This window comes from Chionomys nivalis, chromosome X, assembly GCF_950005125.1.
Source record: "Chionomys nivalis chromosome X, mChiNiv1.1, whole genome shotgun sequence".
NCBI classification, from domain to species: Eukaryota; Metazoa; Chordata; class Mammalia; order Rodentia; family Cricetidae; genus Chionomys; species Chionomys nivalis.
In genome coordinates, this window is record NC_080112.1 from 71580504 (window position 1) to 72157219 (window position 576716).

General features: G+C 42.5%; 4 protein-coding genes and 2 pseudogenes across 10 annotated transcripts; 2 read left to right on the forward strand and 4 right to left on the reverse strand.

Moving 5' to 3' along the window:
• Positions 1-72464: 72464 nt before the first annotated feature.
• On the reverse strand, positions 72465-250462 carry LOC130868466 (doublesex- and mab-3-related transcription factor C1-like). The gene is made up of 7 exons (XM_057760682.1): positions 250219-250462; positions 76173-76330; positions 75701-75759; positions 75256-75395; positions 73896-73956; positions 73566-73713; positions 72465-72574 (listed from the first exon to the last, which is right to left on the reverse strand). The coding sequence occupies exons 2-7, from the start codon at positions 76246-76248 to the stop codon at positions 72465-72467; spliced, it is 594 nt and encodes a 197-aa protein (XP_057616665.1). The 5' UTR covers positions 76249-76330; positions 250219-250462.
• LOC130867536 (doublesex- and mab-3-related transcription factor C1-like) lies at positions 220567-405664 on the reverse strand. Of its 7 annotated transcripts, none has more exons than XM_057759583.1 (12): positions 404948-405664; positions 398975-399012; positions 394361-394440; positions 306696-306966; positions 306167-306338; positions 302666-302827; positions 224164-224315; positions 223818-223873; positions 223384-223520; positions 222369-222429; positions 222064-222193; positions 220567-221097 (listed from the first exon to the last, which is right to left on the reverse strand). In XM_057759583.1, exons 7-12 carry the CDS (start codon positions 224231-224233, stop codon positions 220985-220987), a joined length of 567 nt encoding a protein of 188 aa, XP_057615566.1. In that variant the 5' UTR covers positions 224234-224315; positions 302666-302827; positions 306167-306338; positions 306696-306966; positions 394361-394440; positions 398975-399012; positions 404948-405664; the 3' UTR covers positions 220567-220984. The 7 variants fall into 7 exon arrangements, with proteins under 7 accessions (XP_057615566.1, XP_057615563.1, XP_057615565.1 ...); XM_057759580.1 differs by having other exon boundaries at positions 222363-222429; XM_057759582.1 differs by lacking the exon at positions 404948-405664 and adding an exon at positions 400196-400233 and having other exon boundaries at positions 222363-222429.
• Positions 344072-376926, forward strand: LOC130868468 (nicotinamide phosphoribosyltransferase-like; annotated as a pseudogene).
• A 465-nt stretch (positions 405665-406129) lies between the features above and the next one.
• Positions 406130-409079, forward strand: LOC130867649 (polyadenylate-binding protein 1-like 2). The gene has a single exon (XM_057759743.1). It carries the CDS (start codon positions 406753-406755, stop codon positions 407440-407442), a length of 690 nt encoding a protein of 229 aa, XP_057615726.1. The 5' UTR covers positions 406130-406752; the 3' UTR covers positions 407443-409079.
• A 101632-nt stretch (positions 409080-510711) lies between these two features.
• LOC130867732 (polyadenylate-binding protein 1-like 2) lies at positions 510712-513580 on the reverse strand. Its single transcript, XM_057759877.1, has one exon. It carries the CDS (start codon positions 512969-512971, stop codon positions 512282-512284), a length of 690 nt encoding a protein of 229 aa, XP_057615860.1. The 5' UTR covers positions 512972-513580; the 3' UTR covers positions 510712-512281.
• Positions 513581-542763: 29183 nt separating this feature from the next.
• LOC130868469 (nicotinamide phosphoribosyltransferase-like) lies at positions 542764-567816 on the reverse strand (annotated as a pseudogene).
• Between the last annotated feature and the right edge of the window lie 8900 nt (positions 567817-576716).

Genomic DNA, 576716 nt, shown 5'->3' on the forward strand with positions numbered 1-576716 from the left:
AAAAATGTTTATGGGAGATTTGTTGAAGGAGCTGTGGTCTGCATTCCAGCCACCTGGCTCCCGGCCACCTGGCTAGCTTATGCCCTGAAATAACAACACACAAACTGTATTCATTTAAACACTGCCTGGCTCATTATATCTAGCCTCTTCTTGGCTTACTCTCATATCTTCCTTAACTTATATTTAGTAATCTGTGTAGCACCACGAGGTGGTGTCTTACCAGGAAAGATTCAGCATGTCTGACCTGAGTCCATCTTGGGCTGGAGCTTCATCGCATCTGCCCCAGAGAGGAGAGGCATGGCGTCTGGATCACTTTCTTTCTTCCCAGCATTTTGTTCTGTCCACTCCACCTACCTAATTTTCTGACCTATCAGGCCAAGCAGTTTTCTTTATTGATTAACCAATGAAGCAACGGATTGGCAAATGACCTTCCCACATCAGAGATTTTTCTTTTTTTTTTCGTCTCAAGGTGGGCCTTTGATACATCTCTTTCTGTCTTTTATTGTGTTGTTTTTTTGTACACCAATCTTGCCATCTCTGTTCCTCAAAGATGCGGATAGGTTCAGACTAACTGGGTTAATGATAGAGCTTTTTGTTTCAAGGAGATGATTGCTTTCAATTGCAGGGGTGTGTAATAATTAGTTTTGGCCTTTCAGTGTGCCCTGTGTGTATGTGTGAGTATATTCATCTGGGTGCATGTGTGTACTGAGGAAACATTTAGTTGAGGTGGCTCACTTACACTTCAGAGCTTCAGTCCATTAGCATCATGGCAGGGTGCATGGCAGCATTTAGGCAGACATGTTGCTGGAGCTGAGACTGCTTACATCTTGACTCAGAGACACTAGGAAGTCAACTGTGTGTCACACTGAGTATGCTACACCAAAGGAGACCTCAAGCCCACCCCCCACAGTGACATGTTTCCTCCAACAAGACCATAGTTCCTAATAGTGCCACTTCCTTTGGGGGCCATTTTCTTTCAAACCACAACAAGTTCAGCAGTCATTTTTCTGTGGGCCCTGAATGTCCAGTTCATACAGCATAACATCAAGAAGTCCATGCAAGAGAAGTTTCATGCACAAATGTGTAGCAAACTTCATAAGAAGACTCTTCGATGCCCCTCTTCCTCTTGAAGTACATTGGTGCTTCCAGGAACAGATGTGTCTCATTGTCATGAGAAGCCCTAAGTTCTTAAATCATTCTGTAGTCTTTGCAAGATCTGAAGAATATCTATACATCTGAAATACATCTGTATATCTAGAAATTAAATGACTACAAGCTTGACTAATATAAATGATTATCAATTAGCCTTTATTTCTTAATTGTCCATTATATTTTCATTTATATTTTAAAGATTTATTTATTTATTATGTATACAGTATTCTGTCTACATGTATTCTATAAGCCAGTAGAGAGCACCAGATCTCATTAGAGATGGTTTTGAGCCACCATGTGGTTGCTAGGAATTGACCTCAGGACCTTTGGAAGAGCAGTCAGTGCTCTTACCCTCTGAGCCATCTCTCCAACCCCCATTATATTTTTAAACGAGCTTCACAAACACAATACCTTAATCAAGAGGAGAAATATATACATATATATATACAACAAAATTGATCATAATTTTTTGTCAATAAAACAAAATCCATACCAATGCAAAGTATTGCTCTCCATATTATGCCCTGTAAATGTACGCAAACATTTATAAACAACATTTGGGAGGTTGGGTGCTGTTCTCCTCAAACTCCTTCCTTTCTTTATTGGACAAAGAAACATTAGGGGGTGTTCACAGCGATGTTTTGAGGGGGTCTTTGTCCATCAAACTACATTAGTCTAAAAGGAATCCACATGTTTTCATCTTCTGTGGAAACAAAAGGAGAACCTCTTTTCCAAGTCAAAGAATCCTTAGATCCAAATTTTGAAGTCAAGATACTTGTAAAATATATATGGTGGTTTAGCTTAGCAGCCCGTACAATGAAATGTCTCTCTGTACTTGTTTCACAGTGAAAAATTCAAAGTATGCACAATAATATACATAATCCAGACTCTGTGTATTTTCCATCTTTATGTGGCTTATGTTTCTGTACTCCATTGATCCATGAGTGACTGTGTTCTGTCTGTTTAAAGATTTTGTTTTATTTTTTGAAACCATTTACTTCCCTTTATAACTCTCTATATACTTTTTCCTCTCTTTTTCAAACCAAAGTTATTTTTAAAATATGCTGTATCTCATTTAGAGGTCGTTTATGTCTGAAACTGTCCTGTTGTGCATGTGTAATTCTTTTCTGACCAGGACCGCTTCTTAAAATGCTAAGTGGTTTGGCTGGGACTAAGGTTGCTTTGCCTTTTGGCTCTGCCCAGTCTAACATGGATGGTAGGGGACTGTTTACTGCCTCTGAGACTGTTGGGTGGGAGCTGTCCTCACCACCTCAACTCTGGTAACCAGTTGGCCCATGCTGCCATCATGTGACTTGGAACATGCTGCCTACAAACCCCATTCAAGTGTTCGACCTCCTGAAAGAGCAAGAGTTCTCACTGGCAGCAGGAAGCAGGAAGCTGCCATACAGCTTTTTTTTGCTGCTCCTGCTGTTGCTGCTGCTGCTAAATCAGGAAGACCTATCTTAAAGGAGCCTCAGTGCATTACCTCGCTATCAGCAATCAGAATCCATTGCCAATTTGCCGTTGATGTTGGCTCATTCCTTCCTGGCTCCCTAGATTTGAAATAACCACACACAATCTATGTTAATTAAATCACTGCTTGGACTATTAGCTCCAGCTTCTTATTGTCTAGCTCTTACTTCTTAAATTAACCCATTCCCATTATTATGTGTATCGCCACATGGCTGTCCCTTGCCAGCAAGGTTCCGGTGTATCTGTCTGTGGGCAGCAGCTCCATGGCTTCTCTCTGACTCTGTCTTCTTTCTCTCAGCATTCAGTTTACTTTTCCTGCCTAGATCTATTCTTCCCTGTCATATGCCCTTTTGCCAGTTTCTTTATTCATTAAGTAATAAAAGCAACACATGTATAGAAGGACTTCCCACAGCATTTAGGCAAAAAAAAAAAAAATCAAAAATGGTGGGAAATGTCAATGCGGGGAACAGTATGGACAGGCACGGTTCTAAGATTTTGGTGCCCATGCAACAACAAGCAAGTAATATCTGATGCCCAGTCCTCAAATTTCTCATCAGTAAATAGAGATGTAATAATATCTCACTCCAGAAATTAACTAACACATTTTTTAGGACCTGCGTGATGTCAGGTACAATGACATAGTGTTAGAATACTCATGGGGTCTTATCCATTGTTGGCTCATCCCCCAAAAGTAACTCGTGTCTAGACCGTGGGGTCTATGAGGGCATATGGCCAGTATTGCATCCCCACTGCCTTAGCCTCCTGCCACACACAATAGAGGAGCTTAAAGTGACTGACTGATGAACTGCAGCACAGTTCCCAAAAATTGAAGCTGCCCATGAGTAGCAGAGATGTTTGGGTTCAGTCCTTTAGAGTCTGTGGAAGTTAGTGTAGGGGAAAGAATCATCATGGCAGTGTCCCCCAGGACGGAAATACACTAAAATGCTGGGCAAGCATGGATCAGACAAAAATTCCTGGTGTATAGAAAATAATCGGCCATAGCTGTTGGATTTTATTGCATTTTTAAAAATTCTTGGCCAGGAAAACAAAGCTCAGTTCAGATGAGACTTCTGGGGATGGAAGGGGACTTGAGAAGGAGGTGTGTGCTGCTAAGTCATGCAGTTGCTTGCTCTCGAGTGCAAACAGCAGTGTGTGTGAAATTTAGAATATGCCAAGCATATGCTATCCCTGGTGGTACACACTTCTTTTCAATTAAAAGTAAGCTTAGCCTTAGCTAGCAATATCGGGAAGTATCTATAAATGCCATATGCTGTGTTCACAAAAAAGCAAGTAGAGTCACAAGTGCTTCCATGCAGACACAGTGCATTTGTGGTTTATGTAACAGATCTTTGACAACTGCACGAGGGATGTTTATTAATCTTTTAAAGAAACGGGCAAGGAAAAAGCAAGAAAGGAAGGAATGAACGAGTGTAGGGAGCAGAGAAGAGAGGAAGACGGGCAGGAAAGGAAGAAGGTAGACTGGGAGGGTGCGCGGATGAAGAGAGGCTTTGAAAGTGACTACAGAAAGGGAGAGCTGGAAAAAAGTATTTTCATCTGAAAATGTTGGTGACATTTTACTAACAGCGGCAACAACTCAAACAAGGCCCTCCATCCCCATCCTTAATCCTTATTAGACTGCCCTCTGTGGAGCCACGCTAACCCTGAAAACAGCAAGAACAAGAGCCACAAAACAGAGCTGGTTTTAATTGAGCGAGATGCACAGAAAAGACTCAGAGCCTGTGCGCGCGCGCGTGTGTGTGTGTGTGTGTTGTAATATTATGGATTTTATGTAGTGGCTGACTTTTGGAACAGTGCACCATTTAGAATGGTCCAGTGTATGACTGTCAGTTAAAATCAAGTGATGTTTTTCTGCCAAGCAGATATCAGACAGGAGAGTGACGCTACTCTAAAGTGTTCTGGGATAAGAATGACACAAGGTGTACCAGATAGAATGTGCAAAAGAGGAAACTAAAACATAAAGTGGAGCATACAAAATATGACAGAACCACAGGGAGAGGCGTCCTGACCTGATGACGAGGAAGGCCAGGTATTCTGTGGATAACCTGCTCCCTCTAAATTTGTCCGCAGAATCAAAGGAAATGTGGTCTGAAGTCTTCGCAGCCGAGAGTGTACTGGGGAACTGGCATAGGAGACTCACATACAAGTGGAAGAATAAAAGAAAGGGAAGAGGAAAGTTACATTTGGGTCTGTGGAACAAGAATTGGGAATGTTGGGGCTGGAGAGATGGCTCAGAGGTTAAGAACATTGTCTGCTCTTCCAAAGGTCCTGAGTTCAATTCCCAGCAACCACATGGTGGCTTACAACCATCTGTAATGGGGTCTGGTGCCCTTTTCTGGCCTGCAGACAGACACACAGACAGAATATCGTATATATAATAAATAAATAAATAAATAAATATTTAAAAAAAAAAGAAAATTAGGAATGTTTCCTAGCAGACATCATGTCCTGCAATGGACTGACAAACAGACAAAGGAACAAGTAGACAAACAAGCAAAAAACTTGTGTCACTGGTCATTAATATCACTTAATATCAATGGACTCAACTCACCTATAAAGAGGCACAGGCTAAGAGATTGGATACGAAAACAGGATCCAACATTCTGCTGCTTACAAGAAACACACCTCAACCACAAAGACAGACATCTACTCAGAGTAAAGGGCTGGGAAAAGGTTTATCAAGCAAACGGACCTAAGAAACAAGCAAGTGTGGCCATACTAATTTCTAACAAAGTTGACTTCAAACTAAAATCAATCAGAAGAGATGGAGAGGGACATTTTTTACTCATAACAGGAACAATTCATCAGAATGAAGTCTCAATCCTGAATATCTATGCCCCTAATATAAAAGCACCCACTTATGTAAAAGAAACATTACTAAAACTCAAGGCACTCATCAAACCACACACACTAATAGTAGGAGATTTCGACACTCCTCTCTTACCAATGGACAGGTCAATCAGACAGAAACCTAACAGAGAAATAAGAGGATTAAGGGAGGTAATGAACCAAATGGACTTAAAGACATCTATAGAACATTCCACCCAAATAGGAAAGAATATACCTTCTTCTCTGCAGCTCATGGAACCTTCTCAAAAATAGACCACATACTCGGTAACAAAGCAAACTTACACAGTTACAAAAAAATATCGGAAACCACCTATGTCTTAACAGATCTCCATGGATTAAAGTTAGAAATCAACAACAATGCTATCCCCAGAAAGCCTACGAACTCATGGAAACTGGACAGTCAACTACTGAACCACACCTGGAACAAGGAAGAAATAAAGAAAGAAATTAAAGTCTTTCTTGAATTCAATGTAAACAAAGACTCAACATACCCAAACCTATGGGACACTATGAAAGCAGTGCTAAGAGGAAAGTTCATAGCATTAAGTGCCCACTTAAAGAAAATGGAGAAAGTACACATTGGAGACTTAATAGCCCACCTGAAAGCTCTAGATAAAAAAGAAGCAGACTCACCTAGGAGAAGTAGAAGACTGGAAATAATCAAACTGAGGGCTGAAATCAACAAAATAGAAACACAGAAAACAATCCAAAGAATCAATGAAACAAAAAGCTGGTTCTTGGAGAAAATCAATAAGATTGATAAACCCCTATCCAAACTAATCAAATGGTGGAGAGAGAATACGCAAATTAACAAGATCAGAAACGAAAAGGGAGACATAACCACAGACACAGGGGAAATTCAGAGAATCATTAGATCTTACTACAAAAGCCTGTATGCCACAAAATTGGAAAATGTAAAAGAAATGGACACTTTTTTAGATAAGTACCATATACCAAAGTTAAACCAGGACCAGGTGAACAATCTAAATAGACCTGTTAGTCGCGAAGAATTAGAAGTTGTTATAAAAAAACCTCCCTACCAAAAAAAGCCCAGGTCCAGATGGCTTCAATGCAGAATTCTACAAGAACTTCCAAGAAGACCTAATACCTATACTCCTTAATGTATTTCACAATATAGAAATAGAGAAGTCATTGCCAAATTCCTTTTATGAAGCTGCAGTTACTCTGATACCAAAACCACACAAAGACACAAGCAAGAAAGAGAACTACAGGCCAATCTCACTCATGAACATGGATGCGAAAATCCTCAATAAAATACTGGCAAACTGAATCCAAGAACACATTAGAAAAATTATCCATTATGATCAAGTAGGCTTCATCCCAGAGATGCAGGGCTGGTTTAACATATGAAAATCTATCAATGTAATCCATCATATAAATAATCTGAAAGAAAAAAACCATATGATCATTTCAATAGATGCTGAAAAAGCATTTGACAAAATTCAACATCCCTTTATGATAAAGGTCTTAGAGAGATTAGGGATACAAGGGTCGTACCTAAGTATAATAAAAGCTATTTATAGCAAGCCGACAGCTAACATCAAATAAAATGGAGAGAAACTCAAAGCTATTCCACTAAAATCAGGAACACAACAAGGCTGTCCACTATCTCCATACCTCTTTAATATAGTGCTTGAAATTCTAGCGATAGCAATAAGACAACATAAGGGGATCAAAGGGATTCAAATTGGAAAGGAAGAAGTTAAACTTTCATTATTTGCAGACGATATGATAGTGTACATAAGCGACCCCAAAAACTCCAGCAAAGAACTCCTACAACTGATAAACACCTTTAGTAGCGTGGCAGGATACAAGATCAACTCCAAAAAATCAGTTGCCCTCCTATACACAAAGGATAAGGAAGCAGAGATGGAAATCAGAGAAGCATCACCCTTCATGACAGCCACAAATAGCATAAAATATCTTGGGGTAACTCTAACCAAGGAAGTGAAGGATCTATTTGACAAGAACTTTAAGTCTTTGAAGAAAGAAATTGAGGAGGATACCAGAAAATGGAAGGATCTCCCTTGCTCTTGGATTGGGAGGATCAACATAGTAAAAATGGCAATTCTACCAACGGCAATTTATAGATTCAATGCAATTCCCATTAAAATCCCATCAAAATTCTTCACAGATCTTGAGAAGACATTAATCAACTTTATATGGAAAAACAAAAAACCCAGGATACCCAAAACAATCTTATACAATAAAGAAATTTCTGGAGGCATTACCATCCCTGACTTCAAACTCTATTACAGAGCTTCAGTATTGAAAACAGCTTGGTATTGGCATAAAAACAGAGAAGTCAATCAATGGAACCGAGTAGAAGACCCTGATTTTAACCCACAAACATATGAACACCTGATTTTTGATAAAGGAGCTAAAAGTATTCAATTGAAAAAAAGAGAGCATCTTCAGCAAATGGTGCTGGCAGAACTGGTTGTCAACCTGTAGAAGAATGAAAATAGATCCATATCTATCGCCATGCACAAAAGTCAAGTCCAAATGGATTAGAGACCTCAATATCAGTCTTAACACACTGAACCTGATAGAAGAAAAAGTGGGAAGTACTCTACAACATATGGGTACAGGAGATCACTTCCTACGTATATCCCCAGCAGCACAGACATTAAGGACAACATTGAATAAATGGGACCTCCTGAAACTGAGAAGCTTCTGTAAAGCAAAGGACACTGTCACTAAGACAAAAAGGCAACCCACTGACTGGGAGAAGATCTTCACCAACCCTGTAACAGACAAAGGTCTGATCTCCAAAATATATAAAGAACTCAAGAAACTAGACTTTAAAATGCTAATTAACCCAATTAAAAAATGGGACACTGAACTGAACAGAGAATTCTCAACAGAAGAAATTCAAATGGCCAAAAGACACTTAAGGTCATGCTCAACCTCCTTAGCGATAAGGGAAATGCAAATTAAAACAACTTTGAGTAACCATCTCACACCTGTCAGAATGGCTAAAATCAAAAACACCAATTAGCCTTTGCTGGAGAGGTTGTGGAGTAAGGGGCACATTCATCCATTGCTGGTGGGAATGCAAACTTGTGCAACCACTTTGGAAATCAGTGTGGTGATTTCTCAGGAAATTTGGGATCAACCTACCCCAAGATCCAGTAATACCACTCTTGGGAATATACCCAAGAGATGTCCTATCATACGACAAAAGTATCTGTTCAACTATGTTCATAGCAGCATTGTTTGTAATAGCCAGAACCTGGAAACAACCTAGATGCCCTTCAATGGAGGAATGGATGAAGAAAGTGTGGAATATATACATATTAGAGTACTACTCAGCGGTAAAAAACAATGACTTCTCGAATTTTGCATGCAAATGGATAGAAATAGAATACACTATCCTGAGTGAAGTATCCCAGACCCAAAAAGAGGAACATGGGACGTACTCACTCATAATTGGTTTCTAGCCATAAATAAAGGACATTGAGCATATAATTTGTGATCCTAGAGAAGCTAAATAAGAAAGTGAACCCAAAGAAAATCATACAGTCATCCGCCTGGATAGGAGAAGTAGACAAGATTGTTGGGCAAAAACTGTGAACTTGCGAGTGAGGTGGCATGGGACTAAGGAGAAATGGGGTGAGAAAAGCGAGAAGGGGAGGATGGAAGGAGCTTGGGGGATTGGGATGGTTGGGATATAGGAAGGGTGGATACGGGAGCAGCGAAGTACATATCCTAACTAAGGGAGCCATCTTAGGGTTGGCAAGAGACTTGACTCTGGAGGGGTTCACAGGTGTCCAGGGAGATGTCCCCAGCTGGCACCTTGGGCAACTAGGAGAGGGAACCTGAAATGACCCTATCCTATACTGATGAATATCTCACATATCACCTTAGAACCTTCATCTGGCAATGGATCGTGATAGAGACAGAGACTCAATTTGGAGCAAAGGTCTGAGCTCTTAAGGTCCAAATGAGGAGCAGAAGGAGGGAGAACATGAGCAAGGAAGTCAGGACCACGAGGGGTGCACCCATCCACTGTGACAGTGGAACTGATCTATTGGGAGCCCACCAAGGCCAGCTGAACTGGGACTGAAAAAGCATGGGTTGAAACTGGACTCCCTGAACATGGCAGACAATGAAGGCTGATGAGAAGCCAAGGACAATGGCACTAGGTTTCGATCCTAATACATGAACTGGCTTTGTGGGAGCTTAGCCTGTTTGGACGCTCACCTTCCTGGACCTAGATAGAAGTGGGAGGAACTTGGTCTTCCCGCAGGGCAGGGAATTAGGACTGCTCTTCAGTATAGAGAGGGAGGGGGAATGGAGTGGGGGGAGGAGAAGAGGAGTGGGGATGGGGGTGTAGTGGGGGGAGGGGGCAATATGTGGGAGGAGGGGGAGGGAAATGGAAAACGGGGAGCAGGTGGAAATTTAATTAAAAAAGAATAAAAATAAATAAATAATAATAAAAAATAAAATATTTTAATTAAGAATTTTTAAAAAATGTGCTGGGGATGATGTCTTGGTGATGGGAGTGGGATGTCTTGGAGGGGAGAGCAAGTGTCTTTCTGAGTTCTCTAAGGACATCAGGTCCCCCTCTGAGGCAATGACACTTGCTCCCGTCTTTGAAGCAAAGCAGTCTCACTCAAAACTGTTTCTTTCTCACAGCTGGCACCTCTGACCCCCATATTCCATACACCCAGGAGGAGCAGCTTGCAGGCCTCTCCCCTTGTAGTCTATGCAGACTTCATAGCTGACAAGTCTGGAGCAGAGACTATGGGGGAGGGACGCATACACAAAGAATATGTGGAGCCCCTAAAAGGGCTTTAGATTTGTGCTCAAAACACCACCCAAGCGCCCACAGCTCCTCGAGATAAGACAGGGGCCAAAAAACAGCCTTGTTTGTCTCTACTACGCAAGGGCACTCTCCACGTTATGAGGGTTTCTTGTCTTCCTAGGGCGACCCTGAAACGTACTGAAACATTTATCCCAGGGCAAGGCTGCATTGAGGATAAAACACAACTCATCTTTACCCTTAGGCAGTTTTACTGACCTATACAATGTATTTTCACTACAGGAAGACTTAAATAGGACACAGAAAACACAAATACCCCTTCCCTTTCAAATGACAGTCTCCTGTATGCTTCAAACTAATGGAGTAAAAAAAAATGCTTGACCAGGACCAGTTGTGAGAAACCATTGTCCTTCCTTGCTGAGAAGGGGTGAGTCCTTCCTTGCTGAGAGAAGGAAGGGCTTCTCAGAGGCCAGAAAGTGTACTGGGAGACAACAGAATTTCAAGCCTCAAGCCCTTCTTCTCTACTTCTGTAGGACAGCCACTGTGAGACCCACACATAGAGAATAGTTGGAGTTTGTATTGGTTATGTTTTTCATTGCTTTCAAAAATAGCTCACAGAAAGAATATATTTTAGCTCACAGATTAAAAGGGTCTAATCTAGGCTGGAGGATAATGTGGAAGATTTCACATTGGCAGGAGCAGGCAGCTGAGACGCCACAACTGGGAAAAAACAGAATGCATGGAGGAGGGGACACTGGAAATTGCTTTTTCATTTTTATTCAAACCTGGAACCCAGTCCATATAACAATGCAGTCCACACTCCCAGACAGTCATTCTCTCCACAGATAAATGTTTCTGGGAACATCCTCCCAGACATCCCTGGAGATGTGTCTCCCAGTTGTTTCCAAATCCAGTCCAATCGACATCACCGAATCACCATCACCAAGTAGCTAATCCCAGTGTGATCAATGACTTAGAAGTGATCTTTCTGTGGCAGGTCTGATGGACTGAGCATCATCTCTCCCCACAAGTCCTCTGTCTACTGACTTTGTTCCTGTGATATTGGTTTCTATTAACCCCATAGACTTAAAGCAAGCTGGGGAGAAGGGGTTTGTTTCAACACACGTCTTAGGTTCCTAGAATTGATTGAAGACAGACAGAAACTCAAGGCGGGAACTGAAGCAGAGGCCATAGAAAAGGCTGCTTGCTGCCGAGCTTTTATGGTTTTCTCGGGCTACTTTCTTTACTCTGCTTACATAGCACAGGATCCCTTGCCCATGGATGGCACAGCCCCAGATGACTGGGTCCTCTGCCAGCAAGTGTTCATCAAGGAGACCTGCACGCCAGTCTGATGGAAGGATTTCCTCCACTGCGGTTCCCTCTTCTCAGATGACCCCCATTCGTGTCAAGTAGATCCAAACTCAGCTGAGAATGTGAGCTCTGTGTCACAACTTCTCCAGTCCTAGCCGAACCTCAGGAACAGGCTCGGCCCTTCCAACCCAAAAGAGAATTAGAAGTCTACCTTCCAAGAGAAAGAAAGTCTGCCCAGAGGTTATGCCTTCTGAGTTTGTCAACCTCTCCATGTCCATGTGTGTGAGTGAGAAGGGGGAGTGAGAAGGGAGTGGAGAAGAAAGGGAGAAGAGATAGAAATGAAACAAAGAATGTCTATTGGAATAATTGGTGAAATTTGGTTCCTCTCAGTAGCTGAGCTAGAACCCAGAAGCAGAGGTAGGTAAAGGCAGCTGGACAGATGCATAAGAAGCCTTCACATCTGTCCCTCCTACCAGACACAGATCCATCCTGCCCAACACCTCCCAAGCTGACTAATCGTGACCACAGAACTAGCTGTCCACTGCTGACACAGGGCTCACTGGGATATTCAGCACTACATTTTGTTCTCCAAATGATGTACCTCTGCTGCTGACCTCAGCTCTTGCCACAATCACCTAGCATGTTTCTTTTAGGTCAGCAGTCCTCAACCTGTGCGTCTCAACCCCTTGGAGGTTGCATAGCAAATATGCTACATACCGCTTATTACATTATGATTCATAATAGTAGCAAACTTGGAGTTATGAAGTAGAGAATAATTTTATGGTTGGGGTCACCACCAGGTGACGAACTGTACTAAGGGATTACAATATAAGGACGGTTGAGACAGTTCTAGGCTTTGGTGGCCCTGTGTCCTGTCTCCCACTCTACAGAACTACAGAGTTCAGACTTCCCAGGAGAAGATACTTGCCACTGCCAACCCCAGTCACAAGTGACTCTCTGTACTCTCTCCAAGAGCTCTCTCGTCTCCTAGCCTGTGAACTAAGGCATGGCCAGTGCAAGTGTTGCTACTTCTAAGGGCTCAGCGCTTGTGGAGTTTGAGCCCTGGGTTCTCGCAGCTGTGTCTATGTGTCCCCCTTAGCTTTCTCAAAAATAAAAAATCTAAAAATAAAAATTGTCTGCATGTAGGGTTTCCAAGTGTGTAAACCATTGTGACATCACCATCAAGCTAAATCCCATCAGTCACCCTCCAGAGTCACCATTATTCTTCTGTGGAGAAAGCATTTACGATCTTCCACCATGCACATTTCCCGTACACAGTGAAGTCGTAAACACATAGATGTTGAACATACCTGTTTGATATATACCTAAATTTATAATTTTGTTAAATAAAGGAAGCAAAAGTAAAAAGTGTTGAAATGGTAAAATAAATTTTATAGAGCTAGCCCAGACTATTTATTATGCACTCAGTGATCATATTTACAACCTTCAAAGTAGGATACCAAGGTATAGTATACATTATATACTTAAAATAAAAAATAAGTTTGTGCACATAAGCTGTCATTTATACCACTATACTCACATTGTAATCTCTATGCCACATTCAGGTCACTGGCAACCACTATTGTATGCTTTCCTTCTCTTGTGTCCTAATGAAATGGGTCCAACCCAAAGACATGCTTGTAACCTACAGCATTTGGAGACTATAGTAGTAAGTCATTCCTGCCCGAGGGCAGGCTGTTACAAGACTAAGCCTCCCCTAACAGGCAAACTTCCTCCCTCCAGTACTAACTGCACATGTCCCTGTGGAGATGAACAGCTTACAATGAGTGGGTGGCAGTCATACATCTATCAGACAGAAACAGGCTAAGGCCCTCATGCTGCAGCCCATTAGCAACTGGATCCTGTCAACACCTGGCTCACCTTCAGTCCACCTATGAGATCACAGTCCGTGGGCATCTGACAATTTCATTATAAGTAGGTGTCATTCTATTTAAATTGTTCACTTGGTCTTAATTTAATTTTGGTAAATGGTATTTATCTAAAAATAAGTACATTTCTTTTACATTTTCCAACTTTGTGGTATATAAGCTTTCGTAGTAAGATCTAATGATTCTCTGAATTTCTTCAGTGTCTGTTGTTATGTTCCCCTTTTCTTTTCTAATCTTGTTAATTTGTGTTCTCTCTCTGCCTTTTGATTGGTTTGGATGAAGGTTTGTCAATCTTGTTGATTTCTCAAAGAACCAGCTCTCTGTTTAACTTATACTTTGGATTGTTTTCTGTGTTTCTATTTTATTGATTTCAGCCCTCAGTTTGATTATTTCCAGTCTTCTACTCCTCCTGGGTGAGTCTTCTTCTTTTTTTTTTCCCTAGAACTTTCACCTGTGCTGTTAAGTCTCTGATGTGAGCTTTCTCCATTTTTTTTTAATGTGGGCACTTAGTGCTATGAACTCCCCTCTTAGCACTGCTTTCATAGTGTCCCATAGGTTTGGATATGTTGTGTCTTTATTTTTGTTGAATGCTTTCTTTCGTTTAATTTCTTTCTTTATTTCTACTCTGACCCAGGGGTGATTCAGTAGTTGACTGTACAGTTTCCATGAGTTTGTAGGTTTTCTAGGTGTAGAATTATTGTTAAATTCTAACTTTATTCCATACTGATCAGATAAGACACTAATATTTTTTTGTATCTGTGGAAGTTTGCTGTGTTACCGAGTATGTGATTATTTTTGTGCCTGAACTGTCCTTGCAAAACTATCACACTGATGATTATCTCTAATATCACCATAGAATCTACGTCTGGCGATGGAGATAGAGACAGAGACCCTCATCAGAGCAACGGACTGAGCTCCCATGGTCTAGGAGGTGTGGAGCAGAATTACTGATGGGGAACAGTCTGTCATGGCCCCAGGTATTTGTATAGCATTAGGGCCGGCATACAGACATTGACAACCTGTTAGATTCTGGAGGGAAAATCCCTGAAGCCTCATGGATACTTTATTTCCAGCAGAACATCCAGGTAAATCTTGCCAGCCTTGTGTGGTTATTATGAGCATGAAGAAACTGCCACTATGCCAGTAAATTTGAAATCATCCAAAGAATCAGAGGAATTGGATAGCAAACAGAAGAATAAGCCTGAGAGCAACACAGTCTTCATTTCACCCATGCAGAAGAAACACATTGGAGCACACTGAGAACTCTGATGGTAAAAGTAGAAAAAATGAACAAACAAATGAACAAAAAGGAATAAGCTACAATGGAAGAGAACAACTCTGATTTGAGAATGGAAGATATCGAAATGAAATGGCCATCTCAAAAGGAATAAGAGTACTGTGTCACGAGTCAGAATGGAAACAGAATAGAAAAATGAGCTGCCTGTATCCTGTTGTAAACTGGGAGACACTACAAACTGTAAGAATTCCAGCTGGTAACATACACTGCAGGCAGGTACTAGTTCCGATGCTCTTGGAAACAGCAGCCAGCAAGGATACCTCTATTTTGAAATGTTTGCACATGGTGCACCTTCAAATTCTTTCTCCTCCTACTGCAGATCAGAACCATACATTACATTGGTTGTGTTGGTGTATGTGTCTATCCTCAGCATAGGGAGGCTGAGACAGAAGGATTTTGAGATCAAGGTCATCCTGGGTTAGATAGGGTAGTACTCTTCACAAGAGTTACAGCCAAACAACGAGCTGCTTCTGACAGGCATCATTGTTCTGGATCTGAGATGTCCTGGTCTCAAGGCCAATCATGTTCTAAGGAGCTCTTCTCCAGCTCTGCTACATGCTAGGCCAGAGCATCCTCAAGATCAGGACCATGGAGAGATCCTCAGCATGCTGCCCTTTTTCAATACTCAACAGCTAGATCTCTTCTACCAGGTGTGGTTAGTGAAGATTTTCCTCCATTCTGCATGATGTCTCTTCAGTGGATTAACTGCTCCCTTTGCTGCTGGCCTCATTTGCTAAACAAGCACAGGTCTTTTCAGGAAATCCTTGTCTGTGATGCTAGCTGCCTCTAGCATTATCAGGGTTTCAGGTCTTACAGTAAACCTAGTCATTCTAGTCATTCACTTGCCATGGGTTTCTCCACAGAGAAGTGGGATCTAGCCTTATTCTTCTGCATTTGAAGGGTAGCATTTTAAGTTAAGTAAGTCAGACAGATAAATTTTACATGTTTTCTCGCATTTGGGAATCCTAACCTATATATATTTATGTATGTATGTATGTATACATATATATACATATACATACATACATAAAATCATGGATGTCTAAATAACATCAAAGAAGAAGTGAAACAGATTAGAAGAAATTGAGGCGCTTGCCATAAATTGGAGGAGAACAGGAGGAAGAGTAGGGGTTGTGGAGGCAAGCTTCCTCCTATACTTGAATGACACTGTCGGAATAAAACTCAGTTCTATGTACAACCAATAAACACCAGTTACTAAACAAAAGGTATGACAGCATGTTGAGTACATGAAAGAGAAAAAGATTTTCAGCTCCAGGCTTCAGGGTAGTGTGAGACACTTCCTGCCACTTTGCTTCCCTCTGTAGCCTTTTGGCTGCCACCAATTCATGGAAGGGAAACCTGGAGTCTGATTACAGATCCTTGGTGGGCCTTGGGCTTTAGTCATGGAGAGCTTATGGGCCATTTAAGATACAGGAAGAGTCTCCCTATCTGTTTGCTGAAATTGTCAACATGTGGATGGAGCTGGAAACTAGAAAGACGTGAGTGACAAGTGACTGTGTTTTTCTTTTGGTAAATGTGATGTTAACAATCCCTTCTGCCAAGTCTTAAGCCTTAGATAATCATTGCTAGAGGATTCTAAATGGTAGGGAAAACCACTTTCAATAAGTCGTTTCACCATTGGACTTGGTGTAGTATGATTGATTAGAATGGACTTGGGGGAGAAAGGAGGACAGGACGAGAAACAGATAGACAAGTCAGTGAGGCATCCCAAGGTCCAAAGGAGTGAGGAAAATGTATCAAGTGCAAGGCCAGAATGTACTTATCTGCAGAAGGGGTGGTGGGACATTGGGACAGGGACACAGGGATGGAATTCACAGAGAGGACTGGATCTCAGTCTTCACCAACACAACAGGTCAAGGGGATTGCACACCTCTGACACTAACCCTTTCCTATACCAAATGCACAGCACACTTCTGGAATAATCTGAATGTCTCTACCTGCTGTGGCTGAGACAGGACCTTCCTGTATGAGGGAAACTGTGGCTTTCTGGAGATGTTCCCCTGCAGGGAAAAGGCTGGAGTCCTAGCTTGACAGCGAAGGTGGCTGGATCGCACTTTCTTCCCCATGATAAGCAAACTCAAAAACTCAGAGTACACAGGGTGTGCACACCTCTCAGTCAGACTCAGGGTCAAGTCCCAGGTTTGGTATGAGTCATCTCTGTGAGTCATGTGACGCTCTAGACTGGGTCACTTCTTCCATGAACTTGATTGACACCACCTGGCAAAACCGGTAGAAATCCACACAATTGAACTATCTAAGGATGTATTTGGTATCTTCTTGACATGAACCCAAAATTTTGCATCATGCCGTGGTTTCCATATGAGCTGGGAACTCTGTCCTTTTTTGAGGCCAGGCTGGTGAATGGATTAAGTACTATCAATGGCATGACTATATGACTCCTTCAGGCTCCACCAGGCCACAAAGGATATGATATGTGCACTGCCACTTGGGCAGCCACTCAGGTGTGCATTGATTTAACCTTTCTGTCATGATGGTTCATTAAGAAAGCCCAAAATCTACATGGCTGGATATATTCCTCACTAGCCTGTGGAGGCTTCTCTTCCATCAGGCATTTCCAAATTAAAGGATTCTATAAGAGACTTTACCTCTCACTCCACACACCATCAATCTATCCTTGGGAATCTACACAAGGGTCTCTAGTTCGCCTTCAGTGGACACAGAGATCCTCCAATTCTCCTCGCCCTGGGGTCTTTGTCACTAACAGTTCCCTCTAGACCCACCCTTTCCCTACAAGGACTTTCATTGGCTTTCTGGGTCTGCAATGCTCACAATTAGCAGCAGGCTAATCTTCCCAGCCCATAGAACAAAAGCAATTGTTCTCTGGACAGGGAACAGATCAGAGTGGATACATTTGAAAACAATTCTGGGTGGTTGGAGGAGCCTTATCAAAAGCAGAATGAGGCCATGATGCTGATGCAGAGAGCAAATGTTTCTCTATCTCCCCCTGGAAGCCTGTCTTCTGCCCTCCCTTTCCATTCCTGTCTGTTTTCCTATTCCTTCCCAATTCCCCTCCCACCCCCTTCTTTTTTTCCCACAGCACTCCAGATATGTGGACGTTTACTGCTTCTGCTCTGCTTGTGAGTGCATGCAGGAGTGCACACGCCCAATCACACATAACGTACTCTTTGTACAGCCATAGCTGTTGCACACTGATGTGTGGCTTCTGTTAGGGACACTGCTGTAATTGCCTTATTCAGACTCCACTCTAGGGAAGAGCTTTGTCTTGCTGATTTGGGAACAAGCAGCCCCTGTCTTAGGGCACCTTGTACTAACCAAATGAGGTGGTAATTATGTATCCGCTAAATTGTGAGGCTCCTAGATTCTGCTCTGAAACATTAACACATACTCTCCCATTTGCTGCCCCCAACTGGAAACCCAGACACCCACAGAGTAGATGTTGGAGACTGGTTGTGCAGGTGGAGAGCCAATTTCTATACGGATTTTGGGCCCAAGAGATGAGGTTCTGAGGCTTCCTGCTCCTTTGAGCCCTCAGAACACTGCAGGAAAGAAGACCTCTAAAGGGAGGGGGCCAACCCCTACCCATAACATGGCTAAGGAGGAGGTGTCACCGGACAAAGCAAAATCCCAGTAGGCAGCAATGGTCTTAATGCAGTGGGGCTTCATAATAAGCAGCTCTCTTCACTTTATCCCTGCCCAGCACACAGAAAGAGTTCCAGAATCCCCACTCCCCATTCCCCAGAGCCATATGTCCCACCTATACCAGCTCAGTCCTGGCTGACTTGACAGAAAGCCATTGATTTTGGTGCCATACCTACCTAAAAACACCCTCCTGCTCTCTCCTTTTCATGAGGGACCTTTCACAGTCCCTTGGTTTCTGGACCCTGTGAGTTGCTAGGAGGCATGATTCATGTGTCACCACTAGTCACACTCATAGTGTTCTCATTTGACTCTCTTGCCTGTGATACCATATCTCTCTGTGACCTTGAACAAGGTGGTACAGTTTCCAGAGCTGACATTCAGAATCACATTACAGTGAAATCTTTCATTGAGAGCTCTCTGAAATCCTGAACACCTGCACATTCTCTGATCCCAAAGCTTAGGGGACTCGGACACTGCAGCCCAACTGCAAGGTTCCTAAGATTATTGCTCTCATGAAGGTCTGTCTCTGATGATCCCTACTCCGTAAGTCCATATGCTAAGATACTATTTAACTTCCTGACCTGCTCCTCCCATCATATCCAAGATGGTCAATATTCAAATCTCAGAGCTACAGTGTGGGTGGTCTTTAGAAATCATCACCCCTGAAGTCACAAGGCAGACCTCACAGATTCCAGACCATTCCTGATATGCCCTGCAAGTATCTCAAGGGCTGAACAATGGGTCAGTCCAATTGTTGATCAAGCACTATCATTTTGAGCATCCATAGTCCCAGAGTCTGTATGAGACATGAAGATGTACCCTGCTGCCTCCTGGTAGCCCTGTTTAAATCCTGCAAACATACCATGGAGGAAAAGGCAGCTGCCTGTCTTCAGGGTCAAACTCACTGCACCTGCCTGGTCTTGTCCCTCCAGAGCTGTTCTTCCTCCTCCCTCCACACTGAAGCCAAATCTTCACACATACCAGAGAGCTACTCCTCTAGAAAATATCCCTCACTCAATGACAAACTCCAAGCCTAAAGAGTTTCCTGATAGCCAGCAACCCCATGGTACCTGATCTTCTTCCATTCCTGTCTGCTGTCCTTGTGAGTGCAGCTTTTTCCCTGCTGTGGCTGAATTAGGAAAATCTCTCTCAAAGGAGCTGCCAGCAAACACATGGAAGGTGAGTTAAACTCTAGGGTTTTTTTTCTAGAATTTTTTCAAGCCCTCTCAGGTTTTACATGGATTTAGTCGGATACATGGGTATCAATTTGTTGCAGGGAGGCTGCTTGTCCATCCCAGTTGCCCAGAACCGAAATAATCACACAGAAACTATATTAATTAAAACACTGCTTGGACATTAGCTCTAACTTCTTATTGGCTAACTCTTATATCTTAATTCAACCCATTTCTATTAATTGGCATATCACCACATAGCAGTGGCATACCAGCAAAGTTTTGGCATGTCTCACTTTGGCGTTTCCATGGTGTCTCTCTGACTTCACCCTTCTTCCTCTCAGCATACAGCTTAGCTTTCCCTGCCTACCTACAATCTGCCTTGCTATAGCTCCAAAGAAGTCTCTTTATTAATTAATGGTGATCACAGCACACAGAGGGGAATCCCATATCACCCCAGCTGCTCCTTGATCCAGAATGTCTCATCTTTCCCTCTCTAAGCCCTGCCCTTTCAGAGAATTTACAACAAAGAAAAACCACCAAAACCCAGTTCCACATTCTTGTAGGATTCATTGGTTCTTCTGCTGATGTTACCAGCTGTCCAATCCCCTCCTAATTCATTATACTCTGGCATAAACTCAGCTTGTGGCAGACACATCATCACCCCTTGACTACAGGATACATAAGTGTCAAGCTTTATTTGGCCATGTGATTTCTCCTGCCCCTTCTCCTGCCTTGATCTCTGGGGGCCTGGAGAGCTCACCAGAGAGTTGTTTTGCTCAAAAGAAACCTGGTCTTTTACTTATTTTAATACAGATTCATCTGGCCTACTGCATTGATAAAGAAACCTATTATTGGGTACAGAAAACTTATTAGGTTCCTGGCCAGAGTTAACATGAAATGTCGTTTCTGCGCCAGCATGGGCTGGAACAAAGAATCTCGGCAGAGGGTGTCCATGTTGAATGAATACACAGAGCACGAGGTTGAGGTGGAACAGCTTCCTTTATTGTCTTGCTGGGCTGGCTTTATACCATGGCACCAAATGAGGACGGTGCGTGAAGTGACTGTAACCTGACCCAGGCAGGGATCAAGGAACGGTCACCATGCACTCAAAATTCCTTCCTTCCCCGTTCCAGTAATCTCTGACAGTCATGGAGGGTCCACAAATGGGAGCAATCCAGCTGCAGCCTTTGAGGCTGAAGCCCAGTGGATTGGATTTGAAAGCCCAGATAGGAATAGGGGGGCTGCATCTGCACCTTCTCTGGGGCCAAAATGAACCCATGTCCCTCCAGAAGGGTCTGTAACTCTGCAAATATTAATAAACTTTCCTCTTTTGTTGGTGCTCCCTGAAGTATGTCATCCATATAAAGGACTCTATGGAAGGAGGAAAACTTAAGCCGAAGTGGATCCAAACAAGTCACAACATACTCTTTGACAAATTGAAGGACTGGTAGCCCTGTCCTGGATTGTTAGGGTCACGAATTTTTATAACAGGGGCAATCACTGGGCAGCACTTAACTCCTCTACGGGGAGCCTCCTCCGAGTGGAGCCTCCTCAGAGCCCAACCAAGGTGGGAGGGGCCGGAGAGGTCCTGAACTGGTCAGAAAGAGTATAGGGAGGGGGCTTGTCCTGCTCCCCAGAGGTCCCCTTTGTCTTTTCTTTTAAATGGGCCCTGCGTAATTCCCGCTGCAGCGCTGCGATTTCTCCCTCCAAAACTTCTTCTTCTGAACCTGTTGATTCCCCCAAGCTCTCCTCAAAATCAGACAAAGAAGGGTAGAGGCGTGTTTGCACCAAAGAATTTTGTTTGGGACGAGCCCCTAAGCTCTGAGAGGAAACTCCGACCGAGGATTCATTTTCCACCCCCCTGTCTGGAGGTTTTCACTTCCTTTTAATATTTCTCTCCTCTTCCTTACTGGGCCTCCCCTTAGCAGGCTGAGAGAGCGGTTCGGCCTCCATGTCAGAGGCAATATCAGAACAAAGGGAAGCCTTAGTCTAACTCTCTTCAATCTCAGATAACACCTCTTTTGTTGCTTCCAAAGCCTGCTTAACCCGGACTTTCTCTGTTAGCAAAGCATCCCTGATCAGTCTCCAAAGGGAGAACGTGGCCCTTGGCAGGACCTCAGGCCCCTCCTTTCTCAACGATTTCTGAAGATCCCCGCGGACCTGTTCCCATTGGTAGGACTTCAGGCCCCTCCTTTCTCAACGTTTTCTGAAGATCCCCGTGGACCTGTTCCCATTCAGAAATATTGAGGGCTCCACTGGTGACGAACCAGGGACTCCACGTCTCTATAGTTTTAAGAAAATCTTCTAAAGTCTTAGTTTTTACAGCTGTTCCCTGCTCTTTCAATAATCTCTTTAACTGAAACTTTAACTCCGATTTACTTGTAATATTTCCCATATTTCTTAATTAATTTTCTTTTTATGTAACTCCCCAATGCGTCCTGCCAGCCCACGGGACGACCCGTTCCACTGTACCTCAGTTTCCGATATCGGCTGGGACCTCCAGATGCCGTGCCAGCGCAGACTGGAAACAAGAATCTCGGCGGAGGGTGTCCACGTTGAATGAATACACAGAGCACGAGGTTGAGGTGGAACAGCTTCCTTTATTGTCTTGCTGGGCTGGTTTTATACCATGGCACCAAATGAGGAGGGGCTGCGAAGGGACTGTAGCCTGACCCTGGCAGGGATCAAGGACCGGTCACCACGCACTCAAAATTCCTTCCTACCCCGCTCCAGAAGCAGAGGGAATTTATTATGTTTTCCTTGCAGATAAGCACCTCAAATGGGGGCAGAGATGTCAACTCGGGGATGCAGTTCCCAAGGGCATATGCATGTCCTCTGTCTGGGCTGCCATATGAGGCCATGATGATATCTGGGCAGTTGCTGTGGGTCATGTCTTTGTCTGTTGCCCTGTTGCAACTCAGATCCGTGTTGATATCCATGGTTCTTGTTACCTCTGAAGGCCACTCAGATATCCATGGTCTGCACTGCAGCCTGACCACGTTGATTTCCATGGTCCATGTGGTTTCCAGGGGCCACACTGTGGTGTGTGGCCTGAGCTGAAACTAAGGCCATAGCAGGGAAAAGATCACGGCTGTCGCTGGGGTCATGTCTAGGTCTGTGGTCCTACTGTAGCTGGGATCTCTGGTGATGTTTTAGAGAGGAAGGAGAGGGGGAGCAGAAACTTGTAGAGAGAATGCCAGCCTGAGACCAACAACAAACAACTAGAGAAGCAAGGAGGGAGGTTGGAGAGGGGGAGCAGGAGCATAGCAGCCAGAAACCTTGGGCCTATTGGGGCTTGTTTATTTTGTGGCGGGAAAATATATTTTAGGCCTTAAGGTACATAAGGTGTCAGATATCCCCAACTGAAAAAGATTTTGTACAAAGCAGCACAAGGGCATTTGGAGATCAGGAATAAAATTGTTAACGTTCCTTTTCTAAGTCCATCCCTAGACTTGGGTCTCTATGTTTAGTAAAATGAATACACCGTGATATATTTGGGGAACTAAAAATAGATGGGTGTGAGAAATTCCTTAACAGGATATCTCATGATAAAGGAACCCCAGAAAGACAAGGGAGGCCCTTGTCCCCTGGAATAAGGCAGGTCCTTGTCCTGGTCAGATTAAGACCCAGGCAAGGCTGCATTTTAGTAGGACAGCCAGAATTATATGATTCCCTGGACCTCTAAAGGCAATGACTTGGAACTCAGAACTTACCCAGACAAAGCCAATCTTAGCCTGGCAGGTGTGGAGGGAGGGTATTAACACAACATGTGACCCTGGGTGGGTGAAAAAAGCAAACCCGTAAGTGGGACATCCAGATGTATAGATTTGGCAGCCCAACTAATCTCATCACCAACACAAAAATCGAAATCAAACAAACAAACAAACAAAAAATTAATTAGAAAAAATCCAGGTTTAATGGATAGCAAAGGTCCCAGAGAGTTAGAAGAAGGAAGACCAGAAAACCACTTGTTTGTTCTGGATTACTGTTTCAATACCATGTGGGAGTGGTTTTGACCATCTCTGAGGAAGGTTTACCATTTGGTAGGCTTTTTTGGAAATGGAGTCAGGACGGAGGCGACGCCCAAGGGAGGGGATTGAAAATGAAATTTTGCTTAAACATTTCAGATTCTTTCAATATATTGATGTCAGGGGCTGGATTGAAGCCTTAACCCAAAGAATCCAGAGGGATCCAAGGCAAAAGTGTATGCTACAGCCCTGCTTAGTAAGGTGTAAGGGTCTCTATTTGGTGTGGTACAGCTTTTAAAGACATTAACAGGCATGCCGAGTGGTTACGCTTCGAACAAGTGGTAGGGTCAGAGTCCCAGAAGAGAGACCATTGGGGAAGGTGTAGCCAGTTTCAGTGAAGACCTGAGTAGTGCTTCTCAACAATGTTTGATTATTTATACATATACACAGGCCTAGACACAAACTGAAACATCTCTTGTATCTACAATGCAGATATTAAGTACAAGAGCTCCCAGGCACATACACAATCACAAAACAAATGCAAACCAAACCACGCAGAAACCCACCAATGGATGGGCCGTATTATCATATTATCTACAGAACATACACTAAAAAGTGCTAGCCTCCAAAGGAACAAGGGATGAAGGTACAAAAACATACTATGTAAGCCAAGATTCTACATTTTGAAGAGTCTGAAAGCTTATGAAATGCCTGAAGGTTTACAAAGCACATTTAAGCATTTCAGACAGGTATCATGTAATTTATCAACTACTCAGTCCTTGAACAAACCTGCACTCCCTCCTCTGGGCCCTTAAGCTCAAGAGAGTGGTGCAGTGCAGATGCTCAGTAGGAAGCAAGAGGTCGCCTGCCTTGGATCCCAGTCACAAGCATGGGCTGGGAGGTTTCACTGCTCCACTCATGCAAGACCTGAAGAGAGAAAGGTTGGGATGAGGACCACCTAAGGATCACAAATCCCCAAATCCCTTTCCTGACTCACACCCTTTCTTCTTTGTCTCCCACAATTGAAGATTTGTCACTGACACAAGTGGACAGACATATTCTTGCCTGGATTCCCACCTCCAGCCTCACATTTCCTGATTCCTCCATCACAGGCCACCAAACTACTCCAGTCAAGCCCATGGCCTCTAAATATAACCTTCCTGATGTGAGGAAAACTCTTTGGATTTCCATTACCTAGTCCTCCTGGCCTAGATGTGCATGCACAGACTTGTAAGTGTGTGTGTGTGTGTGTGTGTGTGTGTATGTGTGTGTTTGTGTGTGTAAGACAGTGAGACGAGGAGAGAAAGAGACAGAGAAGAGGAGGGGGAACACACACTGGTGTTTCTTAGTAAGTGCTGGTATGGAAAAGTCAGAGGATGGCCTTCCTGTTTAAAAGTTGCTTTGAGACCTGTTTGAGGGCTCTAATGGAAACATGGTGTTTTAAATGAGGCAAACAGTAGTCTCTAAATATTTTCCTTCTGTGGTTCCTCACCATGTTTTAGGATGCTTGACTTTAAAACCGCTGTTTGGGGTGCTGACTTGAAGCCTGTGACAAACTGTCAGATGAGCTTTAGCTTGGGATTAGGGCGGTACTCCTGACACTTGAGAAGAGGCCCTAGACATACTTCTGCCATTTTTTCACTCAGATCTTTGTGAAGCAGCATCCTCGGCTGTGACGATTATAAATTAAAAGTACCAATCCACTCTGAAAAATGTGGAAAATACTTTGTGCCCCACAGTGTCCAATTTTGGGTTAAGATTTAACTCTTTGGGCAAAATTAAACAAGCACGTCCACTTCCTTGGCATTCACATTTATCTTTAGTAAATGGGAAATTACATGTACACCGAGGATTAGTATTGAATTAAATTTCTTTATAGTTTATTGTCTGTGAATGTTTGTTTGTATGTCTATCCTTCGTGCCTATATACGTGGGTCCAGTAGACATGTCTTCAGTTGGAAAGGGGTTTCCAGACAGGAGGCTTCAAGAAGCCCTGGCCTAGGATTCCTCCCCTACCCTTGTCAGGGCCTTGTGATCAGCCAGCCACCTCTCCAGCTTCATCCTGACCCTTCCATTCCAGCAGGGCTGTCCAGGGTGGCTTCCTCCTACACTCCCTAGGCCCCATTTGCCTCTGTGCTCGACAGTGTCCAGCCTTGCTTTCCAGAGACACTACAGGTTTAGTTGGCTCCTCGGCTGATGAGGCCCTTGCCCTCTGGGTGGGCTGTTTGAGATTTGGTGGCAAAATACACCTTGAGCAGGAACCCAGGCTGCACATCTGGACTGAGATTCCCCCTGAGACCAGAGACTATATCTCCTTCCATGTATGTCTTCTACAGACCACTACGGTGTGCAGTAGAATGGGGACATGGGGCCTGAGTGAGGAAGCAGGATCCTGGCTCATTCTATTTCTTCCATGTCACATGCGGCCTGCCCTGGGTCTAGTGCCTGCAACCCTCAAGAGCCTCTGTCTCCTTCTCTCTCTGGACATCAGGACACCAGCCGCTTGCTGCTGAGCACAAAACTAGAGGAGCTGAGCGTTCTCTGAGCAATCATCAAGTGCCCTCTCTGAAGTCTGCTCCAGAAGTCTGGGGTACCCAGCCCCAAAGTCATTCAAACTACCAACATACCCCCATATGCCCAGCTATGACCAAATGCCACAGAGCCTCCCATCTCCCACCCATCTCCACCCCATGGTCCTGTTTAAGAAGCCAGCTACCTGGTTAGCTGTGGGTCTGGCGCCAGGACCAAGAAGAGTTCTTCAGAGTCATCAGGGCCGCGGCAGCCTCCAGTATCTCCTCACACTGGAAGGTGGCAGAAACCGAGGCCTGGTCGGAGGTAACGGGCCCCTGTAAAGAAACGGATGTGAGGAGAACAGGAGCTGGGCACCCACCACCTCTTCTCAGAAGTACAAATGCCCTTCCAGTGGCCAGCTGCTCCCAACCCCAAGGCGGTCTCCTCGACACATCCATTTAGCTCCTCCTGCCCAACATTCTGGAGCCCAAACTTCTCTGCAGGGACCTGTGTCTCTGGTGGATGATACTCCATGGAGGAACACGGCAGGGAGGTCTGATCCATGCATCTGGAAAGAAGAGGGGAGGGGATTAAACACTTGGATGGGTGGGCAGCACCGATCCATTGAGACTGACAAGGTTTCTGCAGTACCAGAAGGTAGGAGTTCGAAGGACTGTGGAGAACATAGAACCCATGGCTTGGGCACGTCCTTTGTCCTGCACAGCCTATTTTCCTTTCCACGCCCCGTCTGACACGTTTTTCCTGAGACATTAATTGTCACCAGCCCCTTTTAATTCCCAGATACACATTGAGGAAGACATCAGGGATCCACCAGTTTTTGCATTATAATCTACAAAGTCCCTGCAGAGAAATGCTGGCCTCCTGTTTTCAGGGACTGGTTCTTGCCAGCATTTTGCCCAGCCACCACAGCACTTCCAGGAGGCTTACTTGATGGCCTCTGGACTTTCTCCCGGCCCTCTGTGGCCCTCGCCACCATGACCCTAGTTTTCACCAGGACCTTCTGTCTCACCCATCTGTAGCCATGCGGAGAAACAGTGCCCACGTGTTGAAGGCCCACTGTGTGGCAGGCCTTGTGCTGGTGATTTCTTCAGTGCCAGAGGTATAGGGTGCTTTTGACAAAATGCCCACTAGGAAACGGATGCTTGGAAAATAAAGCCACTTGTAACAAGTCTCTGGTGTAGGAGCTGTCAAATCAGGAGAGGACCCTGTCCTTGCCCCCACGGCCTGACCCCCAGCCTTCTCCTTCCCACTATCATCCCCTCCCTGCTTCTCCTACTGCAGCAATCCCGAGGCTGGACAGACACACACTGACAGGAGACACAGCCGGCTCCATGGTCCCTCTCTACTCACGGGTTAGACAAGGCAAAAGACTCAGGGAGCACCATGGAAGGCAAAGCAATCAATTGCTGGCCCAAGGTCGTTGTCACGTTGGGTGCAGGTGAAAATGCTGGGGGCCAGCAGAGGGATGGAGGCGCTGGGGAGCTCTCCTGCAGAGACAAGGACCACAGGGATTGGGTTCCAGGCCAGCCAGGAAAAAAAGGGCTGGGAAAATTTTAGGCTGAGGGCAGGAACCCAGAATGTCAGGGGTCTGAAGAGCCTGCAGAACCCCCCTCCAATCTCAGCATGGTCTACTAGCCCTGAGGAGACTGAGGCCCAAGGGGAAGTGCCCTTTCCCAGGGTCACACACAAGGCTGTGTGCTGACCAAGTGGTAGAGGTGGAAGCCCTGACTTTAAGACACAGCTGAAAGGGACTTGACAGTGAAAGGCAGGAGCCGCCCACTCTAGCAACAGATTCTCCTTACCTCCTGGGGGCTTGTGAGGGGCAAGACTTCAGGCTGGCATGCAGTGTTCTCATTGTCAGCTGTAAAAAGACCACCAGTTCCTACCTGCTGGCTGCCCGCCAGCCTCTCCTGCAGATACTCACCCCCATTCTGAGAACTCCTCACAATGACCTGCTCAAAGAGCCCACCCCAAATCTCTGCTTCCTGTAAACTAGTGCTGTTATCATTGACACCATGTCTTCTACCTGGGGCACTGAGGTCCAGGATGCACTCGCTCAGGGTCACACTGCAGTTCTCAGACAGACAGGGCTGGCTACAGAGTTGCTCATGCTGTACTTCCCTCCAATCAAACCCAGGCTCCCTCCCCAGCCGAGGACACTCACCGTGACCTCTCGCTTTGGCAGAGGACTTCTTGCCCTGACAGAGGGGTTTGCCGGCCACAGCCTCTGTCGTCCTTAGTAGTCGAGTCTCTCTTCTCTTTAGCAGTGCACCATGCATCCTTTTCTCAGAACCCAGAGCAGGCAGGGCCTCGCTGTGTTCCCTACAGTAGGGGTATGGAGGACTCCTGTTAGTTTTCTGCAAAGGTGGCCTGACCGCCTCCCCAACTCACACAGGATACCCAAAAAGAGGCAGCACATCTGAGACACTCAAAGACCTGAGAGTGTGAGGGGTGGAATTCTCACCTGGCTTCCGTCCTGGTGGCATGACCGTGGCCTCTGCCTCTGCCAGGGCGGCTTGCATGTCCTCTGAGGCCAGGTTCAATTCCCAGTGGGGCTCCAGTCTCATTCCCCGTTTTACATTCCATGTTGGAGGGCCAGAAGCAGACATTCACTTGGTTGCTTTGATCCATGGTTCTGGGGTGAAGAGCAGAAATGCCACTGTACTCCCACGGCCACTGCATCTCCATGAGTATCTCCCCAAGACGCTGTATACCCGTGGGCAGAGAGAGCCTGACCCTCTCCCCAGTCTAGACACCATACTCACGAGGAGGCAGGTTACTCACCTGGCCTGGGTCCTGGTGGCACATCTGTGGCCTCTGCCACGGTGGTTTGCAGGCCCCCTGAGACCAGGTCCGACAACCATTGGAGCTCCAGTCTTGTTCTCCATGCTACACTCTGAGTTGCGGGGCCAGAAGCAGACACCCACTTTGTCTTTTTGTTCCAAGGGTCTGGGGTGGAGAGCCGAAAAGCCATTGTACCACCATGGCCACTGTATTGCCCTGTGTATTCCCCAGACCAGAGTATCTCCACTTGCAAAGCATCTGTACCCCCTCCCCTACTTAGACACCATACTTACAGGAAGGTAAGATTCTCACCTGGCCTGGGTTCTGGTGGTACAACTGCGGCCTCTGCCACGGCGGCTGGCACGTCCTCTGAGGCCAGGACCAACGACCAGTGGGGCTCCAGTCTCGTTCCCCATGTTACATTCCGAGTCGGAGGGACCACAGGCCACGTCCACTTTGTCTTGCTGCTCCATGGTTCTGGGGTGGAGAGCAGAAATACCACTGTATCCCCAGGCCTGAGAGTAATTGCTTCTTCCAATGAAAACGGTAGCATTATGATGTTAGGGAGAAACCTGGTGCCAGGAAACCTTCCAGGAATCCACAAGGATCACCCTAGATAAGACTCCTAGCAATAGTGGAGAGGGTGCCTGAAATGGCCTCCCCTCTTAACCAGATTGATAGCCGCCCTAATTGCCATCATAAACCTTCATCCAGTAACTGATGGAAGCAGATGCAGAGATCCGCAGCCAAGCACTGGGCTGAGCTGTGGGAGTCCAGCTGATGAGAGGAGGAGGGGATTATATGAGCAAGGAGTGTGTGAGGGGTCAAGATCATGATGGGAAAACCCACAGAGACTGTGACCCTAGCTTGTGGGAGCCCACAGACACCAGACCAACTGACCTAGACCCTCTGCATGTGGGAGACAGTTGTGTAATTTGGTCTGTACGTAGGGCCCGTAACCATGGGACCAGGATCTGTCACGGGCACGTAAGCTGGCTCTTGGGAAACTGTTCCCTATAATGGACTACCTCACTCAGCCTTGATGCAAGGGGGAGGGACTTGGTCCTGCCTCAATTTGTTGAGCCACGTTTTGTTGACTCCCATGGGAGGATTTACACTTTCTGAGGAGTGGATTGGGGTGGGTAGAACGCAGGTGATGGTAGGGCTTGGGAGGAGAGGAGGAAGGGGACACTATGGTTGGTATGTAAAATAAATTTTAAAATGTAATAAAAATCTTGGAAAGAAAAAGAGTTAGTGCTCTTATCTTAGCAAAAAGAAAATAAGACGAAACAAAGCAAGCAAGCAAACAAACAAACAAAAATAACCCCTCTCTGGTGGCTAGAATATTCTCTAACAGGCCCTCCAGTACTACTACTACTACTATCAATTTGTCCTGCCACGGTTTCCCTTGGCCCTTGTCTCCCTTTTGTGCCTACAGAGTCTCCACCCTCACCGGGTTGTCCACTCCCCCAGCACCTGCCCTCACCATCACCCCCAAGAATTTCTTGGCATTGGCTCCTTTACAGGGTCGATCGCCTCAGACTCACAACACCTTCACACACAGGAAGCCCCAGGCCTCCCTCGACGTTCACACCAAAGCCCAGAAGCTGAAGGCTGTCTTCCCAGGTGCCCTCCATCCCTTCCCTCCACACATGGGAAAATATTCACCAATCACTCAGTAGTCTCATGGGTGCCCAGTGTTCAATTTCCTTTCATTCTCCCTTCGAGTTTCCTTCACAACACACTTTAATCTTTATCACCACCTTGCTCTCCCTTTCAAAAGATTATCCTTTTGTCCCGCAGACCACTCCCACACCTGCTCATGAAATCACTCTGCCTTTCTGAAGGCAGGGGACACGGGAGTCATACCTACCCATCAACCTGGGGTAGCGGGCATCACGACTGAGGGCAACTCGAGCTAACTAGTGACATGCTGGGTTTCAAACAAACAGTAGTCTCGCGAATTCCACCCAGATCTCTCTCGGTTACATTCTTTTACCCTTTCTTCCTTCCCAGCATTCTACAGGGGACAGATGTTTTCTGAAGCCCATGCAGAGTACCGGTCCCTGACCTAGCCCAAAGACAAAGTATCCGGCAGACTCAGCTTTCTGTCGGCTCGACACAGGCCCTCTTCTTTCGCCAAACCCACATTCTCTCCCCAGTTGTACACCAGTCTTGCAGACGCGCCTCAACACTTCGAAGGTTGGGACCCTGTTATAGCTGCTTCTCTTCCCTCACACCCTCTCCCCGCCTCGATGGCCATTGCCAGACCGCCAGGCGACCCGGAGATAGGTGCTCTCTGAAGGGGTCGCGCCAGGGCCTGTGGGGCCTGGGCATAGCCTGTGTGGGTAGAGGGGCCGGGCTCCGGTGAGGCGCGGTCGTCCGCGTTGTCGCCCATCTCCAGCAGGCTTCGCCTAAAGAGGCCTAAAGCTGAGGGAAATTGGCACCTTAGCATGAGGAAGAGAAGAAGAAAAAGACACAGAAGAATACGCAGGTCATACTTAGAGAAACTCTGCCGGTCCTTCAGAAAAAGGGGCTTGAGCCCTCCAGAGAAACCTCAGCTCTGGTCCTCGAGCCTCTCTCCTCAGTCCTCATTGGCGACTGGGCGGTATTTGGCTCCACCTACTGCCTTGCCACAGAGGCCAATGAGCTAACAGCACATTCCTTGAATCCCGCCCCCGGGTGGTGGCTCTGAGACCCACTTCCTCCTACAGGGCAGGTGGGACATGTAGGCTCTAGTGGTTAGGGGTGCTCACTTAACTGATCCCGCCTTTAGCCTGGGAGGAACAAATTAAGGTTTGCACTCTCTAGTGGTGGTTGCGAAAATCGCTTCCATTTGGCGATGGGTGTCTCTGCATGTGCCTGCCTGAGGTGTGCATGCAGTTTGAGTCGTAGGTCTCCTTGCTAAACTGTAATTTGCCCTTTCAAAGATCGGCGTGTTTGCTTGTCGTGGACGTCCATCTGTCCTCACATTATGTTTTCTCTTTCAGCGGTAGCCATCTTAAATCCCTCAGAGAACACTTGCATGTCTGGGAACGCTGTTCCCTCCGCCTTGTTTGAGACTGTCTCTGAGCTCTCTTTCCTGTGCCAGAGATAAATCCCACGGTTTCTCTGCTAATTCCACACTGACACAAGTTTTTTGCTTGTTTGTTTGCTTGTTCCTTTGTCTGTTTGTCAGTCCATTGCAGGACACGATGTCTGCTAGGAAACATTCCTATTTCTTGTTCCACAGACCCAAATGTAACTTTCCTCTTCCCTTTCTTTTATTCTTCCACTTGTATGTGAGTCTCCTATGCCAGTTCCCCAGTACACTCTCGGCTGCGAAGACTTCAGACCACATTTCCTTTGATTCTGTGGACAAATTTAGAGGGAGCAGGTTATCCACAGAATACCTGGCCTTCCTCGTCATCAGGTCAGGACGCCTCTCCCTGTGGTTCTGTCATATTTTGTATGCTCCACTTTATGTTTTAGTTTCCTCTTTTGCACATTCTATCTGGTACACCTTGTGTCATTCTTATCCCAGAACACTTTAGAGTAGCGTCACTCTCCTGTCTGATATCTGCTTGGCAGAAAAACATCACTTGATTTTAACTGACAGTCATACACTGGACCATTCTAAATGGTGCACTGTTCCAAAAGTCAGCCACTACATAAAATCCATAATATTACAACACACACACACACACACACACACACACGCGCGTGCACAGGCTCTGAGTCTTTTCTGTGCATCTCGCTCAATTAAAACCAGTTCTGTTTTGTGGCTCTTGTTCTTGCTGTTTTCAGGGTTAGCGTGGCTCCACAGAGGGCAGTCTAATAAGGATTAAGGATGGGGATGGAGGGCCTTGTTTGAGTTGTTGCCGCTGTTAGTAAAATGTCACCAACATTTTCAGATGAAAATACTTTTTTCCAGCTCTCCCTTTCTGTAGTCACTTTCAAAGCCTCTCTTCATCCGCGCACCCTCCCAGTCTACCTTCTTCCTTTCCTGCCCGTCTTCCTCTCTTCTCTGCTCCCTACACTCGTTCATTCCTTCCTTTCTTGCTTTTTCCTTGCCCGTTTCTTTAAAAGATTAATAAACATCCCTCGTGCAGTTGTCAAAGATCTGTTACATAAACCACAAATGCACTGTGTCTGCATGGAAGCACTTGTGACTCTACTTGCTTTTTTGTGAACACAGCATATGGCATTTATAGATACTTCCCGATATTGCTAGCTAAGGCTAAGCTTACTTTTAATTGAAAAGAAGTGTGTACCACCAGGGATAGCATATGCTTGGCATATTCTAAATTTCACACACACTGTTGTTTGCACTCGAGAGCAAGCAACTGCATGACTTAGCAGCACACACCTCCTTCTCAAGTCCCCTTCCATCCCCAGAAGTCTCATCTGAACTGAGCTTTGTTTTCCTGGCCAAGAATTTTTAAAAATGCAATAAAATCCAACAGCTATGGCCGATTATTTTCTATACACCAGGAATTTTTGTCTGATCCATGCTTGCCCAGCATTTTAGTGTATTTCCGTCCTGGGGGACACTGCCATGATGATTCTTTCCCCTACACTAACTTCCACAGACTCTAAAGGACTGAACCCAAACATCTCTGCTACTCATGGGCAGCTTCAATTTTTGGGAACTGTGCTGCAGTTCATCAGTCAGTCACTTTAAGCTCCTCTATTGTGTGTGGCAGGAGGCTAAGGCAGTGGGGATGCAATACTGGCCATATGCCCTCATAGACCCCACGGTCTAGACACGAGTTACTTTTGGGGGATGAGCCAACAATGGATAAGACCCCATGAGTATTCTAACACTATGTCATTGTACCTGACATCACGCAGGTCCTAAAAAATGTGTTAGTTAATTTCTGGAGTGAGATATTATTACATCTCTATTTACTGATGAGAAATTTGAGGACTGGGCGTCAGATATTACTTGCTTGTTGTTGCATGGGCACCAAAATCTTAGAACCGTGCCTGTCCATATTGTTCCCCGCATTGACATTTCCCACCATTTTTGATATTTTTTTTTTGCCTAAATGCTGTGGGAAGTCCTTCTATACATGTGTTGCTTTTATTACTTAATGAATAAAGAAACTGGCAAAAGGGCATATGACAGGGAAGAATAGATCTAGGCAGGAAAAGTAAACTGAATGCTGAGAGAAAGAAGACAGAGTCAGAGAGAAGCCATGGAGCTGCTGCCCACAGACAGATACACCGGAACCTTGCTGGCAAGGGACAGCCATGTGGCGATACACATAATAATGGGAATGGGTTAATTTAAGAAGTAAGAGCTAGACAATAAGAAGCTGGAGCTAATAGTCCAAGCAGTGATTTAATTAACATAGATTGTGTGTGGTTATTTCAAATCTAGGGAGCCAGGAAGGAATGAGCCAACATCAACGGCAAATTGGCAATGGATTCTGATTGCTGATAGCGAGGTAATGCACTGAGGCTCCTTTAAGATAGGTCTTCCTGATTTAGCAGCAGCAGCAACAGCAGGAGCAGCAAAAAAAAGCTGTATGGCAGCTTCCTGCTTCCTGCTGCCAGTGAGAACTCTTGCTCTTTCAGGAGGTCGAACACTTGAATGGGGTTTGTAGGCAGCATGTTCCAAGTCACATGATGGCAGCATGGGCCAACTGGTTACCAGAGTTGAGGTGGTGAGGACAGCTCCCACCCAACAGTCTCAGAGGCAGTAAACAGTCCCCTACCATCCATGTTAGACTGGGCAGAGCCAAAAGGCAAAGCAACCTTAGTCCCAGCCAAACCACTTAGCATTTTAAGAAGCGGTCCTGGTCAGAAAAGAATTACACATGCACAACAGGACAGTTTCAGACATAAACGACCTCTAAATGAGATACAGCATATTTTAAAAATAACTTTGGTTTGAAAAAGAGAGGAAAAAGTATATAGAGAGTTATAAAGGGAAGTAAATGGTTTCAAAAAATAAAACAAAATCTTTAAACAGACAGAACACAGTCACTCATGGATCAATGGAGTACAGAAACATAAGCCACATAAAGATGGAAAATACACAGAGTCTGGATTATGTATATTATTGTGCATACTTTGAATTTTTCACTGTGAAACAAGTACAGAGAGACATTTCATTGTACGGGCTGCTAAGCTAAACCACCATATATATTTTACAAGTATCTTGACTTCAAAATTTGGATCTAAGGATTCTTTGACTTGGAAAAGAGGTTCTCCTTTTGTTTCCACAGAAGATGAAAACATGTGGATTCCTTTTAGACTAATGTAGTTTGATGGACAAAGACCCCCTCAAAACATCGCTGTGAACACCCCCTAATGTTTCTTTGTCCAATAAAGAAAGGAAGGAGTTTGAGGAGAACAGCACCCAACCTCCCAAATGTTGTTTATAAATGTTTGCGTACATTTACAGGGCATAATATGGAGAGCAATACTTTGCATTGGTATGGATTTTGTTTTATTGACAAAAAATTATGATCAATTTTGTTGTATATATATATGTATATATTTCTCCTCTTGATTAAGGTATTGTGTTTGTGAAGCTCGTTTAAAAATATAATGGGGGTTGGAGAGATGGCTCAGAGGGTAAGAGCACTGACTGCTCTTCCAAAGGTCCTGAGGTCAATTCCTAGCAACCACATGGTGGCTCAAAACCATCTCTAATGAGATCTGGTGCTCTCTACTGGCTTATAGAATACATGTAGACAGAATACTGTATACATAATAAATAAATAAATCTTTAAAATATAAATGAAAATATAATGGACAATTAAGAAATAAAGGCTAATTGATAATCATTTATATTAGTCAAGCTTGTAGTCATTTAATTTCTAGATATACAGATGTATTTCAGATGTATAGATATTCTTCAGATCTTGCAAAGACTACAGAATGATTTAAGAACTTAGGGCTTCTCATGACAATGAGACACATCTGTTCCTGGAAGCACCAATGTACTTCAAGAGGAAGAGGGGCATCGAAGAGTCTTCTTATGAAGTTTGCTACACATTTGTGCATGAAACTTCTCTTGCATGGACTTCTTGATGTTATGCTGTATGAACTGGACATTCAGGGCCCACAGAAAAATGACTGCTGAACTTGTTGTGGTTTGAAAGAAAATGGCCCCCAAAGGAAGTGGCACTATTAGGAACTATGGTCTTGTTGGAGGAAACATGTCACTGTGGAGGGTGGGCTTGAGGTCTCCTTTGGTGTAGCATACTCAGTGTGACACACAGTTGACTTCCTAGTGTCTCTGAGTCAAGATGTAAGCAGTCTCAGCTCCAGCAACATGTCTGCCTAAATGCTGCCATGCACCCTGCCATGATGCTAATGGACTGAAGCTCTGAAGTGTAAGTGAGCCACCTCAACTAAATGTTTCCTCAGTACACACATGCACCCAGATGAATATACTCACACATACACACAGGGCACACTGAAAGGCCAAAACTAATTATTACACACCCCTGCAATTGAAAGCAATCATCTCCTTGAAACAAAAAGCTCTATCATTAACCCAGTTAGTCTGAACCTATCCGCATCTTTGAGGAACAGAGATGGCAAGATTGGTGTACAAAAAAACAACACAATAAAAGACAGAAAGAGATGTATCAAAGGCCCACCTTGAGACGAAAAAAAAAAGAAAAATCTCTGATGTGGGAAGGTCATTTGCCAATCCGTTGCTTCATTGGTTAATCAATAAAGAAAACTGCTTGGCCTGATAGGTCAGAAAATTAGGTAGGTGGAGTGGACAGAACAAAATGCTGGGAAGAAAGAAAGTGATCCAGACGCCATGCCTCTCCTCTCTGGGGCAGATGCGATGAAGCTCCAGCCCAAGATGGACTCAGGTCAGACATGCTGAATCTTTCCTGGTAAGACACCACCTCGTGGTGCTACACAGATTACTAAATATAAGTTAAGGAAGATATGAGAGTAAGCCAAGAAGAGGCTAGATATAATGAGCCAGGCAGTGTTTAAATGAATACAGTTTGTGTGTTGTTATTTCAGGGCATAAGCTAGCCAGGTGGCCGGGAGCCAGGTGGCTGGAATGCAGACCACAGCTCCTTCAACAAATCTCCCATAAACATTTTTTAAAGACTTCCAAAGTGGTGTCTTGTTGGGAAGTGTAGATCTTAAAGTAATAGTCAACAAAAACAACAAAAGCAGCCATGCCCACAGCGAGGCAAGATGGCCATGCCCTATTTCTTCAATTCCATCCCTAAGAAGCCTGAGTTAAAGGGATTACCACAAGTTTGAAGTCACCACGGACTATTTTGTGAGCTGTATGGTGAGCTCCGGAATGAGATGTATGAAACAAACAAGCACATGCCCTCAGTATGATTCCAGATCACAGGATGGAACACATTATTGAAGGGACATAAACCCACTAAGACAGGGGGCTCTGGCAGGCCATACCCTTCTCCCCAATTGGATTATATTACCTGAAGCTGGCTGGCCCTTAAGGTCCACTCCCTTATCTGGCCAAACCGCCTTCCCGAGGCTGACTCCCAAGATCCAGCAATCAAAGTATTGAAATCTGGCAATCAAAAGCCCCATTCGGTCCACCTAATTAACATGCCCAATTAAAATTTAAAACTTCATTGTAATGCAGAATTTTCCCTTTTATCTTTATTACCTGCCTATGTGCCACATCTGCCCCACTTCTCTATCCAGAGACAGTCTTTTGTCACTCTGGGACAAATATCTCTTCCAACTTTCCCTGGTACCCTTCCCATTCTCTTTCTTCCTCTATCTCCTGCCTTTGTCCCTTATCCCTTACATCCCTCTGTCCCGCTGGAGCAAATAAATCTCCTTTGGGTTGAGAACTTGATGTTGGGGTTATGGTGCTGATACTTTTCCTTGTCATTATAAATACCTTTCCTTTGATCATAAAAAGTGTAGATGACTAGGCATCAGCTGCTTGATTTTATTCATTTTTGATTATCCATGATAGTTTTTAAATTCCTTTCTTTTATTGCAAATAGATTCATTTTTATACAATATGGGTTTGGTTTCGTTTCTACCGGTCTACTCCTCCCAGTTCCTTCTCACCTGCCCTCCTCTCTGGATCCATTCCCCTTTTCTCTCATAAGAAATTAAAAGGCTTCTAAGACATAGCACCCAAACATGACAGAACAAAATTCACACTGAGATGAAACAAAAACTATCATATCAAAACTGTACATGGCAAACCAAAAGGAGGAGAAGATCCCCAAGAGCACGCACAAGAGTCAGAGACCAACTCGTTCTCAGGATTAAGAGTCCCATAAAAACACTAAACTGTTCTTGCACATTATTTTAAGATGAGGTACATTTCTTTATCTTGTGGAGCATTTGTTTAATTTTGCAAAGACGTGTTGAATTTTTTTATGGCATCTTTAGTTAACACTCCATGAACCTGTGTTACTTTGTTTGTCTAAAACTCTTGATGATTAAATAAAGAGCTGAATGGCCAACAGAAAGGCAGGAACAATGATAGGGAGGGCTGGCAGGCAGAGAGAACAAACAGGAGGGGAAATCTGGGAGGAAGGACAAGGAGCTAGATAACAAAGAGAGGACTCTAAGGGCCAGTCACACAGCCAGACACAGAATAATGAGAAAAAAATAAATGCAGAAATAGAGAAAGATTAAAGCCCACAGGCAAAAGCTACATGGGAAAATTTAAGTTGAGAAAAGCTGGCTATGAAATGAGCCAGCTAAGGCCAAGCATTTATAAGAAATAACACACCTTCATTTCTCTGATTTATTTGGGATCTGGGCAGCAGGCCCCCAAAAGATGAAAGAGCAAAGACTAAAATTACAACAAATAACATTTGGGTGCCCAATGTGGGAGTAGAGTAAAAGAAAAGCTAAAAATATTTTTGTGCCCAACATTGGGACAAATTTCCATGTAGGGACAAAGTACACAGGAACAAAAAAAATAAAAGAAAGAAAGACAGACAGACAGACAGACAGACAGAAAGAAAGAAAGAAAGAGAAAAAGGACGTCTTTTCTAAGAGGCACTGCTTTTAGGCCAGCAGCAGTAAACAAAAAAGAGAAGCAGCAAGCTAACTAAACACTGCTTGTGCCAACTTAGGTACCAGCAGGCATACTTAGAATGGGATAATGCAGTTCTTGTTCACAAACCTCTGACCAGGCTGTGAGCTTTGCACTTGACTTTCCAGACCTGAGAAGTAGCCTGAGCAAGCCACCAATGCTGCACAGATGTTCTAGCCTCACAGCTTGGCAGTTTTTTGCTCATGTGGAAAAATAAAGCCCAAAAGGTATGCAGTGAAAGAGATCCGGAAGGAAAAACCTTTAAACAGGTTCCAGTGTGTTTTAAAATGTGTGTAGGCAAAAGAAAGAAAAGCAAATGGGTACAGACAGTCACAGAAAGAAATAAGTAGTTAAAATATAAAGTCTTTAGAGACAGCAAAATTATTATGAAAGAAAAAGTCACTAAATTTGGGAAGTACACAGGGATTCTGGATCCTGTATAGTACTGTCTTGATTTTGAATATTTGGTTGTTGATGGGCAAGATACAGGTGCTAGGAGACATGGGATTGTGAGCAGGATTGCAGGGTTGAGACTACTTAGATACGATAGAGCCATCTTAAGCTAACAAGAAGTTAATAAATGTTAAATGGAAGTAAAATATGCTTTGGAGTTTTGTTCCCACAGGAGTAGGGAGGCTATGGATTCCTTCAGGAATGATATGGATAAGGTTTGATTCTGAAAACCTCCTGAAACATAACAGGTGATATATATCAAGAGAAGTTAGAGATGGTCTTTCTAGGACTTGACCTTTATCTTAGATTTTCTCAAGGACCTTTAAAATGCCTTTGCTCACAGAGATCAGGACGAAATCTAGAAAAAATATGATGCCCACATTCCCAAGAAAGAGTAGGTTTGTGTGGGTTGATTTTGGTTATTTGGTGGGTTATGCATATTTGTTATAATTTAGGAGAACATAGTCATATAGTATAGGATGAAAAGACAATTATTAACATCAGATATTTTTATTGGCATGAATTTTAGTATAGTGATACAAATTTACAGTTAATTTTGTTACACTGTATGTATCTATTTCTCCTCTTGTTGGGGTATTGTGATTATGTCATTCATTTCAAAATGGAATGCATTATTAAGAAATGATGTTAGCTGTTAATGTATAACACGTAAACTTCAAGTCACATTAGGTAGGTTTTCAAGGTTAAATGGGTATATTTTTAGCTAGCTAAATGGACTTCAATCACATCAAAGACCTATAGAATATGGCTTTAAAATATTTTGCTAACTTAGGGCTTTTCATGACAATCAGACACATCTGCTCCTGGCAGGACAAGATACTTTAGAGAAAATGATGGGCATCAAATAAACTCAACAGTAGTTTGTTTTCATTGTGGCACGGCTAGCCATTTGGTCGAGAGACTGCTTTTGCCTCGACTGCTTGACTGTGTGCTGTATAAAGAGGACATGCAGGACCCACAGGAAAGTGACTGCTGAACTCTGCTAAATTAAGGTGGGACTGTCCTTCAGGGTTCAGGCTCCACAGAAGAGTCCCCCAGACCTTGTTCAGGACACAGAGGGAATCAACTGATGAACTTTGCCTTACTATTTCCAGCTTCGCTGCAAAGTCTGCCAGATACTCTAGACCTGTGGCTGAAGATGGATGCCCCAACATTGCAGAGGAACTTTGGATGACTGTCCAGGCTCATGTCTCTGTTGTCAGGTAATAATAATTCCTTCTGGAGTCTTTGATGGAGCTAAAAGAATAAACAATTGAAATTTAAGTGTTTTGTAGTTATGATAGGAAGTAAATTAGGTATAAAACTTTGGAAACACTAAGATGGGACGGATGGTGGAGTTTTTTCTTTGAATTTGCTAAATACAAATGGATTGAATATTGTAAATATACTTCTTACTTGAGAATTGTATCGGTTGTGTATAGCTGACTATGCCAAAGTTAAAAATCTTTCTTTTTCATGTAGACAAAAGGAGAAAGTATTGTAGAACATTATATTATGATGTGTTAAATGTGTTCCAAGTGATATTTCATTTGTATTTTAATAAATGAGGGTTGCTTGAAGATCAGATAGTAAAACAGCTGCCCTGGTCAGCCTTACAGAACAGGCAGTGGTTACACCCACTTTTAACAACAGTAGACACTCCAGTTTGCCCAAGAAACCAGAAAGTAGTGGTGCACACTTTTAATCCCAGCCCTAGAGAGGAATATAAGATGGGAAGAGACAGCTCTCAGACACAGTCTCATTATGAGGATTCCTGGAGACGGGATCACAATTTCAGACTGAGGTAGAGAGGCTGGTTATTTTGCTTTTCTGACCTTCAGGTTGAACCCCAAAATCTGTCTCTGGGTTGTTATTAATTGTGCTACATTCCTTTATGCTGCAGAACATTTGTTCAGTGACACGAAGATGTGTTGCCTTCTTTTATGTTGCATTTGTTTTATTCTGTAAAGCTGTGTTACTTTGCCTGTCTGAAACTCCTTATGGTCTAATAGAGAAATAAACAGCCAATATCAAGGCAGGAGAAAGGATAGGCAGGGCTAGCAGGCAGAGAGAATAAAGAGGAGGAGACATCGGGAAGGAAGAAGGAACAAGATAATAAGGAGAAGATGCTAGGGGCCAACCACCCAGCCACACAGCCAGACACAGAATAAGAAGGAAAGAAAAGTTATGCAGAAATAGAGAAAGGCAAAAAGCCCAGAGGCAAAGAGACATGGAATATTTTAAGAAAAGCTGACTAGCTGTGCAGTGGTGATACGTGCCATTAAATCCATCCATCAGAAGCCAGAAGCAGTCAGATCTCTGTGACTTCAAGGCCAGCCTAGTCTCTAAAATCTACTTCCAAGATAAGCTCTAAAGTTATAGAGAAATCCTGTCTTGAAAACCCCCAAAATGAAAGGAAGAAAGGAAGGAAGGAAGGAAGGAAGGAAGGAAGGAAGGAAGGAAGGAAGGAAGGAAGAAAGGAAGGGTAGTAATAGGAGCAGCGGGGCTGCGTCCCCGGTGCCCGGCCGCCCACAAGGCAAGCTTTACCCGGAATAATTACACGGAAACTGTATTCTTTTAAACACTGCTTGGCCCATTAGCTCCAGCCTCTTATTGGCTAGCTCTTACATATTGATCTAACCCATTTCTAATATTCTGTATAGCAGCACGAGCTGGCTTACCAGGAAAGATCTTAACCTGCTTCTGTCTGGAGTGAGAGAATCATGGCAACTCCCTGAATCTGCTTCTTTCTCCCAGTATTCTGTTCTGCTTACTTCACCCACCTACGGATTGGCCTATCAAATGGGCCAAAGCAGTTTCTTTAATAATTAACCATTGAAAGCAACAGATAGAAAGATGACCCTCTTCCATCATTTCCCCTTTTTCTATTTAAACAAAAAAGAAGGCTTTCATTTTAACATAATAAAATTACATATAACAAAACAGTTATCAAGCAGGAATTACAGTTACAATATTTATATATATTTTTTATCATAACTAAGGAAAAGTATAATTATCTATTTATTCTTCAACTCCATCAAAGACTCCAGAAGGATATAATATTACCTAAGCAAACAAGAAATCCAAAATTCTAGAAATGATAGAGACATCTCGCTGCCTGGACAGTCACCCAAAGTTCCTCTGTACCGTTGGGGCATTCATCTTCTGCCTACAGGCCCATAGTTTCCAGCAGACATTTCTATGAAGCAGGAAATTCCAAAGACAGTTCAGTCACTTTCTGCTGTGTCCTGCAGAATGTCTCTTAGACTCTTTCATGAGTCAGGAACCCCAAAAGACCATCTCACCTTTAGGCAAGTTCAGCAGTCCTCTCTCTGCGGGTTCTTTGTGTCCAGTTTATGCAACAGTCCAGGCAAGAGCAGTTTCTTGCCCAAATGGCTAACCAACTCCCTAAGGAGCCTCTTCGATGCCCATCTTCCTCTTGAAGTAGATTGGGGCTGCCAGGATCAGACATGTCTCATTGTCATGAAAAACCTTAAGTTATTAAAACACTTAAAATGCCATATTTTATAATCTTTGAAAGATATGAAGAATGCCTATTTAATTGAAATATATCTATATATCCAGAAAATCTAACAGACATGACTACAAGCTTGTCTATTATTGATGATTATCCAATAACAACCTATATTTCCTAATTATACATTACATTTTTAAATGAACTACACAATCACAATATGTTAATCAAAATCAGAAATACATATACATACAACAAAATTGACCTTAAAATCCCTACCAATGCAAATTATTCATATGTATATCATATCCCCCTTTAAATGTAAAAGAACATTTATAAACCATATTTGGGAACATTTGGGTGCAGTTTTTTCTCTCCAAACTGCTTCCTGCTGAATGGGGGCGTCATTAATTAGGTCTTTCATGGTATAACCTGTCTGCTAGAATCATCTCAGTCTCAGTCAGCAATTGAGTGAAGTAATTTTTGAAGGTGTTCACAGCAACCTTTCAGGAGGGCGTGGTCTATCATACCATATTGGGATAGAAGAAATCCACAGGGTCTCATCCTCTGTGAAAACAAAAGAACACCCTCTTCAAAGCATCATATTCTTAGATCCAAATCCTGAAGTCATAATACCCTTATATCCATTCTGGTTCTGCTTGGCAGCCCATATAATGACATGTCTCTCTGCACTTAGCTCCTTTACAGTCAAAAATTTTAAAGAAAACACAATGTACATAATCCAGACTCTCTGTGAATTTTCCATTTTTACGTGGCTTATTTTTCTTTATTTCTCTTACTGTAATTTTTTACTATCCAGGAGCACTTTATTTTGAGCATTTAAATCGTTAGGGGCTTAAGAATCTAAGCTGTGACTCTCCTAGGTCAAAATCAGGTACTGCCAGCTTGCCCCAGCCGGTCCAACATGGTGGAGCCGCTAGTGCCTCTGATCCTTGCACATTGCACCAGTAGCGTGGTGGAGCTGATTGTGCCTCTGAACCGCAGCACAAAATGACTTCTTTTAGGCACATAGTGAGTCTAGTTGCCTTCAGACAAATCGTAGCACTTTACTCCAAATGCTCCATTCAAAAGCTCTGTCTCCCGCAGGAGCCAGACAGAGATCACAATGGCGGCACAGCCCAGAAAGCCGGCATTTTAAAACAGCCAGTTTTTTCCTGCTGCTGAGTCAGGACAATTTCTTTGCGGCAAGCAACCCACAAACAGCAAAAAGCTGTCTTGAATTCTCTCTCTCTCCTTTTTAAGCCCTCTCAGTTTTTATGTGGAGTTCATTAGCACGTTGGGTACCACTCTGTAGTAATAGGAGCAGCGAGGCCTGCTGCCCACACGGCTAGCTTTACCCGGAATAATTACACGGAAACTGTATTATTTTAAACACTGCTTGGCCCATTAGTTCTAGCCTCTTATTGGCTAGCTCTTACATATTGATCTAACCCATTTCTAATATTCTATGTAGCAGCACGAGCTGCCTTACCAGGAAAGATCTTAACCTGCGTCTGTCTGGAGTGAGAAAATCATGGCGACTCACTGACTCCGCTACTTTCTCCCAGCATTCTGTTCTGTTTACTCCACCCACCTAAGGGTTGGCCTATCAAAAGGGCCAAAGCAGTTTCTTTATTAATTAACCAATGAAAGCAACAGATAGAAAGATAACCCTCCTCCATCAAGGAAGGAAGGAAGGAAGGAAGAAAGGAAGGAAGGAAGGAAGGAAGGAAGGAAGGAAGGAAGGAAGGAAGGAAGGAAGGAAGGAAGGAAGGAAGGAAGGAAAGGAAGGAAAATCTGGCTCATAGTAGGGTTCTGCTGGCAGCTCATGTCTTTCCCCTCTGACAGCTCCATGAGGTCTCTCTGACTCTGCCTTTCTCCCAGCGTCCAGTTTATTTTTCTCTGCCTTGCTCTACTCTACCCTATCACAGGTCCAGTCAGATTCTTATTCATTAACCAACAGAGGCAACACATATACAGAAGGACCTCTTACACCATCCGTGTGTGTGATTTATTTGTGATCTGGATGGTGGGTACCCAAAAGAAAAAAGAGAAAAGATTAAAAAAAATACATTTTGGCACAGAACGTGGAGCTAGAATATACGAAAAGCCAACAATCATAAGCTATAAGCTACAATATACATTCCAGAGAACCCGGTGCTGATGCATGCTGGCCCCCTGCTTGCTGCTTCAGTCTCTGTGTCCTCAGATGCAAGGGACTCAGTTGATGCAGAAGGCCTCATCTTTCAGATATCCTCCATCCCTTCCTGCTGACTCCTCTTCAGTGGGATTCTCTGAGCTCTGAGGGGAAGGACATGATGGAGACCTCCCATTTAGACTCTATCCCCCCATGTAATGTCTGGCTGTGGGTCTCTGCATCTGCTCCCGTCTACTGCTTGAGAAAGCCTCTCTGATGATAAGGCACTGGTCTATGAGTACAGCAGAATATCTTTAAGAATCATTTTACTCATACACTTTATAGACCGTAGTGTTATGTTTACCCTCAGAGGTTAATTGGGCTAGTGACCCTGGATCAAATTCCTGTAGGTTTACATTTACAAAAGTCCTTTAAAACACTGGTAGATTTCAAAGAGTCCTTACAATTTAAGTATGCTTAGATGTTCAAGTAAGCTGTTCTGTACAATTAAGACAGGTCAGTTGGATATCTCAGAAAGTATGTTAGTGGTGTACTTAATGTAGAGGGATGCATACTCCAGGTTCTACAACTTACTTTTTAGTGTATGTAACATGAGGGCCTGTTTGTTGGGCCTTCAGTCCTGTTCAGTTCCCACAACTTGTAAATCCCAAAGAAAGTCACACAGAGAGTCTACATTAGATATAAACTGATTGGCCCATTAGCTCAGGCTTTGTATTAGCTCTTATAACTTAGAGTAACCCATTGGTCTATCCATGTTAGCTACATGGCTCAGAACCTTTTACAGCGGGCAGGTCACATCCTACTTTTTCAGTTTCTGGACAGGGATGCAGAGGAGTGGGTTTCTCCTTCCCAGAATTCTCCTATTCTCCTTGCCCGAACTCTAGCTCCTATCTGGTTGTCCCACCTACATGTCCTTCCTGGTTACTGGCCGATCCGCGTTTATTTAAAACTTAATTGACAGAATACAGAATTGTTCAACGCCAGGTGTAGACATGAGGAAAACATATGTGTCCACCGTCTCTTTCTGAAATGCCCAAATCCAATTTGGCAAGATCCATATCTTCAATGTTGCAACCAAAACAAAATATTTCCCAATAAATTTAAACCCACCTGAGACTTTGTCTAGAACTTGACTATTCCCTTGACAAATTCCTCACTGGACAGTCTCCTAATAAGTGAAGGCCTTTATGTCTTGAAACAAGCTTTCCTCATTTCTCTGGGTTTCAAAGCAATATCATCCCAAATACCAAAGACATATTTTCCTTGACAACACGTAAATTGACTTAGAGATGGCTCTTAAAATTCAGTGGATCCCATCATCTCTGGAGAAGGGACTCTGTAGTTTAAGGGTTTGACACACTAGCAGAAGGATATAAGTGTGAACCTAGAGCCCATGGGCCAAAGCAGGGTATGGCGGCACCTGCTTCTAACAGTAGAACTACTAGTCCATAATCCCCTTTTGCTGGTTTTACTTTTGTTACTTTATGTTTGGGAAGTTAATTCATGTTTAGGAAACTTTCCTAGAAGCTAGACAGTGAAGTTCCGGCTCCTTCCTGTGCACAAATGTACAAACAGTTCATCAAATGTGTAGTGGTACCTCTGTAACTTCATATATCCACACATGTAAATTACTCTGAGGTAAACTGTATCTGCACAGAACATGTACAGATGTTTGGCACATATGACTTTCACAATCATCTAACTCTTTTTAATACTGCATGTTCACTGTTACATTTATCCCACTAGCAGAGAGGTGGATAAATGTCAGCCTATTCTGTGCAAGGTATTCAATCATCTGTTGATCTTGATGCTCACAGGGCATCTTGGAGCAAAACCTATGAGATACCAAGGGAGAAACGTAGAATCTATTGACATTCATAGTGGCTTCTTCTGCTGGGAATGGTTTGGGAAGCTGCAAGGGACCTAGGAGTGTCCTATTTCTTGGTGTGTGAGAATCAGTCCACTTTTGACTAATTTTTATAGAGGTAAGTTAAGCATTTTTTTTAATTTCGGAGAGATTCTCTTCGGAATGATTCAGGAGCTCTGGGTGGAGCTATGAAAGACGGAATAGGTTATCAGTTATACTGCTGGACAACATGCAAGAACCAGCACTGAGAGGCGTTTGTGTGATTACAAAGTCTACTGGTGGACCTCAGGCACTGTGCAGCTTCTGAGAATGAGACTTGGCCACCAGCCTCTGGTTAGTAGGCTGAAATTAGGCTTATATTGGTCCTTGTGTCCCTGTGACAGAAGCAAATGTCTATAAAAAGAGACTGAAATGGTGAGGTTACAGGGAGGTCATGAGTAGCTGGCAGATGGGAGAGGTAAGAAGGAAACACATCTACTAAAATAGAATTTGTTCAAAATGCCATAATGATACCTAATATCTTGTATGCTAACTTTAATTCTAAAAAAAATGTGCTACAAATCGTATGAGATTCAAAACTAAAGGGAAAGAGAGAGAGAGAGAGACAGAGACAGAGACAGAGACAGAGAGAGACAGAGAGAAGGTGAGTGTTTGAGGGAGGGAGCAAGCCTGAGGAGGGAGTTTGACTTACATAAATGAGAAAATGAGTTCATTCGCCAGACCCCATGTTAAAAACAACACATGATAATGTGCACTTGTAATCCCGGAGCTGGGAGACAGAGAGGTGAATCCCTGGTATTCCCAGACTTACCAGCCTGGTCGACTTGGACAGTTCATGGCCAGTGAGTGGGCCATGTCACAGAGACATAGTCTGCCACTGAATGCAGTCTGAGGAGTGACAACCAGTTGTGTCTGTCATCCTTCATATGTGCACACACACACACTGAGATGATATAAGAGAGAGAGATACATAAACAGAGACAGAAAGAGACAGAGAGCAAGTGAGTGCGAGAGAGAGAGAGAGAGAGAGAGAGAGAGAGAGAGAGAGAAAGACAGACTGAGACTTGTACCTCAATCCAGTCCATATAAGCCAGACCATCCCTGAATATCCCTGAAAATAAAGCCAGTACAAAACCGCTTTCCTGTTTGCTTCAAATCCGTAGCACTACATTAATTTTACAAAGAAAAGAATGACAAAATTATTTCTAAATAGGCCAAATTTTCCTCATGTTATAGAACTGATGTGTGGTACATTCCTGGTGTCTGGTTCCAGGAAAGCCTTCAGTGGACCCTCCCAAGGTTTTCTCCTTTCCTGGGTTCTTCTAGGAGTATCCCACAGAGTCCCACCTTCTGCAAGCTCTGGAAGGTTTTCAACAGCCACCAGCCTCTCAATAGGTTCTGATTATCAGTGACCCTCAAAGAAATTTCCCAGCTTTCAGAAGCAGATAGGAGCACCTGGTTGAACAGATGCTAAGTTCCAGGCAAGCTAATAAATCCATTTTGTCACACACACACCCACACACAAACAGAAACACACAAATAAAAGTTCTAGTTCTTTACCTCCTGAAAACCCACCCTAATATTTTTGAGATGTTGAAGTTCTCTTTGTATGCCCATTGGTCATTGCTATAACATACATAAACATATTCACATGCAGGTATACATACATACATACACACCACACATATATGCAGGGCATTTTCAACTTTCACTTTGGGTTTATTTATTGTTACGGTGTTTTCTTAGTTACATGTACATACATTGATATTATCTCTTATAGTCTGCACGGTATAGATAGATTCCCTTCTAGTCTACACGGTGTGGATATTTCCTTCTATTCTACATGGTATGGATAGATTCCCTTCTAGTCTACACGGTGTGGATATTTCCTTCTAGTCTACATGGTGTGGATAGATTCCCTTCTAGTCTACACGGTATAGACAGATTTCCTTCTAGTCTACATGGTGTGAAAAGATTCCCTTCTACTCAAGACATTTTCAGGACACCTGGTTGGTTGTTCCTTTACTCACAGTGGTATGGGGCTTGCAGGTACAAACGAAAACTACCCAGGCCTCTAACCATCAATAGCATCCAAAGACACCCCTGTGTTTTCAAATATTGTTAAGAAATCAATGTCACCTGTCAGTTACTATGCATGTACGTATTGTGAGAATGCCTGAAATGGGTCATTTGTGAACTAAAGCCATTTATTCGGGGTTATGTACTGGAGCCTGTGAATACAGAGCTTGGATGGCGGCCTCTAGTGGCGGCTGGTGCTGCTTTCAGCACAGTTAAGGTTGCAAGCATAAGTGGGTACAGGCAGAACACACAAAGCCACACTTCACAGCAAACCCACTCCTGATACACTTCCCGATTTCTTTCTTTCTCCTCCACCAGGGCGATAATACAAGAGGCTCAGAGCCTCAGAAACAAAAAGAAAAGCAAGATTTGATGCCATCGCTCTGAACCACAAGAGCCAAAACACAAGAGGCAGGCAGTAGGAGTGAAAGAACCTCAGCTCAGGAGCATCCCGGCGACCTTGCGTTCTGCATGGAGGGCACCACTGGCTCTGCATTTCTTCAGAATGTCAGAAAATGACTGAAGAACGCACGAGGTAAGAATCTGATTGGTGCTCACTGACTTCTCTCCAGGGTCGTAAGTGCATCCTTGCATGTACCAGGGCCTGTCATCTCAGGGAAGCATCTCAGGACATACTGCTGCCAGGCACACTGACCGAAGGCATTCCCCCACAGCACTCACACCTCCCCACCCGCATCCTGATGGCTGGTTCACCCTCCTTCCTTACGGCCACTGTGCCAGGAGTTTGGAATTGGTGCCTCTGGCAGTTGATACCACATGATTATTTGGACCACAGTTCATGACAAACCCAGTGTATCAGACAAATTCCTGTAGCCTGCACAAGATGTGGAGCTCACGGCTCCTTGTCTAGCACCATGACCTCATGCATCTTGCCATGTCCTGTCATGATGATAATAGACTGAACCTCTGAACTATAAGGGATCAACCACAAATATATGTTTTCCTTTATAGGACTTGTTATAGTCATTGTATCTCTTCAGAGCAATAGAAACCATAACTAAGACAGAGGTTGGTGCCAGGCCTGCGGTCTTGGTGTGATAGACTGAACCATGTTTTGTCTAGAATAATGTGAATTTGGGGAATTTGAGGTGGGGATTCAGATTTAAGCACTGCTTAAGGGGCCATCCAAGTAGAAACATGGAAGACAGTGTTGCTAAGAGTGATCTGATATGTTGGGGCATGTCTCCAGAAATTTCAGAGACAAATATTTATATGAGGCCTATGTATTGTTTTTGTGAGATGTTGGTGAAGATTGTGGCTACCTTTTGCCCTTTTCCAGAGAGGTTGCCAGAGGCTAAAGTCTTGGATTTATTCCTTTGTCATAATAAATCTCTAAACAGTCTCATAAAGACTCTGCCAAGGAGTTAGTAGTGGTAACTCTAGTTGTAGTGATATTTATTTGCATTTTAATAAATAAAACTTGCCTGAAGACCAAAACACAAAACAGACTCACTTTTCAGCCATGTAGGCCAGGAGTGGTATGGCACACACCCTTAATCTGAGCAGCCATACTAGGTAGCCGTAGATGCCAGGTGGTGGTGGCAAACACCTTTAATCCTAGCACTAGAGAAGAAAATAAGTTGGAATGGGGCAGGAGCTTACCCCCTTTTAGACTGAAGATTTCCTAGTGGTAAGAGTTCTCTAATGACTTGTCTGCTTTGCTTTTCTGATTTTCAGGTTGATCCCCAGTATTTGCCTCAGGGTTTTACCTATTCATCTTAAATTAGGCACCCAATGTTTGCAATACAAATTCATGAAAAAGTCATGTCCCTTTGGATTTTTAGTCACGGGCTCAGGCTGGACCTGCACTTGGGACTCCCACTAGAGCTACAGGTTGGGCTCCAGTCTCACTCAGCCAGGCTTTCTTTTCTTTTTTCTGCAAGCCTCTGAGCGCGTTGAGGATTTTTCTGTTGTAATTTCTCAGAAACAGTCTCCAGCCTCTACACAAACTCCAGAAGCCCCTGGGGGGCAAATGCCACAGGCTGGTCCTGCCTTCAGGCAGCTCCCATCACGTGAGCTTTCCCAAACAATCTCTGTGTCTCTCTGTCTCTCCCTCTCCCTCTTTCTACTCTGGGTTGCAGGCTCTCCCTGAAGCCCCTTCTTGGGCTGCTGTCAAACTAGCCAGCTGCCTTGAAATCCACTCAGCTTTTACTGTTTTATGAAGCAGCAATAAGCCTCACATCTTCACCAACAAAGTCAGTAGATTGGAAAGACAATTGGGAATATTTAAAGGAGGAAATGGCTAAAAGAGAGAGTTTTTTTCCCACATCAAAATATGGGGAAAACCATTGCAATGGAAGGATTTGTGTCTCTGTTTCATAATGAGCTAGACCGTTTGAAACTGGAACAATTAAATAAGAGGATATCTAATTTAGATGGGATGTATGTAATGTCAATTGTAAACATTATCTGCTTTATCATTTTTGTCTTATCACTAAAACTTTGGCTCATCTCAGTGCTGCGATACAGGCCTTAGAAAAACATAATAAAATATATCACAAGGAATTCAAAACCACACAGAGGACATAATGGAGAGCCAGTGTTGCATTATAAGAATAGAGAGGAATAGTGTAAGATTTTGCAACAACCAAAATTAATATATCCAATGACCTTACAAGAATTGTCAAATGGCAGAGGCTCTGTTACAGTTAATTGCACTCCTGTTCCAATGTTAGATTAAAGGAGATTGAAGGAAGCAATCATCTCATATGGCATGCATTTGCCTTCTGTGAAGCAAATGTTAATCTCGTGGTCAGTTTGTAATAGAATTATCCCTAAAGGCTGGATAGAATAGGTTGGTTAAAGCTGTTTTAGAGCCTGGTCCACAATTGCATTGGAGTACCTGATTCAGAGAAGAGGCTAAGGTTATTGAACAATGAAGTAGAGCTAGACGTAGGGATTAAATTCCAGGGGAGGGAGAATATACTAACAGGGAAAGCGTATATGATAAACACACCCTGGATTTATACCACACAGCAGTTCTGAATGCCTGGGACAGAAGTGAAGAAGTAGGAAAAACAATTGGGTCAGTTACTAAGTCATACAGGGCCCAAATGAATCCTTTACGTATTATTTACAAAGTTTGATTTCAGCAGTAAATAGAAGGATACCAAATTTGGAAGTAGACAACTAACAAATCAAACTCTGGCTTTTGAAGATGCCAATTCTCTATGAAAAAGGATAATTAGTCCATTAAAGGCAAGGTCAGCCCATTTGGAGGAATGGATTTGAGGCACAATTAACATAGAGTCCCATGAACATGATGATACATATATGATGCTAGGAGAGCTAATTTCCAGAGTTTTGAAGAAAAATCCAAACATCAAGTGTGATCATAATGGTACACAAGGTCAGCTTAAAAGGGATTGTGGACAGGACATTCCTTCAAAAATGTTTTTTTCCTAAGAATAATCGATTCAGAATGTCCCTCCCTTCTGGATTATGTGGAAAGTTTTGTTAATGCAGGCATTGGACTAGTGACTGTATATCATTGAAGAACATTCAAGGTAAACCATTGCCATTGGGAAAATCTGTGAGAGGCCTCTCATAGGACCCTATTCCAAATCCAGTTCAGTCATTTGCTGCCATTATAGAAGAAATCTTTCACGGGGTAAATAAAGAACCTAATGCTTATGGTGAGTAACCACACTGCCCTACATAGTTGAACAGTATAGAAGAGAAAAAAAATCAAGAGAAACCATAAAGGGAGTACTTTGGAAAACTTCTATGAATGAATGAAGACCTAAACTAAAAATACAAACAAATTACGTTGTCATTGAACTTCTGGTAGACTCAGGTGCGCATGTAACAATAATTTTATCAGAATTTTGGATGCAAATTGGCCTCCTCAGTATGTAAATATTCAGTTTTTAGGGGTCAAAACTTCAACTCAGAAAAGGCAGAGCACAAGATGTGTTGACTCTGTAGAGTCAGAAGTAGAAAGAGGAATATTGAAACCAAATGTTTATAACATATAATTTGTAGGGACGTGATATGTTACCGCAATGGAATACTCAGATTAACATTACTCCAATCTTAGAAACAAACCATAAATTATCATCTGTTTATGAAAATATATTGCAAGATCTTATAAAGAACAGTCACTGACCATTTAGGTAGTAAAAGAACAGGGAAAAACAGTTGCTGCTCTTCTAAAAGCACCAACAGCCCTACATTTAAAATGGTAGACAGACAAATAAGTACGGGTTAAGCAATGGTCTTTATTAATAGAGAAACTGTCGGCTTTAGGACAGCTGTTACAGGGAAAACTAAATTCATACAGTTCAGGCAGTGGTGGCACACACCTTTAATCCCAGCAGCAACACTTGTTAGTCACAGAGGCCAACAGTGGGGAGGTTTGGCTTTAATCTCAGCACTGAAGAGGAATAGAAGGCAGGATGAGACAGTAACTCGCTCTCCTTCAGTCTGAAGATTTCATAAAGGTAAGAACTCTCTAGAGGTTTGTGTGCTTTGCTTTTCTGATCTTCAGGTTGAACCCCAATATCTGCTTCTGTGTTTTTATTATTTGTGTTATATATGATAAATATTTATAACAAAAAGGAGAAAGAAGAGCCAGGTAAATTGAAAAATGCAAAATTTGAGAAGAAATGGAGAAGCAGGAAATGAAATAGACCTAAATGCTATGTTCAAGGAGATAAACAGATTACGAAACAGAATAAACGAAATGGTGACTTCAAGGACAAGATCCCCACATAAAAATTTCCAACTTGGAAAAAGCAATTAAATAAAAGCTTAGAGCCCAATGTGTTGATGAAAGACATTAATCCCAGAACTCCAAAGGCAGAAGCTGGCAGATCTCTGATTCAAGGTCAGCCTGGTCTACAGAGGAAGTTCCAGGACAGCCAAGCTTAGGCAGTGAATGAACTCATCAGAAACAGAAAGTTGGTGAAGATGAAATTAATTGAAGGGTATATGTTTCAGCCCCAGCAAGCAGCAGAACTGGGAAGTTTCAACCACTTAGTTCTGTCTTTAGGGATAGAAAATAGTTCCTCCAGGACTAAGGAAAGCCGCTAAGGCAAGGACATGTCAGAAGTGTCTCTGAACCTGGAGGCCCAGAGAAACCATTGTGTGAAGCTGGGAAAGCGAAGCCTGGATTGCTATGGAGACCCCAATATGTTGGGGGTGTCAGAGCCATGGAATACTTGTTAAGGAAAGTTGCTAACAGGGAGTGGTACCCACACAAGAGAGAGAAGTGTATTGCAGTCAGCAAAGCAGGAAGGAGTCGGAAATCTGAAGAGCACTGTGACATCAGACATGAAGATGCAGAGTTTGGAGTTTTCTCAGCTGGTTTTCAGTCTTATTTTCCTCCAGTATTTCCTCACTATGCTCCCTTCCCCTATATTTGTAGTAGGAGCTGTGGGATTTTCCCACCTCCCAGCTCCTGGCCACCGGCTGGCTTATGCCCTGAAATAACAACACACAAACTGTATTCATTTAAACACTGCTTGGCCCATTAGCTCTAGCCTCTTACTGGCTAACTCTCACATCTTGATTAACCCATTTCTATTAATGAGTGTAGCACCACGAGCTGGTGGCTTACCAGAGAGGATCTTAACCTGAGTGCATCTTGAAGAGGAGAGCTATAGCGTCTGCCTCAGTGCCTTCTTCCCAGCATTCTGTTCTGTTCACCTATATTCTGACCTATCAGGCCAAGCAGTTTCTGTATTAATTAACCAACATAAGCAACAGATAGATAGAAGAACCAACTACATCATTTCCCCTTCTTTGGTTTAAACAAAAAAGAAAGGGTTTAACTTTAACATAGTAAAATTACATATAACAAAACAGTTATCAAGCAAGAATTACAGTTACAATATTTATATCTATTTTATCTTTTATCATAACTAAGGAAAACAATAACTATGGCTGAAGTTCCCCATCATATATTTTAGGATGATAATGTAAATGCTGTGCCACTGTATGTTGGAAGCATGTGATATGCTTTTTGATTTTGATTTAACAGGGGGATTAGGGTTGTAAGATTGAGTCTCAGAAGAGACTTTGGACTTTTAAACATGTTGAAATAGTGACAGACTATGGAGCCTTTTGAATTTTGGCTGAATGCATTTTTTCATAATGATATGGCATAAGATTTTGAGAACCAGGGTGTGGAATGTGGTGGTGTGAAAGAAAATGACCCACAAAGGTAACGGCTCTCTTAGGTGTGGGCTTTTGGGGGTAGGTTTGGCCTTGTTGGAGGAAGTGCATCATTTTGGAGGTGGGCTTTCAGGTCTCACATAGGCTCAAACAACACCCAGTGTATCAGACCAATTTCTATAGCCTGCACAAGATATAGAACTTACAACTACCTCTCAAGCACCATGTTCTCCTGCATGTCACTTTGTCCCACCATGATGATAATGCACTGAACCTCTGGATTGTAAGCGAGCCACCACAATTAAATGCTTTCCTTCATAGGAGTTTCTGTGGCTGTGGTGACTCTTCTCAGTAATGGAAACCCTAACTAAAGCAGAGGCTCACAGGCAAACCGTAGGTGGAACTCGGGGAATGCCTCCTCAGAAAAGGGGAGGAGCCAGAGTGGATAGCCGGAACCACAGGAATAGAACCCACAGAATCAACTCATTAGGATTCAAAGGGGTTCATAGAGACAGATGTGACAATCTGGGAGCCTGTATGAGTCTGACTTAGGTCCTCTGCATAAATGTTATGGCTGTGTAGCGTGGTGTTCTTTTGGGACTCCTAACAGTGGGGTGGCCCTGTCTCTGACACTCTGGCCTGCTCCTGGGACCCTTTTCCTCCTCCTGGGCTGTCTCCTGCCCGGTCTTAGTAGGAGGGTATGTCTGTAGTCATATGATATGTCATATTTGGTTGATATCCCTGGGAGACCTGCTTGTTTCTGAAAGGGAACAGAGGAAGAGTAGATCTGGTGGAGAGGAGTGTGGGGGGGGAATGACTGGGAGAAGAGAAAGGAGGAAAAAAGGCAGTCAGGGTCATATATGAGAGAAGATTAAATAAATGAATGAATAAACAAACAAATATATAAAGAAAAAGACCAGAAAATTTATCAAATCTTACCAGGATGGGAGTTGCCTTGATTTATTTACACAAGATGTTTTGACCAAGAGGCCTTCATGTGTTAATGCATTGTAGAGGGAGTTGCGGGTTGCTTCCTGCCACCTGGCTCCTGGCCACAGGCTAGCTTTACCCAAAATAATTACATGGAAACTGTATTCATTTAAACACTGCTTGGCCCATTAGCTCTAGCCTCTTACTGGCTAACTATCACATCTTGATTAAACCATTTCTATTAATGTGTGTAGCACTACGAGGTGGTAGCTTACCAGGAAGATTCTAACCTGCATCAATCTCAGAGAGGAGAGCTATGGCTTCTGATTCACTGCCTTCTATCCAGCATTCGGTTCTGTCTACTCCACCTATCTAAGCTGCTGTCCTATCAAAGAAAAAGGCAGTCTCTTTATTTGACCAATGAAAGTAACACATAGACAGAAGACCCACCTATATAATGCATTCCTCTCAAAAAGCCACTGAACATGTGCAGAAAGGGTCTCAGGAAGCAGCAATGGACAAGAGTCAACCTCTTCAAATGCAGAAATGCTGTTGCCAGAGATGTTTTCTCTTCGTGTAGACTTACAATTTTACTGGCTAAGAGAGAATTCTGCAGATTTGAGACATTTCTGGCCATGATTGAGAAAAGCTCTTGCAGTCGAGTCTACACTGCATTTCCACATCATGCCTTAAATATTGTTTTCTTTTCTTTTAGTTCTTGATAATCATTTCAAGGACCACAATGCAGGTTCTACATGTCAGCAGGAAACAATCTTGTTGTACATATCCTTCAACTCAAAGCAAATTTAGACATAAAGATTTTAGTGCAAGATATGTGTAAAAGTTAGCTATTTACAATGGTTTCCTTGAACATAAAATATTTTGTTTTGACTCCCTTTATGCACAAAATACATATTTCCTATTAAAAACGGCAAAGAAATATACCTCTCGGTTGTATTGAGTGTAAAGATATGAATGCAAAACCACAGTGACAAATTACTTTTCAATCATGGTCAATATGTGTATTATTTTCACTTCAAAGCTGAAATACTTTTAAGTTGTGTGCTGTGGATCAGGGACTTCTAAAACCATAATCAGAGTGAAAGTTGAAAGCACAGCAATATATGCAACATAATTCCTAAAATGTGATTCTTCACATCACATGATTAGTGTCCCAGGGACTAGATCCTGGGAGCCAAGGGAGGGTGGGGTTGGAACGATTGCAACAAACCTCACATATGACGATATTGGGTTCCCCTCTGTATGCTATGAAATACCATTGGTTATGAAAGAAACTGTGCCAGCCAGTGGCTTACTAGAGTCAAGACAGGTGGCAAGTCCTCACAGAGAAATGCAGAGAAAGTAGGCAGAGTAAAAGAGATGCCATGTAGCTGCCAAAAAAAGAAGGATGCCAGCCAGACACCAGCCAGAGCCTTACCAGTAGGCCTCACCTTAATGATGATTCACAGATTAATAGAAATCGAATAATTTGAAATGTAAGAGTTAGCTAAAAATACGCCTAAGCTATTGGTCAACAATATTGTCATTAATATAGTTTCTGTGTGATTATTTGGACCTGGACAGCCAGGAAAGGAAAGAGAAGTCTCTCTCTACACTAGGGCATGAACAGCTTTAACAATGCATTACTAGTAAACTATGCACTATGAGGTGGAACAATGTCTTTTTGGCCCAAATCCCAATTCACTCCACCAAGATGGTAAAGACTGATATGCCATGGGACAGGTAATAGTCCTCTTCACACGTTTTACTACACAGGCTCAGGCTGGTAAGCCAGTAAGGGGGCTGCACCTTTGACAAAGACTTCTACCCAATGCCTGGTGATCTTGGTGCCTTAATAAAACAAGTAATAAACTCTCAGCTAGCTTAGCAAAGAGGCAGTGATCCCAAATATCTGGTGTATGTTTTTTAAAGAGTCAGTCTATAATTCCCAGTGCTTTACAACAATGAAACTTTATTCATGTTCACACACAGGTTACTCAACCCAGTTGAAGAACCTTGACATATCCAAAGACATGTCTACATTAGAATTATTCGCATATGCAAACGATGAAGACACAAAAAGGGCTGCCAAGTTAAGGACTCTGAATCTTGTGAACAGAGTGTTGATAATGCCCAGCACAGTGCAGATTTTATGACACACTGCAAAATTCAGGTGCTTCAAATAAAACAATCAACTTAAAAACAAAAAGATGCCAGATCCAGAGCCTACAACCACAGATAAATCACTTTCCTACCTCAAGATAGTAGTTTGAAAGCCCACAAAATGCTTAAAGGCTAAGATAAATAATGAGTTTGGACAGGAACTATGTTGTATTTTCAGTCAATGATAGGAAGTCTGTGGCAGCCCAGCTTTGAATCTCACTTAGGGCGAGAGTGGGGTGCTATCAAGATGTTCCGGTGTCACTGGGTGAAGCAGAGTGTGTAGGCTGAGGTGGTGACATCGGGAGGCAGGACAGCTGTAGTCTTCACTCCCCATCAGGACCTGCAGAAAGACATTCACAAGCAAAGTCAGATCATGCTGTCATCTCCTGTCATCACGCTGTGTACCAAACAAACGGTCTTAGATTTTCCCAGGGACCAATGAACACAACTGTCCCTACCTGAATTCCTTCTCTCCAGTACTCGTGCCACCATCACTCCCAGCTGTAGGTCCCTTCTGGTCAAGGCCAAGATCTCTGAATAAGATCCTTGCTCTGACAAGAAGCCTGCATCTTTCAACCCTGGCCCCAGAGTTTCTGGCACAGCTTACATAATGAACACAGGTGGACCTCTTTGAGAATCAAGCTCTCCAGCTTCATTGCACATCCCTGATTTGCGACATCCACCCAGAGCAGCTTCCCACTCACACAGTGCTCCTCGTTGACCAATTTTACTCGGAAGCCTTCTTTCCAGCCTCGCTGACTGTGAAATTCTCCCCTGAACTCACAGATTCCTTCCTTGATGGACTTGAGATGTGCTGGCTAAAGTCAGCTTCAGAAGGCATCCTCGTTCCATGTCTACATGGAACGTGTCCAGAGTCCACAGGACCATCTCCCTCCATTCCAGGCCCTTATCCCCTGTGCTTATCTTCCCAGGCCTTCTCAGGCTGTTGCAGACTGGGACACTAGTGTGGGCTGGGATTCAATCCACCAGGCCCTATTCCTTCCACTTTGCTTGCGGCCTGCCCTCGAGAAAGAACTTGCCGCCTTGAAGGCCTCCTACTTTTCTTGACATCAGGATACTGGCCCTCTGCTGTTGAGCAAAACACTTGTAAGCAAAGATGTACTGAGCAGACCCTGGGTACCAGTTCTTAATCGGACTGAAGGGCTCAAGGAACTGGCCTCCAAGTTGATGAATTAACCCACTCTAGCTACCAGCATCTCATCATCAGCCCTCCATTTTCTGCACCCTGTCCACGCTCTGTTCCTCGTTCAAGGAGCCAGCTACCTGGAATGCTGGAAGTCTCCTGCTAGGCCTGAGGGGAGTTATGAAGAATCAGGAGTGCCTCTGCAGAATCCAGTGCCTTCTGCATATCCCCCTCAGCAGGGAGTGCACCGTGGTTGGAAATACCTGGCAGTTGGGTGTTGACTTCAAGACCCTGCTGGTTGGCGACATCATTGGTCTGGGTGGAGATGACATCATTGGTCTGGTCGGCATTGTCAGGGCCCTGGACACAGATGTAATGCAAGAGATACGAGAGAGTGAATTCTGACAAGACACCTCTCTGACCACAGTGGGCCCTCCAGCCTCCATTCCTTTTCAGCAAACACCCATCTCTGTGAGCTTCTCCTCCTGTCATCCACGAAGCCCATCCCTTCCAAGGACCTCGACCCCACTCATTTACCACGTCGTGTGACGGCACTACAAGCGGGATACTGCAGATGCAGGGGTCCAAGATCATGTTAGAGGTCCTGAGAACATGCAGAAGAGAAGCCAGGAGGTTAGACAGTCTGGATGACAACTACCATGAACACACATGGAGGGCCGGGGGCTCTGTGAGATGAGGCTGATGGATTGTGAATGACTGTGGACACTAGGACAAATGACACCTGTCCGCTGGGCCTCGGATGGACCCTGCCCCTACTTGACCTGTTTTCCCTCCAACCTCCTTCCTTAGATCCTCCTAGAGACACTACTTTTTGTGAACCCTCTCCTTCCCGGGTACACTGAAGATGACCAACAGCTGTTCTGATCTGCACAGCACCAGGAAAGATGAGACTATGGTCCTCTGCAGAGACTAGGTCTTTCTTCCACTTTGCCCATTCCCCACCGGTCAAGAAGGATAAGCCAAGGTCATCTAGCAGACACATTCCCTGCGGGCCAGAAACATTTCCCTAGGTCTCTCTGGCCCTTTCGACTATGCCTCCAGATTTCAGCAGAACCTTCTCCCGTGTCCATTCATTTCAGTGTGGATGGATAGTATCAGCATTTTGTAGTCCACTGCCTGATGTATGCAATATACTTGTCCTCTTTAATGCTCCTGTGTAGAATATTTTCCAAGCATGCCCACAGGGAGTGAGTGATGGAGGAGTTAATTTCATTGGTTAAATAAAAAAGCTGCCTTAGCCCTTTAAGAGGACAGAAAATTAGGTAGGCGGAGTAGCCAGAACAGGATGCTGGGAGAAAGAAGCCAAGTCAGTGAGTCGCCATGATTCTCCCACTCCAGACAGACGCAGGTTAAGATTTTCCCTGGTAAGCCAACTCGTTGTGCTACACAAAATATTAAAAATGGGTTAAATCAAATTGTAAGAGCTAGCCAATAAGAGACTGAAACTAATGGGCCAGGCAGTGATTAAAAGAATACAGTTTCCGTGTAATTATTTCGGGGTATAAGCTAAGCCATGCGGGCGGCCGGGTGCCGGGGACGCAGCCTGCTGCTCTTATTACAACAAGTGAGTGACTTAGAAGGATACTTTCCCTAGCATGTTGTTGAGCAAATACTAAAACTGGGAAGATCCTGTCCTTCAAGTTAGGCTGAAATGTAGCTCTGTCATTCCCCTAGATCTTTTTGTCCCTAACTACTTCCTTCCTTCCTTCCTTCCTTCCTTCCTTCCTTCCTTCCTTCCTTCCTTCCCTCTTTCTTTCCTTCTTTCTTTCCTTCCTTCCTGTAATTCCTTCCCTTCTTTCGTTCCCTCCTCCCTCCCTTTCTCCCTCTCTTTCTTTCTTTCTTTCTTTCTTTCTTTCTTTCTTTCTTTCTTTCTTTCTTTCTTTCTCTCTCTCTTTCTTTCTTCTCCTCTTGTTCCATGTCTTGCTTCCTCCCTTTTCCCCCTTCTTGCTGCTGCTACCCCTGCAGCACCAATCTCGAGTTTCGAGGCAGTACCATTAGCCACAGCAGCCTCCACGGTCTCTGTTGTACTCACACACAAGGTATAGTCACCGGCTGGCTGGGATTCCATGAGAAAGTAATGGTCATATGAGGATTCAAATTCGCTGGAACATAGTTCAGAGGTACAATTACTGTGGGCCAGTGTAGCAACAGAGGCACCTGGGAGATGTCCTGCAAAGAAAGACATCCATGTTGAAGATCAGGTCTGAACACCAAGACTCAAGGGACAGAAATGTATAAAAATGGTGACAGCCATGGACAATGGCAGGGCTCTCAAGACTTTGGCGATGACCATGGAGAATGGCAGGGCTCTCAAGACCTTGGTGACCAGCCACACAGACTCACCTTTTTGGTTATTCCTCTTCTGGAGGACACTGAGACCCAAAGAGAAGTTATTTTCCCAAGGTCGCAATATGCCGAGGATTGGTGCTGGACCTCAGAGTTTAGGACACACTGGAATTTGTCTGGACAGCGACTGCTGGCATGGAGCCTTTCCCCTGAGCAAATTACTTTCCTTACCTGCTGCACAACTGTGTGAGGCAGGGCTTCAGGCTGCTGAACATTGCCCTGCTGCCCATCTGGAAAAGACCATGCAGAGCTTGACTGAGCCTCCCTTCCCACCATATTTCCTTGAAAGTACCTAACTCCACCCCCTCCCCAATCTGAGGACTTGGCTCACCATCAGTCCTTTTAATATCCCACCCACAATGTCTCTCCTTTCTGTAAAAACGTGATACTTGGCACAGATAGTATACCTGAACAGGTTAGGTCTGGGGAGGGAGGGTTTGTACAAGGTCGAGTGACAATTCTGTGCCATGGCTGGTGACAGAAGCATTTAGGATTACTGCTGCCACCTGAGAACCCCTCCATGGTCAGAGACACTCACCCATGGTTCCTGGTTTGGCGAGACCCTGCTTAACATTCACGTGAGAGTTGCCGTTAGTAGCCATAGCCTCAAGTGAGATTCCACTTTCTCTATGTATTCTATGTTCTTCACAGAACTCACGGCAGACAAGACCCCACTAGAGTCCCTGAAGTAGGGGATTGAAGGAGTCAAGTTAGTCACACATACAGGTGGAGGCCTGACCTCTCCCTAGAGGTAGTACACTCCTGAGACAGTGTACTTACACAGCTGGAAGAGGCACAAACCTGTTACACTCCCAGTTTCTTCTGATCCTATGGCAAGGCACGGTCAGAGCAAACTACACGTCCTCTGGGACCAAGTTTTACCCCCTCTTTGGTGATCTCAGTTACTCAGGAGTCCAGTAGGAAACAGAACATTAGTCAAGTTCCATGTTCCATGGCTCTACAGTTAGGGCAGGTCACCAAAATGGCTGCCAGAATTCCTACCCACCAGTGCACTTACACTGCCACCAGATAATTCTGTCTCTGGTGCCTAGATTCTTCCTGTCCTCCATCCTGCTCATGACTGGGACCAATTTTCCCTCCCTTCTTTTTACAATGGTCTTTGACTTACCCTTCATTTTACCTGGTCACTCAGACTCTCCATCATACAGGTCTCTCTCACACTTCACCTTCTCCTAACAACCTGTTCGCTCAAGCACCATGGAAGCCAAATCATGACTTTCCCTGCTCATCACCACACATGGCTTCTAACATAGTCACACAGACACAGAGACACACACAAATAAACACACAGAGACACATACACATGCACACACACAGACATACACACAGAGACATGCAATAACACACACATGCAATCCCATGTACACACACATGTACAAACACATATAAAACACAGTCACACACATGCATACACACACATGCACAAACACATGCAGACACACTCACCTACAGACTCACACACATGTACACTAAGACACATACACATGCATACACACAGACACACAAATGAACAAACCCATACACATACATGCACACTCAAGTCACACATATGCACATACATGCCAACACACAGACACATATATAGACACACACATTCAGACACAAACAGACACCTTTACATAGTCACACACATGAATACACACACACATGAACACACACATGTAAACACACAGACACACTCACACACATTCACACAAAACAGACACATTCACCCATTCACACATGTATACACATACATGAGCACACACATGCACACACACATGCATACACACAGACACACTCACACAGAGACACACATCACACACAGACACACACACACACTTTGAGGCACAGGCAGGTGCTCCTACATCTTCATCCACAATCACAACTCTCTGTTCTGTTACTTCGTCCTGTGCCCTGCCAAAGACAACTGGCATCCCTGGTTTATTTGTCTCCCTAAAGTCCTGATTTAACTTGACTTCTGACCACCAACACGGAAGTGAATGGACGTAGTCATTAGCTCAAGGGATACCATATATTCCCTTCTCCCTGGATTATTGTTCATCCTCAAGCCCCACTTTAATCTTAATAATTCCTTTGGTCCCCTTGGAAGTGACTGAACACTTGCTCCTCATGAAATCATGTTATTCCCAAGCCAACGTGGCTGACTCCTGCCTGAAATCCCACTACACAGGAAGCTAAGGCAGAAAAATGGTGAGTCTGATGACAACTAAAACTCCAAAACAACTTGTCTCCAATAAAAACCAAGTAAAGACAATAATAATAATAACAATAATAAATATCATTGTCCTCCAAAATCTTGGAAATCTTCCATCTAAACTCTTCCATCCTCCTTTCCCCCTACATTCTTCTGCAACTGAAACAAATCTTTTTTAACTTTTTTGACGCAGGGCCAAATGTTATACCATGTTCAATCCAGGAGATAGTTCCTCACCAGGCTGTTTATCTCAGGGATGGCATGCTCCCTCTGCAGTCCAGAAAACCCATGCCTTCTGCCATAGCCTCTGGCCAGACTTCTAGATGCTTTTCCACATTTCACAGTGGCACATGGGCACACATTTCTTCTCCTCTTTGGAAAATCCTCCCTGTGTCTGTCTGGATCCTCCAGTAGTTCAAAGAGTACAGGTTCCCTTCAGGAAACCCAGCCATCCATTTCTGCCCCACCTGCATCAAAAGGAACAGGAGCCTCCTTCAGGGTCCCGAAGCTGGGAACCCTTGCAACCTGTGCTCATGAGTGGGCAGGGTAGGTGATGTCACCTCTTCAGCCTTTCCCCTTTAGTTGTGTAAGGAGGCAAAGAGCTAAAGAACCTGGGTTCCCAGAGATGGAGTAGGGAGGAGAACAGGACAAGGAATGGGCAGATCTTATTTTTGATGCCACCCTGTGGGTACCTCAGTGTCCAGTGGATCAGAAGCAAGGAGCTCGGTTCTGAGGAAGATGCATGTCCTTCCTCAAGCAACTCAGTTTCCAACCAATGAGCTGCCATCCCTCCTTTTTCTCTCCCCAGGCCATGATGGTTCTGGACCAATGAGCTTTCAGATTCACTCCCCTCACACTGACTTTGTCCAGACCTTATGGTTGCTCTGTGACCCACATTGACTTCTACTGATACATGATAGCACCCAGCATCTCTGGGGAGAGAAATGAAACTTGCCCTCCCTAGTGGTCTTTACCCGGGCTTCCTCCTTTTAAACAGGAAACAAGAGGTGCCGGTACTTTCGGCACACCTCCTTGCAAAGCTCTTGTTCACTTTTCAAAGTCCAGTAAGTGGGGGCTAAACCTGGGTGTCTGTCATGCCACATGTCTTTAATCCCAGCACTAGAGAGGCAGTGCTTAGCAGATCTCTCTGAGTTTATGGCCAAGGTGGCCTAGAGTGTGAATTCTAGGACAGCCAAGGCTGCACAGAGAAACCCTGTCTCGCAAAAACAAACGAAATTAGTCATCATGTGGGGCTGGAGCCATAGCTCAGTCTGTACGTAGCAACCATGAGGACACAGTTTGAAACCCAGAGAACATATAAACATGACAGATGTGAAGGAAGGATCTTGCAGTCCCTACATTGGAGAGGCAGAGACAAGAGGAACCCTGGAACTTGCTTACATGTTCACGCAAATCCGGGAGATCCAGGTTCAGTGAAATACAGTGTCTCAAGAAAGAAGGTGAAGAGGGATTGAGCAAGACACCCAAAGTCAACCTCTGGTGCACAACACGCACACATAAACAGAGGAGTGTGCAGCCACACACACATATAACCCTCCTTCAAACCGTGTTTTGCTTAATTTCAGGCAAATAGGAATAATTTGTTCTCAGGCCCTATTTAGAACCAGAGGCTTCGTTACTTTAGAGTAACTACCCTGAATATTACCTAACTTCATGATGCTTGTTGCTTCTTAGTTTTTTGTATTTTGCTCTGTTTTAAAACTTATTTAAAGATTTGCTGTCTTATTCTATGTGTATGACTTGCATGCATTCATGTCTGTGCACCACATGGGCACAGTGCTCTCAGAAGCTGGAAGACCTTGTGGACCCTCTGGGATCAAATTTTGTTGTAGATGGTTGTGAGCTTCCAATATGGGTGCTGGGAATCAAACCTGGGTCTCTAGAACTGCCCACCCATCTCTCCAGCTCCTAAAAATTCCATTGAAAAATGATCTTGTTATGTAGCTCTCAGGATGGCCTTTTACTTCCTGTGTAGCCCAGGCTGTCCTCTCACTCACCTCAGACTGAGTGCTGGGATTATAGGCAGGAGCCCCATGGTGTGTTCACAATGGTTCTTGAACACACTGTGTAGAGCACCATATTTGTAGGGGCAGATTAGAGCACCACGTAAGGAAAGCGGGGTTTGAACTTGGGCAATTTTTTTCTGTTCTTCCTGCTGATGGTGGTAGTGTTCTGGGGTGGGGACAACCTTTGAGGATCATGCAGGAAGAAGACAGCAGTTCCCCTTCTTCACTGACACCCTTAATATCTCAATGCAAATCTCCTTTCATGTATGCCTTCTGCTCTCCCTATTTTCCAGATGATCTTCAAGTGAATTTCATTAAAAATGTTCACGTGCAGCTCTACAATTGGGGGAATGATCCATTTCCCCCACCTTCTTAGCTTGAGAAGACCCCCTGGAGACCAATACACTGAACACTTTTTTGTCTAAACCATACACTCTTATAGCTTCTTCCACCAGGTTTTTGTAGGGATTGAGGCTTCACCTTGCCATTTCAGCCTTTCAAACCTTCCTATAAATTATGTTCACATGCTTCATTAAAGAAATGTGCTGGGTTAACAGTTGGTTGTTCAATATTAGCAATTGATAAGTACGCCTTCCCATGATCTATTGCTTCATCTATCCACTTCCCAGTCAGATCCTTTGTAGCGTCTCAATAAACAATGCCACTGCTGTACCAGATGTGTCACAACAACAGATGAAAGAGAACCTGTAGATTGTGTGTGCTTGTGGGTGTCTATGGGCACACACGACCACATTCATTAAGTGTGTTCAGGTGCCCATGGAGGCTAAAAGAAAGTATTAGTCCTTCTGGAGCCAGAGTTAGAGGAACTTATATACCTCCTGCTGTGAGTGGAATAACCAAACATGCCTGCTTTGGAAGAACAGTAAACACTTGTACCTGCTAAGCCATCTCTCCAGCCCATGGTTTTATTTCTTACACAAGACACTGTGAAATCTATCTTCTATGAGTGTTTTGTTATCACTTCCCACCTCAATACCCAATGGATGGCACCTCAGAACATAGTTCTGCACAAGCTACATACAACATCTTGCTATTTGAACTCCCCATTCTATAAACACTCAAATATTCCAAACCTGGAACTATCTGTCCATAATTCATTAAAAATATCTGAACATCACATTCTGGCCAATAGATTTAACATGAGCTGTCCAAGATTGAAATACACCAGAACTGAAATTCATCCAGAACACCGGAGCGCACAGCTCTTCCCAGACAAAAATCTCAGAGATACCCTATGATAAAGAAGATTTATGAGCAGTGTGCTACTTGATGTTTGGTAGCAGCATGGACTTAGAAACTTGCCAACGTTTTGGAGGTAAGCATAACTCTTGCTGGTATCCTGCCACATTCAAAATCCAAATGGAGTGGAGTCAACAGCCAAAGCTGTGGTGGTGGATCCTACCCATGACTGCTAAACATTTTAAAAAGATTCAGACAAAAAGACCTCTAAATGGGTCTCAATGGATTTGATCATATACATAAGCTTGAGGGAAGGAGGATAAAGGGTAGTGTCATAAACTAAAATTAATTTAAAAATATTAAACTGAGATTCATTTTTTGAGTTTGGGTATAGAGTTTATTTACTGGGTTATGGAGGGGAAAGGGAAAAGTGGAAAAGGAACAAGGGGGAAGAAGAGAGAGTCAGAAAGAGAGAGGGATGGAGAGAGAGAGAAAGGGAGAAAAGAGAGAGATGGGTCAACAGAGAGAGGAAGCAGCTACCTCTTTAGAAGAGGGAAAAGAGAGAGAGATTCGTGAAAAGAAATAGAGTAATAAAAATTATAATAAGCCACATAAAAATGAAAAATATACAGAGTCTAGATTATGTGTACTATTGCACATAATCTATTGACATTCCAGACTCTTTGGATATAAGGGTGATAGAAAATTGAATGGTAATTATGACAAACACTTAGTCTCTCTTTGGGAAAAAAAGGGCATAGACTCAAATCTGGCTACTTCCTGTGGACACGGGGTGGCGTGGGGAAGGGGAGAGCCAGGTGTCCACATATAGGAGGAGGTGTGGCTGGAAAGGCATCCCATGAACTGTCATCCTGGAGAAGGCAGGCATCTGTTCCTTGGGGGAGATGAGAAGGCAGGTGTCTAGGAAAAAAATTGTTATCACTAAAGATGAGTGTGCCAGAATGAGGAGCAGGTATGCCCTTCATTGTGGCATCCTGGAAAACTGGAGTGTGGAAGATCCTGTCTGTTGGACAGACCAAGTTTCCTGAGTAGGTGCCTGGTTGAGCCTGGAGAGATGGTACCAGCATGGGTGTCCCAAGAGCTTGGCAGCCGAGGGGTTGTTGAGCATTACTGTGTCAGGTCCTGTCCATTGAGGTTCAAGAGACCTAGGAGTTAAGTGTTTGAGGAGTACTCTGTCCTCTGGGGATAGCAGGGCAGGTTTAGGGGCATTAGGGTCCACTGGTGTCAACTGTCAGCATGTGTATGGAGAAGGGACCTTAAAAGAGAGAGGTAGGGTAGGTATCCTGCCGGTGGAGGAGTTTGAACTGGGAGGTGATGGTTAAGGAGAAAGGGCCTGCCATAAAGCAACTCAAAAGGGCTCAGGCCCATAGGGGAACGGGTGGTGGCTGGCCCTGAGACTAGTCACGGCAGTGAGAAGAAGGGAGGGCCAAGATCACCTGAGTTCAATGGAGAGCTTGGTTAGTTGTTGTTTGATGTGTCCCATTGACCAGGATATGTTGAGAGCTTCTGACATGAGCTCCATGACCCTGAGCCATCATACCTCCTGTTTCCCTGGAGACCGAAATGCTTCTATCCATCCTATAAAAGTGTCCACAAGTGTTAAGAAACTTTGTTGGTTTTGCCGTTTTCTTTGATCAATGAGTCTATTTCCTCTATTGTATCCTGATATTCTTTCTTCTATCTCTTGTATTCTGTTTGTTTACAGGTCTATGTAGTTCCTGTTCATTTACCCAGATTTTCCATATCCCACCATCTTTCAGTTTGTGTTTTCTCCATTACCTCCATTTCGGTTTTCAAGTCTTGAACTGTTTCCTTTACCTGTTTGATTGCGTTTTCTTGGTTTTATTGGGTATCTTTGAGGGATTTATTGATTTCTTCTAACTTTTTTTTCTCCTGTTTCATTTCTTTAAAGGGGTTTTTCACTTCCTGTTTCAGGGTCTCCATCATTTTCATAAGGTTAAAGTCGATTTCTTCTACTTCTTTTGGGTTAGGCTGTTCAAGTGTTCCTGTTGTGTGTTCGCTGGATTCTGGTGTTATCATGTTGCTTTTCAGGTTGGTGGAGGATTTCTTGCATTGACGCCTGCCCATCTCTCCCTTCAAATGAGTCCAGCAGACTCTTGGTCCAATCTTTGCTGTGGCTGATTGTGTACTTGGGGTTTTGTAGTAGGAACTGCGGGCCTGCTTTTCGTCCTGCCAGGATCCTGCACGGCTAGCTTTACACCAGAAATAATTACACGGAAACTGTATTCTTTTAAGCACTGCTTGGCCCATTAGCTCTAGCCCTTACTGGCTAATTCTCATATCCCGATCAACCCATCTCTAATAATCTGTGTAGCCTCAGTCTTACCAGGAAAGATTCAGCATGTCTGACCTGGCGGCTTGCTTCATCGCTTCTGCCTCTGAGAGGAGCTGCCCTGCATCTGAGCTCACTTCCTCTTCCTCCCAGCATTCTATTCTGTTTACTCCACCCACCTAAAGGCTGGCCAATCAAATGGGCCAAGGCAGTTTCTTTATTAGCCAATGACCTTCCTCCATCAGGGTTTTTTCTTGGTCTGCCCTCTCTTAGGTCCCCTCAGCACTGGAGCTGGCTCTCAGATTCCCTCTGCCCTGAAGCAGGCTGAGTTGGGAATCCAAGGACGCCACAGATGAAAAGGGGTGCTTGGGGCAGGCTGGAATGTGATAAAGAAAGCCAGCAGCCAGGAAACACACTGCTGGGTGGACAGAAAAGCTTAGGGAGTTGGAGGGGGCCTGTACTCAGTTTCATTGGTTCATGTGACTCAGGTGCCACTAATTCACCTCTCAGGATCCTCTCAGCACAGGAGCAGGGCATCTTACCAGGCTCCCAAGACCTCACAACAAAAAGGCAGACTTGGGGGGCAGGGTGGGGTGGTACAAATAAGCCTCAATGTCAGGGACACTCCCACTGGCTCGCCAACATCTCAGCACAGGAGCAGGAAGATTTGGGGGATCCAAGTGTCAAGGTGGGAATATAGGCCCCTGCCCCTCCCATCTATTCCAGCCCCCATGCTTGGTCTGGACAACAAATCTCAGGGAGGGGTAAGGACCACTCCTCAGGGTATTTAAATGAACCCCAAAATAGGAACACGTGGTCTCCCTTTCTTCCTCCTGGGGGTCTGGTTCCCACGGCTTCTTAGTTCCCCCTTGGGGCCACCCGAGAGTGCAAAACTCCCATTAAACCTGGATATTACTTAATTTGGCTTGTTTTGATTCAGCTTGATTGGGAATTTTGCGTAGGCTGGGAGATCGCATTAGGAAATATTCCTAATATTTTGGAAGTTCCGCCGAGCAAGGTAGGCCCTTTCCATGTGGCAGGCCACCTGTTGAAAGGCCCCTAGTCTACATTTCGAGCTCTCTACACTATGTTTAAAGCCAGCTTCTGGGCCACAGTGGCTGTGTCTTGGTGAGTCCCTTTTCTTGTCTATGCTATAGGGTTTGGGGGGACCCATTTGTACTTATTTATGTCGTTTTTGGATTCCTGCTGAAGTTCTGAGCTTATGCCAGGAATTCGAGTCCCAGGTTGTGGTCAATTCTGCTTGACTGTGCTTTCCTGAGGTGGAGATGTGTTTGTTTCGGGACTCTGGTTATCCAATCTCCGCGGCCCCTTTTGGACCTAAAAGCCATCTTGGTGGACATGCTAAAATGGACATAGGCCACGTGGTATGGCATATACTCTAAAGTGGGCACTTACAGTTTAAAGCCAGTTTCTCTGTTGCCCCTGTAAGCCTCTTACAAAAATCTTTTTAAATTGATCCTGTCTGATACAAATGAACAGAGCTTACATATATATGTCCATGGTTTTTGGTCTCTGTGCTCTTGACCCCCACTTAGTAAGCCCTGTCTCACAGCACCAGAGGCACTGGCCCCTCCTCCACTCCCTCAAGTCCACACTTTCCAACCCGCTCCTGTGTAGCAACATTCTTTCCCCTCCCTTCCCAATTTGGAGGTCAAAGGTCAACTTCCACCTTCCCCTCCCCCTCCTACCTCACTGCTCCACTCCTGGACCCCTCTGTGCACTGGGCTAGCCCCTCCCATGCTCCCTTTTCTCTTCCAAATCTCTCTCAGGTAGAAAAGCAGCTAGGTTCCTTTCTACTAATGATTCTGCTTCCTCAGTCAGTACCAGATATTAGGAAAGAGTTTAAAAAAAAGGTTGATGATGGTCCCCAAACTCCTATACGGTAATTGGTGAAAATGGCCTTTAACGTTTTGAATGCCCAAGAGGAATCAGCTGAGTCTTCCCGAAAGACAAAGCTACAACAATCTACAGGCCCAGACCCTAGCAGCTGCCTTAAGGAAGGGGAACAAGGGAAGCCAACTGCAGGGTTCTATCAAGTGTGGTCATGTGGCACGATATGGCACAACACTTGCTGCAAGGTTGTGTCCTATCTGCTAGCAACCTAGACACTAGAAATCACAATGCCCCCATGTGGTCTTGTCCGCTATGCAAGTCATGGCCTTGTGAGGCCTGCAGTGTATGTGTTTGGAACATCAATCAAAGATTCAGAATATTCAGGCTTTAAAGTGTTCCTATAATTCCTATCAATTACCTGATGTGTTACTCTGGGCAATGAATTATTGTGGCCATTTTGGGAAAGCCATGTGACTGATGTCTGCTGCATCGAGTTTCGAAATTTTCACCCAATCATTAATTTAAAAAACTAAAGTTTTTGTTCACTTGGGGCTTGGTGAAGGTGAACAATCCTCTGTGATATTTGTCTGACACTGTTTAAAAACAGCTCGTGTTTTTCAGTGGCTACGTCATGTTTATTATTATTTGTTCACACACATATGCCTAGACACAGTGACAAATCTTCAGGATTCCACATGGATAATTCCACACAGGAGTGTGCCAGTGCACATACAATCACAGGACAAATGAAAACACTGACATGCAAACCCACTCAGAATCCCATTGATCGATCACATTGGGTCACAAAATACTGGTTTTCTAAGAATCATAAAAAACAATTATTTCAAATAATAATGGATATAGTTCAGCATCGATCTTCAGTCAAGTAGACTCCCTATATCATAGAAAGGGCCTGAAAGTTTATAAAATTCTTTAACACTTAAAATAATAATTTTTTAAAGGCAGGCATGGTGGTACATGCCTGTAGTCCCAGCACTTGGAAGGTGGAAGCAGAAGGATTGGGAGTTCAAAGTCATTGTCAACTATATACTGAATCCAAGGCCAGGCTGGCCACATGAGAACTTGTTTCAAAAATAAACACTTTACAAATGTTAGTCATTTTGGACATGAAACAGGATACCACACAGGCAGTGCTCTAGAGAGGCCTCCTACTCCAGGCTCTCAGGTCAAGTAGGACATGCACTCCAGATGTCCAGAAAGTGAGACAGAGCTGGCAGGCTTTGGTGGCAGGCGGGAACTAGGAGACTGTGGTCCTCTCTCTCCATTATCACCTGAAAAGAAAAGGAAAAGCCAGAGTCAGATTTCATACATGTCTCTACGCAGTAAGCCCTCACTCCTTGGTGCCGCACCGAATCAGTGATTTGTCACTGAAACCAGAAGCAAACACCCCCCCATATCTCTGATCTTGGCTATACCGTTTCTCAGTCAGGGTCACCACTATTTCTGTCAATCCTGAGGTCTACATATAGGATTCTCCCCATATCAGAGATGTGCTGTCTCTTCACACCCCTCCCCATATTTTCTGACCCAGCCTGCATCACCCGCTCTGCCAGACCTCTGTGAGAAGCTAGGTCTCCAGCTTCCTTCACTGTCCTTTGTTCTTGGATGTCCACCACCCAAAGTGGCTTCCCACTAACACACTTCATCAGGGTCTTTGTTTAGGCTTCTCATCGGGGCTCAGCCTTCCCGTCCAGCCTCCCCAACTATGCCATTTCCCTCTGAGCAGTGACCACATGGAGCAGTGAGCGTGTCGGGAAACATTCCAACTGGAAAGCATCCAAGCTACAAGGGAAACCCTTGAAGATGTCGGCATGATCTTGTTCCATTGCAGACCCTTATCCTCCATGCATGTCCTCCCAGTCTTCCTCAGTCTCCAGTGGACAGAAGATATTGCCATGGGCTGTGACATATTACACCTAGTTCTATTCCTTCCCTTGACATGCCCTTGAAGGCGCCCAATAAGACTTGGCCACCTTGGACGGGGGCTCAGTCTACAGGGGCCTTTTGTAGTCGCCTTGGTGCTGGTGGTTTTGTTTTTACTTCAGGTCCTGCCCATTTGCTGTTGAGCGAAAACACTTCAGAACTGGGGATTCACCGAGAAGACCCTGATTTCCATCTCTCACGTTGGACTGAGCATCTGAAATGTCTGACCCAAGAGGTCCAATATCCAGATTTCCAGGGATTACCACAACCAGTTCACCACAACCCTTCCAATTTCCCAACGTCCCCTACCCCATGCTCCATCTTGGAGAAGACAGCTACCTGGCATGCTGCCACGATGTTGCAGAGAGGCAGAAACGCAAGGATCCTTAGAAGAGTTTTTCAGGGCCAACAGGGCCTCTGCAGCCTCCAGCGTCCTCTGCCACTCTAAGAGAGCAACAACAGAATCCTGCTTGGTGGCATTAGGGACCTGCAAAGGAAATGGCGTCAGATAATGGCATCTGAGAAACCACACCTCCTCCCACTAACACAGGTGCCCCTTTAAGTGCCCAGTTCCCTCCAGCACCCACTCCCACCCTAGGCTTTTTTGCTCTTCCCATTCACTAAGCTCATTCCCTCCCAGGGACCTGGACGCCACTACTTTGCCAGGACCTGTGGCTGCAGAAGAAGAGGGCCAGGGGTAGCACTGTGTTGCAGGGTCACACTTGAAAATCTAGAAAAAAGGAGAGGAGAGGCCAGGGAATGAAACCCTCTAATGGAAACCTACTACTAGAAGACTTGGCGCACCAGGGGTTTTCAAACCAGGCTGGGGAAATCTGAACGACTCCAAGATGTTTGTCCTTTTCAACCAGAAACCTTCTTGGCCTGTTTCCTTTAAAAACTTCTATATTTTTCTTGAAATACTAATTGCTACCAGATCTTTCTTTCCTGTGCTGCAATGAATATGACAAAGAACCCAAAGACACTATGCTCTAATCTGCAAAGCAGCCAGAAAGATGGGAGCCCCTCCTTTTTCAGGTACTGGCTCTTGCTTCCATTTTGCCCAGTCCCCAGTGGTTATGAAGTGATGAGTCAGTCTCTGTTCAAATGGTGTCTAAAAGACAGGGAGCGTGACAAATGCCAATACCTCCTGTGACTGTATGAGCAGATCTGCGTCTCTGGAATGCTATATGACTCATAATGGAGTCCCAGCTAACTGGAGACTCTCTAATTTGGCATCAAAGCCCAGGGAGATGGCTGGTTCCTGCCCTTTGTCTGCAGACACACTGCCTGGCAATACTGCCCCTATATACCCACACATGAAAAGGGCTGCATGGCATTTGGATTCCTTGGACAGTAACTCAATATGACCTTAGCTGATTGGGTAATGTAAGCAAATATGCCAGTGACCCTAAACATTGAACCAGATCTGCACCTTGATGCTGGTCTCTGGAGGGAGTCTGTTTCCCAGGAAGCTCTGTGACTCTGTCTTTCTCCCCTCTCCCCCACTGAGATGCAAATGAAAGGGGAACCCACAATGAAGGACAAGCCAGGCCTTTCTCTAGGAAGTCTTCTCTATTGCCTTTAGCACTCCTTTAGGCCTCTATAGCACTCCCCATCATGACCCCAAATTCCAACCGAATCTTCTCTCACATCCATCTGTTGTGATATGGAACAACAGCCCAGGCTCACTGAGGGCTTACTATGTGGTACACCTTCTTCTACTTCTCTTGTCAATGTCATAAACGTAGCCTGTTTTCCCGGAGTGGCTACCGGAAAACATGGACTTGGAAAGATGAAATCACTCATTGAAACCCTCAAGATTAGGAATTCTCAAGGCCAAGTGCCCTCTCTTCACTCCTCCTTCTGAGATGATGCCTCCTCCTCCTCCTCACCTCCTCTTCTCCTATTACATTTCTTCTTCCTTCTCCTCTTTGTCCTTTCTCATTTGCCTATCTCCCATGGCACCAACCACAGTGCTGAACATGGAGTAACAAAGATACAGCTGGCTTTAGGGCCGTATTCAACTCACCTTTTGAACCTGACAGATGGATCACGAGGTGCCCGGGAAAAAGAAATCGTTGGTTGCTGCTCCAATTTCACTGGAACATTGGGCAGAATTGCCCATTCTCTCTGCTGGCTAGGCGCATGAGTTCCCCGAGAACTTCCCTGCTGGAGTAGAGACAATAGTAGGAATTTGGGTACCCGGCCTACCATGAAAAGAGGAGAGATGAGCATGTTGTCGGATGACTACAGCAACTCAGAATGTCAGAACTTGAAGCCCTTGAAGATCATCGAGGCTTACCTTTAATTTTAATTTTCAGTTCACACTAAAATCCAGGAAGATGCAGTTAAACCTGAGCTCACATGGTAAATCACGGCCGATGTGGGGATGGAACACATGACGTTAGGACACAGTACAAGGGGTCAGGGGGAGCTTCTGGAAGAACCTCCCATAAGCACCAGAGTCTCCTTACCTCCTGTGGAACTTTGTGGGACCTGGCCTCACTCTTGTGCACAGTGCTCTCCTGTCCATCTGTAAAACACCAGGCACAGCTTACATAAGCCTCACTGACACCATCCTTCCAAATATTACAGCCCCATTTGGAGGCCTTGCCATACTATGCCTCTTTCCCAACTCTGGGGTTCCTTTCTTTTTCTAGTGAATGGCCGCTGTGGAGCCTGATGCAGGAGGGGCAGGAGAACACTCTGGGCTAAGTAGCAAGACAGTGTCTCAAAGAAACAAGCTTACCACTCGGCAACAAATGTCTACCTACATAAAATATAAGCAAGGGATGTGGACATGTCTCCAAAGCATTTAATTCCTAACACTGGTTTGATGAGCGATTACCAACGGTCCCACTGCAATCTCAAGACAGGGATGCTGACAGAATTGCTCATGTTCCCTCCACCTAAATTCAGGTTCCTTCGCTAACCAAAGACACTCACTGCGGCTTTCTGCTACACCAGCCAGCTTCTTGCCATGCTTGTAGAATTTAGGGGCAACAGCCATATTCTTTATCATTCCTTGATCCAGGTGCCTCTTCAGCCCTGTCCTCTGCTCTTTCTTTGAGGCGCTCACAGCAGGCAAGGGCCCATGCTGTTCCCTAGTGAAGGATTGAAGGAACCAGGTTAGCAATGTGGAAAAGGCCTGATCCTAACCTTGCCGACATGACACTCACAAGAAGGCAGTGCCCTGTGACATCTGCGGCGTGGAAGAGGCAGAAATGCTGTTTATCCCTGCTTTGGGTAGTGATGCAGTGCTTGTAGAAGCTGTACGAGTGGCCTATAGGCCTTCTGAAGGAAAATTCTTTCCCCCGGGGAGCTCCAGTCTCATGCCCACTGTTACATGTGGAGTCAGAAAAGCAGCGGGGTACAGCAGGTATGAGTTATGTTGCATGGCTTTAGGGTCAGGAGTGGGGGTGAGAGTAGCACCTGGGTCCCCCATCTCCAGGTTACTTACTCTGTCCTTAGAAAACTACAGCTTCAGTAACTGGGACTTTTCTCTCTATTGTGCTCACTGTTGGAGTAAGCTTTCACTTCCTCCTTTCCCTATGGCTTTCTCAATTTCCACCTAGGCCTTCTTATATAGTCCCCTTCCCAAAGTCCCACATGCACGAAGCTCTTCACGGTCTCACAGATGTTCAACCTGATCATGAGATTTTCTGTTTATCTTCTCTTCTCACAATCCATTTTCAGGCCCAGACAGTCCTGCATCTTCAACAATCACTACACTCCATCCATTCTGTCGCATCATTAATTGTCTTCCTCATGGCCTTCATTCTTTCACTTCCGGCCTGGGATTTTATGTCCCATGCTCTCAGACAGGAGTCTCATGAATGCCTTCTTTCCCTTAACTTTCCATTAAGGTTGTTTGCACACTTAACCTCAATCTTGATTACCACCTGGATCCCCCTTTACACTGACTGTCCTCTTGCTTCTCATAAGGAATCACATTAGGCTACTCAAGAGGGTGAGGCAGGGGGATCAGAAGTTCCATACCATTCTGGGTTAACTAGGGGACATATCTCAAAACAAAAAAAGGTATCATTCCACAATACAAAACGTACATGAGATGTAAGCAAAGGACAGAAATGGACAAATCTCTAAAGCATACAAATGGCCAAGTGAAATATGAGCAAGGAGGTCAAGAGCACGATGGGGACACCCACTGAAATAGTTTACCTCAGATAATGGGAGCTCACCAACTCCAGCCAGACAGGGAAGGAGCCAGATTACTACCATACTAGACCCTCTGAATGTGGGTGACACCAGGATTTATCCCTACAGCTTGTACTGGCTTTTTGGGAGCCCATTCTCTTTGGATGGATACCTTGCTCAGCCTAGATAGAGTGGGAATGTCCTTGGACCTACCCAAAAGCAATGTGCCCTGAATCCTCTGAGAATTGCGGGGTGGGGGTGTGCAGTAGGTGATAAGGTGGAGGGAATGGAAGAAAGGGAAGGATTGGAAATTGGGATTGGTATCTAAGTGAAAAAAGACAGTTTGTGTTTGAAAAAACAATACAACTAAAAATAGTAAGTGGTCCTAAACTTGAGCGAGAGTGAAGTGGATATGGGAGGAATTTAGGTGGAGAGGTAGGGGTGAAAATGATGTAGCCAAACTACTTGATGTGGAATTCCCCTCTGTATGCTGTGAATACCATTGGTTAGTAAGGCAACTGGCTTGGCCTGATAGGGCAGAGTAGAGCAAGGCAGGGAATATTAAACTGAATAATTTTTAATAACAAGTCTTATGGTTGGACTCAGGAGATGGCTCATCAAGTGAACATGCTTGCCATACAAGCCTGACAACCTGAGTTTGATCCCCCTGGGCCCAGATAAAGGCCTGATGAGGTGTCCTGGAAGAGAAATCCCAGAACACTTGTGGTGAGATGGAAAGCGGCCCTGGAAGCTTCCTTTCTGCTAGCTAGCATTTACAGTACTAGAAGGTACTATGCAGGCCGCTGAGAGAAAGATCTCCTCAATGTTCTTACCTAGCTGTGAACCCTGTGAACTGCAGAAATGACCACCATAGCAATATATGTCCCTGGGTACGATAGTAAAAATGTGTTACTGGGAGAAACTGCTTTCTGGTTCGATTTAAGGCCTGCAAATCTGGCCAAGAATCCATGGTTGGGGAGCTCAAGGTCCCAAGGTAAATCTACTAAAATTATTTTACTGACTTGACATAGTAGGCCTTATTCTTTAAATTTGTATATTTCAACCCATAGATTAGTGCATCTCCCAGACCCCGTCAGAGAATTGTCTGTCTTTGAACAGTGAATGGCGATTAACTAAGAAACCTGTAACCATGCACCGTGTAGAGAACAAGTGATTATGGGATGCTACGTCACAAATGGGACATCTATGTCATACACAGCCCCAAGGCTATCCCTGGAAGAGGGGGAGGAAACATAAGACTCAGTGGTGGAGGAGGACAAGAATGAAATAATGTCGTCAGGACATGCCAGGACTGCTGCGTCCATGAACTCACAGCAGCTGTGGCTGCCCACGCAAGACCTGCACAAAAGGAAGTCAACATTTGACTATGAGGCAGGAAGGAGTTCACGAGCACTCACCTATAACTGAGGTGTTATGGAGGTTTTGATGGCTTCTGGGGAAGGAAGAGTCAGGATTACTTTTAAGGCTGTGGCTACTGGTAAGGTGACCAAGCTCGGGTAGATGGCCCTATCCCCAGAAGTTTTGGGAGAGCACAAACTGGAGCCAATGGGTTATGAAAACAAACAAACAAAAGGATAGTACTAGAGAGATGGCTCAGCAGTTACGAGTGTGCACTGCTTTTGTAGAAGACCCAAGTTCAAATCCCAGCATTCACAACAGGAGGAAATTGTTCATAATCTCTAACTCCATCTACAGAGGATCCAACATCCTCTTCTGGCCTTCTTGGGCATCAGCAGACACATGCAAAAGGCCCCATGTACATATTATATTAATAGAAAATCTAACAAAATAAAAGGTAAGAACTTGGGGAGGTAGGGGTGGGCTTGGGAAGAGTTAAGGGGAGGAGTTGAGGGTAAATGTGATCAAAACACATTATATGAAATTCTCAAAGTATTAATAAAAGTATTAAAAATATAAAGCAGCACAAGAAGTATTACAGACAAGTATTTCTCATGAACATAGATGCAAACCTCTCATGAAATGTTAGCAGTTTGAATCAGTGTATGAAAAAACATTCATTAACAAGCACAGTTTACTCTAGGAATGCAAGACCATTTTACTATTAATTTTTCTTGGCTTTAATTACTTCTGTGTGTGTGCATATTCTACCTGTCTGTATGTATGTGCACCATTTGCCTGGTGTCCTCGGAGGTCAGATGAGGGCACCAGATTCCCTGGAAGTGGAGTTCCAGGTGGTTATGAGCCACTATGTGGGTTCTGGGAGTTGAACCCAGATTCTCTGCTGGAGTAACAAGTGCCCATAACTACTGAGCCATCACTCCAGTCCCTAGTTTGACACTTAAATACCACAAATAAAGCTAGCCTGGTGGTGCATTCCTGTAATATTATTACCACAAAAGAAGCTGCAGCAAGTGGAACACCAAAGGTTGGAGGCCAGACTGGGCTACACTGTGAATTCCAGCACTTCGTCTCCTACAGAGTAAGACTGTATATAAAAAGAAAGGGCAGGAAAAGAAATCCATGAATGAATTTTACTGTATTAGTGGGATAAGAGAGGAGTGGTCACCAAGATGTGTGTCAGAAAGCGGATGTGATTATCTGAAAACTCCAGTGATAAAAAAAATCAAAAAGAAGGTATGCTAATTTAGGAACAAAGGGGAATATTCTTAATCCCATAATATCTATCTGAGATGTCTCCAGCTAATTCCTTGGGCAGCTGAGGATAGGGAGCCTGAAATGGCCCGATCCAATGGCCATACTGATGAATATCTTGCACATCACCATAGAACCTTCATCTAGCGATGGATGGAGATAGAGACGGAGACCCACATTGGAGCACTGGACTGAGCTCCCAAGGTCCAAATGAGGAACAGAAGGAGGGAGAACATGAGCAAGGAAGTCAGGACTGAGAGGGGTGCACCCACCCACTGAGACAGTGGGGCTGATCTATTGGGAGCTCACCAAGGCCAGCTGGACTGGGACTGAAAAAGCATGGGATAAAACCAGACTCTCTGAACATGGCAGACAATGAGGGCTGATGAGAAGTCAAGGACAATGGCACTGGGTTTTGATCCTACTGCATGTACTGGCTTTGTGGGAGCCTAGTCTGTTTGGAGGTTCACCTTCATAGATGTGGATGGAGTGGGGAGGACCTTGGACTTCCCACAGGTCAGGGAACCCTGACTGCTCTTTGAACTGGAGAGTGGGGGAGGGAGATGGGAGGAGCAGGAGGGAAATGGGAGGAAGAGAGGAGGTGGAAATTTTTAATTAAATAATAAAAATAATTAAATTAAAATAAAAAAAACCAAAGGAAAAACAAAGTCTACAGGAAATGTTTCATGGTGAAATGGTAAATACACTTCTACTAATTTTTATGATTTCACACAAAATAATGGGCCTTATGACATTTTCACAATGGTATACTACACTTTGCTCACATTGACCCCCATTACCTTCTGCTGTTCCCTGTCCATTGAGTCCCCTTCATCCACATAGAAAGGATCCCTTGTACTTCCATGTCCGGCATACTCACCCTTATCACATTTACAGTGAAGGGTGGATTCCTCACATGCAAAAACATATGACACCTATCTTTATTTTTCTCTATTACCCTCTTTTCACTCCCTTGGCTTTCACTTCTTCCCTCAAATGCTCTCACTTCTACCTTGATGTACGGTCTAGGTTGTATTGTCACAGAAAACACGTGATAACGGAAAGACAGAAATTTCCAGTCAATATTTAAGAAATGTGGCAGAATGTTGCTCCAGATCCTCACCACATGCACCCAGCATCATTCTTTAAGCCATAGCTGGTTCAGTCAGGCACGGAATGTAGACAGAGGCACGGAGATTCAAAACGAAAAGGGAGAAACTTGAGGGAGGGGCAATCTGGGAGAAGTGGAGGTTGGGAAGGAACGTGATAACTGTGTGAAATTTTCAAAGAATACTTTAAAACTATTTCCAGACCCCAGGAAAAGTCATCACCTGGTGGTTGGAAACGGTTTTGGCAAAGCTAAAATATAAACTAGTATGAAAACAACAATAAACTACAAACAAATACACCATAAGGGAATTTTTTAAATGAAAATAACATTAAAATAAATGAAATATCTGTGAAGAATATAGGCACAAGCACTGGAATATTTGTTTACAGAAAACTATTAAAATCTTGTTAATAGAAATTAAAATAAACTATGCTATGCTCACTGTTTAAAGCACTCAAAAGCTTTCCACTCTCTGTAATCATCAACAAAAGGAAAAGTTATTGCTCAAAGTTCTATAGCAGTGCTTACAACACAAAAGGGCCAAGGACATTTGGAAGAGGACAACGATGGAGAATGTCTGAACCCAGGAATTTCACTATCATGCTCCAACACGGAGGTAAGCACCACAGCACGGAGTCACCTTAGGACACACACACCAGTGAGATCAGAGGCAGGTCACAGACAGCACTACAAAGGCTCCACGATAATTCTATTAGGAAATGGGACAGAAAAAGTGGATACCCTGAGGGGAAAAAAGTAAAGATCGATGGCTCCAACAGATTCCAAGATGTAACCCAAAGTGAATCTCGATTCTAAGAGTAAACTGCTAACCTTTAATACCTACGACCTGAGGACTGTCCTGCACATTGTACACGCTCTGCAGTCCCCAAATACTTTCCATCATTCACCAGAAGCAGACACTCAGATATGCGGGTAACCTGCACACAGCAAACACATCAGAGAGAAGAAGTAGGGTCCAGGCCTTCCTGCCTCAGAGCGCCATGCCCAGACCTTGTTCTCGAATTTTATGAATGATTTGGACCATGCACCAAGAGAGCGCCATGAGAAACCTCACAGTCCTAACTAAACGGGGCAACCACAGACAGGCCTCAGGAGCACTTTTGTCAGTGGAAACCCCACGCACAGGGAACTCACCATGTACCCGAAGACCTCGGCATTTTCAGTTCAGCCTGCAGAACTTCATTCAGGCTGCTGAGCTGGCCAGAGTGAAGGTGAAATGCAGAGGAAGAAACAGAAAGTTCTGGGGGCGGGAGTTAGGACGAAGGCCATGCACCAGAAATGTATCTACTGGTTGAGCACAATGTACTGAACTGAAAGCAGGGAGGAATCATGGGCAGGAACAATGGGGCTTAGTGCTGTGGAGGAGTGGAGATTAGGGCTATGCAGGGGGCAGGTCTCAGTTCCACAGCCAGCACAGCGGGGACCTCAGGAGAACTGTGGATAAATGTCCTGAGTGGGGCGTCACTCTCTAGGAAGATGATATTCTTTCCCTTCTTTCCACACCCTGGGCAGGTGAGTTTCATGTTCATGTGCTCTGGAACATCCTCCAGGGATAACGGGGTTCATCAGGTCAGGGCACCCAACTTCTCCATCCTCAGCACCTCAACCAGTAGTGCAGATACACATCGCAGTTCCCACATGAGGTAATGAACAGCAGTCATGCGGGACCGCAAACATGAGGTCTCAACTCTCTTTTTCAGACTGTGAGAAACCCACAACAATACTTCCAGGAAGGTATTGTCTTTGCTCACAACATGAAGAACTCATCCAATGGCCCAAGGGGAACTGGGAAGGCTGCTTCTCCGAGAAGGCCCTGGAAGGGTCGGTTCCAGAGAGCCCTGGCACGAGTGTCCAAGTTCTTCAGGTGAGGGCTCTGAGCCAGCCTGCCTCTTACCACTCACAGCAAGCTGCAATGACTCTCTCCCTCTCCCCTAGAGAACACCCCAGCCCTCCTCTCCATTCCCACAGGGCTTCTGAGGGTCCACTTGTCTCTCTGTGTCCTTCTCAGGAGAGGCCGCCAGACAGAAAAAGGCAGGGTCCACTGGGGTCCGAGAACGGGGCCATGGCCTTAGCTGCCCACGCCCTTGCCCTCCTGAGAATCTTGTTCAGTATGGTTGAAATAAAGGCCATCATGCTTTACAATGTTTTGGCTTCATTATATTTTATTTATTTTTCGTACTGACATCAACTTAAGATGTGCTGGGAGATGATGTCTTGGTGATGGGGGTGGGATGTCTTGGAGGGGAGAGCAAGTGTCTTTCTGAGTTCTCTAAGGACATCAGGTCCCCCTCTGAGGCAATGACACTTGCTCCCGTCTTTGAAGCAAAGCAGTCTCACTCAAAACTGTTTCTTTCTCACAGCTGGCACCTCTGACCCCCATATTCCATACACCCAGGAGGAGCAGCTTGCAGGCCTCTCCCCTTGTAGTCTATGCAGACTTCATAGCTGACAAGTCTGGAGCAGAGACTATGGGGAGGGACGCATACACAAAGAATATGTGGAGCCCCTAAAAGGGCTTTAGATTTGTGCTCAAAACACCACCCAAGCGCCCACAGCTCCTCGAGATAAGACAGGGGCCAAAAAACAGCCTTGTTTGTCTCTACTACGCAAGGGCACTCTCCACGTTATGAGGGTTTCTTGTCTTCCTAGGGCGACCCTGAAAGGTCCTGAAACATTTATCCCAGGGCAAGGCTGCATTGAGGATAAAACACAACTCATCTTTAACCTTAGGCAGTTTTACTGACCTATACAATGTATTTTCACTACAGGAAGACTTAAATAGGACACAGAAAACACAAATACCCCTTCCCTTTCAAATGACAGTCTCCTGTATGCTTCAAACTAATGGAGTAAAAAAAAATGCTTGACCAGGACCAGTTGTGAGAAACCATTGTCCTTCCTTGCTGAGAAGGGGTGAGTCCTTCCTTGCTGAGAGAAGGAAGGGCTTCTCAGAGGCCAGAAAGTGGACAGGGAGACAACAGAATTTCAAGCCTCAAGCCTTCTTCTCTACTTTTGTAGGACAGCCAGCATGGGACCCACACATAGAGAATACTTGGAGTTTGTATTGGTTATATTTTTCATTGCTTTCAAAAATAGCTCACAGAAAGAATATATTTTAGCTCACAGATGAAAAGGGTCTAATCCAGGCTGGAGGTTAATGTGGAAGATTTCACATTGGCAGGAGCAGGCAGCCGAGACTCCACAACTGGGAAAAAACAGAATGCATGGAGGAGGAGACACTGGAAATTGCTTTTTCACTTTTATTCGACCCTGGAACCCAGTCCATGTATCAATGCAGTCCACACTCCCGGGCAGTCACTCTCTCCACAGATAAATGTTTCTGGGAACATCCTCCCAGACATCCCCGGAGTTGTGTCTCCCGGTTGGTTCCAAATCCAGTCAAATCGACATCACAGAATCACCATCACCAAGTAGCTAATTCCACTGTGATCAATGTCTTAGAAGTGATCTTTCTGTGGCAGGTCTGATGGGCTGAGCATCATCTCCCCCCACAAGTCCTCTGTCTACTGACTTTGTTCCTGTGATATTGGTTTCTATTAACCCCGTAGACTTAAAGCAAGCTGGGGAGAAGGGGTTTGTTTCAGCATACGTCTTAGGTTCCTAGAATTGATTGAAGACAGACAGAAACTCAAGGCGGGAACTGAAGCAGAGGCCATAGAAAAGGCTGCTTGCTGCCGAGCTTTTATGGTTTTCTCGGGCTACTTTCTTTACTCTGCTTACATAGCACAGGATCCCTTGCCCATGGATGGCACAGCCCCAGATGACTGGGTCCTCTGCCAGCAAGTGTTCATCAAGGAGACCTGCACGCCAGTCTGATGGAAGGATTTCCTCCACTGCGGTTCCCTCTTCGCAGATGACCCCCGTTCGTGTCAAGTAGATCCAAACTCAGCTGAGAATGTGAGCTCTGTGTCACAACTTCTCCAGTCTTAGCCGAACCTCAGGAACAGGCTCGGCCCTTCCAACCCAAAAGAGAATTAGAAGTCTACCTTCCAAGAGAAAGAAAGTCTGCCCAGAGGTTATGCCTTCTGAGTTTGTCAACCTCTCCATGTCCATGTGTGTGAGTGAGAAGGGGGAGTGAGAAGGGAGTGGAGAAGAAAGGGAGAAGAGATAGAAATGAAACAAAGAAACAAATTGGAATAATTGGTGAAATTTGGATCCTCTCAGTAGCTGAGCTAGAACCCAGGAGCAGAGGTGGGATAAAGGCCGCTGGACAGATGCATGAGAAGCCTTCACATCTGTCCCTCCTACCAGACACAGACCCATCCTGCCCAACACCTCCCAAGCTGACTAATCGTGACCACAGAACTAGCTGTCCACTGCCGACACAGGGCTCACTGGGATATCCAGCACTACATTTTGTTCTCCAAATGATATACCTCTGCTACTGATCTCAGCTCTTGCCACAATCACCTAGCATGGTCCTTTTAGGTCAGCAGTCCTCAACCTGTGTGTCTCGACCCTTTGGAGGATACATAGCAAACATTCTACATACCGCATATTTACATTATGATTCATACAGCAGCAAACTTGGAGTTATGAAGTAGAGAATAATTTTATGGTTGGGGTCACCACCAGGTGACGAACTGTACTAAGGGATTACAACATAAGGACGGTTGAGACACACAGTTCTAGGCTTTGCTGGCCCTGTGTCCTGCCTCCCACTCAACAGAACTACAGAGTCCATACTTCCCAGAAGAAGATACTTGCCACTGCCAACCCCAGTCACAAGTGACTCTCTGTACTCTCTCCAAGAGCACTCTCTTCTCCTAGCCTGTAAACTAGGGCAGGGCCAGTGCAAGTGTTGCCACTTCTAAGGGCTCGGCGCTTGTGGAGTTTGAGCCCTGGGTTCTCACAGCTGTGTCTATGTGTCCCCCTTAGCTTTCTCAAAAATAAAAAAATTCAAAATAAAAATTGTCTGCATGTAGGGTTTCCAAGTGTGTAAACCATTGTGACATGACTATCACCATCAAGCTAAATCCCATCAGTCACCCTCCAGAGTCACCATTATTCTTCTGTGGAGAAAGCATTTACGATCTTCCACCATGCACATTTCCCGTACACAGTGAAGTCGTAAACACATAGATGTTGAACATACCTGTTTGATATATACCTAAATTTATAATTTTGTTTCATAAAGGAAGCAAAAGTAGAAAGTGTTTAAATGGTAAAATAAGTTATATAGAGCTAGCCCAGACTATTTTTTATGCACTCAGTGATCACATTTACAACCTATACATACTTCAAAGCAGGATACCAAGGTATAGGATATATTATATACTTAAAATAAAAAATAAGTTTTGCGGTTTGGCTGTATTTATACCTCTATGTTCACATTGTCATCTCTATGCCACCTTCAGGTCACTGGCAACCACTATTGTATGCTTTCCTTCTCTTGTGTCCTAATGAAATGGTTCCAACCCAATGCCATGCTTGTAGCCAACAGCGTTTGGAAACTATAGTAGTAAGTCATTGATGCCCAAGGGCAGGCTGTCACAAGACTAAGCCTCCCCTAACAGGAAAACTTTCTCTCTCCAGTACTAACTGCACATGTCCCTGTGGAGATGAACAGCTTACAATGAGTGGGTGGCAGTCATATATCTATCAGACAGAAACAGGCTAAGGCCCTCATGCTGCAGCCTATTAGCAACTAGATCCTGTCAACACCTGGTTCACCTTCAGTCCACCTATGAGATCATAGTCAGAGGGCATCTGACACTTTCATTACAAGTAGGTGTCGTTCTATTTAAATTGTTCACTTGGCCCTCCTATACACAAAGGATAAGGAAGCAGAGAGGGAAATCAGAGAAGCATCACCCTTCACGATAGCCACAAATAGCATAAAATATCTTGGGGTAACCCTAACCAAGGAAGTGAAGGATCTATTTGACAAGAACTTTAAGTCTTTGAAGAAAGAAATTGAGGAGGATACCAGAAAATGGAAGGATCTCCCTTGCTCTTGGATTGGGAGGATCAACATAGTAAAAATGGCAATTCTACCAACGGCAATTTATAGATTCAATTCAATCCCCATTAAAAGCCCATCAAAATTCTTCACAGATCTTGAGAGGACATTAATCAACTTTATATGGAAAAACAAAATACCCAGGATAGCCAAAACAATCTTATATAATAAAGGATTGTCTGGAGGCGTTACCATCCCTGACTTCAAACTCTATTACAGAGCTTCAGTATTGAAAACAGCTTGGTATTGGCATAAAAACAGAGAAGTTGATCAGTGGAACCGAGTAGAAGACCCTGATTTTAACCCAAAAACATATGAACACCTGATTTTTGATAAAGGAGCTAAAAGTATTCAATGGAAAAAAAGAGAGCATCTTCAACAAATGGTGCTGGCAGACCTGGTTGTCAACGTGTAGAAGAATGAAAATAGATCCATATCTGTCACCATGCACAAAACTCAAGTCCAAATGGGTTAAAGACCTCAATATCAGTCTGAACATACTGAACCTGATAGAAGAAAAAGTGGGAAGTACTCTACAACATATTGGTACAGGAGATCACTTCCTACGTTTATCCCCAGCAGCACAGACATTAAGGACATCATTGAATAAATGGGACCTCCTGAAAATGAGTAGCTTCTGTAAAGCAAAGGACACTGTCACTAAGACAAAAAGGCAACCCACTGACTGGGAGAAGATCTTCACCAACCCTGCAACATACAAAGGTCTGATCTCCAAAATATATAAAGAACTCAAGAAACTAGACTTTAAAATGCTAATTAACTCAATTAAAAAATGGGACACTGAACTGAACAGAGAATTCTCAACAAAAGAAATTCAAATGGCCAAAAGACACTTAAGGTCATGCTCAACCTCCTTAGCGATAAGGGAAATGCAAATTAAAACAACTTTGAGACACCATCTTACACCTGTCAGAATGGCTAAAATCAAAAACACCAATCATCGCCTTTGCTGGAGAGGGTGTGGAAAAAGGGGCACACTCATTCATTGCTGGTGGGAATGCAAACTAGTGCAACCACTTTGGAAATCAGTGTGGCGATCTCTCAGGAAATTTGGGATCAACCTACCCCAAGATCCAGTAATACCACTCTTGGGAATATACCCAAGAGATGCCCTATCATACGACAAAAGTATCTGTTCAGCTATGTTCATAGCAGCATTGTTTGTAATAGCCAGAACCTGGAAACAACCTAGATGCCCTTCAATGGAGGAATGGATGAAGAAAGTGTGGAATATATACATATTAGAGTACTACTCAGCGGTAAAAAACAATGACTTCTCGAATTTTGCGTGCAAATGGATGGAAATAGAAAATACTATCCTGAGTGAGGTATCCCAGACCCAAAGAGAGGAACATGGGATGTACTCACTCATAATTGGTTTCTAGCCATAAATAAAGGACATTGAGCATATAATTTGTGATCCTAGAGAAGGTAAATAAGAAAGCGAACCCAAAGAAAATCATATAGTCATCTGCCTGGACAGGGGAAGTAGACAAGATTGCCGGGCAAAAACTGGGAACTAGCGAATGAGGTGGCTTGGGGCTAAGGGGAAATGGGATGAGAAACGTGAGAAGGGGAGGATGGCAGGAGCTTGAGGGATTGGGATGGTTAGGATATAGGAAGGATGGATACGGGAGCAGCGAAGTATATATCCTAATTAAGGGAGCCATCTTAGGGTTGGCAAGAGACTTGACTCTAGAGGGGCTTGCAGGTGTCCAGGGAGATGTCCCCTGCTGGTACCTTGGGCAACTGAGGAGAGGGAACCTGAAATGATCCTATCCTATACTGATGAATATCTTTTTTTTTTGTTTTTTTTGTTTTTTTTTTTTTTTGGTTTTTTCGAGACAGGGTTTCTCTGTGGTTTTGGAGCCTGTCCTGGAACTAGCTCTTGTAGACCAGGCTGGTCTCGAACTCACAGAGATCTGCCTGCCTCTGCCTCCCGAGTGCTGGGATTAAAGGCGTACGCCACCACCACCCGGCTACTGATGAATATCTTACATATCACCTTAGAACCTGCATCTGGTGATGGATCGAGATAGAGACAGAGACTCAATTTGGAGCAATGGTCTGAGCTCTTAAGGTCCAAATGAGGAGCAGAAGGAGGGAGAACATGAGCAAGGAACTCAGGACCACGAGGGGTGCACCTACCCACTGTGACAGTGGAACTGATTTATTGGGAGCCCACCAAGGCCAGCTGGACTGGGACTGAATAAGCATGGGTTGAAACTGGACTCTCTGAACATGGCGGACAATGAAGGCTGATGAGAAGCCAAGGACAATGGCACTAGATTTTGATCCTAATACATGAACTGGCTTTGTGGGAGCTTAGCCTGTTTGGATGCTCACCTTCCTGGACCTAGATAGAAGTGGGAGGACCTTGGTCTTCCTGCAGGGCAGGGAATTTGTACTGCTCTTCAGTATCGAGAGGGAGGGGGATTGGAGTGGGGGGAGGAGAAGAGGAGTGGGGATAGGGAAAGGGGAGTGGGGGGGAGGAGCAATATTTGGGAGGAGGGGGAGGGAAATGGGAAACGGGGAAAGGTGGAAATTTTAATTAAAAAAGAATAAAAGTAAAAAAATTGTTCACTAGGTCTTGATTATATTTTGGTAAATGGTATTTATCTAAAAATAAGTCCATTTCTTTTACATTTTAGAACTTTGTGGTATATAAGCTTTTGTAGTAAGATCTAATGATTCTCTGAATTTCTTCAGTGTCTGTTGTTATGTCCCCCTTTTCAATTCTGATCTTGTTAATTTGTGTGTTCTCTCTCTGCCTTTTGATTGGTTTGGATGAAGGTTTGTCAATCATGTTGACTTTCTCAAAGAATCACTTCTCTGTTTATTGATTCTTTGGATTGTTTTCTGTGTTTCTATTTTGTTGATTTTAGCCCTCTGTTTGATTATTTCCAGTCTTCTACTCCTCCTGGGTGAATCTGCTTCTTTTTTTCTAGAGCTTTCAGCTGTGCTGTTAAGTCTCTAATGTGAGATTTCTCCATTTTTTTTTAATGTGGGCACTTAGTGCTATGAACTCCCCTCTTAGCACTGCTTTCATAGTGTCCCATAGGTTTGGATATGTTGTGTCTTTATTTTTGTTGAATTCTTTCTTTCGTTTAATTTCTTTCTTTATTTCTTCTCTGACCCAGGGGTGAGTCGGTAGTTGACTGTTCAGTTTCCATGAGTCTCTGGTTTTCTAGGTGTAGAATTATTGTTAAATTCTAACTTTATTCCATGGTGATCTGATAAGACACTAATATTTTTTTGTATCTGTGGAAGTTTGCTTTGTTACCGAATATGTGATCAATTTTTGTGCCCGAACTGTCCTTGCACCACGACCACACTGATGATTATCTCAAATATCACCATAGAATCTACGTCTGGCGATGGAGATAGAGACAGAGACCCTCATCAGAGCAACGGACTGAGCTCCCATGGTCTAGGAGGTGTGGAGCAGAATTACTGATGGGGAACAGTCTGTCATGGCCCCAGGTATTTGCATAGCATTAGGGCCGGCATACAGACATTGACAACCTGTTAGATTCTGGAGGGAAAATCCCTGAAGCCTCATAGATATTTTATTTCCAGCAGAACATCCAGGTAAATCTTGCCAGCCTTGTGTGGTTATTATGAGCATGAAGAAACTGCCACTATGCCAGTGGATTGGAAATCATCCAAAGAATCAGAAGAAATGGATAGCAAACAGAAGAATGAGCCTGAGAGCAACAAAGTCTTCATTTCACCCATACAGAAGAAACACACTGGAGCACACTGAGAACTCTGATGGCAAAAGTGGAAAAAAATAGCCGGGCGGTGGTGGCGCACGCCTTTAATCCCAGCACTCGGGAGGCAGAGGCAGGCGGATCTCTGTGAGTTCGAGACCAGCCTGGTCTACAAGAGCTAGTTCCAGGACAGGCTCCAAAACCACAGAGAAACCCTGTCTCGAAAAACCAAAATAAATAAATAAATAAATAAATAAATAAATAAATAAATGTGGAAAAAAATGAACAAACAAATGAACAAAAAGGAATAAGCTACAATGGAAGAGAAGACCACTGATTTGAGAATGGCAGATATCAAAATGAAATGGCCATCTCAAAAGGAGTAAGAGTACCGTGTCACGAGTCAGAATGGAAACAGAATAGAAATGAGCTGCCTGTATCCTGTTGTAAACTGGGAGACACTACAAACTGTAAGAATTCCATCTGGTAACATACACTGCAGGCAGGTACTAGTTCAGATGCTCTTGGAAACAGCAGCCAGCAAGGATACCTCTATTTTGAAATGTTTGCACATGGTGCACCTTCAAATTCTTTCTCCTCCTACTGCAGATCAGAACCATACATTACATTGGTTGTGTTGGTGTATGTGTCTATCCTCAGCATAGGGAGGCTGAGACAGAAGCATTCTGAGTTCAAAGTCAGCCTGGGTTTGATAGGGTGATACTCTTCATAAGAGTTACAGCCAAACAAAGAGCTGCTTCTGACAGACATCATTGTTCTGGATCTGAGATGTCATGGTCTCAAGGCCAATCATGTTCTAGCAAGCTTCTCTCCAGCTCTGCTACATGCTAGGCCAGAGCATCCGCAACCGCAAGATCAGGACCATGGAGAGATCCTCAGGCATGCTGCCCTTTTTCAATACTGAACAGCTAGGTAGTCCTCTTCTACCAGTTGTGGTTAGTGAAGATTTTCCCCCATTCTGCATGATGTCTCTTCAATGGATTAACTGCTCCATTTTCTGCTGGCCTCATTTGCTAAACAAGCACAGGTCTTTTCAGGAAATCCTTGTCTGTGATGCTAGCTGCCTCTAGCATTATCAGGGTTTCAGGTCTTACAGTAAACCTAGTCATTCTAGTCATTCACTTGCCATGGGTTTCTCCACAGAGAAGTGGGATCTAGCCTTATTCTTCTGCATTTGAAGGGTAGCATTTTAAGTTAAGTAAGTCAGACAGATAAATTTTACATGTTTTCTCGCATTTGGGAATCCTAACCTATATATATTTATGTATGTATGTATGTATACATATATATACATATACATACATACATAAAATCATGGATGTCTAAATAACATCAAAGAAGAAGTGAAACAGATTAGAAGAAATTGAGGCGCTTGCCATAAATTGGAGGAGAACAGGAGGAAGAGTAGGGGTTGTGGAGGCAAGCTTCCTCCTATACTTGAATGACACTGTCGGAATAAAACTCAGTTCTATGTACAACCAATAAACACCAGTTACTAAACAAAAGGTATGACAGCATGTTGAGTACAAGAAAGAGAAAAAGATTTTCAGCTCCAGGCTTCAGGGTAGTGTGAGACACTTCCTGCCACTTTGCTTCCCTCTGGAGCCTCTTGGCTGCCACCAATTCAAGGAAGAGAAACCTGGAGTCTGATTACAGATCCTTGGTGGGCCTTGGGCTTTAGTCATGGAGAGCTTATGGGCCATTTAAGATACAGGAAGAGTCTCCCTATCTGTTTGCTGAAATTGTCAACATGTGGATGGAGCTGGAAACTAGAAAGACGTGAGTGACAAGTGACTGTGTTTTTCTTTTGGTAAATGTGATGTTAACAATCCCAAACTCACCCTTCTGCCAAGTCTTAAGCCTTAGATAATCATTGCTAGAGGATTCTAAATGGTAGGGAAAACCACTTTCAATAAGTCGTTTCACCATTGGCCTTGGTGTAGTATGCTTGATTAGAACGGACTTGGGAGAGAAAGGAGGACAGGACGAGAAACAGATAGACAAGTCAGTGAGGCATCCCAAGGTCCAAAGGAGTGAGGAAAATGTATCAAGTGCTTGGCCAGCATGTACTTATCTGCAGAAGGGGCGGTGGGACACTGGGACAGGGACACAGGGATGGAATTCACAGAGAGGACTGGATCTCAGTCTTCACCAACACAACAGGTCAAGGGGATTGCACACCTCTGACACTAACTCTTTTCTATACCAAATGCACAGCACACTTCTGGAATAATCTGAATGTCTCTACCTGCTGTGGCTGAGACAGGACCTTCCTGTATGAGGGAAACTGTGGCTGTCTGGAGATGTTCCCCTGCAGGGAAAAGGCTGGAGTCCTAGCTTGACAGCGAAGGTGGCTGGATCGCCCTTTCTTCCCCATGATAAGCAAACTCAAAAACATGTGAGTCTGTTTTCCCACCAAGGTGATTGATCACTGCCCACAAAAGGCTAGTGACCCAGCTCTCTGGATGGCACTGCTCTGTGAAATGAATATAGATATGGGCTGGCTATGATGGCCCATATCAGTAGGATACGTTGAAGTCACTGGGTCCCGGGGACCATGAATACAGCCCTGGACCCACTGTATCCACATCAACCTCCCAATAAGCACTTGGTAAAAGGCAGCAAATGTCAGAGCAGGCTTTGATGGCTTTCCTGAAGAGGACTGACTCTGATTAAAACACTGGATTTTCTATTAACCATTGTAGTCTCCCTTATCAGAGGAATTCCTTTCCTCTCCTTATCTTTGTTTCAAGACAAGGCCTTGAGCCCATGCTGGTATAGACATCACTATCATGACCTTGAGTTTCTGATCCTCCACCACCACCTTCTGAGTCCTAGAATTATAGATATTTGTGAACACAGTCTCTGCCTCTCTCATAGCAGCAAGTCTAACTGTCTCCATTTATGTCCCAAGAGAACCATAGCCCATGTGTCAATTCCTCAAGGTACTCAAGGACAACTGTCCCTCTTTTCTCCTTCCCAACAGACACACTCAGAATCTCAAAGATCAACAGTGCCACAGACGTGACTCCCAGATGTTGACCAAGTTCTGTCTGCTGCTCCCAGTCCTTACTATCCAAGTCGCCCAACTGCTAAGCACACTTCTGTGATTTGGCTTTATAATATTTTTTGGTCCTCCTATCATCTCCTCAGTATATGGTTTGTGTGTTTTGGTGAAGGCGACAGTAAGTGACTCTGAGACATAAAGAAACCAAATATCAAATATTTTATCGAGAGTGGTCGTCTCCATAAGGAACTGAGTGACATCTCTAGTGCTGAACAAGAAGGCTGTGGGCTGCAGGCTGTGGAGCTGGGTCAGAAGGAGAAACAATGTCCCAGAAACCAGAAACCACATTGAGGGTGTAGAGGGGAGTGATAACCTATATTATGACAACAATGACCTCACAGAACAGAGTTCCATCATTCATCACGTCTGGTTGTTTATGTCACAATGTGTCACCTATTTCTGCTTTGGAAGAGAATTCAGTAAAATTACAGCACAGGGTGATCTCCCTCTGCATCTAGGTGCTGAGAAAATCCACCGCATCCACACTACTGGCACAAAAACTGGTTGGATCTTGGCAAAGGCTCTGATTAGGGATTCTGGCTCACTGGGTACTGGGAATCATGCCAAATGAAACTGTTGGGCTGATGAGATTGCCTTTATTCAACAAGGCCCTCGCCATGATGCACTAGGCTCTCTAATGAAGTGTGCAGTGGCCATGGGACCTCCACTTGGTCTTATGGTTTCCATTTTTAGAATACTTTTCATGGCAACACCTCAACTCCTCAAAAAGAAACACAGAAAATAACATGGGAACCTCACTGGTTACCTAGTTTGTGTTGCTCTAAATGCTGCTTCTTTCCCTGGAATGGCCCCTTAAGTATTAGGAATGCATTCAGTGTTCTCAGATCTACATTTAATCCCTTCCTTCCTTCTTTGAACAGGTCCCCCTACCACCTTTCATTACTGCATATTCCAAATAGTGCAGAAACGTGTGGTAAGGACACTTCTAGCACAGCCCTCAGTGACAACCTCCTTCCAGGCACTTTTGTCCTAATGAAATGGGCCCAACCCAAGCCATGCTTGTAGCCAACAGCATTTGGAAACTATAGTAGTAAGTCATTGCTGCCCAAGGGCAGGCTGTCACAAGACTAAGCCTCCCCTAACAGGCAAACTTCCTCCCTCCAGTACTAACTGCACGTGTCCCTGTGGAGATGAACAGCTTACAATGAGTGGGTGGCAGTCATACATCTATCAGACAGAAACAGGCTAAGGCCCTCATGCTGCAGCCCATTAGCAACTGGATCCTGTCAACACCTGGCTCACCTTCAGTCCACCTATGAGATCACAGTCCGTGGGCATCTGACAATTTCATTACAAGTAGGAGTCAGAAAGGGTGAAAAGTGGAGGACCTAGACAAGTCATGCAGAATCCCTGGCCCTAGAAACTCTGGGAGAATAACTATTCTGTAATGCTGGTATATTTGGTTAGATGTACTACATGTCAGTCACTAATGCTGAAGATAACAGGACTACCCGAGGGCTGGGACTGTGGGCAAGGGACAGAGGGCCTGAGTCAGACTGGGAGAGTTTCGTGTGGCTCAGAGGACACGGGGTGTGCACACCTCTCAGTCAGTCTCAGGGTCAAGTCCCAGGTTTGATATAAGTCATCTCTGTGAGTCATGTGATGCTCTGGACTGGGTCAGTTCTTCCATGAATTTGACTGACACCACCTGGCAAGACCGGTAGAAATCCACACAATTGAACTATCTAAGGATGTATTTGGCATCTTTTTGACCTGAACCTAAGACTCTGCTTCTTGCCGTGGTTTCCATAAGAGCTGGGAACTCTGTCCTTTTTTGAGGCCAGGCTGGTGAATAGATTAAGTATTATCAATGTCATGACTATATGACTCCTTCAGGCTCCACCAGGCCACAGAGGATATGATCTGTGCACTGCCACTTGGGAAGGCCCTCAGGTGTGCATTGATTTAACCTTTCTGTCATGACCCTTAGATGGTTCATTAAGAAAGCCCAAAATCTACATGGCTGGATATACACCAGCCTGTGGAGGCTTCTCTTCCATCAGGCATTTCCAAATGAAAGGATTCTATAAGAGACTTTACCTCTCACTCCACACACCATCAATCTATCCTTGGGAATCTACACAAGGGTCTCTACTTTGCCTTCAGTGGACACAGAGATCCTCCAATTCTCCTCGCCCTGGGGTCCTTGGCACTTACAGTTCCCTCTAGACCCACCCTTTCCCTACAAGGACTTTCATTGGCTTTCTGGGTCTGCAATGCTCACAATTAGCTGCAGGCTAATCTTCCCAGCACATAGCACAAAAGCAATTGTTCTCTGGACAGGGAACAGATCAGAGTGGATACATTTGAAAACAATTCTGGGTGGTTGGAGGAGCCTTATCAAAAGCAGAATGAGGCCATGATGCTGATGCAGAGAGCAAATGTTTCTCTATCTCCCCCTGGAAGCCTGTCTTCTGCCCTCCCTTTCCATTCCTGTCTGTTTTCCTATTCCTTCCCAATTCCCCTCCCACCCCCTTCTTTTTTTCCCACAGCACTCCAGATATGCGGACGTTCACTGCTTCTGCTCTGCTTGTGAGTGCATGCAGGAGTGCACAAGCCCAATCACACATAACGTACTCTTTGTACAGCCATAGCTGTTGCACACTGATGTGTGGCTTCTGTTAGGGACACTGCTGTAATTGCCATATTCAGACTCCACTCTAGGGAAGAGCTTTGTCTTGCTGATTTGGAAACAAGCAGTTCCTGTCTTAGGGCACCTTGTACTGACCAAATGAGGTGGTAATTATGTATCCACTAAATTGTGAAGCTCCTAGATTCTGCTCTGGAACATTAACACATACTCTCCCATTTGCTGCCCCCAACTCGGAGCCCAGACACCCACAGAGTAGATGTTGGATTCTGGGTGTGCAGGTGGAGAGCCAATTTCTATACGGACTTTTGGCATTCGAGAAATGCATCTGGGATAACCAAATTAGCACAGGCCCTAGAGATGAGGTTCTGAAGCCTTCTTCTCTTTTCAGCCCTCAGGACACTGCAGGAAAGAGGACCTTTAAAGGGAGGGGGCCAACCCCTACCAATAACATGGCTAAGGACGAGGTGTCACTGGACAAAGCAAAATTCCAGTAGGCAGCAACGATCTTAATGTAGTGGGGCTTCATAATAAGCAGCTCTCATCACTTTATCCTTGCCCAGCAGATAGAAAGAGTTCCAGAATCCCCACTCCCCATTCCCCAGAGCCAGATGTCCCACCTATACCAGCTCAGTCCTGGCTGACTTGACAGAAAGCCACTGATTTTGGTGCCATAGCTAGCTAAAAACACCCTCCTGCTCTCTCCTTTTCATGAGGGACCTTTCACAGTCCCTTGGTTTCTGGACCCTGTGAGTTGCTAGGAAGCATGATTCATGTGTCACCACTAGTCATACTCATAGTGTTCTCATTTGACTCTCTCGCCTGTGATACCATATCTCTCTGTGACCTTGAACAAGGTGGTACAGTTTCCAGAGCTGACATTCAGTATCATTGGTTCTTCTGCTGATGTTGCCCACTGTCCAATCCCCTCCTAATTCATTATACTTGGGCACAAACTCTGCTTGTGGCAGACACATCATCACCCCTTGACCACAGGGTACATAAGTGTCAAGCTTTATTTTGGCCACGTGATTTCTCCTGCCCCTTCTCCTGCCTTGATCTCTGGGGGCCTGGAGAGCTCACCAGAGAGTTGTTTTGCTCAAAAGAAACCTGGTCTTTTTCTTTTTCAATACAGATTCATCTGGCCTACTGCATTGATAAAGAAACCTATTATTGGGTACAGAAAACTTATTAGGTCCCTGGCCAGAGTTAACATGAAAGGCCATTGCTGCGCCAGCACGGGCTGGAACCAAGAGTCTCGGCAGAGGTTGTCCAATTTGAATGAATACACAGAGCACGGGTTTGAAGTGGAACAGCTTCCTTTATTGTCTTACTGTGGGTAGCTTTATACCATGGCACCAAATGAGGAGGGGGCTGCGAAGGGACTGTAGCCTGACCCTGGCAGGGATCAAGGACCGGTCACCATGCACTCAAAATTCCTTTATTTCCCGCTCCAGAAGCAGAGGGAATTTATTATGCTTCCCTTGCATATAAGGACCTCAAATGGGGGCAAAGATATCAACTCAGGGCTGCAGTTCCCACAATTCCCTCTACTTTATTTTATAATGAGGGGTCCTGTCTTAGGTCCTGTGAGGGAAGTACCTTCCCTTACCCGTCATAGGGCCCCTGATGTCCTTCTTAGGTGGGGCGTCTCCCCACAGGTTGCCCGTCCTTGGAGACCTTCATTTTTTCAGCATCTGTAGCCACACCTCATGACTTCCGGGAGAGTCATGCGCCAGACTGAGTAACACCTGATGGTGGACAAGCTCAGTCAGGGTGAAGATGTTTAAGACTCGTTTTAAGAGGAGCAGGCCTACTGCCACCCCTACTAGTCCCAGGATCCCCAGGGATAAGGCACCTCTCCATTGCTGTGCCCAACCCTCAATCTGGCCTATGGTATTCCACCATTCCTCAGCAGATACAGGTTTAACACGACTTTCATTAATTGCAATAATTTGATGTACCAAAGAGTGGGTAAAGTTTACAAAGGAGTCATTCCAAGGCCCACTAAGGTAAGCATTAAGGCGTTGCACCCCAAAGGACCTATTTTTCACTTCCATAAGGGTCACACAGGCAAAATGATAAAAATGAGAACAAGAGGCTTGTTGCATCATCCAAAACACATTAATCTGTTCCTGTAATAAGGCCGTTTGCTGATTTAAATTTAACATCCCCAATTGAATATGTGAGTTAATGGTATTTTGAGTTTCTAAGGCCTGGGTAACACGGGCAGCAAGAGTGTTAACAGTCTCTGCAGTTGCTGCACTCTGGGACACGGTGATTCCTGCAACGGTGGCGGCTGTGGCTGATATGGCGATAGCTGCAATGACTGCAGCAGTGATCCCAAATTCTCTTCTTTCTCTATACAAGATAAGCTCTCCTCCATCATGTGGGTCTTCTACCACCAGGGGAACCAGGGCAGGAATTCTCACCATCAGCACGGACTCATCCATCGGGAACCAGCACTTGCTCAAAAAGCAGGAGCAGGAAGAACAATTAAGGACACCATCCTCACTGACCGACCCATTAAAGGAGACAAACATAAAGGGAGGTAGAACACAAGCTAGGCTGACAATAGAGAAATTCATTCCTGCTGTATAATTAATCTGGAGGGAGGTTTCAAAGATGTCCGATGTGTTCCATCGGGCTGTGGCATTGAAGGCCAAGCCCCTTTGAAGGGCTAAAGGTCTAATATCTGTACATGCACGAGGGCCACAGAGAAACATGCCTGCGAACGTAGGAGAAACTCCTGCCATATTTGGATTTCTATAGGAATAATCAAAGGCCCCTCCCAAGGAGTTTTTTAAAGGTAGGTCGGTGACCAAACCACCATAAATATTTATCTGCCTCCAATTTCCATGGTTCCTTAGGGGCACAATTTCCCCAAGGCAATGGTAAGTATAATCTGAAGGATTGTGGTGTCTTCCAACATAATGGTTCTGGTCTCAGAGAGGTAGGAAGTCCAGAAACATTTCTTTTAAATTTATTGGGTAAAAGATATCTTTCAATCCAAAACAGGGATGTCCAGAAGAATTAGAAGAAAAGTCTCCCAGAGAATAATTACTAAGGACCACACATGGCCCAGAAAGGGAGACACTACGCATCACTGAAATATTGCTAATCCTCCGGAAGCAGAGGGCATGGAATATATCAAACGTTAAATTACCCAGTGAGAATCTTTCTAATGCTGTATTTGCTGCAGGAACTCCCAAGGTATAATTGGTGGAGTAAAAGGATGGAAAAAACAGAGCTTATTTTACTTACCGGCATCAGTATGGGTAGATTCCTCACCAGTGCCCATCTCAGGCCTCCCTGGATGTTCTTCACTTGAACCCTCTGTAGCCTTGTTATTTCCTCTTTTTGATAAGGGATTAGAAATTTATTTGGGATCCTGCCAAAAACTTGTAAACTAAAATCTTATGCCTTCCCAAGAAGCTGTAGCACCATTTCATAATATGGGGTCACCACCTTCTTAGGGGAAGCGGGTAAATGTAGTCAATAAACGGGTCCCCCTTGCCAAAAAACTCCAATAGGAGAAAATTGTGAAGAAAAGATCATGAAATAAAAAGGGTGGGCATAATCGAGTCGGCGGAGATGTACTCGCTCAAGAGCATTAAGCAAGTAATATAGGGCTTCTTTTGCCACTGGAGTCATGATCCTGGGGGAGACAGGGGAAGAGTCCCCAGGCAGCATGTCATAAAGGGGCTTAAGAGCTCCTGTAGGAATGGAAAGGGAGGAACGGATCCACTGAGCATCTCCCAGTAATCTCTGACAGTCATGGAGGGTCCGCAAATGGGAGCAATCCAGCTGCAGCCTTTGAGGCTGAAGCCCAGTGGATTGGATTTGAAAGCCCAGATAGGAATAGGGGGGCTGCATCTGCACCTTCTCTGGGGCCAAAATGAACCCATGTCCCACCAGAAGGGTCTGTAACTCTGCAAATATTAATAAACTTTCCTCTTTTGTTGGTGCTGCCAGAAGTATATCATCCATATAAAGGACTCTATGGAAGGAGGAAAACTTAAGCCGAAGTGGATCCAAACAAGTTGCAACATACTCTTTGACAAATTGAAGGACTGGTAGCCCTGTCCTGGATTGTTAGGGTCACGAATTTTTATAACAGGGGCAATCACTGGGCAGCACTTAACTCCTCTACGGGGAGCCTCCTCCGAGTGGAGCCTCCTCAGAGCCCAACCAAGGTGGGAGGGGCCGGAGAGGTCCTGAACTGGTCAGAAAGAGTATAGGGAGGGGGCTTGTCCTGCTCCCCAGAGGTCCCCTTTGTCTTTTCTTTTAAATGGGCCCTGCGTAATTCCCGCTGCAGCGCTGCGATTTCTCCCTCCAAAACTTCTTCTTCTGAACCTGTTGATTCCCCCAAGCTCTCCTCAAAATCAGACAAAAAAGGGTAGAGGCGTGTTTGCGCCAAAGAATTTTGTTTGGGACGAGCCCCTAAGCTCTGAGAGGAAACTCCGACCGAGGATTCATTTTCCACCCCCCTGTCTGGAGGTTTTCACTTCCTTTTAATCTTTCTCTCCTCTTCCTTACTGGGCCTCCCCTTAGCAGGCTGAGAGAGCGGTTCGGCCTCCATGTCAGAGGCAATATCAGAACAAAGGGAAGCCTTAGTCTAACTCTCTTCAATCTCAGATAACACCTCTTTTGTTGCTTCCAAAGCCTGCTTAACCCGGACTTTCTCTGTTAGCAAAGCATCCCTGATCAGTCTCCAAAGGGAAAACGTGGCCATTGGTAGGACCTCAGGCCCCTCCTTTCTCAACGTTTTCTGAAGATCCCCGTGGACCTGTTCCCATTGGTAGGACTTCAGGCCCCTCCTTTCTCAACGTTTTCTGAAGATCCCCGTGGACCTGTTCCCATTCAGAAATATTGAGGGCTCCACTGGTGACGAACCAGGGACTCCACGTCTCTATAGTTTTAAGAAAATCTTCTAAAGTCTTAGTTTTTACAGCTGTTCCCTGCTCTTTCAATAATCTCTTTAACTGAAACTTTAACTCCGATTTACTTGTAATATTTCCCATATTTCTTAATTAATTTTCTTTTTATGTAACTCCCCAATGCGTCCTGCCAGCCCACGGGACGACCCGTTCCACTGTACCTCAGTTTCCGATATCGGCTGGGACCTCCAGATGCCGTGCCAGCGCAGACTGGAAACAAGAATCTCGGCGGAGGGTGTCCACGTTGAATGAATACACAGAGCACGAGGTTGAGGTGGAACAGCTTCCTTTATTGTCTTGCTGGGCTGGCTTTATACCATGGCACCAAATGAGGAGGGGGCTGTGAAGGGACTGTAGCCTGACCCTGGCAGGGATCAAGGACCGGTCACCACGCACTCAAAATTCCTTCCTTCCCCGCTCCAGGAGCAGAGGGAATTTATTATGTTTTCCTTGCAGATAAGCACCTCAAATGGGGGCAGAGATGTCAACTCGGGGATGCAGTTCCCAAGGGCATATGCATGTCCTCTGTCTGGGCTGCCATATGAGGCCATGATGATATCTGGGCAGTTGCTGTGGGTCATGTCTTTGTCTGTTGCCCTGTTGCAACTCAGATCCGTGTTGATATCCATGGTTCTTGTTACCTCTGAAGGCCACTCAGATATCCATGGTCTGCACTGCAGCCTGACCACGTTGATTTCCATGGTCCATGTGGTTCCCAGGGGCCACACTGTGGTGTGTGGCCTGAGCTGAAACTAAGGCCATAGCAGGGAAAAGATCACGGCTGTCGCTGGGGTCATGTCTAGGTCTGTGGTCCTACTGTAGCTGGGATCTCTGGTGATGTTTTAGAGAGGAAGGAGAGGGGGAGCAGAAACTTGTAGAGAGAATGCCAGCCTGAGACCAACAACAAACAACTAGAGAAGCAAGGAGGGAGGTTGGAGAGGGGGAGCAGGAGCATAGCAGCCAGAAACCTTGGGCCTATTGGGGCTTGTTTATTTTGTGGCGGGAAAATATATTTTAGGCCTTAAGGTACATAAGGTGTCAGATATCCCCAACTGAAAAAGATTTTGTACAAAGCAGCACAAGGGCATTTGGAGATCAGGAATAAAATTGTTAACGTTCCTTTTCTAAGTCCATCCCTAGACTTGGGTCTCTATGTTTAGTAAAATGAATACACTGTGATATATTTGGGGAACTAAAAATAGATGGGTGTGAGAAATTCCTTAACAGGATATCTCATGATAAAGGAACCCCAGAAAGACAAGGGAGGCCCTTGTCCCCTGGAATAAGTCAGGTCCTTGTCCTGGTCAGATTAAGACCCAGGCAAGGCTGCATTTTAGTAGGACAGCCAGAATTATATGATTCCCTGGACCTCTAAAGGCAATGACTTGGAACTCAGAACTTACCCAGACAAAGCCAATCTTAGCCTGGCAGGTGTGGAGGGAGGGTATTAACACAACATGTGACCCTGGGTGGGTGAAAAAAGCAAACCCGTAAGTGGGACATCCAGATGTAAAGATTTGGCAGCCCAACTAATCTCATCACCAACACAATAATCCAAATCAAACAAACAAACAAACAAAAAATTAATTAGAAAAAATCCAGGTTTAATGGATAGCAAAGGTCCCAGAGAGTTAGAAGAAGGAAGACCAGAAAACCACTTGTTTGTTCTGGATTACTGTTTCAATACCATGTGGGAGTGGTTTTGACCATCTCTGAGGAAGGTTTACCATTTGGTAGGCTTTTTTGGAAATGGAGTCAGGACGGAGGCGACGCCCAAGGGAGGGGATTGAAAATGAAATTTTGCTTAAACATTTCAGATTCTTTCAATATATTGATGTCAGGGGCTGGATTGAAGCCTTAACCCAAAGAATCCAGAGGGATCCAAGGCAAAAGTGTATGCTACAGCCCTGCTTAGTAAGGTGTAAGGGTCTCTATTTGGAGTGGTACAGCTTTTAAAGACATTAACAGGCATGCCGAGTGGTTACGCTTCGAACAAGTGGTAGGGTCAGAGTCCCAGAAGAGAGACCATTGGGGAAGGTGTAGCCAGTTTCAGTGAAGACCTGAGTAGTGCTTCTCAACAATGTTTGATTATTTATACATATACACAGGCCTAGACACAAACTGAAACATCTCGTGTATCTACAATGCAGCAATTAAGTACAAGAGAGCCCAGGCACATACACAATCAAATGCAAACCAAACCACGCAGAAACCCACCAATGGATGGTCCGTATTATCATATTATCTATAGAACATACACCGAAAAGTGCTAGCCTCCAAAGGAACAAGGGATGAAGGTACAAAAACATACTATGTAAGCCAAGATTCTACATTATAAAGAGTCTGAAAGCTTATGAAATGCCTGAAGGTTTACAAAGCACATTTAAGCATTTCAGACAGGTATCATGTAATTTATCAACTACTCAGTCCTTGAACAAACCTGCACTCCCTCCTCTGGGCCCTTAAGCTCAAGAGAGAGGTGCAGTGCAGATGCTCAGTAGGAAGCAAGAGGTCGCCTGACTTGGATCTCAGTCACAAGGATGTGCTGGGAGGTTTCACTGCTCCAACTCATGTAAGACCTGAAGGGAGAAAGGATGGGATGAGGACCACCTAAGGATCACAAATCCCCAAATCCCTTTCCTGACTCACACCCTTTCTTCTTTGTATCCCACAATTGAAGATTTGTCACTGACACAAGTGGACAGACATATTCTTGCCTAGATTTCCCACCTCCAGCCTCACATTTCCTGATTCCTCCATCACAGGCCACCAAACTACTCCAGTCAAGCCCATGGCCTCTAAATATAACCTTCCTGATGTCAGGAAAACTCTTTGGATTTCCATTTCCTAGTCCTCCTGGCCTAGATGTGCATGCACAGACTTGTAGGTGTGTGTGTGTGTGTGTGTGTGTGTGTATGTGTGTGTTTGTGTGTGTAAGACAGTGAGACGAGGAGAGAAAGAGACAGAGAAGAGGAGGGGGAACACACACTGGTGTTTCTTAGTAAGTGCTGGTATGGAAAAGTCAGAGGATGGCCTTCCTGTTTAAAAGTTGCTTTGAGACCTGTTTGAGGGCTCTAATGGAAACATGGTGTTTTAAATGAGGCAAACAGTAGTCTCTAAATATTTTCCTTCTGTGGTTCCTCACCATGTTTTAGGATGCTTGACTTTAATACCGCTGTTTGAGGTGCTGACTTGAAGCCTGTGACAAACTGTCAGATGAGCTTTACCTTGGGATTAGGGCGGTACTCCTGACACTTGAGAAGAGGCCCTAGACATACTTCGGCCATTTTTTCACTCCAGATCTTTGTGAAGCAGCATCCTCGGCTGTGACGATTATAAATTAAAAGTACCAATCCACTCTGAAAAATGTGGAAAATACTTTGTGCCCCACAGTGTCCAATTTTGGGTTAAGATTTAACTCTTTGGGCAAAATTAAACAAGCACGTCCACTTCCTTGGCATTCACATTTATCTTTAGTAAATGGGAAATTACATGTACACCGAGGATTAGTATTGAATTAAATTTCTTTATAGTTTATTGTCTGTGAATGTTTGGTTTGTATGTCTATCCTTCGTGCCTATATACGTGGGTCCAGTAGACATGTCTTCAGTTGGAAAGGGGTTTCCAGACAGGAGGCTTCAAGAAGCCCTGGCCTAGGATTCCTCCCCTACCCTTGTCAGGGCCTTGTGATCAGCCAGCCACCTCTCCAGCTTCATCCTGACCCTTCCATTCCAGCAGGGCTGTCCAGGGTGGCTTCCTCCTACACTCCCTAGGCCCCATTTGCCTCTGTGCTCGACAGTGTCCAGCCTTGCTTTCCAGAGACACTACAGGTTTAGTTGGCTCCTCAGCTGATGAGGCCCTTGCCCTCTGGGTGGGCTGTTTGAGATTTGGTGGCAAAATACACCTTGAGCAGGAACCCAGGCTGCACATCTGGACTGAGATTCCCCCTGAGACCAGAGACTATATCTCCTTCCATGTATGTCTTCTATAGACCACTACGGTGTGCAGTAGAATGGGGACATGGGGCCTGAGTGAGGAAGCAGGATCCTGGCTCATTCTATTTCTTCCATGTCACAGGCGGCCTGCCCTGGGTCTAGTGCCTGCAACCCCCAAGAGCCTCTGTCTCCTTCTCTCTCTGGACATCAGGACACCAGCCGCTTGCTGCTGAGCACAAAACTAGAGGAGCTGAGCGTTCTCTGAGCAATCATCAAGTGCCCTCTCTGAAGTCTGCTCCAGAAGTCTGGGGTACCCAGCCCCAAAGTCATTCAAACTACCAACATACCCCCATATGCCCAGCTATGACCAAATGCCACAGAGCCTCCCATCTCCCACCCATCTCCACCCCATGGTCCTGTTTAAGAAGCCAGCTACCTGGTTAGCTGTGGGTCTGGCGCCAGGACCAAGAAGAGTTCTTCAGAGTCATCAGGGCCGCGGCAGCCTCCAGTATCTCCTCACACTGGAAGGTGGCAGAAACCGAGGCCTGGTCAGAGGTAACGGGCCCCTGTAAAGAAACGGATGTGAGGAGAACAGGAGCTGGGCACCCACCACCTCTTCTCAGAAGTACAAATGCCCTTCCAGTGGCCAGCTGCTCCCAACCCCAAGGCGGTCTCCTCGACACATCCATTTAGCTCCTCCTGCCCAACATTCTGGAGCCCAAACTTCTCTGCAGGGACCTGTGTCTCTGGTGGATGATACTCCATGGAGGAACACGGCAGGGAGGTCTGATCCATGCATCTGGAAAGAAGAGGGGAGGGGATTAAACACTTGGATGGGTGGGCAGCACCGATCCATTGAGACTGACAAGGTTTCTGCAGTACCAGAAGGTAGGAGTTCGAAGGACTGTGGAGAACATAGAACCCATGGCTTGGGCACGTCCTTTGTCCTGCACAGCCTATTTTCCTTTCCACGCCCCGTCTGACACGTTTTTCCTGAGACATTAATTGTCACCAGCCCCTTTTAATTCCCAGATACACATTGAGGAAGACATCAGGGATCCACCAGTTTTTGCATTATAATCTACAAAGTCCCTGCAGAGAAATGCTGGCCTCCTGTTTTCAGGGACTGGTTCTTGCCAGCATTTTGCCCAGCCACCACAGCACTTCCAGGAGGCTTACTTGATGGCCTCTGGACTTTCTCCCGGCCCTCTGTGGCCCTCGCCACCATGACCCTAGTTTTCACCAGGACCTTCTGTCTCACCCATCTGTAGCCATGCGGAGAAACAGTGCCCACGTGTTGAAGGCCCACTGTGTGGCAGGCCTTGTGCTGGTGATTTCTTCAGTGCCAGAGGTATAGGGTGCTTTTGACAAAATGTCCACTAGGAAACGGATGCTTGGAAAATAAAGCCACTTGTAACAAGTCTCTGGTGTAGGAGCTGTCAAATCAGGAGAGGACCCTGTCCTTGCCCCCACGGCCTGACACCCAGCCTTCTCCTTCCCACTATCATCCTCTTCCTGCTTCTCCTACTGCAGCAATCCCGAGGCTGGACAGACACACACTGACAGGAGACACAGCCGGCTCCATGGTCCCTCTCTACTCACGGGTTAGACAAGGCAAAAGACTCAGGGAGCACCATGGAAGGCAAAGCAATCAATTGCTGGCCCAAGGTCGTTGTCACGTTGGGTGCAGGTGAAAATGCTGGGGGCCAGCAGAGGGATGGAGGCGCTGGGGAGCTCTCCTGCAGAGACAAGGACCACAGGGATTGGGTTCCAGGCCAGCCAGGAAAAAAAGGGCTGGGAAAATTTTAGGCTGAGGGCAGGAACCCAGAATGTCAGGGGTCTGAAGAGCCTGCAGAACCCCCCTCCAATCTCAGCATGGTCTACTAGCCCTGAGGAGACTGAGGCCCAAGGGGAAGTGCCCTTTCCCAGGGTCACACACAAGGCTGTGTGCTGACCAAGTGGTAGAGGTGGAAGCCCTGACTTTAAGACACAGCTGAAAGGGACTTGACAGTGAAAGGCAGGAGCCGCCCACTCTAGCAACAGATTCTCCTTACCTCCTGGGGGCTTGTGAGGGGCAAGACTTCAGGCTGGCATGCAGTGTTCTCATTGTCAGCTGTAAAAAGACCACCAGTTCCTACCTGCTGGCTGCCCGCCAGCCTCTCCTGCAGATACTCACCCCCATTCTGAGAACTCCTCACAATGACCTGCTCAAAGAGCCCACCCCAAATCTCTGCTTCCTGTAAACTAGTGCTGTTATCATTGACACCATGTCTTCTACCTGGGGCACTGAGGTCCAGGATGCACTCGCTCAGGGTCACACTGCAGTTCTCAGACAGACAGGGCTGGCTACAGAGTTGCTCATGCTGTACTTCCCTCCAATCAAACCCAGGCTCCCTCCCCAGCCGAGGACACTCACCGTGACCTCTCGCTTTGGCAGAGGACTTCTTGCCCTGACAGAGGGGTTTGCCGGCCACAGCCTCTGTCGTCCTTAGTAGTCGAGTCTCTCTTCTCTTTAGCAGTGCACCATGCATCCTTTTCTCAGAACCCAGAGCAGGCAGGGCCTCGCTGTGTTCCCTACAGTAGGGGTATGGAGGACTCCTGTTAGTTTTCTGCAAAGGTGGCCTGACCGCCTCCCCAACTCACACAGGATACCCAAAAAGAGGCAGCACATCTGAGACACTCAAAGACCTGAGAGTGTGAGGGGTGGAATTCTCACCTGGCTTCCGTCCTGGTGGCATGACCGTGGCCTCTGCCTCTGCCAGGGCGGCTTGCATGTCCTCTGAGGCCAGGTTCAATTCCCAGTGGGGCTCCAGTCTCATTCCCCGTTTTACATTCCATGTTGGAGGGCCAGAAGCAGACATTCACTTGGTTGCTTTGATCCATGGTTCTGGGGTGAAGAGCAGAAATGCCACTGTACTCCCACGGCCACTGCATCTCCATGAGTATCTCCCCATGACGCTGTATACCCGTGGGCAGAGAGAGCCTGACCCTCTCCCCAGTCTAGACACCATACTCACGAGGAGGCAGGTTACTCACCTGGCCTGGGTCCTGGTGGCACATCTGTGGCCTCTGCCACGGTGGTTTGCAGGCCCCCTGAGACCAGGTCCGACAACCATTGGAGCTCCAGTCTTGTTCTCCATGCTACACTCTGAGTTGCGGGGCCAGAAGCAGACACCCACTTTGTCTTTTTGTTCCAAGGGTCTGGGGTGGAGAGCCGAAAAGCCATTGTACCACCATGGCCACTGTATTGCCCTGTGTATTCCCCAGACCAGAGTATCTCCACTTGCAAAGCATCTGTACCCCCTCCCCTACTTAGACACCATACTTACAGGAAGGTAAGATTCTCACCTGGCCTGGGTTCTGGTGGTACAACTGCGGCCTCTGCCACGGCGGCTGGCACGTCCTCTGAGGCCAGGACCAACGACCAGTGGGGCTCCAGTCTCGTTCCCCATGTTACATTCCGAGTCGGAGGGACCACAGGCCACGTCCACTTTGTCTTGCTGCTCCATGGTTCTGGGGTGGAGAGCAGAAATACCACTGTATCCCCAGGCCTGAGAGTAATTGCTTCTTCCAATGAAAACGGTAGCATTATGATGTTAGGGAGAAACCTGGTGCCAGGAAACCTTCCAGGAATCCACAAGGATCACCCTAGATAAGACTCCTAGCAATAGTGGAGAGGGTGCCTGAAATGGCCTCCCCTCTTAACCAGATTGATAGCCGCCCTAATTGCCATCATAAACCTTCATCCAGTAACTGATGGAAGCAGATGCAGAGATCCGCAGCCAAGCACTGGGCTGAGCTGTGGGAGTCCAGCTGATGAGAGGAGGAGGGGATTATATGAGCAAGGAGTGTGTGAGGGGTCAAGATCATGATGGGAAAACCCACAGAGACTGTGACCCTAGCTTGTGGGAGCCCACAGACACCAGACCAACTGACCTAGACCCTCTGCATGTGGGAGACAGTTGTGTAATTTGGTCTGTACGTAGGGCCCGTAACCATGGGACCAGGATCTGTCACGGGCACGTAAGCTGGCTCTTGGGAAACTGTTCCCTATAATGGACTACCTCACTCAGCCTTGATGCAAGGGGGAGGGACTTGGTCCTGCCTCAATTTGTTGAGCCACGTTTTGTTGACTCCCATGGGAGGATTTACACTTTCTGAGGAGTGGATTGGGGTGGGTAGAACGCAGGTGATGGTAGGGCTTGGGAGGAGAGGAGGAAGGGGACACTATGGTTGGTATGTAAAATAAATTTTAAAATGTAATAAAAATCTTGGAAAGAAAAAGAGTTAGTGCTCTTATCTTAGCAAAAAGAAAATAAGACGAAACAAAGCAAGCAAGCAAACAAACAAACAAAAATAACCCCTCTCTGGTGGCTAGAATATTCTCTAACAGGCCCTCCAGTACTACTACTACTACTATCAATTTGTCCTGCCACGGTTTCCCTTGGCCCTTGTCTCCCTTTTGTGCTTACAGAGTCTCCACCCTCACCGGGTTGTCCACTCCCCCAGCACCTGCCCTCACCATCACCCCCAAGAATTTCTTGGCATTGGCTCCTTTACAGGGTCGATCGCCTCAGACTCACAACACCTTCACACACAGGAAGCCCCAGGCCTCCCTCGACGTTCACACCAAAGCCCAGAAGCTGAAGGCTGTCTTCCCAGGTGCCCTCCATCCCTTCCCTCCACACATGGGAAAATATTCACCAATCACTCAGTAGTCTCATGGGTGCCCAGTGTTCAATTTCCTTTCATTCTCCCTTCGAGTTTCCTTCACAACACACTTTAATCTTTATCACCACCTTGCTCTCCCTTTCAAAAGATTATCCTTTTGTCCCGCAGACCACTCCCACACCTGCTCATGAAATCACTCTGCCTTTCTGAAGGCAGGGGACACGGGAGTCATACCTACCCATCAACCTGGGGTAGCGGGCATCACGACTGAGGGCAACTCGAGCTAACTAGTGACATGCTGGGTTTCAAACAAACAGTAGTCTCGCGAATTCCACCCAGATCTCTCTCGGTTACATTCTTTTACCCTTTCTTCCTTCCCAGCATTCTACAGGGGACAGATGTTTTCTGAAGCCCATGCAGAGTACCGGTCCCTGACCTAGCCCAAAGACAAAGTATCCGGCAGACTCAGCTTTCTGTCGGCTCGACACAGGCCCTCTTCTTTCGCCAAACCCACATTCTCTCCCCAGTTGTACACCAGTCTTGCAGACGCGCCTCAACACTTCGAAGGTTGGGACCCTGTTATAGCTGCTTCTCTTCCCTCACACCCTCTCCCCGCCTCGATGGCCATTGCCAGACCGCCAGGCGACCCGGAGATAGGTGCTCTCTGAAGGGGTCGCGCCAGGGCCTGTGGGGCCTGGGCATAGCCTGTGTGGGTAGAGGGGCCGGGCTCCGGTGAGGCGCGGTCGTCCGCGTTGTCGCCCATCTCCAGCAGGCTTCGCCTAAAGAGGCCTAAAGCTGAGGGAAATTGGCACCTTAGCATGAGGAAGAGAAGAAGAAAAAGACACAGAAGAATACGCAGGTCATACTTAGAGAAACTCTGCCGGTCCTTCAGAAAAAGGGGCTTGAGCCCTCCAGAGAAACCTCAGCTCTGGTCCTCGAGCCTCTCTCCTCAGTCCTCATTGGCGACTGGGCGGTATTTGGCTCCACCTACTGCCTTGCCACAGAGGCCAATGAGCTAACAGCACATTCCTTGAATCCCGCCCCCGGGTGGTGGCTCTGAGACCCACTTCCTCCTACAGGGCAGGTGGGACATGTAGGCTCTAGTGGTTAGGGGTGCTCACTTAACTGATCCCGCCTTTAGCCTGGGAGGAACAAATTAAGGTTTGCACTCTCTAGTGGTGGTTGCGAAAATCGCTTCCATTTGGCGATGGGTGTCTCTGCATGTGCCTGCCTGAGGTGTGCATGCAGTTTGAGTCGTAGGTCTCCTTGCTAAACTGTAATTTGCCCTTTCAAAGATCGGCGTGTTTGCTTGTCGTGGACGTCCATCTGTCCTCACATTATGTTTTCTCTTTCAGCGGTAGCCATCTTAAATCCCTCAGAGAACACTTGCATGTCTGGGAACGCTGTTCCCTCCGCCTTGTTTGAGACTGTCTCTGAGCTCTCTTTCCTGTGCCAGAGATAAATCCCACGGTTTCTCTGCTAATTCCACACTGACACAAGTTTTTTGCTTGTTTGTTTGCTTGTTCCTTTGTCTGTTTGTCAGTCCATTGCAGGACACGATGTCTGCTAGGAAACATTCCTATTTCTTGTTCCACAGACCCAAATGTAACTTTCCTCTTCCCTTTCTTTTATTCTTCTTAGTCCCAGCCAAACCACTTAGCATTTTAAGAAGCGGTCCTGGTCAGAAAAGAATTACACATACACAACAGGACAGTTTGAGACATAAATGACCTCTAAATGAGATACAGCATATTTTAAAAATAACTTTGGTTTGAAAAAGAGAGGAAAAAGTGTATAGAGAGTTATAAAGGGAAGTAAATGGTTTCAAAAAATAAAACAAAATCTTTAAACAGACAGAACACAGTCACTCATGGATCAATGGAGTACAGAAACATAAGCCACATAAAGATGGAAAATACACAGAGTCTGGATTATGTATATTATTGTGCATACTTTTAATTTTTCACTGTGAAACAACTAAGTACAGAGAGACATTTCATTGTACAGGCTGCTAAGCTAAACCACCATATATATTTTACAAGTATCTTGACTTCAAAATTTGGATCTAAGGATTCTTTGACTTGGAAAAGAGGTTCTCCTTTTGTTTCCACAGAAGATGAAAACATGTGGATTCCTTTTAGACTAATGTAGTTTGATGGAACAAGACCCCTCAAAAAATCGCTGTGAACACCCCCTAATGTTTCTTTGTCCAATAAAGAAAGGAAGCAGTTTGAGGACAACAGCACCCAACCTCCCAAATATTGTTTATAAATGTCTGTGTACATTTACAGGGCATGATATGGAGAGCAATACTTTGCATTGGTATGGATTTTGTTTTATTGACAAAAAAAATATGATCAATTTTGTTGTATATATATATATCTATTTGTATATATTTCTGCTCTTGATTAAGGTATTGTGTTTGTGAAGCTCATTTAAATATATAATTGGGGTTAGAGAGATGGCTCAGAGGGTAAGAGCACTGACTGCTCTTCCAGAGGTCCTGAGGTAAATTCCTAGCAACCACATGGTGGCTCAAAACCATCTCTAATGAGATCTGGTGCTCTCTACTGGCTTATAGAATACATGTAGACAGAATACTGTATACATAATAAATAAATAAATCTTTAAAATATAAATGAAAATATAATGGACAATTGAGAAATAAAGGCTAATTGATAATCATTTATATTAGACAAGCTTGTAGTGATTTAATTTCTAGATATACAGATGTATTTCAGATGTATAGATATTCTTCAGATCTTGCAAAGATGACAGAATGATTAAAGAACTTGGGGCTTTTCATGACAATGAGACACATCTGTTCCTGGCAGCACCAATGTACTTCAAGAGGAAGAGGGGCATCGAAGAGTCTTCTTATGAAGTTTGCTACACATTTGTGCATGAAACTCCTCTTGCATGGACTTCTTGATGTTATGCTGTATGAACTGGACATTCAGGGCCCACAGAAAAATGACTGCTGAACTTGTTGTGGTTTGAAAGAAAATGGCCCCCAAAGGAAGTGACACTATTAGGAACTATGGTCTTGTTGGAGGAAACATGTCACTGTGGGAGGTGGGCTTGAGGTCTCATTTGGTGTAGCATACTCAGTGTGACAAACAGTTGACTTCCTAGTGTCTCTGAGTCAAGATGTAAGCAGTCTCAGCTCCAGCAACATGTCTGCCTAAATGCTGCCATGCACCCTGCCATGATGCTAATGGACTGAAGCTCTGAAGTGTTAGTGAGCCACCTCAACTAAATGTTTCCTCAGTACACACATGCACCCAGATGAATATACTCACACATACACACAGGGCACACAGGAAGGCCAAAACTAATTACTACACACCCCTGCAATTGAAAGCAATCATCTCCTTGAAACAGAAAGCTCTATCATTAACCCAGTTAGTCTGAACCTATCTGCATCTTTGAGGAACAGAGATGGCTAGATTGGTGTACAAAAAACAACACAACAAAGAAGATAGAAAGAGATGTATCCAAGGCCCACCATGAGACAAAAAAAAAAAAAAAGAGAAAAATCTCTGATGTGGGAAGGTCAATTGTCAATCTGTTGCTTCATTGGTTAATCAATAAAGAAAACTGCTTGGCCTGATAGGTCAGAAAATTAGGTAGGTGGAGTGGACAGAACAGAATGCTGGGAAGAAAGAAAGTGAGCCAGACGCCATGCCTCTCCTCTCTGGGGCAGATGCGATGAAGCTCCAGCCCAAGATGGACTCAGGTCAGACATGCTGAATCTTTCCTGGTAAGACACCATCTCGTGGTGCTACACAGATTACTAAATATAAGTTAAGGAAGATATGAGAGTTAGCCAAGAAGAGGCTAGATATAATGGGCCAGGCAGTGTTTAATTGAATATAGTTTGTGTGTTGTTATTTCAGGGCATAAGCTAGCCACGTGGCCGGGAGCCAGGTGGCAGGAACGCAGACCGCAGCTCCTTCAACAAATCTCCCATAAACTTTTTTTAAAGACTTCCAAAGTGGTGTCTTGTTGGGAAGTGTAGATCTTAAAGTAATAGTCAACAAAAACAACAAAAGCAGCCATGCCCACAGCGAGGCAAGATGGCCATGCCCTATTTCTTCAATTCCATCCCTAAGAAGGCCGAGTTAAAGGGATTACCACAAGTTTGAAGTCACCACGGACTATTTTGTGAGCTGTATGGTGAGCTCCGGAATGAGATGTATGAAACAAACAAGCACATGCCCTCAGTATAATTCCAGATCACAGGATGGAACACATTATTGAAGGGACATAAACCCACTAGGACAGGGGGCTCTGGCAGGCTATACCCTTCTCCCCAATTGGATTATATTACCTGAAGCTGGCTGGCCCTTAAGATCCACTCCCTTATCTGGCCAACTCGTCTTCCTGAGGCTGACTCCCAAGGTCCAGCAATCAAAGTATTGAAATCTGGCAATCAAAAGCCCCATTCGGTCCACCTAATTAACATGCCCAATTAAAATTTAAAACTTCATTGTAATGCGGAATTTCCACTTTTATCTCTATTACCTGCCTATGTGCCACATCTGCCCCCCCCTCTATCCAGAGACAGTCTTTTGTCACTCCGGGACAAATATTCTCTTACAACTTTCCCTGGTATCCTTCCCATTCTCTATCCTCCTCTATCTCCTGTCTTTGTCCCTTATCCCTTACATCCCTCTGTCCTTTCTTTTATTGAAAATAGATTCATTTTTATACAATATGTGTTGGGTATAGTTTCTACCGGTCTACTCCTCCCAGTTCCTTCTCACCTGCCCTCCCCTCTGGATCATTCCCTTTTTATCTCATAAGAAAATAAAAGGCTTCTAAGACACAGCACCCAAACATGACAGAACAAAATTCACACTGAGATGAAACAAAAACTATCATATCAAAACTGTACAAGGTAAAGCCAAAAGGAGGAGAAGATCCCCAAGAGCAGGCACAAGAGTCAGAGACCAACTCGTTCTCAAGATTAAGAGTCCCATAAAAACACGAGAATATCCTTGCACATTATTTTAAGATGAGGTACATTTCTTTATCTTGTGGAGCATTTGTTTAATTTTGCAAAGACATGTTGAATTCTTTTATGGCACCTTTCTTTAACACTCCATGAACCTGTGTTACTTTGCTTGTCTAAAACTCTTGATGATTGAATAAAGAGCTGAATGGCCAACAGAAATCTAGGAGCAATGATAGGGAGGGCTGGCAGGCAGAGAGAATAAAGAGGAGGGGAAATCTGGGAGGAAGGACAAGGAGCTAGATAACAAAGAGAGGACTCTAAAGGCCAGCCACACAGCCACACACAGAATAATGAGAAAAAAATAAATGCAGAAACAGAGAAAGATTAAAGCCCACAGGCAAAAGCTACATGGGAAAATTTAAGATGAGAAAAGCTGGCTATGAAGCTAGACAGCAAAGGCCAGGCATTTATAAGAAATAACACACCTCCATTTGTCTGATTTATTTGGGATCTGGGCAGCAGGCCCCCAAAGGATGAAAGAGCAAAGACTAAAATTACAACAAATAACATTTGGGTGCCCAATGTGGGAGTAGAGTAAAAGAAAAGCTAAAAATATTTCGGTGCCCAACATTGGAGCAAATTTCCATGTAGGGCCAAAGAACACAGGAACAAAAAAATGAATGAAAGAAAGAAAGAAAGAAAGAAAGAAAGAAAGAAAGAAAGAAAGAAAAGGAATGTCTCCTCTAAGAGGCACTACTTTCATGCCAGAAGCAGTAAACAAAAAAGAGAAGCAGCAAGCTAACTAAACGCTGCTGGTGCCAACTTACGTACCAGCAGGCATACTTAGAATGGAATAATGCAGTTCTTGTTCACAAACCTCTGACCAGGCTGTAAGCTTTGTACTTGATTTTCCAGACGTGAGAAGTAGCCTGAGCAAACCACCAATGCTACGCAGATGTTCTCGCCTTACAGATTGGCAGTTTTTTGCTAATGTGGAAAAATAAAGCCCAAAAGGTATGCAGTGAAAGAGATCCGGAAGGAAAATCCTGTAAAGAGGTTCCAGTGTGTTTTACAATGTGTGTAGGCAAAAGAAAGAAAAGCAAATGGGTACAGACAGTCACAGAAAGAAATAAGTAGTTAAAATATAAAGTCTTCAGAGACAGCAAAATTATTATGAAAGAAAAAGTCACTAAATTTGGGAAGTACACAGGGATTCTGGATCCTGTATAGTACTGTTTTGATTTTTAATATTTGATTGTTGATGGGCAAGATACAGGTGCTAGGAGAAACAGGATTGTGAGTAGGATTGCAGGGTTGAGACTACTTAGATGCGATAGAGCCATCTTAAGCTAACAAGAAGTTAATAAATGTTAAATGGAAGTAAAATATGCTTTGGAGTTTTGTTCACATAGGAGTAGAGAGGCTATGGATTCCTTCAGGAATGATATGGATAAGGTTTGATTATGGAAACCTCCTGAATCGTGACAGGTGATATATATCAAGATAGGTTAAAGATGGGCTTTCTAGGACTTGACCATTATCTTGGATTTTCTCAAGGACCCTTTAAAATGCTTTTGCTCACAGAGATCAGGACGAAATCTAGAAAAAAATATGATGCCCACATTCCCAAGAAAGTGTAGGTTTGTGTGGGTTGATTTTGGTTATTTGGTGGGTTATGCATATTTGTTATAATTTAGGAGAATATTGTCATATAGTATAGGATGAAAAGACAATTATTAACATCAGATATTTTTATTGGCATGAATTTTAGTATAGTGATACAAATTTACATTTAATTTTGTTACACAATATATTATCTATTTCTCCTCTTGTTTGGGGTATTGTGATTATGTCACTCATTTTTAAACGGAATGCATTATTAAGAAATGATGTTAGCTGTTAATGTATGACAGGTAAACCTCAAGTCACATTACGTAGGTTTTCAAGGTTAAATGGGTATATTTTTAGCTAGCTAAATGGAATCCAATCACATCAAAGACCTATAGAATTTGTCTTTAAAATGTTTTGCTAACTTAGGGCTTTTCATGACAATCAGACACATCTGCTCCTGGCAAGACAAGATACTTTAGAGAAAATGATGGGCATCAAATAAACTCAACAGTAGTTTGTTTTCATTGTGGCACGGCTAGCCATTTGGTCGAGAGACTGCTTTTGCCTCGACTGCTTGACTGTGTGCTGTATAAAGAGGACATGCAGGACCCACAGGAAAGTGACTGCTGAACTCTGCTAAATTAAGGTGGGACTGTCCTTCAGGGTTCAGGCTCCACAGAAGAGTCCCCCAGACCTTGTTCAGGACACAGAGGGAATCGACTGATGAACTTTGCCTTACTATTTCCAGCTTCGCTGCAAAGTCTGCCAGATACTCTAGACCTGTGGCTGAAGATGGATGCCCCAACATTGCAGAGGAACTTTGGATGACTGTCCAGGCTCATGTCTCTGTTGTCAGGTAATAATAATTCCTCCTGGAGTCTTTGATGGAGCTAAAAGAATGAACAATTGGAATTTAAGTGTTTTGTAGTTATGATAGGAAGTAAATTAGGTATAAAACTTTGGAGACACTAAGATGGGACAGAAGGTGGAGTGTTTTCTCTGAATTTGCTAAATACAAACGGATTGAATATTGTAAATATACTTCGTACTTGAGAATTGTATCTGTTGTGTATAGCTGACTATGCCAAAGTTAAAAATCTTTCTTTTTTATGTAGACAAAAGGAGAAAGTATTGTAGAACATTATATTATGATGTGTTAAATGTGTTCTAAGTGCTATTTCATTTGTATTTTAATAAATGAGGGTTGCTTGAAGATCAGATAGTAAAACAGCTGCCTTGGTCAGCCTTACAGAACAGGCAGTGGTCACACCCACATTTAACAACAGTAGACACACCAGTTTGCCATAGAAACCAGAAAGTAGTGGTGCACACCTTTAATCCTAGCCCTAGGGAGGAATATAAGATGGGAAGAGACAGTTCTCAAACACAGTCTCATTCTGAGGATTCCTGGAGACGGGATCACAATTTCAGACTGAGGTAGAGAGGCTGGCTATTTTGCTTTTCTGACCTTCAGGTTGAATTGCAAAATCTGTCTCTGGGTTGTTATTAATTGTGCTACATTCCTTTATGCTGCAGAACATTTGTTCAGTGACACGAAGATGTGTTGCCTTCTTTTATGTTGCATTTGTTTTATTCTGTAAAGCTGTGTTACTTTGCCTGTCTGAAACTCCTTATGGTCTAATAGAGAAATAAACAGCAAATATCAAGGCAGAAGAAAGGATAGGCAGGGCTAGCAGGCAGAGAGAATAAAGAGGAGGAGACATCTGGAAGGAAGAAGGAACAAGATAATAAGGAGAAGATGCTAGGGGCCAACCACCCAGCCACACTGCCAGACACAGAATAAGAAGGAAAGAAAAGTTATGCAGAAATAGAGAAAGGCAAAAAGCCCAGAGGCAAAAGAGACATGGAATATTTTAAGAAAAGCTGACTAGCTGTGCAGTGGTGGTACGTGCCATTAAATCCATCCATCAGAAACCAGAAGCAGTCAGATCTCTGTGACTTCAAGGCCAGCCTAGTCTCTAAGATCTACTTCCAAGACAAGCTCTAAAGTTATAGAGAAATCTTGTCTGAAAACCCCCAAAATGAAAGGAAGGAAGGAAGGAAGGAAGGAAGGAAGGAAGGAAGGAAGGAAGGAAGGAAGGAAAGAAGGAAGGAAGGAAGGAAGGGTAGTAATAGGCGCAGTGGGGCTGCGTCCCCGGTGCCTGGCCACCCACAAGGCTAGCTTTACCCGGAATAATTACACGGAAACTGTATTCTTTTAAACACTGCCTGTCCCATTAGCTCCAGCCTCTTACTGGCTAGCTCTTACATATTGATCTAACCCATTTCTAATATTCTGTGTAGCAGCACGAGCTGCCTTACCAGGAAAGATCTTAACCTGCTTCTGTCTGGAGTGAGAGAATCATGGCGACTCCCTGAATCTGCTTCTTTCTCCCAGTATTCTGTTCTGTTTACTTCATCCATCTAAGGGTTGGCCTATCAAATGGGCCAAAGAAGTTTCTTTATTAATTAACCAATGAAAGCAATAGATAGAAAGATGACCCTCTTCCATCATTTCCCCTTTTTCTGTTTAAACAAAAAAGGTTTTCATTTTAACATAATAAAATTACATAAAACAAAACAGTTATCAAGCAAGAATTACAGTTACAATATTTATATATATTTTTTATCATAACTAAGGAAAACTATAATTATCTATTTATTCTTCAACTCCAACAAAGACTCCAGAAGGATATAATATTACCTAAGCAAACAAGAAATCCAAAATTCTAGAAATGATAGAGACATCTCGCTGCCTGGACAGTCACCCAAAGTTCCTCTGTACCGTTGGGGCATTCATCTTCGGCCTACAGGCCCATAGTTTCCAGCAGACATTTCTATGAAGCAGGAAATTCCAAAGACAGTTCAGTCACTTTCTGCTGTGTCCTGCAGAATGTCTCTTAGACTCTTTCATGAGTCAGGAACCCCGAAAGACCATCTCACCTTTAGGCAAGTTCAACAGTCCTCTCTCTGCGGGTTCTTTGTGTCCAGTTTATGCAACAGTCCAGGCAAGAGCAGTTTCTTGCCCAAATGGCTAACCAACTCCCTAAGGAGCCTCTTCGATGCCCATCTTCCTCTTGAAGTAGATTGGTGCTGCCAGGAGCAGACATGTCTCATTGTCATGAAAAACCTTAAGTTATTAAAACACTTAAAATGCCATATTTTATAATCTTTGAAAGATATGAAGAATGCCTATTTAATTGAAATATATCTATATATCCAGAAAATCTAACAGACATGACTACAAGCTTGTCTATTATTGATGATTATCCATTAACAACCTATATTTCCTAATTATACATTACATTTTTAAATGAACTACACAATCACAATATGTTAATCAATATCAGAAATACATATACATACAACAAAATTGACCTTAAAATCCCTACCAATGCAAATTATTCATATGTATATCATATCCCCCTTTAAATGCAGAAATAGAGAAAGGCAAAAAGCCCAGAGGCAAAAGAGACATGGAATATTTTAAGAAAATATTTATTTTCTGCATTTATAAACCATATTTGGGAACATTTGGGTGCAGTTTTTTCTCTCCAAACTGCTTCCTGCTGAATGGGGGCGTTGTTAATTAGGTCTTTTATGGTATAACCTGTCTGCTAGAATCATCTCAGTCTCAGTCAGCAATTGAGTGAAGTAATTTTTTGAAGGTGTTCACAGCAACTTTTCAGGAGGGCGTGGTCTATCATACCATATTGGGATAGAAGAAATCCACAGGGTCTCATCCTCTGTGAAAACAAAAGAACACCCTCTCCAAAGCATCATATTCTTAGATCCAAATCCTGAAGTCATAATACCCTTATATCCATTCTGGTTCTGCTTGGCAGCCCATATAATGACATGTCTCTCTGCACTTAGCTCCTTTACAGTCAAAAATTTTAAAGAAAACACAATGTACATAATCCAGACTCTCTGTGAATTTTCCATTTTTACGTGGCTTATTTTTCTTTATTTCTCTTACTGTAATTTTTTACTATCCAGGAGCACTTTATTTTGAGCATTTAAATCGTTAGGGGCTTAAGAATCTAAGCTGTGACTCTCCTAGGTCAAAATCAGGTACTGCCAGCTTGCCCCACCCAGTCCAACATGGTGGAGCCGCTAGTGCCTCTGATCCTTGCACATTGCACCAGTAGCGTGGTGGAGCTGCTTGTGCCTCTGAACCGCAGCACAAAATGACTTCTTTTAGGCACATAGTGAGTCTAGTTGCCATCAAACAAATCGTAGCACTTTACTCCAAATGCTCCATTCAAAAGCTCTGTCTCCCACAGGAGCCAAACAGAGATCACAATGGCGGCACAGCCCAGAAAGCAGGCATTTTAAAACAGCCAGGTTTTCCTGCTGCTGAGTCAGGACAATTTCTTTGAGGCAAGCAACCCACGAACAGCAAAAAGCTGTCTTGAATTCTCTCTCTCTCCTTTTTAAGCCCTCTCAGTTTTTATGTGGAGTTCATTAGCACGTTGGGTACCACTCTGTAGTAATAGGAGCAGCGAGGCCGGCCGCCCACATGGCTAGGTTTACCTGGAATAATTACACGGAAACTGTATTCTTTTAAACACTGCTTGGCCCATTAGTTCTAGCCTCTTATTGGCTAGCTCTTACATATTGATCTAACCCATTTCTAATATTCTATGTAGCAGCATGAGCTGCCTTACCAGGAAAGATCTTAACCTGCGTCTGTCTGGAGTGAGAAAATCATGGCGACTCACTGACTCTGCTTCTTTCTCCCAGCATTCTGTTCTGTTTACTCCACCCACCTAAGGGTTGGCCTATCAAATGGGCCAAAGCAGTTTCTTTATTAATTAACCAATGAAAAAAACAGATATAAAGATAACCCTCCTCCATCAAGGAAGGAAGGAAGGAAGAAAGAAAGGAAGGAAATGAAGGAAAGGAAGGAAAGGAAGGAAAATCTGGCTCATAGCAGGGTTGTGCTGGCAGCTCATGTCTTTCTCCTCTGACAGCTCCATGAGGTCTCTCTGACTCTGCCTTTCTCCCAGCATCCAGTTTATTTTTCTCTGCCTAGCTCTACTCTACCCTATCACAGGTCCAGGCAGATTCTTATTCATTAACTAACAGAGGCAACACATATACAGAAGGACCTCTTACACCATCCGTGTGTGTGATTTATTTGGGATCTGGATGGTGGGTACCCAAAAGAAAAAAGAGAAAAGATTAAAAAAAATACATTTTGGCACAGAACGTGGAGCTAGAATATACGAAATGACAACAATCATAAGCTATAAGCTACAATATACATGCCAGAGAACCCGGTGCTGACCCATGCTGGCCCCGTGCTTGCTGCTTCACTCTCTGTGTGCTCAGATGCAAGGGACTCAGTTGATGCAGAAGGCCTCATCTTTCAGATATCCTCCATTCCTTCCTGCTGACTCCTCTTCAGTGGGATTCTCTGAGCTCTGGGGGGAAGGACATGATGGAGACCTCCCATTTAGACTCTCTCCCTCCATGTAATGTCGGCTGTGGGTCTCTGCATCTGCTCCCGTCTACTGCTTGAGAAAGCCTCTCTGATGATAAGGCACTGGTCTATGAGTACAGCAGAATATCTTTAAGAGTCATTTTACTCATACATTTTATAGACTGTAGTGTTATGTTTTACCCTCAGAAGTTAATTGGGCTAGTGACCCTGGATCAAATTCCTGTAGGTTTACATTTACAAAAGTCCTTTAAAACACTGGTAGATTTCAAAGCGTCCTTACAATTTAAGTATGCTTAGATGTTCAAGTAAGCTGTTCTGTACAATTAAGACAGGTCAGTTGGATATCTCAGGAAGTATGTTAGTGGTGTCACTTAATGTAGAGGGATGCATACTCCAGGTTCTACAACTTACTTTTTAGTGTATGTAACATGAGGGCCTGTTTGTTGGGCCTTCAGTCCTGTTCAGTTCCCACAACTTGTAAATCCCAAAGAAAGTCACACAGAGAGTCTACATTAGATATAAACTGATTGGCCCATTAGCTCAGGCTTTGTATTAGCTCTTATAACTTATATTAACCCATTGGTCTATCCATGTTAGCCACATGGCTCAGTACCTTTTACAGCAGGGCAGGTCACATCCTGCTTCTTCGGTTTCTGGACAGGGATGCAGAGGAGTGGGCTTTCTCCTTCCCAGAATTCACCTATTCTCCTTGCCCCAACTCTAGCTCCTATCTGGTTGTCCTGCCTATACATCCTGCCTGGTTAATGGATGATCCGCGTTTATTTAAAACTTAATTGACAGATTACAGAATTGTCCAACACCAGGTGTAGACATGAGGAAAACTTATGTGTCCACCATCTCTTTCTGAAATGGCCAAATCCAATTTGGCAAGATCCGTATCTTCAAAGTTGCAACCAAAACAAAATGTTTTCCGATACATTCAAACCCACCTGAGACTTTGTCTAGAACTTGACTATTCCCTTGACAAATTCCCCACTGGGCAGTCTCCTAATAAGTGAAGGCCTTTATGTCTTGAAACAAGCTTTCCTCATTTCTCTGGTTTTGGAAGCAATATCATCTCAAATACCAAAGACATATTTTCCTTGACAACACGTAAATTGACTTAGAGATGGCTCTCCAAATTCAGTGGATCCCGTCATCTCTGGAGAAGGGACTCTGTAGCTTAAGGGCTTTACACACTAGCAGAAGGATATAAGTGTGAACTCTAGAGCCCATGGGCCAAAGCCGGCACCTGCTTCTAACAGTAGAACTACTAGTCCATAATCCCCTTTTGCTGGTTTTACTTTTGTTGCTTTATGTTTGGGGGGTTAATTCATTTTTAGGAAACTTTACTATAAGTTAGACAGTGAAGTTCCAGCTCCTTCCTGTGCAAGAATGTACAAACAGTTCATGCAAATATAGAGTTGTACCTCTGTAACTTCATATATCCACACATGTAAATTATGCTGAGGTAAACTGTATCTGCACAAAACATGTACAGATGTTTGGCACATATGACTTTCACAATCATCTAACTCTTTTTAATACTGTATGTATACTGTTACATTTATCCCAGTAGTAGAGAGGTGGATAAATGTCAGCCTATTCTGTGCAAGGGATTCAATCATCTGTTGATCTTGATGCTCACAGGCTATCTTGGAGCAAAACCTATGAGATACCCAGGGAGAAACGTAGAATCTATTGACATTCATAGTGGCTTTTTCTGCTGGGAATGGTTTTGGGAGCTGCAAGGGACCTAGGAGTGTCCTATTTCTTGGTGTGTGAGAATCAGTCCACTTTTGACCAATTTTCATAGAGGTAAATTAAGCATTTTTTTTTTAATTAAGAGAGACTCTCTTCGGCATGATTCAGGAGCTCTGGCTGGAGACATGAAAGAGGGTATAGGTTATCAGTAATGCTGAACATCAAGCAAGAACCAGCACTGAGAGGTATTTGTGTGATTATAAAGTCTACTGGTAGACCTCAGGCACTGTGCAGCTTCTGTGAATGAGACTTGGCCACCAGCCACTGGTTATTAGGCTGAAATTAGGCTTGTATTGGTCCTTGTATCTCTGTGACAAAAGCAAATGTCTATAAAAAGAGACTGAAATGGTGAGGTTACAGGGAGGTCATGAGTAGCTGGCAGATGGGAGAGGTAAGAAGGAAACACATCTACTAAAATAGAATTTGTTCAAAATGCCATAATGATACTTAATATCTTGTATGCTAACTTTAATTCTAAAACACGTGCTACAAATCCTATGAGATTCAAAAACTAATGGGAAAAAGAGAGAGAGAAGGTGGGTGTTGGAGGGAGGGAGCAAGCCTGAGGAGGGAGTTTGACTTACATAAATGAGAAAATGAGTTCATTCGCCAGACCCCATGTTAAAAACAACACATGATAATGTGCACTTGTAATCCCGGAGCTGGGAGACAGAGAGGTGAATCCCTGGTATTCCCAGACTAACCAGCCTGGTCGACTTGGACAGTTCATGGCCAGTGAGTGGGCCATGTCACAGAGACATAGTCTGCCACTGAATGCAGTCTGAGGAGTGACACCGAGTTCTGTCCTTTGTCCTTCATATGTGCACACACACACACACACACACACACACACACTGAGATGATATGAGAGAGAGATACATAAACAGAGACAGAAAGAGACAGAGAGCAAGTGAGTGCAAGAGAGAAAGAGAGAGAGAGAGAGAGAGAGAGAGAGGGTAAGACAGACTGAGACTTGTACCTCAATCCAGTCCATATAAGCCAGACCATCCCTGAATATCCCTGAAAATAAAGCCAGTACAAAACCGATTTCCTGTTTGCTTCAAATCCGTAGCACTACATTAATTTTACAAAGAAAAGAATGACAAAATTATTTCTAAATAGGCCAAATATTCCTCATGTATTTTAATAAATGAAACTTGTCTGAAGACCAAAACGCAAAATAGCCTCACTTTTCAGTCATGCAGGCCAGGCAGTGGTGGCACACACCCTTAATCTGAGCAGCCATACTAGGTAGCCGTAGATGCCAGGTGGCATTGGCAAACACCTTTAATCCTAGCACTAGAGAAGAAAATAAGTTGGAATGGGGCAGGAGCTTAACCCCTTTTAGGCTGAAGATTTCCTAGTGGTAAAAGTTCTCTAATGACTTGTCTGCTTTGCTTTTCTGATTTTCAGGTTGATCCCCAGTATTTGCCTCAGGGTTTTACCTATTCATCTTAAATTTGGCACCCAATGTTTGCAATACAAATTCATGAAAAAGCCATGTCCCTTTGGATTTTTAGTCACAGGCTCAGGCTGGACCTGCACTTGGGACTCCCACTAGAGCTACAGGTTGGGCTCCAGTCTCACTCAGCCAGGCTTTCTTTTCTTTTTTCTGCAAGCCTCTGAGCGCGTTTAGGATTTTTCTGTTGTAACTTCTCAGAAACAGTCTCCAGCCTCTACACAAACTCCAGAAGCCCCTGGGGGGCAAATGCCACAGGCTGGTCCTGCCTTCAGGCAGCTCCCATCATGTGAGCTTTCCCAAACAATTCCCTGTGCATTTTCATCTCTCTCTCTCTCTCTCTCTCTCTCTCTCTCTCTCTCTCTCTCTCTCTCTTGCATAATGAGAACATAATGGAGGACATAATGGAGAACCAGTGTTGCATTATAAGAATAGAGAGGAATAGTGTAAGATTTTGCAACAACCAAACTTAATATATCCAATGACCTTACAAGAGTTGTCAAATGGCAGAAGATCTGTTACAGTTAATTGCACTCCTGTTCCAATGTTAGATTAAAGGAGATTGAAGGAAGCAATCATCTCATATGGCATGCATTTGCCTTCTGTGAAGCAAATGTTAATCTCGTGGTCAGTTTGTAATAGAATTATCCCTAAAGGCTGGATAGAATAGGTTGGTTAAAGCTGTTTTAGAGCCTGGTCCACAATTGCATTGGAGTACCTGATTCAGAGAAGAGGCTAAGGTTATTGAACAATGAAGTAGAGCTAGACGTAGGGATTAAATTCTTGGGGAGGGAGATTATACTAACAGAGAAACCGTATATGATAAACACACCCTGGATTTATACCACACAGTAATTCTGAATGCCTGGGACAGAAGTGAAGAAGTAGGAAAAACAATTGGGTCAGTTACTAAGTCATACAGGGCCCAAATGAATCCTTTACGTATTACTTATAAAGTTTGATTTCAGCAGTAAATAGAAGGATACCAAATTTGGAAGTAGACAATTAACAAATCAAACTCTGGCTTTTGAAGATGCCAATTCTCTATGAAAAAGGATAATTAGTCCATTAAAGGCAAGGTCAGCCCATTTGGAGGAATGGATTCGAGGCACAATTAACATAGAGTCCCATGAACATGATGATACATGTATGATGCTAGGAGAGCTAATTTCCAGAGTTTTGAAGAAAACTCCAAACATCAAGTGTGATCATAATGGCACACAAGGTCAGCTTAAAAGGGATTGTGGACAGGACATTCCTTCAAAAATTTTTTTTCCTAAGAATAATCGATTCAGAATGTCCCTCCCTTCTGGATTATGTGGAAAGTTTTGTTAATGCAGGCATTGGACTAGTGACTGTATATCATTGAAGAACATTCTAGGTAAACCATTGCCATTGGGAAAATCTGTGAGAGGCCTCTCATAGGACCCTATTCCAAATCCAGTTCAGTCATTTCCTGCCATTATAGAAGAAAATCTTTCACAGGGTAAATAAAGAACCTAATGCTTATGGTGAGAAACCACACTGCCCTACATATTTGAACAGCTATAGAAGAGAAAAAAAATCAATAGAAACCATAAAGGGAGTACTTTGGGAAACTTCTATGAATGAATGAAGACCTGAACTGAAAATACAAACACATTACGTTGTCATTAAACTTCTGGTAGACTCAGGTGCACATGAAACAATAATTTTATCAGAATTTTGGATGCAAATTGGTCTCCTCAGTATGTAAATATTCAGCTTTTAGGGATCAAAACATCATCTCAGGTAAGGCAGAGCACAAGATGTGTTGACTCTCTACAGTCAGAAGAAGAGAGAGGAATATTGAAACCAAATGTTTATAACATATAATATGTAGGGATGTGATATGTTACCGCAATGGAATACTCAGATTAACATTACTCCAATCTTAGAAACAAACCATAAATTATCATCTGTTTATGAAAATATATTGCAAGATCTTATAAAGAACAGTCACTGACCATTTAGGTAGTAAAAGAACAGGGAAAAACAGTTGCTGCTCTTCTAAAAGCACCAACAGCCCTACATTTAAAATGGTAGACAGACAAATAAGTACGGGTTAAGCAATGGTCTTTAGCAATAGAGAAACTGCAGGCGTTAGGAAAGCTGTTACAGGGAAAACTAAATTCATACAGTTCAGGCAGTGGTGGCACACACCTTTAATCCCAGCAGCAACACTTGTTAGTCACAGAGGCCAACAGTGGGGAGGTTTGGCTTTAATCTCAGCACTGAAGAGGAATAGAAGGCAGGATGAGACAGGAACTCGCTCTCCTTCAGTCTGAAGATTTCATAGAGGTAAGAACTCTCTAGAGGTTTGTGTGCTTTGCTTTTCTGATCTTCAGGTTGAACTCCAATATCTGCTTCTGTGTTTTTATTATTTGTGTTATATATGATAAATATTTATAACAAAAAGGAGAAAGAAGAGCCAGGTAAATTGAAAAATGCAAAATTTGAGAAGAAATGGAGAAGCAGGAAATGGAATAGAGCTAAATGCTGTGTTCAAAGAGATAAACAGATTAAGAAACAGAATAAAAGGATTGGTGACTTCAGGGCAAGATCCCTACATAAAAATTTCCAACTTGGGAAAAGCAATTAAAGAAAATCTTAGAGCCCGATGTGTTGATGCAAGTAATTAATCCCAGAACTCCAAAGACAGAAGCTGGCAGATTTCTGATTCTAGGTCAGCCTGGTCTACAGAGGAAGTTCCAGGACAGCCAGCTTAGGCAGTGAATGAACTCATCAGAAACAGAAAGTTGGTGAAGATGAAATTAATTGAAGGGTACATGTTTCAGCCCCAGCAAGCAGCAGAACTGGGAAGTTTCAACCACTTAGTTCTGTCTTTAGGGATAGAAAATAGTTCCTCCAGGACTAAGGAAAGTCACTAAGGCAAGGACATGTCAGAAGTGTCTCTGAACCTGGAGGCCCAGAGAAGCCATTGTGTAAAGCTGGGAAGGCGAAGCCTGGATTGCTATGGAGACCCCAATACGTTGGGGGTGTCAGAGCCATGGAATACTTGTCAAGGAAAGTTGCTAACAGGGAGTGGTACCCACACAAGAGAGAAAAGTGTATTGCAGTCAGCAAAGCAGGAAGGAGTCGGAAATCTGAAGAGCACTTTGACATCAGACATGAAGATGCAGAGTTTGGAGTTTTCTCAGCTGGTTTTCAGTCTTATTTTCCTCCAGTATTTCCTCACTATGCTCCCTTCCCCTATATTTGTAGTAGGAACTGTGGGATTTTCCTGCCTCCCAGCTCCTGGCCACCAGCTAGCTTATGCCCCGAAATAACAACACACAAATTGTATTCTTTTAAACACTGCTTGGCCCATTAGCTCTAGCCTCTTACTGGCTAACTCTCACATCCTGATTAACCCATTTCTATTAATCTGTGTAGCATTACGAGGTGTTAGCTTACCAGGAAGATTCTAACCTGCATCCATCTTGGAGAGGAGAGCTATGGCTTCTGATTCACTGCCTTCTATCCAGCATTCGGTTCTGTCTACTCCACCTATCTAAGCTGCTGTCCTATCAAAGGAAAAGGCAGTCTCTTTATTTGACCAATGAAAGTAACACATAGACAGAAGATCCATCTATATAATGCATTCCTCTCAAAAAGCCACTGAACATGTGCAGAAAGGGTCTCAGGAAGCAGCAATGAACAAGAGTCAACCTCTTCAAATGCAGAAATGCTGTTGCCAGAGATGCTTTCTCTTTACCTAGACTTACAATATTACTGGCTAACAGAGAATTCTGCAGATTTGAGACATTTCTGGCCATGACTGAGAAAAGCTCTTGCAGTCGAGTCTACACTGCATTTCCACATCATGCCTTAAATATTGTTTTCTTTTCTTTTAGTTTTTGATAATCATTTTAAGGACTATGATGCAGGTTCTACATGTCAGCAGGAAACAATCTTGTTGTACATATCCTTCAACTCAAAGCAAATTTAGACATAAAGATTTTAGTGCAAGATATGTGTAAAAGTTAGCTATTTACAATAGTTTCCTTGAACATGAAATTTTTTGTTTTGACTCCCTTTATACACAAAATACATGTTTCTTGTTAAAAATGACAAAGAAATATACTGCTGAGTTGTATTGAGTGTAAAGATATGAATTCAAAACCAGAGTGACAAATTGCTCTTCACTCATGCTCAATATGTGTATTATTTTCACTTCAAAGCTGAAATACTTTTAAGTTGTGTGCTGTGGATCGGGGACTTCTAAAACCATAATCAGAGTGAAAGTTGAAAGCATAGCAATATATGTAACTTAATTCCTAAAATGTGATTCTTCACATCACATGATTAGTGTCACAGGGGACAAGATCCTGGGAGCCAAGGGAGGATGGGGTTGGAACGATTGCAACAAACCTGACATATGACGATATTGGGTTCCCCTCTGTATGGTATGAAATACCATATGTTATGAAAGAAACTGTGCCAGCCAGTGGCTTACTAGAGTCAAGACAGGTGGCAAGTCCTCACAGAGAAAGTAGGAAGAGTAAAAGAAATGCCATGTAGCTGCCAAAAAAAGAAGGATGCCAACCAGACACCAGCCAGAGACTTACCAGTAGGCCACAGCTTCCTGATGATTCACAGATTAATAGAAATCGAATAATTTGAAATATAAGAGTTAGCTAAAAATATGCCTAAGCTATTGGTCAACAATATTGTCATTAATATAGTTTCTGTGTGATTATTTGGATGTGGGCAGCCAAGAAAGGAAAGAGCAGTCTCTCTCTACAATATGGCATGAACGGCTTTAATAATGCATTACTAGTAAACTATGCACTATGAGGTGGAACAATGTGTTTTCGGCCCAAATCCCAATTCACTCCACCAAGATGGTAAAGAGTGATATGCCATGGGACAGGAAATAGGCCTGTTCAGAGGTTGTACTACACGCCCAAGCTGGTTAGTCAATAAGGGGGCCGCACCTTTTACAAAGACTTCTACCCAATGCCTGGTGATCTTGGTGCCTTAATAAAACAAGTAATAAACTCTCAGCTAGCTTAGCAAAGAGGCAGTGATCCCAAATATCTGGTGTATGTTTTTTAAAGAGTCAGGCTATAATTACCAGTGCTTTACAACAATGAAACTTTATTCATGTTCACACACAGGTTACTCAACCCAGTTGAAGAACCTTGACATATCCAAAGACATGTCTACATTAGAATTATTCGCATATGCAAACGATAAAGACACAAAAAGGGCTGCCAAGTTAAGGACTCTGAATTTTGTGAACAGAGTGTTGATAATGCCCAGCACAGTGCAGATTTTATGACACACTAAAAGATTCAGGTGCTTCAAATAAACAAATTAAAAACAAAACGATGCCAGATCCAGGGCCTACAACCACAGATAAATCATTTTCCTACCTCAAGATAGTAGTTTGAAAGTCCACAAAATGCCTAAGGCCTAAGATAAATAAATAATGAGATTGTACAGGAACTATGTTGCAAATTCACTCAAAAACAGGAAGTCCAGCTTTGAATCTCACTTAGTGAGTGAGTGAGTGGGGAGCTATCCTTTGAATCTCACTTAGGGCCAGAGTGGGGAGCTATCCAGATGTTCCGGTGTCACTGGGTGAAGCAGAGTGTGTAGGCTGAGGTGGTGACATCCAGAGGCAGGACAGCTGTAGTCTCCACTCCACATCAGGACCTGCAGAAAGACATTCACAAGCAAAGTCAGATCATGCTGTCATCTCCTGTCATCACGCTGTGTACCAAACAAACGGTCTTAGATTTTCCCAGGGACCAATGAACAGAACTGTCCCTACCTGAATTCCTTCTCTCCAGTACTCATGCCACCATCACTCCCAGCTGTAGGTCCCTTCTGGTCAAGGCCAAGATCTCTAAATAAGATCCTTGCTCTGACAAGAAGCCTGCATCTTTCAGCCCTGGCCCCAGAGTTTCTGGCACAGCTTACATAATGAACACAGGTAGACCTCTTTGAGAATCAAGCTCTCCAGCTTCATTGCACATCCCTGATTCGCGCCATCCACCCAGAGCAGCTTCCCACTCACACAGTGCTCCTCGTTGACCAATTTTACTCGGAAGCCTTCTTTCCAGGCTCGCTGACTGTGAAATTCTCCCCTGAACTCACAGATTCCTTCCTTGATGGACTTGAGATGTGCTGGCTAAAGTCAGCTTCAGAAGGCATCCTCGTTCCATGTCTACATGGAACGTGTCCAGAGTCCACAGGACCATCTCCCTCCATTCCAGGCCCGTATCCCCTGTGCTTATCTTCCCAGGCCTTCTCAGGCTGTTGCAGACTGGGACACCAGTGTGGGCTGGGATTCATTCCACCAGGCCCAATTCCTTCCACTTTGTTTGGGGCCTGCCCTCGAGAAAGAACTTGCCGCCTTGAAGGCCTCCTACTTTTCTTGACATCAGGATACTGGCCCTCTGCTGTTGAGCAAAACACTTGAAAGCAAAGATATACTACGCAGACTCTGGGTACCAGTTCTTAATCGGACTCAAGAGCTCAAGGAACTGGCCTCCAAGTTGATGAATTAACCCACTCTAGCTACCAGCATCTCATCAGCAGCCCTCCATTTTCCGCACCCTGTCCACCCCCTGTTCCTCGTCAAAGGAGCCAGCTACCTGCAATGCTGGAAGTCTCCTGCTAGGCCTGAGGGGAGTTATGAAGAATCAGGAGTGCCTCTGCAGCATCCAGTGCCTTCTGCATATCTCCCTCAGCAGGGAGTGCACCCTGGTTGGAAACACCTGGCAGTTGGGTGTTGACTTCAAGACCCTGCTGGTTGGCGACATCATTGGTCTGGGTGGAGATGACATCATTGGTCTGGTCGGCATTGTCAGGGCCCTGGACACAGATGTAATGCAAGAGATACGAGAGAGTGAATTCTGACAAGACACCTCTCTGACCACAGTGGGCCCTCCAGTCTCCATTCCTTTTCAGCAAACACCCATCTCTGTGAGCTTCTCCTCCTCTCATTCACAAAGCCCATCCCTTCCAAGGACCTCGACCCCACTCATTTACCATGTCGTGTGACGGCACTACAAGCGGGATACTGCAGATGCAGGGGTCCAAGATCATGTTAGAGGTCCTGAGAACATGCAGAAGAGAAGCCAGGAGGTTAGACAGTCAGGATGACAACTACCATGAACACACATGGAGGCCCAGGGGCTCTCGAGATGAGGCTGAGGGATTGTGAATGAGTGTGGACACTAGGACAAATGACACCTGTCCACTGGGCCTCGGAATGACCCTGCCCCTACTTAACCTGTTTTCCCTCCAACCTCCTTCCTTAGATCCTCCTAGAGACACTACTTTTTGTGAACCCTATCCTTCCCGGGTACACTGAAGATGACCAACAGCTGTTCTGATCTGCACAGCACCAGGAAAGATGAGACTATGGTCCTCTGCAGAGACTAGGTCTTTCTTCCACTTTGCCCATTCCCCACCGGTCAAGAAGGATAAGCCAAGGTCATGTAGCAGACACATTCCCTGCGGGCCAGAAACATTTCCCTAGGTTTCTCTGGCCCTTTCGACTAGGCCTCCAGATTTCAGCAGAACCTTCTCCCGTGTCCATTCATTTCAGTGTGGATGGATAGTATCAGCATTTTGTAGTCCACTGCCTGCTGTATGCAATATACTTGTCCTCTTTAATGCTCCTGTGTAGAATATTTTCCAAGCATGCCCACAGGGAATGAGTGACTTAGAAGGATGCTTTCCCTTGCATGTTGTTCAGCAAATACTGAATCTGGGAAGATCCTGTCCTTCAAGTTAGGCTGAAATGTAGCTCTGTCATTCCCCTAGATCTTTTTGTCCCTAACTTCTTCCTTCTTTCCTTCCCTCATTCCTTCCTGCCTTCCTTCCTTCCTTCCTTCCTTCCTTCCTTCCTTCCTTCCTTCCATCCCTCATTCCTTCCATCCCTCCTTCCTTCCTTCTTTCCTTTCTTCCTCCCTCCCTCCCTCCCTCCCTCCCTCCCTCCCTCCCTCCCTCCCTCCCTTCTTTTCGTTCCTTCCTTCCCTTCTTTCGTTCCCTCCTCCCTCCCCCTCCCTTCCTCCTTCCTTTCTTTCCTCTCCTCTTGTTCCATGTCTTCCTTCCTCCCTTGTTCCCCCTTCTTGCTGCTCCTACCCCTGCATCACCAATCTCGAGTTTTGAGGCAGTACCATTAGCCACAGCAGCCTCCACGGTCTCTGTTGTACTCACAAACAAGGTATAGTCACCGGCTGGCTGGGATTCCATGAGAAAGTAATGGTCATATGAGGATTCAAATTCGCTGGAACATAGTTCAGAGGTACAATTACTGTGGGCCAGTGTAGCAATAGAGGCACCTGGGAGATGTCCTGCAAAGAAAGACATCCATGTTGAAGATCAGGTCTGAACACCAAGACTCAAGGGACAGAAATGTATAAAAATGGTGACAGCCATGGACAATGGCAGGGCTTTCAAGACTTTGGCGATGACCATGGAGAATGGCAGGGCTCTCAAGTCCTTGGTGACCAGCCACACAGACTCACCTTTTTGGTTATTCCTCTTCCGGCAGGACACTGAGACCCAAAGAGAAGTTATTTTCCCAAGGTCGCAATATGCCGAGGATTGGTGCTGGACCTCAGAGGTTAGGACACACTGGAATTTGTCTGGACAGTGATTTCTGGCATGGAGCCTCTCCCCTGAGCAAATTACTTTCCTTACCTGCTGCACAACTGTGTGAGGCAGGGCTTCAGGCTGCTGAACGATTCCCTGCTGCCCATCTGGAAAAGACCATGCAGAGCTTGACTGAGCCTCCCTTCCCACCATATTTCCTTGAAAGTACCTAACTCTACCCCCTCCCCAATCTGAGGACTTGGCTCACCATCAGTCCTTTTAATATCCCACCCACAATGTCTCTCCTTTCTGTAAAAACGTGATACTTGGCACAGATAGTATACCTGAACAGGTTAGGTCTGGGGAGGGAGGGTTTGTACAAGGTCGAGTGACAATTCTGTTGCATGGCTGGTGACAGAAGCATTTAAGATTACTCCTGCCACCTGAGAACCCCTCCATGGCCAGAGACACTCACCTATGGTTCCTGGTTTGGCGAGACCCTGCTTAACATTCCCGTGAGAGTTGCCGTTAGTAGCCATAACCTCAAGTGAGATTCCACTTTCTCTATGTATTCTATGTTCTTCACAGAACTCACGGCAGACAAGACCCCACTAGAGTCCCTGAAGTAGGGGATTGAAGGAGTCAAGTTAGTCACACATACAGGTGGAGGCCTGACCTCTCCCTAGAGGTAGTACACTCCTGAGACAGTGTACTTACACAGCTGGAAGAGGCACAAACCTGTTACACCCCCTGTTTCTACTGATCCTATGGCAAGGCACGGTCAGAACAAACTACAGGTCCTCTGGGACCAAGTTTTACCCCCTCTTTGGTGATCTGGTCCAGCGTTAAGTTACTCAGGAGTCCAGTAGGAAACAGAACGTTCATCAAGTTCCATGTTCCATGGCTCTACAATTAGGGCAGGTCACCAAAATGGCTGCCAGAATTCCTACCCACCAGTGCACTTATACTGCCACCAGTGTAAGCTCAAAACAACTTGTCTCCAATAAAAACCAAGTAAAGACAATAATAATAACAACAATAATAATTATCATTGTCCTCTAAAATCTTAAACTCTTCCATCCTCCTTTCCCCCTACATTCTTCTGCAACTGAAACAAATCTTTTTTAACTTTTTTGATGCAGGGCCAAATGTTATACCATGTTCAATCCAGGAGATAGTTCCTCACCAGGCTGTTTATCTCAATATGGCATGCTCCCTCTGCAGTCCAGAAAACCCATGCCTTCTGCCATAACCTCTGGCCAGACTTCTAGATGCTTTTCCACATTTCACAGTGGCACATGGGCACACATTTCTTCTCCTCTTTGGAAAATCCTCCCTGTGTCTGTCTGGATCCTCCAGTAGTTCAAAGAGTACAGGTTCCCTTCAGGAAACCCAGCCATCCATTTCTGCCCCACCTGCATCAAAAGGAGCAGGAGGCTCTTCAGGGTCCCGAAGCTGGGAACCCTTGCAACCTGTGCTCATGAGTGGGCAGGGTAGGTGATGTCACCTCTTCAGCCTTTCCCCTTTAGTTGTGTAAGGAGGCAAAGAGCTAAAGAACCTGGGTTCCCAGAGATGGAGTAGGGAGGAGAACAGGACAAGGAATGGGCAGATCTTATTTTTGATGCCACCCTGTGGGTACCTCAGTGTCCAGTGGATCAGAAGCAAGGAGCTCGGTTCTGAGGAAGATGCATGTCCTTCCTCAAGCAACTCAGTTTCCAACCAATGAGCTGCCATCCCTCCTTTTTCTCTCCCCAGGCCATGATGGTTCTGGAACAATGAGCTTTCAGATTCACTCCCCTCACACTGACTTTCCAGACCTTATGGTTGCTCTGTGACCCACATTGACTTCTAGTGATTCATGTTAGCACCCAGCATCTCTGGGGAGAGAAACGAGACTTGCCCTCCCTAGTGGTCTTTACCCGGGTTTCCTCCTTTTAAACAGGAAATGAGAGGTGTCAGCACTTTCAGCATACCTGTTGCAAAGCTCTTGTTCACCTTTTCAAAGTCCAGTAAGTGGGGGCTAAAACTGGGTGTCTGTCATACCACATATCTTTAATCCCAGCACTAGAGAGGCAGTGCTTGGCAGATCTCTCTGAGTTTATGGCCAAGGTGGCCTAGAGTGTGAATTCTAGGACAGCCAAGGCTGCACAGAGAAACCCTGTCTCGAAAAAACAAATGAAATTAGTCATCATGTAGGGCTGGAGCCATAGCTCAGTCTGTGCATAGCAATCATGAGGACCCAGTTTGAACCCCAGAGCACATATAAACATGACAGATTGAAGGAAGTATCTTGCAGTCCCTACATTGGAGAGGCAGAGACAAGAGGAACCCTGGAACTTGCTTACATGTTCACGCAAATCCGGGAGATCCAGGTTCAGTGAAATACAGTGTCTCAAGAAAGAAGGTGAAGAGGGATTGAGCAAGACACTCAAAGTTATCTCTGGCGCCAATATGCACACATAAACAGGGGAGTGTGCAGCCACACACACACATAACCCTCCTTCAAACCGTGTTTTGCTTAATTTCAGGTAAATAGGAATAATTTGTTCTCAGGACCTATTTAGAACCAGAGGCTTTGATATTTTAGAATGGCTACCCTGAATATTACCTAACTTCATGATGCTTGTTGCTTCTTAGTTTTTTGTATTTTGCTCTGTTTTAAAACTTATTTAAAGATTTGCTGTCTTATTCTATGTGTATGACTTGCATGCATTCATGTCTGTGCACCACATGGGCACAGTGCTCTCAGAAGCTGGAAGACCTTGTGGACCCTCTGGGATCAAATTTTGTTGTAGATGGTTGTGAGCTTCCAATATGGGTGCTGGGAATCAAACCTGGGTCTCTAGAACTGCCCACCCATCTCTCCAGCTCCTAAAAATTCCATTGAAAAATGATCTTGTTATGTAGCTCTCAGGATGGCCTTTTACTTCCTGTGTAGCCCAGGCTGTCCTCTCACTCACCTCAGACTGAGTGCTGGGATTATAGGCAGGAGCCCCATGGTGTGTTCACAATGGTTCTTGAACACACTGTGTAGAGCACCATATTTGTAGGGGCAGATTAGAGCACCACGTAAGGAAAGCGGGGTTTGAACTTGGGCAATTTTTTTTCTGTTCTTCCTGCTGATGGTGGTGGTGTTCTGGGGTGGGGACAACCTTTGAGGATCATGCAGGAAGAAGACAGCAGTTCCCCTTCTTCACTGACACCCTTAATATCTCAATGCAAATCTCCTTTCATGTATGCCTTCTGCTCTCCCTATTTTCCAGATGATCTTCAAGTGAATTTCATTAAAAATGTTCACGTGCAGCTCTACAATTGGGGGAATGATCCATTTCCCCCACCTTCTTAGCTTGAGAAGACCCCCTGGAGACCAATACACTGAACACTTTTTTGTCTAAACCATACACTCTTATAGCTTCTTCCACCAGGTTTTTGTAGGGATTGAGGCTTCACCTTGCCATTTCAGCCTTTCAAACCTTCCCATAAATTATGTTCACATGCTTCATTAAAGAACTGTGCTGGGTTAACAGTTGGTTGTTCAATATTAGCAATTGATAAGTACGCCTTCCCATGATCTATTGCTTCATCTATCCACTTCCCAGTCAGATCCTTTGTAGCGTCTCAATAAACAATGCCACTGCTGTACCAGATGTGTCACAACAACAGATGAAAGAGAACCTGTAGATTGTGTGTGCTTGTGGGTGTCTATGGGCACACACGACCACATTCATTAAGTGTGTTCAGGTGCCCATGGAGGCTAAAAGAAAGTATTAGTCCTTCTGGAGCCAGAGTTAGAGGAACTTATATACCTCCTGCTGTGAGTGGAATAACCAAACATGCCTGCTTTGGAAGAACAGTAAACACTTGTACCTGCTAAGCCATCTCTCCAGCCCATGGTTTTATTTCTTACACAAGACACTGTGAAATCTATCTTCTATGAGTGTTTTGTTATCACTTCCCACCTCAATACCCAATGGATGGCACCTCAGAACATAGTTCTGCACAAGCTACATACAACATCTTGCTATTTGAACTCCCCATTCTATAAACACTCAAATATTCCAAACCTGGAACTATCTGTCCATAATTCATTAAAAATATCTGAACATCACATTCTGGCCAATAGATTTAACATGAGCTGTCCAAGATTGAAATACACCAGAACTGAAATTCATCCAGAACACCGGAGCGCACAGCTCTTCCCAGACAAAAATCTCAGAGATACCCTATGATAAAGAAGATTTATGAGCAGTGTGCTACTTGATGTTTGGTAGCAGCATGGACTTAGAAACTTGCCAACGTTTTGGAGGTAAGCATAACTCTTGCTGGTATCCTGCCACATTCAAAATCCAAATGGAGTGGAGTCAACAGCCAAAGCTGTGGTGGTGGATCCTACCCATGACTGCTAAACATTTTAAAAAGATTCAGACAAAAAGACCTCTAAATGGGTCTCAATGGATTTGATAAATATACATAAGCTTGAGGGAAGGAGGATAAAGGGTAGTGTCATAAACTAAAATTAATTTAAAAATATTAAACTGAGATTCATTTTTTGAGTTTGGGTATAGAGTTTATTTACTGGGTTATGGAGGGGAAAGGGAAAAGTGGAAAAGGAACAAGGGGGAAGAAGAGAGAGTCAGAAAGAGAGAGGGATGGAGAGAGAGAGAAAGGGAGAAAAGAGAGAGATGGGTCAACAGAGAGAGGAAGCAGCTACCTCTTTAGAAGAGGGAAAAGAGAGAGAGATTCGTGAAAAGAAATAGAGTAATAAAAATTATAATAAGCCACATAAAAATGAAAAATATACAGAGTCTAGATTATGTGTACTATTGCACATAATCTATTGACATTCCAGACTCTTTGGATATAAGGGTGATAGAAAATTGAATGGTAATTATGACAAACACTTAGTCTCTCTTTGGGAAAAAAAGGGCATAGACTCAAATCTGGCTACTTCCTGTGGACACGAGGTGGCGTGGGGAAGGGGAGAGCCAGGTGTCCACATATAGGAGGAGGTGTGGCTGGAAAGGCATCCCATGAACTGTCATCCCGGAGAAGGCAGGCATCTGTTCCTTGGGGGAGATGAGAAGGCAGGTGTCTAGGAAAAAAATTGTTATCACTAAAGATGAGTGTGCCAGAATGAGGAGCAGGTATGCCCTTCATTGTGGCATCCTGGAAAACCGGAGTGTGGAAGATCCTGTCTGTTGGACAGACCAAGTTTCCTGAGTATGTGCCTGGTTGAGCCTGGAGAGATGGTACCAGCATGGGTGTCCCAAGAGCTTGGCAGCCGAGGGGTTGTTGAGCATTACTGTGTCAGGTCCTGTCCATTGAGGTTCAAGAGACCTAGGAGTTAAGTGTTTGAGGAGTACTCTGTCCTCTGGGGATAGCAGGGCAGGTTTAGGGGCATTAGGGTCCACAGGTGTGGTGGCAGAAAGACAACTGTCAGCATGTGTATGGAGAAGGGACCTTAAAAGAGAGAGGTAGGGTAGGTATCCTGCCGGTGGAGGAGTTTGAACTGGGAGGTGATGGTTAAGGAGAAAGGGCCTGCCATAAAGCAACTCAAAAGGGCTCAGGCCCATAGGGGAACGGGTGGTGGCTGGCCCTGAGACTAGTCACGGCAGTGAGAAGAAGGGAGGGCCAAGATCACCTGAGTTTAATGGAGAGCTTGGTTAGTTGTTGTGTGATGTGTCCCATTGACCAGGATATGTTGAGAGCTTCTGACATGAGCTCCATGACCCTGAGCCATCATACCTCCTGTTTCCCTGGAGACCGAAATGCTTCTATCCATCCTGTAAAAGTGTCCACAAGTGTTAAGAAACTTTGTTGGTTTTGCCGTTTTCTTTGATCAATGAGTCTATTTCCTCTATTGTATCCTGATATTCTTTCTTCTATCTCTTGTATTCTGTTGGTTTACAGGTCTATGTAGTTCCTGTTCATTTACCCAGATTTTCCATATCCCACCATCTTTCAGTTTGTGTTTTCTCCATTACCTCCATTTCGGTTTTCAAGTCTTGAACTGTTTCCTTTACCTGTTTGATTGCGTTTTCTTGGTTTTATTGGGTATCTTTGAGGGATTTATTGATTTCTTCTAACTTTTTTTTCTCCTGTTTCGTTTCTTTAAAGGGGTTTTTCACTTCCTGTTTCAGGGTCTCCATCATTTTCATAAGGTTAAAGTCGATTTCTTCTACTTCTTTTGGGTTAGGCTGTTCAAGTGTTCCTGTTGTGTGTTCGCTGGATTCTGGTGTTATCATGTTGCTTTTCAGGTTGGTGGAGGATTTCTTGCATTGACGCCTGCCCATCTCTCCCTTCAAATGAGTCCAGCAGACTCTTGGTCCAATCTTTGCTGTGGCTGATTGTGTACTTGGGGTTTTGTAGTAGGAACTGCGGGCCTGCTTTTCGTCCTGCCAGGATCCTGCACGGCTAGCTTTACACCAGAAATAATTACACGGAAACTGTATTCTTTTAAGCACTGCTTGGCCCATTAGCTCTAGCCCTTACTGGCTAATTCTCATATCCCGATCAACCCATCTCTAATAATCTGTGTAGCCTCAGTCTTACCAGGAAAGATTCAGCATGTCTGACCTGGCGGCTTGCTTCATCGCTCCTGCCTCTGAGAGGAGCTGCCCTGCATCTGAGCTCACTTCCTCTTCCTCCCAGCATTCTATTCTGTTTACTCCACCCACCTAAAGGCTGGCCAATCAAATGGGCCAAGGCAGTTTCTTTATTAGCCAATGACCTTCCTCCATCAGGGTTTTTTCTTGGTCTGCCCTCTCTTAGGTCCCCTCAGCACTGGAGCTGGCACTCAGATTCCCTCTGCCCTGAAGCAGGCTGAGTTGGGAATCCAAGGACGCCACAGATGAAAAGGGGTGCTTGGGGCAGGCTGGAATGTGATAAAGAAAGCCAGCAGCCAGGAAACACCCTGCTGGATGGACAGAAAAGCTTAGGGAGTTGGAGGGGGCTTGTACTCAGTTTCATTGGTTCATGTGACTCAGGTGCCACTAATTCACCTCTCAGGATCCTCTCAGCACAGGAGCAGGGCATCTTACCAGGCTCCCAGGACCTCACAACAAAAAGGCAGACTTGGGGGGCACGGTGGGGTGGTACAAATAAGCCTCAATGTCAGGGACACTCCCACTGGCTCCCCAATATCTCAGGACAGGAGCAGGCAGAGTTGGGGAATCCAAGTGTCAAGGTAGGAGCATAGGCCCCTGCCCCCCATCTATCCCAGCCCCCATGCCTGGTCTGGACACCAAATCCCAGGGAGGGGTTAGGACCACGACCCAGGATATTTAAGTGATCCCCAAAAGAGGAACACGTGGTCTCCCTTTCTTCCTCCTGGGGGTCTGGTTCCCACGGTTTCTTAGTTCCCCCTTGGGGCTACCTGAGAATGTAGAACTCCCATTAAACCTGGATATTACTTAATTTGGCTTGCTTTGATTCAGCTTGATTGGGAATATTGCATAGGCTGGGAGATCGCATTAGGAAATATTCCTAATATTTTGGAACTTCCGCTGAGCTAGGGCAGGCCCTTTCCATGTGGCAGGCCACGTGTTGAAAGGCTCCTAGTCTACATTTCGAGCTCTCTACACTATGTTTAAAACCGGCTTCTGGACTACAGTGACTGTGTCTTGGTGAGTCCCTTTTCTTCTCTATGCTATAGGGTTTTGGGGGACCCATTTGTACTAATTTTTGTCGTTTTGGGATTCCTGCTGAAGCTGTGAGCTTATGCCAGGAATTTGAGTCCCAGCTTGTGGTCAATTTTGCTTGACTGTGCTTTCCTGAGGCGGAGATCTGTTCGTATCTTGGTGGACATGTTAAAATGGACTTAGGCCACGTGGTTGGGCATAGACTCTAAAGTGGGCACTTACAGTTTAAAGCCAGTTCCTCTGTCGCCCCTGTAAGCCTCTTACAAAAATCTTTTTAATTTGATCCTGTCTGATACAAATGAACAGAGCTTACATATATATGTCCATGGTTTTTGGTCTCTGTGCTCTTGACCCCCACTTAGTAAGCCCTGTCTCACAGCACCAGAGGCACTGGCCCCTCCTCCACTCCCTCAAGCCCACACTTTCCAACCCGCTCCTGTGTAGCAACATTCTTTCCCCTCCCTTCCCAATTTGGAGGTCAAAGGTCAACTTCCACCTTCCCCTCCCCCTCCTACCTCACTGCTCCACTCCTGGACCCCCTCTGTGCACTGGGCTAGCCCCTCCCATGCTCCCTTTTCTCTTCCAAATCTCTCTCAGGTAGAAAAGCAGCTAGGTTCCTTTCTACTAATGATTCTGCTTCCTCAGTCAGTACCAGATATTAGGAAAGAGTTTAAAAAAAAGGTTGATGATGGTCCCCAAACTCCTATATGGTAATTGGTGAAAATGGCCTTTAACGTTTTGAATGCCCAAGAGGAATCAGCTGAGTCTTCCCGAAAGACAAAGCTACAACAATCTACAGGCCCAGACCCTAGCAGCTGCCCTAAGGAAGGGGAACAAGGGAAGCCAACCGCAGGGATTTATCAAGTGTGGTCATGTGGCACGATATGGCACAACACTTGCTGCAAGGTTGTGTCCTATCTGCTAGCAACCTAGACACTAGAAATCACAATGCCCCCATGTGGTCTTGTCCGCTATGCAAGTCACGGCCTGGTGAGGCCTGCAGTGTATGTGTTTGGAACATCAATCAAAGATTCAGAATATTCAGGCTTTAAAGTGTTCCTATAATTCCTATCAATTACCTGATGTGTTACTCTGGGTAACGAATTATTGTGGCCATTTTGGGAAAGCCATGTGACTGATGTCTGCTGCATCAAGTTTCGAACTTTTCACCCAATCATTAATTTAAAATAATTAAAGTATTTATTCACTTGGGGCTTGGTGAAGGTGAACAATCTTCTGTGATATTTGTCTGACACTGTTTAAAAACAGCTCGTGTTTTTCAGTGCCTACATCATGTTTATTATTATTTGTTCACACACATATGCCTAGACACTGTGACAAATCTTCAGGATTCCACATGGATGATTCCACACAGGAGTGTGCCAGTGCACATACAATCACAGGACAAATGAAAACACTGACATGCAAACCCACTCAGAATCCCATTGATCTATCACATTGGATCACAAAATACTGGCTTTCTAAGAATCATAAAAAACAATTATTTTAAATAATAATGGATATAGTTCATCATCGATCTTCAGTAAAGTAGACTCCCTATATCATAAAAAGGGCGTGAAAGTTTATAAAATTCTTTAACACTTAAAATAATAATTTTTTAAAGGCAGGCATGGTGGTACATGCCTGTAGTCCCAGCACTTGGGAGGTGGAGGCAGAAGGATTGGGAGTTCAAAGTCATTGTCAACTATATACTGAATCCAAGGCCAGGCTGGCTACATGAGAACTTGTTTCAAAAATAAACACTTTACGAATGTTATTCATTTTAGACATGAAACAGGATACCACACAGGCAGTGCTCTAGAGAGGCCTCCTACTCCGGGCTCTCAGGTCAAGTAGGACATGCACTCCAGATGTCCAGAAAGTGAGACAGAGCTGGCAGGCTTTGGTGGCAGGCGGGAACTAGGAGACTGCGGTCCTCTCTCTCCATCATCACGTGAAAAGAAAAGGAAAAGCCAGAGTCAGACTTCATACATGTCTCTACGCAGTAAGCCCTCATACTTTGGTGTCCCACCAAATCTGTGATTTGTCACTGAAACTAGAAACAAACACCCCCCATATCTCTGATCTTGGCTATACCGTTTCTCAGTCAGGGTCACCACTATTTCTGTCAATCCTGAGGTCTACATATAGGATTCTCCACATATCAGAGATGTGCTGTCTCTTCACACCCCTCCCCATATTTTCTGACCCAGCCTGCATCACCCGCTCTGCCAGACCTCTGTGAGAAGCTAGGTCTCCAGCTTCCTTCACTGTCCTTTGTTCTTGGATGTCCACCACCCAAAGTGGCTTCCCACTAACACACTTCATCAGGGTCTTTGTTTAGGCTTCTCATCGGGGCTCAGCCTTCCCGTCCAGCCTCCCCAACTATGCCATTTCCCTCTGAGCAGTGACCACATGGAGCAGTGAGCGTGTCAGGAAACATTCCAACTGGAAAGCATCCAAGCTACAAGGGAAACCCTTGAAGATGTCGGCATGATCTTGTTCCATTGCAGACCCTTATCCTCCATGCATGTCCTCCCAGTCTTCCTCGGTCTCCAGTGGACAGAAGATATTGCCATGGGCTGTGACATATTACACCTAGTTCTATTCCTTCCCTTGACATGCCCTTGAAGGCGCCCAATAAGACTTGGCCACCTTGGACGGGGGCTCAGTCTACAGGGGCCTTTTGTTGTCCCTTTGGTGCTGGTGGTTTTGTTTTTACTTCAGGTCCTGCCCATTTGCTGTTGAGCAAAAACACTTCAGAACTGGGGATTCACCGAGAAGACCCTGATTTCCATCTCTCACGTTGGACTGAGCATCTGAAATGTCTGACCCAAGAGGTCCAATATCCAGATTTCCAGAGATTACCACAACCAGTTCACCAAAACCCTTCCAATTTCCCAACGTCCCCTACCCCATGCTCCATCTTGGAGAAGACAGCTACCTGGCATGCTGCCACGATGTTGCAGAGAGGCAGAAATGCAAGGATCCTTAGAAGAGTTTTTCAGGGCCAACAGGCCCTCTACAGCCTCCAGCTTCCTCTGCCACTCTAAGAGAGCAACAACAGAATCCTGCTTGGTGGCATTAGGGACCTGCAAAGGAAATGGCGTCAGATAATGGCATCTGGGAAACCACACCTCCTCCCACTAACACAGGTGCCCCTTTAAGTGCCCAGTTCCCTCCAGCACCCACCCCAACCCTAGGCTTTTTTGCTCTTCCCATTCACTAAGCTCATTCCCTCCCAGGGACCTGGACCCCATACTTTGCCAGGACCTGTGGCTGCAGAAGAAGAGGGCCAGGGGTAGCACTGGGTTGCAGGGTCACACTTGAAAATCTAGAAACAAGGAGAGGAGAGGACAGGGGATGAAACCCTCTAATGGAAACCTACTACTGGAACACTTGGCACACCAGTGGTTTTCAAACCAGGCTGGGGAAATCTGAACGACTCCAAGATGTTTGTCCTTTTCAACCAGCCACTTTCTTGGCCTGTTTTCTTTTAAAATTTCTATATTTTTCTTGACATGCTAATTTCTACCAGATCTTTCTTCCCCGTTGTGCAATGAAGATGACAAAGAACCCAAAGACACTATGCTCTAATCTGCAAAGCAGCCAGAAAGATGGGAGCCCCTCCTTTTTCAGGTACTGGCTGTTGCTTCCATTTTGCCCAGTCCCCAGTGGTTATGAAGTGATGAGTCAGTCTCTGTTCAAATGGTGTCACTAAAAGACAGGGACCGTGACAAATGCTAATACCTCCTGTGAATGTATGAGCAGATCTGCGTCTCTGGAATGCTAGATGACTCATAATGGAGTCCCAGCTAACTCGAGACTCTCTAATTTGGCATCAAAGCCCAGGGAGATGGCTGGTTCCTGCCCTTTGTCTGCAGACACACTGCCTGGCAATACTGCCGCTATATACCCACACATGACAAGGGCAGCATGGCATTGGGATTCCTTGGGCAGTAACTCAATATGACCTTAGCTGATTGGGTAATGTAAGCAAATATGCCAGTGACCCTAAACATTGAACCAGATCTGCACCTTGATGCTGGTCTCTGGAGGGAGTCTGTTTCCCAGGAAGCTCTGTGACTCTGTCTTTCTCCCCTCTCCCCCACTGAGATGCAAATGAGACGGGAACCCACAATGAAGTACAAGCCAGGCCTTTCTCTAGGAAGTCTTCTCTATTGCCTTTAGCACTCCTTTAGGCCTCTATAGCACTCCCGATCATGACCCCAAATTCCAACCGAATCTTCTCTCACATCCATCTGTTGTGATATGGAACAACAGCCCAGGCTCACTGAGGGCTTACTATGTGGTACACCTTCTTGTACTTCTCTTGTCAATGTTTTAAATGTAGCCTGTTTTCCCGGAGTGGCTACCGGAAAACATGGACTTGGAAAGATGAAATCACTCATTGAAACCCTCAAGATTAGGAATTCTCAAGGCCAAGTGCCCTCTCTTCACTCCTCCTTCTGAGGTGATGCCTCCTCCTCCTCTTCCTCACCTCCTCTTCTCCTATTACATTTCTTCTTCCTTCTCCTCTTTGTCCTTTCTCATTTGCCTATCTCCCATGGCACCAACCACAGTGCTGAACATGGAGTAACAAAGATACAGCTGGCTTTAGGGCCGTATTCAACTTACCTTTTGAACCTGACAGATGGATCACGAGGTGCCCGGGAAAAAGAAATCGTTGGTTGCTGCTCCAATTTCACTGGAACATTGGGCAGAATTGCCCATTCTCTCTGCTGGCTAGGCGCATGAGTTCCCCGAGAACTTCCCTGCTGGAGTAGAGACAATAGTAGGAATTTGGGTACCCGGCCTACCATGAAAAGAGGAGAGATGAGCATGTTGTCGGATGACTACAGCAACTCAGAATGTCAGAACTTGAAGCCCTTGAAGATCATCGAGGCTTACCTTTAATTTTAATTTTCAGTTCACACTAAAATCCAGGAAGATGCAGTTAAACCTGAGCTCACATGGTAAATCACGGCCGATGTGGGGATGGAACACATGACGTTAGGACACAGTACAAGGGGTCAGGGGGAGCTTCTGGAAGCACCGCCCATAAGCACCAGAGTCTCCTTACCTCCTGTGGAACTTTGTGGGACCTGGCCTCACTCTTGTGCACAGTGCTCTCCTGTCCATCTGTAAAACACCAGGCACAGCTTACATAAGCCTCACTGACACCATCCTTCCAAATATTCCGGCCCCATTTGGAGGCCTTGCCATACTATGCCTCTTTCCCAACTCTGGGGTTCCTTTCTTTTTCTAGTGAATGGCCGCTGTGGAGCCTGATGCAGGAGGGGCAGGAGAACACTCTGGGCTAAGTAGCAAGACAGTGTCTCAAAGAAACAAGCTTACCACTCGGCAACAAATGTCTACCTACATAAAATATAAGCAAGGGATGTGGACATGTCTCCAAACATTTAATTCCTAACACTGGTTTGATGAGCCATTACCAACGGTCCCACTGCAATCTCAAGACAGGGATGCTGACAGAATTGCTCATGTTCCCTCCACCTAAATTCAGGTTCCTTCGCTAACCAAAGACACTCACTGTGGCTTTCTGCTACACCAGTCAACTTCTTGCCGTGCTTGTAGAATTTAGGGGCAACAGCCATATTCTTCATCAGTCCTTGATCCAGATGCCTCTTCAGCCTTGTCCTCTGCTCTTTCTTTGAGGCACTCACAGCAGGCAAGGGCCCATGCTGTTCCCTAGTGAAGGATTGAAGGAACCAGGTTAGCAATGTGGAAAAGGCCTAATCCTAACCTTGCCGACATGACACTCACAAGAAGGCAGTGCCCTGTGACATCTGCGGCGTGGAAGAGGCAGAAATATTTTTATCCCTGCTTTGGGTAGTGATGCAGTGGTTGTAGAAGCTGTACGAGTGGCCTATAGGCCTTCTGAAGGAAAATTCTTTCCCACGGGGAGCTCCAGTCTCATGTCCGCTGTTACATGTGGAGTCAGAAAAGCAGCGGGGTACAGCAGGTATGAGTTATGTTGCATGGCTTTAGGGTCAGGAGTGGGGGTGAGAGCAGCATCTGGGTCCCCCATCTCCAGGTTACTTACTCTGTCCTTAGAAAACTACAGCTTCAGTAACTGGGACTTTTCTCTCTATTGTGCTCACTGTTGGAGTAAGCTTTCACTTCCTCCTTTCCCTATGGCTTTCTCAATTTCCACCTAGGCCTTCTTATATAGTCCCCTTCCCAAAGTCCCACATGCACGAAGCTCTTCACGGTCTCACAGATGTTCAACCTGATCATGAGATTTTCTGTTTATCTTCTCTTCTCACAATCCATATTCAGGCCCAGACAGTCCTGCATCTTCAACAATCACTACACTCCATCCATTCTGTCGCATCATTAATTGTCTTCCTCATGGCCTTCATTCTTTCACTTCCGGCCTGGGATTTTATGTCCCATGCTCTCAGACAGGAGTCTCATGAATGCCTTCTTTCCCTTAACTTTCCATTAAGGTTGTTTGCACACTTAACCTCAATCTTGATTACCACCTGGATCCCCCTTTACACTGACTGTCCTCTTGCTTCTCATAAGGAATCACATTAGGCTACTCAAGAGGGTGAGGCAGGGGGATCAGAAGTTCCATACCATTCTGGGTTAACTAGGGGACATATCTCAAAACAAAAAAAGGTATCATTCCACAATACAAAACGTACATGAGATGTAAGCAAAGGACAGAAATGGACAAATCTCTAAAGCATACAAATGGCCAAGTGAAATATGAGCAAGGAGGTCAAGAGCACGATGGGGACACCCACTGAAATAGTTTACCTCAGATAATGGGAGCTCACCAACTCCAGCCAGACAGGGAAGGAGCCAGATTACTACCATACTAGACCCTCTGAATGTGGGTGACACCAGGATTTATCCCTACAGCTTGTACTGGCTTTTTGGGAGCCCATTCTCTTTGGATGGATACCTTGCTCAGCCTAGATAAAGTAGGAATGTCCTTGGACCTTCCCAAAAGCAATGTGCCCTGAATCCTCTGAGAATTGCGGGGTGGGGGTGTGCAGTAGGTGATAAGGTGGAGGGAATGGAAGAAAGGGAAGGATTGGGAATTGGGATTGGTATCTAAGTGAAAAAAGACAGTTTGTGTTTCAAAAAACAATACAACTAAAAATAGTAAGTGGTCATAAACTTGAGCGAGAGTGAAGTGGATATGGGAGGAATTTAGGTGGAGAGGTAGGGGTGAAAATGATGTAGCCAAACTACTTGATGTGGAATTCCCCTCTGTATGCTGTGAATACCATTGGTTAGTAAGGCAACTGGCTTGGCCTGATAGGGCAGAGTAGAGCAAGGCAGGGAATATTAAACTGAATAATTTTTAATAACAAGTCTTATGGTTGGACTCAGGAGATGGCTCATCAAGTGAACATGCTTGCCATACAAGCCTGACAACCTGAGTTTGATCCCCCTGGGCCCAGATAAAGGGCTGATGAGGTGTCCTGGAAGAGAAATCCCAGAACACTTGTGGTGAGATGGAAAGCGGCCCTGGAAGCTTCCTTTCTGCTAGCTAGCATTTACAGTACTAGAAGGTACTATGCAGGCTGCTGAGAGAAAGATCTCCTCAATGTTCTTACCTAGCTGTGAACTGCAGAAATGACCACCATGGCAATATATGTCCCTGGGTACGATAGTAAAAATGTGTTACTGGGAGAAACTGCTTTCTGGTTCGATTTAAGGCCTGCAAATCTGGCCAAGAATCCATGGTTGGGGAGCTCAAGGTCCCAAGGTAAATCTACTAAAATTATTTTACTGACTTGACATAGTAGGCCTTATTCTTTAAATTTGTATATTTCAACCCATAGATTAGTGCATCTCCCAGACCCCGTCAGAGAATTGTCTGTCTTTGAACAGTGAATGGCGATTAACTAAGAAACCTGTAACCATGCACCGTGTAGAGAACAAGTGATTATGGGATGCTACGTCACAAATGGGACATCTATGTCATACACAGCCCCAAGGCTATCCCTGGAAGAGGGGGAGGAAACATAAGACACAGTGGTGGAGGAGGACAAGAATGAAATAATGTCGTCAGGACATGCCAGGACTGCTGCGTCCATGAACTCACAGCAGCTGTGGCTGCCCACGCAAGACCTGCACAAAAGGAAGTCAACACTTGACTATGAAGCAGGAAGGAGTTCACGAGCACCCATCTGTAACTGAGGTGTTATGGAGGTTTTGATGGCTTCTGGGGAAGGAAGAGTCAGGATTACTTTTAAGGCTGTGGCTACTGGTAAGGTGACCAAGCTCGGGTAGATGGCCCTATCCCCAGAAGTTTTGGGAGAGCACAAACTGGAGCCAATGGGTTATGAAAACAAACAAACAAAAGGATAGTACTAGAGAGATGGCTCAGCAGTTACGAGTGTGCACTGCTTTTGTAGAAGACCCAAGTTCAAATCCCAGCATTCACAACAGGAAATTGTTCATAATCTCTAACTCCATCTACAGAGGATCCAACATCCTCTTCTGGCCTTCTTGGGCATCAGCAGACACATGCAAAAGGCCCCATGTACATATTATATTAATAGAAAATCTAACAAAATAAAAGGTAAGAACTTGGGGAGGTAGGGGTGGGCTTGGGAAGAGTTAAGGGGAGGAGTTGAGGGTAAATGTGATCAAAACACATTATATGAAATTCTCAAAGAATTAATAAAATTATTAAAAATATAAAGCAGCACAAGAAGTATTACAGACAATTATTTCTCATGAACGTAGATGCAAACCTCTCATGAAATGTTAGCAGTTTGAATCAGTGTATGAAAAAACATTCATTAACAAGCACAGTTTACTCTAGGAATGCAAGACCATTTTACTATTAATTTTTCTTGGCTTTAATTACTTCTGTGTGTGTGCATATTCTACCTGCCTGTATGTATGTGCACCATTTGCCTGGTGTCCTCGGAGGTCAGATGAGGGCACCAGATTCCCTGGAAGTGGAGTTCCGTGTGGTTATGAGCCACTATGTGGGTTCTGGGAGTTGAACCCAGATTCTCTGCTGGAGTAACAAGTGCCCATAACTACTGAGCCATCACTCCAGTCCCTAGTTTGACACTTAAATACCACAAATAAAGCTAGCCTGTTGGTGCATTCCTATAATATTATTAGCACAAAGGAAGCTGTAGCAAGTGGAACACCATAGGTTGGAGGCCAGACTGGGCTACACTGTGAATTCCAGCATTTCGTCTCCTACAGAGTAAGACTGTATATAAAAATAAAGGGCAGGGAAAGAAATCCATGAATGAATTTTACTGTATTAGTGGGATAAGAGAGGAGTGGTCACTAAGATGTGTGTCAGAAAGCGGATGTGATTATCTGAAAACTCCAGTGATAAAAAAATCAAAAAAGAAGGTATGCTAATTTAGGAACAAAGGGGAATATTCTCAATTCCATAATATCTATCTGAGATGTCCCTGCTAACTCCTTGGGCAGGTGAGGATAGGGAGCCTGAAATGGCCTGATCCTATGGCCATACTGATGAATATCTTGCACATCACCATAGAACCTTCATCTAGCGATGGATGGAGATAGAGACAGAGACCCACATTGGAGCACTGGACTGAGCTCCCAAGGTCCAAATGAGGAACAGAAGGAGGGAGAACATGAGCAAGGAAGTCAGGACTGAGAGGGGTGCACCCACCCACTGAGACAGTGGGGCTGATCTATTGGGAGCTCTCCAAGGCCAGCTGGACTGGGACTGAAAAAGCATGGGATAAAACCGGACACTCTGAACATGGCGGACAATGAGGGCTGATGAGAAGTCAAGGACAATGGCACTGGGTTTCGATCCTACTGCATGGACTGGCTTTGTGGGAGCCTAGTCTGTTTGGAGGTTCACCTTCATAGATGTGGATGGAGCGGGGAGGACCTTGGACTTCCCACAGGTCAGGGAACCCTCACTGATCTTTGAACTGGAGAGGGAGGGGGAGGGAGATGGGAGGATCAGGAGGGAAATGGGAGGAGGAGAGGAGGTGGAAATTTTTAATTAAATAATAAAAATAATTAAATTAAAATAAAAAAACCAAAGGAAAAACAAAGTCTACAGGAAATGTTTCATGGTGAAATGGTAAATACACTTCTACTAATTTTTATGATTTCAAACGAAATAATGGGCCTTATGACAGTTTCACAATGGTATATTATATTTTGCTCACATTGACCCCCATTACCCTCTGCTGTTCCCTGTCCATTGAGTCCCCTTCATCCACATAGAAAGGATCCCTTGTACTTCCACGTCCTGCATACACACCCTTATCACATTTACAGTGAAAGGTGGATTCCTCACATGCAAAAACATATGACACCTATCTTTATTTTTCTCTATTACCCTCTTTTCACTCCCTTGGCTTTCCCTTCTTCCCTCAAATGCTCTCACTTCTACCTTGATGTACGGTCTAGGTTGTATTGTCACAGAAAACACGTGATAACGGAAAGACAGAAATTTCCAGTCAATATTTAAGAAATGTGGCAGAATGTTGCTCCAGATCCTCACCACATGCACCCAGCATCATTCTTTAAGCCATAGCTGGTTCAGTCAGGCACGGAATGTAGACAGAGGCACGGAGATTCAAAACGAAAAGGGAGAAACTTGAGGGAGGGGCAATCTGGGAGAAGTGGAGGTTGGGAAGGAACGTGATAACTGTGTGAAATTTTCAAAGAATACTTTAAAACTATTTCCAGACCCCAGGAAAAGTCATCACCTGGTGGTTGGAAACGGTTTTGGCAAAGCTAAAATATAAACTAGTATGAAAACAACAATAAACTACAAACAAATACACCATAAGGGAATTTTTTAAAATGACAATAACATTAAAATAAATGAAATATCTGTGGAGAATATGGGCACAAGCACTGACACATTTGTTTACAGGAAACTATTAACATCTAGCTAATAGAAATTAAAATAAAGTATGTTATGCTCACTGTTTAAAGCACTCAAAAGGTTTCCACTCTCTGTAATTATCAAGAGAAGGAAAAGTTATTGCTCAAAGTTATATAGCAGTGCTTACGACACACAAGGGCCAAGGACATTTGGAAGAGGACAATGATGGAGAATGTCTGAACCCAGGCATTTCACTATCATTCTCCAACACGGAGGTAAGCACCACAGCACGGAGTCACCTTAGAACAGGACACACACACCAGTGAGATCAGAGGCAGGTCACAGACAGCACTACAAAGGCTCCACGATAATTCTATTAGGAAATGGGACAGAAAAAGTGGATGCCCTGAGGGGAAAAAAAGCTCCAACAGATTCCAAGATGTAACCCAAAGTGAATCTCGATTCTAAGAGTAAACTGCTAACCTTTAATACCTACGACCTGAGGACTGTCCTGCACATTGTACACGCTCTACAGTCCCCAAATACTTTCCATCATTCACCAGAAGCAGACACTCAGATATGCGGGTAACCTGCACACAGCAAACACATCAGAGAGAAGAAGTAGGGTCCAGGCCTTCCTGCCTCAGAGCGCCATGTCCAGACCTTGTTCTCGAATTTTATGAATGATTTGGCCATGCACCAAGAGAGCGCCATGAGAAACCTCACAGTCCTAACTAAACGGGGCAACCACAGACAGGCCTCAGGAGCACTTTGGTCAGTGGAGACCCCGCGCACAGGGAACTCACCATGTACCCGAAGACCTCGGCATTTTCAGTTCAGCCTGCAGAACTTCATTCAGGCTGCTGAGCTGGCCAGAGTGAAGGTGAAATGCAGAGGAAGAAACAGAAAGTTCTGGGGGCGGGAGTTAGGACGAAGGCCATGCACCAGAAATGTATCTACTGGTTGAGCACAATGTACTGAACTGAAAGCAGGGAGGAATCATGGGCAGGAACAATGGGGCTTAGTGCTGTGGAGGGGTGGAGATTAGGGCTATGCAGGGGGCAGGTCTCAGTTCCACAGCCAGCACAGCGGGGACCTCAGCAGAACTGTGGATAAATGTCCTGAGTGGGGTGTCACTCTCTAGGAAGATGACATTCTTTCCCTTCTTTCCACCGCCTGGGCAGGTGAGTTTCATGTTCATGTGCTCTGGAACATCCTCCAGGGGAATGGGGTTCATCAGGTCAGGGCTCCCAACTTCTCCATCCTCAGCACCTCAAGCAGTAGTGCAGATACACATTCAGTACCCACATGAGGTAATGGACAGCAGTCATGAGGGACCGCAAACATGAGGTCTCAACTCTCTTTTTCAGACTGTGAGAAACCCACAACAATACTTCCAGGAAGGTATTGTCTTTGCTCACAACATGAAGAACTCATCCAATGGCCCAAGGGGAACCGGGAAGGCTGCTTCTCCGAGAAGGCCCTGGAAGGGTCGGTTCCATAGAGCCCTGGCACGAGTGTCCAAGTTCTTCAGGTGAGGGCTCTGAGCCAGCCTGCCTCTTACCACTCACAGCAAGCTGCAATGACTCTCTCCCTCTCCCCTAGAGAACACCCAGGCCCTCTTCTCCATTCCCACAGGGCTTCTGAGGGTCCACTTGTCTCTCTGTGTCCTTCTCAGGAGAGGCCGCCAGACAGAAAAAGCCTGAGTCCACTGGGGTCCGAGAACGGGGCCATGGCCTTAGCTGCCCACGCCCTTGCCCTCCTGAGAATCTTGTTCAGTATGGTTGAAATAAAGGCCATCATGCTTTACAATGTTTTGGCTTCATTATATTTTATTTATTTTTCGTACTGACATCAACTTAAGATGTGCTGGGAGATGATGTCTTGGTGATGGGGGTGGGATGTCTTGGAGGGGAGAGCAAGTGTCTTTCTGAGTTCTCTAAGGACATCAGGTCCCCCTCTGAGGCAATGACACTTGCTCCCGTCTTTGAAGCAAAGCAGTCTCACTCAAAACTGTTTCTTTCTCACAGCTGGCACCTCTGACCCCCATATTCCATACACCCAGGAGGAGCAGCTTGCAGGCCTCTCCCCTTGTAGTCTATGCAGACTTCATAGCTGACAAGTCTGGAGCAGAGACTATGGGGAGGGACGCATACACAAAGAATATGTGGAGCCCCTAAAAGAGCTTTAGATTTGTGCTCAAAACACCACCCAAGCGCCCACAGCTCCTCGAGATAAGACAGGGGCCAAAAAACAGCCTTGTTTGTCTCTACTACGCAAGGGCACTCTCCACGTTATGAGGGTTTCTTGTCTTCCTAGGGCGACCCTGAAAGGTCCTGAAACATTTATCCCAGGGCAAGGCTGCATTGAGGATAAAACACAACTCATCTTTAACCTTAGGCAGTTTTACTGACCTATACAATGTATTTTCACTACAGGAAGACTTAAATAGGACACAGAAAACACAAATACCCCTCCCCTTTCAAATGACAGTCTCCTGTATGCTTCAAACTAATGGAGTAAAAAAAATGCTTAACCAGGACCAGTTGTGAGAAACCATTGTCCTTCCTTGCTGAGAAGGGGTGAGTCCTTCCTTGCTGAGAGAAGGAAGGGCTTCTCAGAGGCCAGAAAGTGGACAGGGAGACAACAGAATTTCAAGCCTCAAGCCTTCTTCTCTACTTTTGTAGGACAGCCAGCGTGGGACCCACAGATAGAGAATAGTTGGAGTTTGTATTGGTTATGTTTTACATTGCTTTCAAAAATAGCTCACAGAAAGAATATATTTTAGCTCACAGATGAAAAGGGTCTAATCTAGGCTGGAGGATAATGTGGAAGATTTCACATTGGCAGGAGCAGGCAGCTGAGACGCCACAACTGGGAAAAAACAGAATGCATGGAGGAGGGGACACTGGAAATTGCTTTTTTATTTTTATTCAAACCTGGAACCCAGTCCATATAACAATGCAGTCCACACTCCCAGACAGTCATTCTCTCCACAGATAAATGTTTCTGGGAACATCCTCCCAGACATCCCTGGAGATGTGTCTCCCAGTTGTTTCCAAATCCAGTCCAATCGACATCACCGAATCACCATCACCAAGTAGCTAATCCCAGTGTGATCAATGACTTAGAAGTGATCTTTCTGTGGCAGGTCTGATGGACTGAGCATCATCTCCCCCCACAAGTCCTCTGTCTACTGACTTTGTTCCTGTGATATTGGTTTCTATTAACCCCATAGACTTAAAGCAAGCTGGGGAGAAGGGGTTTGTTTCAACACACGTCTTAGGTTCCTAGAATTGATTGAAGACAGACAGAAACTCAAGGCGGGAACTGAAGCAGAGGCCATAGAAAAGGCTGCTTGCTGCCGAGCTTTTATGGTTTTCTCGGGCTACTTTCTTTACTCTGCTTACATAGCACAGGATCCCTTGCCCATGGATGGCACAGCCCCAGATGACTGGGTCCTCTGCCAGCAAGTGTTCATCAAGGAGACCTGCACGCCAGTCTGATGGAAGGATTTCCTCCACTCCGGTTCCCTCTTCTCAGATGACCCCCATTCGGGTCAAGTAGATCCAAACTCAGCTGAGAATGTGAGCTCTGTGTCACAACTTCTCCAGTCCTAGCCGAACCTCAGGAACAGGCTCGGCCCTTCCAACCCAAAAGAGAATTAGAAGTCTACCTTCCAAGAGAAAGAAAGTCTGCCCAGAGGTTATGCCTTCTGAGTTTGTCAACCTCTCCATGTCCATGTGTGTGAGTGAGAAGGGGGAGTGAGAAGGGAGTGGAGAAGAAAGGGAGAAGAGATAGAAATGAAACAAAGAATGTCTATTGGAATAATTGGTGAAATTTGGTTCCTCTCAGTAGCTGAGCTAGAACCCAGAAGCAGAGGTAGGTAAAGGCAGCTGGACAGATGCATAAGAAGCCTTCACATCTGTCCCTCCTACCAGACACAGATCCATCCTGCCCAACACCTCCCAAGCTGACTAATCGTGACCACAGAACTAGCTGTCCACTGCTGACACAGGGCTCACTGGGATATTCAGCACTACATTTTGTTCTCCAAATGATGTACCTCTGCTGCTGACCTCAGCTCTTGCCACAATCACCTAGCATATTTCTTTTAGGTCAGCAGTCCTCAACCTGTGCGTCTCAACCCCTTGGAGGTTGCATAGCAAATATGCTACATACCGCTTATTACATTATGATTCATAATAGTAGCAAACTTGGAGTTATGAAGTAGAGAATAATTTTATGGTTGGGGTCACCACCAGGTGAGGAACTGTACTAAGGGATTACAATATAAGGACGGTTGAGACAGTTCTAGGCTTTGGTGGCCCTGTGTCCTGCCTCCCACTCTACAGAACTACAGAGTTCAGACTTCCCAGGAGAAGATACTTGCCACTGCCAACCCCAGTCACAAGTGACTCTCTGTACTCTCTCCAAGAGCTCTCTCGTCTCCTAGCCTGTGAACTAAGGCATGGCCAGTGCAAGTGTTGCTACTTCTAAGGGCTCAGCGCTTGTGGAGTTTGAGCCCTGGGTTCTCGCAGCTGTGTCTATGTGTCCCCCTTAGCTTTCTCAAAAATAAAAAATCTAAAAATAAAAATTGTCTGCATGTAGGGTTTCCAAGTGTGTAAACCATTGTGACATCACCATCAAGCTAAATCCCATCAGTCACCCTCCAGAGTCACCATTATTCTTCTGTGGAGAAAGCATTTACGATCTTCCACCATGCACATTTCCCGTACACAGTGAAGTCGTAAACACATAGATGTTGAACATAGCTGTTTGATATATACCTAAATTTATAATTTTGTTAAATAAAGGAAGCAAAAGTAAAAAGTGTTGAAATGGTAAAATAAATTTTATAGAGCTAGCCCAGACTATTTATTATGCACTCAGTGATCATATTTACAACCTTCAAAGTAGGATACCAAGGTATAGTATACATTATATACTTAAAATAAAAAATAAGTTTGTGCACATAAGCTGTCATTTATACCACTATACTCACATTGTAATCTCTATGCCACATTCAGGTCACTGGCAACCACTATTGTATGCTTTCCTTCTCTTGTGTCCTAATGAAATGGGTCCAACCCAAAGACATGCTTGTAACCTACAGCATTTGGAGACTATAGTAGTAAGTCATTGCTGCCCGAGGGCAGGCTGTTACAAGACTAAGCCTCCCCTAACAGGCAAACTTCCTCCCTCCAGTACTAACTGCACGTGTCCCTGTGGAGATGAACAGCTTACAATGAGTGGGTGGCAGTCATACATCTATCAGACAGAAACAGGCTAAGGCCCTCATGCTGCATCCCATTAGCAACTGGATCCTGTCAACACCTGGCTCACCTTCAGTCCACCTATGAGATCACAGTCCGTGGGCATCTGACAATTTCATTATAAGTAGGTGTCGTTCTATTTAAATTGTTCACTTGGTCTTAATTTAATTTTGGTAAATGGTATTTATCTAAAAATAAGTACATTTCTTTTACATTTTCCAACTTTGTGGTATATAAGCTTTCGTAGTAAGATCTAATGATTCTCTGAATTTCTTCAGTGTCTGTTGTTATGTTCCCCTTTTCTTTTCTAATCTTGTTAATTTGTGTTCTCTCTCTGCCTTTTGATTGGTTTGGATGAAGGTTTGTCAATCTTGTTGATTTCTCAAAGAACCAGCTCTCTGTTTAACTTATTCTTTGGATTGTTTTCTGTGTTTCTATTTTATTGATTTCAGCCCTCAGTTTGATTATTTCCAGTCTTCTACTCCTCCTGGGTGAGTCTTCTTCTTTTTTTTCCCCTAGAACTTTCACCTGTGCTGTTAAGTCTCTGATGTGAGATTTCTCCATTTTTTTTTAATGTGGGCACTTAGTGCTATGAACTCCCCTCTTAGCACTGCTTTCATAGTGTCCCATAGGTTTGGATATGTTGTGTCTTTATTTTTGTTGAATGCTTTCTTTCGTTTAATTTCTTTCTTTATTTCTACTCTGACCCAGGGGTGATTCAGTAGTTGACTGTACAGTTTCCATGAGTTTGTAGGTTTTCTAGGTGTAGAATTATTGTTAAATTCTAACTTTATTCCATACTGATCAGATAAGACACTAATATTTTTTTGTATCTGTGGAAGTTTGCTGTGTTACCGAGTATGTGATTATTTTTGTGCCTGAACTGTCCTTGCAAAACTATCACACTGATGATTATCTCTAATATCACCATAGAATCTAGGTCTGGCGATGGAGATAGAGACAGAGACCCTCATCAGAGCAACGGACTGAGCTCCCATGGTCTAGGAGGTGTGGAGCAGAATTACTGATGGGGAACAGTCTGTCATGGCCCCAGGTATTTGTATAGCATTAGGGCCGGCATACAGACATTGACAACCTGTTAGATTCTGGAGGGAAAATCCCTGAAGATTCATAGATACTTTATTTTCAGCAGAACATCCAGGTAAATCTTACCAGCCTTGTGTGGTTATTATGAGCATGAAGAAACTGCCACTATGCCAGTGAATTTGAAATCATCCAAAGAATCAGAAGAAATGGATAGCAAACAGAAGAATAAGCCTGAGAGCAACACAGTCTTCATTTCACCCATGCAGAAGAAACACATTGGAGCACACTGAGAACTCTGATGGTAAAAGTAGAAAAAATGAACAAACAAATGAACAAAAAGGAATAAGCTACAATGGAAGAGAACAACTCTGATTTGAGAATGGAAGATATCGAAATGAAATGGCCATCTCAAAAGGAATAAGAGTACTGTGTCACGAGTCAGAATGGAAACAGAATAGAAAAATGAGCTGCCTGTATCCTGTTGTAAACTGGGAGACACTACAAACTGTAAGAATTCCAGCTGGTAACATAAACTGCAGGCAGGTACTAGTTCAGATGCTCTTGGAAACAGCAGCCAGCAAGGATACCTCTATTTTGAAATGTTTGCACATGGTGCACCTTCAAATTCTTTCTCCTCCTACTGCAGATCAGAACCATACATTACATTGGTTGTGTTGGTGTATGTGTCTATCCTCAGCATAGGGAGGCTGAGACAGAAGGATTTTGAGATCAAGGTCATCCTGGGTTAGATAGGGTAGTACTCTTCACAAGAGTTACAGCCAAACAAAGAGCTGCTTCTGACAGGCATCATTGTTCTGGATCTGAGATGTCCTGGTCTCAAGGCCAATCATGTTCTAAGGAGCTCTTCTCCAGCTCTGCTACATGCTAGGCCAGAGCATCCTCAAGATCAGGACCATGGAGAGATCCTCAGCATGCTGCCCTTTTTCAATACTCAACAGCTAGATCTCTTCTACCAGGTGTGGTTAGTGAAGATTTTCCTCCATTCTGCATGATGTCTCTTCAGTGGATTAACTGCTCCCTTTGCTGCTGGCCTCATTTGCTAAACAAGCACAGGTCTTTTCAGGAAATCCTTGTCTGTGATGCTAGCTGCCTCTAGCATTATCAGGGTTTCAGGTCTTACAGTAAACCTAGTCATTCTAGTCATTCACTTGCCATGGGTTTCTCCACAGAGAAGTGGGATCTAGCCTTATTCTTCTGCATTTGAAGGGTAGCATTTTAAGTTAAGTAAGTCAGACAGATAAATTTTACATGTTTTCTCGCATTTGGGAATCCTAACCTATATATATTTATGTATGTATGTATGTATACATATATATACATATACATACATACATAAAATCATGGATGTCTAAATAACATCAAAGAAGAAATGAAACAGATTAGAAGAAATTGAGGCGCTTGCCATAAATTGGAGGAGAACAGGAGGAAGAGTAGGGGTTGTGGAGGCAAGCTTCCTCCTATACTTGAATGACACTGTCGGAATAAAACTCAGTTCTATGTACAACCAATAAACACCAGTTACTAAACAAAAGGTATGACAGCATGTTGAGTACATGAAAGAGAAAAAGATTTTCAGCTCCAGGCTTCAGGGTAGTGTGAGACACTTCCTGCCACTTTGCTTCCCTCTGTAGCCTTTTGGCTGCCACCAATTCATGGAAGGGAAACCTGGAGTCTGATTACAGATCCTTGGTGGGACTTGGGCTTTAGTCATGGAGAGCTTATGGGCCAGTTAAGATACAGGAAGAGTCTCCCTATCTGTTTGCTGAAATTGTCAACATGTGGATGGAGCTGGAAACTAGAAAGACGTGAGTGACAAGTGACTGTGTTTTTCTTTTGGTAAATGTGATGTTAACAATCCCTTCTGCCAAGTCTTAAGCCTTAGATAATCATTGCTAGAGGATTCTAAATGGTAGGGAAAACCACTTTCAATAAGTCGTTTCACCATTGGACTTGGTGTAGTATGATTGATTAGAATGGACTTGGGGGAGAAAGGAGGACAGGACGAGAAACAGATAGACAAGTCAGTGAGGCATCCCAAGGTCCAAAGGAGTGAGGAAAATGTATCAAGTGCAAGGCCAGAATGTACTTATCTGCAGAAGGGGTGGTGGGACATTGGGACAGGGACACAGGGATGGAATTCACAGAGAGGACTGGATCTCAGTCTTCACCAACACAACAGGTCAAGGGGATTGCACACCTCTGACACTAACCCTTTCCTATACCAAATGCACAGCACACTTCTGGAATAATCTGAATGTCTCTACCTGCTGTGGCTGAGACAGGACCTTCCTGTATGAGGGAAACTGTGGCTTTCTGGAGATGTTCCCCTGCAGGGAAAAGGCTGGAGTCCTAGCTTGACAGCGAAGGTGGCTGGATCGCACTTTCTTCCCCATGATAAGCAAACTCAAAAACTCAGAGTACACAGGGTGTGCACACCTCTCAGTCAGACTCAGGGTCAAGTCCCAGGTTTGGTATGAGTCATCTCTGTGAGTCATGTGACGCTCTAGACTGGGTCACTTCTTCCATGAACTTGATTGACACCACCTGGCAAAACCGGTAGAAATCCACACAATTGAACTATCTAAGGATGTATTTGGTATCTTCTTGACATGAACCCAAAATTTTGCATCATGCCGTGGTTTCCATATGAGCTGGGAACTCTGTCCTTTTTTGAGGCCAGGCTGGTGAATGGATTAAGTACTATCAATGGCATGACTATATGACTCCTTCAGGCTCCACCAGGCCACAAAGGATATGATATGTGCACTGCCACTTGGGCAGCCACTCAGGTGTGCATTGATTTAACCTTTCTGTCATGATGGTTCATTAAGAAAGCCCAAAATCTACATGGCTGGATATATTCCTCACTAGCCTGTGGAGGCTTCTCTTCCATCAGGCATTTCCAAATTAAAGGATTCTATAAGAGACTTTACCTCTCACTCCACACACCATCAATCTATCCTTGGGAATCTACACAAGGGTCTCTAGTTCGCCTTCAGTGGACACAGAGATCCTCCAATTCTCCTCGCCCTGGGGTCTTTGTCACTAACAGTTTCCTCTAGACCCACCCTTTCCCTACAAGGACTTTCATTGGCTTTCTGGGTCTGCAATGCTCACAATTAGCAGCAGGCTAATCTTCCCAGCCCATAGCACAAAAGCAATTTTTCTCTGGACAGGGGGCAGATCAGAGTGGATACATTTGAAAGCAATTCTGCCTGGTTGGAGGAGCCTTATCAAAGCAGAATGAGGCCATGATGCTGATGCAGGGAGCAAATGTTTCTCTATCTCCCCCTGGAAGCCTGTCTTCTGCCCTCCCTTTCCATTCCTGTCTGTTTTCCTAGTCTTTCCCAATTCCCCTCACATCCTCTTCTTTTTTCCCACAGCACTTCAGATATGTGGACGTTTACTGCTTCTGCTCTGCTTGTGAGTGCATACAGGAGTGCACAAGCCCAATCACACATAACGTACTCTTTGTACAGCCATAGCTGTTGCACACTGATGTGTGGCTTCTGTTAGGGACACTGCTGTAATTGCCTTATTCAGACTCCACTCTAGGGAAGAGCTTTGTCTTGCTGATTTGGGAACAAGCAGCCCCTGTCTTAGGGCACCTTGTACTAACCAAATGAGGTGGTAATTATGTATCCGCTAAATTGTGAGGCTCCTAGATTCTGCTCTGAAACATTAACACATACTCTCCCATTTGCTGCCCCCAACTGGAAACCCAGACACCCACAGAGTAGATGTTGGAGACTGGTTGTGCAGGTGGAGAGCCAATTTCTATACGGATTTTGGGCCCAAGAGATGAGGTTCTGAGGCTTCCTGCTCCTTTGAGCCCTCAGAACACTGCAGGAAAGAAGACCTCTAAAGGGAGGGGGCCAACCCCTACCCATAACATGGCTAAGGAGGAGGTGTCACCGGACAAAGCAAAATCCCAGTAGGCAGCAATGGTCTTAATGCAGTGGGGCTTCATAATAAGCAGCTCTCATCACTTTATCCCTGCCCAGCACACAGAAAGTGTTCCAGAATCCCCACTCCCCATTCCCCAGAGCCATATGTCCCACCTATACCAGCTCAGTCCTGGCTGACTTGACAGAAAGCCATTGATTTTGGTGCCATACCTACCTAAAAACACCCTCCTGCTCTCTCCTTTTCATGAGGGACCTTTCACAGTCCCTTGGTTTCTGGACCCTGTGAGTTGCTAGGAGGCATGATTCATGTGTCACCACTAGTCACACTCATAGTGTTCTCATTTGACTCTCTCGCCTGTGATACCATATCTCTCTGTGACCTTGAACAAGGTGGTACAGTTTCCAGAGCTGACATTCAGAATCACATTACAGTGAAATCTTTCATTGAGAGCTCTCTGAAATCCTGAACACCTGCACATTCTCTGATCCCAAAGCTTAGGGGACTCGGACACTGCAGCCCAACTGCAAGGTTCCTAAGATTATTGCTCTCATGATGGTCTGTCTCTGATGATCCCTACTCCGTAAGTCCATATGCTAAGATACTATTTAACTTCCTGACCTGCTCCTCCCATCATATCCAAGATGGTCAATATTCAAATCTCAGAGCTACAGTGTGGGTGGTCTTTAGAAATCATCACCCCTGAAGTCACAAGGCAGACCTCACAGATTCCAGACCATTCCTGATATGCCCTGCAAGTATCTCAAGGGCTGAACAATGGGTCAGTCCAATTGTTGATCAAGCACTATCATTTTGAGCATCCATAGTCCCAGAGTCTGTATGAGACATGAAGATGTACCCTGCTGCCTCTTGGTAGCCCTGTTTAAATCCCGCAAACATACCATGGAGGAAAAGGCAGCTGCCTGTCTTCAGGGTCAAACTCACTGCACCTGCCTGGTCTTGTCCCTCCAGAGCTGTTCTTCCTCCTCCCTCCACACTGAAGCCAAATCTTCACACATACCAGAGAGCTACTCCTCTAGAAAATATCCCTCACTCAATGACAAACTCCAAGCCTAAAGAGTTTCCTGATAGCCAGCAACCCCATGGTACCTGATCTTCTTCCATTCCTGTCTGCTGTCCTTGTGACTGCAGCTTTTTCCCTGCTGTGGCTGAATTAGGAAAATCTCTCTCAAAGGAGCTGCCAGCAAACACATGGAAGGTGAGTTAAACTCTAGGGTTTTTTTCTAGAATTTTTTCAAGCCCTCTCAGGTTTTACATGGATTTAGTCGGATACATGGGTATCAATTTGTTGCAGGGAGGCTGCTTGTCCATCCCAGTTGCCCAGAACCGAAATAATCACACAGAAACTATATTAATTAAAACACTGCTTGGACATTAGCTCTAACTTCTTATTGGCTAACTCTTATATCTTAATTCAACCCATTTCTATTAATTGGCATATCACCACATAGCAGTGGCATACCAGCAAAGTTTTGGCATGTCTCACTTTGGCGTTTCCATGGTGTTTCTCTGACTTCACCCTTCTTCCTCTCAGCATACAGCTTAGCTTTCCCTGCCTACCTACAATCTGCCTTGCTATAGCTCCAAGAAGTCTCTTTATTAATTAATGGTGATCACAGCACACAGAGGGGAATCCCATATCACCCCAGCTGCTCCTTGATCCAGAATGTCTCATCTTTCCCTCTCTAAGCCCTGCCCTTTCAGAGAATTTACAACAAAGAAAAACCACCAAAACCCAGTTCCACATTCTTGTAGGATTCATTGGTTCTTCTGCTGATGTTACCAGCTGTCCAATCCCCTCCTAATTCATTATACTCTGGCATAAACTCAGCTTGTGGCAGACACATCATCACCCCTTGACTACAGGATACATAAGTGTCAAGCTTTATTTGGCCATGTGATTTCTCCTGCCCCTTCTCCTGCCTTGATCTCTGGGGGCCTGGAGAGCTCACCAGAGAGTTGTTTTGCTCAAAAGAAACCTGGTCTTTTACTTATTTTAATACAGATTCATCTGGCCTACTGCATTGATAAAGAAACCTATTATTGGGTACAGAAAACTTATTAGGTTCCTGGCCAGAGTTAACATGAAATGTCGTTTCTGCGCCAGCATGGGCTGGAACAAAGAATCTCGGCAGAGGGTGTCCATGTTGAATGAATACACAGAGCACGAGGTTGAGGTGGAACAGCTTCCTTTATTGTCTTGCTGGGCTGGCTTTATACCATGGCACCAAATGAGGACGGTGCGTGAAGTGACTGTAACCTGACCCAGGCAGGGATCAAGGAACGGTCACCATGCACTCAAAATTCCTTCCTTCCCCGTTCCAGTAATCTCTGACAGTCATGGAGGGTCCACAAATGGGAGCAATCCAGCTGCAGCCTTTGAGGCTGAAGCCCAGTGGATTGGATTTGAAAGCCCAGATAGGAATAGGGGGGCTGCATCTGCACCTTCTCTGGGGCCAAAATGAACCCATGTCCCTCCAGAAGGGTCTGTAACTCTGCAAATATTAATAAACTTTCCTCTTTTGTTGGTGCTCCCTGAAGTAGGTCATCCATATAAAGGACTCTATGGAAGGAGGAAAACTTAAGCCGAAGTGGATCCAAACAAGTCACAACATACTCTTTGACAAATTGAAGGACTGGTAGCCCTGTCCTGGATTGTTAGGGTCAGAAATTTTTATAACAGGGGCAATCACTGGGCAGCACTTAACTCCTCTACGGGGAGCCTCCTCCGAGTGGAGCCTCCTCAGAGCCCAACCAAGGTGGGAGGGGCCGGAGAGGTCCTGAACTGGTCAGAAAGAGTATAGGGAGGGGGCTTGTCCTGCTCCCCAGAGGTCCCCTTTGTCTTTTCTTTTAAATGGGCCCTGCGTAATTCCCGCTGCAGCGCTGCGATTTCTCCCTCCAAAACTTCTTCTTCTGAACCTGTTGATTCCCCCAAGCTCTCCTCAAAATCAGACAAAGAAGGGTAGAGGCGTGTTTGCACCAAAGAATTTTGTTTGGGACGAGCCCCTAAGCTCTGAGAGGAAACTCCGACCGAGGATTCATTTTCCACCCCCCTGTCTGGAGGTTTTCACTTCCTTTTAATCTTTCTCTCCTCTTCCTTACTGGGCCTCCCCTTAGCAGGCTGAGAGAGCGGTTCGGCCTCCATGTCAGAGGCAATATCAGAACAAAGGGAAGCCTTAGTCTAACTCTCTTCAATCTCAGATAACACCTCTTTTGTTGCTTCCAAAGCCTGCTTAACCCGGACTTTCTCTGTTAGCAAAGCATCCCTGATCAGTCTCCAAAGGGAAAACGTGGCCATTGGTAGGACCTCAGGCCCCTCCTTTCTCAACGTTTTCTGAAGATCCCCGTGGACCTGTTCCCATTGGTAGGACTTCAGGCCCCTCCTTTCTCAACGTTTTCTGAAGATCCCCGTGGACCTGTTCCCATTCAGAAATATTGAGGGCTCCACTGGTGACGAACCAGGGACTCCACGTCTCTATAGTTTTAAGAAAATCTTCTAAAGTCTTAGTTTTTACAGCTGTTCCCTGCTCTTTCAATAATCTCTTTAACTGAAACTTTAACTCCGATTTACTTGTAATATTTCCCATATTTCTTAATTAATTTTCTTTTTATGTAACTCCCCAATGCGTCCTGCCAGCCCACGGGACGACCCGTTCCACTGTACCTCAGTTTCCGATATCGGCTGGGACCTCCAGATGCCGTGCCAGCGCAGACTGGAAACAAGAATCTCAGCGGAGGGTGTCCACGTTGAATGAATACACAGAGCACGAGGTTGAGGTGGAACAGCTTCCTTTATTGTCTTACTGTGGGTAGCTTTATACCATGGCACCAAATGAGGAGGGGGCTGTGAAGGGACTGTAGCCTGACCCTGGCAGGGATCAAAGACCGGTCACCACGCACTCAAAATTCCTTCCTTCCCCGCTCCAGGAGCAGAGGGAATTTATTATGTTTTCCTTGCAGATAAGAACCTCAAATGGGGGCAGGGATATCAACTCGGGGCTGCAATTCCCAAGGGCATATGCATGTCCTCTGTCTGGGCTGCCATATGAGGCCATGTTGATATCTGGGCAGTTGCTGTGGGTCATGTCTTTGTCTGTTGCCCTGTTGCAACTCAGATCCGTGTTGATATCCATGGTTCTTGTTACCTCTGAAGGCCACTCAGATATCCATGGTCTGCACTGCAGCCTGACCACGTTGATTTCCATGGTCCATGTGGTTCCCAGGGGCCACACTGTGGTGTGTGGCCTGAGCTGAAACTAAGGCCATAGCAGGGAAAAGATCACGGCTGTCGCTGGGGTCATGTCTAGGTCTGTGGTCCTACTGTAGCTGGGATCTCTGGTGATGTTTTAGAGAGGAAGGAGAGGGGGAGCAGAAACTTGTAGAGAGAATGCCAGCCTGAGACCAACAACAAACAACTAGAGAAGCAAGGAGGGAGGTTGGAGAGGGGGAGCAGGAGCATAGCAGCCAGAAACCTTGGGCCTATTGGGGCTTGTTTATTTTGTGGCGGGAAAATATATTTTAGGCCTTAAGGTACATAAGGTGTCAGATATCCCCAACTGAAAAAGATTTTGTACAAAGCAGCACAAGGGCATTTGGACATCAGGAATAAAATTGTTAACGTTCCTTTTCTAAGTCCATCCCTAGACTTGGGTCTCTATGTTTAGTAAAATGAATACACTGTGATATATTTGGGGAACTAAAAATAGATGGGTGTGAGAAATTCCTTAACAGGATATCTCATGATAAAGGAACCCCAGAAAGACAAGGGAGGCCCTTGTCCCCTGGAATAAGTCAGGTCCTTGTCCTGGTCAGATTAAGACCCAGGCAAGGCTGCATTTTAGTAGGACAGCCAGAATTATATGATTCCCTGGACCTCTAAAGGCAATGACTTGGAACTCAGAACTTACCCAGACAAAGCCAATCTTAGCCTGGCAGGTGTGGAGGGAGGGTATTAACACAACATGTGACCCTGGGTGGGTGAAAAAAGCAAACCCGTAAGTGGGACATCCAGATGTAAAGATTTGGCAGCCCAACTAATCTCATCACCAACACAATAATCCAAATCAAACAAACAAACAAAAAATTAATTAGAAAAAATCCAGGTTTAATGGATAGCAAAGGTCCCAGAGAGTTAGAAGAAGGAAGACCAGAAAACCACTTGTTTGTTCTGGATTACTGTTTCAATACCATGTGGGAGTGGTTTTGACCATCTCTGAGGAAGGTTTACCATTTGGTAGGCTTTTTTGGAAATGGAGTCAGGACGGAGGCGACGCCCAAGGGAGGGGATTGAAAATGAAATTTTGCTTAAACATTTCAGATTCTTTCAATATATTGATGTCAGGGGCTGGATTGAAGCCTTAACCCAAAGAATCCAGAGGGATCCAAGGCAAAAGTGTATGCTACAGCCCTGCTTAGTAAGGTGTAAGGGTCTCTATTTGGTGTGGTACAGCTTTTAAAGACATTAACAGGCATGCCGAGTGGTTACGCTTCGAACAAGTGGTAGGGTCAGAGTCCCAGAAGAGAGACCATTGGGGAAGGTGTAGCCAGTTTCAGTGAAGACCTGAGTAGTGCTTCTCAACAATGTTTGATTATTTATACATATACACAGGCCTAGACACAAACTGAAACATCTCTTGTATCTACAATGCAGATATTAAGTACAAGAGCTCCCAGGCACATACACAATCACAAAACAAATGCAAACCAAACCACGCAGAAACCCACCAATGGATGGGCCGTATTATCATATTATCTACAGAACATACACTAAAAAGTGCTAGCCTCCAAAGGAACAAGGGATGAAGGTACAAAAACATACTATGTAAGCCAAGATTCTACATTTTGAAGAGTCTGAAAGCTTATGAAATGCCTGAAGGTTTACAAAGCACATTTAAGCATTTCAGACAGGTATCATGTAATTTATCAACTACTCAGTCCTTGAACAAACCTGCACTCCCTCCTCTGGGCCCTTAAGCTCAAGAGAGTGGTGCAGTGCAGATGCTCAGTAGGAAGCAAGAGGTCGCCTGCCTTGGATCCCAGTCACAAGCATGGGCTGGGAGGTTTCACTGCTCCACTCATGCAAGACCTGAAGAGAGAAAGGTTGGGATGAGGACCACCTAAGGATCACAAATCCCCAAATCCCTTTCCTGACTCACACCCTTTCTTCTTTGTCTCCCACAATTGAAAATTTGTCACTGACACAAGTGGACAGACATATTCTTGCCTGGATTCCCACCTCCAGCCTCACATTTCCTGATTCCTCCATCACAGGCCACCAAACTACTCCAGTCAAGCCCATGGCCTCTAAATATAACCTTCCTGATGTGAGGAAAACTCTTTGGATTTCCATTACCTAGTCCTCCTGGCCTAGATGTGCATGCACAGACTTGTAGGTGTGTGTGTGTGTGTGTGTGTATGTGTGTGTTTGTGTGTGTAAGACAGTGAGACGAGGAGAGAAAGAGACAGAGAAGAGGAGGGGGAACACACACTGGTGTTTCTTAGTAAGTGCTGGTATGGAAAAGTCAGAGGATGGCCTTCCTGTTTAAAAGTTGCTTTGAGACCTGTTTGAGGGCTCTAATGGAAACATGGTGTTTTAAATGAGGCAAACAGTAGTCTCTAAATATTTTCCTTCTGTGGTTCCTCACCATGTTTTAGGATGCTTGACTTTAATACCGCTGTTTGAGGTGCTGACTTGAAGCCTGTGACAAACTGTCAGATGAGCTTTAGCTTGGGATTAGGGCGGTACTCCTGACACTTGAGAAGAGGCCCTAGACATACTTCTGCCATTTTTTCACTCAGATCTTTGTGAAGCAGCATCCTCGGCTGTGACGATTATAAATTAAAAGTACCAATCCACTCTGAAAAATGTGGAAAATACTTTGTGCCCCACAGTGTCCAATTTTGGGTTAAGATTTAACTCTTTGGGCAAAATTAAACAAGCACGTCCACTTCCTTGGCATTCACATTTATCTTTAGTAAATGGGAAATTACATGTACACCGAGGATTAGTATTGAATTAAATTTCTTTATAGTTTATTGTCTGTGAATGTTTGGTTTGTATGTCTATCCTTCGTGCCTATATACGTGGGTCCAGTAGACATGTCTTCAGTTGGAAAGGGGTTTCCAGACAGGAGGCTTCAAGAAGCCCTGGCCTAGGATTCCTCCCCTACCCTTGTCAGGGCCTTGTGATCAGCCAGCCACCTCTCCAGCTTCATCCTGACCCTTCCATTCCAGCAGGGCTGTCCAGGGTGGCTTCCTCCTACACTCCCTAGGCCCCATTTGCCTCTGTGCTCGACAGTGTCCAGCCTTGCTTTCCAGAGACACTACAGGTTTAGTTGGCTCCTCAGCTGATGAGGCCCTTGCCCTCTGGGTGGGCTGTTTGAGATTTGGTGGCAAAATACACCTTGAGCAGGAACCCAGGTTGCACATCTGGACTGAGATTCCCCCTGAGACCAGAGACTATATCTCCTTCCATGTATGTCTTCTACAGACCACTACGGTGTGCAGTAGAATGGGGACATGGGGCCTGAGTGAGGAAGCAGGATCCTGGCTCATTCTATTTCTTCCATGTCACAGGCGGCCTGCCCTGGGTCTAGTGCCTGCAACCCCCAAGAGCCTCTGTCTCCTTCTCTCTCTGGACATCAGGACACCAGCCGCTTGCTGCTGAGCACAAAACTAGAGGAGCTGAGCGTTCTCTGAGCAATCATCAAGTGCCCTCTCTGAAGTCTGCTCCAGAAGTCTGGGGTACCCAGCCCCAAAGTCATTCAAACTACCAACATACCCCCATATGCCCAGCTATGACCAAATGCCACAGAGCCTCCCATCTCCCACCCATCTCCACCCCATGGTCCTGTTTAAGAAGCCAGCTACCTGGTTAGCTGTGGGTCTGGCGCCAGGACCAAGAAGAGTTCTTCAGAGTCATCAGGGCCGCGGCAGCCTCCAGTATCTCCTCACACTGGAAGGTGGCAGAAACCGAGGCCTGGTCAGAGGTAACGGGCCCCTGTAAAGAAACGGATGTGAGGAGAACAGGAGCTGGGCACCCACCACCTCTTCTCAGAAGTACAAATGCCCTTCCAGTGGCCAGCTGCTCCCAACCCCAAGGCGGTCTCCTCGACACATCCATTTAGCTCCTCCTGCCCAACATTCTGGAGCCCAAACTTCTCTGCAGGGACCTGTGTCTCTGGTGGATGATACTCCATGGAGGAACACAGCAGGGAGGTCTGATCCATGCATCTGGAAAGAAGAGGGGAGGGGATTAAACACTTGGATGGGTGGGCAGCACCGATCCATTGAGACTGACAAGGTTTCTGCAGTACCAGAAGGTAGGAGTTCGAAGGACTGTGGAGAACATAGAACCCATGGCTTGGGCACGTCCTTTGTCCTGCACAGCCTATTTTCCTTTCCACGCCCCGTCTGACACGTTTTTCCTGAGACATTAATTGTCACCAGCCCCTTTTAATTCCCAGATACACATTGAGGAAGACATCAGGGATCCACCAGTTTTTGCATTATAATCTACAAAGTCCCTGCAGAGAAATGCTGGCCTCCTGTTTTCAGGGACTGGTTCTTGCCAGCATTTTGCCCAGCCACCACAGCACTTCCAGGAGGCTTACTTGATGGCCTCTGGACTTTCTCCCGGCCCTCTGTGGCCCTCGCCACCATGACCCTAGTTTTCACCAGGACCTTCTGTCTCACCCATCTGTAGCCATGCGGAGAAACAGTGCCCACGTGTTGAAGGCCCACTGTGTGGCAGGCCTTGTGCTGGTGATTTCTTCAGTGCCAGAGGTATAGGGTGCTTTTGACAAAATGTCCACTAGGAAACGGATGCTTGGAAAATAAAGCCACTTGTAACAAGTCTCTGGTGTAGGAGCTGTCAAATCAGGAGAGGACCCTGTCCTTGCCCCCACGGCCTGACACCCAGCCTTCTCCTTCCCACTATCATCCTCTTCCTGCTTCTCCTACTGCAGCAATCCCGAGGCTGGACAGACACACACTGACAGGAGACACAGCCGGCTCCATGGTCCCTCTCTACTCACGGGTTAGACAAGGCAAAAGACTCAGGGAGCACCATGGAAGGCAAAGCAATCAATTGCTGGCCCAAGGTCGTTGTCACGTTGGGTGCAGGTGAAAATGCTGGGGGCCAGCAGAGGGATGGAGGCGCTGGGGAGCTCTCCTGCAGAGACAAGGACCACAGGGATTGGGTTCCAGGCCAGCCAGGAAAAAAAGGGCTGGGAAAATTTTAGGCTGAGGGCAGGAACCCAGAATGTCAGGGGTCTGAAGAGCCTGCAGAACCCCCCTCCAATCTCAGCATGGTCTACTAGCCCTGAGGAGACTGAGGCCCAAGGGGAAGTGCCCTTTCCCAGGGTCACACACAAGGCTGTGTGCTGACCAAGTGGTAGAGGTGGAAGCCCTGACTTTAAGACACAGCTGAAAGGGACTTGACAGTGAAAGGCAGGAGCCGCCCACTCTAGCAACAGATTCTCCTTACCTCCTGGGGGCTTGTGAGGGGCAAGACTTCAGGCTGGCATGCAGTGTTCTCATTGTCAGCTGTAAAAAGACCACCAGTTCCTACCTGCTGGCTGCCCGCCAGCCTCTCCTGCAGATACTCACCCCCATTCTGAGAACTCCTCACAATGACCTGCTCAAAGAGCCCACCCCAAATCTCTGCTTCCTGTAAACTAGTGCTGTTATCATTGACACCATGTCTTCTACCTGGGGCACTGAGGTCCAGGATGCACTCGCTCAGGGTCACACTGCAGTTCTCAGACAGACAGGGCTGGCTACAGAGTTGCTCATGCTGTACTTCCCTCCAATCAAACCCAGGCTCCCTCCCCAGCCGAGGACACTCACCGTGACCTCTCGCTTTGGCAGAGGACTTCTTGCCCTGACAGAGGGGTTTGCCGGCCACAGCCTCTGTCGTCCTTAGTAGTCGAGTCTCTCTTCTCTTTAGCAGTGCACCATGCATCCTTTTCTCAGAACCCAGAGCAGGCAGGGCCTCGCTGTGTTCCCTACAGTAGGGGTATGGAGGACTCCTGTTAGTTTTCTGCAAAGGTGGCCTGACCGCCTCCCCAACTCACACAGGATACCCAAAAAGAGGCAGCACATCTGAGACACTCAAAGACCTGAGAGTGTGAGGGGTGGAATTCTCACCTGGCTTCCGTCCTGGTGGCATGACCGTGGCCTCTGCCTCTGCCAGGGCGGCTTGCATGTCCTCTGAGGCCAGGTTCAATTCCCAGTGGGGCTCCAGTCTCATTCCCCGTTTTACATTCCATGTTGGAGGGCCAGAAGCAGACATTCACTTGGTTGCTTTGATCCATGGTTCTGGGGTGAAGAGCAGAAATGCCACTGTACTCCCACGGCCACTGCATCTCCATGAGTATCTCCCCAAGACGCTGTATACCCGTGGGCAGAGAGAGCCTGACCCTCTCCCCAGTCTAGACACCATACTCACGAGGAGGCAGGTTACTCACCTGGCCTGGGTCCTGGTGGCACATCTGTGGCCTCTGCCACGGTGGTTTGCAGGCCCCCTGAGACCAGGTCCGACAACCATTGGAGCTCCAGTCTTGTTCTCCATGCTACACTCTGAGTTGCGGGGCCAGAAGCAGACACCCACTTTGTCTTTTTGTTCCAAGGGTCTGGGGTGGAGAGCCGAAAAGCCATTGTACCACCATGGCCACTGTATTCCCCTGTGTATTCCCCAGACCAGAGTATCTCCACTTGCAAAGCATCTGTACCCCCTCCCCTACTTAGACACCATACTTACAGGAAGGTAAGATTCTCACCTGGCCTGGGTTCTGGTGGTACAACTGCGGCCTCTGCCACGGCGGCTGGCACGTCCTCTGAGGCCAGGACCAACGACCAGTGGGGCTCCAGTCTCGTTCCCCATGTTACATTCCGAGTCGGAGGGACCACAGGCCACGTCCACTTTGTCTTGCTGCTCCATGGTTCTGGGGTGGAGAGCAGAAATACCACTGTATCCCCAGGCCTGAGAGTAATTGCTTCTTCCAATGAAAACGGTAGCATTATGATGTTAGGGAGAAACCTGGTGCCAGGAAACCTTCCAGGAATCCACAAGGATCACCCTAGATAAGACTCCTAGCAATAGTGGAGAGGGTGCCTGAAATGGCCTCCCCTCTTAACCAGATTGATAGCCGCCCTAATTGCCATCATAAACCTTCATCCAGTAACTGATGGAAGCAGATGCAGAGATCCGCAGCCAAGCACTGGGCTGAGCTGTGGGAGTCCAGCTGATGAGAGGAGGAGGGGATTATATGAGCAAGGAGTGTGTGAGGGGTCAAGATCATGATGGGAAAACCCACAGAGACTGTGACCCTAGCTTGTGGGAGCCCACAGACACCAGACCAACTGACCTAGACCCTCTGCATGTGGGAGACAGTTGTGTAATTTGGTCTGTACGTAGGGCCCGTAACCATGGGACCAGGATCTGTCACGGGCACGTAAGCTGGCTCTTGGGAAACTGTTCCCTATAATGGACTACCTCACTCAGCCTTGATGCAAGGGGGAGGGACTTGGTCCTGCCTCAATTTGTTGAGCCACGTTTTGTTGACTCCCATGGGAGGATTTACACTTTCTGAGGAGTGGATTGGGGTGGGTAGAACGCAGGTGATGGTAGGGCTTGGGAGGAGAGGAGGAAGGGGACACTATGGTTGGTATGTAAAATAAATTTTAAAATGTAATAAAAATCTTGGAAAGAAAAAGAGTTAGTGCTCTTATCTTAGCAAAAAGAAAATAAGACGAAACAAAGCAAGCAAGCAAACAAACAAACAAAAATAACCCCTCTCTGGTGGCTAGAATATTCTCTAACAGGCCCTCCAGTACTACTACTACTACTATCAATTTGTCCTGCCACGGTTTCCCTTGGCCCTTGTCTCCCTTTTGTGCCTACAGAGTCTCCACCCTCACCGGGTTGTCCACTCCCCCAGCACCTGCCCTCACCATCACCCCCAAGAATTTCTTGGCATTGGCTCCTTTACAGGGTCGATCGCCTCAGACTCACAACACCTTCACACACAGGAAGCCCCAGGCCTCCCTCGACGTTCACACCAAAGCCCAGAAGCTGAAGGCTGTCTTCCCAGGTGCCCTCCATCCCTTCCCTCCACACATGGGAAAATATTCACCAATCACTCAGTAGTCTCATGGGTGCCCAGTGTTCAATTTCCTTTCATTCTCCCTTCGAGTTTCCTTCACAACACACTTTAATCTTTATCACCACCTTGCTCTCCCTTTCAAAAGATTATCCTTTTGTCCCGCAGACCACTCCCACACCTGCTCATGAAATCACTCTGCCTTTCTGAAGGCAGGGGACACGGGAGTCATACCTACCCATCAACCTGGGGTAGCGGGCATCACGACTGAGGGCAACTCGAGCTAACTAGTGACATGCTGGGTTTCAAACAAACAGTAGTCTCGCGAATTCCACCCAGATCTCTCTCGGTTACATTCTTTTACCCTTTCTTCCTTCCCAGCATTCTACAGGGGACAGATGTTTTCTGAAGCCCATGCAGAGTACCGGTCCCTGACCTAGCCCAAAGACAAAGTATCCGGCAGACTCAGCTTTCTGTCGGCTCGACACAGGCCCTCTTCTTTCGCCAAACCCACATTCTCTCCCCAGTTGTACACCAGTCTTGCAGACGCGCCTCAACACTTCGAAGGTTGGGACCCTGTTATAGCTGCTTCTCTTCCCTCACACCCTCTCCCCGCCTCGATGGCCATTGCCAGACCGCCAGGCGACCCGGAGATAGGTGCTCTCTGAAGGGGTCGCGCCAGGGCCTGTGGGGCCTGGGCATAGCCTGTGTGGGTAGAGGGGCCGGGCTCCGGTGAGGCGCGGTCGTCCGCGTTGTCGCCCATCTCCAGCAGGCTTCGCCTAAAGAGGCCTAAAGCTGAGGGAAATTGGCACCTTAGCATGAGGAAGAGAAGAAGAAAAAGACACAGAAGAATACGCAGGTCATACTTAGAGAAACTCTGCCGGTCCTTCAGAAAAAGGGGCTTGAGCCCTCCAGAGAAACCTCAGCTCTGGTCCTCGAGCCTCTCTCCTCAGTCCTCATTGGCGACTGGGCGGTATTTGGCTCCACCTACTGCCTTGCCACAGAGGCCAATGAGCTAACAGCACATTCCTTGAATCCCGCCCCCGGGTGGTGGCTCTGAGACCCACTTCCTCCTACAGGGCAGGTGGGACATGTAGGCTCTAGTGGTTAGGGGTGCTCACTTAACTGATCCCGCCTTTAGCCTGGGAGGAACAAATTAAGGTTTGCACTCTCTAGTGGTGGTTGCGAAAATCGCTTCCATTTGGCGATGGGTGTCTCTGCATGTGCCTGCCTGAGGTGTGCATGCAGTTTGAGTCGTAGGTCTCCTTGCTAAACTGTAATTTGCCCTTTCAAAGATCGGCGTGTTTGCTTGTCGTGGACGTCCATCTGTCCTCACATTATGTTTTCTCTTTCAGCGGTAGCCATCTTAAATCCCTCAGAGAACACTTGCATGTCTGGGAACGCTGTTCCCTCCGCCTTGTTTGAGACTGTCTCTGAGCTCTCTTTCCTGTGCCAGAGATAAATCCCACGGTTTCTCTGCTAATTCCACACTGACACAAGTTTTTTGCTTGTTTGTTTGCTTGTTCCTTTGTCTGTTTGTCAGTCCATTGCAGGACACGATGTCTGCTAGGAAACATTCCTATTTCTTGTTCCACAGACCCAAATGTAACTTTCCTCTTCCCTTTCTTTTATTCTTCCACTTGTATGTGAGTCTCCTATGCCAGTTCCCCAGTACACTCGCGGCTGCGAAGACTTCAGACCACATTTCCTTTGATTCTGCGGACAAATTTAGAGGGAGCTGGTTATCCACAGAATACCTGGCCTTCCTCGTCATCAGGTCAGGACGCCTCTCCCTGTGGTTCTGTCATATTTTGTATGCTCCACTTTATGTTTTAGTTTCCTCTTTTGCACATTCTATCTGGTATACCTTGTGTCATTCTTATCCCAGAACACTTTAGAGTAGCGTCACTCTCCTGTCTGATATCTGCTTGGCAGAAAAACATCACTTGATTTTAACTGACAGTCATACACTGGACCATTCTAAATGGTGCACTGTTCCAAAAGTCAGCCACTACATAAAATCCATAATATTACAACACACACACACACACACACACACACACACACGCGCGCGCGCACAGGCTCTGAGTCTTTTCTGTGCATCTCGCTCAATTAAAACCAGCTCTGTTTTGTGGCTCTTGTTCTTGCTGTTTTCAGGGTTAGCGTGGCTCCACAGAGGGCAGTCTAATAAGGATTAAGGATGGGGATGGAGGGCCTTGTTTGAGTTGTTGCCGCCGTTAGTAAAATGTCACCAACATTTTCAGATGAAAATACTTTTTTCCAGCTCTCCATTTCTTAGTCACTTTCAAAGCCTCGCTTCATCCGCGCACCCTCCCAGTCTACCTTCTTCCTTTCCTGCCCGTCTTCCTCTCTTCTCTGCTCCCTACACTCGTTCATTCCTTCCTTTCTTGCTTTTTCCTTGCCCGTTTCTTTAAAAGATTAATAAACATCCCTCGTGCAGTTGTCAAAGATCTGTTACATAAACCACAAATGCACTGTGTCTGCATGGAAGCACTTGTGACTCTACTTGCTTTTTTGTGAACACAGCAAATGGCATTTATAGATACTTCCCGATATTGCTAGCTAAGGCTAAGCTTACTTTTAATTGAAAAGAAGTGTGTACCACCAGGGATAGCATATGCTTGGCATATTCTAAATTTCACACACACTGCTGTTTGCACTCGAGAGCAAGCAACTGCATGACTTAGCAGCACACACCTCCTTCTCAAGTCCCCTTCCATCCCCAGAAGTCTCATCTGAACTGAGCTTTGTTTTCCTGGCCAAGAATTTTTAAAAATGCAATAAAATCCAACAGCTATGGCCGATTATTTTCTATACACCAGGAATTTTTGTCTGATCCATGCTTGCCCAGCATTTTAGTGTATTTCCGTCCTGGGGGACACTGCCATGATGAATATTTCCCCTACATTAACTTCCACAGACTCTAAAGGACTGAACACAAACATCTCTGCTACTCATGGGCAGCTTCAATTTTTGGGAACTGTGCTGCAGTTCATCAGTCAGTCACTTTAAGCTCCTCTATTGTGTGTGGCAGGAGGCTAAGGCAGTGGGGATGCAATACTGGCCATATGCCCTCATAGACCCCACGGTCTAGACACGAGTTACTTTTGGGGGATGAGCCAACAATGGATAAGACCCCATGAGTATTCTAACACTATGTCATTGTACCTGACATCACGCAGGTCCTAAAAAATGTGTTAGTTAATTTCTGGAGTGAGATATTATTACATCTCTATTTACTGATGAGAAATTTGAGGACTGGGCGTCAGATATTACTTGCTTGTTGTTGCATGGGCACCAAAATCTTAGAACCGTGCCTGTCCATACTGTTCCCCGCATTGACATTTCCCACCATTTTTGATATTTTTTTTTTTTTTGCCTAAATGCTGTGGGAAGTCCTTCCATACATGTGTTGCTTTTATTACTTAATGAATAAAGAAACTGGCAAAAGGGCATATGACAGGGCAGAATAGAGCTAGGCAGGAAAAGTAAACTGAATGCTGAGAGAAAGAAGACAGAGTCAGAGAGAAGCAATGGAGCTGCTGCCCACAGACAGATACACCGGAACCTTACTGGCAAGGGACAGCCATGTGGCGATACACAAAATAATGGGAATGGGTTAATTTAAGAAGTAAGAGCTAGACAATAAGAAGCTAGAGCTAATAGTCCAAGGAGTGATTTAATTAACATAGATTGTGTGTGGTTATTTCGAATCTAGGGAGCCAGGAAGGAACCAGTCAACACCAACAGCAAATTGGCAATGGATTCTGATTGCTAGTGGCGAGTTAAAGCACTGAGGCTCCTTTAAGACAGGTCTTCCTGATTTAGCAGCAGCAGCAGCAAAAAAAAGCTGAATGGCAGCTTCCTATTTCCTGCTGCCAGTGAGAACTCTGGCTCTTTCATGAGGTCGAACACTTGAATGGGGTTTGTAGGTGGCATGTTCCAAGTCACATGGTGGCAGCATGGGCCAACTGGTTACCAGAGTTGAGGTGGTGAGGACAGCTCCCACCCAACAGTCTCAGAGGCAGTGAACAGTCCTCTACCATCCATGTTAGACTGGGCAGAGCCAAAAGGCAAAGAAACCTTAGTCCCAGCCAAACCACTTAGCATTTTAAGAAGCGGTCCTGGTCAGAAAAGAATTACACATGCACAACAGGACAGTTTCAGACATAAACGACCTCTAAATGAGATACAGCATATTTTAAAAATAACTTTGGTTTGAAAAAGAGAGGAAAAATGGATAGACAGTTATAAAGGGAAGTAAATGATTTCAAAAATTAAACAAAATCTTTAAACAGACAGAACACAGTCGCTCATGGGTTAATGGAGTACAGAAACTTAAGCCACATAAAGATGGAAAATACACAGAGTCTGGATTATGTATATTATTGTGTTTACTTTGAATTTTTCACTGTGAATCAACTAAGTACAGAGAGACATTTCATTGAACGGGCTGCTAAGCTAAACCACCATATATATTTTACAAGTATCTTGACTTCAAAATTTGGGTCTAAGGATTCTTTGATTTGGAAAAGAGGTTCTCTTTTGTTTCCACAGAAGATGAGAACATGTGGATTCCTTTTAGACTAATGTAGTTTGATGGACCAAGACCCCCTCAAAACATCACTGTGAACACCCCCTAATGTTTCTTTGTCTCAATAAAGAAAGGAAGCAGTTTGAGGAGAACAGCACCCAACCTCCCAAATATTGTTTATAAATGTTCGTGTACATTTAAAGGGGATGATATGGAGAGCAATATTTTGCATTGGTATGGGTTTTGTTTTATTGACAAAAATTGTGATCAATTTTGTTATATGTGTGTATTTCTGCTCTTGATTAAGGTATTGTGTTTGTGACACTTATTTAAAAATATAATGGGGGTTGGAGAGATGGCTTAGACGTTAAGAGCACTGACTGCTCTTCCAGAGGTCCTGAGGTCAATTCCTAGCAACCACATGGTGGCTCAAAACCGTCTCTAATGAGATCTGGTGCTCTCTACTGGCTTATAGGATACATGTAGACAGAATACTGTACACATAATAAATAAATAAATCTTTAAAATATAAATGAAAATATAATGGACAATTAAGAAATAAAGGCTAGTTGATAATCATTTATAATTATCAAGTTTGTAGTCATTAGTTTTATTTCCTAGATATACAGAGATGTATTTCAGATGTATAGATATTCTTCAGATCTTGCAAAGGCTACAGAATGATTTAAGAACTTACGGCTTTTCATAACAATGAGACACATCTGTTCCTGGCAGCACCAATGTACTTCAAGAGGAAGAGGGGCATCGAAGAGTCTTCTTATGAAGTTTGCTAGACATTTGTGCATGAAACTCCTCTTGCATGGACTTCTTGATATTATGCTGTATGAACTGGACATTCAGGACCTGCAGAAAAATGACTGCTGAACTTGCCTAAAGGTGAGACGGTCCTTCGGGATTTCTGCTTTATGAAAGAGCCTTCCAGACATTCTGCAGGACAGAGAAGGAAGTGACTGACAACCTGCCGATATAGGTGGAACTGTGCTTGAAATTTCCTGTTCCATGGAAAAGTCTGCCGGATACTATGGCCCTGAATATCTGTGCCTTCAATGTTACAGGAGAACTTTGGGTGACTGTCCAGGCAGTGAGATGTCTCTATCAATTCTAGAGTTTTGGAAGTTGCCTACAATGCACTTACTGATAACTTAGGTAATATTATATCCTTCTGGAGTCTTTGGTGGAGTTGAAGAATAGATAGTTATAATTATACTTTTCCTTAGTTATGATAAAAGATAAAATAGATATAAGTATTGTAACTGTAATTCTTTCTTCATGCCTGTTTTGTTATATGTAATCTTACTATGTTAAAGTTTATGCCTTCCCTTTTTATTCAAACAGAAAAGAGAAATTGTGTGGGAACTCCTGTATAAGTGTTGCTTTTATTGGTTAATGAATAAAGAAGCTGATGGAACCTATGACAGGGCAAAAGAGAGCTATGCAGGAAAATAAAACTAATGCTGGGAGAAAGAAGGCAGAGTCAGAGAGAGGCCATGGAGCTGCTACCAGAGACAGATGCACTGGAACATTGCCAGTAAGCCACAGCCACATGGTGATACACAAAATAATAGAAAGGCGTCTGTTAAGATGTAAGAGCTAGCTAATAAGAAGCTAGAGCTAATAGGCCAAGCAGTGATTTAATTAATATAGTTTCTGTGTGGTTATGTCGAATGTGGGTGGCTGGGAACTAACAAGATGACTCCAACAACTCCTAATGTCATAAACAACTAAAATATACAAAGGAGTAGAACTGTGAACTCAACAGGAAAGCCAATGTTCTGGATAACATACCAAAGTTCATGTCCTATATGAGGCAGGGTAAGAACTTGTTGTGGTTTGAAAGAAAATGGCCCCCAAAGGAAGTGGCACTATTAGGAAGGAGGAAACATGTCAATGTGGGAGGTGGGCTTGAGGTCTCATTTGGTGTAGCATACTCAGTGTGACAAACAGTTGACTTCCTAGTGTCTCTGAGTCAAGATGTAAGCACTCTCAGCTCCAGCAACATGTCTGCCTGAATGCTGCCATGCACCCAGCTATGATGCTAATGTACTGAAGCTCTGAAGTGTAAGTGAGCCACCTCAACTAAATGTTTCCTCAGTACACACATGCACCCAGATGAATATACTCACACATACACACAGGGCACACAGAAAGGCCAAAACTAATTATTACACACCCCTGCAATTGAAAGCAATCATCTCCTTGAAACAAAAAGCTCTATCATTAACCCAGTTAGTCTGAACCTATCTGCATCTTTGAGGAACAGAGATGGCAAGATTGGTGTACAAAAAACAACACAACAAAAGACAGAAAGAGATGTATCCAAGGCCCAACTTGAGACAAAAAAAAAAAGAAAAGAAAAATCTCTGATGTGGGAAGGTCATTTGTCAATCTGTTGCTTCATTGGTTAATCAATAAAGAAAACCGCTTGGCCTGATAGGTCAGAAAATTAGGTAGGTGGAGTAGACATAACAGAATGCTGGGAAGAAGGAAAGTGAGCCAGACGCCATGCCTCTCCTCTCTGGGGCAGATGCGATGAAGCTCCAGCCTAAGATGGACTCAGGTCAGACATGCTGAATCTTTCCTGGTAAGACACCATCTCGTGGTGCTAAACAGATTACTAAATATAAGTTAAGGAAGATATGAGAGTAAGCCAAGAAGAGGCTAGATATAATGGGCCAGGCAGTGTTTAAATGAATACAGTTTGTGTGTTGTTATTTCAGGGCATAAGCTAGCCACGTGGCCGGGAGCCAGGTGGCAGGAACGCAGACCGCAGCTCCTTCAACGAATCTCCCATAAACATTTTTTAAAGACTTCCAAAGTGGTGTCTTGTTGGGAAGTGTATATCTTAAAGTAATAGTCAACAAAAACAACAAAAGCAGCCATGCCCTCAGCGAGGCAAGATGGCCATGCCCTATCTCTTCAATTCCATCCTTAAGAAGGCCGAGTTAAGGGGATTACCACAAGTTGTAAATCACCATGGACTATTTTGTGAGCTGTATGGTGAACTCTGGAATGAGATGTATGAAAGAAACAAGCACATGCCCTCAGAATGATTCCAGATCACAGGATGGACCACATTATTGAAGGGACATAAACCCACTAGGACAGGGGGCTCTGACAGGCCATACCCTTCTCCCCAATTGGATTATATTACCTGTAGCTGGCTGGCCCTTAAGGTCCACTCCCTTATCTGGCCACCCCGTCTTCCCGAGGCTGACTCCCAAGGTCCAGCAATCAAAGTATTGAAATCTGGCAATCAAAAGCCCCATTCGGTCCACCTAATTAACATGCCCAATTAAAATTTAAAACTACATTGTAATGCAGAATTTCCCCTTTTATCTTTATTACCTGCCATACCTATGTGCCACATCTGCCCCCCCCCCCCATCCAGAGACAGACTTTTGTCACTCCGGGACAAATATTCTCTTACAACTTTCCCTGGTATCCTTCCCATTCTCTTTCTTCCTTTATCTCCTGCCTTTGTCCCTTATCCCTTACATCCCTCTGTCCTTTCTTTTAATGAAAATATATTCATTTTTATACAATATGTCTTGGGTTTAGTTTCTACCGGTCTACTCCTCCCAGTTCCTTCTCACCTGCCCTCTCCTCTGCATCCATTCTCTTTTTCTCTCATAAGAAAATAAAAGGCTTCTAAGACATACCACCCAAACATGACAGAACAAAATTCACACTGAGATGAAACAAAAACTATCATATCAAAACTGAACAAGGTAAAGGTAAAAGGAGGAGAAGATCCCCAAGAGCAGGCACAAGAGTCAGAGACCGACTCTTTCTCAGGATTAAGAGTCCCATAAAAACACGAGAATGTCCTTGCACATTATTTTAAGATGAGGTACATTTCTTTATCTTGTGGAGCATTTGTTTAATTTTGCAAAGACGTGTTGAATTATTTTATGGCACCTTTCTTTAACACTCCATGAACCTGTGTTACTTTGCTTGTCTAAAACTCTTGATGATTGAATAAAGAGCTGAATGGCCAACAGAAAGGTAGGAGCAATGATAGGGAGGGCTGGCAGGCAGAGAGAACAAAGAGAATGGGAAATCTGGGAGGAAGGACAAGGAGCTAGATAACAAAGAGAGGACTCTAAGGGCCAGCCACACAGCCACACACAGAATAATGAGAAAAAAATAAATGCAGAAATAGAGAAAGATTAAAGCCCACAGGCAAAAGCTACATGGGAAAATTTAAGAAGAGAAAAGCTGGCTATGAAGCTAGCCAGCAAAGGCCAGGCATTTATAAGAAATAACACACCTCCATTTGTCTGATTTATTTGGGATCTGGGCAGCAGGCCCCCAAAGGATGAAAGAGCAAAGACTAAAATTACAACAAATAACATTTGGGTGCCCAATGTGGGAGTAGAGTAAAAGAAAAGCTAAAAATATTTCGGTGCCCAACATTGGAGCAAATTTCCATGTAGGGCCAAAGAACACAGGAATAAAAAAATGAAAGAAAGAAAGAAAGAAAGAAAGAAAGAAAGAAAGAAAGAAAGAAAGAAAGAAAGAAAGAAAAGGAATGTCTCCTCTAAGAGGCACTGCTTTCATGCCAGAAGCAGTAAACAAAAAAAGAGAAGCAGCAAGCTAACTAAACACTGCTTGTGCCAACTTAGGTACCAGCAGGCATACTTAGAATGGAATAATGCAGTTCTTGTTCACAAACCTCTGACGAGGCTGTGAGCTTTGCACTTGATTTTCCAGACGTGAGAAGTAGACTGAGCAAACCACCAATGCTACGCAGATGTTCTAGACTCACAGATTGGCAGTTTTTTGCTAATGTGGAAAAATAAAGCCCAAAAGGTATGCAGTGAAAGAGATACGGAAGGAAAATCCTGTAAACAGGTTCCCGTGTGTTTTACAATGTGTGTAGGCAAAGAAAGAAAAGCAAATGGGTACAAACAGTGAAAGAAAGAAATAAGTAGTTAAAATATAAAGTCTTTAGAGACAGCAAAATTATTATGAAAGAAAAAGTCACATGAATTTGGGAAGTACACAGGAATTCTGGATCCTGTATAGTACTGTCTTGATTTTTAATATTTGATTGTTGATGGGCAAGATACAGGTGCTAGGAGACACGGGATTGTGAGCAGGATTGCAGGGTTGAGACTACTTAGATACGATAGAGCCATCTTAAGCTAACAAGAAGTTAATAAATGTTAAATGGAAGTAAAATATGCTTTGGAGTTTTGTTCCCACAGGAGTAGAGAGGCTATGGATACCTTCAGGAATGATATGGATACGGTTTGATTATGGAAACCTCCTGAAACATGACAGGTGATATATATCAAGAGAAGTTAGAGATAGTCTTTCTAGGACTTGACCATTATCTTAGATTTTCTCAAGGACCTTTAAAATGCCTTTGCTCACAGAGATCAGGACGAAATCTAGAAAAAATATGATGCCCACATTCCCAAAAAGAGTAGGTTTGTGTGGGTTAATTTTGGTTATTTGGTGGGTTATGCATATTTGTTATAATTTAGTAGAACATAGTCATATAGTATAGGATGAAAAGACAATTATTAACATCAGATATTTTTATTGGCATGAATTTTAGTATAGTGATACAAATTTACAGTTAATTTTGTTACACTGTATGTATCTATTTCTCCTCTTGTTGGGGTATTGTGATGAACTTTGCCTTACTATTTCCAGCTTCGCTGCAAAGTCTGCCAGATACTCTAGACCTGTGGCTGAAGATGGATGCCCCAACATTGCAGAGGAACTTTGGATGACTTTCCAGGCTCATGTCTCTGTTGTCAAGTAATAATAATTCCTTCTGGAGTCTTTGATGGAGTTAAAAGAATAAACAATTAGAATTTAAGTGTTTTGTAGTTATGATAGGAAGTAAATTAGGTATAAAACTTTGGAGACACTAAGATGGGACAGAAGGTGGAGTGTTTTCTCTGAATTTGCTAAATACAAATGGATTGAATATTGTAAATATACTTCTTACTTGAGAATTGTATCGGTTGTGTATAGCTGACTATGCCAAAGTTAAAAATCTTTCTTTTTTATGTAGACAAAAGGAGAAAGTATTGTAGAACATTATATTATGATGTGTTAAATGTGTTCCAAGTGATATTTCATTTGTATTTTAATAAATGAGGGTTGCTTGAAGATCAGATAGTAAAACAGCTGCCCTGGTCAGCCTTACAGAACAGGCAGTGGTTACACCCACTTTTAACAACAGTAGACACACCAGTTTGCCATAGAAACCAGAAAGTAGTGGTGCACACCTTTAATCCCAGCCCTAGAGAGGAATATAAGATGGGAAGAGACAGCTCTCAGACAGTCTCATTCTGAGGATTCTTGGAGACGGGATCACAATTTCAGACTGAGGTAGAGAGGCTGGCTATTTTGCTTTTCTGACCTTCAGGATGAACCCCAAAATCTGTCTCTGGGTTGTTATTAATTGTGCTACATTCCTTTATGCTGCAGAACATTTGTTCAGTGACACGAAGATGTGTTGCCTTCTTTTATGTTGCATTTGTTTTATTCTGTAAAGCTGTGTTACTTTGCCTGTCTAAAACTCCTTATGGTCTAATAGAGAAATAAACAGCCAATATCAAGGCAGGAGAAAGGATAGGCAGGGCTGGCAGGCAGAGAGAATAAAGAGGAGGAGACATCGGGAAGGAAGAAGGAACAAGATAATAAGGAGAAGATGCTAGGGGCCAACCACCCAGCCACACAGCCAGACACAGAATAAGAAGGAAAGAAAAGTTATGCAGAAATAGAGAAAGGCAAAAAGCCCAGAGGCAAAGAGACATGGAATATTTTAAGAAAAGCTGACTAGCTGTGCAGTGGTGATACGTGCCATTAAATCCATCCATCAGAAGCCAGAAGCAGTCAGATCTCTGTGACTTCAAGGCCAGCCTAGTCTCTAAGATCTAGTTCCAAAACAAGCTCTAAAGTTATAGAGAAATCTTGTCTTGAAAACCCCCAAAATGAAAAGAAGAAAGAAAGGAAGGAAGGAAGAAGGAAGGAAGGAAGGAAGGAAGGAAGGAAGGAAGAAAGGAAGAAAGGAAGAAAGGAAGAAAGGAAGAAAGGAAGAAAGGAAGGGTAGTAATAGGAGCAGCGGGGCTGCGTCCCCGGTGCCCGCACACCCACAAGGCTAGCTTTACCCGGAATAATTACACGGAAACTGTATTCTTTTAAACACTGCTTGGCCCATTAGTTCTAGCCTCTTATTGGCTAGTTCTTACATATTGAACTATCCCATTTCTAATATTCTGTGTAGTACCACGAGCTGGCCTACCAGGAAAGATCTTAACTTGCGTCTGTCTGTCTGGAGTTAGAGAATCATGGCGACTCACTGACTCAGCTTCTTTCTCCCAGCATTCTGTTCTGTTTACTTCACCCACCTAAGGGTTGGCCTATCAAATGGGCCAAAGCAGTTTCTTTATTAATTAACCAATGAAAACAACAGATAGAAAGATGACCCTCTTCCATCATTTCCCCTTTTTCTGTTTAAACAAAAAAGAAGGCTTTCATTTTAACATAATAAAATTACATAAAACAAAACAGTTATCAAGCAAGAATTACAGTTACAATATTTATATCTATTTTTATCATAACTAAGGAAAACTATAATTATCTATTTATTCTTCAACTCCATCAAAGACTCCAGAAGGATATAATATTACCTAAGCAAACAAGAAATCCAAAATTCTAGAAATGATAGAGACATCTCGCTGCCTGGACAGTCACCCAAAGTTCCTCTGTACCGTTGGGGCATTCATTTTCGGCCTACAGGCCCACAGTTTCCAGCAGACATTTCTATGAAGCAGGAAATTCCAAAGACAGTTCAGTCACTTTCTGCTGTGTCCTGCAGAATGTCTCGTAGACTCTTTCATGAGTCAGGAACCCCAAAAGACCATCTCACCTTTAGGCAAATTCAGCAGTCCTCTCTCTGCGGGTTCTTTGTGTCCAGTTTATGCAACAGTCCAGGCAAGAGCAGTTTCTTGCCCAAATGGCTAACCAACTCCCTAAGGAGCCTCTTCGATGCCCATCTTCCTCTTTAAGTAGATTGGTGCTGCCAGGAGCAGACATGTCTCATTGTCATGAAAAACCCTAAGTTATTAAAACACTTAAAATGCCATATTTTATAATCTTTGAAAGATATGAAGAATGCCTATTTAATTGAAATACATCTATATATCCAGAAAATCTAACTGACATGACTACAAGCTTATCTATTATTGATGATTATCCATTAACAACCTATATTTCCTAATTATACATTACATTTTTAAATGAACTACACAATCACAATATGTTAATCAATATCAGAAATACATATACATACAACAAAATTGACCTTAAAATCCCTACCAATGCAAATTATTCATATGTATATCATATCCCCCTTTAAATGTAAAAGAACATTTATAAACCATATTTGGGAACATTTGGGTGTAGTTTTTTCTCTCCAAACTGCTTCCTGCTGAATGGGGGCGTCGTTAATTAGGTCTTTCATGGTATAACCTGTCTGCTAGAATCATCTCAGTCTCAGTCGGCAATTGAGTGAAGTAATTTTTTGAAGGTGTTCACAGCAACCTTTCAGGAGGGCGTGGTCTATCATACCATATTGGGATAGAAGAAATCCACAGGGTCTCATCCTCTGTGAAAACAAAAGAACACCCTCTCCAAAGCATCATATTCTTAGATCCAAATCCTGAAGTCATAATACCCTTATATCCATTCTGGTTCTGCTTGGCAGCCCATATAATGACATGTCTCTCTGCACTTAGCTCCTTTACAGTCAAAAATTTTAAAGAAAACACAATGTACATAATCCAGACTCTCTGTGAATTTTCCATTTTTACATGGCTTATTTTTCTTTATTTCTCTTACTGTAATTTTTTACTATCCAGGAGCACTTTATTTTGAGCATTTAAATCATTAGGGGCTTAAGAATCTAAGCTGTGACTCTCCTAGGTCAAAATCAGGTACTGCCAGCTTGCCCCACCCGGTCCAACATGGTGGAGCCGCTAGTGCCTCTGATCCTAGCACATTGCACCAGTAGCGTGGTGGAGCTGCTTGTGCCTCTGAATCGCAGCACAAAATGACTTCTTTTAGGCACATAGTGAGTCTAGTTGCCATCAAACAAATCGTAGCACTTTACTCCAAATGCTCCATTCAAAAGCTCTGTCTCCCACAGGAGCCAAACAGAGATCACAATGGCGGCACAGCCCAGAAAGCAGGCATTTTAAAACAGCCAGTTTTTTCCTGCTGCTGAGTCAGGACAATTTCTTTGAGGCAAGCAACCCACGAACAGCAAAAAGCTGTCTTGAATTCTCTCTCTCTCCTTTTTAAGCCCTCTCAGTTTTTACATGGAGTTCATTAGCACGTTGGGTACCACTCTGTAGTAATAGGAGCAGCGGGGCCAGCCGCCGGCACGGCTACCTTCACCCGGAATAATTACAGGGAAACTGTATTCTTTTAAGCACTGCTTGGCCCATTAGTTCCAGCCTCTTATTGGCTAGCTCTTACATATTGATCTAACCCATTTCTAATATTCTGTGTAGCAGCACGAGCTGCCTTACCAGGAAATATCTTAACCTGCGTCTGTCTGGAGTGAGAGAATCATGGTGACTCACTGACTCCGCTTCTTTCTCCCAGCATTCTGTTCTGTTTACTCCACCCACCTAAGGGTTGGCCTATCAAATGGGCCAAAACAGTTTCTTTATTAATTAACCAATGAAAGCAACAGATAGAAAGATAACCCTCCTCCATCAAGGAAGGAAGGAAGGAAGGAAGGAAGGAAGGAAGGAAGGAAGGAAGGAAGGAAGGAAGGAAGGAAGGGAAGGAAAATCTGGCTCATAGCAGGGTTCTGCTGGCAGCTCGTGTCTTTCCCCTCTGACAACTCCATGAGGTCTCTCTGACTCTGCCTTTCTCCCAGCATCCAGTTTATTTTTCTCTGCCTAGCTCTACTCTACCCTATCACAGGTCCAGGCAGATTCTTTATTCATTAACCAACAGAGGCAACACATATACAGAAGGACCTCTTACACCATCCGTGTGTGTGATTTATTTGTGATCTGGATGGTGGGTACCCAAAAGAAAAAAGAGAAAAGATTAAAAAAATACATTTTGGCATACAATGTGGAGCTAGAATATACGAAAAGACAAAAATCATAAGCTATAAGCTACAATATACATGCCAGAGGACCCGGTGCTGACCCATGCTGGCCCCGTGCTTGCTGCTTCAGTCTCTGTGTGCTCAGATGCAAGGGACTCAGTTGATGCAGAAGGCCTCATCTTTCAGATATCCTCCATCCCTTCCTGCTGACTCCTCTTCAGTGGGATTCTCTGAACTCTGAGGCGAGGGACATGATGGAGACCTCCCATTTAGACTCTCTCCCTCCATGTAATGTCTGGCTGTGGGTCTCTGCATCTGCTCCCGTCTACTGCTTGAGGAAGCCTCTCTGATGATAAGGCACTGGTCTATGAGTACAGCAGAATATCTTTAGGAGTCATTTTACTCATACATTTTATAGACCGTAGTGTTATGTTTTACCCTCAGAGGTTAATTGGGCTAGTGACCCTGGATCAAATTCCTGTAGGTTTACATTTACAAAAGTCCTTTAAAACACTGGTAGATTTCAAAGAGTCCTTACAATTTAAGTATGCTTAGATGTTCAAGTAAGCTGTTCTGTACAATTAAGACAGGTCAGTTGGATATCTCAGGAAGTATGTTAGTGGTGTCATTTAATGTAGAGGGATGCATACTCCAGGTTCTACAACTTACTTTTTAGTGTATGTAACGTGAGGGCCTGTTTGTGGGGCTTCTGTCCTGCCCAGTTCCCACAACTTGTAATCCCAAAGAAAGTCACACAGAGAGTCTACATTAGATATAAACTGATTGGCCCATTAGCTCAGGCTTTGTATTAGCTCTTATAACTTATGTTAACCCATTAGTCTATCTATGTTAGCCACATGGCTCAGTATCTTTTTCAGCGAGGCAGGTCACATCCTGCTTTTTCAGTTTCTGGACAGGGATACAGAGGAGTGGGTTTCTCCTTCCCAGAATTCTCCTATTCTCCTTGCCCCTACTCTAGCTCCTGTCTGGTTGTCCCGCCTATACGTCCTTCCTGGTTACTGGCCGATCTGCGTTTATTTAAAACTTAATTGACAGAATACAGAATTGTCCAACACCAGGTGTAGACATGTGGAAAACGTATGTGTCCACCATCTCTTTCTGAAATGCCCAAATCCAATTTGGCAAGATCCATATCTTCAAAGTTGCAACCAAAACAAAATGTTTTCCAATACATTCCAACCCACCTGAGACTTTGTCTAGAACTTGACTATTCCCTTGACAAATTCCCCACTGGGCAGTCTCCTAATAAGTGAAGGCCTTTATGTCTTGAAACAAGCTTTCCTCATTTCTCTGGGTTTGGAAGCAATATCATCCCAAATACCAAAGACATATTTTCCTTGACAACACGTAAATTGACTTAGAGATGGCTCTCCAAATTCAGTGGATCCCGTCATCTCTGGAGAAGGGACTCTGTAGCTTAAGGGCTTTACACACTAGCAGAAGGATATAAGTGTGAACTCTAGAGCCCATGGGCCAAAGCCGGCACCTGCTTCTAACAGTAGAACTACTAGTCCATAATCCCCTTTTGCTGGTTTTACTTTTGTTGCTTTATGTTTGGGGGGTTAATTCATTTTTAGGAAACTTTACTATAAGTTAGACAGTGAAGTTCCAGCTCCTTCATGTGCAAGAATGTACAAACAGTTCATGCAAATATAGAGTTGTACCTCTGTAACTTCATATATCCACACATGTAAATTATTCTGAGGAAAACTGTATCTGCACAAAACATGTACAGATGTTTGGCACATATGACTTTCACAATCATCTAACTCTTTTTAATACTGCATGTTCACTGTTACATTTATCCCACTAGCAGAGAGGTGGATAAATGTCAGCCTATTCTGTGCAAGGTATTCAATCATCTGTTGATCTTGATGCTCACAGGGCATCTTGGAGCAAAACCTATGAGATACCAAGGGAGAAACGTAGAATCTACTGACATTCATAGTGGCTTCTTCTGCTGGGAATGGTTTGGGAAGCTGCAAGGGACCTAGGAGTGTCCTATTTCTTGGTGTGTGAGAATCAGTCCACTTTTGACTAATTTTTATAGAGGTAAGTTAAGCATTTTTTTTAATTTCGGAGAGATTCTCTTCGGAATGATTCAGGAGCTCTGGGTGGAGCTATGAAAGACGGAATAGGTTATCAGTTATACTGCTGGACAACATGCAAGAACCAGCACTGAGAGGCGTTTGTGTGATTACAAAGTCTACTGGTGGACCTCAGGCACTGTGCAGCTTCTGAGAATGAGACTTGGCCACCAGCCTCTGGTTAGTAGGCTGAAATTAGGCTTATATTGGTCCTTGTGTCCCTGTGACAGAAGCAAATGTCTATAAAAAGAGACTGAAATGGTGAGGTTACAGGGAGGTCATGAGTAGCTGGCAGATATGAGAGGGGTAAGAAGGAAACACATCTACTAAAATAGAGTTTGTTCAAAATGCCGTAAAGATACCTAATATCTTGTATGCTAACTTTAATTCTAAAACACGTGCTACAAATCCTATGAGATTCAAAAACTAAAGGGAAAAAGAGGGAGAGAGAGAAGGTGGGTGTGGGAGGGAGGGAGCAAGCATGAGGAGGGAGTTTCACTTACATACATGAGTATATGAGTTCATTCACCAGATCCCATGTTAAAAACAACACATGATAATGTGCACTTGTAATCCCGGAGCTGGGAGACAGAGAAGTGAATCCCTGGTATTCCCAGACTAACCAGCCTGGTCGACTTGGACAGTTCATGGCCAGTGAGGGGGCCATGTCACAGAGACATAGTCTGCCACTGAATGCAGTCTGAGGAATGACAATCAGTTGTGTCTGTCGTCCTTCATATGTGCACACACACACACACACACACACACACACACTGAGATGATATGAGAGAGAGAGATACATAAACAGAGACAGAATGAGACAGAGAGCAAGTGAGTGCAAGAGAGAGAGAGAGAGAGTAAGACAGACTGAGACTTGTACCTCAATCCAGTCCATATAAGCCAGACCATCCCTGAATATCCCTGAAAATAAAGCCAGTACAAAACTGCTTTCCTGTTTGCTTCAAATCCGTAGCACTACATTAATTTTACAAAGAAAAGAATGACAAAATTATTTCTAAATAGGCCAAATATTCCTCATGTTATAGAACTGATGTGTGGTACATTCCTGGTGTCTGGTTCCAGGAAAGCCTTCAGTGGACCTTGGCCAAGGTTTTCTCCTTTCCTGGGTTCTTCTAGGAGTATCCCACAGACTCCCACCTTCTGCAAGCTCTGGAAGGTTTTCAACAGCCACCAGCCTCTCAATAGGTTCTGATTATTAGTGACCCTCAAAGAAATTTCCCAGCTTTCAGAAGCAGATAGGAGCACCTGGTTGAGCAGATGCTAAGTTCCAGGCAAGCTAATAAATCCATTTTGTCACACACACACCCACACACAAACAGAAACACACAAATAAAAGTTCTAGTTCTTTTCCTCCTGAAAACCCAGCCTAATATTTTTGAGATGTTGAAGTTCTCTTTGTATGCCCATTGGTCATTGCTATAACATACATAAACATATTCACATGCAGGTATACATACATACATACACACCACACATATATGCAGGGCATTTTCAACTTTCACTTTGGGTTTATTTATTGTTACGGTGTTTTCTTAGTTACATGTACATACATTGATATTATCTCTTATAGTCTGCACGGTATAGATAGATTCCCTTCTAGTCTACCCGGTGTGGATAGATTTCCTTCTAGTCTACATGGTGTGATAGATTCCCTTCTAGTCTACACGGTATAGATAGATTCCCTTCTAGTCAACACGGTGTGAAAGGATTCCCTTCTAGTCAAGACGTTTTCAGAACACCTGGTTGGTTGTTCATTTACTCACATTGGTATGGGGCTTGCAGGTACAAACGAAAACTATCCAGGCCTCTAACCATCAATAGCATCCAAAGACACCCCTGTGTTTTCAAATATGTTAAGAAATCAATATCACCTGTCAGTTACTATGCATGTACGTATTGTGAGAATGCCTGAAATGGGTCATTTGTGAACTAAAGCCATTTTATTCGGGGTTATGTACTGGAGCCTGGGAATACAGAGCTTGGATGGCGGCCTCTAGTGGCGGCTGGTGCTGCTTTCAGCACAGTAAAGGTTGCAAGCATAAGTGGGTACAGGCAGAACACACAAAGCCACACTTCACAGCAAACCCACTCCTGACACATTTCCCGATTTCTTTCTTTCTCCTCCACCAGGGCGATAATACAAGAGGCTCAGAGCCTCAGAAACAAAAAGAAAAGCGGGATTTGATGCCATCGCTCTGAACCACAAGAGCCAAAACACAAGAGGCAGGCAGTAGGAGTGAAAGAACCTCAGCTCAGGAGCATCCAGGCGACCTTGCGTTCTGCATGGAGGGCACCACTGGCTTTGCAATTCTTCAGAATGTCAGAAAATGACTGAAGAACGCACGAGGTAAGAATCTGATTGGTGCTCACTGACTTCTCTCCAGGGTCGTAAGTGCATCCTTGCATGTACCAGGGCCTGTCATCTCAGGGAAGCATCTCAGGACATACTGCTGCCAGGCACACTGACCGAAGGCATTCCCCCACAGCACTCACACCTCCCCACCCGCATCCTGATGGCTGGTTCACCCTCCTTCCTTACGGCCACTGTGCCAGGAGTTTGGAATTGGTGCCTCTGGCAGTTGATACCATACGCTTATTTGGACCACAGTTCATGACAAACCCAGTGTATCAGACAAATTCCTGTAGCCTGCACAAGATGTGGAGCTCACGGCTCCTTGTCTAGCACCATGACCTCATGCATCTTGCCATGTCCTGTCATGATGATAATAGACTGAACCTCTGAACTATAAGGGATCTACCACAAATATATGTTTTCCTTTATAGGACTTGTTATAGTCATTGTATCTCTTCAGAGCAATAGAAACCATAACTAAGACAGAGGTTGGTGCCAGGCCTGCGGTCTTGGTGTGATAGACTGAACCATGTTTTGTCTAGAATAATGTGAATTTGGGGGATTTGAGGTGGGGATTCAGCTTTAAGCACTGCTTAATGGGCCATCCAAGTAGAAACATGGAAGACAGTGTTGCTAAGAGTGATCTGATATGTTGGGGCATGTCTCCAGAAGTTTCAGAAACAAATATTTATATGAGGCCTATGTATTGTTTTTGTGAGATGTTGGTAAAGTATGTGGCTGCCTTTTGCCCTTTTCCAGAGAGGGTGCCAGAGGCTAAAGTCTTGGACTCATTCCTTTGTCAGAGTAAATCTCTAAACAGCCTCATAAAGGCTCTGCCAAGGGGTTAGTAGTAATAACACTAGTTGTAGTGATATTTTATATATATTTTAATAAATAAAACTTGTCTGAAGACCAAAACGCAAAATAGCCTCACTTTTCAGTCATGCAGGCCAGGCAGTGGTGGCACACACCCTTAATGTGAGCAGCCATACTAGGTAGCCGTAGATGCCAGGTGGCATTGGCAAACACCTTTAATCCTAGCACTAGAGAAGAAAATAAGTTGGAATGGGGCAGGAGCTTACCCCCTTTTAGGCTGAAGATTTCCTAGTGGTAAAAGTTCTCTAATGACTTGTCTGCTTTGCTTTTCTGATTTTCAGGTTGATCCCCAGTATTTGCCTCAGGGTTTTACCTATTCATCTTAAATTAGGCACCCAATGTTTGCAATACAAATTCATGAAAAAGCCATGTGCCTTTGGATTTTTAGTCACAGGATCAGGCTGGACCTGCACTTGGGACCCCCACTAGAGCTACATGTTGGGCTCCAGTCTCACTCAGCCAGGCTTTCTTTTCTTTTTTCTGCAAGCCTCTGAGCGCGTTTAGGATTTTTCTGTTGTAACTTCTCAGAAACAGTCTTCAGCCTCCACACAAACTCCAGAAGCCCCTGGGGGGCAAATGCCACAGGCTGGTCCTGCCTTCAGGCAGCTCCCATCACGTGAGCTTTCCCAAACAATTCCCTGTGCATTTTTCATCTCTCTCTCTCTCTCTCTCTCTCTCTCTCTCTCTCTCTCTCTCTCTCTCTCTCTCCCTTCCACTCCCCCTCTTCCTCTCCCTCTCCCTCTCCTTTTCCCTCTTTCTACTCTGGGTTGCAGGCTCTCCCTGAAGCCCCTTCTTGGGCTGCTGTCAAACTAGACAGCTGCCTTGAAATCCACTCAGCTTTTACTGTTCTATGAAGCAGCAATAAGCCTCACATCTTCACCAACATTGTCAGTAGATTTGGAAAGACAATTGGGAATATTTAAAGGAGGAATTGGCTAAAAGAGAGAGTTTTTTTTCCCACATCAAAATATTGGGAAAACCATTGCAATGGAAGGATTTGTGTCTCTGTTTCATAATGAGCTAGACAGTTTGAAACTGGAACAATTAAATAAGAGGATATCTAATTTAGATGGGATGTATGTAATGTCAATTGTAAACATTATCTGCTTTATCATTTTTGTGTTATCATTAAAATTTTGGCTCATCTCAGTGCTGTGATATAGGCCTTAGAAAAACCTAATAAAACATATCACAAGGAATTCAAAACCACACAGGGGAATTTAATGGAGAACCGATTTCAGTGTTGCATTATAAGAATAGAGAGGAACAGTGTAAGATTTTCCAACAACCAAACTTAATATATCCAATGACCTTACAAGAGTTGTCAAATGGCAGAGGCTCTGTTACAGTTAATTGCACTCCTGTTCCAATGTTAGATTAAAGGAGATTGAAGGAAGCAATCGTCTCATATGGCATGCATTTGCCTTCTGTGAAGCAAATGTTAATCTCGTGGTCAGTTTGTAATAGAATTATCCCTAAAGGCTGGATAGAATAGGTTGGTTAAAGCTATTTTAGAGCCTAGTCCACAATTGCATTGGAGTACCTGATTCAGAGAAGAGGCTAAGGTTATTGAACAATGAAGTAGAGCTAGACGTAGGGATTAAATTCTTGGGGAGGGAGATTATACTAACAGAGAAAGCATATATGATAAACACACCCTGGATTTATACCACACAGCAGTTCTGAATGCCTGGGACAGAAGTGAAGAATTAAGAAAAACAATTGGGTCAGTTACTAAGTCATACAGTGCCCAAATGAATCCTTTACGTATTACTTACAAAGTTTGATTTCAGCAGTAAATAGAAGGATACCAAATTTGGAAATAGACAACTAACAAATCAAACTCTGGCTTTTGAAGATGCCAATTCTCTATGAAAAAGGATAATTAGTCCATTAAAGGCAAGGTCAGCCCATTTGGAGAAATGGATTCGAGGCACAATTAACATAGAGTCCCATGAACATGATGATACATATATGATGCTAAGAGCTAATTTCCAGAGTTTTGAAGAAAAATCCAAACATCAAGTATGATCATTATGACACACAAGGTCAGCTTAAAAGGGATTGTGGACAGGACATTCCTACAAAAAAATTTTTTCTAAGAACAATCCATTCAGAATGTCCCTCCCTTCTGGATTATGTGGAAAGTTTTGTGAATGCAGGCATTGGACTAGTGGCTGTATATCATTGAAGAACATTCAAGGTAAACCATTGCCATTGGGAAAATCTGTGAGAGGCCTCTCATGGGACCCTATTCCAAATCCAGTTCAGTCATTTCCTGCCATTATAGAAGAAAATCTTTCACAGGGTAAATAAAGAACCTAATGTTTAGGATAAGAAACCACACTGCCCTACATAGTTGAACAGCTATAGAAGAGAAAAAAAATCAAGAGAAACCATAAAGGGAGTACTTTGGGAAACTTCTATGAATGAATGAAGACCTGAACTAAAAATACAAACACAATTACGTTGTCATTGAACTTCTGGTAGACTCAGGTGCGCATGTAACAATAATTTTATTGGAATTTTGGATGCAAAATGGCCTCCTCAGTATGTAAACATTCAGTTTTTAGGGATCAAAACTTCAACTCAGAAAAGGCAGAGAACAAGATGTGTTGACTCTGTAGAGTCAGAAGAAGAGAGAGGAATATTGAAACCAAATGTTTATAACATATAATTTGTAGGGACGTGATATGTTACCGCAATGGAATACTCAGATTAACATTACTCCAATCTTAGAAACAAACCATAAATTATCATCTGTTTATGAAAATATATTGCAAGATCTTATAAAGAACAGTCACTGACCATTTAGGTAGTAAAAGAACAGGGAAAAACAGTTGCTGCTCTCCTAAAAGCACCAACAGCCCTACATTTAAAATGGTAGACAGACAAATAAGTACGGGTTAAGCAATGGTCTTTAGCAATAGAGAAACTGCAGGCGTTAGGAAAGCTGTTACAGGGAAAACTAAATTCATACAGTTCAGGCAGTGGTGGCACACACCTTTAATCCCAGCAGCCACACTTGTTAGTCACAGAGGCCAACAGTGGGGAGGTTTGGCTTTAATCTCAGCACTGAAGAGGAATAGAAGGCAGGATGAGACAGGAACTCGCTCTCCTTCAGTCTGAAGATTTCATAGAGGTAAGAACTCTCTAGAGGTTTGTGTGCTTTGCTTTTCTGATCTTCAGGTTGAACCCCAATATCTGCTTCTGTGTTTTTATTATTTGTGTTATATATGATAAATATCTATAACAAAAAGGAGAAAGAAGAGCCAGGTAAATTGAAAAATGCAAAATTTGAGAAGAAATGGAGAAGCAGGAAATGGAATAGACCTAAATGCTATGTTCAAGGAGATAAACAGATTACGAAACAGAATAAACGGAATGGTGACTTCAGGGCCAAGATCCCCACATAAAAATTTCTAACTTGGAAAAAGCAATTAAAGAAAAGCTTAGAGCCTGATGTGTTGATGAAAGACATTAATCCCAGAACTCCAAAGGCAGAAGCTGGCAGATCTCTGATTCAAGGTCAGCCTGGTCTACAGAGGAAGTTCCAGGACAGCCAAGCTTAGGCAGTGAATGAACTCATCAGAAACAGAAAGTTGGTGAAGATGAAATTAATTGAAGGGTATATGTTTCAGCCCCAGCAAGCAGCAGAACAGCGAAGTTTCAACCACTTAGTTCTGTCTTTAGGGATAGAAAATAGTTCCTCCAGGACTAAGGAAAGCCGCTAAGGCAAGGACATGTCAGAAGTGTCTCTGAACCTGGAGGCCCAGAGAAACCATTGTGTGAAGCTGGGAAAGCGAAGCCTGGATTGCTATGGAGACCCCAATACGTTGGGGGTGTCAGAGCCATGGAATACTTGTTAAGGAAAGTTGCTAACAGGGAGTGGTACCCACACAAGAGAGAGAAGTGTATTGCAGTCAGCAAAGCAGGAAGGAGTCGGAAATCTGAAGAGCACTGTGACATCAGACATGAAGATGCAGAGTTTGGAGTGTTCTCAGCTGGTTTTCAGTCTTATTTTCCTCCAGTATTTCCTCACTATGCTCCCTTCCCCTATATTTGTAGTAGGAACTGTGGGATTTTCCCGCCTCCCAGCTCCTGGCCACCAGCTAGCTTATGCCCCGAAATAACAACACACAAATTGTATTCTTTTAAACACTGCTTGGCCCATTAGCTCTAGCCTCTTACTGGCTAACTCTCACATCTTGATTAACCCATTTCTATTAATCTGTGTCGCACCACGAGGTGGTGGCTTACCAGGAAGAATTTTAACCTGCATGCATCTTGAAGAGGAGAGCTATCGCGTCTGCCTCATTGCCTTCTTCCCAGCATTCTGTTCTGTCTACTCCACCCACCTATGTTCTGACCTATCAGGCCAAGCAGTTTCTGTATTAATTAACCAACGTAAGCAACAGATAGATAGAAGAACCAACTACATCATTTCCCCTTCTTTGGTTTAAACAAAAAAGAAAGGGTTTAACTTTAACATAGTAAAATTACATATGACAAAACAGTTATCAAGCAAGAATTACAGTTACAATATTTATATCTATTTTATCTTTTATCATAACTAAGGAAAACAATAATTATGGCTGAAGTTCCCCATCATATATTTTAGGATGATAATGTAAATGCTGTGCCACTGTATGTTAGAAGCATGTGATATGCTTTTTGATTTTGATTTAACAGGGGGATTAGGGTTGTAAGATTGAGTCTCAGAAGAGACTTTGGACTTTTAAACATGTTGAAATAGTGACAGACTATGGAGCCTTTTGAATTTTGGCTGAATGCATTTTTTCATAATGATATGGCACAAGATTTTGAGAACCAGGGTGTGGAATGTGGTGGTGTGAAAGAAAATGACCCACAAAGGTAACGACTCTCTTAGGTGTGGGCTTTTGGGGGTAGGTTTGGCCTTGTTGGAGGAAGTGCATCATTTTGGAGGTGGGCTTTCAGGTCTCACATAGGCTCAAACAACACCCAGTGTATCAGACCAATTTCTATAGCCTGCACAAGATATAGAACTTACAACTACCTCTCAAGCACCATGTTCTCCTGCATGTCACTTTGTCCCACCATGATGATAATGCATTGAACCTCTGGATTGTAAGCGAGCCACCACAATTAAATGCTTTCCTTCATAGTAGTTTCTGTGGTTGTGGTGACTCTTCTCAGTAATGGAAACCCTAACTAAAGCAGAGGCTCACAGGCAAACCGTAGGTGGAACTCGGGGAATGCCTCCTCAGAAAAGGGGAGGAGCCAGAGTGGATTGCCGGAACCACAGGAATAGAACCCACAGAATCAACTCATTAGGATTCAAAGGGGTTCATAGAGACAGATGTGACAATCTGGGAGCCTGTATGAGTCTGACTTAGGTCCTCTGCATAAATGTTATGTCTATGTAGCGTGGTGTTCTTGTGGGACTCCTAACAGTGGGGTGGCCCTGTCTCTGACTCTCTGGCCTGCTCCTGGGACCCTTTTCCTCCTCCTGGGCTGTCTCCTGCCCAGTCTTAATAGGAGGGTATGTCTGTAGTCATATGATATGCCATATTTGGTTGATATCCCTGGGAGACCTGCTTGTTTCTGAAAGGGAACAGAGGAAGAGTAGATCTGGTGGAGAGGAGTGGGGGGGGGAATGACTGGGAGAAGAGAAGGGAGGAAAAAAGGCAGTCAGGGTCATATATGAGATAAGATTAAATAAATGAATGAATAAACAATCAAATATATAAAGAAAAAGACCAGAAAATTTATCAAATCTTACCAGGATGGGAGTTGCCTTGATTTATTTACACAAGATGTTTTGACCAAGAGGCCTTCATGTGTTAATGCATTGTAGAGGGAGTTGCGGGTTGCTTCCTGCCACCTGGCTCCTGGCCACAGGCTAGCTTTACCCAAAATAATTACATGGAAACTGTATTCATTTAAACACTGCTTGGCCCATTAGCTCTAGCCTCTTACTGGCTAACTATCACATCTTGATTAAACCATTTCTATTAATGTGTGTAGCACTACGAGGTGGTAGCTTACCAGGAAGATTCTAACCTGCATCCATCTCGGAGAGGAGAGCTATGGCTTCTGATTCACTGCCTTCTATCCAGCATTCGGTTCTGTCTACTCCACCTATCTAAGCTGCTGTCCTATCAAAGGAAAAGGCAGTCTCTTTATTTGACCAATGAAAGTAACACATAGACAGAAGACCCACCTATATAATGCATTCCTCTCAAAAAGCCACTGAACATGTGCAGAAAGGGTCTCAGGAAGCAGCAATGGACAAGAGTCAACCTCTTCAAATGCAGAAATGCTGTTGCCAGAGATGCTTTCTCTTTACCTAGACTTACAATATTACTGGCTAACAGAGAATTCTGCAGATTTGAGACATTTCTGGCCATGATTGAGAAAAGCTCTTGCAGTCGAGTCTACACTGCATTTCCACATCATGCCTTAAATATTGTTTTCTTTTCTTTTAGTTCTTTTTTTTTGTTTCCCTCCATTTCTTTTTTTTACTCTTTTTTATTATTTTTTAATTAAAATTTCCACCTGTTCCCCGTTTCCCATTTCCCTCCCCTCTTCCCAAATATTGCCCCCTCCCCCCAGTCCCCTCCCCCTATTCCCACTCCTCTTCTCCTCCACCCACACCATTCCCCCTCCCTCTCGATACTGGACAGCAGTCCAAATTCTCTGCCCTGCGGGAAGACGAAGGTCTTCTATCTATGTCCAGGAAGGTGAGAGTCTAAACAGGCTAAGCACCCACAAAGCCAGTTCATGTATTAGGATCGAAACCTAGTGCCATTGTCCTTGGCTTCTCATCAGCCTTCATTGTCCGCCATGCTCAGAGAGTCCAGTTTCAACCCATGCTTATTCAGTCCCAGACCAGCTGGCCTTGGTGGGCTCACAATAAATCAGTTCCACTGTCACAGTGGGTGGGTGCATCCCTCGTGGTCCTGATTTCCTTGCTCATGTTCTCCCTCCTTCTGCTCCTGGACCATGATGCAGGTTCTACATTTCAGCAGGAAACAATCTTGTTGTACATATCCTTCAACTCAAACCAAATTTAGACATAAAGATTTTAGTGCAAGATATGTGTAAAAGTTAGCTATTTACAATAGTTTCCTTGAACATGAAATTTTTTGTTTTGACTCCCTTTATACACAAAATATATGTTTCCTGTTAAAAATGACAAAGAAATATACTGCTGGGTTGTATTGAGTGTAAAGATATAAATTTAAAACCAGAGTGACAAATTGCTTTTCAATCATGCTCAATATGTGTATTATTTTCACTTCAAAGCTGAAATACTTTTAAGTTGGGTGCTGTGGATCAGGGACTTCTAAAACCATAATAAGGGTGAAAGTTGAAAGCACAGCAATATATGCAGCTTAATTCCTAAAATGTGATTATTCACATTACATGATTAGTGTCCCAGGGGACTAGATCCTGGGAGCCAAGGGAGGATGGGGTTGGAACGATTGCAACAAACCTGATATATGATAATATTGGGTTCCCCTCTGTATGCTATAATATACCATTGGTTATTTAAGAAGCTGTGCCGGCCAATGGCTTAGTAGAGTCAAGACAGGTGGAAAGTCCTCACAGAGAAATGCAGAGAAAGTAGGCAGAGTAAAAGAGATGCCATGTAGCTGCCAAAAAAGAAGGATGCCAACCAGACACCAGCCAGAGCCTTACCAGTAGGCCACAGCTTCCTGATGATTCACAGATTAATAGAAATCGAATAATTTGAAATGTAAGATTTAGCTAAAAATATGCCTAAGCTATTGGTCAACAATATTGTCGTTAATATAGTTTCTGTGTGATTATTTAGATGCGGGCAGCCAAGAAAGGAAAGAGCAGTCTCTCTCTACAATATGGCATGAACGGCTTTAATAATGCATTACTAGTAAACTACGCACTATGAGGTGGAACAATGTGTTTTCGGCCCAAATCCCAATTCACTCCACCAAGATGGTAAAGACTGATATGCCATGGGACAGGAAATAGGCCTGTTCAGAGGTTGTACTACAGGCCCAAGCTGCTTAGTCAATAAGGGGGCGGCACCTTTTACAAAGCCTTCTACCCAATGCCTGGTGATCTTGGTGTCTTAATAAAACAAGTAATAAACTCTCAGCTAGCTTAGCAAAGAAGGCAGTGATCCCAAATATCTGGTGTATGTTTTTTAAAGAGTCAGTCTGTACTTCCCAGTGCTTTACAACAATGAAACTTTATTCATGTTCACACACAGGTTACTCAACCCAGTTGAAGAACCTTGACATATCCAAAGACATGTCTACATTAGAATTATTCACATATGCAAACAATGAAGACACAAAAGGGGCTGCCAAGTTAAGGACTCTGAATCTTGTGAACAGAGAGTTGATAATGCCCAGCACAGTGCAGATTTTATGACACACTGCAAAATTCAGGTGCTTCAAATAAAACAATCAACTTAAAAACAAAAAGATGCCAGATCCAGAGCCTACAACCACAGATAAATCACTTTCCTACCTCAAGATAGTAGTTTGAAAGCCCACAAAATGCTTAAAGGCTAAGATAAATAATGAGTTTGGACAGGAACTATGTTGTATTTTCAGTCAATGACAGGAAGTCTGTGGCAGCCCAGCTTTGAATCTCACTTAGGGCGAGAGTTGGGTGCTATCAAGATGTTCCGGTGTCACTGGGTGAAGCAGAGTGTGTAGGCTGAGGTGGTGACATCGGGAGGCAGGACAGCTGTAGTCTTCACTCCCCATCAGGACCTGCAGAAAGACATTCACAAGCAAAGTCAGATCATGCTGTCATCTCCTGTCATCACGCTGTGTACCAAACAAACGGTCTTAGATTTTCCCAGGGACCAATGAACACAACTGTCCCTACCTGAATTCCTTCTCTCCAGTACTCGTGCCACCATCACTCCCAGCTGTAGGTCCCTTCTGGTCAAGGCCAAGATCTCTGAATAAGATCCTTGCTGTGACAAGAAGCCTGCATCTTTCAGCCCTGGCCCCAGAGTTTCTGGCACAGCTTACATAATGAACACAGGTAGACCTCTTTGAGAATCAAGCTCTCCAGCTTCATTGCACATCCCTGATTCGCGCCATCCACCCAGAGCAGCTTCCCACTCACACAGTGCTCCTCGTTGACCAATTTTACTAGGAAGCCTTCTTTCCAGGCTCGCTGACTGTGAAATTCTCCCCTGAACTCACAAATTCCTTCCTTGATGGACTTGAGATGTGCTGGCTAAAGTCAGCTTCAGAAGGCATCCTCGATCCATGTCTACATGGAACGTGTCCAGAGTCCACAGGACCATCTCCCTCCATTCCAGGCCCTTATCCCCTGTGCTTATCTTCCCAGGCCTTCTCAGGCTGTTGCAGACTGGGACACTAGTGTGGGCTGGGATTCAATCCACCAGGCCCTATTCCTTCCACTTTGCTTGCAGCCTGCCCTCGAGAAAGAACTTGCCGCCTTGAAGGCCTCCTACTTTTCTAGACATCAGGATACTGGCCCTCTGCTGTTGAGCAAAACACTTGTAAGCAAAGATGTACTGAGCAGACCCTGGGTACCAGTTCTTAATCGGACTGAAGAGCTCAAGGAACTGGCCTCCAAGTTGATGAATTAACCCACTCTAGCTACCAGCATCTCATCAGCAGCCCTCCATTTTCTGCACCCTGTCCACCCTCTGTTCCTCGTTCAAGGAACCAGCTACCTGGAATGCTGGAAGTCTCCTGCTAGGCCTGAGGGGAGTTATGAAGAATCAGGAGTGCCTCTGCAGAATCCAGTGCCTTCTGCATATCCCCCTCAGCAGGGAGTGCACCGTGGTTGGAAATACCTGGCAGTTGGGTGTTGACTTCAAGACCCTGCTGGTTGGCGACATCATTGGTCTGGGTGGAGATGACATCATTGGTCTGGTCGGCATTGTCAGGGCCCTGGACACAGATGTAATGCAAGAGATACGAGAGAGTGAATTCTGACAAGACACCTCTCTGACCACAGTGGGCCCTCCAGCCTCCATTCCTTTTCAGCAAACACCCATCTCTATGAGCTTCTCCTCCTCTCATCCACAAAGCCCATCCCTTCCAAGGACCTCAACCCCACTCATTTACCATGTCGTGTGATGGCACTACAAGCGGGATACTGCAGATACAGGGGTCCAAGACCATGTTAGAGGTCCTGAGAACATGCAGAAGAGAAGCCAGGAGGTTAGACAGTCTGGATGACAACTACCATGAACACACATGGAGGCCCGGGGGCTCTGTGAGATGAGGCTGATGGATTGTGAATGACTGTGGACACTAGGACAAATGACACCTGTCCGCTGGGCCTCGAATGGACCCTGCCCCTACTTGACCTGTTTTCCCTCCAACCTCCTTCCTTAGATCCTCCTAGAGACACTACTTTTTGTGAACCCTCTCCTTCCCGGGTACACTGAAGATGACCAACAGCTGTTCTGATCTGCACAGCACCAGGAAAGATGAGACTATGGTCCTCTGCAGAGACTAGGTCTTTCTTCCACTTTGCCCATTCCCCACCGGTCAAGAAGGATAAGCCAAGGTCATTTAGCAGACACATTCCCTGCGGGCCAGAAACATTTCCCTAGGTCTCTCTGGCCCTTTCGACTATGCCTCCAGATTTCAGCAGAACCTTCCCCCGTGTCCATTCATTTCCATGTGAATGGATAGTATCACCATTTTGTAGTCCACTGCCTGCTGTATGCAATATACTTGTCCTCTTTAATGCTCCTGTGTAGAATATTTTCCAAGCATGCCCACAGGGAGTGAGTGACTTAGAAGGATACTTTCCCTAGCATGTTGTTGAGCAAATACTAAAACTGGGAAGATCCTGTCCTTCAAGTTAGGCTGAAATGTAGCTCTGTCATTCCCCTAGATCTTTTTGTCCCTAACTTCTTCCTTCCTTCCTTCCTTCCTTCCTTCCTTCCTTCCTTCCTTCCTTCCTTCCTTCCTTCCTTTCTTCCTTCCTTCCTTGCTTCCCTCTTTCCTTCCTTCTTTCTTTCCTCTCTTCCTGTAATTCCTTCCCTTCTTTCGTTCCCTACTCCCTCCCTCCCTTCCTTCCTCCCTCCCTCCTTTCTTTCTTCTTTCTTTCTTTCTTTCTTTCTTTCTTTCTTTCTTTCTTTCTTTCTTCTCCTCTTGTTTCATGTCTTCCTTCCTCCCTTGTTCCCCCTTCTTGCTGCTCCTACCCCTGCAGCACCAATCTCGAGTTTCGAGGCAGTACCATTAGCCACAGCAGCCTCCACGGTCTCTGTTGTACTCACACACAAGGTATAGTCACCGGCTGGCTGGGATTCCATGAGAAAGTAATGGTCATATGAGGATTCAAATTCGCTGGAACATAGTTCAGAGGTACAATTACTGTGGGCCAGTGTAGCAACAGAGGCACCTGGGAGATGTCCTGCAAAGAAAGACATCCATGTTGAAGATCAGGTCTGAATACCAAGACTCAAGGGACAGAAATGTATAAAAATGGTGACAGCCATGGACAATGGCAGGGCTCTCAAGACTTTGGCGATGACCATGGAGAATGGCAGGGTTCTCAAGACCTTGGTGACCAGCCACACAGACTCACCTTTTTGGTTATTCCTCTTCTGGAGGACACTGAGACCCAAAGAGAAGTTATTTTCCCAAGGTCGCAATATGCCGAGGATTGGTGCTGGACCTCAGAGTTTAGGACACACTGGAATTTGTCTGGACAGTTACTGCTGGCATGGAGCCTTTCCCCTGAGCAAATTACTTTCCTTACCTGCTGCACAACTGTGTGAGGCAGGGCTTCAGGCTGCTGAACATTGCCCTGCTGCCCATCTGGAAAAGACCATGCAGAGCTTGACTGAGCCTCCCTTCCCACCATATTTCCTTGAAAGTACCTAACTCCACCCCCTCCCCAATCTGAGGACTTGGCTCACCATCAGTCCTTTTAATATCCCACCCACAATGTCTCTCCTTTCTGTAAAAACGTGATACTTGGCACAGATAGTATACCTGAACAGGTTAGGTCTGGGGAGGGAGGGTTTGTACAAGGTCGAGTGACAATTCTGTGCCATGGCTGGTGACAGAAGCATTTAGGATTACTGCTGCCACCTGAGAACCCCTCCATGGTCAGAGACACTCACCCATGGTTCCTGGTTTGGCGAGACCCTGCTTAACATTCACGTGAGAGTTGCCGTTAGTAGCCATAGCCTCAAGTGAGATTCCACTTTCTCTATGTATTCTATGTTCTTCACAGAACTCACGGCAGACAAGACCCCACTAGAGTCCCTGAAGTAGGGGATTGAAGGAGTCAAGTTAGTCACACATACAGGTGGAGGCCTGACCTCTCCCTAGAGGTAGTACACTCCTGAGACAGTGTACTTACACAGCTGGAAGAGGCACAAACCTGTTACACTCCCAGTTTCTTCTGATCCTATGGCAAGGCACGGTCAGAGCAAACTACACGTCCTCTGGGACCAAGTTTTACCCCCTCTTTGGTGATCTCAGTTACTCAGGAGTCCAGTAGGAAACAGAACATTAGTCAAGTTCCATGTTCCATGGCTCTACAGTTAGGGCAGGTCACCAAAATGGCTGCCAGAATTCCTACCCACCAGTGCACTTATACTGCCACCAGATAATTCTGTCTCTGGTGCCTAGATTCTTCCTGTCCTCCATCCTGCTCATGACTGGGACCAATTTTCCCTCCCTTCTTTTTACAATGGTCTTTGACTTACCCTTCATTTTACCTGGTCACTCAGACTCTCCATCATACAGGTCTCTCTCACACTTCACCTTCTCCTAACAACCTGTTCGCTCAAGCACCATGGAAGCCAAATCATGACATTCCCTGCTCATCACAACTCATGGCTCATAACACAGTCACATACAAAGAGACACACACAAATACACACACATGCACACACGCAGAGACACATACACAGACACACGGATGCACACACAGAGAGAGACACAAATGAATACACACATGCACACACATGTACAAACATGCACACACATGCATATACACACATGGACACACATGCACACACACATGAACACACAAATACACACATGCACACACAGAGATACACACATACACACAACACACACACATGAACACACATAGACATACACATGCAAAGAAACACACACATATACAGACACACACATTCACACAAAACAGACACATGCACCCATTCACACATGTATACACACACATGAGCACACACATGCACACACACATGCATACACACAGAGACACTCACACACAGACACACATCACACAGAGACACACACACACACTTTGAGGCACAGGCAGGTGCTCCTACATCTTCATCCACAATCACAACTCTCTGTTCTGTTACTTCGTCCTGTGCCCTGCCAAAGACAACTGGCATCCCTGGTTTATTTGTCTCCCTAAAGTCCTGATTTAACTTGACTTCTGACCACCAACACGGAAGTGAATGGACTTAGTCATTAGCTCAAGGGATACCATATATTCCCTTCTCCCTGGATTATGGTTCATCCTCAAGCCCCACTTTAATCTTAATAATTCCTTTGATCCCCTTGGAAGTGACTGAACACTTGCTCCTCATGAAATCATGTTCTTCCCAAGCCAACTTGGCTGACTCCTGCCTGAAATCCCACTACACAGGAAGCTGAGGCAGGAAAATGGTGAGTCTGATGACAACTAATAACACCAAAACAACTTGTCTCCAATAATAACCAAGTAAAGACAATAATAATAATAACAATAATAAATATCATTGTCCTCTAGAATCTTGGAAATCTCCCATTTAAACTCCTCCATCCTCCTTTCCCCCTACATTCCTCTGCAACTGAAACAAATCTTTTTTAATTTTTTTGACGCAGGGCCAAATGTTATACCATGTTCAATCCAGGAGATAGTTCCTCACCAGGCTGTTTATGTCAGGATGGCATGCTCCCTCTGCGGTCCAGAAAACCCATGCCTTCTGCCATAGTGTAGAGAGCTGCGTGGAGCCGCACCTGATGGTGCTGGCTTCCGCCCTCCGCGATCCCGAAAGCGAGTGCTCTCTGTGATAATCAGCTCCTAATATCAACTAGGCCTGACTTATGCTGTGATCACGCAATGATTGTCAGCTGCTTGCATATGCGTGGACCTATGGGCAGTGCCCACCTGGCAATTCAGGATTGGTAGCCCATGCCTACTTAAGGGCTGGGAGAGGTTTGCCCTGGGACAGAGGAAAAGAGAGGAAGAGAGAGAGTGAGAGGGAGAGAGTGAGAGCGAGTGAATGAGAGAAAGGGAGAGAGAGAGATAATTGTAAAAGGGTCCTGAATAAACTGCTGAGCAAGAAGAGCTCCAGTGTGTCGTGCGTCCTTCTTGCTGGTCAAGAAGACTGCGACACCATAGCTTCTGGCCAGACTTCTAGATGCTTCTCCACATTTCACAGTGGCACATGGGCACACATTTCTTTTCCTCCTTGGAAAATTCTCCCTATGTCTGTCTGGATCCTCCAGTAGTTCCAAGAGTACATGTTCCCTTAAGGAAACCCAACCATCCATTTCTGCCCAACCTGCATCAAAAGGAGCAGGAGCCTCCGTCAGGGTCCCGAAGCTGGGAACCCTTGCAACCTGTGCTCATGAGTGGGCAGGGTAGGTGATGTCACCTCTTCAGCCTTTCCCCTTTAGTTGTGTAAGGAGGCAAAGAGCTAAAGAACCTGGGTTCCCAGAGATGGAGTAGGGAGGAGAACAGGACAAGGAATGGGCAGATCTTATTTTTGATGCCACCCTGTGGGTACCTCAGTGTCCAGTGGATCAGAAGCAAGGAGCTCGGTTCTGAGGAAGATGCATGTCCTTCCTCAAGCAACTCAGTTTCCAAACAATGAGCTGCCATCCCTCCTTTTTCTCTCCCCAGGCCATGATGGTTCTGGACCAATGAGCTTTCAGATTCACTCCCCTCACACTGACTTTCCAGACCTTATGGTTGCTCTGTGACCCACATTGACTTCTAGTGATTCATGTTAGCACCCAGCATCTCTGGGGAGAGAAACGAGACTTGCCCTCCCTAGTGGTCTTTACCCGGGTTTCCTCCTTTTAAACAGAAAATGAGAGGTGTCAGCACTTTCAGCATACCTGTTGCAAAGCTCTTGTTCAACTTTTCAAAGTCCAGTAAGTGGGGGCTAAAACTGGGTGTCTGTCATACCACATGTCTTTAATCCCAGCACTAGAGAGGCAGTGCTTGGCAGATCTCTCTGAGTTTATGGCCAAGGTGGCCTACACAGTGAATTCTAGGACAGCCAAGGCTGCACAGAGAAACCCTGTCTCGAAAAAACAACCGAAATTTGTCAACATGTGTGGGCTCGAGCTATAGCTCATTCTGTACATAGCAACCATGAGGACCCGAGTTTGAACCCCAGAACACATATAAAAATGGCAGCTGTGGAGGAAGGATCTTGCAGTCCCTACATTGGAGAGCCAGAGACAAGAGGAACCCTGGGACTTGCTTACCAGTTCATGCAAATTGGTGAGATCCAGGTTCAGTGAAATACAATGTCTCAAGAAAGAAGGTGAAGAGGGATTGAGCAAGACACCCAAAGTCAACCTCTGGTGCACAACACGCACACATAAACAGGGGAGTGTGCAGCCACACACACATAACCCACATTCAAACCGTGTTTTGGTTAATTTCAGGTAAATAGGAATAATTTGTACTCAGGCCCTATTTAGAACCAGAAGCTTCGTCCCTGGAATATTACCTAACTTCATGATGTTTGTTGCTTCTTAGTTTTTTGTATTTTGCTCTGTTTTAAAATTTATTTAAGGATTTGCTGTCTTATTCTATGTGTATGACTTGCATGCATTCATGTCTGTGCACCACATGGGTACAGTGCTCTCAGAAGCTGGAAGACCTTGTGGACCCTCTGGGATCAAATTTTGTTGTAGATGGTTGTGAGCTTCCAATATGGGTGCTGGGAATCAAACCTGGGTCTCTAGAACTGCCCACCCATCTCTCCAGCTCCTAAAAATTCCATTGAAAAAATGATCTTGTTATGTAGCTCAGGATGGCCTTTTACTTCCTGTGTAGCCCAGGCTGTCCTCTCACTCACCTCAGACTGAGTGCTGGGATTATAGGCAGGAGCCCCATGGTGTGTTCACAATGGTTCTTGAACACACTGTGTAGAGCACCATATTTGTAGGGGCAGATTAGAGCACCACGTAAGGAAAGCGGGGTTTGAACTTGAACAATTTTTTTCTGTTCTTCCTGCTGATGGTGGTGGTGTTCTGGGGTGGGGACAACCTTTGAGGATCATACAGGAAGAAGACAGCAGTTCCCCTTCTTCACTGACACCCTTAATATCTCAATGCAAATCTCCTTTCATGTATGCCTTCTGCTCTCCCTATTTTCCAGATGATCTTCAAGTGAATTTCATTAAAAATGTTCACGTGCAGCTCTACAATTGGGGGAATGATTCAGGCGGTGGTGGCGCACGCCTTTAATTCCAGCACTCGGGAGGCAGAGGCAGGCGGATCTCTGGGAGTTCGAGGCCAGCCTGATCTACAAGAGCTAGTTCCAGGACAGGAACCAAAAGCTACAGAAAAACCCTGTATCGAAAATCAAAAAAAAAAGGGGGGGGGATGATCCATTTCCCTCTCCTTCTTTAGCTTGAGAAGCCCTAGCTGGAGACCGATACACTGAACACTCTTTTATCTAAACCACACACTCATATAGCTTGTTCCACCAGGTTTTTGTAGGGACTGAGGCTTCACCTTGCCATTTCAGCCTTTCAAACCTTCCCATGAATTACTTTCGCATACTTCTTCAAAGAACTGTATTGTGTTTCCAGAGGAGCACAATAACATTATCTCACCAAGAAAAGTCGTTAAATGTATGTATTAGGCAGGCTGCCGGACTGTTTGTAGTTAAATTGTCCTACTTGCCCCATTACATTTTTAAAAATTTACCCTATTCGATATTGGTTTTATTTTTGTTTTTAAAAGTGGATTTTATATGATGTTGCAAAGGACTATGCTATTTGTGGATGGTAACAGAAATTCTTTGATTACTCTTATATAATGCTATCATCATGCATTTGTTTATTTTCAGAAGATCAGTTAGGATCTCTGCATGTTCTCCAACTGGCCTATTAGAAAGGAATTTTAGAGTCTGATGGTACAGTAAATGAAATACAAAAATGAGAGCTACCTAATTAACAACCTTTCTTTGCATTTCATCAAAATTTAGCTTCTAAAATTTTAGTCCTCATATCCACTCAACTAAATTTTTTCAGAACACTAAAAGTACTGGATGAGAGAAGATAATTGCTTATAACAATAAATAGCAAACACCCTGAACTGAATGAGCGTTCACATACACTAGCCTAATTGTAAAGGTCTGTAGTCCCATGTACTTGGGAGCCTGAGGCAGGAGGATGGCAAATTCAAGGCCTATGTGGGACACATAGTGTATTCCTAGTTTCCTTGTCCCTCACCTTTTTTTTCCATCTGCGAACACATAGCAGAGTGTGATACACTCCATCTTCTTAAAGTCCTTTGAAGATTTTATCAAAATTAAATTGACCAATTAATAACTCTTTTTAAATTTTTTCTTAATCTCAGTATAAGAATACAGTTCACAGCTTGACAAAATGAATCCATGGTAGGACTTGAAGGCTTGGGTTTCTCTAGGAAACACAAGGAATGCATGCTTCCAGCTGGGGCTGTGTCTCAGCACACAGACATCCCTCCACATGCATTTGTGTGAACAGGGTACCCAGAGCAAAAGAAAAAGGAATGAGCAGGCATTCCATAAGAAATCCAAGATTATTACCAAGAGAAAACGAGAGAACACAGGCTGATATCCTTGATAAGAGGTACACGTCCTGATTTTAATTTAGGATTTGCTGCCAGCATTAAGAAGTTATAACGTATTTCTGCAATTGGAAAACCAGAGAAAAGATGCTATTGGTGTCTGTTCATGAACAACATGAGTACAGCTGGAGGATTTGATAAACATAGAATTACTGAAAATTGAGGATTAAATCTACAAGTGGTTCAAGTTTTTTGTTTTTGGTTTGGTTTTGGTTTTTCGAGACAGGGTTTTCCTGTAGCTTTGGATCCTGTCCTGGAACTAGTTCTTGTAGACCAGGCTGGCCTCGAACTCACAAAGATACAACTTCCTCTGCCCCCTGAGTGTTGGTAAAGGTGTGCATCACCACTGCTGGCAAGTGGTTTAAGTTTTATGTCTAAAGAGTCCAAACCCATGGATATGTAAGTGACAGTGAGCAAAAGGAAATCTGCCACATTGCTGGATACACAAACATAAGCCATTTCTGGTACTTAGCAAGCCTTTTCCACAGTGAGGGTTCCTGCCTTTGTAGGGAGAATTCTGGTTTCCTGATGATTCGCTTGTTCTGAGTGATTCCTCAGTATTCCTTACACCACCTCTTTTCTTCCAAAAATCAGCTTTGATGAAAGAAGGGGTTTGTGTCACAGTTCTTCTTCCAGATTTTTCTTTCTGAAGATGTAACTGTTTGACCTCTCCTGACTTACCCTTGTCCCCTAAACAACTTTTTCAGCCCTGAGATAAAAATACTTGGAGATTGGGTTTCCATAGATGATTTTAGACTGTATCTTGTTACTGTAAACTTGGAAAATATTAAGGGAATATAATTTCCAGCAGAGCTGAAATATCATTATTGGATCCTCCCCATCTTCCATATTTACCATATAAAATTATGGAACAGATCTAAAATTTCTGTAGAATCTGCAAATTTTTTCTAAAGATGTGTCCATACTGGGCAGTGCTAAGACAAACTGGTGTGTACATAGTTGGATCATTGTGGAAGAGGGGGCTGAAACATTGTAAGAATCAGAGACAGCTGGTGAGTATCATGAAATTATCCTGTAGATGCAGTAGGGCAGCTTTATATATGAACTCAAAGCAAGTGTTATAGCTTGTAAGTCAGAAAAACTCCAAGCATAGAGAGAAGAAGTGGACACAACCTCTATCTGAGGAGCTATTGGCAATTGATAGTGTCTAGGAAAGGAAGAGTCAGTTTTCTCTAACACTATTGTCTCTTGTAAGTGAACCACACTCCAATGGAAGACCAAACATTTAAGAATATATGGGCAGCACAAGTTGGACTTGATGGGTGAAAAAATAAGAGGACACTTATTTGTTTGGTGCACAAAGAAGAGAAGTTGTGTTTGAGAAGAGTAAGGAGGAGGCAAATATGATCTCAAAACACTGCACAAAATCTCAAAGGATAAAGGTAATAATAAAAAGGTTAATGATAATGTATATGAGCATCCTGTATGTATGACTGTAATAATGAAATTCTTTATGTTATACACTAAGCTGTTGCATGAGGAGGGTGGCCCTTTGTTTGTCCCAGGCCACCCAGCCAGCTTATTCCCAAAATAATCACACAGAAATTGTATTACTTCCAGCCTCTTATTAGCTAACTCTCACATCTTGATTTAACCCATTTCTATTATCTGTATATCACCACGAGGTCATGGCTTACCAGGAAATATTCAGCATGTCTGACCTGGCATCTCCATGGCAGCTCTCCCTCTCTGCTTTCTTCCTCCCAGAATTCAGTTCTGTCTTCTCCACCTACCTAAGTTCTGCCCTATCAGGCCAAGCAGTTTCTTTATTGATTAACCAATGAAAGCAACACACAAACAAAAGGAACTCCTACACCATTCCATAACATGAGAAGAGGGCTGCTTGTCATCCCGACCACCCGGCTAGCTTATACCCAAAATAACCACACAGAAACTGTATTCATTTAAACACTACCTATCCCATTAGCTCTAATTTCTTATTGGGTAATTCTTACATCTTAATTTAAGCCATTTCTATTAATCTGTATATTGCCATGTGACTGTGGCTTACTGGCAAGATTCTAACCAGTGTCCATCTCAAGCAAAAGATCCATGGTATCTGCCACTCTGCCCTTCTTCCCAGAATTCAGTTCTGTCTTCTCCGCCTACCTAAGTTTTGTCCTATCAACTAGGCCAAGGCAGTTTCTTTATTCATTACCCAAAGAAAGCAACACACAAACAGAAGGAACTCCTACGCCATTTCCCCTTTTCTGTTTAAACAAAAAGGAAGGCTTTAACTTTAACATAGTGAAATTACATATAACAGGTATCAAGCAAGAATTACAGTTACAATATTTATATCTATTTTATCTTTTATCATAACAAAGGAAAACTCTAACTATAACTATATATCTATTCTTCAACTCCACCAAAGACTCCAGAAGGATATAGTATTACCTAAGTAAACAGAAAGTGCATTGTAAGCAACTTCTAAAACTTTAGAAATGACAGAGGCATCTTGCTGCCTGGACATTTACCCAAAGTTTTTTTGTACCATTGGGGCATCCATCTTCAGCCTGCAGGCCCATAGTATCCAGCAGACATTTTCATGAAGCTGGAAATTTCAAAGACAGTTCAGTCACTTTCTTCTGTGTCCTGAAGAATGTCTTGCAGGCTCTTTCATGAAGCAGGGACCCCGAAGGACCATCTCACCTTTAGGCAAGTTCAGTAGTCCTCTCTCTGTAGGTTCTTCATGTCCAGTTTATGCAACAGTCCAGGCAAGAGCAGTTTCCTGCTCAAATGGCTAAGGAGCCTCTTCAATGCCCATCTTCCTCTCAAAGTAGCTTGGTGCTGCCAGAAGTAGATGTGTGTCATTGTCATGAAAAGTCCTAAGTTATTAACACTTTAAATGCCATATTCTGTAGTCTTTGAAAGATATGAAGAATGTCTATCCATCTGAAATGAACATCTAGAAAATCTAACATGACTACAAACTTGACTATTATAGAGATTATCTATTAATCTATATTTCTTAATTATACATTATAATTTTAAATGAACTACACAATCACAATACCTTAATCAAGAACAGAAATATACATATAACAAGATTGACCTTAAATTTATATCAATAAGGCAAGATCCATACCAATGCAAATTATTTATTTTTATATCATATCCCCCCTTTAAATGTAAACAAAGATGTATAAACAATATTTGAGAATATGGACATAGTTATTTCTCTCCAAACTTCTTCCTGCTGTATGGGGGAGGAGACTGTTAATCAGGTCCTTCATGGTATATCCTGTGTGCTAGGTTCATCTCAGTCAGAAGTTGAATGAAGTAATTTTCTGAGAGTGTTTATAGCAACCTTTCAGGAAGGTGTGGTCTATCATACCATATTAGGATAGAAGCAATCCACAGGGTCTCATCCTCTGTGAAAACAAAAGAAGAACCTCTTTTCCAAAGCATCATATCCTTAGACCCAAATCCTGAAGTCATAATACCTTTATAATATGCATGCTGGTTTCACTTAGCAGCCCAAGCAATGAAATGTCTCTCTGTACTTAGCTTCTTCACAGTCAAAAAAATTCAAAGAAAACACAATAATATACAGAATCCAGAGTCTCTGTGAATTTTCCATTTTTATGTGGCTTATTTTTTTTCCTCGTTTTAATCTATGACTATCTGTACTGCCTGTCTCTTTAAAGATTTTAACCTTTATTTTTTTTAAAGCATTAACTTTATTTTATAGTCTATACTCTTTTTTTGTCTCCCCCAAGCCTATGTACATTTATCCAACATTGTGACCCATTTAGAGGTCTTTTGTGTCTGAATCTGTCCTATTGTAAATCTGTAAGTCTTTATTGTCCAGGAGCACTTCTTAAAATGCTAAGCGCTTCTTAAAATCTTCAGGTGCGCCCTTGTTAGGAGTAATACGGTACAGCCTGTTTGCCTTCCCAGTCTAAAACTTTTTTTTTCTGTGCTTTTATTATGGTAAAGATAGTAGTTCCTGCCCACACTCTGCAGAGTCCAGCATGGCAGAGATGCTTGTGTTTCTGAGCTTCATGCATTGCCTCTCTTTTAGGCACACAGCAAGTCCACGTTTCCATCAAGCAAGCCATAGTACTTAACTCACAAACCCCATCCAAATGCTCTGTCTCCCACAAGAGACAGAGGTCACATTAGCAGCATAGCCATAAAAGCTGGCATTTTAAAACTGTGTGGCTTCCCCCACACACACTACAGTTGAATGAGGAAAATCTCTTAAAGCAGCCCTGGCAAGCCACCAGCAAACAGCAAGAAGCTGTGTTAAACTCTGTATTGTTTTTGAAGCTCTCTCAGATTTCACATGGATTTAGTTGACCACGTGGGCGCCAATCTGTAACAGGAAGGCAGGCTGCTTGTCGTCCCAACCACCCAGCTAACTTATACCTGAAATAATCACACAGAAACTGTATTTATTTAAATGTTGCCTGGCCCATTAGCTCTAAACAAAACGAAAAACAATCTCAGAAACTCACCACCAAAATTAGAAACTGAATAAATAATGAAATAAAATATTTAAGCTTTAATAAAGTGAGAGGATCACTTTAGTCAAGAGTTCAAAGCCAACCTAGGAATATAAGAAGACCTCATTTCACATAAAAAATGCACAAAGAAGGCAATAATTGATCAGTTTTTATGGTTTGAAAAATTGATTCTGTTTGGTGGTTATGTCTTAGTTACTGTTCTATCAGCATGACAAAATACTATGACCAAGACAACTTATAGAAGATACATTTAATTGGATACTTGCTTATAGTTTTAGAGGGTTAGGTTAGTCTGTGATCATTACAGTGGAGACTCTGTCAGCAGGCAGGCAAGAATGGCTCTGGAGCAGTAGCTGAGAACTTACATCTGAACTGTAAATTGCTGGAAGAGAAAATAAAACTGGGTCTGGCACAGGATTTTAAAACATCAAAGCCTATCCTTCACCCTCAGTGACACACCTTCTCCAATAAGGTCATACCTATTTGCTAATCTTTCCTAAACTGTCTACCAACTGAGACCTAGACATTCAAACATATAAACTTATAGGGGTCATTCTCATTCAAACCACCACAAATTATAATATATTACATTATTTCCCCTTTTCCTTTCCTCCCTCCAAACCCTTCTATATACCATTTCTTGGTCTCTTTCAAATTCATGGCCTTTCTTCATTTTCAGAATGAAGTCAACATCCTTTGTAACAATTAAGAGATATTTAAAAGGTAAACTGAATAAAAGAGATAGAAAAGAGTAAACTGAATAAAAAAGTCAAATCTCTTTATGGAGATCTTATTGGTATTGATCTTAACCCACATATATTGGTGCTATATGTCTCATATTGTTTTCTTTTGCTTGCTTTACACAGGTATGAAACTAATCACTCAAATTGTTCTTCTATTTGCTGACAAGGTGATCAATAATCATACATGGTTATACATGAACATCACCTCAAAAGTAATACAAATGCTATACAAATTTGGAGAGCCACTGTATTATTAAGTATTATGAAAATCTGAAATAATTTTAAATTAGTTTATTTCAATCACAATTGAACACAAATTAAATTATTTCCAAAGCAATGATCACAATAATCAAAGATGATATGAAAACAACAGGAATATTTCATTTTCATCTTGTTCTGAGAAAAGGCAGACCAATTTAAATTCAACAACTTTTTTCTTCTTGTGCCTTAATTCTTTTCAGATAATTTTTAGATGATGTAATGTACCAACCACATTTTTCCATGTGGTTTTCCAATATGTCATATTGAGGCAGTACTGTCCTTCATCCAGTGGGCCCACTGTCAAAGGTCATTTAACCATATGGGTAGGAATTTATTTCTGGGCACTATGGTTTTCTCCTGGACTGTTTGTCTTTTTTGCATGCCCAATACCAGACACTTTGATAATTGTAACTTTATACAGTGGTTTAAAATCAGAAACTGCAGGGCCTGGAAAGAAGAAACCTGTTCTTGCAGAAGACCTGCGTTTGACTCCCAGCACCCACATGGTGGTTCACAAACATCTTTACAGTTACCTGAAGTTCCAGAGAATACGATACCATCTTACCATCTTCTGAATCTCCACAGGTACTAAACACGGATGTGAAACATATGCATTTATTCAGACAAAACACTCATACATAAAATAAAAAGATCTAATAAAAATGTTGACTTCTATCTTCATTTTTGTTGTTATTTTATACATTGTTTTGACTCTCTGTGTTGACTTTTAATTTATCAAACATTGTTAGGGTGATTTTTTCTGTTCTTTTTGATGTCTCTCCTAGTCCTGAGTTTCTTTCAGTACAACTTTTGGAGTTTTAATTTGTTTTTGTAATTGTCCCATCCTTCTCTGTTAATATATATGCTTTTTAATGTTTTGTTTGGATTTGAAGGTTTTAAAGAAAACACTTTTCCAAGACTGCACCCTGGCTTAGCATATAGGAAGACTGTTGCCAATGGGCCAGAGGCTCAGTTACTTGTATAATCTTTGCTAGTTTCTTGTTCACATGGTATCTGCATTTAGACCTTCAGCTCTTAAATGTTTCTGGCCTGTTGCAAGGGGCTTCCAATCAATTTCCTTCAGCCTTTCAAACCAGGCAAGATAGAAACTGGTTTGCCATATAACTGCTGTATAACCCAGAACATTGAATTCATAGGCCAGTCTACCAGGTCATTCTCACTACTAACTTAGGGGCTAAGTGTTCCAGATTTCTCCTGGTTTTTCTACCTTATGTATAGTAGAGATAGGGGCATAAAGAGACATACTTGAGAATTTTCCTACAATCAGAGCTAGAATTCTTTCTTGTTTTAATCATGGTCTATGTGCTGTGACTTCTCAAATGACCTCTACACTTCTCATGGGTCTTGGAGTCCATGTATTCTTGACTATCATAATATGAATGCCACTTACTTTGGAAAATGTTTCACTCATGGTATCTGTATAACTGGATGTCTTCTTCACACTATATCTGAATAGAAATCTTTTTTTTTTTTTTTGGTTTTTTGAGACAGGGTTTCTCTGTAGCTTTGGAGCCTGTCCTGGAACTAGCTCTTGTAGACTAGGCTGGCTTCGAACTCAGAGAGATCTGCCTACCTTTGCCTCCCAAGTTCTGGGATTAAAGGCATGCACAACCACCACCTGGCTCTGAATAGAAATCTTAAATAGATTTCAACTAAAAAGTTAAATACTGATAATGGTTTATGCATCATATAAGTATTGCACTCACCATACATAACCTCTGTGCATTCAGAATGTGAAACATTGCCTAGTGGTGTCTACAAATCCAAAAAGAATAACTCAGCTATGGAACCAACTCGTGGTGAGGATGTCCCTGTATAGCAGGACCTTGGCTATTCCTCATATACTCCTTCAAGAATACTTGACCTTAAATATCTGTTATTGGGAATGAATGGACTTAGGGATCATTTACCCATGTAATTACTCAAGGGAATAGAAGGAAAGTGAGATGTTCTTCAGTCTTGCTCCATATCCTAACTGATTCCATCATCATATGGAAAATATCAGAATTCTGATTAGCATAGCATCAGGAAAGAAGAAATAGTATAAATAGATGTCATCAACAATCATTTGTGAGGGAATGAGGAAAAGTTTGGAAGGAAAGAGTTCATCCAACAAAGTCTGGTTGAAATTTCTGTCTGTTTGATAGGATCTCTATTTCTGCAATGAGTTCAAACATTATTAGAGGGCACAGAACCTCATCCAGGGATGAAGAAGACCACTGAATACTATATAATGTTGACTTTGGTAGCAAATAAAGGGGCTGTGCAATTCTGAAAGACATTGTAACTGATATTTGCTCTTTTAAACCTCTTACTTGATGCTTCAATAGAATAAATTTCTAGATAACTGTTTACGTAGTCTTCCTTGATATTTGTCATACGTCACTTAAGAAACAACCCATACTTCTTAGTGCCTTATAAAATTATTTATTTTTGGTAACACACAAATCTAGATGCAATGTGAAAAATCCTCATGTTTCCACATACATATGTAAGTACAGTAGTGCACAGATAAGTGTGTAAGTGCACACAAAGGAAAACACTGGCATTTGATACCACTCAGAACCCCACTGATAGATTGATTGATCATATTAGATTGCACAAAGCATTTTATAAGACACATAAAAAGCCCCCAGCTTCCAAAGAAATAAAGGATGGGGATAAAGAATATAGGAAAGCCAAGTAATTGCCCTACATCATAAAAAGAATCTGAAAGCTTATAAAATACCTGAATGCTTAAAAAACACATTAAGCACTTTGGGCAGGAGCCATTTTGCAAGTTCAGAAACAGGAATCAAACAGGCAGTGCTCTAGCAAGGCCTCACAGTCTGGGTTCTTAGGTCAAGAGGGACATGCAATCCAGATGTCCAGAAGGCAGTGAACCAGAGCTAGCAGGCCGAGGTGGCATTGTGGGGCTGGCCAGCTGCAGTCCCCTCTCTCCAGCAGGACCTGAAGACAGAAAAACAAAGACCAGAGTCAGATCACATACATGATACTCTCCTCAGCTCTTTCTTCACCTTTGTTGTGTCTCAAACAATCTCAGATTTGTCAGAAAGACCAGGAATGTACCAATCCCCATCAGACCTCCTTATCTCTGGTATTTGCTCTACCATCCCTCAGGTACAGCCAGCAATCCCTTTTGGTCAAACCTGGGATTTCTAGATATGATCCTCACTGAAGAAATTCTCTATCTCCTCACCCCACAGATTTGCTGGCCTAGCCTACATCACCCACTCTGCTAGACCTCAGTGACAATCTCTCTATTGTTTCATTAATTGCCTTTTGTTCCAGCATGTCCACCCAGAGTGGCTTCCCACCCACAAGCCAATATCCTATCCATTGGTGTTTTTGTCCCAGTAGTGCCCAGACTCCACCTCAGCCTCCACAACCATGTAATACTCCTCTGATCTCAGAAAGCCCTTCCTGTTTGGGTTGACCACTGAAATTCACTGGCAAAATTCAACCTGATAAGGCTGTTCAGGCTCTGTATCTACATTGGAAATGCCTTCAAGTGGCCATCATGATCTCGTTCCATGCCAGACCCTTATCCTCTGTGCATGTTCTACTGGTTCTTCTCAGTCTACAGTGGACTGGGACACAACCATGCATTGGGAACCATTATATCCAGTTCTATTCCTTCTACTTGATATACTGCCTCCCTTGGAGTAAGATTTTGCTATCTCAGGGACCTCAGTCTACCTGTTTCTTGATGTCAGGGCACTGGGCAATTTTTATAGAGCAAAACATTTAGTGACCTGAAGATTCACTGAGTAACCCCTAGGCACCATTGCTCAAGTCAGCCTTAGGAACTTGAGTGCTTGGCTCCAAGGTAGTTAAAAACACCAACTCTGGGTTTCTAGATAGCTACCAATAACTCATCTCACAGCTTTCTGTCTGCCAAATATCCCCACATACCTGGTACACCACAGGGCTGGTGACGTGTCTGCGAAGAATTTTTCAGAGTCAGCAGAGCTTCAGCAGCCTCCAGCATCTCCTGCCACTCCAAGGTAGCAGAAACTGAAGCCTGGTTGGAGGCACTGGGGCCCTGTGGAAGAAAGGGTGAGAAAATGAAGACTAGGGAAATGTGTGTCCTCTTCTATGATAAGTAACCCTCTAGCACCTGCTGCCCAGATGCCCCCCACTCTGCCCAGTCTACTTGTGTTCACATCTCCAAAACTTATTTCCTCCCATTGTTCTGAATCCCGTGTCTTTACCAGGACCTGTGACTGCAGTAGCATAGGGTCAGTAGTGGCACAGGGCTGAAGCATCAGGCTTGGGCACCTGTAAGAAGAGGAAGGGCCAAGGTATTAAAAGTTCTCATGAAGCCTGGTAGTGGTGGCACACACATTTAATCCCAGCACTTGGGAGGCAGAGGCAGGCAGATCTCCATGAGTTCGAGGCCAGCCTGGTCTACAAGAGCTAGTTCCAGGACAGGCTCCAAAAGCTACTGAGAAACCCTATCTCAACCACACACACCCCAAAGAAAGGTTCTCATAGAAATATCCTATCAGTAGACAGAGAAGCAGGAATCTACAATACTGAGATTTGGGAATCCAAATGATTGCATGGATATTTAACCTTGTGCTTTGGGCAAGCCCTTTCTATTGGCCAACTCATTTTCAGCATCCCTTTTACCTGCATCCCAGAAACAACAGTTTATACTGTTTTTTTCCTTCCAGGGCTAGAGTGAAAATGATGATCATGAATCATAGTGTCTATGTTTTAGTCTGAAAGCAGCTGAAGGCATTGTGAGTACCATCCTTTTTCAGTGGCTGCATCTTGCCTCCACTTTACCCAATTAGCTCTGGCCATGAAAGATAATTCAGGTTCACTGTCCTTTGGACAGACCCCTGAGGCCCTGTGAAACCTCCTTACAAAGCTCCCAGATTTCAGCAGGACCTTCCTTTTCTATCTGTCAAAAAGTAGTAACATTCTCAACACTTTGAAGGCCTACTATGTGGTAGACCTTGTGTTAGTCCTTTTTTCAATGGTATAGATATAGACTATGTCCACCAACATGCTTGCTGGGAAATGGAGACTTTGGAAACTACTTGTGCAGATCCTCTTGGATAGAAAGTGCCAAAGCTGAAAGTTTTATACCCTTGCTAATTTCTCCTTCCCCTACTCCTTTACCTCCTTCCTATTGTCATCCTCCTGCTGCTAACACCCATGGCACTAAACACAAAGTTGGAAATCCCCAAACACAGTACATTCTATGTTCCTTGTCCTACTCACATGCTCGGCATGGTAGAGAGTCCGTGCAGCTCCCCTGAAAGGGAAACCGCCAGTTGTTGCCCCGTGGTCTCTGGAGTATATGGCATAGATGTTAGTTCTGGGGGCTGACTCAGCAGCACAGGCCCCTTAGAGCCCTCCTGAAGAGGCAGAGATCGAAGATAAGGATCAGACACCCAGTTGTTCATGGAAAGATAAATAATGAGTATAGTTTTGGATGAAATTAAGAACACAGAATTCCAAGCTGTGGGAACCTTGAAGACCATCCAACCTTACTCTGATTGAGAACACTGAGGTCCAGACAGAAGTGATTTTTCCAGTGCCACAAGAGGAGTAGGTCATAGGATTAGAAATGGAAACTGTCTTCAGGATATACTGGAAAGGGTCTGGGCAACGGCTGATGGGAAAATTCCCCTTGGGCAACAAACTCTTCTTACCTCCTGGGTTGCTGCGTCAACCTTGACCTGGAGCTGATGCATAGTGTTCTTTCCAGCTACAAAATAATGGTCACACAGGATTGAGACTTCCTCCCCTACCATGCCCTTTCTATAATACCCCACACCTATACTAAAATCTCATGTCATTACTGATCTTTTCTGCTCCCTAATGCCTTGCCAAATCATTCCTTCCTGTAAACACTTTGGCACCTGACAATGATTTTTTTTTTATACATCAGAGAGTTCTTGCTGAAGGTTACACTGCAAGTCAGTGATGGGACTGGTTACAAAAATACTCATGCTTCCTCCCCAAGTTCAGGGACCCTATCTAGTGAAAGACACTTACTGCAAACTCCTTCTTCCATAGTCAATTTCTTGACATGCACGTGTGCGTTAGAGGCAGCCGCCATCATCATCCTTCTCTGTCTCCGAACTAGGCGTCTCTTTATCTGTTTCTTCTTGAAGGCACTCACAACAGACAAGGCCTTGCTTAGTTCCCTAAAACAGGGGGATTTGTAGACCTAACATTAGTTACATATAGAAGAGGTCTCCCAGGCACTATACATAGGAAAGAAGGCACGATTTTGACAGTCCTAAGACTTGAAGAGGCAACAACACTTTTATCCCCTTATTTGGACAAGCAATCTACTGCTGTGTTGAATCTATCAAGTTTCCCCAGTTACTGTGACTTGCCTCACTGAAATGTCATACTTTATTCATTGACTCAACACATGCCTCAATCATCACTGGTATTAATTATGTCCAATGAACAAAATGCCAAAGCAATCTGACAAGAGCTTTTTTAGAAAGTAAAAGAAAGAACTTCCCTATTTATTTAATGTGTTCAACATTACTTCCATGAAGAAATAAAAGATGCCACAGGTAGTATTACTGACCAATATTCCTCATGAACATAGATGCAAACCTCTCTCATGAAATTTTAGCAGTTTGATTTCAAGAATGTATGAAAAACATCCAACATCAAACATAGCTTATCCTAGAAATACAAGATGACTTTCATTTAAATACCAATGCTAAAGCTTGGTCTAATGGCATATGCACACATCCCAGAATTCAGAAGGTTCAGACAACTGGATTCCAACTGATTCGAGGTCAGCCTTGGCTACACAATGAATTCCATGATAGCTTGAGCTAGAGTGAGACCTTGTCTCAAAAAGACCCACCAATGAATTTTACTGTATTAGTGGTATAAAAAATAAAAGGACAGCAGTTATCAAGATGTGTAACAGAAAAGATATTTAACAACATAAAAGCCCACTCATGATAAATATCAGATTAAAAAGTTGGCATTGTAGGAGCACAAGGACATATCCTCAATCCAATAAAATGTATCTACCAAAAAAATCCATTGCTAGAAATATACTTACTGGTGAAAAAGTAAATAATTCTTTTTCATTAACTTTTATAGTCTAATTATCTTATAATTTTTATTTAGCATTCAAAATGCTGGATGAGTTCTGACATTTTCACATGGTTAACACAGTGCTTTACTCATATATCCCTCCATTGCACGCACGTGCTCATCTTCTACCCAGTCCTCTTCTTACCCCCAAACAGTTCCTCTTCTACTTTCATGTTATATACATGCACATGCACACACACACATACATGTATACACATACAATTGAATGAAGACTCTATACATGAGAAAAATATATTCATCTTTATTTTCCTTTATCACTCTCTTGTTTCTACCACACTTTATTTTCTTTTCTTTCTCTAAATGTTGTCTCTTTAGCTTTGATGTATGTATGTCTATATACATGTATACACTAATTAGATTGTATGGATGAAAGAAAACATGTGATATTGAAAAGACAGGATACTCCATCGAAAAAATCAGAAATGAGCTCGAATGTCTCTCTATACAAATTAAACCACATGCATACATTAAACTTTAGGCCATAGCTGCCACATAGAAACAAAAAAAAACCCTCAAAATAAATAAAAAGGCATACAGATTGAAAGGGAGGAAGTAAAAGAATGCCATTTGGTTATATATTTTAGTATATTTTTATTAATTCTTTGAGAATTTTATATATGCAAGCAATGTATTTTGATAATACTCTACCTGACTCCTCCCTCAGTTCCTCTCAGACCCATCCCAGCCATGTCCTCCTTTTTGTATATTTTTATCAACCCTGTGAGACATCAATACAATGAGTTTTTAAAATATTCAGACCCCACTCCTCCCTTAATTCTTCCTATGTTCACCATCTACCTTTCCACCCCTCCAAACTCTGTGTCCTCTTTGTTTTTCTTTAATAATCCACTGAAACAAATTTGCAATCCTGGGTGTAGGGCCAACCACAGGAGCATGACAGACTAAGGCCACACTTTAAGAAAAAATCAATTCTCCCTAACCCCCAAATCTATGAAATGTCCATAACTTTCCAAGGAGGTGTGCAGACTCATGACCTCCTCTCCCAACCATGCTGGATTATTGAGTGATTTGATGGTCTGCAGCTTATGTGCTATGAGTTCAAAAGTAAGTGATTCTGTGATAAGCAGAAGATACTGTTAGTTCTGGTTTTCCCTGAATTTGAGTCTTATACTATCCTTGCCTTCTCTTTAGAAAGTTCCCTGAATCTTGGTGGAGTGGGGGTGGGGTAGACCAGAGTGGAGAGGAGTAGAGGGAAAGGGGATCATATGACACAGATATCTCATTTATGGCTGAACACTCTACAGTCAATGTTTTCTGCATTTTGTCCAATTATGAACTGTTTAGTAACTGCATTCCATTAAACAAAAAAAAAACATGTCTGGATAATCTTCCGTTAAAAGTGACATATTTGATACAAGAAATACTCCATATTCCTAATGTAGGAGTGTCTTCTGTTTTGTGTTGATTTCATTAGTTAAATAAAGAAACTGCCTAGGCTTTTTGAGAGGGCAGAAAATTTGGTAGGCAAAGTAAACAGAACAGGATGCTGGGTAGAAAGCAGAGTCAGGCAGACGCCATAAAGCTCCAGCCCAAGATGGATGTAGGTTAGAATCTTCCTGGTAAGCCACCACCTCGTGGTGCTACACACATTATTAGAAATGGGTTAATCAAGATATGAGAACTATCCAATAAGAGGCTGAACCTAATGGACAAGGCAGTGTTTAAATGAATATGGTTTCTGTGTGATTATTTCTGGGGCTAAGCTAGCTGTGCGGGAGTCGGATGGGACAAAAAGCAGGCCTGCTCACCTCAACACTACATATTCCAGATAAAAATTGTCTCTAAATGTTAGAAACTCTGTACAAAGTATTTGAATAGAAAATTTAGTATGTAAAATTCCACTAAAATTCAATATACTAGAAACAATTAAGGAGATTGTTTCTATAATTTGGAGACCCAAACGGTTTTAAATGACATCTACAAAAACATTAAAATAAACGAAATATCTGTGAAGAATGTGGGCACAAGCACTGGAACATTTGTTTACAGAAAACTACTAAAATCTTGTTAATAGAAATTAAAATAAACTATGCTATGCTCACTGTTTAAAGCACTCAAAAGGTTTCCACTCTCTGTAATCATCAAGAAAAGGAAAAGTTATCGCTCAAAGTTCTATAGCAGTGCTTATGACACACACAAGGGCCAAGGACATTTGGAAGAGGACAACGATGGAGAATGTCTGAACCCCAGCATTTCACTATCATGCTGCAACACGGAGGTAAGCACCACAGCACGGAGTCACCTTAGGACAGGACACACACACCAGTGAGATCAGAGGCAGGTCACAGACAGCACTACAAAGGCTCCACGATAATTCTATTAGGAAATGGGACAGAAAAAGTGGATGCCCTGAGGGGAAAAAAGCAAAGATCGATGGCTCCAACAGATTCCAAGATGTAACCCAAAGTGAATCTCGATTCTAAGAGTAAACTGCTAACCTTTAATACCTACGACCTGAGGACTATCCTGCACATTGTACACACTCTGCAGTCCCCAAATACTTTCCATCATTCACCAAAGCAGACGCTCAGATATGCGGGTAACCTACACACAGTAAACACATCAGAGAGAAGAAGTAGGGTCCAGGCCTTCCTGCCTCAGAGCGCCATGCCCAGACCTTGTTCTCGAATTTTATGAACAATTTGGACCATGCACCAAGAGAGCGCCATGAGAAACCTCACAGTCCTAACTAAACGGGGCAACCACAGACAGGCCTCAGGAGCACTTTGGTCAGTGGAGACCCCGCGCACAGGGAACTCACCATGTACCCGAAGACCTCGGCATTTTCAGTTCAGCCTGCAGAACTTCATTCAGGCTGCTGAGCTGGCCAGAGTGAAGGTGAAATGCAGAGGAAGAAACAGAAAGTTCTGGGGGCGGGAGTTAGGACGAAGGCCATGCACCAGAAATGTATCTACTGGTTGAGCACAATGTACTGAACTGAAAGCAGGGAGGAATCATGGGCAGGAACAATGGGGCTTAGTGCTGTGGAGGGGTGGAGATTAGGGCTATGCAGGGGGCAGGTCTCAGTTCCACAGCCAGCACAGCGGGGACCTCAGCAGAACTGTGGATAAATGTCCTGAGTGGGGTGTCACTCTCTAGGAAGATGACATTCTTTCCCTTCTTTCCACCGCCTGGGCAGGTGAGTTTCATGTTCATGTGCTCTGGAACATCCTCCAGGGGAATGGGGTTCATCAGGTCAGGGCTCCCAACTTCTCCATCCTCAGCACCTCAAGCAGTAGTGCAGATACACATTCAGTACCCACATGAGGTAATGGACAGCAGTCATGAGGGACCGCAAACATGAAGTCTCAACTCTCTTTTTCAGACTGTGAGAAACCCACAACAATACTTCCAGGAAGGTATTGTCTTTGCTCACATCATGAAGAACTCATCCAATGGCCCAAGGGGAACTGGGAAGGCTGCTTCTCCGAGAAGGCCCTGGAAGGGTCGGTTCCATAGAGCCCTGGCACGTGTGTCCAAGTTCTTCAGGTGAGGGCTCTGAGCCAGCCTGCCTCTTACCACTCACAGCAAGCTGCAATGACTCTCTCCCTCTCCCCTAGAGAACACCCAGGCCCTCTTCTCCATTCCCACAGGGCTTCTGAGGGTCCACTTGTCTCTCTGTGTCCTTCTCAGGAGAGGCCACCAGATAGAAAAAGCCTGAGTCCACTGGGGTCCGAGAACGGGGCCATGGCCTTCTGCTGCCCAGGCCCTTGCCCTCCTGAGAATCTTGTTCAGTGCCATTGAAATAAAGGCCGTCAAACTTTACAATGTTTTGGCTTCATTATATTTTAGTCATATTTCCTACTGACATCAACTTAAGATGTGCTGGGAGATGATGTCTTGGTGATGTGGGTGGGATGTCTTGGAGGGGAGAGCAAGTGTCTTTCTGAGTTCTCTAAGGACATCAGGTCCCCCTCTGAGGCAATGACACTTGCTCCCGTCTTTGAAGCAAAGCAGTCTCACTCAAAACTGTTTCTTTCTCACAGCTGGCACCTCTGACCCCCATATTCCATACACCCAGGAGGAGCAGCTTGCAGGCCTCTCCCCTTGTAGTCTATGCAGACTTCATAGCTGACAAGTCTGGAGCAGAGACTATGGGGAGGGACGCATACACAAAGAATATGTGGAGCCCCTAAAAGGGCTTTAGATTTGTGCTCAAAACACCACCCAAGCGCCCACAGCTCCTCGAGATAAGACAGGGGCCAAAAAACAGCCTTGTTTGTCTCTACTACGCAAGGGCACTCTCCACGTTATGAGGGTTTCTTGTCTTCCTAGGGCGACCCTGAAAGGTCCTGAAACATTTATCCCAGGGCAAGGCTGCATTGAGGATAAAACACAACTCATCTTTAACCTTAGGCAGTTTTACTGACCTATACAATGTATTTTCACTACAGGAAGACTTAAATAGGACACAGAAAACACAAATACCCCTTCCCTTTCAAATGACAGTCTCCTGTATGCTTCAAACTAATGGAGTAAAAAAAAATGCTTGACCAGGACCAGTTGTGAGAAACCATTGTCCTTCCTTGCTGAGAAGGGGGGAGTCCTTCCTTGCTGAGAGAAGGAAGGGCTTCTCAGAGGCCAGAAAGTGGACAGGGAGACAACAGAATTTCAAGCCTCAAGCCCTTCTTCTCTACTTTTGTAGGACAGCCAGCGTGGGACCCACAGATAGAGAATAGTTGGAGTTTGTATTGGTTATGTTTTTCATTGCTTTCAAAAATAGCTCACAGAAAGAATATATTTTAGCTCACAGATGAAAAGGGTCTAATCCAGGCTGGAGGATAATGTGGAAGATTTCACATTGGCAGGAGCAGGCAGCCGAGACTCCACAACTGGGAAAAAACAGAATGCATGGAGGAGGGGACACTGGAAATTGCTTTTTCACTTTTATTCAACCCTGGAACCCAGTCCATGTATCAATGCAGTCCACACTCCCAGGCAGTCACTCTCTCCACAGATAAATGTTTCTGGGAACATCCTCCCAGACATCCCCGGAGTTGTGTCTCCCGGTTGGTTCCAAATCCAGTCCAATCGACATCACAGAATCACCATCACCAAGTAGCTAATTCCACTGTGATCAATGACTTAGAAGTGATCTTTCTGTGGCAGGTCTGATGGGCTGAGCATCATCTCCCCCGACAAGTCCTCTGTCTACTGACTTTGGTCCTGTGATATTGGTTTCTATTAACCCCATAGACTTAAAGCAAGCTGGGGAGAAGGGGTTTGTTTCAACACACGTCTTAGGTTCCCAGAATTGATTGAAGACAGACAGAAACTCAAGGCGGGAACTGAAGCAGAGGCCATAGAAAAGGCTGCTTGCTGCCGAGCTTTTATGGTTTTCTCGGGCTACTTTCTTTACTCTGCTTACATAGCACAGGATCCCTTGCCCATGGATGGCACAGCCCCAGATGACTGGGTCCTCTGCCAGCAAGTGTTCATCAAGGAGACCTGCACGCCAGTCTGATGGAAGGATTTCCTCCACTGCGGTTCCCTCTTCTCAGATGACCCCCATTCGGGTCAAGTAGATCCAAACTCAGCTGAGAATGTGAGCTCTGTGTCACAACTTCTCCAGTCCTAGCCGAACCTCAGGAACAGGCTCGGCCCTTCCAACCCAAAAGAGAATTAGAAGTCTACCTTCCAAGAGAAAGAAAGTCTGCCCAGAGGTTATGCCTTCTGAGTTTGTCAACCTCTCCATGTCCATGTGTGTGAATGAGAAGGGGGAGTGAGAAGGGAGTGGAGAAGAAAGGGAGAAGAGATAGAAATGAAACAAAGAATGTCTATTGGAATAATTGGTGAAATTTGGTTCCTCTCAGTAGCTGAGCTAGAACCCAGGAGCAGAGGTGGGATAAAGGCAGCTGGACAGATGCATGAGAAGCCTTCACATCTGTCCCTCCTACCAGACACAGATCCATCCTGCCCAACACCTCCCAAGCTGACTAATCGTGACCACAGAACTAGCTGTCCACTGCCGACACAGGGCTCACTGGGATATTCAGCACTACATTTTGTTCTCCAAATGATGTACCTCTTCTGCTGACCTCAGCTCTTGCCACAATCACCTAGCATGGTCCTTTTAGGTCAGCAGTCCTCAATCTGTGTGTCTCGACCCTTTGGAGGTTACATAGCAAACATTCTACATACCGCATATTTACGTTATGATTCATAACAGCAGCAAACTTGGAGTTATGAAGTAGAGAATAATTTTATGGTTGGGGTCACCACCAGGTGACGAACTGTACTAAGGGATTACAACATAAGGACGGTTGAGACACACAGTTCTAGGCTTTGCTGGCCCTGTGTCCTGCCTCCCACTCTACAGAACTACAGAGTCCAGACTTCCTGGGAGAAGATACTTGCCACTGCCAACCCCAGTCACAAGTGACTCTCTATACTCTCTCCAAGAGCACTCTCTTCTCCTAGCCTGTGAACTAGGGCAGGGCCAGTGCAAGTGTTGCCACTTCTAAGGGCTCAGCGCTTGTAGAGTTTGAGCCCTGGGTTCTCACAGCTGTGTCTATGTGTCCCCCTTAGCTTTCTCAAAAATAAAAAATCTAAAAATAAAAATTGTCTGCATGTAGGGTTTCCAAGTGTGTAAACCATTGTGACATCACCATCAAGCTAAATCCTATCAGTCACCCTCCAGAGTCACCATTATTCTTCTGTGGAGAAAGCATTTACGGTCTTCCACCATGCACATTTCCCGTACACAGTGAAGTCGTAAACACATAGATGTTGAACATACCTTTTTGATATATACCTAAATTTATAATTTTGTTTCATAAAGGAAGCAAAAGTAGAAAGTGTTTAAATGGTAAAATAAGTTATATAGAGCTAGCCCAGACTATTTATTATTCACTCAGTGATCATATTTACAACCTTCAAAGTAGGATACCAAGGTATAGTATACATTATATACTTAAAATAAAAAATAAGTTTGTGCACTTAAGCTGTCATTTATACCTCTATGTTCACATTGTCATCTCTATGCCACCTTCAGGTCACTGGCAACCACTATTGTACACTTTCCTTATCTTTGGAAAGCAGGTAACAGATTATTTTTTTTTCTTTCATTCTCATTGTACCAATGTTGTTGTAAACAACAGTCAACCCCTGGGCATGCCAAGATTTCTGTCTGTGGTCAAATGATGTTTTATTTCGTGTGTTACAAATGTCAATGTGCATAGAGAGGAGGAGTAGTTTTTACAGAGCCCATGGATTGAATGTAGTCTTTGCACTTGGCAAGTAAATACTCTGTCAATTGGCTAAATTCCCAGTCCATTTTACAACTGAAGGAAATGCAACTGTATCTCACTAATTTGCACAACATTTGTACTTAAGCTCATTCTGTAGCCCAGGCAAGTCATCAACTTATTATCCTTCTGGCACAGCCTTCCAAGTGCCTGTAGTTGCAGGTTTGCCCCCAGATCCAGATATATTCTTGATGTGTTTATCCACTACCAGACATTTAGATTATGTTCCTAGGACAGGTACTGTAGGTGATGCCTCAGTCAGTGTGGTAATTTAGATAGTTTTGGAGCACTGACTTTAGGGCTTTGGGATATACCCCCAGTACAGGTACAGCTAAAATGCATAGTAGTTCTAACGTTAATGTCTGGAGACACATGCACTGTGTTTTCAATAGCTGCTGTACCAATTCACACTTTAACAATCTTGTACTCTGCTCCTTGTTGGCTCTAATTCCCATCTCTGATGACAAGCCCTGCACAAAAGGTGAGATGATCTCTCACTGCAAATTTGATTCCCATTCTTCTGATGATTATTGCCAAGAACCTTTGTCCCTATCTGTTGACCATTTGTATATCTCCTTTTAACAATGTTTACACAGGTTCTCAGTCAATTTTCAAACAGGGATATCTGTAGGTTTCCTTTGCTATTGAGTTCTGTGCCTTTCTTATATTTTAGGATATTTATTGCTCCTTTATGCCTACATGAAGTCCTGATGTAATTCACAGAACCGAGAGGGCAGAGAGGAGGAATGTGTGCTGGCTAAATGGTTGCCTTGGGGATAGCACAACCTTTTCACCTCAGCTGAAATCACACGATTCTCCAGCCATCAACACTTGCTGCTGCACTGAAAACTATTTAATGTAACAGGCCTGGAGAGGCAGCTAAGAAATGGTCTAAGTAACAGTCACAGTCAGTGGCAAATCTGGCCCTGGCCCCCATATCTCTCAAGGATCACACAGCATTCTGTTCATCACACCTTTTCTGGGGCCCCTCTGTGATGTTCTCTCTCATGGGGTTTGCTGAGAGTCAGACACTTTTGAGGATGTGGGGACAGTAGATCAGGCTGTTTCTAACAGTGAGTTAGTGGTAGCAATGTTTGGGGAGCTTCAATTGCTTGGGCTTCCCTTGGTTGTCTTGAGAATTGGGAGTGTTTTTTAGATACATTCTCACTATGCCCAGCTGTAGCTGTGATGTTGTGAAGGCCTATGACCTCCACAGGCTCATGTGTTTGAATATTTGGTTTCAGTTGGTGGGACCATTTGGGAAGGATTAGGAGATATGGCCTTGGTGGAGTAGCTGTGTCCCTAGGAGTGGGCTTGGAGGTTTCAAAAGTCCACACCACACCATAGGGCCAGCTCTGGCTCTCTTGCCATTCTGGTTGTTGTCTCAACATGTAAGTTTGCAGCTACTGCTCCAGCACCATGGCCGCCTGTGTGTTATCTGCTCAGAACCATGTCTACCTGCCTGTGACCAGGATCCCTACCATGATGATGAGGACTTTACCTATGAAACTGAAAACAAAAACCCAACAAAATGCTTCTTTCTCTCATAAGTTGCTTTGGTTATGATGTCTCCTCACAACAATAGAGAAGTGACTAAGATCTGAAACTTGGTATGTATCCCATGTTGTCTTCAAACTTACAAAACTCCGGATCCAGTCTCCCGTAATAGGGTGGCAGGTATGTTCCCAAACACCAGTTTATGTCAATCTATAATTCTGTGTGATTTCTTCTGTCTACACCAGAGAGAAAGTAGGTGTGGAGCAGAATTACTGATGGGGAACAGTCTGTCATGGCCCCAGGTATTTGCATAGCATTAGGGTGGGCATACACACATTGACATACCTGTTAGATTCTGGAGGGAAAATCCCTGAAGCCTCATGGATACTTTATTTCCAGCAGAATATCCAGGTAAATCTTGCCAGCCTTGCGTGGTTATTATGAGAATGAAGAAACTGCCACTATGCCAGTGGATTGGAAATCATCCAAAGAATCAGAAGAAATGGATAGCAAACAGAAGAATGAGCCTGAGAGCAACACAGTCTTCATTTCACCCATGCAGAAGAAACACATTGGAGCACACTGAGAACTCTGATGGCAAAAGTAGAAAAAATGAACAAAAAGGAATAAGCTACAATGGAAGAGAACACGACTGATTTGAGAATGGAAGATATTGAAATGAAATGGCCATCTCAAAAGGAGTAAGAGTACCGTGTCACGAGTCAGAATGGAAACAGAATAGAAATCAGCTGCCTGTATCCTGTTGTAAACTGGGAGACACTACAAACTGTAAGAATTCCAGCTGGTAACATACACTACAGGCAGGTACTAGTTCAGATGCTCTTGGAAACAGCAGCCAGCAAGGATACCTCTATTTTGAAATGTTTGCACATGGTGCACCTTCAAATTCTTTCTCCTCCTACTGCAGATTAGAACCATACATTACATTGGTTGTGTTGGTGTATGCGTCTATCCTCAGCATAGGGAGGCTGAGACAGAAGGATTCTGAGTTCAAGGTCAGCCTGGGTTAGATAGGGTGATACTCTTCACAAGAGTTACAGCCAAACAAAGAGCTGCTTCTGACAAACATCATTGTTCTGGATCTGAGATGTCATGGTCTCAAGGCCAATCATGTTCTAGCAAGCTCTTCTCCAGCTCAGCTACACGCTAGGCCAGAGCATCCTCAAGATCAGGACCATGGAGAGATCCTCAGGCATGCTGCCCTTTTTCAATACTGAACAGCTAGGTAGTTCTCTTCTACCAGGACTGGTTAGTGAAGATTTTCCCCCATTCTGCATGATGTCTCTTCAGTGGATTAACTGCTCCATTTTCTGCTGGCCTCATTTGCTAAACAAGCACAGGTCTTTTCAGGAAATCCTTGTCTGTGATGCTATCTGCCTCTAGCATTATCAGGGTTTCAGGTCTTACAGTAAACCTAGTCATTCACTTGCCATGGGTTTCTCCACAGAGAAGTGGGATCTAGCCTTATTCTTCTGCATTTGGAGTGTAGTATTTTAAGTTAAGTAAGTCAGACAGATAAATTTTACATGTTTTCTCGCATTTGGGAATCCTAACATATATATATATATATATATATATATATATATATATATATATATATATATATATGTATGTATGTATGTATATACATACATACATAAAATCATGGATGTCTAAATAACATCAAAGAAGAAGTGAAACAGATTAGAAGAAATTGAGGCGCTTGCCATAAATTGGAGGAAAACAGGAGGAAGAATAGGGGTTGTGGAGGCAAGCTTCCTCCTATACTTGAATGACACTGTCGGAATAAAACTCAGTTCTATGTACAACCAATAAACACCAGTTACTAAACAAAAGGTATGACAGCATGTTGAGTACAAGAAAGAGAAAAAGATTTTCAGCTCCAGGCTTCAGGGTAGTGTGAGACAGTTCCTGCCACTTTGCTTCCCTCTGGAGCCTCTTGGCTGCCACCAATTCAAGGAAGAGAAACCTGGAGTCTGATTACAGATCCTTGGTGGGCCTTGGGCTTTAGTCATGGAGAGCTTATGGGCCATTTAAGATACAGGAAGAGTCTCCCTATCTGTTTGCTGAAATTGTCAACATGTGGATGGAGCTGGAAACTAGAAAGACGTGAGTGACAAGTGACTGTGTTTTTCTTTTGGTAAATGTGATGTTAACAATCCCAAACTCACCCTTCTGCCAAGTCTTAAGCCTTAGATAATCATTGCTAGAGGATTCTAAATGGTAGGGAAAACCACTTTCAATAAGTCGTTTCACCATTGGCCTTGGTGTAGTATGCTTGATTAGAACGGACTTGGGAGAGAAAGGAGGACAGGACGAGAAACAGATAGACAAGTCAGTGAGGCATCCCAAGGTCCAAAGGAGTGAGGAAAATGTATCAAGTGCTTGGCCAGCATGTACTTATCTGCAGAAGGGGCGGTGGGACACTGGGACAGGGACACAGGGATGGAATTCACAGAGAGGACTGGATCTCAGTCTTCACCAACACAACAGGTCAAGGGGATTGCACACCTCTGACACTAACTCTTTTCTATACCAAATGCACAGCACACTTCTGGAATAATCTGAATGTCTCTACCTGCTGTGGCTGAGACAGGACCTTCCTGTATGAGGGAAACTGTGGCTGTCTGGAGATGTTCCCCTGCAGGGAAAAGGCTGGAGTCCTAGCTTGACAGCGAAGGTGGCTGGATCGCCCTTTCTTCCCCATGATAAGCAAACTCAAAAACATGTGAGTCTGTTTTCCCACCAAGGTGATTGATCACTGCCCACAAAAGGCTAGTGACCCAGCTCTCTGGATGGCACTGCTCTGTGAAATGAATATAGATATGGGCTGGCTATGATGGCCCATATCAGTAGGATACGTTGAAGTCACTGGGTCCCGGGGACCATGAATACAGCCCTGGACCCACTGTATCCACATCAACCTCCCAATAAGCACTTGGTAAAAGGCAGCAAATGTCAGAGCAGGCTTTGATGGCTTTCCTGAAGAGGACTGACTCTGATTAAAACACTGGATTTTCTATTAACCATTGTAGTCTCCCTTATCAGAGGAATTCCTTTCCTCTCCTTATCTTTGTTTCAAGACAAGGCCTTGAGCCCATGCTGGTATAGACATCACTATCATGACCTTGAGTTTCTGATCCTCCACCACCACCTTCTGAGTCCTAGAATTATAGATATTTGTGAACACAGTCTCTGCCTCTCTCATAGCAGCAAGTCTAACTGTCTCCATTTATGTCCCAAGAGAACCATAGCCCATGTGTCAATTCCTCAAGGTACTCAAGGACAACTGTCCCTCTTTTCTCCTTCCCAACAGACACACTCAGAATCTCAAAGATCAACAGTGCCACAGACGTGACTCCCAGATGTTGACCAAGTTCTGTCTGCTGCTCCCAGTCCTTACTATCCAAGTCGCCCAACTGCTAAGCACACTTCTGTGATTTGGCTTTATAATATTTTTTGGTCCTCCTATCATCTCCTCAGTATATGGTTTGTGTGTTTTGGTGAAGGCGACAGTAAGTGACTCTGAGACATAAAGAAACCAAATATCAAATATTTTATCGAGAGTGGTCGTCTCCATAAGGGACTGAGTGACATCTCTAGTGCTGAACAAGAAGGCTGTGGGCTGCAGGCTGTGGAGCTGGGTCAGAAGGAGAAACAATGTCCCAGAAACCAGAAACCACATTGAGGGTGTAGAGGGGAGTGATAACCTATATTATGACAACAATGACCTCACAGAACAGAGTTCCATCATTCATCACGTCTGGTTGTTTATGTCACAATGTGTCACCTATTTCTGCTTTGGAAGAGAATTCAGTAAAATTACAGCACAGGGTGATCTCCCTCTGCATCTAGGTGCTGAGAAAATCCACCGCATCCACACTACTGGCACAAAAACTGGTTGGATCTTGGCAAAGGCTCTGATTAGGGATTCTGGCTCACTGGGTACTGGGAATCATGCCAAATGAAACTGTTGGGCTGATGAGATTGCCTTTAGTTCAACAAGGCCCTCGCCATGATGCACTAGGCTCTCTAATGAAGTGTGCAGTGGCCATGGGACCTCCACTTGGTCTTATGGTTTCCATTTTTAGAATACTTTTCATGGCAACACCTCAACTCCTCAAAAAGAAACACAGAAAATAACATGGGAACCTCACTGGTTACCTAGTTTGTGTTGCTCTAAATGCTGCTTCTTTCCCTGGAATGGCCCCTTAAGTATTAGGAATGCATTCAGTGTTCTCAGATCTACATTTAATCCCTTCCTTCCTTCTTTGAACAGGTCCCCCTACCACCTTTCATTACTGCATATTCCAAATAGTGCAGAAACGTGTGGTAAGGACACTTCTAGCACAGCCCTCAGTGACAACCTCCTTCCAGGCACTTTTGTCCTAATGAAATGGGCCCAACCCAAGCCATGCTTGTAGCCAACAGCATTTGGAAACTATAGTAGTAAGTCATTGCTGCCCAAGGGCAGGCTGTCACAAGACTAAGCCTCCCCTAACAGGCAAACTTCCTCCCTCCAGTACTAACTGCACATGTCCCTGTGGAGATGAACAGCTTACAATGAGTGGGTGGCAGTCATACATCTATCAGACAGAAACAGGCTAAGGCCCTCATGCTGCAGCCCATTAGCAACTGGATCCTGTCAACACCTGGCTCACCTTCAGTCCACCTATGATGTCACAGTCCGTGGGCATCTGACAATTTCATTACAAGTAGGAGTCAGAAAGGGTGAAAAGTGGAGGACCTAGACAAGTCATGCAGAATCCCTGGCCCTAGAAACTCTGGGAGAATAACTATTCTGTAATGCTGGTATATTTGGTTAGATGTACTACATGTCAGTCACTAATGCTGAAGATAACAGGACTACCCGAGGGCTGGGACTGTGGGCAAGGGACAGAGGGCCTGAGTCAGACTGGGAGAGTTTCATGTGGCTCAGAGGACACGGGGTGTGCACACCTCTCAGTCAGACTCAGGGTCAAGTCCCAGGTTTGGTATGAGTCATCTCTGTGAGTCATGTGATGCTCTGGACTGGGTCAGTTCTTCCATGAACTTGACTGACACCACCTGGCAAGACCGGTAGAAATCCACACAATTGAACTATCTAAGGATGTATTTGGCATCTTTTTGACCTGAACCTAAGACTCTGCTTCTTGCCGTGGTTTCCATAAGAGCTGGGAACTCTGTCCTTTTTTGAGGCCAGGCTGGTGAATGGATTAAGTATTATCAATGTCACGACTATATGACTCCTTCAGGTTCCACCAGGCCACAGAGGATATGATCTGTGCACTGCCACTTGGGAAGCCACTCAGGTGTGCCTTGATTTAACCTTTCTGTCATGACCCTTAGATGGTTCATTAAGAAAGCCCAAAATCTACATGGCTGGATATATTCCTCACCAGCCTGTGGAGGCTTCTCTTCCATCAGGCATTTCCAAATGAAAGGATTCTATAAGAGACTTTACCTCTCACTCCACACACCATCAATCTATCCTTGGGAATCTACACAAGGGTCTCTAGTTCACCTTCAGTGGACACAGAGATCCTCCAATTCTCCTCCCCCTGGGGTCCTTGGCACTTACAGTTCCCTCTAGACCCACCCTTTCCCTACAAGGACTTTCATTGGCTTTCTGGGTCTGCAATGCTCACAATTAGCTGCAGGCTAATCTTCCCAGCACATAGCACAAAAGCAATTGTTCTCTGGACAGGGAACAGATCAGAGTGGATACATTTGCAAGCAATTCTGGGTGGTTGGAGGAGCCTTATCAAAAGCAGAATGAGGCCATGATGCTGATGCAGAGAGCAAATGTTTCTCTATCTCCCCCTGGAAGCCTGTCTTCTGCCCTCCCTTTCCATTCCTGTCTGTTTTCCTATTGTTTCCCAATTCCCCTCCCACCCCCTTCTTTTTTCCCACAGCACTCCAGATATTCGGACGTTCACTGCTTCTGCTCTGCTTGTGAGTGCATGCAGGAGTGCACAAGCCCAATCACACATAACGTACTCTTTGTACAGCCATTGCTGTTGCACACTGATGTGTGGCTTCTGTTAGGGACACTGCCATAATTGCCATAATCAGACTCCACTCTAGGGAAGAGCTTTGTCTTGCTGATTTGGGAACAAGAAGTACTTGTCTTAGGGCACCTTGTACTGACCAAATGAGGTGGTAATTTTGTATCCGCTAAATTGTGAGGCTCCTAGATTCTGCTCTGAAACAATAACACATACTCTCCCATTTGCTGCCCCCAACTGGAAACCCAGACACCCACAGAGTAGATGTTGGACACTGGGTGTGCAGGTAGAGAGCCAATTTCTATACAGATTTTGGGCATTCGAGAAATGAATCCTGGGTAACCAAATTAGCACAGGCCCAAGAGTTGAGGTTCTGAAGCTTCCTGCTCCTTTCAGCCCTCAGGACATTGCAGGAAAGAGGACCTTTAAAGGGAGGGGACCACCCTCTACCAATAACATGGCTAAGGAGGAGGTGTCACTGGACAAACAAAATTCCAGTAGGCAGCAACGGTCTTAATGCAGTGGGGCTTCATAATAAGCAGCTCTCATCACTTTATCCCTGCCCTGCACACAGAAAGAGTTCCAGAATCCCCAGTCTCCATTCCCCAGAGTAAGATGTCCCACCTATACCAGCTCAGTCCTGGCTGACTTGACAGAAAGCCACTGATTTTGGTGCCCTACCTAGCTAAAAACACCCTCCTGCTCTCTCCTTTTCATGAGGGACCTTTCACAGTCCCTTGGTTTCTGGACCCTGTGAGTTGCTAGGAGGCATGATTCATGTGTCACCACTAGTCACACTCATAGTGTTCTCATTTGACTCTCTTGCCTGTGATACCATATCTCTCTGTGACCTTGAACAAGGTGGTACAGTTTCCAGAGCTGACATTCAGTATCACGTTACAGTGAAACCTTTCATTGAGAGCTCTCTGAAATCCTGAACACCTGCACATTCTCTGATCCCAAAGCTTAGGAGACTCGGACACTGCAGTCCAGCTGCAAGGTTCCTAAGATTATTGCACTCATGAAGGTCTGTCTCTGATGATCCCTACTCTGTAAGTCCATATGCTAAGATGCTATTTAACTTCCTGACCTGCTCCTCCCATCATATCCAAGATGGTCAATATTTAAAGCTCAGAGCTACAGTGTGGGTGGTCCTTAGAAATCATCACCCCTGAAGTCACAAGACAGACCTCACAGACTCCAGACCATTCCTGATATGCCCTGCAAGTATCTCAAGGGCTGAACAATGGGTCAGTCCAATTGTTGATCAAGCACTATCATTTTGAGCATCCATAGTCCCAGAGTCTGTATGAGACATGAAGATGTACCCTGCTGCCTCCTGGTAGCCCTGTTTAAATCCTGCAAACATACCATGGAGGAAAAGGCAGCTGCCTGTCTTCAGGGTCAAACTCACTGCAGCTGCCTGGTCTTGTCCCTCCAGAGCTGTTCTTCCTCCTCCCTCCACACTGAAGCCAAATCTTCACACATACCAGAGAGCTACTCCTCTAGAACACATCCTTGACTCAATGACAAACACCAAGCCTGAAGAGTTTCCTGAGAGCCAGCAACCCCATAGTCCCCAATCTTCTTCCATTCCTCTCTGCTGTCCTTGTGACTTTCCTGATCTCACGCTGGTGCAGGTCCTGGAGGCCACCTCTTAGTACTGCTTACCTGGGATGACCCACCCACCCTGGGACCTCAATTTCTACCTAGAAGACATTTTCTCAATACCTCTCAATATGTCACCCACCAAAGTAGCAAAGTTTAAGGGGGTAACAACAGCAAAAACACGGCTGAAGACAGTGAACACCACCCTGGGCTTACAGATTCACGACTCCTCCTTGGAGATACGCTCACCTGAGTTTATTTAAATGTATGTTTAGTGTGGCCTTCAAATTCTGTGTCCCTGTTTCTCCTCTAGAGAAACAGACTCAGGAACAAGGGTACTTAAGAATCGTGTGAAAAGTTGAAAACTATAAAGAGCCAGGTCAAGAAATTTACATCTGGACATAAACAAGGCAGTACATTGCATGTTACAAACACCATGTGATGGTGTTCCATGAGACGACAGGGAAATTCACCTAGTATGGGCGTATGTTTATGCCAAGAAAAACAGAACTGTGTGTATGCATGGGGACATATGCATGTATGTAATGCATATTTGCAGAATTCTTGAAGATGCATACCTGCTCATACTAAGAGGGCTGGTAACAGTGGACGACACATGGCGGGACTATTCTATGATCTGACACTGTTCCTAGTCCTGGTGTATGTAAGCAAACAAGATTTAAAGCATTGCAATGTGTCCTAGGAACCGAATGTGCTACCCTGGTGATAATCAAAGAGGCTCAGGGAAGTTACTTGTGAGGCACAAGGCTGTAGTGCGATCCACCATTGTACGTAGTACTTTCCACAAATAATTACCTATAATTTATCCAGGTGTGATTCAGGGCTGGCAGGATCCTACTGACCTCTCTTCTGTGTAACAGTACTCCAACTGAAAAGTTCAACATTCTCTCTCGTCCCTATTCCTTTGGTTATCTCTGCACCTGATAAAACTGAGGCTGCCATGAAAACCACTCTCTTCTCATATGTAATGTTTCACATAAGTAAAATTTCAGACAGACCATAATCATTCATTGATGAGAATCAATCCCACAATGTGAGACTCCTTTTACCATGATCCACCACCTCCCAACCGCTCCCACTCCCTGAAGACCTATGGTACCCTTCAACGCAGGTGCATGAAGACAGCTTTTGTTTTTCAAGCAGTGTCAAAGGGAAAAATTAATGCCCGTGCAGCACCAGTTTCTCAAGGAGTAAGCTTCCTTGTTATCCAAATGAACACCACACTCATTTTTCAGAGAAATCCAAAGATGGGCATATCATTCTGCTTCATAAACTGCCATAAGAAATTATCAGAGACAAGATGATTAGAGCAAGGGAAATTTATTTTCTCTTGGTCCTGCAGACTGTCCAGTCCAAGATCAAAGTGGTTCCCAGCTTGGTTTCTGCCGGGTTTCATGCTTAGCCTTCTTCTCAGCAAGTCACCCCATGGCATCTCCATCAGGATTCCTGCACACACAGAGCAAGTCCTCTGCTGTCTCCTCAGATGAGGACGTCAATCCCCTTAAGTCAGCTTCCCACCTAGGGATAACTTCTTCCTTAATTCCATACTAAAGGCTCCAAATCCAGTCAGCTCTGGGGCAGGACTTCAACAACAAAATTGTGAGGGGTCATAGTTCAGTCCAGACTGACACTGACCTGATGTTTCTGATCCATGCTGTCAAATGATGGACACATATATTATTGCCTTGAGACAGGGCCAGATGCTACTGACCCTCGTCCTGCCTAAGCAGGTAACTGCCACACTCCAGTACTGGTAAGGAAGCGAACCCACAGCACTACCCACATGTGTCAGTCCCTCGAACATCACTGCGGATTTCAGAATCTCCCAACCAGACTCTCGGCATGTCCTAAAGCAGGACAAAATCTTGGCACGGGCCCTTAACTTAGGATTGAGGCCTGAGTCCTGAGAAACCTCACTCAGAGGTTGTATCATAACGGGCTCAGGGGTTCTGCCTGAGACAGTTCTCATGTCTCGTTCTGCCCCCAGGTGGAGGTTGAGGATGGCACCCAGTGCAGGCAAGGAAACCAGGAGTTCTACTATGGATGCAGGACCAAAAGGTGGTTCTTCTTATCAGCACAGGGCTCTTTGCAGGAGTTTGGAAGAAGCCCCTGCTTGCCACTTCATTTTCCTTACATGAATATGGACACTGGGAAAATGACGAAGTTATGAGGCCTTCATTTCTAGTCCTCACCATTGAGGTCAGAGAATTAAACCCAGATTTTTATTTACATCTAATCATGACATACAAACCCCATATTGTATTCACACAGATGGGCATGAATAGAAACGACAAGCATCGCTTCAGTCCTTCATTGGTTCACATGCCAGTAATTCTAAGTTCTTATGGAGCACTGTGAGAGGAAACCCATTTGAGTACATGGACGGGGAAAGGAGAGAGGACCAAGAAATCTATTCATTTCTTGGGGAAGGGGGATGATGGTTTGAGATTTGGTCAAAAATGTACCTGGAAATTCCTAAGCTTCTATTGGGGTGCTTGGGAAAATTCTGAAAAGGCACACATGAAAACTGTGGGCTCTTTACCTCCAACGTGCACAGGGACTCTACTCTTTAGGGCACAACAGAGGAGCGGCAGCACACCTGCTTGCACATCTCCAGGGCTGCTAATCATCTCCTCAGGGACCAGAGATGGCTTGTCTGGAGAAAGACTTGGTCTGGCAAATTTCACCTACAGTGTCTGCTCCATGGCAACCCCACCCCCAGTTCCTTCCCATGATGTCTCTCCCACCTGGAGTCCACCTAGAACTCTGGAGTGATGCCCATGGAGACAGTAGAACAGAGGTGATGGCTGAAGGCCAGCAGCAGCTTTACACAGCGCATGTATTCAAAGGCCGAAGGGACCATTCTCCATTCTCCTCCTCTAGTTGGAGCTGAAAGGCACTCGAGTAGCCATCCGTTCCTCACAAATGCCACATCTTCATCATAAGCATCAGTCATGATTTCCCCTACAATCTTCACAACTCAATGTGATAAAACCGATCAAGAGGGGAGAAAGATGATACTGCCTGCTTGAAGCCGAGTACGAAACACCCGGATTGACTGGCACTAAAGCACTTCCAAGAACTTAGGAAAGAACACAAGACAAGAAACCAGAGCAGTGCACACCATGACCTGGAGAGTCCACTAAATGATAAGGATCAAATGCTGTCATCCCAAATGAGATATGGCTAAAATATCCTTGTGCTTTCTTCTCAGAGTGAGGCCCCTTAGTGCATCTCTGCTCAGGAAGCTGCATGTAGCTTGAGCCTGTTGCGGGGGAGGGGGGCATAGAGAAAACAGAGAGACACAGAGAGGGCAAGAGCACCTGAGGAGGAAGAGAAGGGAGGGAGGAGTAAGGAGCAGAGAAAGAAACAATGGGAGCGGAAGGGAGGTAGGCACATTGGAGAGGTGGGAGTGGGAGAACAGGAACAGGACAGGTCACATGTCAGCAATGTATCCACTGGATGTGCTGGATGTCCAGAACTGAAACAGGGAGGAACAATGGGGAGGGGCAGAGTGGGCAGGTGCCGTGAAGGGGCGTGCTCAGCAGATCTCTCCAAGTCAGTCCTGGAGAAGGGGATCACTGCTGCCATCACACACTCTCGTGCAAGGAAGTCCTAGGAGTCACTGTGGCTGGAACACACTCGTGGAAGATGATCTTCATTCCCTTCTTTCCACGGCCTGGGCAGGTCAGTTTCGTGTCCATGGGCTCTGGAACATCCTCCAGGGGGGGCTGGTCTGGAACATCCTCCGGGGATACTGGGGTTTGGTCAGGCCATGGCTCCCACTTCTCCATCCCCAACCAGTAGCCGAATGGGGTAATGGACAGCAGTCATGAGGGACAGCAAACATGAGGTCTCAACTCTCTTTTTCAGACTGTGAGAAACCCACAACAATACTTCCAGGAAGGTATTGTCTTTGCTCACAACATGGAGAACTCATTCAATGGGCCAAGAGGAACCGGGAAGGCTGCTCCTCCGAGAAGGCCCTGGAAGGGTCGGTTCCAGAGAGCCCTGGCACGAGTGTCCAAGTTCTTCAGGTGAGGGCTCTGAGCCAGCCTGCCTCTTACCACTCACAAGCTGCAATGACTCCCTCCCTTTCCCTCAGAGAGCACCCCAGCCCTCCCCTCCACTCCCACAGGGCTTCTGAGGGTCCACTTGTCTCTATGTTTCCTCCTCAGGAGAGGCCGCCGGACAATCTGAGGCTGAGTCCACTGGGGTCCGAGATCGGGGCCATGGCCTTCTGCTGCCCAGGCCCTTGCCCTCCTGAGAATCTTGTTGAGTGCGGTTGAAATAAAGGCCATCATGCTTTACAATGTTTTGCCTCCGTGACATTTCCTTCACTTTCATACTGACACCCACCTCAGATGAGATGATTTGGGTATCAGACTGGGTGTCCCGGGAGTGCTGGTGCGAATGGCAGGAACTAGTCTCTTTCTTACTCCTGCTGAGCCATCCACTCACCTTCTTGAGGCAATGATTCTTGCTGCTTGGAGGTGGTGGTGGAGTCCTTGTTCAATGTGCAGTGAATTTCCCGCAGCTCTCAGCTCTGACCCCAAGGGGTACTTGCATGCACCGAAAATCCTTGAGGAGGAAATAGCATGTCTCTGCCCCCTTTCACTGCAAAGAATCCTCATATGGAGAAATACTTTGCCTCATTTATGAATGGGTAGTGGAGGAGTCAGTTTGGGGAAAGCTACATGGCGGAGGTTGCATAATGGGGAGCACGTCACTTGTAGAAACACTCCCTGGATCCTGCAAAAGGGCTTTAGGCTTCCATGCCAATAAACAGTTCCCAGACAACCCCCTGCCTATCAAAACAGTCGCTCTCCAAGGAACAGCCTTTTCTCTAACTACACATGGTTTGTCCTGTGTGGGTCTTTCTTGCATTTCCTTGGTGATCTTGAAAGATAATGAAACATAGTTTCCTCAGGATAAGGCATCAATGGAAGATGGAGCACAGCTGAACCATTGATCCAACATGGAGGAGACCATGTTAGAAATGGCAACAGCTGAGCTGTAGATATGGCTCAGTAGTCGAGGACCTGCTACTGTTGTAAAGGACCACATCCTTAGGACTTTTCATGGGACAGCCAAGCTTGCTGAGGTGCCTATTAGGACTGTGGGCTTTAGACAATGAATCCTCCATGGCTATATTTGAGAAAAACTGACTGTAAGAAGTACAAAATGTACACCATCCACTACGCAGCCTTCGCCACTGACAATGAGCTGTGAGGCTGCAGATGCAAAGGAAATCTTTTGGCATCCCAAAGACAGGGTTTAGATTGACATCCTCATATCCACACCCAAAAGCCCTATTCTAGAGAAAAACAGACCATTCCCACAACACCCACCCCACTTCAACCTCAGATTCACATAGCACCATCACCCCCAGACCCCCAGGAGATACCTCTCCTTGTTTCCTTCACAGGAATGAACAATGAGGAGCTTTAGATTCAGTGCTCTCTGGACCCCACATATCTCATTGGAGGCCCCAAGATTGCTGCTACTAGATTCCATGGGGTTTGTGTCTAGAGGACAAGAAGTTTCTAAAGGGGCACCAGCACATAAATGATATGTGACCAGCAGCCTGCAAGGGTCAAAGTACTCACAGGGCAGCTACTAGGCTCCTGATATCCACTGGAAGCTATCCTAAGACAACACAGGAAATGTGGGTCCTTCAAAAGCCATGCTGTATATACAGGCCATCAACTTTGGGTAGAGCTACACTTTCATCAGATCCCTCTCTATTCATGAAAACCTCTGTAGCCCAACCAGATTGGATTGGTGCTGTGGTCTGTCCACCAAGGCTTATGCTGGCTCTGCTAAGACGTATTTCTCTCTCACTTCTGTCAACAGTGGTCCACAACACCAACAGAAAGCTTTACAGCTGCCGACAAACAGGCCTTTTTCTTTTCCAACTTATGGAACCTCACTGTAATCCTACCACTGCCCTCATAACACACTGGCTCTCCCAGGCCTCAGGAGACAACCTCTGCTTTGTGCCCTTGCCTCAGGGGACACTCTCTGTTCTGGTGAACGGGCAGTTGCTCCTCTCCTGCCACTCGTTGGAAAGGACGGGTCAAGGACCCAGAGTGTGCAGGGAATGAACTGCACGTGAGCCAGAGTCCAGAGCACGGACCATAGCTGCTGCTAATGGGCCTTCCCTCTGGCAAACCCCAAGTCAAGAGTGTCTAGTCCCAGTTGATCCTCATTTATCTCCTCTCTCGGCCACAACTCGAGAGTGTGTCTCCTGCACACGTGTTCTTGCCCTCTCACCATCCCTCCAGTATCCTCTAATTCTACCCTTCCAGTTCCACGGAAGCAGGGAGTCCACCAGGTGTTCACAACATCCCGACAGGGGGTCACTGGCAGTTTTTACATCTCTAGTGCTGCCTCTCTTGGGGGCAGCTACCTGATGCCAAAGAAGCCTGCTGCCTCCCAGATGCTTCCTTCCCACGGACCCATGCCTGTCCTCTGGGCTCCCTGACCACCCCGGTAAAGCCTGCCTGCCGCCATCTACCTCAGTTATTCACACTGAGAGCCCCAACTAGACTCTCAGATGTGGGACAGAGCCTGAGTCTGCTGTCTTGCTCTTCCAGTGCCCAACACAGTGCCTCACATAACGGTCACTAGACACAGGTTAAATAAATGAGTCCATGAGCAAGGTGTCTAATTCAATTTTATTTCCCCATACATTCCAGAGATCTAGGTGAATACAGTAAATATTAGCTGGTTCTGCTGTGACAGGTGTTGGCCATATTTGTGTTTTACCTCTGAATATCTGGAGGGGGAATCACCGCACTACGACTTCCGTCAGCATCTCAAGGAGCTACCGACTCGACCCCAGGACGTTTCAACATAAAATGACAGTGTCACAATTGTTTTGTATAAATGAAGAAATCTCCCGTAAATAAGGAACAAAGAAACCCTGGATGTTTGCCAAGCATAACCGTGGACACTCATACTTAATGATACGTCTAGAAAAGCAAGGCTTTGGGAAATGTTTTACTATGCCTTTGCGTCCACTCTGATCTGACATGTACATATGGAGGCACTTTTGACTTATCTTATGGCTGCGGGGATGGAACCCACAGCCTTGCCCATTTGAGGAAAGTCTTCTACCACTCAGCCACATCCTCAGCCTTCATCACTTAGTTCTCATCCCTTTGAGGCCTCGCAACTGTTTCTCAACGAGAAAGAGGGTAGCTACAGAGAAAGCACAACCTTGCCATGTGCAGACTAGGCGCTAAGTCACCAGGAAGCACAGCCCTGGAGCAGAATGCTATGTGTCCTTCCTCACCCTGCTCTAGCCCTGCACTTCCTAATCAGAGCCACAGGGCCTACTGCTCCAGCACCCCTTTGACTACTCACAACAAAAGCAAGGAAGCCTCAGCCTTCCCTGGTGGCAGCCTGAGATGGTGACTGGCCCCTGCACTGTCCATCACTCCAGCATGGCTCTAGCCCTGGCCCTGGCACTTGCCCTGGCACTGGTGCTGATGCTTGCTTGCTTCAGCCACGGCAGGGGCCCTGGAACTGGAACTCGCACTAACGCTCGCACTTGTCACAGCATCACCAGCAGCTGCTTCTCGGCCACCGCACTGTGAGCACTGGGCACTTCCTCCTCTTCTTTCAAGGCCTCATTTACTGCCACAGCCAAGGCTCTGGGCCGGGTGTCATTCACTTGGGCCACAAACTCCAGGCCTTCCATCTGTCTTGCTTCCTTGGAGGGCCCCACAAGAATACTGAGAGACAGCACTGGACTGCTGGAGGGCACCTACTCGTGCACCACAGACTTATGCTGCACACAAGCTCTGGCCATTCCCTATGGTGACGGCTCCCCAAGGACGGGATGCTTTTTAGGCGAGCATACCTCCAGCACCCTCCACACCTCCCCGAACACCTCCTCTGGGACACAGCTGGCCTGCACGAAGATCAAGTCCGGGATACTCAGCAGAAAGCCCAGTCTTTAGCGTGCTTGCCCTGGTCTGGTCGCCTGTCAGGTCCCCAAGGCAGGGCAGGCTGGATTTTTTTTTCCTGTTCGGGACATAGGCGTGCTCTGGAGGGCCAAGTTCCTTCACCTAGACCCAAAGACTAACTCGGGGAGGTCAGAGGTTCTCTTGAAAATCTCGGGGAAGAAGCTCCTGCACCTTTAGGATGACACACTTCAGCATGTCTGCCCTTTTGATCCACACAGTCTTCGCGTTCTTAGCCAGCAGGTACTGCGCCAGCAGCTCAGCTACTTTCTAGCTCCCAGGGCTCTGGGCATGCGCGCCAGGGGTGGTGGGGCCCGCGGGGTGCTCGGCGGGGGATCCCCTAGGGGCTTGGGGGGTCCACAAAGGAGCTCGCAGAAGCACCTGGGCGGGGGAGGGGGGCTACGTGCCTCAGAAGAAATGCTCTTGGGGCTCCGGGCAGCATTTAGCGTCCCCGCTGCCGGCGCCCCCGCGGGGTTTCCTGGGCAAGGAGGAGAGAAGGAGGCCAGGGGCCCTCTGAGACCCGCAGGCCCTGGGTGCCACCTCTACCGCGGACGTTCTCACCTGCGGCTTTGGCTGGCCCGGGAAGCAGGAACTCGGGGAGGAGATGCGCGTCCACGGGCATTCGGCGGCCGGCCCGAGCGCTGGCTGCGAGGCCGCGAGGACCGTGACGTCGCCGCGGACGCTGCGGCGGCCGCCGAGGACACCCGCAGCCCCTGGGTCTGGAGTCCCAGGCCGCGGCCCTCACACCCCGAGGACCAGGAAGCGGGCAGGGGAGGGGGCGCAGCCTCCGCCGCGACCTGTGGGAACGCGCTGGCGCCGCCCCGCAGCGCCTCTGCCGGCCGGGGACGGTACTGCAGCCCCGGGCCGGAAGGGTGCGGGGGCGCTGCTCCCAGAGGTGGGGGCCGCTGAGGCCAGCCTTTCAAGAGACCAGAAGCCTCGGGACCACACTCAAAGCAAGCCTGCCTTCCTCCCTATTGGCTGTTACTGGGAAGAATCAGTCCTTTGGGATCACCTGTGTCTCCCTCCCCCTGCTCCTTGAGGAGCCAGCTCCCTAGGAGACAGATGCCTCTGCCCCTGAGTGGAGGGAGGCCTTTCTCCAGCAACAGGCCCTCCTGCTTCCTCTAGGCGTGCTCCACTTGGGAGGGCTGCGGTGGTCGCATGCCCTTTCGGTATGTGGCCTCTCCACTACACAGTCCAGAGAGACATTAAGTATAATCTAACTTTCCAGAGCCCATGGCATCTTTGTTTACTTAGTCCTCTGCCTCCCACCTCACTGGACCTCTTTGTTCCCCCACACAGTACTTTCTTTCCTCAGGCCTGTCATCTGACATTCAGGAACCTCCAATAAACCCTGAGCACAGAGGTCAGCTCCCAGGCAGCCCACAAGGAACCAGAAGATTTCTCCACCCCAGTCATTGCCTCTTTTTGTTTCAGCGTGTCCAACAGGTTAGAATTCCGTTTGCAGCCTACCCTTTCTAGACAGTAAGCTACCAGCCTCATTTTCTTAATGTCTACGACTTGCTCTGTATCCCGATGAAATGGTCCCTGAATTTCCACATGATGCCGACGCTTCTGCTTTTCAGATTTCTCCCGCTGCTGGCATTTTATTGCTGCTCCTCCTGTTATGGAGACTTGAGCATGTTTTATCGTCTGAGTAAAATAACTTCCCCTCATTATTCTGTTTTCAAATCTTTTGAAAAATCTTGTCCTCTATATGAATATCATGGTCAAAATTTGCTAATATCAAGACGTGCATGGCTTGATTTGCACTAGGATAGCCGGGTATGTAGAGCTCAGCACCAAGGACAGTTAGCATCTGAAAAATGTGAAGATTATCAACCACAAAAACGTACGTCCTGCCATTGATTCTGGCTTCTATTCAGGGTACTTCAGTTTTCTTTGAAAGTTGCCTTGAGTAGCTATTGCATTTTTCTGATGTTTGTCAATGCCCCTTTTTGTTTTACTGTTTCTCTGAGTTGGATATTTCCCCACTGTGTGTTCTAACTATTTTTGACATGTCAGAAGCCCGGTTGTCTCCTATCTTTAACTGATCTGCTATAAAGCCATATGAACAACAACTGCCCTTAACTGGAATTCGCTCTCAGTGGGTGTTCATTGCATGCTGCAGTTCCTTTACCGCTGTCCTCTTTCTAGTCACTCTGACTAGGACTGTGATACTTTGTTGTCTAATGTTCCTCCTATGAAATTTCTGCTGTTGTCTTTAACCGGAGGGAGTCTAGTGCCTTTGAGCTAAATGCAGTAGGTTGTGGGTTTCTGATATCCCTAGAGTTCTTTTCCTATCTATTGTTTGTCCTGGTCCAAATCAGTTTTCCTTTGTCCGGCCTGGTGGGAGAGGAGCTGGTAACGGTTACCCTTTCTCCTGTGCCAGCTAAGCAAGCGCTAGGTGCTGTAGATGTCAAGCACTGGAGTGGTCCGGCAAGTCCCAGCAGGGACATGCTTCCCTTCCATTCCAGCATCCAGGTTAGAGTGTTCACTGTGGGGAGGTCAGAGGTCAGCACAGATAAACTCCAGCTGCCCCTCGGGCCTTGCTCGCCTTCCCATGGTTGCCTGTCTTAGGGTTTGTTTCTATTGCCGTGAAAGACACCATGACCAAGGCGACTCTTCTAAGGAAAACATTTGATTGGGGCTGGCTTACAGTTTCAGAGGCTTAGTTCATTATCATCATGGCAGGACATGGTGGGGCGTGCAGGTGGACATGGTGCTCTGAGAAGGCGCTGAGAATTCTACATCTTGATCTACAGCAGCAGAAGGAGGCTACATCCCTGGGTGTAGCTTCAGCATATGAGACCTCAAAGCCCACCCCCACACTTCCTCCAACAAGGCCACTCCTGCTCCAACAAGGCCACACCTCCTAATAGTGCCATTTCCTATAGGCCAAACATTCAAACACACGAGTCTTTGGGGGCCATACCTAATCAAACCACCACACTGCCCCTGGGGGACTCACCCCTCCATGGACCACCACGCTCCCCAACTCTGCAATGGAGGTCTCTTCTATAGAGTCACGCAGACCCTTGTTCTCTGGCAAGTTTCTCCATCCCGGGATGAAAAGATCTTTTCACATCCATGCTGTCTCCAAGAGGTCTGATTGCAGCCAGGGAGTGCCTTCTCTTACTCCCTCAACCTCTGTCCTTTCTCATCCTACAGGTAGGAACCACTCTTTTGTAGCCATAACTTTTGAACTCTTAAAGGTGCTTTTTTACTCTCTTGACTGCTCAGGCAATGTTATACTCCACACAACAGCATTGTCTCTGCCTCCAGATTGGACCCTCACCCGCAAGATAGTCATCAACAGAAAAGTTTTCCACTAAACAAAACCCTGTGGAGTTTTATTTGGACATGCATTTTAAATCCCACTCAAAAGTGTTTCATTATCAATGATTCACATCGTTTCTCTTTGGGTGGCTTTTAACTGTTAAAAAACAAGAAAGAAAAGAAGAAAGCAAGCCAAGGGAACATGCTGGAACCTCTGACTGTGCACTCATTAAAATTCTGCCAGCAGTACACAGTCTTCTCTGCCTTGGTCACTAAGCACAGGCAGTTGGACACTTGACGGGTTTCACCTATGTTCTGGACTGGAGCCCAGCCACCTCCACTGCGAAACTGTGCCTTCTCGTTACTTCACCCCTGATAAAATCAACCATCAGCCCAGCGAGATGTCTGCCACTTAACCTCTGTCCACAACCAGATGAGACTGTGTTCTGCAGTCCAAGAACAGGCAAAAGGTCAAGGCCAATGCACTTGCAACTGCAGAAGAGCCACCATACAACGACCCACACTGCCAGCAGCCTGCTGCCAGCCATGCTCATAGGGAAGGGATGGAGTCCCAGGTCTGTCTTGCTCTGTACATCACTCTATATGCTGTTGCTGAGACTTAGGCACCCCAACCCACACCATTGCCACATACAGCTCATGTTCACATGCTCTAGAAATTCAAGAGGCAAAAACAACAACAACCAAAACAAAAACATGTCACCAATCTGTCCTCAGTCAGGAATTGAAGTAGTGACAACTATTTTTTAAGTGGTTAAACCCAGGGAAACACTCAGGTGGAAACAGAGACAGGTGTGACCCAACATATTGGCCATCAAATGTGATAGAAGACTGGAAATGAGTTCATGACATTTACTGATGTTTTCAGGGAATAAGCACTCACCAGAGGTGTTCACATGCAGATGTGCGTCCTGGCTCTGGTTGCCAGAAAAAAATACAGGGTGTCCAGGCAGACTTGAATCTCAGAGCAGCAGCAAAGACTGTTTAGTGTGTGCTTTTTCTGTGTGGAGAGGAAGACTTGTAGGAGGCAATTTCAGAATCCAGAATAAGTATTATTTAGGTGAAAATCAGTGAGCTAGATGATCTGTACTGTGTTTGCCCAGTCTACAACAGTAATCCCAGAGAAACAGTCCCATAATTGGTGATGTGAAGAAGAATTGCTATTGCCGTGTTATGTGGAATAACTGAGAAAGTGAAAATAACTAGTAAGATAAAATATTCATGAGAAGAATGTTTTAACCATTTCCATTGTGTTTAAATACCACATGCCAATTAAAAGATCTAGGCATTTATATTGAGAGAGATGAAGATATATATATATATATATATATATATATATATATATATATATATACATTGACATGAAAAATATATTATTTGGTTACAAATGTGGAGTGTTGATCATGGTGGCAGACATCTGTACTCAACAAATGAGAGGGACTTGCAAGAGAATCAGATGTAGTACAAAGCCAGAATCTTTTCCATAGTGATTTCCAGGCCAGCCTGGGCTAGTTGTGATCCTGTCTCAAAGACAATTTCCTGGAGCAATTTTATATCACTTAGTAACAAAAAAGAGCAAGCATCACATGACAAACTGTTGTGTGTGGAAGTACATTAGTTAGTGTAAGTGCATAAAGGTCAGGCTAAAGGGATCTCCGGTGAGCATTGAAGTATGCACTGATGTTTTTGAGTCTTAGTATAAATATTATCTAAACTTACCAAATTACATGTCTACATTGCTTTAGGTCTGGGATCTGGGATTTGTGAAGATTGTTGATATATTTATCTCAATGCAACACAATCAATCCTAGTCTAGGTATTCTACCTTTGGGGAATGGGACTAGGTCTGACATGGGGAACTCACTGTTTAGACCAGGCTAGCCTCTACTTACTGTGATTGTCTACCACTGCCTACCATGCTGGGGTTGCAGGCATGTACGCAAACACCTCGCTTCAATTAGTGTATCTCTAGATCATTTGTATTCATGCATGTTTCCCTCGTTTCTTTTCTCTTCTACCATGACATAACAACAGATTTACGCACATCGCTCTCCCATCTACTAGAAAATCTTCCATTGATATGTTATCCACCTTTTCTTCAGGGAAGCTTGAAATATTGAGGATTGTTAACTGATGCATTGTCCAGAGGTGATGGCATAGTACGGTTCTAATAAGCCCTAACATAAAATGATCGTGATGAATAGAAGTCTAAATCTCTTAAATTCAACAATTAAAAGGGAGTCTTTGCATTTTAGGAACACATGATTGCCAGGTGCAAAGTCTTAAATTCAACTAACACCATCAAAACAGAAACAAAATCAAGAAAGAGGGAGAGATTGAGGATTTGAGTGGAAATATAAAGTCAGAAATAAAGCTTGCAGTCAGACCTGTGTGAGGTTAGTTTGGTGCTGAGATAATTCAAATTGAAGCGTCAGTTACGTACTGTAAAAGGCACAAGTGCAGGTGGGAAGTCTACAGGTAGCTGATTATTGCAAAATGCACTGGACCTTGTAGCTAAAGCACAGATCAGAATAGAGATAACTTAAATCACTCCCAGAATTCCCCCATGTTCCTTTCTAATCAGTACCCACTGCCTTCCCCAGGCATAGCTACCTTTCTTCTTTGTATCAGCATAGATTAATTTTGCCCATTATGTACCCGTTTACTTATTGAACCATTAGATGTTCTTTTGCCTGACTTCTTTTTCTCAGTATAATGATTTTAAGATTCGTCAGCATCATACAGATCCATAATACTTCCCTGTTTCTAACGCTATCCAACTTGCAGATGAATATATCCCACCCCTACTGCAGGGGGGATATTCTGGCCAGCTGCCAGCTCTGTGATTCCCTGTCCTTAGAAGATGTGTATGAAAATCAAGATAATTCACACACTTCATCTAGCACTAGGTTACATGATGTGAATATTTACTGCTCACCCAGGCACACTCAACATGAGGTTAGCCCCTGAAAGAGACAAGAGTATGGCAAATGCTGGGAAACATTCGAGATAGGAAAAGCCCAGGAGGTTTTTGAATAGTGCTGAAGGAGCTATCCGTCTCTTGCAGCACATTACAGTCATGGAGAAAGGAGCAGGGAAATCTGGGTTGGCAGATTGTGGGTGAAGCTGCTAAGAGAGAGTTTAGCAAGGTGGGATATGGGACATGAGTTGTCAGAGGCAGGGCAAATGAACCAGTTACTGTTCAAATATTGTATTGCTCAGATTCCTTTCACATGTGGGAAAGAGGAGTATGTTACAGCATGTAAGCATGAGAAACCAAACAGCCATGTGCAATTATGTGGTGCCTGATCTATACTCACGGCAAAGAAGGTGGCATGATCACCAGAGCAGATAAGAGGTCTGACATTAGGAGATGTAGCTACAGTGATGTGTACATGTTGATAAGCACAGGGCTATCCCTAAGCAGTAGCTTCTCAATGGGAGGTCCAAGGGACAAGATGGAGCCCTAATGTTAATGTAGTTTGTATTCCTAAGGTGGGAGTATGCATGTAAACCATGTGAGGAATGCTTTAATACTTGTGATGTGGAGAACAAGGGAGAAGACAACTGTGACCCAGGAGCCTGGAATATGGGGGTTGTCTGAGCCATAGTCATTCTTTGGGATTTAAGGGTTGTCTGGCTGTGCCAATGGGCTTTGAAGATTAGTCCAGCTCTTGGGCCAGATCCAGGAGTCAGTCATGAAAACTAATATGAAGATGGGTCAGAGGAGGACTACAAACACAGGACCACATTATGTCTTGTCCTGATAGTACAACGTGCCTTGTGTGTGATAGTGTAGAGGAATAGCTGTACACTGCAGATAAAGATACTGTGGTATTGTATAGGTGGGCTAGCAATTAGCCACAAAAACCAGACCCTAGATGTTTATGTGCCCATAAGTCAGTGGGTACAACCAGGCCAGTGCTAGCTACAAGCCCCACAGGAATGTTTTCAAGATTTTAGAGAGTTCTCTGCGTGTTCAGTGTCTACCTGTAGTGATGGGTGCCTTCTATGTTCTTGGGCTCACAGGCAGCCCAGATTTAGGATTGAGAGTGGTAAATAAATAGCATCAGTTATGCTATTATAAAATATTAACATCAGGGCCACCTTGGGGTCTTTCTACCTTTCTGCAAGGTGTGCATGATGCTAGACATTGGTCGATATACAATAGACAGTATATATACAAAATATATACTTCCTGGCAGAAAGGACTTGACAACAGATAACCTTTAAGCCCATCGTAACTGGTGAAAGTTTTGAATAGTAGCACCTGCTTCTGGAACAATACTGCCAGATGTTGCTCTGTTCCAAGTAGGGTCAGGTAGTTCCAGTCTCCTGTGTGTACTGGGTACAGGTGTTATTCCTTTGTGGATCAGGCTAGCACTGAAACAGAATACAAACTGGAGTAGGCAGATTCAAGGATGGTGGGGCACCAGTGAGACTCCATGGCATGGAGCCCCTAAATGTCTCCACTGGAGGTTCAAATTTTGGGAATCTAAGAAATCCCACTGAGGTTCATTTGGCTTGCCCAGTATTTAGCAGGGTCTCCTTTATTTACCAAGACTTACATTGTAAGTCAGGACATGGGTGCCAGATGTTATGAATGCCACTTTCAGGGGCCTCTGATCATCACAAAGCCCCACAGAGTCATGGTGATGATGGTGTACACTGGAGTGGTCTGTTACTTCTGTGTTTCAGTTTACAACTACCTTAGAGTAGTGTATTACCCGAGGAAGGATTTCCTCTGATTCACAGTTTCAAAAGGGTCAGTTGATCATGGATGGCTGTGTTTCTAAGCCCATGATAAAGCACAGGATTGTGACAGCAGGATTAGGAGGCAGAGGAAACAATACCTAGTGGCAGACAGGAAGTAGTGACAATATGAGAAAAAGGGGACTAAGGATCATGTGGTGCAGGAGGTTCTTCTGTTCATGTGTTGCTTTTATTGGCTAATGAATAAAGGAACTGCCTTGGCCTAGTTGATAGAGCGGAACTTAGGTTGGCGGAGAAAACACAACTGAATGCTGGGAGGAAGGAAGCCATGGATCCTCCATCTCAGACAGACACCAGTTAGAATCTTGCCAGTAAGCCACAGCCATGTGGCAATACATAGATTAATAGAAACGGGCTAAATCAAGATGTAAGAGTTAGCCAATAAGAAGTTAGAGCTAATGGGCAAGGCAGTGTTTAAATTAATACAGTTTCTGTGTGGGTATTTCGGGTATAAGCTAGCCAGGTGGAAGGAACAAACAAGGGGCCCTCTCAATACAACAGTTGGTGCTTCAACGTGGTCAACTAACTCCATGTAAAACCTGAGAGGGCTTAAAAAGGAATTTTAGAAGAAAAAATAGAGAAAGTTTAACACAGCATTTTGCTGTTTGATGGCGTCATGCCTTAGCTCCTTTAAGAAAGATTTTTCCTGACTCAGCAGCCATAGCAGAAAAAAAGCCACGCAGTTTTCAAACACGGCTTCCTGGGCTGAGCCACCAGCGTGAACTCCAGATATGAAGCATTTCAATGGCATTTGTGGGCCTGGGTGTTTCTGTGCCCACTAGTTTTGGGAGGAAAGCAGATGAGACAATTCCCGTGGCTCAGCACTCCCTGCCTAGGCAGGTAGTGGGATCAGGTCTTCAAGGCATGCACAAGCAGGAGAGCATGATGGATTTGTGCCGCCATACACAGAGATGTTTCCAGGCTGTGCAGTGCTCTGTGTAGCATATTTGGCTGTAACTCAGATAAAAAGGGTTTATGTACTACATGCTCGTTCTCAGGGTTGGACTGCTGAGCCCGGTTCCTGCCTGGCAGCCCCAGAGCTAGCACTGGTGGTGTTCCCACTATTTTAAAATTGGAGAGAGGCAGAGCCAACATCCAGAGCAGCCACAACCAAGCTGCTTAGCATTTTAAAAGCTCTTCAAGAAAGTAGAGAATTACAGACAATGCAATAAGGACAGATTCAGACATAAAAGACCTAAAAATGGGTCATGGTGTTATATAAATATATCTGGCTTGAGAGAGAAAAGAAAAAAAGAGTATATAGAGTCATAAAATAAAATTAATGCTTTTAAAAAAGAGTAAAGTCTTTAAAGAGACAGACTACAGATAGTGATAGATTAAAAGGAGTAAAGAAAAATAAGCCATGTAAAAAGGGAAAATTCATGGGGAGTCTGGATTCTGTATATTATTGTGTTTCTGTATATTACTGAATTTTTTTTACTGTGAAGGAGCTAAGTACAGAGAAACATTTCATTGTATGGGCTGCTAAGCTAAACCAGCATGTATATTATAAAGGAATCATGACTTCCAAATTTGAGTCTAAGGATAAGTTGCTTTGGAAAAGAGGTTCTCCTTTTGTTTTCACAGAAGGTGAGCTAGCCAATAAGAAGTGAAAGCTAATGGGCCAGGCAGTGTTCAAATTAATACAGTTTCTGTGTGGTTATTTCAGGTGTAAGCTTGCCAGACAGCAGGGACAAACAGGGGCCCTCTCCATACAACAATCATGTTTCCCCAATGACCCAGCCCATTAACCTGGTTTCTTCAGCTAGATCTCTCCCAAAACTTTTAAAACCTCTTCACATAGCAACACCACTGGGCATTAGCCTCTCAATACAGGAGCTTATGGGAAGGAAGGTGGGCATTGTGTCCAATCCATAACAGGTATTGTTATATACTCTTACTGACATGGCTTTGAATCACATGGTACAAAAATCATCTCTTGTTTCGATTTGGATGGTTCCATAGAAATACATGTAACTTGAGGCTCTTTAAAAATTGGGGTTAAAATTCATTGGGCATTATGAAGGAACCAATGGACTACCAAGGTAGCAAAGGCCAAGTGACCCTGGGTAGCAACTGAATTGCCACAACCCTGTTTGTTATGTAGAGATGGTATCCTTGAAAAAGTCTGGGGAGGCTAGATCATTGTGTGATTGGAAGACTATTTTGGTTGCAAGACTATTTTGGAATTAATGTCCCCATGTTTGTCCCAGAAATAGTACTTGTGGATTGTGGAATAGCTCAATTATGGATGTACTCCAGTTCTGAAACAGGTTTTCCTGGATTAAAGAGGCTGAAACAACCTAAAAGCAGAATATTCTAGTGTCAGAGGACTTGTTTGGATCTATTAATATCTGAGCTCCGAGAGCCTTTGTATTTAACCTTTTCAGAAACCCTTTTGGTTAAAAGGGTTTCTTTGTGTTTGAGATCAGCATGCAGTGGAGTCCAGGATGGCCTCGTGGCTGCCCAGCAAATACAGTCCATCCAGGCTTTTCCTCCTTTGTTGTAGTAGGCTGCTTATTTGTTCCCAGCTGCCCAGAACCAAAATAATCACTCAGAAACTATATCATTTAAATCACTGCTTGGTCTATTACTTCTAGCTTCTTATGGGCTAGCTCGTAAATCTTAATTTAACCCATTTCCATTATTTTATATTTTACCACAAGGTTCATGGCCTACCCGCAAGGTTACACCTGACAGCTCACATCTTTCTTTGAGTCCTGCTCTTAAGAAATAGATGCTGTATCTCTGCAGCTTAGCAGGCTTGCCTAAGGTTAAAAGATCATTTACTCCAGATGTTGGCCAAAGTAGCAAATTTCTTGGAACTACTGGAGTTTAACACAACTGCAGTCTGTGTTCATCAAACCATGTTCAGTTGCCATGAACCCAAGCATGGCATGGCAGAGTCATCTGCTCACAAGCCCATAAAACGTAAATGTAAGAAGGGAAATTGGGTACTTGTCTGGGGAATATAGTGTTCTAGAAGAACCATTGCTGGAGATCAGAAGGGATAGTCAAGAGGTCATTAACCAAGAGATCACATGAAATACAGTCTGATCGAGTTTAGAATAAGACAACCGCCATACAAAATTAGTGCTGAAAGGAATAGTAACCTATCAGACCCTTAAAATTCACTGACTGAATGGGATATTTCATCAGCATTCCAAGTTTGAATTGAAACAATCATTGATTCCATCCCTTTCCATTTAAAAAAAAAATAAACTGTTACTATAAAAATACTTCCAAATACAAAACACCACATACCAAAATAAACCAACCCCAAGGTCTATACAACTTAATAAGGGAAGCTGTGAAGCATGATATTAAATCTTACACTTTCAGTAGCAAATATATATATATTATCCACTTACACACATACACAAACACACACACACACACAAATTCATGTGCACTGGCTAGTTTTATGCTAACTTGACACAACTGAAAGTCATTTTTTAACAGGGAACCTCAATGGAGAACATCCCCATTGGTTTTGTCTGTGATGCAGTTCCTTGATTGGTGGTTAATGTGGGAGGGCCCAGCTTATTGTGGACAGTGCCATCCATTAGCTGATGGTCCTGGGCAGTATAAGAAGGAAGGCTGAGAAAACCATAGGAAGTAAGCCAGTAAATAGCACTCCTCAGTGACCTCTGTATCAGCTCCTGTCTCCAATTTCCTTCCCTGTTTATGTTCTTGCCCTAATTTTTACTGAAGATGGACTGAAGATGTGGAAATGGAAGTGAATAAACCATTTCCTCCCTGAGTTGCTTATGGTCATGGTGTTTTATCACAGCAATATAAACCCTAACTAAGACACTATGACAGAATTGGGACTAGAAAAATAATTATCTTTATATCCCCTTTCCTATCTTGTGTCTATTCCCTGAATCCACTCCTTCTTCATCCCTTTATATTAAGCTTTCTTGTTCTCGTTTCTTCATGGTTTGCAGTACTGTACATGTACACTTTGCTACAACAGGCTTCATGTTCTTTCCAGTTTTTTATACCTTTTGAAATCGATTTATAATAATAATATGTTCTTATGGCATACAATGTAATAATTTGTCATATGTATGTACTTTATGATGATCAAATCACAGAAAAACTAAAATTTCTATGTTCTATACACTTAACATTTTTATAGTAGTTGTTTGTAAGGGATGAACTGCATTCACACTAGTGTGTGGTTGAGAGGCAAAGCCTTTCCTAAGCAACTGTATTTAAGTACCAGGTGTATAGCCTCCTCCATCCCCCTCCTCTCTTGCTCTTGGATCATAGCTTTGTGGGTGAGCATGGTATTAATTGGTCAGTGTCACACATCCAATGGACAAACCAAAAAGGAAAATCAAATGGACAGTATCAGATACCAGCATGTGCATCTGCCGAAGTTTACACACAAGTAACACTGTATAACCTTTGCAGGGTATATTTAGGAGTGTGTGTGTGTGTGTGTGTGTGTGTGTGTGTGTGTGTGTGTGTGTAAAAATAATTAATAAAACAAAGGTCATGAATTTGAAAGTAGGCAAGGAGGGGTATATTGGTGGCAGGAAAGGAAAAGGGAAGAAATCAACATGTGTATACAAATCAAACATTCAGTATGGCTAGAGTAGCAGCTCAGTAGTTAAGACCACTGGCTGCTGTTAACAGAACCCAGGTTCAATTTTCAGCAACCACACGGTTGCTTACAACCAGTCCCAGTGGATCTAGTTCCAGTGGATCAGCTCCTTCTTCTGGCCTCCACAGACACTGCATATAAGTGATACACAGACACACTATTGGGCACAAAACTCATGCACATAAAAAATGAATAAAAATCTCAAAACTACCCACTGTGTAACTGAAGCACTTCTTTCATCCTACTAAAGGGTGACTCCAAAAAAGCCAGAGGAAATATCTCACATAAAAAGTCAAAAATTACACCTTGTTGAAGTTAAAAATGCCTTTTAGAGATCTTGTTAAGGCAATGAAAAGTAAAGCACATAGAGAAACGATTTTTGGTTCATATATTTCATAAAGGAATTACAGTTAGAATATGTTCAGAATTCTCATGGCTCAACCATATGAAAGCCAGCAATCCATTAAAAAAGAGAGGGCAATTTATTTGAAGAGACATGTCACTAAAGAAGATACATGGGCTTTTAGGTATGTGTATGGCAAAGTGCACCTTATGTAAGTGTCCATTAAAGCAGCAATAACATTCCAGGTTGAGCATGACTCAATATTCCCTTACGAGGTTGGTGAGATGTCAAATGGGTCAACCACTGAAAATGTTTGGTAGTGTCTTTAAAATTAACCACACACCTACCACATGAACCAACCATTCTCCTCCTAGGTATTTACCTAAGAGAAATGAAGCCATGCATCTTTATTGTCACTTCAACACAATTGTTCATAGCTGTTCCACTTATGAAAGCTAAAAAAAGCTAAACCAGTCTCCCACAGTTTCCTTTGTTTTGAAGTTATTCAAAACTACAATGGCCTTCTACTCACATGGTGTAAAAGCAATTCACACAAAGGGAGTTTCCCAAGAGCCAGGGGAAGCTCTCATCGTGTTGTCCTCAATCACAGGGTGCACATCTGAGACCCCTTGGGTGTCTCTACATATTAGTGATGCATCTGACTCACAGCTTGTGCAAATTCATGTAGAATTGAGCTGCAGTCTTGTTGAATCTATTCAATTTGTTTTCCTAGGATTAAGGTTCCTTGGGATTTATTTGATTTAGAAACCAGAATTGCGTTGTTCCTTGTCAAATCCTTATCTGACCTTCTAACAGCTACCTTTAGATACTAATATCTTGAGTGGCAGTTGTCCACAAGATGAAGTAGTCGGTCCACTGAAAGAAGCAAACACCAGGTCAGTTCTGTCCTCAAGGAGGCACTGGGGCTGAGGTTCTTGAAGGACTCCTGAGGCAGTGTCCCTTTGACTTTTGTTGCTCAACTAGCAACTGAAAAACCTGTCCAAACTTCCACAGCCTTGCATTTTTGTTCCAAAAACTAACCTATTTTCTTTCCCTCATCCAGAATACACTGGTTCTATGCCCCACCCCAACTCCTCCACCAGTGACAACTGGCCTTCCACCAAACTTCATAGGTACCAAGTTACACAGGCACCATCCTGGTACTGGATTGGTCTCAAGGGGACATATAATCTAAAACCGCATTTCTTCCTGTTGACTGAGTTTTCTGTCCTGCCCAGTTCCCACAGTTGTTGAGTCCCAAAGAAATCACACAGAGGTCTACATTAGTTATAAACTGATTGTCCCATTAGTTCAGGCTTTTTATTAACTCTTATAACCTACATCGCCCATTATTCTCGCCTATGTTAGCCACATGGCTCGGTATCTTATTCGGCGAGGCAGTCACATCTTGCTTCTTCTATGGCTGGGTCAGGACTGCAGACTAGGACTTCCTTCTTCCCAGAATTCTCCTGACCTGCCTCTACTTTCTGTCTGGTTGTCCTGCCTATACTTCCTGCCTGACTACTGGCCAATCAGCATTTATTTAAAATATAATTGATAGAATACAGACCATTGTCCCACACTACTCCTGAAAGGTTGTCGTAAACACCCTCAAAAAATTTCTTTGCCCAGCTGCTGACTGAGATGAACCTAGCACACAGGATACACCAATAAAGACCTGATTAACAGCGCCCCCAACCAGCAGGAAGAAGTATGGAAAAACTACAACCATATTCCCAAATATTGTTTATAAATGTTCTTTTACATTTTAAAGGGGGATATGAGATGGATATGAATAATTTACATCGGTATAGATTGGTTTATTGACACAAATTTAAGGTCAATTCTGTTATATGTACATGTATTTCTGATCTTAATTAAGGTATTGTGTTTGTGTAGCTCATTTAACAATGCAATGCATAATTAAGAAATACAGGTTAATAGATAATCATCTATAATGGTCAAGCTTGTAGTCATGTTGGTTAGATTTTCTAGATATATATATATGTATATATATATATATATGTATTTCAGTTAGTTAGGTATTCTTCAGATCTTTCAGAGACCTTCAGAATAGGGCATTTAAAATGTTTTAAGAACTTAGGACTTTTCATGACAATGAGACACATCTGCTCCTGGCAGCACCAATCTACTTCAAGAGGAAGATGGGAATCAAAGAGGCTCCTTAAAAAAAAAAAAAAAAAAAAAAAAAGAGGCTCCTTAGCCATTTGGGCAAAAACCTGCTCTTGCCTGGACTGCTTCCCTGGACATGCAGTACCTACAGAGAGATGACTGCTGAACTTGCCTAAAGGTGAGATGGTCCTTCGGGGTTCCTGCATCATGAAAGACATTCTGCAGGACACAGAAGAAAATGACTGAAAGCTGCCCATGTAGGTGGAACTGTTTCTGAAATTTCCTGCTTCATGGAAAAGTCTTATGGATACTATGGGCCTGAAGGCCAAAGACAGATGACCCAATGGTACAGAAAAACTTTGGGTGACTGTCCAGATGTCTCTGTCAATTCTAGAGTTTTGGAAGTTGCTTACAATGTACTTCCTGTTTAGTTAGGTAATATCATATCCTTCTGGAGTCATTGATGGAGTTAAAAAAATTATAGTTGTAGTTTTTCTTAGCTATGATAAAAGATAGTGTAGATATAAATATTGTAACTCTAATTCTTGCTTGATAACTGTTTTGTTATACGTAATTTTACTACGTTAAAGTTAAAGCCTCCCTTTCTGTTTAAACAGAGAAGGGGAAATGGTGTAGGAGGTCCTTCTGTTTGTGTGTTGCTTTCATTGGTTAATGAATAAAGAAACTGCCTGGCCTAGTTGATAGGGCAGAACTTAGGTAGGTGGGGAAGACATAACTGAATGATGTGAGGAATACAGGCGGAGGAGGAGAGAGCCATCATGAAGCCACCAGAGACAGACATGCCAATTTTTTCCCAGTAAGCCACTTCCATGAAGCAATATACAGATTAATAGAAATGGGTTAAATTAATATGTAAGAGTTAGCCAATAAGAAGTTAGAGCTAATGGACCAAGCAGTAATTTAATTAATACAGTTTTTGCGAGATTATTTCAGGGCTAAGCAAGCCAGGTGGCTGGGACAAACAAGTGGGCCCTCGTCTTACAGCTTCCAGGACAAATACTTCTTTAGCTCCTGTCTTCTCATTATAATGCGAACGTGCAGTTATCCCTAATTTGTATGTTCTCGCTAGAGAAGATTTTAAATGTCTTTGGTCTTTCTAAGTGTGCTTCAATATGACACAAAATTTTTATTTCAAAGACACCTTAAAACAAGAACTAAGTTTCCCTATGGAGGTATCTTCACTGTTTTTTTTATAAAGAGAGTTGGTTTAATTCAATATAGGAAGCAGTACCTTCTTCATTTCAATTCTCTTTGATTTAACAAACATTGGCTATTCTTCTGTCATAACTGTCAGAGTCTACATTTCTGTTAAGGATCCATGCTTTCACTCTCTACTGTGTTTGTGTACCTGAATGTTTCTGTATTTAGATATTTTTTTTTCTGGCTGTACAGGAACCTCTGTAAAATTGTTGTACAACTGTAAATTTCTGTAATGCTTGGCTCTTATGCAAGGGCACAGCTATAATAAAATTAGGGTCCAGTGCCTAGCGGATAGCCCTGGAGACCTATATACAAGTAATAGGTTCCATTTAGCAGAATGTGTGTGTGAAGGTATACATATATGCATACAATAACAATTACTGGGGGAAACAAAAGAGGCCATAGATTTGTAGGAGAGAAGGGAGGGGTTTATGGGAGGGTTTAGTGGAAGAAAAGGGAAGGGAGTAATGTTTGTGATTATATTATAATCTCAAAAATAGTAGCTGGGTGGTGGTGGCACATGCCTTTAATCCAAACACTCTGGAAGCAGAGGCAAGTGAATCTCTGTGAGTTTGAGGTCACCCTGGTCTACAGAGTGAGTACCAGGACATCTGGGGCTACACGGAGAAACCCTGTTTTGAGAAAACAAATTAAATTAAATTAAAAATTGAAGTGCAGTACCAAAATCCCTGGTGATATATTACAGTGTAACCTAGTGTGGTGGTTTGACTAAGAATGCCCCCATAGGCACATTTAATTGGATGTTGAGCCATCAGGGAGTGACACTATTTGAGAAGGATTAGGTCGTGTGGAAATGTTAGAGGCCACCAGTGTGTCTTGTTGGAGGAAGTGTGTCACTGGGGTTGGGCTTGCCACCAAGTAAATGCTTTCCTCTATAAAGGTTTCCTTGGCTATAAGAGTTTCCTTGGTCTTGGTGTTTCTTCACAGCAGTTGAACAGTGACTAAGACACTGAGCCAACACCAACTGACTTGTTTAGATGCTAGTTCCAAGGATATTTTCAATACACATCTACTGAAGGAAGGCATTGACAGCAAGGAAACCCTCAAGGTCCTTTCAAACACCTGGAAGTGGGTTTTGTGCACGTCTTTCCACCAATGACCTATGAACATGTTCACAGTATTTTCCAGTTTTAGAACAAGTACACACACTTTTTAAGCTAATTTTTATTTCTTTGTGTGCGCTTCTGTGTGTGTATGTGTGTAAAAGATGAAAGTCAGAAGACAATATGTGAGATTCAGCTCTCTCCTTTTACCATATGGATTCCAGATCAAAGTCAGGTCCTCGGGTTCATTTGCAGGTTCCTTTACCCACTGAGCCATTTTTTTGCCTCTGATTCTGTGTTCTTGATTAGAATAATCTCAGCAATTATAAATATGTGGATGTCCTAGATTACTGTCCTGCATCTTAATTTTATCTTTCCAACAGGGGTCAAAGAATGAGGAATGTAGCCTTTGCAACTAGCCTGGCTTAGGTCATTGCTTCTCGCTTAGGCCATGATGTTTTCCTACTGAAACTAAGTGAACACACAGAGATTTACCTCAAACAAGACCTCTATAAAACCACAAAAAACCACTCCCTTCTCTTAGCCAGCATTAGTAACTACTGCATTTTCTCATTGACAGCTCTAGCCTGTGGCTCTTCCTTCCTCATAGATTAAATTAACCATGAAGGGCAGGAGAGATGGTTCAGGGGTTAAAAGCATCTGCTATTCTTGTAGAGGACCCAGATTTGGTTCCCAGCACTCGCATGACAGCTCACAACTGCCTGTATCTCTAGTTTCAGAGAATCTGATACCCTCCCCTAGCCTCCATGAGTACCAGACTTTTAAGTGGTACTCATGTACATGCAGGTGGAGCACATATCCCATACCTATGTTATAGAGTGTGTACCCGCCCAGAAAAAGACCATAGATGAAATTCAACTATAATTACAAGATTTAATGATTAGTTGCTAGCTGGAAGACAAAAACTCATCCCAATTTTAGATTATCATGAAGTAACAGTATACAGAAGGGTTTTTTTTTTTTTTCGTTTTTCTTCTTTGGATGAAAACTACAAGACCTTCAATATCTACACGAGCAAGTAAAAAACATGGTCTGTTCTTCAAAGTTTAAGTGCTTGAGGACTCAAAACAATATTTGGCTGCTTGTGCAAGCAAGTTACAGAAGTCAAAAAACTAACTAGGCATGTCATAACAAGTAGATAGTCAGGGATGTACTCTTTTGGGACGGGGGTCACTGAGTCAGGGTTACTGGGAACTTATCAAGATGGATACCTAGAATAAAATGGGGTTTCTTTAGAAATCACATCCCTCACTAGGCCTAAATAATATTAATCAAATCATTCGTTCACATTTATGTAGGGCTATTGGTTAATAACTTAAATGTGTTGATATGCATATATATACATATAAATGATATGGTGTGTATATGTGTGTGTGTGTGTGTGTATTATGATTCAAGGGCCATGGATTACATCCAGAAGTATCAAAAAAAGAGTATTTTAATCAGTTGTTTTCCCCATTGGCTCTGGGAGAATGAGTTGGGTGGTTTGAATTTAGGGCCCCTGGTATCTATAGTGTTTGACATAGACATTTACAAATGAGCATTAGTATACATAAAGCTGTGAAGCAGAGAAAATAAGCTCAGCTTTACCCATGTAAAATGTAGTAACCATTAAGTAAGCCATACAGACAACAGCCTCCAATTTTGAGTAACCCTTTTAGTAAATGTTTGTAACTATGATTTTAATGGGCATTTGTAATATTGAAGGAGCCTAGAGGCAAGCATAAGCTTTAGGATATTAAAGCATCACAGATAGCTGTTTGTCCATTCTGCCAGAGAGAAAGAAAGTGGTTCCTTTTGGTAGAGGGGAACTTGTTTCCTTTGGCTTTAACATACTAACCTTTTGTTAATGGCAAGGGACAATATAGTCTCTTCTGTAACTGTTCTCAGCTGAAATTAGCATGTCATTGTCAGGGCCCAGGAATGCAGGAATGCTGGTCAAAGGCAGGGAGGAGGCAGGGGACATCTGGTTTGCTGTCTAGGTTCCCTTGGACCACCTGGGGTTAGCAAAGGGCGGGTAGATCTGGAGTAGTTTGGAATACTAAGCTGAAGCACAGGCTCACACTGGTAGACATTCCAGCAGAAGCCTCTGGTTTCCCTCTGCTTTCCAGCAAGGTCCAGGATCGCTGGCCCTGCAGAACACCTGAGGTTGGGGTTTGGAGCAGTTTGCAGTCTTTAGTTGACTGGAAATCTGCTAGGACAGATATAGACGAAGGACAGAAGGGAAAGTTAAGCAGTTTAGGGGAAACGCTTTATTTTGGGTGTATATTTGAAACTTCCAGGCCTATGGTCCTGGTAATTGGAGCCATGGAAGAAATCTCAAGACCATCCGAAGAAAAAAAACTTACCCTGAGGAACAGGCAATAAGTGGGGAAGCTTAGGTTGCTGATTGACATGAAAACTTAGGCTGTTGATGGACATGACTTATTTGGAGTACACTTTACCTATATTTGAATTCACATTATGACTTCCTGAAGTTTACATGTTTTCTTTTTCATTTTACAAAAAGAGGTCTTAATATCACAATGGAAGCTAGGATTGTTACACAGGGAAACCCTGTCTCGAAAAAAAAATGACAATAGAATAGGAAGAGGGACAGAATTTGTAACAAGTTATACTTTTATACCTAAATTATTGTTTTAGACTTTTGTAACTTGCATTTATGTACATTAAATTACGTTTGTAGACTCATAATTTATTAAAGCTTTTATGTCCATAAACCTTTATAACTCGCACTCTAAATAAGTTTCCTAGATTCTCATAATGTTTATAAATTTTAAACTTTTTGTTTAATTAGCTTTGATGACACATAGGTGGTTGATTATTGAGAGCAGTCTTTGCAAAGTAAGTTTTTAAAAAAACAATGAATATTAAAAGCTACATTGAAACTGTGTCATGAGTTTCTCTCTTTTAGTGTGAAGCCTGTCAGCAGGGTAAACTATGTGGCTCTGCCTTTTTCAGCAGGAGACCTAGTAGTTCTCGAAAAAGTAAGGCTTGACTTTTACACATGAAATGGACTGACAACTCAGCTGCAGCCATTGGGAGAGGACCCGGGTGCTTGCTGTTATTAAAACGATACAGCTCCAGTAGCCATCAAGAATATCAGAGATGTGAGAAGGATAAATCTGAGAAGGAAGTATAATCCAAATGCTCTCTGAGTCAGGTGAAATGACAGAGATTTTCCTAGATGGCCACCCTAGGTTCCTACTTGGTGGTGTTGGAGGTCAGTGGTCTCCACCAGGCACATATGACAGAATTAAGTCTCCCATTGCCACACAAGCCATGAGCCTTCAGCTGCCAGACCCAGAAGATCCGGAAGACGTTTTTGTAGATGAGGGACTGCAAGAGACTGGCATACCTTATCAAGGCAAAGAGGGGCAGTCAATTCTCTAGTACCCTGCTTGTCCACGGTTTGGGTAGGATCCTGGTGAGGAATGAGGCATTTCTTATCCAAGTGGTTAGTGTTACCACAATCCAAGTGGAGTTGTCTGTGTCTTGCCATTTTCTTGGGAGGGAACCTTAAGGCTGCCACTAGGGTCTAGCAGTTTTGTCTATCATAGGGAGTTTTCTGTTTGTTTTCAGTACATCCTGACTGCAGATTCTCCTCCTTCCATTCCTCCCACCAAAATGACACCACTTCAACACCCCTCTCCCCTAGATCCATTTCTCCTCTGTTTCCCTTCAGAAATGAAAAGACCTCCTAGGAATATCCACCAAATACATAGGAAGATTGGCTAAGACTAGGCACAAACTCTCATATCAAGGCTGGGTGAAGCAATACAGTAGGAAGAAAAGTGTCTCAAGCGCAAGAAAAACAGGCAGAGACCCCATCACTCCCACTGTTGAAGGTGCTACAAAAACTCCAAGCTAAACAACCACACCAGATATTCAGAAGACCTAGCCCAGACTTATGCAGCCTCTACAGTTTTCAATGCATCTCTATGGACCCCTATGTGCCCTACTTAGTTGACATCTGTGGACCATGTTCTCCTGATATCCTTGACTGCTCTGGCTCCTACATTTCTTCCCGTTCCTCTTCCTTGGGGTTCCCCAAGCTCCAAAGGGAGGGACCCATGGAGATCTTCAATTTGGGCTCTCTCTGGGCCTAATGTTTTGTGTGGGTCTCGGTATCTGCTCCCATCTGCTGCTGAGAAAGCCCTTTGATGACTATTGGACAAGCCACTGATCATATTTGTCTTTTCAGGTGTTGGTTACCTCTCTCAGGATGATTTTTTTTCCAGTCTCGTCTATTTACCCACAAATTTCACGTCATTTTAAACACGCAAGTAACACTCCATTGTCCAAATGTACTACATCTTCTTTGTCCATCCTTTCTTAAGAGTTATTATTTACTAAGTATAGTGTTCTACTTACATGCCAGAAGAGGTCATCAGATACCATTATAGATGGCTCTGAGCCACCATGTGGTTTCTGAGAATTGAACTCAGGACCTCTAGAAGAGCAGCAGTGCTCTTAACTCTGAGCCATCTCCCAGCCCCCATTCTTTGTCCACTCTTCTGTTGAGGGACATCTAGATTGTTTCCAATTTCTAGATATTATTAATAAACCCACTATGAGCATAGTTGAGCGAATGTCTTTGTGGTAAGATGGAGCATCCTTTGGGTGTATGCCCAAGAGTGGTGTAGCTGACTCTTCAGGTACATTGGTTCCTAGTTTTCTAAGGAACTTCCATATTGATTTCCATAGTGGTTTTAAGGAGTTTGCACTCCCACCAGCAAAAGAGGAGTGTTCTCTTTCTTCACATATGTAGGAAGCTTTTGTAATTAAACATTTAAATACCATAGTCAGTAGAACTCTGGGGAGTTTGAGGGACATCATTTAATGTATAAAGTATACCTGATTTTAAATAAATTTTGCTTTTAGTTACTTGCTTTAGGATTAACCTTAAAAATATAGGGATAAATCTTGTCCTGCTGCACTCATATCCAGATGTAGAACTCTCAACTACCCCTCCAGCACCATGTCTACCTGTGTGTTACCATGCTTCCCGCCATGATGACAACGGACTCAACCTCTGAACTGTACACCATCCCCAATTAAATGCTTTCCTTTATAAGAGCTGTCATGGTCATGGTGTCTCTTCACAGAAATAGAAACACTAAGACAGCACCATTACAGAAAATTACAGCTTTCGTATGACTCAATTTATCCAAATAGCTAAAGCATTAGCAAAGACAAAGAGGCCAGATCTATATTTTTAAGTCAGTTGTTAACCTGAGTAGAACTTAGGAATTTATAAACATTATTTATTTCATATATTTTATTTATTAAACATATGTTTTTTTCTAAAATTTTGTTTTAGGACAAAAATCAGCACATAAAAATTTATCTTAATTTAAACTATCTTGGAGAACTGTTGTTGCCTCCTTAGTCTAAACAGGAGATAACAAGAGTTGATTTCAAGTTGCATATAAGTATGCAATAGCAAATTAAGATTACCTATATAGAGGCTTCTCTAAACTATTATCCTTTTTTGTTACAAATTTTAAGCTAACTTTTTGCTTGGAATTTTACATACACACAATGGTCTTACAGATCCTGAGAGAAAGAAAAGTTTACATTTCAGCAAGAGGTTTGAATATTCATGATCTTGATTAGGAGAACATATTTTTGTAAACAAGAACCAAGAATGGAGGTAGAGGTCACGTAGCTAAACATCCTAATTTTTATATAAATCATTTTTATTAAAATATTTAAACAACATGATACATAACAGCAACAAATTTACCATTTGTTGGAAGAGAGTTTCCCTAAGGAGGGTGTTAGACAGTATCTGGAACTTTACCCAGTAGTTGGACCCCTCTCCTTATTCCTAGTTTTTAACCTGTATGCCTTAGGTGGTTTAATTTTTTTTTAAGAAAACTTGGAGTTTCCGTGCACTATCAGTTGGGAGACGTGACTGTATATTTAGGTGAAGTTTCACTGACCTTACCTATTCCTTGTTTTATGAAGGAATATTACCTTTTAACAAGTCTAGGTTTGATGGTTTTAAGCAGGCCTATCTGGAAGTGTTATTGAAAAATTTTAGACAGAAGGTTTCATTTTATTTTATAACCAGGTTGTGTTGTCTGCAGATTGGAGGCAGACAACCTGAAAAGATTAATAAGCATTTTTTTCTTGTAAAATTGCAGAACAATATAAGTATCTATAACATAGAGGATATTATGCAGTAAACTGCAAAAACCAGGTATCTATGGGAACTCAGAAAATGTTGGTGTCAGGTTATTTTTGTTTCATTAAGTAAGCTTGGTTCAGGAAGAGGGGAGCTATAACTCAACTCCAGAGCCAATAAAGTAGAACAACACAAAACAATACTTCAGTATTATCTATGCATAGAAGAAACCTGAATCCAGCAGTCAGAGAGAAATCCTTGGTATAGGCCACCTACAGCAGTGCAGCCAGCAGTGGAACAGGGAACTAACTTACGGTGCCTGGAAGGGCTGCCTGATGGGAGCACCCACACTGTCCCATCTCAGCAGCACAGGGATTGGGGGCAGCCAGTGTTGTTGGCCATGCCAGAGGAGCAGCGAATTGCAATTGAAGGCCCAGGTGTCAGCCCACCAGAAGGGAATCACCTGATGGGACAATCTCATTTAGGCAAGGCCACAGGACTGCAGACTCCAGAATGTCTTTTGTTTCTGCTGCGCCTTTACATGCTCGCTGCAGCTCCCTTTCTCTGATGTCTATCATGGTGTGAGTGGATGTGGGGAGATCTCCACTGCCTGCAATGTACTGTGTTTATCTCTTGGAAGCATTACATCCTACTGGGCATTTTTACCTGTGGATTGTGAGGAAGATAACCCCTCCCTAAGCTGTACTGTCTAATTTGATAATAACAATGATAGCTTATATAGATTTTTGATGAATAAAAATAAATACAAGGACATATTTCACAGCCAGAATCTGTGAGTCTCACCTAAGGAGCTGCATGGATTGTAGCTCAAGTTAATGACTAACAATTGAATCCCAATAGCCCAGCTAGTTTAAATTCTTTTAATCTTAATGTCAGGAGATGTGCTCACAGGTCTTGGAGTGCATCACAGCTGAAACAAAGCTTTGAAAATAACAAACTTAGACTAAGATGTTTTGTTAAATAACTTTGAGGTGAAGAATCCAAGAAGACAATCTAAAGTTTTAAAAAGGCACATACTTGAATGCAGAACTCCTTAAGGTCAGGGAATGAGAACAAAGCAGCCCAATTATTACTGGCTGATGTGCTCTCCTTGCTAGGTTTGGTTGATGACCAACTGTGATAATTAATTCCTTAGACTCATTTCTGTCCTCAGTCTTCTGATATAAAAACTATTAATGAAAAGATATGTACCCTAAACATTTAAAATAGTGCTGACTGATTCTTTTTCATATATAAAGGTTTAGTTTTGTGATTCCTTTATGATACTTTATAAGATTATATTACAAGATAAATTTAAAAAAGGTTATTGGTTCTTTCTTTGTAACTGTAAAATGCAGCCTGCCAGTAAAATACCTCACAAGAAGACCTTTTTTGCACACACAGTTAATCTATAACAAGTTGCTTGGGTATAAATGTATGTGTGTTCTTGGGATAATTTGGTTTTCAACTGTAATACATAATATGTGTAATTATGTGAGAGATGAAAACATGTTTCTACCTATAATATTTCACTTGAGAAATGGAATGCAACCATTTTGACTCTTATACTGCCTGGAAGATTCTATTGGGGTATAAAAGCTGTGAGCAAACATGAGAGGACAGAGAGAGAAAATAGAGATAAAAATAAAGAAAGAGAAAGATAATAAAGAGGGAAACCATCAAGAGAGTTTATGCCTTTTTCCCTAACCCCCCTCAGATAGAAAATTTCAGCCTCGCCGAGTCCATGGATTCCTATGAAAGCCCTGTGCTCTTGGAGGCTGCCCCCCACCCCCCAAGATAGTGGTAAGCCAGAGATTCATGGCCAGAGACAGGAGCCAGCTGTGATACAGAGCAAACAGGACAAAAGACATTCTTCAGTAGCAGAGTGAGGGAAAAGAACAGCTAACATAAGTGCTAAGAGGAAAGTTCATAGCACTAAGTGCCCACATAAAGTATTGGGAAAAATCTCACACTACTGACTTAACAGCATGCCCGAAAGCTCTAGAACAAAAAGAAACAAACTCGCCCAGGAGAAACAGATGGCAGGAAATAATCAAACTGAGGGCTGAAATCAATGATGTAGAAACAAAGAGAACAATACAAAGAATCAATGAAACAAAGTTGGTTCTTTGAGAAAATCAATAAGATAGACACACCTTAATGCAAACTAACCAAAAAACAGAGAGAAAACATCCAAATTAACAAAATCAGAAATGAAAAGGGGACATAACAGGCACTGAAGAAATCTAGAGAATCATCAGGTCATTCTTCAGAAAGCTGTATTCCACAAAATTAGAAAACTTACAGGAAATGGACAATTTTCTGGATAAGTACCACATGCCAAAATTAAATCAAGACCAGATAAGCAAATTAAATAAACATATAATGACTAATGGAATAGAAACAGTCATCAAAAGTCTGCCATCCAAAAAAAATGCGCAGAACCAGATGACTTGAGTGCAGAGTTCTATAAGAACTTCAAAGAAGAGCTAATACCAGTACTCTTCAAATTGTTCCACAAAATAGAAACAGAAAGAACATTGCCAAACTCTTTTTATGAGGCTACAGTCACACTGATACCCAAACCACAAAAAGACACAACAAAGAAATAGAATTACAGAAGAATCTCCCTAAAGAACATTGATGCAAAAATACTCCATAAAATACTGGCAAACTGAATCCAAGAACACATCAAAAATATCACCCACCATGATCAAGTAAGCTTCACCCCAAAGATGCAGGGGTGAACATACAAAAATCTGTCAATGTAATCCACCATACAAGCAAACTGAAAGAAAAACAATCACATGATCATCTCATTAGATGTTGAAAAACCCTCAGCAAAGTCCAAGCCCCCTTCATGAGAGAGATTAGGGATACAAGGAACATACATAAGCATAATAAAATCAATATACAGCAAGCCGACAGCCAACATCAAGCTAAATGGAGAGATTAGGGATACAAGGAACATACATAAGCATAATAAAATCAATATACAGCAAGCCGACAGCCAACATCAAGCTAAATGGAGAAAAACTTAAAGTGATTCCACTAAGATCAGGAAGAATACAAAGAACAAGTCCAGTCTCTCCATATCTATTCAATATAGTACTCAAAGTTCTAGCTAGAGCAATTACACAACAAAACAAGATCAAGAGCATACAAATTTCAAAGGAAGAAGTCAAACTTGTACTAGTTGCAGATGATATGATAATATACACAAGTGACCCCAAAAATTCTACCAAGGAACTCCTACAGATGATAAATACCTTCATCCATGTAGCAGGAATCAAGATTAACTCAAAAAAATCAGTAGCCCTCCTATGTACAGATAATAAACGGGCTGAAAAAAGAAATCAGGGAAACATCACCCTTCACAATAGCCACAAATGACATAAAATATCTTGGTGTAACTCTAACCAAACAAGTGAATGACCTGTATGACAAGAACTTTAAGTCTCTGAAAAAACAAATTGAAGACAATATCAGAATATGGAAAGATCCCTCCATGCTCTTAAATAGGTAGGATCAACATAGTAAAAATAGCAATCTTACCATAAACAATCTACAGATTCAATGCAATCTCCATAAAAATCCCATCACAAGACTTCACATACCGCAAAAGAACAATACTCAACTTCATATGGAAAAACAAACAAACAAAAAAAAAACAGGATAGCCAAAATAATTCTGTACAATAAAGGAACTTCTGGCGGCATCACAATTCCTGACTTCAAACTCTACTACAGAAGTATAATAATAAAAACAGTTTGGTATTGCCATAAAAACACATACGTGGATCAGTGGAAATGAATTGAAGACACCGACATTAATCTACACACTTATGAAAACCTAATATTTGACAAAGAAGCCAAAATTGTACAATGGGAAAAGAAATCATCTTAAACAAATGGTGCTGGCATAACTGAATGTCAATATGTAGAAGATTGCAAATAGATCCATATCTATCCCCGTACACAAAACTCAAATCCAAGAGGATGAAAGATCTCAACATAAATCCAGTAACACTGAACCTTAGAGAAAGTGGGAAGTAGTCTTTTTTTATTTTTTTTATTTTTTATTTTAATTTATTTATTAAAGATTTCTGCCTCCTCCCTGCCACCGCCTCCTATTTCCCTCCCCCTCCCCCAACCAAGTCCCCCTCCCTCATCAGCACTAAGAGCAGTTAGGGTTCCCTGCCCTTTGGGAAGCCCAAGGACCTCCCACCTCCTTCCAGGTCTAGTAAGGTGAGCATCCAAACTGCCTAGGCTCCCACAAAGCCAGTAAGTGCAGTAGGATCAAAACCCAGTGCCATTGTTCTTGACTTCTCAGCAGTCCTCATTGTCCGCTATGTTCAGTGAGTCCGGTTTTATCCCATGCCTTTTTAGACCCAGTCCAGCTGGCCTTGGTGAGTTCCCGAAAGATCATCCCCATTGTCTCATTATGTGGGTGCACCCCTCGTGGTCCTGAGTTCCTTGCTCGTGTTCTCTCTCCTTCTGCTCCTGATTTGGACCTTGGGATTTCAGTCCGGTGCTCCAATGTGGGTCTCTGTCTCTGTCTCCTTTCATCGCCTGATGAAGGTTAATATCCAGAAGGATGACTATATGTTTTTCTTTGGGTTCACCTTCTTATTTAACTTCTCTAGGATCACGAATTATAGGCTCAATGTCCTTTATTTATGGCTAGAAACCAATTATGAGTCAGTACATCCCATGTTCCTCTTTTTGGGTCTGGCTTACTTCACTCAGGATAGTGTTTTCTATTTCCGCCCATTTGCATGCAAAATTCAAGAAGTCATTGTTTTTTACTGCTGAGTAGTATTCTAATATGTATATATTCCATACTTTCTTCATCCATTCTTCCATTGAAGGGCATCTAGGTTGTTTCCAGGTTCTGGCTATTACAAACAATGCTGCTATGAACATAGTTGAGCATATACTTTTGTTGTATGATAGGGCATCTCTTGGGTATATTCCCAAGAGTGGTATTGCTGGGTCCAGGGGTAGGTTGATCCCGAATTTCCTGCTTCTATGCACTAAATAAAATCAGAAACATAAAAAATGTTTTTAAAGCTGAGGGTGGTGGTGCACACTTGTAATCCAAGCACTTGGGAGGTGGAGGCAGGAGGATAAAGAGTTCAAGGCCAGCTTCAGCTATATAAGGTGTTTAACATCTGCTTGGGCTATGTGAGACAAATAAATAGATAATAAATATCAGGAACATGGATGACTCCTGTTGTTTCGAAGAAAATACCTATCATCTTGCAGCTTCCCATGGCCTTTTGTCTCCATGAGCAGGAATGGTAAATGTACTTTTTCTGTATTTGCCTAGAAATAAACAGGCAATGAGCAGGCCAGGATCCCATTGCTATAATTTTCTTGTTAGTGCCTTCTGTCAAATGTACGCAAGGAATGCACCTAGTGTTCATCAAGCCTTTTTTAGTCCTCACTGCAGAGAAAGCAAGCACATATTACAGAGGACCATAGAATGGATGCATAAGTGTTAGAACACCATGCAGAATTTGATCTTTGTGTACTTTGATGGCATATATAAGGAAGTAGGGCATTGCTCTAGATTGGACACTGGTAAAAAAAATTGGATCTATTTATGAGTTGTATCTCAATAAATCTTAATCATGCTGTATCTCGGAAGAATAGGAAAATAATAAAGTTATACTTGGTAAAGCAGTTGAAGTCTGGCAAGATAGCACGGAAAGGCACTTGCCACTTAGCTTGATGATCTGAGTTTGATCCTCAGAATCCACACAAGCACGGAGATAATGTACTCTTGCAAGTTGTGCTCTGATCTCCACAGGTATGTGTGTGTGTGTTTGGTATGTGTGTGTAACACACACACACAATGTAAAAAAAGGTGCACACATTTTAGCATCTCTATGGGGGTATTTGACATTAAGGAGTGTACCATAGTGACCTTTTATTTTGCATATGCTTAGACAATTCAGTGACCTAGCTTTGTCTCATTTTATTACATTCCCCCAAGTAATCTTGTGTGAGGTTGTTATTCTACAAAATGACTTATGTCCAACAACAGAATAACAGGGCCTACAAGTATGAACAAGGCCAGTTTCTTGATGTCAGGGATTGCTTTTCTTTTTCCTTTTTCTTTAATCTTTTTCTCAGGGAGACAATTTGAGGCTCCATTGCTCCCCTAGTTTGGGGTCGGAGGGAGGTCCCCTAGTTTGGGGTCGGAGGGAGGTTCGTTTAGATTTATCTTTAGTGTAAGGATCTTTCAAGCCATGAGGTTGGGCTATCAGCCTTAGGCCATCCCATAGTCCTGCATTAGAGTTTAGGTCTGAACCATGTTTTAAAAAATAGGATTTAGAGGCTGGAGAGATGACTCATCAGGTAAGAACATTCTTGCAGAGGACCCAGGTTCAATTTCCATCCTCCACATCAGGCAGTTCTCAACTGTCTGTACTCTGGCTCCAGGGGATCTGACTCCCACTTCTGACTTACAAATACACCTTCCCTCATGCATACACATACCCATACATAGACACAGACAAATATATTCCCACACACTTACATTTCTTTTTGAATTGTGGTAGAAAGACTACTCTGTGGTTAAGAGCACTTCCTGCTCTTGCAGAGGATCTAGGTTCAGTTCCCAGCACCCACATCAGGTGGCTTACTACTGCCTGTAACTCCAGTTCCAGGGGGAATCCATCACCCTCTTCTGGTCTCCATGGGCACTGCACATACAGCACATAGACATACATGCATGCAAAACACCCACACATATAAAATAAAAATAGACAAATATTTAAAACATAAAAGCAACCTAAAATTATGATTTCACCTTGATTATCTTTATACTTGTTTTTTTTGTTATTGTTTTGTTTTGAGGCAGGGTTTCTATGTGCAACAGCCCTAGCAGTCCTGGAACTTGCTTTCTAGACCAGGCTGGCCCCAAACTCACAGAGATGTGCCTGCTTGTGTCTCCCGAGTGTTAGGATTAAAGGTGGGCACCACCATGCTCGATTATACTTGCATTTAAAAGTGAATTATTCATGTGATTCTGGACTCCAGAAGGTTATTTGTAGAAAATGTTAGTTAGGAACGACTTCTGAGAGTTTTTGTCTTTCTAGGGAATAGTCTGAAAAACAAAAATACAGTTTCATTTTTAATACATGATAATAAATACATTAAGGTACTGGGTCTTTAAGGTCAGGCTATCTGAATTCCAATCCCAGCTCTGTGATTTATTAGCAGAATAACCAGGTGCATAAATACTATACGTATTTATCTTTGTTATTAATTAATGTTTGCATTTGTGAAAAATTCGAAACCACACATTATTAAGTTATTAATTATTAACAATTATCCTCCTAATTGCTTTCCAATGTAAACAAAGTAAAAGTGTACACTTTGCATTTTAATAACAACCTCCAAGATATCTGCAAATACTAAGTGGCAAGTTGAGCAGCAGGTCTTACATTATTCACAAGACTGGTTTATTAGTTACTTTCTGTTGTTGAGACAGTACGCCATAACCCAAAACAATTGATAAAAGACTTTATTTTGGCTTATGGTTCCAGAGGGATAAGAGTCCATCATGGCAGGGTAGCCTGGAAGCAAGCAACAGGCATGATGGCAGAAGCATGATACTGGGAGTTTACATACTCAACTGCAAGCAGGAAGCAGAGAGAGATAACTGGAAGTGAAGCTATGCTATAAACTTTTAAAGCCCACTCCAACGATTTACTTCCTTCAGCAAGACTGCACCTCTCTATAACTATTCCAAAATACTGACACCAACTGGTGAGCAAGTTTTTAAATACCTGAGTCTATGGAAGACACTTCTCACTCAAATCATCATACCTGGCTCGTAAAAATTAAGATAAATTACTATTGATGTATTTCTACATTGCCAAGTATATTTATAGCTTTTAATTTGTGTTAATTTAGCTCAATGTTCATTTCAGGTCATTTGCTCAGTGGTTGTGGTACTTTGAATAAGAATATTTGCATAGGCTCATATATTTGAATGCTTAGTCATTAGGGAGTAGCATTACCTGAGAAGGATTAGGAGGTGTGGGCTTGTTTGAAGAAGTGTCTCATGGGAGATACGTTTTGAGGTTTCAAAGATACAAGCCAGGCCCAGTGTCCCTTTCTTCCTCTGTCTGGCCTGCAGATACAGATGTGGAACTCTTAGCTACTTCTCCAGCACCATGTCTGCCTGCATGCTGCCATACTCCCAACCATGATGATAGTGGACTAAACCTCTGAAACTGTAAGCAAGCCTTGATTAAATGCTTTCTTTTATAATAGTTTCCATGGTCATGGCAGAACACTGACAAAGACAGTAGCCAATAAATATATCATGAATCTCATTTTAAATATGTGGTACTCAGAGATAAAAAAAATATATAGAAAATAAAACTTATGTGAAACTGTATGGAAATCATAGGTATATAACATTTGAGCTTTCAGTTAGCATACAAATATATGCAATATGAACTCTGTTATTTATAAAGCAGAATATCTTCTAAAAAGAAACATAACACATCTGTGAGATATATTTTCTTCAAATTATTTGTCAAATAACACATTTTAAAAAGAGAAACAAATGTTCAAATTGAAGTAGTTTCTGTTTGCCATTTAAAAATGAATGGGAGGTGGTGGCGGGGAAGAGGCAGAAATCTTTAATAATTAAATAAATTAATTAATAAAAAAATAATAATAAAAAAAAGAAAAAAAATAAAATAAAAATAAACACTATTAATTATCTGTTGGTCTATGTGTTCTAAGACAATAAAACAGGAGTTCAGACAGACAAAACGTAACCTACTTCTTCCATAATCTGCTTGCTCATACATACACTGTCAACACCCCCCACTGACTCTGCATTCATGAGTTTTTGTGTGTCCGTCCGTTTTTCTGTGTGTGCACAGATGAATTTGAGATGAAACATTAAATATGATAGGACGGTGTGAGGAGACTCATGACCACTCCTCATAAAGGATCCCAGCCCTTTTGTGGTTTTACTCTTTTGGGAGTGGGTGTTTGCATGTACAGAGAGAATGAGGGGTGAGGAAGACTAGTTTAGCCTGACTTTTGGTCTATGACTGTGAAGGCATGGAGGCATGCCTGTGAGTATGCCATTGAGTATTTGGAAGCACATACATACTAGCCAAAAAAAAGAATAAGTGAAGCATTACTGTTGAGACCCAGGTGCCTTATGAAGCTATGTTTTATGTGTAAGGATACAATGTGGTCTATGGTGGGTGAGGAAAAAAAGATAGTACTGTATAAGCAGGTGCCTTAAAGGGCTTTGCAGAAATTGGGAAATGTATACATGTTTTTTTTTTTTATTTTTATTTTGAAACCTAAAATCTTCTCTTTAGGTAGTGAAAAGAAGTATTGACAATCATTTCTTGGCTTTTGGCTAAATTTAAGTGGAGAACTAAAGGTGGCAACCTAGAAGGAAATAAAAATTTAAGTGCAATGTCTTAGCAATGGGTAATGTAAGAAGTTTTGGATTACTTAAGTTTTGATGTGACTCAGAGCTCAAGTACCCACAAAATAACTATTCTTTTGATTAATGTAATATGATTGTGTTTTGGTCCTAGGACAGAATGGGAGCTCAGGTGTATAGCAAGTATGTACACATACACAAGAAATGGTACATAAAAAGAATTACTGCTTGTGATGCCTGCTGAGCACTTCAATGTCAATCCTCCTGAAGGTGCATTTAGAAGAAAAAATAGGTAATATGTAATTATCTAGTTATATTTCACTAGCACAGTAAAATAGAGTTATGTATCTATTAATTTAAACCTTGTACCAAATGTTCTATACCTCTATGTAGTGTATCACTTGGCCTAAAAAGAAGCTGTTAAGGCATTCATGTTTGGAAAAATTAGTGTCAAAATAATTTCATAAGTCAACTTCATGAAAATGATAAAAGTCATACTTTATTATTATTTTACTGTTGTGTTAAACCATGTTTACCAAAAGCAAATTGGAGAAGGAAGTTCCGCTGTGGAATAATCCTCTTTTACACTGTAAAGATTTGTCATTTGAATTGGTTTAATAAAACACTGATTGACCAGTAGCCAGGCAGGGTGTCCAAACTAAGGATGATGGGAAGGAGAAGGGTGGAATCTGGAGTCACCAGATTCAGAGGTGATGTGGTATTCCTCTCTGTATGCTATTAATATGCTTTATTACCATTGGTTAATAAAGAAGCTACTTTGGCCTATGGTTGGGCACAATATAGCTAGGTGGGAAAACTAAACTGAATGCAGGGATAAAGAAGGTGGAATCATGCAGACATCATGTAGCTGCCCTAGAAGCAAGATGTGAGGTAACAAACCGTGAGCCTCATGGTAAAATATAAAATTATAGAAATTGGTTAATTTAAGATGTAAGAGCTGCTTCGAATACACCTGAACTGTTGGCCAAACAGTGTTGCAATTAATATATAGTTTCTGTGTGATAATTCAGGTCTGGGTGGCCGGGAGACAAAAGCACAGTCTCCTTTTATATAATGGTGCCCAACATTTGGCAACATAATCTACAAAAAGCCTAAGAAAGCTTCAAAAAAGGGCTTCTAGACTCACAAAACGGGAGTCGATTGGAACTTCTTAATAGCTGCATCTTTTCAGATAGATTCTGTTTGCTGGCCACAAGTAGAGGTGCAGCTTCTTTAAGAGATGGCTTCCTGGTTCGTACTGGTAGCACAAATGGCACTGGCTCTTTTGGGAGGTCCTGCTACAGAGCACTTAAATGGGGTTTGTGAGAAGAGTGCTATAAGTTGCTTAATGGTGAAATAGACCTCTGCATCCCTGGAGCTGGGGTGGTGAGTGTGGCTCGCAGAACTGGTGGTTAACGTACCTCTGCCATGTTGAACAAGGTGGAGTAAAAAGGCAAAGCCATAGCATTAAGCCTAGCCAAGCCTCTTGGCATTTAAAAAGTACTCCTGGTCAGAAAAGAAATACAGATACCCAGTAAAAATAGATTCAGACAAAAAAGACCTCTGAATGGACCACAGTATGATTGATAAATGTGAATAGTCTTGGAAAAGAAAAAAGAGTAGAAACAGTCACAGATTAAAATAATGATTTAAAAATTCTTAAAAAGAATAGAGTAATACACGTAAAGATGGAAAATATACAAAGAGTCTGAATTGTTATGTATTCTTTTAATTTTTTGACTGCAGAGAGACATTTGATTCTGGGGGCTGCTAAGCTAAACCTATATATATATATGGTAACTTGACTTCAAAACTTGAGTCTAAGGATATATTACTTTGGAAAAGAGGTTCTGTTTTTGTTTCCACAGAAGATAAGAATCTGAGGATTCCTTCCAGGCTGTTGTGGTTTGATGGGAAAAGACCCCTCAAAAGGTCTCCATGAACTCTAAAAATACTTCACCCAAAAACATCTGGAAGCTGTTTAGGGAAAACAATGCCAGAATTCCCCAAAATGATTGTTTATAAATGCTTGTTTTAATTTAAAGGGGGTTAATTATAAATGGTTAATAGTTACAGCCAATCTCATTCTACAAAGGGGGGTATCTGATATAGAAATGAATATGTTGGTATGGGCTTTGGTTTATTGATATAAATTTAAGGTCAATATTCTTACATGTATATTTCTACTCTTTTTAAGATATTATGTTTATATGGTTCATTTAAAAATATGTATAATTTAAAAACACAGATTAATAGTCATTTACGATAGTCAAACTTGTTAGGTTTTCTAGAAATACATTTCAATTAGATAGTTATTCTTCAACACTTCAAAGACCTACAAAATATGGCATTTAAAAAGTTTTAAGAGCTTAGACTTTTCTCACTGATGAGACATGTCTGTTTCTGGCAGCACCAATTACTTCAGAGAGGTATTGAAATTCATTGTGGAATTTGTCTTCAACATGACAAAGATAGTTATTTGGACAAGAAACTGCTCTTGTCTGGACTGCTTGATAGCATGCTGTATAAAATGGATATGCACAGAAAAGTGACTGCTGAACTTTCCAAAATATAGGATGGTCCTTCAGGTTGCCTGCTTCACAAAAGAAACTGCCAGTCATTCTGCAGGACACAGAAGAAAGCAACTGATAAACTTGTAATTACAAGGCAGAACAGATCTTCAAATTTTCTGCAGATACTATGGGCCTGTGGCTAAAGATGGATGTTCCAATGATATGGAAGAACTTTGGGTGATTGTCCAGGCAGAAGATGTATCTGTCAGTTCTAGAGTTGTGGAAGTTGCTTACAATGCACTTCCTGTTTACTTAGGTGATATTACTTAGGTAATATTATATCCTTTTGGGTTCTTTGCTGGAGTTGAAGACAGATAGTTATAGTTATAGTTTCCTTAGTTATGATAAAGGATAAATTAGATATAAAACTTTAGATTTACAAAGATAAATAGACTAAATATTGTAACTGTAATTCTTGCTTGATACCTGTATTATTGTATGCAATTTTACTATGTTAAAGTTAAAACCTTCCTTTTTATTTAGACAGAAAAGGAGAGATGATGTGGTATTCCCGTCTGTATACTCTGAATATATTTTATTACCATTGGTTAATAAAGAAGCTACTTTGGCCTATGGTAGGGTAGAAGAATATAGCTAGGTGGGAAAACTAAACTGAATGCAGGGAGTAAGAAGGCAGAGTCAGGCAGACATTCATGTAGCCGCCCAAGAAGCAAGATGCGAGGTAACAAACCATGAACCTCATGGAAAAATATAAAATAATAGAAATGGGTTGATTTAAGGTGTGAGAGCTAGGAATATGCCCCAGTCATTGGTCAAACAGTGTTGCAATTAATATAGTTTCTGTGTGATTATTCAGGTCTGGGTGGCCAAGGAATGAAAGTGCAGTCTTTCTTTTATACAGAGAGAGCAGGAGATAAACATACCATGCTAATAAAGGTACTACCACATGGCAGAGTATAAATAGGAATATGAGCTAACTTAAAATGTAAGTGACAGTAATAAGCCTGAGATATTGGCTGCGCATTTCTAATTTATATTAAGCCTCTCAGCCAATTATTTGGGAAGTGACTGCCAGGTATTTGGGAACAGGCAGGTGAAAGACAAATGTTCAACTACAAAATTCACTTCACTTACATATCCAAGTCACAGTCTATCACTCTAAAGGTGGTAAGATCTGTGAGAACAGAGCCAATAAATGAGACAGACTGAAGTCTCATGCAATAATCAACTTTATTCAGAGCATCAGGCAATTTATACTATGAGGGTTTCATGTGAGTACAGTATGGAATCACAAGGACAAGCCTCATGTGGCAGACAAGCTGCACATAGCAAATCCATGTTTTCCATAGAGGCAGATAAACAAATAAAAATAGCTAGTTGTGATGAATAATCTGAAGTAAACTCATTCCTGTCCACTATACCTGGGACGGGCATGAGATCACATTCTAAAGACAAATCCGTGTTTTTGAAGAAACTGAGGTCACAAGACTCTTGTCTTGTTTTCCTGAAGTTTCCTCACAAGGACTCAGAATTCTCCCACGACTTCATTCTTGGACCATGTTCTGACAAAAGTCCATCATTGACGGAATTCAGCATAGGAACTCAATCAGGAACTGAATAACCGGTTCACCCTCTGGATTGCACTCTGGCTCACTATCTGGCTCATTATCGCCAGCCTTGGGATCCAATCCAGGTCCATAGGCATGGTGCTGCCAACAGTGAGCTGAACCCCGTCACATCAATCAGTCATTAATCGTGATAATTCCTAATTTCTCATAGACATGCCCATAGCCCAATCTTATCCAGGCAACCTCACAACTGAGACTCACTCAGAGGACTCTAGGCTGTTTCAGGCTGATAACTGAAGCTACTACCTAGGATTCCCTATCACTTGTCAACTTAACATACAAATACGTCACTTACAGCCACAATCTTCCAATTCTTTTCTCCAAGATTTCATGTTAATACCACAATATAAACCACAGTTCAAGTTTTCGATTTTAACTTTATGTTTGCTCTTTTTTACTTGTGTGTGTATCACATGCATGCCTGGGTATGATGGTTGTGCACCACTATGTGGATGCTATGCTGGGAAATGATCTCATCTGCAAGAACAACAAGTTCTCTTAATCCCCAAGCCATCTCTCTAGTCCCCAACAGTCCAAATTTTATAAGTCTCACAGTCTAAGAATTTCAACATTTTAAAAGTCCAAGGTCTGTTTAGGTATCAAAGTCTGTTAAGTGTGTAATACTGTAAACTAAAAATGTTAAATATTTTATTATCCCCCAAAGGGAAAAACAGCTTGTAGTTGCAATCAGATCAAAGCAGCCCCCAAAATCCTGCAGTGTAAATAAAATCCTTCAGGGCAGTATCTTATATCTGGAAATCATTCATGGTCATCTGGGTTCTAAGCATGCTGTGCTATCTGGAACATATATAGCTTGTTTTAAACAAAAGCTCATGTTGACACAATCCCATATCTGCCACTGTCCTTGGTGAACAACTGGGGACTCTTCAGTGTGAATGAGGCTTCTCTGCAGGGATTCCAACTCTGCCAAAAAAAAATACCAAGCCTCAGCTGCTCTCTATAACTCCTTCATGCCTTCAGAACTAGAACCACTCAATCATATCACAAGGATACTTGCTCAACTATGTTCATAGCAGCTTTGTTCATAATAGCGAGAACTTGGAAACAACCTATACATCCCTCAACGGAAGAATTGATAAAGAAAATGTGGCATATTTACACAATGAAGAACTACTCAGTCATTAAAAAACAATGAAATCATGAAATTTACAAGCGTATGGATGAAACTAGAAAAAAATCATCCTGAGTGAGGTAACCCAGACCCAGAAAGATACACATGGTATGTACTCACTTAAAAGTGTATATTAGCTGTAAAGTAAAGGATAATGATATTACAATCCACAGCAGAGAGGCTAGGTAACAAGGAAGGCCCAAGTAGCGGGGGCACTTGGATCTCTCTGGGAGGGGGAAATGGAATTGATTTTGTGGGTGGACAGGGGGCAGGTGGGGTTGAGAACAGGAGAGATCAAGTGTGTGGGAGTATGCAGGCAGGGGGAGTACTGAAAGAGCCGACTGGAAAGAGGGGCAGCATTTCAGGGTCAGGTAGAAACCTGGCGCAAGGGAAACTCCCAGAAATCTATAAGGATAACCCAAGCTAAGACTCCTAGCTATTGTGGATATTTAGCCTGAACTGCTCATCCCTTGTGGCCAGGCAAGACTTCCAGTGGACGGAGTGGAACACCAACCCAGTCACATAACCTTTGACCTACAGTCTGTCCTACTTATGGGATGTACTGGGGTAAGGGTGGCACAGAGACTATGGGAGTGGCCAACCAACAACTGGTCCAACCTGAGACCCATACCATGAAAGTGAGCCTGACATTGCCTGGAGCACCAGGACTGAAAGGTTGGATGGCCCAGAGACCTAGGATAGAACCAAACATGAGTGGCAAAAAACCTCAATGTAATGATGGCTAATGATATTCAGCTATACTCATAGATTTGTGCCTAGCCTAATAGTCATCAGAGAGGATTCATCCAACAACTGGTGGAAACAGTCGCAAAGACCCACAGTCAAGCATTAGTTTGAACTCAGGAAATCCTACAGAAGAGGGAGAGAGGAAAGATTGTAGGAGCCAGAGGGTCAAGGGCATCACAAGAAGACCCACAGAATTAACCAACATGGGCTCATAGAGACTGAACTGACAACCAGGGAGCCTATATGGAACCAACCTAGGCCCCCTGCATATATATGATAGTTGTGTAGCTTACTCTTCTTGTGGGACTCGTAATAGTGGAAGCAGGGGCTGTCTCTGACTCTTTTGCTGGGTTGTCTGTTCAGTCTTAATATGAGGGGAGGTGCTTAATCTTAGTACAACTTGATATACCATGATTTGTCAATATTCATGGGAGGCCTGCCCTTTTCTGAATAGAAACGGAGGAGGAGTGGATGGGGGATGAGGCAAAGGGGAGGTGGTGAGGAGGAACTGGGAGAAGAGGAGGGAATGGAAACTGTGGTCAGGATGTAAAACAAACAAATAAATAAATAAGCAAGCAAAACCTACTAGTACTACAATGGAGACAATATTTGCCAAGTTCTTTCTGCTGCCTTAATGTATAGCCTTACCTCCCTTAGATCACAGCTTCTATATGCTGACCCTGAGAAAATACTGCCTAGGTTTCATATTAATGATGCTGACCTCTTATTAATCACAGCTGATTCTGACTAAAAGGCTTCCCTCTGTAGTTTTACAATCCAGGCCTCCATTACTGCATTTCCCTCCACTCTACTCCTACAAGTTCACATAGAAGTCTAGTAAGCTCTGAGTACTCACTCTAGTTTAAAGTTCTGAAAGTTTCCACAATCTTTCCCCTTAAACATATATGGTCAGGTCTATTACAACAACAGGCTCCCAATAACAATTTCTGTTCTAGTTTCATTTTGTTGCTGGGATAAATAAACCACTTATTTTTAAAAAAGCAACTTATAGAAAGAAAGGGTTTATTTGACTTACATGTACAAGTCCATCATTGAGGGAAGTCAGGGCAGCAACTCAAACAAAAACTGAGGCAGAAACTATGAAGGAATCTGATCACTGACTTGCTCTCTGAACTGCATTTTGTCTTACTCCTTGACTCACATTTAGGTAGCCTTCTTATATATCCCAGGACCACTTGACTAGGCCTGGTGCCACCCTCCCACAGTGAGCTGGGCCTTCCCATATTAATCATCAATCAAGACAATCTCTCACAGAAATGGCCATAGGCCAATCTGATGCTAGGTTGTATCTAGTTGATAGTTGGAATTAATAAGGACAAGTAACTATGTATTCATTAAATTTCATATTTCAAACTTAACATGCTTTCACATAATCACATTCTTTCTCTGCTACTCACTCCACACATACACATCTGGATGATCCAGAATGAGAAGCTCATAGATTCTCAGAAGCCAATATCAATGAGCGTATTGACATTTAATATTTCTCCCTCAGCTCTTAAGGTATACAGAAGCAACAAAATGTGTTTTGCATATGCGTACATGTTTGCATCTGTGTGAATGTGATTGTTTCATTGGCGAATACACCAGTAACACATGGGAATAATGAGATAAATTTTGTTATTGCAAATATTGCCTAACCTTTACCAAGAATCCTGTAGCTAAGGGAAGAATGATGCCATTTCTTACTATGACAAAGTGCCTTTTACTGCACATATTAGAGGAACTGAATAGTTTTTCATTACTAAGACCCATATTAGCCAATACAAAATATTTACATTTCATGTTCAAGCATTAAACTTCCATATTCTTACTATAAATTAATATGGTGTTTATAGAATATTTCAGTGTTAGAATGGTTATGTATAGATTTGGCCCACTTTTGGCCTTTCTCATTTGTAATTTTTTTCTGGCATCATTATCAAGAAGATTGTCTTTCATACCTTGAGTGGTTATGGAAGCTTTGACTACACATGTGCATTTTTTTTTCTGGTCCCTATACTAGACTCCATTTGGCTATGAGTGTGACATTAGGAAGTGTAAGTCATATAATTTTGTTTTAATTTTCAAGATTATTTCCCTGTTTAGGGGGCCTTTGAAACTTCATGTGAATTTTTAAGTTATTTTTTTCTATTTCTGTATAATCATCCATGAAATTTTTTATAGCAATTGAATTTATTTACTAGATTGGTTTTGGTAGCACTGTCTTTTTACGATACTGGATCTTCCAGGTCATGAACATGGTATGTCACCATTTATGTCTCACTGAATTTCCTTCAGTACTGTTTTCCAGTTCACAGTGTTTAACTTTGTTGGTGTACAAAAGAGTTCCACTGTTAAACGAGCGGCAGGCTTCATTCCTGGCGCCCGGCTGCCCGCACGGCTAGCTTTACCCAAAATAATTACACAGAAACTGTATTCTTTTGAAAACTGCCTGGCCCATTAGTCCCAGCCTCTTATTGGCTATCTCTTACATATTGATCTAACCCATTTACTAATATTCTGTGTAGCACCACGAGCTGGCTTACCAGGAAAGATCTTAACCTGCGTCTGTCTGGAGTGGGAGAATCATGGCGATTGCCTGACTCAGCTTTCTTTCTCCCAGAATTCTGTTCTGTCTACTCTGCCTACCTAATTTTCTGTCCTATCAGGGCCAAGCAATTTTCTTTATTTAACCAATGGAATCAACACAAAACAGAAGACTCCCACATCATTCCACAACTGCCCCAAATGCATTATAACAAAGGTTTATCTTTGAGGGGATAAACTCACAGAAAGAGTAGCAATCTGAAGTCCTCTGCATGTGCTGGGAACTAGAACCGAATTCAGCAGCCAAGAGAACCACACAGGCTTTTCATCTGCATTTATAATACGTGAGACCACATCCCAAGTGGGCTGGTATCTTAAAGGCTACTGACTGAAGGAGTTCCCACAGCATTGCTTTGTTAGTTAAATTAACTCTCAAATATTTTGTTCTTTCTAATGCCAGTATAGATTGAGCTGTGGAATTGCTTTTGTTGATTTCTTTTTTTGATCTTTCATTGCTAGTGCACAGAAACGCAGCCATTTGGTTGTACATTCGAACTTTACTGAATTCCATGATTAATTCTGTAATATTTTATGTAATATTTAGGAGTTTCCCTATATATTATGTCATTTATACATTTACATTTTCCTTTTCAATATGGACACCATCAGTTTCAGGTTTTTTCATAATTATTTTTTTTTCATTTTTTTGTTATTTTATTTTTCCCCTTTTATTGAAAATAGATTCTTCTCTCACAAAATATATCCTGATTACATTTCTCCTCCTTCTACTCACCCAAGATCCTCCCCACCTCTCCTCTTATCCAGATTCACCTCCTTTCTGTCTCCCACGAGAAAAGAACAGGGCTCTAAGACATAATATTAAAATATTATAACAAAATAAAATATAATGAGAGAAAAACTATCATTATATTGAAGTTATATAGGAACAGGACAAACCAACGGAAGAAAAAGAACTCAGGAGAAGGCACAATAATCAGACACACCCTCCTTTGCACACTCAGGAATCCCATAAAAACACTCAATTGGGAGATATAATATTTGCACAGAGGACTTCGTGCAGACCCATGAAAGCCCTGTGTTTGCTGCTTCAGCCTCTGTGAGTTCATATGGGCTTTGCTTAGTTGTTTTAGAAGGCCTTGCTTTCTTGATACCCTCCACCGCCTCTGGCTCTTATATTCTTTCTGCCTCCTCTTCTCTGGAGTTTCCTGAGCCCTGAGGGGTGGGATTTGATGGAAACATCCCATTTAGGGATCTCTGTCTCTCTGTCTCTCTCTGCATTATATCTGGCTATGGGTCTCTGTATTTGTTCCCATCTGCTGTAGGAGGAAGCTTCTCTAATGATCTCCCTAACTATTTTAACTAAAGTCCTAATAACATGTTGACTTAAAGTGGTAAAAGTAACTAACATAACTATACTTCCTGGTATTAGAGGAAAAGCTTGTCATCTCTTACTATTGAGCATGTTAGCTGTATGCTTTCATAATATACTTAACATACTCATATTAGTTTCTATCCTAGTTTATTGGGTATTTTCATTATGAAAATGGGTTGAGTTTTGTGAAGGACTCTTTCTGCTTCTACTGAGATGATGTGACTTTTGTCTTTCACTGTTCATCTGATATCCTATGTTGTTTAATCATTACATATTGAATCACCTTTATATTATAGGAATGAATCTCATTAGTTTATGATACATGATTTAAAATTTTTTCCATTTATTTGTATTCATGTGTGTGTGTGTGTGCATGCGCGCACATATGTGCATTTGTGTGCAAGTGTTTATGTGGAAGCCAGAATATCCTCTTCTATCACTCACCACCTATTATTTGGAGGATGAGTCCCTCCCAAACCCACAGCTCATATTTTCTCAACTAGTCTAAAAGCTAGTTAGTCTGTCTGTTTTAATTCTGGCATTATAGGCACACACTGCATGACTGACTTGTTAGATGAGTGCTGAGATCCAGACTCCAGTCTTCATGATTGCTCAGTAAGGACTCCTAACTTATGAGCTACCTAGGTAGTCCTTGTATAGAGTCACCTGGGAAGAGGGAACCTCAGCTGAGGAATTGCCTCCATTATATTGGCCTGTGGGCGTGTCTGTGGGTGATCTTCTAATTAATGATTGATGGATTGATGTAGGAGAGGGCCTCCCTGGGCAGTCAGTTAGTTAGGCCTGGGGTGAAAAGAAAGATAGTTGAGGCTCCAGCCTATTATGTTCACCCCTGCTGAGGCAACTCTCAACTTTCAGGCTCCAGGTAGTACCCACACCACCTGCTCATCTACAGGGTCCTTATGTGCCATATCCCACCTATTTGCCCAGCCAGATTCTTCATATCTTGCTTCAACGACTGTCTTAGGTGAGTCCGTCTGGTCCTCCCCTCCACTCTGCCCAGATCCCATGTCTAGCCTGGACCCAACAACCAGTGTCAAAGCCTAGTCTGGCCACTGCTGTTTTATGTTATCCCCAACTTCCAGGCTCCAGACATGACCTATGCTTCCCACCCACAACCAATAAGCCCCTTGCATGCCACATTCAATCTCTCTGCCCAGCCAGATCCTGTAACTCTTGTCCCATAACCTTTCTGGAAGAGTCTGCTTAATCTTTCCTTCATAAATCCACTCCCAATCCAAAGATCTAGCCTGGGTCCCACACCTAATAGCCCATGTTAGATTGACCACCTCTTCTTGCACTGCCTGCAACCTACAGGTTTTGGCCATTACCCATGCTGTCTGTCCATAGTCTAAAAGGCTGTTTGTATACCCATCTAACCTTTCTGCCTAGATAGGTCCCTAGGCAGATGACTCTACCTGACTCTCCCTTCCATACACCATCTCAAAATGCCAGATATACCCCTAAACTCCATGTTTGAATTAAGATGCACATGGTGCACTCCAAACCCAGCTCCATTTCTGCCTGATTTCATTTCATTGGAAATGACGTGATAGAGACAATTCAGGGTTTGAAAACAGAATTCAAAAAAGAGATAGAAATACTGAAAAGAACTCAAGCTGAAATGAAGATGAAATTGAAAAAAAATCAATAATCCAACTAAAAAACTCAAGGTAAAACCTTACAAAAAGAGTAAATCAAACAGAAGATAGAATATCAGAACTCAAAAATATACAACTAGACTAAATAAGCCAAGAATATGAGAGAAATAGAAACACAAGAAAAGAATTGTGCAGGAAATGTAGGACACCATGAAAAGTCCAAACTTTCAAACCATAAGAATAGAAGAGATTAAAGAATCCCAAGTCAACAAGATCATGAAGAACACTTCCACAAATTAAGGAAAGACTTATGCATGTAGCTTAAAAAAAGGCATTTAAAGCAACGAATACACAAGAACCTAAAAGATATATTGTAGTTAAGCTATCATGCATAAAAATAAATTGTTTTTTTAACAATACTTTGCCTTAATGTTACCCACAACAACTGATCTAAATTTCAAAAGATATAATCTTAATCTTTTATAGTACTTAAAATTTTTGCTATATTATTTTTATTTATTTATTAAAGATTTCTGCCTTCTCCCCGCCACCACCTCCCATTTCTCTCCCCCTCCCCCATCAAGTCCCCCTCCCTCATCATCCCTAAGAGTAATCCGGGTTCCCTGCCCTGTGGGAAGTCCAAGGACCACCCACCTCCATCCAGGTCTAGTAAGGTGAGCTTCCAAACTGCCTAGGCTCCCACAAAGCCAGCACGTACAGTAGGATCAAAAACCCATTGCCATTGTTCTTGAGTTCTCAGTAGTCCTCATTGTCCGCTATGTTCAGCGAGTCCGGGTTTTATCCCATGCTTATAAAAAGAAATTGTTATTCTTAAAACGTTCCCCGAGGCGGGCTGGCGGAGCCAGCGACAAGCGGCGACAGTTTCCCACCAGCGGGAGGGCACAGGCTGCGCGGCCGGTGGTGGCGGGTAACAGACACATAAACACAAAGATAGGCACTTCCTTAGCGTGAAAGGATGTTTGAAAAAGTACTTCAGTCAAAATGGACTTGGAAGCAAGCAGCCATTGTTATCCTAATATCTGATAAAACAGACCTCGAGTCGAAATAATCAGAAGAAATAAAGAATAACACTTCAGCCGGGCGGTGGTGGCGCATGCCTTTAATCCCAGCACTCGGGAGGCAGAGGCAGGTGGATCTCTGTGAGTTCGAGACCAGCCTGGTCTACAAGAGCTAGTTCCAGGACAGGCTCCAAAACCACAGAGAAACCCTGTCTCGAAAAAACCAAAAAAAAAAGAATAACACTTCATTATAATCAAGGGAACAACTAGCAATGAAGACACTACAATCCTAAACATTTATGTACCAAACTATAGTGCACACTATATCTGAAAGTGTACTACTGGAATTAAAGACAGATAAACATCAACCCACTAGTAGCAAGTGAGTTCAATACACCTACTTAGTCTAATACACAGGTCACTAAGGGATCTCTAGTAGGCTCAAAGATGGCAAACATTGCACTGACAGGTTTTGACTTTTACCCTGTTCTCTCCCTTCCTAACCATTAGATTACATTCCTAAAACTAGCCCCCAAGGTCTATTCTCTTATCTGGCCACTGACTCATTCCTGAGAATAAACACCAAGGTCCAACCATCAAAATTCATTATTCGGTTAACGTGCTCAATTGGGACTTTCCAACCCACCTCGCATAGACGCTCCCCCCCCCACTTCTCTTTTAAAATCCCACTACTGTGAAAACATCGGTTGCTGTTACTGCTTGCTGTGTGACTTTACGGGATCCAGAGGCAGGTCCCCCACTACTTGCCCCTCTGCATAGTAAATCTCCTTCACACTGAGAACTTGGTGTCTGGGTGTTTCCTGTTCTGTTGGGGGGGAGGGAGGGCTGTTCCAACCCCCTACCTTGCTGCTGTGACTTGGACCATGACTCAGATCTGTCTATAGGACCCCCAAGCCAGCCTTCCACTTTCCTGACTAGCCAGTGCCTGTTCACTTCACCCAGCAGTGTCTAATCGGTGATTTTTCCTGTCCTAAACATTCCCTGAGTCACTGGGTGATAACCACTGAGTGTCTGGCACCACCTCCCTCTGTCTTGGGGGAGGGGAGAATGCACCCTGCCCCAGCCTTCAGTGGCCATAGTGAGTTTCCTTAGACAGCTGTCAGGTACTTTCCATTCAGTTCAGCTTGTTTTCCTTTTGCTTTTGGTGGCCTCTCTGCTGGAGTCTGGCGCCTGTTCCTAATCTGAAAATCCTGTTCCTCTCTTGGTGGGGGGTTGGGTGATGATCTCTCCCTTCCAGAGACCCCTCTCCAGTCCACTTGAGATCCCTGGGGACACCCTCAGCTCTCAACTCTGGTTCCCGGCCACCAGTAGCAAAAGGAATCCACTCTCTCCATCTTGACCTTTGACCCTGTCCACTTACCTCTCCAAAACTTTAGACAGTATCCATGGTTGTGTCTACAAACTCTTGATACAGCTTCTCTGCTCATCTCTAAATCTAAAACATTAACTCTGGGATCCCCTCACAATCTATTCCCCCCTCCTCTCAACCCCAATCCCTCACACTGTCTCAGATTCTATGAATTTCTCTTATCAAAAACTCATCACTCACATGTCTTACCTGCTGCCCTCCCCTCAATGCCTGCACATTTAATCCTTTACCCCAACATTCTCCAGACCCTCTTCACTCCTGTTCAGAGACTCTTGAAGACCTGCACATCCCTCTCACATATAAGAGTGTCCTCTAGCTACTTCTGCCTGCACTTTCGGTACAGATGGCAGCTCTTTCCTGTCAGATGATCACCATGTTGCAGGATATACAACAGTCTTAGATGATGCCATCATTGAGCGGACCTCCTTACCACCCCCACACCAATCAACAGGCAGAATTACTCACCAGAGTCTTCCAAATCACTGAAAATACATCATTAATGGTATATGCAGACTCCAAATACACTTTCCATATCTTGCTAACACATTCAGCCATTTGGAAGGAATGAGAATTTACAGACACAGAATGTAATTCAATTATTAACTCTTCAAATATCCATAACCTCCTCAAAGCCTCTCCTTTACCCTCTTGAATGGGCTTGATTCATTACAAAGCACACCAGACAGATCCCTCCATTGTCAATAAAGGCAATAATTGCACCAACATGGGAGCCCATCAAGCTGCCCTTCCATCCCTTACAACTCAACCCTACTACATAACTCAGATAACAAACAATCTAGCCTTCATTCAACACAGGACAGTATTTGTTAATCACATCAAATATTTACTCTAATACTAAATTGCTTCTATTGTCTCTCCAAACACACCTGACTCTCACCACAGCAGATAAGACTTTTTACAGAATCTACCCCCAAATCTACAGTGTATGTCAGTAAACTAACCCAACCTCCTTTATATGACCCCACCTTTCCCTTTCTCACTAAGTAATTGTTATGTCCAGATCTGCAAAATCCCCCAAAAACCAACAAGGAGACCAAGTCCCATATGTGAAAGAAAAGAGACTTTATTATTTTTATACAAGTTTGTAAACTCAGTCTTCGTGTGTCCAACATATTGGAATAATCGGAGAGCCCCGAGTTTAGTTAGAGTTGGGTTTTTATAGTAGTAAAGGTGGGGGTGAGGGAGTTTTAAGGTTCAGGACCCCTGATTGGCTGACATTTGTCTAGGGGTGTCCTGGTGAGTGTGTGCTGGCAGGTGATCCAATCTACAATGGTTGGAACTTTGGGCATTTTCTTTGGATGATCTGTTCTTGGGTGGTGCTCAGATAATCTCAGTTTGTGGTTCTTCCTGCAATCAGGTATTGCTTCAGGGAAAACTACTGAGACTCAGGCCTCAGTTAAATTTATTGATGGCTGAGTCCTACACTGTCAGATGATAATGGTTGGAAATTAAGAAATTCCTTTGGGCTATACATTTTTCTTTGCTTCCCCCACTTCCTCTCCTCTCCCCTTCAATCCTCTCCCATGGTCCCCATGCTCCCAATTTACTCAGGAGATCTTGTCTTTTTCTATTTCTCTTACATAGATCAGATCCATGTAAGTTTCTCAGGGTCCTTTTTGTTGTCAAGGTTCTCTGGGATTGTGATTTGTAAGCTGGTTTTCTTTGCTTTATGTTTTAAAATCACTTATGAGTGAGTACATATGATAATTGTCTTTCTGGGTCTGGGTTACCTCACTCAATATGATGTTTTCTAGCTCTATCCATTTGCCTGATTAAAAAAAAAACAATTTACTCAAAGATATTTTAAGTTTATGGTATATTTTGTTATAAAAATATTTTTATAGAGATGGCCCAAATTAAATTGAATCTATTCTTGGATATGAAACTTATTTAATTGCTGTGATGATACAGAGGAGAATATTATTATTTTTAAAAGTGTTCAATAAATTTTAGAATTTGTGGCTACAAAAAAAAGAACTTCCTTTGGGTGGACTGTTTCTATTTAGCTTATCATGGCTGGCTCCTACATTTCTCCTTCACAAGCACCAATGACAGGACCCAGGGTCCTGCTGCTTGGACATGGTTTTAAGGAGGTATTATTGGGACCTAACATGTATTTTAGTTAATAAATTTATTAATTGACAACCCTGGACCTATTTTTAGTATATCAACAGGCACTATAAGTAGTTTCTTGTCCCCCATGCCAGGGAGTTCCCCCTTATCTCAAACTTTTAACCAATTCTGGGCAGGGAGCATGGGACAGTGTTTTCCTTTCCACAGCTACTTTAAGCTGATATTGGGGTGTTGTCATCAGGGCCCACGCAGGTTGAAAGGCTAGCCAAAGGTAGGGAGGAAATTCAGGCAACGGGGCACACATCAGACTCTGTCGAAGGAACAGGGAGCGTTCATTTTAGCTGGACTGGTCCACATTAGCTTTTAGGAAGTCCAGGGCTCACTGCCATTCAGAGCAGGCTGTAGTCAGCAACTGAAGCTTAGATGCATCTGTCAGCCAAGTGGAAGCCTATTGAGATAAGTTTAAACTAGGAACAGAAGTCAGAATTTATGTACTTAAAGAAAAATCCATATTGTAGAAAAAAAGCAGATAATGGGTATCTGTAAACAGAAGGAATAGACTCATACCTTTGAGTCCTAGCAAAAACTACAGATTTTGGTTAGAAGCATGTATATTTTTCTGCTGTCCAGAGATGCCTTTGGCCCGATGAGACATACCTTTTAGTTCATATTTAAATGGCAATGAGAATAAATCTAAAATCTTGAGCTTGTGACCCAAACAGTAAGTAGTCATTGCTCTATCAGCCTATTAGAACTATACAATAGAGGGGGGAAGAAATCAGAAACATTTTCCATATATTAACCTGTATTTACATCTTAAGTCATTTTTTGGACCCTCAAAGCTTATTAACTTTTCTATCTTCAGACCTTAAAACATTTTTTTAAGAGACCTAGTAGCTTTAGAATGAGCTAACAAGCTGGCTGTAGCTTTGTGGAAGGATCTGGATACCTTTTGCTATTAAACTGATATTATAACTGCCCTAGTCATTAATACTATCAGAGATCCCAGAAGGATAAATAAAGTATATCTGAGTACAGACCAAATAGTTTCTGAATCTATTAAAAATGACAGGGACCAGATTCCATATACAGTTAGTCATAACCAGGTCTCCATAGCACTGGAGGCAGAAGTATCCAGAACAGCAGTCTTACAGTCTTAGCCAGGCCCATAAGGCATTTTTTTTCCTGTGGAAGAGGGACATGGAAAAGACTGACCTTGTTTTGTCTATGCAAAAGTGGTGTAATCAATTTTTAATGTCCTGCTGTTTGTTCACAGTCTGGACTGGGTCCCGGCCGCAGGTGTTGCACTGGGGCTCCTCGCCCAGTGGTCAGCATCATTATAATCCAGATGGAGACATCATGGTGTCCCACAATCCTTTTTGGAGACCTTGGGTTACTGCTAGGATCTCTGAGTCTCTGTTTAATATAATAAGCTTTTAAATCATTATTTTAAATGTCAAAGTCTGCAGATCTCTGAAGTATGAGGGTTGCCTAGGTATGTCTGATTAGACAAACTTTGTTTTTTGTTACTTGTATTAGGTTTGACTTTGAAAACATATACAAGGACCTAAATAAGGCTTACTCCTGTAATTAATTATATCAGTACTTTAAGGATGACTGACTAACTTGTATTTCCTAATAGTCTATAATAAGTTAGCAGCTTTTATAAGACTAGAACTTTATATTTTGTAATGATTTTGAATTGACGCTAATAAAGAAACCGAATTAGTCATTCTGAGGGTAAACACAGAACAAGTTTATATCTAGCTGTCAATGCCATCTTCTGCAAAGGCAAGGAACAGGTTCCAGGGTGAAATGGTAACAGGAAGGAGTCTAAGATCTAGCATTGCCCTAGGGCAAATTGAGACTCAGGTCTACCTTCCTGCTGATCTATAAAACCCACCTTGGCAGGCTGTATCAAGTTGCCCTAGGAAAGCTGCCCTGGGCCCTATATTTTTTCCCCTTCACAAGTACTGGTGACAGGACGCAATCATGGGTCTTATCTGTCCATGGGCTCAAGGGGGGTGATACTGGGACCTCAATACCATCAGTCAAATAGTATTGACCCGTTCTCAAACAAAAACCATCAGTCTGTTGATAAGGCAGGGACTGAGAGCTGAAAGTAAGGTGGTTAACCAAGGAGACCAGTTCAACAAATTTTATACCATCCAGCTTCGGCGTGAGCATTTTATTTTTTTATTGTTAATTTATTTCTTAACAAGACCATTGAATCTCTAATTACCCCAGAGTGACTGACATAGAAACAACATTTTTTTCCCAGAAGAGGAGGACCAAACCTCGTAGTATTAATACAAAAATTTATGACTCTGTTTATCTAAATAGCTTAAACCCAACAAAGTTAACAAAGACAAGGAAGCTAAACACACATTTTTAAGCCTGAATAGACCTTGAACAAGGAAATACATTTTAAACCATTAATTAATATTTTTAATGCTTTGAACTTTTTAATATAGTTTTTCAAATTACAGTGATCCCCATTATAAAATTTTTCCATTGTTATTTTATAACTGCAGTTTTGCCTATGTTGTGAATTTTAATTTAAACATCTGACACGCAGGTGGTCTTAGACTACCCCTGTACAACAACTCCCAAAAGATGGAGATCCATTGGCTTGGATGCTGTTCCAAGCCCTCTATCAAACTGCTTAGGTCATTGTCTTCTGCATCACAAGAAATGAACATTTCCATTTTTGGTTAGCTTTTGGTGCTTTAAGCTCTGACCTTAATTTTTAGCCTTTTATTTTAAGTTTAAATGTTAACAATATAAAACATTTTATAAGCACAAATGTTCCAAAGCCTTAAAAATTATTGTAAAATTTTTTTCTAAAACATGAAAATCTCTTAAATGTTTTCCTGCAATTTCAAAAATAAAGTATTTCCTTGGTCCCACCCTTGACAGCATATACACAGCCTGTCTTTTATATCTCAGCCTGCTCCATTTTACTGTAGCTGGTATTTCTGGTGACTATCACCGGGCGCTGGTATTTCTAAAACTGTTGAGGTCCATTGTCGTAACTGCACATTCTTTGGGACTTTAGTCCTGCCATACATTTGTAATCCTCAGCTGTTTCCTATGATCCCTTTATGTCTTTATAACCATTATCATCTGGGTGATTCTTAAATTAACAAAGTCTAACTGGCAGAGCCAGGTACATTTTTAAGTATAAAAACTTTGAGGTGCAGCTTTAATACACACACAGAGAGATCTCATGTGAGAGGTTTATTGGGGTTGGTGCAGAGGTTGCCTCTGAGTGAGAGCGGAAGGAAGAGAGAGCAGGGATATATGGCACTTGCTTTTTATAAGATATAACACATGCACATAGACTGTGTGCCTTGTGGCAGCAGTAGCAACAGTGTCACGGGGATGGTTGATCCCAGTTGTCACTTGGTCTCTGTGGGCAGGCTGATGGAAATGCCTGAATGCTAACACTATTGATCCCAACATATTTCAAGTCAACTACAGACTGCTACAGAAACTTGACAGCCCCAGATTCTCCCGCAGAATCTGCATCCTAGACAGTTCCAAACAACTAGTCCTATGTGGTCCATCTTTACAAACTGCTCCAATGCTGCTTGCACTTCTCTAGCCCCAGATGGTCCCACAGAGCCTAGCTAGACATTGACACAGCCTGCTATCCCGACCTTAGCCTACATTCCAGCTTCCTTGGATCTCTAACAACAATACCTCAATATCAAGAGGAAGGAGCCAGAAAGAATGATGCCCAATTACCCAACACCTAACAACCCAATAATAAAACAAAAAGCTGTGAATGAAGGACTCTCTCTTTGTCTCCTTAAAAACCCACTACTGAAAAACAAAACAAAACAAATAAAAACAAAAACCCACCTGTTGCTACTGCTTCATGCTGTCTGGTCAATCCAGAGGCAGTGTCCATGCCCAGCTTGTCACTCCAGGTAATAAATGTCCTTTGTGCTGAGAACTTGGTATCTGTGTGTGTCCTGTACTAACTCTGAGGGGTGGGAGTGGGTTCCAACTCCTTAAAATCACCTGCACAAAAATATGCAGAAAGATATCAGAATTAAATGATATATATATATAATGAACTTAGTAGATAGGTATAGAATATTTCCCTCAAAGACTAATGACTATACATTCTACCTAACAGCCGATCATCAACCAACCCTAGTAAGAAAATATGTCAGTTAATAGCTGTTTTTTTTTCCCACTCAGTTCAGTGACTGTCCCTGAAACACTGCTGTCCTAATCAACAACTGTAATTCTGATGCTACCAGCAGGGGTTCGGCAGCAAGGGCTGCAGCTCTTGGGAATTCTGTTCCCTCATTCACCGGCCCTCTCAAAACCACTAAGTGAAACTTTGTCTAGATCTCTATCCCTCTCCAGAACTCAGGATTCATAGGTTGAGGTGAGATTAAGCTAGCTCAGAGAGGCTGAATCGCAAGTAGCTAACCTCCTCTCCTTGTTCACGTCTCCAGAAAACACCCCCAGACCTTCTGTTCGGCTCCCACTTCAGAACACTCTCTATACCTGGTTCCTCCCCACCACTTCCTATCAGCTAGTTTCTGACGCAGTCTCCTGAGCACAGGTTAATTTTATTTAATCAAACAAATGAACATGTTTTTGCATTGTGAACAAAAGCAGTAGGAAGAAATGTACCACACCTTAAAATAATAGTTCACAACAAGCAGGAGTTGGGCCGCTTTGTATTTTTTACTTCAACTATGTGGTCTTGTGAACTTTAGATTGTTTTCTGGGGTTTTTCATCTTAAGGCTACTTTTATTCTTCAAAACTATGCGTAAGTTAATATTTTTATTATGAATTAGTACAGCTTAGGGAGGAATCATCCTTATAATAATTCAGAGGTAAAAATGTCCAGTAGAATGGGATGTTTCCAGGAGATAAATGTATTACATTACAGGCAATGGGAATCTCCCCAAACCCGTTCAACCATGTCAGATACCAGAGAAAGATAACAGTAGCAGTGTAAAGGCACAGCAGAAACAAAAGACATTCTGGGGTCTGGGGTCTGGGATCTCACGGCCTTTCCTAATTGAGATTCACCCATCAGGAGGTTTCTTCCTGGTGGGCTGACACCTTGAACTTCAATTGCTACCTACTGCTTCTCTGACATGGCCACTGACATGAGTGGTGCCATGACAGTGAATTGGGACCTTCCATATCAATCATCAATCTACATGCAAATTTGGTGGAGGAATTTTCTCCATTGAGGTTCCCTCTTCTAAAAGGACTCTAGTTTGTATCAAGTTGTCAAAAAATTAGTCAGTACTGGATCTAAACAGAGTTTTTAATAGAAAAAATAAAAATGGTTGAGAAATAGCTCAAAAAGTTTTTATCATTCTTAGAAGTTAGGGAAATGCTAAGACAATTCTGAGATTTTTATCTCACCCTAGTCAGAATAACTAACACCAACAAAACACCTGACAGGAAATTCTGGTTTGGGGAGAAGAGGAACTCTCATTTACCATTAGTAGGTTTGTAAAATTGTACAGCCACTCCATAATTCAGTATGAAAAGTATCAAAAAAACTAAATTTACCAAATGATCCAGCTATATTACTTCTTGGACTATGTCCAAGGGCTCAACACACTGGTCTGTTCCACAGATACTTGCTCAGCCTGTTCATTGCTACTCTATGCAATGGAAATGGAAGCAACCTGATGTCCTTCAACTGATGAAAATGTGGTACATATACACAGTGGGATATTATTTATATGTGAAGAAAAATTAAATTATTAAATTTGCAGGTAAATGTACAGAACTAGAAAAGACTATATTAAATGCGATACTCAAGACACAGAGACAAATGCTGCATGTGATCTCTCTGTGATTCCTAGCTCCAAATCTTCAGATTTGAGTTATAACATGGAGTAACTATCTAAATCAGCAAATTACAAAGGAACCATGGGGGTTTTAGAAGGGAATGGTAGAATACAGGTGATTTGAAGTGGAAAATGGAAACTTAGGTGAAGTATTCAACTGCGGAGGGTGGAGGGTTGCCAATGTAAAAGAAAAAGGAGGGAAAAAGGACAGATCACACCAAGGTTTTTTGATAAAGCCTCAAGGAATCACATTATTTTATATTCACTTAAAATTATGTATGATAGATGTAAGTGCATATATATACACATATGTAAATAAAGGTATGCTACTTGGGCTGAAAATGCTCCCTGAAAGAACTAGAGATGAACCAAAACCCAGTTGGTCAGAGTAGTCCAAGTTATTCCCAAAACAATACACAGCAAATGGAGACCATCATAAAAACCCACAATCTGACACAATGCACAGATCAATGGATCCTAAGGCTCCCAGCCCCAGTCTACATCAAAGACCCTGAAGACCCTCAGGAAACATCACAGAAGAAGAGACTATTAGGAATATTCCTAAAAACGAGCCTCTCTGCCAACATAAATTATCCCAATCATACTAAATCAGACCAAATTAAAAGATATCCCAGTTTAATTGGATGCCTGCGTTCTCGGGGGGCTCAAGGGGGGGGAACAGAAAGCAGGTACATAAACTGTAGAGGAAGAGGGAAGACCACATGTTTATTTTAAATAGACTGTGGAAGTGGTCTTGACCTTTCCTGGGGAGGGGTCATGTTGAGGGAGCTGCGGGCCTCTTCCCACAGCCCGGCTCCCGCATGGTTAGCTTTATACCCGAAATAACAACACACTCATTGTATTCTTTTAAACACTGCTTGGCCCATTTCTATTCATGTGTGTAGCACCCCAAGCTGTGCTTACTGGGAAGATTCTAGCCTACGTCCATCCTGGGCCTGCTTCTGGAGCACAGCGGCATGGTGTCTGCCCCAGAGAGGAGAGCTATCGAGTCTGCCTGGGAGAGGGGAGCATGGTGTCTGCTCCAGAGAGCAGAGCTGTCGAGTCTGAGCTCACTTCCTCTTCCTCCCAGCATTCTGTTCTGTTTACTCTACCCACCTATGTTTTAACCTGTGAGGGCCAAGCAGTTTCTTTATTTTTAACCAATGACCTTCCTCCATCAGGGTCAAGGTTTGTAGGGGCTCAGGGGAGGGGCCTTCCAAAAATGGAGGCTGGAGACTGGAATTGCATTCCAGATTCTTTGTATAAGGGGTGACAGGAAGCTGAGGTGATACTTATGAGCAACATTTTAGGCTCTCTTTGGATAAAGGGGCATCTGCTCAAGTCTGGCTACTTCCTGCAGGCATGGGACGATGTGGGGAGGGGAGAGCTGGGTATTGGTGGGTTCACGCTCAGCAAGAGGTGTGGCTGGAGAGATATCTTGTTTACGCTCATCCCAGAGACAACAGGCTTCTATTTCTTGAGGGAGATGAGAAGACGGGTGACTAGGAGAAAAAATATTGTTATTACCTGTCTTGTTTGTATCACCAAAGATGAATGTGTCAGCATAAGGACAGATAGGCCCTTCATTGTGGCATCTTGGAAAACCAGAGGGTGGAAGGTCCTAACTGCTGGACAGACAAAGTGTCCAGCTTGAGCCTGGAGAGATGGTACCACCATGGATGTCCCAGGAGCTTGGCAGCTGAGGGTGTGGTAAGGATTACCGTGTGAGATCCTGTCCATTGAGGTTCAAAAGACCTAGGAGTTAACTGTTTGAGGAGTACTCTGTCCTCTTGGGAGAGCGGGGCAGGTTTAGGGGCATCAAGGTCCACTTGGTGTGGTGGCAGGAAGACAACTGTCAGCGTGTGAATGGAGAAGGGACCTTAAAAGGGAGAGGTAGGGTAGGTACCCTGCCAGTGGAGGAGTTTGGGCTGGGAGGTGATGGTTAAGGAGAAAGGGCCTGCCATAAAGGAGCTTGAAAGGGCTAAGACCCGTAGGGGAATGTGGAGTGGCCCTGAGGTGAGTAAGGGCAAAGGGGGGAAGGGAGGACCAAGATAACCTGAGTTCAATGGAGAGCTTGGTTAGCTGTTGTTTGATGAGTCCATTGGCCTTCTCCATCTTTCCTGAGGACTGTGGATGGTAGGGGGTGTGGAATTTCCAGGAGATGTTGAGAGCCTCTGACACGAGCTCCACGACCCTGGAACTGAAGGCTGGCACATTGTCCATTTGGATGGTCCGTGGGATGCCAAACCAAGGAATGACGTGGTCCAGGAGTACCCAAGCCACCACATCTGCTGTCTCCCTGGAAGCTGGAAATGCTTCTATCCATCCTGTAGAAGTGTCCACAAGTGTTAAGAGATAATGGAGTTATTTTATGAGAAGGCATATGGGTGAAATCAACCTGCCAATCTTTGCCCTACAAAGCTGGTGTAGAGACTGACGTATGTGAAGAACCCCCTGTGGGTTGGCCTGGGCACACATCTGGCATGAGGAGTGACCCTGTGAAATACGATCTTGGAGATGGGTGGGGTCAAAGAAGGGCTCAAAGAAGAGGAACAAAGCTTTGGGGCCTATGTGTAAGGTCTGGCTGCTGTCTGAAATGATTGACAATGCCTGGTCATGAGGAAGGGTGAGATGGTTATTTAAATAGAACCATCCATCCTTTGTTTTTGTGGGCCCCTTTTTATGAGCTCGTCCCTCTCTTTTGGTTGGTAACAGGGCTGATAGGAGGGAGTTAAGAACAAAATATGTTCCGTGGAATCTGAGGAGCTGGAGGCCAGCCTTGGGCCACTGAGTCAGCCTTGGCATTGCCTAAGGCCACTGGGCTCTTGGAGAACTGGCGTCCCTGACAGGGAATAATGGCTACTTCTGCAGGGAGCTGGAGGGCCTCCAAGAGGTTGGCTATAAGGGGTCTGTTAACTATGGGAGTGCCTTTGGTAGCAAGGAAGCCATTTTCCTTCCAGAGTGCAGAATGGGTATGGGCTATTAAGAAGGCATATTTAGAATCAGTGTGGATATTAGCCCGTTGGCCCTTGGCTATTTGGAGTGCCTTAATCAAGGCAATTAATTCGGCCTTTTGTGAGGAGGTTCCCATTGGCTTCAACTGTGTTAGTGGAAGTGACCACTGTATATGCTGCCTGGCTGTGGCTAGCTGTTGGGTTTAGCCACTTCTATCACTGTGACTTTTCTCAGCTCAAGATTCTTTTGCAAGTAATGCTATGAGGACTCTGTGCCCTTCTCCACAGAGAGCAAAGAGTCACTAGACCAACCAAGAGAATTGTCTTTATAATGATTCATTATTTAGTGGCTTCTATATCTAACGCATTAAGGGAGCTCACACTCTTAGCATGCATGTGAGGACCACGATAGGCAACACACAAACAATTCAATATCACAATTATTAATCCTACTAATCCTAATACATTAAACCAATTCCTAACCTCCATTCCATCATTATCTATAAAACACTTCTTAACCTTAATACAACTTATCAATTAACATTTCCTAATCTTACCAATTATCCATAAAATATCTCTTAACATTTCACACACTAAACACACGTATTAATACATTTGTGCTCTTCTAATTATCATTCATGCATTAATCTCAGATTTACGTAGTTCCATACTTGAGTGTAAATAGCATTATACAACCTGACATCCTCTGTAAGGGTTCTTCAGCTCTGAAAAGGACTTCTGGGTTTCTTCAGCCCTAAAAAGGAGTTTTGGTTTTCTTCAGGCTGGATGCCCAACTGCACCGGATGATTGACCACGAAGCTCAACTCTTGACTGTGTAGGCCGTGTGGTCTGGTGATGTTCTGCTCCGGATGTTCTGCTGCAGGTACCACCACCCTGCGTCCTGGTCTGAAGAAGCCCGTGGCCGGAGGGCTAAGGTGGCAGGCGGCGGCAGGCTTGGGCCGGGTGGCTGCGGTGGTGGCGTGGGGCATGGGTGGCATGGTGGCCCAAGCTCGGTGTGCTGTGGTGACAGCGGTGACCACAACCATGGAGGCAGTGCTTCCGCTCATCGTGGGCCACGGGCAGCAGCTCGGGCTGCGACTGAACTCTCGCATGGTGGGTGCTCAGAGGATCTGTTCTCTGGAGGCTGGGCCTTCAGAGGATCTGCTCTCAGGAAGCAGGGCATTCTGAGAATCTCACTATGAGGCTCAAGAGCATGTTAGGGACATCGTGATGGTGAGATAACTGCCTGGCTTCTGCCTTTCTTTTTATGCCCATTCATAACTGCCTCTTGTCTGATCCTTCTGATAGCCAGATGTCCTAGGCTATCGGTATTGACTGGACGCAGAAAGGTGGGGGTCCTTCTCGTGTGGCAAGATTACTTTTGTTACCAAGGTTACTGGATGCAGCCTTACCCTCTGGCAGAGCCACATGAGTGTGGCAGCCTCCAAGTGGGCAAAATGATCTCTTAATATTTCTCCTTAATAATTTTATACTTCACACAGTTTTCTTACTTAATTTCCTATTTTCTATATTATACTTATCCTTATAGATTTCCTACTTTGCCTACACTACAGATACCCATTTTTTACTTATTCAGAAGGATCTTTTTCCATGTTCATTACACTGGCGGTTTCCTGATTTATCTATAAGGGAACTTCCATCAAGAAACAGAGTGAGTTGGGGATCTGTGATTGGCTGGTCTAGAAGACCTGGCCAAGGTGAGGCTAAAGCCTTTACAGCCTCTGGGCAAGAGTAGAGGAGGTGCCAGAGTGGGAGGGAGCAGGAAGAAGAGTTTCTGGGGTTTAGGGCAGGACTGGAGGCCAAAGTAATTTGGGGGTATTCTAGAAACAGTAAGTAAAAAAACCTGGACTCATGAAAGTCCAAGGAGAGAGAGAGGAGTGTCTCAGAAGGTCTGAGAGGTGATGGGTGGAATATACCATGATTGGCCTGGACAAGGTGATCTTGAGAGCCTCCTGAGTGAGTTCAGTTGCTGCTGCCAGGGCTCTCAGGCACAGTTGCTATCTACATACCGTGAGGTCCAGCTGTTTGGATAAAAAGGCAACAGCCCAATTCGAAGGCCCAGCCTGTTGGGTTAGAACTCCTGTGGCCACTCCTGACCTCTCATCTGTATAGAGATGGTAAGGCTTTGTGGGGTCTGGAAGAGCAAGGGCAGGGACTGTTAGAAGGGCATCTCACAGTAGAGAGAAGTGGTGGCAGATGATGGCCTGGTGGGTGAGAAGCCTCATGGAGGTCTCTCTGGCTGCCTGGTACAGAGGTTTGGCTGTAATGGCAAAGTTAGGGATTCAATGGCAGAAGAACCCTACCAGGCCCCAAAATAAGAGAATTTGAGCCCCTGTGGTTGGGGGCTGTAAATCGTACAGGGCCTGGACCCTGTCAGAGGTGAGGGTCTTAGGCCCCAGGCAAAGTGATCACACAAATATACCACTGTAGGAGAGCACAGCTGAGCCTTCATTGGTTAGACTTGATATCCCAGGGATCTGAGGAAGTTCAGGAGTGCAGAGGTGGCCTGTTGGGACAGTGACAATGTAGGAATGCAGAGAAGGAGATCATCAACATACTGGAGAAGTGTACTAGAACCTGGGTCAAAGTTTGAGAGATCTTGAGCCAGAGCTTAGCCAAAGAAATGGGGGCTGTCTAGAAAACCCTGAGGGAGAACAGTCCATGTGAGTTGTCTGGAGGACCAGGAATCAGGGTCCTCCCAGGTGAAGGCAAAAAGGAAGTATGAGTCAGGGTGTAAAGGGACAGTAAAGAAGGCCAGAACTTCTTTTAGGTCCAGAACAGTAAAGTAGGAGGTGGTAGGAGGGACGTTAGACAGGAGATTGTATCGATTGTTAACCACTGGGTGAACTGGAATGACTGCCTCATTTATGAGGCAGAGGTCTTGAACCAAGTGGTAAGCGCCAGAGGGCTTACCCATGGGAAGGATTGGAGTGTTGCAGGGTGAGTCAACAGGAATGAAGAAAAGTCCCTGAGATGGGAGGCGGGTGATAATAGGCTCAAGGCCTTGGTGGTGGGTTTCAGAAATAGGAAACTGGGGTCTGGAAGGGAAGGACAAAGGATCTTTAAGGTGAACTAGCACTGGCTAGTGGTGAGTAGCAATCACAGGAGTGGAAATGTCCCATACTTGGGGATCTACTGGATCAGGGAGGGTAGGGACAGAACAGTCTGGGGTAGAAACATGTGAGGGTATTAAAGTGAGAAAAAAGTGTGACTCAGGAGAGTGTGTGGGGGCCAAAGTGAGTATGGCCCTGAAGCGGCTAAGGATATCTCAACCCAGTAAAGGTGCAGGGCAAGCAGGTATAACTAAGAACGAATGAGAGAAGAATTTCCCTGCAAGAATGCAGGGCAGTGGCAAAGTTGTAAGTGGGGAGTAGCGGGATCTGTCTACCCCCATGACTGAAATTGGTGAGGGGAATGTAAGGCCCAAGTGAGATGTTAAAACAGAGTAGGTAGCTCCCGTGTCCAAAAGAAAAGCAACAGACTTGCCTGCTTCTTGCAGTGTTACTGTAGGCTTGGAGAGGGCTATGGGAGTCAAAAAGTCTGGGCTGCATCAATCTTCCGCGAGGCCGAGAAGTTCATCAGTTGCTGATGTTGGTGAGGCTGGACCTCCGTGGAATGGCATAGAAGACGAGCCTGCTGGGGGCATTGTGATTTTCAGTGTTCAGGTTGCTGGCAGATGGGGCATGGCGTCATAGGAGGCCCATTTAGACCTCATTTGAAGCAGCTTGCTGGTGAGGTTGACTTAGGTTGAACTCTGCCAGGATGGAGACTTGTGGTTGACTTCCCTTGTCCACCTTCTGGGGGTCCTGGTGGCCTGAGGGCAGCTGCTACGGCTTGAGCTTGGAGTGTTGCCATCTGTTGCAGCCTTGACTGTCAGGAGGACTCAGCTATTTCTTCTCGGGCATTAAACACTTTAAAGGCCATTCTCACCAATTTTTGTATGGGGGTTTGGGGACCTTCCTCAACCTTTTTAAACTTTTTTCTAATATCTGGTGCTGACTGAGAAATAAAATGGGTAGCCAGGACCATGGCTCCCGCAGGGGAGGCTGGGTCCAGTCTAGTATATTGGACCATGGTCTTGTATAATTGGTTTAAAAAACGGTTGGGTTTTTGTCAGCTAGCTGTGTGATCTCTCAAAGTTTATCAAAATTAACTACTTTTTCTGACACCATCTCCATACCCTGAAGGAGGCAACAAACCATGATGTCCCACCTCTGTTGACCGCTTTGGCCAGGTTGATAATCCCAATATGGTTCTGTGGGTGGCATGGCCACTTCCCCCACAGGGACTGCACTGTCTACTAGGTGAGTCTGGTCTTCATACTGTCTACCTGCCTCCTGAATTCTACTTCACTCTTCAGGAGTCAGAATAGAAACCTGGATGACATAGAAGTCATGCCAGGTTAGATCGCAGGCCTGGGACAGATAGAACAGAAGGATTAGCAGAGAAGAAACCCAACTACTTTTCTATTTGAGAGATATCTGGAAGAGAGAAGGGAACATGGACTTTAATAATACCAACAGCTCCCACTACCTCCCAGAGAGGGCAGAGAAGGGCAGGGTTATTAAAAATTTCCAGCAGAAATGAGAAGAGGACATGAGACATAAACAAACCCACGTAGGAGTTTATTAAGAGGGTTTGTGCTCTTGGGCCCAGGGAAACGGTGTGGAAAGAAGGGGGGAGTAAAAATGGCGTGTCCAGCTTTTAAAGGCTTCCTAGCACATGTGTACAAGGGGAAAGACGTGCCTACATCAGACGCTGATGACGGGTGATATTATGTCTTGTGCCTGCGTACAGGGGCTTTTGTGTCAGACACTGATGACGCAGATGGCGGGTGACCCTCGCATGCGCACACAGGGGGTACATGCTCCAGCTTTAGGACCCAGAAGTGCAGCCTTACGGGTGGCTAAAAGAATTACATTTCACCCTTTCGTTTATTATAAAAATTGGGGGCTTGAGGATCTTAATGGGTAGGAATGAGGCACAGCAAGGTCTCTCATAACTGCTTCATGCTGACTTTGTGGGCGTTGAGTTTGGGATGTCCGATCACATCCTGGGGTGCCTGATTAAGACTATTTTCCGGGCTCGAGGAACTGGGTCATCTGGCAGCTTGGTTCTCGCAAGATGCTGGAAAGACAAAAATTATATTTGGGAGAGAAAAAAAAATAGATACTAGTGATTACTAGAAGGAAGGTTTAAGATGGAAGATTGGGTGGGGGGCTCAGGGGTTCCCGAGACCAGGAATGACAAAGAAAGAGTTAAATGATACTTATTCTGGGTGAGTCCGGTTCATTTAGGTGGGTCAAACTGGCTCCCTGGAGCTTATAAAAATGTCTTGGAAAGAAATAAATTTTAGATATATTAACAGTGTATGATTATGACAATAGAGTGCATGATGGCATTACCTCAAAATCCAGGAGACACTGCTGCAGTCAGTGACGAGCCTGTTATGTTAAGGTTTGTTTTGTGAGATTTTTTGGAGTTTGCGGCTACAAATTTATTATTGTTTATTACCACCTGGGCTTTTGACAATCCTTGTACCTCCGGCTCTATGTTTGATGATGGTTCCTGTAATAACAGCTGAGTGGTTATTTGGAAATTTAATCATGACATTGGAGGTATATGGAGAAGTTGTATATAGGAAAAAGAGGAGAAAGGAGAGTATATTGGCACAAGAGAGTTGAATAAGGATGGGACCTTTATTTATTTATTTTCTTTGAACTGGAGTAAGAGAGGCTGAACTTGGTGTCCTCTGGAACCTAAGGGAACAGGGTCCTATCTGAGTTACTGTGTATGAGGGGTCATCTTGAGCTGGAGGAGTAAACAGTTTAAGATGCGACAGGTGAATCCAATGAGGAATTCCCTCGAGCTTGGCAGCTGTGGGAGTCAAAAGAACTACTCTGAGAGGACCCTGCCATTTAAGGGAAAAGGGTGAGGGACATTGGCCTGGGGGAGAAAATAATACCTGATCTCCTATTTTAATCAGCGGTGGGCATGGGTTAGCACATGGTTGAGACAATGAGTGGTGGGTAAAATCCCACAGTAGAGAGCGTAGGAGAGATAGTAGGGGAGTAAGCAGGTGATCAGGAAGGGGAGAGGTTTTAGGTCAGAGGCCAGGGGATAAAACTGGCCGCCCATACGTGAGTTTGAAAGGTGAGATAAAAAGGGGGCTTTTGGGGAGGGCCCTAAGGCTAAGGAGGGCCAGAGATAAGAGTTTTACCCTGTCAAGGTGAAGCTCCTGTGACGTTTTAACAAGAATGTCTTTCGAAGAGTGGTTAGTTCGTTCTACCTTCCCTGAAGACAGAGGGTGGTATGGGATATTAAAATGTCAAGGGATGTTAAGAGCCTTAGACAAGTTTTGGGAAATCTGGGAAGTGAAATCAGGGCCCTTATCTGACTGAAGAGAGGTTGGAATTCCAAACCGGTAGATGATTTCTCGGAGAAGAACATCAGAGACTGTCTGGGCCCTCTTATTAGTGCTGGGAAATGTTTCAACCCATCCAGACATTATATCCACCAAAACCAGGAGATATTTAACTCTTTTGACTGTGGGCATATGAGTAAAATCCAGCTTCCAGTCAGTTCCTGGAAGGGAGCCCCTGGCCTGAGGGGTGGGAAAAGGGAAGCTACGGTATTTGGTCTTGGGATCTGACTTTGGACAGATTTGACAAGAGGCAGTGATAGCTTTTAGGAACTTTATGTCCTCAGGGGTGGGTTGGAGGTGAGCCTTAACAAAATGAAGCAGAACTTTGTTATTAGGATGAAAGAGCTAATGTAGGTAGGGCAGAATTTGTTGGGTGTTAGGGGGTATCTGTGAGAGTGTGGGCTGTACTGTATGAATCCCCTGAGGTGATTGAGGTAGGTTTGTGCTTTGGAATGCTGCTGTTTTAGCTGCTCGATCAGCCTGGTTATTTCCCTTAGAAATAATGGAACTGTCGGTATGATGAGACTGACAGTGAATAATTCCTATAGCTTTGGGGAGATGGGAGGCTTTTAACAGGTCCATAATGTAACCTGAGTTAGTTATGGATCCTCCTTTCATTGTAAGAAGCCCATGCTCCTTCCAGATAGCCGTGTGGGACAAGAGGATATGAAAGGCATATTTGGAGTCTGTGTAAACATTTAAAGATTGTCCCTTTGCTAACTGGAAGGCATGGGTAAGAGCTATCAGCTCAGCCTGTTGATTAGTGGTATGGGCAGGGAGTGCCCGTGCCTCCACTATCTCAGTATCTGATACTATGGCATAGCCTGCTCTATGGGTCCTGTCACATATAAAGAAAGGAGCTGCCATCTGTGTACCAGGTATAAGTTTCCTGGGACAGTTTGCCCTCCTGCATATGTGAGGGGTGGGGCAGTAGATCCTCTAGGATCTCAATGCAAGAATGAGATGGGGAATCATTAACATTAGGTTGAGGTAGGAGATTTGAGATATTAAGGGGTGGGCATCATTGGAAAGTGAGTGTGACATCTTCCCCCAGTGCCACTTGGAGGGAAAGAACTCTGGAAGGGGGTAGGGGTTGTAAGCCTTTGTAAGTTAAGAGGTGGGACAAATTATGGTGGGAGAAGACAGTGGTGAGTGACCCAAAGGTTAGCTTTTTTGACTCACGAATAAGAAGCTCAGCATCCACTAAGACACGTATGCAGGGTGCACAGCCCCGAGTGGTGAGGTTCATCTTCTTTGACAGGTATGCTACAGGTGCAAAAGAAGGTCCCAGTTGATGTCCTAAGACCCCAAGTGCATATCCCTCCTTTTTTGGTACATAAAGAGAAGGGGTGCATGTTAAATCTGAAAGATGAAGAGCTGGAGCCTGAATAAGGGCCTGCTGGAGTCTCTGGAAGGGTTTAGTAACAGGATGGAGAAGGGGCTCATGCAGAGAGCCAAGAGCTGCCTCATATAAGGAGCGGGCGAGGAGAGAAAAAGAGGGGATCCAGGAATGCAGGAAGTCAGCCACTCCTAGGAATGATAAAACCTCTTCTTTGGTGGAAGGAACTGCAAGAGATTGAGTTAGTTTTTTTCTGTCTAGAGTGAAAGTCTTTTGGGTTGGGGTTATAGTTAATCCAAATAAACAACCTGAGTAGCAGACAGTTGGGCCTTAGAAGGTGAGACTCTATAACCCCTTTGGGACAGGAAATTTAAAAGAGCGGAGGTATCAGTTTTGCTGATCTCCAATGATGGGCTGCAAAGTAAAATGTCATCCATATACTGTATGAGCTTAGATTTAGGGAGAGACAGTGAGAGCAGGTGAGAACCTAAAGCCTGGCCAAACAGGTGTGGGCTGTCCCGGAATCCCTGGGGAAGGACAGTCCAGGTGAGCTGTGTGGGGAAATGAGTGTCAGTCAGGTGAAGGCAAAGATGTTTTGAGATTGAGGGCTGAGAGGAATAGAGAAAAAAGCATCCTTGAGATCTAGAACTGAGAAGTGGGAGGTTCCTGGAGGAATAGTGGATAGAAGGGTGAGAGGGTTAGGGACTACTGGGTGGGGAGGGACCACTGCAGAGTTAATGAGCTGGAGGTCTTGAACCAGACAATAAGCTCCATTAGATTTTTTAACAGCAAGTATAGGGGTGTTAAAGGGAGAAGAGGTGGGGCAAAGTAGCTTTTTCCTTAAAAGGTCAGAAATAATAGGCTTAAGTCCCTTAAGGCTCTGGAGAGAGAGAGAGGGTACTGAGCTTGGGTAATGTACTTAGTAGGGTCCTATAATTGGATAACAATAGGGGAATGGTGTTTAGCAACAAAGGGGTTTTGAGTGTCCCAGACTTGGGGGTCTACTTGGGAGGCTGGTAGAGGAAAAGAGGTGTTAGGGTTGGAAGGTTGGGGAGCTAGGAGAAGGAGAAGTGGAGCTGCTGGCAAGTCTGGGGTAAGGTAAATGGGAGGAGCAAAAGAAATGGAGGCTAAAAAATCCCTTCCCATGAGAGGTACTGGACAGGTTGGCATAACTAAAAATGAATGAGTGAGATAAATGTCTCTAAACACACAGTTAAGTGGTGGAGTCTGTTGAGGTAGGGAAGAGAGCCGAAGTTGAATGCCAGTGAAGGGAACAACCGAAGCCTTGAAGTCCGTGGTTGGGGGCAGTCTCCCTGTCTCTAGGAACACCAGAGGGTTTCCAGGAGCTCAATGGTCAATTGTTCAGGTTCAAAGAAATGGTTAAGCTGGCCAGAATGGGAAGACTCACCATTAGAAGCCAGTGTTGTTCCGAGGGGCCGCGCTCAGGCAGATGGATCATGTAGGTCATTTTTGAGAAAATTCCCAGTTGTGATTCTGGTCCCAGGAGTCCAGGGCAGGTCCTGGCCCCAGGACAGGGAACTGGGCCTGGAAATTCTGGCCCCGGGATAGGGGCCTGGGGTGGGCGAATCTCTTGGCACCAGATAAAAATGTCCGGTGGAAATGAGAAGAGGACATGAGACACAAACAAACCCACGTAGGAGTTTATTAAGAGGGTTTGTGCTCACGGGCCCAGGGAAACGGTGTGGAAAGAAGAGGGGGAGTAAAAATGGCGTGTCCAGCTTTTAAAGGCTTCCTAGCACATGTGCACAAGGGGAAAGACGTGCCTACATCAGACGCTGATGACAGGCGATGCTAAGCCTTGTGCCTGCGTACAGGGGCTTTTGTGTCAGACACGGATGACACAGATGGTGGGCGACCCACACATGCGCACACAGGGGTACATGCTCCAGCTTTAGAACCCAGAAGTGCAGACTTACGGGTGGCTAAAAGAATTACAGTTATGATGAGATCTGGTAAGGGAGAAGATGGAGGAGGATTGGGAGGGATTAGTCCAGTGTGTAGAGGGGGTCCAAGAAGTAGGTTGAGGCATAGGGTGGTAGAGAAAAGCAGTAGGAGGGAGGGGAGGGGAGGGGAGGAAGGTGAATAGGGAGAAAATTAACCTTGAACTTCCTGTTTGGCTGGGGAAGGGATAAGTATGGGTGGGTAAGGGCAGGAATGTGGAGAACGTTTTTCCATAGGAGGGGGTTGGATAGCAAGGCTTTGAGGGAGTAGGGGAGGGGCCAGGGACTCTGGATGCACAGTCATGGCAGAACTATCAGGATCCCAATTCCCAGATGACAGGGAATTTGGAGGCCCTGTGAACCTGGCAACCAAAACCAGTGCTGAGGGAGGGGCAAGGGTGCAGTGCCCAGAAACCGTGAGCACATGAGAGTTCCATCCTTTTATCCCCGCAGTGGCAAAAATTTTCTAGGTCCTGGAAGACAAAAACCTCAAGAGTACCCTCTGGTGGCCACTGCATCCCATTGTCAAGGTCGTATTGAGGACAAATCTTAGTGCATGGCGAAATTAGCCTTTCAGAACAGATTATATCAGTCCCAATTTATAAAGATTTTGTAGGAGGCAGCCCAGGGGCGATAACAAATCTGGCTTTGAATTGCAGGAACCCATTTGCAGCCTATGCCCAATTGTGGGGCTCAAGTCTATCACAGTGCATCCACTGGGACAACTCTTGAGTCAAAAATGGGGTTGTGAAAATTGAGTGGTAAGCATCTCTGGCCGCACAATTTCACCTCAGGTAAGCCTGGCTCAGCCACTTGGATTGGACTTTCATGGTGTGATCATGACTTCAATAAAAAGCCAGAAATTTGACAACAGTAAACACGAATGTGTCCCCAAACCCTAGTAGCATAAGCAAAAAAAGGGGGGGACTCACCAAGATGAAGCCGATCTAGCCTGGAAGCCAATTTGAGCCTGGCGGAAGACATGTGCATAAGGGCACTTTCCAACATGTGGCCTTGAACCCATGGGACCCTCTCCCCGCGGGACCTCCAAAATGTTAGAAATACTCCTAAACATGAGCCTCTCTGCCGATGCAAATAATCCCAATCAGACCAAATTAAAAGATATCCAGGTTTAATTGGATGCCTGTGCTCTCAGGTGGCCCCGAGGGAGGGGGGAACAGAAAGCTGACAAGACCACCACAGAGGAAGAACAAAGACCATGTGTTTATTTTCTGGGGAGCAGTATAAATATACTGTGGGAGTGGTCTTGATCTTTCCTGGGGAGAGGTCAAGGTTTGGTGGGCTCAGGAGAGGGGCACTCCAAAGATGGAGGCCGGAAGCTGGGATTACAGAGACAAAAATGATTGCATATATATCAATACCCTCATAAATATTTCATATATAGAGATAGATTGATATTTAGATAGATAGATAGATAGATAGATAGATAGATAGATAGATAGATGATAGATAGATAGATAGATAGATAGATAGATAGATAGATGATAGATAGATAGATAGATAGATAGATAGATAGATAGATAGATAGATAGATCAATTTGGGGGTGAGGAGAGTACATGGGTGGAATTGAAGGACAGGGACATGGAAGGAGCTGAAGGGAGGAAAAGGGGGAGTACTGCCATTATATTTAACAATGTAGGCTTGTTGTCCTTGGTTGCTTATTGGAAGTTGAAGATAAGTCCCTATTTTTGAAGACCACACACACACCACACAGGGCATGGGTCTTAGACTGAGCAGGACCTCTCCTGAAAGCCTCTTTCCTGTGGTCTAGCTTCTATAGTACAAGCTGCCATGTAAGGGAAGCAATTAATAGTCCTAGCCAGATACACCTATGAAGAACAACAATGGCCAGCATGGTAAGATATTTCTAAAGTCTAACAGTGACTCTTATGTGTAAGGTCCCATTCAACAGGAGAGAAATGCCTTGCTGTGGGACAATGGTCTTTTATCCTGTCACTTGTATTACTTTTTAATAAAATGCTGATTGGTCAGTAGCCAGGCAGGAAGTATAGGCAGGGTGACCAGGCAGGAAGTAGAGGTGGGGCAATGAGAATAGGAGAATTCTGGGAAGAGGATTCTGCAGTCTGAAGTCATGACCTAGGTGCAGAGGAAGCAAGATGAGACTGCATCGCCGAGTAAGGTACCAAGCCACATGGCTAGCACAGACAAGAATAATGGGTTAATGTGCGATGTAAGAAAGAGTTAATAAGAAGAGCCTGAGATACTAGGCCAATCAGTTTATAATTGATGTAGAGCTCTGTGTGATTTATTTGGGATTAAACAGCTATAGGACAGGGTGGGGCAGAAACCTCTGTCAACAATGCCTAGTAACAGAACCTAATCAACTACCTGGGGTTAGTGAGGTCATGGATCTTGGAAGAGAATTAATACCTTCACTTTGCTAGACCAGCAAAATTCTAAATTATTAACTAACGAAATTGTAAGTCTTATTATTATAATACCCACAGATAAAAAGATCTGCATCTATGACTCAGGAAACATCATGGAATAATGGGCAGAATTCTTGCATATATGTATGAGAAAGAGGCTATCATTCGAGAGTGAAGGGAGAACATGGCAGGGGTTAGAGGATAGGGACATAGGAGGGACAAAGAGAGGAATGGGGGAAGTGATGTCATTATATTCAAGTTTGAAAATGTATTAAAAATGAAATGAATTAAAAGTGATTACAAAATTTCCAATACATGAAAATGATTAGTGTTTGAAGAGGCTTACCAATTTTATTTGAAATATTAGTTAATATACATGTACTATAATACTGTAATGTATTCTATATGATATACAAATATTGTGTTTTAATATGAAAAGGAGAATACATGAAAAAAGAACTACATAGACAAAAAGGAGTTTGTAAAGATGAAAATTAGAAGAATTATATCAGATATTATGAACAACAATCCTTGCCTGCTGTAGGGTAAAAGGCCTAGTCAAAGAAACCAACCAATCCCTGAACAGGAAACCAACAAACCCCTGAGCATGAAATATAACACCCTGACCTTAAACCCAGAACCAGTGAAAGAAACACACCCTGGATCTGAAACTCTAGCCAGTGAAAGAAACATTTTAGCCCTGAACCCAGAGCTAAAGAAAAGCACCCTGACTCTGAAACCAGAGCCAAAGAAACACACTTTGGTCCTGGAACCAGAGCCAGTGAAATAGATATGCCCTGGCTCCAAATCTAGAGCCAAAAATCCCAGACAAACTAACAAACAAATAGATAAATAAGGGCCAGTGAAAGAAACACAGATTGGTCCTGAAACCAGAGCCAACTCTGTCCCTGACCAACTGGACACAAAAACCAGCCAATCCCTGAGCAGGGAAACCAGTCAGTCCCTGAGCAGGAAACCAACCAATCCCTGAGTACTTTGGTCCTGGAACCAGAGCCAGTGAAAGAAATATGCCTTAGCCCTGAAAACTGAGTCAAAAGGCTAAAAAAACAAGGCCAGTGAAAGAAACACAGTTTGGCCCTGAAACCAGAGCCAACTTTGCCCCTGACCAACTAAACTAACCAATCCCTGAGCAGAAAAACTAATTAATCCCTGAGCAGAAAATCTTCTCTCTGAGAAAACCCCACCCCTAAGAAGACCTATACAAGCCCCTTTGCTTTTTCTGTTGCTAGCTGTCCTTCACCACCCTGGTAGAGGCAGCCATTCTCCTGTACTCCTCCCTCCCAAATCTATTTCTCAAAAGAGTTTTGGGTGAAGACTTTCTTTCACCAGCAGAGAATAGAACCTTTGCTGAGACATTCCCTTAGGGGAACAGAGCAGAGCTCAGCTCTAACAGCTCTCTCTAGGAAAGGAGCAGGATTGCTGCATCTTACAGGAAGACCATTCCCCACCTCACCCCAGCTCCAGGTATTGCCTGACTTTTCAATGAGTCGGGATACCTTTCCCTTCAGAGCTGCTCCTTTGCAGCTCCAGAGCTGTAGTCTTGATTACAAAAGACGGTAGCATTAGTCTGAGACTGAATGGACCATTGCTGTGCAAGGATTCTCACAGAAAGTACTTTTTTGTAGAAGGTTGTAGTGGTCTCTGTGCAGATTTACAGTGTGATATCTATTATTTCACAATCATCTTTCTTTACTTACTTTTTGGCATGGTTGATAAAAGTCACTTCAGCTTTTAATTCTGATTATTTTGACATTTCTTCTACATACCTCCCTTTTATTTTTAAAAAATCATTGCTGAATAACCATCCAGTTACATTTTTATTATCTCTTGTTGCTGGCATGGACAATCCCAGGAGCTGGAGGGCAAGTGTTTGGTGATTGGGAGTAGATGGCATAACCCCTTCAACTACATTTGAACAACAAAAATGTTAGGAGTTGTTCTCAGGTTAAGGTGACCTAGCCTGAGAACATTGTTAACTGCATCTATTTTATAGATGATGAATGTGCTGACTAGTTTTAGGTCAGCTTGACACAGGCTAGAATCATTACAGAGGAAGGCAGTTGGGGAAATGCCTCTATGAGATTCAGTTGTTAGGGATTTTCTCAGTTAGTGATCAATGAGGGAGAGTCCAGCCCATGGTGGGTGGTGCCACCCCTGAGCTGGTGGTCCTTGGTTCTGTAAGAAAGTAGGTAAGTAAGCCAGGGGATGCAAGCCTGTAGTGGGATGTCATTTGTATTTTAATTAAGCTTGTCTGAGGGTCAGAAAGGTAAAACAGCCAAACTGGCCAGCCTTACAGACCAGGCATCAGTGACACACACCTTTAATCCCAGTAGTCACGCTAGCTTGCCATAGAAACCAGGTGGTAGTGGTACATGCCCTTAATCCCAGAACTAGAGAGAATTACAAAACGGGAGGAGACAGCTCTCAGTCTCAGTCTCGTTCTGTGATTCTGCGAGGCAGGATCACCATTTCAGACTGAGGTAGAGGTAAGAGCTAGTGGCTGGCTCTTTTGCTTTTCTGACCTTCAGGTTGAACCCTAATTTCTGATTCTAAGTTTTTATTAATTGTGCTCCATTTGCCACCCAACTTTTGGGATACAAATTCATGAAAAAAAATTATTTGCCTGAGGCTTTTTAGCTGCTGGCACAGGCCAGAGAAGGACACAAACCTAGTCACCTGGGTTCAGAAGAAAAACTAGCGCTCCCAGCTCCCATCTGCCCAGGCTTAGCATCCATGTCAAGAGGGAAAGTATACAGAGAATCTGGATACTGTATGTTATTGTGTTGTCTTTGAATTGTTTGACTGATGAAGAAGGAACAACAGCTGCTAAAAGACATTTGATTATGAATGCTGCTGGATTAATCCAACCTATATATTTTGAAAATGCCTTGATTTCAAAACTTAAGTTAAAAGATATGTTATTTTGGAGAAGATGTTTTGCTTTTGTTTCCACAGGAAGTGAGAGGCTGTGGATTCATTCTTGGATAAGAAAAATAAGGTTTGATCAAGGAGGGCCCTCTGAAAAATCTCTGATAGGAGCAGATGGCCCGGATGATCCAATGTTTCAGAGGACCCCTGTTGCAATTTCCAGTGGTTCACTTTTTATGAAATTGGGTACACAAGCATTTAGTGCATATATGTTTAGGATTATAATGTCTTCTTGATTGTTTCCTTGGTTAGAATGAAGTACCCTTCTTTATCTCTTTTGATTAGTTTAGTTTGAAGTCTATTTTGTCAGATATTAAGGTTTCAAAGCTTGTTTGTTTCCCAGTCATAAATTTCTTAGAACACTTGCTTTAAAATAGTCCCTACCTTTAAAGTTAAGGTAAATTTATTATAATCAATGGAAAGACATGTTTTATTTTATATTCCATTCAGCCAAATTGCATCTTTTGATTGAAGAGTTGAGGCAATTAATATTTAAAGTTATTATTGAAAAGCGTGTGTTGATTGTTGTCTTTTTTGATGTCTGTGTACTTTAATCTTATTTTTGTTGCAGTAATTATAGCTCCATTTGTTTTCTTTCTACAACCTTCCTGACTATGCCTAGTTCTCTCTTCATTTCAAAGTATTGTTCCAGCATTCTCTGTCAAGTTGTTTTGGTGGGTTGTATTCTTTTAGCCCTTATGTAATCAAACAGAGGTGTCAGCAGTTATCTAGGGGATTGCTGAGTTTGTTTCCTGGCATTAATAAAGAATTGATTGATCAGGACAGACAAAAGATCAACGGATGGAGAAAGCAGAAGTAATAACTTTTATACATTCAGGATGGGAGAAGCCTAAGGCTGGAATTCCATTAAACAGACACTGGCTTGGGTATTTTACAGGACTCCCAGATCCTTTCCTGTTCCCTATTACTACTCTTTAGATATCTGCCCCCATGCCTTCCCGTAGTTTCTCCTGACAATATATTTTGGGAACAAGAAGCATCCATCTGTTTCCCTAATCTATCTATGTTCTTTAACTCTCCTTTATTCCCCCCCCCTCAAAAATTGACAATGGCTGCTGTCAGGAAAAGGGGCAGTGACTCCTCTAGCTGCTTCTTGGTGATAGGGAGTCAAGAGAGAGGGGACTCTAATGAGGCAGGCTCCTGGGGCTTTGTCAGAGTGCTCTGGCCAAATTTTGGTAAGCAGTGCACCTGGTACTCCATCTGTAGGACTATCTGCAGAAGCAGAGGGGAAGAAGGAAGGAAAAGGACGATGCTAGAAGTCACTTCACTATATCCAAGACTATATCCATAGGGTCACCATTCCCAGAAAAGTCCTGTACTGTAGCAATTGTTCCAAGGCTTTGATAGCTGTTGGAATGGCTAGAATCTGTGTGAAGTTATCACAATATTGATTCTAGAGAGGGAGAGAAAAGAAATTTAACCACCATTTGATTTTTAGTTTAAAACAATAGTATACCTGTTTCTCTTGACTGCAGGTAGGTGTTACAATGTTTAATTTAGGAGAGGTCATGAGGTCCTATATCTGGGCAGAATTTTTCTTATCAAAAAGAAGTAGTTGTGTAAAACATCTCATATGGATTTAAGCTTAATGTCCAGGGAATGTGATTCCTTTAACCATTAAAGAGACAGTAATAATTTTATTCTATGACTATACTTTACTGCTGGGTGTTTAAGACCACGCAGGTGGCCAAAAGTAATCTGTCAATGTCACTTTAGGATTTGATCCTTAGGGGCCACTTAAGTTTAAGAGAAACCTCTGATTCCCCAAACCTTCCTTTTTTATCAGTTGTTATATCTATCTGAAGATAATTCAAAGACACTGCTTGACCATAGCTTCATTGGAAGCATGGAAGAAATTTTTCCTTTGTATTAACCCTCCTCTTTTGTAGGCGGGACACTGGTTACAGCTCACTAGCTGGAGTCTCCATAGCTTCCCTGAACAAGAAAACAAGTGATTCCTCACAAGTACAGATTATTTTTAAAGAGATGTCTCCAGACCTTGAAAGGCAAGAGAGGACCTATTCTTGCTTTTAGACCCTCTGACCATATTAGTATAGCTTCTATATGTGGACATTAAACACCCAGAAGGTACTTCTGTGTACCAGAAGGTATGCACCAGTCTGGTGCTTTTAACTACTTAGGCAAAAAAAAAAAAAACAAATAACCTTTGATTACACTTATGTTTTTATTTGTTAATCCAATCATTGTAATTATTATGAAGGAAGGATCAATAACTCCATTGGTTTAAGCAGAGAATTATCAGTAGTGTATTGAACTTTGACTTTTTGTATATCTTATATAAGTTGCTCAGACCTTTGCAACTTGTTTAAGTTTTCTAGCTTTGTTTTCCATTTTGAAAAAAAAAAAACATCTAGCCATCTTGTGAAACAGCAAAACATTACCACTACCTTAATAAGAGAGTGTTGAGCTGGCGATCGTGGCACATGCCTTTAATCCCAGCACTCAGGAGGCAGAGTCAAGACAGGCGGATCTCTGTGAGTTCGAGGCCAGCCTGGTCTGCAGAGGGAGTTTCAGGACAGTTTCCAAAACTACAGAGAAACTTTGTCTCAAAAGGAAAAGAAAATGAGAGGGAGCTGAACCCAAAATGCATACATGATAAATTAATACTACCTGTGTACATACTGTTAAAGTATTGGACCTGCAAAATTCCCAGGTAAACCTTAAAGAAAACACAAGATTATCTTTATATAGTACATTGAGTGATCTACTGTAACCGTTCTTTTGGCTTTTAATGAGTAACAGAAATAGAGTTTTATATCATGAGATAAATGATAATCATAGTTCCTTACTTTTTATTGCTTTATTTTTCTTCTTTCTCCATGTCACAGAGTCAGAGGGCCAGCCTGATCCACGAAAGGGAATTTAAAGAACATTTTGAGACAAAACATCTTCTGGTCTGAAGTGGAAAGGCCAAATTCTACCCCAGAGAGATTGAACTGCACATAAAATTTAATATATACACCAAAGGCATTTAATAAAATTCTATAAAACCAAACCTAGTTGTTAACACTGAATGAGAGAGTTGCTGTTGAATTCTGTGATGACTAACTGAACCTAAAACAACCACTACCCTTATAACCCATATAGATCTGTCCAGATGATTCTTATCTACTGGGTCAGGCATTGGGAACAAGTCTTTACACTTTATAAGTTCATAGTTGAATGGCAGTTTGTACCTATGAAAAGTAGGACCAAGCTGACAGAAATATTTGCCTTTACCAATGTCTAACCTGAGATCCTGGCTAGATTTCAGGTGACCAAATACTTGGAAGCCTGTATCCACAACCAGTTTGTGAGTGCCTGGAAATGGAGTCGGATATCCTGAAGAACTTAATAACCTTGATTTTTCTTTAAGTCTGTGCTAACAAGAAAACTCTGTGAGTATAGGTGGATCTGAATTCCTTCAAGAAAACAACTCAGGGAATACTGGGGTCATGCCTTCTTACAAAAGGCAGTGAGGTTTTTATTTGAATGTCTGGGGATCTAATTCTTTGCAGTGTTTGAGAAAGTGTTTGAGTGATGACTTTTTTGGAACCAGTTTGTCCCATCTATAACAAAGATGGGAGAGGGGAGAGAGAGCAGTCTTGGGTCAGAATTGTTTTGTCTCCACTCTGATTCCCTGATCCACCTGAATGGCCATGTGTAGTCTGTCAGCATGCAGCAGTGAGTATGGTCTAGTCTTCCCTGGGGAGAGGCCAGACTAGATAGTTGGCTATCCCTACCTTACCCAGACTAGATAGTTGGCTATCCATACCTTACCCATGGCCCAGTCCTCTACCATATTCCCAATCCCTCCTTTTTATATTCCGAATCCTCAAAATCACTTAGAAGGAAAGTCTTAGTTCAGAGTTGCCCTTTCCCTACCTTCATTTCTACTTGGATGGGCGTGTCCAGTCTGTCATCAAGGAGCAGCTGATGTGGTCTATGCTGCCCCTGGAAAGGTCCTACTAAGTAGTGGGATTTCCACAGTTTACCCATGGCTCAATCTCTGAGCATCTCCCAATTCCTCCTTTAGTAAATCACACTAGCTCTGAGAAAAATCGGACACCCCATTTGCCCATGCCCCAGCCTCACATAATCTAGCGATCAGACACATACTGGTGACAGAATCAGATGCAGAAAAAAGGCATGTAGGTTCCAGCTCATTAGCCCATTGATACACTATGGGAAGCCCAGGACTCAAGACTTACCTTGTCTCAATCTGGGACCCATCCACCTACCAATTCAGAAGTTCTAATTATTTGAAGAAATCAACTGACAATTAAAATTATAGTTCCAAGAGGGAAGAGCTAGGGAGCAATTACTAACAGAAATAATTTAGTGTCTGGTGCCTAGGATGCATTCCTGATTTTCTGAGCTCTCAAGGGCCTGGGCAGCTTCACTTCTTTGGCTCTGCTCTCAATATCACTCAGTTCATCTCGTAGGCTCGGGTCAGTTCCCCTGCACAACTGCTGCTGTACTTGGTGCTCATCTACAGTCCTGCCATTTCCTGCAGCTTTTTTATGACTATGCACTTAATTTAATTTGACCATTTTTCTTTTTAAAAATAATTTTGCTTATTTTTTACATACCAATCCCAGTTCCACCCCATTCCCCGATCCCACTCCTTATTCGCTCCTTAGAGAGGGTAAGGCCTCCCTGGGAAGTCAACCTAAGTCTGACTCATCACCTCATTGAGGCAGGACCAAGCCCCCCACACTGTACCTAGGCTGAGCAAGGTATCTCTCCATAGAGAATGGACCCCATAAAGTCAGTTCATGCATTAGAGTAGATCCTGCTTCCACTACGAGTGGCCCCATATATTGCCCAGGTCACCTGTATTCAGGGACCTACTTCAGTCCTACGCAGGTTCCCCATTTGTCAGCCCAGAGTCAGTGATCTCCCACAAGCTTGGGTCAGCTGATTTCTGTGTATTTCCCCATCGTGGTCTTAACCCCTTTGCTCATATTTTAACTCCTCCCTCACTCCGTTTGTACTCCAGGAACTCAGCCCAGTGGTGGGTTGTGGATCACTGAATCTGATTCCATATGTTACTGCAATAGGTTTGGTTCTAGCTTCTCTGGGGTTGTGGGATGTAGACTGGTTTTCAGGATGGTTTTTTCTAGTTCTGTCCATTTGCCTGCAAATTTAAAGAGGTCATTGTTTTTTACCGCTGAGTAGTACTCCATTGTGCAAATATACCACATTTTCTTTATCCATTCTTTAGTTGAGGGGCATCTAGGTTGCTGCCATGTTCTGGGTATTACTAATAATGTTGCTATGAACATAGTTGAACAAATATTCTTGTGGTGTGGGTGTGCCTCCTTTGGGTACATGCTCAAAAGTGGTATTGCTGGACCTTGGAGTAGTTTGATCCCTAACTTTCTAGAAATCACCAAAAATGATTTCCCCAGTGGCTATACAAATTTTCACTCCTACCAGAAATGGAGGAGTGTTCTCCTTACTCCACATCCTCTCCAGCATAAGCTGCCATCAGTGGTTTTGATCTTAACCATTCTGATTGGTGTCTGATTGGTCTGTAATTCTCTTTCTTAGTTGTGTCTTTGTTTGGTCTGGCTATCAGGGTAACTGCAGCCTTGTAATAGAGCTTAGCAATCAATGTTCCTTCTGCTTCTATTTTGTGGAACAATTTGAGGAGTATTGGAATTAGCTCTTTTTTGAAATTCTGGTAGAATTCTGCACTAAAAACATCTGTCCCTAGACTTTTTTTCCCTTGGGAGGCTTTTGATGACTGTTTGTATTTATTTATGGGTTATAGGTCTATTTAATTTGTTGATATTGTCTTGATTTATTTTGGTATGTGGTATCATTTCCTTTAAATTTTCCAATTTTGTGGAGTATAGGTTTTTAAAATATGTATGACCTGATGATTCTCTGGATTTCCTTCATGTCTGTCCTTATGTCCACCTTTTCATTTCTGATTTTGTTAATTTGGATATTCTCTCTCTGCCTTTTGGTTAGTTTGAATAAAGGTTTGTCAAAAAAAACCAACTCTTTGTCTCATTGACTCTTTTTTATTTATTTTTTGTTTCTATTTTATTGATTTGAGCCCTCAATTTCATTATTTCCTGCTGTGTGCTTCTGGGTGAGTTTGCTTCTTTTTGTTCTAGAGCTTTCAGGTATTCTGTTAATTTGCCAATGTGGCAAATTAATTTTTCCAGCTTCTTTTTGTAGGTATTTAGTGCTAGAAACATTCCTTTTATCACTGCTTTCATTGTGTCCCATAAGTTTGGGTATGTTGTGCGGTCATTTTCATTGAATTTTAGGAAGTCTTGAATTTCTCTTTTTATGTCTTCCTTGACCAAGTGGTGATTCAGTTGAGTATTTTTCAATTTCCATAATTTTGTGGGCTTTCTGAGATTAGTGTTGCTGTTGAATTCTAACTTTAAGTCATGGTGATCCGATAAGATACAGGGGCTTATTCCATTTTTTTTAATCTGTTGAGGTTTGCTTTGTTACTGAGATTGTGATCAATTTTTGAGAAAGTTCCATGAGGCACTGGAATGTTCTATAGATGTCTGTTAAGCCCATTTGAGTCATACCATCTGTCAGTTCCTTTATTTCTCTGTTAGGTTTCTGTCTGGCAGTCCTGTCCAGTGGTGAGAGTGGGGTGTTGAAGTCTCCCACTATTAATGTGTGGGGCTTAAGATGTGATTTAAGCTCTAGTAATGTTTCTTTTACATATGAGGGTGCCCTCCTTTTGGTGGCACTGATGTTCAGAAATAAGGTTTCCTTTTGATGGATTTTCCCTGTAACTAATACGAAATGTCCATTATCTCTTTTGATAGATTTTAGTTTGAAGTTTATTTTCTTAGATATTAGGATAGTTACACCAGCTTGTTTCTTAGGTCCATTTTGCTGGAAATTTTTTTTTCTCAGCCCTTTATTAGGATAGTTACACCAGCTTGTTTCTTAGGTCCATTTTGTTGGAAATTTTTTTTCTCAGCCCTTTACTGTGAGGCAATTTCTGTCTTTGAGGTTGAGTGTATAGGAGGTCGCTTGTTTGTTCCCGGCTGCTCAGCCCAAAAACCACCACACAGAAACTGTATTATTTAAATCACTGCTTGGCCTATTAGCTCTGGCTTCTTATTGGCTAACTCTAACATCTTTATTTAACCTATTTCTATTAATCTGTGTATTTCCATGTGGCTATGGCTTGCTGACAAGGTTCTGGCATGTCTGTTCCCTGTGGCAGCCACATTGCGTCTCCTGACTATGCCTTCTTTCTCCCATCATTCAGTATAGTTTTCCCCACCTAGCTCTACTCTATACTGTCACAGGCCAAGGCAATTTTCTTCATTCATTAACCAATAAGAGCAATACATATATAGAAAAACCTCCCACACCATTGAGGTGTGTTTCTTGTATGCAGCTGAAGGATGGATTCTGTTTCCATATCCAATCTGTTAGTCTGTGTCTTTTAATAGGTGAGTCGAGTCCATTTATATTAATGACCAATTATTGCTAGTTCCTGTTATTTTTTGTTTTTGCTGTTGTTGGTGACATTGTGTGTGTGTGTGTGTTTCCTTTTTTTTGGGATTTCCAGCTTGAGATCATCTGTTGTCTGTGTTTTTAATGAATGTAGTTTCCTTTTTTTGGAGTTTCACTTCTAGTACTTTCTGTAGGGCTGGATCTGTGTATAGGTATTGTTTAAATCTGGTTCTGTCATGGAATATCTTGTTTTCTCTGTCTATGATGACTGAAAGTTTTGCTGGGTATAGTAGTCTGGGCTGGCATCTGTAGTCTCTTAGTGTCTGCATAACACTTGTGAGGGCCTTCAGGCTTTCATTGTTTCCATTGAGAAATCAGGTGTAATTCTGATAGGTCTGCCTTTATATGTTACTTGGCCTTTTCCTTGGCAGCTCTTAATATTCTTTCTTTATTCCATATGTTAAGTGTTTTGATTATTATGTGGTGCGGGGATTTTCTTTTGGTACAGTGTATTTGTTATTCTGTAAGCTTCTTGTACTTTCATAGGCATGTCTTTCTTTAGGTTGGGAAAGTTTTCTTCTACTATTTTGTTGAATATATTTTCTGTGCATTGAAGTTGGACTTCTTCTACCCCTATTTTTCTTGGGTTTGGTCTTTTCATGGTGTCCCAGATTTCTTGGATATTTTGTGCTAAGAATTAGTTGCATTTAACATTTTCTTTGATCAATGCATCTGTTTTTTCTATTGTATCTTCAATGCCTGAGATTCTCTTGTTCATCTCTTGTATTCTGTTGCTTATGCTTGCATTTGTGTTTCCTGATCATTTACCCAGATTTTCCACTTCCATAATTCCCTTGGTTAGTATTTTCTTTATTGCCCCTATTTCAGTTTTCAAATCTTGAATCATTATCTTCACCTGTTTGATTGCTTTTTCTTGGCTTTTTTTTAAGGCATTTGTTGATTTCTTCCAATTTTTTGTTTGTCTTTCCCTTCACTTCTTTAAGAGAATTTTTCTTTTCCTCTTTAAGTGTCTCAGTCATCTTCATAAAGTTATTTTTTAAGGTTGTATTCTTTTGCTTCATCTGCATTGGGGTGTTCAGGTCTTGCTGTTGTAGAACCACTAGTTTCTGGTGGTGCTGAATTGCTCGTTATGTTGTTGAATGTATTCTAACCTTGTTGTTTACCCATCTCTTCCTGTAATTGGTATAGGTGGAGCCTGTGCTTCAGGGGTTCCCTCTTACTCCACTTGGTGTAGTTGGGAGCTGTTGAATGCTCCTTCAGGTGCAGGCAGAGCAGAGTCTTTGGTGATCATCCTTCCAGGTGCAAGCAGGCTCAAGGTTCAGATGGTCGTTCCTCAAGGTGGAGGCAGGGCCACAGCTCCAGTGGTCACTTTTCCAGATGGAAGTGCTGCCAAGGTTCTGGTCATTGCTCCTCTAGGTGTAGGTGGGGCTGAGTTTCCAGTGGTCACTACAGCAGTGGAGTATTCTTATATCGAGAATGGCAGAAGATGCTGGCTAGGGCACAGGTGCTCTTTCCCAGAGGAACTTCTTATGATAGCTTCTGTAAGCCACTGCTTGAAGCTGCTGCTGTTCTCTCCTGGTGGTCACTTGCTACTTCTGGTGGTCGCTCACCTCTGATGCTCCTGGGTGGGTGGCTTGGGTCTCTGACCTCCTGCAGTTTTTATGCCACCAAAATTAGTACCCTGTGAAGGACTCTTACATCTGACCAAGTTAGTCTGACAACGTAGAATGCATCTTTGGCCCCTTTGGACCACAGCTTTCTGAGGAAATACTTCCCCGATGATTCATCTCAATGACACTGGTCTCTTATTAATCACAGCTGATTATCCAGCCCCAGATAACCAGTATCTATTGTCCCAGTAAAGCAAAACTTTTACTTCAGTGGTCTCTTATTAATCACAGCTGATTCATTCTTCAGCCCCAAAAGACCACAGATCACATTCACAGCCTGATAAAGTATTTATGGGATCTCAAACCTAAAGATTTTCTCTCTTTTTTTTAATTATTATTTTTATTCTTTTTTAATTAAAATTTCCACCTGTCCCCGTTCCCCATTTCCCCCCCTCCTCCCAAATATTGCCCCCTCCCCCCGCTCCCCTTTCCAGATCCCCACTCCTCTTCTCCTCCCCCCACTCCATTCCCCCTCCCTCTCGATACTGAAGCGCAGTACAAATTCCCTGCCCTGCAGGAAGACCAAGGTCAGAATCCATGCCTACTGTCCTATTATCAGTCATGGCTGACAGGTAGCTCACACATATTCATCATATTCCTATCTAGTCCCCCAATTGGCAGGCTGGAGGCCTTTTGGGGAGACAACTCCCGGTTAGTTAAGCTTCGCACCTCTGATTTGGCCCTAATATCACCCACCTTAAACAGGTTACACACAACACATGGGTCTTTCTAGACTCAGCCAGCAAGGTTTCAGATATGTGCTTACATTCAGGCCATTGCTACTTGTCATCTACTTGCTCATTTTTCAACAGCTTATCTATATTCCATTACATCTCTGTAGCATAAAAGGCAGTTACAGAGTCAGTGGGTCCTCAATATGGAAAGATCTACAGCATCCTTGGTCATTTAAAACTTATAGTGCATTTTCCCAGAGTTTCCATTGAGAAATCAGATATTATTCTTATGAGTTTTCCTGTATAAGTATAGGAAGATAAGGCCTACAAGACTGAGAGATGAGCTAGCCTGGAGACTGCCTGAGGGCCTAAGAACAGGTGCTGCCAGAAGTCCTGATCGTGCCTAGACAATGAGGGACCATGCAATGCTGCCTGAGGGCCTAGCAACAGGCAGTATCAGAGGTCCTGATCATGCCTAGCCAATAAGGGGCGACCAGGTAATGTCAACAGATCTGAAGGCAGCCTGGGTGCTGGGAGGAGGGTATGTAAGGCTCTCCCCATTGCTGAATAAACAAGTCTGCTGTTTGCCTTTTACCTGACTTTCAGTGTCTCATCCCCTCCCGTGAGGGAGTTGTTGGGACCTAGCAACATACATGTGATTTGAATTTTTCTCTTGCAGCTTTCAATACTCTTTGTTTATGTATAGTTAGTGTTTTAGCTATGATATGCCATGGGTATTTTATTTTCTTCTCTTGTCTAGTTGGGGTTCTGTGTGCTTCTTGTATCTGTATGTGTGTCTTTCCTTAGTCTGGGGAACTTTTCTTCTAGGATCTTGTTGAAGATATGGTCTATGCCACTTATTCTAGAATTTTTCTCCCACTTCTATGCTTATAATTTGAAGATTTGGTCTGTTCACGGTATCCCACAACTTCTTCATATTTCTTTACTGTGGTTCCCCTCCCATATTCTTTGCTTGTATGACCTAGTTCCTATGTTTTAATTTTGAGTCTGGATAGCCTATCTTTTATTGCTTCATTCTACCTAAAAGGCTTTCTCCTGAGTTCTCTTTACTATTTTCATCTGCTTGTTGCCTGCCTTGGACCGGAGGCTAGAAAGACCCAAGCAGGATGAAGTCAGGGTACTGGGCTAGCATGTAGGATATAAGTCTTGGCCCACACCTGGAGTTTAGGAACACTGTGGTCATGGTTGACAAGATTAGTCTGGGGCACTAAATGTAGGAGCTGAGCTAGATCTGAGGATTGGGAAATATGGCAGCAGTTGGGGGCAGGACTCACCAGGTGGGGTCCTGGCAAAAGATATGGGGGCTGGCTAGGTTTAGAAGGACATTTTTTTCTTTCATATTTTTATGGCTAATAAATCTTTTTTTTGTTGATCAGCTCTCATATTGATCTCAATTTTCCAGAGATTCCCTGACTAATATAGTAACCTATTTCTAAGCCAATAGAGATTCACAATTTTTGAATGCTTGACTTTTAGAAATTAGATGATCACAACTATAAGAGTTGTAAATTTCTGGGCATACAAACATATGTTTAAAATGGATATTCAGTGGAACTTGTTGATGGATAGAAGACACTAAAAGTAATTAATAAACTAGTTTTCTTATGACCAAACTTCTTCAAAATCTCTGGAAAATTGAGCAGCTTCTAAGGAGTGGCAATACTTTTGTTTGCTTCTTACATGGGTGGGAATTGATCTAGCAGCCTCAGGCATGCAAGATGCATGCTCTAGGTCCAAGCTATACTCTCAGCCCTGATGGGTTTTATTTTTGGAAACAGTGGCTCACCTCTCTTTTTCTCTAATTCATTCATGTGTTCATTCTGTAGCTCATGCATATGACTTATGAAAACAATAGAAAATCTGACAAATGTAAAAAAGAAAATGGCATTGAAATTGTCCCTAGTTTCACAGTTCCATCTGAAACAACTAAAGGCTTTGTGAAGTTTAAACTTTGTTAAGAAAGAAGTCAGAATGATACTTGTTAAAGCTAGGAGACTTTATTCACAGCATTATTGTAATCGCTGTCAAGAGTATCATAAGTAATCAAAAAGTCTAAATATATACTAGGATTAGTTTTCACAGCAAACAAAAATTTAATTCAGCTAAATACAATAAGTAATCTTTTAAAATCAGTTTTTTTTTTCCAAAATTGAAATCCTCCAAGATCCTCCCCACCCAAATCCTTCCCACCCTGTCCTACTCTCCTTCTCATTAGAAGACAAACAGGCATCTAAAAAATAAGTTAAAATAAAAAAATCAAAATAGGAAAAATAAACAAAAATATTAAAAGTAAAAGCGTAACAAATACCTATACACCCAGAGACATAAATGCACACACAGGAATCCCAATAAAATACAAAACTAGAAACTGTAAGCTATAAGCAAAAGACCTGTACATTTTTAAAAAAAATGTCCATACAAAGCACTGAGACAAAACCAAAACCAAAACAACAGATAGAGCCCTACAAAGATAGTACTGTGTTCATTTTGAGTTACCATCTACTGCCAGGCATGGGGCCTCCCTTAAGTGTGATTTGTACACCCCGTGAGACTCCATTGGAAAAAACTAATTTTCCTTTACAAAAGCATCAACTAGGGATAGCTTCTGGGTTAGGAATGGGGGCTTGGGTCCACTTCCTTTCTCAGTGCTGAGATCCCATCTGGTGTAACCTATGCAGGCCCTATGCATGCTGCTACAGTCTCTGTGATTTCATATGTGTGACAGTCCTGCTGTGCCTAGAAAACCTTGTTTTATAGGTGTCCTCCATCCTCACTGGCTCATATGATCTTTCTGATCTCACTGTCCCTTCTTCTGCAGGGCTCCTTGTTGCAGGAGCTCCTTCTGCTCCTCCAGTCAATAGCCGCTGAGATACCAGCCCATTGGGGTGTGGTCTCTCTCTCTTTAAAAAAGCGGCCACTTCCCTCCTCGCTCTCTCTTACTTCCTGCTCCGCTTCCGGTGACTAGACTCCCTTCCTGATTGCACAGAGGGCTGTTGTCTGGGACAGTGATCTGTAAGTTTTTTCTCCTTTAAATAAATAACCATTCTATTAATCATAATTCCAAACCGGTGTGGGATTTGTTTGTGACTTACGCCTTCGCCTTCAGCTCCCTTACTCCTGAGGGGAAGAATTTGATGGAGACATCCTATTTAGGACTCAATGTCCAAAACTCTTTCACTCTTCGTGCATTGTCCAGTTGTGGGTTTCTGTATTTGTTCCAAACAACCACAGGAAGAAAGTTCTCTTATGATGGCTGAGCAGGATAATGATTTATTAGTATAGCATATTGTCATTAGGAGTCACTTTATTGCTACATTCCTCTAGCAGAACAGTAGTATTTGGTTTTCCCCTCAATTTATGGGATATCCAATCTCAGTTTCTTGGATACCTGAGCAGCGTTAGGCATGGGTTTCATCTCATGGAGTGGGCTTCAATTCCAATCAGATAGTGGTTGGTTAATCCTACTTTTGTGGCACTATTTATCATACCAATGTATCTTGTAGGCTGGCTACTATTATATATCAAAGGGTTTATTGCTAGGCTAGTGATTACCTTTCTACTATAACAAAAACTCCAGTTCTGGGAATGGGTTATGTTTAATCAAGTCTCTGGTCAAAGGACCCTCACAGAAACCCTCAAATAACCAAGCCTATTGGCAAGGGCATTGGTTTCTCTCTACAAACTAATGGTAAGGCCTTATTATAACAGGGGCCCAGACCTTAGCAGGCCTCCAGACCTTAGCAAAGCTGACTCCATAACGGAAGTAATATCCAGGCTGTGAACCTCAGCATGTAGACAATACCACCTGTCAAAATTAAAACAAAGACCTAATCCATCTGTTTTAGTAAAAGTTTCTACTGCTGTGAAGACACCATGACCATGGCAATTCTTATAAAGGAAAACAGTTAATTGAGAGGCTAATAGTTTCAGAGGTTCATTTGATGTTGGATTTCCCTCTCTATTCTGTGCTTACCATTGATAAATAAAGGAACTGCTTTGGGCCTATAGCAGAGGTATAGAGGAACAAAGCTAAGCAGGAAAACTAAGCTGAATGCTGGGAGAGAGAAGGCAGAGGCAGAGAGAAGCCATGGAGCCATTGCTGGAGACAGATGTGCTGAAACTTTGCTGGTAGGCTACGACCTGGTGGTGATGCACAGATTAATGGAGATGGGTTAAATTAAGATGTAAGAGTTTGCCAATTGGAAGCTAAAACTAATGGGCCAAACAGTGATTTAAATAATATGGTTTCTGTGTGATTATTTTGGGGCTAAGCAGCCGGGAAACAACACCGGCCTTTCTGAAACAAATGGTGCCCAATGTGTGGACAACTGCATACACATAAAGCCCAAGAAAGCTTGGGAAGTTATTCTAGATAGAAAAGAATAGAGTTTAGCACGGCTTCTTGATAGCAGCATTTTCTCAGGTGAGTTCTGCTTGCTAGAGGTAAGCACTCTCATTTAAGAGAGGCTTCCTGATTCAGCTTTAGCTGCAGAACCTTGCAGCTCTTTTAAGAGATCCTGCCACGAAACACTTAAATGGTCTTGATGAAAAGCTGACTGCATACTTTTTGGTGGTGGCAAGGACATTGAAACACCATAGACCTTTGGCAATAAACATGGCTCCAACCAGCACCTCTGCCATGAGGCTAGACTCTCAGAAAAAAAGCTAAGGAATGGACTGGATCCAGTCGTCAAAGCCACGGCTTTAATCCTAGCCATATCACTTAAAAAATTAAAGACTCATGCGATCAGAAAAAGAGAGATATACAGTAAAGGTAGATTCAAAGATGAAGGAAACCTCTAAATGGTTTACTGTGTGTTTAAAAATATATGTAGGCCTAGGAGAAAAAAAAAGGATAAAATCCTTAAAAGAAAAAAAGAGAGTAGTTGGGTGTGGTGACACACACCTTTAATTCCAACACTTGGGAGGCAGACAGATCTCTGTGAGTTCAAGGACAACCTGGTATAGAGTGAATTCCAGGACAGTCAAAGATACACAGAGAAATGCTGTCTCAAAAAGCCAAAAATTTAAAAAAAAGAAATAGAGGTTAAAATAAAGCTACATAAACATGAAAAATACACAGAGAGTCTGGACACTGTATGTTATTGTGTGGTCTTTAAATTGTTTGATGGCTGAGGAAGGAACAAAAGCTGCTATAAGACATTTGATTATAAATGCCACTGAATTAATCATATATATATATATATATAATGCTTTAATTTTAAAATTTAAGTCAAAAGGTATGTTAACTTTGGAAAAGAGGTTTTGCTTTTGTTTCCACAGGAAATGAGGGACTGTGGATTCATTCTGCATTAAGAAAAATCAGGTTTGACCTGAGAAATCTCTGCTAGGAGGAATGGCCCAGATGTCTGAGTTCTATATCCAGAACAGTTCAAAGATTGCTGCCTAAGATGATCAAGCCTCACAGGATACTCCAGTCAAGATTTGGCCATATTTCTAAATTTTCTTTAGGTCCTCATAAGATTATCAGCACTCTCAATCAGCAGGAAGTAGCTTGGAAAACTATACCCACATTCCCCAAAAATGGATTATGAATATTTGCTTTTGTTTATAATGTTGGTTACAAGTTGTTATAGATAATGGTCAGTAGAAAGGCTAAAGAAAAGAGATTTAATTCAGAGGAAGCCAGAGAGGAAGCCAGACACAGAGCAAGCAAGATGTGACTGCCTTGCTGAAAAAGGTACCAAGCTACATGGCTAACATAGACAAGAATAATGGGCTAATATAAGATGTAAGAAAGAGTTAATAAGAAGCCTGAGCTAATGGGCCAGTTTATAAATAATGTAGACCTCTGTGTGATTTCTTTGGGACTTAACAACTGTGGGAACTGGGCAGGACAGAAACCTCATCAACATTCAGTCCATTATCACCACTGTAGGCCATGGCAGCATGCATGCAGACATAGTGGCTTACCGGCAAAGATTCTAACCTGTGTCTGTCTCAAGCAGAGGATCCATGGCGTCTCCCTCTCACTCTGCTTTCTTCCTCCCAGAATTCAGTTCTGTCTTCTTGGCTTACCTAAGTTCTGCCTTCTCAGGTCAAGGCAGTTTCTTTATTCATTAACTAATGAAAGAAACACGTAGACAGAAGGACCTCCTACACCATTTCCCCTTTTCTGTGTAAACAAAAAGGAAGGTTTTAACTTTAACACAGTAAAATTACAAATAAAAAATAGTTATTAAACAAGAATTACAGTTATAATATTTATATCTACTTTATCTGTTATCATAACTAAGAAAAACCATAACTATAATTATAAATTCTTCAACTCCATCAAAGACTCCAGAAAAATACAATATACCTGAGTAAACAGGAAGTGCATTATAAACAACTTCTAAAACTCTAGAATTGACGGAGACATCTCGTTACCTGGACAGCCACCCAAAGTTCTTCTGTACCATTGGGGCATCCATCTTCAGCTTACAGGCCCATAGTATCCATCAGACTTTCCCATGAAGCAGGAAATTTCAAAGACAGTTCTGCCTATATTGGCAGTTTGTCAGTCACTTTCTTCTGTGTCCTGCAGAATGTCTGGCAGAATCTTTCACGAAGCAGGAGCCCTAAAGGACTGTCTTACCTTTAGGCAAGTTCAGCAGTCATTGCTTGGTGGGTCTTGTATGTCCAATTCATACAACAGTCCAGGAAAGAGCAGTTTCTTGCCCAAATGGCTAGCCAACTCTGTGAGGAGTCTCTTCAATGCACATCATTCTCTTTAAGTAGCTTGGTACTGCCAGGAGCAGATGTGTCTCACTGTCATGAAAAGTCTTAAGTTCTTAAACATTTTAAATGCCATATTCTGAATATCTCTGAAAGATTTGAAGAACACCCAACTGAAATATATTTCTATACATCTAGAAAATCTAACTAACATGACTACAAGCTTGACTATTAAAGATGACTCTCTATTAACCTGTATTTCTTTTTTTTGCATTATATTATCTTTTATTTTATTTATTTATTTATTTATTTTTAGCTTTTAAAATTATTTATTTATTTAATTCTCTCATATATTGCATCCTGACCTCAGTTTCCCCTCTCCTCTCCTCCAAGTCCCTCTCCCTTCAAGGTAGGTTTAATATACATTTTCCTAATTTTGTTTTTTTTATTTTTATTCTTTTTTAATTAAAATTTCCACCTGCTCCCCGTTTCCCATTTCCCTCCCCTCCTCCCAAATATTGCCCCCTCCCCCAATCCCCTCCACCTATCCCCACTCCTCTTCTCCTCCCCCCACACCATTCCCCCTCCCTCTCAATACTGAAGAGCAGTCCAAATTCCCTGCCCTGCAGGAAGACGAAGGTCTTCTGTCTACGTCCAGGAAGGTGAGCGTCTAAACAAGCTAAGCTCCCACAAAGCCAGTTCATGTATTATAACCTGTATTTCTTAATTATACATTACATTTTTTAAATGAGCTACACAATCACAATACCTTAATCAAGAGCAGATATACATATAACATAATTGACCTTAAATTTGTATCAATAAACTAAGATCCATACCAATACAAATTATTCATAACTATATCATATCCCCCTTTAAATGTAAAAGAACATTTATAAACAATATATTTGGGAATAATGGCATTCTTCTGTGCACACTTCTTCCTGCTGCTTGGGGGTGTTGTTAATCAGGTCTTTCATGGTATATCCTGTGTACTAGGTTCATCTCAGTCAGCAGTTGAGCAAAGTAATTTTTTGAGGGTGTTTACGGCCACTTTTCAGGGGGTGTGGTCTATCAAACCATATTTGTCTGAAAATATTCCACAGGTCCTCATCTTCTGTGGAAACAAAAGAAAAAAAATTTTTTTTTTTTTTTGGTTTTTCGAGACAGGGTTTCTCTGTAGCTTTGGAGCCTGTCCAGGAACTCCCTTTGTAGACCAGGCTGGCCTCGAACTCACAGAGACCTGCCTGCCTCTGCCTCCCGGGTGCTGGGATTAAAGGCGTTTGACACCACCACCTGGCTACAAGAAAAATTTCTTCTCCAAAGCAACATATCCTTAGACTCAAATTTTGGAACCAAGATAGCTTTAGAACATATATGCTGGTTTAGCTTAGCAGCCCATACAATGAAATGTCTCTCTGTACTTAACTTCTTCACAGTCAAAAAATTCAAAGATAAAACAATATACATAATCCAGACTCTCTGTGAATTTTCCATCTTCATGTGGCTTATTTTTCTTTACTCCTTTTAATCTATGACTATCTGTACTCTGTATCTTTAGAGACATTTTTAAAGCATTAACTTTATCTTTTTCCTCTCTCTCTCAAGCCTACGTACATTTATCCAACACTGTGACACATTTAGAGTTCTCTTATGTCTGAATTTGTCCTATTGTGAATCTGTAATTCTTTACTGTCCAGAAGCACTACTTAAAATGCTAATTACTTCTTAAAAATTTAAGTTGTTCCATTAGTAGGGGTAATATGGTACTACCTGTTTGGCTGCCCAGTCCAAAACTTAAGCTGTGCTATTATTACGATAAAATGGCAGTTCCTCCATGCATTCTGCACAGTTCAGCATGGCGGAGCCACTTGTGCCTCAGAGCCACTTGTGTCTCTGAGCCGAACACACTGCCCTACTTCCAGGCACTCAGTGACTCCACGCTTCCATCCAGCAAGTCATAGCACTTTACTCACAAACCCCATCCAAATGCTCTGTCTCCAGCAAGAGACAGAGGTCACGCTAGCAGCATAGCCCAGAAAGCCAGCATTTTAAAACCACCATTTTTTAAGCTGTGGCTCCTAAGTCAGGAAAATCTGTCCTAAAGGAGCTACAGCATGCAGCCAGCAAACAGCAAAAAGCTATGTTAAACTATATATGTATATTCTAGATTTTATTTTTAAGCCCTCTTAGTTTTTACTTGGAGTTAGTTGACCACGTTTGAACACCAATTGTTCCAAGGAGAGGGCCCACTTGTTCACCCAGCTAGCTTAGCCCCTAAATAACTACACAGAAACTATTAATTAAATCACTGTTTGGCCCATTAGTTCTAGCTTCTTATTGGCTAACTCTTACATTAGTTTAACCCATTTCTATTAATATGTATATTGCCACGTGTCAGTGGCTTACTGGCAAAACATGTCTATCGCCGGTAGCAGATCCACAGCGTGTCTTTCTCTCATTCTGCTTTCTTCCTCCCAGAATTCAGTTTTGTCTTCTTGGCCTACCTAAGTTCTGCCCTATCAGGCCAAGGCAGTTTCTTTATTCATTAACCAATTATAGCAACACAAAGACAGAAGGACCTCCTACACCAACTGCCCTGGGCTGAGCAAGACGTTTGCTACTAGACAACACAGCCTGGACAGAACAGATTTTCCCATCTGTCCAACACTGACCAAGGAAACTTTAAGCGATTTTCACTAGGTCCTTTTTAAAAGATTAAAGACAGCTGCTAAAAAAATTTCCTTTGTTACCCAGTTGGCCCCAGATATTAGAAAAATGTTATAAAAGTTAAAAAAAATAAGTCCCAGTTGCTGGAGGTAGCTCAAAGGGTGTTTAACAACACAGAGCTGATCAGGACAAGACTTTTTGCATCAACCAAAAGCCACCATCACCTCTGATGATGAGACACAGTTGACTTACAGATACCCAGAAAAATTGTAGTGTCTCACCCTCGGTCAGAAGAATATATCCTAGCAGAAAGTTCTGCCTCCAATCGAAAGATACAGTTGGACTATCTCTCAGATTGATAACAAAGATTCCTGGGGATCTTGGCAGAAACCAACCCAGGAGTGCCCTAACACCAAACTCCTATACTTGTTCAACAAACCAGTTCAGCTATCCCCACTCAGATTAAACAATTCCCAATGAGCCTGGAAGCAAAAGGGGAAATTGCAGTTCATATTGCCCAAATTAGGGAGACAGGCATCCTGGTGTCCTGCCAGTCTCCCTGGAGTCCCCTTTCCTGCCTGTGAAGAATCCTGAGACCTCGGATTACAGACCTGTCCAAGATCTGAGGGAAGTGAGTAAGGAGATCAATACTATCCACCCAATAGTAACAAACCTATGCACTCCCATGAGTCTAATTCCTCCAGAGAAACAGGTGTGCACTGTCTTGGGCCTGAAAGATGCATTCTTTATCCTCTTGTTGGCATAGGTGAGTGAACCCATCTTTGATTTTAAATGGGCAGACCCAGAGGAGGATTATGGTAGGCAGCATTCCTGGACCAGGTTGCCCCAGGATTTAAGACACTAAATGTAGACTTCTTGCCCTTCTGCCAGAGGTTTTCTTGGGAAAAATAGATTATAAAATGGCCTCCAAGGAACTGCTGCAAGGGTTACAGACCTTGGGCTACAGAACAGAGTGTCATGGGCTAAGAAAGCCCAACTTTGTACATCAGAGGTTACCTATCTTGACTACCAGCTGAGGGGAGACAGGATTGCTGCCGTCCTTCAGATCCTTACTTCAGAGACTAAGACGCAGGTTCCAGAGTTCCTGGGTGCTGCTGGATATTGCTGTCTCTGCATACCAGAGTTTCTGGAAATAGCAGCACAAAGTGGGGGACACTGAGCCCCTGATCTGGACTGAGACTAAACAAAAAAGCATTTGCAGTCTTAAAAATAGCTAAAACGTCCACTCCAGACCTAGAATTTCTAGACATAAGGGGCTTTAACCCAAACTTCAGAGCTAAGAAAATGCCCTATGACAAGCCTATCTAAGAGCTGTGAGGGCTACTGCTAGTTTAATGAAAGAAAGCAAACCAGTTAACTTTGGGTCAAGATTTTATACTCACAGCATCCCACAATACAGTGGCCCTTCCTGAGGAACACCAGAGGCTGTCTAATGACTGTGTGACCCAGTACCAAGCCCTCTTCTGTCCCCACCCTCAAGTCCAGTTTGAGAAATCTGCTGCTATCAATTTTGGCTACTCTCTCACCTGATGATGCAGGTGTTCATCCATGACTGTCGGGGATGAAAGATGAAACCAGCTATGTGGGAGCTACTGTAGCTACTTTAACAAAAATGATTTGGGCCCAAGTGAGGTACCTGAGTCCAGAGAACAGAACTGATTGATCTGACCCAGGCTCTCAGATGGGGAATAGAAACCACCACCAACATACACACGGACTGTCGGTCAGTGTGCTTTTACTACTGGCCATGCCCACAGTATGATCTATAGAGAAAGGGGGCTTCTCAAGAAAATAAAGTCTTGGCCCTCCTAGAGGCTATTTGGCTTCCCCTACAAATTGTTGTCCTCCACTGCCAGGCTATTGACCTGGTTGCCCGACAAGCAGCCCCAAGACCAGTGGGGCCTATTGATATCCTAATGACATAGCATGATCCAGTGCTGTCTGAGACTCCACGGTAAAGAAGGCATGGACAGCTCAAACCCACAGGCTGGTGGAGGACAGCAGAGGGAAAGGTCATTCTCCCAGAAACACCAGGCAGGACTCTGTAACTGACCGTCCCCAGGTCGCTCAGCTCAGGTCCACAAAACTTTCTGAGTTGCTCAGACCAAGGTATGTTATACCTAGACTGGACAGCCTAGTGCGGGATGTCTCAGCCAGATGTCAGGTTTGTGTTCAAGTCAATACAGAACAGGGAGCCCTTACCCAGGCAGGACTCCAATGAGAGACCAACAGGCCCACAAACTCTGAGAAAACTGACTTCACCAAAATCTGGCCTGCGGGAGAAAGATAAAAGTACCTGCTAGTTTTAGTATCTTTTCTGGGTGGTAGAAGCGTTCCTCACTGGGACTGAAACTGCCCAAATAGTAGCTAAAAACTCCTCCAGGAACTCCTGATTTGGTCTCATCCGAGGTCCCGCACTGGCCTGTCTTTCATAGCCAAAACCTCTCAGTTAATAGTTAAAGCTTTAGACAAGATTTAAAACTTCCCTGTGCATACAGACAACAGAGCTCTGGCCAGGTAAAAGGGATAAACAGGGCACGGAAAGAAACTAGAACAAAACTCTCATTAGAATCCAGCGAAGAATGGACAGGGCTTCTTCCTTTGCTTTGACCCACTGCACTCCATATAGAGAGGAATCTATTCCCCTATGAGATTATGATAGGAAGACCTCCCCACTGCTTCCCAGGCGCAGAGACCAGCAGTTGGCAGAACTCTCTAACCATTTGTTTCTCCACCGGCCCTCCAGTTCTCCAGAAAGGTTATTATTCATTGGACTATCCGAGAGACACAGTTGACCCCTGAGTCCACCACCAGGATCCCTTTGTTCCAGTTCGGTGATACTATTTGGGTCAGGCAGGTAGCCAAATGGCGCCGAAACCAGCTTGAAAAGGATCTACACAGTGATTCTACCTACTCCTATGGCTGTGAAGGTGGCTGACATTACACCATAGTTCCACCTTACCAGGTTAAAAAAGGGAAGCAACATACACTGTTGCCAAATAGACCGTCTCCAGACTATGGACCATTGAAATTAAGGTTTCACTGGGCCCCTGGCCCTTCCCTCTCCAGTCCTTCTACCTCCTCCTGAGTCTTGTGTTCTATACTATACTATGGGTATAAATGTAGGATCGTGGCCCAATCCCATTGTCCTCAGGCCTGGACTGGAAACTGAGAAAGACAGATACAGGGAAGGTATTAGGTATTAGTGACCTTTGCTCACTGATGCCCACTTTAAATTTACGGAGGAAAGCAAAGATATGGGGGTTTATCTTATGATGTATATCCTATGGTGGACCCCCCTTATTTCTGGAAATAAGGGAGTTTTCATTACAAAAATTGGGTTTGTAAAACTGAGGCTTCCTCAAATGTTTTAAGAAAAGATTTTGGACTTTGTGAAACAGAAAAAAAAAAAAAACCCTGGGAAGTCAGACTCTATATCATAGGAGGACTCTGAGGGTAGAGCTAACAATCACTCATAGCCAGGAATCAGCCAGGATTGCTGGTTTTGCTTAGATACCTGGCCTCTGTACTACAAAGGGATAGGAACTAACCAGCCCAGTGAGTAACTGGGAGCAGCCCAAATTAACATTAGAAGACTTAACCTAAGTAAAGTTTCAGCAAGTCTATCTCCAGAGGCGGTTAGTTTTCCCTGCCTACCTAAGTTCTGCCCCATCAACAGGCCACTGCAGTTTCTTTATTCATTAATGGTAATCACAGCACACAGAGGGGACTCCCACATCACTAGGCACTTCCTCTTATTCTGCCTTATTGGTTAATTCATATGGACAACAACAACATTACTGGGCCTCTGAGACTACTTTGGTAGACATGTAACAATGGTCCGACTAAATGTGGCCCTTCTGACACTTTAAACTAAGTAGATAGGTTGATCAAGACCTAGAGATATTGAAAGTTTCAGTTTCTGAATTAAAACAACAGTTAGATTCCCTTGCGAAAATGTTCCCACAAAATTGGAAAGGCTTAGATTTCTCATGACATAAATTATGTATGACTTTGGGAGAAACCTATTGTTTCTATCCCAGCTGGTCAGGAATAATTAGAGAAAATATTGTGATGATTGGGGAAATAATTGGTACCACTTTCTATTGTCTTACTCCCCCTGCTAACTACTCTGATATGAGCACTGACTGGGCCTTTAATTCTCATTCTGACTGGATTAACACCGAGGCTCTGTATCTTAAACTAAAATGAATCCATCCGTGATTTAACTCATTCACTAAGATCACTGGGGAATGTAATGGGGCCCAGATCTTAGCAGGTCCATAGACCTTAACAGAACTGACTCCATGATGGAAGATCATTCAGGCTGCCAAAACTAAAACAAAGGCCTAATCCACCAAAGTCCATAGTGCTGGGAAAGTCTCTATATGTACTACCCTTGTTTACTGACTTCTGTAGTTCTGCTTCTGGCTAACAGTTCTTGTTAACTGAAGTATGTCAACCAAGAACATGATTTTTGTGCTTAAAAGCTCACCCTGAGAAAGACTCAGGGCTCTACTGGGATCCTGAACACCCAGTATAGTCTTTGGCCAGCTAATAAAAACTTTCTGTTGTCTTAAACTCATGCCTGAGCAGTCTTTGGTGAATACTCCACAACACTATTACTGAAGACAACAGCTGCATAACTCATCGCACATGGAGAAGTCAGACACGCTGCCTACTTAGAGCCTTCGCCCCTACTCAGTAGTGTTTATGGTACTGGAAAGTATTCTGTATGCTAAATTCATAGTTTTGAAGACTCATTTGTAATGGAAATATGTTCATGATAGGCATCTGGAGGGGAAATCAAAAAGTCTGGAAGAGTTCGTGCTATATGATCATAATTTTAAAAAGGTTTATATGTTGTAAATATATAAAAAATAAGTGAGTACACTCAGATTCTTGTTCATTTCACCATAATGGTTATATTGCTAGTGGTTATTGTTATTTACTGTAAGTTTCTTGACTTTCAATCATACTAAACTAATCATGTCTACTTTTATTTTTTTTTAAATTAAAACATAATGACATCATTGCCCCTTCCTTTTCCTCTCCAATCCCTCTCATATCTTTCCTCTCAAATTTATGGCCTCCTTTTTGATACTGTTACATATATATTATTTACATATATAAATGCATCAATATATACCTACAATTTTTTCAGTCTGTTTAGTGTTAGTTGTATGTATGTTGTTTCAAATATGACCAATTAGTAGTGGATAACCAATGAGGGGGCTTATTCCTGGGAAGACTATTTTTCCTGTTTTCAGCATTCCTCAGTTGCCTATAGTTCTCATTTAAGGGTAGGATCCTATGAGATTTCCCCATTCCATAATTTATATGTATACACATATATGTATGTATATGTGTATATATACATATATATACATATATGCACACACATATATACCTTCTATACATTACCAGAAAAGAAAAATAGATTTTATCATTTTAGAAGTTGCTTTAAAAATGGAGCAAATGGGGCTAGGGAGATAACTCAACCAGTACTTGCTGCTCAAGCATAAGAACCTGGGTTCAAATTTAGCACTCATCTGTTAAAGGCATGGGAGTTTATGCCTGTAATACTAGTGCTAGAGAGGCAGGGACAGGAAGGTCCTTGGGTCTTTGCGGTCAGCCAGTCAAGCCAAATTGGTGAACTCCAGTTTCAGTGAGAGAATATGGCTCAAAATATAATTTGGACTATGATAAATAAAGACATCCACCATGAATGTCTGACCCGCATTCACATGTGCAAACACATGTACCCGTACACACACCCCGAAGCAATGTGGGACTCAACTGAGGAAATATGAGACTAATACTTGAACTTGAACCTTGACTGATTATTCAATTATTCACACGTTTGTCTGGGCCTTTGATTTTAATCCTTTTTTAATACTTTCTTTTTCAAATGCATTGGTATTTTGCCTCTATGTGTGTGTGAGAGCGTCGGATCCCTTAGAACTGAAGTTACATGTAGTTGTGAGCTGCCATGTGGGTACTAGGAATTAAACCCATGTCCTCTGGAAAAGCAGCCAGTGCTCTTAACCACTGAGCCATCTCTCCAGTCCCTCAATCCGTTTTGAATGAGATGTATTTTTAAAAGATTTACTAGTACAGTAGGAGTAATTAACCATGGAGATGCTATTCACTAAGGAAAACATCTACTTCCCCCCCAGACCTATTCAGCCTTTTTGCTACAGCCCCTACACAAGATGGCGTGGGGGCCTACCCATTTTGTAACTACTTAACATGTGCTTCTTGTCCCAGTAAGAAGACTTTGTTCTTTTTTTTTCTGCTGCTGTCATTTCTCATTCTCTGCCCTCCCCCTTCCTCATTGTCAAACAGTTTATTTAGTGGAAATCTGTATTAGCTAAAGGTAGCACACTGTAAAAAAAAGAAGTGGCACTGGCGCCATATCAAAGATAACACCACCAGTCTCTAGAAACCTGCCATCTAAAAGGGAGGCTGTGAGGTAAAATGAGGAGAATCCCTGAATCAAATCTATATTCATCATTGTCTAAAACTAAAAATACGCTACACTTCACATATCTAAAAACCTGGAAAGAATGCATTAACATCTTAAGTAAGATTTTCTGTGATTGTGCCACGGAACCATAAACTGTTAGATCTGAAATATCATAAACCTTCTGTACAAATGAACAGCTTTTATTTTTATGTGCTATATTGAGCCATCACTGAATCCTGTCCTGTTTTCCCTTTCTTAAAAAGTTTGCAATGCAACATGGCATGCCATCTTCTGAATATATTATCTGCCTTAACCTTTCCCCTTGTGCTGGGCCATTGAATGTTTACAATTTGTTCAGAATTTAAGGTAAATATTTTTCTTTCCAGCAATCTCACACTTGAGCATACTTCTATTAGGACTTCAAAAAGGCCAGACTTGACAAGGGGTAATTGGCAGATCAGCAACAGTAATCTGATTGGTAAGTTAATGTAATTGATTAACTGGTCAGATACATGAATAGGGGCACCAATTACCCCTAAAAGAAAGTGGGTTTTCTTTTCCCTCCCCCATTTCATCTCATCCCACTCTTCCCCAGGAAGTATTATAAGGGTTGATTTAACCAAAAAGAATGCATACCCATTTTTTTTTTATTTTTTATTTTTTTAGTCCAGGCCCGTGAGAGGACCCCAGCAACACCTCTGCACCAACCGGGCATCCAGAGGGCGGTTGGGCACTATTATGATCGCTTTGTGATGAGTGAGCAAAAGTCTTACCCAGCGCCAGGATGGACTGAGAGGGGCAAGGAGATCCACATGAAGGCCCTGAGGCAGTTCGCCCTGGATTCTGAGGAGGAAACACAGACCCACCGGCACCTTAAGGTGTCAGGCAGACAGTCACTACTATGGTGTGTTACAGGAGAGAGAGATACAAAATGGTTCGTGTACTGTAGATAGAAGCAAAAGAAATGTGGGTAAAAGAGAGAGAGGCAAAAGAAATGAGGAACAGGCCCATGCTGATGTCTGGGTCTGGGCTTCTGCTGGGGTCCATGTCTGGGTTCATGGTTTTGATGCAGCTGTGGTCACTGTTGATATCTATGGCTCCTGATACCACCAAAGACAGAAAGGATATGGCCGTACAGAACTGGCCCCGCCCCACACTGGTGGCTGCATCCCTAGCGAGAACTGGTCCTGCCCCTCACTGACTCAAGCACTCAGGAGAAAGGGTCCTCCACCTCACCTGGGCAGCACAACGGGGCTGTTTCTGTTCGCAGGGTTACAGCTAACCCTAAGTGCATGAAAATGGGAGAGCAGGTCGCTCCCCTCCCATATGCCATGTGGTGTCATGATTGAGGGAAAGATGCCCTCCTCCCCTTGCCATCTACAGCAGGTGGGGGACCTGACCCAACTCCCCACCAGCTGCAGCAGTTGGGAGAATGAGCCCTGTACCTAGCCTGGGCAATACAGTAGCATTGACCCTGTAGACAGGGGTGCAGGGAAGCCAGCCCTGAGGACAGGAGAGGGACATAGCTGGTACTACTTCCCTCATCTGTGGTGTGGTGGTAGAGGCGAGGGAAAAATGCCCTCCCTCCTTGCCCCTACTACCCCCACCTGTCGAGGGAACTGACCCTCCCATAACCAGGGTTATGAGTTGGCCCACCCATCTATGATCTGCTAGAACAAACGAAGGGGTAGGTCCTGCAGACCCAAAGTTACAGGATCTCCATGACACAGGGGAACAATAGGATATCCAAGAGGAGTCCCAGTGAGGGCCAACATCAACAGTATAGCAGGAACCAGACCAACGACTCTCTGCAATGAAGTCTTGCAAGTAAAGATGTATGGAGAAAAGGGTTTACTGTGCCAGATAGTACAGCTTCCATGGCGAGATTTTGCCTTCTTTTTTTCCTGATAAATTTTATTTTATTGGGAGGTTGCAAGGGCAGAGGGTGAATACAAAGGGATGCAGAAATGTATTTTCGATCCTATTGGATCAAGGAGAATAAATAAAAATAAAGTTTAAAACAAAACAAACAACAGAAAACAAAAAACCTTCTGTGCCTGCGGCCTCAGGAAGTACATTAAAATGTAGTATATAAAAAAGAATGCACAGAGCCCTGGACAGGGAACTCTGAAGTTCCTCATCCCCCACCCTATACTCCCTGGGCTCCCTGCAGGGGCTCTACACCCTGCATACTGCCTCTCTCTTCTTGTCCCACCCAGCTTGCATCCAGAACCCTTCTTCCTTCTGCCCCCTTTCCTCTTTGGGCACATAACACCATCCAGCTCAGTCTGTCTGGCGCTGGAGGCAAATCCTCAGGGCAAGTAGGCAGACGAGACTTCTTTGTCTCTCCAGCCTGCCTGCATCAAGCAAGGTAAGGCCGTTGTTTACAAACTACCCAACCTGCAGGGAGATCTGATCTAGGCACCAGGAGAGACAGCAGCGGGGTGAGTTTGTGACCTGACTGGCGGCGGCGGAAGCAGCCCTGGACAGGGAACTCTGAAGTTCCTCATCCCCCACCCTATACTCCCTGGGTTCCCTGCAGGGGCTCTACACCCTGCATACTGCCTCTCTCTTCTTGTCCCACCCAGCTTGCATCCAGAACCCTTCTTCCTTCTGCCCCCTTTCCTCTTTGGGCACATAACACCATCCAGCTCAGTCTGTCTGGCGCTGGGGGCAAATCCTCAGGGCAAGTAGGCAGGCGAGACTTCCTTTGGTTCACTGGCCTGCCTGCACCAAGCAAGGTAAGGCCTTTGTTTACGAACTACCCAACCTGCACGGAGATCTGATCTTGGCACCAGGAGAGCCATCAGTGGGAGAGCTAATCTGGGTACCAGGAGAGCCGTCTTTGGGCACGGAGATCTGATATTGGTACCAGGAGAGACATCACTGGAGCACCAGGAGAGCTATCACTGCAGGGTGCCATCACTGGGAAAGTACATCAGTAGGCAAGGAGACCTGATCTGGTAAAAGAAGATCCATAGGGGAGCATTCGGAGAAAGAGATGGGCAGGCGCCAATGCAAGAATTCACCCAACAATCTGAAAAACTATATGAAACCACCAGAACCCAGTGACCTCACAACAGGAGGACATGAACACCTTAATCATGAAGAAGTAGATAAAATTGACTTTATGAAAGTGATTGACGCCCTTAAACAACATGTAAAAAATGCCCTTATAGAAATGGATGAGAAGTATAACAGAAAGTTTGAAGAATTGAGTAAATCAGTGAATGATACCCTAGGAAACCAAGGAAAAACAATCAAACAAATAATGGAAACAGTTCAAGACTTAAAAACTGAAATGGAGGCAAAGAAGAAAACACAAACAGAAGGCCAGCTGGACAGGGAAAATCTAGGTAAACGAATAGAGACTACAGAAACAAGCATAACCAACAGAATACAAGAGATAGAAGAAAGAATCTCAGATTCTGAAGATACCATAGAGAAAATAAACACGCTGATCAAAGAAAACAGCAAGGCCAACAAATTCTCATCACAAAACATTCAGGAAATATGGGACACAATAAAAAGACCAAACCTAAGAATAATAGGAATAGAAGAAGGAGAAGAAGCGCAGCTCAACGGTCCAGAAAATATATTTAATAAAATTATAGAAGAAAACTTTCCCAACCTAAAGAAAGATACACCTATGAAGGTTCAAGAAGCATACAGAACACCGAATAGGCTGGATCAAAAAAAAACATCCTCTCACCATATAATAATCAAAACACAAAGCATACAGAATAAAGAAAGAATACTAAGAGCAGCAAAGGAAAAAGGCCAAGTTACTTATAAAGGTAAACCTATCAGACTTACACCTGACTTCTCTATGGAAACCATGAAAGCCAGAAGGTCCTGGATAGATGTACTGCAGAAACTAAGAGACCATGGATGCAAGCCCAGACTACTATACCCAGCCAAGCTTTCGTTCACTATAAATGGAGAAAACAAAATTTTCCAGGATAAAAACAAATTTAAACAATACGTAGCCACAAATCCAGCCTTACAGAAAGTAATAGAAGGAAAATCACTAATCAAGGAGTCCAACAATGACCACAGTAACTCAGACATCTAGAAACCCTTTACCAGCACATCTCAAAGAAGGGAAACACACAAAATCTACTACTAAAAAAAATGACCGGAGTTAACAACCACTGGTCATTAATATCACTTAATGTCAATGGACTCAACTCACCTATAAAAAGGCACAGACTAAGAGATTGGATATGAAAACAGGATCCAACATTCTGCTGTTTACAAGAAACACACCTCAACCACAAAGACAGGCACCTACTCAGAGTAAAGGGCTGGGATAAGGCTTATCAAGTAAATGGACCTAGGAAACAAGCAGGTGTGGCCATACTAATTTCTAACAAAGTTGACTTCAAACTTAAATCAATCAGAAGAGATGGAGAGGGACATTTTCTACTCATAACAGGAACAATTCATCAGGATGAAATCTCAATCCTGAATATCTATGCCCCTAATATAAAAGCACCCACGTACGTAAAAGAAACATTGTTAAAACTCAAGGCAGCCATCAAACTGCACACATTAATAGTAGGAGACTTTAATACTCCTCTCTCACCAATGGACAGGTCAATCAGACAGAAACCTAACAGAGAAATAAGAGAATTAATGGAGGTAATGAATCAAATGGACTTAACAGACATCTATAGAATATTCCACCCAAACAGGAAAGAATATACCTTCTTCTCTGCAGCTCAGGGAACCTTCTCAAAAATCGACCACATACTCGGTAACAAAGCAAACATTCACAGTTACAAAAAAATATTAATAACCACCTGTATCTTATCAGATCACCATGGATTAAAGCTAGAATTCAGCAACAATGCTACCCCCAGAAAGCCTACAAACTCATGGAAACTGAATAGTCAACTACTGAACCATACCTGGATTAAGGAAGAAATAAAGAAAGAAATTAAAGTCTTCCTTGAAGACAATGAAAATAAAGAAACAACATACTCAAACCTATGGGACACTATGAAAGCAGTCCTGAGAGGAAAGTTCATAGCACTAACTGCCCACTTAAAGAAAACAGAGAAAGCACACATTGGAGACTTAACAGCCCACCTGAAAGCTCTAGAAAAAAAAGAAGCAGACTCACCTAGAAGGGGTAGAAGACTGGAAATAATCAAACTGAGGGCTGAAATCAACAAAATAGAGACACAGAAAACAATTGAAAGAATCAATAAATCAAAAAGCTGGTTCCTGGAGAAAATCAACAAGATTGATAAACCCCTATCCAAACTAATCAAACGGCAGAGAGAGAATTTGAAAATTAATAAGATCAGAAATGAAAAGGGAGACATAACCACAGACACAGAGGAAATTCAGAATCATTAGATCTTACTACAAAAGCCTGTATGCCACAAAACTGGAAAATGTAAAAGAAATGGACACTTTTTTAGATAAATACCATATACCAAAGTTAAACCAGGACCAGGTGAACAACCTAAATAGACCTGTTAGTCGTGAAGAATTAGAAGCAGTTATCAAAAACCTCCCTTCCAAAAAAAGTCCAGGACCAGATGGTTTCAATGCGGAATTCTACCAGAACTTCCAAGAAGACCTAATACCTATACTCCTTAAGGTATTTCACAATATAGAAACAGAAGAGTCATTGCCAAATTCCTTTTATGAAGCTACAGTAACTCTGATACCAAAACCACACAAAGACCCAACCAAGAAAGAAAATTACAGGCCAATCTCACTCATGAACATCGATGCAAAAATCCTCAACAAAATTCTGGCAAACCGAATCCAAGAACACATTAGAAAAATTATCCATTATGATCAAGTAGGCTTCATACCAGAGATGCAGGGCTGGTTTAACATACGCAAATCTATCAATGTAATCCATCATATAAATAAACTGAAAGAAAAAAACCATATGATCGTTTCATTAGACGCTGAAAAAGCATTTGACAAAATTCAACATCCCTTTATGATAAAAGTCTTGGAGAGATTAGGGATACAAGGGTCATACCTAAATTGAATTAAAGCTATATACAGCAAGCCGACAGCTAATATCAAATTAAATGGAGAGAAACTTAACGCCATCCCACTAAAATCAGGAACACGCCAAGGCTGTCCACTCTCTCCATACCTCTTCAATATAGTTCTCGAAGTTTTAGCAATAGCAATAAGACAACATAAGGGGATAAAGGGGATTCAAATTGGAAAGGAAGAAGTTAAACTTGCATTATTTGCAGATGATATGATAGTGTACATGAGCGACCCCAAAAACTCCACCAAAGAACTCCTACAGCTGATAAACGCCTTTAGTAATGTGGCAGGATACAAGATCAACTCCAAAAAATCAGTCGCCCTCTTATACACAAAGGATATGGAAGAAGAGAGGGAAATAAGAGAATCATCACCTTTCACGATAGCCACAAAAAGCATAAACTATCTTGGGGTAACTCTAACCAAGGAAGTGAAAGATCTATTTGACAAGAACTTTAAGGCATTAAAGAAAGAAATTGAAGAGGATACCAGAAAATGGAAGGTTCTCCCTTGCTCCTGGATTGGGAGGATCAACATAGTAAAAATGGCAATTCTACCAAGGGCAATTTATAGATTCAATGCAATCCCCATTAAAATCCCATCAAAATTCTTCACAGATCTTGAAAGGACAATAATCAACTTTATATGGAGAAACAAAAAACCCAGGATAGCCAAAACAATCTTATATAATAAAGGAACTTCTGGAGGCATTACCATCCCTGACTTCAAACTCTATTACAGAGCTACAGTAATGAAAACAGCGTGGTACTGGCATAAAAACAGAGCAGTCGACCAATGGAATCGTATAGAAGACCCGGATTTTACCCCACAAACCTATGAACAACTAATTTTCGATAAAGGAGCTAAAAGTATACAATGGAAGAAAGAAAGCATCTTCAACAAATGGTGCTGGCACAATTGGATGTCAACCTGTAGAAGAATGAAAATAGACCCATATCTATCACCATGCACAAAACTCAAGTCCAAATGGATCAAAGACCTCAATATCAATCTGAACACACTGAACCTGATAGAAGAGAAAATGGGAAGTACCGTACAACATATGGGCACAGGAGATCGCTTCCTATGTATAACCCCAGCAGCACAGACATTAAGGGCAACATTGAATAAATGGGACCTCCTGAAACTGAGAAGCTTCTGTAAAGCAAAGGACACTGTCATTAAGACAAAAAGGCAGCCTACTGACTGGGAGAAGATCTTCACCAACCCCGCTACAGACAAAGGTCTGATCTCGAAAATATATAAAGAACTCAAGAAACTAGACTTTAAAAGGATAATTAACCCAATTAAAAAATGGGGCACTGAACTGAACAGAGAATTCTCATCAGAAGAAGTTAAAATGGCCAAAAGATACTTAAGGTCATGCTCAACCTCCTTAGCGATCAGAGAAATGCAAATCAAAACAACTTTGAGATATCATCTTACACCTGTCAGAATGGCTAAAATCAAAAACACCAAGGATAGCCTTTGCTGGAGAGGTTGTGGAGAAAGGGGTACCCTCATCCATTGCTGGTGGGACTGCAAACTTGTGCAACCACTTTGGAAATCAGTGTGGTGGTTTCTCAGAAAAATTGGGATCAACCTACCCCTGGACCCAGCAATAGCACTCTTGGGAATATACCCAAGAGATGCCCTCGCATATGACAAAAGCATTTGTCCAACTATGTTCATAGCAGCATTATTTGTAATAGCCAGAACCTGGAAGCAACCTAGATGCCCTTCAATAGAAGAATGGATGAAGAAAGTGTGGAATATATATACATTAGAGTAGTACTCTGCGGTAAAAAACAATGACTTCTCGAATTTTGCATGCAAATGGATGGAAATAGAAACTACGATCCTGAGTGAGGTAACCCAGACCCAAAAAGAAGATCATGGGATGTACTCATTCATAATTGGTTTCTAGCCATGGATAGGGGCCACTGAGTCTATAATTTGTGAACCTAAAGAAGCTAAACAAGAGGGTAAACCCAAGGAAAAACATATAGATATCCTCCCAGCTATGGGAAATAGACAAGATTGATGGGCAAAAAATGGGAATCTTGGGGGGTGGGGTGGGATGGGGATGAGGGGAGATGGGGAGAGAAAAGTGTGAAGGAGAGGATGAGGGGAACTGGGGGAATCGGGGTGATTTCGGGTAAAGGAAGGTTGGATGGGGGAGCAGGGAAACTCATACCTTAGTTAAGGGAGCCACCTAAGGGTTGGCAAGAGACTTGAACCTGGAATGGCTACCAAAAGCCCAGGGCAATGTCCCCAGTTAGTTCATTGGGGCACCTGAGGATAGGGAACCTGAAATGAACCTATCCTATAATCATACTGATGAATATCTTGCATATCGCCATAGAACCTTCATCTAGCGATGGATGGAGATAGAGACAGAGACCCACACTGGAGCACCGGACTGAGCTTCCAAGGTTATAATGAGGAGCAGAAGGAGAGAGAACATGAACAAGGAAGTCAGGACCATGAGGGGTGCACCCAACCACTGAGACAGGGGGGCCGATCTATTGGGAGCTCACCAAGGCCAGCTGGACTGCTACTGAAAAAAACATGGGATAAAACCGGACTCTCTTAATGTGGTGGACAATGAGACCTGACGAGAGGCCAAGGAGAATGGCACAGGAACTTTCATCTGGCGATGGATCGAGAGAGAGACAGAGACCCAATTTGGATCAACCGTCTGAGCTCTTAAGGTCCAAATGAGGAGCAGAAGGAGGGAGAACATGAGCAAGGAAATCAGGACCACGAGGGGTGCACCCACCCACTGTGACAGTGGAACTGATCTATTGGGAGCTCTCCAAGGCCAGCTGGACTGGGACTGAATAAGCATGGGTTGAAACTGGACTCTCTGAACAAGGCGGACAATGAAGGCTGATGAGAAGCCAAGGACAATGGCACTAGGTTTCGATCCTAATACATGAACTGGCTTTGTGGGAGCGTAGCCTGTTTGGATGCTCACCTTCCTGGACCTAGATAGAAGTGGGAGGACCTTGGTCTTCATGTAGAGCAGGGAATTTGGACTGCTCTTCAGTATCGAGGGGGGGGGGAGTGGACTAGGGGGAGGAGAAGTGGAGTGGGGATAGGGGGAGGGGAGCGGGGGGAGGGGGCAATATGTGGGAGGAGGGGGAGGGAAATGGGAAACAGGGAGCAGTTGGAAATTTTAAGTAAAAAAGAATAAAAAAAAAAAAAAAGAAAAGATAACCGGTCACTGGCTCACAATCAAAAGACATTTTCCAGATAACCACGGCTGCAGAATTTGGATTATGCATTAGACGTACTGCGACCCCCTTAAAAGTTAGATAGAATTTTAAACCAGTCATTCAGAGAATTGTTTGGTGTGTCCTAAATGTGCTATTCACTAAAGTCTCCACATGATGGTCACAGCACGCAAATTGCACAAACTGTTAATTTACTGCCAACTCGTCACCCCTTGTGACATCTGAACAAGCAGAGTGAACACCGCGCTATTGGTATGTTCACCTCCCTTTCTGTCATCTTATAGGAACACGAAACCTACAAGACCAAAGAGTATCAAGTACCTGCGCTGTTGTGCATGTGTGTGTGTTTGCTTGTGTCGGGGGTGCAGGGTAGGAAACTCAGGGCTATGCACATGATCAACAAGTACTTTCCCTGTGAAGTGCAGTCCTTCGCAATGTGTTTTTTGACTGAATTCATTTACAAGAACTTGACATAAGCTAATACCATATTTAGGGCTTTGTACACTTGTTAGAACTCGTATTATCTAGTAACTGTAAAATATGTGATACAATTACTATGTTAGAATAAAAGCACCGAGAAACCACTTACTAGTTAGAGAGAAAAAAAAAAAAAAAAAAAGAATGCACACCCTTCATAGAAATTTTTAAAAATCAGTAGTAGAAAATAAAAACTGTCTAGAAATTCTTATCACTTAAAGATGCTTATTGTCAGCATTTGGCATTTCTTTCCCCTTTCTTTATGGTCCATTTGAATATAAGTTTTGACCTACACTCCTGCCCCCTAAAAACTCCTCTCACCTCCTTTCTTTGTTTGACTTTCTCGGGATTACTCAAGACCAACATTAGAGTAGTTTGAAGGAGTCCCTCCTGGTTAAGTCTTTCTCAATTAACTCCATGGGTCTAGAAATCTGTGAAACTGGTAGCACTGAGTTAAACTACAGGAACAAGGCTTTCAGGTTAGGTTCAGCTCAAATAATCCGAGCCATGTGTCCAAATATTCAGTGTTCTCAGTAATCTCTGAGAGGCGACAAATGCAAGAGCCTTGGTCGATACTGTTTGGGGAGTCACTTGGTCTACCCTGACCAACCATTTGAAAGGAGGTTTCTGGTACCTGGTACTGGGGTTTTGGTTAGTCTATGGTTCTTGTGGGGAGCATTGCCAAGTGTCATAACTTCCTTATATGTATTGGGTGTAATTTTAAGGTAAACATTAAAGATTCCTTGAAGCCTTATCAAACAACCTTAATATTATTTATCTTTCCTCATTAGGCTTTGACTTCCATCCTGCCCATTTGGAGACCCCTCCCTGTTTCCCCATTTCCCACCTCACATCACTTGTATCCTGCTATTCCCCCTTTCGAGCCCCTTTCCTTTCCCTATAGCCCCATCATACTTTCCTGGTTTCTGTGGTACTCCATGTCATATACTCACATCTGAGGATTTGGAGCAAGGGTTACTCACTCAATATAATCTTTCCTAGGTTCATTTATTTACCTGCAAATTTCATGACATTATTTTTCTTTATAGATAGATTCCATTGCACACACACAGCATATTTTCACTATTCATTTATATTTGTAAGGACATTTGGGAAGTCAATTAATAGTCCCACTCAGCTGTGACATTTATGAACCACAACAGATAGCGTCCAGCATGGCAAAGTGTCGACGTACTGCACTCAAATGGTGGTGGTAATCAGCAATTATATAGTTGGACTTGAGGCCCACTCAACAGGAAGGAAACAATATCTGGCACTAGAAACCTATCTGACTCCCTGGGGCTAGTGGCATCATGGATCTTAGAAGATATCTACACCTAGCATAATTTTTAATTACCTCATAAATCTTGTCCTTTCCCCCCACAGATATGAATAGCTATTGCTTCTTGTTATGGTTTGAATAGGAACGGCCCCCACCAACTCATGTGTTTGAGTGCTTGGCCCATAGGGAATGGCACTATTAGGAGGTGTGGTCTTATTTGAGTAGGTGTGGCCTTGTTGGAGGAAATATCTTACTGTGAAGGCAGATTTTAAGGTCTTATATGCTTAAGCTACACTCAGTGTAGGACACTGCCTGCAGACCAAGATGTAGAACTCTCAGCTTCTTTTCCAGTACCATGTCTGTCTGCACCCTGCCATGTCCTGCCATGATGACAATGGACTAAACTTCTGAAACTATAAGCCAGCCCCCAGTTAAATGTTTTCCTTATGAGAGTTGTGGTCATGGAGTCTGATCATTGCAATAGAATCTCTAAGACAGAAGTTGGTACTAGAGACTGGGGTATTTCTGAGATAGGCCTGACCATGCTTTTGTTTGGAGGAATTTGGACTTTGGAAGTTTGGGTGAGGAAAGCAGTGGAATGCTTTCAGTGCTGCCTGATGGACCAAACTAAAAGGACATGGAAGATAGTGGTGCTGAAGGTGATTTGAGCTGTGGTGGCCTGGCTCAAGAGGTTTCAACTGGTAAAGATGTAATTCAACAAGGGGCCATGTTCCAACTCCAACAAGCAACAGAACTTGGCAGCTTCAGCCACATGGTTCTGACGTTAGAGTCAAGGATACAAAAACAGGGTTATGGAATCTTTCTCTGTGACTAAGGAAAGCTGTTGGGGCCAGACATGTGTCGGGTGTGTTCCTATGTGTAGGCCAGAGAGATCATTGTGTGAAGCTGTGAAGGTGAAGCCTGGATTGCCTTGGAGACACTAAGATGTTGGAGATGCCAGAGTCACTGGATATCTGCCAAGGAAAGCTGCTAACAGGGAGTGGAACCAGCAAGAGATAGAGAGGGAGGGAAGGAGGGAGGGAGGGAGGGAGGGAGGGCGAGAGAGAGAGAGAGAGAGAGAGAGAGAGAGAGAGAGAGAGAGAGAAAGGTGTTGCAGTCAACAAAACTGAAAGGAGTTGCATATCTGAAGAGTGTTTTGACATCAGACATAGAGATGCAGCATCTGGAGTTTGCCCAGCTGATTTTTTGTTGTTGTTTATTTGCTTTGGTCCAGTTTTTCCTCACTATGCTCCTTTCCCTATGCTTTGGAAGGGTCATGTATATCCCATGCCATTATATTTTGGAAGCATGTGATCTGTTTTTTTTTTTTTTTTAATTTAATAGGGTATCACAGTAAGAGCAGAAAAGAAGATTTTGAACTTTAGACTTTAAAACATTGTTGAGACTGTTATAGACAATGGGAACTTTTGAAATTGGACTAAATGCCTCTTGCATTTGTTATGGTTATGAGACTTTGGAACCCAGAGAGTGGAATATAGTGGTTTGAATAGATAATGGTCCCCACAGACTCATGTGTTTGAATGTTTATAGGCATTCAATGGCCTATAGGGAGTGGCACTATTAGGATATGTAACCTTCTTGGAGTAGGTGTGGCCTTGTTGAAGGGAGTGCGTCACTATAGGGGCAGGCTTTAAGGTCTTATATACTCAAGCCACACCCAGTGTGGTACAGAGACTCTTTCTGCTTCTGATTAAGATGTTGAATTCTCAGGCTTTCTCCTGCACCATGTCTGTCAGCATGCCACCATGTCCTGCCATGATGATAATGAACTAAACCTCTGAAACTGTATGCCTGTTTTCCTTTATAAGATTTGCTGTGGTCATGGCGTCTCTTCACAGCAATAGAAACCCTAAGACACCCTTCATCAAAGAAGTTTATCTTTACAACAAATGAAAGTCATCACAGAAAACCACAACTGGACTGTGATGGCTATTCTTGGTTGTCAACTTGACTACATGTGGAATTAACTAAAGTCCAAGCACCTGGGCACACCTGTGAGGTATTTTTCTTGATTGGACGATTTGAGGTTGGAAGACCCACCTTGTGATGGAGGAAGGTCATTGGTTAAAAAATAAAGAAACTGCTTGGCCCTCATAGGTTAGAACATAGGTGGGTGGAGTAAACAGAACAGAACGCTGGGAGGAAGAGGAAGTGAGCTCAGACGCCATGCTCCCCTCTCACGGGCAGATGCAGGGCAGCTCCTCTCAGAGGCAGACACGATGAAGCAAGCCGCCAGGTCAGACATGCTGAATCTTTCTTGGTAAGACTGGTGCTGCACAGATTATTAGAGATGGGTTGATCGGGATATGAGAATTAGCCAGTAAGGGCTAGAGCTAATGGGCCAAGCAGTGTTTAAAAGAATACAGTTTGTGTGTTGTTATTTTGGGGCATGAGCTAGCCAGGCTACCAGGAGCTGGGGCGGCAGGAACACAGCCCGCAGCTCCCACTACAACCTTGAATCCAGATCATTTGAGGTTATAAGACACCCTAATCTGGATCACACTTTCTGGTGGCAGTCTACATAAAGGACATGGAAGAAGGAAGATTTTGCTTTTTGCTTGTTTGCCCTCTTCTCAGTGGCAAGTTCATTCCTTCAACTGGCATAGAAGAGCCTACTTACTTTCTTTTGGATTCTTACATATACTGAAGACCATCTCAGACATCCAGGCTTCATGAGCCAAACAATGATTGGATTCGTAGAATTTCTGTCAGGAGACAGGCCTTGTTGGGATAGTCAGACCACAGAATGTAAGCATTTTAATAAATCTTGTTTTTAATGTATATACATTCATTCTATCCGTCCCGTTTCTCCAGTGAACCCCAACTAATACATGAATACAATGCAGAGATCAGTGTGTCATCATCCAGTCCCAATGGATACATCTACACCTATAGCTTGGGAAGCACTGAGAAAGGGAAGGCAGAAAGACTGTTAAGAGCCAGGATACCAGGAAGTAAGGTGTAAAAGTCTCTCATACAAACGGCTACATAAACAAGATGGGAACAATGGTAATAGCAATGGAAAATACTAACAAAGGAAGGTGGAAATCTTGCAGAGTCATATCCCTGGACAAGCAACTGATAACAGCTCCCCAGATGGTTGTTAAGTATAGTGTGATCAGCCCTGAAACCACATGCATACACGCACACAGACACACACACACTACAAGAACGGACTCAGCAGGTTATATTTATGTATTCATGAATACATATATATACATACACATATATATGTAGCAATAATAATCTGGAAATAAAAGCTATGAATTTTGGAGTGGGAAATATGGAGGGAGTTGGAGGAAAGAAGGGCTTCGACTTAGGAGGGGCTGAAGGCAGTAAAGGGAAGGAAGCAAACTAATAATATTTTAAGTAGAAATATATAAAGCAACTAAACTCATTAACACAGGAATAAAGATTAAATAAAGATTGGGGAGCTGCCACTGCTAGGAAGGTGAGTGGCATTTGACATGTAATAGATTTTAGTCACTTGTGCATGAAGATTTGCTGATTATAGCTGCTGTGGAAATCTTTCTGGAATAAGCACTCCAACACCATGACAGTGGAAGAGAGGAAATGTCACCACAGGACCAAAGCCACAATAGCTTCTGAAAGACTTCAGAAAGGTCATTTGCATTCTCGTCTTGCCCCACAAGGTGGGGCAAGCAAGCTAGGAAAATTTTACAGATGCTTACGTGGCAGCCAGCAGGTTGTTAAGGGCAACAGTCAGCTGGTTGTTAAGGGCAACGGTCCATTGTTTCAGCTATTTCTCCAGATCATTCTGTTTCAGGTAGCAAGTGACGTCATTGGCAAATAGACAATACAGGCAGTGCTTTAAGTAAATTACTAACTAAATAAATCAATCAGAATCTAGTTATTACTCTTTTCTACCTTATTCTATTTCAAAGCTACTTAGCACAGGGAAAATTACAGGATCATCTTGTACAATTGATTTGGGGCCCTGCTTCCTTTTGACACAACAGCTAATGCAAACGTTCTTTAGTGGACTGCTCCAGCTCAATAAGCCTTCTACCCGATAATATTGATCAGGTCCCCTGCTGCTGTCTCCATCTTGGGCCAGTTTTTCCAAAATCTGTTTCCTCTTGCCTTTCTTAGGCCCTCCTCTGCCTGTGCCTAAATCTCACCCAGTCCAAACTATATCCATCATTTCAGTGAGTCTTTTCTGGCCCCCAAAGCTAATAGTACAAGGCATTGGAGATTACAGCAAGCATGGAAAATGGTCCAGTTACTGAATGCTGTTTCCCTGAAGGCTTTGATGGGGCTACTCCTTACCCTTGGAACTGAAGCCTCTGATGGTTAAGTATGCTCTCAAAAGCTTCGGGCCGAATCCTCTGGCCTAGATTCCAAATACCCCAGGGAATTTAGTTTTATAAAGAGGAAATTTGCTAAGATCTATAGGCCCTTATTGGAGAAAAGAAACCAGATCATCAATAGTTTGTATGAGTCCACAAAAAATGAGAGGTGCAAAGTTTTATACTATAACTCCAGTGAGGGGGCTTAGATGTATGGTCCAAGAAGAATTTGGAATGTGACGACTTGGAGGGTGTCATCGTTACTTTTCTATTGCTGTGAAGAGATACCATGACCAAGGCAACTTATAAAAGAAAGCATCCAGTACGAGGCTGGTTTACAGAAGCAGGTGAGAGATTACATGTTGAGCTAACAGCCATGAGGGAAATAGAGCGAATGGCATTGTAAACTCTCTGTTATTCCTACCACCATGCCTTTGCTCCACCACTATGGACTCTCTAGCCCTCTGAAGCCATAAGCTCAGGGCAAGTTAGAAAAGAAAATATTTAATTTGGCTTATGTTTTTACATTTTCATGCATAAGTAGGAGGCAATGATAGAGACACCCCAGACCTGTCATGAGTCTTTTGAAACCTCAAGGCCTTCCCCCAGTGACACATCCATGAAGATTATACATCATAATCTTTTCCAAACAGTTCCACCACCTGGGGATCATGGGTTCAAAGATACGAGCCTATGAGGGCCATTCTCATTCAATCCACTATAAATATAATTATGTAAATCAAAAAGCAACAACCTTGTTAAAATGATGGTTAAATGATGCTACCATATGTTTTACTATTAGATGATTGCTAATTACACTTTTAAAATGTACTGATACTGAATCTAGTTAATCCCATCTGTGCTGTTGCCAACAGAGTCTGGCTAGTTCTGCCTGTGCTATTGCCAGTCTGGAAGCTTGGTCCAAGTTACACACCCTGTGTTCCATTCTGGTCTAATCAACTTGCCTGACTTTAGCCTGCCCAAGTGTGCTGGCTAATTTTCATGTCAACTTTCCACAGGTTAGGGTAATTTGGGGGAGAGGATGCCTCATTTGAGAAAACGCCCCCACCAGAATGCCTTGTAGACAAGCATATGGGGCATTTTAATAATCAGTAATTAATGTGAACATGCCCAGCCCATTGTGTACAGTGACCCCCCACCCCGGGATGGTGGTCCTAGGGAATATTAGAAAGCAGGGTGATAAGCCATGGAGAGCAAGCCAGTAAGCAACACTCCTCTGTGGCCTCTGCTTCAGTTCCTGCCTCCATGTGCTTGCCCTGACTTCCTTCGATGTGGAACTGTAGATTTAAAATAGACCCGTTATTCCTCCTCAAGTTGTTTTTCTCACAGCCACAGTGTCAGGGTCTCTGTGACCACCAGGGCAGGTAAAGTAACAATCCATGTGAGGCAAGAAGGAAATCTGGTTCAACATCACTTAGTTAGATGGTGTTGGTTCAAACTTCTAGAGTCTGACCCTGAGCCATTTATTGTAAGCATATTTAAGCACAGAAAACTCTGGGGAAAAAAAGACTTGAGTGAACAATGAGGCACAATTACATAGAAACTTTTCTCAAAGTGCATGTCACTTCTTCCATGAAGATGGGTTCTAGAGATAGGCTACATGTGTTATCTTAAGGACCTGGGAGAGGATCTGGTGTGGTCTCAGTCATGCAGATAGTGCAGAGGTTGTCTGAGCTATTAGCTACCTCTGGTCCTGGTTGTGAGAGTTTGGGGGAACCCCTGACCGTACAGACAATACAAAGGTCACCTAGACTATTAGCCACCTCCAGTCCTACTTCTGAGAGCTTGGTATGGCCTGGCCCTACAGATAATGCAAGGATCATCTAGACTATTAGCTACTCTCAGATTCCATTCTCAGATTTCTGGGCTGAAAACAGGTTATGCATTTTTTTCTTTGAAAATTGTTTAACATTCTTGGTTTCCTTAGTACTAGAACAAGGTCCTTTATGCTCTCATCACAATAGAAGCCCTAACTAAGTCAGAAATAGGTCACAGGTTCATGGGTGTTTCATTGTGACAGACATGACCATGTGTTTGGGGGAGGATCTGTGGTAATTGAAATTGGGTCTAGAAAAGCCATTGGTTGCTCAGAGCTTACTGAGCTATTGTGGGAACTTGGAAGACAAGAATGTTGAGAGCTATGCAAAAAAGATGAAGACCTGATTTGTGAAGCTTCAGAGGAAAGCAAAGACTCTATAAGGCCTATTAATGTGATATTTTAAATTAAAAATTTGTGGTTCTGGTCACCTGGGGCTGAAGAATCAACTATGATTAGGAAGAGACCAGCATCATTGAGGTGGTATCTTCTGGGAAGTGTTTCCTCAGAGTCAGCATACAGAAGCAATGTTCCAGAAGTATCCAAGGTACCTCATGCTGGCAGCCAAACTTGGTAATACTGGGTTTGAAAGAATGAAAGGGTCATGGAGAGCATCTGAGGCTTGGCCCTGAGAAGCCAGGAAAGGCCACTGGTGAAGGTACAACTTGAGTTGCAATAGAACCCCCGGGACTGAAGGGGTCATGGAGAGAAGTTGAAACTTCACCTGTGGCAGGCTTAGAGTCCCCAAAGAGAGCCTACAAAAGGCTGTTGGTAATGGTGAAGCTCAGTTAGAGTGGAGACCCCAGCATTTTGAAGATGCCAGTGCTATGGGATGACAGACAAGTACAGTAGCAGTCATGGATTGGAGTCGTTCTGAGCCTAGGCGACAAGTTTGTGTGTGCTGCAGAAGGAAGAGCCAGACAGATGGTACAGAGTCTTTGGAGACCAGAGTATCATGACTGGGTCAAAGGCATCAATGTTTGACCTTTCTATACTATTGGAATTTGGGTCTGCTTTGATTTTTTTTTATTGTATCTACACTTCGATTCTTCCCTTTTGAAATTAAAAACTATGTAACTTATTATTAATTTCACAGAAGTCCACAGTTAAGGGACTTTGGAATTTTACAGAGACTTCGGACATTTCAGAAACACTGGGTATTTTAGAGAAATGTTGAACTTTGAGAGAGCCTTTGAATGTTTTAAAGAGACTATTTTTAAAGCGAGGTTTTAAAGAATGTGGGACTTTTAAAAGTTGGAATTCTTTATATTTTGATATTCATATTAATATGAGATCTTGGGGATGAACAAGAAAGAAAAGGTTATAGATTAATAAGTGCTATTAATATATAAGATTGATAATAATGTGTGTCAAGTTGACAATGGGTCAGTTGTGTTGATTGGCTTTTGTCAATTCAACACAAATAGACATATCTGGGAAGAGGAAATCCTAATTGAGAAAATAAATTGACCTGTAGGCAAGTCTGTGGGGCATTTACTTAATTAGTGATTTATGTGTGGAGGGTGCAGCCTACTGCAGGTGGTGATACCCCTGAGACGGAGGTCTTGGGTACTATAAGAAGGCAGGCTGACAAGGCCATGAGAAACAAGCTAGTGAGAAGCACTCCTCCATGGCCTCTGCTGCAGTTCTGACTTCCCTCAGTGATGAAGTGTGACCTGAGTTGAAATAAAGCTTTTCCTCTCCAAATTGCTTTTGGTCATGGTGATTTGTCATAATAGTTACCCTAACTTAACATGAAGGATTTAAAATATACATAAATCATTTAATGTAATGTCATATAAATGTACTTTCAAACAAAAACATATGATCATCTCAATAGATGCAAAAAAGTCCCTTGACAAAACACAACATGCTTTCATGATAAAAGTCATAGAAAGAATAGGACTGAAGGGAAATATATCAACATAATAAAGGCTATATATGACAAATCCCACAGCCAACATCATCCCAAGTGGGAAAAACTCAAAGCAATCCCATTAAAATCAAGATTGAGACACAGCTTTGCACCATCCAAACTCCTTATCAATATAGTGCTGCAAGCAATGGTTAGCAACTGGAGAAGGAAAATAAAGGAATAAAACCAGGAAAAGAATACACCAAATCATACCATTTTGCAGGTGATATATGACACAAAACAGATGCCGAAATTCCACTAGAACATTTCTAGAAATGATCAATACTTTGAGCAAAGTAGTAGAATATAAAATCAACTAGCAAAAATCAATAACCTTTCTCTATACTAATAACAAACACCATGAGAAAGATCATGGAAACACTCAAATTGACAGCAGCTTTCAAAAAGCTCAGTTATCTATGAATAAACAAAAGACCTTAATGAAAGCCTTAAATCTCTGAAAAAATTAAGGAAGACACTAGAGGATGGAAAGACTTTCTGTAGTCATGGTTGGTAAAATTAATATTGTGAACATGGTCATTCCAGCAAAAGCAATGTACAGATTGAATGAAATTCCAATAAAAACATGACCGTTATTCATAGAAATAGAAAAAAATCCTCAAACCACAAAAGACCCTAGGTAGTCAAAGCAATCCTGAACAAAACAAACACTGCTGGAGGGATTGCCATTCCAGATCTCAAGTTATATTAGAGTGATAATTAAAAAATCAAGACAACAAATAAAAAACAACAGCAGAAACCAAAAACAAAGCAACATGACAGTGACACAGACATGTAGGTCAATGGAAAATACAGACGACCCAAATGGTGAGTGCACATAACTACCGTTAATGGGATGCCAAAAACACCCAGTGGAGGACAGACAGTATCTTCAGCAAATGGTGCTGGGAAATCAGATGTCCACATGTAGAACAGTGAAGTTAAACCCCTAGTGATTGCTCTGCATAAAAATTAATTTCAAATGGATAAAAGACCTTAGTGTGAAACCTGAATGCTGAAACAGCTAGAAGAAAACGAAGTGGCATCCTGCATGATATAGGTGTTAGGAAAGAACTTTCTGAATAGGACTCCATTTGTCCATAAATAACTAAGGCCAGCAATTGGCAAAAAAGTTTATGTGCAACAATGGAAACAGTCAATCAGTCATATGACGAGGAAGCCCACAGAATGGGAGAGAATCTTTGTTAGTTGTACATCTTATAGAGGATAAATATTCATAACACAAAAAACTGAAAACATGAAGAATCTAGAAAACAAATGACCCAATTGAAAATAATCTACGTATCTGAAGAAAGAAAGGGTTTTCAAAGGAGAAATAAAAATAGTTACAAAATATCTTTTACGTGTTTCTTATCTTTAATGATTAAGAAAATGCAAATCAAAATTACTTTGAGATTTCATCTTAAATCATTCAGAATGGCTAAAATCAAGAAAGTAATTGACAAAACTGCTGCTGAAGATGTGGGAAAATGGGAACTCTCATTCACTATTGGTAGGATTACAAACTGGTGCATCCATTATAGAAATCAGTGTGAAGAACGCTCAAAGAGCTAAAAAGTAAACCTACCATATGACCCAGCTGTCCTACTCCTTGGCATATGCCCAAAGGATTCTACATCCAACTCCCCATGTACTTGTTCAGCCATGTTCACTGCTGCTCTATTCACCATGGCTGGGAAACGGTAACAACCTAAATGTCCTACAAGTGATGAACGGATAATGAAAATGTGGTGAATATATACTATGGATTTTAATCAGATATAAAGAAAAATTAAATCATGAGCTTTGCACACAAAAGGATGGAACTAAAAAAGATCATATTGAGTGAGACAATGCATATCCAGAAAGACAAACGTTGTATGTTCTCTCTTTTTTATTTTTTTAATTGATTTTTATTGAGCTCTACATTTTTCTCTGCTCCCCTCCCCGCCTCTCCTCTTCCTTTCAACCCTCTCCCAAGGTCCCCAAGCTCCCAATTTACTCAGGAGATCTTGTCTTTTTCTACTATCCATGTAGATTAGATCTATGTATGTCTCTCTTAGGGTCCTCATTGTTGTCTAGGTTCTCTGAGATTGTGATTTGTAGGCTGGTTTTCTTTGCTTTATGTTTAAAAACCACCTATGAGTGAGCACATGTGATGTTTGTCTTTCTGGGTCTGGGTTACCTCACTCAAAATGATGTCTGAGATTGTGATTTGTAGGCTGGTTTTCTTTGCTTTATGTTTAAAAACCACCTATGAGTGAGCACATGTGATGTTTGTCTTTCTGGGTCTGGGTTACCTCACTCAAAATGATGTTTTCTAGCTCCATCCAGTTTCTTGCAAAATTCAAGATGTCATTATTTTTTTCTGCTGTGTAGTACTCCATTGTGTAAATGTACCACATTTTCCTTATCCATTCTTCGGTCGAGGGGCAATTAGGCTATTTCCAAGTTCTGGCTATGATAAACAATGCTTCTATGAACATAGTTGAGCACATGCCCTTGTAGCACGATTGAGCATCCTTTGGATATATACCCAAAAGTGGCATTACTGGGTCTTGAGGAAGTCTGTTTCCTAATTTTCTGAGAAATCGCCACACTGACATCCAAAGGGGTTGTAGCAGCTTGCATTCCCACCAGCAATGCAGGAGTGTTTCCTTTACCTCACAACCTCTCCAGCATAAGTTGTCATCAGTGTTTTTGATCTTGGCCATTCTTACAGGTATAAGATGGAATCTCAGAGTTGATTTGATTTGCATTTCTCTGATGACTAAGGATGTGGAGCATTTTCTTAAGTGTCTTTCAGCCATTTTAGATTCCTCTGTTGAGAGTTCTCTGTTTAGGTCTATACTCCATTTTTAAAAATTGGATTATGTGATCTTTTGGTGTCCAATTTTGTGAGTTCTTTTTATATTTTGGAGATCAGACTTGTGTCTGATGTGGGGTTAGTGAAGATCTTTTCCCATTTTGTAGGCTGTCGTTTTGTATGTTCTCTCTTATTTGTGACTTATAGCTCTGAACATTTAGAAGTGAGTATACATCCTGGCGTAACTGCAGAAACCAGGAGAGCAAAATGGGTCTGTGGATGGTAGAGCTCTAGAGGGGAAGTTAGTAGGACACAGGTGCTATGAAAGTGGAAATGGAACAAATGGGTGGAAGGATTTAATTGGGAAAGAAGGAAAATATGGAGGGCGAGGGAGAAGAGATAAACAATACTAAGCATGTTTGAGAAAGCCATATAAAAACATTTTATCGTCACTTAAAAATACATATATAACGAGAACAGCCTGGACTACAGAGCTAGTTCTAGAACAGCCAAGATTACAAAAAGAAATCCTGTCTTGAAAACATAACAAAACAAAACAAAAATACATGTATAGGTGACTAGAGAGGTTGCTCAGAAGTTAAGAGCACTCGCTGCTCTTTCAGATGACCTGGGTTCAGTTCCCAGCCACACACCTGGTGGCTTACAAGCTTCTGTAACTCCAGTTCTAGGGAATCACATGTTCTCTTCTGGCCTCCACAAGTACCAGGTGTGCACACAGTACACACGTACATACATGAAAACAGAACACTAATACATATAAGATAAAAATAAGTCTTTAGCAACACATACATAATATATGTAAGTGTATGAGTGTACAAACACACACACACACACGAGAGAGAGAGAGAGAGAGAGAGAGAGAGAGAGAGAGAGAGAGAGAGAGAGAGAGAGAGACTGAATGACATTATGCCTCTTGGGACAATAATTTTCTCCCAAGGAGCCCCAGACTCTCTAACAAAAACTACAGTGTAAATAAGGAAACTCTCTCTTGAATTGTTTTTCAGAGGAGTTTAAGCAACTTCCAAAACAATATAGGCTATTGCTGTTACCACTGATTGCCTCCCAGAGGTTGATGAGAAGACCCTACTGTTGAAGACATGGGAGGAGTTGGAGAGGAATAAAACTTATGACAATACGTGTTCACATATGAAATTCTCAAAAAATTAAAAATTTTAAATTAGAAAATAAAAATAAATTTAAAGCTAAAAAGCTCTTTGTTTTAAGGAAGCACCATTTTGTTGGAATCCTATTCTGTCAGGCTTCACTAAATTGCACAACAAATGGACAGAATCTTAGCATCACAACAATGACCACATATATCAAAATACATTATACCTCCTAAATATAAACAGTTATTATGTGTCAAACAAAAACAAAATAAAATAATTGAGACAATGGTCAACCAGGACATAAATGACATCTTTTGGTTGGACCAGTTCATTAAAGTTTTAGTATTCATTCAGGGAAGTAGTGGAACTGGGCTGATGGCATTGGCAAGTACTTCCAGTTACTTGCAAGGCAGGAGAATAACAAGTTCAAAACCAGCCTGGACAATTCAGTGAGACCCTATCTCAAAATAAAAAGTAAAAAAGGCTGAGGATGCAGCTCAACGCTAGAGCATTTACCTAGCATGCATGGGTCCTAAGTTCAGTCTCCAGTACTGTTTTTAGGAGAAGGAAGAAAAGAAAATAGAAGAAAGAAGAGGAGGAGTAGGAAGAGGAGGAACAAGAAAAAGGAGGAGGAGGAAATTGTTCTCCTCCTCCAAGATTATAAAACAAGATTATAAACAATGATTATGAGGTGATATATAAACAAGAATTTAAGGGAACTTTGATGACGATATGATAATGATTATGATGATTGCTGTTATTGTTACTCCTTAGCTACCTTGTCTCTGTCTTCTTTGATAGATTATCCCCATCAGTATAAATATGGAACTCTATTCTAAGTTTGAGTCTCAGAACGCACATAGTTGAAGGAAATAAATGACTCTCGTAAGTTGCCCTCTGATCTGCACATACATGCAGGGGCATTTGAGCCCACATACACAAAACAAACACACAAACAAATACATATATAAATACATGGACAGATAAATAAATGCAATTTTAAAAATAAAAAAGAAAGAACATCCCCATTGTCTCAGTATGTGGGTACACCCCTCGCGGTCCTGAGTTCCTTGCTCGTGCTCTCTCTTCCTTCTGCTCCTGATTTGGACCTTGAGATTTCAGTCCGGTGCTCCAATGTGGGTCTCTGTCTCTGTCTCCTTTCATCGCCTGATGAAGGTTAATATTCAGGAGGATGACTATATGTTTTTCTTTGGGTTCCCCTTTGATGGAGGTGGGTCATCTTTCTATCTGTTGTTTCATTGGTTAAGTAATAAAGAAACTGCCTTGGCCCCTTTGATAGGACGGAAAATTAGGTAGGCGGAGTGGACAGAACAGGATGCTGGGAGAAAGAAGCCGAGTAAGGAGTCGCCATGATTCTCCCACTCCAGACAGACGCAGGTTAAGATCTTTCCTGGTAAGCCAGCTCGTGGTACTACACAGAATATTAGAAATGGGTTAGATCAATATGTAAGAGCTAGCCAATAAGAGGCTGGAACTAATGAGCCAGGCAGTGATTAAAAGAATACAGTTCCGGTGTAATTATTTCGGGGCATAAGCTAGCCATGCGGGCGGCTGGGTGCCGGGGACACAGCCCTGCCGCTTGTATTACAACAGAGTGGCGCCCAGCGTGATAATGAACTCCACATAAAACCTGAGAGGGCTTAAAAAGGACAGAGAGAGAATTTAAGACAGCTTTTTGCTGTTTGTGGGTTGCGTGCGGCAAAGAAATTGTCCTGACTCAGCAACAGGAAAAAACTGGCTGTTTTAAAATGCCGGCTTTCTGGGCTGTGCCGCCTTTGCGATCTCCGTTTGGCTCCTGCTGGAGACAGAGCTTTTGAATGGATCATTTGGAGTAAAGAGCTGCGTCTTGCTTGATGGCATGTGGACTGCTGTGTGCCTGGAACTGTGAGTGGCTCAGGGGCACCAAATGGTTCTGATGCAGGAGCAGCTCAGCTCTGCCATGTGGAACTCTGCTGGTCTCAGGCAGAAACTACCGTAATTACCATAATAACAGCACAGTTAAGGTTTAGACTGGCAGTAAACAGGCAGTAGCGTATTACCTCTACATGGTGCAACTTAAGTTTTTAAGAAATGCTTAACATTTTAAGAAATGCTCCTGGATAGTAAAAAAAAAAAAAAAAAAAAATTACGGATTCACAATAGGACAGATTCAGACCTATAAATGGATCACAGTGTTGAATGAATGTACGTAGGCTTGAGAGAGAGAAAAAAATATATATAAAGAATAAAGTTAATGTCTTAAAAAAGGGTAAAGTCTTTAAAGAGACAGAGTACAGATAGTTATAGATTAAAAGAAATAAAGAAAAATAAGCCACATAAAAATGGAAAATTCACAGAGAGTCTGGATTCTTTGTATTATTGTGTTTTCTTTAAAATTTTTGACTGTGAAGGAGCTAAGTGCAGAGAGACATTTCATTATATGGGCTGCCAAGCTAAACCAGAATGGATATAAGGGTATTATGATTTCAGAATTTGGGTCTAAGGATATGATGCTTTGGAGAGGGTCTTCTTTTGTTTTCACAGAGGATGTGACCCTGTGGATTTCGTCTATCCCAATATGGTATGATAGACCACGCCCTCCTGAAAGGTTACTGTGAACACCCTCAAAAAATTACTTCACACAACTGCCAACCGAGATGACCCTGGCACACAGGTTACACCATGAAAGACCTAATTAACGACGCCCCCATTCAGCAGGAAGCAGTTTGGAGAGAAAAAACTGCGCCCATATTCCCAAATATTGTTTATAAATGTTCTTTTACATTTAAAGGGGGATATGATATAGATATGAATAATTTGCATTGGTATGATTTTAAGGTCAATTTTGTTATATGTTTATGTATTTCTGATCTTGATTAAGGTATTGTGATTATGTAGTTCATTTAAAAATGTAATGTATATAGGTTGTTAATGGATAATCATCGATAATTGTCAAGCTTTTAGTCATGTTAGTTAGATTTTCTAGATGTGCATAGATATATTTCAGCTAGATAGGCATTCTTCATATCTTTCAAAGACTGCAGAATATGGCATTTAATGTTTTAATAACTTAGGGCTTTTCATGATAATGAGACACGTCTGCTCCTGGCAGCACCAATCTACTTCAAGAGGAAGATGGGCACCGAAGAGGCTCCTTAAGGAGTTTGATAGCCATTTGGGCAAGAAACTGCTCTTGCCTGGACTGTTGCATAAACTGGACACAGAGAACCCACAGAAAGAGGACTGCTGAACTTGCCTAAAGGTGAGATGGATTTTCGGGGTTCCTGATTCATGAAAGAGTCTGCGAGACATTCTGCAGGACACAGCAGAAAGTGACTGAACTGTCTTTGGAATTTTCCTGCTTCATGGAAATGTCTGCTGGATACTATGGGCCTGTAGGCTGAAGATGGATGCCCCAACAGTACAAAGGAACTTTGGGTGACTGTCCAGGCAGTGAGATGTCTCTGTCATTTCTAGAGTTTTGGATTTCTTGTTTACTTAGGTAATATTATATCCTTCTGGAGTCTTTGATGGAGTTGAAGAATGGATAGATGGTTGTAGTTTTCCTTGGTTATGATGGAAGATAAAATAGATATAAGTGTTGTGACTGTAATTCTTGCTTGATAACTGTTTTGCTGTATGTAATCTTGCTATGTTGAAGTGAAAGCCTTTCTTTTTTGTTTAAACAGAAAAAGGGGAAATGATGGAGGTGGGTCATCTTTCTATCTGTTGTTTCATTGGTTAAGTAATAAAGAAACTGCCTTGGCCCCTTTGATAGGACAGAAAATTAGGTAGGCGGAGTGGACAGAACAGGATGCTGGGAGAAAGAAGCCGAGTAAGGAGTCGCCATGATTCTCCCACTCCAGACAGACACAGGTTAAGATCTTTCCTGGTAAGCCAGCTCATGGTACTACACAGAATATTAGAAATGGGTTAGATCAATATGTAAGAGCTAGCCAATAAGAGGCTGGAACTAATGAGCCAGGCAGTGATTAAAAGAATACAATTCCGGTGTAATTATTTCGGGGCATAAGCTAGCCATGCGGGCGGCTGGGTGCCGGGGACACAGCCCTGCCGCTTGTATTACAACACACCTTCTTATTTAGCTTCTCTAGGATCATGCAATTAGATAACCAAAAAGAAGCACAGCACTTGCCGGGCAGTGGTGGCACACGCCTTTAATCCCAGCACTCAGAAGGCAGAGGCAGGCAGATCTCTGTGAGTTTGAGGCCAGCCTGGTCTACAGAGTGAAATCCAGGACAGCCAGAGCTACATAGAGAAACCCTGTCTCCAAAACAAAACAAAACCAAACAAACGAAAAAAAGAAAACAAAGAAGAAGAGGCACAGCATTCAGGAGGCTAAAGTAGAAAGATCAACTTTCGTGGGGGACTTTGTCCCAAAACCTGGTAGAAGGATGGTGACTTAAGCAACTCAGCACAGCAAAGCCCATTTTTCTTCTCCCTCACAGCTGCACAGAGTATGGAGCCTCTGCTCTAGCTGGAGCCAAAATGTTGTGACAGAAGCAGAGGTCAACATCCTGCTGGTCACTGACTGACTCATACAAGGTTACTCTCTACAAACAATACCCCCCCAACACAAGAAAAACATGAAAAGAAACTGAAACGACATATGAAGAAGGTGAAATATGAGGAAACACAATTTTATTTTTCTTCATAAATACTTAAAAGGTAAAGTAGTGGCCAAAGAGAAAATCCAGGAAGTCAAAGAAGTGCACAAAGAGCATGTCCCATATGATGTCTTTAATGAGAAGGAACAAAATTTTGCTCATGAGAACTAGACTTTGATGGTCACATCCCATCAAAAGAAAGCTGTTCCCTGCTTATACACTGAATTGAGACTATTCTTGTTCAGTCCCTGGTATCTGGTCAAAGTGGCCACAAGTCATAGACAGAAGAAGAAGATACTGACCAAATGTTTGTTAGAAACTTTTGGTAATTTGAATGGTCTGGAAAACAAGTTACATGGTTTCGACTACAGAGGAGTCTCTTTACAAGAGATTTCTAGGGAAGGGGCACTTGCTTATTTGGTTAACTTGAAAGACACGGTTACAGTACTAGGAATTGCGATAATAATACAGAACACAAGATCTGTTCCATCCCATTCTGTTCCAACTTCAAGGAAAGACCTTGAAAAAGATACTTTTGAACAGTCTATGGCCAGCAGAGCTATGGCATTTACAAAGTGTGTAAGAAAATGTGGGGTGAAGACCTAAGACATTTAGTAGTATCAAAAGTACAGAGGCACCACTTATCATCAGATCTGATTCTGGACATTGTCTTGACACTGTATTAAAGGTCTCCGATATTTTGAGCAAGAAATTTCTTGTTACTGAGAACCCAAAAGGCTACAAGTTGCTGCCTCCTTATTTTATTTGGGGAGAGGCAGTGGATATTTTACTACTTTATAGGAGATTGCAGAGGGAATGAAACAAAAGCTAGCTAGTTGTGTTATAAGAAAATGAGCATGCTCTTGCATTTTAAGAGAGATGTTGGTTTTTCTGAGAATTGAGGAAGCTAAATTTTATGGTGTTTACCTCTTGTTCCTTTTTATTTAAGAATTTGATACTAGAAAGCTTATTTAGAATTTTATCTTAACAACTTGCTATTAAAAGTAAAAATTTTAAAGCTATAAATTATCTAAAACATGAGAAATCATTTTATCAGTAGAATGAGATAAATTATTCAATCGCTTACAAGTGCAATTAGACAGAAAAGAGGTTTCCACAGGTTATTCTACGCTAAGGAAAATATTCAACATTAGTCACTTTTAGTAGTCTTTATCCTATAATCCATGGCAAAAAATTATTAGAAACTGACTTTTTAGACAGTGTAACATAATTGTGAGAGAAACCAACTTATATCTGATTTGACTTAAGACCCACTCCATGAGATAGAACCCATACCCAATGTTGTGTAGGTGGCCAAGAACCCGAGACTAGATAACTCAGAAACTTAGGGGAAACCTAAGTAGTTTGTTCTACTAAAAGAACATAACAATAAAATGACTCCTAATGACATTCTGTTATACTCAGATCAGTCTGTGCCTTGGTCAGCCACCATCAGAGAAGCTCCCTCCTGCAGAAGAAGGGAATACATACAGAGACCCATGGCCAGGCATTACTCAGAGAGTGAGAGACCCTGGAACACTCACTCTTAAATGGCGTGTCTCCATCAAATACCTCCCCTCAAAGCTCAGGGAACCCCTCCAGAAGAGGAAGCAGAAAGAATGTAAGAGCCAGAGGGGATGGAAGACACCAAGAAAACAGGGCCCTCTAAATCAACATGACTGATGCACATATGAATTCACAGAGACTGACACAGCATGCACAGGGCCTGCGTGGGTCTGTACCAGATGAAGTCCTCGAACTGAAAGGTGAACACATACCCTCATTCTTAACCCAGAAGCTACCTCCTACTGACATCCACTTGAAAATGAAAATTTAACTTTTCCAAGAGAGTCTCACTGCAAAAATAAACTACTCTTAAGGGTAGGCTGCATGCCTAGCAGTAAATGGCCAACAGAAAACAAACTCCATAGCATCTTTGGAAGTTCCTTGTCTCACAATGTTAAGCCAGGGCTTTTTTCTTTTGTTTTATTTTTACTTTTATTTTTATTTATTTATTTAACCCTAAAGGTTTTGCATATATATTATCAATTCTGGTTTTGTGTTTTTATGGGATTCCCGAGTGTCTCTGCATTTGTATGTTTCTCTTGGGATCTTTTCCTTCTGTTTGTTTTTCCTTATTCCAATTTGTCTGTTTATTATTTAGCTTACATTTTGTTTTCTTATTACCCCTTAAATGCCTGTTTGCTCTCTGATACAGAAAGGAGTAGATTGGGATGGGAGGTGAGATAGGGAGGAGCTGGGAGGAAAAGAGGGAGAAGAAACCATAATCAGGATATATTATGTGACAAAAATCTATATTTTAGTTTATACTTTTTCATTGCTATTATTATTATATTTTTATTATTTAAAACAATTTTAACTTTAAATATATTCTGATTATATTCTTCCCTTCCCTCAAGTCCTTCCAGATCCTCTCCTCCTCCTTACCCACCCAACTTTAAGTTCTTTCTCAAAAAAACAAACAAAAATCCAATACAACAATAAAATACGCCCAAACCAAGAAAACCAAACAAATCCATGCCCCCAAAAGATAAAAAACTGACTCTAACCAAGTAAACGCACACACATACACGCACAACAAACAACAACAACAACACCAAAACCCAAGGAGTCCATTACATGTTGGTCAACTACTCCTCCAATAACTAGAAGACATAATATATGCACAAAGGACCTGATATAGACCTATGCAGGTCCTGTGCATGCTGCCTCAGTCTCTGTGAGGTCATTATGTCATATGAGCTTTGATCATGTAGATTTAGACGGCCTTACTTTCTTTCTTTCTTTTTTTTTTTTTTTTTTTGGTTTTTTTCGAGACAGGGTTTCTCTGTGGTTTTGGAGCCTGTCCTGGAACTAGCTCTTGTAGACCAGGCGGCCTTACTTTCTTGGTGTCCTCCAGCCCCTCTGGCTCTTACATTTTCTCTGCCTCCTCATCTACAGGGTTCCTTGAGCCCTGAAGGGAGGTATTTGATGGAGAGACATCCTGTATAAGATTGAGTGTTCCAAGTTCTCTCATTCTCTGCATAATGCCTGGTTGTGGGTCTCTGTATGTATTCTCATGTACTGCAGGAGGAAGCTTCTCTGATAATAGCTGAACAAGGCATTAATCTATGAATACAACAGACTATCATTAGGAGTAATTTTATCATTACACTTTTCTTCTTTTAGACTAGTATTATTTTGTTTAACCCTGAGTCCCTGGACTATCTAGTCTCAGGTTCTTGGTCACCCAAGCAGTGTCTGGTATGAATTCCATTTTGTGAAACAGGCCTTAAGTCAAATCAGATAGTGGTTGGTTACTCCCACAACCTTTGTAACACCATTACCTGAGTCTATCTTGCAGGCAACACAGCATTGTAGATTAAAGGGTTTGTGGCTGGGCTGGTGTTTATGTTTCTCCTTTGGTAGCATTCAGAGTACCTTTCTGTACCAAAGATGCCAGAACATAGGGATGAAGGCTCTATATAAACACCAGCTGGACTTCTCCATGTTCAAAGAGTTGTACAGGCGTTGTCTTCAGCAATGGGGCCTTGCTGTCAATTTGTAGAGAAAAACCTATAGTCTTGGCAACAGCCTGGGTTGTTTGAGGATTTCCATGATGCCCTTTGGCCAACAACTCCATTAGATGTAACCTACTTTTGATACTGGATGCTTTGTTTGGTTACAAAAGATAGTTCATCAGGACACTGTCTCCTCCATTATTTGGTGATTTTACTTAGATGGCCTTCATATATGTATATATTTTACAAAGTTTCTACTGTATTAGTTTCCCATACTACCCCTCAAATGCCACTTATTTTATCTATCTTTTCCTGAATTCCCTTCCACAGCCCCCTCCCTCCATGTAATCAGAACATATTGTACAAAACAAAAAAAACCACCCTATTTTCAATAAAAGAAAAAAGAACCATCCAGAAAAAAAAACAGAAGACATAACTGCACAAGGAAGATTATTTGGGAAGAGGAAAAGGCCCAATTGGAAGGAGAACAATAGGGGTGTAATGGGGAGTGAATCTGACCAAGTTACATGATATACATGTATGAGATGCCATAACAAAACCCACTATTTTGTACTATAAATATATAATAATTTTTTTAAATTCGACATATAATTATGAGAAAAAAAATGCCTAAGAAAATTTCAGCACTGCCAAAAGCCTTATCATGCTATCACCTAAGATAGGCCTGTGGCACCCTCTGTCTTGAAGCATATACTGAAAAACAACCGAAATAGGAAATATGTATAGTTGGTAGCTCAGAAGGACTTCTCTGTGAGCCTGAGAACATTTTTTTTTCTGATATATGATCATCAAAAATAGTAAGGTCTGTTAGGCAATTGGTGCACACCTTTAACTCCAGCACTCAGAGGCAGAGGCAGAGGCAGATGCAGAGGCAGACTGATCTCTATGAGTTTGAGTTCAGCCTGGTCTGCAATGTGAGTTCCAGGACAGTCAGAGTTACATAATGTGATTCTGTTTAAAAGAAAGGAAGGAAGGGAGGGAGGTAGGAAGAGAAGATGTACTAGAGAGATGGTTCATAGGTTAAGAGCACTGGCTGCTGGATGGACTGCTCAGAGGTTACGAGCACTAACTGCTCTTCCAGAGGTCTTGAGTTCAATTCCTAGGACTATATGGTGGCTCACAACCATCTTAATGAGATCTGGTGCCCTGGTGCCCTCTTCTGGCATGCAAGCATACACACAGGCAGAACACAGTACACAAACTAATAAATAAATCTTTAAAAAAAGAAAGTAAAAGAAAGGAGGATAAAGTCTGTCTCTCATTCTGCAGGAAGATTGAATGCACACAGTTGGCTGCCACAAAAACAGATAACCTAATCATATTTACACTGGCCACAACTTTGTTATTTTTAACTTCACTGACTGTCATGAGTCCTCATACTTTCCCCTTCCTCATACTCTGCTTACAATATGCAAATCACCTCTACACAAATCAGAATGGAGCTCATCCCTTTCCTTTATTGTCAGTCCTTACTGAATCAAGTCTGTTCTGATGGCTTTACTGGTAGTCAGTCACATTTCTTCTCAAACTCAGAAGAAATTATAACCTCCACAGTTCATGAGTTCAAGTAATGCCATAAAATATGAACACAGCGGGTCAGAATAGCGACCTGCAACTGCACACTGCTAAAGTGTGTGACCAACAATTATGCCTTAGAAATAGAAATAGAAAAGGAAAGCCAACATTAAGGTCCCAGGGAAGAGTCTTCAAGAGGGAAATGTCTTTTCTACTCATTAGCCCCATTTAGGATCATGAGTTTCAAGAATACCAATGTCAGTGTGGTTTGCATAAGAATGGTCCCCTTAGGCTCATATATTTGAATGCTTAGTCATCAGGGAATTTCTTGAAAGGATTTGAAAGGATTTTAGAAGGATTAGGAGATGTAGCCTTGTTAGAGAAGTGTGTCAGTGGGGGGTTTCAAAAAACTACACCAGGCCCAGAGTCTCTCTCTACCTCTGCCTATGGAACAGGGTGTAGCTCTCAGCTACTGTTCAGGAACCATGAGTGTTGTCATGCTCCTTCTATGTCCATGCCATGATGGACTAAACCTCCAAAACTGTAGCAAACACAGAATTAAATTATTTCTTTTATAAGAAGCCAGGGGGTGGTGATTTGAATAATAATAATGGCCCCCATATGCTCATATATTTTAATGCTTAGACATTAAGGAGTGGAACTCTTTGAAAGGATTTATAAGGATTAGGAGGTGTGACTCCAGAATCATGAATGTCACCATGCTCCCACTATGGCCCCTGCCATGCCCCCACCATAATGATAATGACTAACCCTCCAATACTATAAGCAAGCTCACAATTAAATTCTGTCTTTTATAAGAATTGCCTTGCTTGTGGTGTCTCTTCACAGCAATAGAACAGTGACTAAGACAGTCAGTATTGTCAGTGTCAAAATGAGGAGAACGCAAAGTTCAGAAGTGAATTTTTCAGAGTGGTAGATCAGAAATTCCTTCCTTACATAGAGCACTCCTATGTATCAGTGTATCTCTCACCCTTAGACACTGAGCCCACTGAGGATTCTAGATAGTGAAACCTTGGCTTGTATTTGACTTCCCTCTTGAACATGAAACAACATAATTGTCCAGAATATTCTCTTACTGTCTTGTGCCACTCTACCTTCAGCACAGGACTCTACTGAGTCCATCAAGAAACTTACTGATACCCTAGTTTAAAGCTGTTTGTTCACAGAGGCTGAAATTAGTATACAGATGTTTATATGTGCCAAGGAAATAAATCCTAAAAGCATCCTGACTTGGGTCTTTCTGCAGTTGCAGAGACTGAATATTTCTACCTTAAATTCCACTTGTACACATAAATAGAAGATGTGATCAGTATCCATCAGAAACACAGGAAATCCCCATCACCAAAAGTAAAATGTTATCTTGGTGGGATCAAGAAATTTTACCAAATATACCTTCTAAGGCACATATACACATGCATACTTCAAGCCCCCTAACATTGGGCTACTACTAGAGAGATGATGCATGGCACTAAACTAGATAGATGTAGATCTGAAAAGCCACTGGCTATTATGTCTTTGCAGAGAAGGCTTTGAAAGACCTAGATAACTCTGGGTATCCCCAAAGAAAGCCCTGGATAAATCCAGGTCCCCCCCCCCGCCACCCCCAGCAGGAAGAAAATAGCCAAAAATCCAAGCAGGAAGAGAAGAATCAAAAATCTAGGATTAGCCGGTTAGTGACTGTTTCAGGTACTAGCTGAAGATAAAGTTAGGTTGTAATCTTGAGAATAATCTTGAGAAACAGGGAGTTTCCCCCTTGTGATTGTCATTGTACTATGTTTTAGGAACTAGCTGATTATGACCTTGGGAGTGGTCCTGGGAGGCAGGGAGTTGCCCCCTTGTGATCTTCACTGGTATTTTCAGAATTTTTTGTGACACACTCCCTGCCAATTCCGGATCATTGGGCTGTGGTTTCTTCCCTTAAAAATCGGTTCTCCCGGTCACTCGGGGTCGAACTCTTCCCCTGCGTGGGTTATGAGTCTCGGCCCCAGTGCACTGGTTCTCGTCTCGTCTTATCGATTAAAGCCTCGTGTGATTGCAGCAAGGATGGTTTCTCTTGAGTTACTGGGGGTTCGTGTTATCCCGAGACTTGAGTGATAGTCTCCCCAGCACTGGGGGTCTTTCAGCTTGCAGTGCCTACAACAGAGAAGGCACATCCAAAGCACCAATCACAACTATTGTCCCACTCAGCCTTTACTTTCAACTATTTGGGTTCTTGAGAGTCACATGCAATGTTCTGGAGGAAGATGTCAAAAAGCAGTTGCTCAGTTTTAATCTTTAAGTAACATTTTGGATAAAAATTGGGAAAGCGAGATTCCCTGTGAAAGAAAAAATCAAGTTTTCTGTGTAATACTCTGGACACTGATAAAATGTCAAGACAATGTCCATATCTGGAGAATGGAAAGAGGTTCAAAGTTGCCAGTTAGGGAGGACTTCAGAAAGAACTGAGTCATTCTTGTCCAGAAGCTACTCAGAAACTCATAACTGGGAGGGAGAAACCATGGCAACTTTTTTTTTATCCAGTAGGAACATCCAGGGTTCACTTGTGGGTCATGGTACCAGAAAGCTGCACAAAGTATTAAGATGGGCCAATCACTCCACCATAGCCACAAAGTAAGGAATCTAGGGACCAGCCATGATCCCAGAAGTATTATAAACACCAGAAACCATTGCCTGTTACACAGGACATGGGCATAGTTAAAGGAAGAGGTAGGCAGATGGGATAAGTGTAAACAGCTTCACAGTTTCTACCTTGAATCAATCACTTTCTTTAGTGGCAAAACAGATCCCACAGATGAATTATCAGAAATTTTGCACATTATCTATCAAGAATGGAACTAGAAACACACAGAAAAAGTAGTCATATGCTATCAGCAGTGTGTGTGCAAGACTTGTTAATAAGTCACATATTATGTACCAGAGGGGACATATGGAAAGGGGGCTGATGTTTTCAGGTAGTGTGAGTGAAACATCACATAGAATGTCCTTTACACTCCCATTTCACAACTCTTAGAAGCATTAGAGGTGGTCTCCTGAGCCCTTACATTTTCCCAGCCAGGCCAGCAAACCTGCCCTGCCCAGCCCAGCCTAGTAACTCCATCTTCTTATCCATAAGCCTCCTACACTTACCCTAACCCTCAGCCAGAACTTGAGTCCCATGCCCAGTGATTTAGCCCAATCTGAGGAACCTTGCCCATGCCTTTCCAACCTCCAGACTTGGGACCAGACACACATTCTGTGCATAGTCAAGCAACCTGTGTCCAGAACAGATACGTAACCAATAAATATAAAGCCCACATTCTTAGGACACATCACAAAACCACATAATATGAAAGGTCAAAACAGCATGTCTCCTCCAAATCTTCTAGTCCTGTAGAAATGGTCTCTAATGAGAACTACCCAGCTGAACCTCAGGACACAGACAGAGGACGGCAACCTAGATTGTGGTACCCAGCAGAACCATCCACCATGGTTTAAGGAGCAAGAAAAACTGTTTGTGGTATAAACAGCCTCCAAAATTTCATGTCTACCAAACCAAGCCTAAAGAGTACTAGAAGCAGAGACACAGAGCCTCCAACAAAGCCATGCCTCCGTGATTAGGTTCATTCCAAAATATTTTATTTTCTCTGAGCCTATTGTGAATGGGAGTATGCCCATGATCTCTTTCTCTGCATTTTTCTTGTTGGTATATAGAAAGACTACTAATTTTATAAGATTAGTTTTGTATCCTGCCTCTTTGTGAAATTATTGATCCTGCTCTTGCTCAAGAAATTAATGATGTCTACAATGAAAGCTTCAAATTTCTAAAGAAAGGCATTAGAAAATGGGAGCCCATCCATGGCATACAGTGGGGCTGTTTTACCCTCTGATCTTTTGGCAAGCTTTATTTACTAAAATACAAATGAAATATCACTCAGTACATTTCTCCTTCTTGTCAAAAATAAAAAGACTTTAATATAAGAAAACTATCTACAATAAATACAATGACTATATACAATATATAAAGGCAATAAATACATCAACAATGTCTAGTCCATTTGTATTTGACAAATTCAGTGAAAATACTCCATATCTATCCTATCTTGGTGAGTTCAAAGTTATTTTCTATCATAACTTGTTTTCCACATCAGGTAAACAAGGAAAATTATAACTATCTAGGCTTCATCTTCCTCAGAGATCCAAGAAGGATATAATATTAACTGAGTAAGCAGAAAGTGCAAGCAACTGACTTCCAAAAAATGTAAGGGATGACAGAAACATCTGGCTGCCTGGACAGTCACCTACAGTTTCTCTGAAATTCTGGGGCATTTATCTTCAGTCTATAGGCCTAGCATACCAGATAGACTTTTCTGTGACGCAGGATATTCTGAAGGGCTGTCCCTCCTTGTCTTGACAATGTTTGGCAGTCACTATCTTTTCTGTCCCACTTGTCTAGTTTGGACAGCATACTGTCAGCAGTTGAGGTGTTGTGAGGAGCTGTGGGCTGTGTTCCTGCCGCCCCAGCTCCTGGTCGCCTGGCTAGCTTATGTCCCAAAATAACAACACACACAAACTGTATTCTTTTAAACACTGCTTGGCCCATTAGCTCTAGCCCTTACTGGCTAATTCTCATATCCTGATCAACCCATCTCTAATAATCTGTGTAGCACCAGTCTTGCCAGGAAAGATTCAGCATGTCTGACCTGGCGGCTTGCTTCATGACGTCTGGCTCTGAGAGGAGCTGCCCCGCATCTGAGCTCACTTCCTCTTCCTCCTAGCATTCTGTTCTATTTACTCCACCCACCTAAAGGCTGGCCAATCAAATGGGCCAAGGCAGTTTGTTTATTGACCAATGACCTTCCTCCATCAGTTGAGGCGAGGGCATTTTCTTGCCCAGTGGCTTACTTTTGTCAGAAAGAAAGTAAACTCCATGTGGAGTTTCTTCAATGTCCACTATCTTCTCTGAAGTAGAATGGTGCTGTCAGGAGCAGACACGCCTCATTGTCATAAAAAAGAGCCTATGTTGTTAAAACATCTTAAATGCTATATTCTGTAGATCTCTGAAGTGTTTGAAGATGACCTGTCTATCTAAAATATATCCTTTTTGACCTTGAAAACATATACCTAATGTGACTACAAGTTCAGTTATAATAGGTGACTAATTAATAACCCACATTTCCTTATTTTCCTAAACAATTGATAATAATAACGTTCAAGGAAATTTACATTAAATTGTTAAATGAGCTATATAGGTACAATACCTTGAAAAAGATTAGAAATGTATGTACGGTAAGTTTTTACAAAATTAATCTCAAATTTGTATACAAGATACAAAAGTCCAATCCACTGTAAAACATTCAAAACTAGTAGTAGCTTTTTAAAAGTAGATTCAATAATCTACCTTTTTATCTTATCACATCTATATCATCCCTTTTTATTTTCAGAGTAGATTCAATAATCTACCCTTTTATCCTATCATATCTATATCCCCCTTTTCTTTTCTAAACAAGAACTAATTGAACCTATTTCGAATCTAATTTTCTTTGTTTAGCTTTTTTCCTGAGCATTATCCATAACAACTTGTAACCAACACTCTAAAAAAACCAAACATGCATAATCCGTTTCTAGGGAATATGGGCATAGTTTTCTAGGTTACTTCCTGCTGATTGGGGGTACTAATAATCTTATGAGGACCCAAAGAAAATTTAGGATTATGGTCAAGTCCTGCCTGGAGTATTGAAGATCAGAGAGTAAAACAGCACCACTGGCCAGCCTTTACAGACCAGGCAGTGGTGATACACACCTTCAATCCCAATAGCCACACCAGTTTGCCATAGAAACTGGGCAGTAGTGGTGCACACCTTTAATCCTAGCACTAGAGCAGAATATAAGATAGGAGGAGACAGTTCTCAGTCAGTCTCATTCTGAGGATTCCTGGAGTTAGGATTGCAATTTCAGACTGAGGTAGAGGTAAGAGCCAGTGGATGACTGCTTTGCTTTTCTGGTCTTCAGGCTGAACCCCAATATCTGTCGCTGGGCCTTTATTTTATTAATCATGGTACAAAGAAACACAATCTAAGAACAAAATGAAACAGTCCTCTTTAAGAAAGAACATAAAAAGAACTAGCATTACAGCTTGCCCATTACTAAAATCCATAATTCTCTGTCAGGACCCAGCCCAGCTCAGGAGGGCAGAGACATCATGGCTACAGTCCTACAGAGAAGTCTTCAACCCCTACTACTGCAGTCCTTTTCTTGTGCTCCTGGCATAGGCTTTAATCAGATCTCCCTGTCATACTCCAGTAGAACAGGATGAAAATGTGCTGAAGTTTTCCTTACAGGAAAAAGTTGAACAGTAATGTGCAAAGAAGAGGACAAATGGCCTCAATATTTGGGGGTCATTGTTTTCTGCCTATAGAATAAGAGTTCATTCTTGAATCTTGGACATGGATCACTTCTCTGATGACACAAAACTGTCAGTCTGAAATGATCCCAGAGCATGATAATATGGGAAGCAGACTCAGAAAAAAGGAGAGGAGGCGTAGGGAGGATAGTTGTTCAAAATCAAGTCAGTTTCCTTCCTAGCTACACATCTACTAGCTTCACACCTACTAGCTGTACACCTATCTCTGACTTGGTCTGAGGCCATGCACCACTGTGATTTTTCGAATCTTCTTCCCCAAAGCTATTTTCGATTCCCTTAGTCTTCTTCCTTGATTAAAGTCTGTATCTTCAAATTTAGAATAATCTCCCAGTCCTCTTGATGTGATAAGCAAAGTGATAAAGTAGAAGAAATAAATGATATCTTTACTAAAGAGAAAGGCTATGTATTTATTTCCTAGGGCTGCTGTCACGAATGCCATAAATCATACCGTTCAAGACAGATATTCATTATCAAATAGGTCTGAACACTAGAATTCCAAAATCAAGACATCAATAAGGCCATGCTTCCCCTGAAAGTTGCTTAGGAGAATCTTTTCTTGTTTCCTCCAGTTCCTGGCTTTTCTTTAGTTGAAATTTTATCTACTTATTTTAAAGTTTTCTTATTATTTTATTTTGTGTGTAGGGGTCTTTTGCCTACACTATATCTTTGCATAACTTGCATACCTGGTGCCTACAGGGACCAAAGAGATAGTCAAATCACCTGGAACTAGAATTATAGATGATTGTGAGCTACTGTTTGGGTGCTGGGAATAGAATTAACATCCTCTGGAAGAGCAGCCAGTGCTCTTAACTACTGAGCCACCTGTCCAGCCACAAATGTTGCTACCAGTATTTGGTGCTCCTTGGAATAGTTTTAGAGAAGTAATTATTCAACTTTGTTTATTAAAACATAACCAAATTTGCTTTGCAAGAGATTATTAACGTTGGGAAGGGACATTTGAAAGGGACATTGGGTTCAACCCCAAACACAGCTTGGGCAAAATGGAATTCATACCCGAGAAGCATATTGATACATGTCAATAGATGAAAATGACTAAGAAGAAACGGGCAATAAAGGCGATAGGGCTAAACCTATCTAAGAGGATTCTTACTGAAAACAGGTCAGGATTCTCAGTTATCATTGAAGTTATGTAGAGGAAGAAGAACTTCATCTGAAATTGAGGAACATTAGACACTGCAGAGTAGAGAAAGGTTGATAAATTGACTTAGCAAGAGTTCTTTGTTAACCCTGGATCTTCTAAAACTCGTAGGTGAGTTTAAGAGAGGTTCGGGAGCCTGGATAAAGTTTAATTAATAAGACAATCTTTGTTTTTGCTTTTGTTCAAAATATGAAGAGATCTTGGTCGTATAGGACTGCAATTCCAACTATCTGGGAGGCTGAGGCAGGAGGGTCACAAGTTCACAGCCTGTCTTTGCTATAAACTGAGTTCAAGGCCAGCCTTCTCAGTGAGGCTCTGTCCAAAGAAAATTAAAAAGATGGCTGTGTATATGGTTTGGTAACATTAGAGTACTTACCTAGCCTGTGGATGGCTTCTGGGTTTGGTTCCCAGCACTAAACAAAAATTTAAAAATTAATGAAGAGACATTCCCTCTTCCTTTCAACAATCTAAGTCAGCTGTCTCATTTGTTCACCTTTTATTAGAAACTAGTTGAATCATGTATTAAGGCTTGGTAGTAGAGGACCTCTGCTGGTTGAGGCCCATAATCAAACATTTTGTAAGGAGAAATTTCTATGAAAATGGAGAAAACAAAGATTACTGTTGTTCTGGGAAACCCAGTTTCTGAGTATAGAGGGAAGTCAGCTGACAATTCCAAGTATTAGGCTTAAGCATGGCAGTGACAACCTCACAGATTTCCAGGCCAGCAGTTTGAATGTCTCTGATGATAATATTGAGTATTCTTATAATCTAATGCATACCCCAGCCATAAAAACCACCACTCTGGCCAGGCACTGGCCCTGACTTTTCCATATGTACCATGACCCAAGTGAGGTGGGAGAATGTCTACAGGAAATCTTCACCCTCCATACAGACACATACTATGAGCCCAGACACGGCCTCCTCATATATAGCGTGGACCCCCATTACCTCATTTTCTGCATCCTGGGACCCAGATCCATGACTCCGGGACTGTTTTACTAGGCTTTTCCTCACCAGAGGCCTTCCTGACGCATTGAAAAAAGCCATATTCCTGGTCTTAACCATGCTAAGTGTTGTTCTGCAGTGTCTGAGTCATCCTCTTCCCCATCTGCCACACTGCCCAAAGGCTGGACATGGTTGCCATGGTGATCTCTCCAGTACAGAGCTCTGAGGATAGGTCTCTGGCCCCAAAAGATGCAATATCCGCTAAAGCCTCATGAGCACACTTCAAGGGGGGTTTTAGAGTCTAGGTGCAATGGAAACACTGGCAGACATTTAAAAATAAATCAGCCATTGCAAAGAGTTATTTGATTGAAAAATTATGACTCACTTTCCCATTGAAAAGAGAAACCGTTTGTTCAGAAGCCGTAGAGGGACATCAGCCCCATCCCCATTGCAAGATAAGCTCCAGAAGCCTCAGCACATATACTGTGGTCTGTGTGTGCAGAGTAAAGGGTCAGGACATGAAGGCTTCAGGCTAGGTAAGCTGCCTTGGTAAATCTCACAGCAACAAAGGGAATTAGGCAGATTGGGAGCCTTCCATAGTATCTCAGAATCATAGGGCTGTGCAAGTACATATGGCATTGCCAAGATGGGACATTCAGAGTATTAATATCATTATATGATAATGGGCTCAGGGACCACAGGAAAATCCTGGGGAGGAATCTGGGGGGTTACAGAGGAAAATGAACAGGACTAAGAACTGGGAAGGAGTCTGGTTCCAGGCACAGGTACTGCATGTCGTGTTTCAACTGATCACAGGCTCCATGCTATGCACTGCTGTTAGCAGTGTTCTTGTCCACATCTGTATTCTCAACCCAAGTGCCTACATCACTATTTAGTGGACAACTGGAGAACCACGGGGTCCATATTTTTGTGGCATTGTATTTGGGGCCCTCCTGGCAATGAGATCATTTTCCATTTGTTGATTCATCTGATACTAGTCCAAAACACTATGCCAGGGAGAAAGGGGGTGGTAGGATGAACAATGACGTGAAACCATTCCTGTGAGGAATTGCCCTCAGCCATAGAGCAGACACTCTGAAGTGCTCTGTCTGCAAACGTCCTACTAAACAGAAATTCACCTAAACATCATATTGTGCAGAGGCATCATTCATCTGATCTTTCAAGACTTTTTCTAATCTCATAAAATAAGGTGATATTCAAGGAGATATGAGGATAAGGGCCCTCTAAATGTTCAGGACTGACCAGGCACTCTTAGATTCCTCTCCAGAAGAAATGGTAGGGCGTAACTTACCACTATGATTAACTAGGAACCTGAGGCCGATCTATAAACTTCACAATCTGACTAAGGGCTAGGAGCCATACATATGGCCTACACCTTGGTTGTCTCACAAATTGGCTATCTGGTATTCCTTGTATACAAGAGAAGATAATGGGTTCTCCAAAGAGCTTGCTCTAGAGTCTAGGCCTTGGTAGCATCATTAGTGACAGACGGGATTTGTGCTGCACTTACTCCTCCACCAGATTTTGGGAAATATTTGAGAATTTGAAGAAGTGTGAAATATATAAGACATATGAGCAAATGGGAGAAAGGGGGTACTGGGTAGGGGAACACAATGGGAAAGGAGACTGTTAATTTTCTATTCCTGCGACAAAACACCAAGACCAAGGCAATGTATAAAATAAGCATTTAACTCAACTTACACTTTCAGAGGGTTAAAATCCACAACGACAGAACAAAGGCATGATAGCAGGAACAGCAGAGAGCTCACATTTTAGACCTTCACAAGAAGGAAGAGAGACAAACTGGGAATGGCATGGGTTTTTGAAACCTCAAAGCCTGTCTGCAGTGACACTGCTCTCTTCAACAAGGCCATACCCCTAATCCTTCCCAAACAGTTCTAACAACTGAGAAAACAAGTATTCCATACACATGAGTATATGGGGGCCATTCTCATTGAAACCACCACAGAGGCCATGGGTGAACAGTGAGAGAATTGAATCCTGGAATTAGAGAAATGGGTTCTCAGAGGAAGAAGAACACAGCCAGGATTAGGATTTTGGAGGTGTGTTGGGGTTAGGGTGGACAGGGCTCCTGCAGAGCTTTCTGGACAGGATGGTAGTGGATTCAGGAACTCACAATGGGGCCACACACTAGTCGTCTTTTCAGGATAGCAATAAGGGTGTCATTCCAGTGGCACTGTTGTTTGACATACATGTAAAGCACATATGGAAGGTCACCAGGAGTAACTGAATAATGGGCTTAAGCAGTCATATTCTAGATTGTATTCTGCTGCTGTGATAAACAACATGACCAAAAGCAACTTGGGAGGAGAGGATTTACAGGTTATGGTTCATCATCAAGCGAAGCCAAGGTAAGAACTCAAGGCCGAAACCAGAAGGCAAGAACTGAAGCAGAAACCATGGAGGAATGTTGTGTGTGGGCTTGCTTCCCCTAGTTTACTTAGTAGTTACCTTTCTTATACAATCCGGGATCACTTACCCAATTTTGGTACCACCATTGTGGGCTGACCCTCCCATATCAATCAACAGTATAGAAACTCAATATATGAACCCACAGATATGCCCAAAGATCAGTCTGGTGGAGACAATTTTTCAGAACTCACTCATGGTTTTCTGGACTCTAAAAGGTTTAGGAAGTTCTACTACTCCAGTTCTACCATCTGCAGAGAAAGTGTATCTGGCAGGCTCATGCCAGTCAGCTCCATTCTACACCTGGTGAGTATCTCACGTGGCTGTCCTACGGTCTGGGAATCTCCAATATCCCTGGGTATTCACTGTAACTGAAGCTAAACTTTCACCAGTGACCTCCTACAGTGCCAATCTCAGCTGCTGTTCATCATGACTATTTTGACCTTCAAAACCAGTACCACATCGGGGACATTCTACTATATTTTCAGGCTTGACCTCTGATTTAAGAGGCAGCTTTGCCTCCCCAGGACCACAGTTCTGTGCGCCGACCCTGGGAAAACACCTCTCAGATGACTTCTCCCCAGTGATGCTTGTCTCTTATTAATCACAACAGATTTTTCAGTCCCACCTAACAAGCATCACACGTGAACAAGTGTCACAGTAAAGCAAAGGTTTTGTTTCAATGGTATTGGACTCTTGCAAATCACAGCTGATTTTTCAGCCACAGCTGAGAACCAGAAACTACAGGTTCTTAATTCAAATATATCACATGAATGAACCATGAATAGGATCTTTGAGGGATTCTTAAACTTCCATTTTACATTTGACAAACTGTGCTTCCTTCATCTAATTTGTCTCAAGTTATCTACTAAGCTGCCACAAAATAGCCTGAGTACTCAAATGGTTTTTCCATCCCAAAGCCTCAAGTTGTCCACCTTCCTCCCACAAGAGTCTATGCCAAAAGCAACATAGTCAGGTCCATTGCAGAAACAACTCTGCTCTTCTGGTATCAATTTCTGTTCTTGTTTACTTTCTGTTGTTGTGATAAACACCACACCCAAAAGAAACTTGGGGAAAAAAGGGTTAATTTGGTTTACAGGTTATAATCTATCATCAAGGGAAGCCAAGACAACAACTCAGGATAGGAATTAGAAGGTAGGAATGGAAGGAAAGACTGTGGAAGAACCCTTCCTACTGGCTTGCTTCCCCTGGCTTTCTCCACTTGCTTTCTTATACATCCCAGACCCACCTGTCCAGGCACAACATCACCCACAGTAGTCTGGGCTATTCCACATCAGTCATTAATGAAGAAAATAGCCTACAGACATTTCCACATATTAGTCTGGTGGAGGTAAATCCTCAATTTCAGTTCTTTCCCAGGTGACTCCAGCTTCTTTCAAGTTGACAAAAACTAGCCAACACAAGCCACAACCACTTTCGGCAGATTTCCTCAATCAAATCTACAGCTGGAATATATAGAGGGGAAACTGTTTGGACAACACTAATACCTGATCTTGGGGTACAAAGATGGCAGCTCTGGGGCTAAGAGATCAGCATGAGGAATCAGAACACAGTGGAGTAACTTCCTGCCAGCAATATCGTGCAGTAGATACCCAGAAGGAGTGTCCCAAATACAAAGCTTAGGAAAAGAGAGGGCAGCATGTTAAGGTGGGGGACCATCAGAAATCAGGTGGCCCAATTAGCATCTATGGTCTCGAAAACCTCCCTTTGGTCCCAGTCCCTCCTGCTGTGCCTCAGAAGGGATTGGGGATCATCAAGACTAATACATAAAATCACACAAACTAATACAACATGATAAAGTTTTCCTTCCTAGTTCTCTCATAACAGAACGAGAGTCATAGATTGAGCTTGCAGCCTTGGATGTTCCACTATCAACAATGGAGACTCAAGGTAGATAACTGTCCAACTAACTGAGTGCGCACTTGATGCCAATTTTGGATCTACTTCCTTTCAGGACCATTTTCCTTCCCATATATGGGAACCTAATGGAGGTCCACGATTTTTAGTCAAGTCAATTTAAAATTTAGCAAAAGCCATTAATGAATAGCAGAAAAATGGCAAAGAAAGGAGCTCCAAAAGCAGATAAGAAACAACCAAAATGTTAGTCAACTGTTTTGGAGCTTCAGAAACTAATTAAAAGCTCACGGAAAAAAGAGGATATTAAACTGACGGTGGCAGGCAGACAACAGACCAAATACCTACAACAGCTACAGAATCAGAAGTGAGAGCACAAACCTTGACACAAAGAATTGCAGCTGGTTGTGATGCTTGCGGGTGTTCAGAGAACTGGAATGCAGGGTTGAGTACCATCCCACCTAAAGACAAAGACATTAATTAGTATTAGTCACTAGTGCCTGGAACAGGAATCAAAGCTAATGTTAAAGAGAAACCAAATGAAAATTTTCTGGAAGATGACGGCACAGAGTCTAGAAGAATACGGAGAGCTGCAGAGGCCCGAAGCTTTCTCAGAGGATTGACCCATAAGCTCTGAAGATTGGGGAAGAGTGCAAGTAGTCTTGAATATGAGTCCTTTCGCAAGCTCTGAAAGGTTTTCTCTGGTTCCATGAGCATGAGGAAATCCATGTTTCTGGTCTGAAGCCTAGAGTACTGAGGTGGTTTGAGTGAGAATGGCCCCATAGATTCCCATTTGGTAGAACTATTTAGGAATGTGTGATGGTTTGGTTGTCAACTTGACTACATCAGGAATTAACTAAAACCCAAATGGCTGGGAACACCTGTGAGGGATTTTCTTTTCTGAATTCAATCAATTGAAGTGGGAAGATACACTTCTAATGTGGATCTTTGGAGTGGGAAGATCCATCTTTAATCTGGGCCACATGTTCTGTGGATAGACTACATAAAAGACATTGAAGAAGGAAACTTGCCCTCTCTTTGCCTCCTTGTTCTTGCTCTCACCAGCAAGTCCATTCCTAAAACTGCATTTGAGGTGACTTCTTTGGGATTCTGGCATATACAGCCAAGGTATCCAGTCGCATGGACTGAACAACTACTGGATTCTTGAACCTTCTGTTGGTAGATAGCCACTGTTGAACTAGCTGGACCGCAGCCTGTAAGCAATTCTAATAAATCCTCTCTTTCTACATACATACATACATACATACATACATACATACATACACACACACACACGCATGCACGCACGCACACACATATATACTCTGTTCCTCTAGAGAGACTCCCCCCCAACCAATACAGAAGGGTTAGGAGGTGTGGCCTTGTTGGTGAAGGGTGTGTCAGTGGGGATCGGCTTTGAGGTTTCAAAAGCCCATGCCAGGCCCAGTCTTCTCTTTGCCGTGTACTGGATCTGATGTAAACTCTTAGCTACTGCTCCAGCACCCTGCCTGCCTGCCTTGTGCCATGTTCCCCACCACGGTGGTCATGGACTCACTCTAAAACTGTAGGAAACCTCTCAATTAAATGCTTTTATTTATTTATGATATTAGTCATACTGTCTTATCACAGCAATACAACAGTAAATAGGACAAGCACTAGGCTAGCATAGGCAAAGCCCTGGATTTAAAAGATCACCAATACCACACACACACACACACACACACACACACACACACACACACACACACACACCACACAATCTGAATGATCATTAGCTGACCACAAAGTTAACAGTATATAATTTCATAATTAATAAAGAGAGCTTCCAGGGCTCATCCTCCCCTTTATCCTATTGCTCTTCCTATGAAATGAATGAAATTCTTTTCTTTCTTTCTTTCTTTTTTTTTTTTTTTGAGATGGGGTTTCTTTGAGTAACAGTCCTGGCTGTCCTGGAACTCACTTTGTAGTCCAGGCTGGCCTCGAACTCACTGGGGTCCACCTGCCTCTGCCTCCCAAGTGCTGGGATTACAGGTGTGTGCCATCACCACCCGGCTAAAATTCATTTCTATATTCAGATTATCCAATGTCCACTGTGGACACCTAAACCGAATTAGAGCTTCTAACATGTGCCTCAATTGAAAAAGACAGGACCATGGTTAGAAATTCTATCACTTAGAATTAAAACTCAAAGTCATATGCTAATGGCATTTGAAGTTGGGGCTCATTCTCACCCCTCTTCAGCACTTCCTTCAATTACCCTTTTCATACACATCCTATTTTGGCTGCCTTTGGCAGCTTGCCTTGGAAGATGCTACAGGTTTATCAAAAAAGATAGCCAATTTGAAGTAGCTAACCCCAGGAAGAGCTCTAGGTTCCTGGCTGGCTCTCCAATTTGGAATCATACACTTCATCAGACTTGCCATTGCATGACAGAAACAAGTTGGCCCAGAGGTAATGTGGTAGCAAAGAAAAAGACATCATTAGTATGAGCTATTTCTGCTGAAGAAAGCGACCATAGACACCTTGATTCAGGATACTTTATGACATGGATCATCACAGACAAGTGGAAAAAATGACATGATCTCCTAAGCACAAGATGTTTTCCAGTTCAGCAAATTTCAAGAACAAAGATCATTACTTCCTAAGTTTATTCTTCTTATTGACTTGTATCCGTAAGTGCAGCTTGTACCATATTACAAAAACAACAGGCAGGGCAGTGCTTTTCATCCTTCCTAACACTCTGACCCTTTAATACAGTCCCTCATGTTGCAGTGACTACTGATCATAAAATTATCTTTTGCTACTTCTTAACTGTAATTTTGCTACTGTTATGAATCATAATGTACTTATCTTGTGTTTTCTGATGGTCTTAGACGATCCTCGTGAGAGGATCCTTTGACACCCAAAGCGGTCGAGACCCACATAACTACAGGATGGCAGCCCTGAGCTCTGATTGCTAGTCATCAAATTGGTAGTTATAAAAGCAAATGCATTCCTCTGATTATTGTGAATACAGACAGTCAGGTGAGCTAAATGAACAGTTGTGTAGAAATCCAGTTAGCGATGCTTAGTTTACAAACCATGTTGGAAAATACCATGGAATTTTATTAAGGACTTAAACACTTGAACCTACAATAAAATTCGATCATTCTATGCATAACTGTCTTCCAAGGCCAGGTTAAAGCATACATTCAGAAACCTTGTAGACAGATACCCAGAAAAGCTTGATTTAAAGTAGCCATAGATTAGAAACTTCCAGATGTCCATCAGAAGCTGAGCACATAAACAAGCTGCTACGTAACTAAGCAGGAAAGCATTAGACAGCAAAGAAAGCAGACAGAACCTTAACCAAGGCAGCAAGATAAGAGTAATAAGCCAGCAAAATCTCAAAAGTGATCACTATTAGGATTGAAAGTAGCCAACCGCTTCAAAAGGCCCATCCCATGGCATGTGTGTCTCTGTGGGGATTTGACAGTCAGCATTTGTGCACAATTCCAGAAAATACAAAGAGGCTCTCATTTCCCGAAAGCATATCTGTGTTTGCCTAGAGACAGGGAGGAGAGTGTCAGGGTGAGGGAGAAGGTAGTGTTGCCAAGGGCTTGAGAACATGTTCTTAGTTGTGGTGAATATTCTACCTGTCACGTGTCAAACCTGCCCAGTTGCATACTTGAAATATGAACATTTTGTCATGGATGAGAAATCTATCTCAATACAGCCTCAAAAAGCCAAGGGAAGAAAAACCACCTAGAAAATCATTAAACTGCCTGGACACAGGAAGTCGCTAAACTTGTTAGCCATTGTCATCTCTGATACAAAGAAAGAGGGATTCAGTGTTGAAACATCACCAGAAGAAACGATGTTAGAAATGGTACAAACATGAGGCAAGATGAGGAAAGCGCAGCTCCGGGAAGTGAATGAACCCCAAGCAAACCTATACGAAAGGCTGACAGAGAAAGCGGCTTCCAAACGACAGACTGCTACTAAAAGGCGTGTGTCTTGGATGCTTTTCTACTTCTGTGACAAAACACCATGACCAAGGCAACTTATGGAAGAGTACACTAGAGCTTGCTTGCAGTTTCAGAGGATTAATCCATAACTCCAATGGTCGGGAGCACGGCAGCGGCAGGAAGGCATGGTGTTGGAGCAGTAGCTGGGAGCTAAGATCTTGATCCATTAGCAAGAGGCACGGAAAGGGGCAGCTGGGGATTTGTGTGGGCAGGAAAAGCAGCTCAACACTACGCATGCCTGTGTTGTCTGTGACCCAGAATATGTGGGTTCTGCGGGGACTGTTAATCATTAACCACCTGTGAAGCCATGGCCTCTGTAGTGACAGCACAGGTTTGCTCCCAGCACACATGGTGCTTTTCAGGATCAACAGTGCGACAGGACTGCCTAGTGTAGAGTCATATCCCAGATTCCGCACTCCGGACACTCGGTTGAATAGCACTGTACCAACATGTTGTCAAGGGTAAAATGGAGATGGTGTGAATCCCTAGACGATTACAAGATGAATATTTAATGATCATTTGTCTACCTGCCCTTTGAGGACTTACATGTGTAGGGCATTTGGTGATTGATGTACAGAGTGTATTTGGTGATTGATGCACTGAGTCCAAGTTGAACTCACATGTACAGTGCGGTCAGAAGATCCTGGGACAATGAAAAGGATAAGATACAAACCCCCAAGAGGGTTCACCTCCTTTATGCCTTCTGGACAATATAGGTGTTGAGGAGGCTCCTCAACTTGACTGACTGAGACCTTACTTACCACACTGAGGGGGAGTCAATGGTCTGTCTGTTAGGCAGAGTGGAACCTGAACTGACAACAACCTATAGAACTCACACTTATAGAACAACACCCATAGAACTCAACAACCTATAGAAACCCAAGAACTGTCACTTCATAGACTTATTAGACACCGGTAATGTTGTTCCGACCATAGCACGGCAGCATCCGAAGGAACCCAGTACATTTGCGCTACAGCAAAGCATTACCTTTTGTGAAGTGTGTCCAGATGTGTCCCAGGAAGATTCTGAAAGAGAAGACAGAAAACATTCCTGACTCAACATTTTGTTGGGCAGGTAGGTAGCTTCACACATCTGGGGTCCTTTTCTTGGGGACAGAAGCACCAGGCTTTCATATGCTCATTTGCAAAACCCTTGGACCCCCTTGACAAAAATCAGTGGATCCTAAAGTTGCTCTAGTTGGGAGAAGGTTTACAGAGGGGGTTAGCTATGTGAGTTCATGCCAGAGAATCAGGCAGTGGCCTGGAGTGAAATGTGGCCGTTACCAATGACTAAAGCCAGGAGGTCAGACTCCCTCCGTACCGACACTGTGATCCCGGTCAGAGAGAAATGTCCAGACATCCAGGGGTACAAGAAGGAAAATCAGATGAATAAGACATCCTCAGGACAGAGGGAGAAGAGATTAAGAAACAGTCTATTGTACTGGGCATTGAATGCATGCCAGGTGCTGGGGAAAAACGTGGGCCGTGCATGACCACTTTTCACGCTCATAAATACCTCTTTGTACAGCCTAGGACTCCAAAGGGAAGGAAAAGAAAAGAGAATACAGTAACGCATCCAAGGTGAGCCCCTCTCCTAAGCCACTGCTGCATCTCAGGCACAGTTATGTGACACTCCTGTAGAGTGCGCATGGTTAGGACAGACAGGCCCCGTGAAAACTTGAAACGTGATGGAAGGTGAATTGGTTACCAGATAAAAGGGTGTCACCAGAGAAAAAAGCATACAGAGAGGCTTGACCCAACCCTGAGTCCCGATCCCTCTTGGCTGTTGGTTTCAAAGTGGGATTAGGGCAAAGGGACCACCCTGAAGGAAACTGCCAGAACCCTTCTAGAGAGCTTCAAACATACTGACTTCAGGAAGGAACGAAAGTGCAGAGGCGTAAGTCTTAGCTCTAAGTTCTGCTTCCAAGTCAGCTTTGTTCCTAGGTCCACCTTCTACATGCCTGAGGGAGCAGGTGGCCAGCGGTGCATCAGAGCTGCAAGAACTGCTTCTCAATATCTCCCGCCCATCCTGAGATCAAAGGCCAACCCTCGTGAGACCTGACTACTCAGGCATGACAGAGAGCAAAGAGCCAAAGGGGTTCCCAACTTCAGGGAGGGGGTAGAGTGGGTAGCACAGACAGAAAGTAAGAGAGGAGGGTGAGAAAGGGGGGAGAGAATTAGAATGATTAGTGATAGACCAAGATCTTACTTCTTGTTATAGACACACCCAGAAGAGACCCAGGGTCCACTCTGTGGAAAACAGCATCAGAGAATGAATTGCAAAGACTCGCAAAGGGGTAGTTATTTGATTATGTATCTATTATACTTTTGTCATCTCAAAGGACCAAAATTTCTGGACTTAAAAACACAGTGTTTTGTTGTTGTTCCTCTGTTCTGAATGACAGGTGTCCGAGCATGTGTTCTGAGACCAGCTGTAACAATGTAGCTTTAAACAGGTGTCTGAGCATGTGTTCTGAGACCAGCTGTAACAATGTAGCTTTAAACAGGTGTCTGAGCATGTGTTCTGAGACCAGCTGTAACAATGTAGCTTTAAACAAAGTGTCTACTTTTCAAGAAGGTGGGAGCCCTCAGGAAGTGCAGGGCTCACAGCTCAGAGCAGTATAATGGGATTCTCAGAGAGCTCCACTTGGCCAGAGAAGACAGAGGCGGGTCTTTTGGCAAGGGCCCATCATATTTCAGCCATGCCAAGAAGTTTACCCTTGAGTCAGAGTGAAACAGGCCGCCATTCTGTCATTTAGGACAAGCCAAGGATGTAATAACTCACCTTTACGGATGAGTCCCGCCACTGACTCGAGCTGGGAATTTGGAGGAAAGGAGTGACCAGTTAGAAGACTATAGCGGCAATGCAGGGACCATGACGGCAGTGGAGTTTAAGAACGTCCACTGGCATTTGATAGTCGGTGGCCGCAGAAACCGCCTAGACTCTGGATGATGCCTCCAGGTACATGTGGAGAGGGAGGAGGACATAGTGAGGTCTCTCCGCCACTGTTTCCTCATCATCCTGGATGGATGCTAGCTATCGTTATCCTTTGGAGAAGACTTCTGGAGGACACTCAAAGAAGAGGAAGGTGCAGTGTTGTCTGTTGATCCACGCCTCACTCATTCTGTCTGGCATTTCAGAGGTTTGGTCAGTGACTCCCTTTAAGGCACTAGAGAAAGCTGTCTCCTTAATTGTAAATTTCCTTGGGAAGCCATGCACTAGCATGCACAGACTCATGCGTCAGTCTGGAACAACATACTGCAGTCTCATGGGTGAAAGACTGTCAGGTGGCAGGAGCCTAGCAACTTCTCTCTCTGCGTATCTTCCTGCCATTCTCGTCAGCAATACCTCCCACACACAGCAGCCAGAGGGAGAGAAATGAGTCAGTGTGGCTGTGGGCACTGCCCAGACTTAGGGATCTTCCTGATTCCCCACACCATCTGAACAAGACCAGACCTTGATCTGGGCAGCTGCCCACCCCTGTGCCCTCCTCCCTAGTTCCTTCCTTCTCCCCTCTGTTACACTAAGCTCCAGATACCCTGTAAGTTCCACTACCACTTGGTGCTCCTGCCCCAGTGACTGGGCACATTATAGCTTTGTCTGCTAGGCAGGCTTTCCATGCAAGACTGGCAGGTCATTGACTTGAGAGAAGCCTTCCCTGGGCTCCATGGTGCTCCTTTACAGCCTCCTGGATCTTAGAAAAGTGTGCAAGCAAGCATCTTCTTGATGGCCCTGAGAGTTTTACCTCTTCCTTATCATTTTCCATGTTTTCTGACAAGTCTAGATTGTCACATTTTCAGTGGGAAATAAGCTCCCTGAGTACAGGGACGACAGCCTAGCCAGGAAAGGGGGACATGGTATCTAGCCTGACCCTTCAGGAATACCCGTGACTCATAAAATGAGGGGCATCACTGGCACTTTGTCTCATTGAAAGGCCCCCTCCTCCCTCTAGGAACACTCCACAAGGCTCTTTTCTTTACCCCATCACAGTGCTTAGTATTCTGAACACTACTGATTACAGGTGGGATAAACTCCCCACAGAAGATGTGCAGAACTGAACGTGGGACATCATGAAGGCTGCAGAGAAAAGGGCCTGGACAGTCTCCAGCTGCTGTCCTGGTTACTGTACTGGTCACTCTATTACTGTGGTTGGGGATCTTAAGGACTGTCTCTAGGACCAGGGTGCAGACTTTGGTGGCACTTCCCTGTACCCATTTCTCCATCTATGCCACTGATGTCTTTGGGTCAGTGTTCATACCTACAAAGGCCGAGTAGGATCCTGTGGAACCCTGGTCCTGTATTGTCTGGAGTTCATTTCCCTTCTCATAGGTCTCCTGCTCCCATGAAGAGCAGACCCTCTGCTATGGTCACAAGGTGCCATCATATCATCCAGCCCTACACAACAATCATGGCTTTACCTATGCTGGCCATCGTGGATAGACACCTGAAAACTTGAGGCGCAGCTCATCTGTCTGTCCCCTCTGCCTGCAAGCATCCCGCCCCAGACCACTAGGTGATGGCCCCTGACTCCTAAGCCGTGGTTCCCTGCCCCTTGCCTCTGTTGGGACAAGCTCAGTCAAGTCCTAGGTCCCTGCCCCTCGCTCTTTGGGACAAGCTCTGTCTAGGTGCAGAGAGCTGGGCATATCCAGAGGGCAAGGAAGGGATGGCACCTGACTCCCAAGTCCTAGGTCTCTCTCTGCTTTTTGCTTCTACTGGTACAAGTTCTGTCTAGGTGTATAGAACTAGGCTTTTCCACAAGGCAAGAATCCTATCTCCATACCTGCTTCTCAGGAAGAGATGGAAAGTCCTGCCTCACCCTACAGGGACGAGGTCTCATTCTCAAGTTCATGTTCTCCTATCCTGAGTAGCTTCTGCCAACAGAGAAAGCCACACAGAAAGCCTTGTATACATAAGGTGGACTGGGTTGCGGTGGCAGGACCCTGTGCTGGCATGTGAAATTCCGTGGTCACCATAGTCTGGTCACACAGACCTGATGAGATGCTAAGCACAAATGGCGAACAAATACTTGAGGCAGTGTTCAACCTCATCTGGGGGAAATCACATACAAAACCTCCCATAGTCCATCTAACCCAAGTCAGAATGGACACTGTGAAGGAAAAAGAGGACAAGTGGCCATGAGGATACGGGGAAAGGGGAACACTTATTCACTGCCTGGCCGAGTGTGAACCTGCAAAACCACCATGTGACTGATTATGGTGACTCCTCACAAATTCAATCTATCTTTGTCACTCATGGTCATAAACACCAAAGATCTAAATCTACACACCACAGAGATATTTCTGCATCCTTGGGTATGGCTGTGCTATGCACAAGAGCCAACACGTGGAAAAAGCTAGATGAACCTCTGGGGATGCGCACAAGAACAGAGCAGTGTGCACACACATGGGATGCAATTTAAAGAAGCTGTAAAGAGGATTGACATCATAATACTTACAAGAAAATGGATGCAACTGGAGACCCAGACTCAGAAAAACACCCATATTTCAGCAAGCGTGCAGCCAAGATATAGAACTGGGGGGGGGGGGCTAGTGTTCCCGCAAGAGCATATATGTGTCTATGTGTGCGCGTGCATGTATGTGTGTGACTGGGTGGGGAGAGGGAGAGAGAGTGAGGGAGGGAGGAGGAAGGAGGGAAGGAAGGAGGGACGAAGATCAGACTTAACAGGAGGGTCATGAGTGCAAAGACGAGATCTTAATGTAGCCAGGAACTAGACTAGAGGAATACAAAGCAAAGGGAAGGACTAACTGGAGATGAAGGGGATTAGCTGGAGCAGTGCTGGGCATGGCAGATGGCAGGGGTGATGATGAAGGAGAACAAGGCATAAGGAATCCTGTATGAAGAAGTCAACATCAAACTTACTACATTTTGCTTTCCATCAAATTTCACAAAAACAAAACAAAACCTGAAAACACTCAGTCTTCTGGGGGGCAATTGTACAATGTAAAGAAGCACCTTGAGTCACTGTAGGGAAGTCTAGAAGTCTTGAGGAAAGGCACCATTGTTTGGGCATTTCAATTTTTAAAACATATCCACATGATGCCACTGGTTTGTGGTAAACACGAGACCACATGTCTGAAATGGCAGTGCAGTCAGAGGGCAAGTTGGTTCTGACTCTCTTGGAGCTAGTTCCGTCTGACCATTTTCTTCATGTTGTGCCACAGATTTGTGTGGGGGAACCCACACTTGTATTTGCACTGATGTTCAAATCACTCTCTTGCCATTTTGATCTCTTCACCCCTTTATTGCACAGACTGAGTTGGGAGCAAGCCCACTGATACAGTCTCCTAGCTATCTTCCACACCATGCATAGCCCTGGAGACTATCCAAGCTAGGTCATGTGGTATGAGCACCAGTGACCATGTGGGTGCTGTTGCATCACTGATCCTGGGACAGGCAGTGATTCCTTTGCCTGGATGCCTTCCCTCCTGCCTAGGCATGGAGCAGTTCCACTTCCTTTCACAACCCACTTGTGCATTCCCTCTTGAACACAGCTGCCCTTGAGTCCTACCAGAACTCTCAACATCTGGTCCTCCTTTCTGGACTTGGGACTCCAGTCCCTGTTTTGGTCCACACTCTGCAGGCTGCCAGCTTGCCTGCTCCCTCAGCATTTAGCTCTGTGTGCTCTCATTGCTCTCTCCACACATTAACATACCAGCAGTCACTGCTGCCTTTCCACAGTCCCAGCCCCCAGTGCCTGAAGGACTAGCTGCTGACTGGGGACTCAGCATCTCACCCTAAAGAGATGTTTCAGGTCCTGTCTCATTTGCCTTCTGGGCAGGGATGAGCACTTCCTGGTTCTGGTCAGGGACCTCAGCACCTCAAAGGCATAGCTAAGAGTGAAGGAGCACCTGTCTCTGGGCCAGGCCCTTCTCAGCTCGCCCCCCCCCCTCGGCGCGCACATCCCGCCCAGTGCCCCCCCTCCAGTTGGCTTTGACTTACCATTGAGGGCTGCCCTAGAGACTAGGTAGTCTTGATTTTCACTCCCCACATGGCAGGAGGAGCTGAGGCTCTGCAGAACCCCAGGTCCACAGTAGTCCAGGGGCTGGGGCAGAGACATGGAGAGGCTGAGGGTGGAGTGGGGAGCAATTTCCAGTCCAGGTTCTGTGCTCCCCAGGAGAAGCTCGAAGGCAGCGCCTATTCCTCTGTCTTCCAGACCTCTGCATCCCCAGGGACTGGCACAGGCTCCATGTAGAGTATTTGTGGCAGGGCGTTATGAATGAGCACACATTCTTTATTCTCTCTTTTGGAAATGTTGCAGAGTGGGGGTGGGGGGTGGGAAGGGGGAGCAGAAAATGGCTCAGCAGGCTGCGTGGGGAGCTGGGAAGATTCACGCTTTCCTGGGTGTCAGGGGTGGCGGTGACATTAGGTAGTGCCTGTGTGTGTGTGTGTGTGTGTGTGTGTGTTGTGAGAGGGAGAGAGAGACACATAGAGAAATACACACCACACGAGATAGAGAGAATGCTGTTGCTGTTGGGTGTGTGTGTGCTGTGTATGTGTGTGTGTGTGAGAGAGAGAGAGAGAAATGCTGTTGCCTCTGTGTGTCTGCGCATGTGTGCTGTATATGTGTGAGTGTGTGTGAGAGAAATGCTGTTGCTTCTCTCTCTCTAGCTCTCTGTGTGTGTGTTCTGTGTATGTGTGAGTGTGTGTGAGAGAGAAATGCTGTCGCTTTTCTCCCTTTCTCCCTCCCTCCCCCACCTGTGTGTGTGTGTGTGTGTGTGTCTTTTTGCGGGGCTGGAGACCCCCTGGATGTTGAGACACTGCTTCTAGGCTCCATCGGGCAGGGCTAGCCTGGCTTCAAGGCCACCCCACCCACCCTTGCAAGGTTCATGCTTGAATCATGGCAACCTTCCTTTATGGGGGAAGGGACAACCCCCGCCACCCCCCCCCCCCGCCACCCCGCGCCAGCTGAAGACATGGAACCCGAATTCCTCTGGTCCAGAGCGCAGTCCGGTCCCTGGCATCCTCTTCCCCAACGCGTGGGCGCCCCAGAGGCTGCGCACTGGCACCCCCACCCCAAGCTCACCCCGCCCCCGCAACCCGCAGCCCCGCAGCAGCCACAGGGGGAACCAAAGAGACAGAAGCCTTCCCAGCTGCCCGGACCACAGACGCCAACACCCCCCCCCCGCCCCCCACCACACGCCGCCCTCCCGCCCGCGCCCCGCACGCCAGCCAGCCCACGAGCGAGCGGCAGCGGCGGCGGCTGCAGGCTGCGGAGAGCGGGCTGTGCGCACTAGCGGCCAGCGCTCGCCACCCCGGGTGACCGGGTCCCGCCTGCTCGGCCAGACCGGGGTCCCCGTCCGCAGCGCCCGCGCGAGCCCCCGGCCCGGGTTCCGGCGCCCACCGGCTCTCGCCGCCTCTCTGTCCCCTCAGTTCTCGGGAAGGGAGGTCGCGGCAGCGGCCCGGCGGCAGCGGTGACCGTGGCGACCGCGGCGACAGTGGCGGCGGAGGTCGCCGCAGCGGCGGCTGCGGCGGCCGAGGCTGCGGCGGCGACCGTGGCGGAGGCGGTAGCGGAGGCCTCCGTGGCGGAGGCGGAAGCAGAGGTGGAGGCCGAGGTGGAGGCCGAGGCCGAGGCGGCCGAGGCCAGCCTGGGGGAGGCGGCGGCCCTGGCCGGGGAGAAGGCGGAGGCGGCCGGCGCGGTCGCGGCGGTGGCAGCCACCGAGGCCAGCCTGGAGGAGGCCAGCCTGCCGGAGGCCACGGGGGCCGCTGCGGAGGCTGCTGCGTCGCCTTCCTACGGGAGGGTGGACATGGATGAAGAGCTGGCGGCGGCCTTGGCTGCAGAAGAGGAAGAGGCGGCGGCCGGGGGCTCCTCCGATGGGAACCCAGACTATCCCAATGCCTCGCTCTACGTGGGCGACCTGCACCCCGAGGTGACCGAGTCGATGCTGTATGAGAAGTTCAGCCCAGCCGGGCCCATCCTGTCCATCCGCATTTGCAGGGACAAGGTCACCCGACGCTCTCTGGGCTACGCATATGTCAACTACCAGCAACCGCTGGACGCCAAGCGGGCCCTGGAGACCATGAACTTTGACGTTATCAATGGCAGGCCGGTGCGCATCATGTGGTCCCAGAGGGACCCGTCGCTCCGCAAGAGCGGGGTGGGCAACGTCTTCATCAAGAACCTGGGCAAGACCATCGACAACAAGGCGCTGTACAACATCTTCTCGGCCTTTGGCAACATCCTGTCCTGCAAGGTGGCCTGTGACGAAAAGGGGCCCAAGGGCTACGGGTTCGTGCACTTCCAGAAGCAGGAGTCGGCCGAGCGGGCCATAGATGCGCTGAATGGCATGTTCCTGAACTACCGCAAGATTTTCGTGGGGAGATTCAAGTCCCACAAGGAGAGAGAGGCTGAGAGGGGAGCCTGGGCCCGCCAGTCCACCAGCGCCGACTTCAAGGATTTCGACGATGACTCCGATGACGAGGCCACCTTTCGATGAAGACATCCCAGGACCCAGCCAGTAGAGCCAAAGCTTGGCTCCCACCCCGTTTACAGCCCCCACCCCCCCAATCCCCCAACCCACCAGCAGTGTATTGTATTGGGAGTGCAGGTTTCTCTCTCCCTCTCCCTCCTCACCCCTCCCCGCTCCCCTTCCCCTCCCCATTTCCTCTTTCCTTCCTCCCCTCTCTTGCCTTCTCTCCCTCCCCTCTCCTCCCCCCCCCCCGCCAGCCAGCGCAAGCTAGCTTCCCCATCCCCTCTCTGCTCTCAGCCCCCCCTCTTCCCTCTTCTATCCTCTCCTTCCCTCCTTTCTCTCCACCCCCAGTAAACTCCCCCCCCTCTGCCAATAATCCCACTAATCTGTGCCATTTGAGAGGGTAAAGGCTGCCTCTTCTCCCTGTGGTCGGTCTGATTCTTAAAAGCGTTTTCTGTCTCTTTGTTTACTGCACAGGTGATGCAATTTCCTGGTAGAAATATCTGGAAGGAGAAGGAAGTCTGATGTGGGAGAAAGAACCAAGAGTGCAATTGCTTCCCATCATCCTAATACTCAGAGAGAACCTCTTTTACCTTCTTTGGTGTGCTGTTTTCCAGGCTCTCTGCTACCCCTTTCTCCCCCCTCTCACCCCAGACCCACCTTCCCCTTTAACATATTCTTGTAGAGTGGTTCATGTGTGTGGTGTTTCTTAACCTGCTTTCTTCAGCGATGAAAACCAAACAGAAATCAACGCATTGAACTTCTTTCCATGCTATTCAACAGGCTTATGGAATATCATCTTCAGTGCCTGCAGAGTGCTCCTGTGTATCTATCCATGGACCTTAACATTTCTGTAATCATTCCCGCACTGTTGGACATTCAGGTGCCTAGTTCTTTCCCTGCGTTTAAAAACCAACACTGCGTGCCCTGATGAGTGACTCCTTCCTTGTCAAGCCAAATCTAGGCTAGCATCCTGGATGGCCTCTCCTTAACTGTGGACTTGCAGGATTCACATATAGACGTTTCAGTGACTTTCCCTGTGTGTTGCCAAAAGGCTCCCTTTCATAAGCATTGTACCAGTTTGTATTTGTGCCAGCCAGCCAGTGCAGCTAGAAAAAAAAAAAGAGTATGCCCATCTCCCCTGCGCAGTCTCATGGTCCACTGTAACTGTGTGTGTGTTTGTGTGTGCGTGTGTGTGTGTGTGTGTGCTTGCGCGCTTGCAGGCGCGCGTGTAGCATCATGAGCTGCTGCAAATGGTATTTCACTGTCGTTATTTCACTGGAATTGAAAGCTGTTAATCGCCCTTTTCTGCATTCCCGCTTCCTTTCCTTTTCCTTCTTGCCAGAAAAATAAATCAGCTACGTTGCAGGAAAAAAAAATCACTAAGCAGACCATTTAACAGAAGAAACTAAACGCTCTCAGCTATCAATGCTAATGAATCCCATGCCTTCTTGAATTGTGCTGATCTGTATGTGCCCAGTGTTTTTCAAGAACTAGCTGAGTCATTTCTCTTTGTTGCTCTAATATTGTTCTTATGCATTGTCGTATACGTATACTATAATGTACATATTGTTTTATATCTGCTTTTCACATGTGTGTATGTGTGCATATGCACACAGATTGCTGAGCTTCATTTCCTGTCATTAAAGATACTTTTAAAATATTTTCTTTGGCTGCTAGTACTTAATTTGTGTCTTGGCTAATGTGTTAAATATGTATGTAGAGGTAAATAGAGTCGTAAATATGAATATATACTTATGTTTATATCTGTTTTGTGTTTATGTACATTTTAGCTATACATTATTGTACATCAACTTCAGTGACATTCACAATTATTTTCTCAGCAAATGTGTAGAAGAAATTCAAATATTAAAATAATTGTGTTACTTCTTTCTTTGCCAAGAATAGTTCACCATTTAATAAAGTTTACCTCCTTAGTCAGGTCCAGGCCTGAGTGTCCCTGATATCCATTTAGAATCATCTATGTGTTCTTTTATTTGGTTATCTTTTAAAAAGTTGAAACTCTTTGTGTTTTTATATATTTTTCGTATCTGTTTTATATTGACTATACATAATTATAATTGGAAATACATATTTAAATTTATCAATATTAAAAGGGAAATAAATACCCTATATTTCTGAATACTGCTCCTTGAAAACAAAACAGTTATTAGATGTCTGACAATTTATTTATAATCAGCATTGTTTCAATGAAGATGATTTTCACCATAACTTTTTTAAGAAACATCATCTTTTAAATCACTCAATATGCTCATACTTTTCAGTTAAAAGTTTCATCACAGTGACAGTCATTCTACAACCAACTCATCTAAGGGCATGTGAAAATATTTTTTCCGTACAAGAACAATTCCATGACCAGTCATTTTTTTTTCTCCCTTTCAACTGCATTTCAGACTAAGTGATAGAGTATCAACTATTTTGCACCTGTTAAGCTTTTTACTTAGAAAGTTACACCTGGAGTAGTGCTGGAGAGTATAACACAATTTACCTTGGTTCCTTCAATTATTCAATCGGCTTCTCTAGGTTTTGTAAAATAAATGCCTCATAATACACTTTTTCTCATAACATTTCATTTAAAATTGAAGATCTAGCACAGTGGTTCTCAACTTGTGGCTTGTGACCCCCTTGGCAATCCTCTATCTACAAAAAAATACTTGCCTTACAATTTATAACAGTAGCAAAATTATGGCTATGAAGTAGCAATAAAAATAATTGTATGGTTGAGGGTCACCACAAATGAGGAACTGTATTAAAGGATTGAAGCATTAGCAAGGTGGAGAGCCACTGCTCTAACACATCAAAAGGCAGAGGGAAAACTTCATTTTTGTATTTCTACAGGCTTTTTCTATATCTCTATAAGAATTTCCAAACGTTCGTAACCATGATTGTATAGAAATAAGTGGGGTTTCTTTTGTTTCCTTATTTTGACTGTTAAAATAGATTTCCACGTTTACTACTCTATTAGTTTCATAACTTTAGCTAATTGTTTTGTGGTTGCATTGCCCCTCCTCTCTTGTAATAGGAAAATCATTTAACAGTTGTTTTCCTCATCCTGGCTGTGGAGTGGCACTTTAAAATCAAGATAATTGTCAGGAATGTTGATTAGAAAGAGGCAAAAATACTATGTTTAATAAACTACTTGAAATGTTTCTACAAACACTGTAATGCAAATGAAACAAAGTCTGCCTTGATGGGGATGACTAATTTATGCCTTCTAATACTTCTATGTAGACTTTCCTTTTAGGTCAAGACAACTTTGACAATTTGGCATGAAATATGAGAAGTTTTTTGTTTTAAGATTTTTTTTGGTAGGTTATAGATTGCTGTTGTAAATTTCATATTAAATAAATCTGTTGTATCATTTATCTAGCCCAACCTATGAGAAGTTCAGAAATAACTTCTCATTCATGAAGATGAGTATCTATTAGTATGACACAAAGGATTCATGTTAAGCCAGGTCTGATGTTGCACAACTGTGATCCAAGCGTCCAGGAGTCTAAGGCAGGAGAATCCTGAGTTTAAGGTCAGTCTGTATACATAGCTAGACAGTGGGGTCTCAAAAAAAATTTAAAGATCCATGTTGACTACCAGTACAGATATTGCCTTAACTTTTATTTGCTCCACAAACAATCCATTTTATATATACAAACAAAATAGCCTTAATGTAATGAGAATGAGATCAGTTAATTTTTACAAATTTTTACATTTATTATGTTAAATTTCTTAACTGTACCTCTTTATGATGGTATTATAAATAGAATTTATTGCCTACTTTTCCTTGATTAGCTTATTGATACTGCATAGAAATAAAATATATCTTTATATATTGGTCTTATAGTCTATATTTTTCTTGTATTCTGATTCTGGTATTTTATAAATAAGAGATTATGTCATTGAAAGCTAATGTAATCAAAGCAGTAATGTAGCATCATTAAAAACAGGCACTTAGACCGCCCAAACTTGAGCTAACAAGGATGACACCAATGAACATGCCCACAAGAACTCAACCCTACACAACTCTACACAAAGAACTATAGACACCTGAGAAAAGTTGGAAGCAGGAGAGTGGTCATCTTTAGGGAAGAGACACCAATCAGGTATTCAGTGCCAAATGGTTGAGTCTGGAAACATATATACAAGTAACGTTATATGGATTCAACAGGTTATATGTAGAAATATATATATATATATACATATATAAGTAATATGTATATATATGCATGTAATAGCAATTAGTAAAAAAAAAAAGAGGCCATAAATTTGTCAGAGAGAAGAGAGTATATGTGGGAGTGTTTGGAGGGAGGTAAAGGAAAGGAGAAATGTAATTAAATTATAATGCCCCCCCACAGAAAAACTGCAGGCACTTACAGTAGAGATAGGAGTTTGAACAAAGTTTAATGATATATGTATAAAAATGACATAATGAAACCAATTATTTTGCATAGTAAAAGAATTTAAAACATGTATTAGTGGGACAGAATAGATATACTAGAAACAAACTCAATATGCAGCCAAATGATCTGCAACAAAATTACAAGAATACACAATAGAGAAATGATTGTTTTATCCAAAAATGATATTGGGAATACCAGATATCCAAATACTACCTCTCCCAGCTTATCTTTACATCATATCACACACAAACCTGACCAAACTTGTCAAAATGGATGATAATCTAAACATATAACTTGAGTTCATAAAACTCCAAGAAAAACAAGCAGAAGGAAAACTTCATTCTATTGATATTAGCAATGTTTTAATGACTATGGTACCAAAGGAATGACAACAAAAACAAAAATAAACGTCTAGGATTATGAGAAAGGAAAGTATTTCTTCATAGCAAACAAAAAAATAAAAATATAAGAATGGAAGATAATACTTACAATTATATATCCAATAATGGGTTAATATCCAAAATATATGAAGAAACAATGCAACTAAAATACAAAAAGGAGCTTAGTTAAAATGAACAAAATATTAAAGTAGGCATTTTCCAAGGAAGCTATCCATATAAATGTTCAACAAGTACATGAAAAGGTGTTCAACATAACTAATCATCAACATCACTGAAATATAAGCTGAAACCACAATGAGGTGTCTTCTCTTGCATTCTAGAATGCCTAGATTGAAAGTAAAAGGAAAAAATAGTAAGGATGTGACTGAAAGAGAACACTTACAAAGTGTTGCTGGAAATGGGAATTTGTACAGATATTTCAACAAACAGTATGGAGGGTCGTCAAAAACTAAAAATTTGGCCTGCATCCACCCATAGGCAGTTTTGTGCAATTTCCACTGCCCCACTCCATACCAAGACTTTCCATCACCTCCTCTTCCTGCTCTTCCTCTTCTTACTCCAAGGTCTATCCTGGTGAACAACCCCCACCACCCAATACTTGTTTCTCTAAAATCCATCAGCTATAGTCTGGGCTCTATTATAGGCAGTGCCCAAATCTAGTCTGTCCACCTGCGCCTTGCAGCAGCCAACCTCTAGACTTCCACTACGTCCTGAATCCCATGTCCTGGCCTAGTCCCATCACTTCTTCCTGTGCCACAGCCACCATCTATGCTTCTGCAGAACCCATCCTATGTACATGTATCCACAAGATCCTTTGTACCACTTCTACCACCCCACTCCACACTCAGACTTTCCATGTCCTCCTCTAAGGTCTAGCCTGGCAGGTAACCTTGACCACATCGACATGTTTTCTGCAGTCTACCAGGTAGATTTAGCCTGGGTCTGACAACCATTACACCTTCCCTGCCTGTACTACAGAAGAGTTCTAAGCTTGAATTACTATTCTGCCTACCTATCCAACAAATCATAGGACTCCCCTACATCATATCCAACTCAGACCTTTTTAGTCCCATACTCCCAGCTTGGAATAGGAAGCACATCCTCAATACCAGCCCAAGCCTCTCTGGCAACTTGACTTCATTCTACCCAAAACATTTCCAACCTCGAGATTCAACCTGCCCCCATATCTTCTCTTCTCTCTTAACCTGCTCTATCCACATCAAATTTAAGACTAACAAAGGAAATCCACATGTCCAGATTTCATCATGGGAAAAAGAACATGAAATCAAGATCAAGCCAGAATCTTACCTCCAAAACTTACTAGTCCTGTAGAAATGCTTGCCAATGAGAATTACCTAGATGAACCCAGAGCCCACATCATCTTAAATGGGGAGATGCTTGAAGCAATCCAGCTGAAGTTAGAAATGAGACAGGGATGCCCACTATACCAGTTCCTTTTCCACATTGTGCCCAAATTACTAGCTGAAGCAATAAAGCAAGAGAAGGAAACTGAAGGGAGGCAAATAAGAAAACAACTTAAACTATCTCTATTTACAAAGGACATGATACTATACATTAGAAATTCCAGAAAAAAATCTAGAAACAAAATCAACAATGTGGCAGGATATAGAATCAACTTACAAAACAATCAATAGCTTTCTATATACTACCAACAAACATACAGAAAAGGAGATCATGGGAACATTCCCATTCAAATGGGAATAAAATAAAATAAAATTAAATTGCAAATAAAATTAAATATTTACAAATAAACCTAACCAAGGAAGTGAAGGACCTCTACAATAAAAAACTTTAAACCTCTGAAAAAGAGATAGTGAAAGACAGTAGAAAATGGAAAGACATTCCATGATAATGGATTAGTAGAATTAATATTGTGAAAATGACAACTCTACCAAAAGCTATTTACTGATTCAGTGCAATTTCAATAAAAATCCACCATCTCATTCTTCATCAAATAGAAAAAAACTGTCCTAAAATTCATATGGAACCACAAAAGACCCCATATAGTCAAAACAATCCTGAAGGAAAGTAAACACAATGCTGGAGGGATTGAATTTCAGATCTTTTGTTTTTTAAAAATATTCCTTTTGCATACCCACCACAGTTCCTCCTTCCACCCCTCCTCCTCCCAATCCCCCATTCACTCCTCCAAAAGGATAAGGCCTCCACCCATGGGAAGTTAACAAAGACTGGCATGTTTAGTAGAGGCAAGACCAAGCCCCTCCCCTCTGCATCAAGTTTGAGCAAGGTATCCCTCCAGAGGGAATGAACTCCAAAAAGCCAGTCATGCACTGGGGATATGTCCTGGTCCCATTGCCAGGGGCCCCTCAAACAGACCAAGCTACACAACTGTTGCTCATATGCAGAGTGCCTAGTTCAGTTCCATGCAGAACCCACAGCTGTCAGTTCATGAGTTCGCACAAGCTTGGTTCAACTGTCTCTGTAGATTTCTCATTACGATCTTGATCTGCTCTCCTTGCTCATATCACCTCCCTCTCTTCAATTGGACTCCTAGAGCTCAGCCTGCTGCTTGGCTGTAGATCTCTACATCTGCTTCCATCAGTTACTGGATGAAGTCTCTATGATGACAGATAGGGTATTCACCAATATGATTATAGGGAAAGGTCAGTTCAGATACCCTCTCCACTATTGCTAGGAGTCTTAGCTGGGATCATCCTTGTAGATTCCCAGGAATCTCCCTAGCATCAGGTTTCTCCTGAACCCCATAATGGCTCCATCTATCAAGATATCTCTTTCATTGTTCTCCCACTCCATCCCTCCCCCAACGCAGCCATCCTGTTTTTCATGTTCTCATCCCCCATCCCCTTCCCTTTACTGCCCCCAGACCCAGTTTACTGGGGAGGACTTTAAGTCTTTGAGGATAGAAATTGGAAAAGATATCAGAAAATGGAAAGATCACCCATGTTCTTGAATAGGTAGGATCAACATAATAAAAATGTTGGTCTTGCCAAAAGCAATCTACAGATTCAATGCAATCTCCATTTAAATCCCAACACAATTCTCTACAGACCTTGAAAGAATAATACTCAACATCATATGGACAAACAAAAAACCCAGGATATCTAAAAGAATCCTGAACAATAAATAGACTTCTGGAGGCCTCACCATCCCTGACTTCAAGCTCTACTATAGAACTATAGTAATGAAAACAGCTTGGTATTGGAATAAAATCAGACTAACCAACCAATGGAATCAAATTAAAGACCCTGACATTAATATACACATCTATGAACACCTGATTTTTGGCAAAGAAGCTGAAGTTGTACAATGAAAAAGAGAGCATCTTCAACAAATGGTGCTGGTATAACTGGATGTCAACATGTAGAAGATTGCAAATAGATCCTTATCTATCACCATGCACTAAAATGTATCAAAGACCTCAACATAAATCCAGTTACACTGAACCTGACAGAAGAGAAAGTGGCAAGTAGCCTTGAATGGAATCGGCAAAGGAGACCACTTTCTAAATATAATACCAGTAGCACAGGCACTGAGAACAGCAATCAATAAATGGGACCTTTATTGAAACCGAGAAGCTTCTGTAAGGCAAAAGATATGGTAAATAAGCAAAATGACAGCCTACAGAATGGAAAAAGACCTTTGCCAACCCCACATCTGACAGAGGGCTGACCTCCAAAATATACAGAGAACTCAAGAAACTAGACATCAAAATACCAAATAATCCAAATAAAAATGGGGTACAGATCTAAACAGAGAATTCTCAACAGAAAAATCTCAAATGGCTGAAAGGCATTTAAGGAATTGCTCAACGTCCTTAGTCACACAGACTTAAAACAAGCCTACTGTGGCCACATTATTTTAACAGACAGACAAAACTTTTTTTAAGAACCTGTGTCAGCTGACCACCTTAAAAATTCTGGGGTAGGCAGTTGTCAGAAGCCAGGGAAGTACATAGGTGGTCCCATTAAGGACTGGACTAGCAGATGCTATAAGAGGGAACAGGAACCTGTGTCAGCTGACCAACTTAAAAATCCTGGTGTAGTCAGGCATCAGAAGCCAGGGAAGCACATAGGTGATTGTTGTGAGGAGGCCACTTGTTTGTTTCCCAGCTGCCCAGACTCCCAAAATAACCACACAGAAACTGTATTAATTAAATCACTGCTTGGGCTATTAGCTCTAACTTCTTATTGGCTAGCTTTTACATCTTAATTTAACCCATTTCCATTATTTTATATTTTACCACGATGGTTGTGGCCTACCGGCAAGGTTCCAACATTTCTGTCTCTGGCGGCAGCTTCATAGCCCCTCTCTGACTCCACCTCCTTACTCCCAGCATTCAGTTTAATTTTCCCTGCCTAACTAAGTTCTACCTTGCTATAGGCCAACCCAGTTTCTTTATTAATCAATGGTAATCACAGCATCCAAAGGGGAATCCCACATCAGGTGGTCCCATTAGGATCAGATTAGCAGACACTGTAAGAGGGAACAGGAACAAAGGATGGAATACCTATATAGTTTTAGAGTAGAAGGACGGGGTCGGGGTGGGGGGAGGATCCAGATCCATTGTAGAGAATCCTAGTGTGACAAGATTAATGCCAGGAATGGAGACAAACAATAAACAGCTAGAGAAGCGGGGAGGGGAGAGGGGGAAGAGAGTGGGAGCAGGAGCACAGCATCCAGAAACCTTGGGCTTTTGGAGCCTTGTTTGTTTTATGTTAGGTGTTGGATAGCCCCAATTTAAAAGGATTTTTGTAAAAGGCAGCCCAATGGCATTTGGAGATCTGGCTTTGAATTTTAAGTGCCCATTTTTACAAATGTATGCCAAGTCTTGGGATTCAATGCCTATCACAATACCTCCAGCATAATAAGACTCTTGAGTCAAAAACAGAGGGTTGTGAGAATTGTGTGAGCAGATATCTCCACCCATGAAATCCCACCACCTCAGCAAGGACTGCTTTGCTTCTTGTAGGGTTGAGTACCTGTCACGACCATGGCTTCAACAAGACAGCCTGAAAATCATATGGGTCCCCGACCGTAGCAGTATGTACTTGAGAAAGGGGAACTCACTGAGATGAAGCTAATCTTAGCTTGGTGGAGAGCACGGGTAAGAAGGACATTTTCCAACAAGTAGCCCTGGGCCAGTGGGAAAAACAGCCCCCCATGGGACTTCCAAATGATAAGTATTTTCTACCAATAAACCTCTTCGCCAACACATTAATCCCAATCAGACCAAATCAGACCAAATTAGAAGATGCCTAGGTTTAATGGCTGCCAGTGTTCCTGGGTGCCCCCACACGGGAAACAGGGAGAAAAGAAAGGAGAACTGGAATGGCCACCAGAGAGGGAAAAGGGGAGACTACATGTTCATTCTCTGGGGGGCAGTTTAAATAGCCAGTAGAAGTGGTCTTGACCTTCCCTGGGGAGGGGTCACCATTTGGTGGCCTTTCTTGGATGTGGAGCTCAGACTAGGGTAACTCCCAGGGGAGGGAGCTTTGAAATGGAACGTTCCACCCAACATTTTGAATGGATGGCAGGGGGCTGGGATGAAGCCCCCCCCAATCAAACAGTCATCAGGGAAATGCAAATCAAAAATAACTCTGAGACACCATCTTACATCTGTCAAAATAGCCAACATAAAAAACACTGAGGACAACTTATGTTTGAGAGGATGTGGAGTAAAGGGAGCACTCCTCCACTACTGGTGGAAGTGCAAACTTGTACTGCCACTTTGGAAATCAGTATGGCAGTTTCACAGAAAATTGGGAATCAACCTACCTCAAGACCCAGCAATATCACTCTTGGATATATACCCAAAGGATGCTCAATCATACCACAAGGCATTTGTTCAACTATTCTCATAGCAGCATTATTCATAATAATCAGAACCTGGAAACAATCTAGATGTCCCTCACCCAAAGAATGGATACAGAAGGTGTGGTACATATACACAAAGGAGTATTATTGAGCTGAAAAAAAAAAAAAACGACATCATGAAATTTGCAGACAAATGGATGGAACTAGAAAAAAATCATTCTGAGTGAGGCAATCCAGACTCAGAAAGACAAACATGGTATATATCCACTTATAAGGTGGATAGCAGATGTAAAGCAAAGGATAACCAGACAAGTTATAGCTCCAGATAAGGTAGGTAACAAGGAGGACCATAAGAGAGATGCATGGATCACCCTGGGAAGGGGAAATAGATACAATTTCAGATCTTAAGATATTTGAGACCCATGGGAATAAACACAAGAGGTGCTGGCACAAAAACAGACATGTAGGTCAATGAAACAAAATCAAAGACCGAAACATGAGCACAATAACTCTAGTCACTTAATATTTGACAACAATGCCTAAAACCTATGCTGGAGAAAAGAATCTCCAAAAATGTCTGGAAAAACAGGATGCCTACATGCAAGAGAATGAAATTAGACTTGTATCGATCACCTTGCACAAAAACTGACTCAAAATCTATCAATTACCTAAGCCTAAATCCTCAAATACTGAAACTGCTAAAAGACAGCAGAGGCAGTGCCCTATATAATTAAGGTGTAGGAAGGGACTTCCTGAATAGGACTCCATTGACCCAAGAATTAAGGTCAACAATTGCCAAGTGAGACTTTATGAAACTAAAATCTTCTGCATAACTGAAGGAATAACAACCTAGGGGAAGCCCACAGAATGGAGAGAATTTTTTTGCCAACTATACTGCTGACAGGAGATTAATATCTAGAATCTACCAAGAACTGGAAAATAGAGTTAAAAAATAAATGACCCATTTGAAATACGAACCTGAGACCTGAATAAAGAGAAACTTCTCAGAAGAAGGAAAAAATGGCTAAGAAATATCTTTAAAAGTTTATCATCTGAGCAGTGGTGGTGCATACACTTAATCCCAGCACTTTGGAGGCAGAGGGAGGCAGATCTCTGTGAGTTCAAGGCCAGCCTGGTATACAACAGTTAGTTCCAGGGCAGGCTCCAAAGCTACAGAGAAACCTTGTCTTGCAAAGAAGAAAGAAAGAAAGAAAGAAAGAAAGAAAGAAAGAAAGAAAGAAAGAAAGAAAGAAAGAAAGAAAGAAAGATTCATCATTCATAGCAATTGGGAAATGCAAATCAAAACAACATTGAGATTTTATCTTACCCAAGTCAGAGTGGCAAAGATCAATTGAACAACTGACAACAAATGTTGGAGGAAAAGAGAAGCCTCATTCACTGCTGGTTAGATTACAGATTGGTGCAGCAACTATGGAAATCAGTGTGGATAATGCTTAAAAAGCTAAAAAATAAATAAATAAATCTACCATATGATCCAGCTATACTATAACTTGGCATATGCTCAAAGTACTTGGTATCCTACTCTACAGATATTTGCTCCCACATGTTTGTTCCTGCTTTATTCACAATGGCAAGAAAATGGAAACAACCCAAATATATGTGTTGGTTAGTTTATGTTAACTTGACACAAAGAGTCATTGGAGAAGGAGCCTCAATTGAGAAAGTCTCCATGAGATTGAGCTGTAAGAAACTATGCAGAACATTTTCTTAATTAGGGTTTGATGGGGGAGGGCCCAGGCCATTGTGGGTGGTGCCACCCCTGGGTTGGTGGTCATGGGTTCTATAAGAAAGCAGGCTGAGCAAGCCATGGGGAGCAAGCCAGTTCATGGCCTCTGCATTAGCTCGTGACTCCAGGTTCCTGCCCTATTTGAATTTTTGTCCTGACTTCCTTTGATGATGAACAGTACTATGAAGTATAACTCCAATAAATCTTTCCTCCTCAGCTTGCGTTTTGGTAATGATGTTTCATCACAGCAGTAGAAACCCTAACTAAGATAGAAGTTGGTATCAAGGTATTGCTGTGACAAATCTGACCATGTTATTTAGGAAAGGGTTTTCAAAGGACTTTGGAATTTTGAGCCAGAAAAAGTTAATTAGGATTGAGAACTCAATGACCTGTTCTGTAGGAGCTTGGGAGATAAGAATGTTGAAAGTAGTGCAGATGATAGAGGCCTGGTTTGTGAAATTCCAGAATGAAGCAAAAACTCTACTGGAACTTTTGTGCAAAGAATTTGTGGTATTTGGTCAGCTGGAGCTGAAGAATCAGCTGTGATTAACAAGGAACCAGAAACATTAAAGTAAAACTTTGCTTTCGTGGGACAATGGATGCTGGTAAACTGAGGAATCAGTTGTTATTAAAAAGAAAGCAGCATGATTGATGTGAAATCCTCTGGGAAGTGTTTTCTCAGGGTCAGCACACAGAAGCTGTGTTTCAGAGGTGGTCAAGTTTGTACCTTATGATGGCACCTGAAAGTAGTAGTAAGAGTCACCCATGTGATACTTGTTTCAGAAACAGGAAGGAAGGTGTCATGAAGAGCAGCTGAGGCTTGGCACTGTGCGGCAGGGCTGGAGTCCCTGAAAAGAGCTCAGGAGAAGCTATTGGAGAAAGTGCAGCCCAGTTGCATCATGGACCCCCTGCATTTTGGGAGATTGCAGTACCATGGGATGACCACCAAGAAAAAGCAGCAGTGATAGAATGGATCCAGCTGAAGATTTAAGACAAATTGTGAGTGCTGCAGAGGGCAGAGCTCAAGAAGTGGCCCAACACCTTTGGAAGAGCTCAGAAGATCATGTGTGAGTCCCAGACATTGGATATTGAGTTATTTGCACAGTTGGAGTTTGGTTTTGCTTTGTTCAGATGATGACTGTGTCCTCTTTCTTCCATCTTGAAGTAAGAAAGTATTTAATTTGTTTTTAATTTGATGGGAGCCCAAAGTTGAGAGACTTTGAATTTTAAAAGTGTTTGGATTTTATAAGAGACTGGCTATTTTAAGGAAACTGAATTTTTAAAGTCCGTGGAACTTTTAAAACTTGGAATATTTTATATTGTGATGCTTGTATCAAAGTGAGATCTTAGGAATGATTAAGAAAAAAAAGGTGGCTTAATACAGACATGTTTTTGTGTCAAGTTGACAAAGTGTCAGGTATGCTGGTTAGTTTATGTCAATTTGACATAAACTAGAAGCATTGGAGAGGAGGGAGCTTCAGTTGAGAAAATGTTTCCATCAAATCAGGCTGTAGGCAAGCCTGTAAAGCATTTTCTTAATTAGTGTTTCATGGGTGATGCCCAGGTAGGTAATCGTGGATGGTATGATCCCTGGGCTTGTGGTCCTTGTTCTATAACAAAGCAAACTGAACAAGTCATGAAGAGCAAGCCAATAAACAGCACTCCTCCATGGCCTCTGCATCATACCCTACTTCCAGGTTTCTGCCCTGTGGAGTTTCTGTCCTGACTTCCTTTGATGATGAACAACAATGTGGAGAGGAAGTCAGGACAGGAACTTAGAACAGGAACCTGGAGACAGAAACTGATCCCTCCACATTAATAATTAATCAGGAAAATGTCCCCCAAACTTACTTATGATCTTATTTGATAGAGACATTTTATCAATTGAAGTCTCTCTCCCCAGATGATCCTGACTTGTATAAAGTGGATGAAAGAACCTAAACAGGATGGATGAAAGTATTAAATCAGTGAAAACAAGCATAGGAAAAATTTGTGTGCTTACTGTGGATATACCTGCACTACCATCTTTATTGGTATTCACATTAGTTGAAATATAGAATCTCTTTGGTGTTCAAGAATAAATACATGAGTAAATGAAATGTAGTTGATATATACAATGTAGTTTTATTCAAGAACAAACAGTGAACTTTTGTCATTTGTAACAAAATGAATTAAACTGATTATTATCATAAATGAGAGCATCAATGTTTTTCATCATACTTAAAATTAATGGAGACAGAAAGCATAAAACTAAAAGGGTGTTGTTAAAATTAGGGTTAGCACTTGTGCCCTGGCATCCTTAACAAGCCATGCTTGGCCTCTCATGCTCGATAATCCTATTAAAAGAGAAAAAAAAAAAAACCAGTGAAAATAAGAAAAGGGAGTTTTATGCTATATGGCTACATTAGGAATAAAAATAAAGAAATTCCATTGCCACTCAAATTCTATCTTTGAACTCCTGACAGTTTCAGTTTAAGTTCAGAACCAGAGTGTTGTATGACAGTTACTCTTTTGACTTTTGGGGGAGGGGAGAGGCACACCACCCAGCTCCCAACTAAATCACACTCAGAGGCTTAGTTTTACTTATGAATGCCCTGCCTTAGCTTGGCTTGTTTCTTGCCAGTTTTTCTTAACTTAAATTATCCCAACTACATTTTGCTTCTGGACTTTTATCTTTCTCTATTTCTGTATACCTTTCCTTACTTCTTTCTCCTTGACTTGCTCTGTAGTTGGGTGGCTGGCCCCTGGTGTCCTCTTCTCCTTGTTCTATGGCTCTTCATTATCTTATTTTCTCAATTCTCCTATTTACAGTCTCTTACTGCTAGCCCTGTCTATCCTTGCTTCTTCTCAGACCTCAAAAGAGCAATATTCAACTTCATATGGAAAAGCAAAAAAAAAAAAAAAAAAAAAAAAAAACCCAAGATAACCAAAACAATCCTGTACAATAAAGAAACTTCTGGAAGCATCACAATCCCTGATTTCAAACTCTACTACATAGCTTTAGTACTGAAAAGAGCCTTGGCATAAAAACAGAGCAGAGGACCAGTGAAACCGAATTGAAGACCCAGATATCAGTCTACACACCTACAAACACCTGAATTTTGACAAAGAAGCAAAAAATATTAAATGGAAAAAAGAAAGCATATTCAACAAATGCTGAGGGCATAACTGGATATCATGTAGAAGAATCAAAAAGATCCATATCGATCACCTTGCACAAAACTCAAGTCCAAATGGATCAAAGACTTCAACATAAAACCAACCACACTGAACCTCGTACAAGAGAAAGTGGGAAGTATACTTGAACACATGGACACTGGAGACCATTTCCTAAATATAACTCCAGTAGCATAGACTCTGAGAGAAACAATTAATAAATGGGATCTCCTGAAACTGAGAAGCTTCTGTAAAGCAAAGGACATGGTCAATAAGACAAAACAACAGCCTACAGAATGGGAAAAGATCTTCATCAACTCCACATGGGACAGAGGGCTGATCTCCAAAATATACAAAGAACTCAAGAAATTGGTCATCAAAAGAACAAATAATCCAATAAAAATTGGGGTACAGACTTAAACAGAGAACTCTCAACAGATGAATTTAAAATGACTGAAAGACACTTAAGGAAATGCTCAGCATCCTTAGCCATCAGAGAAATGCAAATCAAAACATCTCTGAGATTCCTTCTTATACCTGTAAGAATGTCCAAGATCAAGGACACTAATGACCGTTTATGCTGGAGAGGATGTGGGGTAAAGGGAACACTCCTGCATTGCTAGTGGGAGTACAAACTGGTACAGCCCCTTTGGAAATCTGTATGGCATTTCTCAGAAAATTAGAAAACAGCCTACTTCAAGAACCAGCAATATCACTTTTGGGTATATACCCAAAGGATGCTCAGTAATACCACAAGGACATGTGCTCAACTATGTTCATAGCAGCATTATTTGTCATAGCCAGAACCTGGAAGCAACCCAAATATCCCTTTGCTGAAGAACTGATAAAGAAGATGTGGTACATTTACACAATGGAGTACTACACAGTGGAAAAAATAATAACATCTTGAAATTTGCGGGCAAATGAATGGATCTAGAAAGCATCCTATTGAGTGAGGTTACCCAGATTTAGAAAGACAATATATAATATGTACTCACTCATAAGTGGCTTTTAGACATAAAGCAAAGAAAAATCAGCCTACAATTCACAATCCCAGAGAACCTAGATAACAAAGGGGCCCCTAAGAGAGACATACATGAATCTAATCTACTTGGGAAGTAGAAGAAGAAAAGATCTCCTAAATTGGGAGTGTGGGGATTATGGTAGAGGGTAGAAGGAAAGGGGGAGGAAATCAGGGGGTTGACAAAAGATATATAGCTCAACAAAAACCATTTTAAAAAAACTATAAAAAAAACAGAAGATAATATGGGATGTTTTGCACCTAGAGTTACCAATGGTTGTGTGTCCCTATATGGATACTAGGAACCAAAATTGGGCACTCTCCAATATCAGAAATGTTATTAACTGTTGGGCTAACTCTCCAACCCCCAATTCAAGAATAATCACAACTTTTTAAAAACTCTTCTATGAACTAGAAAGGAAAGGAATGATTTGAAGGTTATTCTGTAAGTCAACATTACCATGATATGAAAAACAAGTACATGAGAAGATGAATATTATAGAACAGTTTCTTTGATATACCAAGATGCAAAATCCTCAATCAATGTATTTCAACTTGAATCCAACAACACGTTATAAATTTCACACACCATGATCAAGTTGGTTTCCTTCCAGTTCAACATCATAAACATACGTAAAAATTAAGGATTCAAATCGAGTTCTTATCACAATAGATGCATAATAAATATGTAGCAAAAGTCCTATAATTTTATGAAGGAGTCCCTAAAGAAACTAGAAATAGAAGAACTATACCTAATGTAATAATAGTTGTATGTGACAAATCAATAGATAACAATATGCTTAATGGGGAAATCTGAAAGAATTTCCTCTGAGGTCAAGAAAAGAGGAAGTGTCCACTCTCAGTACTCTTAAAAATTTGCTATTTTTCTTTAACAATTTCATATGTACATATAATGCATTGATTATGCTCACCCCTTCTCTCTCTTAACTCTCTCCACCATTCTTCTCTATACAAGTCCCTTTTCAATGTTCATGACTTTTTGTTTTATCAACTACTGAGTTTAACTGGGGATATCAGTATGACCATGGCTATAGAACTATCCAATGGAGCATGGTGTGTTCACCAATGAGTATACATTTGAATATGGTATCTCTTGCTCAGAGTACATCACTAGCCAATAGTTTGTAAGGGAAAAGTAGGGGCCCATGAGATCCTCTCCTTTCTACAATTGGATGTTGACAGGTTCAGTCTTGGGTAGGTTCAGTGCAGTCATCTGTAGTTACTGGAAGTTCATAATTGCAATGACTGTATTATGCCCAGAAGAAAGTATTTTACAACCCTTCTACCTATCTTCCAGTTCTTACATTCTTTCTGATCCCTTTATGTGATATTTCCTGAGCCCTAGAGAAGGTGATATAAATGTTCTGTTTAAGGATGAGTATTTAATCATTATCAGCACTTTGAGCAACTAAGTGTCTCTATTTTCATTGCCCTTCATTGTAAAGAGAAGTTTCTGTGATTAAGGCTGAAGGTAGAAACACAGATCTGTATATGCTAGTGAATATGCCAGAAGATAAATATGCCAGGTGATAAATAACTTCTGGAAATTTGTGGGACATAAAGCAAGCATACAAATTCATTAATCTTCCTGTACATCACTAAATAACATGCTGAGAAAGAAATCAAGATAATAATTCCATCTATAATAGTCTCCTCAAAACATCTAAGAATAAACCACTGAAAAGTGGGTAAAATTTATAGTGGAAACTATAAAACAGATAAAAGATATTGAAAAAGACTGTAGAAGATGGGAAAGACCTCTCTCTGTGTTCGTGGAGCAGCAAAATTAAAACTATGAAAACAGTGATACTGTGAGAAATATATACTAATATATGACTCAGAAAAATCTCTATCAAAATTCCAATGAAAATCTTCACAAAACCAGAAAAATCAATTAAAAAGTTGTTATTAAATCATAAAAGATACTAAATAGCCTGAGAAGTCCTGATAAAAAGAGAAATTCTGGAGTTAATTGAAATATCTGATAACAAACTACAGTACAAAATCATAGTAAGCATTATACTGACAAAAAACAGAGGCATACTGACAAGAAACAGAGGGACCAGAAATAAGCCTTCCCAACTACACACCTGTGGTTTTTGACAAAGATGCCAAAAACCAGGTGCTAGAGAAGAGGTAGACGCTTCAGTGTTGGTAAAACTGTATATCCACATGCAGAAGACTGAACTAGAACACTACTCTCGAGCCTGTAAAAATGTCAGCTAACGATGGACCGAAATCCTTAATTTAAGACTTGAACTTTTGAAACTGCTAGAGGGTGGTGTAAGAGATTTACTTCAAAAATAAAAATAGAGGTAATGACTTTCTGAATATGATACCTACCTCTGTGAAAATAATAGCAAAAACACACAGTTGGGATTTCATCAAGTTAAGCTTTCATACAGCAGAGGAAGCAATTACAAGTGTGAAGAAACAGTCTACAGAATGGAAGAAAATCTCTGCCAGATACTAATCCAAGAATGAATTAATATCCAGACTATACAAAAAAACTAAAAGAATAAACAACCCAAAGAACAAATATTCTAATTTATAAATAGCTGGGTAAATCAATGGGAAAACTTTTCAAAAGTGTAGAGGCACAAATAGCCAATAAATACACTAAAAATGTTTGATAGCTTTAACCCAAAAAAGTAAGTTGAAATTATATTGATACTTCATGCCACCCCAATAAGAATAGCAATTTTCAAGACTACAAACAAGACCCCCACCACCTGACTTCATCACTTGTTTGCCACAGTGAACTTCATTATGAAACCAGGTCCTGCACAGCCCATGCCAGGGCCCATCCAGATGAGTATTCTGATACCTCCATATACCATCCTCAATCTCCACGACCTTCCCCAGGTCCTACATTCAGACCTGTCCCAGTCTGGCCAGCCCTGCTCATGCTATCCCCAAAGACCAAGCTTTGTCCAGAACATGGGCTGCCTCCAATCTTCAGGCTTTGGCTAGGACCCTCATCCTATGCAACAGTTCAGGATCCATCTTACCACCTAACTAACCCTACCTGTGCCACATCTAACAACCAGACCCCTGTCTACCCATACACGTTTTGTGCCTATCCAGCCCAGTGAATAAATTAGATTCTTCCCTCTGTGTACCCTCTTAATACCCAGATCTGACATGGGTCTAATTCCAGTCTCCTGGAATAGTCTGACAAGCCCCATACAAGCTCCCCTAAACTCCAGGCTTGGACTAAGATGTACATTCTGCATACCAGCCCAGCCCCTGTGTCCATTTGACTCCATTCCAAACTTTTAGGCCCAGTTCAACCTTCACATTCTGCTGTCCTTTTATTATTTGGGATGGTTTTAGCTATCCTGGTTTTGTGGGGGGGAATGTGTTTCTATAAAAAGCTAAATATTGTACTTTCAGTGTATGTGTGAATAATTCTGTTGGAATTTTGATGGGAATTGTATTGAATCTGTAGATTGCTTTTGTAGGATGAACATTTTCAACTGTATTAATCCTACCAATTTATGATCCTGAGAGGGCTTTCCATCTTCTAATATCATCTTCAGTTTCTTCAACATTTGAAGGTTTTATCATATGAGTGCTTTGTTATAGTTACCCCAAGATATTTTATATTATTTGAGTCTATTTTAAAGGGTGTTATTTCCCTGTTTTCTTTCTCAGTCCATTTGTAATTTGTGTACAGAGGGTTACTGATTTTTGTGAGTTCATTTTATGTCCAGTCATTTTGCTGAAAATGTTTATCCACTGTAGGAATTTCTTGGTGGAATTTTTAGGGTCACTTATATAACTATCATATCATCTGCAAATAAAGATACTTTGACTTCTCCTTTTCCAACTTGTATACCCTTGATCTCTTGCAGTTGTCTTATTGCTCTAGCTAAGACTTCAAGTACTATGCTGAGTAAGGATGATAGGACAACCTTCTCTTTTTTCTGATTTTAGTGGAATTGTTTTGAGTTTCTCTCTAAGTTGATATTGGCTATGGGTGTTGTGGGAGGCTGCTTGGTTGTTTGGGCAGCTCGTTGGTTCCAGGCTGCTCAGAACCAAACTAATCACACAGAAACTATATTATTTAAATCACTGCTTGGCCCATTAGCTTTAGTTTCTTATTGGCTAACTCTTACATATTAATTTAACCCATCTCCATTAATCTGTGTATTGCCGCAAGGCTGTGACTTACCAGGTAAAGTTCTGTCTGGCTCCAGTAGGGCTACATGGCTTCTCTCTGACTCCACCCTTCTTTCTCCCAGCATTCAGTTTAGTTTTCCCCACCTACCTAAGCTCTGCCCTATCACAGGCTCAAGACAGTTTTCTTTATTCATTAATGGTAATCACAGCATACAGAGGGGAATTCCATATCATATGGGTATGCTGTAAATTGCCTTTATTATGTTGAGGTGTGTTCCTTACATTTCTAATCTCTCCAGGACTTTGTACCATGTTGGCTTTTGTCAAAAGTCTTTTCTGCATCTAATGAAAAGATCCTGAATTTTTTGTCTTTCAGTTTGTTTATATGATTTTAAAAGAAGTCAGAAATACACTCTGGAAAAAATATAGCATCTTCAAATAATGGTGCTGGTCAAACTGGACAGCTGAATGTAGAAGAATCCAAATAGATCCATACTTGTCACCAGAAACAAAATTTAACTTCAAATGGATCAAAGACCTCAACATAAGGCCAGATACCCTGAACATGATAGATGAGAATAGTGGGGAATAGCCTTGAACTCATTGGCAAAGGAAAAGACTTTCTGAACCGAACACTATTAGCAGAGGCACTAAGATCAACAATCAATAAATAGGACCTTATGAAACTGAGAAAATTCTGCATTGCAAAGGACACATTCAGACAAAGCAGCATCCTACTGAATGGGAATTTTTTTTAACCAATTACACATCTAATAGAAGGCTAAAATCTAAAATATACAAAAGAACTCCAGAAATGGAAGGAAGGAAGGAAGGAAGGAAGGAAAGAAAGAAAGAAAGAAAGAAAGAAAGAAAGAAAGAAAGAAAGAAAGAAAGAAAGAAAGAAAGAAGGGCAGATATCAAGAAAACAAATAACTCAATTAAAAAATAGGGTGCAGGTCTAAACATAATTCTCAAAAGAGGAAACTCAAATGACTGGGAAACACTTAAAGAAATGCTCAGCAATTTTAGAATTAGTATTTCATACTCAAGATTCAGAGGATTTGAGATATATCTGACCTCCTCCCAGAAAACTAGCTATCATAATACTAGGCAAGCTGCCAAAGGGAAAGCAATCCACAGTCCTAGCCAAGAGTGAAACTTATGAACCACAGCAATGACCAGCTCTGTAATATACTCCTAGAGGTGCAATAGTGGTACTCAATTCTTGGTAATAACCAAGATCTTTCTAATTGTACTTAAGATCCTTTAATAGAAGAGAACTAATGGTTGGTACTGGAAACCTCATCACCTACCTAGGGCTAGTGAGATCATGGATCTCAGAGTAGTACCTACTGCTGTCGTTGTACTAGACCAGCATAATTCTTAGCTGCATTCAAAATACTTACCCTTATACCCACAGGTAAGTATCTCTCATTCATTTTCAAAGAAGCTTCTCTTTGCAGTAGACATAGACCATTATAGCAAGCCACAACTGTTTAAAATACAGAGAACAATTGATCATGGAGTGCCCAGTCCCAGCAGATAAATTTACAACACAACTCCTATACCTCAGGCTCAGGGAACATTGTCAAGGAGGTATAAAAAGATTGTAAAGTCCAGAGGACCAGGAAGTCTGCTGTGATACTGTATCTCCTAAAAATTACAGGAAAGCTACATGCACGATACTGCAACAATGTTACTACCTAAATAAGACCTGAATATTGGTAACATCAATAGACATGCTAACAGGCAGGAGAAAATCTCATGGGGTTCTACCTCTTGACAAAGAACTATAGGCAGCTAAATAGTGCAGAGAATGGGAGAAATAGTCTTCCTCAGGGATGAGCACCCTAAATGGTTAGCTGTTGTTGGTTGATTTACTATTCTTTATTCTTTGGCTCTTTGGGGGTGGGCTGCTCCAAAACAAATCACACAGAAGCTTATTTTTACTTATAAATGCCCAACCTTAGCTTGGATTGTTACTATCCAACTTTTCTTAAATTATCCCATCTACCTTCTGTCTCTGGTCTTTTTCCTTTTCTTGCTTCAGCATATCTTAATTTCATTCTTACTCCATGGCTGGTTGTGCGTCTGGGTGGCTGGCCCCTAGTGTCCTCCTCTCCTTGTTCTTGTTCCCCAACCTCTCTTGCTTCCTGATTCCTCTTTTTGTCCTTCTATTTCTTCTCACTGCCTGCCAACCCATCCTATCCGTTTTCCTGCCTTGCTATTGGCCAGTTTACTCTTTATTAGACCAATTAGGTATTTTAGACAGGCACAGTAACACAGCTTCATAGAGTTAAACAAATGTAACAAATATTTGCATCATTAAACAAATGTTCCACAGCATAAACAAATGCAACACATCTTAAAATAATATTTCACAACAGTTAGCCAATAATAAATTGTCAGCCCTGAAATCATATACACACAAGCAACATTAAATGGACTTAGCAGGTTGTGTGTAATATATTAATCACTGGAAAAGAGGCTGTGAATTTAAGAGTAATTAAGGAAGGCATGGGAGGGATTGGAGTAGGAGGACACAGGAGACATTGGGGGGAGGAAAGGGAAGAAGGAAATGATGCAAATATACTTTAACTGATTTTCTCAAAACTTGAAGTTCTTAAAGGAAATTGACGAATTTCTAGATGCATATGACATATCAAAGTTAAATCAAGAGGAAACAAATAATTTAAACAGATATGAACAAGCAGCAAGATTGAAACAGTAATTTTAAATCTACTGAATAAGTTTTTTTCTGGGATATGGACCATGGTAGGCACCCATGTACTAGTGGGTAGCCCAACACCCATCCATACATAGGTGTCACTAATTGAACTTGGTGCATTATTTCTTTTTTTTTCTTTTTTTTTATTGAAAAAAATAATTTTCCGCCTCCTCCCCGCCTCCCATTTCCCTCCCCCTCCTCCCTCCCCTCTCCCCCTCCCCCACCTCCCCACTCCTCTTCTCCTCCCTCTCCAGTCCCAGGAGCAGTCAGGGTTCCCTGCCCTGTGGAAAGTCCAAGGTCCTCCCCCCTCCATCCAGATCTAGGAAGTTGAACATCCAAACTGTCTAGGCTCCCACAAAGCCAGAACCTGAAGTAGGATCAACACCCCGTGCCATTGTCCTTGGCCTCTTGTCAGCTCTCATTGTCCGCCACGTTCAGAGAGTCCGGTTTTATCCCATGCTTTTTCAGTCACAGTCCAGCTGGCCTTGATGAGCTCCCAATAGATCGGTCCGACTGTCTCAGTGGGTGGGTGCACCCCTCGTGGTCCTGACTTCGTTGTACATGTTCTCCCTCCTTCTGCTCCTCATTAGGACCTTGGGAGCTCAATCCGGTGCTCCAGTGTGGGTCTCTGTCTCTATCTCCATCCATCGCTAGATGAAGGTTCTATGGTGATATGCAAGATATTCATCAGTATGGCTATAGGATAGGTTCAATTCAGGTTCCCTATCCTCAGGTGCCCAAGGAACTAACTGGGGACATTGCCCTGGGCATCTGGTAGCCACCCCAAGTTCAAGTCTCTGAACTGAACAGAGAATTCTCAACAGAAGAAGTTCAAATGGCCAAAAGATACTTAAGGTCATGCTCAACCTCCTTAGCGATCAGAGAAATGCTAATCAAAACAACTTTGAGATATCATCTTACACCTGTCAGAATGGCTAAAATCAAAAACACCAAAGATAGCCTTTGCTAGAGAGGTTGTGGAGAAAGGGGTACCCTCATCCATTGCTGGTGGGACTGCAAACTTGTGCAACCACTTTGGAAATCAGTGTGGCGGTTTCTCAGAAAAATTGGGATCAACCTACCCCTGGACCCAGCAATACCACTCCTGGGAATATACCCAAGAGATTCCTTATCATATGACAAAAGCATTTTTTCAACTATGTTCATAGCAGCATTATTTGTAATAGCCAGAACCTGGAAGCATCCTAGGTGTCCTTCAATGGAAGAATGGATGAAGAAAGTGTGGAATATATACACATTAGAGTACTACTCTGCAGTAAAAAACAATGACTTCTCGAATTTTGCATGCAAATGGATGGAAATAGAAAATACTATCCTGAGTGAGGTAACCCAGACCCAAAAAGAAGATCATGGGATGTACTCACTCATAATTGGTTTCTAGCCATGGATAGGGGGCCTCTGAGTCTATAATATGTGGTCCTAAAGAAGCTAAACAAGAGGGCAAACCCAAGGAAAAACATATAGTTATCCTCCTGGCTATGGGAAGTAGACAAGAGTGCCGGGCAAAAAATTGGAATCTTGTGGGTAGGGTGGGATGGGGGTAAGGGGAGATGGAAAAAGAAAAGTGTGAAGGAGAGGATGAGGGGAACTTGGGGAAACGGGATGATTGGGGATATAGGAAGGTTGGATAGGGGAGCAGGGAAACTCATATCTTAGTTAAGGTGCTTTATTTCTTAAAAAGAAGACGGCACGATGTTGGGAGGGATGTGTGGAAGGACTTGTGAGGAGTTGGAGGAAGGTATGGGATGAATGTGATCTAAATACATTGTATAGATGTGTGAAATTACAAAAGAATAAGTGAAAATGAAACTTCTGAATAAAAAAGCCCATATCTAGATGGATTCATCACAGAATTCTATCAGACCTTCAAAGAACTAACATTAGTACTTCTCATCTTATCCTGCAAAATAGAAAAGGAAGGAACACGTCCAAACTCTTTTAATGAAGCCAGTACTACCCTGATACCAAAACTAGGTAAAGACACAACGAATAAGAAAATTACAGACTGAATCTCCCTGATGAATACAGACACAAAACTTCTTGATAAAATAGTTGCAACCCAGTGCAGGTGAGATGGCTCAGAAGGTAAAAGCTCAAAGACCTGAGTTCAATCCCTTTGGCCCTAATGGTGGAAGGAGAGACCCTACTCCTGCAAGTTGTCCTCTGAACTCTGCAAACATATACCTCCCTTCATGCATAGATACTAATTTACAAAAAGTTGAAAATGGAATCCAATAGTACTTGAGAATGATCAAGATGACTTTACTCCAGACATGCAGGAACAGTTAAGTATATGTAACTCAATATATGTATTTCATCAAATAAATAGCCTCGAGGATAGAAATCTTATGATCATCTTAATAGACACAGAAAAGGCCTTTGACAAAATCTACCAACCTTTGTGATAAGGTTGGAAAATAATATAGTAAAGGCTATTGAGAAAAAGAAGCCCATAGGAATTAACAATAAAAAGACTGTGATGTTCATTACATGAAGATATATTTATGATCATAAAGCATTTATGTCCTATTTTAATAACCATAACTGTTAAAAAAAATCAAATAGGGTTGGTAACTTTTTTCTTCCAGAACCTGCTTTGAAAGGAAATAATGATCAAAATCTATGTAAACAATGTCAAATTTCATAGCTTAATGAAACTTTTATGGTTCCAATGAATGTTGTTTCACATAAACAAGTACCATTTTAAGGTTTTATAAAACATTTAATAAACCACCAAATATGTTCTCCTCCAGCATTTTTCTTTTCTTCTTTTTTTTTTTTTTTTTTTTGGTTTTTCGAGACAGGGTTTCTCTGTGGCTTTGAAGCCTGTCCTGGAACTAGCTCAGTAGACCAGGCTGGTCTCAAACTCATAGAGATCCGCCTACCTCTGCCTCCCGAGTGCTGGGATTAAAGGCGTGCGCCACCATCGCCCGGCTCTCCAGCATTTTTCTAATATCTCTCATTGGTTTACCAATTGTGCGTGTGTACCAAGACTGGATAAGTGAATACAGAGATGATAAAAGGAGAACACACTTCTTAGTCAGAGAGGAATTGTAAGTGAAAAAGAAAAGGCAAAATGAACCTTGTTTAAATGGATTATAATTAGAAAATTTGCTTTGATTCAAGGCGTGCAAATAAATGGAAGCACGGTTTGTATGGATGGATTAGTATGAGTATGCATACACATATTTTTCTATGTCCACTGAGAGCTGAGTTGCAATGAGCATACCTAGTCATCAGATCTTACTTTCTAAATTCTACCATCCAGTAAGACCATTGTATCAACTGCAGCTTCAGGGACCTGACCAGGGTAGCAAGGGAATGAAGAAAAAAACAACATGGACACATGGACACATGGATAGAAGGAAAAGCTTGGATTGAGTGTCTTTGGGCTTTCTAACAGAGAAACTGCAGTACCCCACCCCACTTTACACATAACCAAGTTCATCCTGCATATTACATACAGTTGAACCAGAGAGGTAGGGCTATCGCATATAGCTAAATCAAAAAGGCAGGATTTATGGAATTCACTTGAAGCAATGGAAGAATTAAATACTAAGGACAAGAAATAACCTTCATAGGAATATTCCAGTTAGTATATTTAAACATCTCTTTTTTCAGGTGAGGATTAATTCTCTCCTTGATCATGGGTTGTCCTTAGTAACTTTCTTTTGAATAATGAGAAAACTTGTGAGTTTTTAATAGAGTAATATGGTAGCCACTCCTCTAACTAGATGATAATGAATAATCTCACCACTGATAACACACTCCTATCATTTAACTGCTGATATAATATGATAAAAGAAGCATTTCACCTTTAAACAAATTCTTTCTTTAAACAAAGAAACCAATTATGGTCTCAGAATAATCAGGAAAAATGACAATTCCAGATTGGGGATTATTCCACGTGATATGAGAGCTATATTCCTTCAGACTTTCAAAATCACAAGAAATACGGAAAGATTTAGAAACTGTGAGAGATCAAGGGAAGTGGGGAGATATGGCAATTAAACATAATGTGCAACTCTGGGCTGGATTCTAAAAGACATTTAAAAATGAGAAATCTGAAAAAGATTGAGTTTGTTTATTTAATAGTAATACACTACTAATATTGGGTTCTCAGTTTTGATAAATATAGCATGATGTGATGGTCAGTTTTAATTATCAGTTTGACCGAATCTAGAATCAACTGGGAGATGGGCCTCTGAGCATATCTGTAAGGTTTATATTCATTATATTAATTGAAGTGGAAGGACCTGTTTACAGGGGTAACAACATTTTCTAGCTTTGATCCTGGCCTATATAAGTGGGGAAAGGGAGCTTAATAGCAGCATGCAGCATTGCTCTCTCCTTCCTTGTGGATGTTATATGACTGGATTCTTCAAGCTCCTGTCTCTTTAACTTCCCCACCATAGTTGGATATATCCTTGAACTTTCTCCCTGAAGTTACTTTTGTCAGGGCATTTTATCTCAGCAATGAAAAAAAAAATGGACACATAATAATATAAGATGATTACATTAGAAAAACCAGAAAATGAATAGTAGATATTTGGAAATTCTGTGTTACTGTAACATTTCAGTAAATATATTATTATTTCTAAATAAAACACATGTATTAAATAAAACAAGTTTTAATGAATTCAAGATAACTTCTAGTTGTGATTCTGGAATAGATAGAGTTTGAAAACTATCAGGCTTGTCATCAAAAGAAGGAAACAGATGGAAACAACAAAAATGGAGATATGTAAATTACCTGCAATGGATAATCAACTGCTTACAATAAGCAAATCTCTAAGCAAACATATCACAGAGATACTGGCATATTCGTGTTTACTGAAGTACTAGCCACAAGAGCCAAGTTACAAGATCACCTTGGGTATCTGCCAATCAATGAATTAATAAAGAAGTGTAGAATATATAGAGTAGTGTTTTTATTAGGTCATAAAGAAGAATGAAATTATGTTGTTCATTGGAAAACATCTGCAACTCTAGATAATCATATTAAGCAAAATAAACTAAATTAAGAAAGACAAATTTTGTACATTCTCTCATTTGTGGATTCTAGAGTGTACACAGTTATGTAGAGCTATAGGTAAACGGATAAATATAGATATAGATGTTACATGAAAGTAGAAGATGAGACTAGGGGAAGGGAGTAGTCTAGTCTAAGTGGGAAAGAGAAAAGGAGAGGAGCATGAAGGTATGGGAAGATGAATATGGTCAAAGTACATGACATACTTAAAAGAAATTATCTTTAGGGAAACCACTCTGTACAGTAAATACATGACAATAAAAGATACAAGATGTGACTATAATATCTGAACACTTTTGGAAATACCTCTTCCAATGACTCAGAAGTATCTTTACCCCTAGAGGCTTCATTCTTTCCACTTCAGTCTGAAAAGGTTGTCTTCACTGCCTGATGAGATGGTAATGACTTCCCAGGGTGGTTGTCATGCATAACAATAAAGTTTCTCCCCAGAATACCACTAAACATCATTATTTCTAGACCAATAGTTAAATTGATGATCCATCAGGCTTCTAAAGATGCAGTAGTATGTGTGACTCATGAGGAGTTACATTGTACTCAAAATGACCTGAAGTAAGTTTCCTATTATATACAGATAGGTATTTTGGAAACATGTAACAATGGATGCTCAGCGTATGGAAGTATGGAGACGGGGAAATAAAGTTAGAGTATACTGAATTTATTTATATAAGCCCACTAAGAAGGTCCTATGTTTATATTGAAGTTCAAGGAATAAGAAGGGGGTGGTGTCTGCCTGCTTGTTTGGTGGAATAAATAAAACTTGTGGAGACACAGAACTGGCTCAGAGTGCAGGCTTCTTCTGGGACAGATGAGACAAGTTGGGAAATGGTTGCTTGGCAAACCAAGCATAGACGAAAGCATACTTTCTCTGCCCTTTCTCAAACATTCTGTCAGAATTTGTACTCTGGATAAGGAAGTGGCCTCTGAGCTCAGTTCTTCATGCTCTACCAGATATAAAGGAGTTCTTTGCTTCTATATACTTTTTGCGTTGTTTCTATGTACTTCTTTTCATTTTTATTACTATTATTTATTGAGATATTGTTTCTCACAAGGTGAGGTAAGAGTTTCTCATGATCACGCAAGTGAGTAAAGGGGGGGTTTCAGAGTTGAGGTAATGATTTTTAGTCTGTATAAATAGTCATTCAAAATAAAGCTTGTTATGCAGTTGTTCATACCCTGCATCCCTTGTGTCCTGATTTGCGCAAAACCCTTACCCAGGGACACCAATGCACTAGACGTTGCCAAAAATTAAAAAAAAAAAAAAGGTGGTTCGTAATGCTAAACATACCTTGATTTCATGTGGACAAAGAGGTTCAAGGGCTTACTTAGGGAGCCTGAGATGGTAGAGTGGAATCCTTCAAGATTTTCTCTCCTATACTGGGAAGATACAGTGTTGTGGAATATTATTTTAAGATGTGTTACATTTGTTTATGTTGTGGAGTGTTTGTTTAATGATGCAAAGATATGTTGCATTCTTTTATGCTGCATTGTTTAATTCTGAAGCTGTGTTACTTTGCCTAAAATACCTTATTGGGCTAATAAAGAGCTGAACGGCCAATAGTAAGGCAGGAGAAAGGATAGGTGGGTCTGAAGGCAGAGAGAATAAATAAGAGAAATCTGGGAAGAGAAAATAAAGGAATAAGAAAAGAAGGAAGATATCAGGGGCCAGTCACCCAGCAACACAGCAAACCAGGGAGAAAGAAAAAAGGGTATACAGAAATAGAAAAAGATAAAAACCCAGAGGCAGAAGATAGATGGAATAATTTTGCTTTGTTTTGTTTTTTGAAACAGGGTTTCTCTGTATAATAGCCCTAGCTGTCCTGGAACTCACTCTGTAGACAGACTGGCCTTGAACTCAGAAAGATCTGCCTGCCTATGCCTCCTGAGTGCTAGAATTAAAGATGTGCACCGCCATGCCCACCACCAGAAAGAATAATTTAAGTTAAGAAAAGCTGGGAAGAAACAAGTCAAACTAAAGCTGGACATTTATAAGAAAGAATAAGCCTCCATATGGTTTTATTTTTATTTATTTTTTCCTAACCCTACTCCATAAGATTTTAAAGAGCAAAAGAGTAAGAGGTAAAAAAGAAAAAAAAACTACAATGCAGAAGAAATCTGTCACCAGAAACTCAAGAAGTAAGGTTGTGAGCAAAGCGAAAAACTGTTGATGAGTTTGGTGATCACTGTTCTCTGCAATGAAAATATTTGTTGTCTGGACACCACAGTACAAACCATAGTTGCTGAACTGAGAAACAAAGATGATTGTAGAAATGGAATGGCAGTAATTAATTACATTAATATATTTTCAGATTTGTGGCTGGGTGGGGTATTGGGAGATGGTGAAATTTTTCTCCTAAATTGGAGGAAATAGGACATTAGGGATGTATTCTTGAAAAGTATATTTTCTTTTGTCCCATTTCTTGCACTGCTTCCCCTCCTACTTTTTTGGTGCCACAAACTAGCTTCAAAATCATGACACAGAGACTTAATATTAGTTATGAATGCTTGGCTTAAGCTTAGGTTCATTTCTTGCTAGTGCTTATAACTTAACCTGTTTATCTTCATCTATGTTTTGACTCAGGGTTCTTTTACCTTCCTTCCTTCCTTCCTTCCTTCCTTCCTTCCTTCCTTCCTTCCTTCCTTCCTTCCTTCCTTCCTTTCTGTCCTATTTTCACTGCTTCTTATGTCTGGTTGACTGGTGGCTACCTGGCTTCTGGCCCCAGGTGTATCCCTCTCTCCCTCATTCTCTCCTTTGTTGCAAGGAGGACCTGCTTGTTCATCCCGGCTGCCCAGTTGCTCAGCCCTGAAATAAGCACACAGAAATTGTATTAATTAAATCACTGCTTGGCCCATTAGCTCTAGCTTCTTATTTTCTAACTCATATTAATTTAACCCATTTCTATTAATCTGTATATTGCCACGTGGCAGTGGCTTACCTGGTAAAATTCCCAGCATCTGTCTCTGGTGGATCCATGGCATCTCTCTGACTCCACCCTTCTTCTTTCCAACATACAGCCTATCTTTCCCCACCTAGTTCTGTTCTGCACTGCCATAGGCTCAAAGTAGTTCTTTATAAACCAATGAAAGCAACACATATACAGAAGGACCTCCTACATCACCCCTCCTTTTCTCTTCACTAGAGCCTGGATTTGTCCTCCTATGTATTCTCCCTGCCCTCCAGTCCCACCTATCCCCCTTAGCTATTGATCATTCAGCCTTTGATTACACCAATCAGGTGGCTTATACAGGCAAGGTAAAACTGCAACACGTGTTTTACTAGTTAACGTAATATTCCACAAAACTGACCACTATGAGGTAAGTAAATTTTTTTGTAATACCCTTCCTCTAGGATGTATTGCCTTACCACTGTCCCAGAAACCAGAAAAAAAGTGACAAAATCCAAGTGACTATGGATTGACTAAAATCTCTGAAAGTATGAACTAAAATAAATATTTCCAAGTGTAGCACAAATAATAAAAACCCAGAGACAAATATAGGAGTTAAAGCTGAAGATCAGAGAAACAGAGCAGTAAGCCACTAGAAAGACCTTTTACCTCGACCAATGCTCAGACCATAGGGGCAATCATCAGATGGCCTAGACAGCACTGTGTCTTTACCAAACCTCAGACTCCACATTCCAGTAAGTTCCTATCTCTTCCCCTTTATATTCCTCTCACCATTCAGCCATATCACCCCTGTCTCCACCTCCCTAGTGCTGGGATTAAAGGTGTGTGATTCCCAAATGCTTAAATGTTTAAAGGTATGAGCCACCACCACCTGGGTTTTTTCCTGGATCAATCTTGTGTAGCCCAGGGTAGCCTGGAACTCAGAAATCCATCTGCCTATGTCTCCTGAGTTCTGAGATTAGAGGTGTGTGCTACCACTCCCTGGCCTCTAGTGACCTAACTTTGCACTCTGATCTTCAGGCAAGCTTTATTTATTAAAATACAAATAAAAAATCACTACAACAAATTTAAGTTGCTGTTGCTTTTTTTCAGGTATTTTATCACATCAACAGAACTATAACTAATACAGCTGCCAAAATATACCACAGAGTTAAATCACCAATCAAGTCTGATCCACATGGACTACCATCCTTGGCTAATTGATCATATATCTAGATATGAAATAGCAAACCTCTTATATTCTTAATTGATTTGTCTAATTATAAATAAATGGAATACTGGGTTTCTTTAAAGACTCCACTTAAACTAGAAAAATATTGTGCCATCTTTATTCCAGCATTGCCCAGAGGAACTTATAGCCTTTTTATCAAAGTAACTGTGCATTGGGGAAAAGGAAATAATTAAAACTTTTCATGGATAACTGGACACTAGCTCTAAACTGATATTGTTTCCAGGAAACCTAACACATCAATGAGGCCCTAAAATCACAGTAAAGAATGTCAGGCAGTCAGTGAAGCTTTTGCTCAGATGTATACCACTGTGGGTTTAGTGGGTCCCTAGATTCATCTTTTAGTACTTTTCCAGTACTTTCCTAGTTCTAGAATACATAATTGAAGCAGCCATATTTACCAGGAGGTTGACACCCTTCATTCATTTCCTGACTCATGGAGTGAAATCTATTGTAATGGCCAAAGATAAAAGAAAGCCATTAGAATTTCTTTCATTTATAAAACTCATAAATGCCAACACCAATCCCTAGGACTGTAGAAGGAGCTGCGGGCTGCGTTCCTGCCACCCAGCTCCCAGCTGCCTGGCTAGCTTTACCTGAAATAACAACACACAAATTATATTCATATAAACACTGCTTGGCCCATTTCTATTAATGTGTGTAGTACCACAAGGTGGTGACTTACCAGGGAGATTCTTGGGTCAGAGCTTCATCATGTATGCCTCAGAGAGCAGAGCTATGGCGTCTGCCTCACCTCCTCTTCCTCCCAGCATTCTGTTCTATTTACTCCACCCACCTATGTTCTAACCTATCAGGCCAAACAGTTTCTTTATTGATTAACCAATGAAATCAACAGATTGATATAACATTCCCACATCATAGGACTGTCATGACTAGTGCTTCCATCAAGACTTTCAATGATGCAAGGGTGGAAATTCCCACCATTTCTCTGACTTGGCTGTGTAAAAGACAAAAGTACCATAGACAGAGTTTTTTTTTTCCTTTGGGATGCCAGCTCACCAAAAATTGACATGGTGACTTATTATTAATTATGAAAGCTAGTCCTATGGCTTACGCTTACCCCACTAGTTCTTATAACTGAAATTAACTCATTTATATTAATCTGTTTGCCTCGAGGCTTTTTACATCTCTTCCACCATGTACCTCCTATTTCCTCTTCATGCCCTCTGGCATCTCCCCATGCCTAGATTCATTTACCTCTCTCTGCCTGGAATTCCCACCTAATCTCTTCCTGCCTATCTATTGGCCATTCAGCTCTTTATGAAACCAATCAGAAAGTGTCATGGCAAAGAGACATCTTCATAGTGTACAAAAAGATTATTCCACAACATCCCCCCCATTGGGGCTAAATAAAAAGAAAAGATTTTTAATGCTAACATAATAAAACTATAAACAATAAGGACAATTATCAGGTAAGAATTACATTCAGGAGTGTCTGCTATTATAGCGTTGGGATTTGAGCTTTGGCAGTTTGAGCCCAGGATCTTGACCAAAGAGAGGGAAGTGGAGTTTAACAGAGTCAAGGTGGGACTAGGCACAGTGCTCATCAATGGCAGGGGAGCCAGGACAAAGATGCTTCTGGGTCTTTAATCTGGAATTTTGTTATTTCCCTTGGAGGGAGCCCAGGAGAGCAATTCCCAAATGGGGTTTGCAGTTTCAAGGTGGATTTAAAAAGAAAATAATACAACAGGGTAATAATATACTCAACAACATAAAGAGCAATACCAGAAATTAGTGGTTCTACGACAGCAAGACTTGAATATCCCAAAACAGGTGAAACAGAAAAAAAACCTTAAAAATAACTTTATGAAGATGATTGAAGCCCTTAGAAAGGAAAATAAAAATTTCCCTTAAAGAAGTAGAGGGGAAGCCGGGCGGTGGTGGCGCACGCCTTTAATCCCAGCACTCGGGAGGCAGAGGCAGGCGGATCTCTGTGAGTTCGAGACCAGCCTGGTCTACAAGAGCTAGTTCTAGGACAGGCTCCAAAACCACAGAGAAACCCTGTCTTGAAAAACCAAAAAAAAAAAAAAGAAGTAGACTGGAAGAAATAAACAAATCCATTAAAGAAAATCAAGAAACAGGAACCAAAGTGGTGAAAGAAATGGTTTAAGACTTGAAAACTGAAATAGAGGCAATAAAGATAAGACAAACTGAGGAAAATCTGGAAATGAAAAATCTGGGTAAATAATCAGGATCTACAGATACAAATATAAGCAACAGAATAAAAGAGATGGAAGAGAGACTCTCAGTCATTGAAGATACAATAGAAGAAATGGATACATTGGTCAAAGAAAATATTAAATCCAACAAATTCTTAACACAAAATATTCAGGAAACATAGGACACCATGAATAAAAATAAATATAAGAATAATGAATTGAAGAAATTGGAGTCCAGCTCAAAGGCACAGAAAATTAAAATATAATTAAAATAGAATAACTTTCCCAACCTAAAGAAGGACATGCCTATGAAAATACAAGAAGCTTACAGAACACCAAATAGACTAGACAAAAAAAAAGTCCCCTTGCCACATAATAATCAAAACACTAAACACACAGAATAAAGAAAGAATACTAAGAACTGCAAAGGAAAAAGGTTAAGTAACATATAAGGCAGACCTATGAGAATTACACCTGACTTCTCAATGGAAACAATGAAAGCCAGAAGGTCCTCGCAGGCGTTATGCAAACATTAAGAGACCATGGATGTCAACCCAGACTACTATACTCAGCAAAGTTTTCAATCAAGACATTCCATGACATAACCAGATTTAATCAATATCTAGCCACAAATCCAGCCTTATACAAATTACTAAAAGGAAAACTCCAACTCAAAGAAGTTAGCTATACCCACAAATCCACAGGAAATAGATAATCTCACACCAGCAAGTCCCAAAGAAGAGAAACACAAACACACACACACTACCACACACAACAACGAAAACAAAAATATCAAGAACTAGCAATCACTGTTCATTAATATTCCTTAATATCAATAGACTCAATTCACCTATAAAAAGACAAGGCTAGGCCAGGAAGTGGTGGCACATGCCTTTAAACTCAGCACTCAGGAGGCAGAGACAGGCAGATCTCTGTGAGTTCGAGGCCAGCCTGGTCTATAGAGTAAGTTTCAGGACAGGCTCTAAAGCTACCGAGAAACCCTGTCTCAAAAAATCAAAAATAAAAATAAAAAATAAAAAGACACAGGCTAACAGGTTGGATATAAAAACAGAATCCATCCTTCTGCTTTATACAAGAAACACACCTCGATCCCAAAGAGAGAAATTATAACAGAGTAAAGGGTTGGGAAAACATTTTCCAATAAAATGGACCTAAGAAACAAGCTGGTGTAGCTAACCTAATATTAAACAAAATAGACATCAAACTAAAATTAATCCAAAGAGATGAAGAATGACATTTCATAGTCATCACAGGAAAAATCCATCAGGATGAAGTCTCAATACTGAACATCTATGCCACAAATACAAGAGCAACCACATGTATAAAAGAAACATTATTAAAGCTTAAATCACACATCAAACATCACACACTAATAGTGGGAGACTTCAACACCCCACTCTCACCACTGGACAGTTATATCAGACAGAAACTTAACAGAGAAATAAAAGAACTATCAGAAGTTATGACTCAAATGGGATTATCAAACATCTATAGAACATTTTGCCCAAACACTAAACAATATACCTTCTTCTCAGCACCTCATGGATTCTTGTCTAAAATTGACTACCTACTTGGTAACAAAGCAAATATCAATACATACAAAAATTGAAATAACCCCTGTGTCTTATCAGATCATCATGGCTTTAAGTTAGAATTAAGCAACAACATTAATTGCAGAAAGACCATAAACCTATGGAAATGAAACAATTTTCAAATGAATCACAGTTGAGTCAAAGAAGAAATTAAGAAATTAAAGCCTTCATAAAATTCAATGAAAATGACTGCAGAATATACTCAAACTTATGGAACACAATAAAAGTAGTGCTAAAAGGAAAGTTTGTTGATGTGGGATTCCCTTGTGGATTCTGTGAATACCATTGGTTAATAAAGAAGCTGGTTTGAAATTTCCTGCTTCATGGAAAAGTCTACTGGATACTATGGGCCTGTAGGCTGAAGATGGATGCCCCAATGGTACAAAAGAACTTTGGGTGACTGTTCCGGCAGCAAGATGTCTTTGTTAATTCTAGAGTTTTAGAAGTTATTTACAATGTACTTCCTATTTACTTAGATAATGTTATATCCTTCTGGGGTCTTTGATGGAGTTGAAGAATTTATAGTTATAGTTTTCCTTAGTTATGATAAGAGATAAAGTATATAAATGTTGTAACTGTAATTATTGCTTGATAACTGTTTTGTTATATGTAATTTGTTATATGTAATTTAACTATGTTAAAGTTAAAACCTTCCTTTTATTTAAACAGAAAAGGGGAGGTGATGTGGGATTCCCCTCTGTATGTTGTGAATATCACTGGTTAATAAAGAAGCTGCGTTGGGCCTGTTGATAGGGCAGAACTTAGATAGGCAGGGAAGAATAAACTGGATTCTGGGAGAAAGGGGATGGAGTTGGAGAGAAGCCATGGAACCGCTGCCAGAGACAGACATGCTACAGCCTTGTTGGTAGGCCATGAGCCTCATGGTAAAATATAAAATACTGGAAATGGGTTAAATTAAGATGTAAGAGTTAGCCAATAAGAATATAGAGCAAATGGGTCAAGCGGTGATTTAAATACTATAGCTCCTGTGTGGTTGTTTCAGTTCTGGGTGGCTGAGACAAACAAGCATCCTTCTTCCAAAAGTTTGTCACACTAAATGCTTACATAAAGAAGCTGGGAAAACTGTGCACTAGTGAATTAACAGAACACCTGAAAGCTCTAGAACAAAAAGAAACAAACTCACCCAGAAAGAGTAGACAGTGTGAAATAATCAAATAGATAGCTGAAACCAATAAATAGAAACAAAAAACAATACAAAGAGTCAATAACAAAAAAAAAAGAGTTGGCTCTTCAAGAAAATCAACAAGATTGACAAAACTTTAAACTAACCAAAAGGCAGAGAGAGAATATCCAAATTAACAAAATCAGAAATGAAAAGGGGTACATAACAACAGACACAGAGGAAATACAGAGTAAAATCAGGTCATATGTCAAGCACTTGTACTCCACACAATTGAGAAACATAAAAAAATGAACATTTTTCTGGATAGGTACCACATTCCAAAATTAAATCAAGACCAGATAAGCAAATTATATAGACTAAGGAAATAGAAAAAGTCATCAAAAGTCTGATAACCAAAAGAAAAGCCAAGGTCCAGATGGTTTCAGTGCAGAATTCTACAAGAACATCAAAGAAGAACTAATACCAATACTTTTCAAATTGTTCCACACAATAGAAACAGAAGGAACATTGTCAAACTCTTTTTACAAGGCTACATTTACCCTGATATCCAAACCACAGAAAGATGCAACTAAAAAAGAGAATTCCAGACCAATCTCATAAAAATTGATGTAAAAATACTCAATAACATACTGGCAAACTGAATCCAAGAACATATCAGAAACATCATCCACCATGACCAAGAAGGCTTGATCCCAGAGATGCAGGGATGGTTCAAAATACAAAAATCCATCAATGATCTCCACCATATAAACAAACTGAAAGAAAAAAAAACTACATGATCATCTCTTTAGATTGCCTTTGACAAAATTCAACACCCCTCATTAACGGTCTTGGAAAGAGCAGGGATTCTAGGAACACACCTAAACATAGTAAAGGCAATACACAGCAAGCCAACAGTCCACAACAAACTAAATGGAGAAAAACTCAAAATGATTCCACTAAAATCAGGAACAAAACAAGGCTGTCCCCTCTCTCCATATCTTTTCAATACAGTACTTGAAGTTCTAGCTAAAGTAATAAGTCAACAAAGGAGATCAAGTGGATACAAATTGGAAGACAAGAACTCAAATTCTTGCTATTTGCTGATAATATGATAGTATCCATAAATAATCCCAAAAATTCTACCAGAGAACTCCTACAACTGATAAACACCTTCAGTAAAGCAGCAAGATACAAGATTAACTCAAAATAATCAATGGCCCTCCTATATACAGATGAGAAACAGGCTGAGGAAGAAATCAGAGAATCATCACCCTTTACAATAGCCACAAATGACATAAAATACCTTGGGGTAACTCTAACCAAACAAATGAAGGACGTGTATGACAAGAACTTTAAATCTTTGAAGAACAAAACTGAAGAAGACACCAGAAAATGCAAAGATCTCCCATGCTCTTGGGTAAGTAGTATTAACACAGTAAAAATGGCAATCTTATCAAAAGCAATCAACAGATTCAATGCAGTACCCATCAAAATTCCAGAAAAATTCTTCCCAGACTTCAAAAGAATAATACTCAACTTCATATGGAGTAATAAAAATAAAACAGTATAACCAAAACAATCTTGGACAATAAAGAAACTTCTGGAGTCATCACCATTCCTTGCTTTTAAGTCTACCATAGAGCTACAGTAATGATAGCAGATTAGTATTGGCATAAAAACAGATAGGAGGACCAAGGGAATCAAATTGAAGACCCAGATATTAATCCAGATATCTATAAACACTTGATATTGACAAGAAGTTAAAATTATAAAATGGAAAAAAGAAAGCATATTTAAAACATGGTGCTAACATATCTGGTGTTGGCATGTAGAAGAATAAAAATAGTTTCATATCTATCACCATGCACAAAACTCAAGTCAAAATTTCTCAAATACCTCAGCATAAAACCAACCACACTGAGATTCATAGAAGAGAAAGTGGGAAGTACCCTTGACTGTATAGGCACAGGAGACCACTTCCTAAACATAACTCCAGTAGCACAGACACTGAGAGAAACAATTAATAAATGGTATCTCCTAAAACTGAGAAGCTTCTCTAAAGCTAAGGACATGGTCAATAGAACAAAATGGCAGCCCACAGAATGGGAAAAGAACTTTACCAACCCCACATCTGACAGAGGACTAATCTCAAAAATATACAGATAACTCACGAAACTATACCACAAAAGAACAAATAATCCAATAAAAATGGGATATAGACCCAAGCAGAGAACTCTCAACAGACTGAAAGACACTTAAGAAAATGTTCGATATCCTTAGCCATCAGAGAAATGCAAATCAAAAGTGACACTGAGATACCCCCTTACACCTGTCAGAATGGTTGAGATCAAAAACACTGATGATAGCTTATGCTGGAGAAGATGTGGAATAAGGGCAACACTCCTCCATTGCTGGTGAGAGTGTAACCTTGTGCAGCCTCTTTGTAAATTAGCATGGCAGTTTCTCAAAAACATAGGAATCAATCTACCTCAGGACCTAGCAATACCACTTTTGGGCATACACCCAAAGAATATTCAATCATACCACAAGGACATTTGCCCAACTCTATTCATAACAGAATTATTCATAATAGCCAGAACCTGAAAACAACCTAGATGCCCCTCAACTGAAGAACTGATAAGGAAAATGTGATACATTTATACAATAGAATACTACTCAGCAGTAAAAAAATGGCATCTTGAAATTTGCAAGGAAGCAGACAGAACTAGAAAATATCATCCTAAGTGAGTTAACCCAGGCCCAGAAAGACAAATATAATATGTACTTTCTCATACGTGGATATTAGACATAAAGAAAATAATAACCAGCCTACAGCCCACAACCCCAGAGAATGTAGACAAACAAAGAAAACCCTAAGAGACACATACATGGATAAACTTAGGAAGGCAAAAAAGACAAGATCTCCTGAGTAGATTGGGAGCATGGGGGCAGAGGGAGTGTGGAACGGGAGATGAATGGAAGGAATGGAAGTGCATAAAATGAATAGCTCAATAAAACAATAAAAAATATATTACATCTATAATGTCCAATCCATTAGTATTTGGCAAATTCAGAGAAAATACTCTATTATCTATCTTGGTAAGTCCAAAGTTTTTACCTAATTTGATTTCTATTATAACCAAGAAAGACTTTAACTATAACTATCTAGTCTCTAACTCCTTCAGAGACCTGAGAAGGATACAATATTACCTGAGTAAACAGAAATTGAAGAGTAAGAAACTTTCAAAACCATAAAATCATAGAGGCATCTGGGTGCATGGACACTCACCCCAAGGTTTCTCTGTAATGTTGGGGCATCCATCTTTAGCCTACAGTCCTAGAATATCTGACAGACTTTTATGTAAAGCAGGATTGTCCTACCTTATCTTGGCAAAGTTAGGCAGTCACTTTCTTTTGTGCTCTGTTTATTCAGTTTGGACAGCATATTGTCACTGGTCAAGGCAAGGGAAGTTTCTTTCTAAAATGGGTATCTTTGCCACATATTAAAGCAAATTCCAAATGGAGTTTTTTTATGCCTGCCATCCTCTTTTTGAGCAAATTAGAACAGATGTGTCTCACTGTAATGAAAAGACCTATGTTATTAAAACATTAAAATGTCATATCCTGTAGGTCTCTGGTGTTTGAAAACCATCTATTTAAAGTATGTCTGATTGACCTTGAAAATATACCTAACATGATTATAAGTTTGATTGTTATAGATAACTAACTACTAACGTATATTTCTTTATTATCCTAAAAAGCTTTCAAGGATAGAACTTGAAATTATATTTTTAGAAGAGCTGCATAGGTACAATACATTAAACAATAACTAGAAACATATAATACAGTGTAACAAAAATAACCTTAAATTTGTATCAACATACAAAAATATCTTAAACAAGAGTAGATACACATATAATATTCTAACAAAAATAACCTTAAAATTGTATCAATAAACAAAAATCCATACCAATGTAAAATATTTGAGATTAATAGTTGTTTTTAGTTTAAAGTAGATTCAATAGTCTGCCCTTTTATCCTATCATTTTCATGCAGCCTTTTTTCTTTTCAGAATGAGATCCTTGAATCCAACCTCCCTTGTTTAGTTTCCTCCTTGACCATGACCAATAAAAACTTGTAACTAACTCCCTTAAATGATGAGAAACATCCATAATACACCTATTTACCAAAAACTACCCTCTCAACCTCTTGGTAATTTAGGTGCTGTGTTCTTAAAATTACTTCCTGTTGTCCTTTTTTCCAGACAGGGTTTTTCCATGTAACTAGCTGTCCTGGAACTAGCTCTGTAGACCAGACTGGCCTCAAACTCACAGAGATCTGCCTGCCTCTGCCTCCCGAGTGCTGGGATTAAAGGTGTGTGCCACCACCTCCCAACTGGCTGACAGTGTCTTTAAGGAACCCTGAGAATATTAAGATAATGGTCAATTCCGAGGAGAGCTATCCATAACATTTATTGTGTGGTATTTGTACAAAGGGAAAGCTCAAGGTTTATCTGTAGTCTTATTTGGAATAATCTCTGAGACTGGACCATCTCAACTAGCAGCTTTGTAGTTGTTCTGGAATACAGGCATTCTAAGAGGCTGGATCATTTTGGGCTATTTGTCTTGTCTTTATTCATGTCTAGTCCTTTTGTTCTGAAAACATATAAACTTTTAAAGATAACATAATACTGGTATTAACACAAATATGAAATATGCAGTATATGCAAAAGTCAGCTAAAGAGCTGTTTTATGTTTGATCAGATAAAAGACATCTGTCAACTTTTTTTTGAGACAAGGTTTCTCTGTAGCTTTGGTGCCTGTCCTGGAACTAGCTCTTGTAGACCAGGCTGGCCTTGAACTCCCAGAGATTCGCCTGCCTCTGCCTCCTGAGTGCTGGGATTAAAGCCGTGCACCACCACCACCTCGCGATATCTGTCAACTTTATAAGTCTGTTTTGAGTTTGTAACCAAACTGTTATGAGGACTTTGTAGTCAACAAGATTTATCATGTCTCATTTCATCGCAAAGATAGTCCCATGAGAGAGATCAGCATATACATCACCTGTTGGATAGTCTTTCTTGGCTTTTTCCTTCATATCTATAGCCAAGATCCTCAGGAGGTCTCTCCTAGTCAAACATGATCTCAATTAACTTTGAAGGAACCATAGCTTTTCATTTTCAGTAGAAACAAAGCATAACCTCTACCCCAATGCAACACATTGTTTGAGTTCCATTTTGAAAGCAAGTTATTCCTAAAGTATATAGGCTTGTTTAATTCACTAGTCCCTTCAACAATCCAATGTCTCTCAGCAGCTGTCATTCTTGGTTCATTAGCGTTCAGAAAACTCAGTCAACTAAACAGCATACAGGATCCAGATTCCATGTGTATTTGCCATCTTTATATGGCTTTTAAAAACTGCTATTTTACTCTTTATTTAAAGACTACATTGTTTTTAAACTATTTTTCTACAACTGTCTATCCTCATTTTTTTCCTTCTTCAGCATCTAAGTACATTTTAAAACATACTCTGCCGTTTTAGTTTTTCTCTGTCTGGACCTGGCTATACTAAGCATTTGCAGTGTTCTCTGACAGAGTGAAAACAAATCTTTCTTCCTTCCTTCCTTCCTTCCTTCCTTCCTTCCTTCCTTCCTTCCTTCCTTCCATTGGATGCTTCATGATTTTAAAGATATATCTTTCAAAAACACAACAGTTTCTATTTTCATTACAGTAGAGGTTTTTAGAAATTCATCTATTTATTTTTTTAATATTTATTTATTATGTATACAATATTCTTTCTATGTGTACGCCTGCAGGCCAGAAGAGGGCACCAGACCTCATTACAGATGGTTGTGAGCCACCATGTGGTTGCTGGGAATTGAACTCAGGATCTTTGGAAGAGTAGGCAATGCTCTTAACTGCTGAGCCATCTCTCCAGCCCCCCATCTATTTATTTTATATCCTGGCCGCATCCTCCCCTCATTCTTCCCTCCCTGTCAGTCTCCCAATTCCTACTCCCACCCCCAATCCTCTCCTCCTCTGTCTTTATCCAGGAAAGTACAGGTCTCTTATGAGTATTAATAAAACATGGCAGATCAAATTGCAATAAGACTAAATACCTCTCCATGTATTAAGGCTGGGCAAGATGACCCAGTATGAGAAGTAGAATACCAAAAGCCACTAAAAAAGTTGGAGTCAGCCCCTGTTCCCACTGTTAGGATTTCCACAAGAGGACCAAGTTACACAACTATAACATATGTGCAGGGTGCCTAGGTCAGTCTCATACATGCTCCCTGATTGTTATTTCAGTCTCTGTGAGCCCCTATGAGCCTAGCTTAATTGATTGTGTGAGCTTTCTTGTGGTGTCCCTTTGACTCCTATACTCATTTCTCCTCCTTTTCTGCAGGACTCCCAAACTCTGCTTAATGTTTGGCTGTGGATCTCTGTATCTGCCTCCATCAGTTGCTGGATAATGCCTCTCTGATGACAATTGGGCCAGGCACCAATCTGGTCACAGGAGATGGCCAGTTCAGGCTACTTATTGATTATTTGGTGCAGGAGAATTGTCTGTATTCTGTCGATCATATTATAAATAAACGCTGATTGGCCAGGCAAGAAATATAGGTGGGAAAACCAGACAGGAAGTAGAAATGATGTAATGAGAACAGGAGAATTCTGGGGAGGAGGAAGTTAATTCCTCCCACTCCTGCCCAGACCACCAAAGCAGCAGGATGTGAGCTGCCCCACTGAAAAAAGGTACTGAGCCACCTGGCTAACATAGATCAGAAAAATGGGTTAATCAAGATGTGAGAGTTAGCCAGTGAGAGGCTAGAGCTAATGGGCCAATCAGCGTATAACTTATAGAGATCTATGTGTGATTTTTCTCTAGGGCTAAACAGTTGTGGGGGACCTGGTGGGAGGACAGAAACACAAACAAGCAGGCCTGGCCCCTGCTCATGTTACAGATTGGCGCCCAACGTGAATAACTGCACCCACAAAAAGCCTGAGAAAGCTTGGGAAAGACTAGAGTAAAACATTTTGGTTTTCAGCCGTAGCAGAAAAAAGCTGCTGTTTTAAAACGTCCGCTTTCTGGGCCTTCCTGCCAGGAAAAACTCCTGACTCTTTCAAGCAGGCAGTCCAGACCATGGAGCTATGGACACAATGTTGCAACTTGCTTCCTGGCAAGGACCTTGAAATGCCATAGGAGCTTTTCACTGTTGTTTACACACTATTGCAGCTTGCTTCCTGGCAAGGACCTTAAAACACCATAGAGTTATGACAAAAAACTTCTCCATATTCCTTAGCAAATTAAAAACCCATGTGGTCAAAAAAAAGAGAGATATAAAGTAAAAAAAGATTCAAAGAGTAACAAAACCTCTAAACGGTTTACAGTGTGTTAAAAATATATACAGGCTAAAGATTAAAGTTCTCAAAAAAAAAAGAAAAGAAAAAAAGAAAGAGAGTAGCCTGGGAGGCAGAGACAGATGGATCTCTATGAGTACAAGGATAGTCTGGTTTACAGAGGAAATTCCAGGACAAAGATACACAGAGAATCTGTCTCAAAAAGCCAAAAGTTAAAAGTAAAAATAAAAGAAATAGAGGTTAAAATAAAGCCACGTAAAGATGGAAAATACACAGAGAATCTTGATACTGTATGTTATTATGCTCTCTTTGAATTGTTTGAATGCGGAGGAAGGAGAAAGAGCTGCTAAAAGATACTTGCTTATAAATGCTGCAGAATTAATCCAAGATAGGTATTTTGAAATTGCCTTGGCTTTGAAGTCAAAAGGTATGTTACTTAGGAGCATGGAAGATCTTTTTGTCTTCTGATATATTCTTTAATTTCTTTCTTCAAAGACTTGAAGTTCTTGTCACACATGTTCTTTACTTGTTTGGTTAGAGTTACGCCAAGAGATTTTATTTTATTTGAGGCTATTGTTAAGGGTGTTGGGTCTCTGATTTCTTTCTCATCCCATTTATCATTTGGATATAGGAGGACTACTGATTATTTTGAGTTAATGTTGTATCCAACTGATGTGTATCCCCTCTGATCCCCTTTGTATGCTGTGAATACCATTGGTTAATAAAGAATCTGCATAGGCTTATTGTAGCACACAATAGGGCAAGACAGAAATTCCAAGAAGGTAGAGGAGGAGAGAGTAGGTGGAGTCAGAGAGAAGCCATGTAACTACCATAGGAGAAAGATGACAGACAGATGGAACCTTACTGGTTGGCCACACCCATGTGGTGATACACAGATTAATAGAAGCGGGTTAACTTAATATATAAGAGCTGGTCAATAAGAAGCATGAGCTAATATGCCAAACAGTGTCATAATAATACAGTTTCTGTGTGATTATTTCAGGTCTGGGTGGCTGCGAAACGAACGAGCAGCCTCTGCCAACAGAATGACACCACCATCTGGGAAAATAGATCCACATAAGACCTAAAAAAGCTTAAGAAAAAAGAGGGACCCCAAACCTGCCTTGTCTGCAAGGTCCTTAGCTGTGGAACAGTTTCCTGCCATTTCACTAAGGCTACCAACCCAGAGCAGTGAGTCCCTGACCAGAGGGCAGGCCTCAAGGTCCCCGCCAGGGAAAGCGGGCCCTTGCTGCTGGGGCTGCAGTCTCTGCTGTGATCTGCTGGACCTGCTCTGCCTGCGCCCTACTTCCCTTAGTCCCTGGCTCATTGGGGCATCCAGGAGTTCCTGTGTAGGTGCCGAGAAGTTTCATCGGGACGGGTGAGTGTGTGCTATCCTGGGGCGGACTGTCCAGGTAGAGAGCACAAACACCCCTCCCCCAGCTCCTGCTGCAGGGCTTGCTCTCCTACACACCCGCCCCCACCCCCACCCCCAAACCTGCCTTGTCTGCAAGGTCCTTAGCTGTGGAACAGTTTCCTGCCATTTCACTAAGGCTACCAACCCAGAGCAGTGAGTCCCTGACTAGAGGGCAGGCCTCAAGGTCCCCGCCAGGGAAAGCGGGCCCCTGCTGCTGGGGCTGCAGTCTCTGCTGTGATCTGCTGGACCTGCTCTGCCTGCGCCCTACTTCCATTAGTCCCTGGCTCATTGGGGCATCCAGGAGTTCCTGTGTAGGTGCCAAGAAGTTTCATCGGGATGGGTGAGTGTGTACTATCCTGGGGCGGACGGTCCCGGTAGAGAACACAAACGCCCCTACACTAAGGCTACCCAACCAGAGCAGCGGGCAGGCCTCAGCAACCCCCGAAAGGGAGCGCAGGCACCTCCAGCTTGTACTGCAGTGTCGCCTGTGTTCTACTGGACCCCGCCCGACCCCTTGCATTCGGCCTTCTTTACGCGGGTCATTGGAATACCACGCATCCATGTTTTGGTGTTGAGGAGTTCACCTGGAAGGGAACGGTTCCTGCCCCTACACTGAGGAGATACACCTAGAGAGTTAGTCACAGCAAAGACTGGTCCAAGACATCAGGCCTCTCCTGGCTCCATTTGAAGGAAAAGATGGGCAGGCGCCAATGCAAGAATTCCCCCAACAACTTGAAAGGCAACGTGACATCACCAGGATCCAGGAATCCCGAAATGAGAAGTCTAAACCCTAATACAGAAGAATTAGAAGAATTCGACTCAAAAGTGAATTTTATGAAAATAATAGAGGACCTTAAACAGGAGGTGAAAAACTGCCACAACCAATTAGAGATTACAAACAAAAAGGTAGAGGAAATGAATAAATATCTCAAAGATACCCAAGAAAACCAAGAGAAACAAGAAAAAGTAATCAAACAGGTAAGGGAAACGGTTCAAGACTTGAAGAACGAAGTGGAAGTAATAAAGAAAACACAATCCGAGGGAAGGATGGAGATGGAAAATTTGAATAAACGAACAGGAACTACAGAGACAAGTACCACCAACAGATTACAAGAGATAGAAGAAAGAATCTCAGACACTGAAGATACCATAGAGAAAATAAACACTCTCATCAAAGAAAACAGCATAACCAACAAATTCTCATCACAAAACATTCAGGAAATATGGGACACAATAAAAAGACCAAACCTAAGAATAATAGGGATAGAAGAAGGAGAAGAAGTACAGCTCAATGGTCCAGAAAATATATTTAATAAAATTATAGAAGAAAACTTTCCCAACCTTAAGAAAGATATTCCTTTGAAGGTCCAAGAAGCATACAGAACACCAAATCGACTGGATCAAAAAAAAAACATCTCCTCGTCATATAATAATCAAAACACAAAACATACAGAATAAAGAAAGAATATTAAGAGCTGCAAAGGAAAAAGGTCAAGTTACCTATAAAGGTAAACCTATCAGACTTACACCTGATTTCTCTATGGAAACCATGAAAGCCAGAAGGTCCTGGATAGATATACTGCAGAAACTACGAGACCATGGATGCAAGCCCAGACTACTATACCCAGCCAAGCTTTCGTTCACTATAAATGGAGAAAACAAAGTTTTCCAGGATAAAAACAAATTTAAACAATACGTAGCCACAAATCCAGCCCTTCAGAAAGTAATTGAAGGAAAATCACAAGCCAAGGAGTCCAACAATGCCCACAATAACTCAGACATCTAAACCTTCACCAGCACAACTTGAAGAAGGGAAACACACAAACTCTACTACCAAAGGAAAGAAAGAAAGAAAGGAAAAATGACCGGAGTTAACAACCACTGGTCATTAATATCACTTAATATCAATGGACTCAACTCACCTATAAAGAGGCACAGGCTAAGAGATTGGATACGAAAACAGGATCCAACATTCTGCTGCTTACAAGAAACACACCTCAACCACAAAGACAGACATCTACTCAGAGTAAAGGGCTGGGAAAAGGTTTATCAAGCAAACGGACCTAAGAAACAAGCAGGTGTGGCCATACTAATTTCTAAGAAAGTTGACTTCAAACTAAAATCAATCAAAAGAGATGGAGATGGACATTTTTTACTCATAACAGGAACAATTCACCAGGATGAAATCTCAATCCTGAATATATATGCCCCTAATATAAAAGCACCCACTTATGTAAAAGAAACGTTACTAAAACTCAAGGCAGTCATCAAACCACACACACTAATAGTAGGAGATTTCAACACTCCTCTCTCACCAATGGACAGGTCAATCAAACAGAAACCTAACAGAGAAATAAGAGGATTAAGGGAGGTAATGAATCAAATGGACTTAACAGACATCTATAGAACATTCCACCCAAATAGGAAAGAATATACCTTCTTCTCTGCAGCTCATGGAACCTTCTCAAAAATAGACCACATACTCGGTAACAAAGCAAACTTACACAGTTACAAAAAAATATCGGTAACCACCTGTGTCTTATCAGATCACCATGGATTAAAGTTAGAATTCAACAACAATGCTATCCCCAGAAAGCCTATGAACTCATGGAAACTGGACAGTCAACTACTGAACCTCACCTGGATCAAAGAAGAAATAAAGAAAGAAATTAAAGTCTTTCTTGAATTCAATGAAAACGAAGACTCAACATACTCAAACCTATGGGACACTATGAAAGCAGTGCTAAGAGGAAAATTCATAGCATTAAGTGCCCACTTAAAGAAAACGGAGAAAGCACACATTGGAGACTTAATAGCCCACCTGAAAGCTTTAGAAAAAAAAGAAGCAGACTCACCTAGGAGAAGTAGAAGACTGGAAATAATCAAATTGAGGGCTGAAATCAACAAAATAGAAACACAGAAAACAATCCAAAGAATCAATGAAACAAAAAGCTGGTTCATGGAGAAAATCAATAAGATTGATAAACCCCTATCCAAACTAATCAAACGGCGGAGAGAGAATACGCAAATTAACAAAATCAGAAACGAAAAGGGAGACATAACCACAGACTCAGAGGAAATTCAGAGAATCATAAGATCTTACTACAAAAATCTGTATGCCACAAAATTGGAAAATGTTATAGAAATGGACACTTTTTTAGATAAGTACCATATACCAAAGTTAAACCAGGACCAGGTGAACAATCTAAATAGACCTGTTAGTCGCGAAGAATTAGAAGTTGTTATAAAAAACCTCCCCACCAAAAAAAGTCCAGGTCCAGATGGCTTCAATGCAGAATTCTACCAGAACTTCCAAGAAGACCTAATACCTATACTCCTTAATGTATTTCACAATAATGAAACAGAGAAGTCATTGCCAAATTCCTTTTATGAAGCTGAAGTTACTCTGATACCGAAACCACACAAAGACACAACCAAGAAAGAGAACTACAGGCCAATCTCACTCATGAACATCGACGCAAAAATACTCAATAAAATACTGGCAAACCGAATCCAAGAACACATCAGAAAAATTATCCATTATGATCAAGTAGGCTTCATCCCAGAGATGCAGGGCTGGTTCAACATACGAAAATCTATCAATGTAATCCATCATATAAATAAACTGAAAGAAAAAAACCATATGATCATTTCATTAGATGCTGAAAAAGCATTTGACAAAATTCAACATCCCTTTATGATAAAGGTCTTAGAGAGATTAGGAATACAAGGGTCGTTCCTAACTATAATAAAAGCTATTTATAGCAAGCCGTCAGCTAACATCAAATTAAATGGAGAGAAACTCAAAGCTATTCCACTAAAATCAGGAACACGACAAGGTTGTCCACTCTCTCCATACCTCTTTAATATAGTGCTTGAAATTCTAGCAATAGCAATAAGACAACATAAGGGGATCAAAGGGATTCAAATCGGAAAGGAAGAAGTTAAACTTTCATTATTTGCAGACGATATGATAGTGTACATAAGCGACCCCAAAAACTCCAGCAAAGAACTCCTTCAGCTGATAAACACATTTAGTAACGTTGCAGGATACAAGATCAACTCCAAAAAATCAGTTGCCCTCCTATACACAAAGGATAAGGAAGCAGAGATGGAAATCAGAGAAGCATCACCCTTCACGATAGCCACAAATAGCATAAAATATCTTGGGGTAACCCTAACCAAGGAAGTAAAGGATCTATTTGACAAGAACTTTAAGTCAATGAAGAAAGAAATTGAGGAGGATACCAGAAAATGGAAGGATCTCCCTTGCTCTTGGATAGGGAGGATCAACATAGTAAAAATGGCAATTCTACCAAGGGCAATTTATAGATTCAATGCAATCCCCATTAAAATCCCATCAAAATTCTTCACAGATCTTGAGAGGACAATAATCAACTTTATATGGAGAAACAAAACACCCAGGATAGCCAAAACAATCTTATATAATAAAGGATCGTCTGGAGGCATTACCATCCCTGACCTCAAACTCTATTACAGAGCCTCAGTATTGAAAACAGTTTGGTATTGGCATAAAAACAGAGAAGTCGACCAATGGAACCGAGTAGAAGACCCTGATTTTAACCCACAAACTTATGAACACCTAATTTTTGATAAAGGAGCTAAAAGTATTCAATGGAAAAAAGAGAGCATCTTCAACAAATGGTGCTGGCAGAACTGGTTGTCAACCTGTAGAAGAATGAAAATAGATCCATATCTATCACCATGCACAAAACTCAAGTCCAAATGGATTAAAGACCTCAATATTAGTCTGAACACACTGAACCTGATAGAAGAAAAAGTTGGAAGTACTCTACAACATATGGGTACAGGAGATCACTTCCTACGTTTATCCCCAGCAGCACAGACATTAAGGGCAACATTGAATAAATGGGACCTCCTGAAACTGAGTAGCTTCTGTAAAACAAAGGACACTGTCACTAAGACAAAAAGGCAACCCACTGACTGGGAGAAGATCTTCACCAACCCTGCAACAGACAAAGGTCTGATCACCAAAATATATAAAGAACTCAAGAAACTAAACTTTAAAATGCTAATGAACCCAATAAAAAAATGGGGCACTGATCTGAACAGAGAATTCTCAACAGAAGAAATTCAAATGGCCAAAAGACACCTAAGGTCATGCTCAACCTCCTTAGCGATAAGGGAAATGCAAATTAAAACAACTTTGAGATACCATCTTACACCTGTCAGAATGGCTAAAATCAAGAACACCAATGATAGCCTTTGCTGGAGAGGTTGTGGAGAAAGAGGCACACTCATTCATTGCTGGTGGGAACGCAAACTTGTGCAACCACTTTGGAAATCAGTGTGGCGATTTCTCAGGAAATTTGGGATCAACCTACCCCAAGATCCAGTAATACCACTATTGGGAATATACCCAAGAGATGCCACATCAAATGACAAAAGTATCTGTTCAACTATGTTCATAGCAGCATTGTTTGTAATAGCCAAAACCTGGAAACAACCTAGATGCCCTTCAATGGAGGAATGGATGAAGAAAGTGTGGAATATATACATATTAGAGTACTACTCAGCAGTAAAAAACAATGACTTCTCGAATTTTGCGTGCAAATGGATGGAAATAGAAAACACTATCCTGAGTGAGGTATCCCAGACTCAAAAAGAGGAACATGGGATGTACTCACTCATAATCGGTTTCTAGCCATAAAATAAAAGACATTAAGCATATAATGTGTGATCCTATAGAAGCTAAATAAGAAAGTGAACCCAAAGAAAATCATATAGTCATCCGCATGGAGAGGGGGAAGTAGACAAGATTCCAGGGCAAAAACTGGGAACTTGCAGGTGAGGTGGCATGGGGCAAAGGGGAAATGGGATGAGAAATATGAGAAGGGGAGGATGGGAGGAGCTCGGAGGATTGGGATGGTTGGGATATAGGAAGGATGGATACGGGAGCAGCGAAGTATATATCCTATCTAAGGGAGCCATCTTAGGGTTGGCAAGAGACTTGACTCTTGAGGGGTTCGCAGGTGTCCAGGAATATGTCCCCAGCTGGTACCTTGGGCAACTAAGGAGAGGGAACCTGAAATGACCCTATCCTATACTGATGAATATCTTGCATATCACCTTAGAACCTTCATGTGGCGATGGATCGAGGTAGAGTCTCAATTTGGAGCAACGGTCTGAGCTCTTAAGGTCCAAATGAGGAGCAGAAGGAGGGAGAACATGAGCAAAAAATCAGGACCACGAGGGATGCACCCACCCACTGTGACAGTGGAACTGATTTATTGGGAGCCCACCAAGGCCAGCTGGTCTGGGACTGAATAAGCATGGGTTGATTCCGGACTCTCTGAGCATGGCGGTCAATGAAGACTGATGAGAAGCCAAGGACAATGACACTAGGTTTCGATCCTAATACACGAACTGGCTTTGGGGGAGCTTAGCCTGTTTGGACGCTCACCTTTCTGGACGTAGATAGAAAGACCTTGGTCTTCCCGCAGGGCAGGGAATTTGGACTGCTCTTCAGTATCGAGAGGGAGGGGGAATGGAGTGGGGGGAGGAGAAGAGGAGTGGGGATAGGGGGAGGGAAGTGGGGGGAGGGCAATATTTGGGAGGAGGGGAGGGAAATGGGAAATGGGGAGCAGGTGGAAATTTTAATTAAAAAAGAATAAAAATAAATAAATAAGTAAAAAAAAAAAAAAAGAAAAAAGAGGGATTCTAGACCCAAAGAAATGGGGGTCAGTTGGAGCTTGTTGGTAGCCACATATTTTTAGATAGTCTCTGTTTGCTGGTGGCAGTCAGAGGTGCAGCTCCATTAAGAGGTTGCCTAATTCAGCTTTAGCAACACAAACATTGCATGGCTTCTTTAAGATCCTGCTTCCTGGTTTATGCTGACAGAACAAACTGTCTTTTTAGGGAAGTCCTGTACTTAAATGGGGTCTGTGAGCAATGTGTTACAAATTGCTTAATGGCAACATAGACCTGCTTCATCCCTGGAGCTGAGGCAATGTTCATGGTGCAGAGAAGCAGTGAACATGCCTCTGCCATGTTGGACTTGTTGAAGCAAACATCCAGGGGGGGCCAAGGTTGGTCCTACCCATGCCTGCTTAGAATTTAAAAAGAAAAAAAAGCACATCTGGTCAAAAAATAATTACAGGCACACATGCAATAAAGACAAATTCAGATGGAAAAGATCCCTAAATGCATCATGGTGTTAGCTAAATATACATAGGCTTGGAAGAGAGAAATAGTTATAAAAGAAAGTAAATGCATTTTTCAAAAAAAAATAAAACAAAGTTTTTAAAGAGACAGAGTACAGACAGTCATAGATCAAAGGAGTAAAGTAAAATAAGTTATGTAAGGATGGAATAGACACAGAGAGTCTGGAATATATATATATATATATATATATATATATATATATATATATATATATTACTCCATTTTCTTTAAATGTTTTGACTGTGAATGAGCTATGTACAGAGAGACATTTCATTTTATGGGTTGCTGAGCTAAACCAATATATATACTTTAAAGATATCTTGACTTCAAAATTCGGGTCTCAGGATATGTTGCTTTGGAAAAGAAGTTATTCTTTTGTTTCCACAGAGGATGAGAACCTGTGAATTACTTCCAGACTAATGTGGTTCAATGGAACAAGACCCCCTGAAAGATCTTCATAAATCCCTAAAATTAATTTGCCCAACAATGATGGAGGAAGGTCATTGGTTAAATAATAAAGAAACTGCCTAGGCCCATTTATAGGCCAGCCCTTAGGTGGGTGGAGTAAACAGACAGAATGCTGGGAGAAAGAAGCCGAGTGAGGGAGTCGCCATGATTCTCCCACTCCAGACAGACACAGGTTAAGATCTTTCCTGGTAAGCCAGCTCGTGGTGCTACACAGAATATTAGAAATGGCTTAGATCAATATGTAAGAGCTAGCCAATAAGAGGCTGGAACTAATGGGCCAAGCAGTGTTTAAAAGAATACAGTTTCCGTGTAATTATTTCGGGGCATAAGCTAGCCATGCGGGCGGCCGGGTGCCGGGGACGCAGCCCCACCGCACATATTACAACACAACAAAAAGCAGAAAGCGTTTTGGAGAAAACTACACCCAAATGCCCTAAATGATTGTTTATAATGTTTGTTTACATTTAGAAGAGGATATTCTATAGAGATAAATACTTGGCATTTGTGTGAATCTTGGCCTATTGATACAAATTTAAGATCAATTTTGTTATGTGTATATTTCTGCTCTTGATTAAGGTTTTGTATTTGTGTAGCTCATTTAAAAATGTAATGTATAATTAAGAAATACAGGTTAACAGTCATCTATAATAGTCAAGCTTGTAGTTATGTTATGTTTTCTAGATATACAGAGATGTATTTCAGATGGATAGCTATTCTTCAAACCTTTCAAGGACATACAGAATATGGCATTTAAAATGTTTTAAGAACTCAGACTTTTCTCAACAGTGAGACATGTCTGCTCCTGGCAGCACCAATTACTTCAGAGAAGTTGATGGGCATTTAAGAAACTTGTTATAAAGTTTGCCTTCAATGTGACAAGGCTAGCAACTTTGGTAAGAAACTGTTCTTGCCTGGACTGCTTGATAGTATGCTACATAAACTGCACATGTAGGACCCACAGAAAAATGACTGCCAAAGTTGCTTAAAGAAGGTTAGACAGTCCTTCAGGATTTCTGCTTCATGAAAGAGACTACCAGACATTTTGCAAGACACAAAAGAAAGCAATTGATGAACTTAGCCAATAAAAGGCATAAGAAATGTTTAAATTTCTTACTTCATGGAAAAGTCTGCCAGATACTATGGACCTATAGGCTGAAGATGGATGCAGCAATGTTACAGAAGAACTTTGGGTGACTATACAGATAATGAGATGTCTCTATCAATTCTAGAGTTTTGGAAGTTGCTTACAATGCACTTCCTGTTAACTTACATAATATTATATCCTTCTGGGGTCTTTGATGGACTTGAAGAAAGATAATTATAATTATTTTTGTTGTTTGTTTGTATTTGTTTGTTTATTTGTTTTTTATTTTTGTTTTTATTTTATTCTTTTTTAATTAAAATTTCCGCCTCCTCCCCGTTTCCCATTTCCCTCCCCCTCCTCCCACACATTGCCCCCTCCCCCCACTCCCCTCCCTATCTCCCCACTCCTCCCCCCCTTCCCCCACTCCATTCCCCCTCCCTCTTGATACTGAAGAGCAGTCCAAATTCCCTGCCCTGTGGGAAGTCCAAGGTCCTCCCACTTCTATCTAGGTCCAGGAAGGTGAGCATCCAAACAGGCTAGGCTCCCACAAAGCCAGTTCATGTATTAGGATCGAAACCTAGTGCCATTGTCCTTGGCTTCTCATCAGCCTTCACTGTCTGCCATGCTCAGAGAGTCCGGTTTCATCCCATGCTTATTCAGTCCCAGTCCAGCTGGCCTTGGTGGGCTCCCAATAGATCAGTTCCACTGTCACAGTGGGTGGGTGCACCCCTCGTGGTCCTGACTTCCTTGGTAATGTTCTCCCTCCTTCTGCTCCTCATTTGGACCTTAAGAGCTCAGTCCGTTGCTCCAAATTGGGTCTCTGTCTCTATCTTGATCCATCACCAGATGAAGGTTCTAAGGTGATATGCAAGATATTCATCAGTATAGGATAGGGTCATTTCAGGTTCCCTCTCCTCAGTTGCCCAAGGTACTAGCTGGGGACATCTCCCTGGACACCTGTGAGCCCCTCAAGAGTCAAGTCTCTTGCCAACCCTAAGATGGCTCCCTTAATTAGGATATATATTTCTCTGCTCCCGTATCCACCCTTCCTTTATCCCAACCATCCCATTCCCCCAAACTCCCCCCATCCTCCCCTTCTCACGTTTCTCACCCCATTTCCCCTTAGCCCCATGCCACCTCACCCGCAAGTTCCCAGTTTTTGCCCGGCAATCTTGTCTACTTCCCCTATCCAGGCGGATGACTATATGTTTTTCTTTGGGTTCACCTTCTTATTTAGCTTCTCTAGGATCACAAATTATATGTTCAATGTCCTTTATTTATGGCTAGAAACCAATTATGAGTGAGTACATCCCATGTTCTTCTTTTTGGGTCTGGGATACCTCACTCAGGATAGTGTTTTCTATTTCCATCCATTAGCATGCAAAATAAACAATGTCATTGTTTTTTACCGCTGAGTAGTACTCTAACATGTATATATTCCACAGTTTCTTCATTCATTCTTCCATTGAAGGGCATCTAGGTTGTTTCCAGGTTTTGGCTATTACAAACAATGCTGCTATGAACATAGTTGAACAAATACTTTTGTCATATGATAGGGCATCTCTTGGGTATATTCCCAAGAGTGGTATTACTGGATCTTGGGGTAGGTTGATCCCAAATTTCCTGAGAAATTGCCACACTGATTTCCAAAGTGGTTGCACAAGTTTGCATTCCCTCCAGCAATGGATGAGTGTACCCCTTTCTCCACAACCTCTCCAGCAAAGGCTATCATTGGTGTTTTTGATTTTAGCCATTCTGACAGGTGTAAGATGGTATCTCAAAGTTGTTTTAATTTGCATTTCCCTTATCGCTAAGGAGGTTGAGCATGACCTTAAGTGTCTTTTGGCCATTTGAATTTCTTCTGTTGAGAATTCTCTGTTCAGTTCAGTGCCCCATTTTTTTAATTGGGTTAATTAGCCTTTTACAGTCTAATTTCTTGAGTTCTTTATATATTTTGGAGATCAGACCTTCGTCTGTTGCAGGATTGGTGAAGATCTTCTCCCAGTCAGTGGGTTGCCTTTTTGTCTTAGTGACAGTGTCCTTTGCTTTACAGAAGCTTCTCAGTTTCAGGAGGTCCCATTTGTTCAATGTTGTCCTTAATGTCTGTGCTGTTGGGGATATACGTAGGAAGTGGTCTCCTGTGCCCATGTGTTGTAGAGTACTTCCCACTTTTTCTTCTATCAGGTTTAGTGTGTTCAGACTGATATTGAGGTCTTTAATCCATTTGGACTTGAGTTTTGTGCAAGGCGATAGATATGGATCTATTTTCATTCTTCTACAGGTGGACAACCAGTTCTGCGAGCACTATTTGTTGAAGATGCTTTCTTTCTTCCATTGAATACTTTTAGCTCCTTTATCAAAAATCAGGTGTTCATAGGTTTATGGGTTAAAATCAGGGTCTTCTACTCGATTCCATTGATAGACTTCTCTGTTTTTATGCCAATACCAAGCTGTATTCAATACTGAAGCTCTGTAATAGAGTTTGAAGTCAGGGATGGTAATGCCTCCAGAAGTTCCTTTATTGTATAAAATTGTTTTGGCTATCCTGGGTTTTTTATTTTTCCATATAAAGTTGATTAATGTCCTCTCAAGATCTGTGAAGAATTTTGATGGGATTTTAATGGGGATTGCATTGAATCTATAAATTGCCCTTGGTAGAATTGCCATTTTTACTATGTTGATCCTCCCAATCTAAGAGCAAGGGAGATCCTTCCATTTTCTGGTATCCTCCTCAATTTCTTTCTTCAAAGACTTAAAGTTCTTGTCAAATAGATCCTTCACTTCCTTGGTTAGAGTTACCCCAAGTTATTTTATGCTATTTGTGGCTATCGTGAAGGGTGATGCTTCTCTGATTTCCCTCTCTGCTTCCTTATCCTTTGTGTATAGGAGGGCAACTGATTTTTTGGAATTGATCTTGTATCCTGGCATGCTACTAAAGGTGTTTATCAGCTGTAGGAGTTCTTTGCTGGAGTTTTTGGGGTCGCTTATGTACACTATCATATCATCTGCAAATAATGAAAGTTTAACTTCTTCCTTTCCAATTTGAATCCTTTTGATCCTCTTATGTTGTCTTATTGCTATCGCTAGAACTTCAAGCACTATATTGAAGAGGTATGGAGAGAGTGTACAGCCTTGTCGTGTTCCTGATTTTAGTGGGATGGCTTTGAGTTTCTCTCCATTTAATTTGATTTTAGCTGTCGGCTTATTATAAATAGCTTTTATGTATTATTTTTCACTTTTATTCATATTTTATTTTTTTATTCATTAATTAATTAATTTAATTATTAAAGTTTTCTGCCTCTTCCCCGCCACCACCTCCCATTTCCCCCTCCCCCAATCAAGTCTTCCTCCCTCCTCAGCCCAAAGAGCAAGCAGCTTTCCCTGCCCTGTGGGAGGTCCAAGGACCACCCACCTCCATCCAGGTCTATTAAGGTGAGCATCCAAACTACCTAGGCTCCCACAAAGCCATTACATGCAATAGGATCAAGAACCCATTGCCATTGTTATTCAGTTCTCAGTTGTCCTCATTGTTCGTTATGTTCAGCGAGACCGGTTTTGTCCCATGCTTTTTCAGACCCCGGCCAGCTGGACTTGGTGAGTTCCCGATAGAACATCCCCATTGCCTCAGTGTGTGGGTGCACCCCTCGCGGTCCTGAGTTCCTTGCTCGTGCTCTCTCTCCTTCTGCTCCTCCTTTGGATCGTGAGACTTCAGTCCAGTGCTCCAATGTTGGTCTCTGTCTCTGTCTTCTTTCATCGCCTGATGAAGGTTAATATTCAGGAGGATGCTTATATGTTTTTCTTTGGGTTCACCTTCTTATTTAGCTTCTCTAGAATCACGAATTATAGTCTCAATGTCCTTTATTTATGGCTAGAAACCAAATATGAGTGAGTACATCCCATGTTCCTCTTTTTGGGTCTGGCTTACCTCACTCAGGATAGTGTTTACAATTTCCGTCCATTTGTATGCAAAATTCAAGAAGTCATTGTTTTTTACTGCTGAGTAGTACTCTAATATGTATATATTCCATACTTTCTTCATCCATTCTTCCATTGAAGGGCATCTAGGTTGTTTCCAGGTTCTGGCTATTACAAACAATGCTGCTATGAACATAGTTGAGCATATACTTTTGTTGTATGTTAGGGCATATCTTGGGTATATTCCCAATAGTGGTATTGCTGGGTTGAGAGGTAGGTTGAACCCGACTTTCCTGAGAAACCGCCACACTGCTTTCCAAAGTGGTTGCACAAGTTTGCATTCCCACCAGCAATGGATGAGTGTGCCCCTTTCTCCACAACCTCTCCAGCAGAGGCTATCATTGGTGTTTTTGATTTTAGCCATTCTGACCGGTGTAAGATGGTATCTTAATATTGTCTTGATTTGCATTTCCCTGATTGCTAAGGAAGTTGAGCACGATCTTAAGTGTCTTTTGGCCATTTGAACTTCTTCTGTTGAAAAGTCTCTGTTCAGCTCAGTGGCCCATTTTATAATTGGATTGATTAACCTTTTACGGTCTAATTTCTTGAGTTCTTTATATATTTTGGAGATCAGACCTTTGTCAGTTGCGGTGTTTGTGAAGATCTTCTCCCAGTCAGTGGGTTGCCTTTCTGTCTTAGTGACAGTGTCCTTTGCTTTACAGAAGCTTCTCAGTCTCAGGAGGTCCCATTTATTCAATGATGTCCTTAGTGTTTGTTCTGCTGGGGATAAACATAGGAAGTGGTCTCCTGTGCCCATGTGTTGTAGAGTACTTCCCACTTTCTCTTCTATCAGGTTCAGTGTGTTTGGACTGATATTGAGGTCTTTAATCCATTTGGACTTGAGTTTTGTGCATGGTGATAGATATGGATCTATTTTCATTCTTCTACAGATTGACATCCAGTTTTGCCAGCACAATTTGTTGAAGATGCTCTTTTTTCCATTGTATACTTTTAGCTCCTTTATCAAAAATCAAGTGTTCATAGGTTTGTGGGCTAAAGACAGGGTCTTCTATTCGATTCCATTGGTCGACTTCTCTGTTCTTATGCCAGTACCAAGCTGTTTTCAGTACTGTAGCTCTGTAATAGAGTTTGAAGTCAGGGATGGTAATGCCTCCAGACGATCCTTTATTGTATAAGATTGTTTTGGCTATCCTGGGTTTTTTGTTTCTCCATATAAAGTTGATTATTGTCTTCTCCAGATCTGTGAAGAAGTTTGATGGGATTTTGATGGGGATTGCATTGAATCTATAGATTGCTTTTGGTAGAATTGCCATTTTTACTATGTTGATCCTCCCAATCCAAGAGCAAGGGAGATCCTTCCATTTTCTGGTGTCCTCTTCAATTTCTTTCTTCAAAGACTTAAAGTTCTTGCCAAATAGATCTTTCACTTCATGGGTCAGAGTTACCCCAAGATATTTTATGCTATTTGTGGCTATCGTGAAAGGTGATGCTTCTCTGATTTCCCTCTCTGCTTCCTTATCCTTAGTGTATAGGAAGGCAACTGATTTTTTGGAGTTGATTTTGTAACCTGCCACATTACCAAAGGTGTTTATCAGCTGTAGGAGTTCTTTGGTAGAGTTTTGGGGGTCGCTTATGTATACTATCATATCATCTGCAAATAATGAAAGCTTAACGTCTTCCTTTCCAATATGGATCCCCTTGATCCCCTTATGTTGTCTTATTGCTATTGCTAGAACTTCAAGCACTATATTGAAGAGGTATGGAGAGAGTGGACATCCTTGTCGTGTTCCTGATTTTAGTGGGATGGCTTTGAGTTTTTCTCCATTTAATTTAATGTTAGCTGTCGGCTTGCTGTAAATAGCTTTTATTATATTTAGGTATGACCCTTGTATCCCTAATCTCTCCAAGACCTTTATCATAAAGGGGTGTTGAATTTTGTCGAATGCTTTTTCAGCATCTAATGAAATGATCATATGGTTTTTTTCTTTCAATTTATTTATATGGTTGATTACATTGATAGATTTGCGTATGTTGAAACAGCCCTGCATCTCTGGAATGAAGCCTACTTGATCATAATGGATAAACTTTTCTAATGTGTTCTTGGATTCGGTTTGCCAGTATTTTATTGAGAATTTTTGCGTCGATGTTCATGAGTGAGATAGGCCTGTAATTCTCTTTCTTGGTTGGGTCTTTGTGTGGTTTTGGTAACAGGGTAACTGTAGCTTCATAAAAGGAATTTGGCAATGACTCTTCTGTTTCTATATTGTGAAATGCATTAAGGAGTATAGGTATTAGCTCTTCTTGGAAGTTATGGTAGAATTCTGCATTGAAACCATCTGGTCCTGGGCTTTTTTTGGAAGGGAGATTTTTGATAACTGTTTCTAATTCTTCGCGACTAACAGGTCTATTTAGATCATTCACCTGGTCTTGGTTTAGGTTTGGTATATGGTACTTATCTAAAAAAGTGTCCATTTCTTTTGCATTTTCCAGTTTTGTGGCATACAAGCTTTTGTAGTAAGATCTAATGATTCTCTGAATTTCCTCTGTGTCTGTGGTTATGTCCCCCTTTTCATTTCTGATCTTATTTATTTGCATGTTCTCTCTCTGTCATTTAATTAGTTTGGATAGGGGTTTGTCAATCTTGTTGATTTTCTCCAAGAACCAACTTTTTGTTTCATTGATTCTTTGGACTGTTTTCTGTGTTTCTATTTTGTTGATTTCTGCCCTCAGTTTGATTATTTCCAGTCTTCTACTCCTCCTGGGCGCGTCTGCTTCTTTTTTTCTAGAGCTTTCAGGTGTGCTGTTAAGTCCCCAATGTATGCTTTCTCCGTTTTCTTTAAGTGGGCACTTAGTGCTATGAACTTTCCTCTTAGCACTGCTTTCATCGTGTCCCATAGGTTTGAGTATGTTGTCTCTTTGTTTTCATTAAATTCAAGGAAGACTTTAATTTCTTTCTTAATTTCTTCCTTGACCCAGGTGTGGTTCAGTAGTTGACTGTTCAGTTTCCATGAGTTTGTCAGCTTTCTGGGGGTAGCATTGTTGGTGCCTTCTAACTTTAATCCGTGGTGATCTGATAAGACACAGGTGGACACTGATTTTTTTTGTATCTGTGGAAGTTTCCTTTGTTTCCAAGTATGTGGTCAATTTTCGAGAAGTTCCATGAGCTGCAGAGAAGAAGGTGTATTCTTTCCTATTTGGGTGGAGTGTTCTATAGATGTCTGTTAAGTCCATTTGATTCATTACCTCCAACAATTCTCTTAATTCTCTATTAGTTTTCTGTCTGATTGACCTGTCCATTGGTGAGAGAGGTGTGTTGAAGTCTCCTACTACTAGTGTGTGTGATTTGATGTCTGCCTTGAGTTTTAGCAATATTTCTTTTACATAAGTGGATGCTTTTATATTAGGGGCATAGATATTCAGGATTGAGACTTCATCCTGCTGAATTGTTCCTGTTATGAGTATAAAGTGTCCCTCTCCATCTCTTCTGATTGATTTTAGTTTGAAGTCAGTTTTGTTAGGAATTAGTATGGCCACACCTGCTTTTTTCTTAGGACCATTTGCTTGAAAAACCTTTTCCCAACCCTTTACTCTGAGTAGATGCCTGTCTTTGTGGTTGAGATGAGTTCTTGCAAATGGCAGACTGTTGGATCCTGTTTTCGTATCCAATCTCTTAGCCTGTGCCTTTTTATTGGTGAATTGAGACCATTAATATTAAGTGATATTAATGACCAGTGGTTGTTAACTCCGGTTATTCTTATTGCTTTTGGTAGAAGAGTTTGTGTGTCTCCCTTCTTTGAGTTTTGCTGTTGAAGGGTCGCTAGATGCCTGGGTTATTGTAGGCAGTGTTGGCAATGTTGGATTCCTTGGGTTGTGATTTTCCTTCTATTACTTTCTGTAGGGCTGGATTTGTGGCAACGTATTGTTTAAATTTTTTCTTATCCTGGAATGTCTTGTTTTCTCCATTGATAGTGAGCAATAGCTTGGCTGGGTATAGTAGTTTGGGTTTGCTTCCATGGTCTCTTAGTTTCTGTAGTATCTCTATCCAGGACTTTCTGGCTTTCATGGTTTCCATAGAGAAGTCAGGTGTAAGTCTGATCGGTTTACCTTTATAAGTTACTTGGCCTTTTTCCTTTGCAGCTCTTAATATTCTTTCTTTAATCTGTATATTTTGTGTTTTGATTATTATATGGCGAGGGGACTTTTTTTTTGATCCAGTCTGTTTGGTGTTCTGTATGTTTCTTGAATATTCAAAGGAATATCTTTCTTTATGTTGGGAAAGTTTTCTTCCATAATTTTGTTAAAAATATTTTCTGGACCTTTGAGCTGTGCCTCTTCTCCTTCTTCTATCCCTATTATTCTTAGGTTTGGTCTTTTTATTGTGTCCCATATTTCCTGAATGTTTTGTGATGAGAATTTGTTGGTTTTGGTGTTTTCTTTGATCAGTCCGTTTATTTTCTCTATGGTGTCTTCAGAATCTGAGATTCTTTCTTCTATCTCTTGTATTCTATTGATTATGCTTGTTTCTGTAGTCTCTGCTCGTTGACCTATATTTCCCATATCCAACTGGTCCTCAGTTTGTGTTTTCTTCCTTGCTTCCATTTCAGTTTTCAATTCTTGGACTATTTCCATTACCTGTTTGATCGTTTTTTCTTGGCTTCCCAGGGTATCATTTACGTATTTACTCATTTCTTCAAACTTTTTGTTATACTTCTCATCCATTTCTATGAGGGCGTTTTTTTACATGTTGTTTAAGGGACTCTATTGCTTTCAAAAAGTCAGTTTTTTCCTCTTCTCCTGTGATAGGGTGTTCAAGTCCTTGTGTTGTAAGATCATTGGGTTCTGGTGTTTTCATGTTGTTTTTCAGATTGTTGGGTGAATTCTTGCCTTGGCATCTGCCCATCTCCTCTTATCGATGCTATCTATTGGGTTTGATTTAATTGTAGCGGGGCAATCTCCTCTCAGTTTGGGCTTCACTGTTTCTTGCCCGCACTATCCCGCATCCAGTACCTCCGCTGCCTGGACCCGCCTGCCCGCCGGTGCCTCCGCCACCCGGACCTGCCTGTCTGCCGGTGCCTCTGCCGCCTAGGCCTGCCTGCCGGTGCCTCCGCCACCTGGGCCTGCCTGCAGGTGCCTCCGCCGCCCGGGCCTGCCTGCACGCCGGTGCCTCCGCCGCCTGGACCTGCCTGCCTGCCGGTGCCTCCGCTGCCTGGGCCTGCCTGCGCGCCGGTGCTTCCGCCGCCTAGGCCTGCCTGCTGTTGCCTCCGCCGCCTGGGCCTGCCTGCCGGTGCCTCCGCCGCCCGGGCCTGCCTGCGTGCCGGTGCCTCCGCCGCCCGGGCCTGCCTGCCGGTGCCTCCGCCGCCTGGGCCTGCCTGCGCCGGTGCCTCCGCCGCCTGGGCCTGCCTGCCGGTGCCTCCGCTGCCTGGGCCTGCCTGCCGGTGCCTCCGCTGCCTAGGCCTGCCTGCCGGTGCCTCCGCCACCTGCTAAATAGCTTTTGTTATAGTTAGGTATGACCCTTGTATCCCTAATCTCTCTAAGACCTTTATCATAAAGGGATGTTGAATTTTATCAAATGCTTTTTCAGCATCTAATTAAATGATCATGTGGTTTTTTTCTTTCAGTTTATTTATATGATGGATTACATTGATAGATTTTTATATATTGAACCAGCCCTGCATCCCTGGGATGAATCCTACTTGATCATAATGGATAATTTTTCTAATGTGTTCTTGGATTCGGTTTGCCTGTATTTTATTGAGGATTTTCGCATCAATGTTCATGAGTGAGATTGGCCTGTAGTTCTCTTTCTTGGTTGGGTCTTTGTGTGGTTTTGGTATTAGAGTAACTGCAGCTTCATAAAAGGAATTTGGCAATGACTTCTCTGTTTCTATATTGTGAAATACATTAAGAAGTATAGGTATTAGGTCTTCTTGGAATTTCTGGTAGAATTCTGCATTGAAGCTGTCTGGACCTGGGCTTTTTTTTTTTGGTAAGGAGGTTTTTTATAACAACTTCTAATTCTTCGCGACTAACAGGTCTATTTGGATTGTTCACCTGGTCCTGGTTTGATAGTTATAATTATAAAAGATAAATTAGATATAAAACTTTAGACCCACAAAGATAGGATAGATGACAGAGTATTTTCCTTAATTTGTCAATTGTAAATGGACTAAATATTATAACTATAATTTTTGCTTTATAACTGTTTTGTTATATGCAATTTTACTATGTTAAAGTTAAAACCTTCCTTTTAATTTAGACAGAAAAGGGGAGGTTATGTGGGATTCCCCTCTGCATGCTATGAATAAAGAAACTGCTTTGGGCCTATTGCAGCACAAAATAGGGAATTCCAAGCAGATAGAGAAGGAGAGAGTAGGCAGAGTCAGAGAGATGCCATGTAACCACCACAGGAGGCAGACATGCTGGAATCTTGCTGAAAAATGACAAGCCTCATGGTAAAATATAAAATAATGGAAATGGGTTAATTTAAGATATAAGAGTTAGCTAGCAGTATGCTTAAGCTATTGACCAAACAGTATTGCAATTAATATCATTTCTGTGTGATTATTTCAGATCTGGGTGACTGGGAAACAAACAAGCAGTCTTTGTCTACATCCATCCACTTGACTAGAGTTTCCTGGTAGAGTTTTGGGGGGCTCTTATGTATATTATTATATTTTCTGTAAATACTGATACTTTGACTTTTTCCTTTATAATTTGTATCCCCCTTGATTGCTAGACTTTAAAAAGGTATGGAAAAGAGTGGACAAACATGTTTTGTTCCTGATTTTAGTGCAATTATTTTGAGCTTCTCTCCATTTAATTTGTGGTTGGTAATCAGCTTTCTGTTTGTTGCTTTTATTATGTTTAGGTATGTCCCTTGTATCCATGATCTTTCCAAGACTTTTAACATGAAGGGGTGTTGGATTTTGTCAAAGGCTTTTTTAGCATCTAAGGAGATAATTATATGTTTTTTTTCTTTCAGTTTGTTTATATGATTGATTACATTGACAGATTTTCATATGTTGAACCCTTCCTGCATCTCTGGGATGAAACTTACTTGGTCACAGTGTTTAGATCTTTTTTTTACATGTTCTTGGTTTCATTTTGCCAGTATTTTATTGAGTATTTTGCACCAATATTCATAAATGAAATTGGTTTCTTTTCCTTTTTTTTATAAACTCTCAGCTTTTATTTTCAGTCAGGAACAGATTATTGATCATGCCTTAACTGAGATAAACTGAGTGATTTTTCAAAACTTAAAGCTCTCCAGATCTTAGTTTCTTTATGTATGAGATTGGTTTCTAATTCTCTTCCTTCATTGGGTCTTTGTGTTGTTTGGGTGTCAGGGTGACTGTAGCCTCATAGGAAGAATTTTGTGATGTTCATTATGTTTTTATTTTGTGGAATAATTTGAAGACTATTGTTATTAGCTCTTCCTTGAAAGTCTGGTAGAACTCTGCACTAAAACTATCTGGCCATGGGCTTTTTTTTTTTGTTGTTGTTCAGAGACATTTAATGACTACTTCTATTTCTTTAGGGGTTATTGGTCTATTTAAATTGTTTAAATGATCTTTAATTAACTTAGGTAAGTGGTATCTATCAAGAATTTTGTCTGTTTCTTTTAGATTTTCCAAACTTGTGGAGTACAGGTTTTGGAAGTATTACCTAATGATTCTCTGTATTTCCTTGGAGTCTGTTGTTATGCCCCCCTTTTTCTTCTGATTTTATTTATTTGGATATTCTCTCTTTGTCTTTTAGTTAGTTTGGATAAGGGTTTATCTTGAAGAACCAATTCTTTGTTTTAGTAATTGTATTGTTCTCTTTTCTATTTTATTGATCTCAGCCCTCAGTTTGGTTATTTTCTACTATCTACTCCTCTTAGGTGTGTCTTCTTCTTTTGGTTCTAGAAGTTTCAGGTGTGCTGTTATGTTCCTAGTTTGAGATCTCTCCAAATTCTTCATGAAGGCACTTAGTGCCATGAACTTTCCTTTCAGCACTGCTTTCATTGTTTCCTACAAGTTTGGGTATGTTGCGCATAATTTTCATTGAATTCAAGGAAGCTTTTACTTTCTTTATTTCTTCCTTGTCCCAGTTGTAACTCAGCAGAGAATTATTCAGTTTCCATGAGTTTGTATGCTTTCTGTTGTTTCTATTGTTGAAATCCAGCTTCAGTCCATGGTGGTCTGATGAGATAAGGTATAGGGGTTTATTTTTTTATATCTGTTGAGACTTGTTTTGTGGCAAAGTATATGATCAGTTTTGGAGAAGGTTTCATATATTACTGAAAAGAAGGCATATTCTTTTGTGTTTTAGTGAAATTTTCTGTAGAAATATCAGTTTTATTTGAGTCAAAATGTTATTTCTGTTATTTCTTTGTTTAATTTCCGTCTAGATGACCTGCCCATTGGTGATGGTGGACTGTAAAGTTTCCCACTATTATTGTGCCAGGTTCTACATGTGATTTAAGGATTAATAATGTTTTTTTTTTCCAAATATAGTTGATCTTACATTTGGGACATAGATTTTCAGAACTGAGACATGACCTTGGTGAATTTATCCTTTGATGAATATGAAATGCCCTTCTTCAACTCTTTTGATTAATTTTACTTTGAAGTCTATTTTGTTAGATATTAGGATAGCTACATCAGCTTGCTTCTTAGGTTCATCTGATTGTAAAATATTTTTCAAACCCTTTACTCTGAGGTAGTGTTGATCTTTGATGTTAAGGCACATTTTTTGTATGCAGCAAAATGTTGGATACTATTTCTGTATCTAATCCTGTCTTAGTTAGGGTTTCTATTGCTGTGACAAAATGCCATGATCTTAAAAGCAAAGAAGAAAGGGTTTGTTTAGCTTATACTTCAGCATTGTTGGTCTTCACTGAAGGAAGTGAGGATAGGAACTCAAACAGGGCAGGATCCTGGAGGCAGGAAATGATGCAGAGGCCCTGGAGGGGTGCTGCTTACTAGTTTGCTTCCCATGGCTTTCTCTCTACCTTCTTATAGAATCCAGGGCCAGCAGCCCATGGAAGGCACCACCCACCATGGACTGGGCTTGATCACTAACTGAGAAAATGCCTTACAACTGGATCTCATGGAGGCATTTCCTCAGCTGAGGCTCCTTCCTCTGATGACTTTATAGCTTGTGTCAATTTGACATACAAAACCACCCAGTACAAATCTGTTAGCCTGTGTCTTTTCATCAGTGAGTTGAATCCACTGGTATTGAGGAATATTAATGACCAATGATTGTTAATTCTTGTTTTGTTGTTAGTAGTGTGTGTGTGTGTGTGTGTTGTTTCAATTCTTTGAGTTTTGCTGGTGTGAAATTATCTATTGCCTGTGTTTTATGGGTGTAGTTAACTTCCTGGAGTTGGAGTTTTCCTTCACGTACCTTCTGTCAAACTGGGTTTGTAAAAAGAATTGTTTAAATTTGACTTTGTGCTGAACTATCTTGTTTTCTCCATCTATAGTGATCGATAGTTTTGGGGGCTATAGTAGTCTGGACTGACATCTGTGGTGTCTTAGGGTCTGCAAGACATCATGCCAGGGCTTCTGAGACTTAGGGTCTCCATTGAGAAGTTGGGTGTGAGTCTAATAGGTCTTCCTTTATATGGTACTTGGCCCTTTTCCCTTGCCACTTTTAATATTCTTTTTTTGGTTCTGTATGTTTAGTGTTTTGATTATTAGGTGGTAAGGCAATTTTCTCTTCTGATCCAATCTATTTGGTGTTCTATATGTTCCTTGTACTTGTATAAGCTTATCTTTATTTAGTTTGGGAAAAACTTCTTGTATGATTTTGTTTATTCTCTGGGTTTTTAAACTGGGTTTCTTCTTCTTCTATTTCTATTATTCTTATGTTTGGTCTTTTCATAGTGTCCCAGATTTCCTGGATGTTTTGTGTTAGTAATTTTATTTTGGTTTTTTTTTTTTTTTTTTGGTTTTTCGAGACAGGGTTTCTCTGTGGTTTTGGTGCCTGTCCCGGAACTAGCTCTTGTAGACCAGGCTGGCCTTGAACTCCCAGAGATCCGCCAGCCTCTGCCTCCCGAGTTCTGGGATTAAAGGCGTGTGCCACCACCGCCTGGCATGTTAGTAATTTTTTATATTTAACATTTTCTTTGGCTAATGAATCTATTTCCTCTATTGTGTCTTCAATGCCTGAGATTCTCTCTTTAATTTGTGTTTTCTTTATTGCTCCTATTTCCATTTTCAGGTCTTGAACAGTTTACTTTATCTGTTTGTTTGTTTTTTCATGGATTTCTTTTAGGAATTTATTGATTTCTTCTAAATTTTTTGTTTCTCTTTTCTTCAATTTCTTTAAGAGATGTGTTAGTATCCTCTTTAAGGACTTCTATTATCTTCATAAAGTAATTTTAAGGTCATTTTCTTGTGTTGAATTGTTCAGGTATTACTGTTGTAGCATAACTGGGCTATGGTGGTGTCATAATGCTTTTTCTGTTATTGATTGTGTTATTACACTGGCATTTAGGACTTAGGATTTGAAATGATTTTAGGTCTAGGTGTTGATTCCTGCATTTGCCTTTGTTGGATGGGTGTCTTTTTTCCCTTGGTTTCTCTGTCCTTTCTGGTGTTCTGGCTTAAATCACCAAGTATTCTGCTGACTAGTATGTTTTCAGGTTCAGTAGGGTGTCCCTTCTGGGATTTGGGAGGCTAGGGGTTCCCTAGATCCACTCCTTGCCTTTCCTAAAGCCAAAGTACTCTTCCAAAGTTGTAGACCAGGATATGAAGAGCAGGGGAGGGGGTGTAGACTGGCATCCCTAGATCTGGTCTTGCCTCTGGGGTCCCTAGGATCAGCCTGGCTTCCAGTACAGCTGCCAGCCCTGGGGTCCCTAGATCCATCCTGTGCTCCAGTAAGGCTGAATTCTTATGAAGTTGTAAACCTGGGGTTCCTAAATCTGGACTGGTCTCTGGGGTTCCTAGAATCAGCCTGGCCTCTTGTAAGAGTGCGGGGCTGTGAGTGCAGTCTGGTGTTGTTGGGAAGGCTTTAAGGAGTGTTAGCTGGCAGTAGGCAGTGCCTTACCTCAGGTTCCTTGAGTCTGCCTGGCCTCTGGTAAAGCCAAAGACCTCTTCCAAAGTAGTCATCCGGAATATGGGGCCCAGGGATGGGTCTGGGGTTTTACTGGATGGTGGGTAGAGTTTTTCCCCTGAGGTCTCTGGAACCACTCTGGCCTCCAATACAGCTGCCAGGGGCTGTGAGACTTAGTGTGGAGTCCAGGGGAGGGAGTGCAGTCTGGGTTTGCTGGACAGGCTTTGAATAATGTTAGTGGGCAGTGGGTGGTACCTGAGACAAAACTAAAACTGCCATGTCAGTTGCCATGTGGCTCAGTTTAGTGCATGGTGTTGGTTCCTGGTGCTGGTGCTGTTGGTTAGCTCCAGTCCACAGGCAGCAGCCAGTAGCTGTGCCTCTGCCTGGCTAGCCTGTCTGAGAGACAATAGGAATAGGAAGCTACATCTGACTCTTTGTCCCGAGCTTTTCTTAACTTTCTCAGGCCCTGTGTTTGTATATTCAAGCTTCCACATTGGTTGCAATATGCAGACAGGTTTTTCTTTAGGCCACCAGCTCACAAAAATTATACAGAGACTTATTAATTATGAAAGCTCAACCTATACCTTAGGTTTATCCCACTAGCTCTTATAACTTAAATTAACCCATTTATATTAATCTATGTCTTTTTACATCTCTTCCATCTTGTACCTCCTGTTACCTCCCCATGTCCTCTGGCACCTAGATTCATTCTCCTCTCTGCCCAAAAGTCCCACCTAAACTCTTCCTGCATAGCTATTGGCCACTCAGCTCTTTATTAAACCAATCAGAAGATGCCTTGGCAAAGACACATCTTCGCAGTGTACAAAAAACAAAAAAATTCTGCAACAGTGTGCTTTGGAAAATAACAGTGGGTTATCACAAGCTTAACCAAGTTGTGACTCCAATTGCAGCTTCTGTATAGTACATGATTTCATTGATTGAGAAAATTAACATATACTCTGTATTCAGCACACAGCTACTGACATAGCAAATGCCCTTTTTCTCTCCGACATCAGGCCCATAAAGGCAGTTTGATTTCAGGTTACAAGACCACCAATAACCACTGGTCTATCTCAGATCATATTATCCGTGTATATGTACAAACAAACTTAGATTTTTAAGATTCTTTCATCCTCTGAGATTATGTGCTTGCATCATTCCCTCTTTCCTTTTCTCTTTCCAAAGGCACCTACATACTTTCCTTTTTCTTTTTCAAACTTATGGCCTTTTTTTTTCCATTCAAAAATTTCCACTTCCTCTCCTCCTCCCATTCCTCTCCTGCTCTCCCACTCACTCTCCTCTCTCCCTCTCCAGTCTTAAGAGAGGGCAGGGTACCCTGCCCTGTGGGAAGTCCAAGGCCCTCCCCACTCCATCCGGGCCTAGGACGGTGTTCATCAAAATAGACTAGGGTCCCAAAAAGCCAGTACATGCAGTAGAAACCAGTCAAGTGCCTTTATCAATGGCTTCTCAATCAGCTCCATTGTCAGCCACATTCAGAGAATTCAGTTTGATCACATGCTAGTTCAGTCCAGCTGGATTTGGTGAGCTCCCATTAGATCAGGCACACTGTCTCAGTGGGTGAACCAAACCCCTCACGGTCCTGACTTCCTTACTCATCTTCTCCCTCCTTCTGCTCTTTAACTGGACCTTGGGAGCTCAGTCCAGTTCTCTAATGAGGGTCTCTGTCTGTATCTCCATCCATCGCCAGATGAAGGTTCTATGGTGATATTCAAGATATTCATCAGTGTGGCTATGGGACAAGGCCAGTTCAGGCACCCTCTCCTCTGTTGTCCAAGGACCTAGCAGGGGACATCCCCGTGGACACCTGGGATCCCCTCTAGAGTCAAGTCTCTTGCCAACCCTAAAATGGTTCTCTTAATGAAGATATCTTCTTCCCTGCTCCTATATCTGTCCTTTTTCCATCTCAACTCTCCTACTCCCCCAAGCTCCCCCAGTCCTTCCCTTCTCCCTTCTCCCTCATCCAACCCCCACCCCCATGCTCCCAACTTTTGCCTGGCGATCTTGTCTGCTTCCAATTTCCAGGAGAACCTATATATGTTTTTCTTTGGGTTCACCTTATTATTTGGCTTCTCTAGACTTGTAAACCAGAGGCACAATGTCCTTTGTTTATGGCTAGAGTCCACTGATGAGTGAGTACATACCATATTTATCTTTTTGGGTCTGGGTTATCTCACTCAGGATAGTGTTTTCTATTTCAATCCATTTGCATCCAAAATTCAAGATGTCATTTTTTTTTTATTACCGCTGAGTAGTACTCTAATGTGTATATGTTTCACACTTTCTTTATCCATTCTTCCATTGAGGGGCATCTAAGTTGTTTCCAGGTTCTGGCTATTACAAATACTGCTGCTATGAGCATAGTTGAACAAATGCTTTTGTAGTATGATTGGGCATCTCTTGGGTATATTCCCAAGAGTGGTATTGCTGGATCCTGAGGTAGGTTGATTCCCAATTTCCTAAGAAACCGCCATGCTGATTTCCAAAGTGGTTGCACAAGTTTGCATTCCCTCCAGCAATGCATGAGTGTTCCCCTTACTCCACATCTTCTCCAGCATAAGATATCATTGGTGTTTTTGATTTTAGCCACTCTGACAGGTGTAAGATGGTATCTCAAAGTTGTTTTAATTTGCATTTCCCTGATCGCTAAGGAAGTTGAACATGACCTTAAGTATCTTTTGGCCATTTGAACTTCTGTTGAGAATTCTCTGTTCAGTTCAGTACCCTATTTTTTAATTGGGTTATTTAGAATTTTAAAGTATCTTGGGGTAACACTAACCAAGGAAGTGAAAGATCTATTTGACAAGAACTTTAAGGCTTTGAAGAAAGAAATTTAAGAGGATACCAGAAAATGGAAGGATCTCCCATGCTCTTGGATTGGTAGGATCAACATAGTAAAAATAGCAATTCTACCAAAGGCAATCTATAAATTCAACACAATCCCTATCAAAATCCCAACAAAATTCTTCACAGACCTTGAGAGAACAATAATCAACTTTATGTGGAAAAACAAAAAACCCAGGATAGCCAAAACAATCCTATACAAAAAGGTACTTCTGGAGGCATTACCATCCCTGACTTCAAACTCCATTGCAGAGCTACAATAATGAAAACAGCTTGGTATTGGCATAAAAACATAGAAGTGGACCAATGGAATCAAATCGAAGACCCAGATATTAACCTGTGGTGGCACAAATGAATGCAGACAGATTATATAGATATATACAGCTTTAATAAGGAAATAGACTTACAGGACCACAGGTTCCCGCGGAGCACAGCGGAGCAAAAGAACAAAAAGGGCTGCTGGGCTCACGCCCGGCAGATTTATCCGTAAACATTAGCCCGAGGCGAACACACCCCCAATGGGTGGGGCTATATCCCTACATCTCCCCCTTTTGTCTAAATAAGATAGAACTAAACCAAGTACAACTATATACAATAATAACAAATAATAAATATAACAAACAATATTGAGAACAAAACTTTTGCTAAACATTCTATCTCAAGGAGTCTAAATAACATAGAGAGTAACTACAATTATATAATCTTTAACTCGGTCAAAGATCTGAGAAGGGAATAAATATTACTTAACAATCGAGAGATATCCAAAATGTGCAACAATTGACAGAGACAACTGACTACCTGGGCAATCACCCAAAGTCTCGTTTGCAATGTTGAGTCAACCAACTTTGGCTAAGGCCTAACATAACTGGCATACCATTATTAAAGGCAAGGAACTTTCTTAGGACTATCCTACCCTGTCTTGGCAAGATAAGACAATTCTGTTTTATCCACTTAGGGATATTTTGTATCTTTGTTAGAAGTTGAGGTATGGGCTTTTCTTAACCCAAAGGCCAGTTCTGCCAAGAAGACAAGCTCCCAGTGGAGTGTCTTTGGTGCTCAACGTTCTCTCGGGAGTAGAGTGGTGTTGCCAGGAGTAATTGTGTCTCTTTGGCACAGAAATTTTAGGTTAGATTAAAGGCCATTTTCTACAGCTCTTTGAAGAGGCTGAAGATCATAGTATCTATACTAAATATAATCTCTATGTAACTAAAAGACCTGATAAACTTAAAAATAAATATGACAAACATATAATTCTCAATACCTATCTAACTTTGAAGACTAAAAGAATAAACAACTGTGCAATATATAAAGACAATGATCTTCAACTGTAAACAATGTCATAGTATCAGAGGTAGAAATGTACAATGTAATATGGTAGATGTATCAATACAATATAGACAAAGTTATAAGCATACTCATACAAAAATAGAGGTAGGAACATTCACATTCAATATTCAACATATCAATATACAAGAAACAGTACCAATACAATTTTCTATAAACAGTAATTCACAAATACCAATCATCCCCCCCCAAAAAAAAACAGTTTGTAAAAAGTCAGTAAAGGGTTTTCTCTGACCCTGTTTAACTTTGACGAATGATTTTATCCTCTGTCCTGGGTCTTGTACCCTGTCCCAAGCCCTTAAGGCTGTTGTAGTACACACGGAGAGTGTGTTTTTATCCAAATTAGTTTGTTTTTGAGGGTCAGAAAATAGCCCCTCTCCCAAAATTTGATCTATGGAAATCTCAATTCCCTTTGTTTTTTCTTGTTGTTTTAAAAGTCTAGTCTCTTGTTTGAATAAGCATTTTTATTTTAATTGTGTTTTATTTTTAAGGACAGCAGAGCTCAGTTGAAACCACTCCGAGGGCGTGACCTTATTTGTTGTGGCCCAAGATCTTAGCATCTCTTTAACAAAAGAGGTATTTATTTTAAAAGTCATTATAGTTTGTTTAATTTTTTTTGAGATCATTTATACGGACAGGTTCCCGTGTATCTTTCTTGATGACCCTAGGGTTTTTGGAACCAACTACTTTCTCTGTTGTTACAACTGGAAAGGCAGGTAGAACTGTAGGTAGAGCTTTGTGGGAATTGTCCCGGAGGGATTTACCCACAGATTTAGTTAAAATTTGCCTTTTTACCTCTTGCTCTTCTTTTTTAGAATTTAGAAATTCCTCAATCTTTTTAATTTTATTTACCATTGCCTTTTTTAATGTCTGAATCTCCTGTCCAGAATTATGTTTTAAAGCCTTTATTGAGGATTCTAAAGTATGAAGTTTGTCCATTAGAGATAACGTCTCATCTTTGGACATAATTTTTATAGCATATACCGTGCCTTCTTGTATAGATAATCTTTTTGTCAATCTGTCATAAGCTTTAGACAAAATCCGATTGTCACATTCAGCAGTTTTGATTCTCTTACTTAATGTTTCAGTTTCTACTGAAAGGGACTGAAGCTTACGATCCAAATCAGCTGTTCCTTTTTTCATAGTAATGAATTTCTCCTTAATATCAGCCGTTAATGTTTCAGTTCCTACTGAAAGGGACTGAAGCTTACGACTCAAATCAGCTGTTCCCTCTTCCATAGTAATGAATTTTTCCTTAACATCAGCCTGTACCTCTTCTAAATTTTGTTTAGTTTGTCAGGTTGTGTTAAACAAAGATCTGTTTTCTGCCTGGAGAACTTTAAACTGATTTTTGAGAAGATTGTTGTCATTCTCAATTGTTTTTAAGCATTTAACCTTGTCTCATAAAGACTTTATCATATTTATATTATCAAACCATGCAGTACCAAGGAAAACTACGAATCCAAGAAAGATCCATATCTGTGGGCTGACAGACACTTTTTGTAAAATCTCCCACATGGTACAACTGAAAGGGCTGTTAAAGTCTTGAATGGTAATGTTTTTAGACATTTTTCTTATTTATAAAAGAAAATTATGTACCTGTAATGAAGTTTTCCTGCCAGTGGTGGCTAAAGAAATGCACCTGAGTCCACGTGGTCTAAGCCAGAGCCGGTCTGAAACAATTAACTCAAAACAAAAATTATTGTACTGCCTGTTAAGGGAAGGGGTTGGCGGCTTTTGCTTCAAAACCGCAGGTGCTTCCCTTAAATCAGGCAGTGAGGGTTTGGAAGAAGCAGGGAGCTATTAAATGCTCTGTGGGGGGTCGCTGCTCTGCGACTGTAGTGGCCTGGAGTGGGGGAAGGGAAAGCGAGCAGAGAGCGCGCTGTAAATCGCCTTCCTGAGCTCCGGTAACTAGCCGGGAAAGGTGGAGCTTGCGCCCCCCCCTGTGCTGGGTCGGGGGCAAAATAGCCCCACGTTGGGCGCCAAAATGTGGTGGCGCAAATGAATGCAGACAGATTATATAGATATATACAGCTTTAATAAGGAAATAGACTTACAGGACCACAGGTTCCCGCGGAGCACAGCGGAGCAAAAGAAGAAAAAGGGCTGCTGGGCTCACGCCCGGCAGATTTATCCATAAACATTAGCCCGAGGCGAACACACCCCCAATGGGTGGGGCTATATCCCTACATTAACCCACAAACCTATGAACACCTGATTTTCAACAAAGGAGCCAAGATTATACAATGGAAGAAAGAAAGCATCTTCAACAAATGGTGCTGGCGTAACTGGATGTCAACCTGTAGAAAAATGAAAATAGATCCATATCTATCACAAGGCACAAAACTCAAGTTCAAATGGATTAAAAACCTTAATATAAATCCAACCACACTGAACCTGATAGAAGAGAAAATGGGAAGTCGACTGCAACACATGGGCACAGGATACCACTTCCTACATATAACCCCAGTAGCACAGACAATAAGAGCCACAATGAATAAATGGGACCCCCTGAAACTGAGACGGTTCTGTAAAGCAAAGGACACTGTCATTAAGACAAAAAGGCATCCTACTGACTGGGAGAAGATCTTCACCAACCCCTCATCAGACAAAGGTCTGATCTCCACAATATATGGCCTCTTTTTTCATTAATTGTTACACAATATGCCTAAAATACACATGTACAATTGACTCAGTCTGTGTTACTTGTACATATGTTTTCTGGGATGACCATTGGGTACTGAATAACAAATTGGTGTGCTCTTCACTAGGGAAGATTATTTTGCCTACTCTCAGCATTCCCTAATTGTCCATAGTTTTTTTTGTTGTTGTTGTTCAGTGGTGAAGTCCCCTGGCTCTCCCCCATCCACTTTAACATGTCTGTCGTTGCTTTCCTTGTTTAGCTCATGCTTTGGCAGTCAGGTTGATGAGATTCTACAAGAGTAGCTTCTGACATTCCTAGGAGACACAATTTCACAGTAAATTCCCCATTTCTCTGGCTTTTACAATCTTTCTCCCCCCTCTTCCACAATGATTTCTGAGCTTAGGTATGGGAACTGTATTGTAGTTGTTTCTGTTGGGACAACTCTGGAGTTTGCTTGGTTGTAGTTCTCTGTAATGGTCTCCTTCTGTTGCAAAGAGAAATTTCCTTGATGAGCAGTGATGGCTTATCCATGATATGCATGTGGATATTAAGATAAATATTTAAAATGCAGTTAGGGATTATGCTGATTTAGTGAAGTGGTAGCTGTAAGTTTTTCTCTAGGATCCATGAGTTGACTAGCCCTGGGTAGTTGACAAGATTTCAAGTACCAGGCATGATTTCCTCTTGTTGAGCAGGTCTTAAGTCCAATTAGAGAGCTCTACCACCAAAGTATGTGTGCCATTACTGCACTCTTATATTTATCATAGGTGTCATAGTTGGGCAAGACCGTTGGTTGCTTCTTCCCTTTGAAAGCTTGCATGGTATCTTCTGGTACCATGAAGCTATTAGCCTTTAGGTCAGTTCCAGCTCAGGGGCCTTTGAACCCTGTATTTGAAGTATATGGTGTCTCTACTGGTTGGAACTTACCTTCCACTTCTGGGTATAAATAAAGGCCAATGGCAACAATAGTCTGTGGTGTTTGGGGGAGTCTCCTAGAAAACAACGACAAACAATTCAAAAGAGGACATTTTATGTCTGCTGTTGGGGTTTTTGTTAGATAGTCTTTGGCTTTTGGACTGTGCATTAACAGCCCAGATGGGAAAACTTCATTTAAACTATACAAGTATATTTATACACTGACTTATTTGCATTATAAGTATTTTATGTAGGTAATTAAATATGATTCCCTATGACTTTTTCAGACATCTTTACTGTTACTATATCTTCCTCCTTTCTCCTTCTGTATTTAACTCATTCCACCCTCCTAATTACAGAGCCAATTTTCCCATTTCTCCCATAAGACTCCTTGTGCCCTGCTATTCTACTCTCCCTGTCCCATCCCAGCAATGGTCTCTTATCATTTTCTTGGTTCCTGGATTTGCACCTGAAGATTGGAGCTAAGGAACCACAGATGAGAGAGAACATGCTACATTTGTATCTCTGGGTATGGGCTCTCTTTTATAGTTCCATCCATTTACTTGAAAAGTTCATGATTTCATTTTTCTTTACAGCTAAGTAGTATTCCGTAGTGTATATGTACCACATTTTTATTATCCATTCATAAGTTGAAAGACATTTAGGTTGTTTCCATTTCTTAGCTATTGTGAATAGAGCAACAATGAACATGGCTGTGCAGGCACCTGTGGAGTAGGTCAGATCTTTTAAGCATATGACTGCTGTGGGATCCTGTATACTGTGAATATGTATTGTTCTCATTGGTTGATAAATAAAGCTGCTTTGGCCCATGGCAAGGTAGGATAGTACCAGGTGGAAAATCCAAGCAGAGATACAGATGAAGAAGGGCAGCATCTGAGAGATGCCAGTCATCCACCTAGGAAGCAAGATATGTAGAAAATGAGGCAACACCACAGCTACTTGACAATGCATAAATTAATAGAAATGGGGTAATTTAAATGGATGAGCTATTATAATAATAAGCCTGAGCTATCAGTCAAACATTTATAATTAATATGAAACATCTGAGTAATGTGGGAACTGGCAGGTGGGAGAGAAACCTCCATTTATATATGTCAAAGAATAGTTTAGGTTTTCCAACTTAGTGGAATAGACCTTCTTAAAGTATTGCCTTAAATGTTCTTAATATCTTTTGTGTCTATTGTAATGTTTTCATGTTCATTTATGTTTCTGCTAATTTGTATCCTCTTTTTCTTTCTCTTGGTTAGTTGAACCAGGTTTTCCAAACTCGTTTATCTTCTAAAAAACCAACTCTTCAGTTCCTTCATTCTTTGTACTTTTTATTTCTGTTTCATTAATTTCTGTTCTGATTTTTATTATTTCTTGCTGTCAGCTGGGATTGGATTTAGTTTGTTCTTGATTTTTTTCATTTTTGAGTTGTATCATCACATAATTTATGTGCTCTTTAAATTTTCAGTGTAGAGCTAAAATTTTCCCTCATAGGGAATGTATTGCAGAGGTTTTCTTGTGTTTTCATTTAGTTTCAGGAATTAAAAAAATTTCTTCCTTGATTTCTTCTTTGAAGCAGTCATCATTCAATAATGAATTGTTTAATCACCATGAGTTTGTGTATTTATTAGCAATATGTTTGCTGTTAAGTTTTAAATTTACTTCATTGTCATCAGATAGGAAATGGGAAACAATTTAAATCTTTTTGAATTTGTAAAGTTGTGTGTGTGTTCCAGAATGTGGTTTATTTTATAGAGGCTCCAAAGTGCTGCTGAGAGAATGTCTATTCTAGGGTGCTTAAGTGATTCTGTAGGTATCAAGTTCTTTTGATGTATGGTATCATTTAATTCTACTGTTTCTCTATTATCAATTCAGATGACTTGTCTATTGTAGAAAATTGGATGTTAAAATCATCTGATATTAATGGGTCAATGCTGATCTGTGTCTTGAAATGCAATAATACATGTTTTATAAAATTGGGTTCACCAGAGTTTGGTGCATATATATTTAGGATATCAGTGTCTTCTTGGCTAACTGTTCCTTTGATTAGAATGAAGTATCCCTCTTTATCTCATCTGATTAGTTTTAGGTTGAACTCTAATTTGTTATATGTTAGAATATTGATGCTTGCTTGATTTCTTGTCCTTTTTAATTGGAGTACTTTTGGAACATGGTTCAAAGATGAAGTTGTGTGAGAAGAATTCTGAGTACCTGTGAGAAAACTCTAAGAAAACAGACAAGAATCTTGTGACCTCAGTTTTTTTAAAAACATGACATTGTTCTTGGAACGTGTTTTCATACTTCTCCCAGGTATACCAGATAGGAGTGAGTTTATTTCAGATTATCCATTGCAACTAGCTACTGTTATTGTTTATGTGCCTCTATGGAAAAACATATTTTTGCCACATACAGCTTGTTATTGCGATTATAAACAGTTCGAACTCAATAGAACTTTATTCAAATGACCTTTCTTAACCCTCAGGGTATAAACTGTCTGATGTTTTGAATAAAGTTATGTATTTATGCCTCATTTTTAGGCTCCATTTTCCCAGGTTCCACCACCTCTAGAGCAGTAGTTTTGTCCACATTTTTATTCTAGACTAGTACTTATTTTTAAAGCTAACTTGTATTTCTTGTAGACAACAAATAGATGGATTTCATTTCTTGATCCATTCAAAACATATTTATCCTTGAATTGGAGAACTGAGGCCATTAATTAGTGTGTTTTAATTGTTGTTAGTATTTTGTTGACTTTTGGTATTGTTTATGCTCTCTGTGGTACTTTGGATTTCGGTAATTATAGCTTCATTTTACTTTCTATAGTCTCTTGACTTTTATTCTTCTCTTCATCCAGAAATATTGCTTCTTTTATTTCTTTAGGTTTGATGTATTGGTTAAAAAAATTTTAGGTTGTTTATACTCTGGAATGGCAATTTTTCTCCTTAAACTATGGTGCATACGTTTGCTGACTGTATTAGTCTAGATTGGTCTTCATTGTCTTTTGGGATTTGAAATGCAATGCTCCAAGCTCTGTCTTTAAGAGTTTCAATTGAGAAATCAGCTGTTATTTTGTGGGTTTTCCTCTATATATGTCTCATGTGTTTTCTCTCACAATGTTCAAGTACATTCTTTGTTGTATATACTTAGTGTTTTTACTATAATATAATATTCTGTAAGGATTTTCTTTTCTGGTATTATCTATTTGGCATTATGTGTGCTTCTTGTACATATATGGTTATATATTTCCTTAGTTTGAGAATGTTTTCTTCTATAGTCATTTTAAGATCTGTTGTGTCATTGACTTGGGATTCTTCTTCTTTACCTAAGCCTGTAATTCAAAGATTTGGTCTTTTGAGGCTAGATAGCTCAGTGATCCAAGGGAAACTCAAAAACTACTGTACTAAAAAGAATATAGCAATAAAATTACTCCTAATGACATTCTGTTATACACATAAAGATCAGGACCTTGTTCAGCCACCATCAATGAAGCTTTCTTTTTTTTCATTTTTTTTATTCTTTTTTAATTAAAATTTCCAACTGCTCCCCGTTTCCCATTTCCCTCCTCCTCCTCCCACATATTGCCCCCTCCCCCCGTTCCCCTCCCCCTATACCCACTCCTCTTCTCCTCCCCCAACTCCATTCCCCCTCTCTCTTGATACTGAAGAACAGTCCAAATTCCCTGCCCTACAGAAAGACCAAGGTCCTCCCACTTCTATCTAGGTCCAGGAAGGTGAGCATCCAAACAGGCTAAGCTCCCACAAAGCCAGTTCATGTATTAGGATCGAAACCTAGTGCCATTGTCCTTGGCTTCTCATCAGCCTTCATTGTCCGCCATGTTCAGAGAGTCCAGTTTCAACCCATGCTTATTCAGTCCCAGTCCAGCTGGCCTTGGAGAGCTCCCAATAGATCAGTTCCACTGTCACAGTGGGTGGGTGCACGCCTCGTGGTCCTGATTTCCTTGCTCATGTTCTCCCTCCTTCTGCTCCTCATTTGGACCTTAAGAGCTCAGTCCGTTGCTCCAAATTGGGTCTCTGTCTCTCTCTCGATCCATCGCCAGATGAAAGTTCCCGTGCCATTCTCCTTGGCCTCTCGTCAGCTCTCATTGTCCGCCACATTCAGAGAGTCCAGTTTTATCCCATGTTTTTTCAGTAGCAGTCCAGCTGGCCTTGGTGAGCTCCCAATAGATTGGCCCCACTGTCTCAGTGGTTGGGTGCACCCCTCATGGTCCTGACTTCCTTGTTCATGTTCTCTCTCCTTCTGCTCCTCATTATAACCTTGGAAGCTCAGTCCGGTGCTCCAGTGTGGGTCTCTGTCTCTATCTCCATCCATCGCTAGATGAAGGTTTATGGCGATATGCAAGATATTCATCAGTATGATTATAGGATAGGTTCATTTCAGGTTCCCTATCCTCAGGTGCCCCAATGAACTAACTGGGGACATTTCCCTGGGCATCTGGTAGCCATTCCAAGTTCAAGTCTCTTGCCAACCCTTAGGTGGCTCCCTTAACTAAGGTATGAGTTTCCCTGCTCCCCTATACCACCTTCCTTTATCCCCAATCACCCCGATTCCCCCAGTTCCCCTCATCCTCTCCTTCACACTTTTCTCTCCCCATCACCCCTCATCCCCATCCCACCCCACCCCCAAGATTCCCATTTTTTGCCCATCAATCTTGTCTATTTCCCATAGCTGGGAGGATATCTATATGTTTTTCCTTGGGTTTACCCTCTTGTTTAGCTTCTTTAGGATCACAAATTATAGACTCAGTGGCCCCTATCCATGGCTAGAAACCAATTATGAGTGAGTACATCCCATGATCTTCTTTTTGGGTCTGGGTTACCTCACTCAGGATCGTATTTTCTATTTCCATCTATTTGCATGCAAAATTTGAGAAGTCATTGTTTTTTACCGCAGAGTAGTACTCTAATGTGTATATATTCCACACTTTCTTCATCCATTCTTCCATTGAAGGGCATCTAGGTTGCTTCCAGGTTCTGGCTATTACAAATAATGCTGCTATGAACATAGTTGGACAAATGCTTTTGTCATATGATAGGGCATCTCTTGGGTATATTCCCAAGAGTGGTATTGCTGGGTCCAGGGGTAGGTTGATCCCAATTTTTCTGAGAAACCGCCACACTGATTTCCAAAGTGGTTGCACAAGTTTGCAGTCCCACCAGCAATGGATGAGGGTACCCCTTTCTCCACAACCTCTCCAGCAAAGGCTATCCTTGGTGTTTTTGATTTTAGCCATTCTGACAGGTGTAAGATGATATCTCAAAGTTGTTTTGATTAGCATTTCTCTGATCGCTAAGGAGGTTGAGCATGACCTTAAGTATCTTTTGGCCATTTTAACTTCTTCTGTTGAGAATTCTCTGTTCAGTTCAGTGCCCCATTTTTTAATTGGGTTAAGTATCCTTTTAAAGTCTAGTTTCTTGAGTTCTTTATATATTTTGGAGATCAGACCTTTGTCTGTTGCGGGGTTGGTGAAGATCTTCTCCCAGTCAGTAGGCTGCCTTTTTGTCTTAATGACAGTGTCCTTTGCTTTACAGAAGCTTCTCAGTTTCAGGAGGTCCCATTTATTCAATGTTGCCCTTAATGTCTGTGCTGCTGGGGTTATACATAGGAAGCGATCTCCTGTGCCCACATGTTGTAGGGTACTTCCCATTTTCTCTTCTATCAGGTTCAGTGTATTCAGATTGATATTGAGGTCTTTGATCCATTTGGACTTGAGTTTTGTGCATGGTGATAGATATGGGTCTATTTTCATTCTTCTACAGGTTGACATCCAATTGTGCCAGCACCATTTGTTGAAGATGCTTTCTTTCTTCCATTGTATACTTTTAGCTCCTTTATCAAAAATCAGTTGTTCATAGGTTTGTGGGTTAAAATCTGGGTCTTCTATACGATTCCATTGGTCGACTTCTCTGTTTTTATGCCAGTACCACGCTGTTTTCATTACTGTAGCTCTGTAATAGAGTTTGAAGTCAGGGATGGTAATGCCTCCAGAAGTTCCTTTATTGTATAAGATTGTTTTGGCTATCCTGGGTTTTTTGTTTCTCCATATAAAGTTGATTATTGTCCTTTCAAGATCTGTGAAGAATTTTGATGGGATTTTAATGGGGATTGCATTGAATCTATAAATTGCCCTTGGTAGAATTGCCATTTTTACTATGTTGATCCTCCCAATCCAAGAGCAAGGAAGATCCTTCCATTTTCTGGTATCCTCTTCAATTTCTTTCTTCAAAGACTTAAAGTTCTTGTCAAATAGATCTTTCACTTCCTTGGTTAAAGTTACCCCAAGATATTTTATGCTTTTTGTGGCTATCGTGAAAGGTGATGATTCTCTTATTTCCCTCTCTGCTTCCATATCCTTTGTGTATAAGAGGGCGACTGATTTTTTTGGAGTTGATCTTGTATCCTGCCACATTACTAAAGGCGTTTATCAGCTGTAGGAGTTCTTTGGTGGAGTTTTTGGGGTCGCTCATGTACACTATCATATCATCTGCAAATAATGCAAGTTTAACTTCTTCCTTTCCAATTTGAATCCCCTTTATACCCTTATGTTGTCTTATTGCTATTGCTAAAACTTTGAGAACTATATTGAAGAGGTATGGAGAGAGTGGACAGCCTTGGCGTGTTCCTGATTTTAGTGGGATGGCTTTAAGTTTCTCTCCATTTAATTTGATATTAGCTGTCGGCTGGCTGTATATAGCTTTAATTCAATTTAGGTATGACCCTTGTATCCCTAATCTCTCCAAGACTTTTATCATAAAGGGATGTTGAATTTTGTCAAATGCTTTTTCAGCATCTAATGAAACGATCATATGGTTTTTTCTTTCAGTTTATTTATATGATGGATTACATTGATAGATTTGCGTATGTTAAACCAGCCCTGCATCTCTGGTATGAAGCCTACTTGATCATAATGGATAATTTTTCTAATGTGTTCTTGGATTCGGTTTGCCAGAATTTTGTTGAGGATTTTTGCGTCGATGTTCATGAGTGAGATTGGCCTGTAATTCTCTTTCTTGGTTGGGTCTTTGTGTGATTTTGGTATCAGAGTTACCGTAACTTCATAAAAGGAATTTGGCAATGACTCTTCTGTTTCTATATTGTGAAATACATTAAGGAGTATAGGTATTAGGTCTTCTTGGAAGTTCTGGTAGAATTCCGCATTGAAACCATCTGGTCCTGGACTTTTTCTGGAAGGGAGGTTTTTGATAACAGCTTCTAATTCTTCACTACTAACAGGTGTATTTAGGTTGTTCACTTGGTCCTGGTTTAACTTTGGTATATGGTATTTATATAAAAAAGTGTCCATTTCTTTTACATTTTCCAGTTTTGTGGCATACAGGCTTTTGTAGTAAGATCTAATGATTCTCTGAATTTCGTCTGTGTCTGTGGTTATGTCCCCCTTTTCATTTCTGATCTTATTAATTTGCAAATTCTCTCTCTGCCATTTGATTAGTTTGGATAGGGGTTTATCAATCTTGTTGATTTTCTCCAGGAACCAGCTTTTTGATTCATTGATTCTTTCAATTGTTTTCTGTGTTTCTATTTTGTTGATTTCAGTCCTCAGTTTGATTATTTCCAGTCTTCTACCCCTTCTAGGTGAGTCTGCTTCTTTTTTTTCTAGAGCTTTCAGGTGGGCTGTTAAGTTTCCAATGTGTGCTTTCTCTGTTTTCTTTAAGTGGGCAGTTAGTGCTATGAACTTTCCTCTCAGGACTGCTTTCATAGTGTCCCATAGGTTTGAGTATGTTGTTTCTTTATTTTCATTGTCTTCAAGGAAGACTTTAATTTCTTTCTTTATTTCTTCCTTAATCCAGGTATGGTTCAGTAGTTGACTATTCAGTTTCCATGAGTTTGTAGGCTTTCTGGGGGTAGCATTGTTGCTGAATTCTAGCTTTAATCCATGGTGATCTGATAAGATACAGGTGGTTATTAATATTTTTTGTAACTGTGGATGTTTGCTTTGTTACCGAGTATGTGGTCGATTTTTGAGAAGGTTCCATGAGCTGCAGAGAAGAAGGTATATTCTTTCCTATTTGGGTGGAATATTCTATAGATGTCTGTTAAGTCCATTTGATTCATTACCTCCATTAATTTTCTTATTTCTCTGTTAGGTTTCTGTCTAATTGACCTGTCCATTGGTGAGAGAGGAGTATTAAAGTCTCCTACTATTAATGTGTGCAGTTTGATGGCTGCCTTGAGTTTTAACAATGTTTCTTTTACGTACGTGGGTGCTTTTATATTAGGGGCATAGATATTCAGGATTGAGACTTCATCCTGATGAATTGTTCCTGTTATGAGTAGAAAATGTCCCTCTCCATCTCTTCTGATTGATTTAAGTTTGAAGTCAACTTTGTTAGAAATTAGTATGGCCTCACCTGCTTGTTTCTTAGGTCCATTTACTTGATAAGCCTTATCCCAACCCTTTACTCTGAGTAGGTGCCTGTCTTTGTGGTTGAGGTGTGTTTCTTGTAAACAGCAGAATGTTGGATCCTGTTTTCGTATCCAATCTCTTAGTCTGTGCCTTTTTATAGGTGAGTTGTGTCCATTGACATTAAGTGATATTAATGACCAGTGGTTGTTAACTCCGGTCACTTTTTTAGTAGTAGATTTTGTGTGTTTCCCTTCTTTGAGTTGCGCTGGTAAAGGGTCTCTAGATGTCTGAGTTATTGTGGTCATTGTTGGACTCCTTGATTAGTGATTTTCCTTCTATTACTTTCTGTAAGGCTGGATTTGTGGCTACGTATTGTTTAAATTTGTTTTTATCCTGGAAAATTTTGTTTTCTCCATTTATAGTGAACGAAAGCTTGGCTGGGTATAGTAGTCTGGGCTTGCATCCATGGTCTCTTAGTTTCTGCAGTACATCTATCCAGGACCTTCTGGCTTTCATGGTTTCCATAGAGAAGTCAGGTGTAAGTCTGATAGGTTTACCTTTATAAGTAACTTGGCCTTTTTCCTTTGCTGCTCTTAGTATTCTTTCTTTATTCTGTATGCTTTGTGTTTTGATTATTATATGGCGAGAGGATGTTTTTTTTTTTGATCCAGCCTATTCGGTGTTCTGTATGCTTCTTGATCCTTCATAGGTATATCTTTCTTTAGGTTGGGAAAGTTTTCTTCTATAATTTTATTAAATATATTTTCTGGACCGTTGAGCTGCGCTTCTTCTCCTTCTTCTATTCCTATTATTCTTAGGTTTGGTCTTTTTATTGTGTCCCATATTTCCTGAATGTTTTGTGATGAGAATTTGTTGGCCTTGCTGTTTTCTTTGATCAGCGTGTTTATTTTCTCTATGGTATCTTCAGAATCTGAGATTCTTTCTTCTATCTCTTGTATTCTGTTGGTTATGCTTGCTTCTGTAGTCTCTATTCGTTTACCTAGATTTTCCCTCTCCAGCTGGCCTTCTGTTTGTGTTTTCTTCTTTGCCTCCATTTCAGTTTTTAAGTCTTGAACTGTTTCCATTATCTGTTTGATTGTTTTTCCTTGGTTTCCTAGGGTATCATTCACTGATTTGCTCAATTCTTCAAACTTTCTGTTATACTTCTCATCCATTTCTATAAGGGCATTTTTTACATGCTGTTTAAGGGCGTCAATCACTTTCATAAAGTCAATTTTATCTACTTCTTCATGATTAAGGTGTTTATGTCCTCCTGTTGTGAGGTCGTTGGATTCTGGTGGTTTCATATAGTTTTTCAGATTGTAGGGTGAATTCTTGCATTGGCGCATGCCCATCTCTTTCTCCGAATGCTCCCCTATGGATCTTCTTTTGCCAGATCAGGTCTCCTTGCCTACTGATGTACCTTCCCAGTGATGGCACTCTGCAGTGATAGCTCTCCTGGTGCTCCAGTGATGTCTCTCCTGGTACCAATATCAGATCTCCGTGCCCAAAGACGGCTCTCCTGATATCCAGATTAGCTCTCCCACTGATGGCTCTCCTGGTGCCAAGATCAAATCTCCCTGCATGTTGGGTAGTTCGTAAACAAAGCCCCTACCTTGCTTGTTGCAGTCAGGCCAGTGAAACAAAGGAAGTCTCGCCTGCCTACTTGCCCTGAGGATTTGCCCCCAGCGCCAGACAGACTGAGCTGGATGGTGTTATGTGCCCAAAGAGGAAAGGGGGCAAAAGGGAGAAGGGTTCTGGATGCAAGCTTGGTGGGACAAGAAGAGAGAGGCAGTATGCAGAGTGTAGAGCCCCTGCAGGGAGCCCAGGGAGTATAGGGTGGGGGATGAGGAACTTCAGAGTTCCCTGTCCAGGGCTGCTTCCGCCGCCGCCAGTCCTCAATGAAGCTTTCTCCTACAGCAGACAGGAATGAATACAGTGACCCACAGCCAGATGCAGAGAATGAGGAACCTTGGAATACTCAGCCCTGTATTGGATGTTTCTCCACCAGAAATCTTCCCTCAGGGCTCAGGGAATCCCCCACAGAAGAGGAGGCATAAAGAATGGAAGAGCCAGAGGAAACAAAGATCTCTAAGTCATCAAGATTAGCATGTATATTAACTCACAGAATTTGCATAGATCTGCACCAGATGGGGCTCTAACTCATAAGCAATCTCCAATTGATAACAACTTGCAAATGAAAATTTAGTTTCTTCCAAGGGGAGTGTCACTAGGGAAACAAGCTATTCTTAAGGGCAGGCTGCATGCAGTAGTAGATGACCTACAGAAATGGTCAACAGAAAATGAACTCAATAGCATCTTTGAGGGGGGTTCCTTACCTTATAATGTCATGTCAGGGCTTTTATCTTTTACTTCTCTCTCTCTCTCTCTCTCTCTCTCTCTCTCTCTCTCTCTCTCTCTCTCTCTACTACAGGTCCTCTGCGTATATATTATGGCTTCCAGTTTTATGTTTTTATGGGATTCCTAAGTGTGTGAATGAATCTCTGCATCTATAGCTGGTTTTTCTATCTTTTCTTCGTCTCTTTTCCTTCTGTTTGTTTGCATTTTATTATTATCCCTTAGGAGCCTGTTAGGGTTTTTTTGTTTTGTTTTGTTTTTCAAGACAGGGTTTCTCTGTAGGTTTGGAGCCTGTTGGGATTTTAATGAGAAACAAAAAGGGTGAATCTAGATGGGAGAGGAGGTGGAAAGGAACTAGGAGGGTAAAGGGAGGGAAAACTGTAATCAGAATATATTAATGTAATGAAAAATCTACTTTCTTATAGAACCCAGGATTACAAGCCCAGAGGTGGTACCCCCTACAATGGGCTGTGCCCTTCCCTATCAATCACTAATTAAGAAAATGCTCTATTGACGGTATTACAGCCCAATGTTATGTAGGCATTTTCTTGGTTGAGATTCTTTTCTCTCAGATGACTTTAGTTTGTGTCAAGCTGACATAAAACTAGCCAGTCCTGGATTGCCTTAGTCATTTCCATAAACTTTATCTTTGTGTTTTCTTGGATATCTCTCAGGCATTTATTCTTCTTAGTTTGAGCTGTTTCTTTGTGCCTTCTTTAAATTCTCTGACTACTTTTTAACCTATTGTCTTTTAATTTACTCTTTTCTTATAGAATACATAGCTACCACAACCTCCCTGCTGTGATAGCTCCTTCAGCCAATATAGCCTTTAAGAGACCAGCCCACTTGGGTATGGTCTCTTATACTATAAATGCAGCTGTAAAGCATTTGCTCTCTCTCTTGCTCCCAGCTCTCTATTCTGGCTGCTAGATTCGGTTCCTGTTCCCTGTTCATGCAGAGGACTGAGTGTCTACCCCAAAATAAATAATCCTTTATTATATGTAGCTCTGAACTAGTTTGGGATTATTTTGTAACTTTAGTTATCATCATCCTGCACCCAAACTTTGCGTTTTCTCTTTATCTTGGGCCCCAACTCAGAATCATTTGATTGCTTTAATAATGGCTCTTAATTTGTTAAACAAAGGATTTTTTCAGCACCTAAGTAAGCAACATGTGCTGTTCACTGCTGCTAGCATCTCCCAGCCACATGGCTGCAACTGTGAAACCTGGCCAATAATGATTATTACACCGACTCCAATTCATTGTAATTGACTTATAACAGGTAAGACAAAAATTACTGGTAACATAACTATCCAGGAGTTCAATAATTATTTTGCTTATACTATGAATGGTATTCTACAAAGCATATGTGATTTTCCTTCTACATCCCATTATTTGATTCTAGGAATTAGTTTTGTTTTTCATATTATCTCATTAAAAAATGGTTTGATAATAGGACTAAGATTGAGGCACTTTCAGAAATAATAGTCTTTACAGATTAATAATGAACAGCTAGTTGAGAAGATCAATACTATAGAGAGGGATAGCATCATTTTGACAAAATTATCAGAAAGAATTTGTGTTGTTGAATTTAACAATCATAATCTGTTGAAAAGTCATGATAGATTAATGGATAAGGTATCTCTCCAGGAAGGTAATAGGCTAACAATCAAAATTATGTTCAAGGATGAGACATCTTTACTGGACAAGTTTCATGCCTTGGAATCCTCAGTTAGAACAGAACATTGGAAAAGAGATTCAGACATCACAAAAGGCAATACTAAAAAGAATAGAAAAGATTGAAGAATTTATTGAAATTGGTGATCAGGGACAGAAGGTACAAGGACAAGATTTAGCTTTATCAGTACATAGCAGACCCTGGGATGACTTACACAAAGTTTTGACTGCATATCCAGTAATTTCCTCAGAAAAACCATCTGGGGGCTGGAGAGATAGCTCAGAGGTTAAGAGCATTGCCTGCTCTTCCAAAGGTCCTGAGTTCAATTCCCAGCAACCACATGGTGGCTCACAACAATCAGTAATGGGGTCTGGTGCCCTCTTCTGGCTTTCAGACATATACACAGACAGAATATTGTATACATAATAAATAAATAAATATTTTTTAAAAAAAGAAAAACCATCTGGCACAAAGTACCCTAAGGTAGTCAAAGAATATGCATGAGAAACAATATGTATATGCAATCTAAAAGAAATTAAACAGGCAATAGTTTCATAAAGGCTACATTCACCTTTTGTCACAGAAAGGGTGATAATGTGGGCTTCAAGCACTAAGGCTACCCCACACGATTGGCTTCAGTTAGTCTCAGTGGTCCTAGAAGATGTACCTCAGCTGCATTGGAAATGTTATTGTAGAGAAGAGGCAAAAATTTTAGAACAACAGGGGAAAACAAAAGGATTTGAGACTTCCCAAGATCAAATTCTTGGTGAGGGTCATTACTCTGATCCCCAGGAACAGGCTCACTATGATGAACACACCTTGTCCCTATATAGCAAGCAGCCTTAAATGCTTGGGAAGGATTTAGGAACTAGGAAATAGAATTGAATCATATATTATGGTTAAACAGGATCAGAAATAATGCTTTAGTGACTTCTTACAAAGATTAACTAAGGCTGTACAAATAGAAGTGACAGACCCTGAAGCTAGACATGCACTTATTGAATCTTTGGATTTTCAAAATGCCCACATAGAATGTAAGAAGACCCTTGGGCTTTTAAAGGCCAGATCAGAACCCATAGATGAATGGATAGTGCATATAATGAATGTTGAAATATTTGTCTATAGTACTGAGGCTTGGGTAGGAGAAGTGATTTCCAGTGGTATGAGGAGATACCAAAATGCCAAAAGTTTTAATTGTGGTAAAATATGTCATCTAAAAATGGAATATAGACAAGAAATTCCTAGGAATAATGTCTCCTCTAGGAATGAAAAGAATAGGAGGACTCAGCCTTCTGTTATATGTAGGAGGTGTGACAAAGGCTGACATTGGACCAATGAATGTAGGTTAACAAAAGACAGACAAGGCAACCCAATACCACTGGGAACTCCTTGGGGAAGCCTCTCATAGGCTCCCATATCAAACAAGGTCCAGTCATTCCCAGTTACAGTGAAGGATATGTCTCACCAGGAAAATTAAACAACCCAATGCCTAATGTAAAAAAAAATACTATTATGGATGATGGAATAGACATGGAGGATGAATCAAAACTCCAGTAGGAAATAGGAAATGTATATTTTGGAAGAGTTCTATAAATGATCATATAAATGACATTGTAATTGAGGAATGACTAGACATAAGTGTGGATGTGAGTATCACTACTCCAGAATCTTGGCATACAGATTGGCCTCTTCAAGAGGCAGATATTTAATTTATAGGAATTGGAACCCTATCTCAAGTGAAACAAAGCATGAGGTGGGTTGAATGCATAGAGCCAGAAGGACAGAAAGGGAGGCTAACACCATATGTAGCTACTATTACAGTGAATTTTTGGGGTCATGGCCTATTGCAGCAATGGAATACCCATAGTAACAGTCCTTTCATCTCCAAAACTCATGTTACTGAGAAGGATATTGTAAGATATTAGAAACAAAGGTCACAAGCCATTCTTGCTATACAAGAATATAAAGCAATAGCAAACCTTTAGAGTTACTGATAGCCTTGCCTTTAAAATGTTTAACTGAGAAATGCATAAGGGTTAAACAATGCCTTTAACAGAAAACAAACTATAGGTTTTAGAACAGATGGTACAGGAGCATCTAGATGCTCGCCATATCAAAGAATCTATCAGCTCTTAAAATTCTCCCATATGATCAACCTACCCCTGGACCCAGCAATACCACTCTTGGGAATATACCCAAGAGATGCCCTATCATACAACAAAAGTATATGCTCAACTATGTTCATAGCAGCATTATTTGTAATAGCCAGAACCTGGAAACAGCCTAGATGCCCTTCAATGGAAGAATGGATTAAGAAAGTATGGAATATATACATATTAGAGTACTACTCAGCAGTAAAAAACAATGACTTCTTGAATTTTGCTTGCAAATGGACGGAAATAGAAAACACTATCCTGAGTGAGGTAAGTCAGACCCAAAAAGAGGAACATGGGATGTACTCACTCATAATTGGTTTCTAGCCATAAATAAAGGACATTGAGCCTATAATTCGTGTCCCCAGAGAAGCTAAATAAGAAGGTGTACCCAAACAAAAACATATAGTCATCCTCCTGGATATTAACCTTCATCAAGTGATAAAAGGAGACAGAGACAGTGACCCACATTGGAGCAATGAACTGAAATCCCAAGGTCCAAATCAGGAGCAGAAGGAGAGAGAGCACGAGCAAGGAACTCAGGATCGTGAGGGGTGCACCCACATACTGAGACAATGGGGATGATCTATCGGGAACTCACCAAGGCCAGTTGGCCTGGGTCTGAAAAAGCATGGGATAAAACTGGACTCGCTGAATATAACGGACAATGAGGACTGCTGAGAAGTCAAGAACAATGGCACTGGGTTTTGATCCTACTGAATGTACTGGCTTTGTGGGAGCCTAGGCAGTTTGGATGCTCACCTTACTAGACCTGGAAGGAGGTGGGAGGTCCTTGGACTTCCCACAGGGCAGGGAACCCTGACTGCTCTCAGGCTGATAAGGGAGGGGGACTTGATTGGGGGAGGGGGAGGGAAATGGGAGGCGGTGGCGGGAAGGAGGCAGAAATCTTTAATAATTAATTAAATAAAAAAATTCTCCCATATTTGTTAAAAAGAGATCTTGAAAATGGAAAATGATGACAGATCTAAGAGTGGTCAACAAGGTTATTCAACCTATGGGCTCTCTACAATCTAGAATTTCTGTCTTCTCTATTACCAAAAGGATGGCCTCTCATAGTTATTTATTTAAAAGATTGTTTCTTCACTATACCTTTAAAAGAAAAGGACAGATAAAAATTTGCTTTCACAGTGCCTACTTGTAATAATTCTCAGCCTACTAGGAGATACCAGTGGGCTATCCTCCCACAGGGAATGCTCAATATCCCCACCCAGTGCCAATACTTTCAAAGTCAGCCATTGGAAGTTATATGTAAGCAATTTCCAAAGTCTGTAATGACATTTTTATCTGACCCAAATGAAGATACTTTAGAAAGAATGTTTTAATAAATAAAGAAAGTTTTATCTAAATGGGGATTACAAATTGCTCCTGAAAAAATACAAAGAGGAAATTCTGTCAATTACCTATGTTACAAAATAGATTTACAGAAAATTAGAACACAAAAGGCACAAATTAGGGGAGACCAATTGTAGACTCTTAATGACTTTCAAAGATTGTTAGGAAACATTTCCAGTCCACTACTGACTGTTGGGATAACACCTGACCTAACAGATCATTTAAACAAAACCTTAGATGTTGACAAAGACAAATAGTCCCAGGGAATTAACAGCTGAAGCGAAAAAAAAAATTGTTGATGATTGTTGAGGAGAAATTACAGGAGGCACATGTCGATAGAATGAATCCAAATCTTAACTGTATTCTAGTCATTTTGCCTTTCAGAATTTCCCCTACAGTAATTTTTATGCAGAGGGAAGATATTAACTTAGAATGGATCTTTTTACCACATAAACCAAGTAAAAAATTAAAGACTTATGTGGAAAAGTCTCTGAATTAATTATAAAAGGAAAATGGCAACTTCACCAACTAGCTGGTATAGACCCAGCAGAGATTATAGTGCCTTTTACTACTGATGAAATTTTTAAAAAGTATGGGAAGACAATGAACCCTGGCAAAGGGATCATAATAATTTTGGGGAGAAATTAATAGCAATTATCCAAAAAGCAATAGACTTAACCTTATAGAGAGAACTTCTTGCATTCTTCCCCAAATTGTATGTGATGCACCAATAACTGGAGCCATACATTTTATACTGATACAAATAAATTAGGAAAGGCAGGTTACAAATCAGAAGAATTAAGTAAGGTAGAACAAGGCCCTTATAATTCTGTCTAAAAGGCAGAGTTGTATGCTATTCTCAGGGCACTAAGGAATTTTAAAGAATCTCTCATAATAGTTACTGATTCACAATATTCAGAAAGAGCTGTCTTGCATGTTGAAACTGCTGAATTTATACCAGATGAAACAGAATTGACTTCATTATTCATTCAAGTTCAAGAAATAATCAGGAATAGGCTTTGTCCCATATACATTAACACATATCCAATCCCATACGGGTCTGCCAGGTCCTCTAGCACAAGGTAATACAGAAATTCATCAATTATTGCTTAGAAGTGTGCTGAATGCCTCAGAATTTCACAAGAAACATTATGTCAACAGTAAAGATTTAAAGAAAGAGTTTTCTATTGTGTGGCAACAAGCTAAGGAGATTATAAAGAGATGTCCTACTTGCTCTTTCTATAACCAAACATCATTACCTGCAGGCAGTAACCCAAAGGGTACTCAAAGGAATGAAATCTGGCAGATGGATGTGTTCCACTTTACAGAATTTGGCAAATTAAAATATGTACACCACACCATTGACACTTGTTCGGGTTTTCAATGAGCAACTTCCTTGAGCTCAGAAAAGGCTGATTCAGTAATCACACATTTATTAGAAGTTATGGCCATTATGGGTATACCTGCACAAATAAAAACCGACAATATTTCTCTAAGAAAATGAAAGGTTTTTTTGCTTTTTATAATATGAAGCATATTACAGGTATACCAAACAATCCTATAAGTAAGTCAGTTTTAGAAAGATCAAATTGAACTATCAAGGATATACTAAACAAACAGAAAAGGATGGAAAATACCCCAAGAAATGAATTTCATAAGGCTTTATTAACCTTGAATTTTCTTGACGCTAGTGAGAAAGGAATAACGGCAGCAGAAAGACATTGAATAATAGAAAAAAAAAACTTCTGAATTAAATCAGCCAGTATATTTCAAGGATGTGTTTACCTCACAATGGAAACCAGGAGATGTGTTATATTGGGGAAGCGGTTTTGCTCTTGTTTCCACAGGAGAAGAAAACCTGTGGATACCATCAGAATTAATATAGATTCGGCTTGAAAAAGAGAATCCTCTTGAGAAAGAGAAATGCCAGCTCATCCACAGAGGTGACAACCAATCATACTCATCTTCAAAGACTCGAGAGACCTTGGACATCTAGATGCCTAAACATGAAAAGGTAGCTATCCAGAAAGAATCAACAAGCAAAGAGAAATCTGATTTATGATGCTGTATCATCTGCAAGGTAAAATTTGATTATCTGGACATGTTTACATCTCTAATTAAAAATAAGGCTTTGGAATTGGGCAATGGCTATTCTTCTCTACATACAAGCATGTTTTTAAAAGAAAAATTCAGAATTTCTGTCCCATGTCAGGAGCCATCTGGTATGGGACAGAAACAAAATAGATTTTAAGGAAATATTTTCCTTTTCTCCATGCCCATTTTGTGTATATTGTATCTTTTATTGAATATATATCTATATGAATCATGATTAAGTTTTCAACAATGAACAGTAGATTTTCCTGAAGTAATTTTTGAAGCTTCCAGGAATAAGATGGGGCCCCACAAGAATGACTCCACCTGGTTGATATGATGTCATAATGCTGATAGTGCGACTGTGAGACTGGTTTTGGGGTAACAGCTGTGGAAATGGTACACCTCCTTACAACATTCTGGCCAGAACTCCAAATAAGAACTTTTAAAAAGGCATAAAAAAAACCCTATTGACTACTGAGAGACCATTTCCAATTATACAAAACATCAATCTTGAAATTTAACCATCATTTTGCTTTTACAGGATCCCATAGAAAGAACATCGCCCCCATGACAGCTGGAAGCAATTCTAGAAGATGACATCCTCTCTCCCAACAAAGTTTGTCCTCATGATTAGGGACACCATTTACGTGTTGATTATTACTCGTATAGGGTTAGGGGTTGGGGTGAAAATTATGTAGGCCCAGAGATCTCAAAAAACAAAAACAACGACAACAAAAAAAAAACAAAGAGGGAAAACTGAATGGGATAATAGGTCGATTCGTGTGAATGTACTCACACTAATAATAGTGAGCAATAGAGTGAATACTTGTGAGCTATTTTTTATGGACAATTTACATTGGTATAGATTTTTTATATTGATACAAGTTCAAATTATATTTGTTATATTGAATATGCTTCTATTTCTGCTTACAATATTTGTATACCTATGCTAAGTTATTTTCTCAGAATGTATGCTTACATGTTTCTACCTCTGTTTAAGACATTTTGTATATTGATACAATTTTAGGATATATTTATCATATTGCATTATATATTTCTACTTCTGATCAAGATATTTATACATTGTTTATATTTTGAGGTCATTGTCCTCCTTTACTGCACAGTTGTTTAAAGATTATTTAATAGTATTCTGCTATGAAGTCTTAATCTTTAAGTTATATAGGTATTAAGTATTATAGGTCAATAGTCATTCATGTTTGTTATATCTTTAGTCAGACTAATTAGGTTCTTTAAATATACAGAGATTGGTTTCTGCATAGATAGGTAACCTTCAATCACTTCAATGATCTGAAGAACATGGTATTCACATAACTTAGGATTCTGTTGACGTGGGACACAATTGCTCCTGGCAGCACCAATCTATTTCTGAGAGACTATTGAACACCAAAGACACTCCACTTGGAGCTTGTTTTCTTCTTGGCACAACTGGCCTTTGGGCAAAGAACTGCCCATGCCTCAACCACTGACAAAGTATACCTTTAGACAAGTAGGCGGTGCTCTTAACCACTGAGCCATCTCTCCAGCCCTGACAAAGTATACAATGTCCAGACTGGTCTAGCAGGATACAAGAAAAAAGACTGCCAAACCTTGCCAAGACAGGGTAAGATGATTCTGTAAATTTTCCTGCCTCTGAAAACAGTCTGTCAGTTACTCTATGCCCTAGCCAAAATTAGTTGCTCCAACATTGCAAATGAGACTTTGGGTGATTGCCCAGGTAGCCAGTTGTCTCTGTCATTTGTTGCACATTTTGGAAGTTGCTTGATTGTACTTCCTGCCTACTCAAGTAATATTATCTCTCTTCTCTGGCCTTCAGTGGGGTTGAAGATTAGACAGTCATAGTTACCTTCCTCTTGTGATTTATCCAAGCTCTAAGATTTAGACTCCACAGGATAGAATGTTTGTTAAAAGATTAGGATATGTTCCTTGCTTAATATTGTTTATGCTGGTTGTAATTCTAACTTTGTACTTGATATCTGTTCCTAGTGTACATAGTTTGTATTGGGTTCGGAACTCTCTTATTTAAACAAAAAGGGTAGGTGCTGTGGGAGCTCCTTCAGCCAATAGCCTTTAAGATACCAGCCCGCTTGGGTGTAGACTCATACTATAAACACAGCTGTAAAGCATATGCTCACTCTCTTGCTTCTGGCTGCTAGATTTTGTTCCTGTTCCCCATTCGTGAGGAGGACTGTGATCAAGAACTGTGATTTGTGAGTCTACCCCTAAATAAATAACCCTTTATTATACATAGTTCTGAACTAGAGTGGGATTATTTTGTAACTTCCATCATCACCTCCCCTTCCTCCACTCCTCTCATCTTCCCCCTACACACACACACCTCTCTTCTTCCTCAAGTCTACTGCTATTCTGTTTTCCTTCAGAAAAGAACAGTCCTCCCAGTGATATCAACCAGATGTGGCATAACAAGATGCAATAAGACTGGGCAAAAACCCTCATATCAAGGCTGGCCAAGGCAACTCAATGGAGGAAAGGATCCCAAAAGCAGGCAAAGAGTCAGAGATACTCCCATTGCTGAGAGTCCCACAAGAACAGCAAGTTACACAGCCATAATATATATGCTGAGAACCTAGCTCAGACCTATACAGGCTCCCTGATTGTTGCTTCAGTCTCTATGAGCACATATAAATTCTGGTTAGTTTATTTTGTGGGCCATGCTCTTGCAATGTCCTGGAAACCTCTGACTCCTTCAATACCTCCTCCCCCTCTTCTGTGGGGTTCCCTGAGCTCTGCCTAATGTTTGTTTGTGGATCTCTGCAGGTGCTCCCATAAATTGCTTGGTGAAGTGTCTCTGATGATAAATTGGACTAGGCACAAATCTATGAATATAATAGATACTGCTAGGAAATATTTCATTAAACTTTTTATTGCCAGTCTTGTTTGATTCTACCATAGGTCTCAGAGCCATCAGGCCATCCTAGTACTGTCAGGCATGGGCTCCCTGTTGTGATCTGGGTCTCAAGTTAAACCAGTCATTGGCTGGCTATACCCACAAGCTCTAGGCCACCATTTCCCCTGAATTCTTCCATGAAGTTTGTTCTCTAAGATTCTGTTTTCTGGAGTTCATCTAGGTAATTATTAATGACAAACATCTCTACAGGACTGATAGGTTTTAGAGGGGAGATACTGGTTTTATGTTACGTTTTTATGGTGAGGTTTTGTTAATTCTTTCTGATATGAACAGGTTGGGGCAGAATAGAGGATGTGTGAGTTATTGGAAATGGTTCAAGTGAAATTAAATCAGATTAACAAAGAAGACTGAGTTGCTGTGCAGGATGTACATCCTGGTCAAAGCCTGGAGGTGGGGATAGATCTGCCTGGATAGACAATTTAGATTTGCTATAGAAGGATTCTGTGGATCAGGGACAGGCAGGGTAGGTTCTGTAAGAAGCCTAGCGGGTGATTGCACTGCAGGCAGGGGTGGCCAGGCTAGACAGGAGCACTAGATGTGGGGTTGGGATAGATCTGGAGAACTGGGAAGAGTACATGGAGGGTGCAGTCAGGCATATCTACTGGGATAGACCCTGAAGAAGGATGTATATGATCTGGCTGGGTGGAAAAGTTGGATCAAAAAATTTAATTTAATCTTGAATTATTTTCTCTTCAAGATACATTGATAACATTATGCTGATGGCATCTAGCAACTTCACTTGACTTAATGTTAAGACACATGTCAGAGACTGGAAAATAAATCCAATTAAAAAGTCATTTCTATTTTCATGAAATTTCAGCGAATCCAGGGACAATGGGGCATATTGGGATAAATTGTTACATCTGGCCCTTCCCATAATTAAGAGGTACTATGGTCAGTGGGAGTATTTAGATCACCAAGGCAATATATTCTTTACTTGAATGTGTTACTCTTGCCAATTCATTAATTTACCTAAAACTGCTAGTTTTCAATAGATACCAGAATAGTAAACTTTTAAAGCTTGACTTATGTTTTATCCACGGGTAGTATAGCAAAGTCAAAATTAAATGTAGTAGTTGAGAGCCTTGTACAGAAAACTATGTACATTTAGATAGGTAGGAATGACACAGAATATAAGTAAATCCAATCTTAAAAGGAGAAATTGGGCCACAAAACAAACATTCTTTTAAAATGCACTATAATATTTTTCTGTTTGTTATACAAGCATTTGCTGTAGAAATGATTATGGAAGTAACTATGAATTAAAATAAAAAGTCAGCATAGATGTTTTAAACTAACACCAAATGGAGAATAAATACAATTTCTGACAACATGAAAATGAAAAATGAGTTAATCTACATACACAACAAAATTTGAAAGAACACTTGAAGTGATGTGAAAAAATAGCTACAGAAATGCCAGGTGTGCATTACTGAATAAAGATTGTGAATCAATGTAAAAATGTAAGCATGGTTTGATATTTTACATACAAGAAATATATTAATTATAATATGCAACAAAATATGTATATATTTCTGGAAATACATTGTACAGAAATAAGGAAGAATCAAAGTATAAGAAATTGCTAATGTTTGTCATCTATTAATAGAACTATATGAAATTAAAATCACTATATAACAGTAATGTGAAACTTTAAACTTGTCTGTAAGAATGTGCAGGGACTAATATTAAATGATAGCAATGAATATTCTTAGCATCTTGGGTTCAAATGAGAAAAACCGAAACAACAGACATACATTTTAATTCAGCAAAAAAAAAAAAAATGAGGCCAGACAAAGATCAAGCCTATCAAAATAGGGGTTTGACATAGATCAAGTGGTGCATCATACGAATAGATAGACTAATCATTGATTTTTACTTTTGTAACTTTACCTATATTTTAAAACTAAGTTAAAAAAATAAAACTAAGTTATTTGACTTACAAGAAAAAACATAAAAAATGAAAGCAAACAAAAAGGAGGCATAGTTTTCATAGAATATTAGTAAAAACAGTTTCTAATAACTAGGGGGGAAACTTGTGCAGGAAAATGGACATTCATCTAACATGTTAATGTAAAATGATACATCTAGGATCTTTTTTTTTAATTTTTTTTATTCTTTTTTAATTAAAATTTCCACCTTCTCCCCGTTTCCCATTTCTCTCCCCTCCTCCCAAATATTGCCCCCTCCCTCCACTCCCCTCCCCCTATCCCCACTCCTCTTCTCCTCCCCCCACACCATTCCCCCTCCCTCTCGATACTGGAGAGCAGTCCAAATTCTCTGCCCTGCGGGAAGACGAAGGTCTTCTATCTATGTCCAGGAAGGTGAGCGTCTAAACAGGCTAAGCACCCACAAAGCCAGTTCATGTATTAGGATCGAAACCTAGTGCCATTGTCCTTGGCTTCTCATCAGCCTTCATTGTCCGCCATGCTCAGAGAGTCTAGTTTCAACCCATGCTTATTCAGTCCCAGACCAGCTGGCCTTGGTGGGCTCACAATAAATCAGTTCCACTGTCATAGTGGGTGGGTGCATTCCTCGTGGTCCTGGTTTCCTTGCTCATGTTCTCCCTCCTTCTGCTCCTCATTTGGACCTTAAGAGCTCAGACCATTGCTCCAAACTGAGACTCTGTCTCTATCTTGATCCATCACCAGATGAAGGTTCTAAGGTGATATGCAAGATATTCATCAGTATAGGATAGGGTCATTTCAGGTTCCCTCTCCTTAGTTGCCCAAGGTACCAGCTGGGGACATCTCCCTGGACACCTGCTAACCCCTCTAGAGTCAAGTTTCTTGCCAACCCTAAGATGGCTCTCTTAGTTAGGATATATACTTCGCTGCTCCCGTATCCTCCCTTCCTATATCCCAACCATCCTAATCCCCCGAGCTCCTCCCATCCTCCCCTTCTCATGTTTCTCATCCCATTTCCCCTTTGCCCCTTGCCACCTCACCCGCATCTAGGATCTTAACGGCATTTAAAAGACCCCCACCCCTCTTTCTCTCTCGGCTTTTTGAGACAGGGTTTCTATGTGTAGCTGTGGCTATCTTGGAACTAGCTTTGTAGACCAGACTGGCCTCGAAATCACAACGATCTGCCAGCCTCTGCCTCCCAAGTGCTGGGACTAAAAGTATGTGCTACAACTGCCCGGTAACTTCTACTTTTTAATACTTTTAGGCATTTATCCGAAGGAAACAATACAAGGCTACTACCTGAAATAAAACATATATGTTCAGGTGTTCTGGGGAAATTTTAGAAACTACTTTTATGTCCAAGGTAAAGAAACACTTAAAAAATAATGATATGCCTATAGAATTAGCAAGTTTTGAAAAAATATTAAATAGCAAAAATGTGTTTTATGTGTGTTTATATGTGAGAAATTCCACATAATATATTCAATATAAATATTTAGAATATACATTTAATATTGAATATATTATTTGGTATTTGCTTTAAAATGTACTAATAGGCAGTAAAATAAATGCTTATTTTAAAGCGGTTGATGTGTTTAATAGTTATGCCATTTTCTTAAAAAGAACTCTATTTGTAAAATAAAAGAAAAATATCTACAAGTCTCATCAATTACTCATGACTTGAAAATACTAACTCAAGAAAGGAAATATGTAGTATTTATACTGTTGACAGGCATAAATATTATGGAAATAGCATTTGATAAAAGTGACTAATGTATATAAGCCAAATAAATATCCCTAGAAGTATAGAAACACTTAAAATTATTTTCTTCATAATACTGAGCATACTGGAGCTACAAAGACTCAAGCCATTGAAAAGTATGGCAGAAATTATACCTCATCAATAAAAAGGAAATTTTAAAACGTGTATATTTAATATGTGGAAGTATAAAAAGCCTCAAATAGTGAAAATATATCAAAGTAAAACATATTTCACTTTAGGCTTTTGTAAGTATCAGTTTTATGCAGATGTTCCACATTTCAAAATTTATATTGTCAAGTAATTCAGTGGTTTTTGATTTTGACTTAGTGAGGATACTTTAAGTACTTCTATAAATTTAATAAAGATATATAATTAAATAAAACAAGGTCTCCAATTGCCCTAAAAAATTATAGGTATACAAAAGTGAATGTCATACCCACTCTAGAAAATTGACCAGATGCTTAAAACTTCTGGCACTTGTGTTATTCTGAGAAGAAAATACGACTACCTTAATAGAAGGACACTAACAAAAAGCATTAGACCTCCCTTTATATTCATTTTACTTTGGACAACATAAGACCAGGAAAAATATCTTAAGTATGAGGAAAGTTCCTTTAGGTTTCACTTTTGAGAGCACTGCTGTAGATAAGGGGAAAAAGGCAAGTGGAAAAAAGAGGAACAGTGAAAATAATATTCCAAAATCTGTGTGGAAATATTGATATAGAAGCATGTATAATCTGAAGCCCATATTTGGTTCATTCATACACTGGAACACTACACAAGCACAAGAAATATTTTAAAAGAATATTTAATGACAATGAAAGGAAGTTCAAGAATATCTATACATCTATGTCTATAATCTATATATTTATGCATGAAAAAGCAGATATTGAAATATTATATATTAAATACACATTTATATCACATGAAAAACACTGGGCACATACAGATCAGCACAATTCAAGAAGGCATGGGATTCATTAGCATTGATAGCTGAGAGCGTTTAGTTTCTTCTGTTAAATGGTCTGCTTAGTGATTTTTTTTTCCTGCAACGTAGCTGATTTATTTTTCTGGCAAGAAGGAAAAGGAAAGGAAGCGGGAATGCAGAAAAGGGCAATTAACAGCTTTCAATTCCAGTGAAATAACGACAGTGAAATACCATTTGCAGCAGCTCATGATGCTACACGCGCGCCTGCAAGCGCGCAAGCACACACACACACACGCACACACAAACACACACACAGTTACAGTGGACCATGAGACTGCGCAGGGGAGATGGGCATACTCTTTTTTTTTTTTTCTAGCTGCACTGGCTGGCTGGCACAAATACAAACTGGTACAATGCTTATGAAAGGGAGCCTTTTGGCAACACACAGGGAAAGTCACTGAAACGTCTATATATGAATCCTGCAAGTCCACAGTTAAGGAGAGGCCATCCAGGATGCTAGCCTAGATTTGGCTTGACAAGGAAGGAGTCACTCATCAGGGCACGCAGTGTTGGTTTTTAAACGCAGGGAAAGAACTAGGCACCTGAATGTCCAACAGTGCGGGAATGATTACAGAAATGTTAAGGTCCATGGATAGATACACAGGAGCACTCTGCAGGCACTGAAGATGATATTCCATAAGCCTGTTGAATAGCATGGAAAGAAGTTCAATGCGTTGATTTCTGTTTGGTTTTCTTCGCTGAAGAAAGCAGGTTAAGAAACACCACACACATGAACCACTCTACAAGAATATGTTAAAGGGGAAGGTGGGTCTGGGGTGAGAGGGGGGAGAAAGGGGTAGCAGAGAGCCTGGAAAACAGCACACCAAAGAAGGTAAAAGAGGTTCTCTCTGAGTATTAGGATGATGGGAAGCAATTGCACTCTTGGTTCTTTCTCCCACATCAGACTTCCTTCTCCTTCCAGATATTTCTACCAGGAAATTGCATCACCTGTGCAGTAAACAAAGAGACAGAAACGCTTTTAAGAATCAGACCGACCACAGGGAGAAGAGGCAGCCTTTACCCTCTCAAATGGCACAGATTAGTGGGATTATTGGCAGAGGGGGGGAGTTTACTGGGGGTGGAGAGAAAGGAGGGAAGGAGAGGATAGAAGAGGGAAGAGGGGGGGCTGAGAGCAGAGAGGGGATGGGGAAGCTAGCTTGCGCTGGCTGGCGGGGGGGGGGGGGGAGGAGAGGGGAGGGAGAGAAGGCAAGAGAGGGGAGGAAGGAAAGAGGAAATGGGGAGGGGAAGGGGAGCGGGGAGGGGTGAGGAGGGAGAGGGAGAGAGAAACCTGCACTCCCAATACAATACACTGCTGGTGGGTTGGGGGATTGGGGGGGTGGGGGCTGTAAACGGGGTGGGAGCCAAGCTTTGGCTCTACTGGCTGGGTCCTGGGATGTCTTCATCGAAAGGTGGCCTCGTCATCGGAGTCATCGTCGAAATCCTTGAAGTCGGCGCTGGTGGACTGGCGGGCCCAGGCTCCCCTCTCAGCCTCTCTCTCCTTGTGGGACTTGAATCTCCCCACGAAAATCTTGCGGTAGTTCAGGAACATGCCATTCAGCGCATCTATGGCCCGCTCGGCCGACTCCTGCTTCTGGAAGTGCACGAACCCGTAGCCCTTGGGCCCCTTTTCGTCACAGGCCACCTTGCAGGACAGGATGTTGCCAAAGGCCGAGAAGATGTTGTACAGCGCCTTGTTGTCGATGGTCTTGCCCAGGTTCTTGATGAAGACGTTGCCCACCCCGCTCTTGCGGAGCGACGGGTCCCTCTGGGACCACATGATGCGCACCGGCCTGCCATTGATAACGTCAAAGTTCATGGTCTCCAGGGCCCGCTTGGCGTCCAGCGGTTGCTGGTAGTTGACATATGCGTAGCCCAGAGAGCGTCGGGTGACCTTGTCCCTGCAAATGCGGATGGACAGGATGGGCCCGGCTGGGCTGAACTTCTCATACAGCATCGACTCGGTCACCTCGGGGTGCAGGTCGCCCACGTAGAGCGAGGCATTGGGATAGTCTGGGTTCCCATCGGAGGAGCCCCCGGCCGCCGCCTCTTCCTCTTCTGCAGCCAAGGCCGCCGCCAGCTCTTCATCCATGTCCACCCTCCCGTAGGAAGGCGACGCAGCAGCCTCCGCAGCGGCCCCCGTGGCCTCCGGCAGGCTGGCCTCCTCCAGGCTGGCCTCGGTGGCTGCCACCGCCGCGACCGCGCCGGCCGCCTCCGCCTTCTCCCCGGCCAGGGCCGCCGCCTCCCCCAGGCTGGCCTCGGCCGCCTCGGCCTCGGCCTCCACCTCGGCCTCCACCTCTGCTTCCGCCTCCGCCACGGAGGCCTCCGCTACCGCCTCCGCCACGGTCGCCGCCGCAGCCTCGGCCGCCGCAGCCGCCGCTGCGGCGACCTCCGCCGCCACTGTCGCCGCGGTCGCCACGGTCACCGCTGCCGCCGGGCCGCTGCCGCGACCTCCCTTCCCGAGAACTGAGGGGACAGAGAGGCGGCGAGAGCCGGTGGGCGCCGGAACCCGGGCCGGGGGCTCGCGCGGGCGCTGCGGACGGGGACCCCGGTCTGGCCGAGCAGGCGGGACCCGGTCACCCGGGGTGGCGAGCGCTGGCCGCTAGTGCGCACAGCCCGCTCTCCGCAGCCTGCAGCCGCCGCCGCTGCCGCTCGCTCGTGGGCTGGCTGGCGTGCGGGGCGCGGGCGGGAGGGCGGCGTGTGGTGGGGGGCGGGGGGGGTGTTGGCGTCTGTGGTCCGGGCAGCTGGGAAGGCTTCTGTCTCTTTGGTTCCCCCTGTGGCTGCTGCGGGGCTGCGGGTTGCGGGGGCGGGGTGAGCTTGGGGTGGGGGTGCCAGTGCGCAGCCTCTGGGGCGCCCACGCGTTGGGGAAGAGGATGCCAGGGACCGGACTGCGCTCTGGACCAGAGGAATTCGGGTTCCATGTCTTCAGCTGGCGCGGGGTGGCGGGGGGGGGGTGGCGGGGGTTGCCCCTTCCCCCATAAAGGAAGGTTGCCATGATTCAAGCATGAACCTTGCAAGGGTGGGTGGGGTGGCCTTGAAGCCAGGCTAGCCCTGCCCGATGGAGCCTAGAAGCAGTGTCTCAACATCCAGGGGGTCTCCAGCCCCGCAAAAAGACACACACACACACACACACAGGTGGGGGAGGGAGGGAGAAAGGGAGAAAAGCGACAGCATTTCTCTCTCACACACACTCACACATACACAGAACACACACACAGAGAGCTAGAGAGAGAGAAGCAACAGCATTTCTCTCACACACACTCACACATATACAGCACACATGCGCAGACACACAGAGGCAACAGCATTTCTCTCTCTCTCTCTCACACACACACACATACACAGCACACACACACCCAACAGCAACAGCATTCTCTCTATCTCGTGTGGTGTGTATTTCTCTATGTGTCTCTCTCTCCCTCTCACAACACACACACACACACACACACACACACACAGGCACTACCTAATGTCACCGCCACCCCTGACACCCAGGAAAGCGTGAATCTTCCCAGCTCCCCACGCAGCCTGCTGAGCCATTTTCTGCTCCCCCTTCCCACCCCCCACCCCCACTCTGCAACATTTCCAAAAGAGAGAATAAAGAATGTGTGCTCATTCATAACGCCCTGCCACAAATACTCTACATGGAGCCTGTGCCAGTCCCTGGGGATGCAGAGGTCTGGAAGACAGAGGAATAGGCGCTGCCTTCGAGCTTCTCCTGGGGAGCACAGAACCTGGACTGGAAATTGCTCCCCACTCCACCCTCAGCCTCTCCATGTCTCTGCCCCAGCCCCTGGACTACTGTGGACCTGGGGTTCTGCAGAGCCTCAGCTCCTCCTGCCATGTGGGGAGTGAAAATCAAGACTACCTAGTCTCTAGGGCAGCCCTCAATGGTAAGTCAAAGCCAACTGGAGGGGGGGCACTGGGCGGGATGTGCGCGCCGAGGGGGGGGGCGAGCTGAGAAGGGCCTGGCCCAGAGACAGGTGCTCCTTCACTCTTAGCTATGCCTTTGAGGTGCTGAGGTCCCTGACCAGAACCAGGAAGTGCTCATCCCTGCCCAGAAGGCAAATGAGACAGGACCTGAAACATCTCTTTAGGGTGAGATGCTGAGTCCCCAGTCAGCAGCTAGTCCTTCAGGCACTGGGGGCTGGGACTGTGGAAAGGCAGCAGTGACTGCTGGTATGTTAATGTGTGGAGAGAGCAATGAGAGCACACAGAGCTAAATGCTGAGGGAGCAGGCAAGCTGGCAGCCTGCAGAGTGTGGACCAAAACAGGGACTGGAGTCCCAAGTCCAGAAAGGAGGACCAGATGTTGAGAGTTCTGGTAGGACTCAAGGGCAGCTGTGTTCAAGAGGGAATGCACAAGTGGGTTGTGAAAGGAAGTGGAACTGCTCCATGCCTAGGCAGGAGGGAAGGCATCCAGGCAAAGGAATCACTGCCTGTCCCAGGATCAGTGATGCAACAGCACCCACATGGTCACTGGTGCTCATACCACATGACCTAGCTTGGATAGTCTCCAGGGCTATGCATGGTGTGGAAGATAGCTAGGAGACTGTATCAGTGGGCTTGCTCCCAACTCAGTCTGTGCAATAAAGGGGTGAAGAGATCAAAATGGCAAGAGAGTGATTTGAACATCAGTGCAAATACAAGTGTGGGTTCCCCCACACAAATCTGTGGCACAACATGAAGAAAATGGTCAGACGGAACTAGCTCCAAGAGAGTCAGAACCAACTTGCCCTCTGACTGCACTGCCATTTCAGACATGTGGTCTCGTGTTTACCACAAACCAGTGGCATCATGTGGATATGTTTTAAAAATTGAAATGCCCAAACCATGGTGCCTTTCCTCAAGACTTCTAGACTTCCCTACAGTGACTCAAGGTGCTTCTTTACATTGTACAATTGCCCCCAAGAAGACTGAGTGTTTTCAGGTTTTGTTTTGTTTTTGTGAAATTTGATGGAAAGCAAAATGTAGTAAGTTTGATGTTGACTTCTTCATACAGGATTCCTTATGCCTTGTTCTCCTTCATCATCACCCCTGCCATCTGCCATGCCCAGCACTGCTCCAGCTAATCCCCTTCATCTCCAGTTAGTCCTTCCCTTTGCTTTGTATTCCTCTAGTCTAGTTCCTGGCTACATTAAGATCTCGTCTTTGCACTCATGACCCTCCTGTTAAGTCTGATCTTCGTCCCTCCTTCCTTCCCTCCTTCCTCCTCCCTCCCTCACTCTCTCTCCCTCTCCCCACCCAGTCACACACATACATGCACGCGCACACATAGAACATATATGCTCTTGCGGGAACACTAGCCCCCCCCCCCCCGGTCTATATCTTGGCTGCACGCTTGCTGAAATATGGGTGTTTTTCTGAGTCTGGGTCTCCAGTTGCATCCATTTTCTTGTAAGTATTATGATGTCAATCCTCTTTACAGCTTCTTTAAATTGCATCCCATGTGTGTGCACACTGCTCTGTTCTTGTGCGCATCCCCAGAGGTTCATCTAGCTTTTTCCACGTGTTGGCTCTTGTGCATAGCACAGCCATACCCAAGGATGCAGAAATATCTCTGTGGTGTGTAGATTTAGATCTTTGGTGTTTATGACCATGAGTGACAAAGATAGATTGAATTTGTGAGGAGTCACCATAATCAGTCACATGGTGGTTTTGCAGGTTCACACTCGGCCAGGCAGTGAATAAGTGTTCCCCTTTCCCCGTATCCTCATGGCCACTTGTCCTCTTTTTCCTTCACAGTGTCCATTCTGACTTGGGTTAGATGGACTATGGGAGGTTTTGTATGTGATTTCCCCCAGATGAGGTTGAACACTGCCTCAAGTATTTGTTCGCCATTTGTGCTTAGCATCTCATCAGGTCTGTGTGACCAGACTATGGTGACCACGGAATTTCACATGCCAGCACAGGGTCCTGCCACCGCAACCCAGTCCACCTTATGTATACAAGGCTTTCTGTGTGGCTTTCTCTGTTGGCAGAAGCTACTCAGGATAGGAGAACATGAACTTGAGAATGAGACCTCGTCCCTGTAGGGTGAGGCAGGACTTTCCATCTCTTCCTGAGAAGCAGGTATGGAGATAGGATTCTTGCCTTGTGGAAAAGCCTAGTTCTATACACCTAGACAGAACTTGTACCAGTAGAAGCAAAAAGCAGAGAGAGACCTAGGACTTGGGAGTCAGGTGCCATCCCTTCCTTGCCCTCTGGATATGCCCAGCTCTCTGCACCTAGACAGAGCTTGTCCCAAAGAGCGAGGGGCAGGGACCTAGGACTTGACTGAGCTTGTCCCAACAGAGGCAAGGGGCAGGGAACCACGGCTTAGGAGTCAGGGGCCATCACCTAGTGGTCTGGGGCGGGATGCTTGCAGGCAGAGGGGACAGACAGATGAGCTGCGCCTCAAGTTTTCAGGTGTCTATCCACGATGGCCAGCATAGGTAAAGCCATGATTGTTGTGTAGGGCTGGATGATATGATGGCACCTTGTGACCATAGCAGAGGGTCTGCTCTTCATGGGAGCAGGAGACCTATGAGAAGGGAAATGAACTCCAGACAATACAGGACCAGGGTTCCACAGGATCCTACTCGGCCTTTGTAGGTATGAACACTGACCCAAAGACATCAGGGGCATAGATGGAGAAATGGGTACAGGGAAGTGCCACCAAAGTCTGCACCCTGGTCCTAGAGACAGTCCTTAAGATCCCCAACCACAGTAATAGAGTGACCAGTACAGTAACCAGGACAGCAGCTGGAGACTGTCCAGGCCCTTTTCTCTGCAGCCTTCATGATGTCCCACGTTCAGTTCTGCACATCTTCTGTGGGGAGTTTATCCCACCTGTAATCAGTAGTGTTCAGAATACTAAGCACTGTGATGGGGTAAAGAAAAGAGCCTTGTGGAGTGTTCCTAGAGGGAGGAGGGGGCCTTTCAATGAGACAAAGTGCCAGTGATGCCCCTCATTTTATGAGTCACGGGTATTCCTGAAGGGTCAGGCTAGATACCATGTCCCCCTTTCCTGGCTAGGCTGTCGTCCCTGTACTCAGGGAGCTTATTTCCCACTGAAAATGTGACAATCTAGACTTGTCAGAAAACATGGAAAATGATAAGGAAGAGGTAAAACTCTCAGGGCCATCAAGAAGATGCTTGCTTGCACACTTTTCTAAGATCCAGGAGGCTGTAAAGGAGCACCATGGAGCCCAGGGAAGGCTTCTCTCAAGTCAATGACCTGCCAGTCTTGCATGGAAAGCCTGCCTAGCAGACAAAGCTATAATGTGCCCAGTCACTGGGGCAGGAGCACCAAGTGGTAGTGGAACTTACAGGGTATCTGGAGCTTAGTGTAACAGAGGGGAGAAGGAAGGAACTAGGGAGGAGGGCACAGGGGTGGGCAGCTGCCCAGATCAAGGTCTGGTCTTGTTCAGATGGTGTGGGGAATCAGGAAGATCCCTAAGTCTGGGCAGTGCCCACAGCCACACTGACTCATTTCTCTCCCTCTGGCTGCTGTGTGTGGGAGGTATTGCTGACGAGAATGGCAGGAAGATACGCAGAGAGAGAAGTTGCTAGGCTCCTGCCACCTGACAGTCTTTCACCCATGAGACTGCAGTATGTTGTTCCAGACTGACGCATGAGTCTGTGCATGCTAGTGCATGGCTTCCCAAGGAAATTTACAATTAAGGAGACAGCTTTCTCTAGTGCCTTAAAGGGAGTCACTGACCAAACCTCTGAAATGCCAGACAGAATGAGTGAGGCGTGGATCAACAGACAACACTGCACCTTCCTCTTCTTTGAGTGTCCTCCAGAAGTCTTCTCCAAAGGATAACGATAGCTAGCATCCATCCAGGATGATGAGGAAACAGTGGCGGAGAGACCTCACTATGTCCTCCTCCCTCTCCACATGTACCTGGAGGCATCATCCAGAGTCTAGGCGGTTTCTGCGGCCACCGACTATCAAATGCCAGTGGACGTTCTTAAACTCCACTGCCGTCATGGTCCCTGCATTGCCGCTATAGTCTTCTAACTGGTCACTCCTTTCCTCCAAATTCCCAGCTCGAGTCAGTGGCGGGACTCATCCGTAAAGGTGAGTTATTACATCCTTGGCTTGTCCTAAATGACAGAATGGCGGCCTGTTTCACTCTGACTCAAGGGTAAACTTCTTGGCATGGCTGAAATATGATGGGCCCTTGCCAAAAGACCCGCCTCTGTCTTCTCTGGCCAAGTGGAGCTCTCTGAGAATCCCATTATACTGCTCTGAGCTGTGAGCCCTGCACTTCCTGAGGGCTCCCACCTTCTTGAAAAGTAGACACTTTGTTTAAAGCTACATTGTTACAGCTGGTCTCAGAACACATGCTCAGACACCTGTTTAAAGCTACATTGTTACAGCTGGTCTCAGAACACATGCTCAGACACCTGTTTAAAGCTACATTGTTACAGCTGGTCTCAGAACACATGCTCGGACACCTGTCATTCAGAACAGAGGAACAACAACAAAACACTGTGTTTTTAAGTCCAGAAATTTTGGTCCTTTGAGATGACAAAAGTATAATAGATACATAATCAAATAACTACCCCTTTGCGAGTCTTTGCAATTCATTCTCTGATGCTGTTTTCCACAGAGTGGACCCTGGGTCTCTTCTGGGTGTGTCTATAACAAGAAGTAAGATCTTGGTCTATCACTAATCATTCTAATTCTCTCCCCCCTTTCTCACCCTCCTCTCTTACTTTCTGTCTGTGCTACCCACTCTACCCCCTCCCTGAAGTTGGGAACCCCTTTGGCTCTTTGCTCTCTGTCATGCCTGAGTAGTCAGGTCTCACGAGGGTTGGCCTTTGATCTCAGGATGGGCGGGAGATATTGAGAAGCAGTTCTTGCAGCTCTGATGCACCGCTGGCCACCTGCTCCCTCAGGCATGTAGAAGGTGGACCTAGGAACAAAGCTGACTTGGAAGCAGAACTTAGAGCTAAGACTTACGCCTCTGCACTTTTGTTCCTTCCTGAAGTCGGTATGTTTGAAGCTCTCTAGAAGGGTTCTGGCAGTTTCCTTCAGGGTGGTCCCTTTGCCCTAATCCCACTTTGAAACCAACAGCCAAGAGGGATCGGGACTCAGGGTTGGGTCAAGCCTCTCTGTATGCTTTTTTCTCTGGTGACACCCTTTTATCTGGTAACCAATTCACCTTCCATCACGTTTCAAGTTTTCACGGGGCCTGTCTGTCCTAACCATGCGCACTCTACAGGAGTGTCACATAACTGTGCCTGAGATGCAGCAGTGGCTTAGGAGAGGGGCTCACCTTGGATGCGTTACTGTATTCTCTTTTCTTTTCCTTCCCTTTGGAGTCCTAGGCTGTACAAAGAGGTATTTATGAGCGTGAAAAGTGGTCATGCACGGCCCACGTTTTTCCCCAGCACCTGGCATGCATTCAATGCCCAGTACAATAGACTGTTTCTTAATCTCTTCTCCCTCTGTCCTGAGGATGTCTTATTCATCTGATTTTCCTTCTTGTACCCCTGGATGTCTGGACATTTCTCTCTGACCGGGATCACAGTGTCGGTACGGAGGGAGTCTGACCTCCTGGCTTTAGTCATTGGTAACGGCCACATTTCACTCCAGGCCACTGCCTGATTCTCTGGCATGAACTCACATAGCTAACCCCCTCTGTAAACCTTCTCCCAACTAGAGCAACTTTAGGATCCACTGATTTTTGTCAAGGGGGTCCAAGGGTTTTGCAAATGAGCATATGAAAGCCTGGTGCTTCTGTCCCCAAGAAAAGGACCCCAGATGTGTGAAGCTACCTACCTGCCCAACAAAATGTTGAGTCAGGAATGTTTTCTGTTTTCTCTTTCAGAATCTTCCTGGGACACATCTGGACACACTTCACAAAAGGTAATGCTTTGCTGTAGCGCAAATGTACTGGGTTCCTTCGGATGCTGCCGTGCTATGGTCGGAACAACATTACCGGTGTCTAATAAGTCTATGAAGTGACAGTTCTTGGGTTTCTATAGGTTGTTGAGTTCTATGGGTGTTGTTCTATAAGTGTGAGTTCTATAGGTTGTTGTCAGTTCAGGTTCCACTCTGCCTAACAGACAGACCATTGACTCCCCCTCAGTGTGGTAAGTAAGGTCTCAGTCAGTCAAGTTGAGGAGCCTCCTCAACACCTATATTGTCCAGAAGGCATAAAGGAGGTGAACCCTCTTGGGGGTTTGTATCTTATCCTTTTCATTGTCCCAGGATCTTCTGACCGCACTGTACATGTGAGTTCAACTTGGACTCAGTGCATCAATCACCAAATACACTCTGTACATCAATCACCAAATGCCCTACACATGTAAGTCCTCAAAGGGCAGGTAGACAAATGATCATTAAATATTCATCTTGTAATCGTCTAGGGATTCACACCATCTCCATTTTACCCTTGACAACATGTTGGTACAGTGCTATTCAACCGAGTGTCCGGAGTGCGGAATCTGGGATATGACTCTACACTAGGCAGTCCTGTCGCACTGTTGATCCTGAAAAGCACCATGTGTGCTGGGAGCAAACCTGTGCTGTCACTACAGAGGCCATGGCTTCACAGGTGGTTAATGATTAACAGTCCCCGCAGAACCCACATATTCTGGGTCACAGAGAACACAGGCATGCGTAGTGTTGAGCTGCTTTTCCTGCCCACACAAATCCCCAGCTGCCCCTTTCCGTGCCTCTTGCTAATGGATCAAGATCTTAGCTCCCAGCTACTGCTCCAACACCATGCCTTCCTGCCGCTGCCGTGCTCCCGACCATTGGAGTTATGGATTAATCCTCTGAAACTGCAAGCAAGCTCTAGTGTACTCTTCCATAAGTTGCCTTGGTCATGGTGTTTTGTCACAGAAGTAGAAAAGCATCCAAGACACACGCCTTTTAGTAGCAGTCTGTCGTTTGGAAGCCGCTTTCTCTGTCAGCCTTTCGTATAGGTTTGCTTGGGGTTCATTCACTTCCCGGAGCTGCGCTTTCCTCATCTTGCCTCATGTTTGTACCATTTCTAACATCGTTTCTTCTGGTGATGTTTCAACACTGAATCCCTCTTTCTTTGTATCAGAGATGACAATGGCTAACAAGTTTAGCGACTTCCTGTGTCCAGGCAGTTTAATGATTTTCTAGGTGGTTTTTCTTCCCTTGGCTTTTTGAGGCTGTATTGAGATAGATTTCTCATCCATGACAAAATGTTCATATTTCAAGTATGCAACTGGGTAGGTTTGACACGTGACAGGTAGAATATTCACCACAACTAAGAACATGTTCTCAAGCCCTTGGCAACACTACCTTCTCCCTCACCCTGACACTCTCCTCCCTGTCTCTAGGCAAACACAGATATGCTTTCGGGAAATGAGAGCCTCTATGTATTTTCTGGAATTGTGCACAAATGCTGACTGTCAAATCCCCACAGAGACACACATGCCATGGGATGGGCCTTTTGAAGTGGTTGGCTACTTTCAATCCTAATAGTGATCACTTTTGAGATTTTGCTGGCTTATTACTCTTATCTTGCTGCCTTGGTTAAGGTTCTGTCTGCTTTCTTTGCTGTCTAATGCTTTCCTGCTTAGTTACGTAGCAGCTTGTTTATGTGCTCAGCTTCTGATGGACATCTGGAAGTTTCTAATCTATGGCTACTTTAAATCAAGCTTTTCTGGGTATCTGTCTACAAGGTTTCTGAATGTATGCTTTAACCTGGCCTTGGAAGACAGTTATGCATAGAATGATCGAATTTTATTGTAGGTTCAAGTGTTTAAGTCCTTAATAAAATTCCATGGTATTTTCCAACATGGTTTGTAAACTAAGCATCGCTAACTGGATTTCTACACAACTGTTCATTTAGCTCACCTGACTGTCTGTATTCACAATAATCAGAGGAATGCATTTGCTTTTATAACTACCAATTTGATGACTAGCAATCAGAGCTCAGGGCTGCCATCCTGTAGTTATGTGGGTCTCGACCGCTTTGGGTGTCAAAGGATCCTCTCACGAGGATCATCTAAGACCATCAGAAAACACAAGATAAGTACATTATGATTCATAACAGTAGCAAAATTACAGTTAAGAAGTAGCAAAAGATAATTTTATGATCAGTAGTCACTGCAACATGAGGGACTGTATTAAAGGGTCAGAGTGTTAGGAAGGATGAAAAGCACTGCCCTGCCTGTTGTTTTTGTAATATGGTACAAGCTGCACTTACGGATACAAGTCAATAAGAAGAATAAACTTAGGAAGTAATGATCTTTGTTCTTGAAATTTGCTGAACTGGAAAACATCTTGTGCTTAGGAGATCATGTCATTTTTTCCACTTGTCTGTGATGATCCATGTCATAAAGTATCCTGAATCAAGGTGTCTATGGTCGCTTTCTTCAGCAGAAATAGCTCATACTAATGATGTCTTTTTCTTTGCTACCACATTACCTCTGGGCCAACTTGTTTCTGTCATGCAATGGCAAGTCTGATGAAGTATATGATTCCAAATTGGAGAGCCAGCCAGGAACCTAGAGCTCTTCCTGGGGTTAGCTACTTCAAATTGGCTATCTTTTTTGATAAACCTGTAGCATCTTCCAAGGCAAGCTGCCAAAGGCAGCCAAAATAGGATGTGTATGAAAAGGGTAATTGAAGGAAGTGCTGAACAGGGGTGAGAATGAGCCCCAACTTCAAATGCCATTAGCATATGACTTTGAGTTTTAATTCTAAGTGATAGAATTTCTAACCATGGTCCTGTCTTTTTCAATTGAGGCACATGTTAGAAGCTCTAATTCGGTTTAGGTGTCCACAGTGGACATTGGATAATCTGAATATAGAAATGAATTTTAGCCGGGTGGTGATGGCACACACCTGTAATCCCAGCACTTGGGAGGCAGAGGCAGGTGGACCCCAGTGAGTTCGAGGCCAGCCTGGACTACAAAGTGAGTTCCAGGACAGCCAGGACTGTTACTCAAAGAAACCCCATCTCAAAAAAAAAAAAAAGAAAGAAAGAAAGAAAAGAATTTCATTCATTTCATAGGAAGAGCAATAGGATAAAGGGGAGGATGAGCCCTGGAAGCTCTCTTTATTAATTATGAAATTATATACTGTTAACTTTGTGGTCAGCTAATGATCATTCAGATTGTGTGGTGTGTGTGTGTGTGTGTGTGTGTGTGTGTGTGGTATTGGTGATCTTTTAAATCCAGGGCTTTGCCTATGCTAGCCTAGTGCTTGTCCTATTTACTGTTGTATTGCTGTGATAAGACAGTATGACTAATATCATAAATAAATAAAAGCATTTAATTGAGAGGTTTCCTACAGTTTTAGAGTGAGTCCATGACCACCGTGGTGGGGAACATGGCACAAGGCAGGCAGGCAGGGTGCTGGAGCAGTAGCTAAGAGTTTACATCAGATCCAGTACACGGCAAAGAGAAGACTGGGCCTGGCATGGGCTTTTGAAACCTCAAAGCCGATCCCCACTGACACACCCTTCACCAACAAGGCCACACCTCCTAACCCTTCTGTATTGGTTGGGGGGGAGTCTCTCTAGAGGAACAGAGTATATATGTGTGTGCGTGCGTGCGTGCGTGTGTGTGTGTATGTATGTATGTATGTATGTATGTATGTATGTATGTAGAAAGAGAGGATTTATTAGAATTGCTTACAGGCTGCGGTCCAGCTAGTTCAACAGTGGCTATCTACCAACAGAAGGTTCAAGAATCCAGTAGTTGTTCAGTCCATGCGACTGGATACCTTGGCTGTATATGCCAGAATCCCAAAGAAGTCACCTCAAATGCAGTTTTAGGAATGGACTTGCTGGTGAGAGCAAGAACAAGGAGGCAAAGAGAGGGCAAGTTTCCTTCTTCAATGTCTTTTATGTAGTCTATCCACAGAACATGTGGCCCAGATTAAAGATGGATCTTCCCACTCCAAAGATCCACATTAGAAGTGTATCTTCCCACTTCAATTGATTGAATTCAGAAAAGAAAATCCCTCACAGGTGTTCCCAGCCATTTGGGTTTTAGTTAATTCCTGATGTAGTCAAGTTGACAACCAAACCATCACACATTCCTAAATAGTTCTACCAAATGGGAATCTATGGGGCCATTCTCACTCAAATCACCTCAGTACTCTACCACTGAGTTAGGCTTCAGACCAGAAACATGGATTTCCTCATGCTCATGGAACCAGAGAAAACCTTTCAGAGCTTGCGAAAGGACTCATATTCAAGACTACTTGCACTCTTCCCCAATCTTCAGAGCTTATGGGTCAATCCTCTGAGAAAGCTTCGGGCCTCTGCAGCTCTCCGTATTCTTCTAGACTCTGTGCCGTCATCTTCCAGAAAATTTTCATTTGGTTTCTCTTTAACATTAGCTTTGATTCCTGTTCCAGGCACTAGTGACTAATACTAATTAATGTCTTTGTCTTTAGGTGGGATGGTACTCAACCCTGCATTCCAGTTCTCTGAACACCCGCAAGCATCACAACCAGCTGCAATTCTTTGTGTCAAGGTTTGTGCTCTCACTTCTGATTCTGTAGCTGTTGTAGGTATTTGGTCTGTTGTCTGCCTGCCACCGTCAGTTTAATATCCTCTTTTTTCCGTGAGCTTTTAATTAGTTTCTGAAGCTCCAAAACAGTTGACTAACATTTTGGTTGTTTCTTATCTGCTTTTGGAGCTCCTTTCTTTGCCATTTTTCTGCTATTCATTAATGGCTTTTGCTAAATTTTAAATTGACTTGACTAAAAATCATGGACCTCCATTAGGTTCCCATATATGGGAAGGAAAATGGTCCTGAAAGGAAGTAGATCCAAAATTGGCATCAAGTGCGCACTCAGTTAGTTGGACAGTTATCTACCTTGAGTCTCCATTGTTGATAGTGGAACATCCAAGGCTGCAAGCTCAATCTATGACTCTCGTTCTGTTATGAGAGAACTAGGAAGGAAAACTTTATCATGTTGTATTAGTTTGTGTGATTTTATGTATTAGTCTTGATGATCCCCAATCCCTTCTGAGGCACAGCAGGAGGGACTGGGACCAAAGGGAGGTTTTCGAGACCATAGATGCTAATTGGGCCACCTGATTTCTGATGGTCCCCCACCTTAACATGCTGCCCTCTCTTTTCCTAAGCTTTGTATTTGGGACACTCCTTCTGGGTATCTACTGCACGATATTGCTGGCAGGAAGTTACTCCACTGTGTTCTGATTCCTCATGCTGATCTCTTAGCCCCAGAGCTGCCATCTTTGTACCCCAAGATCAGGTATTAGTGTTGTCCAAACAGTTTCCCCTCTATATATTCCAGCTGTAGATTTGATTGAGGAAATCTGCCGAAAGTGGTTGTGGCTTGTGTTGGCTAGTTTTTGTCAACTTGAAAGAAGCTGGAGTCACCTGGGAAAGAACTGAAATTGAGGATTTACCTCCACCAGACTAATATGTGGAAATGTCTGTAGGCTATTTTCTTCATTAATGACTGACGTGGAATAGCCCAGACTACTGTGGGTGATGTTGTGCCTGGACAGGTGGGTCTGGGATGTATAAGAAAGCAAGTGGAGAAAGCCAGGGGAAGCAAGCCAGTAGGAAGGGTTCTTCCACAGTCTTTCCTTCCATTCCTACCTTCTAATTCCTATCCTGAGTTGATGTCTTGGCTTCCCTTGATGATAGATTATAACCTGTAAACCAAATTAACCCTTTTTTCCCCAAGTTTCTTTTGGGTGTGGTGTTTATCACAACAACAGAAAGTAAACAAGAACAGAAATTGATACCAGAAGAGCAGAGTTGTTTCTGCAATGGACCTGACTATGTTGCTTTTGGCATAGACTCTTGTGGGAGGAAGGTGGACAACTTGAGGCTTTGGGATGGAAAAACCATTTGAGTACTCAGGCTATTTTGTGGCAGCTTAGTAGATAACTTGAGACAAATTAGATGAAGGAAGCACAGTTTGTCAAATGTAAAATGGAAGTTTAAGAATCCCTCAAAGATCCTATTCATGGTTCATTCATGTGATATATTTGAATTAAGAGCCTGTAGTTTCTGGTTCTCAGCTGTGGCTGAAAAATCAGCTGTGATTTGCAAGAGTCCAATACCATTGAAACAAAACCTTTGCTTTACTGTGACACTTGTTCACGTGTGATGCTTGTTAGGTGGGACTGAAAAATCTGTTGTGATTAATAAGAGACAAGCATCACTGGGGAGAAGTCATCTGAGAGGTGTTTTCCCAGGGTCGGCGCACAGAACTGTGGTCCTGGGGAGGCAAAGCTGCCTCTTAAATCAGAGGTCAAGCCTGAAAATATAGTAGAATGTCCCCCATGTGGTACTGGTTTTGAAGGTCAAAATAGTCATGATGAACAGCAGCTGAGATTGGCACTGTAGGAGGTCACTGGTGAAAGTTTAGCTTCAGTTACAGTGAATACCCAGGGATATTGGAGATTCCCAGACCGTAGGACAGCCACGTGAGATACTCACCAGGTGTAGAATGGAGCTGACTGGCATGAGCCTGCCAGATACACTTTCTCTGCAGATGGTAGAACTGGAGTAGTAGAACTTCCTAAACCTTTTAGAGTCCAGAAAACCATGAGTGAGTTCTGAAAAAATTGTCTCCACCAGACTGATCTTTGGGCATATCTGTGGGTTCATATATTGAGTTTCTATACTGTTGATTGATATGGGAGGGTCAGCCCACAATGGTGGTACCAAAATTGGGTAAGTGATCCCGGATTGTATAAGAAAGGTAACTACTAAGTAAACTAGGGGAAGCAAGCCCACACACAACATTCCTCCATGGTTTCTGCTTCAGTTCTTGCCTTCTGGTTTCGGCCTTGAGTTCTTACCTTGGCTTCGCTTGATGATGAACCATAACCTGTAAATCCTCTCCTCCCAAGTTGCTTTTGGTCATGTTGTTTATCACAGCAGCAGAATACAATCTAGAATATGACTGCTTAAGCCCATTATTCAGTTACTCCTGGTGACCTTCCATATGTGCTTTACATGTATGTCAAACAACAGTGCCACTGGAATGACACCCTTATTGCTATCCTGAAAAGACGACTAGTGTGTGGCCCCATTGTGAGTTCCTGAATCCACTACCATCCTGTCCAGAAAGCTCTGCAGGAGCCCTGTCCACCCTAACCCCAACACACCTCCAAAATCCTAATCCTGGCTGTGTTCTTCTTCCTCTGAGAACCCATTTCTCTAATTCCAGGATTCAATTCTCTCACTGTTCACCCATGGCCTCTGTGGTGGTTTCAATGAGAATGGCCCCCATATACTCATGTGTATGGAATACTTGTTTTCTCGGTTGTTAGAACTGTTTGGGAAGGATTAGGGGTATGGCCTTGTTGAAGAGAGCAGTGTCACTGCAGACAGGCTTTGAGGTTTCAAAAACCCATGCCATTCCCAGTTTGTCTCTCTTCCTTCTTGTGAAGGTTTAAAATGTGAGCTCTCTGCTGTTCCTGCTATCATGCCTTTGTTCTGTCGTTGTGGATTTTAACCCTCTGAAAGTGTAAGTTGAGTTAAATGCTTATTTTATACATTGCCTTGGTCTTGGTGTTTTGTCGCAGGAATAGAAAATTAACAGTCTCCTTTCCCATTGTGTTCCCCTACCCAGTACCCCCTTTCTCCCATTTGCTCATATGTCTTATATATTTCACACTTCTTCAAATTCTCAAATATTTCCCAAAATCTGGTGGAGGAGTAAGTGCAGCACAAATCCCGTCTGTCACTAATGATGCTACCAAGGCCTAGACTCTAGAGCAAGCTCTTTGGAGAACCCATTATCTTCTCTTGTATACAAGGAATACCAGATAGCCAATTTGTGAGACAACCAAGGTGTAGGCCATATGTATGGCTCCTAGCCCTTAGTCAGATTGTGAAGTTTATAGATCGGCCTCAGGTTCCTAGTTAATCATAGTGGTAAGTTACGCCCTACCATTTCTTCTGGAGAGGAATCTAAGAGTGCCTGGTCAGTCCTGAACATTTAGAGGGCCCTTATCCTCATATCTCCTTGAATATCACCTTATTTTATGAGATTAGAAAAAGTCTTGAAAGATCAGATGAATGATGCCTCTGCACAATATGATGTTTAGGTGAATTTCTGTTTAGTAGGACGTTTGCAGACAGAGCACTTCAGAGTGTCTGCTCTATGGCTGAGGGCAATTCCTCACAGGAATGGTTTCACATCATTGTTCATCCTACCACCCCCTTTCTCCCTGGCATAGTGTTTTGGACTAGTATCAGATGAATCAACAAATGGAAAATGATCTCATTGCCAGGAGGGCCCCAAATACAATGCCACAAAAATATGGACCCCGTGGTTCTCCAGTTGTCCACTAAATAGTGATGTAGGCACTTGGGTTGAGAATACAGATGTGGACAAGAACACTGCTAACAGCAGTGCATAGCATGGAGCCTGTGATCAGTTGAAACACGACATGCAGTACCTGTGCCTGGAACCAGACTCCTTCCCAGTTCTTAGTCCTGTTCATTTTCCTCTGTAACCCCCCAGATTCCTCCCCAGGATTTTCCTGTGGTCCCTGAGCCCATTATCATATAATGATATTAATACTCTGAATGTCCCATCTTGGCAATGCCATATGTACTTGCACAGCCCTATGATTCTGAGATACTATGGAAGGCTCCCAATCTGCCTAATTCCCTTTGTTGCTGTGAGATTTACCAAGGCAGCTTACCTAGCCTGAAGCCTTCATGTCCTGACCCTTTACTCTGCACACACAGACCACAGTATATGTGCTGAGGCTTCTGGAGCTTATCTTGCAATGGGGATGGGGCTGATGTCCCTCTACGGCTTCTGAACAAACGGTTTCTCTTTTCAATGGGAAAGTGAGTCATAATTTTTCAATCAAATAACTCTTTGCAATGGCTGATTTATTTTTAAATGTCTGCCAGTGTTTCCATTGCACCTAGACTCTAAAACCCCCCTTGAAGTGTGCTCATGAGGCTTTAGCGGATATTGCATCTTTTGGGGCCAGAGACCTATCCTCAGAGCTCTGTACTGGAGAGATCACCATGGCAACCATGTCCAGCCTTTGGGCAGTGTGGCAGATGGGGAAGAGGATGACTCAGACACTGCAGAACAACACTTAGCATGGTTAAGACCAGGAATATGGCTTTTTTCAATGCGTCAGGAAGGCCTCTGGTGAGGAAAAGCCTAGTAAAACAGTCCCGGAGTCATGGATCTGGGTCCCAGGATGCAGAAAATGAGGTAATGGGGGTCCACGCTATATATGAGGAGGCCGTGTCTGGGCTCATAGTATGTGTCTGTATGGAGGGTGAAGATTTCCTGTAGACATTCTCCCACCTCACTTGGGTCATGGTACATATGGAAAAGTCAGGGCCAGTGCCTGGCCAGAGTGGTGGTTTTTATGGCTGGGGTATGCATTAGATTATAAGAATACTCAATATTATCATCAGAGACATTCAAACTGCTGGCCTGGAAATCTGTGAGGTTGTCACTGCCATGCTTAAGCCTAATACTTGGAATTGTCAGCTGACTTCCCTCTATACTCAGAAACTGGGTTTCCCAGAACAACAGTAATCTTTGTTTTCTCCATTTTCATAGAAATTTCTCCTTACAAAATGTTTGATTATGGGCCTCAACCAGCAGAGGTCCTCTACTACCAAGCCTTAATACATGATTCAACTAGTTTCTAATAAAAGGTGAACAAATGAGACAGCTGACTTAGATTGTTGAAAGGAAGAGGGAATGTCTCTTCATTAATTTTTAAATTTTTGTTTAGTGCTGGGAACCAAACCCAGAAGCCATCCACAGGCTAGGTAAGTACTCTAATGTTACCAAACCATATACACAGCCATCTTTTTAATTTTCTTTGGGCAGAGCCTCACTGAGAAGGCTGGCCTTGAACTCAGTTTATAGCAAAGACAGGCTGTGAACTTGTGACCCTCCTGCCTCAGCCTCCCAGATAGTTGGAATTGCAGTCCTATACGACCAAGATCTCTTCATATTTTGAACAAAAGCAAAAACAAAGATTGTCTTATTAATTAAACTTTATCCAGGCTCCCGAACCTCTCTTAAACTCACCTACGAGTTTTAGAAGATCCAGGGTTAACAAAGAACTCTTGCTAAGTCAATTTATCAACCTTTCTCTACTCTGCAGTGTCTAATGTTCCTCAATTTCAGATGAAGTTCTTCTTCCTCTACATAACTTCAATGATAACTGAGAATCCTGACCTGTTTTCAGTAAGAATCCTCTTAGATAGGTTTAGCCCTATCGCCTTTATTGCCCGTTTCTTCTTAGTCATTTTCATCTATTGACATGTATCAATATGCTTCTCGGGTATGAATTCCATTTTGCCCAAGCTGTGTTTGGGGTTGAACCCAATGTCCCTTTCAAATGTCCCTTCCCAACGTTAATAATCTCTTGCAAAGCAAATTTGGTTATGTTTTAATAAACAAAGTTGAATAATTACTTCTCTAAAACTATTCCAAGGAGCACCAAATACTGGTAGCAACATTTGTGGCTGGACAGGTGGCTCAGTAGTTAAGAGCACTGGCTGCTCTTCCAGAGGATGTTAATTCTATTCCCAGCACCCAAACAGTAGCTCACAATCATCTATAATTCTAGTTCCAGGTGATTTGACTATCTCTTTGGTCCCTGTAGGCACCAGGTATGCAAGTTATGCAAAGATATAGTGTAGGCAAAAGACCCCTACACACAAAATAAAATAATAAGAAAACTTTAAAATAAGTAGATAAAATTTCAACTAAAGAAAAGCCAGGAACTGGAGGAAACAAGAAAAGATTCTCCTAAGCAACTTTCAGGGGAAGCATGGCCTTATTGATGTCTTGATTTTGGAATTCTAGTGTTCAGACCTATTTGATAATGAATATCTGTCTTGAACGGTATGATTTATGGCATTCGTGACAGCAGCCCTAGGAAATAAATACATAGCCTTTCTCTTTAGTAAAGATATCATTTATTTCTTCTACTTTATCACTTTGCTTATCACATCAAGAGGACTGGGAGATTATTCTAAATTTGAAGATACAGACTTTAATCAAGGAAGAAGACTAAGGGAATCGAAAATAGCTTTGGGGAAGAAGATTCGAAAAATCACAGTGGTGCATGGCCTCAGACCAAGTCAGAGATAGGTGTACAGCTAGTAGGTGTGAAGCTAGTAGATGTGTAGCTAGGAAGGAAACTGACTTGATTTTGAACAACTATCCTCCCTACGCCCCCTCTCCTTTTTTCTGAGTCTGCTTCCCATATTATCATGCTCTGGGATCATTTCAGACTGACAGTTTTGTGTCATCAGAGAAGTGATCCATGTCCAAGATTCAAGAATGAACTCTTATTCTATAGGCAGAAAACAATGACCCCCAAATATTGAGGCCATTTGTCCTCTTCTTTGCACATTACTGTTCAACTTTTTCCTGTAAGGAAAACTTCAGCACATTTTCATCCTGTTCTACTGGAGTATGACAGGGAGATCTGATTAAAGCCTATGCCAGGAGCACAAGAAAAGGACTGCAGTAGTAGGGGTTGAAGACTTCTCTGTAGGACTGTAGCCATGATGTCTCTGCCCTCCTGAGCTGGGCTGGGTCCTGACAGAGAATTATGGATTTTAGTAATGGGCAAGCTGTAATGCTAGTTCTTTTTATGTTCTTTCTTAAAGAGGACTGTTTCATTTTGTTCTTAGATTGTGTTTCTTTGTACCATGATTAATAAAATAAAGGCCCAGCGACAGATATTGGGGTTCAGCCTGAAGACCAGAAAAGCAAAGCAGTCATCCACTGGCTCTTACCTCTACCTCAGTCTGAAATTGCAATCCTAACTCCAGGAATCCTCAGAATGAGACTGACTGAGAACTGTCTCCTCCTATCTTATATTCTGCTCTAGTGCTAGGATTAAAGGTGTGCACCACTACTGCCCAGTTTCTATGGCAAACTGGTGTGGCTATTGGGATTGAAGGTGTGTATCACCACTGCCTGGTCTGTAAAGGCTGGCCAGTGGTGCTGTTTTACTCTCTGATCTTCAATACTCCAGGCAGGACTTGACCATAATCCTAAATTTTCTTTGGGTCCTCATAAGATTATTAGTACCCCCAATCAGCAGGAAGTAACCTAGAAAACTATGCCCATATTCCCTAGAAACGGATTATGCATGTTTGGTTTTTTTAGAGTGTTGGTTACAAGTTGTTATGGATAATGCTCAGGAAAAAAGCTAAACAAAGAAAATTAGATTCGAAATAGGTTCAATTAGTTCTTGTTTAGAAAAGAAAAGGGGGATATAGATATGATAGGATAAAAGGGTAGATTATTGAATCTACTCTGAAAATAAAAAGGGATGATATAGATGTGATAAGATAAAAAGGTAGATTATTGAATCTACTTTTAAAAAGCTACTACTAGTTTTGAATGTTTTACAGTGGATTGGACTTTTGTATCTTGTATACAAATTTGAGATTAATTTTGTAAAAACTTACCGTACATACATTTCTAATCTTTTTCAAGGTATTGTACCTATATAGCTCATTTAACAATTTAATGTAAATTTCCTTGAACGTTATTATTATCAATTGTTTAGGAAAATAAGGAAATGTGGGTTATTAATTAGTCACCTATTATAACTGAACTTGTAGTCACATTAGGTATATGTTTTCAAGGTCAAAAGGGATATATTTTAGATAGACAGGTCATCTTCAAACACTTCAGAGATCTACAGAATATAGCATTTAAGATGTTTTAACAACATAGGCTCTTTTTTATGACAATGAGGCGTGTCTGCTCCTGACAGCACCATTCTACTTCAGAGAAGATAGTGGACATTGAAGAAACTCCACATGGAGTTTACTTTCTTTCTGACAAAAGTAAGCCACTGGGCAAGAAAATGCCCTCGCCTCAACTGATGGAGGAAGGTCATTGGTCAATAAACAAACTGCCTTGGCCCATTTGATTGGCCAGCCTTTAGGTGGGTGGAGTAAATAGAACAGAATGCTAGGAGGAAGAGGAAGTGAGCTCAGATGCGGGGCAGCTCCTCTCAGAGCCAGACGTCATGAAGCAAGCCGCCAGGTCAGACATGCTGAATCTTTCCTGGCAAGACTGGTGCTACACAGATTATTAGAGATGGGTTGATCAGGATATGAGAATTAGCCAGTAAGGGCTAGAGCTAATGGGCCAAGCAATGTTTAAAAGAATACAGTTTGTGTGTGTTGTTATTTTGGGGCATAAGCTAGCCAGGCGACCAGGAGCTGGGGCGGCAGGAACACAGCCCACAGCTCCTCACAACACCTCAACTGCTGACAGTATGCTGTCCAAACTAGACAAGTGGGACAGAAAAGATAGTGACTGCCAAACATTGTCAAGACAAGGAGGGACAGCCCTTCAGAATATCCTGCGTCACAGAAAAGTCTATCTGGTATGCTAGGCCTATAGACTGAAGATAAATGCCCCAGAATTTCAGAGAAACTGTAGGTGACTGTCCAGGCAGCCAGATGTTTCTGTCATCCCTTACATTTTTTGGAAGTCAGTTGCTTGCACTTTCTGCTTACTCAGTTAATATTATATCCTTCTTGGATCTCTGAGGAAGATGAAGCCTAGATAGTTATAATTTTCCTTGTTTACCTGATGTGGAAAACAAGTTATGATAGAAAATAACTTTGAACTCACCAAGATAGGATAGATATGGAGTATTTTCACTGAATTTGTCAAATACAAATGGACTAGACATTGTTGATGTATTTATTGCCTTTATATATTGTATATAGTCATTGTATTTATTGTAGATAGTTTTCTTATATTAAAGTCTTTTTATTTTTGACAAGAAGGAGAAATGTACTGAGTGATATTTCATTTGTATTTTAGTAAATAAAGCTTGCCAAAAGATCAGAGGGTAAAACAGCCCCACTGTATGCCATGGATGGGCTCCCATTTTCTAATGCCTTTCTTTAGAAATTTGAAGCTTTCATTGTAGACATCATTAATTTCTTGAGCAAGAGCAGGATCAATAATTTCACAAAGAGGCAGGATACAAAACTAATCTTATAAAATTAGTAGTCTTTCTATATACCAACAAGAAAAATGCAGAGAAAGTGATCATGGGCATACTCCCATTCACAATAGGCTCAGAGAAAATAAAATATTTTGGAATGAACCTAATCACGGAGGCATGGCTTTGTTGGAGGCTCTGTGTCTCTGCTTCTAGTACTCTTTAGGCTTGGTTTGGTAGACATGAAATTTTGGAGGCTGTTTATACCACAAACAGTTTTTCTTGCTCCTTAAACCATGGTGGATGGTTCTGCTGGGTACCACAATCTAGGTTGCCGTCCTCTGTCTGTGTCCTGAGGTTCAACTGGGTAGTTCTCATTAGAGACCATTTCTACAGGACTAGAAGATTTGGAGGAGACATGCTGTTTTGACCTTTCATATTATGTGGTTTTGTGATGTGTCCTAAGAATGTGGGCTTTATATTTATTGGTTACGTATCTGTTCTGGACACAGGTTGCTTGACTATGCACAGAATGTGTGTCTGGTCCCAAGTCTGGAGGTTGGAAAGGCATGGGCAAGGTTCCTCAGATTGGGCTAAATCACTGGGCATGGGACTCAAGTTCTGGCTGAGGGTTAGGGTAAGTGTAGGAGGCTTATGGATAAGAAGATGGAGTTACTAGGCTGGGCTGGGCAGGGCAGGTTTGCTGGCCTGGCTGGGAAAATGTAAGGGCTCAGGAGACCACCTCTAATGCTTCTAAGAGTTGTGAAATGGGAGTGTAAAGGACATTCTATGTGATGTTTCACTCACACTACCTGAAAACATCAGCCCCCTTTCCATATGTCCCCTCTGGTACATAATATGTGACTTATTAACAAGTCTTGCACACACACTGCTGATAGCATATGACTACTTTTTCTGTGTGTTTCTAGTTCCATTCTTGATAGATAATGTGCAAAATTTCTGATAATTCATCTGTGGGATCTGTTTTGCCACTAAAGAAAGTGATTGATTCAAGGTAGAAACTGTGAAGCTGTTTACACTTATCCCATCTGCCTACCTCTTCCTTTAACTATGTCCATGTCCTGTGTAACAGGCAATGGTTTCTGGTGTTTATAATACTTCTGGGATCATGGCTGGTCCCTAGATTCCTTACTTTGTGGCTATGGTGGAGTGATTGGCCCATCTTAATACTTTGTGCAGCTTTCTGGTACCATGACCCACAAGTGAACCCTGGATGTTCCTACTGGATAAAAAAAAGTTGCCATGGTTTCTCCCTCCCAGTTATGAGTTTCTGAGTAGCTTCTGGACAAGAATGACTCAGTTCTTTCTGAAGTCCTCCCTAACTGGCAACTTTGAACCTCTTTCCATTCTCCAGATATGGACATTGTCTTGACATTTTATCAGTGTCCAGAGTATTACACAGAAAACTTGATTTTTTCTTTCACAGGGAATCTCGCTTTCCCAATTTTTATCCAAAATGTTACTTAAAGATTAAAACTGAGCAACTGCTTTTTGACATCTTCCTCCAGAACATTGCATGTGACTCTCAAGAACCCAAATAGTCGAAAGTAAAGGCTGAGTGGGACAATAGTTGTGATTGGTGCTTTGGATGTGCCTTCTCTGTTGTAGGCACTGCAAGCTGAAAGACCCCCAGTGCTGGGGAGACTATCACTCAAGTCTCGGGATAACACGAACCCCCAGTAACTCACGAGAAACCATCCTTGCTGCAATCACACGAGGCTTTAATCGATAAGACGAGACGAGAACCAGTGCACTGGGGCCGAGACTCATAACCCAGGGGAAGAGTTCGACCCCGAGTGACCGGGAGAACCGATTTTTAAGGGAAGAAACCACAGCCCAATGATCCGGAATTGGCAGGGAGTGTGTCACAGAAAATTCTGAAAATACCAGTGAAGATCACAAGGGGGCAACTCCCTGCCTCCCAGGACCACTCCCAAGGTCATAATCAGCTAGTTCCTAAAACATAGTACAATGACAATCACAAGGGGGAAACTCCCTGTTTCTCAAGATTATTCTCAAGATTACAACCTAACTTTATCTTCAGCTAGTACCTGAAACAGTCACTAACCGGCTAATCCTAGATTTTTGATTCTTCTCTTCCTGCTTGGATTTTTGGCTATTTTCTTCCTGCTGGGGGTGGCGGGGGGGGGGGGACCTGGATTTATCCAGGGCTTTCTTTGGGGATACCCAGAGTTATCTAGGTCTTTCAAAGCCTTCTCTGCAAAGACATAATAGCCAGTGGCTTTTCAGATCTACATCTATCTAGTTTAGTGCCATGCATCATCTCTCTAGTAGTAGCCCAATGTTAGGGGGCTTGAAGTATGCATGTGTATATGTGCCTTAGAAGGTATATTTGGTAAAATTTCTTGATCCCACCAAGATAACATTTTACTTTTGGTGATGGGGATTTCCTGTGTTTCTGATGGATACTGATCACATCTTCTATTTATGTGTACAAGTGGAATTTAAGGTAGAAATATTCAGTCTCTGCAACTGCAGAAAGACCCAAGTCAGGATGCTTTTAGGATTTATTTCCTTGGCACATATAAACATCTGTATACTAATTTCAGCCTCTGTGAACAAACAGCTTTAAACTAGGGTATCAGTAAGTTTCTTGATGGACTCAGTAGAGTCCTGTGCTGAAGGTAGAGTGGCACAAGACAGTAAGAGAATATTCTGGACAATTATGTTGTTTCATGTTCAAGAGGGAAGTCAAATACAAGCCAAGGTTTCACTATCTAGAATCCTCAGTGGGCTCAGTGTCTAAGGGTGAGAGATACACTGATACATAGGAGCGCTCTATGTAAGGAAGGAATTTCTGATCTACCACTCTGAAAAATTCACTTCTGAACTTTGCGTTCTCCTCATTTTGACACTGACAATACTGACTGTCTTAGTCACTGTTCTATTGCTGTGAAGAGACACCACAAGCAAGGCAATTCTTATAAAAGACAGAATTTAATTGTGAGCTTGCTTATAGTATTGGAGGGTTAGTCATTATCATTATGGTGGGGGCATGGCAGGGGCCATAGTGGGAGCATGGTGACATTCATGATCCTTATAAATCCTTTCAAAGAGTTCCACTCCTTAATGTCTAAGCATTAAAATATATGAGCATATGGGGGCCATTATTATTATTCAAATCACCACTCCCTGGCTTCTTATAAAAGAAATAATTTAATTCTGTGTTTGCTACAGTTTTGGAGGTTTAGTCCATCATGGCATGGACATAGAAGGAGCATGACAACACTCATGGTTCCTGAACAGTAGCTGAGAGCTACACCCTGTTCCATAGGCAGAGGTAGAGAGAGACTCTGGGCCTGGTGTAGTTTTTTGAAACCCCCCACTGACACACTTCTCTAACAAGGCTACATCTCCTAATCCTTCTAAAATCCTTTCAAATCCTTTCAAGAAATTCCCTGATGACTAAGCATTCAAATATATGAGCCTAAGGGGACCATTCTTATGCAAACCACACTGACATTGGTATTCTTGAAACTCATGATCCTAAATGGGGCTAATGAGTAGAAAAGACATTTCCCTCTTGAAGACTCTTCCCTGGGACCTTAATGTTGGCTTTCCTTTTCTATTTCTATTTCTAAGGCATAATTGTTGGTCACACACTTTAGCAGTGTGCAGTTGCAGGTCGCTATTCTGACCCGCTGTGTTCATATTTTATGGCATTACTTGAACTCATGAACTGTGGAGGTTATAATTTCTTCTGAGTTTGAGAAGAAATGTGACTGACTACCAGTAAAGCCATCAGAACAGACTTGATTCAGTAAGGACTGACAATAAAGGAAAGGGATGAGCTCCATTCTGATTTGTGTAGAGGTGATTTGCATATTGTAAGCAGAGTATGAGGAAGGGGAAAGTATGAGGACTCATGACAGTCAGTGAAGTTAAAAATAACAAAGTTGTGGCCAGTGTAAATATGATTAGGTTATCTGTTTTTGTGGCAGCCAACTGTGTGCATTCAATCTTCCTGCAGAATGAGAGACAGACTTTATCCTCCTTTCTTTTACTTTCTTTTTTTAAAGATTTATTTATTAGTTTGCGTACTGTGTTCTGCCTGTGTGTATGCTTGCATGCCAGAAGAGGGCACCAGGGCACCAGATCTCATTAAGATGGTTGTGAGCCACCATATAGTCCTAGGAATTGAACTCAAGACCTCTGGAAGAGCAGTTAGTGCTCGTAACCTCTGAGCAGTCCATCCAGCAGCCAGTGCTCTTAACCTATGAACCATCTCTCTAGTACATCTTCTCTTCCTACCTCCCTCCCTTCCTTCCTTTCTTTTAAACAGAATCACATTATGTAACTCTGACTGTCCTGGAACTCACATTGCAGACCAGGCTGAACTCAAACTCATAGAGATCAGTCTGCCTCTGCATCTGCCTCTGCCTCTGCCTCTGAGTGCTGGAGTTAAAGGTGTGCACCAATTGCCTAACAGACCTTACTATTTTTGATGATCATATATCAGAAAAAAAAATGTTCTCAGGCTCACAGAGAAGTCCTTCTGAGCTACCAACTATACATATTTCCTATTTCGGTTGTTTTTCAGTATATGCTTCAAGACAGAGGGTGCCACAGGCCTATCTTAGGTGATAGCATGATAAGGCTTTTGGCAGTGCTGAAATTTTCTTAGGCATTTTTTTTCTCATAATTATATGTCGAATTTAAAAAAATTATTATATATTTATAGTACAAAATAGTGGGTTTTGTTATGGCATCTCATACATGTATATCATGTAACTTGGTCAGATTCACTCCCCATTACACCCCTATTGTTCTCCTTCCAATTGGGCCTTTTCCTCTTCCCAAATAATCTTCCTTGTGCAGTTATGTCTTCTGTTTTTTTTTCTGGATGGTTCTTTTTTCTTTTATTGAAAATAGGGTGGTTTTTTTTTGTTTTGTACAATATGTTCTGATTACATGGAGGGAGGGGGCTGTGGAAGGGAATTCAGGAAAAGATAGATAAAATAAGTGGCATTTGAGGGGTAGTATGGGAAACTAATACAGTAGAAACTTTGTAAAATATATACATATATGAAGGCCATCTAAGTAAAATCACCAAATAATGGAGGAGACAGTGTCCTGATGAACTATCTTTTGTAACCAAACAAAGCATCCAGTATCAAAAGTAGGTTACATCTAATGGAGTTGTTGGCCAAAGGGCATCATGGAAATCCTCAAACAACCCAGGCTGTTGCCAAGACTATAGGTTTTTCTCTACAAATTGACAGCAAGGCCCCATTGCTGAAGACAACGCCTGTACAACTCTTTGAACATGGAGAAGTCCAGCTGGTGTTTATATAGAGCCTTCATCCCTATGTTCTGGCATCTTTGGTACAGAAAGGTACTCTGAATGCTACCAAAGGAGAAACATAAACACCAGCCCAGCCACAAACCCTTTAATCTACAATGCTGTGTTGCCTGCAAGATAGACTCAGGTAATGGTGTTACAAAGGTTGTGGGAGTAACCAACCACTATCTGATTTGACTTAAGGCCTGTTTCACAAAATGGAATTCATACCAGACACTGCTTGGGTGACCAAGAACCTGAGACTAGATAGTCCAGGGACTCAGGGTTAAACAAAATAATACTAGTCTAAAAGAAGAAAAGTGTAATGATAAAATTACTCCTAATGATAGTCTGTTGTATTCATAGATTAATGCCTTGTTCAGCTATTATCAGAGAAGCTTCCTCCTGCAGTACATGAGAATACATACAGAGACCCACAACCAGGCATTATGCAGAGAATGAGAGAACTTGGAACACTCAATCTTATACAGGATGTCTCTCCATCAAATACCTCCCTTCAGGGCTCAAGGAACCCTGTAGATGAGGAGGCAGAGAAAATGTAAGAGCCAGAGGGGCTGGAGGACACCAAGAAAGTAAGGCCGCCTGGTCTACAAGAGCTAGTTCCAGGACAGGCTCCAAAACCACAGAGAAACCCTGTCTCGAAAAAAACCAAAAAAAAAAAAAAAAAAAAAAAAAAAGAAAGAAAGTAAGGCCGTCTAAATCTACATGATCAAAGCTCATATGACATAATGACCTCACAGAGACTGAGGCAGCATGCACAGGACCTGCATAGGTCTATATTAGGTCCTTTGTGCATATATTATGTCTTCTAGTTATTGGAGGAGTAGTTGACCAACATGTAATGGACTCCTTGGGTTTTGGTGTTGTTGTTGTTGTTTGTTGTGCGTGTATGTGTGTGCGTTTACTTGGTTAGAGTCAGTTTTTTATCTTTTGGGGGCATGGATTTGTTTGGTTTTCTTGGTTTGGGCGTATTTTATTGTTGTATTGGATTTTTGTTTGTTTTTTTGAGAAAGAACTTAAAGTTGGGTGGGTAAGGAGGAGGAGAGGATCTGGAAGGACTTGAGGGAAGGGAAGAATATAATCAGAATATATTTAAAGTTAAAATTGTTTTAAATAATAAAAATATAATAATAATAGCAATGAAAAAGTATAAACTAAAATATAGATTTTTGTCACATAATATATCCTGATTATGGTTTCTTCTCCCTCTTTTCCTCCCAGCTCCTCCCTATCTCACCTCCCATCCCAATCTACTCCTTTCTGTATCAGAGAGCAAACAGGCATTTAAGGGGTAATAAGAAAACAAAATGTAAGCTAAATAATAAACAGACAAATTGGAATAAGGAAAAACAAACAGAAGGAAAAGATCCCAAGAGAAACATACAAATGCAGAGACACTCGGGAATCCCATAAAAACACAAAACCAGAATTGATAATATATATGCAAAACCTTTAGGGTTAAATAAATAAATAAAAATAAAAGTAAAAATAAAACAAAAGAAAAAAGCCCTGGCTTAACATTGTGAGACAAGGAACTTCCAAAGATGCTATGGAGTTTGTTTTCTGTTGGCCATTTACTGCTAGGCATGCAGCCTACCCTTAAGAGTAGTTTATTTTTGCAGTGAGACTCTCTTGGAAAAGTTAAATTTTCATTTTCAAGTGGATGTCAGTAGGAGGTAGCTTCTGGGTTAAGAATGAGGGTATGTGTTCACCTTTCAGTTCGAGGACTTCATCTGGTACAGACCCACGCAGGCCCTGTGCATGCTGTGTCAGTCTCTGTGAATTCATATGTGCATCAGTCATGTTGATTTAGAGGGCCCTGTTTTCTTGGTGTCTTCCATCCCCTCTGGCTCTTACATTCTTTCTGCTTCCTCTTCTGGAGGGGTTCCCTGAGCTTTGAGGGGAGGTATTTGATGGAGACACGCCATTTAAGAGTGAGTGTTCCAGGGTCTCTCACTCTCTGAGTAATGCCTGGCCATGGGTCTCTGTATGTATTCCCTTCTTCTGCAGGAGGGAGCTTCTCTGATGGTGGCTGACCAAGGCACAGACTGATCTGAGTATAACAGAATGTCATTAGGAGTCATTTTATTGTTATGTTCTTTTAGTAGAACAAACTACTTAGGTTTCCCCTAAGTTTCTGAGTTATCTAGTCTCGGGTTCTTGGCCACCTACACAACATTGGGTATGGGTTCTATCTCATGGAGTGGGTCTTAAGTCAAATCAGATATAAGTTGGTTTCTCTCACAATTATGTTACACTGTCTAAAAAGTCAGTTTCTAATAATTTTTTGCCATGGATTATAGGATAAAGACTACTAAAAGTGACTAATGTTGAATATTTTCCTTAGCGTAGAATAACCTGTGGAAACCTCTTTTCTGTCTAATTGCACTTGTAAGCGATTGAATAATTTATCTCATTCTACTGATAAAATGATTTCTCATGTTTTAGATAATTTATAGCTTTAAAATTTTTACTTTTAATAGCAAGTTGTTAAGATAAAATTCTAAATAAGCTTTCTAGTATCAAATTCTTAAATAAAAAGGAACAAGAGGTAAACACCATAAAATTTAGCTTCCTCAATTCTCAGAAAAACCAACATCTCTCTTAAAATGCAAGAGCATGCTCATTTTCTTATAACACAACTAGCTAGCTTTTGTTTCATTCCCTCTGCAATCTCCTATAAAGTAGTAAAATATCCACTGCCTCTCCCCAAATAAAATAAGGAGGCAGCAACTTGTAGCCTTTTGGGTTCTCAGTAACAAGAAATTTCTTGCTCAAAATATCGGAGACCTTTAATACAGTGTCAAGACAATGTCCAGAATCAGATCTGATGATAAGTGGTGCCTCTGTACTTTTGATACTACTAAATGTCTTAGGTCTTCACCCCACATTTTCTTACACACTTTGTAAATGCCATAGCTCTGCTGGCCATAGACTGTTCAAAAGTATCTTTTTCAAGGTCTTTCCTTGAAGTTGGAACAGAATGGGATGGAACAGATCTTGTGTTCTGTATTATTATCGCAATTCCTAGTACTGTAACCGTGTCTTTCAAGTTAACCAAATAAGCAAGTGCCCCTTCCCTAGAAATCTCTTGTAAAGAGACTCCTCTGTAGTCGAAACCATGTAACTTGTTTTCCAGACCATTCAAATTACCAAAAGTTTCTAACAAACATTTGGTCAGTATCTTCTTCTTCTGTCTATGACTTGTGGCCACTTTGACCAGATACCAGGGACTGAACAAGAATAGTCTCAATTCAGTGTATAAGCAGGGAACAGCTTTCTTTTGATGGGATGTGACCATCAAAGTCTAGTTCTCATGAGCAAAATTTTGTTCCTTCTCATTAAAGACATCATATGGGACATGCTCTTTGTGCACTTCTTTGACTTCCTGGATTTTCTCTTTGGCCACTACTTTACCTTTTAAGTATTTATGAAGAAAAATAAAATTGTGTTTCCTCATATTTCACCTTCTTCATATGTCGTTTCAGTTTCTTTTCATGTTTTTCTTGTGTTGGGGGGGTATTGTTTGTAGAGAGTAACCTTGTATGAGTCAGTCAGTGACCAGCAGGATGTTGACCTCTGCTTCTGTCACAACATTTTGGCTCCAGCTAGAGCAGAGGCTCCATACTCTGTGCAGCTGTGAGGGAGAAGAAAAATGGGCTTTGCTGTGCTGAGTTGCTTAAGTCACCATCCTTCTACCAGGTTTTGGGACAAAGTCCCCCACGAAAGTTGATCTTTCTACTTTAGCCTCCTGAATGCTGTGCCTCTTCTTCTTTGTTTTCTTTTTTTCGTTTGTTTGGTTTTGTTTTGTTTTGGAGACAGGGTTTCTCTATGTAGCTCTGGCTGTCCTGGATTTCACTCTGTAGACCAGGCTGGCCTCAAACTCACAGAGATCTGCCTGCCTCTGCCTTCTGAGTGCTGGGATTAAAGGCGTGTGCCACCACTGCCCGGCAAGTGCTGTGCTTCTTTTTGGTTATCTAATTGCATGATCCTAGAGAAGCTAAATAAGAAGGTGTGTTGTAATACAAGCGGCAGGGCTGTGTCCCCGGCACCCAGCCGCCCGCATGGCTAGCTTATGCCCCGAAATAATTACACCGGAATTGTATTCTTTTAATCACTGCCTGGCTCATTAGTTCCAGCCTCTTATTGGCTAGCTCTTACATATTGATCTAACCCATTTCTAATATTCTGTGTAGTACCATGAGCTGGCTTACCAGGAAAGATCTTAACCTGTGTCTGTCTGGAGTGGGAGAATCATGGCGACTCCTTACTCGGCTTCTTTCTCCCAGCATCCTGTTCTGTCCACTCCGCCTACCTAATTTTCTGTCCTATCAAAGGGGCCAAGGCAGTTTCTTTATTACTTAACCAATGAAACAACAGATAGAAAGATGACCCACCTCCATCATTTCCCCTTTTTCTGTTTAAACAAAAAAGAAAGGCTTTCACTTCAACATAGCAAGATTACATACAGCAAAACAGTTATCAAGCAAGAATTACAGTCACAACACTTATATCTATTTTATCTTCCATCATAACCAAGGAAAACTACAACCATCTATCCATTCTTCAACTCCATCAAAGACTCCAGAAGGATATAATATTACCTAAGTAAACAAGAAATCCAAAACTCTAGAAATGACAGAGACATCTCACTGCCTGGACAGTCACCCAAAGTTCCTTTGTACTGTTGGGGCATCCATCTTCAGCCTACAGGCCCATAGTATCCAGCAGACATTTCCATGAAGCAGGAAAATTCCAAAGACAGTTCAGTCACTTTCTGCTGTGTCCTGCAGAATGTCTCGCAGACTCTTTCATGAATCAGGAACCCCGAAAATCCATCTCACCTTTAGGCAAGTTCAGCAGTCCTCTTTCTGCGGGTTCTCTGTGTCCAGTTTATGCAACAGTCCAGGCAAGAGCAGTTTCTTGCCCAAATGGCTATCAAACTCCTTAAGGAGCCTCTTCGGTGCCCATCTTCCTCTTGAAGTAGATTGGTGCTGCCAGGAGCAGACGTGTCTCATTATCATGAAAAGCCCTAAGTTATTAAAACATTAAATGCCATATTCTGCAGTCTTTGAAAGATATGAAGAATGCCTATCTAGCTGAAATATATCTATGCACATCTAGAAAATCTAACTAACATGACTAAAAGCTTGACAATTATCGATGATTATCCATTAACAACCTATATACATTACATTTTTAAATGAACTACATAATCACAATACCTTAATCAAGATCAGAAATACATAAACATATAACAAAATTGACCTTAAAATCATACCAATGCAAATTATTCATATCTATATCATATCCCCCTTTAAATGTAAAAGAACATTTATAAACAATATTTGGGAATATGGGCGCAGTTTTTTCTCTCCAAACTGCTTCCTGCTGAATGGGGGCGTCGTTAATTAGGTCTTTCATGGTGTAACCTGTGTGCCAGGGTCATCTCGGTTGGCAGTTGTGTGAAGTAATTTTTTGAGGGTGTTCACAGTAACCTTTCAGGAGGGCGTGGTCTATCATACCATATTGGGATAGACGAAATCCACAGGGTCACATCCTCTGTGAAAACAAAAGAAGACCCTCTCCAAAGCATCATATCCTTAGACCCAAATTCTGAAATCATAATACCCTTATATCCATTCTGGTTTAGCTTGGCAGCCCATATAATGAAATGTCTCTCTGCACTTAGCTCCTTCACAGTCAAAAATTTTAAAGAAAACACAATAATACAAAGAATCCAGACTCTCTGTGAATTTTCCATTTTTATGTGGCTTATTTTTCTTTATTTCTTTTAATCTATAACTATCTGTACCCTGTCTCTTTAAAGACTTTACCCTTTTTTAAGACATTAACTTTATTCTTTATATATATTTTTTTCTCTCTCTCAAGCCTACGTACATTCATTCAACACTGTGATCCATTTATAGGTCTGAATCTGTCCTATTGTGAATCCGTAATTTTTTTTTTTTTTTTTTTTTTTTTTTTTTTACTATCCAGGAGCATTTCTTAAAATGTTAAGCATTTCTTAAAAACTTAAGTTGCACCATGTAGAGGTAATACGCTACTGCCTGTTTACTGCCAGTCTAAACCTTAACTGTGCTGTTATTATGGTAATTACGGTAGTTTCTGCCTGAGACCAGCAGAGTTCCACATGGCAGAGCTGAGCTGCTCCTGCATCAGAACCATTTGGTGCCCCTGAGCCACTCACAGTTCCAGGCACACAGCAGTCCACATGCCATCAAGCAAGACGCAGCTCTTTACTCCAAATGATCCATTCAAAAGCTCTGTCTCCAGCAGGAGCCAAACGGAGATCGCAAAGGCGGCACAGCCCAGAAAGCCGGCATTTTAAAACAGCCAGTTTTTTCCTGTTGCTGAGTCAGGACAATTTCTTTGCCGCACGCAACCCACAAACAGCAAAAAGCTGTCTTAAATTCTCTCTCTGTCCTTTTTAAGCCCTCTCAGGTTTTATGTGGAGTTCATTATCACGCTGGGCGCCACTCTGTTGTAATACAAGCGGCAGGGCTGTGTCCCCGGCACCCAGCCGCCCGCATGGCTAGCTTATGCCCCGAAATAATTACACCGGAACTGTATTCTTTTAATCACTGCCTGGCTCATTAGTTCCAGCCTCTTATTGGCTAGCTCTTACATATTGATCTAACCCATTTCTAATATTCTGTGTAGTACCACGAGCTGGCTTACCAGGAAAGATCTTAACCTGCGTCTGTCTGGAGTGGGAGAATCATGGCGACTCCTTACTCGGCTTCTTTCTCCCAGCATCCTGTTCTGTCCACTCCGCCTACCTAATTTTCCGTCCTATCAAAGGGGCCAAGGCAGTTTCTTTATTACTTAACCAATGAAACAACAGATAGAAAGATGACCCACCTCCATCAAAGGGGAACCCAAAGAAAAACATATAGTCATCCTCCTGAATATTAACCTTCATCAGGCGATGAAAGGAGACAGAGACAGAGACCCACATTGGAGCACCGGACTGAAATCTCAAGGTCCAAATCAGGAGCAGAAGGAAGAGAGAGCACGAGCAAGGAACTCAGGACCGCGAGGGGTGTACCCACATACTGAGACAATGGGGATGTTCTTTCTTTTTTATTTTTAAAATTGCATTTATTTATCTGTCCATGTATTTATATATGTATTTGTTTGTGTGTTTGTTTTGTGTATGTGGGCTCAAATGCCCCTGCATGTATGTGCAGATCAGAGGGCAACTTACGAGAGTCATTTATTTCCTTCAACTATGTGCGTTCTGAGACTCAAACTTAGAATAGAGTTCCATATTTATACTGATGGGGATAATCTATCAAAGAAGACAGAGACAAGGTAGCTAAGGAGTAACAATAACAGCAATCATCATAATCATTATCATATCGTCATCAAAGTTCCCTTAAATTCTTGTTTATATATCACCTCATAATCATTGTTTATAATCTTGTTTTATAATCTTGGAGGAGGAGAACAATTTCCTCCTCCTCCTTTTTCTTGTTCCTCCTCTTCCTACTCCTCCTCTTCTTTCTTCTATTTTCTTTTCTTCCTTCTCCTAAAAACAGTACTGGAGACTGAACTTAGGACCCATGCATGCTAGGTAAATGCTCTAGCGTTGAGCTGCATCCTCAGCCTTTTTTACTTTTTATTTTGAGATAGGGTCTCACTGAATTGTCCAGGCTGGTTTTGAACTTGTTATTCTCCTGCCTTGCAAGTAACTGGAAGTACTTGCCAATGCCATCAGCCCAGTTCCACTACTTCCCTGAATGAATACTAAAACTTTAATGAACTGGTCCAACCAAAAGATGTCATTTATGTCCTGGTTGACCATTGTCTCAATTATTTTATTTTGTTTTTGTTTGACACATAATAACTGTTTATATTTAGGAGGTATAATGTATTTTGATATATGTGGTCATTGTTGTGATGCTAAGATTCTGTCCATTTGTTGTGCAATTTAGTGAAGCCTGACAGAATAGGATTCCAACAAAATGGTGCTTCCTTAAAACAAAGAGCTTTTTAGCTTTAAATTTATTTTTATTTTCTAATTTAAAATTTTTAATTTTTTGAGAATTTCATATGTGAACACGTATTGTCATAAGTTTTATTCCTCTCCAACTCCTCCCATGTCTTCAACAGTAGGGTCTTCTCATCAACCTCTGGGAGGCAATCAGTGGTAACAGCAATAGCCTATATTGTTTTGGAAGTTGCTTAAACTCCTCTGAAAAACAATTCAAGAGAGAGTTTCCTTATTTACACTGTAGTTTTTGTTAGAGAGTCTGGGGCTCCTTGGGAGAAAATTATTGTCCCAAGAGGCATAATGTCATTCAGTCTCTCTCTCTCTCTCTCTCTCTCTCTCTCTCTCTCTCTCTCTCTCTCTCGTGTGTGTGTGTGTGTTTGTACACTCATACACTTACATATATTATGTATGTGTTGCTAAAGACTTATTTTTATCTTATATGTATTAGTGTTCTGTTTTCATGTATGTATGTGTGTACTGTGTGCACACCTGGTACTTGTGGAGGCCAGAAGAGAACATGTGATTCCCTAGAACTGGAGTTACAGAAGCTTGTAAGCCACCAGGTGTGTGGCTGGGAACTGAACCCAGGTCATCTGAAAGAGCAGCGAGTGCTCTTAACTTCTGAGCAACCTCTCTAGTCACCTATACATGTATTTTTGTTTTGTTTTGTTATGTTTTCAAGACAGGATTTCTTTTTGTAATCTTGGCTGTTCTAGAACTAGCTCTGTAGTCCAGGCTGTTCTCGTTATATATGTATTTTTAAGTGACGATAAAATGTTTTTATATGGCTTTCTCAAACATGCTTAGTATTGTTTATCTCTTCTCCCTCGCCCTCCATATTTTCCTTCTTTCCCAATTAAATCCTTCCACCCATTTGTTCCATTTCCACTTTCATAGCACCTGTGTCCTACTAACTTCCCCTCTAGAGCTCTACCATCCACAGACCCATTTTGCTCTCCTGGTTTCTGCAGTTACGCCAGGATGTATACTCACTTCTAAATGTTCAGAGCTATAAGTCACAAATAAGAGAGAACATACAAAACGACAGCCTACAGAATGGGAAAAGATCTTCACTAACCCCACATCAGACACAAGTCTGATCTCCAAAATATAAAAAGAACTCACAAAATTGGACACCAAAAGATCACATAATCCAATTTTTAAAAATGGAGTATAGACCTAAACAGAGAACTCTCAACAGAGGAATCTAAAATGGCTGAAAGACACTTAAGAAAATGCTCCACATCCTTAGTCATCAGAGAAATGCAAATCAAATCAACTCTGAGATTCCATCTTATACCTGTAAGAATGGCCAAGATCAAAAACACTGATGACAACTTATGCTGGAGAGGTTGTGAGGTAAAGGAAACACTCCTGCATTGCTGGTGGGAATGCAAGCTGCTACAACCCCTTTGGATGTCAGTGTGGCGATTTCTCAGAAAATTAGGAAACAGACTTCCTCAAGACCCAGTAATGCCACTTTTGGGTATATATCCAAAGGATGCTCAATCGTGCTACAAGGGCATGTGCTCAACTATGTTCATAGAAGCATTGTTTATCATAGCCAGAACTTGGAAATAGCCTAATTGCCCCTCGACCGAAGAATGGATAAGGAAAATGTGGTACATTTACACAATGGAGTGCTACACAGCAGAAAAAAATAATGACATCTTGAATTTTGCAAGAAACTGGATGGAGCTAGAAAACATCATTTTGAGTGAGGTAACCCAGACCCAGAAAGACAAACATCACATGTGCTCACTCATAGGTGGTTTTTAAACATAAAGCAAAGAAAACCAGCCTACAAATCACAATCTCAGACATCATTTTGAGTGAGGTAACCCAGACCCAGAAAGACAAACATCACATGTGCTCACTCATAGGTGGTTTTTAAACATAAAGCAAAGAAAACCAGCCTACAAATCACAATCTCAGAGAACCTAGACAACAATGAGGACCCTAAGAGAGACATACATAGATCTAATCTACATGGATAGTAGAAAAAGACAAGATCTCCTGAGTAAATTGGGAGCTTGGGGACCTTGGGAGAGGGTTGAAAGGAAGAGGAGAGGCGGGGAGGGGAGCAGAGAAAAATGTAGAGCTCAATAAAAATCAATTAAAAAAATAAAAAAGAGAGAACATACAACGTTTGTCTTTCTGGATATGCATTGTCTCACTCAATATGATCTTTTTTAGTTCCATCCTTTTGTGTGCAAAGCTCATGATTTAATTTTTCTTTATATCTGATTAAAATCCATAGTATATATTCACCACATTTTCATTATCCGTTCATCACTTGTAGGACATTTAGGTTGTTACCGTTTCCCAGCCATGGTGAATAGAGCAGCAGTGAACATGGCTGAACAAGTACATGGGGAGTTGGATGTAGAATCCTTTGGGCATATGCCAAGGAGTAGGACAGCTGGGTCATATGGTAGGTTTACTTTTTAGCTCTTTGAGCGTTCTTCACACTGATTTCTATAATGGATGCACCAGTTTGTAATCCTACCAATAGTGAATGAGAGTTCCCATTTTCCCACATCTTCAGCAGCAGTTTTGTCAATTACTTTCTTGATTTTAGCCATTCTGAATGATTTAAGATGAAATCTCAAAGTAATTTTGATTTGCATTTTCTTAATCATTAAAGATAAGAAACACGTAAAAGATATTTTGTAACTATTTTTATTTCTCCTTTGAAAACCCTTTCTTTCTTCAGATACGTAGATTATTTTCAATTGGGTCATTTGTTTTCTAGATTCTTCATGTTTTCAGTTTTTTGTGTTATGAATATTTATCCTCTATAAGATGTACGACTAACAAAGATTCTCTCCCATTCTGTGGGCTTCCTCGTCATATGACTGATTGACTGTTTCCATTGTTGCACATAAACTTTTTTGCCAATTGCTGGCCTTAATTATTTATGGACAAATGGAGTCCTATTCAGAAAGTTCTTTCCTAACACCTATATCATGCAGGATGCCACTTCGTTTTCTTCTAGCTGTTTCAGCATTCAGGTTTCACACTAAGGTCTTTTATCCATTTGAAATTAATTTTTATGCAGAGCAATCACTAGGGGTTTAACTTCACTGTTCTACATGTGGACATCTGATTTCCCAGCACCATTTGCTGAAGATACTGTCTGTCCTCCACTGGGTGTTTTTGGCATCCCGTTAACGGTAGTTATGTGCACTCGCCATTTGGGTCGTCTGTATTTTCCATTGACCTACATGTCTGTGTCACTGTCATGTTGCTTTGTTTTTGGTTTCTGCTGTTGTTTTTTATTTGTTGTCTTGATTTTTTAATTATCACTCTAATATAACTTGAGATCTGGAATGGCAATCCCTCCAGCAGTGTTTGTTTTGTTCAGGATTGCTTTGACTACCTAGGGTCTTTTGTGGTTTGAGGATTTTTTTCTATTTCTATGAATAACGGTCATGTTTTTATTGGAATTTCATTCAATCTGTACATTGCTTTTGCTGGAATGACCATGTTCACAATATTAATTTTACCAACCATGACTACAGAAAGTCTTTCCATCCTCTAGTGTCTTCCTTAATTTTTTCAGAGATTTAAGGCTTTCATTAAGGTCTTTTGTTTATTCATAGATAACTGAGCTTTTTGAAAGCTGTTGTCAATTTGAGTGTTTCCATGATCTTTCTCTTGGTGTTTGTTATTAGTATAGAGAAAGGTTATTGATTTTTGCTAGTTGATTTTATATTCTACTACTTTGCTCAAAGTATTGATCATTTCTAGAAATGTTCTAGTGGAATTTCGGCATCTGTTTTGTGTCATATATCACCTGCAAAATGGTATGATTTGGTGTATTCTTTTCCTGGTTTTATTCCTTTATTTTCCTTCTCCAGTTGCTAACCATTGCTTGCAGCACTATATTGAAAAGGAGTTTGGATGGTGCAAATCTGTGTCTCAATCTTGATTTTCATGGGATTGCTTTGAGTTTTTCCCACTTGGGATGATGTTGGCTGTGGGATTTGTCATATATAGCCTTTATTATGTTGATATATTTCCCTTCAGTCCTATTCTTTCTATGACTTTTATCATGAAAGCATGTTGTGTTTTGTCAAGGGACTTTTTTGCATCTATTGAGATGATCATATGTTTTTGTTTGAAAGTACATTTATATGACATTACATTAAATGATTTATGTATATTTTAAATCCTTCATGTTAAGTTAGGGTAACTATTATGACAAATCACCATGACCAAAAGCAATTTGGAGAGGAAAAGCTTTATTTCAACTCAGGTCACACTTCATCACTGAGGGAAGTCAGAACTGCAGCAGAGGCCATGGAGGAGTGCTTCTCACTAGCTTGTTTCTCATGGTCTTGTCAGCCTGCCTTCTTATAGTACCCAAGACCTCCGTCTCAGGGGTATCACCACCTGCAGTAGGCTGCACCCTCCACACATAAATCACTAATTAAGTAAATGCCCCACAGACTTGCCTACAGGTCAATTTATTTTCTCAATTAGGATTTCCTCTTCCCAGATATGTCTATTTGTGTTGAATTGACAAAAGCCAATCAACACAACTGACTCATTGTCAACTTGACACACATTATTATCAATCTTATATATTAATAGCACTTATTAATCTATAACCTTTTCTTTCTTGTTCATCCCCAAGATCTCATATTAATATGAATATCAAAATATAAAGAATTCCAACTTTTAAAAGCCCCACATTCTTTAAAACCTCGCTTTAAAAATAGTCTCTTTAAAACATTCAAAGGCTCTCTCAAAGTTCAACATTTCTCTAAAATACCCAGTGTTTCTGAAATGTCCGAAGTCTCTGTAAAATTCCAAAGTCCCTTAACTGTGGACTTCTGTGAAATTAATAATAAGTTACATAGTTTTTAATTTCAAAAGGGAAGAATCGAAGTGTAGATACAATAAAAAAAAATCAAAGCAGACCCAAATTCCAATAGTATAGAAAGGTCAATCATTGATGCCTTTGACCCAGTCATGATACTCTGGTCTCCAAAGACTCTGTACCATCTGTCTGGCTCTTCCTTCTGCAGCACACACAAACTTGTCGCCTAGGCTCAGAACGACTCCAATCCATGACTGCTACTGTACTTGTCTGTCATCCCATAGCACTGGCATCTTCAAAATGCTGGGGTCTCCACTCTAACTGAGCTTCACCATTACCAACAGCCTTTTGTAGGCTCTCTTTGGGGACTCTAAGCCTGCCACAGGTGAAGTTTCAACTTCTCTCCATGACCCCTTCAGTCCCGGGGGTTCTATTGCAACTCAAGTTGTACCTTCACCAGTGGCCTTTCCTGGCTTCTCAGGGCCAAGCCTCAGATGCTCTCCATGACCCTTTCATTCTTTCAAACCCAGTATTACCAAGTTTGGCTGCCAGCATGAGGTACCTTGGATACTTCTGGAACATTGCTTCTGTATGCTGACTCTGAGGAAACACTTCCCAGAAGATACCACCTCAATGATGCTGGTCTCTTCCTAATCATAGTTGATTCTTCAGCCCCAGGTGACCAGAACCACAAATTTTTAATTTAAAATATCACATTAATAGGCCTTATAGAGTCTTTGCTTTCCTCTGAAGCTTCACAAATCAGGTCTTCATCTTTTTTGCATAGCTCTCAACATTCTTGTCTTCCAAGTTCCCACAATAGCTCAGTAAGCTCTGAGCAACCAATGGCTTTTCTAGACCCAATTTCAATTACCACAGATCCTCCCCCAAACACATGGTCATGTCTGTCACAATGAAACACCCATGAACCTGTGACCTATTTCTGACTTAGTTAGGGCTTCTATTGTGATGAGAGCATAAAGGACCTTGTTCTAGTACTAAGGAAACCAAGAATGTTAAACAATTTTCAAAGAAAAAAATGCATAACCTGTTTTCAGCCCAGAAATCTGAGAATGGAATCTGAGAGTAGCTAATAGTCTAGATGATCCTTGCATTATCTGTAGGGCCAGGCCATACCAAGCTCTCAGAAGTAGGACTGGAGGTGGCTAATAGTCTAGGTGACCTTTGTATTGTCTGTACGGTCAGGGGTTCCCCCAAACTCTCACAACCAGGACCAGAGGTAGCTAATAGCTCAGACAACCTCTGCACTATCTGCATGACTGAGACCACACCAGATCCTCTCCCAGGTCCTTAAGATAACACATGTAGCCTATCTCTAGAACCCATCTTCATGGAAGAAGCGACATGCACTTTGAGAAAAGTTTCTATGTAATTGTGCCTCATTGTTCACTCAAGTCTTTTTTTCCCCAGAGTTTTCTGTGCTTAAATATGCTTACAATAAATGGCTCAGGGTCAGACTCTAGAAGTTTGAACCAACACCATCTAACTAAGTGATGTTGAACCAGATTTCCTTCTTGCCTCACATGGATTGTTACTTTACCTGCCCTGGTGGTCACAGAGACCCTGACACTGTGGCTGTGAGAAAAACAACTTGAGGAGGAATAACGGGTCTATTTTAAATCTACAGTTCCACATCGAAGGAAGTCAGGGCAAGCACATGGAGGCAGGAACTGAAGCAGAGGCCACAGAGGAGTGTTGCTTACTGGCTTGCTCTCCATGGCTTATCACCCTGCTTTCTAATATTCCCTAGGACCACCATCCCGGGGTGGGGGGTCACTGTACACAATGGGCTGGGCATGTTCACATTAATTACTGATTATTAAAATGCCCCATATGCTTGTCTACAAGGCATTCTGGTGGGGGCGTTTTCTCAAATGAGGCATCCTCTCCCCCAAATTACCCTAACCTGTGGAAAGTTGACATGAAAATTAGCCAGCACACTTGGGCAGGCTAAAGTCAGGCAAGTTGATTAGACCAGAATGGAACACAGGGTGTGTAACTTGGACCAAGCTTCCAGACTGGCAATAGCACAGGCAGAACTAGCCAGACTCTGTTGGCAACAGCACAGATGGGATTAACTAGATTCAGTATCAGTACATTTTAAAAGTGTAATTAGCAATCATCTAATAGTAAAACATATGGTAGCATCATTTAACCATCATTTTAACAAGGTTGTTGCTTTTTGATTTACATAATTATATTTATAGTGGATTGAATGAGAATGGCCCTCATAGGCTCGTATCTTTGAACCCATGATCCCCAGGTGGTGGAACTGTTTGGAAAAGATTATGATGTATAATCTTCATGGATGTGTCACTGGGGGAAGGCCTTGAGGTTTCAAAAGACTCATGACAGGTCTGGGGTGTCTCTATCATTGCCTCCTACTTATGCATGAAAATGTAAAAACATAAGCCAAATTAAATATTTTCTTTTCTAACTTGCCCTGAGCTTATGGCTTCAGAGGGCTAGAGAGTCCATAGTGGTGGAGCAAAGGCATGGTGGTAGGAATAACAGAGAGTTTACAATGCCATTCGCTCTATTTCCCTCATGGCTGTTAGCTCAACATGTAATCTCTCACCTGCTTCTGTAAACCAGCCTCGTACTGGATGCTTTCTTTTATAAGTTGCCTTGGTCATGGTATCTCTTCACAGCAATAGAAAAGTAACGATGACACCCTCCAAGTCGTCACATTCCAAATTCTTCTTGGACCATACATCTAAGCCCCCTCACTGGAGTTATAGTATAAAACTTTGCACCTCTCATTTTTTGTGGACTCATACAAACTATTGATGATCTGGTTTCTTTTCTCCAATAAGGGCCTATAGATCTTAGCAAATTTCCTCTTTATAAAACTAAATTCCCTGGGGTATTTGGAATCTAGGCCAGAGGATTCGGCCCGAAGCTTTTGAGAGCATACTTAACCATCAGAGGCTTCAGTTCCAAGGGTAAGGAGTAGCCCCATCAAAGCCTTCAGGGAAACAGCATTCAGTAACTGGACCATTTTCCATGCTTGCTGTAATCTCCAATGCCTTGTACTATTAGCTTTGGGGGCCAGAAAAGACTCACTGAAATGATGGATATAGTTTGGACTGGGTGAGATTTAGGCACAGGCAGAGGAGGGCCTAAGAAAGGCAAGAGGAAACAGATTTTGGAAAAACTGGCCCAAGATGGAGACAGCAGCAGGGGACCTGATCAATATTATCGGGTAGAAGGCTTATTGAGCTGGAGCAGTCCACTAAAGAACGTTTGCATTAGCTGTTGTGTCAAAAGGAAGCAGGGCCCCAAATCAATTGTACAAGATGATCCTGTAATTTTCCCTGTGCTAAGTAGCTTTGAAATAGAATAAGGTAGAAAAGAGTAATAACTAGATTCTGATTGATTTATTTAGTTAGTAATTTACTTAAAGCACTGCCTGTATTGTCTATTTGCCAATGACGTCACTTGCTACCTGAAACAGAATGATCTGGAGAAATAGCTGAAACAATGGACCGTTGCCCTTAACAACCAGCTGACTGTTGCCCTTAACAACCTGCTGGCTGCCACGTAAGCATCTGTAAAATTTTCCTAGCTTGCTTGCCCCACCTTGTGGGGCAAGACGAGAATGCAAATGACCTTTCTGAAGTCTTTCAGAAGCTATTGTGGCTTTGGTCCTGTGGTGACATTTCCTCTCTTCCACTGTCATGGTGTTGGAGTGCTTATTCCAGAAAGATTTCCACAGCAGCTATAATCAGCAAATCTTCATGCACAAGTGACTAAAATCTATTACATGTCAAATGCCACTCACCTTCCTAGCAGTGGCAGCTCCCCAATCTTTATTTAATCTTTATTCCTGTGTTAATGAGTTTAGTTGCTTTATATATTTCTACTTAAAATATTATTAGTTTGCTTCCTTCCCTTTACTGCCTTCAGCCCCTCCTAAGTCGAAGCCCTTCTTTCCTCCAACTCCCTCCATATTTCCCACTCCAAAATTCATAGCTTTTATTTCCAGATTATTATTGCTACATATATATGTGTATGTATATATATGTATTCATGAATACATAAATATAACCTGCTGAGTCCGTTCTTGTAGTGTGTGTGTGTCTGTGTGCGTGTATGCATGTGGTTTCAGGGCTGATCACACTATACTTAACAACCATCTGGGGAGCTGTTATCAGTTGCTTGTCCAGGGATATGACTCTGCAAGATTTCCACCTTCCTTTGTTAGTATTTTCCATTGCTATTACCATTGTTCCCATCTTGTTTATGTAGCCGTTTGTATGAGAGACTTTTACACCTTACTTCCTGGTATCCTGGCTCTTAACAGTCTTTCTGCCTTCCCTTTCTCAGTGCTTCCCAAGCTATAGGTGTAGATGTATCCATTGGGACTGGATGATGACACACTGATCTCTGCATTGTATTCATGTATTAGTTGGGGTTCACTGGAGAAACGGGACGGATAGAATGAATGTATATACATTAAAAACAAGATTTATTAAAATGCTTACATTCTGTGGTCTGACTATCCCAACAAGGCCTGTCTCCTGACAGAAATTCTACGAATCCAATCATTGTTTGGCTCATGAAGCCTGGATGTCTGAGATGGTCTTCAGTATATGTAAGAATCCAAAAGAAAGTAAGTAGGCTCTTCTATGCCAGTTGAAGGAATGAACTTGCCACTGAGAAGAGGGCAAACAAGCAAAAAGCAAAATCTTCCTTCTTCCATGTCCTTTATGTAGGCTGCCACCAGAAAGTGTGATCCAGATTAGGGTGTCTTATAACCTCAAATGATCTGGATTCAAGGTTGTAGTGGGAGCTGCGGGCTGTGTTCCTGCCGCCCCAGCTCCTGGTAGCCTGGCTAGCTCATGCCCCAAAATAACAACACACAAACTGTATTCTTTTAAACACTGCTTGGCCCATTAGCTCTAGCCCTTACTGGCTAATTCTCATATCCCGATCAACCCATCTCTAATAATCTGTGCAGCACCAGTCTTACCAAGAAAGATTCAGCATGTCTGACCTGGCGGCTTGCTTCATCGTGTCTGCCTCTGAGAGGAGCTGCCCTGCATCTGCCCGTGAGAGGGGAGCGTGGCGTCTGAGCTCACTTCCTCTTCCTCCCAGCGTTCTGTTCTGTTTACTCCACCCACCTATGTTCTAACCTATGAGGGCCAAGCAGTTTCTTTATTTTTTAACCAATGACCTTCCTCCATCACAAGGTGGGTCTTCCAACCTCAAATCGTCCAATCAAGAAAAATACCTCACAGGTGTGCCCAGGTGCTTGGACTTTAGTTAATTCCACATGTAGTCAAGTTGACAACCAAGAATAGCCATCACAGTCCAGTTGTGGTTTTCTGTGATGACTTTCATTTGTTGTAAAGATAAACTTCTTTGATGAAGGGTGTCTTAGGGTTTCTGTTGCTGTGAAGAGACGCCATGACCACAGCAAATCTTATAAAGGAAAACAGGCATACAGTTTCAGAGGTTTAGTTCATTATCATCATGGCAGGACATGGTGGCATGCTGACAGACATGGTGCAGGAGAAAGCCTGAGAATTCAACATCTTAATCAGAAGCAGAAAGAGTCTCTGTACCACACTGGGTGTGGCTTGAGTATATAAGACCTTAAAGCCTGCCCCTATAGTGACGCACTCCCTTCAACAAGGCCACACCTACTCCAAGAAGGTTACATATCCTAATAGTGCCACTCCCTATAGGCCATTGAATGCCTATAAACATTCAAACACATGAGTCTGTGGGGACCATTATCTATTCAAACCACTATATTCCACTCTCTGGGTTCCAAAGTCTCATAACCATAACAAATGCAAGAGGCATTTAGTCCAATTTCAAAAGTTCCCATTGTCTATAACAGTCTCAACAATGTTTTAAAGTCTAAAGTTCAAAATCTTCTTTTCTGCTCTTACTGTGATACCCTATTAAATTAAAAAAAAAAACAGATCACATGCTTCCAAAATATAATGGCATGGGATATACATGACCCTTCCAAAGCATAGGGAAAGGAGCATAGTGAGGAAAAACTGGACCAAAGCAAATAAACAACAACAAAAAATCAGCTGGGCAAACTCCAGATGCTGCATCTCTATGTCTGATGTCAAAACACTCTTCAGATATGCAACTCCTTTCAGTTTTGTTGACTGCAACACCTTTCTCTCTCTCTCTCTCTCTCTCTCTCTCTCTCTCTCTCTCTCTCTCTCTCTCTCTCTCTCTCTCTCGCCCTCCCTCCCTCCTTCCCTCCCTCTCTATCTCTTGCTGGTTCCACTCCCTGTTAGCAGCTTTCCTTGGCAGATATCCAGTGACTCTGGCATCTCCAACATCTTAGTGTCTCCAAGGCAATCCAGGCTTCACCTTCACAGCTTCACACAATGATCTCTCTGGCCTACACATAGGAACACACCCGACACATGTCTGGCCCCAACAGCTTTCCTTAGTCACAGAGAAAGATTCCATAACCCTGTTTTTGTATCCTTGACTCTAACGTCAGAACCATGTGGCTGAAGCTGCCAAGTTCTGTTGCTTGTTGGAGTTGGAACATGGCCCCTTGTTGAATTACATCTTTACCAGTTGAAACCTCTTGAGCCAGGCCACCACAGCTCAAATCACCTTCAGCACCACTATCTTCCATGTCCTTTTAGTTTGGTCCATCAGGCAGCACTGAAAGCATTCCACTGCTTTCCTCACCCAAACTTCCAAAGTCCAAATTCCTCCAAACAAAAGCATGGTCAGGCCTATCTCAGAAATACCCCAGTCTCTAGTACCAACTTCTGTCTTAGAGATTCTATTGCAATGATCAGACTCCATGACCACAACTCTCATAAGGAAAACATTTAACTGGGGGCTGGCTTATAGTTTCAGAAGTTTAGTCCATTGTCATCATGGCAGGACATGGCAGGGTGCAGACAGACATGGTACTGGAAAAGAAGCTGAGAGTTCTACATCTTGGTCTGCAGGCAGTGTCCTACACTGAGTGTAGCTTAAGCATATAAGACCTTAAAATCTGCCTTCACAGTAAGATATTTCCTCCAACAAGGCCACACCTACTCAAATAAGACCACACCTCCTAATAGTGCCATTCCCTATGGGCCAAGCACTCAAACACATGAGTTGGTGGGGGCCGTTCCTATTCAAACCATAACAAGAAGCAATAGCTATTCATATCTGTGGGGGGAAAGGACAAGATTTATGAGGTAATTAAAAATTATGCTAGGTGTAGATATCTTCTAAGATCCATGATGCCACTAGCCCCAGGGAGTCAGATAGGTTTCTAGTGCCAGATATTGTTTCCTTCCTGTTGAGTGGGCCTCAAGTCCAACTATATAACTGCTGATTACCACCACCATTTGAGTGCAGTACGTCGACACTTTGCCATGCTGGACGCTATCTGTTGTGGTTCATAAATGTCACAGCTGAGTGGGACTATTAATTGACTTCCCAAATGTCCTTACAAATATAAATGAATAGTGAAAATATGCTGTGTGTGTGCAATGGAATCTATCTATAAAGAAAAATAAAGTCATGAAATTTGCAGGTAAATAAATGAACCTAGGAAAGATTATATTGAGTGAGTAACCCTTGCTCCAAATCCTCAGATGTGAGTATATGACATGGAGTACCACAGAAACCAGGAAAGTATGATGGGGCTATAGGGAAAGGAAAGGGGCTCGAAAGGGGGAATAGCAGGATACAAGTGATATGAGGTGGGAAATGGGGAAACAGGGAGGGGTCTCCAAATGGGCAGGATGGAAGTCAAAGCCTAATGAGGAAAGATAAATAATATTAAGGTTGTTTGATAAGGCTTCAAGGAATCTTTAATGTTTACCTTAAAATTACACCCAATACATATAAGGAAGTTATGACACATGGCAATGCTCCCCACAAGAACCATAGACTAACCAAAACCCTAGTACCAGGTACCAGAAACCTCCTTTCAAATGGTTGGTCAGGGTAGACCAAGTGACTCCCCAAACAGTATCGACCAAGGCTCTTGCATTTGTCGCCTCTCAGAGATTACTGAGGACACTGAATATTTGGACACATGGCTCGGATTATTTGAGCTGAACCTAACCTGAAAGCCTCGTTCCTGTAGTTTAACTCAGTGCTACCAGTTTCACAGATTTCTAGACCCATGGAGTTAATTGAGAAAGACTTAACCAGGAGGGACTCCTTCAAACTACTCTAATGTTGGTCTTGAGTAATCCCGAGAAAGTCACACAAAGAAAGGAGGTGAGAGGAGTTTTTAGGGGGCAGGAGTGTAGGTCAAAACTTATATTCAAATGGACCATAAAGAAAGGGGAAAGAAATGCCAAATGCTGACAATAAGCATCTTTAAGTGATAAGAATTTCTAGACAGTTTTTATTTTCTACTACTGATTTTTTAAAATTTCTATGAAGGGTGTGCATTCTTTTTTATATACTACATTTTAATGTACTTCCTGAGGCCGCAGGCACAGAAGGTTTTTTGTTTTCTGTTGTTTGTTTTGTTTTAAACTTTATTTTTATTTATTCTCCTTGATCCAATAGGATCGAAAATACATTTCTGCATCCCTTTGTATTCACCCTCTGCCCTTGCAACCTCCCAATAAAATAAAATTTATCAGGAAAAAAAGAAGGCAAAATCTCGCCATGGAAGCTGTACTATCTGGCACAGTAAACCCTTTTCTCCATACATCTTTACTTGCAAGACTTTATTGCAGAGAGTCGTTGGTCTGGTTCCTGCTACACTGTTGATGTTGGCCCTCACTGGGACTCCTCTTGGATATCCTATTGTTGCCCTGTGTCATGGAGGTCCTGTAACGTTGGGTCTGCAGGACCTACCCCTTCGTTTGTTCTAGCAGATCATAGATGGGTGGGCCAACTCATAACCCTGGTTATGGGAGGGTCAGTTCCCTCGACAGGTGGGGGTAGTAGGGGCAAGGAGGGAGGGCATTTTTCCCTCGCCTCTACCACCACACCACAGATGAGGGAAGTAGTACCAGCTATGTCCCTCTCCTGTCCTCAGGGCTGGCTTCCCTGCACCCCTGTCTACAGGGTCAATGCTACTGTATTGCCCAGGCTAGGTACAGGGCTCATTCTCCCAACTGCTGCAGCTGGTGGGGAGTTGGGTCAGGTCCCCCACCTGCTGTAGATGGCAAGGGGAGGAGGGCATCTTTCCCTCAATCATGACACCACATGGCATATGGGAGGGGAGCGACCTGCTCTCCCATTTTCATGCACTTAGGGTTAGCTGTAACCCTGCGAACAGAAACAGCCCCGTTGTGCTGCCCAGGTGAGGTGGAGGACCCTTTCTCCTGAGTGCTTGAGTCAGTGAGGGGCAGGACCAGTTCTCGCTAGGGATGCAGCCACCAGTGTGGGGCGGGGCCAGTTCTGTACGGCCATATCCTTTCTGTCTTTGGTGGTATCAGGAGCCATAGATATCAACAGTGACCACAGCTGCATCAAAACCATGAACCCAGACATGGACCCCAGCAGAAGCCTAGACCCAGACATCAGCATGGGCCTGTTCCTCATTTCTTTTGCCTCTCTCTCTTTTACCCACATTTCTTTTGCTTCTATCTACAGTACACGAACCATTTTGTATCTCTCTCTCCTGTAACACACCATAGTAGTGACTGTCTGCCTGACACCTTAAGGTGCCGGTGGGTCTGTGTTTCCTCCTCAGAATCCAGGGCGAACTGCCTCAGGGCCTTCATGTGGATCTCCTTGCCCCTCTCAGTCCATCCTGGCGCTGGGTAAGACTTTTGCTCACTCATCACAAAGCGATCATAATAGTGCCCAACCGCCCTCTGGATGCCCGGTTGGTGCAGAGGTGTTGCTGGGGTCCTCTCACGGGCCTGGACTAAAAAAATAAAAAATAAAAAAAAATGGGTATGCATTCTTTTTGGTTAAATCAACCCTTATAATACTTCCTGGGGAAGAGTGGGATGAGATGAAATGGGGGAGGGAAAAGAAAACCCACTTTCTTTTAGGGGTAATTGGTGCCCCTATTCATGTATCTGACCAGTTAATCAATTACATTAACTTACCAATCAGATTACTGTTGCTGATCTGCCAATTACCCCTTGTCAAGTCTGGCTTTTTTGAAGTCCTAATAGAAGTATGCTCAAGTGTGAGATTGCTGGAAAGAAAAATATTTACCTTAAATTCTGAACAAATTGTAAACATTCAATGGCCCAGCACAAGGGGAAAGGTTAAGGCAGATAATATATTCAGAAGATGGCATGCCATGTTGCATTGCAAACTTTTTAAGAAAGGGAAAACAGGACAGGATTCAGTGATGGCTCAATATAGCACATAAAAATAAAAGCTGTTCATTTGTACAGAAGGTTTATGATATTTCAGATCTAACAGTTTATGGTTCCGTGGCACAATCACAGAAAATCTTACTTAAGATGTTAATGCATTCTTTCCAGGTTTTTAGATATGTGAAGTGTAGCGTATTTTTAGTTTTAGACAATGATAAATATAGATTTGATTCAGGGATTCTCCTCATTTTACCTCACAGCCTCCCTTTTAGATGGCAGGTTTCTAGAGACTGGTGGTGTTATCTTTGATATGGCGCCAGTGCCACTTCTTTTTTTTACAGTGTGCTACCTTTAGCTAATACAGATTTCCACTAAATAAACTGTTTGACAATGAGGAAGGGGGAGGGCAGAGAATGAGAAATGACAGCAGCAGAAAAAAAAAGAACAAAGTCTTCTTACTGGGACAAGAAGCACATGTTAAGTAGTTACAAAATGGGTAGGCCCCCACGCCATCTTGTGTAGGGGCTGTAGCAAAAAGGCTGAATAGGTCTGGGGGGGAAGTAGATGTTTTCCTTAGTGAATAACATCTCCATGGTTAATTACTCCTACTGTACTTGTAAATCTTTTAAAAATACATCTCATTCAAAACGGATTGAGGGACTGGAGAGATGGCTCAGTGGTTAAGAGCACTGGCTGCTTTTCCAGAGGACATGGGTTTAATTCCTAGTACCCACATGGCAGCTCACAACTACATGTAACTTCAGTTCTAAGGGATCCGATGCTCTCACACACACATAGAGGCAAAATACCAATGCATTTGAAAAAGAAAGTATTAAAAAAGGATTAAAATCAAAGGCCCAGACAAACGTGTGAATAATTGAATAATCAGTCAAGGTTCAAGTTCAAGTATTAGTCTCATATTTCCTCAGTTGAGTCCTACATTGCTTCGGGGTGTGTGTACGGGTACATGTGTTTGCACATGTGAATGCGGGTCAGACATTCATGGTGGATGTCTTTATTTATCATAGTCCAAATTATATTTTGAGCCATATTCTCTCACTGAAACTGGAGTTCACCAATTTGGCTTGACTGGCTGACCGCAAAGACCCAAGGACCTTCCTGTCCCTGCCTCTCTAGCACTAGTATTACAGGCATAAACTCCCATGCCTTTAACAGATGAGTGCTAAATTTGAACCCAGGTTCTTATGCTTGAGCAGCAAGTACTGGTTGAGTTATCTCCCTAGCCCCATTTGCTCCATTTTTAAAGCAACTTCTAAAATGATAAAATCTATTTTTCTTTTCTGGTAATGTATAGAAGGTATATATGTGTGTGCATATATGTATATATACACATATACATACATATATGTGTATACATATAAATTATGGAATGGGGAAATCTCATAGGATCCTACCCTTAAATGAGAACTATAGGCAACTGAGGAATGCTGAAAACAGGAAAAATAGTCTTCCCAGAAATAAGCCCCCTCATTGGTTATCCACTACTAATTGGTCATATTTGAAACAACATACATACAACTAACACTAAACAGACTGAAAAAATTGTAGGTATATATTGATGCATTTATATATGTAAATAATATATATGTAACAATATCAAAAAGGAGGCCATGAATTTGAGAGGAAAGATATGAGAGGGATTGGAGAGGAAAAGGAAGGGGCAATGATGTCATTATGTTTTAATTTAAAAAAAATAAAAGTAGACATGATTAGTTTAGTATGATTGAAAGTCAAGAAACTTACAGTAAATAACAATAACCACTAGCAATATAACCATTATGGTGAAATGAACAAGAATCTGAGTGTACTCACTTATTTTTTATATATTTACAACATATAAACCTTTTTAAAATTATGATCATATAGCACGAACTCTTCCAGACTTTTTGATTTCCCCTTTCAGATGCCTATCATGAACATATTTCCATTACAAATGAGTCTTCAAAACTATGAATTTAGCATACAGAATACTTTCCAGTACCATAAACACTACTGAGTAGGGGCGAAGGCTCTAAGTAGGCAGCGTGTCTGACTTCTCCATGTGCGATGAGTTATGCAGCTGTTGTCTTCAGTAATAGTGTTGTGGAGTATTCACCAAAGACTGCTCAGGCATGAGTTTAAGACAACAGAAAGTTTTTATTAGCTGGCCAAAGACTATACTGGGTGTTCAGGATCCCAGTAGAGCCCTGAGTCTTTCTCAGGGTGAGCTTTTAAGCACAAAAATCATGTTCTTGGTTGACATACTTCAGTTAACAAGAACTGTTAGCCAGAAGCAGAACTACAGAAGTCAGTAAACAAGGGTAGTACATATAGAGACTTTCCCAGCACTGTGGACTTTGGTGGATTAGGCCTTTGTTTTAGTTTTGGCAGCCTGAATGATACTTCCATCATGGAGTAAGTTCTGTTAAGGTCTATGGACCTGCTAAGATCTGGGCCCCATTACATTCCCCAGTGATCTTAGTGAATGAGTTAAATCACAGATGGATTCATTTTAGTTTAAGATACAGAGCCTCGGTGTTAATCCAGTCAGAATGAGAATTAAAGGCCCAGTCAGTGCTCATATCAGAGTAGTTAGCAGGGGGAGTAAGAGAATAGAAAGTGGTACCAATTATTTCCCCAATCATCACAATATTTTCTCTAATTATTCCTGACCAGCTGGGATAGAAACAATAGGTTTCTCCCAAAGTCATACATAATTTATGTCATGAGAAATCTAAGCCTTTCCAATTTTGTGGGAACATTTTCGCAAGGGAATCTGTTGTTTTAATTCAGAAACTGAAACTTTCAGTATCTCTAGGTCTTGATCAACCTATCTACTTAGTTTAAAGTGTGAGAAGGGCCACATTTAGTCGAACCATTGTTACATGTCTACCAAGTAGTCTCAGAGGCCCAGTAATGTTGTTGTTGTCCATATGAATTAACCAATAAGGCAGAATAAGAGGAAGTGCCTAGTGATGTGGGAGTCCCCTCTGTGTGCTGTGATTACCATTAATGAATAAAGAAACTGCAGTGGCCTGTTGATGGGGCAGAACTTAGGTAGGCAGGGAAAACTAACCGCCTCTGGAGATAGACTTGCTGAAACTTTACTTAGGTTAAGTCTTCTAATGTTAATTTGGGCTGCTCCCAGTTACTCACTGGGCTGGTTAGTTCCTATCCCTTTGTAGTACAGAGGCCAGGTATCTAAGCAAAACCAGCAATCCTGGCTGATTCCTGGCTATGAGTGATTGTTAGCTCTACCCTCAGAGTCCTCCTATGATATAGAGTCTGACTTCCCAGGGTTTTTTTTTTTTCCTGTTTCACAAAGTCCAAAATCTTTTCTTAAAACATTTGAGGAAGCCTCAGTTTTACAAACCCAATTTTTGTAATGAAAACTCCCTTATTTCCAGAAATAAGGGGGGTCCACCATAGGATATACATCATAAGATAAACCCCCATATCTTTGCTTTCTTCCGTAAATTTAAAGTGGGCATCAGTGAGCAAAGGTCACTAATACCTAATACCTTCCCTGTATCTGTCTTTCTCAGTTTCCAGTCCAGGCCTGAGGACAATGGGATTGGGCCATGATCCTGCATTTATACCCATAGTATAGTATAGAACACAAGACTCAGGAGGAGGTAGAAGGACTGGAGAGGGAAGGGCCAGGGGCCCAGTGAAACCTTAATTTCAATGGTCCATAGTCTGGAGACGGTCTATTTGGCAACAGTGTATGTTGCTTCCCTTTTTTAACCTGGTATGGTGGAACTATGGTGTAATGTCAGCCACCTTCACAGCCATAGGAGTAGGTAGAATCACTGTGTAGATCCTTTTCAAGTTGGTTTCGGCGCCATTTGGCTACCTGCCTGACCCAAATAGTATCACCGAACTGGAACAAAGGGATCCTGGTGGTGGACTCAGGGGTCAACTGTGTCTCTCGGATAGTCCAATGAATAATAACCTTTCTGGAGAACTGGAGGGCCGGTGGAGAAACAAATGGTTAGAGAGTTCTGCCAACTGCTGGTCTCTGCGCCTGGGAAGCAGTGGGGAGGTCTTCCTATCACAATCTCATAGGGGAGTAGATTCCTCTCTATATGGAGTGCAGTGGGTCAAAGCAAAGGAAGGAGCCCTGTCCATTCTTCGCTGGATTCTAATGAGAGTTTTGTTCTAGTTTCTTTCCGTGCCCTGTTTATCCCTTTTACCTGGCCAGAGCTCTGTTGTCTGTATGCACAGGGAAGTTTTAAATCTTGTCTAAAGCTTTAACTATTAACTGAGAGGTTTTGGCTATGAAAGCCAGGCCAGTGCGGGGCCTCGGATGAGACCAAATCAGGAGTTCCTGGAGGAGTTTTTAGCTAATATTTGGGCAGTTTCAGTCCCGGTGAGGAACGCTTCTACCACCCAGAAAAGATACTAAAACTAGCAGGTACTTTTATCTTTCTCCCGCAGGCCGGATTTTGGTGAAGTCAGTTTTCTCAGAGTTTGTGGGCCTGTTGGTCTCTCATTGGAGCCCTGCCTGGGTAAGGGCTCCCTGTTCTGTATTGACTTGAACACAAACCTGGCATCTGGCTGAGACATCCCGCACTAGGCTGTCCAGTCTAGGTATAACATACCTTGGTCTGAACAACTCAGAAAGTTTTGTGGACCTGAGCTGAGCGACCTGGGGAAGGTCAGTTACAGAGTCCTGCCTGGTGTTTCTGGGAGAATGACCTTTCCCTCTGCTGTCCTCCACCAGCCTGTGGGTTTGAGCTGTCCATGCCTTCTTTACCGTGGAGTCTCAGACAGCACCGGATCATGCTATGTCATTAGGATATTAATAGGCCCCACTGGTCTTGGGGCTGCTTGTCGGGCAACCAGGTCAATAGCCTGGCAGTGGAGGACAACAATTTGTAGGGGAAGCCAAATAGCCTCTAGGAGGGCCAAGACATTATTTTCTTGAGAAGCCCCCTTTCTCTATAGATCATGCTGTGGGCATGGCCAGTAGTAAAAGCACACTGACCGACAGTCCGTGTGTATGTTGGTGGTCTTTTCTATTCCCCATCTGAGAGCCTGGGTCAGATCAATCAGTTCTGTTCTCTGGACTGAGGTACCTCACTTGGGCCCAAATCATTTTCGTTAAAGTAGCTACAGTAGCTCCCACATAGCTGGGATCTTTCATCCCCGACAGTCATGGATGAACACCTGCATCATCAGGTGAGAGAGTAGCCAAAATTGATAGCAGCAGATTTCTCAAACTGGACTTGAGGGTGGGGACAGAAGAGGGCTTGGTACTGGGTCACACAGTCATTAGACAGCCTCTGGTGTTCCTCAGGAAGGGCCACTGTATTGTGGGATGCTGTGAGTATAAAATCTTGACCCAAAGTTAACTGGTTTGCTTTCTTTCATTAAACTAGCAGTAGCCCTCACAGCTCTTAGATAGGCTTGTCATAGGGCATTTTCTTAGCTCTGAAGTTTGGGTTAAAGCCCCTTATGTCTAGAAATTTTAGGTCTAGAGTGGACGTTTTAGCTATTTTTAAGGCCTCAAATGCTTTTTTGTTTAGTCTCAGTCCAGATCAGGGGCTCAGTTTCCCCCACTTTGTGCTGCTATTTCCAGAAACTCTGGTATGCAGAGACAGCAATATCCAGCAGCACCCAGGAACTCTGGAACCTGCGTCTTAGTCTCTGAAGTAAGGATCTGAAGGATGGCAGCAATCCTGTCTCCCCTCAGCTGGTAGTCAAGATAGGTAACCTCTGATGTACAAAGTTGGGCTTTCTTAGCCGATGACACTCTGTTCTGTAGCCCAAGGTCTGTAACCCTTGCAGCAGTTCCTTGGAGGCCATTTTATAATCTATTTTTCCCAAGAAAACCTCTGGCAGAAGGGTAAGAGGTCTACATTTAGTGTCTTTAAATCCTGGGGCAACCTGGTCCAGGAATGCTGCCTACCGTAATCCTCCTCTAGGTCTGCCCATTTAAAATCAAAGATGGGTTGACTCACCTATGCCAACAAGAGGATAAAGAATGCATCTTTCAGGCCCAAGACAGTGCACACCTGTTTCTCTGGAGGAATTAGACTCATGGGAGTGCATAGGTTTGTTACTATTGGGTGGATAGTATTGATCTCCTTACTCACTTCCCTCAGATCTTGGACAGGTCTGTAATCCGAGGTCTCAGGATTCTTCACAGGCAGGAAAGGGGACTCCAGGGAGACTGGCAGGACACCAGGATGCCTGTCTCCCTAATTTGGGCAATATGAACTGCAATTTCCCCTTTTGCTTCCAGGCTCATTGGGAATTGTTTAATCTGAGTGGGGATAGCTGAACTGGTTTGTTGAACAAGTATAAGAGTTTGGTGTTAGGGCACTCCTGGGGTTGGTTTCTGCCCAGATCCCCAGGAATCTTTGTTATCAATCTGAGAGATAGTCCAACTGTATCTTTCGATTGGAGGCAGAACTTTCTGCTAGGATATATTCTTCTGACCGAGGGTGAGACACTCCAATTTTTCTGGGTATCTGTAAGTCAATTGTGTCTCATCATCAGAGGTGATGGTGGCTTTTGGTTGATGCAAAAGGTCTTGTCCTGATCAACTCTGTGTTGTTAAACACCCTTTGATCTACCTCCAGCAACTGGGACTTATTTTTTTAACTTTTATAACATTTTTCTAATATCTGGGGCCAACTGGGTAACAAAGGAAATTTTTTTAGCAGCTGTCTTTAATCTTTTAAAAAGGACCTAGTGAAAATCACTTAAAGTTTCCTTGGTCAGTGTTGGACAGATGGGAAAATCTGTTCTGTCCAGGCTGTGTTGTCTAGTAGAAATCTTCTTGCTCAGCCCAGGGCAGTTGGTGTAGGAGGTCCTTCTGTCTTTGTGTTGCTTTAATTGGTTAATGAATAAAGAAACTGCCTTGGCCTGATAGGGCAGAACTTAGGTAGGCCAAGAAGACAAAACTGAATTCTGGGAGGAAGAAAGCAGAATGAGAGAAAGACACGCTGTGGATCTGCTACCGGCGATAGACATGTTTTGCCAGTAAGCCACTGACACGTGGCAATATACATATTAATAGAAATGGGTTAAACTAATGTAAGAGTTAGCCAATAAGAAGCTAGAACTAATGGGCCAAACAGTGATTTAATTAATAGTTTCTGTGTAGTTATTTAGGGGCTAAGCTAGCTGGGTGAACAAGTGGGCCCTCTCCTTGGAACAATTGGTGTTCAAACGTGGTCAACTAACTCCACATAAAACCTAAGAGGGCTTAAAAATAAATTCTAGAATATATATATATATATATGTATATATATATATGCATATATAGTTTAACATAGCTTTTTGCTGTTTGCTGGCTGCATGCTGTAGCTCCTTTAGGACAGATTTTCCTGACTTAGGAGCCACAGCTTAAAAAATGGTGGTTTTAAAATGCTGGCTTTCTGGGCTATGCTGCTAGCGTGACCTCTGTCTCTTGCTGGAGACAGAGCATTTGGATGGGGTTTGTGAGTAAAGTGCTATGACTTGCTGGATGGAAGCGTGGAGTCACTGAGTGCCTGGAAGTAGGGCAGTGTGTTCGGCTCAGAGACACAAGTGGCTCTGAGGCACAAGTGGCTCCGCCATGCTGAACTGTGCAGAATGCATGGAGGAACTGCCATTTTATCGTAATAATAGCACAGCTTAAGTTTTGGACTGGGCAGCCAAACAGGTAGTACCATATTACCCCTACTAATGGAACAACTTAAATTTTTAAGAAGTAATTAGCATTTTAAGTAGTGCTTCTGGACAGTAAAGAATTACAGATTCACAATAGGACAAATTCAGACATAAGAGAACTCTAAATGTGTCACAGTGTTGGATAAATGTACGTAGGCTTGAGAGAGAGAGGAAAAAGATAAAGTTAATGCTTTAAAAATGTCTCTAAAGATACAGAGTACAGATAGTCATAGATTAAAAGGAGTAAAGAAAAATAAGCCACATGAAGATGGAAAATTCACAGAGAGTCTGGATTATGTATATTGTTTTATCTTTGAATTTTTTGACTGTGAAGAAGTTAAGTACAGAGAGACATTTCATTGTATGGGCTGCTAAGCTAAACCAGCATATATGTTCTAAAGCTATCTTGGTTCCAAAATTTGAGTCTAAGGATATGTTGCTTTGGAAAAGAAATTTTTCTTGTAGCCGGGCGGTGGTGGCGAACGCCTTTGATCCCAGCACTCGGGAGGCAGAGGCAGGCAGGTCTCTGTGAGTTCGAGGCCAGCCTGGTCTACAAAGGGAGTTCCAGGACAGGCTCCAAAGCTACAGAGAAACCCTGTCTCTAAAAACCAAAAAAAAAATTTTTTTCTTTTGTTTCCACAGAAGATGAGAACCTGTGGAATACTTTCAGACAAATATGGTTTGATAGACCACACCCCCTGAAAAGTGGCCGTAAACACCCTCAAAAAATTACTTTGCTCAACTGCTGACTGAGATGAACCTAGTACACAGGATATACCATGAAAGACCTGATTAACAATACCCCCAAGCAGCAGGAAGAAGTGTGCACAGAAGAATGCCCATATTCCCAAATATATTGTTTATAAATGTTCTTTTACATTTAAAGGGGGATATGATATAGTTATGAATAATTTGTATTGGTATGGATCTTAGTTTATTGATACAAATTTAAGGTCAATTTTGTTATATGTATATTTCTGCTCTTGATTAAGGTATTGTGATTGTGTAGCTCATTTAAAAAATGTAATGTATAATTAAGAAATACAGGTTAATAGAGAGTCATTTTTTTTGTTTGTTTGTTTGTTTTTCGAGACAGGGTTTCTCTGTGGTTTTGGAGCCTTTCCTGGAACTAGCTCTTGTAGACCAGGCTGGTCTCGAACTCACAGAGATCCGCCTGCCTCTGCCTCCCGAGTGCTGGGATTAAAGGCGTGCGCCACCACCGCCCGGCTAGAGAGTCATCTTTAATAGTCAAGCTTGTAGTCATGTTAGTTAGATTTTCTAGATGTATAGAAATATATTTCAGTTGGGTGTTCTTCAAATCTTTCAGAGATATTCAGAATATGGCATTTAAAATGTTTAAGAACTTAAGACTTTTCATGACAGTGAGACACATCTGCTCCTGGCAGTACCAAGCTACTTAAAGAGAATGATGTGCATTGAAGAGACTCCTCACAGAGTTGGCTAGCCATTTGGGCAAGAAACTGCTCTTTCCTGGACTGTTGTATGAATTGGACATACAAGACCCACCAAGCAATGACTGCTGAACTTGCCTAAAGGTAAGACAGTCCTTTAGGGCTCCTGCTTCATGAAAGATTCTGCCAGACATTCTGCAGGACACAGAAGAAAGTGACTGACAAACTGCCAATATAGGCAGAACTGTCTTTGAAATTTCCTGCTTCATGGGAAAGTCTGATGGATACTATGGGCCTGTAAGCTGAAGATGGATGCCCCAATGGTACAGAAGAACTTTGGGTGGCTGTCCAGGTAACGAGATGTCTCCGTCAATTCTAGAGTTTTAGAAGTTGTTTATAATGCACTTCCTGTTTACTCAGGTATATTGTATTTTTCTGGAGTCTTTGATGGAGTTGAAGAATTTATAATTATAGTTATGGTTTTTCTTAGTTATGATAACAGATAAAGTAGATATAAATATTATAACTGTAATTCTTGTTTAATAACTATTTTTTATTTGTAATTTTACTGTGTTAAAGTTAAAACCTTCCTTTTTGTTTACACAGAAAAGGGGAAATGGTGTAGGAGGTCCTTCTGTCTACGTGTTTCTTTCATTAGTTAATGAATAAAGAAACTGCCTTGACCTGAGAAGGCAGAACTTAGGTAAGCCAAGAAGACAGAACTGAATTCTGGGAGGAAGAAAGCAGAGTGAGAGGGAGACGCCATGGATCCTCTGCTTGAGACAGACACAGGTTAGAATCTTTGCCGGTAAGCCACTATGTCTGCATGCATGCTGCCATGGCCTACAGTGGTGATAATGGACTGAATGTTGATGAGGTTTCTGTCCTGCCCAGTTCCCACAGTTGTTAAGTCCCAAAGAAATCACACAGAGGTCTACATTATTTATAAACTGGCCCATTAGCTCAGGCTTCTTATTAACTCTTTCTTACATCTTATATTAGCCCATTATTCTTGTCTATGTTAGCCATGTAGCTTGGTACCTTTTTCAGCAAGGCAGTCACATCTTGCTTGCTCTGTGTCTGGCTTCCTCTCTGGCTTCCTCTGAATTAAATCTCTTTTCTTTAGCCTTTCTACTGACCATTATCTATAACAACTTGTAACCAACATTATAAACAAAAGCAAATATTCATAATCCATTTTTGGGGAATGTGGGTATAGTTTTCCAAGCTACTTCCTGCTGATTGAGAGTGCTGATAATCTTATGAGGACCTAAAGAAAATTTAGAAATATGGCCAAATCTTGACTGGAGTATCCTGTGAGGCTTGATCATCTTAGGCAGCAATCTTTGAACTGTTCTGGATATAGAACTCAGACATCTGGGCCATTCCTCCTAGCAGAGATTTCTCAGGTCAAACCTGATTTTTCTTAATGCAGAATGAATCCACAGTCCCTCATTTCCTGTGGAAACAAAAGCAAAACCTCTTTTCCAAAGTTAACATACCTTTTGACTTAAATTTTAAAATTAAAGCATTATATATATATATATATATATATGATTAATTCAGTGGCATTTATAATCAAATGTCTTATAGCAGCTTTTGTTCCTTCCTCAGCCATCAAACAATTTAAAGACCACACAATAACATACAGTGTCCAGACTCTCTGTGTATTTTTCATGTTTATGTAGCTTTATTTTAACCTCTATTTCTTTTTTTTAAATTTTTGGCTTTTTGAGACAGCATTTCTCTGTGTATCTTTGACTGTCCTGGAATTCACTCTATACCAGGTTGTCCTTGAACTCACAGAGATCTGTCTGCCTCCCAAGTGTTGGAATTAAAGGTGTGTGTCACCACACCCAACTACTCTCTTTTTTTCTTTTAAGGATTTTATCCTTTTTTTTTCTCCTAGGCCTACATATATTTTTAAACACACAGTAAACCATTTAGAGGTTTCCTTCATCTTTGAATCTACCTTTACTGTATATCTCTCTTTTTCTGATCGCATGAGTCTTTAATTTTTTAAGTGATATGGCTAGGATTAAAGCCGTGGCTTTGACGACTGGATCCAGTCCATTCCTTAGCTTTTTTTCTGAGAGTCTAGCCTCATGGCAGAGGTGCTGGTTGGAGCCATGTTTATTGCCAAAGGTCTATGGTGTTTCAATGTCCTTGCCACCACCAAAAAGTATGCAGTCAGCTTTTCATCAAGACCATTTAAGTGTTTCGTGGCAGGATCTCTTAAAAGAGCTGCAAGGTTCTGCAGCTAAAGCTGAATCAGGAAGCCTCTCTTAAATGAGAGTGCTTACCTCTAGCAAGCAGAACTCACCTGAGAAAATGCTGCTATCAAGAAGCCGTGCTAAACTCTATTCTTTTCTATCTAGAATAACTTCCCAAGCTTTCTTGGGCTTTATGTGTATGCAGTTGTCCACACATTGGGCACCATTTGTTTCAGAAAGGCCGGTGTTGTTTCCCGGCTGCTTAGCCCCAAAATAATCACACAGAAACCATATTATTTAAATCACTGTTTGGCCCATTAGTTTTAGCTTCCAATTGGCAAACTCTTACATCTTAATTTAACCCATCTCCATTAATCTGTGCATCACCACCAGGTCGTAGCCTACCAGCAAAGTTTCAGCACATCTGTCTCCAGCAATGGCTCCATGGCTTCTCTCTGCCTCTGCCTTCTCTCTCCCAGCATTCAGCTTAGTTTTCCTGCTTAGCTTTGTTCCTCTATACCTCTGCTATAGGCCCAAAGCAGTTCCTTTATTTATCAATGGTAAGCACAGAATAGAGAGGGAAATCCAACATCAAATGAACCTCTGAAACTATTAGCCTCTCAATTAACTGTTTTCCTTTATAAGAATTGCCATGGTCATGGTGTCTTCACAGCAGTAGAAACTTTTACTAAAACAGATGGATTAGGTCTTTGTTTTAATTTTGACAGGTGGTATTGTCTACATGCTGAGGTTCACAGCCTGGATATTACTTCCGTTATGGAGTCAGCTTTGCTAAGGTCTGGAGGCCTGCTAAGGTCTGGGCCCCTGTTATAATAAGGCCTTACCATTAGTTTGTAGAGAGAAACCAATGCCCTTGCCAATAGGCTTGGTTATTTGAGGGTTTCTGTGAGGGTCCTTTGACCAGAGACTTGATTAAACATAACCCATTCCCAGAACTGGAGTTTTTGTTATAGTAGAAAGGTAATCACTAGCCTAGCAATAAACCCTTTGATATATAATAGTAGCCAGCCTACAAGATACATTGGTATGATAAATAGTGCCACAAAAGTAGGATTAACCAACCACTATCTGATTGGAATTGAAGCCCACTCCATGAGATGAAACCCATGCCTAACGCTGCTCAGGTATCCAAGAAACTGAGATTGGATATCCCATAAATTGAGGGGAAAACCAAATACTACTGTTCTGCTAGAGGAATGTAGCAATAAAGTGACTCCTAATGACAATATGCTATACTAATAAATCATTATCCTGCTCAGCCATCATAAGAGAACTTTCTTCCTGTGGTTGTTTGGAACAAATACAGAAACCCACAACTGGACAATGCACGAAGAGTGAAAGAGTTTTGGACATTGAGTCCTAAATAGGATGTCTCCATCAAATTCTTCCCCTCAGGAGTAAGGGAGCTGAAGGCGAAGGCGTAAGTCACAAACAAATCCCACACCGGTTTGGAATTATGATTAATAGAATGGTTATTTATTTAAAGGAGAAAAAACTTACAGATCACTGTCCCAGACAACAGCCCTCTGTGCAATCAGGAAGGGAGTCTAGTCACCGGAAGCGGAGCAGGAAGTAAGAGAGAGCGAGGAGGGAAGTGGCCGCTTTTTTAAAGAGAGAGAGACCACACCCCAATGGGCTGGTATCTCAGCGGCTATTGACTGGAGGAGCAGAAGGAGCTCCTGCAACAAGGAGCCCTGCAGAAGAAGGGACAGTGAGATCAGAAAGATCATATGAGCCAGTGAGGATGGAGGACACCTATAAAACAAGGCTTTCTAGGCACAGCAGGACTGTCACACATATGAAATCACAGAGACTGTAGCAGCATGCATAGGGCCTGCATAGGTTACACCAGATGGGATCTCAGCACTGAGAAAGGAAGTGGACCCAAGCCCCCATTCCTAACCCAGAAGCTATCCCTAGTTGATGCTTTTGTAAAGGAAAATTAGTTTTTTACAATGGAGTCTCACTGGGTGTACAAATCACACTTAAGGGAGGCCCCATGCCTGGCAGTAGATGGTAACTCAAAATGAACACAGTACTATCTTTGTAGGGCTCTATCTGTTGTTTTGGTTTTGGTTTTTGTCTCAGTGCTTTGTATGGACATTTTTTTTAAAAATGTACAGGTCTTTTGCTTATAGCTTACAGTTTCTAGTTTTGT

Excerpts from the sequence above, each read along its gene's own strand:
- LOC130867649 (XM_057759743.1), top strand. The coding sequence starts at position 406,753 with ATGGATGAAGAGCTGGCGGCGGCCTTGGCTGCAGAAGAGGAAGAGGCG.
- LOC130868466 (XM_057760682.1), bottom strand. The coding sequence starts at position 76,248 with ATGATAAAGAATATGGCTGTTGCCCCTAAATTCTACAAGCATGGCAAG. Across the intron at positions 73,957-75,255 it reads CCATCTGTCAGGTTCAAAAG|ATTTTCAAGTGTGACCCTGC; the intron begins GTGAGTTGAATA and ends CCTTTTTTCTAG. Across the intron at positions 72,575-73,565 it reads ACATCGTGGCAGCATGCCAG|GTGATAATGGAGAGAGAGGA; the intron begins GTAGCTGTCTTC and ends TTTTCTTTTCAG.
- LOC130867732 (XM_057759877.1), bottom strand. The coding sequence starts at position 512,971 with ATGGATGAAGAGCTGGCGGCGGCCTTGGCTGCAGAAGAGGAAGAGGCG.
- LOC130867536 (XM_057759579.1), bottom strand. Across the intron at positions 306,339-306,695 it reads AAGCTCTCCATTGAACTCAG|CTGCCAAGCTCCTGGGACAT; the intron begins GTTATCTTGGTC and ends CCACACCCTCAG. Across the intron at positions 302,828-306,166 it reads TGGTGATACAAACAAGACAG|GTGATTTTAAGGAGTTGGAA; the intron begins GTAATAACAATA and ends ATTTTTGTGCAG.